The 576,716-nt window shown below is 36.5% G+C and overlaps 3 protein-coding genes and 2 pseudogenes across 9 annotated transcripts; 3 read left to right on the forward strand and 2 right to left on the reverse strand.

Moving 5' to 3' along the window:
* The first annotated feature begins 18,543 nt into the window (after positions 1-18,543).
* SMPX (small muscle protein X-linked) lies at positions 18,544-72,589 on the forward strand. Of its 2 annotated transcripts, none has more exons than XM_045856026.1 (5): positions 18,544-18,771; positions 22,396-22,452; positions 33,422-33,508; positions 39,532-39,680; positions 60,181-60,255. In XM_045856026.1, the coding sequence occupies exons 2-4, from the start codon at positions 22,414-22,416 to the stop codon at positions 39,664-39,666; spliced, it is 261 nt and encodes an 86-aa protein (XP_045711982.1). In that variant the 5' UTR covers positions 18,544-18,771; positions 22,396-22,413; the 3' UTR covers positions 39,667-39,680; positions 60,181-60,255. The 2 variants fall into 2 exon arrangements, with proteins under 2 accessions (XP_045711982.1, XP_045711981.1); XM_045856025.1 differs by lacking the exon at positions 60,181-60,255 and adding an exon at positions 72,160-72,589 and having other exon boundaries at positions 18,546-18,771.
* LOC123830167 lies at positions 58,082-58,206 on the reverse strand (annotated as a pseudogene).
* Positions 72,590-120,923: 48,334 nt separating the features above from the next.
* Positions 120,924-124,566, forward strand: KLHL34 (kelch like family member 34). The gene has a single exon (XM_045855939.1). It carries the CDS (start codon positions 121,500-121,502, stop codon positions 123,447-123,449), a length of 1,950 nt encoding a protein of 649 aa, XP_045711895.1. The 5' UTR covers positions 120,924-121,499; the 3' UTR covers positions 123,450-124,566.
* Positions 124,567-124,697: 131 nt separating this feature from the next.
* CNKSR2 (connector enhancer of kinase suppressor of Ras 2) lies at positions 124,698-414,097 on the reverse strand. 6 transcript variants are annotated; one of them, XR_006787678.1, is made up of 23 exons: positions 413,529-414,097; positions 350,823-350,986; positions 342,993-343,195; positions 329,755-329,842; positions 298,058-298,099; positions 278,633-278,752; positions 270,606-270,665; positions 266,259-266,327; positions 248,921-249,067; positions 238,908-239,041; positions 233,292-233,503; positions 217,471-217,560; positions 215,708-215,922; positions 194,903-194,951; positions 186,982-187,154; positions 183,761-183,834; positions 183,407-183,478; positions 176,993-177,060; positions 170,425-170,525; positions 167,487-168,036; positions 129,255-129,451; positions 126,188-126,964; positions 124,698-125,395 (listed from the first exon to the last, which is right to left on the reverse strand). XR_006787678.1 is itself a non-coding variant. In XM_045855934.1 (22 exons), exons 1-22 carry the CDS (start codon positions 413,590-413,592, stop codon positions 126,749-126,751), a joined length of 3,108 nt encoding a protein of 1,035 aa, XP_045711890.1. In that variant the 5' UTR covers positions 413,593-414,097; the 3' UTR covers positions 125,928-126,748. The 6 variants fall into 6 exon arrangements, 5 of the variants coding, with proteins under 5 accessions (XP_045711890.1, XP_045711892.1, XP_045711891.1 ...); XM_045855934.1 differs by lacking the exon at positions 124,698-125,395 and having other exon boundaries at positions 125,928-126,964; XM_045855936.1 differs by lacking the exons at positions 124,698-125,395; positions 248,921-249,067 and having other exon boundaries at positions 125,928-126,964.
* Positions 138,185-138,373, forward strand: LOC123830005 (annotated as a pseudogene).
* Positions 414,098-576,716: the final 162,619 nt, after the last annotated feature.

The raw sequence follows: 576,716 nt of genomic DNA on the forward strand, positions 1-576,716 counted from the left end.
AGGTTGAGTTAAAAAAAAAAAAACACTTGAAGGCTTTCACCCCCTAAAACCTAATTCAAATGTGAAAGGATAGCAATCCTATTGGTTATGGGCAAAGTGATGATTTTTAGAATACATATTAAGTACCACTTGGTAGGGAAGAAGAAAGTTCACACTGTCATTTTGGTTAGGCTGCATGGCTGTGGCTGCAGGTCTCTTATGATCACAAAGGTATACGTGGGATCAATTCAATGCTAACTAATATCTTAGTGTCTCAAAAGGGTTTTCACTGCTGGATATTTGCTATACTCAAAAGATTAAATGGTACCTGAAACCAACCTTGGGTCTAATGCAGCTGTCCTAGAGTTAAATTTCAGTGTTTGTGTGGGCTACATTCATAATACACTTTGTAAGAGCTTAATATAAATTCCTGGAACTCAGATAATACCTCTGTGTCTATTAAAAGAAGTTAGAACTTTGGGATTTAAGATGAGGTTGGTTGGCAAGAATAAAACAGAATAAAGTCACTTTACTACAAAGCAATTATTCTACAAGACAGATTGTGAGAATTTAAAGGGAAATGTTTTCATCTAGAAAAAAGCAAGTTACTACATGTAGAATACATTTTTCATTTATAAAAGGAAAAATTCATCTCTAATAATTCAATAAAATATAAAATAATAAAAATATCTATTCTGTGTTAATTTTATTAATATATCACTATAATTATATACAGGGTCTGGCACAAATAACTCCTTTTTTTATGGCAAAATCTTTTACTACAAAATCATAAGCATGTAATTCCATAACATAACAATATCACAATGAGGCACACTATTTGACATTTTAGGTGAAATGTTCAAATTAAAACTATTACACTCATTACTGTACCAACCACACTCACGCAGGCATCATTTCTGCCAGAACCTGTATATTGTTGAAACAGTTAAGAACATACCACCCATATTTTTGACATGATTATAAAGAAATTGTTTGAACAAGGGTGATTGTTTTCATATATGAAAGCAAATAGTTTTTCCCCACAGGGAAAGGATCCAGGAAACATCTGACACTATATATCAGAAGTTGCCAAACTTCTGCTGTAAAGGGCAGGTAGTAAATATTTTGGGCTTTACAAGTTGTGCCATTTCTGTTACAACTATTCCACTCTGCCTTGGTAGAGGGAAAGCAGCCACAGATAGTATGTGAATGAATGGGCCTGGCTATGTCCCAATAAAACTTTATTTACAAATATAGGCAGCAGGACAGTTTGCTGACCCCTGCTCTATATCATTAGGGAGACCCTTATGATCAAGTAATGGTGAGCATAATATAGAATTTAGTACTTTATAACCTTTCAAATAATTCCACATAAATTTTTCCATGGGCTCAACCCATTTTTCATGTCTTCCCACACTGAGGGGAGAGCTTTGATGAACAGTGTATGAGAGCCTCTATCAGTTGTGAGTTCCTTGAAGACATTTTTCATCTTATTTTCCAGTGCCCAGCAGTATGTATTGAATCAACTTATTTCCTGTGAATTCAATGCACACATTGTATTTCCCTGCCTACTTCACATGCCTTGCCTCAATGATTTTACTCTTTTGAGCAGCTGTTCCCATGACCCTTGTACACATTTGGATCTTCCATATTTATGCTGAGTCTTTATACATATTCCTAAAGATATTTCAGTTGCCCTAAAGAATTAGGGTGGAGTCATTTTTCCTCCTTGTATCTAACCCACCTGTGTGGATGAACCTAAATGAGCATCCATCATCAGACACTGAAAAAGGAAACAAGAACTATTTATGTGGGCATGGTGGAAAAACAAGGAGAAGATGAGTCAGTCTCCTATTCTGCTATTCTGCTGACCTTGGAAGCAAGGCAGGATGCTTTCTTGGCTTGACCATAACCTTGGGATATAAGACACTGGACAGGATGAGATGTTAGTGATTGTTTTTGGACAAAGCTGTGACTGCTGCTGACCCTCACTTTAAGTCACTTACTCCTAAGCAGGAAGTATTTGAACTCACTAAACTGGATCTTAAAAGCTTCATCTAAATGAGTAGGTATACACTGCAGCAGTTTCCTAGTTATCTCACTAAGCCTTCCTATTTTTTGCCTTTGTGATAGATTGCAAAACATGGACTTACTATTTTGCAGCTTCTTCCATCAAGAGGTAGAACTTTATGGCTATGAATTTTTCTCTGAGTGTGCACTGTTTTTACTATGGTTAATTTATAAAGGGTATTGTAATTTTGATTTTTTTCTTTGATTCCCAATTTATTTAGAATAGTATTTTAGAGTCTTATTAATAATTCTATTTCATTCTTTTTGTTGTTAACTTCTACTGTTTTAGCACCCAGGTCAGAGATTGTGGAATATGAAATTTCTAAATTTGGGGGTTTAAGGTTTTCTTGGTCTCATAGTACCTTAAACACTTTTGCAAATATTTTGTGGCAGTAAGAAATAGAAGTTGAATTAAAAATTTATGTGTGTATATATATATATACATCTATATTTATATCATGCATTATATGTTAAACATATATGTGTAATCATGTATGTGTGTACATATATTCAATTATGTTTAATAACTGTAATATTTTACTATTTTGTATCCATTTTTAGGTAGATGGTTTTCCAAATTCTGAAGAGGTGTTTTGTCAAAAAAGTGTTTTTTGGTTTATAATACTCTCTTCTCTCTATATTTTGACAAAATGTTGTCAGTACTTAGAGATTTATGATTGATATATTTTGGTGGCTTGTATTTGTATAAAAACACTCCTAACTTACAAGTACTCAAATAATTTTTGAATATAATAAATGAATAAAAGAGGAAGTGAAAAGTAAAATGACATGCTATTTAAAAAGTAGTAACAATAAAAATATTACATATTTAGATGAAAATTGATCCTAGTCTCACATGAAATTTATGACCACAAACATTAATTAGGTCTCAAGAGCTGCCTCACAGTCTTACTATATTTTTAGAGCAATTCCCTCTCTCTTTCTGAGAAAGCTATTTTAAACCTTCTCAAAACTCCAAAACTTCTTCCTCACATCTCACTCTCAGATGCCAGCCTTGCTTCTTAGTTCACTCAAAAAATATTTTCAATCAGAAGAGCATGTCCTTACCCTCCCCCTGGAAAGCAGATCAACCTGCTGGCCTCTGCATCCACATTCTTTCCCCAACCTCCTGTTGCAGCCGTCACACCCATCAGCTGCCCTTGCTCCTACAGAGGCCAGCCCCACTGTCTGTGTAAATTGGATCCCCACTGCTTGTGGTTGCTCCAAACTGTAACTATGGTAAGGTAGTTTTAAACATGGCCAGAAATTTTGTGACACTACTCCCATAGGGAGAGAGGTCTATGTCCCTTTCCCTTGAATCTGTGCAGCTTTGTGACTGCTTTGACAGAGCAGAGCAGGAGTGATGCTATGTGCTTTCCAAGGCCAGGCATAAAAGGTCATGCAGTTTTTGTTCTCTTTACTGGATCACTTGCTCTTGGAACCTGAACCACTAGGTAAGAAGACAACTACCCTGAGGCTACCATTCTGGAGATGCCTCATGTAGGCATTCTGGTGGACATTTCCAGCTGAGCCAGCCTTCTAGCCATTCCTGATGAAGGGCACCAGATATGGGAGTGAAGCAGCCATCTTGGAAGTGGGTCTTCCAGCCCCAGCTGACCCAATTTCCAGAATGAAGGCAATAATCCCTTGTATAAGTCAAACAACCCTAAACAAGCCCACATTTCTGTAGCTTTACACAGTAAATATTTCTTACTCATATCAGAATCTGATGTGGGTCTGTGATCCTGTTCCATTTTGTAGCTATGATGTCTAGGACTAATGGCTTCTAAGGTTGCTACAGGAAGGAGGAAAGATCTGGATTGCACGGGATGTTTTTAAGAGCCAAGCCAGAGATGGCTTACAGTAGTGCTTCTCAAACTTTCTGAGGACCGGGTTTCAAAAAATGTTAATCCATCATAGTCTAGTACTTTTATAAAAGTGAAGCAAAAATGAATTATTACAAAAAGGAAATGCTGCTTGGATGTAGGGGCAATGCCAAATTGACATAAAAGTTCCTAATTGCTTACATTTAAATTCTTATATTAGCTCATTGCAAACTGGTAACAGTTTGCAATGAGGGCACTGGTGCATGGACCACACTTTGAGTAGCACTGGCATACTGTAATTGGGCCCACATCTTATTGGTCAGAATTCGCTCACATGACCCCTATCTGTCAGTCAGCGTGGGAAATATAGTGTTGGGTAGTGGAGACAGGTGTGCTGAATTCACAGCATTGCCTCTGTGCTATGCTTTATGTTAGAGTTTTATTTCTTCTTTCTCTATAGGAAGACCCAGTTGTTCATAGAGCTAGTTTAGTTAAAAAAAAAAACTGTATAGGGCAGGAGGGAAAGGAAACTGGATATATTGTCCCGTTTAGTGTGTGCTGCAATTGTGATTCTCCCCAGTTTTGTAGATCTTGATCTTGGGTAAAATTCGAGTTGGATTAAAAATTGTTCAAGGGCACACAGGCCACAGTGATATTTCTGTTATGTTTTAGATCTCTGGTGCATATGTCAGGTAGCTGTTAGTCCTTCAGACCCTGGACGAGGACCCTCACCTATCTACCATGTGTTACCAAAGGGAGTACAGTTACCTCATTTTTGAAAAAGAGCCAGGTTATAGAGATCTCATGTGACACTGAAGGAAAATGTAATTTTAAATACAGTTACAGGCCATCAAACCCCTGCAAAAATAGTCCATTTTGACACTCATTAGAAACTGACTAATAAGATAGGCAGTCAAGATGGCAGGGTAGGTAAACACAGTACTAGGGACCTCCTGCAACCACATTAAAATTACAACTAAATTATAAAACAACCAACCACCATTTAGAATGCCTGAAATATAACTGAGCAGAAGCCCTACAACTAAGGTTATAAGAAGTAGCCACATTGAGACTGGTAGGAAGGTCAGAGATGTGGATCAGGCCGGTCCCATACCCATGTGTGGCAGATAAAAATCTAGAGGGATACCTCAGTTGTGGGAGTCCCCTCTGAGGAGTGAGGGGCCCCAGCCCTGCACCATGTCCCCCAGCCCAGGGTTCCAGTGCTGGGAAGAGAGGTCTCTATAGCTCCCAGCTGTAAAAACCAGCAGGGATTGTGACTGAATGAGATGGAGGCTGCTGGAGTACCAGTGTTCCTCTTAAAGGGCCAACACATGAACTTACTTGGACTTACTCACTCTGAGTTCCAGCACTACAGCAGCAGATTTAAAGGCACTGGGGAGATATGGGGAGGAAATGAATAGTTTGGCATCAGGGTAAGACCTGGAGGGGCAGCTTTATCCCAGACAGAAGTGCTGGCAGAGGCATTGATCCTTTGCTGAACTCTCTCCACACAGAGCCAGCAAGTGGGTGCTGTACCTGAGACTCCATCAAATTGGCTATCACTGTTTGCCCCACCCTGGAGACTCCCTGAAACCCCTCCCCACCCAACTTTCAGGCCCACTCAAGCTGTTTCCAGTGGCTTTCCCATCCAAAGGGCCTCTCGGCTCATGCTTTGGATTTTCCTAAAATCTCTCAAACAAGCAGCATTTGGCCTGTGTGTGCCCTGAACCTCTTGCTAAGTGGCCCCAAAACTGATACTAGGAGCAGTTGGATTTGGTTCGCAGCTTGGCCTCTACTGGGCACCTCCAAGCCTAGCACGAGTAGCAGCTATTTGCAGGTCACTTTGTGGCTCAAGCCAGGTGACCTTGGGCAGAACAGGCAGTGTCTGACTTTGGCCTGCATCTCCCAGGAGACCCCAGAGCCAGTGTACCTGGTGTGTAGATTACCACATTGAACCACCACCCAACCTCCTCCCCAAGCGATACACACAAAGGGCAGACTCAGTCAGCACCAAAGCCCCACTAAAGCAGTCCTCCTCCGTGGGGTGAGCCCCTGCACAGTACCTTCTCTGTTGCAGTTGCAGCTAGTCCTTGAAGCTTATCAGCCTGGAGGGTGGGTCAATTCCTCCTAGTAATGTGCCAACAGCAATCAAGGCTCAACTACAACAGGACAGTGCACACAACCCACATGGGAGGCACACCTGAAATGCCCAGTTTGGGTGATAGGGAAGCTTTGCCACTGGACAGGCCACTTATATAGTGGCCACTATATAAGGCCACTCTGCTAAGTCCAGGAGATGTAGCAACTCTACCTCATACATAGAAACAAACACAGGGAGGCTGTCAAAATGTGGAGACAAAGAAACATGGCCCAAAGGAAAGAACAGGAGAAATCTCCAGAAAAAGAACTAAATGAAATGGAGGCAAGCAAACTACCAGATACAGAGTTCAAAACAATGGTTATAAAGGTGCTCAAGGAACTTAGAACTTCAACAGCATAAAAAAGGACATGGAAAGCATTTTAAAAAGCTAGTCAGAAATGAAGGATACACTAACTGAAATGAAGAGTAAATTACAGAGACCCAACGGTAGAGAAGATGAAGCAAAGAATCAAATCAGTGATTTGAAATATTGGAAAGCAAAAAACACCCAATCAGAGCAGCAAAAAGAAAAATAATCCCAAAAATGAGGATAGTATAAGGAGCCTCTGGGACAACTCCAATGGTACCAACATTTACATCATGATGGTGCCAGAAGGAGAAGAGAGAAAGGAAGAAATTGAAAATGTATTTGAAAAAATAATGACAGAAAACTTCCCTAACATGGTGAAGCAAAGAGTCATACAAGTCCAGGATGCACAGAGAATCCCAAACAAGATGAACTGAAAGAGGTCCATACCAAGACACATCATAATTAAAATGCCAAAGGTTAAAGACAAGGAGAGAATATTAAAATCAGCAAGAGAAAAGCAGCTGGTTACCTACAAGAGTGTTCCCACAAGACTGTCAGCTGATTTCTCAACTTTGTAGGCCAGAAGAGATTGGCAAGAAATATACAAAGTAATGAAAATCAAGGACCTACAAGATTTCTCTACCCAGCAGAACTATCATTTAGAACAAAAGGACAGATAAAGAGCTTCCAAGAAAATAAAAAGAAAAAAGTAATTAGAGTTTATCACCATCAAGCCAGTATTACGAGAAATATTAAAGAGTCTTGTTTAAGAAGGAGAGGGACTTCCAGCCAAGACAGAGGCATAGGTAGACACACTGTGCCTCCTCGCACAACCAAAATAAGGTCAGCAATAATTTAGAAACAAGATAACAACGAGATCTGACAGAAAATTGAACTGTATGGAAGTTGGACAACCAAGAAGTTAAAATATACACATTCATCCAGACTGGTAGGAGGGGCGGAGTTGGGCAGCCAGCAGGTGAGGGGTTGGCACAAAGAACGGTGGGACCGGGCATGTAAGGCACCCCGGATGCATAAGGCATCCCGAGTGTGCAGGTGGCTGGCAGACCCAGTGAGGCAGCAACTGTGAAGTGAGGCACTGTGCGCAAGGTGCCTGGCTGTCCAGGCCACATTTGTGCGCAGATAAAGCAGGAGAAATTGGGCAGTGAGACAAACCGAGCAACCCAGGGTCCCAGCACCAGGAAATACAGCCTCAGGGCACTGATTGAAAACACCTGTGTGGGTTGAGACGCAGGGAGAGACTCCCAGCCTCACAGGAGAGTGTGTTGGAGAGACCCACGGGGTCCTAAAATGTACACAAGCCCACCCACATGGGAATCAGCAACAGAAAGGCCCAGTTAGCTTGGGGGAAGTGGCAGAAGAGACTGAAATTTGATGGAGAGAGGAGAAAGCGCCATTGTTTCCTCTTGGACCCCACCCCCACATACAACGTCACATCCCAGTGACTGGGTTGCCCTGCCCTGGAGAACACCTAAGCCTCCACCCCTCATACGTAACAGGCACGACCCAGACCCCACCCCCCATAAAAATGGATCAAACCAAAATACAAATCAAAGCCTCAGAGCCAATACTTTCAAGCGACCAAGAGATGGCCAACCTATCAGATGCACAGTTCAAAGCACTGGTGATCAGGATGCTCACAGAATTGGTTGAATTTGGTTGCAAATTAGATGAAAAAATGAAGGCTACAATAAGAGAAATGAAGGAAAATTCACAGGGAACCAATAGTGATGGGAAGGAAACTGGGACTCAAAACAATAGAGGGGACCAGAAGGAAGAAAGAAAGAACCAAACACAAAAGAATGGAGAAATAAGAATTCAAAAAGATGAGGAGAAGCTTAGGAACCTCCAGGACATCTTGAAACATTCCAACATCTGAATTACCAGAAGGGGAAGAGGAAGATCAACAAGTGAAAAAGTTATTTGAGCAAATAATAAAGGAGAACTTCCCCACTCTGGCAAAGAAAATAGACTTCCAGGAAGTCCAGGAAGCTCAGAGAGTCCCAAAGAAGTTGGACCCAAGGAGGAACACACCAAGGCACATCATAATTACATTAGCCAAGGTAAAAATGAAGGAGAGAATCCTAGAAGCAGCAAGAGATAAGGGCACAGTAACCTACAAAGGAGTTCCCATATCAGACTGTCAGCTGATTTCTCAAAAGAGACCTTACAGGCAAGAAGGGGCTGGAAAGAAGTATTCCAAGTCATGAAAGACAAAGACCTACACCCAAGATTGTTCTATCTAGTAAAGCTTTTATTTAGAATGGAGGGGCAGAGAAAGTGCTTCTCAGATAAGGTCAAGTGAAAGGAGTACATCATCACCAAGCCCTTATTAAATGAAATGTTAAAGGGACTTATCTAAGAAAAAAAAGATAAAAAACATGTATAGTAAAATGACAGCAAATTCACAATTATGAACAACCACATCTAAAACAAAAACAAAAACTAAGCAATCAACTAGAACAGGAACAGAACCACAGAAATGGAGATCACATGGAAGGTTAGCAACAGGGGAGTGGGTGGAGGAGAGGGGGGAAAAGGTACAGAGAATAAGTAGCATAGATGGTAGGTAGAAAATAGACAGGGGGAGGGTAAGAATAGTATAAGAAATGTAGAAGCCAAAGAACTTATGACCCATGGACATGACTAAAGGGGGGGAATGTGAGTGGGAGAGGGTCAGCAGGGTGGAGGGGAATGAAGGGGGAAAATGGGACAACTGTAATAGCATAATCAATAAAATATATTAAAGAAGGAGAAATATGAATAATAAGTGGCAATAAATACATATTTATCAACAATTACTTTAAATGCAAATGGATTAATTACACCAATCAATAGATACATGGTGACTGAATGGATAACAAAATAAGACTTGAGTATGTTTTTTTAATATATTTTATTGATTATGCTATTACAGTTGTCCCATTTTCCCTCTTCACTCCCCTCCACCCTGTACACCCTCTACCACCCATATCCCCCCTTTAGTCATGTCCATGTGTCATACTTATAATTTCTTCAGCTTCTACATTTCCCATACTATTTTTACCCTCCCCCTATCTATTTTCAACCTATATTCTATGCTACTTATTCTCTGTACCTTTTCCCCCTCTCTCCTCCTCCCACTCCCCTATTACTAACCCTCCATGTGACCTCCATTTCTGTGGTTCTGCTCCTGTTCTAGTTGTTTGCTTAGTTTCTTTTGGTTTTGCTTTAGGTGTGGTTGTTAATAATTGTGAGTTTGCTGTCCTTTTACTATACATGTTTTTTCTTTATCTTCTTTTCTTAGATAAGTCCCTTTAACATTTCATAAAATAAGGGCTTGGTGATGATGAACTCTTTTAACTTGACCTTATCTGAGAAGCACTTTCTCTGCCCTTCCATTCTCAATGAGAGCTTTGCTGGATAGAGCAATCTGGGATGTAGGTCCTTGTCTTTCATGACTTTGCATACTTCTTTCCAGCCCCTTCTTGCCTGTAAGGTCTCTTTTGAGAAATCAGCTGACAGCCTGATATGGGAACTCCTTTGTAGGTTACTGTGCCCTTATCTCTTGCTGCTTCTAGGATTCTCTCCTTCATTTTTACCTTGGCTAATGTAATTATGATGTGCCTTGGTGTGTTCCTCCTTGGGTCCAACTTCTTTGGGGCTCTCTGAGCTTCCTGGATTTCTTGGAAGTCTATTTCCCTTTGCCAGAGTGGGGAAGTTCTCCTTTATTATTTGTTCAAATACGTGCTCAATCTGTTGCTTTTCCTCTTCCCCTTCTGGTACCCCTATAATTCGGATGTTGGAACATTTCAAGATGTCCTGGAGGTTCCTAAGCTTCTCCTAATTTTTTTGAATTATTTCTTCCTTCTTTCCTACTTGGTTGTTTTTTTGTTCCTTCTGGTCCACTCTATCATTTTGAGGCCCAGGTTCCTTCCCTTCACTATTGGCTCTCCATGCATCTTCCTTCATCTCTTTTATGGTAACCTGCATTTTTTCATGTAATTTGTGCCCAAAATCAATCAATTCTGTGAGCTTCCTGATCACCAGTGTTTTGAACTGTGCATCTGATAGGCTGGCTATTTCTTGGTCACTCAAAAGGATGAGTCCTGGGGGACTGATCTGTTCTTCTGTTGGAGACATGTCTCTCTCTTTCTTTCCTCCCCCCCGTCTGGTCGCTCTTCTTACGGTGAGGGGCGGAGCCTTAGGTGTTCACCTGGGCTGGGCACCCCAGTTGCCAGATTGTGACATTGTATGTGGGGGGGGTGGGTGGGGGCGGGGGCGGGGGCGGGCGTGGGGGCGGGAGGGAACAATGCCAGTAGCTCCGTTCTCCTGGGATCTCAGTTCCTTCTCTGGGATCCAGAGTTGCGCGCTCTGCCCTGGTCCACAATGCTGCCTCACTGGGTCCGCCAGCCGCCGCTTGTGTACTCAGGGTCCACTGCTGCGTCCCGGAAGGCTTACTTGCTCCCAGTTGCCTTATATGCCCAGTTCTCCCGATCTCCGTGCTACTCTCAGCCCCTCCTACCCATCTGGATGAATGGGTCTACTTCAACTTCTTGGCTGTCTGACTTCCCTTCAGATAAATTCTCTATCAGTTCTGGGTGTTATTCTAGCTCTAAATTGTTGTTGTTCTAATCTTGGTTGTGCGTGGCGGTACGGTGCATCCACCTATGCCTCCATCTTGACTTAAGTATGTTTTCTACAAGAGACTCACTTGAGATCAAAAGGCACACACAGACTGAAAGTAAAGGGATGCAAAAATATATCTCATGAAAATGGAAAGAAAACAAAGCAAAATTTAAAAAAGCTGGGTAAGCAATACTTATACCAGACAAAATAGACTTTAAAACAAAGGCTATAATAAGAGACAAAGAAGGACCCAGAAATTCCAGTTCTGGGTATTTACTGGAAGAAACCCAAAACAGTAAATTGAAAAGCCATGTACATCCATGTGTTCATTGCAGCATTATTTACAATAGCCAAGATATGGAAACAACCTAAGTATCCATCAGTAGATGAGTGGATAAAGAATAAGTGATGCATATATACAATGGAGTATGACTCAGCCATAAAAAAGAATGAAATCTCGCCATCGGCAACAACATGGATGGACCTAGAGGGTATTGTGCTGAATGAAATAAGTCAGAGAAAGACAAATTTCATATGATTTTATTTATATGTGGACTCTAAAAAACAAAGAAGCAGGACAGAAACAGACTCATAGATACAGATAATAAACTGATGGTTGCCAGATGGGAGCAAAGTGGGGGATTGGGTGAAAAAGGTGAAGGGATTTAGAAGCACAAATTTGTAGTCACAAGGATGTAAAGTACAGTGTAGGAAATATAGTCAATAATATTGTAATAACTATGTATGATGCCAGGTGAGTGCTAGATTTATTGGGGTGATCACTTTGTAATGTCTAATCATGGGGTTGTACACCTGAAAGTAATATTGTACATCAGGTGTAATTTAAAAATAAAATGACAAAAAAGAAATGACTAATAAGAAATAGGCTCAACATTGCAGTAATATAACTTCGTAAGATTGTTTCAAATAAATTAGGCTTTTTAGAAACAAGATACCAAATGTGGTTCAGAACAACTTCACAGATGCCTGTGTGCCATAGTGGATGGCTATGCTGGGGCAGACAATGGCCATGGTCAGCTCAGATCCCCTCAGGTCCCCCTTCCCTGTGCTCTCTGTTCCTGGATTCAATGGGCATTTTCTTCCAACACTTTGGCTCTCTTTTGGAGGCCTGCACTAGTGATTCTTGAGCATAACTTTCCAGCTGGTAAGGAGACCTAGAAGCCCTGAGAATTTGTTCCCCTGGGTAGTCCTTAAACAATGATAGACAGGTGCCAGGGTGTGACAGCCCCACTCCTTTGCGTGGATTGGGACAACTCTATGGCATAATTTATACTCCAGAGCTCCCCTGTGGGATCAGACGAAAGATTCCTTCTGTGGGACTTGAGATTGCACCTTTGATCCCCAGTTTTTCCAGAAATACTTTCTTAATAAATCATGTGTACACAAATCCTCATTTCAAGATCGACTTCTGGGGGAACCCAACTGATGACAAGTGTTCTTTAGAACCAACACCCCACCATATCCCAGGCAGTGAGGTTTCCAACCTCCACTGGGCCCTCAACACTGCGGGGCAGCGTTTTCAGCTCTTGCCTATTCTTTACACATGATTTTCCCTTCAATACCCTCAGAAAGGTGAGGCAGGCTGTCCAGTGGCCTCTGTTCTCCCCATTCCTCTTCCTTCTGTCCCACAGGCCTTCTTATAAACTCAGTTCTTCTTGGGAAGGTGCTTCTCCTGCCACCCCCACCCCTTATTCTCTTCCTCAGTCTTCTGTTTGTGTTTTCATATAACTTATCAGTATTTATAATTATCTTATTTGTTCAGTTAGCTTTTTCTGCCTGCATCCTGAACCCCCACCCTGTAAGCTCTAAGGTCAGGAACAGGCCTATTCACTGTTTTCTCCCATGATGCTAGAACAAGGCTGGCATTTTAGTAGAAGCTCAGGACACTCAGCTCAAACACATCCTTCTCTGTGAAGTCCTCAGCACCAAGGGAGAGCTAGGGGCACCTTTCTCTGAATTCCTGTAAGTTTGTGTATAGCACATAAAACCAATAACCACGTTTTAATTTACATGTTTATTTCCTCCACCAGAACATGTTGAATAGGCTGCTAGAACACAGATTTTTTTTACTAATTTTTAAACCCTCAGCATCTAACACAGTGCCTAAATCATAGTAGGCACATAATAAAAAAAGTGATCAATGAATGTGTGAAATAGTATTCTTAAGGGAAATGGTGAATTTGCTAAAAGCTGGAGTGACTAGAAGATGGATGCCAACAATTTCTGAGGACAGAAGAGCAGATACCATGTTTTTGGAAACGGAGGTCTTAATTAACTTCTGGGGCCAGAGAACTCCTTTATTTTGGGGAGGAATATACTTTAGGGGGAAAAAGTTGTTAAGCTACCTAAAGGTGAAATAAGGTCGATTTTTGAAATGGGAGGTTTGTAGGCCATGTGATGCTAAATTCTTCTGACTAATTATGTAAAAGTTGTTTTCCTTGTGGGTGGATATAAAACTCTGCAAATTACTTCTTCTTAGTCTGTTCCTCTCTGTGGGTCCTATGGAAGTAAGCTAAATTACAAAGGCGAGAGAGAGACATGGCCATTCCATCATGGCCTAGGACCAGGGGATAAGGAGAGAAAGGGTTGGCTCATGTAATCACAGAAGGAAGTAAGTCATCACAGACTATGCACCCCATGGGACAAATGCAACTTGTCACCTGCTCTTCTGCATTAAAAGCAAGCATGGATTTGCTCACAGTTATAGTGTTAAAGTTAAAATTTAACACAGAAATATTATGGGAAAATAAAGTATTTTCATTGGTCATACATTAGTGTTTTTTATAACTCTTTCTTCCTAGCTAATCATTCTTCATTTGTTAATTTTTCTTCTGTCTGTCACCATATACTTTTTTGGGGGAGGGGGTTACATGTTTACAGATAATGTTACAAATAATTTTGTATTAATTTATTTAAAAAATTTTATAATATGATTTATTTTACTCTCTACCCCAACTGTAGGCAGACCTAGAGATATAGAACCGAGCAAAAAGGAAGCCGAAAGAAGCCTGTGATTTGGAGGTTTGTAGGCCTCCAAATCACAGTCCTATCCATGAGGGCATTCAGGGATGGGGCAATGGAATGAGCAGCCTGGCTCTTGGTTGGCTTGTGCATTGTTGAACAAGGGAAACCAATGCAATTTGGAGCCTGAAGACCTCGATTAGGGCTTTGACTAGGACACTTCTTAAGCATGTGACTTGACCTTTTTCAGGATGTTTTGTCACTTATAAAATGGAGATAAAAACATCTGCTTCATAAAGTGATGGGGATAAAATGAGATTATGTGTGTGAAAGCATGTTTTCCACTATATGCCTCTTTATGTATCTTGTCTACATCACTGTCATTCTGTCTTCTTTGCTACTCTATTCATCCTCTGCCATTTGAAAAATTTTCTTACCCTCCTGTGCAGCCATGAGGCCCAGTTCCAGCCAACGAGATATAAGGGGAATTCTGCTAAAAGCCCCCTTTCTCACCATCATTACCATTTCTTATTTGAATACTAGTGGAAGATCCTGGGTTTTGGAGCTGTGGCAACCATCTTGAGACCATGAGGTAAGATGCATGAGGATAAAAAGCTAACTGTTGACAGTGGCAGAGTAGAAAAATTGGAAATTACTTGGGTCTTTTTGACTTCATAAAATTTCTGAACCAATCTGGAACTTCTTCCTTTCAAATTTCTGGGTTTGTGAGATGGTTAAATGACTTTACGGATGGAGCCACTGCTGGTTAGGTATTCTGTTACTTGCAACAAAATGCATTCTAACTGATATTATATATATATTGCTTACGCAGTGATGTGCATGTGAGTGTACTACCTTAAAGTCATTGTGATATAACAGGAGAGAGCACTAAATATAAGAGTCAAAAGCTGGTGATAACTGGCTCTGAATTAACACTCTGAGTCTTGACTTACTGATCTATACAATGGGAATAATACCATTTAACCTGCAGAATTGTTGGGAGGACTAAATACATTAATACAAATGAAAATGCTTTGCTAAAAATGTATAAAAAAGGATATGAGCTTACTGGAATGGTAGACATGCTAGTATCTTAATCTTTTAAAGTTGGGGATCAAGAGACACTATCTAGGGGTGGTGAACACACAACATAATACTGTGACAACATATTACAGAATCATATACCAAAAAACCATATGATCTTATCAACCAATGTCACCCCAATAACTCAACAAAAGTTTTTCTTTTTGTTGAATTTTTTGGGATAACACTGGTCAACCAAATCATACAGGTTTCAGGTGCACAACTCCACAATACACACCAGCACACTACACTGTGTGGTCACCATTCCAAGTCAAATCTTGATCCATCGCCATTTATCCCACCTATACCCTCCTCCCCCTACCCCCACCTACACTATTACCACACTGTTGTCTGTGTCCATGAGTTTTTTTCTCTTTTTTGCTCAGTTCCCCCACCCCACATCCAGTGCCTCCAGAGCTGCCAGCTTGCTCTCTATCTGTGAGTCTGTCACTATTTTGCTTATTAGTTCAGTTTGTTCATTAGAGTCCACATATGAGTGAGATCATATGGTACTTGTCATTCTCTGACTGGCTTATTTCCCTTAGCATAAATAGGTTGATTCTAAAAGTTAAAAATAGCTTTTTCAGAAAAAAATGTTTTATAATTCAACAAGGGCTATACAGGGTGTGGAAAAAGTAAGTTTATAGTTGTTCATATGAAAAATAATATAATAATTAATAAGTCATAATGCAAGAATAAATTCTGTTTTGTGTAGTCACAAGTGTAAACCTACTGTTGCCTATCCTGTGTAGACATAAGTTGTCATTACTTATGACATTAAGTTGTCATTACATATTCTCCTGCTGTTTGACCATAGTGGACGAGGGATGAAGGCATGCAGATAGAAATGGCTTAAGTGAATTTTGTTTTGTTCCCATGCCTCTCTTTCATAATCCCCAATGAAATATTACCAAAGGTCTCAAGCTGACCCTTCAATGGCCAGTACCATCTAGCTCTCTGTTTCCCATACCTAAAGACTGTTTGTTTCTTTTTCCTTCTCCTCACATTTCAATCCTCCCAATAAGAAATGGATTCAAGTTGTACCCATCCTCTTGGGCCTACTTGTCATTCACCAATCCAGGTATGTGTTGATTTGTGCCTGGGGCTTCCTCTGTTATATGGGGGCCTTAAACTGATGAAGTAACAACAGTAGCAGAAATTTCAGGAGGCTATGGCTGGTGGTCAAGTTAAAGCACTCAGCTTGTTGGTGCTTCTGGGAGACTCCAGTTGGAAGGGTCCTCAGCTCACAACTATTCCTTGCCTCTGGGAAGGACCTTATCCACAGATGTGCACCCCAGTGGCCTCCTCTCTGCTGTGACCTAGCCCCTGGTCAGTAGTTAGGTGACTAAACCAGGCTGGGGCAATCAGAATCCCAGGATTTTTCAACCCAGAGTTGGAGAAATAAATTTGGTACTCTCTAGTGAGGTCTGAGTTCTCTGTTCTAGTTATTTCTGAGGCTGCCTGCACCCCCTGCCTTTCCTTCCACAATATAAAACTTTCCCAATGAACCCCTCTTTCTTGGTATGGGTTGCCTCGAACTCAGACACTGAGACAAGGACTTGGTTGCAGGTGGTCTATTTGGTTACTGATCTCAGAGAACACAAGTGAGGGAGTGGGAAGTGAGACAGAGAAAGGAGACAGTAAGGTATAATAATGAGCAAGTCCCTGCTATGGGCAACTGGGGCTCAGTGCTGATAGGGACTTCTGGGATACTGTAGACTACATCTCAGAATCATTCTACCAGAGAACAGTGAGACTTATCCTTGACTTTCATCCCCATTGGCTTGGGTTTGTCTCTAGGGGTGCCTGTCCCCTAGCACTAATGGTTCATGCCTGCAGCACACCCAGTTAATGTGCCTTGGAGATGGAGAAAGTACCAATGCAAAGAAGTAGACAGATTCAGGCTTTGGACCTGTGAAGCTGGCAGTGTTCTAGGAACTGTCTTGGCTTAAACTAGTTCACTTTGGGTTTCTGTCACTTAGGACCAAAGAAGTCCTGGTTATGCAGTTCACTTTCATTCTTCCCACAGAGGCAGCCATTCCCATGCTGGGCCAGCCCTGTGTACAAGGTGTTGCAGCCAGGAGCACTTCCCTTGACAATGTACAACACCAGTAGCTATTGAGGGATGGTTAGGGACAAAAAAACTGTGGCAAATGTATGGGCTGAGTGCAGGGCAAGGGATCAGAAATGGCTCATTATTGTTGTTTGTCCATGGAGTGGTGACCTGTTGTTTGGTGAAGACCTCTGAACATATAGGAGTAGCCTAACATCTGGAGAAATATTTAAGGTGCTCATTATATTTTCTCTCCCAAAGTATAAATAACTCACTTTTGATGTCATGTGATCTCAAAGCGTGCTGTCTAAACCGAATTTTGAAAACACAATTCTTTTAAATAGCACACAAATAGAACTTAATGGTGAACTCCAAACTGAGACAAACCACAATTATCTATTGACTTCCTACACTTCTAGAAAGCTGGTATTCTTTTTATGTACCTGAAAACAAGCAAATTGCTTCCCTTTGAAATGCATTCAGTTGCAGGGAACAAAAACCTGATTTCAGGGGGTTCATATGAATCTGTGACAGTTCAGTGGCTGACTATGCAGTCAGGGACTCAGACATGGAGTCACTTTCATCCAGTGGATGAATTACAAGCATGTCCACTCTGTTTAATCTTTCTACTAAAGGGAAATTCTATGAAGAAAATTTCAGAGACTGATGAAGTAAAAAAGAAAGAGTTAAGTAGTGTTAAAAACAATGAACACAATAACCGCCCCCCCCTAAAAAAGCACACCCAAAACAAAAAATCAAAACAAAAATGATGAGCATGCTCCTTAGGATTTGGCAGTGTTCTGTATAAAAATGTTTTGCTTCATACCTGGTCTTGGCCTTTGTTTGAGTCAAAATCAATATTTCCTCTTTGTTTTGTTTTGTCTGCTATTTCCTGTGCTCTGAGGTCAAAGTCACTGCCACCAGTAGAGGTGGTAAAGCAGAGAGAACAAGGACTCTGGACCCTGGAACAACATGAGTTAGTTGATCTGTGACCATTTTTGACCTACAAACAGGGTGATGTTTTATAGTTCAATATAATATTATAATGGTCATCATTTAGTGACTATTTATTGAGTGCTGATTATGAAAAAACTTTAACAGGTCCTGAGTGACCAAGCTAGGACTCAAAGAATCTTTGATGGCTGTGCCCCTGCTGAGAAGCTCGGTGCCATGCTGTCCCTCTCCTATTCTTATTGAACACTCCTCATCTTCTGGCCTCCAGGTAATAAAGCTAAAGATAGAAACTTTCCCTACTTTTCAAACTTCACCATGCCCCCTCAGAATACGTGAGAAAATGCAGCCAGCATCTTCTGGAAGATTAGGAGGGCAGTAAGATTCCATAGCCACCTTCCGGCTGACATTTGAGCCCTGCTTTCAGCACGGTCAAGCCTTTTGGAGGCAGCCAGCGTATGGCTTGTATCAAACTCTATATTTAGGAAGAACAACTGTGAGCTATGACAGGAATTCTCTTTAACACTTAGCCTTAAACTGAGTTCCCCTCCAGCCCACAGCCGGGAGCAGCTCTCAATCCCGGGTGAGGCACCGAACACTTGAGCTATTTCAGCCACATGCAAAGCATCAGAATCGAGATCGCAGCTCAGAGGACACCGGGCATCCCTTTCACCTTCTAAGGAACCTTGTATTCTTGTACCAGGCTGCCTGGGACTTTTCTTGGGCAGTAAACAAATACACAAAGCAGGTAAGCAGGACTCAGCTGGGGTGACTGGGCTTTTTGAAGGAAATTTCCTTGATACCTAATTGGTAGTGACTACCTAAATAACTTTGTAGGCTTGTAACCAGTGGGTGTAGCTTTCTTGTAAATTCACTGTTTATGGGTGATGCTGCTGTTTCTGTTTTATAAATGGTATGTGTGTATGTTTGAAAGAATATTTAACTAAAAGTAGTTTGTACTGATAGTGACAGTGAGAAAATTTCCATGGTCCAGGTATGATGACTGTGACTCTGAATATTATGTCATTTTGATTCTTATGGCTAGGTTACAGTAGGTCAGCCACAGATTGATTTGGGCTGTAAACCTAGAAATTATCAGGAGAATTTGAGGCAGAGAAAAGCTATAATGCTAGCTCTTTGGTTTACCTAAATGCAAATTATTGCCAGAGTCGTTCAAATTTACAGTTCAATTTTAAAATGCTTTTCTTCTCTCCCTAAGTGCCAGACTTGGCTTCAGTAACAAAGTTTTATCAATGTATAGATCAATTAATATTCTAGACCCATCTTTTTGAAAGTCCCACTTTTGTCATAGTGTTCCCTGTACTCGGCAAGGTAGAGGAGAACATCCCTGTCTCTTTGTGGGCACCAGGTTCTGAAATGTGGGAAAGCTAAGTGCCTCTTCTCTCTCGGCACATTTCAGGCAAATTGAATAAGGAGTTATTTCAGACAGCTGACCATCTTTCTACACCCTTCTCAGAATTATTTTTAGCTGCAGGATAGAAGATAATTCCCTTTGAGATTTCACTTTAGCCATTTAATTGACCTTTTAAGAGAACAAACAAAGCCCCTTCTCTGCAAATATTGATTGACTTTGCTCTGAATCCACTTTTATTAAATTAGTGATATTAATGTTGACAAATTTTAGTAAATGAAAGAGTCTTATTTAGAAGTTCGATATTTGGTCCTGTCCAATGAAAAACCAGCAGAGACACTGTACATGAGTCAGCATATAGACCATTAAAGGTGCTCAGTGACTTGCAGAACTGCCAGGAAAACTCAACTGTGCTAAACTAGCAAGTATTTTCACTATAGTATAGGCTTTGTAAAAGTCAATACACACCTTGTCAAACTTTCCATGTTTCCAAATTTTAGCCAGAACCAGCAGACACAGTAAGAGAGTGCTGTAAAGAGTACCTCATTGTATGAAAAGCAGTGGCCCCGATGTGAGTGGAGTTGTGCATCTAAGGCATAGCTTTCATTTTTGGTCTCAGGACGAGTCACGCAGATAAAGAAGGAAGATGCATTGTACACTCCGCATCCCTAACGGAGGTGAGCACAGGGCCAGGGAAACAGCCAGGGAACACTGTCTATTTTTATTCATCAGTGTGCTTTGCCCTGATTTCTCTGCGAATAATGAGGACAGCAGGAACGGCTGCAGAACTGATTTACACAAATGTGATCTAGCCTGTTTGCTAGGAATGAGAGCTGGGATCTGACCAACTTTTCAGAGTTGTCTCTATTGCAGATTGACATATATGTTAAGAAGAAATTCACATGTAAATGAGATTATACCAAAGCTATACAGAAGATAAGGTCAAGGAATACCCATCTCTTAAGCTTAGAGATCCACAAAATACAAAGCAATGCAGTTCAGTGGAAGACTCAAAATCAGCCTAATTAAAAAAAAATCAATGCATTATAAATAGCAGAATTATGCATTACCTGTTTTTTTTGTTTTCATTTCAACCTGCTATTGTAATAACATAAAGAAATTCCCAATTCTCATGTTTCAAATTGATGTACAAGAAATTTTTTAAAGTTCCCAAGTGATACTAGTTAAACTTCAGTTCCACAAGCATAAAGTATACTATATGCTGAGATACTTAATGTTTGTGCAAATTACTGCTTTGCATGACTTCTAATAGCTTTTGAGGGATAGAAACATTAAAAATTAAGCTTCCTAGCTTTTCCATTTGACACTGAGGTGTGTGTCCTAGATCCACAAATTAAAAATCGTTCATTGACTTTTTGATGCTGCAGGAAAGACAGCAACCTATTTGAAATATATTATAGAACAAATTGCATTCTTGATTGTTTAATTTGTTGCTTTTTAATTTTTTAACCATATTGAAAACAATTCTACCTAGACCCTTATGCATGGAGGCTATATTCTCTATATTACCAAAACACTCAGGTGAAACTTAAAAAAGTCTCACTGTTTTCATATATGTGGTTCTAAAGACTATATAGTTGGATATAATTATAGATTGAAAAATATGTAATTATTTAACTTCCTATAATAAAGCTTAAGACTTTGAAGATCTCAGAAAAAGTAACTCTTCACAGAATTGTCAGATCTTTATCTCTAAAGTATTGAGGGGCATTATTATATCAATTTTAACTCTGTGCTTCAAGTTTTAGATCAGTATACAGTAGTCCTAAGATGTCACTAGCTATGGGCAATGGCAAAACAATAAATATTTGTATCATGCTTTATAGTTTACAAGGCATTTTGGGGAACATTACATCATTTTGATTCTTTTCACAACTTGTGAAGCAGGTAAATTTTTAGAAAGTGGAAATGGGCCCAGAGATTTTGAGTGACATAGTTGAGGTTACACAGGACTTGTGGCCAATGGAAACACTGCTCTCTGGGTTCATTTCCTCCCCACTTAGCACATACATTTACACCAATCAGTGGAGAAAAATCAGTCAACCCATTTTATAGATTTGGTTTAAAAAGTAGCATATTTTTAATTTGCTGACCTTTTAACTTTCTCACTCGGTTTTGTCAACATTTAATAGACCAAGTGATAACACCACTGATACACAGCTGGACTGTTCCCTGCCCCCCTGGCCCCTGTAAACCATAGTCACCATGTTCTAAGACAGGTCCCATAGCTGAAAGAAAGCCAAACTCCTTTGGGAAGGAAGCACTACTACTATGTCTTGGAGATCTGACATGGCCATGTAAGTCCTGTTTGCCTTCTGGGACTGTTTTGTTAAAAGAAAAGGAGGTGAGGCTTGCCAGCTGCCTGGTTTACAGAGCCTAGGCTTTGGACACACAGGGGGAGATGTGGCCTACTTCCTCACAGTGTTGCTCAGGCCACTGGGCAGGACATACATGTGCACAGCAAGCAGAGAGCATCGCAGTAGTAAGAATGAAGTAAAGTCCATTTTTTTTTGGATGCTCAATGGAGAGGGAGAGGAGGCGCTCTCAACTGACTGATGTGGAGCCCTGGCAACAACTAATTCAGATCAAAAGTTCAGTTTCAAGCGGAAAGCTTCCGAGGCCCCAAACAAAGGTGTTTTATTCCCACAGCCTCTTTGCTTTGCTGCTCTTGGCAGGGGGGCAGGAGGGCAGGGAAGGAGATGATAGCGCCTTTCAAGTTTCTGATGGCCTATCATTAGCATCAGGGGCGAGGCGTCTCAGCATTTCTGCTCCTGAATGATTTATCCGGGGCTCTCGTGTTCCCTCTCCCTGAGGCTTTAGGAAGGAGAGTCTCTAAGTAACTTAGGAAACTGAGACTGAAAGAATATATGGCCAGTGAAAGGGGTGACTGCCCAGTTGAATCATGACTTAAGTTCTAATTTATCAAGACCGAGAATCTGAATGCCGCCACCTCTAACAGTTTCTTACTTGTTTTTTTAGGGGTAAGACTGCGTGAATATGTCGAAACAGCCAGTTTCCAATGTCAGAGCCATCCAGGTGAGTAGGCATATTTGTGTTTTAACATCAGCCCTGTGACTTCTAGCCTGTTTGCTTAATAAATCAGACTTTTTGCAGTTGTTCGACCCTAACTCAGGATTACCTTCAAGAAGAAAAGAAAGACTCACTAAAGGTGCAAGTAAGAAAGGATATAAGGCTACTAAGGTACAACTGAGAAGGGAGAAGCTATTTTTGCTTAATTGTGCTGAATTGTAAGACATTGACAGTTTATGAATGAGAATTAAATGTAGTGTATATACTTTTTTTGCCTAAGGTTTTGATATGCTCATTGATACAAATTAAGAAATACAATTTCCATTTTCATTTTCAATTGAGTTTGTTGGGCCATCTGTTTAAAATACACCTTTCTGTAAATAATACCCTTTTATTGTCAAGTGTTCTTCCCAAGGCTTGGGTATTTATCTTTTAAAGTACATATGCTATTGTGTCTCATCAAGCCCTCCCAGCAAACAAATGCTTTGGTTCTTTAAAGTGACTTATTTATCACTCACAAAAAGGGGAGAGGGAAGCAGACATTTGGGAATGCAAATATAATTATAAAGATAACTTTCAATATTGGTTCTTACCAATTTGTTATTTCTCTTAAGGGCTCTGTTTTTAACTCTCCAATGGCTCCCACACTGGGATCCTGGCCACATGCTTAAGTGTAAAATTCCATTTTTCCTTTCCATCAGTGTGGAGCTGTTTGTGCTTTCTCTAAAGGAACTTTTAGACATTTTTTCCCCTGGACTTTTCTGAACACTGCAGAGCATGTGGTGGTTCCTGAATATTTTGGGTCTGATGCGCCATCATGGCATAAACATAGTCATAAGCAAGTGATGGTGTTTTGGTAGGGTATGGGTATGGCCAGGTTGTGGGGTTAGAAATCTTAGCATACACCGGTGGTAGAGGTGAGGGAAGGGACAGATCTTTACCTGTGGTTACTAATGCATAGCCTTAAATGGATGGGCTTCTTAAGTGGCAAGGTCTATAACAACCTCTGGAAATGTGTCATAGAACAAACTGCCAAGGAAGGGCCTATTGGCAAGGATTCAACTTCACATGACCACATTGGCTCTCTGGTGTCCACCTAGTGAGTCTAGGACATACCCTGACATTTGGATCATAGGAAAATGACTTTACCTACTATACCTCTCTGCCTCTGTTTCCACATCTGTAAAATGGGGATAATAATAGTACACACCACCTAGGGCTACTCATACAAGATGCTTACAACAGCATAGTAAGCCTTCTTAAGTGTTAGCTGTTATTGAGGAATGTTCTATGCTAAAGTGATGAGAAGTAATACAATTTAATTACTGAATTTGAAGCTCCCAAGATGCTAAGCATAAATTTCCTTTTTATTTTGCAGGACGCAAAAACATAGTCATCTCAGGCTGCCTTTGCTTCTCTTCCCATTAAAGCTAAAGTGTGTTATTTTTCTTCCTTAGTGCTTCCCTCAAATCTATAGTGAAAATTCACCAGTGTTTTATCTATTAATTTTAACCTTGATATATTTTTAGGTCTATAATATTTAAAAGGTTGCTATTGACTGTTCTCAATAGCTGTTCTTATACTGTATTTAAAAAATCCATCCACTCCACCAACAAAGGCAATACAGTGGTTCCTTATGGATGTGGTATTACCTCTTTCAATATATTTTATGCCACACAAAAACATAATTTAATGTACCTTCAAATGAAATATTATTTTTTGTGGTTAAATATGATCTTCACTATTTGATATTTTCCTTTTATCTTTGCATTAACCTAAAGTGGGGTCCATTAAATAAAATGTGAAAATGGTTATACTATATAAATGGTTTATAGTAGGAACATTATCTATGGTATGGTCTCACCTGGCACAACTAGAAACCCCAATGAATGAGAAGTGCCCTGGTTGTGTAAATACTACTTAAAGATTTTAAACATTCTATTCAACACAATACAGTTGCTTTTCCTTTTTATTAGTATCATATCTCCAATTCAGTACAACTGTCATTTCCTGGGTGCATATTTTGTGCCAGGCACCATGCTAAGTGGAGGTTATGCAAAGATAAATTGATCCCTGTGTTTGAGGAGCTCATAGCCTCTAGGTCTTACTAGCTGTGTGACTTTGGGCAAGTTGTTTATCGTTTGTGCCTTGGTTTCCTCATCTGTCAAGTGGGGAATTAATAATAGTACTGATCTCATACATTTGCTGTGATGGTTAAATGAATTAATACATATAAATGCTTAGGCAGGTGCCTGTCTCATTGTAACTGCTTAATAACTAGTAGTCGTTATTATCAATCATCATCATTGTCATCATCATCATCATTGTCATCATCATCATCATCTAGTTCAACAGTTCCTGAAGTGTATCTCTTGAAATACTAGTTTTATGGGATGTAGTTATTTAAAGGGTTCCATGATAAAGTATTTAGGAAACATTACGTTGAGCCAAGTTGATCACAGAAGATCTTTACTGCGGAATTTTTCAGAGTGCACAACTTGCTAACGTCTTTGTAGATTCCCAAGAAGGTATTAATGTGTGCAATGTTTTCTAAATACATTGAACATTTTTCATGAGTACTTGCAGGTTAGTATTTTGCAGTGCCAACTTCTGGAGATAATGCTTAGACCTCTGTTTTGTCTGGATTGAGTAAACCTTAGCCACTGTCAACCATACTTCTAATAGACCTTTGCATGGCTAAATTACTTACCGCACCTATGTGCTCAGAGAACATGGAGTCAAATGGTTATAAATCTCTGCCTGACCACTCACTCACTCTGTGATCTTAGTTCACCCTTAGTTTACCCTTCTGCAAAATGGTGACAATCATACTACTTAATAAGGTTGTTATAATGAATAAATAAAATAATGTATGGCAAGTGTCTGGTTCATAGTACACAAATTCCTTAAGAGGTGTCTTTTGTAACTATCCAAGTAATGCATGGAATGGTGTTGCTTTCTCTTCAACTAGTTCCATCTCCTCCAAGCTCTGGAATAAGAGGGAAGCCAAAACTAGGCCCATCCTTAGAGGAGGTAGTCAGTTGTCTTTCTCATCCATACTGAAGAAGAGATGGTCTCTGGATTGTAAGGGCATTCTATGTAATTCTACATTTCTTTTCTGTTGTATTAATGAAATTTCATTTATGCCAGGGACATAAATATATCCATAAGAAGCCAGTTGATCTTTTTATAGCCTGGAGAGTGCCTTTGTCTCCAAAGAAGCTGATAAGGATCTATACCAGATATGGGTAAATCTTTTCTGTAAAGTACCAGAAAGTAAATATTTTGGTATTTGCAAAACATTGGGTCTCTGTTCCAACTACTCAGCTCTGCAGGTATAGCACAAAAGCAGCCATAGGCAATACATAAATGAATGACTGTGGCTGTGCGCCAGTGAAATTTTATTTACAGAAACAGGTGGCAGGCTGGATTTGGTCCATAAGCTGTAGTTTGCTGACCCTGGTTCTGTACTCTCCAGGCTGTTTAACTTCACTGTTGTTGGGAAGGGAGCTGCAACCAAGGTAACATCAGCATACTAGGCATAGTGGATCTGATTCCTTCAGATGAATTTGACATGACAGGTGGTGAGGAAAGCTAGAGCTGCTGGGAAATCTAATGCCATCAACGATCTGCTTGGTGTCTCTCTAATGAGACTAAGTGACACTGGCCACTGGCAGCACCTACCTGTCTTTCCCCTTCCTCCTGAATACACTTTATTTGAAAACCACCATGGACCTCCCCAGGGCCTCAGACCACCCAGAGCCAACATTCTCTTTGTTGTCACTGGTCCTTTCTCTATACCACTGGTCAAAGTAAGCTGATTATTATTTGTTCTCTCCCATGAGGTCTGAGAGCTTTATGGTTAAATGGAAAAGAGTCCTGTGCCCTACTCTTAGCTCTGCTCTGTGACTTCACTCCCCTGGTCCTTGTGATCTGCATGACCTCTAAGCCACTATCTAGCTTTTAATAGTCTATGAACTTCATGAGAGTAACTTCCTAGGTTTATTATTAGGATGATAATAATAGTAACAATTTCTTCAGGGTTTACTATGTACTTGGCACAGGGCAAATGGGATTTCTATGGATTCTAATAAAAGATTTAGAGAGGCATGCACACACACACACACACACACACACACACACACACACACAAACCCCACCCATGAACCAATCAACCAAACAAAAAAATATCACCCAGGATCACACAACTTGTAAGTAGGACAATCAGGACAATACAAATTCAAGTTGTGTGATTCCAAAGCCCACATTTGGATCTACCCTACAACAGTGTTGAGCCTCCTTACTTACCATCCCTACTTTGGCACAGAGAGTGAGGATAGGATAATCATAAATACTAAGGGTACTTAAGGGACAATTACCATTTTATAGATGTTGGGTCCTTTCTTTTAAAGAGCTAAACTGACATTCAGAAACTGGCAGCATTTCAGCAAAGAGGCTAATAGCCTACACTGATTAAAGTCATCTTAAATGCAAGTTGGCTAGGAATGAAAAGTACAAAGTAAAGTGACTCAGTGACAAACACAGTCTTGAAGTACAAATAACCATGGCCATAGAATTCCCACCTCTCTGCTTAACTGACTTAATAAGTTGTTTATAAAACTAAACCTAACTCCTTTATCATACATTTTGAAGCAATGATTATATGAGTCCTGTGTCATTAGTGAGTGTGTGGCTTCTTACCATGGGAAGTTTTCCATTGTTACTCTATCCAGGTGTAAAACAGAATATCTTGATGTCCCACCTTTTAGTTCTTCTCTCCCTTCCCTGCCCATTATCATTGTTCTTCTACTCTCCATTGCCCAGGGCATAAAAGCTTCCCCTCAAAAAATAACGGACAGGCTTTAGGGACTCTAAGTGTTTCCAGCCTAGGATTTCCACTTTTAGAAAGATTCCAGGGGTATGGCAATCCTTAGTGCAAAGAAACAGACTATCACTACCCATGGTTGGTCAGTTAATCCAATACAATGATTAAACTAAAAATGATAATAATAATACATACATTCTTTTAATATTTTATTTAAACTTAAAACATAAAAAATAAACTTCCCTTTGCCACTTGTTTTAATGTAGAGTTAAGGCCTTTTCTTTGAACATGCATCTATTGTTTGTTTCTTAGGTAAATTACTATAATGCATTGTTTATGATTTCTAATGGTGGATTCTTTCAAGTGTAGCCAGAACTTGAATGTAGCTGTCTTGTTCTAGTGGCTCAGTACTAATTCCAGTTGGTAATCTTTGCTGCTCTAACCATGACTTCATATTGGTGACATGAGATAAGCAGTCATATACTGGCTAAAAGATGCCATTTTTTTTGAGGCTGACATTCACACATACTTCAGAAATATAACTTGTCTCCAACCAGTTGTTCACATTATCTTAATAGCTGTATACTACATTCTTGAAGTCTGCTTTTCCCTGGATGACAAGACTATAGTTGGGGCATTCAGGAAATTATTGAAGAGAATAAAAAGTGTTGAGAACAGAGGAAAAAAAGAAAGAAAACCTCTCAGTATGAAATATCATGGGTGAAGAACAGTGTCTGAGTGGTAGTTTCTCAAGTTGAATCAGAAAGTTTTGTGTATTCTGGATCCATTCTGCATTTCAAGGATCTCTAAAGACAAAAAAAGCTGTATATTCTATTCTACTTATATAGAATTTTATTTTAAAATAGTTTGGACTATATTTTAGTGGTGTATGTATATCTCTCTTAATTTAGTCTAATATGTCAAATACGAATCTCATTTTCTAATTGGTTATTGAGGAAACACACCTCTTTCTGCAAGTCTTCTGTGAAAGATGCTAGAAATCTCAAAAGGCCATATCCTGTTCCATTCAGAGAAGAACTAGGGCTGTAAGACTAGGATAGCACAGAAAGAAATACTACAAATTGTAGCCCTATATGGTTTTCTCTGCCCACTCACAGGAGAATGGCAAGGGGGAGGTTATAGATTCTGGCAGGAGCTGCTGGGGACCTTTGAAAACTAAAGATAGAATCAGTTTGGGGGGGTCATCTGAAACAAATGTGCAAAGGGAGGAAACTCCAAAAGCCTTACCAACTAAAAGGAGAGACAGGGTGGGGAGATACGAGAACAATGACCATGGAAAGAAAAGTGGGTTGGGATTGTCAGTACCCTGTGGCTGGGAGCTATCAGAATCCAACCCACTGGGGAAAGAAGATGTCATTCCATTGTAAGTTACACAGGAGTGGCTGTGGAGGGAATATTGTTGTTTCCAGAATCCTTGGGCTTGTAGCCTGGAGCCAAGCAGAACAATACAAATAATTAAGGGAGTAGTGGAATTAACTTACAGGGAATTCTTTCTGCTTTTCTTCACCTGGTGAGATCAAGTGTAGTATTCATTTCACATCAGATAGGTCTATTATCAGGGAACTGTATCCTGTTCTGGCAAAAGATATCTAGTAGATTTTTTCCATTCCCAACTTCGAGGATGTAACAAATTATGTAGAGCCTGGGAAAGCAATGCATTGGGTCTGCTGTGTTAGGGGCATATTTAAAAATATCTAAGATGAATAAACCTCAAGGAGGGAAAAGTAATGCAAAGAGATGCATTACACACAAAAAAAGAAACAATAATAACAGAAGACTGCTTCATTTACATTTATACAGAGTCTATATAGAAAAGGAAGTATAACCTTCTATCAACTCTAGGTCATCAATGTTAGAATTTTTCTGCATTTGCTTATTCTTTCATAAAAAGTAGCTCATATCCAAAACTAATTTTGAGTAGCAAACACTATAGCTAATTTGCAGATGGAAAAATTGAATCATTGAGAGGTATTTTATTTGCATTCAAACAGAGCAAGTCAGTGAAAGAGATGAGAATATGACTCAATTGTCTGGAAGATGCAATAAAAACAGGGAACTACAAGTCTATGTATTTCTATCAAATTGAAGTTAAAGGAATTATTCTTATGGGTATAATTTAGTCTATAATTTGTCCCTCAAATATCACGACCCTACAATTATATTAATGAATCATCTCTAACCATTTATAAGCGCTCCTCTGACACTCCCTTCAGGTGTACATTAATGATTGGATGCTCGACATGTTCTTAGGCTGCTTTGGATCCTGTCAATATTTGCTGTCAGAAACTTATCTAGGTTCTTGTTTTCTTAAATGATGCCTTAAAGATGAAAAAGCATCAAGTCAGTGAGTTAATGGCTCATTTTTCAATGTGGCTTTTCATTGACACCTATTTTGGAATTATCCATTTGTGTGGCTCAGGCCATTCTCAAAGTGTAAGTGTAATTTTAGAGAAAGTTTAGAGAATTTTAAAGTGGCTAGAGCTTTGGTCAAGTGAAAAGCGCTCTTCAGAGAAGGGTATGATAGAGTGAAAGTTCTATCTACAAGGTCAGGCATCTTTGCTTTGGAATCCTGGCTTTTCCTCAAACTGTGTGACCTCGAGAAACTCATCTAATCCCTTTGAGGCTCAGTTTCTTCATCAGTAAAATGAAGATGATAGCCCAAACCTTAGAACTTTGTTGTTAGGATGTAGGTGTTGTGATGACTTGGCTAAATATTGGGGTCTTGGGGTGAATTAGGTAGTTTGTGGTAGATGGGCATGAGAGGTGAAGTTACTGTTCCAGAACCTCACCACCTGATTAAGATGAAAGCTAGTTTCCAACCCAACTCTGCCACAACATAGACATTTGTTAAACACACATTCATTAGCAAGCAAGCAAACAAGCAAGCAAGCATAAAACAATTTATAGTCTGTTTCTGAGCTTGATGAAACCTCAGCTCTTGTCCCCTTAAGTAGTCCAAATGACTGCCACCTTGCATAAAAGGTTCACGTGAGGCAGGTGGGATTCTGTTGCCCTTAGTTGGCAGCAGCCAGCTGGAAATCCTCTTTATCAATGGCTGGAGGCAGGCCTATTTCAGGATCACTTCTTGAGCTCTGTCTCTGAAGATGCAAGCTACAGGCAACAGATTCTTACACTCTGTTCAGCAGGGTTTCTCTAAAATATTTTAGCCAATTTCCATATCTTAACCTACTCTTACTTCATGAATAAACATTTCTAATGCCTACCTCATTATTTTACTTGGCTTTTACATTTCTTCAACCATCAAGGTCTCAGGAGTTGGTGGAGATATGGTTAACAGAAGCACTTGAAGCAGCAATCCTGGGAACGTTGTCTTCATGATATTTTGCCACCTAACCACCACAGGAAGATGAACTCCTAGTTATAGCGACAGATATACCCAGAGTTACCATGTAAACCAAACTGCACATATATAAAATATCACACTGTCTATGGTAAAGTAGTTTAGTATAAATTACAGACATTTTAACAACAGGCAGAGGAAATATTTTAAGTATATGTTGATACTCATCCACTTAGGGATAATCTCTTTCAATGGTTGTCAGATTGGCTCCCTAAGTTCCAAGGAACATGGAACCAGGGCTTGTAGGAAGCAGATGGGGTTCTGGGTTCCCTACCACCTCATCCAGAGCAGCTTCACCTGAACCTAGTTTGCATTTTAGATGTTCTCACAATACTTTACTTGAAGGAAAGGTTTCATGGTTAAAGGTTTGAAAACCACTGATGAAGCCTAACATTCATATTACAAATGAAGAAGATGAAAGCCAGAGCAGTTGGCACTTTTTCAAGTACAGATTATCTGTAGAAATCCCTAGCATTGGGCTCTTTTCACTACCAAAAGCAGCCCATGTACCATGAAGAGGCTACATCCGTGGCTAAAATCAATCTCTGAGCAAGAAAAGGTGGTATTCTCATAGCATGTCTGTTACATTACCCTGGAGGACTTCCACGTGTTCCTTTACTGAAAACTGCAACCTACTATAGAGATACACACTTGATTAAATGGGTTAGTTTAACAATCAAATATTTCACAGATACTGTTAATTTGAACCCATCACTGGGGAGATGCCCTCTGTAGAAACTTAATAAATGGGTCGGTGTAGCAGTGATCTAACCAGTTAACTTTCTCCCAAATAGTCCCTATGTTGACTTTTCTTCTCTTTCATCCAGATTGTCTATAGTAATGGAAATAGTTATTGGTTCAATAGGGATCATGTTCTGCGGATCTTATTTGTGTTGTTTAGATCTTATTTCAGGGCCCTAATGATATTTCATCCAATCTGTTATAGTCAATTATAAAATACTATTATTTTATGTCCTGCTGAGAAATAAAACAAACATGCTGATTAAAATTTTAAGATACCTTTGCTGTAAAGACACATTGTGATTTCAGAGATATTAAAAGAGATGCATCTTGGAATTCATGAAGTATGCTATCATATTTGCCACCATATAAGATATATTTCCCCTTATCTTATGCTTCCTCCTTCTTCCATTCTAGGACACCTGATATTTCCTTTAAGCAGAAGGATCAGCCTTAGGTTTTCCAAAATCCTTCCCTCCAAAATTGTGCTGCCCTTATAGTTTAGCATATATCGTACTTACTGATCAAAAATACTTTTTGACTTCTAGGCCTTTGGAATGGTGATGTACCTCTCTTCTTAGCCAACACAAACACTTTGGATCTGTTTCCTTTCTGTGAGATCAGCATTATTCTAGCAGGGAAAGGAGTTTTAAAGCCCCTAGGGGGGAAAAGTCACTTCCTGTTCTCAGGAGCAGAAGGGACCCAACACCATGCTGCCTGGACATGGACACTGGATACTTCCTGTGTCTTGAGTTAAACATTCCTCTAGCAAGAGAGCTCATATCAGGCAGTTCGAAATGGACCTCACCGCACTTCCTTATAATTTTGTTTGGTGTGGCACTAACATGATCCAAACTGTGTCATAAAGTAAAATATTTTACTCTCTTTGTTCAGGTATCATTTTCATGTATAACATCAAAGTGCAATTTCAACTTTTCAAGCACACATATCCAATTACTCATAGGGCAGCAAACAGTTCCTGTTAAGTGGCAAAAAATGTTCTACCTTAACAAAAGTTTTAATGCTTGTTTGTTATGAGTGATGCCCCTGCTTGAAGATGTTTTTGGTCTGCATGAAACATTCTTCCCTTTTAAAATCAAATGAAATAGGAACAAAATTCAAATTTACATATTCTCTTCCCCAAGTTCAAATTACTGTGTCAGTATATTCCTTGCATAATTTAATATTTAGTTCATGTTTACTAGAAGGTATTTTTTAAAAAGATTTTATTTATTTATTTTTAGGGAGAGAAGGGAGGGAGATAGAGAGAAACATCAATGTGTGGTTGCTGGGGGTTATGGCCTGCAACCCAGGAATGTACCCTGGCTGGGAATCGAACCTGGGACACTTTGGTTCCCAGTCCACACTCAATCCACTGAGCTATGCTAGCCAGGGCTACTAGAAGGTATTTTTAAGGCAAATGGAGATTAACATGTTATTTTAATGAAGGACAAAAATCTACAAATTGTGATACCAATAAGCTTGACTTTTCAGTACTCTTTTTACACAATGGTGTGTTGGGAAGAAGGTAGAAAGCTGTGAATTATAGAGACTTAAGAAAGTGCTGGAAGCCCTAGGACATGGAAAGGAGGAAGCAGTTTAGGAGATGTGATTGCTGCCTTCCCATGGTAAATATGAAGGACCTGAAGGAGGGCTCAGGTGTAGGATGGTTTCTGTGGATGCTATTTCCTTCTTTCCTATCATTGTGTGTTCCTTCCTCACCCCACAGAGAGAATAATATTAAGCACCACAGGAGGGCAACAGCAGAACAAACTCTCTTCAAATTCTTCATCAAGTAGAGAATTGTAAAATGACTGCACAGACCTAAGGATGAGTACCAGAAATTTGTAATAAATGGAAGTCAAATTTTCCTTTGCTTATTTTTATAGTCATTACAGTAATTTTCTTGAGGTAAAAAGCTTTAAAGATGCACTTTTCAGGTGCACTTTTCTTCAGAACAATTAGTGCCTCAAAGTATCATGACAATTTCTTTTCTTGAGCTAAATCTTCCCTGTTTTCCTTTTTAGGCAAATATCAATATCCCAATGGGAGCCTTTCGGCCAGGAGCTGGGCAACCCCCCAGAAGAAAAGAATGTACCCCAGAAACAGAGGAGGTAAATGGAACTTAGTTGGTAGAGCTCAGCATTGTCTTTCTCCTCCAAAATCCTGACTAGTGTGGGACAGAAGCATGTCAAGGGCCAGCTCTCCAGGGCAAGGGAGGGCACGAATGGATGTGGGTTAAGGAGTCATCACACAGTATATACATTCCTTTGATGTTTTGCTCAATAAGCCCTGAAACACACTGCCCTTGCTTTCCTTCAGCCAAATTTAAGTGCCTGGCACAGTTACTTGAAGATGATGAGTTTAACATGTAGTTTGTTGCTTGACTGTGTGGCTGTGGTATATGCATATGCATATGGGGGATGGTGGAGCATAGCCTCTCAGATCCTCTTGGTCCACAACAGCTTCTAGCCTGGTAAATTTTAACTCCAAAGCTTTTATTGAACCAAACAGGATGCATTTAGTATAGGATTGGATGAATAATGAACCCCAGTGGGAGCACAGGTAATGAGTACATTAAATTATTTGTAGATTAAACAAAAAGCTCCAATCTCTGAGTATTTCCTTGCAAAAGAGGACTTTGGAAGGGAGTCTATCAATTTCTGTATTTCTTCCTCCCTCTATTTCATTTTACCTTTCCTCCAAATACAAATACCTGGTCTTCTAAAATGGAGGTTAAAATTAATAATGAATACAATAAATACAGAAAAGTTCTTTCTTCAAATGTTTATATTTCATCCCCAATTGTGACTTTTCTAATAAAACCTGGAAGGTCTGATTCATAATTAAGGTTTTGGAGCATGTCATTAGCACAAGGGACATGGAATTAAATAAAGCCATACAACATAGCAAACTGTGTTTTATCTTTTTAAAAAGGTGAAAAGGTGGTTTTACCTTTTGTAGGTGATATTTTTGGTAATTGCTTCAGAAGAAGACCTCTCATCATTTTAAAGTTTCTGAATAAAACTTTGGTTATCCCTCATCTAACCTTTTTTTCCTCCATAAATAATTCCTGACATGGTCCAGAGTTAGTGGTTCCAGCCTCATCAATGGAAAGATAATTTTTGAAGGAGGAGATGGAGTATTTGAGTGATATCACAGAGTTATGGAATTTCAGCAGTTAAGTCACCTTTGATGAGTACAATTTTGAGCATACAAATTGAAAGGACCCAACCCTAAACTTTTTTTTATGGTGCATAATAAATATTCAGCTCTGATGCTGCTAACTTGGCCATCCAGTTAACTCATGATCATGAGCTCTCGCTCTGGGATTCTGGTCAAGTATTTCTGAGTCTATGCCTGAAAAATATAATCCCCTCCATTCCTCAAAGGGTCACTGTGAGGAGAGAGTTAGTGATATGAAAGACATGGCATAGCCTAGCAAGTATTTAATAAATAATTGTTCAGTTGATCTGTTTATCCAAGTTTCATGCAGGACTCCTGGGCCTATTATTTTGCATGGGGAGGTAAAAGGGCAGGCAGTTCAAGTCTTCCTATACCTGTAATTGGACTTTCCTCCTGTGCTTCCTCTAAAGCTGTGACTGTCACTTCCATGGCAATCATTTGGAAAGGAGACTGACCTTCTTTCCTCACTAAATTGACTGATGTAACAGTTGTTTTGGAGGCTTACATTTCAGTGTCCCTCTGTGGTACAGATGGCCTTCTCCTCCCTGTGTCCCAGTTAGGGGCTTGGGGAAGCACTGTGCTCTCACTCCTACCTTGTCCCCAGTCTGATAGTTCAAGCACATTCTAAAATAGCCAAAAGTGGATATAACCTGGTTTGTGAACTACTTTATGACCAGCCACATATACAGGTGGCTAACCAATATTTTTCACAGGATGGAGAGGAGTGAGGTATCTACAGAAAGCCCGGGAGTGTTTCATGAACTGAACTTCACCTTTCTCTTGGGGCTCATGGGTTAGGAGGGTGGAATTAAGGATTGTATTCCCTAATTGTGAGAGCAGAAATGATCTCTCAAAGACTTGTAGGGTCTTAGGGAAGAGTGGAATCTAATGACTCAAGTTCTGGGCTGGATCGTGAAATAAGTTTCTCATGGAAACAACACTGTAAGGGGAGAACTTAGGTGGCTTGGCTTGGCTACAAGGTGGGTTTAGTAGGATTTTGTGTGTTCGCTTGAGGCCCTGGACACTTTTTCTTTTTGGGGGGACATAGTTTGAATGGGAAAATGGAATCTGAATTCCAAATAACATACTTTTTATTGTTATCTAGTTTGCAAATTTGGAATTGCTTACCCTCTTAGACTTGGGATTTCTTGCCTAGCCTTGCATTATGATAATCACTGGATAAAGGAGAGATCATAACATACCATCTCTGAACGAAGAGGCTACCTGTATCACAGCCAGTAGTCGCCCCATCTCAGCCCTGATACCATGTCAGCTGTGAAGAAAAGGATGTACCCCAGCAGGAAGCTAGGATGAGTCTTCGGCTGGCTGACAAGGCCTGTGAGCACTGGCTGGGTCTCTAAGCCCCTCATTGTCTATGAGAGCCCTTTGCTCTGCTCACAGAGCTGGGGTGCACCTTCCATCCGCTTGGCCTAGCCAGAGTTTGACATCTGACAGAGAGACCTAACAGCCAAATCCTAATAAGCATGGCTGGTGTTTTCCATAAGACAAGGCACTGGCTTGCTTGAAGTGATTCGAAAGGTATTGACAAGCCCTACTGTGCCTCCCAAATCTCTTTTGAGTGAAATATCATCACTTTTAATCCATAAAATAGCATGCTGGGATTTTCTGTTAATTATTTCCTTCTCCATCTGGTGCCTTTATAAGATGAAAACATACTATTTGATTCTGGTTTCACCACATCCTAGCTGTGTGGACATCATGCCTCAGTTTCCTCAACTGTAGAATAGGGATAACAACAGTACTGTATTTATAGGTTGATGTGAGGATTAAATGAGTTAGTATGTGTAACTTAGAACAGCTAGCAGTATAAGTGTTTGCTGTTATTATTAAGTCTTCAGTGTTTGAGAATGAAGGAGCACATCAGACTGTATTGCCCCATATAGGAGAGTTTATGGGAAAACCCAATAGGGCATCTGGTCTTAAAGTCCAGATATTTGGAAAATGGTTCAAAATTGTACCAAATTTTATAAATACTCCATCATCCTGAAAGGGAATATCTCCCTTGACAACAGCCATTCCTGAAACTGGAAATGGTCTGGGGCTGATAAGCCTTCTCTCCAGCTCTTTTTATCTAAATTAAATATCTTCCATGTCCCTTCTCAATTCAATATCTACTTACCAAAAAAAGGGAAAACGTACTTATTAGTGAAATGGAGCCAACTGGAACCCTGTTTGTTCATGTCTTAATTTATTATAGTTCTTATAATAAAGTCATAGGTTGCCATTATTTTTGAAAGATAAAAGATTCAGTTAAGAACATGCACCACCACTAATGCCTTTCCTGAATTAATATCATAGTATCTACTTATAATTTCCATTACATGTCACCTTACCAAATCAAGTGCTAAAAGTCTTACTTTGATAAATAAAAGTCACAGTGCACTGGTTTTAATAACTTGAGAGGAGAGTGACTAGTATTAAATATTACCATCCTATATCTGTGTATACTCACATAATAAACTTTTGCACATAGACACATAATTACACACATTGGCTTTAGGTGTTAAATGTGTCAATACAGCACATTTTGATATTACAACAACAGTGAATGTGACTTACCTGGGAACTTAACAGAAGGAATTGGAAACATTTTTCTTTTTCATCTTTCTTTATTAAGATTTACCCACCTGCCCTGGCTGGCGTAGCTCAGTGGATTGAGTGCGGGCTGCGAACCAAAGTGTCGCAGGTTCGATTCCCAGCCAGGGTACATGCCTGGGTTGCAGGCTATAACCCCCAGCAACCGCACATTGATGTTTCTCTCTCTCTCTCTCTCTCCCTCCCTTCCCTCTCTAAAAGTAAATAAATAAAATCTTTAGAAAAAAAAAGATTAACCCACCTAAAAACTATGGGAACATTTATAAGTGAGGAAACATTTTTCATTTCATTGCTACAGCTATTAAAAACTTCAATACTTTAGGGCCTTGTTTAAAATTTTTTTCAAAAGCTTAGCAATAACATTTTAGAATACCTGGTCCTCCAAGTGAGGTTTAGCAGCTTTAATTATTGCTTCTAAACCTGCATTTATAAATGATGAATGGGTGTGCATGGCAAGGAAGCCAATCCTGTGGCTCTACATTGACCCAGGGGGAAAATATTTTCCAGATATTTACAACAGCCACAGTCTACACTGAATTACTTTGTCATTTGGTGCAGCTGACATGTTAGCTAGTTCATCAGCACTGTGCCAGAGTCAAAGAAAATGACTCTAGAAAAAAAACCATGAGCCCTTAGTAGAATGGCACCTTAACATTTTACATTTCTATTCCTCCACCCCAATAAGTGATTTAAAAACATTTTCATAAAGGACATGTTTACCAAGTAATCGGTTAGAGGTTGGGAAGGTGGAATACTTTGTTTCCCATTAGGGTCTAGACAATTTGAGAGACAGATGTAGGAGCCAGATGGAGGCACAGCAGCAGCTTTAATATCCAAGTTACAGGGTTGCCTTGTTAGGCTGGCAACAAACACCCAGTTTCTTATTCCTTTTCCCCGGAACTGGATTGGTTCACTGAGTTGTTGGCAGAGCAGATGGAGCTCTGCCAATCTCATATCAGGACTGTGTTACTTTGGGCACTCTAAGAAGCAGACCCAAAGATGGGATTAGACATGCAAAATATTTATTGGGGAAAATACTTGTAAGAAAAATGGAGGGGGGTTGTCAGACAGTGATATGGGTGAAGAAGAGTGGGGCAGAGGGTTGGGCAGAAGCATTTCAGACAGTGCTGCTCTCAGGAAATTCTTGAGCTGAAGTCCCTCCCAGAGGAGTCCAAGTCTCCCAGGAATGGGCCCGCCTTAGGATCCTGTGGCACTCAGTCATTGGCCAAGGGCAGCCGTGGGAAGAGTGACCTCAGCGTGGTTTCAGGACAAAGCAGCTGTGGCCACCATTCAATTACCCTCCCAGAAGAAAACTGATCTGAGAGGCGTGTTCTCCTGGCTGCCATGGGTGATCAAATGTTCCTCCAACACCTTCCTTCCAAAGCTGCAGAGAATACGTTCCTGACCTGTAGCAAATTGGAGGAAACACCTAACATGCAACTTTCTTCTGTACTAATGAGTTAGGGTTCTTGGAGCCACACACAGCAACTGATTTTATTGTCTTATAGTTACCGTTAATATGTGTATTTGGTATATGTACATATGGACATAGATTTGTCACTATGGTATATTTTCAGGGTTAAGCAGCTAAAGAGCAATCAACAAGTATGTGTGTGCACTTCTGTATTTAGTGTTGAAGGAGCCACAAAAAGTATAGAATGTGGTCCTGCCCAAAAGTTGCAACAAAATAAAAACATAATGTGATATGAACTTTAAAATACTTTACAAAGTAGGAGGGAAGAGCTGGGCCTCCTCTGTCACTCCATCTTAGCCCACCTATAGTCAAAGAGATTTTGCTTATATCAGTTTCAATTTGTTTATGCTTCTCAGTTTGTTTATGCTTATGCTTCTCAGAGATGTCACTGGAACAAAGGCTGGCAGCCAGTGCAGCCCCAAACAAAAATTTGAAAACTCCTAGACTAAGTCATTGTTAGAGCCAGCTGTGTACTAACATTCTATAAATCTTTGCTGTTCAGGCATATGATGATCATATAGTACCAAATTGAATTTGATCCTGTAAGATGCTCATCTTGGAAACATGAATCCTTACAACTAGTGGTAATTTTTATTGGTAATCAGACACTGAACAGTACTCGAGTGCTTTCTAAGTCACATGGAAATTGCTTGGTCTCTTTTTCCAACTTTATTCTCCATTCCTTGACAAACTTCAGGACATCTTTTTGAAACTCTGAGGGTGTCTTAACAGCATAAGAAAAGTCACTCTGCTAGAATTACACTCTGGTATTATTCTTGCTTTAATTTTTTTCATGTCTATGACCCAGAGTGACCACACTTCCTTTTCAGTGAGCTGAATCTCCCTTTCCTTTCTCTTTAGGGTGCTCCTCCCACCTCAGATGAGGAGAAGAAGACAATTCCAGGAGCGAAGAAACTTCCAGGACCTGCAGTCAACCTGTCGGAGATCCAGAATATTAAAAGTGAACTGAAATATGTCCCCAAAGCTGAACAGTAGTTGGAAGGAAAAAGGTGAGTGAAAAACTATTTCTTTTGTCTCAAAAAGATCACTATAGGATGGTCTAAGGAAACCTTCCACTTGAAAGAGTCTGGAATTCCAGAAGACAGGGCCTTTAATTTAGACCAGTATTTCAGGTGCAGAGCTTTTCTGGCAGGTAAAGCAAAACTTTGGGGCCTGTTTGATTGTGTAACCAACCAGTCAGAGAGCCAGTGAGGATGTTTGTCTGCCATTGCCTTTCTGGTCACCTTCTTATTTGGGGAAAGATAAGGCTGGGAGAGGAAAGATGCATCAGAGGGGGTACTGAAGAGCTTTTGATCTTGGGGTCCAGGGAGTCCTCCCTTATTTCATGCCTCAGTTTCCTCACCTACATGCCACTAAGAGCAGTGAGCTATTTCTGAGTGGAGGATTAGACGAGCAAGGAGCTGAGGAGGTTTAGAAGTGTAAACAGGGTGGAGACCAGGAGTTCAGGCCTTGAAATCAGTAACCCCTGTTTTTGAGAGGCAGACCAAGAGGACCCGATAATAATTCTAAATGTGGGTGAGGGAAGGGTAGGCTCAAAACTATATCTGCCACTCACCAAGGCACTGCAAGCAGGGCCTGTTGACCTTTTCATTTTAATTGGATTTGGTCAATAATGATGTCCTAGTGAGTGTTCAGCCTTGTCCTGCATCTGTAGACCTGACACCTGCTGACTGGTTTGGGAATTCTGACAGCAGGGGGCAGGTGGAATTGGCCCAAGTCATTGATCTGTGTCCTATGAGACAATGCCAGCAAATCTACTTTATCCAACATTGCTGGATCCCACCATGCACAGTGTATTGCATTTTTAAGCAGAAGTTTAGGTTTAGAGGAGAGGAATATATATGGGGAATATAAAACAGGTATTTATCTTGCTGATTGTACATTCATTTGTTTGTGCACCCACTCACTCATTTATTCAACCAATATTTATTGATCATCTCCTGTGTGCTGAATACTAGAAACATTTAATCATTTACCATATGCCAGATACTGTGTGAAGAGTATTATATCCATTGTTCCTGTTAAGCCTTATGATGCCCAATTATTGCACCCATTCCTGACATGAGTCTTAATAGAGAAACTGATTTCCCCATCTATCATGTATCCTCAAAAGGGGTCTGATTTCAAAGTTAGTGCTATCACCTATTTGTTATACTGCTTCACCCCTTCTTCCCACTGCACTTTGCAGAAGGATTCATACTCTTTGTGGGTGTTAGGGTGAGATCTTCTTACTATGTGGATGATGAAAGCAAGCACAGCAATGGAGACCTGCTATGTCTTCTCTTGTAGAAGTAATGAAGAACAGAATGTTCTGTGTCACAGCCCCATGAATAATGGCAGTGTTACTTGTACCATGCTTATGCAGACTTACTAGGATATTTGCAACTTAGTTCTACTGAAAGAATTTCCTTATAGTGTAGACAAAGAGAAGGGCCATTTTGGGTTAAAACAACAAAACAGTATCTAGTGTTTTCAACACAGTTGCAAAAAAGAACAAAAAAGTAAGAATAAAACACAGTGAATTGTATGACCATAGAAATGAATCACAGGAACCTGGGCAAGGACAGAGTGACATTAGCAGGAACTGACCTGAAGTGTGGCTTATTATTATTTATAACAGAATGCAACCGATTGATGACTGAGCATCATTGTACTCAATCCTGCTTGTGTTGCCAAGCTGAGCTGAAATATTCCAATATGCCCGGGATTAAGCTACAGAACTTTCTTATAAGAAAGCCTAGAGAAGGGAAATTAGTTTTTTGTAATAGTTATTATCATCACCCAACCAAGGCTGTTCAGTTACACACGTGAATTTTTAATGCAAACTTTAAAGGGTTTTTGCTTTTATGAAATTCATGTCGACCTAAATTTAACTCCAGTTCCAGTTTCAGGAGACCTTGGTTTTGAAGATTCAAAGGAAACCTGTTTTAAAATTAGCTCCAAGATGATCTTGTAGTGTCATCTGGCAACTGAGGATGATTTTGTAGCCTCAAATCTATGGTTACAGTAACAAAAAAAAACAACAACAATATAATCTCAGTAAAATATAGAAAATGTACTAGAGCAACTTTTTTTGTTATTCGATTTTCTCAGAGAGGAATTTAGTGATTCTTCTCTCCTGAGCATATTCTACTAATGCAAAACCACTTAGAGAGGCCAATTTGTCCTTATTCTATAGGAATGTGAAAACAAGTTGTTAGGGTAATTGATCTGAGTGCCAAATGAGTACAGCATTGTTTTAAGCCAAGGAACGATTTTTATTTCTTGTAGGAGAAATATTAAGCTGGTTTGCCTTTGACTCATCAATTCTTCTCCTGCAAATAAGTGAGATTTTGAGACTTCCATGGTTATGATTTGTGGTCAGAGAAGGAGAACACTTTTTTACATTGATTGATTCAGTGGACCCATAGGCAATATATATCCTGGACCAGACATCATTTAGCCTGGTTGGTTGATTTCCCCCCTTCTTGGGCCACCACTTTGTCACCTATCCTTATCATCTATTGTTCAATGATTTGATCGTTCATTGTTTAAAGATTGAGTGAATAAATCCATAGTGCCAAACACTGGGAAAACTACAAGACTCAAGGCTCAAAGTCCAGATTATATTTATTATAGTTCTTTAGACATATAACATGGAGCAGCATCTCCTTCCAGCCAAGATCAGTGTCTCTTTTTAAGTGAGATTTTAGATTATTTCCATGCTCTGTGTCATGGCTAGAATTGCTTATGGAAATCAGTTAAAAATGTTATGGGACAAGAACCAGAAATGCCAATAGACCTGCCAGTTAGGAATAAGGACTCATGGCTTGTGGCAAAGGACTTATTGCCTGGACCCAATCAGGAACCAGAACCAGGCAAACTAGAGACAGCACACACTGAGTCAAGACCAAGAGACACAGGAGTATCCAAAATGGGGCCCTAATCCAGGCTGGAACAGGCACAGGACAGGGAAGGAAGGGTGTTTCAGCCACATACCTCTCAGAATTCTCCTGGCTGTGATTTAAAGTGGTCAGATGGTTATTTAAGCAAGTATAGATGAAGATACAGTGCCAGTGGCAGTGTTGGAAAACCAAGAGCCCTCCAGTGCTCCCATGCTTGCTATTTGTTGCATGATCAGGAATCCCTCGTCTACCGTCAGAAGCTGCTGTCAACTTGTTTGCTTGTAGCTGCAGTAAATGCCACCTCAGACTTCATAAACAGGATTCTGGAGAGCATGAAGAACTGCTAAGGGATGGTGTCTAATAGACTGTGTCTACTTCTGCTCCCTCCCAACCTTCATAAGAGATCACGGGTAGCCAGTAAAGAACCTTTGTAACTAGCTTCTGTATCACAGACTGCTTCTTCATTCTGTGCTAAGATATACAGATATCTAACTTGGTCCCTGCTGTCAGGATATTTAAGTCTTGGTACAAAAGTAAAATAAAACACTTCAAAAGGCAGATAATTCAAGAAATAGATAGCAGCTCAGTGATTCAAGATATCCCACAGCTGCTTATGACCCGTTAACACATAGGTAGTTGAGCTAAAGAATGTTATGACTTAAGAGAGGAGGAACTAATAATGATTTGGGGTCAGGGATAATTTCAAGGAGGTGGTGGGAATATAATGGTTTTAAACACAGGCTCAGAGATAGCTTCTGGGTATATTGTATGTCCAGAGCATCACTGATGGACTAGCTAGGTGAGACAAAACAGTTCCTCTAGGGCAATACTTAAACTGTTGGGGAAGAGCAAAACAAGATTCATCATCTCTTCTCTTTTTATAGTACTAAAAGAATTCAGTGATAATAAATTGGGGAGGAACAAAATAAACATCAAAGTGGTAGCAGTACAGTAATTACAGGCAAAATGGTTAACTGAGGTAAACTATAAGAACAGTTCTACAATTATCTTAATGAACACAAAAATAGCAGTGATTGAAAGCCTTGGGACTAATGAGGCACTAGAAAGAAATTGTCATTCTGAAGTTGCAGGAATTCCTCATCTCTGTGTTGGACATTGTAGCATGGCCAAATGTTGTGTGGCAGCTAGACTTCTTGATTACATACTAAACCTTGGTTTCAGAAATTGCAACATTTTAGTGATTCTTAAAAAATCACTTAGTAACTTTTGGCCATGTATAAAAGTGAAAATCTACGGAATTAATTCCCATTTGCCTTTAAGAACTGAGGAAAACTTGCATTTTTGTATCAGGAAGTCTTTTGAGGATACACAGTTGGTGTTGGATCATACTTTGAGAAACAATTGCTATAAGTCAATAAGTGAGATTGAGTTGGAATGATCTACAACTCCTGTGTACCCACATGTAGTCCCATGCTCTCAAGTTAGTCTCGATTCCATACCCCAAATTGGCCAATCAGCCTTGAATCTGTATTCTGTTGATCTGAAAAGAACCATTATAATGCCCTTTTTGGGAAGGTGTCCTTTCTTCCTTGAGTACTCTGCCCCATCCCTAGCATTTTCTGTTTATGCTGTTATAATACTTACCATAATGATGTATTGGTTTTCTTGTTTATATGTTCTTCATAATGCCAGAATATAGCTCCTTAAAGGCTGGGGAGACTCTTGAGCACAAAAGGTATGTCTGCAGAATGTTATTGGTGCCTTGACCACAGCAAGTCTGATGTCCCCAAGGAACGTGTTCTTGTAGACTCTCTAAGTACTTGTATTCTCAGGGGCATTATTGCTTCAAAGCAAGACTAGCTTTTCTTTCAAGGGCTGAAGGTGAGCTTGTTGATCATGACCAGTAAAGGGTTCAGAAGTTTGACTTTACTTCATTGATAATAATTTTATTCTTCTGGAAAAATAAAAAATTATGGAAAGTGTCAAGTTTGACTCATATTCCTCAAAAGGGGATAAAAACCTGTAAAAGCATTTAGTCATTTTGTTTTCAATAATTCTTTGACTTTATTTTTCAAAGAATGTTTACGTCCAGATAAGACATATTTACCAACCAGTAATCCACAGAGATTCCAGTTCTGATCGAGGAGAGCTTAAGGTGCTCATTATTCTTAAACATGCATCACCATTATTCCTGCTGATTCAAAGGCTAATTTTAAGAGTGTTGGCAGGAGGGCAAATTTATGTACTCAGACACTTCATGAAAAGTGCATTAAGTACCTAACAACAGACTCCTGAAATACATTAAGTAGACTGATAGAATTCAAGGGAGAAATCATCAATTCAACAATAATAGCAGGAGACTTTAATATCCCATTTTCAACAATAGATAGACCAACTAGACAGAAGATCAACAGAAAAACTTTTAGTCTGTTTGGGCTGTGATAAGAGAATACCATAGACTGGATGACTTATAAAAAACAAATTTATTTCTCGCAGTTCCAGAGGCTGGGAAGTCCAATATCAAGGCTCTGGCAGACCTGCTTCCTGGTTCATAGATGGCCAACTTCTCACTGTGTCTTTACATGGTGGAAGAGGCAAGGGAGCTTTCTGGGGTCTCTTTTATAAAGACACCTAATGACCTAAACAGCTCCCTAAGGTCCTACCTCTAAGTCCCATCACACTGGGGGTTAGGTCAAAACATGAATTTTGAGGTGACACAGACATTCAGTCTATAGCAGAAACAGATGACCTGAACAACCACCCAACAATAGTGGGGCACACATTTTTCTCACGTGCACATGGCATATTGTCCAGAACAGGCCATTTGTTATTAGGCCATAAAGCAAGTCTCAGTAAATTTAAAAGGACTGAAATCATGCCAAGTACATTCTTGGATTACAAAGCAATGAAATTAGAAGTCAATAACAGAAGGAAGTTTTGGGGAATTCATAAGTTGTAGAACTTAACACACTCCTGAATAACCAGTGACCCAAATAAGAAATCACAAGGGCAATTAGAGAATAGTTTAGAGACAAATGTAAATAAAAATACAACATACCAAAATTTGTGAGATGCAGTAAAAGCAGTGTTTAGAGGCAAATTTACAGTTGTAAATGCCTCTATTTGAAAAAGAAGAAAGATCTCAAATCAACCAACCAACCAACCAAATCAGTATGAGCAACTCCCTATTTGGGAAACACACCCTTCGTTATCCTAGAGTAAATAATCCATATGTACATAAATGGCAGATGATTAAATTGATGTACAAATGAAAATATTATGTTTTTTTAATATGTTAAATACAGAAAGTTTAAAACTCTACTCATATAAACATCATAACAATGAAATAGAAGCTCAGACATTAAGTAATTGTCCATAAAATCACCATTTTAGCATAATATTCACTTAGCTTCCCTCCAGTTTTTTCCTCTGGGCTTACATATGGGATACAATACAACAAAATTGCTGACCATATGGGATCTGGAGTCATAAAGACTTGGTCTTGTTACCTTCTACCTTTGCAACTTTCAGCTCTATGACTCTATTTCCTCATTTCACTAAAGTCAGAAAATAGCATTTCCCTCATAGGGTACTTGTGAAGGATTAAGGAGGTGTATTTTAAAAATTATACCCAGGCACAGCTCCTGGTATGGGGTAAATTTAAATACTCAGTAAATGGGATGTGGTTCTCCTTTCACTTTTTTCTTACATAGCATGATTCATTGCATTTACATGCTTTCCTATCTTTTCTACTTTACATTTGCTATAAAAGTATTTTTATGTTGCTTTGCAGCCTTCAGAATTAAGATGATTTATTTCTCATAGTCTTTGACTTATTATGATTTCATAACCTTTTCCTTTTGCCAGAAGATGGAGGACATATTTATTGTTTTCCACAGAACTAAACTTAAAAAAAGAAACTCAACAACTTCTCCAAATGTCTTCTCTGTGATTTGCTGGATTTTTTTTGTCCCCAATTCTGAAATTCTCCCTGCTTTGACCCAATTACAGAAGCTCTATTCACTTTCTTCAAAGAAAATGTTTTTATGCTGAGATTTCCCACTCTCTAATGAAGCCACACTTCTTTTGTTTTGTGATGCTCTTTTTTTTCCTGCTCCCCACTTGGTTGTGATGAAGATGGGTTCTGCAGTGGTTCTGAACTGCATCAAGGTTTTATTCATTTGTTTTTCTGCCTGGCAAAGTTGTTCTAGGCCCTGGTTATAGCCTGTGTGGCCTTAAATATTCTTGAGGATGACTGTGAGGGGCCTTTAAGCTGATTGTGGTAGTTGCTTTAAGAGCCTCTCCACAGCAAACACACAGAAGCTACCTGGATGGTTTCAGGGGTAGTTGTAATTGGTGAGAGAGCTTTTAGGGAGTATACTCGAGATCAGAGAAATACATCTACTCCAGCCATCTTGGTAGAAGGCTGAAGTGACTCAGAACCCAAATCTGTTGAACCTTATACACTGGCACATAGATTTCCATGGGTTAAAGGACATTTATGGCTGACATTTGCCCTGTACCCAATGCAATGGAACTCATTACTCTATCTCAGTGGCTGGCAGTGGTGGTGGGAGGCAATGTCTGGAGACAACCCGAGGTTTGAGTTGCCACAACTGGGGGGAAGTATGAGCTGTTATTGTCATCTAGTGGGGACACACCAGGGATGCTAGGAGATGACTCACAATGCATAGGACAGCTCCCCACAACAAAGAAGTATCTCGTCCCAAATGTTAGTAGTGCTGAGAGTATGTAACACTGATTTATCAACTTGAAAGGTCAATGTCAGGACCAACTTGTAAACTTTTCTTACCAAGCAATCAATGCATTGCATTTTACTGAAATCAAAACATTAATAAAAGAGAATAGTAATTAACTGCCCAATATTTATAGCATCTTTACAGTAATCAGAGAGTTAGGAATAAAGCACTCTAAAATATTATTTCTTTGTCAGTTGGTAAACTAAATATATTTCTGGTATAAAGTCTATATGGACTATTCCTGGGTTAAAGTATTAGGCCTTAAACACAAGTACTTTTTGTAAGTTATTTTTTATCTCAAATATTTCAGAAAGTAGTAGGTTACCTCTTCATCTCATTAAGTCTTTTGAAGTATTAACATTAGGCATTAGTTAGTAATCATCAGCACCAACATCAATCCCATCATATTTATTGTCATCATTAGCATTGCCATTTAGTATATGCTCATGATATGCCCAACACCTTGTCTTGTGTTTCACATATGTTACTTCATTTACTCCTCATGTCTACTGCATGAGGTATATACTATGATGCTCATTTCATTTATGGGGGAAAGAAGGCCAAGAGAGTTTATATAACTTGACCAAATTCACCCAGTTTATAAGCCACAGAGATAAGAAGATACAAACCATCATCTGTCATACTCCACAACCAGTTCTTTCAATCACTATAACCCATTGCATTTTTAAAAAATGTTCTTTTAGTTGTAGTCTTTCAGGCTTTGCAAATACTTCACTGTGTTAGGTCAGAGTAAAACAAGCAAAGGCTAAAGAGACTGCAAAACTGTCACCTCCACAAAGAGGTGATACCACAACTCTGACATGTTGGTTTATTGGTTCATTCATTCATTCATTCATTCATTCTTGCATGCATGCATGCATTCATTCAATTAACATTTATTAAGCATAAAATATGCACCAGGCACTGGGGATGCCAGTTTTGGGGCTATACATATGAACTAGGGTTCAATTGAACAGGCAACACATAACATGGAAGCACAAATAACTTGCTCTTTTTAAGAGTCTTGAAAAAGGGTAATGTCCTTAAATGTCAGAGAAATCATGAAAGAGACTGAGAGAAAGGCAAAGGAAGAGAAGGAAAGGGAAAAAAAGGGGGAGGAGAAGAGGGAAAGAGATAGAACAGCAGCGATTGTGGCAGTGCTGAGAGGGTGACAGGGACCTGGTCTGATGCTGACAGCAGAGGAGCACCAGGCCTCTGTAGAGACCTCCCTTGCTCTTGGGATGAGTGGGATGAGCCAAATGAGTGGGATGTGTGGAAGAGAGCGGGATGAGGGAGGGTTTGGCAGGCATCTCTGTGTCATCATGAGACAGCCATCTTCTACCCATGAAGCCTTTTCTCTCATTCCCACTCATGCTGTGTGAAGCCCACACAGCAAACCAGAGAAGTAAATTCCAAGCTGTCTAATCAGGCTTGGCAGCATCGTGACAACGCTGCTTGTTTGAACTCCCTCCACATGTTGTGGCATTTGAGGAGAAGGAATTAGGAGGAGCAGATTGAGACTTGCACATTTCACTTGTATTCCCTTGCCACTGCTCCCTGCCTGTGAACTGATCATCCCACACCCTCTGGTTTAGGGCTTTATGCAGATGGTGAGGTGGTAGCTGCTTTAATCCCAGGCAGGATTGGTCAACTGGCTTCTCACCGAGAAAAATTTCTATTTAGCAGTCAACAGATTGGAATCACTTTCATCCAGGCAGGTGGCACAGAGGCTGGTCAGAACCCTGTATCTTGACTGTCAAAAAAACATCAGAAAGCATGCATATCCTACTGCCCCAAAGTCATTGGATGCCTTCTGTAGAAAGGATAGTGGCACTTCCTTCTACTCCAGAAGACCTGTCATGACATGTAGCAGGCACAGCCAAATCCTTAACAAGTAACACACATTTTACTGCCTAGCTTTTGCCTGATTCCCATTTTGTATAGAAATAATAGCAATCATGGCTACCCTTTAGTTCCAAAGGCAACAATTAATTCCTGAACACTTACCAAACAGGTTTATTAAATTCTGAGTGTTCAAACATACATTTCTTCAGCCTAAATTAATTTTTACTTTCTAATCATTTTGTACATGAGCTACTTGGAATTTACCTTCATTGAATTAACCTTTTTCTTCATAAGGCAAATTCACAGCATGAACTAGATTTGAATGGGAAGGACTAAAGTACTAGAATGAATTCACTCATTTAAGTGAACATCTGTGCACTCACTACATGCCAGGCACCATGAAATTAAAGGTAGGTGATATAGGTGATACAAAACAACCCCCTCAAGCACCTCATGGTCTAGCTAAGTGAGGGTGTGAGAGAGGACATCAGTACATAATGGCTGCAGCAGGAATGAAGAAGAAATAAGACACAACCTTTGGAATATAGATGACTAAGATTCTACACTGGATATTGGAAAAATGATATTCTACTGAACAAAGGTTGAAGAGCACACACTTTAGAGGTGATTAAGGCAGAGGTTCATGTCCTGGCTTTCCTATTCCCTTAGTCTGTGATATGGCATAATTGCTGTTTCTTTTCCCGAAAAGTGATTAAAAATACCCACCTCATGGGGGTGATTTTGTTCCCCATACTAAGGGACATTTAGCAATGTTTGGAGACATATTTGGTTGTAACACCTTAGAGTGGGTACTACTGGCATCTAGTGGGTACAGGCCAGGGATGACACTGAACACCCCACAATGCATAGGACAGTGCCCACAGAAAATGTCAGCAGTGCTGAATTTGAGAAACATTAAATTACATAGTATGTTTAAAGTCCTCAGCACAGTGGTGGCTATTATTATTACTAATGATAGCATGTTACTATTGGAAGAAACTTAATTTATGACAATGGCTGTGCTGGATAGAGGGGACACACCTGTGCTCTGCTTCTACCTATGTCCTTGGACAGGTTCCTGACCACTCTGAACCACATCTATAAATGAGAATGATAATACCAATCTTGCTAGGGAGCCATAAAGAGAGTGAGTTGACTCAAATGGGGCACCTGGCATAAACTGGCATCCAAAAAGTGTTCATTCTCTTTGTTTTCCTCATAACTTGCCAATGCCCTCTGCAAGGTGATACAAAACAACCCCACTCAAGGACCTCACAGTCTAGCTGAGTGAGGATGTGAGGGAGGCCTTTCTTCAAGGGCAGGGATTGGTTGGTTTTTGAAGGAAATACTCTCTAAAGAATAGCCCTGCATGTTTCTCCCTGGAATATGAAAATGCTCACTGAAAATGAAAACCCACTAATTGTGCCTAATATGAGCTCACTGAAGCATCTGAAGCATCTGGGAGGATCTCTTCCTTAGTCACTACCTACCATGAATACTTTGAGCTTAGGCCAGTCAGTAGTGAGATGATTTCTAACCTGCAAGTATACTCTTTGTCCTGGAGGAGGCACTGCAGTCCCATTTTTCAAAACCTGCAGCAAAACCTCTTTCCAAAGCAAATCAGTAAGAAATATTTGGAGAGTCAAATTGCCATTCTCTCTTCCCATCATGGAAAATTGAAACACCATTTCAGACACCATTTTACTGAGCATTTTGAATGGTCTCAATGGCCAAAAAGAGGTATCTCACCTTTTTAGCAATCTTTTGTGCACAGACTATGTACTACTTGAGAAACTAAAACAAGATCCACGTTGATCAAAACATCCAGAAGTGCCCTAGATGTCTCCTCTATGACATCTTGTCCTGGCTTATACCCCATTCACACCCAATTTCCAGCTCTTACTCTCTGGAACTATCTTCTCCCTCCTTCTGATGTTACTTAATTTGATAATTAAGTAATATCTGCTTTGCAATATTCAGGTGTCAAAGAAGATGGTGACTTGGAGACTTTGTGAAATGGCCACTTAAGGGTACATCATAAGTTAGGCAACGAGGAAACAGGCTTATTTGGTATTGTGGCAAAAAACAAAATCACATCTAACTAGAGGCTAATTGTAGCGTTAATATTAACAAGTCCTTACAGTTGATTTTACAAATTCCAAAGTACTTCCGTGTTCATTCTCTCGAGGCTCACAGTAGTTGTCTGAGACAGGTAGGGCAGGAATTGAATTTGCAGTTCATTATTATGTGACTTCCAACTTCACACAGGGTGGAAGATTGTGAGATACCTTCATCTCCCTCCAGAGAAATTTTTTTTTAAAGATTTTATTTATTTATTTATTTAGAGAGGGAAGGGAGGGAGACAGAGAGAGAGAGAGAGAGAGAGAGAGAGAGAGAGAGAGAGAGAGAGAGAGAGAGAGAAACATCAATGTGCGGTTGCTGGGGGTTATGGCCTGCAACCCAGGAATGTGCCCTGGCTTGGAATCGAACCTGGGGCACTTTGGTTCCCAGCCCGTGCTCAATCCACTGAGCTACGCCAGCCAGGGCTATGAGAAAATTATTTTAACACTAATTATTAATTAAGCCTAGTTAAGTCCATCTATAAAAAAAGGGTGTGATCCCTTTTAATCAGAAAAGTGAAATCGCCTTGGCTGGCGTAGCTCAGTGGATTGAGCATAGGCTGCGAACCAAAGTGTCGCAGGTTTAATTCCCAGTCAGTGTACATACCTGGGTTGCAGGCCATGACCCCCAGCAACCACACATTGATGTTTCTCTGTCTCTCTCCTTCTCCCTCCCTTCCCTCTCTAAAATTAAATAAATAAAATCTTAAAAAAAGTGAAATCACCATGCAGTCTATAGTGGTGCCAGGGCAGGCTTAGTTACAACCTGTGCCATGGTCCAGAACTGAACTGATTCTGTTTAGCTCTGCTTCTACCAAGAATGGCTTTTCTCACTGACACAGAAAGATAGCTAGGATTAATCTACCCATTTCTATTTATAGATATATTCCAAAGGAAATGTACTATCTCAATTTACATCTCTATTTACTTTTTTCTTGCTGAGTAATTAAAAGAAATCATGCTGTGTCCTTTATATACATACATATAAACATACAACACACACACACACATACACTGATTTGATTCAGATTTGAAAATCAGGTTGAAATGTGTTCACTTCAGAAAGACCAGGTACCAAACAAATGGGCTTGTCTAAAACTCCACTTTAAGATGACCTAAAGGTCAACTCTTCTGGAGATGAAAGCCCTTCATCATCACCAACAGCCAAGAAATGGCATCCCAGACTCCCCATAGAATCATATATGAAGTTGACTGTTGGTCATCTGTTGGGAGAAAGGGAGCCTGGAAGTCATTTGGAGCCAAATCCCACCCAATTATGGGCCAGTTATACATCTGCTTCCACTGCCAGGAGCAGGTCACACCACTAACTGAGCTAGTCTCAGAGGCCTTGGCTGGCAGGGACTCTCAGTGCATGGGAAGAAGAGCTCACGGTCCAGATAAGACAAAGCAACTAATAATGTTCAGAGACCAGCACAGGTGGCAAATGCAACTACATTAAAATGACCCTTGAATTTCCTCACCATCTTACTGCTATCCCTCCATGACTGACTGCAGATTCAGTTTTCCCTCCAGAGTGGCCCCCTTTCTCACTAGGTGACATTATGAAATGACAGTATGAAATTGCTCCTGTACTTGGGATCAATACGCTGCAATCCTGTAGTCTTGGCCACAGTACTACCAAGAAACACAGTGCCTGGATACCCACATCACCACTGAAAATTGCACTGAACATGTAGGAATTAAAATGCCAAGAAACTCGAGTTAGAAACTTGTTAGGTAAAAATAAAGCTATCTCTATTAAAAATCAAAACGAGTTTGTGAATATTGGCTGGCACTTCCAACCAACTGAGATCATTTCAGGTCCATGTTCTAGCATCCAACAGTGTAGTTATTCCTTCAGGCTGGCTTTGCATGTCTCATCTGCCAATTTGAGAAGCAAGCTCATCCCTGTCTTTGAGATTTTGACGAGAGTGGGGACAAGGCAGCACCAAGGACAGCATCCTGTGGGGTGGAGCAGTGGAAACTCTTTAGGTTTGCCTACAGCAATGGTTCTTGAACTTTCTTGTACATCAGCATCATCTCTAGAGGACTTTCTGAAACTTAGACTGCTGTCCTCCCCCAGCATCATAGTTCCTGAATCAGTAGGTCTGGGGTGGGCCTGAGAATTTGCATTTCTGACAAGGTCCCAGGGGCTGATGCTGCTGATTTGGGGGCCATACTTTGACACACACTGACCCAGAGCCATCAATCTAGATTTTTTAGGTCTGGACATTCAAAATCCTCTAACTATCCCATCATCTGGCCCACAGTTTTATAGCTATTATCCAAAGGTATTGGGAGCAACTTGGTCAAATTTGCTTGTTGAAATTCAGATAACAATCATTAATGCTTATAATAGTGCTTCCAAGGGTCAGACACTGTCCTAAACACTTTACTACCGTGTGACTATTAAAGGAGTTAGTATACATCAGAGCTCAATTTTACAGGTGAGATAACTGAGGCACAATACAGGTTGTGTGATTTCCCCTGAGGTGTCATAACTAGAAAGTGGCCCAGCCAGGATTTGAATTTAAGCTGTCTGCCTCTTTAGTCATTTTCCCAGGTTGACTGTTTATGTAACAGGTAGGAAAAACTCCATGGGGTGAAATGTGCTGTGTAAATTATGGGGACAATCCTAATATAATGGATGAGGAATTCTTCCAGTGACATTCTCAAGTTTCCTACCAGTCACTTAACTGTACTGATACAATATTAATTTCTGTAACTGTTTATTAGACTGCTACAGTCAAAGGGTTGGCAAACCAGGGCCCACAGGCCAAATGTAGGCCACCACATTTGTAAGAAATAATACAAAGATTCCTGGATGCAATGATTGGGAAGAAAGAAAAAGAACCATTTTTCTAATATCTATGTAAATATTTCTAAGGAAAAACTCACCAAATTTCAAATATATGCAGAGACCAAAAGCTGGGGTTGATAATCTCCATTCAAGCATACTGTTATAGATGTCTAGATAGTGGAAATAAAACACACACACACACACACACACACACACACATTCTAAATTTGAACACTTTTCAGGTTCAGTATAAGATAGGACCAGGATCACAACTACTTGGCTGATTAATATCCAGCTGTATAGCTTTTCTCAACTATTATGACATAAGAACTAGAGCCAGTTTTTGAATAACTGAGTTGTCCAGACTTGGGCTTTGGATGAGGAAGGCTTATTTTTATTCTAGTTAATTTAGTCCTGGAGTCAGGCAGCAGCAAATTGCTGGATACAGTTACACCCATAGTCCTCAGCACTAATTGCACATTAGGACCACTTGGACCTACCTGAGCCCTACTTCTGACCAATGAATTCTTTGAGGGATGGAATAAGGACTTGGGTCAGAAGGACTGAGTAAAAGGATGTTTCTCAGATACAATGTGGACAAATCAGAATGAAATCTTTCTTGCTTGGAAAAGTATTTCTTTGATTGAATGTCAAGGTTGTTGAGACAAAAGTGTCTAAATATGGAAAATAGCCAAGCATTCTTGGCAAGTCATGTAGCATAGACTTATTTATTCAGAGGGTGATCCAGTGGTAAGCCAAAGCCTGTTTGGGATACAACATGGGGAAGAGATGCTAAATTATCCAGACTGCCATATAAGTCAGGAACAATAGCTATGTTAAGCTGAGAAGGAGATGAGGACACTCTGGTTCCCACTAGTTAGTATGTTAGGTCTTGTCAGTGTTGTGATATGTGTCTAGCCACCAATATGTAGAGTCACATCCTCATAGGTCAGAGGACCATCAATGTCACTTAGTCCAACCAAGACACAGACTAATAGGCCCTCTTTATAGCCCCTGCTTTCCAAATATGTCCCCTACCCTGGGGAGTCACTTGGGTTTGACCATGAACTCATAAACTTTTAACTATCCCAATTTATCTCACTCTAAAAGCTGCCAGGGCTGCTTTTTCACCCATTGGAGTGACTCATTAAGTGTAGAGACCAAGGAAGTCCCTATTCTATTGGAGTTTCTTTTAAACAGTTCAGTCTTTGGGTATAAACATACTATAATTGGATTTTTCAGCATGATATGCTAAAGTGTAACTGATGGGTCAGTCAGCTATGTTGGCCTGCCCCAACAAAGCTGGATACATGAGTTCTCAGGATGCCAGGTCTCTAGGATTTGGCTACCTACCATTTTGAAAATGCCCCAAACCACATGGTCCTGCCCTAAAGCTAGAATCTGGTTTTGGACATACATAAAGAAAATGCCAACTTTTTATGATTCTGACCAATGACACCTATTCATTAACAAATTAGAAGAGCTTGACTTGGCCAAAGGCAACCGTATTAGTTATATATTGCTGTATAACAAACTATCCTGAATCCAGCAGCTTAAAAGAGCAATAAAATGATCTCAGAGTTTCTCTGGGTCAGGAATTCAGAAGCAGCTTGACTAAGGATGGAAGATCCACTTTCAAGATGGTGCACTCATGCTGCTGGCTAGTTGGTGATGACTGTTGTCAGGAGACTTTGGTGCATTCCCATGTGGACCTCGCTTTTGGGCTGTTTGAGTGCCCTTACAACATGGCAGCTGGCTTCTCCTAGAGCCAGTGATTCAAGATACAGCAAGGCAGAAGCTGTAATGGCTTTTATGACCTAGCTTTGCAAGTCACACTCTATCATTTCTCTGAAATGCTATTGATTACACAGGTCAGAGCTACTCAATGGTGGAGGGAACTATACAAGGATGTGAATACTGGGAGGCAAGACTCACTGGGGGCCATCTGGGAGGATGCCCACAATTGTACCCCTACCCCTCTTTTTTTAATGGATGAGTAAATTGAGGTCCAGAGAAGTGAGGTTTGCCCAAAGTCAGAACCTTAACACTTCAGTATGTGCTTTTCTTTTAACCTCACTGATCTTTACCATCCACAATTTCTAACATTTTTTAAACATCAAATGTTGTTTATTTTTGTGGAAGTTAGAAAGATTATCTCCAAATGTGAAGCCAGGTTCCTTAGCGTTTTTAACATAGGAAGCCTTTATAAACTAAACAACCTATAAGCAAATCGCATATTCCCAACACTTGGGAAAGGTTTTTCTTCACTTGAGTAATTAGGAACAAGGTGCTCCAAAAGGTTAGAAAAGAAGCAGAACCTCTTACAGAAGGCAAATCCAGCATTTGAGGGATAAATTTTAGCTTTTGCACAGTGTTCCCTCTCCCTGGCTTGTTGTGAGGATAAAAACAAGAACCACAAGAAAAAAGAAAACAAAAACCAAGGGAAAGAAAGAGTATCACCTAAAATCAAACCAATGCAAGGGCCACCTGCCTCAGAACTTGCTGTCTCATTAATCCCAAATGAAAGACAGTGAGATCCAGCCACAGGAGCTACCTATGAGAAGCACAGAGTTGTGTTTGTTTTTCTGAAAACACTCATACAAGAACACATGTGCACACCCACACAAAGATTTTATTTTATTTTATTAATTTACTTTTAGATAGAAGGGAAAGGAGGGAGAGAAACATCAGTGTGTGGTTCTCTCTCACATGCCCCCTACTGGGGATCTGGCCTGCAACCCAAGCATGTGCCCTGACTGGGAATCGGACCAATGACCCTTTGGTTCACACAGGCCAGCACTCAATCCACTGAACCACACCAGCCAGGGCCCACACAAAGATTTTTAAGCACAGAATTAAAAACTGTGATAAATATCATCAGTTCTTTTCTTTTCAGGATCCTCTTTGAAACAACTATCTCCTGAGAAAGGCAACAACAAGAAAGAAACCCCTTGTATATTCTCTTTCTCTTTTCAATCAGTTAGAAAATGACAATGCCTGTCATCTCTGATCAACATAACCAGTTAGGAGATATGACATTCTCTCTGCCTGACCTATTTTGTCTAATGGGGCCCACTCTTTTGCCATCTGACAAGCTAACCTCTCTCTTGAGTTCCATTTATAACAGAGCTTTATTAAAGGTTAACTCATTAGGAATAGATCCATCTCCCTCCCAAGGTTTACTTCATTTGTTCAATAAATTAAGCCACAAAATTGCACTGTCCATTTATGCTTTATTTAAGCTCATATTCTTTCTAGTCCACAAAATACTGCAAATTGACATGTGAAAACAGTATGAGTTCCCACTGCCCACCCAGCTGTCTGTGGTCACTTGAGATTTGTCTCGTATTTAGTTCAAGTAATGCTTGTGTGGCCTGTGGAAATTTTCCTAAGTCTCTGATGGCCATTTAAGATCTGGAGCTACAATGCTTCTGTGAGGAGCCCCTGGACCTTTGCTAATGGTTGAAGGGCCTCCTCTTTTAGTCCTCAGGCAACAGCCTTTGGCCAAGTGCTATGAATTTCTGATGTTTGACCCCTCCACTCATCTTGAAAGGTTTGTAAACTCCATTTATCCACTATTCTTGTTGCTGTCACACAGGTGACCTCACTGAACAATTGGAGCATTAATGGCCCAAAGCTGTCAAAGTGACTTGTGCACTTCACTCCTCAAAGCCTTTTCTTCTTGTTTTTAGTTGCCAGAGCCTGAAAGTCAACAGATCTTTCAAAAAAAGAAAAAACACAGAAGTGATAATGTCACTGCCCTACTGAGCATCCTTCAGTGGCTCTCCATTATCCTTAGGACCTGCATTAATGGGCTCAGACTCACCAGTTTGTTCCCATCTTACATTTCTCCCCACCCAGGGCATTCCTTGCTCCAACCCTAGTTAACTTCTCCCAGTTCATGGAGGTGCCATGCTGATGCCAGGCTTTTACACGTGCTCAGAATATTATTTTCCAATTTCTCCTCCCCTGCCCATTAGCTGGCTGACTCCTACCCATCATTCAGGTCTCACTTTTTTTCCATGTCTCCCCATTCACAATACAGACCAGGCAAAGGGCCTGGGCTGAGGTGTATATGGGGTGAGTTTACTCTGCCTCCTGTTTCTGTACACAGGTCTCACTTTTAATAGTATTTCTGAAAAGCTTTTCCACAGCCCCTTAAAGTGGAAGCTTCCTGTGTCTGTCCCATCACAGCAGTACCTATTACCATGGAGGAGTGGATTGTCATCACTTATTTTATTGTCTGTCTTTCCTTCTAGACATTCAGTCCCAGGAAGGGGGACAACTTGTCCATTGGTTGTCCACAGTGCCTAAAACATTTTTTGGCATATAGTGCAACCAAAATAATATCAGGCATCTCTTTTCCACCTTTAAGATGATTTAAGCAGGACCTCACATAAAAGAAACAAATTGATAGCCAAAAATCATCCAGAAAGGAATGTAAATCTTTACTTAAGAGATATATACATTGTACAACACTCAGTAAAACTACCTAAAAAGTCTCTTGATATCAACCCAAGATTTCTTCATCTAAAACATAGCCCAAATCTTTCTGTATTCTTCCCCCAAATCCAGTTATCTGCTGATGGCCCTAGCTCTTCTTTGTTCTGCAGTTTGACTGCATTCACTCCTTTCAATTCTTCTCTCCACGCATTTAGAGCTGCAGTATTCATCAGCTTGAGATCAAGATGACAAAGACTGAATTTTGCTTGGAAGGCAGAAAGGGATGAAGGGATATGTTGACTTATAAGCTTTTGGGGGGTCTTTGTCCCAGAATAACAGTAATAATAAATGTGCATTTATTGAGTATTTACTGTGTAGGAGGCATCTTATTAAATGCTTTAATATGTTATCCTCACAATAATCCTGTGAGCCTGATACTATTGTTTTCCTATACTTCAGAAGAACACTTGCCACAGGTGACAGCTAGGAAGCAGGAGAGCTGTGATCTGAAGGCAGAGTCTGTACTAAAATGTTTGCACTGCAGACACTCAGTAATGTTACTTGAATGTATAGATACAGGGTCCCACCTACACAGCAGCTTGGAGACTGGCATGGCAAAGGGTATTATAGCAATTTCTCTGATGAATTGATCAAGAACATGCTGAAGCCTTATTTCAAAGTTGCTTAAAGAAGCTTCAAAAGGCCAGTTCAAAAACTTTGAATAGGAAATAAATGTGGTTAGGTAACATTGGTAGGCCAGATACAAGTGGTAATTAAACTCTGTAACAAGGCTTATTTAGTGAGGAAGGTAAATCTAATTTCCTAGAAGGGACTCTTCATCTCATTACAGCTGATCAGAAAATGACTCATGTGTTCTATGAGAAATGCTTCCCAGAAGGGGCCATTCCTCACACCAGAACACACAGCTGTCCCAGCTGGGGTTTGGAATCATTTTCTTTCACAGAAGCATTTCTCAACCTCAGCATTATAGGCATTTGGGCCAGTAACTCTTCGGGGTGGGGCCATCCTGGGTACTACTATAGGATGCTTAGAGCAATCTAGCCTCTATGAGGAAGATGCTAGTGGCATCCCCTCTTCCTGGTTGTGATAACAACAACAACAAAAAATCTCCAGATACTGCCAAATGTCCACCAGGGGGTAAAAACAGCACCCGCTGCTCCTCACTGATAACCACTGCTTGCTCTAGACCCTTGATCCTCAAAGCATGGTCCATGGAACAACAACAACATCCTTTAGCAGGGTTGCTAGAAATGCACAACCCCATGCCTGCCCCTGACCTCCTGAGTCAGAATCTACAGTTTAACAAGACATCTGACAAGCTCTTGCTTCTAGGGCAGTGATTCTCAACTGTGGCTGCACATCAAAGTCCTGGGGGAAGTTTTAAAAAGAACACTGATTAAGAAAAATACTGATCCCAGAGCCAGAGATGGTGATGTCATTGGTTTGGGGCAGCCTGGGCTTTGGGAGTTGTAAAAACTCCCTAGGTGATTCTAATGTGCAGCCAATTTGAGCTCCTGTTCTGGGTGGTTAAAAAAATACCCCACAACATTGAGAGTGATTTACAACAGCCTGCAAACAAGACTCCACATGTTCAAAATGATGCTTCTTTCCTTTCCATGAACATCCTTCTTTTTTGATCTGCTATCACTTTTTAGAAATCTATTGATTTGCAAGAGAGGAGAGAGAAGAAAAAGAGGAAGAGGTGGGTGAGGGAGAAAAAAGAAGAGGAAGAGGAAGAGGAAGAAGAAGAAGGAGAAGGAGAAGGAGAAGGAGAAGAAGAAGAAGAAGAAGAGGAGGAGGAGGAGGAGGAGGAGGAGGAGGAGGAGGAGGAGGAGGAGGAGGAGGAGTTGTTGATTCTTGTACATGCCCTGACCAGGGATCGAACCTGTAACCTTGGTGTATTGAGATAATACTCTAAGCAACTAACTGAGCTACCTGCTCAGGGCAGCCTGCTATCACTTTTAAGATGATAAAATTAAAGTTCTTTAATAATGGCTTCAAAAGTTAACATTTGGCTATAACTAAGCTTTAAAATAATGGTTGGAATGATTTTGGGAAAAAATGAAGTCAGTGATTAAGCTTTCTCAGATAGCATTTTAAAGAAGTAAGAGCTATCAAAATCATCCCACAACCTAAGTAATTAAAAATAATTCTGTACTTGAAAAAACATTAAATAGAAAACTCTATCAAGAAAATTGTTTTGCATGAAATGTACAATTATGTAAAGAGCCCATGCAAATTGGGAAGCAAAATACTAACACCTTAATAGATAAACAGATAAAAGAAATGAGCTCACAATTCTCAAAAGTGGATATGTAATTAGTAGAGAAACATGAGAAAATGTACAGCCTCACTAGTAATCAAACAGATGCTCAATGAAACAGAATTATCAATTTTTCTCTTATAATATTCATAGAGATGATGCAAAAAAAAGAAACTTGAGCACCAACTTACACCTTATACAAAAATAAATTCAAGGTGGATAAAAGACTTAAATATAAAACGTGACACCATTAAAGTCCTAGAGGAGAACATAGGTAGGAAAATCTCAGATATTTCACACAGAAACTTTTTACTGACATGTCCCCTAGAGCAAGGGACATAAAGGAAAGAATAAACAAATGGGACCTCATCAAAATAAAAAGCTTCTGCACAGCTAAAGAAAACAGTATCAAAATTAAAAGAGAACCAACTGTATGGGAAAACATATTTGCCAATGATACCTCAGACAAGGGTTTAAACTCCAAAATATATAAAGAACTTACACGACTCCACTCTAAGAAGACAAGCAACCCAATTAAAAAATGGCCAAAGGACTTGAACAGACACTTCTCCAAGGAGGACATACAGAAGATCCAAAGACACATGAAATGATGTTCAATATCGCTAGGTATCAGAGAGATGCAAATTAAAACCACAATGAGATACCACTTCACACCAGTCAAATTGGCCATCATAAACAAAGCAACAAACAACAAGTGTTGGAGAGGTTGTGGAGAAAAGGGGACCCCAGTGCACTGTGGGTGGGACTGCAGACTGGTACAACCACTATGGAAAGCAGTATGGAACTTCCTCAGGAAACTAAAAATGGATCTGCCTTTTGACCCAGCAATTCCACTGCTGGGACTATATCCTAAGAACACTAAAACACCAATACAAAAGAACCTATGCACCCCAATGTTCATAGCAGCACAATAAGCAAAATAAGCCAGATAGTGAAAGACAAATACCATATGATCTCACCTTTAACAGGAACCTAAACAACAAAACAAAGAAACAAGCAAAATATAACCAAAGACACTGAAATAGAGGACAGGCTGACAGTGACCACAGGGGAGAGAAGAGGGAATTTCAGGGGAGAATGGGAAGGGTTTACAGGAACAAATTTAAAGGACACATGGACAAAAACTAGGGGGAGGGTGGTAATGGGAGGGAAGTGGGGAAGGTTGGGTGGGTGGGCTGGATTGGGAGTAAAAGGGAGAAAACTGTACTTGAACAATGATTAAAATAAAAATAAAAATAAAAAAGAAACACAATGTGCCCTTGTACAAACTTTAAAGAAATGGTAGAATCCAAGTTGGTAGCTGGTGAACTGTATATACCTATGAAGCGGTCAGCCTTCTAATTATTTGATTTATTGCTCTTCCTCTTCCTCAGTGCCTTTTGTCAAGAACTAGTCATCCTATGTCAAATCGTGACATTATCTATGTATTCAAAGCAGGAAGGCACTTCAGAAATGAAGCTATGCTTTTCAGCACCAGTTATTCACTCAATACTAGAATATAAGAATTTCTCTCTTTTTAATGAAAAAAAAACAAACCTTACAGTTCTCTTTATATCGTAGCCAGTGTGAAATGAAGAGGAATGAGCAAAAAGAGCTCATTTGGCCAGAATTCCGGAGCTCCATTCTTGAGCTATAAACAGGGTCTCCATAAGGGCCTTGTGCACTTTTAAACTTCAGTAACTCAGGTTTTGCGTGTTAGAGAAACAATCTGTAAATGGTACTCAAAAGTGAATGTACTGAAGTTTAGGGCAACTACATTACACAGCTGCACACAGTATGTACTCTTCAGATCCTGTGACAAATGAAATACAGCCTGCAGAGCTGAAGTTCATGACAGCCCTAAGAAAAAAAATTGAGTTTGCCTTTAAATTCCATGCACAGTTTATTATCATCTCCACCTCATATACTTTTGAAGTTAAACATTTAATAATGGTACAGTGTCTTTATAAAGATCCTGTACTTAAATTCAGTGATGAGTACAGTTAGAGAGAAGATCATACCATCTTGTAGCAAAAATAATATACCTGCTTATGTTAGTTGCTTCTAAAATGGCCTCAGAAATAGAAAAGCTAGTGAGTTTCCACAGTCAGTACCACTCAGTAAATCAAAAGAAAGCAGAATATAGGAGTCTAGTTCTAAGATTGGCTGAGTGATTCATGAAAATCCGCTTTTTCTCCTGCCCTTCAAGGTAGTTTTTTTTTTCATTCTATACTATAATTAGGATCATATAGGCCACCAATTCACAGCCACATGATTTTTTATAAGTGTGTGTGTGTGTGTGTGTGTGTGTGTACAAGGAAAGGAGACACACTCTGTAGTTTCCTAGTTAAAAGTCCATTCCTAATACCAGGACAAAACACAAGGAAAAAACACAAAACAAGTGAAGTCCTACTATTTTCTGCTTCTTCCCAAAACTAGAAGTTGCAAAATCAAAGCTGAGAAGTCAACCCCCCAAAATAAATAAATAAATGAAATTTTTTAAAAAGTGGGGTGTGTGCATTTGAGAGGGAGAACAAGAATGTAGTTTCTCTTGAAGTCTTTGCTGAATACATGGAGCTGAGAGCTGGGAGAGAGTTACCCAATTCACAGGTTGCTTTGGCTGGTCTCCATGTGTTTTGCAAAGTTATTTATTTCCTGTATTTGGTCAAGATAGAGAAAAATTGGGCACACACAAATTTGATGTGGCTTTCGATGAGAATAGTTTATCAGATAAGAAGTTAAGATTTCATGATAGGGACAGAAAAAAAAAGTTCTGTTCATTTATGATAGCACAATTGATTAAGAACCTAAGTGTCGATGAGTCTCCCACAGCGGTCCCCAGGGTAGAAGACCAGACACAGAGGAGATTCAAAGAAAATAAGAAAAAAATTGAAGAAGACAATGTTGCCTCCATATAAGGACAAAATTATCTAACAGAACTATCCCAAAGCAGAATAAGCCACCTCAGATGTCACTACTTTCCCATCAATAGAAGTGTTCAGTCCCAGGTTTTCCAACCACTTGGCAGAATGAAGTCTAAGAAATTTAGTGACTGAGGGGTGGCTGAACTAAATGGCCATTAGAGCCTGGCTCAAACCTAATGTTCACCTCTGCTCTGGTTTCATTTTTAAAATCATGTGATTTTATGAAGAATATAACTAATCTACTTCTCCTGAAAAGAAGGAATTTTAATAGGTGCTCCCAAATGGTGTCATGGGTTTTCCTGAGAGCCAGATTTGATAGTTATCTACATTTAAACTGAGTAGGAGAAAGGTTTGCTGCTTTGAAAACCACAACTAGTTTCCTGATTTGGAGAGTTTTATAAAGAATATAATCTGGACTTCCAGACAAGATGGAGGCATAGGTGGACGCACCGTACCTCCATGCACAACCAAGATCGGAACAACAACAATTTAGAGATAGAATAACACCCAGAACTGATAGAGAATTTATCTGAATGGAAGTTGGACAGCCAAGAAGTTGAAGGAGACCCATTCATCCAGACCGGTAGGAGGGGCAGAGACGAGCAGCCAGGCACGGGTGACGGCATGGAGAGCAGAGAGTTGGGCGCATAAGGCAACCAGGGGCACATAAGGCATCTGGGGCGCATAAGATTGCAGCGGGTGGACCATGAGTACGCAAGCGGCAGCTGGCAGACCCAGTGAGGCAGCGATTGTGGAGCAGGGCAGAGCACACAACCCAGGATCCTAGAGAAGGCACTAAGGTCCCATGGGGAATGGAGCTACTGCCATTGTTCCCTCCCGCCCGCCCCCACCCCCACCCCCACCCCCACATACAACGTCACAATCTAGCCACTGGGGTGCCCAGCCCTGGTGAACACCTAAGGCTCCGCCCCTCACCATAACAAGGAGCGACCAGACTAAAAAAAAAAAAAAAGAGAGAGATGGCTCAAACAGAAGAACAAATCAACGCCCCAGGTCTTATCCTTTTGAGCGACCAAGAGATAGCCAATCTATCAGATGCACAGTTCAAAACACTGGTGATCAGGAAGCTCACAGAATTGGTTGATTTTGGGCACAAATTAGATGAACAAATGCAGTTTACCATAAAAGAAATGAAGGAAAATGCACAGGGAACCAATAGTGATGGGAAGGAAACTGGGACTCAAAACAATAGAGTGGACCAGAAGGAAGAAAGGAACAACCAAACAGGAAAGAATGGAGAAATAAGAATTTTTAAAAAATGAGGAGAAGCTTAGGAACCTCCAGGACATCTTTCAATGTTCCAACATCTGAATTATAGGGGTACCAGAAGGAGAAGAGGAAGAGCAACAAGTGGAAAACGTATTTGAGCAAAAAATAAAGGAGAACTTCCCCATTCTGACAAAGGAAATAGACTTTCAGGAAGTTCAGGAAGCTCAGAGAATCCCAAAGAAGTTGGACCCAAGAAGAAACACACCAAGGCACATCATCATTACATTAGCCAAGGTAAAAATGAAGGAGAGAATCCTAGAAGCAGCAAGAGATAAGGGGACAGCAACCTACAAAGGAGTTCCCATCAGGCTGTCAGCTGATTTCTCAAAAGAGACCTTACAGGCAAGAAGGGGCTGGAAAGAAGTATGCAAAGTCATGAAAGACAAGGACCTATATCCCAGATTACTCTATCCAACAAAGCTTTCATTGAGAATGGAAGGGCAGATAAAGTGCTTCTCAGATAAGGTCAAGTTAAAGGAGTTCATCATCACCAAGCCCTTATTATATGAAATGTTAAAGGGACTTATCTAAGAAAAAGAAGATAAAAAAAACATGTATAGTAAAAGGACAGCAAACTCACAATTATTAACAACCACACCTAAAGCAAAACCAAAAGAAACTAAGCAAACAACTAGAACAGGAACAGAACCACAGAAATGGAGATCACATGGAGGGTTAGCAACAGGGGAGTGGGAGGAGGAGGGAGGGGGAAAAGGTACAGAGAATAAGTAGCATAGATTGTAGGTTTAAAATAGATAGGGGGAAGGTAAGAATAGTATGGGAAATGTAGAAGCTAAAGAACTTATAAGTATGACACATGGACATGAACTAAAGGGGGGGGATGTGGGTGGGAGAGGGTGTACAGGGTGGAGGGGAGTGAAGGGGGGAAATGGGACAACTGTAATAGCATAATCAATAAAATATATTTAAAAAAAGAAAAAAAGGAACTTAAGTGTCCAATGAAAGGATTTGATTAAAGTAAACTCTGGTGTATCCATCTGATAAAACAGACTATTTGTGATATTATGAATGATAAATGAAAAAGAATAGAAACAGTAGAACACTGGAAAATGGTTCAGCGATCAAACAAATTTTAAAAAAATATTTTATTTATTTATTTTTAGAGACAGGGGAAGGGAGGAAGAGAGGGAGGGAAACATCAGTGTGTGATTGCCTCTCATGGGACCCCCAGTGGGGACCTGGCCTGCAACCCAGGCATGTGCCCTGTCTGGGAACTGAACCAGCAACCTTTTGATTTGCAGGCCAGCACTCAATCCGTTGAGCCACACCAGGGCTGATCAACTAAGTTTTGAAAATACTATATGGTATCATCCCCATACCCAATACACAATATGCATTTGGATATTTAAAATGTTGAGGAGCTCTAAAGAAGACAGTTTATCTTTGCTTAACCTAGTATTTCTCAACTGATCTGACCATGGGAAGTTTTTTGCCCCCTCCCCTCCATTTCTTTCAAAAGTGAAACTTGTTTTATCATCTCTTGGAACTAGTTCTTCTCAAACAAACAAACAAAACCTTGAGGATATGCTGGCATATACAGTAAGATTTAAAAGCTATGTAAAAATAAAGGCTTTACATTAAGTATACACATATGAATAAAAATTCATCAAGCTGTTCACTTATGATTTGTGAATTTTATTCTATATATATTAAAAAGAACCCCTGCTAAAATTGTGGAAGGCATGACATTTTAAAAAATTAAATTTTGGTATTCATTAGCTCAATTATAGGAATGTTAAGTCAAATTATCGACCCATTACAGATATATTTCACTGTATCACTTGTTCATGCAAGGTGACTCTAAAGCCCTGTCAATATGCACATATTACTTGTGCCTGCTTTATGCAAGTGTTGAAAGAGTCTAGTGTAAGGGAAAGAGCTCCAGACAAACTTTAAATCCTGGACCAGCCATTAACTAGCTATGTGACCTTGGACAAGTAGCTCAGCCCTCTGGATGTTAATTTCCAAATTTCTAAAATGAGGAGCAATACTAAAGCTCTAGTTCCATTCATCTTTGAAAATTGCTTTAGTATTTTAGAATATTATAAAGCTTTATAGTTAGTTATGCCATTGCCTGATGCCAGGTTTTTATTGGATTCTGAGTCTTTAGGTTACTCACTACCATCATTGTTACTATAAAACCAAACAAATGAGCAAAGTGAATCAGCTGTAAGGTGATCACCATGACAATATGCTTTTTAGGATGCCTTATTGGAGAGAGAGAGAGAGAGAGAGGCAGGAAGGCCTACATTTGTTTCATAGGTTCTGTTAACTTTGTATCAAGGAATTGGTTTTCCACTTGGGTATTCCAGAACCCTTGGCAGCCACAGCCTTGCTAGACAGATTTAAGAGGAGGCTGGATATTTTTGGTCTAAGCACCATTGTCTTTAGGCCTTGAATGCACAGGCCTAACCAGCATAGATGGGTTTCACTATCTTCAGAAATTTTGAGAACTTTATTTGTCACTTTGTCTATCTCTGGGTGTTATTCAGTTTTGCTTTGCTAGGGAAGTCTTGGGTCAGTGTTTCCACAGGGAAGCCAGTGGCCTCTTTAGAAACAGGGCGTTCTGTGCTCTGATGGATGGACAGAAATTAACCACAAAACCAGGATCTGTCAGTGGTCTTGATTATGCCACTTTCTCCAACAAGATCTCCCCAAATTCAATATTGTCTCAGCCACCAGCCCCCAGCTCTGCCTTAATATCTAATGCAACAAATTCTCAATACAATAGAATTAAACTCCCTTTTGAACTTACTTTCATGAAATTTAACTTGGACATGCAATTTGCCTTTGCCTTAACGTGACTTAAATTCTCCATGCCCAGCACTTAATACTACTTGAATCTCAATTTTAGGTGCAGAATCCCCTCCCTACAAAGTCCTGCTCTTTGTGACTCTCACACCTTTCCTGCTTTTAGTAGGTATTTGGTGAAACATTTCAATTTTTACGTTAGCCACCGAAAGGCTTCATGTGCATACAAGCCAATTTTGGGGGATGCTTTACAGTTTAAGTAAAAGTGTTTAAAATTTTTACTTAAGAGTTTTCTTCCTTTTACTCTGAGTGGCTATTTGGGATACCAGAAAGAGTTCTAAGTTTGGAGTTGCCTGGGTGCAGTTCCAGCTGTGCATTTCCTGTCTTTTGACCTTGGTGGGTGAGATTCCATAGGAGCCTTATTTGTAGCTTGCTCTGCTTTCCTCATCATGTGGTCATGATGAGTGTGTGGGACAATGCGTGTGAATGTACTTCATAAACTAAAGAGCTCTGCAAATGCCTTCTAACAAACTCCAAAGCTTCAACCGGTCTGCTCTGGGTGCATGGCCAGCTGTTGCATGTAGAACTGGACAGAATATGAGGCATGACCTTTTCCTCAACTACTTTTAAGTGTCATTGTGTTTATGGCTCTATGATTTAGCACCACATAAGAGGAAATAATTATTGCACTGCCCCTGAGAGTCTGGTGGGAGGACCAAATGCAGACAAGTGTTGAGTGGAGTCTATTTCCTAAATGATGTATGTGGGGCCATGGTGACTATGAGTAACACAGTTCTAAATGGGTCATGGCAAGGCATAAACATCACATGCTCCTCAGCCTGGACTTAGGGTAACATAGGCAGATATTGGATGTATCACCCTTGCACCAGCCAATGTGAGCCTTTCTCAAAGTAGAAGTGGGGCTTCTATGTCTTTTTGTTTGGGGTACAAAAGGTGTCTGGGATAACTGGAGAATTACTTTTCAGCAGGGTGCTTGCATTTCCCTTCAATCTCACAAATGTCCCCTGTGGGAGAACAGGACATAGAAGACTAGCTGACAGCTGGTGTCTAGGCAGCACAGCAGTGTGGCCTGGGATACTGCCCAACACACTTGCATTCCAACAACCTGACAAACAAGTGAACTTTCCAGCCTGAGCAATTTTAGCTCTGGATCCCTTCCCATTGTTCCCATTTCTAAATTTGAACCCTGACCCAGGTCTCTGGATTCCTGGATTCTTGTATTTCAGTAACATACAACCAATCTGAGTACACACTGAGTCCCCACAAAGCCAAGGAGAGAAATGCTAGTCCTCTGAGGGACTGCACTGCTGGAAGGACCCTGTGTGACCTTATCCATCAGCAGTGTCCTGTGTTCGAGGTTGCTGGGCCCTCTGGAATTTTATTGGGATCTGGGAAGGACAAGAGAGCTGGGGGTGGTGGTGAGTGCAGGGTGGTCTGCAGAAAGTGAACTGCAATAGCTCCTCAATTCCCTCTGCTACCTTCTGCCTAGCTCCTTCTACAAGGAAGACTCAGGTTTGCTTTGCAGACTAAATGAGATAACAGTGTAAAGTCAGTGGTGGCATGCCTGGCACATAGCAGATATTTGAAACTGGCAACCTCACCAGCAGCTAGCTGTTCCTCTACCCTCACGCAGAGCTCAGGCTGATGGCACTGTCCCAGCATCCCCCTCTTCATCCAGGTTCCCAGGCTTCTCTTGGCTCACAGGCACAGTAAGCAAATGGGAAGAACACTGTTCCTTTAGGCCAGTATAGCATCAAGAATTCCATGCCTTTGTTTTTCTGAATTACACAGTCACCTCAGTGGTCTGGGAAAACTGAATAAAGGTTTCTCTATGTTTTCAAAACTGTCTCAAAGTCAAAGAGATCAACCAGTTGAGGCAATCATGAGGAACATATTAGGGCTTTTAAACAGTCACTGAAAAGTCACTGGGACTGGCTCATCCTAAATTTCTCAGTATAGCCATAAATTTACTACCTGGGGTAGATGCGTGGTGGTGAAAGTCCATATCAAAGCTGTTATAGAAATGGTTCCCACCTCTGAGCTGCAGATGGTGTTTCACAGTCTGGTCACTTCTCAGAGAAAAATTACACCTCATAGAACATGCTTAAGTGACAATTTGCAATGAATCATCACCCCTCCCATGCTGCTCAGAGAAGCTGACAGAATGTCTTGGCTTCAAGGGCAGCTTGTCTTGGCCTCTCACTTAGCCCAACACTGGCCATATGTCACCCAGGACAGTGACCATAGCAATAAAATAGCTTGAGCACACACATAGCCATGATAGGGCTGTGGCTGGGGCCTAGGACAGACCTGACAACACCATGGGGATGTAGCAATCAAATCAACACTCCTGATTTACTGCATCAGTGGCCCCTTGCTCATTCCTGCTGCCTCACATTGGAGAATGTGGATTTGGCTCCAGTGGTCCAACTCACCAGCCCTCAGGCCCCTGCTATGTGTCAGGTGCTATGATAGGCAATGTAAAAATGAATAGGACATGTTCACACCCTTTAGAAGGTCACAGCCTAGTGGTGGGACAGCTATATCAGGAAAGCTATGAAGGAAAGAGATTATGCATATGGGCAAATAATTACAATGCAGCATGGAGGAGATCTTAGTCAAAAGTTTTAAACAAACAGGGAGAGGCCTGAAGGTTCCTGTCATGTTACAGAAGCAGCAACTGATGAGCAAACTCAGTGCAAGGTGTATGAGAGAAAGTGGTCAGAGATGGGCCCACATGGTAGGCTGGAAAGAGGGTGTGGAGTTGCTGTTCAACAAAATGCATTTCACCTGGAAATTCTGAACTGGGAAGGAGGTGGTATTTTGCTTCCTCTTGGTGACTGGCATGGAGTAAAGATGGAGTTTCTAAAAAAAAATGCTAGAGAAATATAAGAGCCTGTGCTGACTGCTGGTGATAATGTTTTCCAGTTCTGCAATCATTAATACTTTCCCTCTAGTCTGAGAACCATCCAAACCTTCCCTGTTAGTGGAGCAGAAGGAGCCTGAGTTAGGGCACCTGAGTTCAAATCCTACTTTTTCTCCTTACCAGCAATGTGACTTTGAGCTACTCAGTTTGCTTTTTGAACGTTTATGTGTTTCACCTCAACAATAAGTATAACACAAACTACATAACAGCAATGCTGCCAAATGACACAATGGGCTTTGTAATACCTAAAGAAATATACAGGGCAGCAAAGCTTTCTAAAAGACCTTTGCTGTAGAATTCTCCTAAGGGCTCAGTGGCCAAAACTGGGTCCCATTCTGCTGTAGCTATAAAAGAGCCTGGGAAGACCAGTACCAAAGACTGGTATTTGGTGACTGGTCTTTGTACTAAAGAGCAAGGGAAAAGGTGATTGTGGGTGGACAAGGAGAGAGCGATGCTGGTGTCTGCCACAGCAGGGGTAACCCGTTCGTGGAGTTTTCTTTCTTCAGCCATTTGTAATAAAGAAATGTGAGAATTCCATTTCTTACAAAAGGTTCAACCCATTCACATAAGGAATCACACACAATGAATAGACACCAAGTGAAAAGGGAAAACAAATCTGTAAATAATGTCCAATGATCCCTGATTATCAGAGCTTTTCAAAGAAATGGCATACTAATTAGCTATTGCTGCATAACCAACCACCCTCAAATCTAATTGCTTAGAACAAAATCATTTCTTATTCTGGCTCATATGTTTGGAGTTGAGCTGGTCTAGACTGGGATCACTTATGCATCTGTGGCAGCTGGGGGCTCTGGGCTAGATGGGGCTTGGCTGGGACACGTTAGCCAGGGTGGCTCTGCTCCACATGTTTCTTGTCCTTCTTCTGGGATTGGCAGGCAAGCTTGGGCATACCCTGCTCATGGAAATGGCAGAGGTACAAAAGAATAAACAAAAACATGTGATACCTATTGAGGCTTAGGCTCAGCACTGGTACAACATCACTCTGGCCTCATTCTGTTGGCTGAACAAGTCACATGGCCAAACTAAAGAGATGAGGAATTATCCCCACCCACAATAGCAGGATACTAAAAAGTGTCATGGCCATGGGGATGAATACAGGGAAGGGTGGAGAACTGGAGCCATGATTGCAAATTGACCACAGGTGCCAAAGGTCTTGCAAGTCATAAAAATAATGTGAGCATCATACTCTAATCCTTCAGAAGGAAGCCATTCTCATTTAGTTTGGAATTACTTAAATCAATAGAGCCAAAGTTCATGGTCACATTTTCTACTCATAGTTCACTTTACATTCATGAAATTGAGACATGAAATGTCCAAGTTCAATTTCGACTCGTACCTATCATACTGATTTACAAGCTGCCCCTACAAATATCTTATGAAAACTAAACTAATGCTCCCTTTGGTTTCTCTTTTGCAGGCTTGATGTGAAGAATTGAAGAGGAAGACAATGGATTAAAAAGAAAATAGCTCACTAAAAATTTTATATATTTGTATGAAGATTATGAACCTCCTGAATGCCCCAGACTCTAGCAGAAATGTCCTGTTTGTACATTTATATCTCTTCCTTCTAGTGGCTGCCCTTCTTACTTTAATTTATCTTCATGTTTGGCACCTTGTAGAACAGATAGTTCAAGAATTCATGTCTTGGAAGGTTTAGTTTTGAGAAGGGATATGATTTTATGAAGAGGGATATGGCAATATGCATAAAAGTGATTTTGGAAGCTCTCTAAGCTACTTCCCGCACTATTTTGGTCATTATTTGGAATGCATTTTAGCTCTTCACCTTCTAAATTATGTCAATAAACTTTTTATGAGTTCAAATAAATATGCAAGTAAATGTAAAATATGAATCAAGACTAAATTAATTATTATATCTTTAGAGAGCTATATATTCCCCCACATGGAGAGAAATGAGATAGAGCCAAGCAAGCCTCACATTGCCTAAGTAGGGGCTGCTCACTCTGAATTATTGGGCACCATAGGTAAAACTATAGCTGATTGATCACTGCAAATGAAGTTAACTATTGCCTGAGGAACTGGTCATCATTGATATTCCTCCTCCAAGGATAACCTTTATGGTGACTGTATTTTAATTCCATAGAGGCTCAGAAGTTCTCCCTGCCCAGATGGGATATAGAGTTCATCACAAGGCTACAATAAAATAAAGCTGAGGGATTAGAACAAAAGAGACAGACAGATCATACCTTAGTTGTCCTAAAAAAGATGAACTGTGTCTTCTGCTGCTAATATGGAGAGTCTCTATTAACTTAGTCAATGGCCAACATGGTCATAAACCAAAAGGAATCACTCATGCTCCTTTAGTCTTCTGATCTTCTCAGATAACCAGGCAATTTCACATGACGAAGATTTGAGGGACCAGGTTCTCAGGATTACAGTATTTTAAACACAAGCGTGTCCCCTACCTGGTATACAGAGACCCAACACTATGACTTTTATCCTTTTCTCAGTGACTGCAATTACAATAAATCAGATGTACTTCTAAACATCCCAAGCAAAATGAGTCTTTAGCTTTTCTATTTCACAGAGAGCAGTTTCCCAAAGCAGGACTATCACTGCACACAGGTGACTGACTGCAAATTCAGTGGTGCCTGAAAGGTTGAGGTTTTTCTGAACAGTCACCCATCTATCTAGTCATGGGTTCCAGACATCTCACTGGAATGTGGCTTAGCCTGGTGATCAAAATATAATAAGATGTGCAGGGCAGGGCATATCAATCAGAACCAAATATGCCAGCCTGATCATCTATCAGCAGAGCAGGTTCTAAATACTAGAGCATTGGTTGCCTTGAGCCATCCTGTGCCTTCCTGATGAGGGGAGTTGGGCAAGATTACAAAGTTTACCTCAGTGTTCCCTTTGCTTATATATAAATAAATCCATGTTCAGTTTCAAAATTAAATTTTGGTTAATGTTATAAAAACTGTCCTTATATTTTAATGCAGCCTCCCAAGTAACATTTGCAGCACAATACAGACCAGAATAATTAGACAAATTAAGTGGACTTTTGAGAGTTTTGTATTTAATATGTATTTTTTGTTGTCATTAAGGCTCAAATTTACTGTGTTTGGGATTTAACAAGTTCTATAGCCCATCATTTGTTGGATAATACATATAATGTATGAAAAGACAGTTCATTTTTAGTGAAGTCATAATTCTAAAAATTCATATTTCATGCAAAATGGCTCTTTAAAAACCCATACATTGTGTTGAAACAGCCTGATTTTTCTTTAGGTTTGTAAATAACCAATTATTATATAACTTTTCTTTGAAGTAAAACAAGGTACAAGTAGTTGAAGGTTGATTAGGAGAGTGAGACAGAGTAAACTATAAACAACACTGGTTTGAGTATTTACAGTAAAGCATAAGGTACAACAGCCAGTTTATAGCACATATGCTGCAATGGGTACCAACTTAAGACACTCCACTGACAGGTGAGGATCTGAATATAATACAACAATCATTCCACCCACACTGCCTGGCTGCCTTCTCCGTGGCAGGCTGTGTGCTAAGTGCTGGGAGGAAAACAGCACATTTAGCCACGTAATCACTTTCCTTCAAACACTCCCACCTTCCCTCTTCACCTCTACCACCACCCCCTCTCTAGTGTGGGATTTTTCTATGTTGTGCTTAAGGTACTGATGAAAGAAGGCCCCATAGGGTTCATAATTGCATGGGGCACATGAAAATCTCCTTTTGGAGCAGAGGCCATCTGGAACAAGCAAGGTTCTCCAGAATTTCTCAACCACTCATATTTTATGGTCCTGATATTTCAAGAACACAGATTGAAAGGTTTAGCTTTCCTCTTCCTGAGTAGGTGAACGATACAGGAGAATTTTAAAAGTTATTCCCAGGGCATGAGGGATGATAATTATCCAAATGCTTCCCTCATTTTTCACTAGAGCAGTCAGAATTTATAAAAGGCCTCCCATTATGATTAGGTCCATATAAGGGCCACCACTAATTACAATGTTCCGTCCTGTGAAACCCCCTCTCCTCCATTCTTGGGCCGATGTACAATTAGCATCCTTTCTCCAAGATAAAACATAGAAAGGTTTATGGGGAAGAGAACAGGACTCAGTGGTTCAAAGACTACAGGTTGATTAATTAAAACTAGTTCTCTTCGAAGGCCTGTGGCATTATCTCATTGCTTGCAACCTTGAAATAGAAACTGCCTTTAATTTGGTAATTAATGCTCCCTTGGAATTTTTAACTTGATGCTTAAAATTTGCATCACTGTGGTCCACAGATAGTTCTTCACCTCACAGACCATTAATGAAAAGTCTGTGCTTCTCCGAAGGTGAGGATTTATTGTCATGACATTCAGACATGATTGTGCGTTCAATCAACAAGCCATGCTCAGAGCAACCAGTAAGGATAATGTGACCTGCCAGCATGTTACTAGGCAAAGAAAACCCTTAGAGTTCATAGGGTGAGTTTCTTTTTTCTCTAAGCAAATAGTTAAACCTGCTTAGATCCCACACTGAAGGCAAATCACACTGTCAAAAAATATGCAGATTGTAAAAGAGGGGATTCATCTATAAAGTAAGATTACAGCCTTAAAAACACCATCACTGAAAGGTATTGTTCAGAGGAGGAAAAACAACCTCAATTAAGCAATCATTTTCATATTCTTGGCCTCATATCTTTCAACTACAATGCTTATTTATTACAGGAGAAAAATACCTCTCATAACATTTGACTTCTCTGCAAAATAATTCAGTGTTACCACTGACTACGAGAGACCATACTATCAAGAGACCAAGGCTCTCTCTTTTTATGACCAGCCCTTCCTTGGTTCAGTGAGGATATATTCAACATGCAGATTCCAGAAGGAAACCCCTTTCCTTGTTGGGCTTCAGATGCCTGCAGAGGAGCTGCAAAGCAAAAGCAAGTCTGTACTCTAAACTCTAATTTTCAAATCTGATTGCAAGTTGGGCAGAGTGACTGGGAAGAGGTACAGGCAGGATTTTATCCTGTTTGCAGGTTGCTTCTATTCTTTAGACATACAGAATAAGGACTCTAGGCTTCTCTAGAAACTATTTCCTTTCCTTAACATTGCTCACACATCTGTGGTGCACTAGACAAGACAGGGTCCTGGAGAAATTTCTGTTCAGAGGCATTTTGGAACAGACCAACATTCAGTCCAATTGCCCACACAAGCCACACTGCCTTACAGCTAATGGCAGGATTCAGGCAAAAAAAGGGTTTTTTTTTTGCCTGAAAAAGGCAGGGGTAAGGTTTTATGCTTTATGTATAGTTTTGTTTTGTTTTGTTTTACACTTTGTCTTCTGGCCCCAGCCACACAGAAAGATTCTTGGGCTTAGGCATTCCTCACTTTCCTCACCTAGCCAGAGCTGAGATTTTCTGCAATCATTGGGAAGCGATGGACATTTGAAGAAGCCAAGGGATACATTTCAATGTCTAGAGGGCTGGATGCCCAGCAGGGCATGGACATTCCTATACAGTATTGGAAATTAGGCCTTGGTAAGTGTCCTAAAATAATATGGGTGAAGAAATTTATAATTTCTTTAAAATGGTACATTGCATTAATTTGATTTTGCAGGCAAGGAAATGGGCATAGTTCTTTCTAGTGCTTAAATATTACCTGTGCATAGACCAAGATGCCTTAAACCTTAAAAAACAAACAAAAACACCAAGAATACCCCAACCCAAACTTATTTTTTTTCAAAATCTAGACAATGATGGCTGAGAAGGAGAGGGTGAAACTCCATCTGGAGCCCAGGCAAATCATACACACATAGCATGGGGTATTTGGAAAGAGGAAATAACCAGGAGAGATGTCCCTAATGAGAGACCCACAGGGCTCCAAACTCTGTAGTTAGATCCTAGTCAACTGCTGGGACCCCCAACCCATAGACTCAATATTTTGGCCCTATCTTGCTTATTGCTTGCTTATTTCCCTAGACTTTTCTCAGCATGTTTTATTTACCAGCTTGGGAAAGGAATCCCCCTCCCCACGTTGCTCTGGAACCTTTCTGTCGGGATAACGGGACTCTGGTTGTAGATATGCCAAATTGACTGTGTGTTAATTTCCTTGGAGACCATGTTTCCACCAGAGGCTTTACCAATATCTGCTACCCTGGAGTCATTCGTTCCATTTGGTCCTGGTTATAAAGGATAATGCCTATTGCTGGCTGGAAAATAAACCGTGGGAATTGGCATGTTTTTCAATGAGAGGTCATAGAGAACAGCACTGGCAATGGCCCATTGTATCCCCCAGAACTTTCGTTTAAAGGCCAAATAGAAGCAATGATCTCTAGCAGATGCACCATTAGGCAAGACCTACATCTGAAAGCTTTGTTGATTCAGACACTCAGTAATTAAGTCGTGGGCCAGTGAGCACATTATCTGCAATCAAACATGTCCCTGATCAGTGATTAGACAGGCAAACATGTGACCTCATTGTCTCTGCAGAAGGATGGTTATGTAACAATCTCTTGGCCTCAAACATCATGGTTATTTGCCAACTTTTGATCCCAGTAAATATTTAAGCTGAAATCACTTGCTGTGCTTCTGGGAATTAGATTTTTAGGACAAGTGATTCTTCCTTGGGAGGCTTGATGCATTTGACCTAATTATTGATGTGCTGGGAGCTCTACAGAGACCCAGACACAAGGTGGGTGGGTCCATGAGAGGTAGGAGCTGCAAAAAATATCTGAGGGGCAACTCTGGATCACATGACTTTGCCCAAACAGAGACATGTCAAAGAATGTCTGTTTTTAAAATTCAGAGCTTTGTTGCTGCATAAAAGTTGGTAAACAGAAAGGTGTGTAGGAGGGAAGGAAGGAGGGAAGGAGAGAGAGACAGAATGACAAAGAGAAAATGAGGGAGAGAGAAGGGAAGGGAGAGGAAGAGAGAAAGTACATTTGCTCCTAGAGCCTGTGGAGTCACTGAAGAAGATTCTGTGGCTTCTCTGTGTTCTGGCTGAGCAGGGTAAGCCTATCTGTTTCATGCATAATCAAACACTCATCATCTATTTTCTCCTGAAGGATAAGGAGGATGCATGAGGGCTTTCAAGTGCATGTGGCCTGGCCACACAAGGATGAAAAGATAATCTGGCTTGGGGTGGCCTGAGTCATCTAAATGTCACATAGTCTTGATGCACATGTGACCTGGAACTGCCTTGGGTGACTCAGGCACCAGCCTTTTCTTAATCCCTTATTTGCTCTTCTTACTCCAGTGAGATTAACTTAGCCACAGCCCACAGAACAGCTCAGCAGCCCTCCCCGCAGCACCATGGTTCTGCATGCAGTTGAGAGCTTGGTTTCTGAATTCAGACTGAGCTGCATCTAAATCCTGGGTGCTCTATTAGAAAGATGAACAATCACTTAAAATGCTGTATATGCTTTTAAAACTAAACCTACAGCCAAATCAGTAGGCAATGAGCCTTGATCCAGCATAGGGCCTGACGTTATTGGAGGAGAGAATACTGCATTGTGGAATCTCTTCACCCAGACACTTTCAAAGCTGAGTTTTGATGAGTATGTTTGAGGGTTCTATTTGACAAGTATATGGAGAGCTAGGCAAAAATTACCAACAATGATTTTAAATAAATCTATATATCTAGTGATTTAAACCATAATTTTGACTTTATTTAAATCTCACACAATCCAGATTTCTCTATCTAAATCAGAAGTAATGATTTAGGCAAATGTCCAGATAGTAAGCACATTAATAAGGTTTTTTTTGTTTGTTTGTTTCTGTTGTCCTTTTTTTTTTCCCAGCAGCAGACTCTGAGACAAGGATTCAAATAAAGATAACTTGATTGGGCAGAGAAGGAAACACCAGCATAGGACTGGGGAGGAGAGATAAAGACAGGATGGCAGAGATTGTAAAGTAGTGACCACTATGAGTAACTGGAGTTCAATTCCACAGAGGAAGCTCTGGGAGTCTAAAAAGAATACATGCCCCAGAGTGATCATCAAGTACTCCATCAAGGAAGCTGGGGTATTTATGTGCCAACTCCCCTCCATTGTTGATTGAGGGTTGCCTGCTGTACCAGCAGGCAAAGCACCCCCCAACCCCAACAAAGGAATGCAGGGATTGGTAGATTGGAAGCTGGCTGACTCATGTGTGCTGAAATATAGGAGCCAAGAGAATATGGATGAGGCACAGAGCCCTCACAACTTCTGTGCACAAATGGCTAGAAAAACAAATAAATAAATAAAGTTCTTATTGTAGTAGATCACAGACAAGTTTTCTCCTGAAGATGTGACTGGCTAAATATGCATCTTTACTTTAATTGAGGAAGTGAATCATCCTTACTATTTTCCCACTAAAAATAAGTGAGGGGCAAAACATTTGGATTTGGAAGTGATATCCTTTTTTTTCCTCTACAAGAGTACCCATTTTGAAACAGGGTTGGTAATGAAAATAATTTAAAAAACAGAAATTCATAGGATGTCCTATGTCAATTAATTTCACAAATATTTCCCCCTCCTGCACATTTTCCAAATTACATTTTCATCATAGTGACATAGAGATAAAGCCAGGGAGGCATATATCTATCTATAGTAAATATAAATATATATATAAATATATATATTTATAAATATATATATAAATAAATAAAATAAATATATAAATAAATATATATAAATAAATGTGTAAATATATCTACATAAATATAGATAATACTACATGATTAATATTACTTGCACTCCATATATAATTAGTGTACAAGATTATTATCACTATGAAGGCTTGTTTTAATTTTAAAATAGGTGTGTCCCTAGAAAACCAGTTAATCAGATCCAGCTATCTCTTTTCTTAAAAGCAGCATGTTTTCATCTATTAGGATTTTTTAAAAGCTGCAATGAAACTTCTTCATGATTAAACCCTATGGCCCAAAGTCACTTTAGACTTTCTGTCACTGTTGTTTTTTATAAGTCATTGCAAAACTGTACATGACTTGGGGCTTAGGTATCAGTTCAATAAGAAAGCATCCTTGAAAAAAATCAATAAAAAGAATGAAAGAGAAAGAGGACTTAAAGATAATGTGTAATCAATATCAATGATTTGGTAGATTGCTAGGTAGGCTCTGCAGTGAAAATGGAAAATGAGGTAATTACATCAAGAAAGAATAGCAAATGGAAGCATCAGCAATGGAAATGTGGTTAAGTAGATATGCTCTCCTGAGAAGCCCTGAGACTGAAGGGTGGCAAGCAAGTCTTTTCCTTTGATGGGCTTCCGCACCATGATGACTTGGGGGTGATGAGAACACAGAAAAGGTAGAAGGCAGTTTCTCCACTGTAAAATGTAAAAGTGGCTTGAAAGTGACAGAGAGTACTAGGTGTCCCCCAATATTCAATTCTTCCCCCCTTTCCTGAGTAATAAAACTTCTAAATTTTAACCAGCTTTACATCCACTCCTTTTGCTGCTAATGGTGGCCTAGTAGGTAAATTCTAGCTAATGAAACTAGCTAAAGTTCATTAAGAAAAAGTAATGTTTATAATTCCTGCTAAGTATCCCTGAAGACAGAGGTCAGCTACTTCTTCCTTCCCTTTTTCCTCTTTCCTTCTAGCTGCAATGCAGATGTAATGGTTGCAGCAGGAAATACTATCTTGGAACACGAGGTGAAAGCTGTGTGTTGCTAAGAGCCTATGTTCATAGAGCCACCACACTAGACTTGGACTGCCTACATTTCTGAGGGAGGAAAACAAAGCTGCTTTTCTGTACTTTGGGGTTTTTGTTACTCACAGCTGAACCTTACATTGACTAATATAAAGGCTATTCTTGCACAGAAATAAATATGGGATCATGTGAGTTATTTGTTGGAATAGATTTTCATTTCTGACCAACAACTGTACTCACTTCTATTTAAAGGTTCAGTCACTCTGCATCTTCTGGCTTTCCCTCACAGAAAGGACAGATACTTACCTCCATGCAGAGATAGAGCTTGGGCACAGGAATTAAAGCAGGCCATTTGAGTATGGGAAGAGAAGCAGTGGACAGTTAAAATTTACTTAGAATTGATTCCAGATTGACAGTAGTGGCCTTCTCACTTAAATAGAAGCAGTGCCTGAGGCAAGACTCAGTCACTACTGAGCAGCGGTATACTGGTGTCCTTGGCAAACTTTTCTATGGCATGATTTGTTGATAATTCTGTCATATTCACTCTTTTCTCTCCAAGCTTCTTTTCAAGCCTGTTTCTCCAGCACTCCCACTGAATATGTGAACTATTCAAAATCTACTGCTTGCAGTCATAAACCTTGACTCATATAGGAATGCTATCTGGGCATGAGTTACAACAAATAGCCGTAGGAAAATAGGAGCTATCTGGAATGAGTTATTTGTCCTAGTTGGGGCTGAAGGCAGTGTTAAGGGGAGCATTCTGACAGCCACTGGTAAACCAGAAAAATTAAATAAAATAATCATCTATAATCACCCAGAATAATACACTCTTGGAAGACTCATTCCTCCTTAGACTACTACATTTCCCTTGGCAGGGTCAAGGGTGAAACTCTCACTCATGAGGTGGGATCATTTGTCTCCTGGTGGGAAAGAAATGGCAAGCAGTCACTTCCTTCACTTTTCCTGAACACACATGCCACCACCATTATCTGCCTTAAGGCCACTAGGACTAATGTCATGTGTCTTAAACTCCCTTCATTCATCACAAGAAGCATAGCCCACCATGTCATACTCATCTGTGCTTCAATTCCACATGGCTCTGCATAGGCCTTATTCAGTTCCTACTTCCCAGTTCTCCCTAACTCCTTTGAAGTGCTTTCTGCACCCCTAGTTGGTAATGGGCTCCCTAATATCAATATATTAGGAATATCTAAGAGTGAAAGAGGCCAGGGATCACTCCTTCACCACCAGAAAGCAAGATGTTCATGCTTACCAGAGTGGGAATCAGAAGATTCTGAGCCACAGGGATCTTTAGCTGTAATGGACTGATCATGGGATTGCCAAGTCTGAAGATCCTAGGAAGTCTACTAAGGCTATATTTGACTTTTACAACAACAGCAACAACAACAACAACAACAACAACAACAACAACAACAACAAACTCCCTATCTTGTTAACAGAGGTTTGACATGTGCCCAAAGGAAAAAAAAATGAGTTCAGGCTTCTCACCCACTTTTAAAACCTGAGTTACCCTACTCCCAGGCTGTTAGGGACTGCTCTGTGTGGTTTCAGAGATTGCAGCCCTATGAGAGGATCAGGCTCTGAAAGGGGCTAGTAAGTCTCCCTGGAAAACCAGGTAATGCAGGTGGCAGACATGACCTGACTCTAACACCAAGGGTTCCCATAAGAATCAGGCCTGATAAATACATTGTATCCTTTGAAGCTTGCTCTGCTTTGCTTTGTATGGCTCTGTTGATATAAACTGGATGTTTAAGTTGAAGGCATACGGAGTAAACTCCTTATCTCATGAAACACATCTTAAAGACCCTCCAGCATCAGCATGACTAACAGACCTTGATCTATGACAAATCTCTGTGTTCCTTCAATTGTTATCTATAGATAATACCTGTTTTTGTATGACTACAGCCTTTTGACACTGATTGATGAGCTATGCATGTGGGCATGTATATACTTACACATACCATTCCCAATAAAAGTCAATTGGGAGAAGGGCTTGGGACATTCCCCACTAGAGTGAATCACCAACCCCTTTCTTGCTGGAACAGCGAGATTGTGTCTGGGACGACTAATCTCTCATCTGAGGCGGACAGGAGGAATTCTGTAAGACGGAGTTTGTCCCACATCAGATGAAAGCTCCTTGAATGAAGGGGAGGCTGTGTGATCCAAGAAAGGACCCTGTAAAGACTTCCCCCAAATACATCTTGGATCTTCCTTCTAGCTCTCATCAGAGACTCCATTATTTACCACAGTAAAGTGCACTGGAAAAAGGGAAATATGCACATCTCTGGGGGGTTGTTGGATACTGGCTCTTTAATAACACTAGTTCTGAGGACCCTGAAAATTACTGTGGCCCATTAGTCAGATTGGTCAGATGATTAATGGAGATTAGACAGGAGTTCACTTCATGGTAAGGCCTGTGGAAAATGAGCCCATCCCCAGGTTATTTCCTCAGTTCCTCAGTATTGATGAAATTATGTTCTCAGAAACTTGCTATGGCGGATTGTATTTTCCAAAGATGGCTGCAATGATGTCATGATCCCAATGGTGTTCTAAAATGCAACCTTGCGACTCTCCCAGTGAGAGGTAGAGTGATTCTTCACCCCTTGAATCTGGAGGGCTCTGTAACTGCTTTGATCAACAGAATATGGCAAAGGGATACTGTGCCAATTTTTAGTGTAACCCTTAACTAGCTGGATACTTCCTGCCTCTTGGAAGGCAGCTGTTTAATAAGAAGAGCAACTACCTTGAGACCACCACACTGTGAGAAGCCCATGCCAATATGAGATGCTACATAGAGAAAGACAGAGGCAAGCTGATTCGACCAATTGGTTTGACAATGAGGATTGGCTTCCCCATATAGCTGGTACATTTTCCATAACCTGGATGAGATAAAGCTGCAGCTGAAGTTCCAAGCTTTTGATGAAAATATAGTTAAAGCATGTGGTGATATAAAAGTAGTGCTTTATAAATAATATCAGTGACAAGTACCTAAAAGTATTTGCTAAACTTTTCTAAGTATAAAGCTAAATGAGATACCTGTTAAAGAAAGAACAAGTGAAATTAATAGTTGTGTTGTAAGTCATAGCAATGTCTTCACAGTATTCTTTAAAAAATGGAGAAAGTAAATGATACAAAGAGTAGATGGCAACTGATGTCTCAAATCACATAGTTCTAAATCTAAATCTTGGTTTTCAACAAAATTGAAACACCTATTAGTTGGGTGCTGAAATATCATTAAAAACAACTTGTCAATAGATCACTAACATTTAGTACATACTTGTAAAGATTTCAACAAATTGAGTGACACAGTGTATATATAGCAACACTCCTTCATTCCTATATACTGTATATGAGTAAGGTTTCTCAGTACTCAATTTATAACAACAAAAAATAGGAATAAATTGTTGAATGGTTGCTGAAATTTGCCTCATTTTAGCAATAAGTCATATGTATGCATGGATACATGAATTAATTTTTAAAAATCAACTCCATTCATATTACTAAGAAATGCTGTGAGAAGCCCATGCCAGTATGAGATGCTACATGGAGAAAGACAGAGTGAAATTACTAAGAAATTTCAACTCAAATTTGTTTTTTGTTTCATGATTATTTATCAATATTTATATTTTAATGTTGTTTGTTGATTGTGTAGAAATAATAACTATAATAATTAAATCCATACAATATATTTAACAGTTGGAGATGAAATTTAAAATCCTAGTGTGTATATCTGTGTATGCATATATATGTGTGTGTATATATATACATATATATATTTACTGAGAGGAATGATAGAATATAAAATAAACTTGTAAAAATTACATATTTACTAGTCCAAAATCCTATATGGAAGTTAAAGTTCAGTCAGAAAAAAGAAAAGATATAAAGTTTATTAATGTTAAGTAGGAGCCTGTTTATATATTCTTTAATTATTAATACATAAAATGTATTTAAATGTATCAAGTCATGATACAGTATTTTTTTGATTGTCTAGACTTAAGAAAGTGATGGAGAAAATGATAATAATACAGATTAAACTTAAAAGTGGCTTGTATCTGTAGCTATTAAATTGTTAATAGAACAAAACTTTGAGTTAATATCTTTCTAATATTAGAAAACTTATCTGATATAGTAAAGCAGTTGCTCATGTCATTGATGAATAAATGAAGTTACATCATATATCTTCATTTATTTTACTTGTTAATGCAAACAAAATTATCATCTGATATCCATATCTGAACTACATGCATTAGTTAATGGCTCACACAACTTCCTGGTTGAACTGAAAAGTAATCAAGCCTTTATTTGTACTCTGGTATTTGAACTACAACTATAGGTTGGTCAAAAAAAATTAAATAAAGCACCAACCTTTGAGAATTTATTGGCTATATGACATTTACAGTAAAGGACATTGTATACTTTATTATTCATTGTAAATTGTGTGCTAAACATCCTTTATGCCAGTACAATTTTCAATAAATACTTTTTTTTTGGAGAGCTGGTTGGTAAACATTTACCAGCATACCTCTGCCGCCAGCCAAGGTGGGGCTGAAGACAATGGGAACATGGAATGAGTGACCAGGAGGGATGTTGTAAATACCTCATCATCAGTTGCACAAACAAGGACCATAGCCTGTACTCATATTCTTTTTCGCACCGTATCATGTATATATTTGCACATTTTAAGTTATTGCCCTTTCTTTCCTCTTCGTTTACCTCACTAGTATATATAGATTGTGTTGGACTTTAACAAGTGATGATGACAGTAATAGATCTCCCTCAGCTAGAAGAAGTGACTGATGAAATATGGGGGTTGTTTTCTTTGGGAATAGGGTAGATTTCAGTATTTGAAGTGGGGGCATTATACATGTATATATTTTAAAAATACATATTTTTAGACATATGAGAAGATGGGTTTTCAGGGATGTCTGACAGCCAAAGGGTTGGAGAGCTCCACCTTGCACCCTTTCCTATGTCTGGAGAACGGCCCACAGTGTAAGTCTTAGAGGGAAGAACAGTCCTGCCTCCTACCAAGGAAACTAAGTGCTTTTCCCAACCCTTGGTGACTGAAATTTTTTGCATATTATCTAAGCTGAGAAAAATTAAATCCTTCCACTTGGGATTCTGGATTTGGAGACAGAAATATGAAACAGTTTAGAATTCTTTGCAGCCACAGTAGCCAGCCTCCAGAGGTGACAAGAGTTGTGGGCGGCATATGCGGTTCAGAGGTTGCTTCTTTAATGAAGTCTTCCTATGATGTAATTTTAGCAGTGAATTGAACTACCTGGCTTCTTTTGTTTTCTGCTCATTTTCAGAGCCAATTCTCCAACCTTCCTGTTAATTCTTTGAGCTGTTTTATAAATTATTGCAATAAATTCATTTTCTGCTTAAGGTAAGTAGAGTTGCTTTCTGTTGTTGGAGTTAATAAAACATGCCCAGAAGGAAGCCTTTTAAAGGATTATGCTGTGATTCTAGAACTCAGGCATTTCCTAATGCGATCCCTGGTTAGGAGCTAAAAATCTGTTCCTGGGAAATTGAGAAGACCATAAAGGCTGCGGATGCGCCAGCTGCTTAGGATAACATCCATGGGGAAAAAACTAAGATAAACTGCTCAAAAGTCCCTACTGTTCTCATAGGCCTATTACAGGAGAAAATTATCTTGATGATAGTTAAGCCTTTGTTCCAAACCATGCCTTTCATTTGACTTTTTTGTAATAGTCATAGTTCTGTATCATATTTTTACAACAAGCCTGTTCAGGAATCATAATTTCTAATACCCACCAGCATTTCCATTTATTGTCTTTGAGGACTTTGTAGAAAGGAATATAATCCAAATTGTCACCATCACAACTCATCTTTAGAAAGTCAACAGTTAGGTTAAATGTTCCAGGACTAAATTGACGACCAAAACTCGACAGATTTTTCATCTCTCAAATTGTGGTTTGTGTTCAACAATCAAAGTTAATGTCACTAAAACTGTTTGTCAATGGGATAATAGCTCAAAACATGCCTTGGTAGATATATTAGTTTTATATGGCTACCTTTAAAAATTACTACAAATTTAGCAGTTTAAAACAATACAAATTTATCATTTCATAGTTCTGTATTTTAGAAATCTGGGTAAGCTCCCTTGTTTTTCTCTTCCAGGTCTCACAAGGCTGAAATTAAGGTGTTGGCTAGCCTGAGCTCTTTTTTTCAGGGTTTCTGGAGAAGAATCCGTTTTTGAGCTTATTCAGGTTGTTGGTAGAATCCAGTTACTTGTAGTTAATAGGGTCCCAGGCCCTTGCTGGCTGTAGGCGTCACTCATTGTGCTGCCTCCTCTCTTCATTCCCATGCTAGTGTGCAGAGTACTTCTCCTGCTTTGAGTCTGACTTTCCCTCTGCAGCATCTTTTCTGCCTCCAGCCAGGAAAGGTTCTGTGCTTTTAAGGACTCATATGTTAAGATGGAACCACCCAGAAAGTCTAGCATAATCTGCCTATAAAACCTATAGCATTAATTATATCAGCAAAGCCTGTTTTGCCATGTAACAGATTAACAGTTTCTAGGGATTAGGGCATAGACATCTTTGGGTGGACATTCTGCCTACCACAGCAGTCCTGTCAGTCTTAGCCAAGGACTCTAAAGACCAGATTTCTTACCACTTTTATTAAGCTCTAGCTATGTGGGTTTCCAGGGGTACCTAAAAGACAATGATCATTTTAATTGACAGATTCTCAGGAAATTGTATTGTGGTATGGACTGAATGTTTGCGTTCCCCCAAAGTTGAAGCCTCTAAATCTCCAATGTGAGGGTATTAGGAGGTGAGGCCTTTAGGAGGTAATTAGGATTAGATGAGGTCATGAGGATGGAGTCCTCTGATGGGACTAGTGCCCATATAAGAAGATGACACCCCGGGGCTGCTTCTCTTAGCTCTGTGAAGACACAGCAAGAAGGTGTCCATCTCTATGCCAGGAAGAAGAGTTCTGACCAGGAACAGAATCAGCCAGCATGTTGATATTGGAATCCTTATCTTCAGAACTGCAAGCAAGAAATCTGTTGTTCAAGCCACCTAATCTATGGTATTTTGTTACAGCAGCCCAAACTGACTAAGATGGATAGCATTTTGTCTGCCACATTGTGAAAGCAGAATCAATGAACTTTTCTTGTTTAGCTAAAAAAAAGATGAATATCCTGAATTAAGCTTATAAAAGAGTGAAATGTCTTTGCCTTCCAAGCCTTAGCTCATTCCTATTTCCCTGATGACCCAGAGCACAGTATCACCAGTGAAGGCCGCTGCAGCTGAGACCTTCATCCCTACTTGGAGACCTCTGACTCCAGATGTCTCTTCCCACAGTCTCTGTGGAAACACTTTGCACTGTGAATCCCTCTGTCCATTAGCTCTGCAGGGTTCAAACTTTGATAGGCATCTGGGCACAATGGGTGCCTCCCCTGCTCACAGCAGTGAAAGGGAAAATGCCCTAAGGCAGTGCTTCTCCAACATCACTTTGCCAATACCCACACCCCTACACCCAGATCTAGAGTGGGGCCCCAGTATCTATATTTAAAAACACACACATGCACACAAACTTTCTAGCTGCTTTTAATGTGCATCCAGTGTTGAGAGAAGCACTGCTTTAAGACAAAGAGCTGCAGATTGTCCTTGGTTGGCTCTGTTTAATAGATGACTAAATTCAAGCTGCCAGGAACTATGACATTATCCATGTTGAAAGAACAAGAGGGAAGGAATAATTGTCAAAACCTGACATTTAGGCAGTGAGCACAAAATATCTTAACACTTCTGTTATTTTGTATGCAACTCTGCTTCTCTTAAGAGGAGGCGTTACCTGGGATAAGAACTCTGATGATGGACTGAGAATGGCCTGAACATAACTGAGGTAAGGAGACAGCGGAACACCTTGTTCGGTATGCAGAGGGCACCCCTGTGCCATCAGCTGGGAACTGGGCATTGATTAAGGCAGGCTGACATAATGGAAAACTCATCAACCATTGCCTCTGAAGTCTGGTATAAAGTAGTTTAGTTAACCTTATAAGGACTCACCCAGGCCACAAATGAGAGAAGCAATTCTCTTGTTACCAAACTTATTGAAAGAGAATTAGGAAGACCATCTCAAAAATGATAATAGTAATAGCTAATATATATTTTTGAGAATTAACTGCCATAACAATTTACTACAAACTTACAGGCCTGAGATAACAAAATGTATTATCTTACAGTTTTTTGGCACAGCTCCCATCAGGCTAAAATGAAAGTGTTGGCAGTGCTGGGTTCCTTTCCAGAAGCTCTGGGGAGGAGCCTGCTTGGAGCTTATCAAGGTTGGAGGCAGAATTCAGTTCCCAGTGGTTGTAGGGCTGGTGGCCTATTTCCTCAATGACTGTCAGCTGAGGCAGTTCAAAGCCTTAAGGGCCTTCTGCACTCCTTGGTTCAAAACCCCCTTTCTCTGTCAACAAAGCCAGCAATGGCAAATCAAGTCCCTCAACACTTTGAGTCTTTCCTGCTTCTTCTTCCATCATCACGTCTCTGTGACCACCTCTTCTACATTCTCTTTCAATTTAAGGAACCAGGTGATTACATTGGGCCCATTTGGGAATCCAGCATGCTCTCCCTTAATTAAGGTTATTAAGGTCAATAACCTTAATTCCATCAGCGAAGTTCCTTTTGTCATTTAACATCATACTTTCACAGATTGCAGGGACTAAGACATGAATATTTTCAGGTCACTGTTCTGCCTACCACGGAACTTAGCAGGTTTCCCTCCTACTTCTGTGATTAGTCATTTTCATTCTTTTAGCCCAGCTGCTCTTCATCTAATCCAATACCATGTTGTCTTTTCTTGGAGCTCAGTCCCACCCCCATTCCTCCTCCCTAAACTTTGTTCCCAGGTGACGTCTTCCATTCTCCAGGCCTTAAATAGTGTCTGTATGTAGCATCTCAAATTAACATCCTCTCTTCTGTGCCTTAGAATCTTTTGTCCAGTGGCTTAGGTGTTTCATATGCATCTTCACAATTATTGAACTCTTGGTTTCCTTTCCCCACTACCAACACATTTCAAACTCCTCTTCCCCTCTCCCCAATGATAGCATCATTGCTTGTTTGATTACGCCCAACACTTGGGATTCATCTTATTTGGTTCCTTCTCCCTCATCCACTTAATCATCTCCAAGCCCTGTTGTATCCCAAATCCTTTTTCACTTTCCCTTCACTGCATAGCCACAGTAACTAGACTGAACCAGGCCACCCTGAGTCCTTCGTTAAATGCACTGCTCCTTGCTATAGTGAAATAGATCTTTTACAAGTTTTAATTGGAAGTAGCAATGCCACAATGCAAAGAGGTTATTTCTGGATGGTGGAAATGTGGGTGGCTGGTATTTTCTTCTTGGCACTTTTTTGCACTTTAAACATTTCCATAGAAAACTTAAAACAAAATGTTCCATAAAAACAAAAACAAAATGTTACCTTCTCAGAACGGCTCTCCCTCCCTACATTAGTCTCTATAATAGCATCTGTTATTTTCCTCTCTTCATCTTTATCACACTTTACAGTGGTTATATATTTTATTTGTTTGCTGGTTTATTGTTTCTCTAGCTAGCTATAAGTTCATGAGTGCATTGCCATATTTATTGTGTTGATGACTATATATACCCAGACCCCAGGCCTATGCCTGATACAAAATAAAGGTTTAATTGAACCAGGTATCCCTCATTATCTGAATTCTTTTTTGTCCAACTACTCACTAAAATGACTTGCAGAAATGTTTATTCCAGATTGTCTGAATCAAAAACCTGCTATTGCAAATGAGCAAGCAAACACCAGAAAGCCTGTTTAAGTTGTGAGTCCAGGTAAGAGGATGTGTACTGTATTACAGTTCTATCTCAGCTGCTTCCTGCCAAAGATACATGCTGTTTAAATGTCTGCCATCAACAGGCAGAATCAGTGTTCCCAGACATTAAGTGAAAATGTCATCTTCTTGGAAAGTGGTACTCACTGAGCTTCATGGTCATCATCATTTGAACATGAACATGAAGAAGAGGATCCGTGCACTGATTCCTCAAAAGAAATTGTAGACCCTCAATAACCCTCAAAAACGCTGCTGCAGTGAGTGTGATCATGAGATTGAAGGAAGCATGGTGCTCCAGAAACACAATGACAAGCCCTATCTTATGCTACTGGAGCCGTATAACCTTAAGCAAAGAGAATATGAACAGATGCTCACTTTGAGAGTTTTTCTACCCTTCACATTGTTTTATCCACAGCTTCAGATGACAGTTCAGAGCCACACCCACTTTTGGGGTCACTCATGCCAATCACAGAAAGCTGTCCCCCAGTTCCTTGTATTTGGATTTGTAGATTGTGAGGCACCTACCTTTCCACTCAATCTTCCATGCACCCCCAAACCCCAACCATGACTGAAGCTTCTATCTCTCCCTTTTGGCCACTAGACTGCTCAGACAACTCTTCCATTGGTCCATAGCTATTATTTGAAAATTAGGTAGTTGAGGTTTTAAATGTTTTTATATTATATATAGATCCTTGCTAGATGGTTATAGAGGGCTTTGATAGTATTTTAGTAGTGTTTGAAAAAACTGGTTGTGGCTTTTAGATGAGTTTCCTTTATCTGCACATTTGCTATCCAATATGTTTTCAGGAATAGATTAGATTCAGGTAGCAATGGAGTTCTGCATTCATATAATGAATATTCAGAATTTCAGAGGCATCAGCCAAAGATTTCTTCTAAGCATTAAGAGCCTGTCTGGTTGAAGGCTTCCCCTTTTCATGCCCTGCTTGTAACTGCCTTATGACAGATGTGTACATGGGCCAAAGGGGAAAAAACATGGGGTGGCAGGATGAAATACTTGGGGAAATATGTGGAGATTTTTCAGGATGTTAACAAAAAAAGAGGTCAAGGATACACTGAGGGAAAAGTCAAGGCTATTTGGAATGTCAGCTTGAATTCTCATTCCAAAAAGTAATGATGGAGAGAGAACGGCAATTTGCAACCAGAAATGATATAAACCAGATTCTTCAAATAACCTATTTCTGCAGCTCACCATTAACCACAGCCAGTCAAGGACAGGTCTAAAGGAAAACAGAGTACCACATGGCAACTTTCTATGTGCAGAAGCCATTAACAGAGTCTATATTCAAGCCTTCCATTTGTCACAACAGTCATAAGTCAGTCCACTGATTATATTCAAAGGGAGTCAAACAAATAGAATGATCCAAGAAGAGAATTTCTTGTGGATACAGGTGATCTAGAAAATCAGCTTTACCTTTCTGTTCAAATACACAGATTTCAAAACACGCACATGCTTTCCTTAACTCTGAGAAAAATCTCTGTAAGAATAACTTACAACTGCTTATTCAGGAAAGGCAAATTACATCTGGTCTGGAATACTTACAAAAGGACCCCAAATATGTAACACCGTATACAGAGAATTTCAGGCAGAATAATGCTTTTTAATTAGGCATTTATAAAGCTTGGTCAGGGCATTTATTCCATGACCATATATGTAGCCCTGAATTTTTTCAGAATTCACTCAGCATATACTGAGTTACTGGAAGGAACCAATGTTAGGTAGCAGCTAGGAATGTGTAGCCAGAGGGGAAATAAAGACAGGGCCCTCACCATTACAGTATAACAAAGAACTTAACACAGGAGGCTAGAAGCAAAGGAAGACACATCTCACCAACTAACTCAGCAGTCCTGAACTCAGGTTTATAAGATTGCCAGCTGTCCTGAGCATCACAAGCAAAACAGCACAGGAGGAGGGGAGAGTCCTTGAAACTGTGCTGAGGAAAGAGGCTCGTGTAACAATCTTACTAAGATTACCGGGTGTCCTGAACGTCATAAGCAGGAACCGTACAGGAGTGGGTGGGGCAGGGCGGGGTAGTCCTTGAGATTCTATGCTGGGAAAGGGAGCTTCTGTAACAATTTCACTAAGACAAAGAACCTCCACTAACTGAAAAAGAAAGCCTTTGTAGCTGTACATTGTTCCCAAAGGGGGATGGAAAGAAGAGGGAAACTAGAAGCCAGGTGAGGTATATAACCCCCCAACCCCAATAGCTGATGTACTTAGATTAGCTAAGCAGCCACTTGTAGCCTCGGCTCAAGTGTATAGTATAAACTTAATAAGAAACTACAAACAACTTTCTTTCCTCTATTTATGGGACATTTAGAATAGCTTGGTGGCTGCCTGAAGCTTTGTGCTTGTATGTATTTCATAAATAAACTTGCTATCTTATTTCCATTATACGTGTTTGTTTCTCACTTGAATTATTCTCTTGTGGATGAGACAAGAACTGAGGAAGGGGAGAAAGACCTCCTGACCTGGGTGTCTTTCTCCCCATCTGTAACACCGAGAGTGACTTTAAAGTGGAGATTATGCTGTTCAGTGACTATACCAATGGCTTTAAGGAATGAAGTAATGTGATACAATACTCTTTGTTTATCTCTACCTGAAAAGTCTATTTGTTCTAAGATTCCTGGATGTGGGTGGAGGTTAGTGCTGTCATAACAATTGAGGCCATGTGTCTTGATATTAACATGTTATTTTTCCACTGGATATATACACTGGAGCAGATGATTCCACAAAATTATTATATGAAACAACTCTATAAAGCAATCCAATTCTTATTACAGAACATGAGCACCATTTTGTTCTATTAAAATAAACCTTACTCTATTCATAGGCACAGAATTTTTCTATCTGCAGTTACCCCTTAAATTATTTCCCTTATTTGGAATATATTCTACTTTTTTCTAAAAACAGGTACATCTCTTTCAAATCCTTTTAAAACTTTTTCTTAAAGTCTTCCCACACTAAAGTTATTTGGTTTGGTCTTGTCAAAACATACTTATTCAGCATTCACCATGAGATGGGTGCTGAGCTGGTCTCCAGGATGTGTCAGGAAAGTCCAATGATTGGCTAGATTGGGGGAGACAGGTAATTTAGCAAGAGCCACAGGATGTAATGACATTCAGATCTAAGCAGCACAGGGGCTCTGGGAGCACTTCAAAAATGCAATTAATTCCATGGAGTCTAGGATTTCTACTGATGTCCCAGAGTGTTCTTAATATCTATTCTGAAGACAAGACACCAAATGCTCCATATTCTAAGGTCCAGGAATTTTCACAAGCTATGGACAGCTACCTCAGAACTTGCTTACAGACATCAGTTCAGACTCATTCTACCCCCCAAGTGTGCATAAGATAACCAAGAGTGAGAGATGTTGGGGTCTTTTGTTAGCACAGTGCTCAGAAAGAGATCCTACTTTCTGTCCTCTGTGTATATTGAAGCCAAGAGAATTACTTGAACACGAGTGTTGGCAGGAAATTTGGACTGACATTTCATCTCTGGTTGGACTGGCTTAGCTATTGGACTAGCTAAGCTATTGGACTTATCAATCAGCTCCTGGCTTCCCTGAACAAGAAAGAGCAAAGATAACAGGAAAAAGGTGACAGGGCTAAAAAAGGACAGGGTAGTAGACCTGCTTGCTTATTTACAACTAAGGGTAGGAAACACTTTAGAGGTTCCTGTGGGTTAACTGGACATCTTGGAAAGTAGCTGGGCTTGAACTATGTTTTTTTTCAGGTCTCCCCCACCAAAGGGGTGCCCTGCAGTAAGAGGCTTAAGGGGTACACTTTTTTTTTGTGGTGGTGAGGGGTGGGAGTGAAAGTGGTCCAGGTGAAAACTGATCTGCCAGGGTGTGGAAAAGTGCAGTGGGGAAGACCCACACTGGTCCTCTGAAGGACCCACATAATGTTACATTAGACTCAGCTTGAGAGGAGCCTACTGAAATGAGTGAATGTTGTTGGCCTGCCAGTGCTGGCTAGAGAAGCAGGGAAAACCAAAGAAGAGGAATGCCACCTTAATCAATATAAAGAAGGGACATCTGCTGATTCCTTCACCTTTCCTCTACCTTAACAACTTGGAGAAATTAGTTTCTACCATAGGGAGGAAGGGAAGGTGTAATAAGAGACTGTGCACCATGCTGGGCATAGAGAAATCAAATGAATTTTAAATTGACCTTGAGATTGAAATTTGAGAATGAAGAAGACTAAATATTTAAGCCGAATGGAAATGGTTCTGATAATCAAAAGTGACTGGTCAAGATGTTTTTAAGGAGCAGGGGCAGGTAGTAATTGGACAAAAACCCCGAGGAATAGATACTCCTTAACAAACCAGCTCCATCTTTTAGAGGGCAAGGAGGCACTTCTTATGGGAAGTGGTGCCTTGTGATAAGTGTTAGTGCTGCTTATTGATAATCCTGGGTTTTGTCTCTCTTGGAACTTGGAAAGATTTTCTGTTTCTATCCCCTTGATGTTAGTCAGGGTCTTGGACTGGTGACTATTCTGCCAATGGGTTGTGATTGCAATTGACACCTGTCACTTGTAGGCCAGAACAAATCCTCGTTGGTGTGAGACTCAGCTCTCCTTTCCCCCATCTGCATTGACTGTGGAAGCCCATGCTGACACAGGTGCAGCCTTGAGTTTGCCCAAGGAGGAGGACTGCACTGGACAGTGGGCTAGGCCTGCAAAGGACTCTGTGAAATAGAAACAAACGCTCATTGTTTTAAGCTACTGAGAAGGGATGTTTGTTACTGCAGCATGACCTACCCTAACCTGGATGATCTATAATTAACTGAGACCCAAAAGTCAGCTGTTGGAGGGAGAAAGTGAGAAGAGTGCTGCAAACAGTGGAGGTAGTATGTGGGAAATCTAGGAGGCGAGAAAGAGAATGGTACATTCTGTGACCTGAGGAAAGCACATGGTGGGCATGGGTGGTTTGGGGAGATGAGGCACCAGGAAACAGATTATAAATAACCTTGCCAGCTATATTTCAGAGTTTGGGCAATTTTTAGAGCATGATTTCTGTAAGGGCCAGGCTACAATTTATCCTCCCTAATGAACTCACTGTGGTATAGTGTAGGAAAAGCAGGCAGCAAATGCTGTAGATGACTTGGCTCCCAAATTGAATCCTAACATTCAGTTTTTTTATGCATAAAATTTTACTCCCCTTAGTAATTCTTTTTAGGGTTCAAGGAAGGGTATCAGAGATATTTGAAAATTTGACATTAATAAACATAAAGTGGCTTGCCAACTAATAGAGACTTCATGAACATTTATCAAATGAATCAAAGCATGAATAAATAGCATGCTGTTTTAATACAGTCACTAAGCTGCATGCATCTCTTGGTTTCACAAATACAAGTGGAGAAATCTCTATTATTTTGATTGTGATTAATGACTCCAACACTGCTTATTAAAGCATGGCCCACATACTGTATACATGTTCCAATAACTCATGAAGTTCATAAGAGATTAATAAACTATACCACATCAACATTACCATAATTTTGCATAATTGTACTGAATTGCTTGTCGCTGGCATTGATATTCATAATTTCATCAGATTTCATATTCTGTTGACCTTCATACCCTGGTTTGTGAAATTACCTCATCCTCTAAACAAATATTAATGAGCAAGCTTTATCCCTTCAACCTGGAAGTATTACTCAAACCCACAAAAGCTAAAAATACAGAATTGGCCTTTTAAGTATCATGAGTACCAGATGCAGAAAGAAAAAAAAAAAAACAGGCCCATGGCTGAGAAATTTTATATACGTTTAAAAGTAGAAACTGGAAAGGAGAAAATGTCAAAAGAGTGATTATTACACAAAGTTTCATGATGCAAGCTATTTGTGATGCTGCCCCTAAAACTCCTGACCCTGGATCAATTTCTAAATCAATTGGAAACCAATCTCATCCAGAGTGCAACTCATACATTCTCATTCAGAACAGGCTGGTATCTTTCCACTGTTCTCCAAACATCCTCCTGGGGATAGTGTTTCTGGATGTGGAAAAGCAAAGAAGGATGATGGAAAGATACCATTGTCTTGTCTTCTGCCCAGGACAGTTTTTAAGAGATACTTACCTTTCCCATGGTTCAAACCAGTTACCCATGTGAATTCTTTGTGATTTTTTTCTTTAACCTTTTAAATGGAAATAGTTAAAATATGTACCAGACAGAATAGCATAATGGACCCCCACATACCCAACTCTCAGCCTTACATTACCAACTCATAGCTGATCTTATTGCGTTTATATACCCATTCAGAGCTCCTTTCCTATAAAATTTTGAAGTGAATTCCATTTAATTTGTAAATATTTAAGAATGTAGAAGGACTTATTTTTGGATAAGAAATTCACCATTTTCCTTCCCAATTCTCTCAGGTGGGGACAGCAGCAAGTTACCTGGTGGTACCATTCAGAGTCTGCTCTTTGCAGGCTACTCTGAGGCACAAACCTTGTCATACTACCCATGTGACCCATCTCAGGAACTCTATTCTTACTTGGCGGGCAGGAAAAATGATGACCCACATGCATCATTCAACCAGTCTCAGCACTCTGCTGGTCCATGGCAGAATCATTGTGGACCAAAATGCTTTTCATCAACTGCATGTTTTTACTAATTTTCCCCCTAGGTATATCTCTATTATTGATTTTTCTGTTTAATTCACTGTAGTCTGAGAGCTTTCTCTGTATGATTTCAGTCCTTAATTTATTGTGACTTGTTTATGCTCTGGAATATTGGCCTATTTTGGTTAACACCCATGAGATTTCCAGAGGTGTTCTACAAAAGTCAGTTAGGTCATGTTAGTTAATAATGTAAGGGTTTCTCCCACTATCCAAAAGTAGAATGTTCCTATGAAATCTTTCCTAAGCTGAAATGGCATAAAGCAAAGAAGCAATTACCAATAATTGATATGGAAAAATTTTGAGTGTTCCCAGACCCAAAAAATAACCTACCAAATCATGGCAAATAACATATAAAGCTTAAAATAACATTAAAATATAGTAAGTGCAGGAATGATATGATAAATACACAGTCTGTATGAATTAAAGATGATGTATGCATAGTGTAATTTCACTTACCAGAATTGGGAAGACAGAGCACGCTGGAAGGCTGGGAGATGGTGATGATGATGTGTTAGGCCCAGTCACCAGAGGTTGGAATGGTGGAAGGTACAGGAAACTGGGGTATAGTAGAGAGAGGAACAGGCTCATCTATTAACATCTAGTCATCTAAATCCATCAGGGTAGGCAGGTCACTAATTCCTACACCTTCTTCCAGGTCTACTGGCCTTGAGAGCTAAGGTTGATTATCATCGTCTGCTATGACTGATGTGAAAGGCTTGAAATACAACAGTATGATTGACTGCTTAGTGTCAAACATTTTTCTATCATACATTTCTTTGTAGGCACTCAAAACATCCTGCAAACCTGCCTGTATAAAGTAGAATGTACCCTTTCAAAATTAAAGTCACACTTTTCTGCAATCATTGCAGCAATGTCAATTGTAGTGAAAATCTCACAAAAATGCTTCATGTTCAGTTCCTGGACGACTTGACCGGTCAATCCACTCAAGCAATATACTTTCCATTTTATCCATTACTAGATGCTAAGAGACCACTTTGCTACCAACAGAATAGTTACCAATAGTAACTTTGGCAGCTTTCAAGATTCTTTCTCTCTGGGTGTAAATAGCATGAATAGTGGTCCCAGGCAAATTCATCATCACACACAATGTCTTTATTTTATTCACTAACATAGAAATGCTTAATTACATCTAGCTTTATGCTAAGCCTAACACCCTTACAAGCTTTCTTAGGCTTTTCTAAAACCTTACGACGCATTTTGCTAACAGAGGCACAAAACAAATTGAGATGAAGCACAGCTGCTCACAGACACGGTTCAAAGTGATGATGGCTGGATGCTTAGCTGCTGAGTATAGGTCTTGGAAAGGAACTTGGTAGCAGGTCCACTCTCACTGCTGGAGTGCGTGCTACTTCTATAACAGTTGGTTCACTGCAAAACAAATGCTGAACACTATTGTAGCTTTTTAAAGCAAAAATTCTCTTGTGATTTCTTTTAGTTAGCAAAAACAGGTACTGATGTAGGTCTTTCATAAAAGTGAAGTGGCATGAAGTGAACTTTTGAAAAGTGGGGGATATGTGTATTTAAGTTTGTTATATCTCTACTGATTTCTTCCTACTCATTTTAACAATTAATGAGAAACAAGTTTAAATTTGTGCAACGAAGATTATTGCTCTATCTCTACTTTTTGTTCTGTCAGGTTTTCCTTTATATATTTTAAAGCTATGCTACTAAAGATGTATTCATGTTTAGATCATTATGATTTCTTGTTGTGATATTCTTTTTTTAAAGATTTTATTCACTTATTTTTAGAGAGAGGGGAAGGGAGGAAGAGAGGGAGAGAAACATCAATGTGTGGTTGCTTTTTGTATGCCCCCTGCTGGAGACATGGCCTGCAACCCAAGCATGTGCCTTGACTAGGAATCAAACTGGTGGCCCTTTGGTTTGCAGGCTGGCACTTAATCAACTGAGCCACATCAGCCAGGGTGTGATAATTCTTTTATCATTATGGATTGTCCTCTTTTTTTTTTCTAGTAATAAGTCTCTCCTTAAGGTCTATTGTCTGGCATTCATATGCCCAGGGAGTTTTCTTTTCAGTATATCTTTGCCATTCTTTTATTTTGAATTTTTCATATGGTACCAGTTTGTCCCATAAATGCTAGGTTTGATCATTTGTTTAAGGTGAGGTCCATCATATCACTCTAGTGTAAAGATATATTTTTCCCTTTGAAATGAATAAGTAATCTGTGAGGTGATACTTTGAGATTATATGAATATGTTGTTACCCAACAACATTTCACTCATTGGTTTTAGTGCCCATTGATGACTTTTGCCTAAATCGATTACTACATTATTGGTTGTAAATGGTGAGTTTCAAATTAATTCTATATGTCTAAGCTGACATTCCTTTCTAAAGAAGAGCTCTCCTGTCTCGCACCTTTATATATAGTATTACTGTGGCCTCACTGATATCCTTTTGTTATAATCCATTGGCATCATTACTCATTGAGATCCTCAAATTATCCCAAATTTGGCCAGGGGGAGTCCCTTCCAGCCAGCCCATACCCTTGCTTTCTGTACCCCAGGGTGCTCCAGCCTCACCTTGAACCATCGGTGCCCCATGCCTGGAATGAACCATTTCTCCACGGAGGGTGGTGGTTCTCATTGTGGTCCTCATGATGGTGTCCAGCAGTCACTAGTGCACAGGGTTTCCAAGTTTCAGGGGTAGCACTGATGATGTCTGTGAGGTTCCTGCATTGGGGTATGATTAGGGGCATCTGTCCTGATTGCAGAGGCTCCTAAGTCTTATTTTCTGGCCCTACTGGGGTTTTCATGAGCTACCAGATACCATTTCATCATTCCTTGTGCATTTAAATGAACCAGAGAGACTGCTACTTGTAGCCAAGAAACTTGACTGATACAAGTACCAAGTGATTCACATAATAAGGCTGAACTTTCTGTTCTTTGGGTGGCTGTGGATAATTCAGAGCCTGTGTAGAAGCATGAAGTGATAATGGCTCACAAGTGCAGACTTGATAAAAATGAATTTAATAGCACTTTTCAGTTCTATGGTACTTTAAGCATCGTCTTTAATACCCTGACATGTTTGAAAGACATATTATTTTCCTCACTTGAAAGATAGGAATTTGAAGTAAATGCTATAAGAACATGTATTAGAACTGAGCTGTTTGAAGATAAAAGGTATGCTGAAAACTCAAGTGAAAAAAATAGAAAAATATATCCAAATAAAAAATTTTGGAAGTCACATCAAGAAGCTAAATCAACAAGAGCATTCCAATGTTGCTGTTAAAAGCTAGAACTGTCTTAATTGCTCTGACTGGCAATTTATCTGCAGAAAGTTATACACTGAATTCATGAAGCTATTCTAGCAATGAGTTAAAAACCTGTAGTGAGAATATAGTATGAAGAGTATGGAGCAAAAAGAAATAGACATAAATTACTGAAGTAGAATGTTAATTTTAAATAATGGTGATTTGTCACAGCCAATTGAATAAAAATTTGATCTACATTAACTTTACTCTTTCTTTGTAAACTCCCTATAACTACTCTTGATATTCTGACATGCTTTGTCTTGGCTCAGTGATTTTCCATGAGGGTGAACTGCCTGGAGGTGGTGTGTATTAGTATATGCTAATCCAAGTGTATTAGTTATCACTTGGTGTGTAACAAATTACTCCATGTGTTAGTGGCTTAAAACAACACACATTTATGATTTTACACTTTTTGTGGGTCAGGAATGTGGCCATGGCTTCATGGTCTTTTATGAAGTTTCAATCAAGGTATTGGCAACCCAGGGTTTGCAGTCTCTTCTGGACATGTGTTAGGGGAAGTGCACTCTGTGGTTGGCAGCATTCTGTTCCAGGCTGGCTGTTGGCTGAGGCTGCTCTCAGCATCTCCAACATGGCCACTTACTCCAAACTGCAAACTGAAAAGTACATAGATAGTAGCAAGACATAAATCACAATCATTTGTAACCTAATCATGAAAGTGAAATACCGTCACTTCTGCCATATTTTTGTGGTTAGAAGTAAGTCAGAGGTCCCACCCATACCTCAAGGTCCGAGGATTGTACAAAGGCATACATACCAGGAGGTGGGGAGCACTGAGGGCCATCTTAGAAAGAAGCCTAGCACACCAAGGACACAGTTCTGAATGGAGCACCGGGACAATCCTTCAAAATTGGGATGTTCCCAGTAAGATGGAAAACAAATCTTCAGAATACTGTGCTCCAAGGTATCTGGGGTGGGGCAGGGGAGAGTAATGGGGGAAAAGTGGGGGAAACTGTAACTGAACAACAGAAAAAGAACTAAAGAAAATAGTATTGTGATCAAGGTATCTGAACCATTCTTCCTTGACTTTCTAAAAAGTGAGTGCTTTGGGGAAACTGGGATTGCTGAACATTTTTGTTGTTTATTTTTGAGGACAGAGATTTCTTAAAACATACATTTACATAAGTCAATCATCATTTAAAAATAAATTAGTTTAGGATGAACATTTTGTTCATTCCAGGACCATATGTACAGGAAGATAGGGGAGAATAGAGAGAAATATCCTAGATTATGTTTTGCTGCATTGAAATATAAAATATTCATTAGCTTAAAAGCATTGTCACTGATCCTCCTGGGACTCCTTCCCACCATCCCACCACCCCATGTTGTGTTTTTATTTTCATATTTTCCTGTTAACTAACACCTAAAATTTCCCCTGATGAAGGGCTTTGTACCTCATCAGGAACTTCTTTCATTAAGTAAATTCTTTGCTTTTACCCTTTGAAATATTCCACACATTTTTCCTAAGCCATGTTATGTTTTTCTTCTCTTTTATGATGTTATTTCTCTTCAAAAAGATAAGGCCTGCCACTGTGAGTTATGGAAGGTGCCAGAAGGAAAGAAGGCTGGGACCTCCAAAATCTGGAATGATGCTTTATCTGGTTGGGTGAGAAATGTAAGATACTAGTGGGGAGGGTGTCAGGGAAATAAGTTTCCCTCATCCTAGGATACTGTCCCCACTCTACTACTAGCACACAAGGGGCCAGTGGTAGTGGTGCTCAGGTGGCTAGAACTGGGGGCTTCAGGGACACATGGGAGAAGTTGGGAAGCACAGAGCCTGGGGCAGGAGCACCAGGAGCATCAGAAATCCATCTAAGGAGGAGCTCAGGGAGGGTCAGTTGTAAGACTTAACAGGTCAGCTATCAGAGTAGAATGAGAAGGCTGTAAACCACAAGAAAGAAAAGAATAATATAACCACCAGACACTGGAAAGTGGTGAAAGAGATGTGTGAGGCAGTGTGAAGTATGAGTACCCTTATTGTTCATAGCAGGGAGTCAATACTGCCTAAAATTGGAAAAGGTAGTTAAAAATTCCAACTCTAACCACTTAATGATAGTTTGGAATCCCTTTTCTTAAACTCAAGAGTCTCTTAGGAAATAATATCATGTGGTGAATAAATATTGATTAGGAATTATTTAGTTTCACTTTGATTTAGATTTTCTCCATGGTACTCAAGTAAAATTAAAACTACAATTTTAATTTAAACCACATTAAACTGTTTTATCCTTTTTATTTTATTTTTATTTTAATTGTTCAAGTACAGTTTTCTGCCTTTTGAACTTATTCTTATTTTAATTAAGAAATAGCATTTTCTTAAAAGTCTACCTATATGTGTATGCTTATCTACCCACTTATCTTTTTGTATGACCCTAGGTTGTTGTCTGGAACTCTCCTAATGTCAGTGAAAATTGCTTCTGGATGGGGTTTTGTGGGTGAATGTCAACTTAACTTTTTACTTTTTAAAACTATTTGAATTCTTAAAAATAAGCATGTATTATGTTGACAAAAGAAGGCAAATTTTTCTTTAGGTAAGAAAAAGTAAGAAAGACAAAGGGAAAGAAGGGGGAGGGAGGGAGAGGGGGAGACGGGGGGGGGAGAGGGAGAGAGAGAGAGAACAATCTGGAAGTAAATATGCCAAGATATTAACAGTTTATGCTGAATGAATAAATGTGGACAATTTTTATTTTCTCCTTTACCTTTCCTTGTTTTCTTTTGTTTCAATTTTAAAAAACAGTTGTGTGACTGTGTATGTGTGTGTGTTGTCAAAGACATGGAAGCTTTTGATCTTTTCTTCTCCCAAGAAGCAATTGTGAAGAACAGGACCACTATTAAGAGAAGGGTTGCAAAATGTTTTTACTTTGCAAAAACAATTTTCACAATGAAAGGCTGGGGATGAGTCTATGACACAGCCTCCTTTAAACTATTTGTGCAAAATCCTGAGGGAGGCTATGGGTAAGTTTTATGGGATAGGAGTGTAAATAATTAACTGTTCAAGTGTTGCTTCTCATTGGTGAATCACCCACTGGGTATGTGACTCACTCAATATGCTTTCCCTGGCAAGCAGACAGCCACCTGGGGTATTAACCCAGTGAGGCACCAAGGATTTGAGCATATTGACTTAGAACCAGTCATCTGGACATGCTTCTATTTACCTATGAAAATGCAGTGGCCTTAAGTTTTGTTTTGAAAGTTACCCTTTGAGGTTCATACCTATAAAAGTTGAACATATTTAGATGTAAGCCTTGTGTAAATTTTAAATATTCCTCTTGTAAAAACTAAGTAAATGTCAACTTAGAATTTTCTGGTATTGTAACATTTTCTTTGGAGAAATGTTAAGCTTATCATAAAAGAAATTCTCATGAGAAGAAAAACCCAACTCTGTACTTTTTTGAAAGGCCCCTAAATGCTGTGAAGGGACTTTTGGCTTCAGCAGATTTTAGGGCATAACAATTGAGAAAGAACCCCTTATTCATGTTTCCAGTTTCACACATCACTCCACTGTGGAAGAACAAATCAGCATCAAACAAATGCATCAAACAAATAGAAATTTATTTTGTAAGATCCCAAGACTCAAATCAAAGAAACAGCAGATTCATTCATGATAGCTGATCGAGGGTTGACTAAATGACCAAAATATTTGGAAATTTAAAATATCGCCAGGAGAGGCACCAAGGAGCTGTAGTCTGGGAAGCCATCACTACTGTCATCTAATCATAATGTTGGACCTGGAAGGGCCTCCAGCTGAATAACAAAGGATGAGAAGCTACTCCTAGTTGCCAACAGAAGGGAAGACTTTGGACAGGCTGTCCTTTGAGCAAGGCCTTGAAAGAAATCTTGGGTTTCCATATAATGGGCCATAAGTTTCCAAAGTAGAGGAATACTTCTTATTTCCTATTTGGTGGAAGAAAGTGGTTGTGGCAATCCAGATATCTAGCAGTTTTGAGCAACTCAGTCTCAGCTTTAAATACATCAAAAAGCAGTAAAGCGAGACCCAACTGGATGGTTCTGGGGGCTGATTTCCTCCCTACTTGCAGGAGTTTAGGGATAATCTGGCTCAGCCAGCCTAGTTAGCTCAACAAAAGGATGGGCTGATACCAGCTACTGAGTCTGAAGCCTTCCTCTTTCTTTCTTTTTAAATATTTTATTATTTATGCTATTATATTATGCTACTTCTCCCTGTTCTGGGTCTGAAGGCTTCCTCTTTCTTTCTTTTTTAATATTTTATTGTTTATGCTATATATTATGCTGCTTCTCCCCATTCGACCCCCTCCACCCAGCCTGCCCTCTACTTCCACAGTCAGTCCGTACACCATTGTCCATGTCCATAGGTCTGAAGGCTTTCTCTTTCCAACAAGGCCACTCATCTACCCAGGAAGCTTCCACTATGTTACATAGTTGTATTGGTGTCCCCTGGCCTCCTGACCCAAGAAATACACTATGTGGGCAGCTTGGGGAGGGAAGGGCCCTGTCTACTGGAATGCTGCCCATGGTAAACAGTGGGATAATGCAAGTTTGGGGGGCCTGTACATGCTTTTCTACTCCTCTTTGATGCCTTTTCCCTCAATAAAAACTATTTCTTTATTGTACCATGTGTCACTAGTGGTGTGTATCCTGACAATGGTCAGAAACTTGATTTTTATTTTTAGAGGTTCATCTCACATATACATTTATTCATACCATGAAGTAAATGGTGCTAATCCAAGTGTACAGAAATGTTCCATGTTCCCATCTAACAAAGCTTGCTTGAATTTATGGCCAGCCTGATGTTCCATCTGATGGATAATCCAAGTAAAGCTGGTTAATGATGACCAGGAGCAGCCTCAGGACTTGAAGCTTTCAAAGCTTTATTTCTTTTATCAGCACATTCCAGGCTGGTTGCTCAGAAAAGTATGACCAGTTAAATTTTCCAAAAGTCTAGTCAAAGAAACTGTCCCTAAATATTATAATTATACTTTAAATTTGTCTGATTTGTTATAGTCATATAAAGGCAAGATTCTTTCTATTATTGATTATATTTTTAATATACAACTTATAATTTTCTCCCCCAAATAAAAGGAATACTTGTCATTGTAGGGAATTTGGTATATGTAGAAAAATACAAAGAGAAAAAATATCCCTTGTAATACTTCCCTAGAATTAATCACTCTTTTCATTTTAATGTATATCCCTCTAGTCTTTTTTCCCCTAGCTTTTCTAGTGTGTGCAGATTTAATTAGAATAATACTATAATTACTTTTTTGTAGCCTGATTCTTTCATTGATAATAATGTATATGGGTATTTTCCATGTTATTAAACATTCTTCTAAAACAATTTTAAGCTCTGGCTGATGTGACTCAGTGGATTGAGCACCAGCCTGCAAACCAAAAGGTTGCCAGTTTGATTCCCAGTCAGGGCACATGCTTGGGTTGCTGGCCAGGTCCCCAATAGGGGGTGCACAAGAGGCAACCACACACTGATGTTTCTCTCCCTCTCTTTCTCCTTCCCTTCCATAAAGAACACATGGATAAAAACTAGGGGTGGGCCTTCCCCTCTCTCTAAAAATAAATAAATAAAATCTTAAAAAAATAAAATAATTTTAAAAGTTGTCTAGTATTCTACCATTTGGATCTTTCTTGAATTTCACATATTTGAAAAAAATTTATAAATAATATGATAATAAACATACTTATATGAAATCTTGTATACTCATCTGATTTAATTCAATTAAAAGGGTATGTATATCAATATACATTTACTTGAGAATATCCCCATGACATATGACTAAGGGAAAATTTTAGCTTCTAAATAGCACATGATATGATCTCACCCATGGAAAATTTCTTAACTTAAATTCACATGAATATGTATATGCTTTATTAAGAAACAATCACCAGTGATAGTGATGGTTGTTAATGAAGGAAGGAGTTTCAGGTGTTTTTGCTTTCTTCATTATTTTTATCTGTTTTGGTCAAAAGTTTGAAATTTCTGTATGTCTAAAAAGAGATGGGGAATATTAACAACCTAGTTTATTTAAGGGGAAATTGTGATATGAGATCTGTCTAGAAAAAGCCCAGCCATTGTTCATTTGTTAATATAATTAGAAAGGTTTGCATGACATTGATGTAACCTGGCAGCCAAGGAGAGTGACTGGAAGGCACATGCGCTAGAGTGAACAATGACAGCTTCACTGTACTAGTCAGTGGGGGCAGTAGACGCTGTTGAGTGAGCATGTGCACTGTGTGGCCATCACATTCAAAATGACTGAGTGAGCAGAGCAATGAATCTGCTCATGAATCAAATTTTGCATGAAGCTTGAACATTCCTCCACAGAAACTATTCCAATGATTCAGAAGGCTGGAGCTATGGGCAACTGGTGGCAGCTTCATCCTGACAATGTACTCACTCATGCATCACATCTTGTGCAGAGTTTTTGGCAAGACATCAAATCACCCAGGTGATTCAGCCCCACTATAGCCCAGATTTGGTGCCCTGTGACTTCTGGGTTTTCCCAAAACTAAAATCACCTTTGAAAGGGAAGAGATGTCTGACCATCAGTGAGATTCAGGAACATCCGAGAGGCAGCTGATGGTGACTGGGAGAACTGTGTGATGTCCTGAAGTGCCTACTTTGAAGGGGACAGAGGTGTCATTGTCCTATGTACAATGTTTCTTGTATCTTATATCTTCGTCAATAAATGTCTCTATTTTTCATTGTACATGGCTGGATACCTTCTGGACAGACCTTGTATGTTAGAAGAAATGCTAGCAGTGTTTACTATATATTATTATGCAATAAGGCAATTTTAAGAAATGTTCCATGTCCATAATCTGAACACTGAAATAGAGTGTCATTACCAGGCCACTACAGCTTCAGGTGAATCCTCCAATTTACAACCACAGGCTTATATGATGTACTGTGTTTACAATGCCAATTTGTAATCAATGTTTACTCTCTTTTAAACATCTATACTACTCATTCCCCAAGGATTTGTGGCTGAAAGAAGTATTTTGCAAAATTCCTTTGTACTGTTTATTTTTTAAATTATATTTCATTATTTATGCTATTACGGTAGTCCCAAATTTCTCCCTTTGCCCCCCCTCCACCCTACTCCCTACTCTCTCAGGCAATCCTCACACCATTGTCCATGTCCAGGGGTCATGCATATGTGTTCTTTGGCTACTCTATTCCCTATGCTGTACTTTACATCCTCATGACTATTCTAAATACTACTTAGCAGAAAGAAAGAAGGAACTCCTATCCTCATGACAGCAGGTATGGAACTGGAGAACATTATGCTAAGTGAAATAAGCCAGGCAGTGAAAGACAAATACCATATGATCTCACCTATAACAGGAACCTAATGAACAAAATAAACTAATGAGCAAAATAGAATCATGGGCATGGAAACATGGAATAGACTGACAATGACCAGAGGAGAAAGGGGAGGAGCATAGTGGTGGAAAGAATGGGAAGGGACTAGTTAGAGAACATGTGTGTGCTATTTATTTTAATCAGAGAATATGATCACAAGGATAATCTCCCTTACTGTTGTTTTTCTTGCTACAGCACTCCCCAACACATTGCAGAATTCTACTCCAGGGGGGTCTGGAAACCTGAGTTCCAGGCTGCACTCTGTCCCCAAGTAACTGTGAGTACTTTTGAGCAAGTGTTATGAGGGGGGTCCTGGGTAAAATCCCATTACATGGCATGAACCTACTGGTCTCTCCCATGTAATGATTTCTTCTTCCCAGAGGAACATAAATTACTAATGAATGGTGGCTTAATAAGTTATACTGTACCAATCACTCCTTGCTGTTAAATACCATAGTTCAAGAGTAGCTCTATGCTTTTCTATAAGATATTTGTATATTTGCACTGAGGGAGAATGAACAACATAGGTAAACACCTGAAAGAAAGTATTTTTCTAGGTTCATGTATATTTCCCTGAAGTATTTAGGATATTTGTCTATGTTTATTTTTATAATGTACCAAGTGCTGTGATGAATTAACATGCTCCTTACGTATGTACTTAGGCCCTATATACTTGTAGGATGAGAAAGCTGAAACTGAGAAGACATGTAAATTGTCCTAAGTTAAATGGCTTGAGAATGGTAGGGCCAGGATTTGAACTTGGGCATGTTGCTTCCAGAGCTCACACTTTTAACACTGTACTAAATATATCTCTTTCTGCAGGTAAAGGCACACAGGGGTGAATTGCTGATGTAGCCAACTGGTTGTTAGGCTCAGAGGAATAAGAAATACCAATGAGGGAAACAGGGACAGACTGGGATGAGAAAGAGCAGGGGAGGTCCATGCAGTCACCCTAAGTCCTATTTAGACAGGAGTATGCCCAGGGCTTGCCATTCTTCAGTAGCATTGGTCTACAATGTCCACCTGAAGGGTGGGGGTTGGAGGATACTGGTTGATCATCGCCCTAGTGGGTGGACAGAGAAGGAGTGAAAGTATGTTTCAACTGCCCTCACAGCACCTGTTAACTTGGTCCTGGGATTTGTCTATTTACTAAGCTTTCGCCATCACAGCAGTATATCTGGGTCATTAGTGCTTAACCATGCAGCCACTCAGGACAAGTCTGCTCACTGCTTAGTGGACAACAAGTCTACCCAGCACTTGTTGTCAAGCATTGTCTAGGAAAAAGGTGTCTGATCTTCAGGATATCATCAATACCTGGGATGCTGGGACCACAGATATATCTGTCCAGTCTTCTCCTGGAGCAGGAATGTTGGGCTCTTAGAGCCTTCTGAATTGTAAGTAGATGTCACTCAGCTCCTGTTAGTCTAGTGTTGGCACAGCAGATGCAGTGACTTCCCCACCCACACCCTTGGTTCCTTTTACCATTTTTTTTGCCCACTTGCTTCTGGTGGGAATGCTTTCATTCCCAATATTCAACACCAGCATCTCCTTGCTGTAGGCCTGCTCCTGGCTGCTAGCACCTGCTATGCCTGTGTGAAGAGAGAGCTGGAGGTGTCTCCATGAGTAACTTTTCACCAATGGCTGACAGTCCAGGAGTAGCAACACTCTAGTCCCTTTACTCCTGTTGGGGACAACTCTGAGAGGTGACTTCCACTGTCCCCAGAACTCCCTCAGAACCAAGCCCAAGTTATCCTCTGTGGGCTTTGCTGGCTGCTGCATCCCTGCTTGGCCTCCTTCCCTTCCCAGGCCCTCTTCACTTCTACTTTAGTGGTTTGTCCTGTAACACTTCCTACAGAATTACTTCTATGCACTGGGAGTGCATTCAAAACTCAGATCGTTTCTAAGTCTGCCCTGGTGTTTACTTTCTGCCAGACTCTTACATTTCTTCCGCCCAGTGCAGGCTCTGTCAGTCAGGGACTTATGTATAAAAATGCCTTGGAGGCTTCTCTGAGTATGAAAGGGCAGGCCAAAGACATGTTCAGGGAACAAGCAAGGATATATGCATTCTCCACTTCTATTTACCATGGAATTGGAAGTTCTAGCCAGAGTAGTTAGGTGAGAAAAAGAAGTAAAAGGCATTCAAATTGGAAAAAAAGAAGTAAAATTATTTGTATCCACAGATGACATGATCTAAAAGTCTAGAGATTTTACACACACACACACACACACACACACACAGGTAGAACTAATAAATGCATTCAGCAAAATTGCAAGATACAAAATCAGCAGGCAAAAATCAGTTGAATTTCTATACACTAACATCAAATAATCCAAAAAAAGAAATAAACAAAACCAATTTCACTATAACAGCATTAAAAATAATAAAATACTTAGGAGTTAACTAAGTTGGAAAAAGATTTGTACACTGAAAACTCCAAAACACTGCTGAAAGAAACTAAATAAGACACAAATAAATGGAAAGACATCATATGTTTATGTATTGGAATACTTAATATTATTAAAAATGTCTATATTACCCAAAGCCATCTACAGATTCAGTGCAATTCCTACCAAAATCTCAGCCATGGTTATTGAAAAACAGAAAACTTTATCCTAGAATTCATATAGAATCTCAAGGGACCTCAAATAGCCAAAACAATTTTGAAAAAGAACAAAATTGGAAGGCTCACACTTCTGAACTCTAAAACTTAAAGCAAAGCTTCAGTAAAATAAAAATAGTCTGCCCCTAGGGGAGGGAATTTCAGGGGAGAATGGGAAGGGTTTACAGGAACAAATATAAAGGACACATGGACAAAAACTAGGGGGGGGCAGAAATGGGAGGGAGATGGGGAGGGATGGGTGGGTGGGCTGGAATGGGAGTAAAGGACAGAAAAATGTGCTTAAATAATGATTAAAATAAAATAAAAAAAATAGTCTTCCCCTGGCATAAAGACAAACATATACACAATTGGAATGGAATAAAGAGCCCAGAAATAAGCCCTTGCATATACGGTGAAATGGTTTTTAGCAAGGGTGCCAAGACCATTCAATGGGGTATGGACAATATTTTCAACAAATAGTGCTGGGAGAAACCTGGATATTCACATGCAAAAGAATAAAGCTGGACCCTTATCTTAGATCATATACAAAAAGTAACTCAAAATGGATCAAACACCTAAATGTAACAGTTAAAATTATAAAACTCTTAGAAGAATACATAGGGGAAAATCTTCATGATTTTAGATTGTGGCATCAAAAGGCACTATTAACAGAGTAAAAGGCAGCCCACAGAATAGAAAAGAATATTTTCCAATCATGTATCTGACAAAGGATTTAATACTCAGAAATATAAAGTACGCCTACAGCTGGACAACAAAAAAATCAAGCAACTCAATTCTAAAATGGGCAAAGGATTTGAATAGACATTTCTCTAAACAATATATGTAAATGGCCAATAAGCACATGAAAACATGCTCAACATGACTAATAATTAGGGAGATGCAAATCAAAATCACAATGTGATACCACCTCATACCCATTAGGATGGCTACTATGAAAAAACAGAAAACAAGTGCTGGCGAGGATATGGAGAAACTGAAACACTTGCACACCTCTTGGGGTGGATATAAAATGGTATAGCCACTGTGGAAAACAGTATGTTGGCTTCTCAAAAATTAAATATGGGATTACCATATGATCCAGCAATTTCACTTCTGATTATATACATAAAAGACCTGAAATTAAAGACTTGAAGAAATATTTGTACCTATGTTCATAGCAGCATTATTCACAACAGCTAAAGGGGGGAAACAACACAAATGACCATCAGTGGATGATGACTGGACAAACAAAACATGGTCTATTCATACAATAGAATATTACTGATCCTTAAAAAAGAAGGAAAAACTGACATGCTACAACATGGGGGAGCCTTGAGGACATTATGTTAAGTGAAATAAGTTGACACAAAAGGATGAGTAGTATGTGATTCCATTTATATGAAGTAACTGCAATAGTCAAATTCATACAGACAGAACGTAGTATAGTGGTTGGCAGGAGATGGGGAGTTATTGTTTAATGGATAGAGAATTTCTGTTTGAGATGACGAAAAGTTCTGGAGATGGATGGTGGTGATGGTGGTACAACAATGTGAATGTATTTAGTGTCACTGAATGGTACACTTAAAACCTGTTGAGATGATAAATTTCAAGTTATGTATACTTTAAAACACATACACACACACCATTTGCAGATCTGGCCAGGAAAAACTGCCCAGGAAAAAAAGAAATTTGAAGTGTTCTGAATAATGAAATGCCATATATTGAAATATTTGGGGTTCTGGGAGCATACAGGGAGTAGTGGGGGTGACACAGAAAAGAAAGGAAGGAGATAGGGTCAGCAACATGGCATACTGGCCCCTGGAAGGATGAGCTGACAGGTAGGCAATTTTAAAAACAGGAATAGCTATGGGTTATATCAGCTACTTTATGCTTTGCTTCTCGGTGCCTGTCCTACCCAAGTCTTCAGTAAAAGTTTTTGTAGTCCCTCACAGGTTGCATGAGAAATCAAGGGGCACTATAAAGGCTTAGGGGCTTTATTTCATATGTGTGTGGGTGCTGTGGGTAGAGCAGAGAACAACCCCAAGAGGCAAAGCATGAGTGAGAGATGAAAGCATCAGCAGAAGTAAGAATTGAAACAAGGAGTTCTAGGACAGTTGTAAGTCCCTTAAATTTACTAAAAGTTATTGGGACAATACTGGGTATTCCCACCATCTTTGCAAGGCAGACTGGTGCCATTTTCACTGAACAATTAAAGGAAGCTGAAAGGTTTAGTGCCATCCAGGTATCTAAGGTTGGTGTTATGCTTATGGCCCCTTGGGATGGTGGTGGGAAGCGCTTCTACAGTGGGCAGGCTCTGGAAACACTGTTCTTGCCTGTGTCCTCATATTTTGGTGGAATGTGTTTTTTGGAGGGTGATAGGGGAGGGCAGATCTGACTGCTTTAGTGGGAAATGTCTCCTGCTTAGAGTTCAAGCTGAGACTTCCTGAGTTATTACATTAAACATTGCTCAGAGAACAGTTACTTGTTTAATGACCATTTCTTGCCCAATGATGGCATAGGTAACTCTTAGCACACACTTTTGTAGAATCTTTCTTAACAAATGGACAAATGCCACAAGATTTCTGAGGCTGTTAAGATTATCACTACCTTTAGCCCTGGCTGGCATAGCTCAGTGGATTGAGCGCGGGCTGCGAACCAAAGTGTCACAGGTTCGATTCCCAGCCAGGGTACATGCCTGGGTTGCAGGCCATGACCCCCAGCAACCACACATTGATGTTTCTCTCTCTCTTTCTCCCTCCCTTCCCTCTCTAAAAATAAATAAAGTCTTAAAAAAAAGATTATTACTACCTTTAAGAAGATTACAAGCAGATGACAGCACATTATTCTGTAAATGTCCCTCATTAGCAAAATTTTGTGTAGAATTTTTCCCTGTTAATCACTAACCAGTATCATTAGAAAGGGGTTCTGAAAACAGCATAAGTAATTGGCACAGTTAACATGTTGGCCATGTATCAGACACAGGGTAAGTTCAGGAAAGAATGTAATATCTCTACAGAAGAGTATTGCTGTTGTTTTAAAGCATCTGAAGTCCCAGGTTCTACAACTCCTTAAACAGGCATGGATGATTGAAGAAATTTACTAACACTCCAAAGGGGTTTTATGATTTTCTCTCTGGTGGTGCTCAGAGGACATGTGTGAGCCACTTTCCTGTGTATGACTTGGTTAGTACTGTGAGGCCATTTTGAAAGACGCATAAGAGATTCTAATGTTGATGTCTCAGTGTTGTTTCATCCTTCTGCAGAAGTTCCAACCATTGAGTCATATGTTTGGTTGTCTGAACACTTCTGTAAATGGATGATAGTTGGTCCTTTGGGGTCAGATACTAAGAATCAACCCACTTCCTCACAGGCTGATTTGGACCTGGTGCAAGGTGACTTAAACTGACATGGTCTGATCCACCCTCCTTTGGGAAACAGGTCAGCCAGTCCCAGCCTGGACTTCAGCGACAGTCACTTGGGAGCTGGCACTAGATTCTTCTACTTAGGCAGCTTATTGTCTAATGATATTGGAGATGCAAAGACCTCATGAAAGGAATAAAGAAAGCTAAATTTTCTTGGAAATCTAGAAGACATATTGAAGCACCAACATGATATGAACCTGTTAAGGCTTTAGCTCTTCCAGGGCAGGGTTTCTGAGTGATTTGCTCATCACTGCACCCTCTGTGCCTAGCACATACCTAGAACACATTCATTTTTGAATGAATGAAGTGAAATTCTACAAGTGGTTCTTGAACTTAAGGGCAGTGCTTTGCAAACCTTAGTGTGCATCAGAATCTCCTAGAGAGCTTAATAAAACACAAATGGTCGGGTCCCTTAAATTTCTGATTTAGCTGCAGGTCAGGGACTGGGCCTGAAGTTTCCATTTCTAACAAGTTCTCAGGCAAGGCTGCTCCTGGTTAGCTGACCACAACTGTAAGTAGCAGCTCTTTAGAGTGAGTGAGAAGCACCTGGGAAGCTTGTTAAAAAAGTTGACCCCCACACTCAAGCCCAGAGATTCTGATTCAGTTGGTCTGGGGCATGGCCCAGGAACCTGCATTTTAACCTACTCTGCAGATGGTGGTGCTGGTTGTCTCCAAGCATACGGTCAGAACCACAAACAGTTTGCATCTCTCTTGTTGAGAATGCTATCAGAGTCCCCAAATGTCCTTTGGAAACTGAGTCAGGTGAAAAGCTCAATGGCAGCCAAAACCTACCAAGCCACATTCATGAACACTGATGAAAGAGGGACCTTGAGTGTGAGCTGTTGCAGAGTGAAGAAATGAACATGAGGCCATACCATGTAGGAAGCAGAAATATTAGAAAAAAGCAGCTGGACACAGCTTCAAGCCATGTGAGGTGTGGATGGAAGGTGGAGGTGGGTTGGAGTAGTAGGCAACCACCCATCTGAGGTGGGGGGCATGACACTAAAGAACCAAATGGATCCTCCAGAACAAAGACTTTAGGTAAAACTCACATTTAGATGGCATCTGCAGATGGGACTTCAGGGACCAGTGGCTTTGAGCTGTGATGCGATGTTTGAAAGGACCTTGGAATTCATTTAGGTCCCCACAAGAGCCCTGAAAGCCCCCAGGAGTGGAGGAAAGATGCCCAGCTTCAGCATCAGGCTGTCTTGACTTCCAGGCCCCTCTACCACTGGGCACATAGTTATACATATAGCACATCTGTTCTCTGTACATGTCTGCAAGTGGGTGATGGATGGCCTTTTGGGGACATAACATGTGCCACCTATTTCTGAGAAACCCGCCAGCTGTGTGTCTTGGGCTGAGTTTCCCAGAAGTAGATAGGGATTCCTTCTGAGATGAGGATTCCTGTGAAAGTCACTTATTAGGAAGTGTTTCTAGAAAACATAGTTGTGTGTATGGAGGGGGTCAAGTGAGTGAGTGACACTAAGCAAGGTCCCACAGAAAGTAACTATGGCTCAATACCATAGGGGAACACCTGGAAAGGGAGCTGCCACTCTGCTTGTCAGTTGTTGGGTGAGGGTAGCCCCTGGGATTGCAGGTGTTTTGCTTTTGCTTTTGTTCATGTGTATAAACAAGGTGGGCTCCAGGGGCCCAGAGGTGTCTGCCCACAAGGGGACACAGGTGCTGTCTGCTGGGAGTGAAAGTGTCTGGTATCAATATGCACAGGTGGTGTTCTGATAGTGTGCCAAACTGTGTCACTTTGGGGGCCTTATCTTCTCCCAGCCTCAGTTAACTCTTCTTATGGCCTGCCACGTTCTACTTCTACTTGTATGATTTCTTTCAAGACTCTCAATTGCTAGAAGGTCCTTATTTGTGCTGTAGCAACATTTCTCTTTGTAACATCTATGTACTAATCCTGAGTGTATCCTCTGTGACCACAAGATCACCTCTGTCTACTTCTGAAAGTTGAAAACAGTGATCATTTAACCCCCAGAGGGTTCTTTTCTCTTAGCCTAGAACCTCTAGCCCCTTCACCTGCTCCCTACATGAGAAAAAGTTTCTAGACCCCACCCCACTTCTGGCTTGCCTCTCTGGGCATTTCCTGATTTATCCAAGAGCCTCTCAAAATGTGGTGTCCAGATAGGAAATTGAGGCTACAAGTACCATGTGATCTGAGTATTCAACCAGGTGTTGTTTGGGAAAATGTGTTGGTTACCAGTGATCTACTATTAGTGATATCATGTTGTGGGGGTATAGAAGGTCAAACAAGCCCACAATCTAGTTTTGTTAATATGACCAGTCATGTGACATGGGGCAAAGGCCACTAATTTTCCCCTATCTGAGTCTGTGACCTCTGACCTTTTGGAGCTAGTAAGCTGCCTCTTTTTTGGGGGGAAAATGTTGACATGACACCTGTAATGAGTCATTACTGAGGATAGTAAATTCAGGATGTAGCAGAAATTACTAACAATTCTCTGTCACACTTTTCAGTGCATCAGAATCACCAGGACAGCTTATTAAAGCAGATTGACGGACTCCACTCCCAGAGTTTCTGATGTGGTAGGTTTGAAGTGAGGCCAAGAATTTACACTTCTTAAGAGATTCCCAGATGATACTGCAGGGGACCACTGAGAACCACCTGGCTGCTTAGGCTCTGGTGTTATGAGTGTTCAGAAGGCTTTAGCCAAAGAAGGGAGAAGAATAAAAAACTCACATGTGTTGTGGGTACCTGAGCCAGGAGCAGTCATATATATATATATATATATAATTTTAACAATGCTATTAGTGTAGAGTCAGTATCCTCCTTTTTAAAATAATAAAATGACATTCATAGGATTTAATTCACCTACTTAAAGTCACATGGGGCAGATCTGAAATTTGAGCCCAGGTCTGGCTGACCCCAAAGCCCAGTACTTTCTCACCCATCACTCTGCTCTGTAGGCTGTCAGTTGGGCCAAAATATCAAAATCACTCATGATTAAAACTCTCTCTCCCCTTCAATCCCTTTTGCATGAACTGCATGTCACAAAGAAAAAATACATTTCACACACATGAAGAAAAGGCTTGGAAGAGGGTGAAAATAACATGGGATTTGTTCTCTACCACATGTCTGTTATTGTTTGTAATAATATTTTCACAATTAGCTTACTTAATGTGTCAATTTCTAATAATTGGCTCTCCAGGAAGGTCACCAGAAGCCATGTGTTGGAAGGAAGCATAAAGGAGCCAGTAATGATAGATGACAAAGAGCTGACCTGCCAAAAACTGTATCCTAAATATCAAACAGGCACATTTTAGAGTTTTATGGTTTTGAGAAAAAATCCCCAAAGCTATTATTAAATATAGTATTTTTTTGTTTCTCAAAAGTGTATTACAACATAGATGAAACTTGAAAACATTATTCTAAGTCAAAGTCAGTCACAAAAGACCATGTATTTATTATATGATTCCATTTATATGAAGTATTTAGAATCTTTAAAAATAGAAAGTAGATTCATGGTTGCTTAGGGCTTGGGGGGCTGGTAATGATAGTTAAAAGATATGGGGTCTCTTTTTGAGGTGATGAAAATATTCCAGAGTTAGGCTCTGGTGATGACGGTACAACTCTGTAAATATACTAAGAACTACTGAACAGTATACTTCAAATGGGTGAATTGTATGGTATGTGGATTATATCTCAATAAAGCTATTACCAAAAAATCACATGTGCAAAAATATTTTAAATGCCCACTATACATGTACATTTGTATTTTTGGGTTTTTTTCAAGTCATACAATTATTTTAGAGCTGTGAACTATGGAATTTAGGTTTAGCTAGGTAGGGCCAATTCAGGGAAAGTGGAGTGCCATGGCAAACTACAAGTGCTACTTTTATGTGGGATGTGAGGTGGGTGCTTGGAGGATTTTAGTTCTACGTTCTATCACAGGAGGTACAGATATATGTAAGGGATCACTGACAGCAGGTTACAGTCCTGACAAGGGGTGGGGGGTTCAAGACAAACTGTGGGGTCCCAAAAGGCATGCTAGAATGTGAGGCTGGGCCTTCAGCAGAAGCCCAGCCATATAAACTGAGGCATGGAGGGGCTGCTGGGGCACCTGGGGCCCTTTGTCTGACTGAGTGCTGACAGCCATGTGGAGCTGGTCTAGGTAAAGGACTCAGGCTGCAGGGCAGCACCAAGTTGCAATGGTGGCTGGATGAGGTGGTCTAGCCTTTTCAGAAGAGTTGATTACACCTAGACTCCCCAGTTAAGGGCCACCCACAGTCACCCACTTGATTTCTAGGGATGATAATTCAGGGCTTTACCAGGATGTGTCTTCAACCCTTGCTGGGTGAGGGGAAGAAAGAGAATCAGAGAGAAGGACTTAATTGTCCCAGTCAAGTCCCTCTTAGCCCTTCACTCCTCCTACTGGTATTGTCATTCCCTATATCTGTTTAACTCAACATTACCTGAGCCCAAGACCATGAGAGGGGCTAGAGATTCAAAGACCAAGAAAAATGGCCTGCCCTTAAGAGGCTGGTAGTCTAAAGGGGGAGGAGAACTCATAAAGATAATTTTATTTCTAAAAAATTTATTTATTTTTAGTGAGAGGGAAAGGGAGGGAGAAAGAGTGAGAAATATCAATGTGAGAAACATCGATCGGTTGCCTCTCTCATGTGCTCCAACCAGGGATGGAACTGGAAACGTAGGTATGTGACCGGGAATTGAACCAGGACCTTTCTTTCCGTGGGACAATGCCCAACAGAGCTACACTGGTCAGGGTAAAGATAATTTTCAATGTAATGATCAAATCCTGTCACATTTATACATCACCTTGCATTTAAGTTGGATTGTAGGGCCTGCTTCTAGGGGACCCAATTTAAGACACGCACCACAACAACTGAAAAAAGGACAGACTGAAATGTTATTCAACATACTTAATACTGCATAGAAATTAAAGTATTGATAATTTCCATAAACATTACTCAAAGGGCAAGAATGTTCTTGGATGAACTGACAGTTACATTTTCTAAATAAGACCTTGTAAACACATCCAATATGCAAATTTCTTCAGTTAACACAGTTGTTCATATCCTCAATGGCAAAACATATTAAAGTGCCATACTGGGCCAGCAATGAACACATACTTGTTATGTAAAATTGGATTGTTGATGTCAAAGTTTAAAGTCTTCCCCAGCATCTTCATTCTCAAATGTGACATTTTGGATTCAACCTGAATGCATGGTGATGGACAGGTCTGATTTAATTTTTCAGTTAAACATATGCTGATTAAATAGCTATATTTACCTGGCTGATGTAGCTCAGTAGATTGAGCACTGGCTGTGAACCAAAGGGTCACTGGTTTGGTTCCCAGTCAGGGCACATGCCTGGGTTGCGGGCCAGGTCCCCAGTGGGGGCCATGTGAGAGGCAACCACACATGGATGTTTCTCTCCTTCTCTTTCTCCCTCCCTTCCCCTCTCTCTAAAAATAAAAAAAAATAAAAAAAATAAATAGCTGTATTTAAACTTTATCACTTTGAAATTTGGTTTTAGTAAATTGTGTTGTACTATTTTATTTTTATCATACATGAAATCACATAATGTAGTGGGGTGAGGGGAGGCCCTGGATACCAGTCCAGACTCTGTAACTCAATATTCAAGTCACCCAAACTGTATTCTCTCTCAGGCTCATTTGCCACATTTGTTTTAAAAGAAAAACAAGAAATAGCAGAGTAGAGGGAGAGGATTTAGCTAAATGATCTCAAATATCCTTTATAGCAAAATTCTATTGGGTTGAGTAAAGGCCATTTAATTTCACCATATATATCTATGCACAGCAAACCAGACTGGTATTTTATTTTTGAACTAAGAATGTTAGTACTTAAAAAAGAAAAATCAACCATGAACCCATCTGTAGCTCTAACATTAGGAATTCAGATTGGAGTATATTTAGCCTCTGGAGTTTAAAGCAAGCCCTTAACCTGAGCCCCTGCCTACATTTTATAATTTGGCTAATTTGTCATAAAGTAGTTTCATCTTTGACAAGAAGGCAAAATCATTTTACTAATATTTTTATGCACTTCCAGAATTACCTCTAATTGGAGACCTTGTAAGTACTGATGGCATCTCAGGCAGAAATGATAGAATTTTATCCTTCCTTGGGCTTTTTTTTCTATGAACTATAACCCCAACTGTTAGAAATGCAAGTTATTTGGGACACCCTCAAAAGGTTCACTTTAAACAGACTGCCAGAGGGCTTCCATGACAAAATAGAAAAATTAATTCTAAATGAAAGCAAAACACAGAGTAGCCTCCAAATTGGTAAGAGAAGTTATCGTGATCATTTAGTTATTTAAGAGCAGAATGAAGGAGATGGAGAAATGTTTTTGTAATGTCTCAAGATTGGGGTGGTTTTAGTCATTGTTTCTTTGCTGGGTGCATCTTATAAAAATATATTTATGAGGAGGGGCCCTACAAATTTCCAGCCTGTACAGAGCTTTGCAACCTTACTGCCCATTATCACATTATGGCATTGGAGGTGTAGCAGGCTAAGTCATTAGATCAGAACCTGGAAAATCAGGAAGAGAAACTGGAACGAATTATTTTCTTAAAGCAAGTGGTTAATCAAAGGCAGAAAACTTGTCACCTAGAATTTCCTTGTACACTCTGCCAAGGGATGGGCTGGTCTGGGTCCAAGAACAGGAAGGGAGAACTCAGATGGAGTTGGGGAACAGAAATGGGGGCAAATTCCCAAATGCAGAATCCAAGACAAAGGGGAAAGGCCTACAGTAAGTCAGCATTTCTCAAGGTGAGTCCAGGTGAGGGGTGCGTTTACCTAACGCGGCTGGCTGGAAGCCCGGATTCGCCTAGGCACGGTTCCCGCCAGTGAATCCTCTGCACATAGCAGCCTCTTGGGTGTCAGCGAGCAAAATCGCCGTTTAATCTCCGCTCCCGCTGGATTAATTAGGGCCTCCTTAAAACAGAAAGTTGGGCGCCGGAGGCTTCTTTCCTGGAATACTGGGTGGTCGACACTCCTCTCGCTCAGCTGGACGCCCCTCGCCAGGCACTATTAGACACAGGGTCCCGGGAGACTTGAGTGCCTCTCCCTAAACCTCAGCCGGGTCCCAGGACCTCCTGGTGATCAGCGTCTCTCCGGGTCAACAGAGTCAGGTTCCAGGCCCGGCCACTTTCCTCCAGTGTCCCAGCCCTCAGTTGGGGGCTAGCGGCAGGGTTGAGGGGCGGGGCGCGCAGGGGAGGCCGAGGCCACGCGCTATTCTTGTCACTGTGAGCTACCGGCTTGTTATGTGCAGCACCCAATCACGCCTGCAACCCGTCGCGTAGATCCGCAACCCCCCCGCCCCGCCCTAATCCCCAAGGCTTTGATTTGATCCTCCGCGCAGAATAAGCTCACTACTACCAGCCCCGTAGCCAGTAGTCCCAGGCCCCCGCGGATGCCCGCAGAACCCGTCATCCTTGACCACACACCAGAGGTCAGAGCCCTCGCTTCATAGTCCCGGGACGCCCCGAGGCAGGCCACATCTGCGCATCTCGGCCGTCGGAGATCCAGCACCCCCGGGAGTCGGTGTGCAAGCAAGTTTGCCCTTCCAGGTGATGGCGCGAGGCCTCTGCGGCCCCTGGCGCACAGGTGTGCGCTCCCCAAACTGGGCCGGGGAGGGGGCTTTGGGCAACGTGCTGGCAACCTCCGCAGCCGCAGAAACCAAACCTTGCACCCCCGCGGAAGACTCCAAACACCGTGCCCTCCACTACCAGGGGCTTCTGGAATCCGTTCCCCGAACGAATTGGCTGTGAGAGGGATATTCGGACCTGTGAACTTGGATGAAGGACCCCTCCAGTTTAAGCTGAGCAGGAAAAACAAAATGGGACTCTGCTAGGGCCCCTGAGTCTCGTGCGTACTGCCTGAAGATGCCTCCGGCGGCGCCTGGCTGGCCCCATCCCCCACCCGGCCGCTTCCCGCCCTGGTCATCATGAGTTACTTCCTGTCTTACTGCAAAGCTCATGGCAGCGCGCTGCTCACCGGCTACCAGGCCCTACGCGCCGAGGGCTTTCTGTGCGACGTCACTTTGGAGGCCGAGGGCACAGAGTTCCCGGCGCACAGGTCTCTCCTCGCGTGTTCCAGCGACTATTTCAGGGCCCTGTTCAAAAGCCACACCCAGGAATCCCGGGCACCGGTAATCCACCTGCACGTGCCATCGGCGGCTGGTCTGCAGCGTGTACTGGACTTTATCTACACCGCCTGGTTGCCGCTGTCTATGGACACCGTAGAAGATACGCTGGAGGCCGCCAGCTACCTACAGGTCACCGAGGCCCAGGGATTGTGCGGCCGCTACTTGCAGCGCTTGCTGGCCCCGGAGAACTGTTGCTTTGCCGCTAATGTGGCGACGCGTTTCGGTCTGGCGCATACGCTGGACGCAGCTGAGCGCTATATCGTGCGTCACTTGCCCGAGCTCTTGACTCGGGGTGCGGACCCCGTGGGACTGTTGGAGCTTAACCCTGCGTCACTGAGGGCGGTGCTGGGTGCTCCCGACGTGGCACGGGTGCCAGAGGCCCAGCTGCTGGGCCTGGCGCTGGCCTGGCTGCGACAGGAACCCAAGGCCGAACGCCTGGCCCACTGCACTGCGCTGCTGGAGCGTGTCCGCTTCGGCCTGGTGCCTGCCGACGTGCTGCGGCGTGTGTACTCGGGCTCCGGCCTCGCGCTGCCTGCCCGTGTCAAAGGCCTCATCATCCAGGCCCTCAACTACCATACGGCGCCCTCCCGCCAGCCGCTACTGCAGGGCGAGCAGACCAGCGTCCGGAGCCCGCAAACCCGCATCTTATTGGTCGGGGGATGCAGGGCCCGGGAGGCGGTGACAGAAGAGGTTGCAGTCCCCCAAGGGGCAGCCAGGGGCAGGGGCGCCGTTCTGGTGCCAGAGGAGGAGGAAGAGGAGCAGTTGCAGGAGGAAGAGGAAGAGGACGTCGAGTGGGAGCTCACCCAGGACGTGGTGGCTTTCGACGTGTACAATCACCGCTGGCGAAGCCTCACGCGGCTCCCTGAACCACTACTGGGGCACAGTGTGTGCGTTGCGGGCAACTTCCTGTTCGTCCTGGGCGGGGAGAGCCCTTCCGGTGATACCTCCTCTCCCCAGGCCGACAGCCCGCGGGCAGTCACCGGCCAAGTACACCGTTACGACCCACGCTTCCATGCTTGGACGACAGTGCCCGCTATGCGGGAAGCGCGGGCCCACTTCTGGTGTGGCGCTGTGGGGGAGGGGCTGCTGGCCGTCGGGGGCTTGGGCGCGGGCGGTGAGGCTCTGGCCTCGGTGGAGATGTACGATTTGCGCAGGGACCGCTGGACTGCGGCTGGGGCGCTGCCGCGGGCCCTGCACGGTCACGCAGGGGCTGTCGGGGACTGCGGTATCGTGTACATCTCTGGGGGCAAGTCAGGGAGAGGCGAGGGCGGCGCGAGCAGCCTCAAGGAGTTGTACTCCCTGGGCCCCGGGGACAGGGCCTGGAGCAAGAGAGCGCCTATGGGCACGGCTCGCTTTGGGCACCACATGGCTGCACTTCGGGGTGCGGTGTTTGCCTTTCTGGGACGCTATGAGCCCTTTTCTGAGATTGAACGCTACGACCCCGGCACCGACCAATGGACTCGGCTGCGGCCGCTGCCCTACGACCGCTTCTGCTATGGGCTGGCAGTTGTGGAGGAGACAGCGCTGCTGCTGGGGGGCGTCAAGTGGCGGGACTCGCGCCAGGTGCCTACCCGAAACGTGGTAGGCTATGACCTCGACCTGGACCGCTGGGAGGACATCGGCTGCGCGCTTCCCTGGGCCTGGAGTGGCCTGCAGTGCGCAGTACTGCAGCTGGCTGAGGGTGGGGACGAGGAGAGGGAGGGAGAGAGCAGAGAGACTCCAGATTTAGTGTTGGGCTTAATGGGTTAGGGCAGTCTCAGGTCAAGGGAGGAGAAAATCGTGCTGAGCGGAGCAACTGTGGGCTTTTCCTAAGAACGAGACTGGCAACTGAGTGGCTTCTGAAGGTTAAGGAGGCAATAAGCGTTTGGTCAAACAGGCACATTTCCCTTTAAGCTGAGAAGGGAAGACAGCAGGGGTCAAATAGAAGGATACATGAATCAGCTTCAGTGAGCTGAGGATTTGTAGAAATTCTCATTGCTGGGCTAGAGATGGACTTCCAAAAATAAAATATGACCTTATTTTCCTTCATATTGTTAAAGTATTTCCCTAGCTGCTAAACAGTGATTACGTTTGTGCCAAACAAACAGCCAAAAAATGTACCATAAGAAGTTATATATAAGACCCAGAAAATTATTAGCTATAAAGGCTGTAATAAATAGTCCTAGAAGACAGCATTATCTGAATAAATAGTGAAGGGAAAGTGTCCTGGTTAAATAGCATGAAATCATTGCAAGGAGAAGTATGATTTTATGGTCCAGAACTGTGGTTCTGTTCTGCTTTAATCTGAATTTGGAGCATGAAAAGGGAAGAGATCTCTAAGAAAGCACCTTTAATTTTTTAATAAAAATAACCTAGGCTAAGTTTTTCTGTCTCTCATCCTTACTTACCCCTTGTCTGCATTTTTCCTGACTTTAGGCAGCACACTGCTTTTAAGTTATATTTCAGCAACCTTAGCCATAATATTCAGTCTTGTTGGTTAAGTAGAATATCTAACAAAAACAAAATCCTATTTCTTTTATCCTCATTAAATATTCATTCTGCAGACATGCTGTAGGTTACATTATAAAAGAAAACCACGAACCTATTTTTGGTGGCTCCTCCCTTCTCCAATTTCCCCAAAGAGTCACAGAGAAAGGAAAGAGGAGTAGGTGAAATGTTCAAGTTCGCATCAGGGAAATGGAAAGCCAGCTTGATTTTACAGGGACTCAGAGAAGATGCTTGTATCCTGAACAGGTGCTTCTTCTGGGTTGTACCACCAATGGAGTAGCGAAGTTAGAACCTGTAAGGAGGGATGGTGGCTGTGTGATTGCATCACAAAAACATGTGGTAAGGACTCTGCATGAATAAAGTAGGTGCTTTATAAGGATTCATTAAGAGCTGAATTTATTTGACTTCAGTTTACAGTGCTGCCCCTCCTAGATTTGAAACTAATGCAATAAAATGTACAGATATATAGTGTTAAAAGGTCTCTTTCATGCTAGGCTAGCCACAAGTCTTTTAAAATTCAGTTTAATTTTTACCATTTAAAACAACAGAGCAGACTTTACAAAAGGAAAAGCTGCTTAGTAGCAACACAGCTAGTCTTCCCATCAACTGCTTGCTGTTTACAGGGCACAACCTGGCCACTGTATCCATGACACATCCATCAGATACAGATATTTTTAAATGAATGTACACATTTGGTCTAGTAAACATCAACAAGTCTAAATACCTTTAACAAGCACACTTCATTTTAGGACAAGAGGATTTTTTGTTTGTTTTTTTACATATACAAAATCCCACAAATTTAATGTGCATCAATATCCATGCAGTAAATAAATGTTTTTACAAATAGTTTTTTTAAATGATAAAAATATTACACTGGACCCAAAATTCCATACAAACATTAATACGTGTTTCTCATCCATTTTGAGTAAATATAGGATTACTGAAAATGTGCTGTAGAAAGGCCACTTTCCTGTACAGTTGTGCAAAGTCTGCAAAACGATAGTGATTCAATGGTGGTTTCAAAAGCAAAGAAAAAGATCCCCGCTGTGGAGTTCTTACTTTCTCCTCGACAGCAAAAATGTTCACTGGCATGTGTCTGAACTTTTAGAGATGAAAGTACATTCACTGAGCTGTACAGGCAACAGTATAAAGCTGATTAGAAGTAGAGTTTAGGATATAGAATAGTAAAGGAGGGTCCCTTCCTCCTCCTAAAAAAAAAAACAGCAAATTGTGACTTGTACATTACGCAGCCAGACACTAAAAAGCAGCACAGTCATTATCATGCTGTGATCACTTTCAAAAACGAGATGCTTATAAGTGGAAGTATATGAAGAGGACTTTTCCATAGACTTCATCCCTCTATAGAACAATTCATAAAGTCAGGAAAAACCTCTATAAATGGTTTCTCTCATACAAATCAATGTAAAAGATCTATGAATGACCATCATCCTCTTGCTCCTCAGGAGAGAGGTATAATTTTATGTTTCAACATTGTTTTCTATATTATAATGCACATCAACCTATAACTAAACATATTTTATTTCCCTGCCTGAAGTATAATTACATGAGTTTAATTAATGGACTAGCAGGAAAATTGGAAACTAATTGGAAAGTTGATTCATTCCAGTTTATACCTTGTAGTTTTTTTAAGAGTTGGAGTTTAAAAACATGAGTTTGGGCTGAACTATATATATATATATATATATATATATATATATATATATAATCTGTTAGCTGCCTTTCTGGGTGAGTTACGTGTGTTTTAAAAAATCCACTCTCAAATTCCTCTGTACACAATCAGCATATCATCACTACAAAAATAAAGGAAGATTTAAACCAAGAAAATAAAGCAGCTCTATCTTCAATTTTGGTCTTAGTTACAAAAACATCTTACAAAGCTTTGCCCTGATACACCATTAAGTGTCCTCATAGATTTGGAATAGTATTCCCATTAACCAGCTTTCACAAGTTAATAGACTATTAAGACGAATATTAAATACCTGACTTCTCTTATGTTGATGCTCTTCTATTTTGCTTAACTCTTGTAGGCGCATCTACATTTCACAAAAATAAAACTACAGCATTAAACTTTGTGCAATGTTTAAGAAAATTCTTAGAACATTTTAATAAATATAAAAAAGGTTTAAATTCTTTCCCACCCACAAGGATGTCTGCACCTGAAAAAATGTGATTTACTTTTGAAGTCTTGTTTATATAAAATTAACTTAAAGGGAGAAAAGATGACCGTAGGTAGAAAACTGCCATTTTGTTTTTTCTACTTGAAGACCAGTTGTCTTCAGAATAGTCTGCAAAAGTTAATTTTAAGTCATTGAAGACAGTTGATTTTGCACACGGTAAACATAAACTGAGCATTAATTGCATATAAAATATACAAATGCTCATTAAAGACAATAGTATTATGACCATATATGGTTTGTTTCATATAGTTTGGTAACACTGAAGTATAGCTTATCAAGTGTCCCACACATTGATATAAAAACTACCTTATATACTTGTTCAAAGTACCAGAAGATACCAGATGGCCTGAAGGCAGAATACACTTACACGTGCGTTTCAATGTATGAATGGGTGTGTGTTAGAGAGGAAGTGATTACATCTACTTCAGAAGAAATACTTAATGGGTCATTTGAGGTGGTGGTTTGACAGATATCCAAGAAAAGATCAAGGTACATCTGCTTCCATTGTTGGAATTCTTTAGATGTCAAGTCTGGATTGTCTAGGACTTTGTCGATAATGGCTACTTCCCCTTCTCTGGCCTGAAAAGCAAAAGGATGCAATGGTTGAGATGTGGGCAAGCTATTGTTTAAATTTAAAATAAAAAGTTAATAGGCAAAAAATTGAGAAGCCTATCAGCCATGGCTCTGGTATATCCAAACTCAGCCATTTAGATTCAAATCCTAGTATACGTTTTTCTACCCCCAAGGTTTGCTTTGTATTTCCCACTCTGTACTTCTTTTTTTTTATCATTTACTATCTCGACCTATGGAAACCTTCCTCATTCTTTAAGATCCAGTTCAAATGCCTCTCACTTATTGAAGCCTTCCTTCATCGGTTGGGAAAAGAAATTCTCTCCTTCATAACACTTTATCACTGCCATTGAGTGGACTTACCATATTCTGCCTTGAGTTACATTTACACGGTCCTTTCTCTCCTGATAGGTGGTCAGTACCTGTCTTTTATGGATCCAAGGAAGGGACAGGGAAATCTAGGGAATGTTCTGCAGGAAGTGGGGAGGCACACTTCTGGGCTAGCCAGACTTGAAAGGTAAAGACAGTCATGTGCTGAAGCATTTGTTCTTGTCCCTGGGACCAGACAGAGTTAGCAGGGTTGGAACAAAGGACGTTTTGAGTCACTCTGTGCTTGTTGAAGGGTCTACTACAATTCCAGGAATGACACACACCCAAGGTTGCTTGGGCAGTTGTCCTTCCCTAATGGGATATTTCCATTTCCTATTAATTTCCCACACTAAAAAGTATAGGGCTCTATAGTTTTGTTTTGTTTTTTTAACCAATGAGGGGCATTTCTTTTGTGTTTCTTTTTTTAAAATTAAATTTACTGGGGTGGCATTTGTTAATAAGATCATATAGGTTTCAAACGTACAATTCTATGACACATGATTTGTATGTTGCATTGTGTACTCACCACCCAAAGTCAAATCATCTTCTAAGGCACATTTCTTTACAGTGATTTTTGTCCTTCTTTGCCTCAGAGAGTAGAGCATCACATGCCTGGTGACTCATCACTACTCATTGAATGGAACATACTCTTTGCTACTGGAAGGAAACTTTTTTTTGGAAGCCACAGAGCATAAAAGATAGGGGCAAGGGGCTGAAAGAGAGAGGGAAAGGGGCAGGTCTTTAAAATATGTGAGTATGACCTGCTTCAAAATGCCTGCCAGCTGGCCAACCAAGCAGTTTGGACCTGAATGCGGGGGGGGGGGGGTTGGTGCAGGGTGAGGGCCTGTTAGGTGTGAGGGTAAGGATATCTTTGGAGTAAGTTTGGTCACCAAAATTATTCTTAGGAATATTATAGCTCTTTTTAAAATTCTGCTCTTAGTTACCAAAAAGCCATTAGGTTGTCCCATGGATTTGCAATAGTATTTGCATGAATACCAACTGAAAGCTTTTTGACTGAAAACTTGACCACTTGCCAAGGGAAATGTTTTTCAAATAATTCATTTTCTATTTTATCTTTTTGGTACTCATCTATGTTTCAAAATCACAAAACCTCTGCACCATACTATGAATGTGAAATACTTCCCTAAGGAGTCCTTTGCCCTTTTGCTCAGTAGGATAGTTCTTTTTTCTGTTTTTGATTTTCAAGGGTGTGAGGCCTGCTTGCAGGAGAGTTTTTGTGGCAGGCCCTCTCCCTGCCAGCCACACACAGGGAGGGCACTCATTTTTCTACCTCCTTGGATTTCCTGCCTCTCAGCTCCCCTCTCCTCTCCATCTCTTCACCAATCTGGGGGTGGCATAATAAGAAGACCACAGAGAGTGAGCATTTGTGGAAATGTATAATAGGAAAGTAACATGTGAATTGGGAACTAATAGTGTAAACAGAACAATTATAAAATTTCTACATGAAACATGAATCACTGTGGCTTCACTCTAAACGTGCTTCAGGAAATAGTCCTGAAATATCACAAACCCTTTTAGCACCCACTACTGCATTTTGCATGCATGCTGTGTTCTTCTAATAACTATATTACTTATACTGCATGGCACATTTGTCTTAGGAAAATGAAAGATTGAGTAATAACACTAGCCTTACATTTTTGGAAAAAATATTGATTACATCCTGTTTTCTCCTTGAAGTCACATAACATTTAGTCAGTGCTTTGAGATGTTAATGAGAAGTTAAAATTATTTCCTCTTTACCTGTTCACTTATTATGCTACAAGAACAGCTCAGCTTCATGTTTTTCCTGTTTACATATATTGCCCAACCCACCCCCTCCCATCCCATTTTGTATTCCTTCTGGTAATTGTCTTTGAATTCAGGAATGAACCTCTTGAACACAAATTTCTCCTTCCATTTCCTATCTTACCTTTAAAGTGCTTTTGAGAATTCTCAGCCTATGTAGTTTTTCATTCATCACAGGATCATTGCATCTCTTTATAAATGATAGCTTGTATTCCATTTTGGTTGAAATGCGATGTTCTCCCAGTGGTGACAGACTGGCTTGCTCCAGTGCCCTGTATAAATCTTGCAATGAGTCTCCTAACTTTTCTTCCCCGCTTTCACCTGCAATGTTAAAAAAAAAAGAGAGAAATGAATCCAGTGTAATAAACATGTATTTGACACTCCAAAAATCTACTAAAAACCTACTAAAAATCATCTAAAAAACAAGATAATGAATAATTGGAAAGACACTCTATTACATTAAAAAAAAAGCCCAACAAACCCACAGCTGCTAGTTTTACTTGGTAAGATTAGCTACAGGCAGCCAATCGTTTTAGAATGATCAAATAACAGGATGCTTTGATTAACAAAATATTCTCTTAGTAGCAAATCACTGTAAATATCTTGAGTCTATTAAGTTCAAAGAATTAGAGTACAAAAGGTACACAACACAGAAACAATCCTGCACATAATATTATCAAACATTAATAAATATCCCTTATCATTATATTGGTAAGCATAGGAATGCTGATTAGTGAGAGCTCTCCTGGTTTAGCAATAAACTGACTTTTTACATTTTTTCAGACTTCATAAAATGGAATGGCATTCATTGAAATCTATTTGATTATACAAATCTTCCTATAGTGTGCCATTGAGGATTAGGTTTCATGTGAGTGCTATAATAATGTCCATCATGTTGTAAATATACTAAATGATCATAAATTATCAATAATAATGCTCTAATTAAATCAAATATGGGAATATGTTTATATGAAAATTAAGGAGAAATCTGACATATACTAAGAGAAGCTACTTAGCATTTGTAAGACCCAGGAAGAAAACACTCCAATGAAATATTTTTGAGAAAAAAATCTTAAAGAGTGGTTCAGGAAAGGACCTTAGATCTACTGAACAAGTCAAACTCCCATCTTGTTCTTTAAATGCCTGAATATTGGTACCAACCTTTCTCAACAATAATAAACAAAGATGGACTTGGATTTTACCTGTGGTGGTAGATAGGATTAGGGCTATAACATATTTCCATCATCTCCATTAATAGAGAGCCAGAGTACTATTTGAGAAGTACTAATTGTATTGGCTCAAGGAGTAAATACGTAATGTTGTTCATTCTATCATGGTCCATGTGAATATTTTAGGCTTTCTGACATAGTTCAAAAAGACTCTCTAATTGGCAATAATAGTAAATATTTATATGTGCCACACAATAGGGTAAATGCTTAATGGTCATAATCTCATTTAATCCTTACAGCAAAGCTAGGAGTAGATCTATTTGATTTTAATTTTACAGCAGGGGAGCACCTTGTTCAAGGTCACAGTATCTAGGGGAGCTAGAATTCCAACTGGGCAGTGTAACTCCAGAATTCATGATTTTAATAAGAATTTGATACTGCCAATTTCGTCAATAATCATTTGAGCTGTGTATTTAACAATTAAGTGTTCACGAATTTGTGAGACTCCCTTAAAATGCAGCATTCTTAAAAACTTTTTAGAGTGTACCTAAAACCACCCCCAAAGCCCACAAACAGTACCTTAACTTAAAGGGATCACCTTTAGTATTAAAACGTAGCTTCATTTAAGTGTCATATTCAATTTTTTGCTCTGATGCTGAGCAACTATTGTGCTGAGCAATAGGTTAGCAACTATTGGTAGGTATGATAATCGAGTCCTTCCATTAGAAAGTTCCTTGTTATCATCAGCACATGCTATTACTAATTCCATGAATTTTAACTTCCTCGTCATGTATCTACTTTAGAACTATAATCTAAAAATACAACAATCCCTTTAAATAACAGCTTTAAAATTTTCTGTTGGCTCATCTTTGAGTGTTGGCAACACCTAGAGGATTTTGAGGGATGAATGGATGGAGGACTGTAAAAAGGAGAAACTGCTTTGTGGATTAAGAGCAAGAATGAAATGGAATAGTGAATTTTAATTGAGAATGGTTTGGAGCCAGGAAGACACAAAATCATAAGGTCATTCAGAGTAACTAAATGGAGTTGTAAAAATGAGGATACATTTGTACAGCATAATTCCATTTCATAAAATCATAGGCCAGGAAAGGACCCCTAAGAATTATTTAGCAGTTGTTCTTTTAGCCTTAAGGCAAGACTACATCTAAAACTTGATGTAATTTCATAGAGCAGAGAGTGACAGAGAAGTAGGAGACCTACATGTGAATTATAGTAGTTTATGTATCAGGTGTTCTAATGTATCATTAGTTTTGCAGTTTTTGAAAGAAGATAAAAAAGGGGATTCAGATTATAGTTTTAAGATTTAAGGGAGCAGAGTGTTTTTACATAGTAAATTTTCATTTTACAAATAACCTTCCATATTACCTAAAACTGTAGGGAGTATATATTTTGTTTTAAAAACATTCTTATGCAGTTTTATTTCTCCCCAGTTCTTAAAGTTTGTAGAATACTGGGCCAGATGATTTTTTATAAAGTTTCAATGTAGTATTACTTTTAAAAAGATATGTAAAGATTTAATATAAAAGTGATAAACAAAGCTATTCAATAAATAAAAACTGACAGTTTTCCCCCCCTTGTTTTTGCAATTAAGGGGGAATAAAGGTATTCAACCAAAGGACAAGATAATTCTACAAAGAATCTGGCTTGATAACTGTAAGAATAATTGAATATAGATTTATCTCTGGGCAGCACATATGAACATGAAATCACAATGAGACGGAACACAGAAACATTTCCTAATAATGGAATAGTATGGCTCCTACTAGAGATAAGTAAGGCACCCCCCTACCTCTACACATCATACACATATACAACATCACAAGACACAGCAGTGGGATGAGGAAGGATGAGGGATTGACATGCCAGGCTACCAGAGGATGCCACCACTCACTGAACATTTTAAGACTAGACAAAGAATCCTTTAATTTTCAAAGGAGGGGGGTGAGGGGCAGAATCACGTTATAAATCTGAATCACTGTGCTCAACAGTCAAAACAACACAGAACTCAACATTCAAGACAAAAACAGACCTTTATTTTCTTTTATAATTTTCAATTGGTTTCCTTGATTTTTTTTCTCAGATGAATACCACTTAAGTCAATTGGTGCTACTGTCACAACTGAAAATATGAAAGCACCTTTATTTTCTTCTCTTTTTGCCCTCTTCTTCTTTGTCTCCTTCTCACTTGTCTTCTGGTTTCTCTCTTTTTAAACCCTTGCTTTTCTTCTAGAAGAGGCTTGCTTTAGAAGAGCAGGCAAGCACTTGGTGAAGTCTGCTTCCTGATTGACTTTCTTTCAACATGCCATTGGAGCACTGGCGGAATACCAGCTCTTTTGCAATTTGAATGAATTTCTGAAAGTTGGCAAAGTATAGAAGACCACATGCAAACCAGAGGACATATTTAGGAACCTTCAGTGATTCCTAATGAGGAAGTGTATTGCTGCTACAATAAACTTTTAATTGGTATCTAATTTATTGAGGAATTCTGGGCTTTTGCACAAATAAATCCCCTCCTACATTATATTTATGTTTGCAACATGTAAATTAGTTCTGTGTCAGGTGATAAACTTTTCCAATTGTATTAAAGCAAAGAGAACATACGGGGTTTTCTTTACTACATAAAATTTCATTGACTGATAGATTTGAGTATCACAAAGAAGTTATTTATAAATTAACTTCTGTGCCAAGGGAGGGTCATTTATGGCCGTGTCATACATGGCAGGGGCAAAAGAAGACCCTCTATTGCTTCATTGATACTCTAGCTCCACTATGAAATACTGTGACCCTATTCCTATGTGGTGCGCATCACAGCAGCTGATTGTTTAGTGCTTTCAGGTTGCATATGCCCTCCGCATAGTGATAAAGAAAAGGTCAAAGAAAAGGTTAGCTAATGCAAAATAAAAGTTTGTTGGAACTTTCTTACAAATGGATTATTAGCTGATGATAATACATTTCTCAAATACTGAAAAGTCTTCAGTTGACTTATTTCCTTACGTTCATGCTCAGTGGTTTCCAAACTTTTTGATTGTGTACACTTATCAGTGAAAAATACTACTGCTTCTGCTAACTTATATACATGTAATTACTCTATATTAATAGATATGCATGTTATAAAAAGAGACAGAAAATAAATTAGAAGAACATGAGCTATAAGACCTGAAAAGAAATTCTAGTTTTTTTCTTCCTGTGCCTCATTGGCCCCATGTACACCCTCCTTCAAAGACTTAGACTGTGACTTTTGTTGAGCAGAAAACCCCCGCTCTCCTTTGCATTTTCCATTCTTCTATCTGGCACGGTGCCTCATGCACCCAAGGTTTAAACTGAGTGGTGGTTCTCTCTACTTTGTACGCACAGTACTCCAAAGAGGGCTCCCTGTCAGGTGACTGTGCAATATTTATGACAGTCTATTGTACAATTTCACTCATGTTCCTTTGGTGAAGACTAAGGACAGCAGAACACAAACTTGGCAACCCAAAATTTCATTCTGATGTCCTCCCCATTTCCCCATGACTGTGATGACAGTGTTGAAAGATAGTAAAAAAATGGAAAGAAAACAAAACCACTATACCAACTGGGCTCATGAAGAACCAAGCCAACAATCGATAATCAGTTTGGTACATGTTTTGGAAGGGAACTGTGCTCTTTTATAATTGGATAATGATGTCTTCCTGGAAACAGTTCTTCCTTCCACAACACAGCTGGGTAATGAGCACAGAAAGCTGGGAAAGGCTAAGTCACAAGGGGGAGAGAAGGCTGGACATAGTAGCATTAGTCACCAGTCAAATGTGAGAGGCATTCGTTCTTGTACAACCACAGAAGGCTTCCAGGCTAACGGTGTCACGTATGTGGAGCACTATTCTTGTCATGAAGGTCAATTAAACATTTGCATTGAGACAACGGTAATATTTTCTGTGAATACTAATTTACTAGCACACCATGATGCATAACTTCTTTTAATGTAAGCTGATGATTACACGTTTAATGGGTTTAATGTAGATAGGTTGAATGTTCATAGGCTCTATGCTAAAGATGATTATGTATTCAGGAGTTTACACTGTACTTTGAGTTGTCTTATAATTAAATGTTATCTCTCTTAATTCTTGTTTTTATATAAGTCAGCTAGATAGCTATGTCTAGCATTGTAAAACTGACGGGAGAGCAGTTGGTTATATCATAAAAAAGTATAAGATTTTAAAAGCTCGATTTTACTCATTGCTTTGTAATCAACTACCCTTTTCATAATTTAAAGCAATTTGATTTTTGTCTTAGTCAAAATAATAGTAATTCTCTAATAATTAATTTTAGTGAGAAAAAACCCTTCTTTTAAAAGTCAGCTTGAGTGAATCCAGCAGAATTGCTAAGTGTATTTTTAAAGAGCATGTGAAATCTATCCCTGTATAAGAATGACCTTGTGCTTCACCAAAATCAAGTACAGCCCATACTAGTGTCTGTCAGTTCCTTCTGCAGAACATTAAAGCTTCCATAAAAATGTGACAAAGAGACAGAGTTGGAGTTTATTCTGTACTTCATTCTCTAAGCATGTCATTTCTGCCAAATTATGTGGTTTCATGCCACAATCTATGGCAGTGATTGAATTTCCAGGGTACTACAGTAGTTTTGATGATTAATAGTTCAGATGGCAAAATGTTGGTATCCTTGGCATTGATTTATTGGCCCAAAGGATAGGTTCTTTGAAGGACAACCACAGACATAAATGACTGATTCTACATCTACTCACAAAATTTAGAAAATTTAACTAATAGAGACATGCCGGTTGAGGTATCTAATTCTTAGACAGGAATTCATAAAGGGGGCAGTTTTAAAATCAAAGCTAAGAGATGATTATGTTTAAAAATCAATCTGGAGTCAACAGTCCTTAATTCAAAAAAATTCTTCATATCATAAAATTTCACTACAATAAACAGGGAGAACAACCCAAAGCAATTCCACTAATATTAAATACCAACAAAATGCTTTTTGATGGATTTCTACATACCAGAGCCATCCTTTTTATATATACTTAAAAAAACACATTAAAACGGTTAGAGCACAGAGGCAGTTGTAAAGCAGATCAATGTGATTTTATTCACAACACAAATTCCATTTGTGAGAAAGAAGCAAATATCACTTCTCTTTAGAAAGATATTTACTATCAAGCATACTTAGCAAATTATTTAGCTATCTAAAAAGATCTGATACCAATTGGTCATATTTTTATTTTTAAGTAATTTATATTTTTACAGGTATTCACATTATGCAATACCACACACTGCGGTGACAGGAAGAAAAAACATTTCCAAATACAATGTTATATTATCTGTTCATTGCACAGTATGAAATATCCATTAATTAGCATTGAAATTATTACAGAGTATTTTATCCAACTAAATAAAGGAAATTTCACATCCACTACAGAAGAAAAATAAGCAATATTGAGCTGTAAGGGACCCAGTTACATAGTATTAAATAATATCTGAAGCTAGTTTGAAAGACATCCAGACAAAATACTTTTTCAAAAGTGAAAACCACAGCCTATAGATTTGGAAAATTTTACAGAAAAGAATAGCTCATGCCTGTCCTATGAGGCAACACCATTTGTATACAAAGTGCCAAGAAATAAGGAAAAAGTTAGGATATTAGCTGAGGAATCTAATAAAGCCTGGTGTGAGAAATCTTTTTCATTAGTGTCACCAAAAGCAGTCTCTGTGTTGCACCTGAATACACTTTATAATAGAATAAACAGTAAATTTCAGAGCAGGTTGTGTATACCTTGCCTTAATAGATTACACTTAAATTTAGTACAATACAGCACGTCAAATTTTAAAAATGCAAAATACACTTAACACACAGAATTTGCTTCCTCTGCTTTGCCTTAAAGAGGCCACCAAAGAGTCCATTAAAAAGCCAGGGTTTCCTAGTTATCGGAGCTGATCCCTCTCCTTTCCTGGTGTCAGGAGAACACAACTGAGGTGTCACCACACAGAACCCTTCCCAGTCAATACCCTTCCCCTTCTCTTCTCCCACAGAAATGGCAGTTTTCTGTCACTGTTCTCCATCTTGATTGGCTTTGATCTTATGCTAGTTCCAGTGTAGAAAGCTTGCATTCTTCTTAAGAGTGGCCTGCCCCTCTTAATATCCCTTTAGGGAGGCCCCCAATCCAAAACACTTGATGATCTAAGCTTTTTAAAAGTCTGTTTCCTGTTATAAACAGCAAGGACGAGGCCATTTTAGTTGCTTGCAAGAGGTTGATGTTGAGTATGCCGTGCCGACTCTCTCCGATCTAAATTCTCTAAACATTAGCTTATCAATCTGTGAGTCCAATGGGTTGAGTGCCAACAGAAGTGGATCCGATTTGGCATGGAGAGGTTCTACCAACTCTCGCAGTGTATTAGCCTAATATGATAAAGCAGTGATACAATATGATGAAAGACCTGCGAGTGTCATTATTTCTAAAGCATATTAGTATTTGTATTAGAAATACCATCATGCAATACCCATGAAGAGAAAAGAGAAAAAATATGGCTAGAATTGCATATGGTTTCAATACCATAATGTCTTTCTGTTGGCATGCAAGTCTATTTGGCCATAAATGGGACACTTTTTGTTTTAAGCTTGGTTATACAGAAATGCCAATCTTATGTATACAAGATAATACACAGCTCAGATACATCTTTCCCACCTCTATACTTTTTAATGCACATCTGTAATTTTAATGAGAAAATTTTGTTAAAAGCATTCTCCATACACATGTAAAATGATCCGTCTTCCAAAAAAAAAATTAAACTGAATTTCTATACAGGATCTTTCCTCAAATTCATTCAATGAAGAATTATGAGGAAAAGTCTTCTGGTCTACCTTCTTACTACACTAATATACATTTGTTATCATGTGCTAATCAGTGAGATAGCAGAGCCCAGCTACAGTGATTCCAATGAGGAGGCCAAATGCTGACTAACATAAAGTGAAAAGAAATGAAAAGCTCTAACAGGGTAAATGTGATGAAAGGGTGACTTTATAACTGAACATAACCCACATGCCATGGAATTAAGAAACTAGAAGAGGCTAAAGTTCCTGAAAGACCTGGGAAACTAAGAACAATGGGATAAAATAAACTGTGATTTTAGTTCACTTTAGTTTGGATTTTGAGGAATCTAAATATTGTCACCAGGTACAAGTTGTCTTTCTGGCCTAGGGCAGATTTTTATTTGCAACACCTTGTAATAGCTTTTGAGTTATACTAAGAAGGAACAAGGTGAGAAAGTGTATTGTTCATTACTACCTCTCTTAGAAAATGGAAAGAGTGTGAGTAGCCTGTAGCACTGTATCTAGAAAACAGGATGCAGCATAGTTCAGAAACCAGAAGAACTAATATTTGTTTATCACATCATACTGCTCTTTTATAGAAAAGGACTAGGAACTAAATAATATTCATATGTAAGTTAAATGAAACAAAAGACAATGTTTAATTTTAAAGGAAATAATAATACTGGATGGTAGCTCTGGCTTCTACCACTTTGTTTCATAAGGGTCATAGAATTTCAAATAACAAAATCACAATGTAACCTTGGGCACAAGGTCGTTTCTAAGTTTGAACTTTTTCTAATTTATCTATGCAATTCAAACACCTTGTAAATTGTTGTTATAAACACACCCTTCATTTCCTCTCAGAAAAAAAATGTTACCCGAGTAGTTTAGTTTCTAGTGTACTTAGCCCATACTAAACCTGAACTAGAGCCCTGGAAATCAAGTCACCTTTAATTACATTTAGTATGTTGTTTCTTCTATAAGATTGCCGAATTTGATCTTTGAGCTTGCTAAGTAGACACTATGAACAAAGCTTACCCCTGAGTTTAAAAAAAATTATGGAGAAGTTATCAATGAAATTAAATGGTGGCAGACATGTTCAAGGAACATTGTGGGAATTTGATATCTTTATGAATCTTGTGACCAATGAGTGTGTGCAGATGGCAACTAGTGGGTTACAGAACAATATTGGAATGGTGGTAATATGAGGAAATAGTATCATCATGTTAGAAACCTTGGGACGAGTATAAAGAATGGCTATGTTCACCAGAGAAATCAACTGCGTCACATGTCCCCTCTCCATAGCACTTGTTTTACTGCAATATAAAAACCGAGTCACATACATTTTCACATTGAACTTTTGTTAAATAAACTTTTGTATTGGTAAATAAAAAAGGATTGCTGAATTCTACTCTAAGAGATAGGAAACACCTTCTCAGGTGAGTGCCTTGCCAGAGTGCAGGATGGTGGGGGAGGACTGCTATTTCAAAATGACTACAGTTAGTTCTCAATACAGGGTGGGGCAAAAGTAAGTTCACAACTGCTTGTATAGAAAATAATATAATAATTAATAAATAGTAATTTAAGAATAAACTCTATTTTGTGTACTCACAACTGTAAACCTACTTTTGTCCCCCCCATATTAGCATAAGAGAAGGTAACTTCCCAGGGCAAGGTGTCTCTTCAACTAGTAGTGCTCAGCACCACTGGCTACCAAATCTCAGGGGTAGAGGTCTGCTTGTTAAACACAAATTTCTGAGCCCTACCTCTAATTCACTGAATTAGGATTTCTGGGTATGGAACTCAGGAATCTGCATTTTAAGCAAGCAACCTGGGTGATTCTTGTCCCCACTATAGTTTGGGACCTGCTTCAGGCCAGTCACAGTAGGACAGGCTACACCTTGGGTAGGGCTGGTTGGAAAGATGCCAATTTTTGTACCATGGTATACTGGCAGTTTATAAGTCAGAAGCCTGTAGTTGGGCATATCACATAGCATTTTATTTTTAGTTCTGTCACTAGTATAACACTGTATTACACATCTCAAATAATTTCAAGGTTTTTGCCTAAGAATCTAATGGAAATAGTCTATGGAGAATACAGCAAAATGAAAGAGTCCTTGGCAAACTGCTTGAATAAATTCTTTGAAGTTATGCTTTTATGTAGTATTAAATAGTTCCTTTTTATTCTTGAGGCAAACAAAACAATTATAAAGATACTTGCAGACTCATACTCATTAAATCAATGGTATGTATTGGTGTGTGCATTGGCAGGCCACGAGGGTCAGATATGATGGACTAGTATATGGTTAATCTATATGAAGTTTCTAAAACACAAAACAAACCTGCTTCATAATGACACTGTTCCAGGAAAGCCTGTCTTTGTCTTCTTTTGTGAGACTCATATTTATGTCTTACTTTTTGCAAGTCCCTTTCTGGTTCTCAACATTCTTTTTTTTCTCTACCTTTGTGTTTTTATTGCACTTTCTTGCTCTTGACAACTTCATTTATCCACACACAAATAGTCAAAATATTCAAATCAGTTGAATTATTTAATATAATGACAGACTAATTTTATCCCTGTTTTTCTTAAGAACAAGTGTAAATTGCACATTCCTTAAAAAAACCTTAAATTATATGGGTCTTGATTGTTTTCTTTTGTCCAATATTCTAACTATAAAAACATTCCCTACTTCATGCTATCAAAATAAACTTCGCTATTTACCAAGCCTGTAATCAACTGTATTTTGAAACAACAGCTATGCTACCTCCAAGAAAATCAGCAATGTTTTTATTTGGCGTGCTACTTAACAAATATTGAGCTTTCACTCATCACTGAAACCTCCAATTGTGAGGCTACCAACCCAGCTGGATAAAAAGAAACAGATTCTGTTTCCTTGTTATCAAACCCCTTCAGATCTGAATGGTGAACCCTGATATAATGCCATGTTGAGTCTAGGATGACTTATTCCAGGGTGGATCCACTTTCCGTGCTAGCTCTTTATAGATGGAATCTATGAAAGATATGTTTAGGAGTATGTCCCTTTCCATTTTTGTTTTATGAATTTAAAAATCTCCCCACTAAGGATCACTCAAATAATAAGCAGAAATAGAAGTTCTATAAATGTAATCAGGCTTCCAATAATGTACCTGCTAGGAAGAGCTGATGATCCTAAATTGAAAGCCTGAGAGTTAGATTTATAGGGTAAGGATGGAAGCAGCAATATTTGCAAGAGAATAATTGCATTTGAATATAAAATAGGTGAAAAAATTTTCCTTAATGAATGAAAGAGGAGAAAATGTGTGAAAATGAAAATAAGAAGTCCTTCAGCCAGAATAGCACTCTAAAAGATTCCTATTTCTGTCTGAGTTCTAAGAGGAAACTTCATTCCATTATTCACTTCCATTATCAGTGAGCTTGAGGGCCAATTTAAGGGCAAATCCACTGACTACTGGTCTCGAACTGCTTGCAGATAACAAAGGTCACCAATAATGAACATTCAAGCCTATCAAAAGTAACATTTGCATAGCTCATGGGAGAACAGCCTGTTTTGTGTGCTTTAAAAAAAAGTATCTGTATAACATCATTATCTGGAGACTCCCCTTCTTCTAATGTATGCGTTCATATTTAAGTTTTTCTTTTTGAAAAATAGAAATATCTAACACCATGGATAGTCAGCAGTGATAATTATTTTTCTCAGTGTAAGTTCTGAAAACAGTGGGCTAATACCTTGATTCAGAATGTTAGGACCAAGAGAGAAATTTGTTAATTGTGGCTCCAGTAGTATCTGTCTGAATTTTAAGTGCCTATTTTCTTGTAAAGTTTGAGTTATCAGATTTTTAAAATTTGTTTGTTTGCATATTTTAAAATTTAATACCACAGGGGATAGGAATCAACAAGTCTTTATTTTTATTTTATGAATGAGGAGTAAAATTTTCATGTTAAAGTATTCTTTTTCAAAATAAAATGATAAATAGTAAAAAGTAATATACTTTATACCTATACTTATACACTTGTGGAGATCTTTAATTAGCAATCCTAGGTAAAATAAAATATTTGATGGACCCAGCCACAGGCAAAACAGATAGGGAAATACTGTTTCCAGATAATTAGAATGTTCTTCTAAATTGTCAAATCACAATTCCATCCTCTGTGTATAATTCACAGAAGAGAGTATTTCCTTATGATAGTAGTATCTCATCATAATGTACCTACTGCTATACTCTGAATTTAGAGTGCCTTTAGGATTTAATTAGTTATTCTGAGTATATCATACACTCTGGCTTTTTCTATCTGCATTAAAAACCACTATTCTGAAATAAGGGCACACCTAAAGTACACTTTAAAAGAAGCTTATATATTAGCAACAATTAAAAAGGTCTTTTATATTTAATAGTTACAGAAGAACATGACATATTAATTTAATTTTCCATCAGTTTATTTTCAATTAAGTGCCTATAGATAATTCAGAAAAATGTACTATGGAATTTTGCCACTTTATATTATCATCTCAAATGTCACCATTCTGAATTTAAAACAGAAAATGGGGGAATTCATTTTTATAGACATGCATGTTCATTAAGGATTTAATGGGCACTTATAGGTATATATACTAATATTAGTATATATCAAATATTAGGGATAAATATACAAACATGATAGTCTGACCTAAAAGAGTTCATGGTATGGTTGTATAACCCCTTCCCCAATTTCTACCTTAAAATTTTGTATTTAAGAATTATCATTAAAATAAAGCTCTACTTTTTTAAGTTAAAAGTATATATGTATATATGTATATATACACACATACAGATACACTAACACATAGACAGATCTAATATATAACTAACATGTAATTATACAATTACCCTAATAATGTATATTATATGCAATTATACTATATGTAATTACATTAATGTTATTACTATATGAATTTTAATTAAACATACATAGAAAGTAAAAATATTTGAAATTTATAGCAAATTCAAAGACAAAATGAATGTATATATGTATGTATGTATGAAATATAAAACAGCTGAGTTCTGATGCTTACAGTAGACTTTAAAACTGAAGGGGGTCATGATATGCCACCCCAAAACATGCCACTCTCATATAAGGATTATTATGAGCTGAAGGTAATCAAAAAGCAGCAAACATAGATCTTTGGCTGTTCTCCTATCTGCCTAAAAGCAGGACATTAATTTCCCCTTCTGATGGTGTTCCTCCTCTCCTCTTCCACACCAGAAGAACAAACCTTATCATTGGATATAGAAAGCTGACATTGAGATGGGTCAGCACAAGCAAACATTATTAAAATAACCCTTATCTTGTGTTAGTTTCTCACACATATCTATTTTTCCACAATTTAATGCTCTAGAAGCCCAGCTCCCTTTTCCTTTATCTTGTCATTTCTCTACAACTTATTGCTTTTTGTTAAAATGGTATTTAAGGCTCCAGGTCTAATCACTTCTTTGGTTCTTCATTTTTTTCTATGAAGGACTCTGTGTATGTAAATGTTAAAATATTAATGTAGAATAAAATTCACATGCCTTTTCTCCTGTTACTCTTTTGTCAACTTAATTTGTAGGCCCCAGCCAAAGAACCTAACAGGCTAGAGGAAGTTTTTTTCTTTCCTACAAAACACTTAAATCATCTCAAAACATTTCATCCTAATTCATCCCTATTGTTAAACATTTCATAAGGATATTTTGAGATTATTAACAAAAGAATCATATCAAACTCCAATGAGATAACCTTAGTAAAAAATATAACCATTCCTGGTAAATTTTTGTTTCAGCAACATGGGTAGATAGCAGTTTATAGAAGAGTTGGTTGCTGTTCCAAACTGTTTTATGATTAATAATTACTTATTTTAAAACAATCTCTTTAAAATTCTTATTTCCAAATGAAATAGTTACAAAGTTAACATAGCTAATAGAGATCAACAATGCATATTTTTAATTTATGAGCATTCTCACCTGTTACCACCTTACACAGTTATATTTAAATGATATAATTAAATAGATCACATTCTGCCTGGATGATAATTGGTGTGAAGTAACTCAGTGATGAGACTTGCCAATGGGGTGAACAGGTAAATCATATGTAACACAACACTTCATCTGTAACTATGTCTGGTCTGCCAAAATGAAAAGGCAAATTGGGACTATATCTCACTTGTTTTCTTGACTATTTCTTTCAATGGGTTCTTTGGTCCTTTCGACCCTACTAGGACATCTCTTTCCTACATGATATGTGCTCTAAAAAGCAGTTCCAATCTTATCTGAACCTTAAACCACCTATGGGAGTATATGGTAAAAATGATTCTACTTCCATGACCTAAGCGATTTAATGTGCCCATTGCACTTGACTTTAATTCTCCAAACTGGATATTCTAGTGGAATAACAGATAAGGGTATTTGTACCTGGGAGTTGGAGTTATAAAAATTCATTTAGTATGTCATCAAAACCTACTCAGAGTAAACAAAGGATTTTGCTCTATGTCCTGTGTCAAGTTACTGATTAGCAAAAATGACCTGTGATAGTGAATTTTGATGCTATGCAAATTTTGCTTTTACTTCACAGTTTTTTTAGTAAGTAGACAGTCAGTGGCACAACTTTTTAGTTCTTGAAAATAGTGATCTAAAATGAAGACATATTTCATCCTGGCTGGTGTGGCTCAGTGGATTGAGCGCCAGCCTGTGAATCAAAGGGTCGCTGGTTTGATTCCCAGTCAGGGCACAAGCCTGGGTTGTACGTCAGGTCCCCAGTAGGGGGCACGTGAGAGGCAACCAGACATTGATGCTTCTCTTTCTCTCTCTTTCTCTCTCCCTTCCTCTCTGTCTAGAAATAAATGAATAACATCTTTTAAAAATATTTAATAAAATAAAATAAAGACATTTCAAATTAACAGTAACATAGATCTTCATGAACTTTTGCTCTATAGAGTCAACCCTATTCTTATTCTGAATTCATACAGTATCCTCAAAGTACTGTCATTCTGATTTTGGTGGAATTACTGTTTTAAAAAATATCATTCATTATTAGCTTTAGTAATGTGATATCCCTCCAGATGAAATGAGGGGAAAACAAAGATATTGATCTGCAAAAGTGAATGAAATACTACATACTTTTGACAAGAGTACAAGAGTGGGTGTGTGGGCTGAGAGTAGAGTAAGAAAAGGAGTGATTCTTGTGCTAAAAATTTAAAGATGTTATTTCCTCTCATGCTTTAACATCGTTTATGATTGTAGAAGCTTGAAATGAACTTCTACTTCTTCTGGCTGAGCTTACAACATTACAAAAAATACAATATTGATTTTCTCCCTTCAATAACTTCTAAATGTTAATGCCTTATTAGTAACCTTCTTGGCATATCAACATGACATTTGTTATCATTTGCTCATTAACAACTCTGGCAAGGACAATCTGCTTTGAGGGCACTGCCAACTGAATTTCTTAGCAATAAGGACAACAAAAATACCTCCCCTAGCAAAGCAATGCTAAGAAAGGTAAAAAGAAAATTTAAGAGACATTTTTAAGAACTCAAATTGTACCTCTAATATTAATATTAGAATTAATATTTTTATTTACTTTAAATTTGTTATAAATCTCTCACTTTAATAACATTTTCATATTCTCTTATTTTTCAATCTGTAATTACATCATAGACTATTCTCATAAATCTGCATTGTTAAAGTCATCTGCACATTATAATATTCAAATTATTACATTTTTAGGTATTTTAAATGTATTATGTATATGACAAGAATAGAAATTTGATAAAAATCACTATAAAACCATGTGTGCTAGAAATGTAGCATGGATCTAAGCAAACATCCATATTCACAAAAACTTAGAAGTTAGAATAACAAGTATTCATGTTCAATCTTAGTTGTTTTGAAATTATTGGCCATTATATTTTGGAACAGCAAACTCATCTTGCATCTGGGATAGAAAACTATGGAATCTCAGAACATATGAAGAATATATTAAAAATGGCCTACTATTTGAGTTTCATTTTTTCCTCCTCCTGACAATTTGTATAGCACTCCTTTTATTCTTTTCTTTTCTTTTATTTTAATCATTGTTCAAGTACAGTTTTCTGTCCTTTACTCCCATCCCAGCCCACCCACCCATCCCTCCCCACCTCCCTCCCATTTTATTCTTTATTTTTATTTTTTAGGAGTATTTTGTTTTATTATGTATGTGTGTATGTATGTATGCATGTATTTATTGTTGCTCAATTACAGTTGTCCCCATTTTTCTCCATTGCTCTCCCCTACCTTGTCCACCCTGCTCCCACACTCAATCCTTGCCCCTATTGTCCCTGTCCATGGGTTCTTTGTACAAGTTCCTTTACTTGACCCTTCCCATTGTTTCCCATTATCTCCCTCCCCTTTCTCCTCTGGTCACTGTTAGTCTGTTCTACCCTTCACAACAGCATGGGTGGAACTACAGAGCATTATGCTAAGTGAAATAAGCCAGATGATGAAAGGCAAATAACATAAGATCTTTCTTATAAGTGGAATCTAACCAACAAAACAGACAAGTGAGCAAAATAGTACCAGAGACATGGAAATAAAGCACTGTCTGTTTAAAGAAAGTTTTACTAAAGAGAGCTATGCTGGCTCTCAATGTTCTATAGAAAAAATACAAACAACTTTATAGCTACTGCAAAAGGTTTCTAGATATATGTGTTTTACATTTAGCGTCACATGTTGAATTTCACACTCATCAGTGTAATTACAGAAAACTAGAATCATATAGGAACTTCATTAGGGCGAGAATTCCTTTTGCAAAATTCAGATGTTTGAAATGTCAGAAGGTTCTCTGTATGACAAACTTAATTTGTATTCAAATATTGCAATGAATTGCTAACTTCCTGCTAGTGAACAAAACACAAAATTCCAATTAATTTGTTTTCCATTTGTAAATTAAGTTACAGCAATTTTATGGTGCTTATTCATAATAGCCTTTAAAAATCAAGGACAATTCCACATTTCACTGAAGTCAGGCATTTTGGAATTCCTAGTGTATTTGTGTTAAACAAGAACTATGCTGCCTTCTCAAGAGTGAAAAAGCACAATCATTAAACTAGAGATGTAAGGATGTGCAAATCAGGGAATAAATTTGAGATTCTCAATTCCACGTAAGAGTTCTGTATCATTTTTTTTTTGACTGGTGCCATTTGTATGTGTGTGTGTGGGGGGCAGTCAGGGGCAAACGATGATAACAGCTATGGTATAATTGGTATCTCCATAACGAACCTGAACATGAAGAATCCTGTGGAGCTTTTGCTGTTTTTGTTATACTGACATATATGAACATATTACTACCACAATAAAATAAAATTAAATTAAAAAAGAACTCATTAGAGTACAGATGTATTGGTGTTTACGATCTTCCACAGATAATTCATCAGCCAGAACTGGATTTATAGTTATGATGAAGGTTCTAGAATAACTTTTATCCTACTGATTTTATTGTGAGCAAGTGCAGAACTAATCTAAAAGACACCAGCACTAGATTTTAAAAATTTAGACAATACCATACTAGAATTAAAAGCAGCATTTTAAGACTAATGTGAAATATACACTAAATGTGTTTACTACTGTTTAGGAAAACTGATACAATTTGAAATGAAACATTTCTCCATAGTGATTGACTATGCAGCATACATCCATTGACTATACACCATATATCCAAAACCAGAACCTGACCAAGGAAAATGTCATGATGACATTTCCTTTCCTCCTTATTGTAAATCTTCAGCATGGCACTAAAAAGCCTGTTTTCTTTGTGGAAAATGAATAAATACTTCAAAAGCAGAAGCAGGGACTCTTTTTTAACAAAACAATACACTTTAATTCAAGGCCTTAGTTTTAGCCATACTAAGGATGGTTTCAGGTCTTAGTTGTGTGGGTAGGTCTGGTCTCCATGGTAATGAAAAAGTCAGCTTGGGAAGTGCAACAAACCGTGGTACATTGCTCCCTATAGAAACAGATAAGATGAAATCAAATGCAGCTTCTGTATTTAGCATCAACAAAGCAAGAAGCTCCAGTGAGCTGGTACCATATCTTAGGAGTTGTCATGGCAATTTTCTAAGAAAGGTGGGTTGCAGATACCCACATCAATTACTAGTAAAATGTCAAATCAAAAGCCAGAATACATGAGTTTAAAATAATAATTTATTCACTAGTTCTGAACTTGATTTTCTTAAATAGGATCTAGGAGTTTAACAGCAGCATTACTGTTTTTACAAAGTTCATATAATCTATTTTACTTTCCACTTTATAAAGTGCTTTTACATGAGATATCTTGAAAGAAGGTGCAGAAAATGTGAGAATTTCACTAGAGTTTACTTTGGTAATGAACTTTCATTTCACACTACATATTGCATAACACAAGTGAGAAATTTAAAGTTGGAAACAGATGAAAGTATAAATGTTGCATTCTTAAATAGTTCCGTTCAGGGAACATGAATCCACTTTTCAGATCTGTTAGAAGTGGTAGGAAATAATGTTTTATCAGGAGAGAAAACACAGTCACCCACAATACATCAGATTTAGCAACTGTGAGTAGGAACCGGGAAGATCAGTGGCATCTCTCATTTTACTTCTAAATCTGTTGCTTTTCTATATCCTAAAATATTAAAAAATAAATAAAAAGATCATTTAGCTGATACAAAAAAGGCAAAAAGATTTGGATTGTTTCAAAGAAGATGGATAAAGTGGGACTTGGAAGGAAAATGTAAAATAATAACTTTGGCCACCACATGAAACACTTTTCAAATTCGTCTCAAGACATCCTTAGGATAGAGCATTAAAAAAAATCCCAATATTAACTTGACACAAATTAGCTATAAAATGAATCATGTTAAAGCATAAAGTACTAAGAGAGAGTTTTGACTCAAGTGGTGAAATTGTTTCACCATTTATATATATCATAGTTTTGGGACACTGGTTAATTACAATTGAAAAGTACATTAATCACAATTTTTAACAATAAAAAGTAAAGCGGTGTGCAGGTTTTTCCTTTACTTGATAGAGTATATTAGTGGTGATCTTGACCTACTATGATAAAAACTAAAAATTTTAGTTTCTTTTATATAGGCTTAATATATATAAAGAAAAAGAAAACACTTTTTTGCTAAGTTTTAACCTGAATTAAAATGTTAGACCTGAGGGGGCAATATGTGATTGAGAGCATCCACTCTGCTGACAGACTATCTTAGTCTGATGTTCCTATCTGCTATTATCTAGTTGGGAGTCCTATGTCATGTTATTTAAACTAAGTTTCCTCATCTACAAGATAAGGATAATAGTATTTACTTCTTAGAGTTTTGAGGACTAAATAGTTATGTTGTGACAGGATTTTACAATAGTGCCTTAGAAAAGTCAGCTGTCATTTAACAAGTTAGCTATTATTTGCAGTAGATTAATGTGTTCAATAAACCTATAAGAATTAAACAAAATGCACCATACTCTAGATGTGTTGGCTTTTCCTTAGGGAAGGCAATTCTAAAAAAGTACCTTCTCTCTCTGCATGAGAAAAGAAGGAAAGATTCAGATTTATGGGCATGCTTAGCTTTGCAGATTGTATCTCAAGTCCAGACTATGTAACATATTTTTACAGAAAATATAAATCACCAAAATGTCTTTTATTCAACAGACAGGTATAGTCCATAGGAAAGATAAAAAAGTTTTCCTGAGACAATAGTGAAAGTAAAAGGACAAATACATATAATTTAATCATTCCCTACAGAATGTCTTTGAAATCATATTTAAAATTATTTTATTCAAAAACTGACCAGTTAACGATGCTGTAAACTTGACTGAAATGAGTTGAAATTTACTTTAGAATGGAGGTAGCAAGTTAACACATCTTCAATTTTCACTTTCTTACAATTTATGTTCATTGAATATATTTCACTAATCAATTGAAATATATAATAAATCATTAATATAAATTGGCTTTATTTTCCATATCAATGGGTGTTTCCCTCTTGCCATTAGATAGCTTATTTTATACACTAATATGGCAAAGTGTTCCAAAGTTTTTTCTTAAAAATACAAACATAAATAGGGATATTGAAGAGTTGTTTTGAAATATAAGTACCTTCCGTGTTGTAAACTTGCTGTCAAATCCAAAAACATCACACATTTCTGCTGGTCATCATGTTATCTCTGAAGTATTACAGCTCTTCCTGATTACAGCTTTCTCTTCTATCTCTCCCACTATGTCTAATCTTTGTGCTCATCAAGAACACAGCACCCTCCTGAATTCACTTCCTTTCCAATCTACACCACTGATTAGACCCCTCAATTCCCTTGACTTTTTGCATATGCACCACATGTACCCTTTTCAATATTCAACCTTCTGCTTTCTTATTCTTGGCTGACCACTGAGCATTACCAGAGAAAACCGTATATCCATGATGGTTGGTGCTGTTCTAAATTTGTGTTTCTGTCTTTTGGTCATTTAAGACTATTTGGCAGACCTCTTATCAGTATGTGGCTAGCTCAATTTCCAACTGCCCATTGGGGATGCTGCAAGCTTCCATTAAACTCTTCAAGACCTTTCTCTACCTGTGGGACTTCCTTTGAGTAGATAAATTTTTGCCTCTACATTTTCAGAGAGGATAAAACGCCTCTTATCTGAACTGCTGAAATAGTTTCTTAACTGGTCTCCTTATTTCACTTGTACTCACACACCAATACATCTTCTACACTGCCGTCACAGTGACCTTTCTGAAACTTACATCCGAATATGTCACCTTCCTACTGAGATATCTAGAGGCTTTCCATCATGAGGTTTAAACAATTTTTTTTGATACATCCAAACTTCTGAATATGGAATACCAGGACCTTTGTATTTTAGTTGTAGCATAGTTTTTTTTTGTCTCACCTGTACCTATCTATTGCTAGATGCCATATTTCTATAAATTATTCTTTGTTTTTTTCTTTTTTCATTTTTGCCCTTGCTGATGCTATTTTTTACCACATAGAATGTAACTTCGTTTCTTTTGATCCTGGTGAAATTTTGCTGGTCCAGCTTAAATGGCTATGAGGCCTTGTCTGATTTCACAGGGTGGAAATAATCAAGATCTTTTAAGTGCTTTTGTGAAACTTAGCATGTTCATCTTTTAAGACATTTCATATGCTGCACATTTGTTGCAAATAAATTATATCTGTATGTTTTTCTCTCCAATTAGATGACAAACTTATTGATTCTGTGATTTCTAAAAATATTTTTTTAGCACTTAGGATATTGTGTACTCAGGAAATTGTGGCTGCTTCATGAATATTGCTTGAATTGAATTAAATTACTAAAATACATTTTAGTTTAATGTCTAAGTATATGAGGTCCAAGCTGAACATGGAATAAAGAATTCTATTAAACAACTAGGTAAAATGCATTACCTCACTAGATTTTTTTTTTATTTTTTAGTAAGATCTACTCTAAGTCTTTGATATCAAATATATGGTAGAGGGGGGAACCTTAGGACCTTAAGTCACTGAGGTCAAAGAATGCTATTTATAGCACTGTTAGGTCAAAGAAGAATGATCTAGACCTTATATGAAGTGATAGTCTATCCACTGCTAAAGGGTGTTTTCTTTGTTGTAGATTGCCAAGTTAATAAACACAGCCTATAAACACACTGTCTAAAGGTCTTCTATTCACAGAGGTTGATTAGAAGGAACTATTGCAAAAAAATTCTGATCACCTTGCTACTTCGGGGAGTCGTTGGAAGGGTTGCAGCCAAATTGCTTGATATGGTTTTATTGCTATACCTAAAATTTAGTCCTATAAATAGATTTTATGTCCTGGCTGGTGTGGCTCAGTGGATTGAAGGCCACCCTGTGAAGCAAAGGGTCACCCCTTCAATTCCCAGTAAAGGAACATGCCTGGGTTGCAGGCCAGGTCCCCTATTGGGGGCTCATAAATGGTAACCACACATTGATGTTTTTTTTCCCTCTTTCTCTTTCCCTCCACCCCTCTCTAAATATCAATAAATAAAACCTTTAAAAAATAACTAAAAGAATATTTCCTCAACTTAAAAAAAAGATTTTAAATGACCAGGTTTCTGTACCACATGGATCGGACAAAATAGATACCATGATGACATAATCATTTGTTACTGTTTTAACATTTTAAAATGCTATATTACACATGTATTCACCTCTGTATTTCCATAAAAGATTGAAAGAGTAACACAGTAGTCAAAATTTACCCAAATATTTGAATGATTTACCCATTTGTTCATTCTGTTTAAAATTTTTATAATACAACATGCTTTTAATAATCTATTAAAACTAAGTTAAGATTGTTTTAATGCTAAATAAGCACTCCCCAATCACTAAAAATATCTGATTTCTTATTATATTGGTGGATCAATTAAGTGGGTTTTCATTTCATTAGAGACAATTATAACATGGGAATCAGTATTCTCTCCTTTTCTCAAATCTAATGACATATCACACTTGCATTTAATTGGGCAATAAGCACCTGAATTATGGGCTATTGGGGGTAATATAGAAGGATATCATATATTTGCAACCTAAGATAACCTCTGACTTTAGAAATTGAGCAATGAATAGACTAAAAGCTTAGTCAGGTAGATAAATTGATACATCATAATTCTACTTGGGAAAAAAACAATGGAACAAGTCATGATAGAAAACTTAAGAACAGCCTATTCCTTTTCAAATCAGAAAAGCATTCCACATTGCTCCTCATCTTTTAGCCATAAGAATTGTAACTTTATAAGAACAATTATCATTTTAAGTCCACTAATCCCAATTGCAAATACAATAAAATGTTCTTGAGTTTTTAGTCATTTGTCAGATATATGACCTGCTGAAACATCTGGTTTATGATTGCTTTTAATATTTCACCTTTAGGATGATAAACAAGCCCTACCTAGCAAGCTGTTGGGAACCGCCCTGACTGGTATCAGAAGCTGAAACCCCCACCTAGGCTAAGGCTAAGGGAATGCCCTTGGAACTGTAAGCCAGCAAGGAGACAAAAGCTTATCTTCCTGGCAGGAATGCTGCTTCTGCTGCTTTATTCATGACTGAACCCCCAAAAAGCTTGGTCGGTTAGCCAAAGACGGGTAAGATTCCCCATGGGGGGAAACGACCTAAGACAGGCACGATCACTTTGGGAGGCCCCCCAAAAGAAGGACTTGGGGGGCTGCAGCAAAAGGGGGTGATGGACCCTCACTCCTCGGATTTGACATAGCCTGAGTTCTCAGCGTCTGGGAAAAAACCTTGTCTCCCAGTTGCCTTAGTTCCCTTGCTCCACCTAAGCCTGAAACAATGACAGGGTGGTGCAGCTCGGTACTGAGAAGTGCAGATTCCCCGGGGTGATCAGGCCTAAGAAAGAACATGTAAATTACTGTGAAACCTTCTTTGTTTAGAATGCTCTCAGTTGAATGAGAAGGGGCTTAGGAGGAAGTTATTTTGTTCCTCAGTCTTACAGCTCTTTGACCCCCCAACTCAATAGACCGGCAGAGTTCTTTGTTTTCTATGGTTCCTTACTTCCCCCTAATGAGTACTGTACTTTACCTGAATTATTATGCAAAATGAGCCCAATAAAAGCAGGTATGGACGGTAAATCAGCGTGCTCCCCACTAGGGGGGGTGGCCATTTCGTCCCTACTTCCCCACAGAAACTAGCTTGTCTCTGTGCATGTGTTTTCTCTTGCGTGTTTATCGTCGAGCCATCCACAGCGTTCCGTGGTCACTGCTGGCCGGTGACCCACGCGCAACAGCAAGCTTTTGATGAATGTCAACAAAACAAAACAAAACAACCTCAACAAATTGTGTTATGCCTTTTTGCCTTTTCTTTACTTTTTTAAAACTTAAGACAAAGAATGAAATAGAATAGCTCCATATTTTGTGAAAAAAGTGTATTAACTGACTTAAAGTTCCTAGTCAATGCCAATCATCTCAATTTACTAAAAAGGTAGCTCTGAATATTAGTAATGCATGGGACTTCCTAATACATTTCATAAACTGAAGACTGATTTGATGCCACCAGCAGAAATATTATTGATACTTGAACAGTGAGTCATTCAAATACTTCGGCTGTCTCATTATCAGTGTTGGGGTATATCTATTAAACTCTAAAAACCTGAAAGTCATTTATAAACTCACTGCTCAAAATAATATCTGGAATTGCTAAATTTTACCTGGAATTATAGAAGAATAGTTAGTTATTCTATTATCTTTTTGTATTCTCTATATTATAATTGATCAGAAACCAATTTTTGGATACCTGTGTCTTTCTTCTTCCAACAGTATGCAGTATTTTATAAGCTATAATCCTTCAAAATAGTTTTATTTAATATTTAAACAGTCTTGGTTCCATGGCAATGAATTAGATGCTATAAACCTTGTTTATTACACACATGCTTAGTGACCCATAGGCAAGTCACTTTTTGAAGAGCTAAATCAAGTTTGTTGGTTTATTTGTTTTTGCCATTAGCTAGGTTAATCATTCAGTTGGGACAGGTGTATCACTAGCTATGTGTAAAAATCTCAAGGAATATGGACAATGTAGTTCAACACTACTTTTTGTTAAATCATACATTATAGAATCTTTCAATGTATTATCTATAAATCATAATAAAAGAACACTTTCAAGAAATACCCTTGTTTTTTATAGACTGGCAGCACATATCTAGCACTAGATAGCAAGATAATCTAATGGAAGTACTCAAATGCTATACCATACTTTTTAGAGCAGAAATTGGTAGTACAGTTTTTTAAAAATACCAACACCATTATTTTATATAAAAGGGCTTAACATGAACAGATTTGAATGCAACTTGTTTCTATAATTTAAAGCTATAATTTACAGGGAATATGAGTTGGGTTACAGTGTAGAAATAATAGTTCTTAGGAACCACTGAAAGCAGTTGATCAAGGAATATGGCTAATCAGGAAGAGGACTCTGGTCTAAAAAATAAGTTAATAGAAATCTTTGGTATTCTTATTTCCTTACCCTTACTAGGTTCTGTAAACAGCTAAGGTCTGTATGATTCTAATATTCTATCCTGGCACATTCTGGTATTTACTGAGAGATGTGAAAACAAAGGATTAAAAATCTTGCAAACTGTCCTAATGAAGTCACCTAATTTCTATAGCTCCATTTTCCCCACTATTTGCAGTATAAAAGATGACAGATCAGTTTCTATGAAACTTTATGAAAATGAAATAATATAACACAATATAACCTGAGCTCTAATTTTTCTTGTCACCAATATACTAACTATAGGATTTAACATGTTAGAATGAGATTAATTCATGTAAGTAATTGCTGTGTGCATTAAAACCGTGATAATTTAATTTCATGTCTCAAAAGTATAAAGAAATAAGTAAAAATCTATGTGGGATCTAATATTGAACAACAGAGAAGAACCAAGTGGCATTCTAGACATGAAGAGGACTAGAAGAAATTCTGTAACTTTATGTTTTTGTAGTGGCGAGGAGAGAAAACACACAGATATGTACCCTAGATTAAAAACATGATTTTAAAACCAGACAGACAAATACAATTTTTCAATGATCAATAGTTTTTCAAATGAAATTCCTGTAATACAAATGTAAACTGTCCTAATGAATGAAGGGAAGGAGATGCAGCTGAAGTCAAGATAGTCACAAGAAAGTTCCTTACCAAAAGCTTTAGCTTAAGGAGGATTTCTACAAAAGATGGAATAAGAGGCCACTAGGAATTAAGAAGTAGAAAATAATACCAATTGCTTGTAAGAAGAGTTCCAGGAAGGCAAATATTCAGCTGATACTTGTGAAAAAGCTAAATATAGATGAAAAAAATTTAATGACAAAAGAAAGTGGAAACATATGGCTTCAATATTTTAGGCTTTTTTACTGTAAGTAGAAAAGTCTTCACACTAGGAAGCTAAAAATAAATACTTCTTAATATAAGGAACTACTAAGATTCACTTTGTGGTCTCTTTGAAGTAGTAGAATAGTCTTAGGAATTGATGAATTTTTTGGAAATTAGCTTAGGGTGACTGTCAGAATGTCCTGAGTCTTATTGCTTAAAGCAACTTCTCTTATTAAAAAAAAAGCCAGCATGGATTCTACAGAAAACACAATGATGAACCTGATATAGGTACATAGAGAAGTTTTAGAATTGGTTATGATTGGGAGAAGTTTTATTTTTAAATTTCAACTGAAGGATCAACATGAATTCAATACAAATTAAGCATTTTAAACTATTTTTTTTTCCTGGACAGTATCTCTAGGTTGGGAGACAAGAGGAAAGCCACTGGCAGTGTGACTTGCATATGATGAACTTTTGAGCTATATCCTTATGAATAATATCCTTATGTAACATCAATTGAATGACAGTACTATTAGGTGAATCCAGAGGAGAACTTTGAATGACTGGATAAAATTTCAGATTGAATGCTGTAAAGCTCTGTCATTGCTTCTTTTTTTCTTCAAAATGTTTTAAAAAATGTCCTTTCCTTAATCAATAAAGCAGTGAAAACAGAAAGGAGGCTTAGAACATTGTAGGGTTATTCAACAATAGGAGGGATGATTAACATCATAGATGATAAAACAGACTCCAAACTTTCTTAGCTGAATTAAATAGTGCTGGGTGAAATCTGAGAAGTTAAACTTTAACAGAAATAAATATAAATAGTTGCATTTAGGTTAAGACATAAAGTAAATAAATGTGGGATGCTATTTATGACTTGGTAACATTAAAGCATTATAGGAACCAACAGTGGTTAGGTTAAACTAATGATATAATTATGTAAACAAAAGTATGGTGTCCAGATCACTGTAATAGTTCCAACACACTTGGCATAAGTGCACTAAAAGGAAATAAGATGTATAGATGAGGGTAACCAGGGCAGTGAGTTATCTAGAACTCATGTCATAGGTATAAAGTTATGGTGATCATATGCATCCAGATCAGAAATCAGACAACACAAATTATGTTTGATAACATAATTCCATTATATAGTTCTAGACCTGTACACTGTGTAGGAACTATGGTGAGAGCAAAGGTGAGGTCTTTTTATACTGAAGAGAACCATAAAACCTTAGAGTTAGATGAAGCTGTCAAGTTCAACTTTCCTGCTGGCTCAGGAAACCCTGACTGGTAGCTGGTTTCAGCCCCTTCTTAAACACTGAGTAACAAGAAGTCCACTAAACTGACAAGGTCATTTATTCCATTCATGGGCAAATGCAATCATTGGAATGTTTTCCCTCATTTCAATCTAAAATCAGCATCCTTCTGTCTATTACATCCTCTGAAACTTCAAAGACTATCCTATCCCTCCTCTACATGTCAGCCTTTCAAATACTTGTCTGTATTTTTTCTAATTTGAAATGTCAAGATGCATAAGTCAAAATTTATAAGAAGTCAGCTTTTGTACCCAATGCAAGGAAGAACTTTTTAACTGGAGCTATACAACATGGAATGATCTGTCTTTGTGGGCAGTAAGGTCTGAGTCCCTAAAATATTCAAGCAGAGTCTCAGTAACAATTTTTCAAATATGTAAAAGGTATTTCTATATTAGGTGAGAGGGTGAATATTTAAAACTCTAAGTTCAATGGTGAGATGGCTAATTATTATGCACCATTACATACCGCATAGCACATATTACATGCCTAGTCAAATAAAAAATAATTTATCTATTAAATGGATTCTTTATGTTAATATAAATAATCAAAAATGGCTTTTATAGTATTTACTACTATAAACCACTCAAGTAATATACAAAAAGAAAAAGAAGAAAAGGTGTTATACATTCAAAGAAGCATTCAAAGTTAAGATAACTTCTTGATTAGTTATTCAATAAGACTATTTGGCATTGGTACAGAATTGGAATGGTAAACATCTTTCCTATCTTTAGAGCTGAGGCACAATCCTTCTAATTAGATTAATAAAAGATCGTGACACTTATGACCTAAGATGCTAAATTAAAAAATGGCTGCCCAGCAACTACATAGAGTGTGAGAAGACAATAGAGTACCCAGTGAGAGGTGGGGCTTATTACTGTCAGGATTGGCAGAAGGTTTTTATTAAAGCCACACTGATTCCAAGCTGTTCCCCTTCCCTGTTCTTTTTAGGGAATGCATGAGAAACCTTGTGTGTTTGTATTATTAAAGAACAAGGAGAAAACAGCTGAGATGGTTGGAGAAAAAGGTAGAAAGTTTAAGTTTAGTCACGGTTAAAGTTATGAGCTATTTTCTCTCACCGAGAATTTTAAAGGGAATGATTGCTTTAAAATATACATCTCATAAGTTACAAAGTAGACTTTGAATTAGTCCAACAACAATAACAATTTAAGGAAAAAATTATAGCTAAAGGAACCAATAAAATAATGGATAAAAAATTTGGAGGTCTTAAATTAATAGATCTTAGGCATTAAGACAATATAGTCTGTGAATGATTTATCAGAAGAGAAAGAGCATAATATCAGATTCAAAATCATAGAAGACTAGGGATTATAAATGTGAAAAAGCCCTAATGCACTGTTGGTTGGATTGCAGACTAGTGCAGCCACTATGGAAAACAGTATGGAATTTCCTCAGAAAACTAAAAATGGAACTGCCTTTTGACCCAGCAATCCCACTGCTGGGATTATATCCTAAGAGCCCTGAAACACCAATCCAAAAGAACCTATGCACCCCAAAGTTCATAGCAGCACAATTTACAATAGCCAAGTGCTGGAAGCAACCGAAGTACCCATCAGTAAATGAGTGGATCCAAAAACTGTGGTACATTTACACAATGGAATTCTATGCCGCAGAAAGAAAGAAGGAGCTCCTACCCTTTTGCAACAAACAGCATGGATGCAACTGGAGAGCATTATGCTAAGTGAAATAAGCCAGGCAATGCAAGACAAATACCATATGATCTCATCTTTAACTGGAACCTAATCAACAAAACAAACAAGCAAGCAAAATATAACCAGAGACGGTGAAGTTAAGAACAAATGGACAGTAACTAGAGGGGAGATGGGAGGGGATGATGGGGGGAAAAGGGTGAAGGGTTTTCAGGAACAACTATAAAGGACACATAGACAAAACTAAGGCCGAGTGGAATCAGGGGAGGGAGGGAGGGATGGTGGGGGTGGGGGGAAAAGGCAGAAAACTGTACTTGAACAACAATAAAATTCAAAAGTAATAAAAATAAAAATAAATACATGTGAAAAAGTGTAAAACTCTTTAAAATGTTAAGGTTAAAACTTCCCTAAAGCAGACATTCAAAATACAGTATAATTTTCTGTATTTGACATTTTGCTAGTATTAATAGTTTTTCAGATAATTAAATTCAACATTAGTTGTACTATAAATTTAGGAACATCTCAATCATCAAGAAATATTAATCTATGGTCAGTATATTAAGTCAATATAATATCATGGCCAATATTATATTGAACATAGATTAATATCTCTTGATGATTGAGATGATGCTTCCTAATTTTCTAGAAATCAATTAAGATTATTACACATCTGATTTGTGCTAATCAGTACAGCTGAGTAAAGAGAATGCATTTTCCCCAACCATTATTTTCAAGAAATGAGCCAAATCAGAAATAGCTCTAAAAGTGATCTCATCTGATTCTAATAAGTTTTGTAAGTTTTGCAGAAGTCATAGTGCCCTAAAATAAACATAATTTCTTCTGTCATCTTTCAAGGAATCATTTTTATAATATTATAAATTAGTTACTAGAGAAAATTATTGGTACAAGGTAGCAAAGATGCTGTATACTTTGAATTATTTGGCTTTTCATATTATCAGACAGAAAGATTTTTAGTATTTCTCAAAGAAAATTTATAAATTTTTATTGTAAGTGGACTTACAAAAGAGGTAGATACTCTTAACATGTAGTATAAATAAATAATATCTATTGAATAAATAAATACAAGTGAATGAATACATGCTTAGAACTAACTGGATTATATATTGATACAGCAAATCAAAAGTACAATATGGAGGTTTAGTTTACATTTTACTAGTTTAAATGTAGACATTGAAATGTTAGGGAATCCTTGACTAAGAATGTTAAAGAATTTATAGCTCTGAAATAAACTGGTAAGTTTAATAACTGTCAGCCTTATTTTGAAGTATTCTACAATTTCTGTGAAGTAACTCAGGAAGTTTATTTTATTGGCATACTTTCTGTTGTAATAGGGACAAATACATATAAAATTGTCATATTGCATTCCTGAGACAAGAATCTTCTAGAAGTTCTCAAGTATGAGGTTTAAATATTAAAATACTTTTATGGCCAACTGTCACTTTGGCACTTAAAATACATAGTAATGGACATTTTTTTCTTATTGGATGACATATTATTGAGAGTATTTTTACATTAAAGGAAAAATTTCAGCTTATAATACCTTAAGCTATTAAAACCAAATAATAGGGTTAAGATCTGCCTATGGCTAAACATAGGAAAGTCTGGGGGGCCAGGAGAATGGAACTTGTGAGAACACTGCAAAAAATAAGTAAGGGAGATGGTTTAGTAGAAGGTTTAGTGTTTTCTAATTTGAAGTAAAAGCACAGGTAAACTCTGACCACCAGATGGAGCAGTTCTGAAGTTGACCCCTGAATTCCACATTCTTGCTTTTCAAAGCTAATCTTGTGGTTTTTTAGCTGTCTGGCTCTGGCTTAGCTGTTTTCATCATAGAGCTTTGAAATAAGCTGACATTATTGATATACCGCCATAAAGAAGGCTGGCCAAAAGCCATATGGCACCAAGGCATGAAGCAGGGGGGCAAGGAGCTTCTGATGTGCATGGATGTGTGTGGAGGGTATAAGTGCACATGTATATCCTTGGTCATTTCTTTTCCCATTTCTCCTTCCACCATTTTTGAAAGGATCAACAGGTCTCTGTTGCATTTTCTATGGTAACATATTGTGGGATTAGGTTGGGTTCTGAATGATGTGTAAGTTATCTCACAAGAATGTTGCTTATATTATAAACTAAGGTCACATAAAAACACTGCAGAGGAAAAAAAGTTAGCTGAAAACCAACTAAACCATATCATGCCTCTCTACTTCACATTGAGTTATAGGAAAAAGATATATGAGGAAAACAAATTCATACAATTATTGTATTTTAAAACCTTAATTTTAAACAGAAGTTACTTCTCCAGAGTTAGAAGAGAAGGTTGCTTTTAATGTTCATCATTTTTTATGTCTGTCTGTCTGTATGTATTGGTTTAGCAATAAGCAAGTTAACACTTTTCAATTAAACAACAAAAGAAAAACATATAGGAAAATTAAAAAACTTCCAATGTATGTTTTATGGTATAATCTTACTATGTTTTAAGCTAGCATCTTCTGGTAATTGGTAACCATAGAAAGTGGATTTAAAATGTAGAGGGAAAAAAGGAGACATTTGTGACTTCAACTTTCTCTGGCAAGGGTGACCAAGGTAAAAGGAGACAGAACATAAGACAGGTCCCCATAAAATAAGCTAGAAAGTGCTCCACTGAGAAATTGACAATATGCTGTTAATGATCTGAAGAAAATTGGTTTGCTTTTTTGATGTGTGAAAACAGTAACAAGTAATAATGTAGCTGAATCCAATCATCTTTCTTGGTAAAACAAATTGTAAATCATAACTTGCCTTTTTATACTGGTGAAGTTTTTGTCATTCTTTTATGTGAGCTTTAGTTCTTATCTGGCCACGTGTGCCATGCAACTTTGTAGCATATAGAATTCATTCTTTTGCCTTTAAATGTAGCTTCATTACTTATTAACACTTCTGAGATTATTTTCCTGGCTGATACAGGGCTATTGGTTATTCAGTGAAGTACAGGTTGGAATTTCAACATGTTTTACATATGAATCAGGGTGAACTAGGTGATGGGTGACTTCCAGTGCAGCTAGCCTTCCTTCTATAGGCTGCAGATTTTTGTAGGAAAAACGACTGCCAAGGGGTGCTAGAAGACATGGTTTCTAATAATGAACTAGTTATCTCACATGTCATATTCTTGTGGACTTCATATTTCCAATGGCGGTGAAACAGGAAGGAAGAGAAGGGTTTCAACAATAGAGAAGGTGACTATAAATGAATAATAATACAAAGCACAGCAATTCTAGTTAATAGCATCCCAGCTTTCTGGTGCCCAGCATAAAGAGGGTATGCTGAGCACATGTAGTCCTCTCCTTTCCCTCACCAAACACCCTAAGTGAGAAATTTTACAATATTTTGATTACTGTGTTATGTCACACAATTCATAAAACAATAACTTTAGCTTTAACTACTATATAATTAATAAAATGGAAAATAATTTGTGGCAAGATGGTTAGCTACTATTTATTCATTCATTCAGTCACTCATTCACCCACTCATTCATTCATCCAATAATGCCTGCCCTATGATGGACCATATACTATCTTAGGCACTGGGTGTACAAGATGGGAATAAAATCTCTGCTTTTAAGAAACTTATATTTTGGTGGGTAGAGATGAAAAGCATATCAGTAGAAAATATTTGATATTATACTCATAGTGATCAGGCTGTGAAGACTATAAAACAGAGTAGCATACCACAGGATGAATGATGGTGGTGGTGGAGAGACATCTCAGTCAGACTGGGTTGTCAGGGTAGGACTCTGAGGGGAAAATATTTGAACTGATATTTGAATGGCAAGACCTAGAAATACATATTTAATTAAATATATATGATAAGGCTAGTGCTATTTGGAATATGTTTCTTTTGAGTTCCTAAATGTCCAATGTCAAAAAAAAGGAGTAGTAAGTGATAAGAATATGAAATAAGGTATATTTTAATTTTAGCTCCTGGAACATAGCTAATATATTATGTTGAAACATAAAAACTTGCTGATATGTCATCATTTTGACCTACAAAAACAGCTGAAATTGAACAAAGTTAGGTCATATAGTCAGGTAAATGTTATTTAGTGAGGTTTGCCAGGACCAATTCACTATTCAAGTATAATTGCTCTCTTTGCCTAAATTTAAGTCTGCATAAAACCTACACAAGTCACATAATTATAAAACAGCTTTTGGATAGACTTACAGATATGGAAGCTAAGTGTCTTTTGGCATTACCTCATTTAATCCTCATCCAACCTCATCAATACTGATACCACGTGATTTAACAATGAAGACATTGAGGTCCAGAGGTGTTAAACAACTTGATCAGTCATACTGCTTGCAAGTGGTAGAGCGACAAAGCAAGGATTTTAACTAAGGAACCCTCCACAGATTGTATTCTAAGTTCTGATCATTTAGTGTTTGTAGGAAAACATGTTCATTCATTTCAAAAATCAACAGTAATTATATCTAACTAGCTACATGTTCAGTTACGTAATATTTATCCCCATTTAGATATCTAGCATTTTGTTAGTGCCAAGGCTTAAATGGTAGGACGTGATCTGGGGTATGTGTTTGCACATATATTTTTTCAAAGAGTGAAACACTGTTTGAACAAATCATTTGAGGATGTAATCTACATAACAAAAGAGAGGCTCATGTAGATAAACAGTCTGGTACATTTCTTTTCTTATGATCTCAGAAACAAATCAAGGTTAGCCTAAACTATTCATAATCATTCCATTTCCCTTGTAATTTAGCCATGGGCATGTGGTGCAACCTTGGTCAATGGAATCTAAGTGCTGGAAGGATCTAGGAAATTTTTCTTGATATTACAAAAAAGACTAAAGATAGAGCCTGCCTTTGACTTTTTGGATGATATCTTATAAGAAGTGATGCTTGGAGCTCTTGTCATTACAGAAAAGTTAACTGAGATTCCTGACACTCCAGAGCCATTCAGTTCACTCCAGAACAACCTCACCTGTGAATTTTCTATAAACTAAGATAACTTTTCCTCATTATTTAAGCCAAAAAATGAGGGAGGTGTGATTAAAAATCCAACCTATAATCAATATCAGAATTATGGCTAGACTCTATATTTAACCTTTAGTGTTTTATGTCTAACAGTCTTTCTTCAAAATCAGAAAATAAGGTATTAATAGAATATTTGTTTACTACTTCATAGATTTTCTGTGTTCTTTATTTATATGTATTTGTTACAGAACCAGCCAAGAATAATGCCCTTAAACTTAATAAAAGTGGCATACTTAAGGTTCTCTGTTATTCTTTCTTGAACTTTAATGGATGTCTTTTTATTTACAATCCTTATATATCTTTTCCACCTATTACCTTTAGAACCAAACTATAATTTAAGATATTATTGGTGATTATACTGCTCTAAATTCTTTGTGTTTGTGCATAATTTATCTTGACAATAAATTAAGACCATAAAAAGTACTTTAAAATTATTCTTTATTTTCAACTTGCTCCTTTTTTTCCTTTAACACAATTTCATACTTTAGAAATATCTCCCCCTTGCCCACACACTTCCTACCTGAATGTTCTTAAAAACAAAATTCATGGCTTTTAGAAACTCTTCAGGAAATTACTCTAGGACTCTTTTAAAATGATTGAAGAAGATTAGTCTTTTTCTGTCCTGAATTGGTAGTCATTATCCATATTTCACCGCCAGACACCTAGAAACATATCATATATCACCGCCAACACAAGGGAAAATTGAAAACAGACTACATTGTTAGAATCTTAAAGAATTTGAACATGTTCATCTTCATTTATAAATATTCAATAAATCTATCACAGAATTCATGTATTATTTGAGACACACACACAACATATCACATTATCTCCTTTTCCTACACTCTAATAACCGCTAGACGGTCAAAGATTCACACATCGCCACTATACACCACATAACACAGAGAGTCATTATGAAAGGTCGCATTCAGCATTGACACCATGAGAACATGAGATAACCCTACTGAGTTACAGAAAAATAGAGAAACTGGCAGAAGACAGGCTGAAAGCATTCTCCTCTATAAACATACGAAGAAAATGGGAGCAGATCAGTTGATGATATTTGAACCTGACAAACACTTCCTCATAGCGCGATACAGCGTCGGTCAGTCACATGATTTATTCATTAATCATGCATATTGAGTGCGCATGTATGATGATTTTGATAAATGATATTCGCCATGATATTGTCTAGTCACTTGCAAAGCGATTACACTTAAACCGGTTAGCTGACATATCAGAATCTGAATGAACGAAGTTGTCATAACCTGAGTCGTGACAGCGGTATACTCCTTCCACATCCAGCAAGAATTAATAGCTGAGAAGACAGCCCGGTCGGCTAATGCCAGCCATGGAGTGCATATAGATGCAAACAGGACATATGGCGTTGATTTAGCCCATGAAAATGATAACCTCCAGAATCACATACATTGCGAACGTCTATTTAGACATCTAAGCACCAGATTGAACTGACAATCACACATCTGTAATGCACCACATTCAGCAATAAAGTTCATCCACGATAAAATATATTTGACGCTCTGTTCTAAAGAGAAGGCTAACGCTATTCAGTATCATTGAACATGACAGGTATTTTACGATTATATACAACACTTTGTCATATTCATTTGAACTACAATACCACAAGAGCAGACACATTAACAGAGTCGAAATATACCGCATGAACTACAAGCACAGTTCAGAACAGACATATATCTTACAGACTTGCACACAGGCTGACTGTATTTATGTTTTCTTCCATTTTTCATTCCCTTCACCTAACTCCATTTGTATCCCACAACAACAGAGCTGAATAAACTTCACACCCACAAAGACAAAAAGGCCTGATTTATAAAAGAATCATCAAAGATATATTGCACATAGTAGGTCAACACAGAATGCTTCATGTTCACAACCTGTCATATCTGTGATTCTAACAAGCACTGTTGCCTGCTAGCCTGTGCAGTACATACTGAGTGCTCCGTATTGGAAGGTGTGCCATACGTATGAGGCTGATGGAATGGCCACAGCTTATTCCTCTGGAATGAGTTTTACTCTGTTGTTAAAACACCAAGCAGCTTGGTTTGAATAAGCAGCCTGGAATATTTACTCCTACTGGTCAGCCCAGGGCAGTGATGAACATGACACCCCTTAAGTAGACCTTAGAGATTCTTTTGAAAACACTGATTTTAGAGCTGATGTTTCCCAAATGAAGCATTCATGAAATTGTACACTTCTAAAAATTTCAAATAGTAATGCAAAAAAGCATCATTAGGGAGGCAGATATACATTCCATTAAATAAGAAGCACCTTCTATGCAAGCATGAAAAGCACTGCTCTGGTGAGAACAGTTTGAAGGACACTGAGACATCAAGTGGCAAGATTTATGGAAAAATACCCAGACAGAAATGGGGCCCTGAAAGATAGCACAAGGCCACCTTTAGTGAAGCAGGGCTGACTGAAATAGCATGGACTGCCCCACAATATTGAACCATAAAGTTCAAATGTGTAATATCAAATTTATGGACAGACTTTCTGGGGCTGTTCTGCCTCATCACAATTATTCCACAAAGAGAGAGCCCACTGAAAAAAGATGAAAAGTAGTACTGAATAACTTCTCACTTAACCTATTTGGGAGCCTGAGGGAAGAAAAAGCCACTGACTTACGAGGGTGTCTATATGATTAAAAGAAGTCAAATCAACAAAACAGCAAAAGAAAAAGAGACACTAGGAGAAACAAAACTGAAAGCCATACACCTAAAGATGCTCTATGGGCTACTGGAGCCTGATGGAACGGTGACCACAGGGCCTGGGGTTTCCTTTCAGGGTCTAGTGTAGCACACACTTTCTGCTTTGTAGAACTGAACAAACCTGACATAGTTATAGTAGTTGTGTAGTACTTGGATGACAGTTGAAATGAAGTTTTTAACTCATCTTTAGATAAATTTTACAAAACAACTTAATACTTTAGATAATTATATTAAAAATATATTATCATGTTTGCCAGAACTCCTACAGAGGCCTAACATAGCTCCCAGATATTTTTTCCACAAGACTCTTTCATAATCTCTAATAAATGTGAATGTTGACAGGGCTTGGCAGGTAGTAGATGGTAATTGTCTTTCCTGCACCAATGGTATACCTTTACAATGCTCCTCATGGAGATTATGGCTAAAATATAATTTATATAGAAACTGGTTTAACCTATGAATTTCATCATAAGCAACACATATTTTGATGATATGTCATAATTTAATTCCCATTAAATAATGCAATGAAGATCCATACCATTAAAGGAAGTTCACTATATTTTCTTGTTAATAATTGCCAAAGGACCCTCATTTGAAATGAGCCAAACTTAACATTGACAGGAGGCTCTTGGCCTGCTGGTAACCTGTGAGCTTTGAGTTGTTTTCAGTTGTAATGAAATACTTCCACAAATATACCCTGTAATCAAAGTCTCATATACTCACAAAATGGGCTGAAGGGTCCAGCCTATTTGCATCCTTTAAAAAGACTGGTATAATGCCCTAGCAGGGCCAAACCAGGAACTGTGTTTCCAACAACATTGGCTCAGGTCATCTGCACTAACTGACCTAGACCTCGTTTTGAATAAAGAGATGTAAACAGTTTTATCCTATTTCTTTTATACATTATTTTTGTATTTAACATTCAACATTTATAGGCAGACCTAGATTTTCTTTTTAAATAAAATAACTGAATTATAACTGGTTCCTTAAACTAGCCTGGGTTTCTGAACTGGTGTATCACATTAGTTATAAAGAGCTGCTTGTCATGGCATGGTGGATAAAGAACTTGATAACTAGTAAACATATTCTTAATTCCAACAAGCTAGAGGGTTACTTAATTGACTTGTCTTTCTTAAGATTTGATTCCCATAAATTAAATTTTGTAATCCATACACATACTAGAAAAGTAAATGGATGGTTTCTAGACATAAATTTGGGTATTTGAAGTTGGTAGAAATATTATGTGAATTTTCTTCTTGGAAAAACTCTGGGAATTTTAAGTTGTGTATGTGTCCGTGTGTGTGTATTCACTTACTTTTCAACCAAGGTTCTGCTAACACCCTCCTTGAAAGCATATATAGTTTCTTAACCCAAACCCGGGAGGCAATAATTGTTGACCAAAGGGATGATGTATGCAAGTGAGAAGAAAGTGGCTAAGAGGAGGGAGAAAAAGAAATAAATAGCATTAACCTCAAAAGGCTAATGGGTAATTGGAGAAAAAAGTTATTTGCTCTAGCTATGGGTATCCTGGGATAGAGGTTTCATTACTCATCTTTTTCCCCAAGTTACTTAAGTTCTGAAAGTAGGATGCCAAGGGACAGCTAACTTCCTATGCAGCAAGACCATTATTTTAAGGGAAAAAAAGGGAAACAAAATTCTACATTTTTAAAATAAGTTTGGAAAGGTTAGGACTCTGTGTATACAGGCTAAGAATCTCCATCGATATACTTACTTTTGTCTCCTATGTTTTCCCCTGCTGCCTCCCCTTCCTCCTCCTCCTCCTCCTCCTCCTCTTCCTCCACCTCTGTGGGCTGTACGTCATCCTGCGGGTCACAGGCACTAACCGGCGCATTCAGACAGCAGTGGTTGAACCCGCTATCTCGAGGCAGAGTAAAACTTCGAGGCTTGCCCCCATTTCCATTTAACACTTGCATCCTGTCGCTCTCGGCTAATGGATAAGGCCCATAGTGATCCTGTAGGTGGCATTTCTGAGTCGGAAGGGTGGACTGCCGCCTGTGCTCTGGGGATATGGCCGCGGGGTCAGAGAAGACAGAATCCTCCAGGGGCAGAGTCTGAAGATAGTGTAATCCTGAGCTTGTCAGGGGCGTCTCAATTAAATCCTGCCAGGAGCGGCGCTGGCTGGCTGTCTTGCGAATGGGGGACACCGCACTGCTCCCAGTCACTTCCTGACGAAACTCCTCATGAGAAGACTGAGACTGAGAGGTCTCTGTGGAGGACAGCCGGCTGTGTTTTGCTTCCACGTAAGGACTGGCACAACTCATCTGTGGAAAGGAGCCTCTGATGAGTCTCTACAGAAATAAAGGGCCACTTCTATCACCAAGAAACTTTTAATTTCCACCAGGTAACATTTGCTAGTTGAGAGTTAAAGACTAGTCAAGTTTTAAAATATCTTAAAGTTAGGCCCCAGCTGACATTTTATGAGACTGAGATGTAGATGTATTGAAATGCAGTTATACCAGGTTCTCTTGGAAAATCTCACATATTAATACAGATGTTTACAACAACGAAACACAAGAAAATGTGAGCACTTATGTAAGAACTATCCAGGAACTAAACAAATAATTGTAGGTGTTTAAATCTGTACTTATTTGAAATCCTGAAGTTGCCAAATTTTTGTTTCCAGAGTTTATGGAGCTTGAGGATGATAGTAAGGAGAGAAAGAGGCTTTGGGATGTGAAAACAAAATGTCTGTGATCAGACAGAACCCTCCCTGTTCTTCACAGGCAAATGTCTGCTCCTATGGGTGCCAAGGAAAAGCTTCATGGCCTTGTGAATTCTGTGGCATTTTTAGAGACTTAAAAACGATGATACCCTCATGGGGATTAGCATTTGCTTTAAGTACAGGCACTTCAGAGTTTATAAACACAAAAGAAATATGGAATATATTTATCCCTGAATTTTAAATCTTGGAAATATATGTTACAGTGAAAAGCACAACCAAGCAAAGGGACTACTGGCATGAAGTGAATGCTGTAGAACACTTGCAGGCATTGCTACTGGGTCAGCCTTACTCTTGCACTGGGGGCTAACAGACCAGAGCAAGCCCAGACTAGAGAGCCAGCTCAGCCTCTCTATGGGCAGAAGCCAGATTTGTTAAATGTGATAATTGGAAATGGGGCTGAGGACAAGCCTGGCTGAAGGGAAAGTGCATGCTGCCCCTCAGGGTAAAGGAGAAATTATGTGGCATTTTCTGTGGGTGGTTTATCTTCTCACATGTTAATAACAACATGACTAGTTTCCTTCTTAAAATTCAAGTGTTGTTATGAATAAATGGCTGTTTGGTGAAGGTATACTTTTCCTTTCTTCCTCTTTTATAAATATTTTAAAGGAATTATTCAGAACCTGATGTTTTAGGGAAGATATGATATAAACTGTATCTTGTCACTGACTTCATTATTTCATTTCTACAGCTTGTCCTTGCATTCTGTTGCACTCGATGAACTTCAGCATTTATAAAAGAAATGTGCATATAGATAGGGACAGTTCTGCAATTTTTCCATTTTTCTCTCGTCCTCCTTAGGTAACAGACAGTGTCTTGAAACATTTTATTAAAAATGTGACTTTCCTTTTAGTTATTAGCCCAAAGTACCCACTCATTTATTTCAGACATATTTATTAAACACTTAATAAGTAAATGCCACTGCTGAGCTAGGCCAAGAAATGTGTAGATGAATAGACTGTTCTGAAAAAGTTCACAATCCAGACCAGCAAGTTGTGTGCAGGCTCAAGTAATCTGATTTAATTTGTTTGCATTGGGCCTGAACATCAACATTTTTAAAACGTTCCAGAGGTGATTCTTATCCACAGCCAAGCCTGAGAAAGCCAAGGCCTAGAATTATCAACATCTTGCATAGCACCTTTCTTATTAAAAATCCCCTGAAATAATATGGAGGTGGAATTAGGTTTGCTGTTGTCACCTAAATCCAGCTTTCATTCTCTATGTGAAAGACTCAGTCCCAAGACAGGCAGAGTTGTCTTTCATGGCACCATGACCATGCAATGTATTGTCTAAAGTGGAACACTACTCAGACACTCTCACTAATTTCGTTGGGAAATGGGCATAAAGTGAGATAGTCTCAAGCAAATCAGAAGAGTTGTTTACCCTATTAAAAGATCAAAGTATAGTTTATATAAAGAGTAATTTACCTAAGTTTAAGAGGTCTGGAGTACCATATAAACATGTACATTAAACCAGATCCTTAACTGTCTCAAAAAGCTACATGACAAAACATGGGCAATACAGATATAATCTTCATTTTTTATGAGTTGATTCTAAAGGATATAGGAATGAACTTTATTAGTGTGAAATAGATAAGGTCAATTTATATAGCTTTTTCTATGAAAACATTTTTTGTTGTTCTTTTCACAAAAGCTACTGTGATACAAACAGTATGTTTTGTATGTTTGCTTAATAAACCCCATCAGATATTTATTATGCATGGAATCTGTGGTTACTATTTCCCTTGATTAAATATTGTTTGCATACTTCATATTTTCTGCTTATGGCTTTTAGTCTCCCTATTTTCTTTCTCTCCAAGAAACTGAGGGCTGACATGCAATTCAGCACATATCTTTTTTTAACAAGCAAAGTGAGGTTGTAGGTCAAGGAATCTGATGCTGTGTTAAGTACAGTCCTGCTCACAACTTACAGAGGGAGGCCGTGGGTATGTATCATAGGGTGGTGGAGGGCTGTCCTGTTTGGGTGTAGATGGAGTATCTGCTTCTTCCTTGTCACTCTCACTCCAGTAATCTGAAAATTCACACACATGCACACATCAACATTCTGTTAATGTTTCTAGACATATTTTCAAGAACATACAATATCAGCTAACAAAAGGAGATTTACATTCCACTCCTACACCCTGCTTCCCAGTACCCACTATCCCAGGCCCACCAACTTTATTTTCAGCTAGGTCTTGAGGATGATGGAAGTGTACAAATATCCAATTCCAACCTCTTTTTAAAGCAAGAAATTATATATGACCACAATTTTAAAGAGTTATGAAAAAGTCACTGCATAAGCCAAAGAAAGTTTAGGGTGTTTAAGGTTCCAGACCAAATTATTCTGCAGCTTCAATTAATGAATAATGTCACATGATGCCGCTTCAAGGTGTATCATTTTATCCTAAAGAAAAATAATGAATATATTGCTGTAGATGCCTACAGATATAAACACTTCCAAAAATAATGTCCTCAATTCTCTTTTTTGGCTTCAATTCTCTAGTTATCTAACAATCACTGTTTCCAGAGTCATGCTGGCATAAATCTCTGTAACACCATACTCCCACCTCTACTTTGAAACACACGGCAAATCTGAATTTTGCCAACTGCAAAAGGGCAAGTCTGCTGATGTGGGCTGCAAGATACAAACTTCTAAAACTACCTAAAAGGGTAGAAAATGTAAGCTGCTAGACAAACTGACTTGGCTGATCAGGCAAGAAGGAAGAAGAAAAACTCTGAGAGATACATAAGATGAGTAAATAAAAGACAGTAAAAAGGCCAATACTCAGAATCTGTTCCACTAATAATACTTCAACTACCCTGGTACTGCTGGGTTAATTCTTTATGTCATTTACATGGAAAAACCCAGAAGTATTATCCATATGAATTTCAGATTATAAAAGAAGAGAAAAGGTATTAAAACAAAAGTTTCCTTATTATTATGAAAATCTAAATCAGAAAAGAACCATCAGAAAGCTTGACTAATATTCAGATTTTGGTGAAAAACCATGGCACATATTTTTTTCAGGACCCCCCCCCCTCCACACAGGAATTCCTATATTGTAGTATTTTTATGTATTTCCTTTGTGCTGCTAAACAATATTAATAAGTACTGCTAAAATATATTGGATTTTTAATTATATGCTGATTAGAAATTAGCAGAAGTAGGATTTGAACTAAGAACTTGTGTTGCTCTAAATCTCAGAGGGCTATGTCACTGGGACTCTTTTGTATGACACAGGGGGAATGTTTAATGCCACATATATCCACAATCCTTTAAGCTCCCTCTTTCTGCTGCTCTGTAACTCTGGCTATTGTGAATAGAAATTGCTTAGCAATGGAGGCTATTATATTTAGGCCTAAAAATACAAGGACTCTGGAAATTCTATTTCTACTGTAATTGTTCCCTTTGAGTAAAAGATAAGCAAAGACTAGTTAGTATAAATTTGATGTCTGGTTTTTACATTGGATCAAGCCAGTGATGGCCAGTATATTAAGCCTTCTGCAAATGTAAACTGACATAGTTGCCCAGAGATGGACCCAGCAAACACTGGTGAGGAAGGCATGAGCGATATACTCAAACAGATGTAGGTTCAATTCTTGGCTGTGACACTTAACCATCTATATGCTTGTGATGGTTACTTAACCTCTCTAAGTCTGTTTTGTCATCTGTAAAAGGGGGTAACAATAACTGCCTTTCAGAGTTTGTATATGTGGAGATACTAAATAAGGTAACATATACCAAGGGACTTTGCCCTGGTCTGTGTGGCTCAGTGGGTTGGAGCATTGTCCCATAAACAGAAAGGTTGCTGGTTTAATTCCCAGTCAGGGAACATGCTTAGGTTGGGCTTCGGTGCTTGGTCAGGACGTGTACAAATGGCAACCAATCGATGTTCCTCACTCACATTGATGTTTCTCTCTCTCCCTTCCCCTCTCTCTAAAATCAATAAGTATGTCCTCAGGTGAAGGTTAAAAAAATAAATTAAAAAAGAGACTTTGCACCTTGAAATCAGTCAATAAATACTAGTTAGGAGCCCCAGTCCTCTTTGTAGGTAGCATGCCAAGACAGTCTGACCCAGCTCACATAGGATATAAATGCCTGGTGTTCAAACTTAGACATTAGTTTTTTCTTATAGCAATTTCTAGCCATGAAAAGTGAATTCTTGAGCCCTGGGGCCTGCATTCGGTACTTTTGTGGGAATTTGAAATACTATTGGGAAGTCACTGCTGGAGGTGAAGGGATTGAGCTTGCCAAGATCACTCTGCTTTTACCCTTCCTACTATTCCCAGAAACTGGTACCTCTGTTGAGCTTCTCTTTGACCTTTGCATTAATACCTTGTGGTCTCAAGGAGTCAGCACCTCTAGTGGTCCTTATTGGCACATGGAGAAGGAAATGATCATCGTTGTATCAAGGTCTCTATAGCTATCACTACAAGCAACATATTTGGGAGAGTCTTTTTCTACTTTTTCCCCTAAGCTAAATTAGAAACAATTTTAGCTCACTATCTGATGCAATTCCTGATCTATTAAAAAGAACCACCAATCTAAAGTTTTCTTGGGTTGCCTAAGAAAAGACTGAAATATCACTTCACTTTGCAGAATAATTTCATTGCTCATACTAAGCTGTGTGTCTTTGAGAGAGCAATGCTAGAGAACAGGCTCCACAGAAAATTTAGTCAGGCTTTTTTTTGGCTCATGTGGAAAATTACAAGCATATTGTCGCTCAGAAGCTGAAACCAGTCTGTTTTTCATTCTAAGAGCAAATTAATTTTTTTAGCTCTCTATTTAGAGAAAAATAAATGGATACTTTGAATGTCTCTTGCAGTGAATTCAATTTTATAAGTAACTAATCATGAATAAACAGTGCCATCAATGAAACAGGAAAATTTCCACTTCTCATTTTGATACAAAAAGATAATTTGAGAAGAATTGACTTTTTCATCTAGAACTATCAAATGAACACAATATACTTCATTCATTTTTATGTAATTAAAGCTCTAAGAAGACCTAATATGTGATTGAAAATAATGTAATGAACGTCTGACTTGAAGCTGGAAAAATATAGGAAAATGACTAGCAGATAATTAGCCAAATTGTTATCTTGGCATAATTTAATATAACCCTGTTTTCTTTAAGTACAATGATGAAAAATGAAAGAGAACCCCACATTCTTTATATTTCTGTAGTTAATGACAGTAATTCATTAAACTTTTACTTAAGTCAATGGAAGAGTCATTTCTAAGTTGCATTGAGCATTTAAATAGATACAGTGTTTGGCAATTATTCCTTTGCATCATTATGAAATATTCCCAATCCTCAAACAGGTATATTTTGAATGAACTTCAACTATGGTACTCAAAAGTGTCAAATAACTTTAAAGAAGTATGGATTAGACACACACATTCAGTAGTTTTCTGTATAGAATACTATGAGACCTACTCATGCAAAGGTAGGAGGTCTATGCTTCTGATCTATGTTAGAGTACCTGAGGAATGCACACTCTAGGTAGAAATCCTAATTATTTCAGATTCCAGTTGTACTGTATTACCAAGAGATATTTGAGTTGTAACTATTACTTTCTGGCTATGATTGTCTACCATACTCCAGTAGGCACTAAAATATTTACTCACACAAGAGACCAGAGCAGCAGGAATCCATGGAATGAATACTTTTTAGAGCCTGCATGTATAATACAACTTACCAGTTCTTTCATCCATAATGAAATTTGGTCATATATACCAAATACAAAGGAAAATCACTAAATCAAGAACATGCTCAGCTTCAAAGTAATGCCTAGTGATAAAATATAGAAGTTAAGCCTGGAACTCCAGCCTTCCATATTCACACAAATTGACTTTTTTAAAAGATTTATTTTCCCATCAGTACATTGACCATACTTCTAATTATTACATCTTAAAAAGATCAGAAATGAATCTGTATGTACCTTCAAAGACAGTTTTTTGCCTTTTAAAGACATTTGAAAAGAAAGGCTTGCATTTTTTTAGCACTCTCACCACAATTATAGGCCTATAAATTAAGTTGAAGCATGAAGGTGGGAAATAAACAGTTTTAAAAATTTGCTTGGATTTGTATTTTTATTGAATTTATTGGGATGACATTGCATAGGTTTCAGGTGTACAGTTCTACAATACATCCTCTGTAAGCTGTTTTGTGTATTCACCACCCCCAAGTGAAGTGTCCTTCCATCACCATTTATCCCCTCTTTACCCTCTTCTACTTCTCCCACTTGCCTTTCCCTCGGGTAATCACCACACTGTTCTCTGTGTGGAATATACTTTTAACAATGAAGTAAGTGGCTTATTAAGTGGCCTGACATTCATTGTCTGGCTGGGGTTTGCCTGTGCACACTGATTTAATTAAGATGGCTTCCACTTATTTGTGGAAGTATCCATGCTGGTTCCACCACAGGAATTTTGTTACTTCCTTGACTCCACATTTTTCTCATCCTGTGAGAACCTCAGATAATTGAGCAAACATAAAGCCTTTCCCCACTCTACATCTGGAAGGAATCTCTCCATTCTCATACCCATGAATGTTGATTTGTACCTCCTTACATTTCACTTTCCATATTTTACTAAGAGTATATTTTCCACTAAAATTTAGGAATGTAATTTCAGGTAGGACAGGTGCTTATTTTACCTTGATATAATTAGAGTGCTAGCTGAAGGCCTTACACAGAAATACTTATTATTGGATCAAATATCTTCTCTCCCTCTCCATTGCTGACTTTATGTGAGGCTCACTGATCACTTTTTCCAGCAAGTGTTTCTTCATTAATACCATCTCTCAAGCTTTAAAAAAATAATCAAGCTTTAAAAAAAATTTGTACCTACTTAGCAAATTTTTAAAATCAGTTTCACATTATACAAAAATTACTACTGATGTACTTTATGTTGCTCTTTAATTTTTCTTAAGCAATTTCAAGTGTGTATTTTTGAGATCCTCAACAAGATGATGAATTCCCACTGGCAGGAAACATGTTTTCCTATTTCTTTGAAATTTCCTGCTCTATCTCCTCACCCTGCACCTCTCTACCCACCTCCATTGCCTCACCCTGTGGCCAGGGCTTGGTAAATTATGGCCTGCAGGCCAATGAGGCACTCTGCATGTTTTTATAGGGCCTGTGAATCAAGAATGGTTATTACATTTTTAAATGGTTAAAAAAGGAAAAGAAGAATATATTTTTTAAAAACGATATGAAATCCAATCCTGGCATCCATAAATAAAGCTTGATTGGAGCTTAGCCATGCCCCTTTACGTGTTTAGAGTTGTTTTCCTGCTGCAACAACAGAGTGAAGTAGTTGCGACAGAACCCTTATGGCCTGCAAAGCCTAAAATATTTACTATTTGGCTCTTTACAGAAAGTTTGCTGACCCTGGCCCTAAAAATTTGCTGACAAATTACTTTTAGGATCTGGTTATCTCCTTTAGATCTCTCTAACCTTTAGTTTTTAGATGTCTTAAAAAGTTTTGGCTCGGGTTTATACTCTGAGAGGAAACAGAAGGATTTTAGGATCTCCATATTAACAGACACGCTATGCCCACTGGATACACAACTAGAGCTATGTTTGTATGTGCATCAATTTGTGAAATTCTTTCAACTTCAGGGTCTCAAAATTTTTCAAAAATCTATTCATGCTTCCAAGTGATGTACAGCAAATACTCTTTGGGAAATGTGATGCCACTTCAGAATGGTGACCACAGCTTTTGTTCAGATTTCAATTCTGCATCATGATATTGTTTTTCATAAATCTGAGGTCAATACCAAGGCAAGTTCCATAAACAATTACACAGTAATAGAATTGAAGAACAAAACTAAATAAGATAATTTATCGAAGAAGGGATCATTCATTTGAGCTCTTAGCATAAAAAGCCACTTAAATGTCTGTAAGACTACTAAACAGAAAAAAAAAACTCACCACCAAGGACCTAGAATTTGGTCAATATATAGAACTAATTAAAGACTTTCAAATTTTTGAGATTTTTTTACTCCCATAGGAAAAAGACTGAGGGAGTTGGCAACAAACAGAAGAAAACTTCACATTAGCTGTTCCAAAAATTTGAGAGTTTATTCCTTATCTGTTTAATTTATTAAACTTTACCTATAAAATACTATGGTTTGTATCCAGAGTACCCAGAAGACAAATAAGCATAAACTAACACATGAATTTTCTCTCAAGTGATAACAGTAAATCACTGTGTAGAATAACAACAAGAAAAAAAGAAGTATAACACAATTATTTAAAAAAGAAGTATTCTTCCCTGGCTGGTGTAGCTCAGTGGATTGAGCACTGGCCTGTGAACGAAAGGGTCTCCAGTTCAATTCCCACTCAGAGCACATGCCTGGGTTGCAGGCCAGGTATCCAGTAGGGGGAGTTCAATAGGCAACCACACATTGATGTTTTTCTCCCTTTCTCCCTCCCTTCCCCTCTCTAAAAATAAATAAATAAAATCTTTAAAAAAGTATTCTTTTACCTTGTTCTTGCTTAATCCTCTCTCTTTCTGCGTAACCTGCAGTCAGCATATTAATTCTGTTAAGCCATCTAAAAAAATTAAATATTAAAATCAGGCCAAATATTAAAGACCAAATATTAAAATCAGAAACATTGCAACTTACTTTCTTATACTTCTTAGAAATATTTATTTTAATATGCCTAAAATATATGGAATAATCCTACATAAAATATGTGTTCTTTGCTATTTTTGGCACATGGAGACTCCAATGAGCTAAAATTTGCTGTAGTACAAATTGCTCCCACACCAAAGAGTATCTATTTTAATAGAAAAGTCTTGGGCAAACCTGTTAACACCTGTAACATAAAGGGTTTTGAGATGACCAAAACCCTATTAAGTCTGTTATTCCAATGTAGAAGCATTCCAACTAGTTCTGTTGTTTTGTTTCTTCAGAACAAATGCTCCTTTAGAAATATTTAAATAATATCAGATACAATTTGTCCTGATAAGGGAAAAGGTTGTGGACCCTGCCTGTCAAAATAAGTTTTATTATGAAATACTAGTGTTGATGAAATTCTTTTAAGTTTAATGATCCACTTAGAAACACATCTTGAGAGTACTTAGGAAATTTGTCTGTAAATACAAGGGTATTAGGCTTTCCAAAGATAAAATGAGCATATACAAATTTAACCTCTGTTGAGATCCCAAAAATTTATCTCCATGAACAATAGTAACTTAAAAATAAATCTTAGTTCTTCCCTCTTTGAAAAGTGCTGCTTTCATCAATATTGGGGACTGCCTGAAGTAAACTCCTGTTTCAATCTCCATCTTTTGTACCACCAGGTATTTCCCTGTGCTCATTATTCCAACTGTTTATACTACATGACATTGACAAATCACAAAATCTTTAAACTGATCTGACAATTTCCCATTGCTCAGTATGACCTATGACCCATATACTTTTTAAAATCAGAAATTAAGGAATAACCCACTTTCCAAACTAGCTTGAGTAAGTTTGGAACCACTGGTATAGTTAACATCATTTAAGTGTGTAATAATGTGATTGAGATGCATTTTTTAAAGAAAAGGTTGTGTTTGAGAACTTTTTCTCCTAGAGCTTAGCTCCTCTGTTAAATGGAAGATGACATTCTTTGAAATGACTCATATGTTTCATCATTTATGCCAGCTGGTGTTAACTGTGCATCAATACTTAGAATATCTTGAAAAGGGAGGAGAGTTGTGTCTCTGATGGGCAAAAATCACATCCATGGAAATTTAAGCTTTAATTTTAAGACTAAGTCACTTAAAGCTCAACTTTATTTTGACAAAATTTATGATGTTATTATTGCCTTAAGTATGTTTGGGAGGTGAAGAAGGGACTGGAGCAAATGGAATAAAGTAAAGATTGATAAAATGAATTCAGTACCATGGTATATACACACACAGTTCAGAAAATTATAAACTATAAGTCAAAATGTGGACATCATGACAAATAACCTTTTTAAAATGACTTAATTGTTAGTAAAACGTCAAAATTAAAATCTAGTCAATATGTCATTTGTAGTAACAAAGGGCTTGAGTTTGTACTACAAGGCAAATCTTAGCACTCTAGAGAAAGATTGCTATGGTTCCTTTTGGGTGAAAATGATGATAACAGTACTACAGGACTATTTATTATTTAATTTTAATTCAGTATATCATATTCACTAATTTTTAAAATATCACTGAAATTTCATTTTATCAGACATCTAAAGTACAATGAGGTCTTTATGAAATGAATCAGGAAATGAAAGAAGTGGCTTCCTTAGTTTTCAATTCAACATTTATTAAGTATCTGCTATCTCTTGAATAATTAGTCATGTTTTGGGGGTACAAAATGAGTAAGACATAATTTGAGCCTTCAGTGAGCTACAGAATTGCTAAATTTCATAAGCCAATTGGAAAATTAAACTACTTTTATGAAGAAAAATTCTGTTCATACTAAACACTCTTTAGTCAAGTGTGTAGATAAACTCATGGCACTGCACATAGACATGATAAACTGAACAATACACAAATGTTGGTGCAATATTAAACTTGTCCTTAAGACCTCATCTAGGAGATGCTAACCTATACACTTGCTGCAGTTATGATTTGGCACTTACAGGCTCTTATCAACAGCGCGCACACACACACACACACACATATTAAATAAGTCAAGAAATGTTTATTCAGAGCCTATGTGTGCCAGGTACTGCTCTAGGTACTGGGGAAACAGGTAGCAAAATAAAGCATTTGCTTTCATGATGCTTATATCTTAAGAGGGAGATAAACAATAAGCAGGGATACACATAAACCTATGTTAAGTAGTAGCAAATGTATTAAAAAACAAGGTAAAAAAATAGAATGGTAAAGGTGCCAGGGATTGGGAGAGGCTGTTTTAAAATAAGGTGGTCAGGGGTACAGTGCTGAATATAGAATATTTTCAGACATTGATGGGGAGGTCTAAATTCAGTCAGTAACTTACCATATTACCAATTCATTAAAACAAGAAGATACAGGTAAGGGGATATTAGACCCCCACTGAGCAATCCAATGAGGTTGTCAATAACTGACAGAGATAATGTATTGAGAAAGAAAAAAGAATATGAACTATGGGAAAAATGTAGAAATAATAATCACCAAATAGAAGTTAATGAGCCCTCTCAAGTACAAGGACATATGTGCTGACATGATGAGAAATATATAGGCCAAATGAATTCAGTAAATAAGTCTCAGAATTGAGAAACATGATGATTTGTTTTATTTCCACAGATTTCACACAAAGTGGACATTTAAAAAAAATGTTTCAATACTCATTTCTGAGGAGGGAAGAGATGGATAGTGGTGGGGTGCTTAAAAGTGTTTTTGCAAATTATCTCACAATCAAATGTATGCTGACCAAAAAATAGAAGGTGAGATTTTAATATTCAATGAGCATATATATGAGGTCTGTCCAGAAAAAGTCCAGCCATTGTTAATATACCAAGAATGGTTTGTGTGAAATTGATGTAACCTGGCAGACAAGGTGAGTGGACTGGAATGCACGTGTGTAATGTACAATGATGACTTTACCGTACTAGTCAGTGGGGGTGGTAGACACTGTTGAGTGAGCATATGTACTGTATGGTATTCAGAATGACTGAGCAAGCAGAGCAATGAATCTGCCTCATATTTTGTGTTAAGCTTGAACATTCCTCCACGGAAACTATTCTGATGATTCAGAAGGCTGTATCTATGGGCAACTGGTGATTGGCAGCTTCATCATGATAATGTGCCCACTCATGTATCATGCCTCATGCAGAATTTTTTTGAAAAACATCAAATCGCCCAGGTGACTCAGGATCCCTCCAGCCCAGATTTGGCACCCTGTGACTTCTGGCTTTTCCCAAAACTAAAATCACCTTCAAAAGGGAAGAGATTTCAGATCATCGATGAGATTAAGGAAAATATGACGAGGCTGCTGATGGCAATGGGAGAACTGCGTGAGGTCCCAAGGTGCCTTCTTTGAAGTGGACTGAGGCATCATTGTCCTAATACAATGCTTCTTGTATTTTCTATCTTCTTCAATAAATGTCTCTATTTTTCATAGTACTTGGCCGGATACTTTCTGGACAGACCTTTGTGTGTATATACATACATACATTTGGGTATATGTATACATACATTTGGGTATATGTGTACATAAGTAGATATGACTATATGTATGTGTGTGTGTGTGTGTATATATGTGTATAGATATACACAGAGATTTTATGGAAGAAAATTAAGGATAATTTTTCATTCTAACTACTAGATTCTATCACAAATAGCACTATATATTTTAAATACATATGTAATTGTATAACATAATACATACATAATACATAATTGTATTAAATACATAAATAATTGTATATATTTTAAATACATATGATAATGCTTTAGAAATTATTAAATAACAAGATAAAGCATATATTTATTATAATAATTACTATAATTATGTAATTAATAATTATTATACATATATCATCTCTTGAAGACTTAGGTACGTGCCTTTAAAAGAGTACATATAGAATGAACAAATGAAGCAACACCCAAGTCATCTTGCTGTTACATAACAATTACTTTATTGAACAAAGTTGTTGGAGGGTGTCTTTCCCCATCAGTAATTTTTTGTGAGTGTTTCTAGTATTGACTCTCCCATTTATTCAATAAGTAATTTTAAAAAATTTGCCTAATGAAAGTAAACATCAGGAATATGCTTATAAAAAAGCAAAGCAAAAAAGTTCATTATACTTACATTTTTAAAAAAGATTCAGTATTTCAGAACAATTTAATTCTGCCTGAAATGTGTGATGTGGAGATAATATATTTGATCAGATTCATTTTTCCTTTGACCCATTGCTTAGAGAAAGTAAAAAAATGCAACACATGGGTTTGGTTTAGCTTCTGTGGTATCCTGAAGCAGATACATGCATAGAAGCATTGGGGAAGAGTAGTGACATCACGTACTTCTGCAGTTATTGCTAAAACAGGGTATGGAATGTAGACCAAGAATGACTCTTTAGGTCATAAAAATGCGTTTTTGAGCAGGCCAATTTCGAAGTCTAAGAATACCCTGATTAGCATGTATTATGAATGATTAAATTGCACTAAATCTTAGACGTAGGTGACTGTTCAAGTGTATCCATCTTGTAACATAGGATATATTCTTATACACTACCTGTTTTCAGTTTGGTCATAATGTAACCCTTCATATTTATTCCAAGGGCATTGAGCTCAACAAATGGTAAAATGGATAGTGAGTAACTAGAAAAGTAGAAGACAGAACTATAAAAGCAAAAAATCAATTAACACAGCCCCGTCCCCATGTCATGTGAACAAGGAGAAAGAATGGTAGCATATTAATCAAGACAATATTATGAAATGGCTGACAGTGTTCAGAGGGGAGAGGAGAGGGAATTTCTGGGGAATTTCAGGGGAAAAGGGGAAGGGTTTACAGGAACAAGTGTAAAGGACACATGGATAAAAAACTAGGGGTGGGTGGAAATGGGAGGGAGGATGGGAGGGCTGGGTGGGTGGGCTGGGATGGGAGTAAAAGAAAATTGTACTGCAACAACAATTAAAATAAATAGATAAATAAATAAGTAAGTAAGTAAATAAATAAATATTGTGGAAACCACATGGAAGGCTCAGTTCTCTTATCAATAATGAAAGATTTTTATTGACTATCCTTAACACCTTTCTTTGCCATTTCCTTGTAGTCATAGACTTGCTTTGGAAAAATCATGTTGAATTTTCAAGTGTCAAAGAACAATATTAATCAGACTCTAAATTATACTCCCTAAAATAAAGGAAACTTGACAGATGGGAAAGAAAACACATTAAGTTTCATTTATTGTGTTAAACTGCATTTATGAAGATGTACAATTTTATGGTTAAAATATTTGGATACTAATTTTTTTTGAGATACACAAAGAAAGGTAAATAAGGTAAGAGCTCAAAGTATATAAAAGGAATCTATATGCTAGCAAACACTTTACAGCACAATGTAGGAGGCCTTTATGTGTGCTTATCTGCTCCTCACAAAAGTCCTATGGGTGAAAATGGTTATTATCTCCATTTTTAAAAACAGTTAATACCCAGCATAGAGAGGCCAAATTCTATGTCCTAGGTCACACAGCTAGTAAGTAAGAGAGCTGGGATTTGGACAGTCTGGTTCCAAAATCCATGCTCTTGACCAGTATATGTAACCTCCTGAACTGTCAGCAGGTTATGTATGTAATATACTCTGTCTGCCGAAGACCTATAAAAGGGGAAAATTTTGCATATTGAATCTAACTTTTAGAAATCTAGAAAAGGGAGAGGGGAAGGAAAGGAATGTAAGAAAGGATCAAATTCATAAAGCTAAAGTACCAACACAAATCAGAACATTGCAAATGATAGAAAATATACGAAGAGAGATATTCTCAGAGCCACCAAATAACCATGTGGCCATCTAATCATTTGGCTGTACAATGGTGTTCAGTGACACAAGAAAAGGGACAGAAAGAAATACTAACTTTGCTTAGGTCTGAATTATTGAGATGGGTGTTCTGTCATGGGTGTTCACTCAGCAGGAAAAAATCAGCTTTTTTGTGGGTATCTTTTCTTCCCCATCTGAGAATAAATTTGAAGACATTTTCTTGAAATGGACTTTTTAAAAAACTTTCTCTTAGTTTGTGGGGTTTTTGGTCTATTTATGGATTCTGGTGCATTTTTGGTAAACTTGACAGTGAATGAGTTTACTTTGAGTTTTTAAAATGCTGTTCTTTAAAATTAGGTATGGCTACACTTTATTTCAAACTGATCAATCTAGAAACTTCAGTGACATTCTCTAGGCATTAATGTGAAAAACGTATTAACTAAGTACTTTGAAATTTAAGTACACTTTACCTGTTCATATCATCAAGATGCTCAGCAGCAAAATAAAAGCTTTTGATTTTAGGATGACAGGCTTTGAATGCACTGCAAAAGAAAAAAATGCATTTATTTTATTTCAAATTGGGAAATAGATTGGAACGAAATCATTTTTATGGGTAAAACTACCTGAATATCTAACCTGAGTTCACACACATAATGCTTCTGCCATAATGACAGAAATCAGTAAAAAAATCCAATTTTCTGCCCACAAAATGCTTTCTTATTACCTCAATTTGAAAGCATTAGACAAGTAACCTACAATTTAAAGCTAGAAAAAAAATTTAAAGTATTCCCTTTTTCCCCTCTCCCCAAGTAAAATCAACTTACTATTTCTTGCGGCATTCACTGGCTCTATCAATTTTAAATTCAGGCAGGCTGATGAATCCTTCTGCTTTCTCATCCTAAAGAAGTAACACTCTTGTTTAGGATATTATGTAGAATGGTTTGAAGCTGATACAATGTAACTAATGATGTAAATATACTAATAAATGTGTCCATTAATTCCTTAAATATGACATTTTAGAGATCAAAATTCCACTTTGTTGGCTATATTTAATTAAGTTAGAGGTATATTTTGAACATTTAGAGTGCCACAAATTAAAATATGTATAGAAAAATCCTTTTTACATTAAAATGTTGATAGAAAATTCTTTAATTCTCAAAGTGAAACATGTTTTGTAATTTTCTAATATGCATGTTTATACACTTTTATAACATGTAAAATAATTTTTGTCCACATTTAAAATTCATAATTTTCTGTTATTTTTAATGCTCAGATATAATATATAGGGGAGTTTACTAACTCAATTCCTTTCCTGCCTCCAAAACATCTATCAAACCTGAATTAAATAATTACTTTGTGGAGTCAAGATTTCACAAATGAAATAGATTATTTTAATCTTTAGATATCTGATTTGGTATATATGCTATATATAAAGGTTTTTTTCACTTGAAAAATTAAATGAAATAGATAAAATCCTCCTATCTCTAATGAGGGATGAAAAACAAGATAGAAGAATTATCCAAAATCTTACATTAGATACATGTTATCCAAACTATGCTAAGACTGACTTTAGCTAAACCCTTTCATTGTTATTGTCCCTTTCATGCTCATGACCAAGCTCCTCAGACTTTTACTCTCCCAAACTTTGATCTGTGCAGTACTGATCGCTTCTTACATCTCAAGTTCAAGTGAGATTGAATCCCCATTTGCTGTATCAAAGAAAATACAGAGAGTATCAATTATTTTACCGCGTGTATGTATATATGTAAAACTTAACAAAAATTTGATATTCTTGATAGTGGCTAACATGTTTGTGTTATTAAAAAACCAGTATAATAATTTTTCCAATATATGAGTTTTTTTCTTCCAATCTTAGGCTAAATACAATAGTCTCAAATCTCTTTCTCAACTTTGATTACCCTTGTTACCATGATGCCTTTAATTTAAAATGTTTAAATTTTGAACCATTAAAACATTGTGGTGCAGTTATTATCTTCCCATAATGATCAAATGAGGGACTTTCACATTTCTCCTAAAAAATGTCACACTAGGGTATTTCTTGCAATGTATACTGTGGAATTAGTCACTCACCTCTCATAAGACTAACACAGTAACAATAACTTTCTGATTGAAACAGCTACTATTCAATAAAAAGAGGCCACAGTTTTTTGATCACTTAAATTGTGAAAGATAGAATATAATTTAATGTACAACAGACAAATCTACAAGTGACCTTAAAATAAAAACAGACAAAGAGAACAGTATATTTTGATAATGCTTGATTGGTTTATTAAGTGTATATATACACTAAATGAAAATATAGGTAAAATTATTGTCTGTTTACTACATCTAAAATAAGACACATGATCCATGGCTGCTGTAGCTCATTGGATTGAGAACAGGTCTGCAAACTAAAGGGTCATACATTTGATTCCCAGTCAGGGCACATGCCTGGGCTGCAGGCCAGGTGCCCAGTGAGGGGCATGCGGGAGGCAACCACACATTGATGTTTCTCTCCTTCTCTTTTGCCTTCCCTTCCCTTCTCTCTAAAAATAAATAAATAAAATTCTTTTTAAAAAAATATTTTATTTATTTATTTTTAGAGAGGGAAGGGAGGGAGATAGAAAGAGAGAGAGAGAAACATCAATGTGCGGTTGCTGGGGGTCACGGCCTGCAACCCAGGCATGTACCCTGACTGGGAATCGAACCTGCGACACTTTGGTTCACAGCCTGCGCTCAATCCACTGCGCTACGCCAGCCAGGGCAAAAATTCTTTAAAAAAATAAGACACATAAAATTATGTGATTGCCAGAAAAAATATCAAAAGTACGGTAAATAACCAAATCCTTCTATAGAGGTAATACGGACACTTACATTAAATAGTAAAATAGTAACTCAATAAAATAAGATGTCAATTTTAAAAATACTACTAATAGCATATGTTTATTGAGTACTTAGTATGTACCAGGCATTGGTATTAAAGGCATTGATTCCTTTTATCCATATAAGAGCCCAGTGAGCTAGGTACAATTATTACTCCCTTTTTTGCAGATATGGAAAATGAGGCACAGTACCTCAGGCAGTGTTAGGAATACTTTTTTAAACATAACCTAACATAAAATAAAATAAGAACATACCAGCCTGTCTAGGGAACACAAAATTCTCTACAGATGTTATAATCATAAGTGTAACAATGTTAAATTATATTTCAAAAATTAATCTTCAAATGCAAATTGAATGTTATAACATAATATTGATATTATTCATATAAGACTATTTAGCCGGTATCCTGCATTAAGCCATGTACATTTTTTGAGAAAACAAGTTGACAACAGAAATTATTGTTAAAAAAGACCTACCATGATCTGATAGATGGCTATGGCAAAGGAATCAAAGGAAATGTAGTGTAAAGGGAATATCAATAAGGAAGATATACTCTTGTGTATCTGTTGTGATATGTGATAGATTATGATATATTACTCTGGAAAAAGTATGTTAACTGCAAATGAAATAAAATCATAAGAACAACTTAAGTGTATTATATACACCCTACTCCCGAATTGTGCCAAATGAAATGAAACTTGCAGATTTTCAAAACTAGTCTCTTAGTTCATTTTTTTAAAAAACCAAAATAAAGTCTAGTGATAGTAATTTTTTAAAAGCACTAAAGGACTCCCCCCCAAACAGAACAAAATTTAAAATTTTAAACAAAAACATTTAAAAACCTGTATAAAATATCCATATATAATATTTTAAATTAAGCTATTGCTCTAATTGCCTTGGTATTTTTAATTAGATATATAAAATTTTATTTTATCTTTGTTTCAGATATGCTGCTATATTAGAATAAATGATAGAACTATCTTTATAGAACCCCCAAATACAAACATTTTAAAAGTCTTAAATATTTTTCTTGTGAAAAATAACTAGCAAAAATCTTCTGAATTAGCCTTTAGATGATTATGTGATTTTATAAGTCTCAAAAGGATGATTCTTTTGGTTAAAGATAGAGAATGGATGGGAAAACAAAATGTGCTTGTCTTACCTCCTCATTAATATACCAATATAGGGATGCATCCTTAAGGACAAACCAATATTTCTTCCATTTCTGTGAAAAATAACTCTTTGCATCTTTCTTTTTCCAAAGCCAGCCTTCACAGTCACCACGGCCAAGATCTTTGCAAGAAATTCGTCTTTTGCTCTTGCCAGCTATAGGACCTAAAGATAATAACAGTGGGTAAAAATATTCTTTGAATTTTAGAAATGTGTGGAGGTAGAAGACTGATTTATAGATCACAAAAAATCAGTTTGGGTTCTTAACCTTAAAAATTCCTATTTACAATTTAGAAAAATATGGAAATCTTTAATATCACTTTCCCCACATAAGTGACATACAATTTAATCACAAGTGTGTAATCAGACTTGATGTGCCTTGGTGTGTTCCTCCTTGCGTCCAATTTCTTTGGGATTCTCTGGGCTTCCTGGACTTCCTGGAAGTCTATTTCTTTCCCAGATTGGGGAAATTTTCCTTCATTATTTTTTCAAATGAGTTTTCAACTTCTTGCTCTTGTTCTTCTCCTTCTGGCACCCCTATGATTCTGATGTTAGAGCATTTAAAATTGTCCCTGAGTTTCCTAAGCCTCTCCTCATTGTTTTGAATTTTTGTTCCTTCATTCTGTTCTAGTTGGATGTTTATTTTTTCCTTTTGTTCCAAATTGTTGCTTTGAATCTTGGTTTCCTTCCCCTCGCTGTTGGTTCCCTGTATATTTTCCTTTATTTCACTTTTTATAGCCTTCAATTTTTCCTCTATTTTGTGACCATAGTCAACCAATTCTGTGAGCATGCTCATTACCAGTGTTTTGAACTCTGCATCAGACAGATTGGCTTTCTCCTCGTCACTTAGCTCTTTTCTGGAGTTTTGATCTGTTCCTTCATTTGGGCCATATTTCTTTATCTCGGTGCACCTGTTATGTTGTAAGGGGGTGGAGCCTTTGATATTCATCCAGGTGAGTCAACCCTCTTTGCTGCATTGGAGTGTTGTCTGTGGGGGAGGGGTCAGAGAGAGAACAATGCCACTGGCTTGCTCTGCTCTAGCCCCACTTTTCAATGAACTCTCTCATGTGAGACTGGGAGTTTCTCCTGTCTTGGCAACCCCCACAGTAGTTTACATCTAGCTTTGAATCTTTAGTTTCCCACTCAGCCAGCCCTGCCTTGCCCACACAGTCCACCGACTTGCTCTGCATCTTCTCTGCTCAGCTGCCTGATTCCATCCTCCTACTGGTTTGGGTGAATGTTTCTTTAACTCACTGGTTGTTGGAGTTCCATGAAGTTTGATTTTCTGGCACTTCTGGTTGTTTATTGTTTTTAGATTGGTTGTTGTCCTTCTTTTGGTTGTATGAGGAAGTGAAGTGTTTCTACCTATGTCTCTCTTTTGGCCAGAACTCTCTTAACAGAAGTTTTATAAATAATTAAAGATTTATAGAAGAAGCCATATTGAGGCAGGTAGGAAGGGCAGAGATGTAAAAAGAGTTGACCCCACCCACATGTGGCTTTTGAGAATTGGGAGGGATAGCTCAGCTGCAAAATTCCTCCTGAGAAATAAGGGGTCTCAACTCCATGCCAGGCTCCCCAGTCTACAACACCAAAGCAGAAAAGAAGGATCCACATATATAATGTGAAAATCAGCATAGATTTCATCTGCCAGAGTGAGACCTGAGGCTGCTAGAAATCTAGGCACAGTCTTAAAGAGTCAGCACACAAAATCTCATTCATAGCCACTAACCCTGGGCAGATCTACCTAATACACAGGAACAGATAACAGAGAGGCAGCCAAAATGAGGAGACAAAGAAACATGCCCCAAATGAAAGAGCTGAAGATATACCCAGAAAAAGAACTAAAAGAAATGGAGGCAAGTGATCTACTAGGTACAGTTTTCAAAACAATGGTTAATGAGAAAGCTCAAGAAATTTAGGGAAAGAATGGATGAACTCAGTGAGAACTTAAAGAGATAGTAAGCATAAAAAAGTATATAGAAATCATAAAAAGGACCAGTCAGAAAAGAAGAATATAATATATGAAATAAAGAGTATACTAGGAGGATTCAACAGCAGGTTAGATAAACCAGAGGATCAAATCAGCAATTTGAAAGACAAGGTAGCAGAAAACAACCGACCAGAACAGCAAGAAGAAAAAAAAAGAATTTTAAAACTGATAGTTTAAGGGACCAGTGAGACAACATGAAGCATAGCAACATCTGCATCACAGGGGCAGCAGAAGGCGGGGGGAGAGAGAGAGAGAGAGAGAGAGAGAGAGGGAGATATTAAGGGTCTATTTGAAACAATAATCACTGAAAACTTTCCTAACCTGGTGAAGAAAAAGACACACAGGTCCAGGAAGTGCAGAGTCCCAAATAAGATGAAAGCAAAGAAGCTCACACCAAGACACATCATAATTAAAGTGGCAAAGGTTAAAGACAAAGAGAGAATCTTAAAAGCATCAAGAGAGAGACAGTTACTTATAATAGACCTCCCATAAGACTATAATCTGATTTTTCAATAGAAACACTTCAGGCAAGAAAGGATGGGATCAGCATGAAATACTCAAAGAAATGAAAAGCAAGGACCTACAACCAAGACTATTTTATCCAGCAAGACTATCATTTTAAAATGATGGAGAAATAGAGAGCTCCCAAGACAAGAAAAAACTAAAGGAGTTCATTACCATCAAACTAGTATTGCAAGAAATGCTAAAGTTCCTCTTTAAGAGGAAGAAAAAAAGAGGAACATACATATGTATAATAAAATGGCAAAAATATGTACCTATCAATAATCACATTACATGTAAACAGATTAAAAGCTTCAATCAAAAAGGCACAGGGTAGCTGAAAGCATAAGAAAACAAGACCTATATATATACTGTCTATAAGGGACCCACCTCAGAATGAAAGACACACAGAGGCTAAAAGTAAAGGGATAAAAAAGATATTTCATGCAAATGGAAAGGAGAAAAAACTGGGGTAGCAATACTTACATCTGACAAAAATAGACTTTAAAACAAAGTCTACAGTAAGAGACAAAGAAGGATACTACATAATGATAAAGAGATCAATCCAAAAAGATGATAGATATAGCCCTTGTAAACCTTTATGCACCCAACATAGAAGCACCTAAATATTTAAAGCAAATATTTATGGGCATAAGGGGAGAGATCGACAGTAATACAGTCATAGTACAAGATTTCAACAGCTCATTAACATTGATGGATAAATATTCAAGAGAAATAATAAACAACAAACAGTAGCTTTAAATGACATACTAGGCCAGACTAACTTAATGGATATTTTGAGAGCATTTCACCCCAAAGCAGCAGAATATGCATTCTTTTCAAGTGCATATGGAACACTTTCTAGGATAGACCACACATTATGCCACAAAACAAGTCTCCTTAAGTTTAAAAAGATTGAAATCATATTAAGCATCTTCTTAGCCCACAATGGTATGAAACTGGAAATTAATTACAAGAAAAAACTGAAGAACACACAAACACATGAAGGCTAAATAACATGGGTTAAAGATGAAATCAAGGAAAAAAATAAAAAAATACCTTGAGACAAATGAAAATGAACACACAATGAAGCCCAATCTATGGGACACAGTGAAAGCAATCCTGAGAGGGAAATTCATAGCAATACAGGCTTACCTCAAGACACAAGAAAAATCACAAATAAATAATCTTAACTTACACCTAAAGGAACTAAAGAAAAAGAAAACAAAGCCCCAAGTGAGTAGAAAGAAGGAAATAATAAACATCAGAGCAGAAATAAACATAATACAGTCTTAAAAATACAAAAAAACCCCAATGAAACTAAGAGTTGGTTCCTTGAAAAGACAAATAAGATTGATAAACATTTAACAAGACTCATCAAAAAAAGAGAGAGGACCTAAATAAATAAAATCATTAATGAAAAAGGACAAGTAACAACTGACACCACAGACATGCAAAGGATTATAAAAAATATTAGAAACTACTATGCACAAACAAATTTCACAATCTGGAAGAAATAGATATATTCCTAGAAACACACAATTTCCCCAAACTGAATCAAGAATAAACAGAAAATCTGAACAGACCAATTACAACAAAGGAAATCAAAGCAATAACAATGAACTCCCAATAAACAAAAGTCCTGGACCAAATGGCTTCACAGGTGAATTTTACCAAACATTGAAAGAGTAACTAACATCTATGCTTCTCAAACTGTTCATAAAAAAACTCAAAATGAGGGGAGACTCCCAAACTTATTATCTTAATTCCAAAAACAGAAAAATACACTAGAAAAAAGAAATTATAGGCTAATATCCCTAATGAGCTTAGATGCATAAATCTTCAGCAAAATATTAACTAACCAAATTCAGCAATACATTAAAAGATCGTACACCATGACAAAATGGGATTTATTCTTGGGATGCAAGCTTGATTTAATATACCCAAATCAACCAACATGATACACCACATAAACAAATTGAAGGATAAAAATCACATGATCATATCAACAGATGCAGAAAATGCAAATGCATTGAACAAAATCTAGCACCCATTTGTGATAAAAACTCTTAGCCTAGTGGAAATACAGGGAACATACCTCAACATAATGAAGGCCATATATGACAAACCCACAGATATCATACTCAATGGGGAAAAACTAAAAGCATTTCCCTTAAGATTAGGAGCAAGACAGGAATGTCTGCTTTCACCACTCTTATTCAGCATAGCTCTGGAAGTCCTATCCATAGCAATCAGACAAGAAAAAAAGGCATCCAAGTCAAAAAGGAAGAAGACTGCCATTATTTGCAGATAACATGATACTGTATAAAAATAACCCTAAAATGTCCACCAAAAAACTACCAGAACTGATGAGTTTAGTCAAGTACCAGGATACAAAAGAAATATTCAGATATAGTTGTATTTATCTTTTTAATTTTTGATTGTTGTTCATGTACAGTTGTCTCCATCCCCCGACCACTCCTCACCTTCTCATCCCTCCCCACCCTACCCCCTTTGGCTTTGTCCATGTGTCCTTTATACATGTTCCTGATGACTCTTTTCATATTTTCCCCCATTATCCCTCTCCCCCCTCCCCTCTGGTTACTATCAGTTTATTATTTTTTCAATGTCTCTGGTTATATTTTGCTTGCTTGTTTGTTTTCTTGATTAGGTTCCCAATTCAAAAGAACCTATGTACCCCAATGTTCATAGCAGCACAATTTACAATAGCCAAGTATTGGAGGCAATCTAAGTGCCTATCAGTAAATGAATGGATCAAAAAAAATTGGTATATTTACACAATGGAATACTACACAGCAGAAAGAAAGAAGGAGCTCCTACCCTTTGTGACAGCATAGATGGATCTGGAGAGCATTATGCTAAGTGAAATAAGACAGGCAGTGAAAAACAAATACCATATGTTATCACCTATAAGTGGAAACTAATCAACAAAACAAATAAGCAAGCAAAATATAACTGGAGACATTTTTATACACCAGTAATGTAGTATCAGAAAGGGAAACTAAGAAGACAATCCCACTTGCAACTGCATCAAAAACACCTAGGAATAAATCTAACCAAGGATGTAAAAGACCTGCACTCAGAAAATTATAAAACAACAAAGGAAGATACAAATAAATGGAAATATATACCATGTCAGAATCAACATCATTAAAATGTCCTTACTACTCAAAGCAATCTATGGACTCAATCAATTTCTATCAAAATACCAATGGAGGGGGTTTTTTTTACCAGAACTGGAACACATAATCCAAAAATATATATGAAACTGCAAAAGACCTGACATAGCCACAGCACTCTTGAGAAAGGAGAACTAAATTGAATATATCACCCTACCTGCTATCAAACTATAGTACAAGGCTGTAGTACTGAAAATAGCATGGTAGTGGCATAAAACACACTTATATTAGATCAATGGAACAGAATACAGAGCCCAGAAATCAACCCACAACTATAAGATCAATTAATCCATGACAAAGGAGGCAAGGACAAAGACAATGTATTCAATAAATGGTGCAGAGAAAATAGAACAGATACATGTGGAAAATGTAAATAGAACACCTTCTTACATTAGATACAAGAATAAACTCAAAACGGATTAAAGGCTTAAATGTAAGACTCCAAACCATAAAACTCCTAGAGTAAAGCATAGCCAATAAAATCTCTGACATTTCCTATAGCAATTTTTTTTCTGACATCTCCTCAGGCTAGGGAAACAAAAGAAAACTAAACAAATGGGACTACATCAAACTAAAAAGTTTTTGCAAAGCAAAAGAAACCATCAACAAAATTCAAAGATAACCTCCTGAATGGGAGAGGATATATGTCAATGATACATCTGATAAGAAGTGAATATTCAAAATTTATAAAGAACCTACATAACTCAACACTGAAAAAATACTAGCAATCCAATTAAAAACTGGCAGAGGACTTCAACATACATTTCTACAAAGAGGACATACAGATGGCCAATAGACATATTGAAAGATGTTCAACATTACTTATCATTATAGAAATGCAAATTAAAACAACAATGAAATATTACTTTGCACCTGACAATATGGGTGTCACCAATAAATCAACAATCAAGTGTTACAGAGGGTGTGAAGAAAAGGGAACTCTCATGCACTGTTGGTGGGAATGAAAATTGGTACAGTTGCTATAGAAAATGGTATAGAAGTTCCTCAAAAAATTAAAAATGGACCTGCCTTATGACCCAGTGATTCCACTTCTGTATATACAGGGTCCAGCACAAATAATGCCCCTTTCTTATTACAAAATCTTTTGTCAAAAAATCATAAGCATGTCATTCTGTAACATAACAATATCATACTTAAGCATACCATATGACATTTTAGATGAAGTGTTCAAATTAAAACTATGAATTATTACACCCATATTATTACCTTACCAACCACACTTAAGCAGGCATTTCTTCTGCCAGACCCTGTATATAAGAAATCCAAGACACTAATTCGAAATATTATAATATATACACCCCTATGTTCATTACAGTGTTATTTACAATAGCTCAGATATGGAGGCAACATAAGTGGCCATCAGTAGAGAAGTGGATAAAAAAGTTGATATATACATCTATCTATCTAGAACTAGAACTGGAGGATATTACGCTAAGTGAAACAAGTCAGAGAAAGATAAATACCATATGATTTCATGTATGGGGTGGGAAAATAGTAGGTTTAGAGTTACACTGTGATTTTTTTTTAGTTAATAAAGCTATTGTAATCATCATAACCCACATACTCTTTTTCCATATGCACAACTGTAATCCAAATTTTGCCCCCTTGTATATTTGAAATCGAATGTCAAAGTGAATGAAGAAACACAACAGAAACAGATTCATAGATACAAAGAACAGACTGATGGTTGCCAGAGGGGAGGGGGTTGGGGCCTGGGAAGATGAAGGGATTAAGAACTTCTGATTGATAGTCACAAAATAGTCCCAGGGATGTAAAGTACAACGTAGGGAATATAGTGAATAATATTAACTATGTATGGTGCCAGGCAGGTGCTTGAAATATTGGGGAATCACTCTGTAAAGTATGTGATTGTGTGACCGCTGTGCTGTACACCTGACACTAATACAAAATAATATTGAATGTAAACTGTGATTGAAAAATAAAATTTAAAAAATTAACCAAAAAAAAAAAAAAGGAGTGTGAAAGCCCGGTCTCAAAGCATGTTGAGACCATTTTTTGGTAAAAGGTGCCTTGTATCAAAATTGACTTGAAGGAGAAGCTGGTCTCTGCAGTGTTTGCTAGAGGGCTGTGCTCTTCTATATCACACTGGTTTCAGTCAAGAGAGGATTGGTGAAGTGTGCCGGTGATCATCACAGTGCAAACCAAGCAGGTAGATGTTTCATTTCATTTCCATTTCTTACCTTTGTTTTTCTTCTTTGATTTATGCTGCAGAGAGGACTGCTGAAATGTCTGAAATCAAAGATAGGGAAGAATATTATCTGATAGGGTGCTATGTGGAACATCATCGTTGTATGCAGAACTCTCAAGACCTGAATGATAACTCTGAAATCTGGTCAGAGAAACTATTTTCTTTTTCCAAAGCCTCAAAAATCATGCTGCTCAACTTTCTAATATCCTGGGAAGCAGGAGAGGATATTATTTTTGTCTTTATTTTGTAGCAGAGAAATCTGGGCACAAAATAATGGTACAACTAAGCACGCATTTGCATAATCCTACTTTGTATCTGTTAAAGGAGTTTATTGTGCTTTCCCAAGCAATATCTCATTTGATTCCCAGAAAAATCTTATTAAGTAGGCAGGCAAATATGATTACTTCTTGTTCCTTATAAATTCATTCTATTACATATGCCACTATCACCTTTTGATCTCCTAGATACCCCTCCTCTGCCACTAAATATTTCAGCACTTGGATCGTTATTTTCATCTCACATCCACTTCTCTTATTAGTATTGGTGACTAATATTCTTGTAAGGGATGTCAGCACCTTGGGCTCCTCAGTCCCTCATCTCCAATGATCTTTATTTCTTCAATCCTTAGCTACCCATTACCATGATCATATGTTTTCTGAAGTATACTCCAACCATTGCCTACACTATCTATGTCTTACATAGTCTAATGCTTCTAACTCAGCAATTTTTAGAAAGTCTTCCTTTGAGGCGTCCAATTCATTGACCTCACCACCCTTTTGTGCCTTTGTTTCTCTTCTTCTACTTGGTTGCCATAGGACATCATTATAATTATTCTCTTGATTCATGCTCCCAGCACCATACTCACCTGGTTAAACAACCATCTCAGTTAAGCCAATCTTTACTCCATGCTAAGTGGTGCAACAGTTTAATGTTTTAATAGAAAATCCCACAACTGCATTGAATGTTCTAGCCTTCAATTAATGACTCTAAATCACTGGTTCCAATCAGATAGTCTAGTAAGCTGTATTATTCACTGATGTAAATAAGGTTAATTAGGTTCATATAATTAGTTAGTATGGTACAGAGATAGCATGTGCAACTTTAATTCATAGATAATCCTTTAAAATGAATTTTAGGTAACAGGTTCTTTTTTTCTTTTACAAAGGTATATCTATAAGAGGCAACTGGATTTTGTTTACATAAAATTCACTGGTCTTGGTTTTATAGAATACATTCGTGTTCTGTGACATAACTTTCTTATTTACCATCTTTGCTCATAAAAATAACAGAATAATATTCTTACATAATAGTTTTCTTGTGTTTGTATATGATTAACACAGTTTTCATGAATATAATATTCTGAATGGATACCATTCCTAAAGATAGGGATCAAATAATTTGGTGCCATACGGTGTACTCCAGAAACAATCACCCAAGTGTCAAAGCAATATGTCTGTGTGTGCACATGCATGTCTATGTGTATAATTTTGAAGGACTCAAGACTACAAAAATTCACTTTGGAGAGAAAGCACAAAAGATAAAACACATGCTGCGCTGATTTTCTTGAGTGTACTTTACTTCAAAATAATAACTCAAATAATAACTCAGGCTAGTGTGCTTACATATAGTTAATTTACATATAGTTATTTTCCCAGAATTATTTGGCTGTAAAATTACTGATTGGGTTTCTTTTTTCCCTTTGTGTTTCCACAAGTAATCATTATGATTTTACATCTTATTATTTTTAAAAATGACAAAGATGGGGGTGGTTTGTTTTTAGGAAGCTACATGGATAACAGACAGCTTGAAAGAACTGAGTTATATAATGTACCTCCTATGCTTTTTGCATGCTATTCTTTAGAACCTGAAGGTCTACTTTAAACTATACACAAAAACATATTTTATACTCTCCAGGCTTTCTTTTTTAACAAGATTATCTTTTCTTTCCCTATAAATATACTGTCATACTGATTGTGATGGCAGAGTATAAGAAGTGTACATATTGTTGAAGTCTAAGAACTCCTAGGCACACAATACAGATTTATCCATCATTCAAGAAAGCAAAGCCGCAGATGCCTTTTGTAAATATCATAAATATTACATCACAATCTCTCTTAAGAGAGATTTCATTATTTTTCTAAGTAATGTAACATTTTCTAAAATGAAAGTTATAATTGAATTGTATTAATTAAAATCATGTAAGTGAATTATATGCTTTGAAAGTAACAGCAAAAGCAATGAAAGCTACAGTCAAGGAAATAGGTCTTTGTGCAGAAAATAGTTACTATAGCAGGTCTGAAATGGCTGTCTTAGAAAGGCCTGTTTGCAGGGTTGACCCTTGGCTGACGTGTGGGAACTTGGCTGGTAAACAGTTCCCTATACTGACATGAAGCTCCCCTAAGTGATAAGATAGTTTTGCCCACCTGGGGACTAAACACCTGTTTTCTTTTTGGAGGTCTGGTATTTTTATAGTTGCTAGGCAGGGGGTTCTTATGTAATCAATCCAATAACATCCTTGGATGCTGTTTTTTTTTTTCAATGGGCTTCCCTGGGCAGAGACACTTGACATATGTGAGTGCAGTTTTGCTGCTGTGGGGAGAACGTACTCTGTATGACCATGTGTGCATGCACGCATGTGAGAGAATTTAAAGCATAAGCTCATATTGTTTATTGATGATCAAAAATACATCCCTTTGATAAGCATTTATGAAGGTAAATTCCCTCTAAAATGTATTTTACTTTATTTCCTAAATAATAATTCAGTAAAATCTAATGGATTCATATGACTAGCCAGGACATCTGGGCCGAGCTATATAGGCTGCCTGACTAAACAGATTTTATACAAAACTGAGCTAATGATAGTTACCACCCTTCAAACAAATGTGCTCCTCTCCTAGTCTTTTATACCTTAATAAATGGCAATTCCATCCTCCCCCTCCCCACAGGTTTATATCCAGAGTACATCTTGGAGTAAACTTACCCTTATCTTTCTATTACATCTCATAGCCAATCCACTAGCAAGCTGTGTCAGCTCCATCTTTAAAATGTGTTTACAATATGATTTCTTTTTACTACCTATACTACTAGCACCTTGGTCTAAGCCATCATCATCCCTTACCTGCATTACTGAAATATCTCCTCACTGTTCTTCCTACTTCTGCTCTTACCTCCTCTGTTTTTAAGACAAGAGACAGGATAATCCTTTAAAAATATGGTTTGAATAATATCATTTCTGTACACAAATTCTTCAATAGCTTCTCATCTCACTTTGAATCAAGGCTCAAACCTTTCCAATGATCTTGAAGGCCCTGTATAACTTCCCCCTGTTATGTTTGCCTCTTGTCATTACCCTTACTAACTTTGCTTCTGCTACAGTTGCTATTTCTAGATCATGCCAATTATGGTACCATCTTAGGTCCTTTACCATTGCTATTCCTTCTGTCTAAAGTAACATTTGCCCAGGTATTGTTGCGGCCTCCTCCCTTACCTCCTTCAGGTCATTACTCAAATGCTTCCTTTTTAGTAAATTCTTCCCAGGCTTCGCTATCTAAAATTGTTATCCTCATTGCCCTGAACACCTCCTGTTTTACTTTCCTGCTTCATTTCTCTCCTCAGCATTTGGCATTTTCAAAAGTTCTTATATTTCTTTTGTATTACCTGACATTCCTTCCAAATATAACTGCATGAAAGAAGAGGAATTCTGTCTATTTTATGCACTGTTTTATCTTCTGCCTAGAATGGGGCCTAACTCAGAAGAGATGCTCAAGAAATACTGGTTGAATGAATAAAAGTTAAGTAAACCATCTGTAAAGAACATAGGATGTAGCCAATTTTTTTTTTAACCTGAAGAAATCCTTCAGCAGACAACAAACGAGCCAGGTGTCTTTTTTCCAGTAATGCATGTACAGAATATTACTGAAAACTATGTTCTATAGTAGGCCATTTCTTTGGGTGGATAATTAAAAGTTCCTTTTTTATCCAACCCCCCTTAGCATTACTTACATTGGGACTGTGTTAGTGAACTTAACAGTTTAAATTTGAATTCAAGATGGGGCTGGCTAAAGTACATTAAATGTGTGTCAAAAGATAATTATGCAAATAATTATATGATGAATTATGAATGGATGTGTTGAAATCACAATTTTATCCTCAAAAATAGAATGTGCTAAAATAAAGGGCCATTATAAAAGTATTGTTGATCCTCTTGTTAACTATGGTGATGCATGCAATGGTATTCTGTTTGGCCATAAATGATCCCTTTTTCAGACATTTGCCTGGAAAGACCATTTGTCTTTCGTTTTGTCCACAGATGTTCTGTTCAAACTCCATTCCCCCCTCTTCTGAATGGGGAAGTATGGGGGAGGGTAATTTGGGTCATTCTTATCCTGAAAATTTCAGAAGCACTTATTTTAATTGTGGAACAAAATGACAGTTTCTGTGTTACATTTTGAAAGCTCAGCTACTATTAAATTCTTCTCAAGTTGCAAATTGCAACACTTATGGGAAAATTTGCAATCAAAATACTCTCTTCTTGCAATATAGCAACTTCCTCTTACTGTAATTTTCTGTGAAATTCCAAGATTTCTTCAGTGACTAGTCAAACCAATTGCTTATTTCTTACACATTAGAAAAGAAGGTGCGTAGCATTTGAAACACTTGGGAAAAATGATGGTTACTTTCACATATTTAATTTTTTAATAAACAAATAAACAAAAGGCCTTTGAAATTTAAATATTTCAAAAAGGAATGTATTTTCCCTTACTTTCTAATTCTTGTAGGCCAGCAGAAGAAAAGTCTAAACATGAACACGTAATGTAAATAAGATGCTAATGGGAATAAATATTAAATCAAGAAATCTCTCATGTACAAGAACTAACAGCACAGAATTGAAAAAGTTTGCTATTGGTGGTGGCCTTACCCATTCTGTTGCATGAGAAACTCTGAGCTCAGGGGTGTGAGGATAAGGCACTGCATTTGCACCGGGTCTTTCAGTACAGTGGGGTGACATTGCTTTGGATTGTCAATAAAGTTAACCTGTGTTATACCGAAAATGGCTCCATACACACTCAAAAATAAATAAGCATGTTTTTAAAAACAATAAGCATGCTAATTAGCAGCAAATAAGAACAAAAAGGCAATATTTGAGGAGAATTTAGAGAAAGTCAGTTAGACTCATTAGGTTGGACAGAGTCAATTTTTCATCAAAATAATATTATGCAGATTAAATTTTAAAGGAAGGAGGTGATTGAATTTTATGCAGGATCCCATAAGGTGATTTCTTTTCTTCCTATGCAGTAGTAGTAAAGTAGGAAGAAGAGGAGGGGTTAGTGGTGAGTAGCTTGGAAGGGTAACAAGAATCACCATTCTTGGGAAACAGAAACTCTCATTCTTGGATCATAATAATTATCATTTACTGAGGGTTTATGGGTCAGGCACAGTATCAGGCACTTTATATCAGTTATCAATCTTAATCTTTACAATACATCCCTAAGGTGATTATCATTAACCCCATTTTACAGAAGCAAAAAACTGAGACACAGAATACATAACTTGCTGAGGACCACATAGATAGTGGTCGAGTCAAAATTGAAACCCAGGTCTGCCAATCCCAAAACCAGTTCTTCTACCTACTCTGCAATACTGTCTCCCCAAGGAATTATTCTGTAGTCATAGTAACAATGTGAAAAAAAAAAAGAAAAACTGCTTCTGACACAAAGACATCCATTAATGCAAACCTCTCATGACATATAACCACATTGCTGTGTGGAAAGAAAGGATTCTATAAAACAGAAAGATATTAATTATAACACTTTATTTTAATGGAGATAATTTAAACCAGTAACATCTTAAAAGCTCAAATTTTCATGCTTTTTTATTTTATTTTAATTAGAAAGTCATATTTGTGGGTTAAAAACAATTTGCAGGTTTTTGGGCAACTATTAATTATAATATCTTCATGAGACGAAGGCTCATGTTAGCATTTTAATTTTGCAAATGTGATAGAAACTAAGGTACAGAAAAGTAATAAGGCTCAGCTAAGGAGGACAAGGATGGAACTATAATCACATTTTATTCCAAACCTATTAACAGTGTTAATTGAACTCAGTGCAATTAAAAAACCCTATGTCAATACTGATGAGGAAATCAGTGATCCAAATAGGGCAAGCCTGCCTCTCCACTAATTCTTTACACAGGAGAAATCTTTTGGAGCTGAATCAATGTGTTATGCAATTTTTCACCTGATACTCTGCTGATTATTATGTAATGCCTTAAAATTATTTGGTTTGTGTTCTCAACTGGTTTTTAACTGCTGCATTAGTTCCTATGAAGGCAGGAACCATCTGCTCAGCTCACCACTTTATACTCAGCTCCTAGCACAGGACCTGATATATAATAATCTGTTGAAAGCATGAATCAGTTACTGGCCACCTACGTGTGCAGGACACTGAGGCTATGAATTATGACTCTCATGCAATCTGTCAGTGCATCTTGTCCACTCTCCCTTTAAGACATACCCAGACTCCACCCACTTCTCACTACTTCCACTTTAGCACCCAGGGCTAGGCTGCTATCATCTCTCACTTGAATTGACCAGATCCTATCTTGTCTCCCTCCTTCCACACTTACCTCTAGCACTTCTGGTCTATTCTCAATACACCAGCTAGAGTGATACACTTCAAATGTTTATGTTTCAGCAAAAATGGAATATGCAGTACCGCGAAGCAACCCCATAACAGGAGTCAGGAGACATGACTTCTATTTCTCTCTATTCCAGTCCGTCCATATTCCAGTTCTATTACTGTGGTCAAGTCACCAAACTATGCTTGACCTCAATGTCCTTGTCTGCAAGATCAGGGGTTTGGACCAGATGCTCTTAGACATAGAGAACTAACTGTACATGATCATGACAGGAAGATGAAGGGAAATATGGTTAGTAACCAATGTACATTCAATTGTCGATGTTTTAGGAATTATGTATACCCATAATCAGTGTCACTCTTAACATTTAATGGTAAATTATTTATTGAAAGACAGTTTATATTTAAGCTCCAGTGCATATGAAAACAACTTATCCACAGCCATATTAGATACAGCTTTTTGGGGGTGCTTGATTCATGTGTACAATTAATATAGATTTGCACATAGAAGCAGAAAGTTCAAATACGTGAAAAGCAGAACTAGGGCAGTTCCAGCTGCTGTCACTTTTGTCACCACATCTGGGTGTCAGAGAAATCGGTGTAGGCTTGTCCATCTTTTGTGACAAAGAAAAGTTTATGGCCAGAAATAAGTTGCAAGAACCAGAGCTGCCTGTAGAAGGCTACTCGATGACGAGGAAATAAATTATATGTAAAAGAAAACAGAGAAAAAATAATATAAAAAGAATCACCTCTAATGAAGAATGCACAATCCTAAGAATCTCAAATGGAGTCACTGTGTATGACATGAGAATTTTCTCAGCAATGATATGACTAAACCATAACTATTAAAATTCTCTGGCTATTGGATTAATAGCTTTATTTAAAAGAATCTAAAACTGAACAGCTTTTGGTTACCTTTATTTTCAGGTTTCTGGCTGTGATATATTGGACATATTTTCTCATCATGGAATTTTTACCATGTCAGTGTAATTTGTTCCAAGAATGCTAGCTTTTATCTAAATACATTTATGACCAAGGGTATGTTCATATCAAGATCTTACAGAATGGACAAATGGTTGCCTCTCCAAGACAACCACTTCAAAGTGTTTTTTATCTGCTTGTTTTGCTGCAGTTTTCTTGATCCAAAGATATTTTTTTCTTAACAGAAAATCTCTCAAAGAGAATATTGGATAAAAATAAAAGTTAAGTTTAGAAAGTTTTAAACGTCATTATATGCAATTAATTTTATAATAAAATAATTTGAGAGATAAATGATATTCTTCCTTCTCTTCCACACTGAAACATCTAGTAGGACATGATTTTAAGACTGAAAAAAGCAAAATTGGTTTTATCTAAAAGAAGGGAAAATGACATGATGGGAATATTTTTTTAATTCTGTATTTGCAGGAAAAATCAAATCATTATGTTGTCAATTTCGAAGGCATTTTTCACAGTTTTCTCTGCAGTGCCACACTCATCTTGTAAATGAGAAAACTGAGCAAGAGAAAGAAAGCAGTTTATACAAGCTTAGATGTGAAAAATAAGATTTATGCAGGGCCTGATGTTTGCAGCCACTTCTCCAGAACAGGTTGCCTCAAATGCACCTAGTTTTAGTTGGGCTTGTTCTCATCCCACTGCTGAGGGCATTTTGGTACTATGGTTGGAGGAAGGATGCTAAGAATATTTGTGTACCACCATAGTGCCAGACACTGTACCAGATACTTTATATACATTGTCATTACAGGGAGCCAAAGCTTTTACCCAATTACAAAATTATATATGGGGGCACGAAGGATTAGAAAATACAGTATCTTCAAAAACATTTTCATACCAAACAAGAAGATTTTGTATGGTTATTTCTTGTAGCAGCTGTCTAATAAAAATTAAGGACATGATGCTAAGATGCAACTAAGTAAAGGACATTCAACAATTACCTAAGGTAACATGGTCTACATATATCGCCTTCTGGCATTTTTCCTTAAGCAGAGCATATGAGGAAATTCTTTAAAGATTTTTCAAATGTCTTTTATTAAGTAGAAAGCTCTTAGGTATTAATAAATTATATACTTTATCTTAATTATTATTTATATTAGTCAATATTCTCATTGAAGATCAAAGACAATTTTAAGTTATATGCTTTGGTAAATTAAGTAAGTAGGCTATAGGGATGATACCTTCATATGGGTGGGCTGTACCTTGAGTCAACTCCGGATTTATAATTTAGAATTTTTCACTTTACTATTGATCCTCATACAGAAAATCACTAGAGAATTTTAAGCAGGTTTTACCTGGTAGGCACCTCAAGTGCCCACAAAAAAGGAAGCCTCAGTGTGGTGGTTTCCTATTGTGTCAACATAGCAAAGCTGTAACAATGTATCTCAGAATTTCCTTCCCTACATACTTCTAGTTAGGGTTAGCCACAATGTAAGTTTGTATCAATTTTGGAGAACGTAAGTGAAGCACCATCTCTTATGCTCTGAAGGTCATTGCAGGGTGTCAGTTGCTGCTGCAGCTCACACACATTGTCACTTTTCTGGTGGCTTGTCTCTTTTGTATGGGCCAATAGCCAAGTTTGCAACTCCTCTAAGTCCTGTACAAGGAGCCTGTGAATCTCCATGGCAGAGGGCTCCAGCATCACTGAAGTTGGAGGCAAAGTCCCACTTTGTGCTCATGGGTTCTAGATTGTCATGCTCTCCCTGACTTCACATTCAGACTTTCTTCATGACCACTGGCTCTGCAGAGGCATCTTCACTAGTTCCTCAATTGACTATTAAGTAGTCTTTTATTCCATGTCTTTTAGGGCTTCTGTTTTCCGGATTGAACCCTAACCAATATATTCATTAATATCCATTGAGGACATGTGTTTTAGTGCTAGAAGGCATCCTCAATTGCTTACCGAGAAGCAAATTCCCTTCCATGTAAATAAAATTAATTTCTTTTCTACATGGTGTTAAGAATAATCATTTGCCTAGTACAGTGGAAAACTTTATACACAATGTATGATTTGATTCTGAAATAGCAGGTGAGGTATTATTATCTTCTTTTTATGCATGATAAAATGAGGTTCAGAAACATGTCTAAGTTCACAGAGCTGACTTAACGCTCATGTTCTAGAACTACAACATTATTCTTGGCCATCCTAGATAACAACCTTAGAAAAGACAATTCTCTTCTTTAATGTTGAACCCCTTTTACCTGGATGTAGTTAGATACAACAACCATTGTCTCTTGAGGCCACTCCGAATTAATGATTAAAAAAAGAACATATGAGAAGATAGATTATTCTGCTGTTTCCTAAGGCAGGAAAGCTTTCATCTAGTTAATCTAAAATCATTTGCATTTAAAGAATAGGGATTGAAACACTGATCTATTTCTCAGTGTTCTATATTATTTTGGGTTCAACTATTAGGATCCTGTTCCTCCTTAGCCTGATATTTGTAGTGATGTTAAGAAACAGGTTTAGTAGCATCATTTAGAATTGAGACTCTAGATTGAGCTCCTGCACTGTTTCAACCACCTTTGGTTGGTTGCTGTCTGAGCCAAAAACCAAATGAAGGGTTCACAAAGGTTGGAAACAATGTAACACTGTTATTGGGAAAGTTATCTTCAAGAAACTAGAATATAAAATAGTCAGTGATTGTGACTTAAGCTTCATTCTCACATAAGATCCAGGCCAAGAGACCAAAGCATATAGTTTATTAAGAGGAGTCTTTGGATGAGATCTGGGTATATACAGCAGATTATTAGGCTTATACTTATGTGAAATTTAGAGGATGCCGTTAAGGGGATAATATATTCTAGGAGTTTGAGTGAAGAAGGTAATTTGATAAGTTATGGCCCTTCAATGAGAAGAACCTTTAAAGAATTCTGGGATAAAATAATTTTACCTTTATTAAATCTGAGATGTTTAATTAAATGAGTTACTGTGGTGAGGTAATATGGATAGAGTGATTAAGGAGGGAAAGAAACATCTTGCCAACAAAATTTGAGAAAGTTTTATGAGGCTATAATGACTGGGGAGGGCCCTGGCTGGCGTAGCTCAGTGGACTGACTGCCAATCTGCAAATTAAAGGGTCACCAGTTCAATTTCCATATCTGGTATGGAAAATATCGGTATGGATACCTATATTTTTGGTATCTCTATAATTTGCATGTTGGAACATTTAAAGATATCCTAGAGGCTCCTAAGCCTCTCCTCAATTTTTTGAATTCTTATTAGGGCACATGCCTGGGTTGCAGGCCAGGTCCCCAGAAGGGTGTGAGAGGCAACCACACATTGATGTTTCTCTTCCTTTCTCCTTCTCTTCCCCTCTCTCCAAAAATAAATAAATAAAATCTTAAAAAAAAAAAAGAATGGGGAGGGTTTCTTTAACCTCTCTGTTTTATTTATTTATTTATCTTTTTTAAAAAACATTTTATTGATCATGCTATTACAGCTGTCCCATTAACCGCTTCTATTTCCCTCTACCCTGCACACTCTCCCCCACCCATATTCCCCCCTTTAGTTCACGTCCATGTGTCATAAGTTCTTTAGCTTCTACGTTTCCCATACTATTCCTGCCCTCTCCCTGTCTATTTTCTACCTACCATCTATGCTACTTATTCTCTGTACCTTTTCCCCCTCTCTCCTCCTCCCACTCCCCTGTTGCTAACCCTCCATGTGATCTCCATTTCTGTGGTTCTGCTCCTGTTCTAGTTGTTTGCTTAGTTTCTTTTTGTTTTAGGCGTGGTTGTTAATAATTGTGAGTTTGCTGTCATTTTACTATACATGTTTTTTATCTTCTTTTTCTTAGATAAGTCCCTTTAACATTTCATATAATAAGGGCTTGGTGATGATGAACTCCTTTCACTTGACCTTATCTGCGAAGCACTTTATCGGCCCTTCCATTCTCAATGAAAGCTTTGCTGGATAGAGCAATCTTGGATGTAAGTCCTTGTCTTTCATGACTTGGAGTACTTTCTAGCCCCTTCTTGCCTGTAAGGTATCTTTTGAGAAATCAGCTGACAGTCTGATGGGAACTCCTTTGTAGGTTACTGTCTCCTTATCTCTTGCTGCTTCTAGGATACTCTCCTTCATTTTTACCTTGGCTAATGTAATTATGATGTGCCTTGGTGTGTTCCTCCTTGGGTTCAACTTCTTTGGGACTCTCTGAGCTTCCTGGAGTTCCTGGAAGTCTATTTCCTTTGCCAGATTGGGGAAGTTCTCCTTTATTATTTGTTCAAATAAGTTTTCCACTTGTTGCTCTTCCTCTTCTCCGTCTGGTATCTCTATAATTTGCATGTTGGAACGTTTAAAAGATGTCCTGGAGGTTCCTAAGCCTCTCCTCAGTTTTTTGAATTCTTATTTCTCCATTCTTTTCTGTGTGGTTGTTTCTTTCTTCCTTCTGGTCCACTCCATTGATGTGAGACCCAGCTTTCTTTCCATCACTATTGGTTCCCTGTGCATTCTTCTTCATTTCTCTTATTGTAGCCTGCATTTTTTCATCTAATTTGTGACCAAAATCACCCAATTCTGTGAGCATCCTGATCATCAGTGTTTTGAACTGTGCACCTGACAAGTTGGCTATATCTCGGGCACTTAAAAGGATGGTTCTGGGGCTTTCAAGTGTTCTTCTGTTTGAGCCATCTCTCTCTCATTTTTTTTTTTTTTTGGTCTGGTCACACTTTTTATGTAGTAAGGGTGCAGCCTTAGGTGTTCACCAGGGTGGGGCAACCCAGTCGCTGGGTTGGACGCTATATGTGGGGACGGGGTCTGAGAGGGAACAATGGTGCTTGTTCCGCTCTCTGCCAATTTCAGTCCCTTCCGCCGCTTTGCCCAAGCAAACTGGACCTTTCTGGTGCTGATTCCCATGTGGGTGGGCTTGTGCACTGCGTGTGTCTTTCCAATGACCTCTGCTATGAGGCTGGGAGTCTCTCCCTGCATAGCAACCCCCCACAGGTGTTTTCAATCAGTGCCCCAAGGCTCTATTTCCCAGCGCTGGGATACTGGGTTGCGCGCAGTGCCTTGCTTGACAATTGCTGCCTCACTGGGTCTGCTGGTTGCCACGCCTCGGCCGGGGTTTGCCAGCCACCGCTCACGTGCCCAGGGTCTGCCTGCTGTGGTCTTATGCACCAGGTCCCTATGCTGTATGTGCCGAGGGACCCCTATCCTCCTGGCTGCCTGACTCTGCCCCTTCTAGTGGTCTGGATGAACGGGTCTATTTTAACTTCTTGGTTGTCCGACTTCCATACAGTTCAATTTCCTGTCAGTTTTGGTTGTTATTCTGTTCCTAAATTGTTGTTGTCCCTATCTTGGTTGTGTGAGGAGGTACAGTGTGTCTACCTATGCCTCCATCTTGGCCAGAAGTCTCCTCAACCTCTCTATTTTAGTTTGACTTTTCAGAGAGGTATGTTAAAAAATATTTCATAATTATTGACCTTAGCAATGAAGCCAAGGGTCTGTCATTGGAATTTGTTTTATTTTATTTTCCCAAAGGCAACAAGGAATTTGTAATAAGTTTTAAATTTAATAAATTTCAACCTAATAAATTCCTAATTAAATTCTTCTTTGTTCTGTTTTGAATGATGTGTCACTACATAAGCCAAATTTTTTGTTTTGCTTCCTGGCAGCCAATATTTAAGTAGGAACTAGCAGAATGAGACCCACATTTGTTCAAACATGAAACTGAATGGACTGGCTTTAGTTTATCAATAATCTATTTTATAAAGTGTGAGCAGAAATATCTCTCAAAAGTGAAGGTATGTTAATCTTTTTGTTTTGCTTGTGTATACAATGCTTTATTAAAATTCAAAATTTATAAAAGTGTTCTAACATTGAAACAATATTTTGGCAATTAATGAAATTTATGAATTTAATCAGTCTCTTAGGAGTTCCATTATGTCACAAGTCCTATACATCAATCTTTTACAGGCTGCCAACACTTTACAAGCACCACAGAATATAATAACAAAAATCAAAAGCATTACTTCTGCATTCAACCAATACAGAAGTATTGGTGGTATAGGTTTGTTTTGTTTTTCAGTATTTCTATACTTATTTTTAGAAGTCTGTTATTGATTAAATTCCTTTTAATTGTTATTTAGATCATCTACTTGATCTTCAGAGAGTTTTTATAGCTTGTGGGTTTTGAGGAATAGGTCCATTTTATCAAAACTGTTAAACTTATTCACACAGAGTTGTTCATAGTATTTACTTTAATCTTTTAACATCTATAGAGTCTGTAATGATAACCCCTCTTTTATGCTTAATATTTGTAAATTGAGTCTTATTTCTCCCCTTTGTCTGCATTGCTAGAGGTTTATCAATTTCTTATTTGATTTTTCAAGAAACCCCACAGCTTTTGGTTTGATTTTTCCCTATTGTTTTTGTTTTCTAATTTCATTGATCTCTGTTGTTTATTGTCTTTTTTCTGCTTGCTGATTTTTGTTGTTCTTTTTCTGATTTCTTTAGGTGAGAGTTTAGATTATTGATTTGATATCTTCTTCCTTTTCTAATATAGGCATTTAGTGATATAAAATTTCTCCTAAGCATATATTATATTCTCATCTTCATTAAGTTCAATTTTCCTTGGCACTTTCTCTTTTATTTATAGATTATTTAGAAGTGTGTTCTTTAATTTAAAAGTGGTTGGAGACTTTTTTAGTATGTGTTATTTATTTCTAGTTTGATTACATTATGACCAGAGAACATGTATTCTGCTGTTGTCGGGAGTCAGATACTGTTTGTGGGTAGTCGGGTTAGTTGTTCAGGACTTCTATATCTTTGTTGAGTTTTTTTTTAGTGACTCCAAAAATTACTGAGAGTGGTGTTGAAGTCCCCAGCTATAATTTGTAGATCTTTCAATTTCTCCTTTTAGTTCTTTTGGACTTTGTTGCCCTTTTCCTGGTCCTTGGGCTAAATACAGCAGGCTTTCTTTGGGTTCTATTTTGTTTGGTTGTGGGCTTCTCTGGCACCTGGGCCTGGGTATATAGCAAGCAAGAAAAAAAGCCAGGAAACTCACTGCTAGGTCGTTTTTCAGCTGTGAAGGTCCTTGGCCTGCCTGCCTTCTTCATCTACCTTTTAGGGTCTTCTGGTAGGTGACATGTCTTGTCCAGGTTGTTGTTGTTGTTGTTGTTGTTGTTATTGCTGTTATTGGGATTAGCAGGAAAAATAAAATAGAATGTGTGTTCCACCTTGTTCAGAACTGTAAGTTTGTATTTTTGAATCTTTAAATCCCTCAAAAGTATTTCTATCTTTAGCCCCCTAGTCTAGGCAGTTCAAATATCAGTACACCATTTGGTGGTGAATATGAAAATTGAAGGAAGGTATTACTAGTAGTTGTTTTGTTTAAAAAGTCTTCATAAGTATGGAGGCAAAAATAACTATTAGTATAAATAGGTCAGGAAACAAGTGAATTTTCCTCCTAGACTTCTTCACGAACTAGCATTCCATAAAGTGTTTCATATATATAGGCAAGCAAAGCCAAGATTTCCTTTCTTCTTTTTTAAAACTGCTTATCTATATCTAGGGCAGTAGGTCTCAACAATTTTTGATTGTCTTCCCCTAAGATAGGCCAACAGACTCCATGGTCCATTTGTACCCACTTTCCAATAGAAATATAACTCAATGATACCAGGAGAGTATATTGTGCAAGAACAGTTGGGTATAGATGATTGGTAGTATCATTTTTAGAAATTGTGGGTAATGTGAATCACAGCATGCTATAAGGTAAAGCAGCGAACCTAAACCAAACTAAAATCAACAGTGATGAAGTCTAACAGTAATTTATAATGAAAAAAACCCCACAACTGAAAACAACAGGTAACTGAAAAATATCCTAAAGATGTATCAATATAGCATTCCTCCTGAAAACCATGGGAACCGAAACCATAGTCATGCTTGTGCAATAGGAGCACAACCACATTGTTAGATGCATGGATACCAGGCTTCATGGATAAAAAGTAAATTGGAATATTCAGTAAATCCTGCCAATTAATTATTTTATGGTTATTCAATTTGTTACCTTTTAAAATCATGTAGTAAAATACAACCAGAGACATTGAAAAAAAGAAGAAACTGACAGTAACAAGAGGGGAGGGGTGAGAGGGATAACTGAGGAAAGGCCATCAAGGAATATGTATGAAGGGTACATGGACAAAACCAAAGGGGGTAGGTTCGAGAGTGGGAGGCAGGGATGGGTAGGGTGGGGGAGTTGGTGGGGCAAAATGGACACCACTGTACTTGAACAACAATAAAAAAACTAATTTGTTAAAAAATCATTTAGTAAGCTACTATGTAGCATTGTTTAGTCACAAGAGAGAAAGAAACTCTGTCAAACTATGTGTTATTTTCCAATAAGAATCAAAGAAAGGACTGCCATATCTGCATCAAGCCTCAGTGACTAGGAGCTTTTAGCCAAAGATAGCCCCTGCTTTGAGAATCACTGCTCTAGTAAAATGGCCCAATGGGAAACACTTTTCACAGTCCAGACTGTTTCCCTGTAGGGCTTTGCCAGTGCTACTATGAATTTGGCATTAACACTCTAGAAATAATAAAATCATCCATAGAAATCAGACAGAATATATACAAAAACAAATACAATGATATTTAGAATGGATGTCTAACATGTCTGCATGCTTGGTGATGAGGAGAAAGATCATAATCACATTGTTCTATGACTGTCATCCAGGTGAATAAAGTCAAAATGTGGAGATAGTAATTGCTATAAACAACTGGTAGCTCAGAGATGGCTTTCTAACCACTACAATGAACTGTCCTTTGGTCTTAGTTTCATTGATGCTAAAACAATGCATCTAAGTCAGGCAGTTATTAGACAAATCAAACTTTATCACTGTAGGTAAACTTAATTATAAATGTTCATATGCTGACAATATAACATATTTTCACCTTTATGTTAGTAATAGTTCTGTTTTCTCTAAGAGATGGTACAATCCTTATGAACAGAAATAGTTTTATTCATCTAAAAATGTGGATTTTGTAGCTGGGCTGCCTGGACTTCTAAATCTTTATTATTATTATTTATTATTATGATTATTATTAAAGATTTTTTATTTATTTTAGACAGTGGGGAAGGGAGGGAGAGACAGAGAGAAACATCAATGTGTGGTTGCCTCTCATACGCCCCCTACTGGGGACCTGACCTGGCCCACAACCCAGGCATGTGTTCTGACTCGGAATCAAACCGACGAACCTTTGGTTCACAGGCCAGTGCTCAATCCACTGAGCCACACAAGCCAGGGCTAAATCTTCTTTATTATTATATAAACATTTCTACTGTAATTGCTAAGAGGAATGAGTCAAACACTAAAGCCAAACTGTATTTTTGTTGCTTTGTGTATTTTTATTGGGCTGCTTTCCAAAACAGACCAATGGATATTATAATCTAGGTCTGCTTATAAGGAACATCCTACATATACACATACACACATGCACAACTTTAGTAAATTGTTTAAGGGCATTTAATGCTGGTATAATTCTACCATTAAATTCAATTACATTTTCCTTAAATTTGAATTCATTTGAACTCATTTTGAATTTGAACTCAGACCACATGGAGACAGTATTACAGCAGAGATCACCTGTGAAACTCAGTACTTAATCTTCATAGTTCTCTTCCACTAAGTCTTACTCTATGAAAATTGGCTGAGTTATCCAAAGAAATAATTGAATTGGTAAGAATGAAGATTAGTTGTTCATCATGAAGGTGATTAGAATACATATGATATTGTTCTTGCTCTTCAGGAAATTTAACATAAAGAAAAAAATTTCATTTTTATTTTTATGTTTAATATTTTATTTACTTATTTTTTTAGAGAGGGGAAAGGAGGGGGGAAGAGAGGGAGAGAAACATCAATGTGTGGTTGCCTCTTGCACACCCCGTGGGACCTGGTGTGCAACCCAGGCATGTGCCCTGACTGGGAATTGAACTGGCGACCCTTTGGTTGCAGGCTGGCGCTCAATCCACTGAGCCACACCAGCCAGGACTGAAAATTTTTTTTTTTCATTTTTAAATAAGCATGTATAAGCAATGAAAATGTAAACCAAGAATTCCTGTGAAATATAAGAAGCAGCCATTTAGGTGTACATTGTTTCGCCTTTGAGGTTCAGGCAATTCTAACTATAGTACTCTAGTCTCAGCAATAGATCATGCTGAATAACTGCTTGTGCTTTATAACACCAGGAGCTCTGTATGTTTTTCCAAACTTCATAAAAAATAGTGACAGAGAAAAAGATAAATCTGGGTAGAAATCAATGCAGGTACTGAAGATGTTATTAAAATATATCTATGAAAGCACATGCTTCTTGAAGTCAAACTTTTTCAAAATTCACTCATTTAGTACATGCACAGCATACCAGGGTAGAGTGTGGAAAGATCACTGGGGTAGGTGACTTGGGCTCTAGTCCTTACTCTTACACCTCTTTTCCTTTTTTTGTAGTACAACTTTGGGTAGATTGCTTAATCTTTCTGAGTTTGAGTTTTGTTATTTACAAATATGGTTGTTGTGAGGTTCAAAAGATAAAACAAATATGGAAACTCCCTTGATAACTGGGAAAGTACTAAGCAAGGTAAGGTCCACAAGAGAACTGAGAATATAGTAAAAAACTCACCAAAGAGTGTTCTCATTTTGAACACTGGTTAGAAACCTCTAACATGTACATTGGGGCTAACAATTCTTTTTCTTTTAAACCAGAGAATAGAATTAGAAAGTGTCCAGCCTTCTGCTGTGGGATTAGCAGGTCACTGTTAAATGGGAAGACTTCTCCCATCATTAGTAACATTCCTTACTCTGTGCTGTTCTATCAAAAATCAGTTGGAGTAATTACCTATCTGGGAAATACTACATTGCACATTCAGGATACATTAATTAAAGTAGGAGGCAAAAGTAGATCCTCTGATTTCTTTCCTGGAATAAACTTGTAGAAGTAAAGTTACTAGACCAGGTTCTTGATACATATAACTAAATAATACTCCTTAGGAAGGTGGTAACAATTTATACTCCTAGAAAATACTCACAATCTTTCTGATTATGAGTTGGCTCACCTTTTACTATCTTCCATAATTTAATAACTCAAAATCTTCAAGACTCATTTCTCTCTTTTCCTTCCTCACAGTAGTCTACTGTCCGGATATGCATGATAGGATGGTGCAGGCTGAGTGTTTAAATGCTTCTTCAATGGTTTACCACTCCTCTTAGGATAAATCCAACTTTAATAGTTTGCACACTCTGGGTAAAGTGGCCTCTTGTTCCCTCTCCAGCCCCATCTTTCACTACCAACTTCCCTTTGAAACAAGCCAGCTAGTTCTTATCTTTAGATTTTGTTCAATCTATTACTTGTGACTGGAACACCAGATTTTAGAGAGAGCTCAGTGTTCAGAGAGCATTTCTGACTAGTGATAGTAAAAATGGCCCCTTTCATACAGCTAAGAATATTGGTTTCATACTGACTGCAAATACCTGTGGAAAAAATAATAATTTGATTTGTCAGCCATTCAAAGGAGCAGGTTTTGATATGGGCACTCTTGAAGAGGAAGAGGCTTGGGGGTGTTACTGGGAACAGAGGAAGGTAGAGAATGAACACTTATGATTGTGAAGTATACTCCTACTTCAACCCAAATAAATGAAAATATTTCTCTACATTCTAGTTTTATTAAAGTTATAGAATAAATATATGATTTTAAAAATTTACTAAGAAAAGCAACTCAAGTATAAGTTATTAACTGTTTCACATTTTGTATACCTAAATGATACACTTCTACAGCACTGACAGACTAAATTTTTTGATACTCTCAGCTAATACACAGTTGTTCAAATTACTTAAAAGGTATAGTCAATGTTTTTCAAGAGCTCCTAATAAGGAGCAATAGTTCCATTGGTACAACAAACTCACTTTAAACCAAAATGATAAACATGGGTTGTTTTTGTGATTTAATGTTCTGGTTAACAAGATTCTCAGCCCCTACACTGCCATTGTCCTCATAATCTTCTGGACAGGCTTAACAGCCCTGCCTTTGGCCTTATACCTCTTGATCAATGCTCTGCATCAAAGAGATTAACAGGCTACTCTCATCGTGCAAGTCCCTAGTTCAAAATTCTTCAATAACTCTTCATCACTGCAGGAAAGTGCATAAGTAGGTTATCATAAAATCCCTGATCTAAGCTCACCTACCTCTCTAGGTCCATCTACTTCCCCTTTCTCACATATTTTCCTTAAATTTTATTTAATCCTCCCATGACGACATGGTTATTGATTTTAGAGAGAGGGGAAGGGAGGGAGAGAGACAGGGAGAGAAACATCGATGTCAGAGAGAAACATTGATCAGTTGCCTTTCCTCTGTGCCCTGATCAGGAATGAACCCTCAACCCAGGCATGTGCCCTGAGTGGAAATCAAACCCACAACCTTTCCTTTATGAGACAATGCTCCAACCAATTGAACCACATCAGACAGGGCACTTTCCTTCAATTTTTAACAAACCACTAATTCTTAGCCATGTGGAGACTCTAAAATATGCCAGTGTCTCACACATTGTGGGACAACTCCATATGTCTTCCCACAATACTGTTATTCATCTTCCACTCTTCATTCAAATGATCCCCATTCTAAAGCCTTTCCCCACTTCCCTAGAAGGCTGAGTCCCTTCTCCTCCCATGTTCCTCCTATATTTCTTGTACCCATCCATTACAATAGTCAAAATACATTGAGACTCTTGGAGTGACTCTCTCTCCATATAATGGGGTGCTATATCTTCCCATTTTTACCTTGAGTACTATGCTCCAAGTCTAGTAGTTTCTCATTTTTAAATAAAATCATGAATACATTAAAAATCCTATCTTTAATGTGGAATTTTATAGGTAGCTATTTGCTGTTATTATTACACTCACTGATAATTAATCAATTAGTTATTATTCTCAAATAATTCTATGCATATTTCATTATTTCATTAAAAATCTAACCAGCTATGGCATATGAACTCATTGAACATATGAACTGAAGAACAAATCAATAAGCCAACACAATCAATGTGTTTTAAGGGCATGAAACTCTAAGCTTAGGATCTTTTGTCAAAATCTGGCATCAAGATAAAAATAAATAATCTGGAATTTAGCAAAAATAGTCTCTGAATCAAAGCTGTATTACAGAGTCTGAAATTATACTTACATGATACAGTGTGGTCTCTGGCACAGGTGTGCCCATGATGTCTTGTCTCAATGTATCCATTTGCAAACTAGGTAGCAATGAATAGTGGGTCGGGCTATTACTCTTATCTCCCTTCTTTTTAGACTTCTTCCCCGTGTCTTTTTTGCTGTTTCTCTGAAACATGTATTCTTCTTGAGCAATTTTTTCATTGCTCATGTATCGGAGTAGAGAGTTTTCTATATGAAAAGAGATAAAAACACTAATATAAATATGTAAATATTCCAAATTTACTATTTCCTAATTGTGCTATTAAATTTCATTTCAGAAAAATAACTTGATTTAATTTATAAAATAGCTACATAGTGAAAAAAAGAGGACCTTATTATTTGGGATCATAGGGCAATAAGAAATAGAAAACAAAAATTATTATCTCCAAGTTTCATCTCTTAACCAACTATATCAGAGTCACTTGCAGAACCTAAAGCAGAAGCTCCCCCAGGGGAATTCTGCTAAAAGTTGATGACAAACACCAACCTATGGCAGGTTAGGTAGCATCCTTGAAGAAATTAAAGTCCACATTATGAAACAATAGCAAGGAAACTTAGTTTATAAAATCTGTGTTTAAATTGATAGCTAGCACTTAGTACTTCATAAGGCTTCCTCCCACCCCAAGATGTTACTATCATATGAAGTTCCACAGAGTGACTCAGAGATGGCATATGATAAGCATTTTGCTTTTTATATTTTTTCTTGATTACTTCTATAAAGCAAATGAGGTTAGAAACTGAAGTTAAAAAATGGAATGAATACATAGATGTAAAAAAATCTGTCAAAGTTCCCATATTTAGCAACATTTTCAGCAGTGCCTGCTCCATAAAACAAGTGTTAAGAAGACTAATGAAGCAGATATTCATGCTTGCTTATCCCTGTGTGGTCTATGGATCTATGTAGTAATGAAACATATTCTGTACATCAGATAGAACAGACAAATGGGCTAAACATACTCTGATAGAAGCTTCATGAGCTTAGGTTTTATGATTCTTTTTTGCTTTGTTTGGATTTGTTTTATTTTTCATCTACAACTTTATGGCTCTTGACCTCAGAAAGTGGAAGTAGCAGCATGACCCACTGGGCCCCCCATATCTACACTTGATCGAATACCATTTAGTAGTGTGACTTTCAGTTGTCCTCTTTACTGCTCACCTCAATGCAGGATAAGTGAACATAAAAACTTACTTTTGGTAGATACTTCAAGTGTAGCCCACCCCCAGTAAGAAGATAACCCTGAACAGCAAACAGAAGAGAAAAAAGAGCAAAGCAGGTTTTTTTCCATTTCTGTATGGTTTTCATTAGAGTCACTGGCCCAGTTTCCATTACCTTTTATCCATACGCTCACTGCTCATTTTAAGGTTGTATTAACATAAAAGTGGTGAGGCTGCATTGCGGACCAAGGGGGACTGATCACAAACTCTATTTACTAAACTTTTATGCAGTTTCACACTTCTGACCTTGTTTTCCAAATGTTAACTTTCAAATAACAATCAGATATTCATTTTTACACTGCACTTATCTACCCTGAATCCCTTAGGAGGCATTCAGAGAAGATATCTGCTTAATAACAGATCAAGATCATCAAATATTGGTCTGAGTCAGTTAGGGTGTACCATCACATTAATGAGAGAATTAAAATTTTCTACTGAAGCCATAACATCCTATTTAAAGAACATTTAAATTTGCTTTTTGTTCCAACAACCCAGCCTACACTGAAATTCTAGAACACTTACCTCTTCTACTATCTCTCTTCATCTTATTTGGATCTTCATAGTCCCCCACCCAATTATATTCCACTGGCATAGAAATAGGTCGTAGCTTGCCTAAACACAGAGAACAAAATTCACATCACATTGTTTTCCTTCCCCATGTCCGCTTAAACTTACAGTGATTTTTAGCTACAGTCTGCAAAACACACTCAATCATATGCAACATTATGGTTGGCATTTGTGTAGATGAAAAATGTGTGTGTTTTGAGCCAGAAGGTGAAACTGCCTGTGGCAATTGGCCAGGTGATAATTCAAACATAAGGTACTTTTTGTAAATAATAAAGAATAGCCTAGGTTTGCTCTCTAGCACCGCAGACTTTGGAGGTGGTCCTTTACAAAGAGGATCATTATTTTAGTGAATTTTACTTCATTTTCAGTAACTGGATCTCCATCTTATTACCCAATGCCCTCCTGTCTATATATTGATAGCCAATCTCCAACATAGTAGCTCCTTGTATTTAACCTGCATTCCAGGACATTAACCCATTGTTTCATATTGGGACACCACAGTACTAACTTCCTATCTTCACTGCCTCCTAACTCCTAATACTTTTTGGATACTCTCATGCTTCAGCATTATGCCTAGATTCTCTTTCGAAACTTATAGCTGGGTCTGCCCCAAACTCCTCTTTTGTTATTGTGAATAAATAAGTTTAGTTTTCAGATCCAACTATTAACTGCTTTGACCTGTCACATTTCCCTCTGGGTCTGTATTCTTACTAGACAACATTTAATTTCACAAGAACTTATGGCATAGACTTCAAGGATATCTTTTTGGTGAAGCTACAGTGTATTATTTTTTGATCAACTTGAAATCCTGAAGCATGAAACAGTGAAAAGAATTATACAAAAGTTTAAGAATCATATCTAGCACAATATGTGACACACAATAGTTGCTTAATAAATTTTGAATTGATAAAGCAAAGAATCACACAGGCCTGGATGATAATAATAATGATGATGATGATGATCATGATCATGATCATGATAATGATACTAACACATATATCATTTACCATATGTCACATAATGTCTAAGGGTTTTGTAAGCACTAAGTTGTTTAATTCTCATAATTATGAGAAATATACTATCATTATCCTCATTTTGTTAGATAAAGAAACTGAGGTAGATTATGTAACTTGCCCAAAGACACTCAGTTGGTAAGTGTATGGTACCAGGATTCAAACTCAGGCATTCAAATACCACTTCTGCCTTAATTTTTGGTGACTTCAATACTCAGCTTCCAATATTCTGGCCTCACAGTTTCTCATTTACCCATTCCTGTAGTCATATACTTAGTCTTGTCATCTGCAAAGGCTGTAATCCTTCCCTGTATCCCATTTTCCAACTACCACCTTCTACATTTCTAGCATACCCCTATAGATCTCCAATGATTCTTCCTTCTTTAATCACAAATCTTCCCACCTTCCAACACCTCCAGGTCACTGTATGTCTTCTTCATTTCCCTCCTTGACCAGCTAAATTTCATAATCAATTACTATAACCATTCCATATATCTAAAAAGATTCTACTAGATGACTTCTAATTCTGTTCTCAAGGAAATTTGCACACCTTATGTTTTTTTAAAAAATATTTATTTATTTTTAGAGAGAGGAGGAGGGGGGGAGAAAGAGAGGGAGGGAAACATCAATGTGTGGTTGCCTCTCACGTGCCCCCCACTGGGGACCTGGCCTGCAACCCAGGCATGTGCCCTGATCGGGAATCAAACAGGTGACCCTTTGATTTGTAGCCTGCTCTCAATCCACTGAGCTACACCAGCCAGGGCCAACCTTATGGCTTTTTATTATGTACACTGATACAGTTTTCTTAGTATATTTTGCTAAGCACTTTGAAAATATGACAATGCACTAAACAAGATAAAATTATTAATGAGCCAAAACAGGCAGTGTTTATTTAATGGCTTCCTTTCAAGATGTGCAAACAACTTTATAAACAATCACCCAAGATTCTAAAATTCTCATGGAATAGATCTTTACACTTTTGCAGAGGAAATTTGGTTGAGTTGATGAAGTTCCATATATTCTGCCCAATGGGGGAAGGGGGCAGGATTTTAGGAAAGGTCTCCTTTTGTCATATGTATTCAACTTTTTTGCACAATCAGTCCTCTGGATTTTCAATGTTGTACATGCTGTATTTTCAAACATTTCTTTAGAATCTGGTTTTTAAAATAAGCTCCATTTCAGCAGTTAACAGCTCTAATACTGTTTCTACATGTCACCAAGAAAATCTTTGAAAAAGTGAGCTATTCAATAAATAAGCCATTATTTTTACTTGCTCTATGTGTTACATATACATATATACATACATAAACTAATTTGATTCTTTTTGAATAATTGGTTTGTTGTTTGGAGTCAAATGTGTGTGCAAAACAATAAGAAACATATTTCACACAGAATATAAAATACATAATTGTATTCATTGTATTTTGGTCTATCTTCTCTGAGATTCTCATGTATCTAAGGTATTGAGACATGTAATTCAGGCTTTGATATGTCTGTGTATGTCAGTAACCACAGGAAAAATTTGTAGGTTTAAAAACTGACTTTTCATGGGATAATTTTTAAAACAGAAGTATGCTATATTACTAATACAAAATTGAGGAAAATACATTGAATTAGACAAAAATGACATGAAAGTTTTAATTAAAGTTTACTTTTGGAGGACATCAAGTTTTTACCTTTATTAGTTATAAAGTTATTAATTTAGCAATGTAAATCAAAATAAGTGTTTTGAAAATTAAAGTACATATTCGTTTAGTTATAACAAATAATGATGCTTATAAGTATTGCTCCTTTTATAATTTTTCATTGTAATAAAATATCAAAACAAACTTAATAAAACAGTTAAAGTAATAACACAAGTAACATTCTGATATAAATAGCAGTCATTGGCAAATTAAAAAATAGACAATGGCTTAAATTATTTCTAATACCAAATACACAGATCTTTGACTGCAGCTTAGAAATGTGTGCTACTGAATGTATTTAGCAGCATTTTAATTTCATAAGACAGCAAAGTTCAAATGGAAAAAAGAACTTTATGGTTTGATGCTGTAGTGTTGTTGGTAAAAAAAAGAGCACTGCATGCATTATTGTTAGATTTAAATCAAATGTACACTATTATTAACATATGTGAAATGTTTTTAACACATTAAATTCAATACATGTGGCTCATTCCAATTTAAATATACATAATTTAATAATATATCTCTGAAAATTAATCTGGAAAATTTAAAGATATTTCTTTAGGTAGTAACACTAATTCATGATGAAAATTTATAATAGTCAAGAACATAGTAAAAAATAAAGGTAAGTACCCTTAAAACTTTGCTGACCATTTTCTTTTAAAGTAATTTTTTATTCCTATAAGCATAAAACATTTATTAACTATTGAACTCATTTGGTGATCTACCATAAGTTTTGTGATATCTCTGTGCTAGTGCCTCATGGTTAAACTATTATTTTGTTACTATATTTTTACATTTGTTGCATAGCTGCAGCTTTCTAACTGTGATCTCCATAGAGGAAGGAATTGTGTGTTGTTTCTCTTACTGTATTCTAAGAAATACAGTAGAGGTAAAAGATGAGTATTGTTTGATTTTGTTTGAATTTTACCCTGATATTGATGGCAAGTTGCTTCTTCATTATAAACTATATACAGGGGTGGGAAAAGTAGGTTTACAGTTGTTTGTATAAAAATAATACAATAATTAATAAATAATATAAACAATAATACAAGACTAAACTGTATTTCATGTACTCACAACTGTAAACCTACTTTTTCCCCACCCTGTATAGCTGTAATTAAACACAAATAGAATACTAAATATAATTTTAAGAATATTGACAATGATGGAGTGCCTTATAATGATCTATCTAAAAATACTGTTTTAATGTGTAATTGCCATTTTTTAATACTACTATACAGAATTGCTTGAAAATAAACATTTCCTTAGATAATAAAGCATCTTTGATGCTATTACAATTCCCTTTGGCAGAGTTAATTGCCCACTCTCCTGAGCTCCCTTAGCTCTTTCCTAGTGCCTTTGGTATATATGATCCTGATTATAGTGTGTTGTATCTGTCTGTTTATAGTTTTTTTTTTTTTGCAGAAACCAGTTCTTATATCTTTGTTATGAATGTTTCTGGCAAATACTGTGACCCAGAGCAGTTATCCACTAAATTTATTTTAAATGCTTCAATAGAACGATGCTAGATGTTAGAGATATCCCAAATTTCTAGGTTGTTCACTGGATCCTAGTCCCTATTACTTACTTAAGGGCACATCTTGCTCAATCTTCCCTTCTTTCTCCTGCAGTATCAATGATTCCCATTAACATACAAACATGCTGTAATTTCTCCTATCTTAAATAAAAACAAACAATTCTCTTCATCCCTAAACCACTATACAACTACCACCATATGTCTTTGCTCCCCTTTACAGAAAAATACCTAAAAACCTAATTTATATTCTCAATCTCCTTCCTCTTCTCCTCCTCTCTTTTTTCTAGATTTATTGAGATATGATTGACAAAATATCATATATTAAGTTTGTACATAATTTTTACAGTACACAATGTGATTTTATACACATACACATTGTGAAATAATTACCATAATCAAGTTAACACAGCCTCCACTTCACATAGTTATCTTTTTTATGTGTGTATATGTGTGGTGAGAACACTTAATTTTTACTCCTCTAAGAAAATTTCAAGTATACAATATAAAGCATTATGGGGTTCCTAAAAATTAAAAGTAGACCTATTATCTGACCTAGCAACCCTACTTGTGGGTATATGTTCAAAGGAAATGAAATTAGTATCTCAGAGGAATATCTGCACTCCCATGCTTACTGCAGTACTATTCACAATAGCTAAGATATGGAAACAACCTGTGTCCATCAATGTAAGAATGGATAAAGAAAATGTGGTATATGTAAATAATGGAATGGTATTCAGCCAAAAAGAAGGAAATCCTTCCATATGTGACAAAGTGGAAGACCCTGAAGGACATTATGCTAGGTGAAATAAGCCCAATACAGAAAGACAAATACTGTATGAGCTCACTTATATGTGGAATCTCCTCTCTCCTGAACCTTTTCCGGTTAGGCTCTTTCCCCCACAACTTCACCAAAACTGTTACTGTCAAGGTCATTAGTGCCCCCATGTTGCTAAATCACACAGATTATTCTCAGAACCCTTCAGTGCTTTTTATTTATTTGCAGGATTTCACACAGAAAATTACTTCCTTCTTGAAACACTTTCTTAATCAGGCACCCAGGACACTGTCATCCTTTGCTTTTTCTGTCCTCCTCTCTTCCTAAATTCACATGCATCCTTCAGAGCTAAGTAAGAATGTCATTACCTCAGGGACACTCTCCTTGACCTCTTATTCTTTGTTGGGTTTATCTGTACTTGTTCTCAATGTAGTTTTTCTTCATTGCATGCCAATTATAATAAAAAGTATGTATTAAATTAGTTGCTTAATTTCACAAGGGGAGAGAAATTTCTGTTGTTTGCTGTGGTATCTCCAGCACTTAGCATAGTGTCTTAAACATAGTAACTGCTCAATATTTGTTGACTGATTACTCATTAAGAAAGTAAACAGGGAACCTTCCCCATACAATGAAACAAGAAAGTCTAAGCTGTGCTACCAGTTTCTATTTTCATAGTTTCCTTCTCCTTCTTTCCTGTCAATTTTCTGTTCTCCTCCTTCTAACTTTCCCTTCCTTCCTCTCTCTCCTTCACTTACTTCTAAGGTAGTATGTCAACCTGACCAATACCCTACATTTTTTTCTAAGAAACTGAACAACAATAAAATATTTTTTTAAATTGAGCCTTATAAACCTATTTGGTAATCAAGTCAGACCTAGAACTATCTCCTGATTTCTTACACAGAAATATTCCTATATTAAACTACCTAGGGCATCTGTTGGGTACTACTGAATTGCTGCCTTTTTCAATTGTATCCTATTTAAAAACTCTGTCCCCAAACATGGTAAAATCATTAAGTTTCTGGGACATAAACAGCACCTGAGGAACAATCTTTTCTGTTACAGTTGCTAAGGGTTGAAAAAGACTGCGGAGAAATTTCTTAAGTCTGACATATCCTTTAATGCTCACAAAAAAGCTTTCTCTACAGTGTAAGAAGAAAAAAATACATACACATACACACATATACACATCTGTTTTGAATAATTTAGCCAATATTTTGATGAAAATGACTGTAGTAAGGAATGTTAAGCTATAAGCATGCCACATACACCCATCAAACTTCCCACATTCCAGACAGAAAAATTACTTTCAGATGGTTGACTACATTTCTAGAAAAACATCTCAAGGTTATTCAAGGTAGTGCACCACACATTTAATACTGAATTAAATGGAAAGTCAGTTTTTTTAAGGATAAAGGCAACAGGCAATATATCTTGAATTAATAAAATAAGTAAGAATGGGCACTTTTGATCTTTATGGCTGTATTTTAAAAACTGCTACAACTGGGTTGTGAATTTTCCTATTGCTTTCTAAAAGTGTTCTAGACTTTAAATAAGAAATAACATGACAAGTTGTTGAATGGGAAAATTTTGAACTGCATTAGAAATTAAATGGACCTGGAGAACATGATGATAAGTGAAATAAACCAGTCAGAGAAAGACAAGTACCATATGATCTCACTTATATGTGAAATCTAATGTACAAAATAAACAAATGAAACAGAAACAGACATATAGATAACATTATTGACAGCTGTCAGAGGGGAGGGGTTGTGGAGGTGGGTGAAAAAAGTGAAGGGATTAGGCAAAAAACAAAAACAAAACTCATAGACACAGACAACAGTATGAAGATTGCCAGAGGGGAAAGGGGTGGGGAAGGTAGAAGAGGATAAAGAGGGGATAAATGGTGACAGAAAGAGACTTGACCTTGGGTGGTGAACACACAATACAATACACAGATGATGTGTTATATATAGAACTGTACAACTGAAACCTATATAATCTTATTAACCACGGTCACCCCAATAAATTCAATAATGAATAAATAATTATATGGAACTTTTAATATTTCATCCCATGACTAATTATATTTTGAACTGACCTATCTTTTGTAGACAGTCTACCAAGAGAACAAATCTGAAACACATATTGTAGTATGGAAAGACAAGTTTTTTTAGCTGAAATATTGACACTATGCATAGAGATAATTCTACACTAGAGGGCTGTGGGAGGACTGAGAAGGATTCAGATGATTTAAATACTGTCCAAGCAGCAAAAGAGTTCTAGGTCCTTTTCCAAGTGGGTGAAAAAGTGAACCATGCTAATGTACTTTTGCCCCTTGCTGTGCTCAGCAATAGATGTGGACAAGAAAGATGACATGGACATGTAAATATTATTTAGTTAAAAATATCCTGTTTTTCAAGCTAGATAACTACAAATTAAAGCAATCTGTTTTTAAAAATCTTAGTAAAGCAGTATTCTAAAAATTTTACCAACATATGGAAGTGACCCTTTCTAATGAAAAGTAAAAAAATACAAGGATTAAGACCATCAGCTGAAGACGTTCAGTTGAAATAAATTAAATGACATCTTGTAATAAATTTATAATTCCTTCCCCATAGTTTTGTCTTTGGGATCATGTTAGTGTTTGAAGCTAGCAAGAATGGTAGAGATGAAAAACTTAAGACACCCCAAAGTTAATTTCTCAGGATTTCATTGATAATCAGTGTTGGAGTCTGCCCACAAATAAACAGATTTTCAACTTTCCATACCATCAGTTTGACTCAGTGATGAATTCAAGACCATTACATTTACAGAAAAATCCAATTCACTTTTCTTCAAAAATAATTCTATGACATATATGATTACTGCTTTTTATTCTGTTTAAGTGTCCTCCCACTCAGTTTGCAACTCTTGCAAAAAAATTCTTAAAGGTTAGCTGAATAGCTAATGGAGGATTAGAACATAAACTGTGGATGTAACTTTGTATTTGTTGTCCATCCCTCAACAAAGATGGGAAACAAAATGGTTTGACATGATGTGTTACTTCTAAAATGACACTAGGTTGTCATACATATACTTTTAAGTGGCTGTATATTGTTTTAATCCTTTGCTTTACAGTCTTTAGTCATTAAGGTAATCAGTGTGCAATTTTTAGTCATTTTTTCTTTAACAAGATTAGATATAACACTCGACATTTCCTATCCTTGGGGATTGATTTCTTCCATGATTTCTGGCAAATTGTTTTGCAGTGATACCAGTAGTTCTACAAGGAGCCTGGAGTATAGAACACCATGCATGATTTTTTCCAGTTAGTATTTATTACTTCAGTTGGGACTTTTATCACAAATAAGATTTACTCTAGAAAATGAATTTTCTGCAAGATAAAATGAAGATGACATTTAACAAGCTGCTTGTTGGGGCAGTCTTCAATTTAAAAATAGACATTTTTCCAAATGCTTATCTGTAAGTCAGTTGATTGGAACTCGAATTACAAAGAAAACTTATCATTAGTATATGGGTCTTTAAAAGAAGCTGCAAGTCTATTTCAGCATTTTCCAAAATATATCCTTTCAAGTATTAGTGTCATTGAAAGGCTAATAAGTATTTTATGACCAAAACCAAAAAAGAGCCAATGTACAAATACATTTGGGAAACAATAAGCTAAACCAAATTCAACAAGACTTTCAAACCCTTTAGTATGCTAGTGTGCACTTTTTAATCTCCAAGAGGGGCATAAAATATGCACAGCTTCTCAATCTTATTTAACCATGCAATCTCTTCCTTTCACAAAGATTCTCTTTCAGAACAAGTAATATGAAGAACATATTTAGGAAAATTCTAGCTTATTTATATTACATTGTGATTTGAGAGCTAACACTAATCACTCTATTTAAATTTTACCTAGCTTCCATTTATTACATTTTTTTTTCCATAGAGGAAAATGCATTCTGATTTCAACTAGGGACAATGGGTCCCATCCTGTTCCAGGGTTTGTCATGATTAGGTTTTCTATTATAAAGCAGGGTAGGTCATCCCAGACACTCACAACCTTATGCTACTTCTGCCCAGAGAATATGCTAAGTATGAATACAAATAGGTCTATCTTCCAGGGCAATAATTTCCTAGATTCTTTGAGTATGAACAAAAGGGAAGTTGTCTCTGTGTCATACAAGAGCTCTTTAATTTTCTAGTCATATGTATCTGTTTCTGCATTCAATTTGTCTGCTGTTTATTCTTCTTAAATTAGGGTTTCTCAAGAATAGCACCATTTTTGACTGGATCATTCTTTATTGTTGGGAGCTTTCCTGTGCAATGTAGGATGTTGAAATGATGTCCTGGGCCTCTACCCACTAGATGCCAGTGGCACCTCTACCCTAGTTATGACAACTACAAATTTCATCAGAAATTGCCAGTTGTGCTGTAGGGGACAATACTAACCCCTGTTGAAAACCACTGAGTGAGATTATTCCTATTCTTAGCTTTCCCACTTGTCTTTAAGGGAAGCACCATTTCACCTAGCTCATATCTTTCTGTTGATTAATTTATTTGAAGAGTTTCTTTTTCCTCTGATAGCTGCATTGGCTTTGTTGATTTGGTTTGCTAATCTTTCCACTTTGTTCACATATAATACTCTGGAACTTTATTAAAAGTTCTTTTTCTTTCTCAATCTTACTGCTTATTACCTGGTATCATCAATTTTTTTCATGGTGATCTCTTCTTACCAGGTTTCATTTCTTTGAGCGATCCAATTAGTTTATTTATATTACATATTATTCTCTCCTCCTCCTCTTTTTAGCAACTAATCTTGAACTTGAACAATGTGTAGGGTCTGAATTGTTTTCAGAATTCTGATGCTATAAGGTTGTCACAAGACCCTTCTGCCCAGTATACGAGCTAGTAATTTCCATAATGGAACTTTAAAAAAAGACATTTATCAAGGCAGTTTCTAGTGTTATTAGCTGTTTGAATGCTCTTCCCTCTACTTTTCAAAACCAAACCAAAGAAAGGAACAAACCCTATTCATATTTATATTAGTTGATATGATTCGAATGGCTAGTTATTGGGTAGGTAGAGGGACCAAACTAAGGGGATACTTTTAGACCTTTGTCCTTTACTAAGCTCCTCCATAGGAGAGGAAGAAGCATTAATTTGATCCATCAGCATTTGATAATCTTTTACACATTTTTATTTACAAGCAGCAGTAATTTATTATGGCATTTAGGCACCATTTCTTGAGTGCTTTCTGTGAAGCAAGAACAGTGCTAAGTTGTTAACATACATTATATCTCATTTACCTCTGATAAAAACACCATGAGTAGTATTGCCATCCCATTTTACAGATAAGGAAACAAAAACATAATGAGGTTAAGGCTTGAGTTCAAGGTCAATCAGTTATTAAAGGCCAAGCTGTGACATCAAATTCAGGTCTATGTGACCTCAAAACTCATGCTGTGCTATTTCTATCAGTAAAATTACACAAATTAAGAAAGAGTGCCTTCCCTAGGTGATTACTCTAATTTTTACATTAGGAACAGACTATTTTCTATTTCTATGCCAAACTATTGCTGAACTACTTTCCATCAAATACATGGTCCCTTATCACCACCACCATGATTTCAAAATTAGTTTGTGAAGCTAACCAACATGCAGTCTTTAAGAAATATAATAAATTAGTAAAAAAGAATAGAATCCCTACAAGTATAGTATACATCTCATATTTCTACATTTATGATTCACTAATTTAAATTTCTATGGTTAGTTCTGCTTTGGACGTGGTATATTTTACTTGAACACAGAAATCTTCTGTGGTTAGAATCCTATTTTCTTTTCTCTTCAGCATAACTGATAAATGACAGCTGAACTTTTACCTGATAAGGAGGATAATTTATATTAAAAATCACAGGAAAGAGAGCAGGCTCATTTCAGAGATAAATAAGCATGAATGTATTATATATACTTGATACTTTAAGAAATGTTTGAAATAATGCTATTAATTATAATTTAACTTCCCAAAAGATAGAATAAAGTTGTAAGACAATAGAAAGGAGCCCTGACTGGTGTGGTTCAGTGGGCTGGGCATTGGTCCACACACTGAAAGGCTGCAGTTTGATTCCCGGTGAGGGTACATGCATGGGTTGCAGGCCAGGTCCCAGTTGGGGGTGGGCAAAAGGCAACCAATCAGCTTCTCTTGTACATCACTGTTTCTCTCCCTCTCTTTCTTCCTCCCTTCCCCTCTCTCTAAAAATAAACAAATAAAACATTTTTTAAAAAGAAAGATATTGAAGTATAATATAATCTAGACCCTACAGACAATATCCTCACCTCACATTGATAAAATTCAGTTTACAGGGTCATTGTCCATAGACCTTGCATATGTTGCTGTAAGTCATTTCAAGCCATTTGCTACTCATGTGGAAAGATGTGGCATAGTACATGATTTTTTAGTGGAAATGTTCAGGTATAATACTAAAGAAATTAATTTTTCACAATGCACAATGTGCACAAGTAACATTTATAAGGAGCATTTCTAAAATGCTACCTACCCTGCCTAGGTAGCTCAGTTGGTGAGAACATCATCTGATACACCAAGGTCCCCAATCAGGGCACATATGGGAATCAACCAATGATTATATAAATAAGTGGAACAACAAATTGGTGTTTCTCTCTCTCTTCCCCCTCACTCTCTCTCTTTCCCTAAAATAAGTAAATAAAAGATAAAAACATAAAATATTGGCTTCTCATGTATTCATGTGCATTTTTTGTGAGGTCTTGGATTTTCAATAAATCAGAAAAGGTCTGGATTCCTTCAAACTAATACTATTCTGTGATATTATTGTAAAAATATTTTTCTTCTTATTCTTATAAAATATGATTACTCATGGCTATAAAGGGATTCAGCCAACTATGTATACCTTTTAGGATGTTTTTAAGCATAGAAATATGCTATGATGGAATAGCAAGGGCAAGGAGTGCCTGAACAATGAAAAGGAAAAGCTGATGGAAATATTACCATACTGAAAAGTTGCCAAGCAACTGATCTCATCAAGTTCAAATCTTTGCCTTTGAAAACTGAGCAGATGAAACCAAATAGTTAAAGTGATTTAATGCTATCATTTCCCCCCTTTTTATTGTCACATTAAAGTTTCTTTTTTATTGAACTGTTTATTTGTTCCATCTTATTCTTCAAAGAATTAAAAATGGCTGATATTATTATTATTTACATGTGAAGATCTTTAAGTTTATTTTTTTCCAGCTTTACTGAGTATAACTGAGAAATAAAATGTATATATTTAAGGTATACTATGTGATGATTCGATATGTGTATCTCTTGTGAAATGATTACCACAATTAAGCTATTAAACATATCCATCACCTCATATAGTTACCCTCTTTTTTGTGGTGAAAAAAGTTAAGATCTATTCTCTTAGCAACATTAAATTTTCTGTGTAACAATAACAACAGCAAAAATAAATACATAGCACATACTGGGCACTTTCTAGGCAATTTATACTGTGCTATCTTTAAATTCTCACAAAATGTCTATGAGGCAGATATTAGCATCTTCACTTAACAAATGAGAGAATTGAGCCCTAGAGGAACATCTCTGAGCCACACTGGAGTAATTAGAAGGCAGATGTGACAGCCAATGCTAGGAACCACTAATCTAGGTTGCTTCCCTACTGTATTTGTGTTTCCAGAAATTATTCCTCTCTACCTTTTTAGGAAAGTAAAACCGATTTTATGCTCTCTGATTTAAAAAAGAAATAACACATTGATGCTAATTTTACTCCTCAATTTAGCCATCTTTTCCTAAGGTCTGTCAGGGCCACATCTCTGTAGATGCATATTTATTATAATGCCAGTAAATACCAAACAACACACATAAAAACATATAAAATTAGGCTTAGTTCTTTTTGCTTGAAGTCAAATGTTTGAATTTGGAAAGAGTAATACAATCTTTGGAAATTGTTTTCCTATAATTTAGTAAATTATTTTCATCACATTTAGTTAGCTAGTACCACTGGTAGAAGCAACAAATATCCATGGGTACTTAATTCCAGCTCCACCACTTACTAGTTGGATAGTTATTTAACCCATCTGTAAAATAAGGATTCCATCAGTTTCCACCTCATAGGGTTGTTGTAAAGATTGAATAGGTTCATGACTTTTTAAAGCTTACAATAGTTCCTGGTGTATAGAAAAGCTCAACAGGTATTTACTTACTTTCTAGAAGGGCCATCTACTGCCTATCGATATTGTACTTATCTAATAGCACAGGACGAATAACTGTTCTTCTTTTAATTCACTCTTAGCAATAACTAGTGGGTCCATGACATAAAATGAGAACCTTGGTTACCTAAGGTTTAAAACATACAGGGTGGGGCAAAAGTAGGTTTATAGTTATGAGTATGTAAAACACAGCATTTATTCTTGCATTATTTATTATTGTATTTTCCATAAAACAGCTATAAATCTACTTTTGTTCAACCCTGCATTTTACATTTAAAATACATTTTAAATCTCATAATTAGGATAGCTTCAAGTATTTTTCTTTACATTTTTTTGTCACTTTGTCTAATAACAGAGCTTCCCTAAATATTTTTATCTTACATAGCTTACTTTAAAATGTGAGCACAATGAAAGAATATAATAAGTACATCCATATTGAACCAAAAGCACATATTAGGTACTATATCATGTTTCTATTTTGCTTCTCAAAATCTTATATACACTCTTATAATCTTAACTTTAAACCTCTTTGAGAAATATGGGAAGTTAATACTAGTGAGAAGAATGATGAGTAAGTTTACATCCTTCATGATAAGAGTATTTATGACTAAGAACTAAGTTGAACATTGTAAGACTAAAGGACTTATATATTGCATTTTCAGGTATCATGCAAGTGCTAACAAGTTAAATTATTGTCATTTCCAGAAAATATCAATTGTGAATTTTTTTTTACTTGAGTTTAATGTAGCAAATACATTAAACTGCTAGTTACCTGAAATGACCTTCAGGTTGTATCAGGAAATCTCTACTGAAGTATCTATAAATATTTCCATTGAAGGTTAAGATTATATTTCAGGTTCAAAAGTTTAAAAAAACTTTCAGGATCAAAAGTAAAAGAACTATTTATTTTACTTCCTTGTCCATCTTTCAAGCATAGATACATTTATTTTCTCATAAGTTGTTTAGAAAATGTATGAAATATTTGTAGGATATCTATATTTTCTAAAATTTAATAGTATTCTATTGTATTGGGAGAAATATGATTTGTTTAAACTGTAGTCTAAAGGGAGTAACATATTTTTTATAATGCTACCAGTAATCTATCTGGTGACTACAATTTCCTCTTAAATTACACATTCTTATCTTCTTAACATAAGTAGAAAATAGCCAGAAAATTTTGTGACATAAAAGAGAAGAGTTGATATATATTAGTGACTGTGTAATAACAGATATTCAATAAGTACTTGTAGAATGAATGAATGAATACAAATAAATAATCTTATGTGATAGGGCAGGGGTGGGGATAATAAAGATGGCAGGCTTCTACACAGCAAAGGTTTAAAATATAGTGGGGGAAAAAGCAGAGCTGCACATACATTCAGATTATGACAGTTCAAAATTAATGCTACTAGAGCGGTATACTTGAGAAGCTTTGCTATAAAATACCATTGGGTATTCTTATGATAGAGAAGCACATGCAGAGAGTAACACAAAAGAAGATAAGCATGGTTCCTATTCTTCAGAATCATTTTGAGCAAATCTTTTCATACATGATTATTACTGAAGAGCTGTAAGGAAATAGGGCTTGTGTATTAAAGTAAGTGATTACCAATCTTTTGGGAAGAAGGGGGAAGGCATTTGGCCATGGTGGACAAGTAAGTGGAACAGGTGGCAAAAAAAAGTTACAAATAACTTTCCTTCCGCTCAGCTCCCACCAATAGAATCTGGACTAACTAGCAAGGATCATGTCCTCCCCCAAGTATAAGTTCTTCACTAAAAATGATTAGTTTGAAAACTGGAAAGGGAGTAGCACAGACTTCCAATTAAATCTATTCATTCTTGCAATAGGACAAGAGACTTTATTTACTACTTTAACTTTAGGCAACTTTCTCTGCCCATATTTCAGATGCATTATAACAATGTTAAGTGTTTGTGTGTGACTGGGTTATTTTCTTGATCATGCATGCAAAAATAAGACTCAGAGCTAAAAACCACCTTAGGGACATGGTCACTCCAGGTCTACCTTTACTTTAAATACATTATGTCCTTCCTGTTTAAAATCCACTTCCAGTCAAGTTTTGCAGCTTGTTAAAAATACAAATATCTAGATGAGATTTCCCCCAGAAAAGCCTATCTAAAGATTTTTTTTTTATCTCAGAGAAATAGGGAGAAAATTTTATTTTAAAGAAGCCATGTTACCAGCAGGTTTTCATTTTTTAAAAAAGGAAAACAAAACCTTGAATTATTCCAATTTGTCAACATTTGACATACAAAAATTATATGTGATGCAGAAAGGATTCCATACATCATTAATGAGCTAAAATGCTACCTATTATATTTGCTTACCTTTGGAAAATTTAGAATAATTTTTAATTGTATGCCTCACATTGTTGAGATTTCACTTAGAAGCACATGACAGACACAGATCAATTATAAAATGCAAAGCTATCAAGTAATTTTTATAACTCAAAAGCCTATGAAAAGAAATTGAGAGTCCCTCCAGACATATGTTCTTAGGTCACCTGAAGAACTCTTACCATAAGTTGGGGTGCTTTCTCGTCTTCCTTGACTACTTGATCTTCCTTTTTCATATTCATAGCAATACAAGACAGTATCTTCCTCGACAATATTAAACCTCTTTCGATATTCCTGATCCAGAAATGAATTTGGTGATTCAGATCCCTTATGAACTGGCTTGCCCACCATATGTCCTCTGAGGTCTTCACAAGGAAGGTTTCCTTTCTCATCCCTAAAGAAAGGATGAAGAAAGATGTAGGAAAGTGTTAGGGTGGTAAAATGGCTGAGAGGGTCTAAAATAGTAATAATATCCTTCCCATACTCTATTTTTCCAAATTTTGAGGTTAATAGAGCAATTTGTAACTATTCCTATCTTGTAGGAAAAGAGATGCAGAGGCTCAGAGAAGTTAAATGAATTGCCTAAAGGTCACACAGCTAAGAAGTGACACAGCTAAACATGGGTCATGGATCTTTTAAGTCCTGCTCTAGTCCATTTTCACTGCACTATGTCATATAAAGGAAATCACCTTACCACATAAATTGCTTTTGGTATTCAATACAGTAAGTAAATATTAACAATCTAACTTTCTTTTGTCAGTTTACCTAATTGAATTCATGGTAATATTTGCACTGCTTAAAAACAAATGTGTTTAAGAACTAACAACTCTGTAAGAATACTGTGGTCTTAACCAAATTAATTCTAAATAAACTGATATTGTAAGAATGACAAACAGCTTGTTATTAATTTAAAATAAACCTTAATGAGGAGAATTACTCTGAGTATTTAAACTCCATGTATCTCTTTTAATAGTAAAAATATATATTCACAGAATTTGTTCCAAATGGATGTATGAAAATTTCATTAAATATCAGTAACATTTCTATAGGAGAGAGTGGAGAAAGCTGATAAAATATGGAGTTTAAGGAGGGTATTTAATATGATGGCAGGTTATTAACCAATGTCACCCCAATAAGTTTAATTAAGAAGTTAGGTATAAAGCAGTGTTTGTGCTATGCTCTTTTTATTTATTACTTTATTAATTAATTTATGTATTTTTAGAGAGGGAGAAAGGGAGGGAGAAAGAAGGGGAGAGAAACACTGATGCATGCATGAGATATACATCAATTGGTTGTCTCACACACCCCAATCTGGGACCTGGTCCGAAATTCAGGCATGTGCCCTGATTGGGAATCGAACCTGTGACCTTCCAGTTTGCAGGCAGGCACTCAATCCACTAAGCCACACCAGCCAGGGCTAAAGATTTTTTTCTCTTTTCTTTTTGTAAGAAAGTTTAAGGTGAATACTAATGTGAATATACAGTTTTGCTTATGTTTTCAAGAGGAAAAAATGGAAGGATAAAGTAATACCAATAAAAACTGATTTCTGTGGGGAAAGAAAGGGGAAAAGTGGATAGGGCACGGATTAAAACACTTGCTTTAACACAGTTTTGAATTGGAGTCATGTAAATGTTTTACATAATTGACATTCAATCAAAAAGAAAAATAAGATCACGGCAATTTGATTTTTTTGTTCTATAGAATTCTAAAAAGAAAATTCTCTAATAATTTATGGGATCCCTAAAACTTACTCACACATAGTATTACTCACACAGCCCAGCTGATTTGGCCCATAATAAGTGGTATTTTGGTAGAAATATTTCATTTAGGATTTGTAATATTGAACCTTGTTTATATTATATGTTTCACTGACAAGCTATGAAATTTTTGTTAGAAAAGCTTGTCTTTTAGAATAGGACTATGAATATAAATGAAATGTTTCTTTCCTGTGGATCATTAATTTTATATCTTCTCAATTCTTAATCATTTCCAGTTTTACACTAAAGAGGCCATGAATGCTATGAAAGCAGATACAATTTAAATTTATGTCAAGTGCCAAGACTTGAAATCTTAAATAAATGGAATACATTCAATTATAATAATAAAGATAAAATAACAGATTTTTAATTGACATCTTGCACCTTATAAGATGGTGATGAACTTATAATTGAGTGTCATTTACAAAATATGAGTTTCAGTTCAGCAAATTATTATACTTCTATGCTAGTGTATACTATACTTCTATATCTGTATGCAAATATCTAGATCAGGTTTGCCCCAAAGAAGGAAACTATATTCCTAGTATTTGAAATATGTAGAAAATAGTAAATCATATTCTCAAGACTTACTGAATTGGTTAAGTTTTCTTACATATTTAACACATCACAAGGTGAAGTGGCCATTTACATTACCATTCACTCTTTTATTTTTTAAAATAAAGTATTGCTTATTACCAAATGGTAACTTATATAGCTTAGTTCTTAGGCAACATAAAGGAAATAAAGATAAAACCCAGGCAGAATTTTATTTTCAGGTAGGTTAAATTTTTTTCTGCACAAATTGCCTGGTATTTTTATTATTGTTAGTCCCCAATCAAAAGAAATTGACACTGCAATTAGCTTAGAAATAGCCAGAACAAACTCATGGTGCTGGAAGGTTATACCTATCTATAAATGGTCAGACTTCTCTATCAGGCCTGTGACATAACTGTTAATGCAGCTTGAGATCAGAGGGTGATTCAACCCTAGTTAATTCATCACTTTCTATTTATATGGGTACTCCCTGTGGCAAAAATATTGGAAGGGCTGGTATTACTCTATAATGACATGAAAGAGGGGCCTTATACCAACAAGGAAGATTTATTAAACATGTCTATATGTAATTCACTTAAATAAAGTTGAATTAAGAAAAGTACAAGCCAAAAACAGACTGCAGAAAAATGAATTGATACATGTATTGCATATATAAATGTGTGTGCTTATATGTATATTCATATCATGAGCCTCTGAATAACTCAATGTACTAATTTGTTTTGCTGAAAAGATTAAAACACTTTTTCTTAATGTTATCTGTCTGTACATGTATATAATCTGTATTTTTTGCTCTAAAATGATTTAATAAAACTGAAAAGTTAAAGCACTGCTTTAGTGGACTTTAATGGCTCATTGTAAAATTCATTAAGAGAAATTAGTGCTTAAACTTCACAATTCTGCAAAGACCTATAAATTCTTGATTTTCATTTTAGAAAAAGAAATCTGGTTAAGTATTAAAATGCACTATAGAGTATAATAATGGAACTTTATATAGTCATAAGACATATACTAAAAATCGACAGAATTTCACTCAATGTACATGAGTATTTCTCTTTTAGAGGTAAAGCCACTTTTGCACCCGCAATTTTTTCTGGGATAATTGTGTTCAAATAATCACAAGAAAAAATTCTACCTAATTTGACAACTAGGCCTACCTTTTTAAGTTTTTTTTTGTTTTAAGATGAGAAAGTTTTTATTATTTATTATTCAAATCAACACTAAAATGCCTATCCTATGCAAAAAAAATTTAGTATAGAAAAAATGTTCTGATGAATTAAATTAGGTGAACCACAATCATGATCAAAATGAGAATATGAAAAAAACCTTCCAAGTTTTGTAGCTATTAAAAGAATGACAAGTGCAAAAATTTTTGTGACTTCAGAAGTTTTTTATGACTTTAAGTCAAACCAGAAATTGCAGATAATTGATACAAGGTGGTGCTACAAAGGTACTTTAATGCATGGATTGTTCTTACTATGCTATATAAAATGATTGTGTGACTGGATAACTAATAATTTGCCTCAAACTATATTTAGAATGTTCTGTTAAATTACACACTAGACTACAAATCAATTAAAATGAGATAATACTCTCTAATTATGAATTTTACTGAAAAGCATGGAGCTTTCAAAAAATATTGACAAAATAAGTACCACTATGGAGATACTTCAATCTCTTACATTCTCTAGTTTTTTAAATAGTATGTTCAACTTTTTTATTGATTTCAATATACTTCCTTAATCATATTTACACCACACCCAGAAGAGAGGATTGGATCATTTTCCTCTTTTGTCTTCTTAGGTGTATTTTAAATACTTCCTGTCTAGGAAACATGTTCTTTTAAACAAGTTCCTCCCTAGCCAAGAAAAAAAGAAAGAACCTTTAAATACTGCAGAGATTTGATTAAAAAATAATCTTGTGATGTTTATTTGTATATGTAGCCATTTGAATATGGCTTCTTAGTCATTTTCAGTAAAATAAAAATCTTTCCTATTTGAAACACACATGCTTTTATTGTTTCTCATGCAAGAGCAATTTAGAAAGTCTGACACTATTTTAATAAAATTAAAATGCACCTTGTGTTTGACTAGGATATTGGATAGACTTTTAAATCTGATTGTAAATTTAACATTGAGATTGTAAATTATATATTAGAAATATGGGTGAAATGCCAGCATAGTAAATATCTTATCATAAACTGCTTCCCCACAGCTACATTTAATTCTCAAGAATATGAAGTAAAATGTTTATAAAACTGACAATAGTTTTATTACTAAATGCCAACACAGTATTTACAGATATGCCATGTTGTCATGTAGCATTTAGATCGTAAAATGTCAGTACCATCATAACTAATAGAATGAAACATTAGGTATACTAAAGAATAATAAAAATTAATAAAAACAATGCATTTTAGTTCTTTTATATAACAAAGAAATTTAATATTAACTATGGCCTGAAAACAAGACACCCTTATTATTGTTTTTGAATGACTGCACAACTAACTTAAAAAGTGAATCAAATTCTTTGTGGTTGGTATTAATTATCCCCACTTAGTACTAGTCCTTTTCCATAATTTTTGTATTCCAGAAGGCTGGATATCAGTATGTTTTTAGACAGAATGCATTATAGCACCAAGTTCTACTCTTCCACATTTGCCAGGAATTTCAAGTAGGAATTTAGAAATGACATGGGGATACTGTCTCAAAAAATCTAGGACATAGACTTTAAAGGCAAGTAATTTTCTTGCAAACTCTCTCTACTTTCTTACAGAAACATTAACGAACTAAATCAAGTGGAAATTGAAGATAGAGTAGTATCAAGGGGGAAAACACTCATTATTATCCAAAAACCCCCTTCCTTACTAGATACATTTAAAAAAATTATAATAGTTGTATGTAACTTTCTCTTTTTGAAAAAAAAATGTATGAGAATCTTCAGAGCAACCTTAGATTTCCAGGGGCTTCTTCGTCAAATAGCCTCACTTAATTTTTATTTATTAAAATAATCCTAATTGTTACTTGATAGTATTTCCTATTCTTTCCTAATGTAGAGATGTTTATATTTATTTTTAAAAGGCTTTACTTATTCATTTTTAGGGAGAGGGGAAGGGATGGAGAAAGAGAGGAACAGAAACAGCAATATGTGGTTACCTCTCACATGCCTCCAACTGGGCATCTGGCCCACAACCCAGGCATGTGCTCTGACTGGGAATCGAACTGGTGACCCTTTGGTTCACAGGCCAGCACTCAATCCACTGAGATACACCAGCCAGGGCTTTATAAGATATTTAATCATAGTATTTAATACATATTAATTAGTTATTAAACAAAGTGCATTTTCTATAATGCAATGGTTTTCCAGAATGTGTTCAGAATTTCTAAATGAGAAACTATATCCCTTGAGAATTTGCTTCACAGTTTACATGCAATTTGGTTAGTGTTTGGATAGAAGCTGCCTAGAACAACAAGATGGTTAGTTTTATACCTGGGAATATATGGTTCTGCAGGAGGAGGGGGAATGTAGAGATCCTGGAGGGCAGAACTGTCTCTTTTGGTGGGTGTACTGATGGTGCTGGAAGGCGTGGCAACGCTGCTTGTGGGACTTCTAGGTATAAGAGGCTGGTTAAAATGAAAAAGAAAATACATACACACATACAAACAACACACAAAACAACAACAACAATGACACATAGTTATCATTTTAAAGTGATCTATTTCTGCAAAGTTTTTGAGCTTGGCTGAAATCAAGAAGTATGTTATTTTCCAGATAGATATTCCTTTGAATCTCCAAAACCAGATTAATTTATTACTTTAGAGGTTTCTACTTGGTTCTCAACTCACCTTATACTGTGGTATAATCACATAAAAACTATTTATATAGTACCATGAAGTGTTTCATAATGGGAAGATTTATCTGATTGTCAAAAACTTATTTAAATGAAATTTGCTCTGTTAGAATCCCACCTTTGAAATAAAGATAATAAAGAGTAACTTTCAAAAGAATTAGCTCATTTATATCCTGAGTGATATACAAGAAAGATCAGATTTCCCCCCCCCAAAAGATACACCATACTCTTAAGTTAGCAGAATGTCACAGATTCTCAGAAAAGGTTACAGGAATGGAGCATGAAGGGCCAATAACAAGAGAATATTGTTTAGGAAAAAGCTGCTTTTTCTGTAAGTATAAACATATCTTCTCAAAATCATTTTATGGTACATCTTCAAAAGCATAGTGATTAGTGTGACATAATCATTTTACCTTTCATAGGCACACAAATTTATCATTGTTTAAAATAATCTTTAGTTGTCTATCTATAGATCTCATTTTCAAGCCTGTATTTAAGTATGACAAGTGTTTTTAAAAATTGAGATGGTATATATACTAAATGGAGCAACACATCAGGATGCATTAACTTAAGAGCACTTCCAAATCTGAGCTTCACAGTGTTCAAAATGATCTTGTGGTTCAAGAAATTATCCTAAAGTAAAACTAAACTTCACAAATTTTCATGTTTATTGTACAGGCATTGCTGATTAGCGAAATACAAAATTATATTAAAAATAAGCATTTTAGTGTAATTGCAAACACAAAAATAATGATTACGAAATGATCTGTACCTTCAAATGACAAGATGTTGCAATTTTAGCCAGTATGGAAACAATTTAGCATAACTATATGGACCCACAATTCTATTACTTTAACACATATTGCTGGACACTCAAAAATGGCATATTACAATTATTTTATATTGTGACAATACTTTTGAACAGGTAAACAAAATATGTTAAAAAAACTAAGCATAAATACAATGCACAATGTAGGTCACTATGGTAGGCTACATAGTTTATGACTCAGTGCACAGTTTTCACCTTTCCTGCTATACAGCTCACTTTAATAGCCTGAAATCACACAACCCACCAAAATGACAGATAATGTTTAATCTACATGAAATAGAAATTAAAGAGAGAAATGAAAAATATTCAATAATTTATTTTGGGACTCTATAATATACTATCTCATATGATATAAAAAAGTCAGAACATATATATGTTGACAAATTTTGAAATATGAAAATATGCACTAAAGACTATTATATTTAACTATGCTGATTTTGGAATAGTGTCTGTCCAGTGTATCTTTCTGAAACAAAAATCTTGGCAATGGGAAATCCTGAGATTATATAGATAATAAGGAGTCACCTGTATGAATGAATACCATGAAGCCTGAGGAAATAAAGAATTATATTCTAGGGATGTATTACATGCCTCTACAACAGATCTTTGACGCATTCTTTAGATCAAGTATTTAGATTTACTATGTATGTATAGTCATTGTGATGTGACTCTGTTTATAACTGTTTTCCTCTCTGTCAGGACATCTTGGTATTAAATGTCATCTATAGATGACATTAACCAATAAGTCCAACCAAAATTTCATCATTATAGAAATGTAAAGAAAACATTCATTACATAGTACATTACTTTCCAAAACTTGCCAACAGATGCACTGTAAGAGAAACTCATATTCAGGCTACTTTCTAAATGCTCTAATATCGCTCTTATTCTAATCTCTCTCTCTTATTTTAAAATATCCTAATGCTACCAATGAACTTGAGATAGAAGTTCTAAAAACATAAGCACTAGAAAAAATAATGTAACAAATTTTATTTGCTTTCTTTTAGAGTCATTATTTCTATTTTGAAGACTTCTCTCCTTTTATTTGGTAATCTATAGAACTAAAGACTTTTTGGGGGTTATTACTAACCATCCTCAAACAAACAGGGAGAAAGGTGGAAAAAAGAAGTAGGAGTCAATGGTTACAAGTATATTTAAACACCCCTGGCATGTAAGGTAGGCATCAACAGAGTTTTTAAATCTGCTTGGACTATTACTAGGATTGTGTACACAGGGTACTTACGCATTTCCTCTTTCAAGAAATTTAAATATTAGCCTTGTCAACTTCCTTCAAATTACTATTTTTCCTAGGTTTCTATTTTCAGCAAGGAGTTGCTATTAGTGTCATTGGTTGATATAATTAGCTAAATTAGCAAATATGTAGAAGAAAAAGATTCTTAAATATATTTAAAGAGATAACAGATTTGATTGTGCCCCTCTGTTCAATTAATTGAACTGGTTGAAAAAAACAATTTGCTCTTTCAGAGAAAAAAGAAATTAGTTCATGCTGTTGTTTAATTAAACTGGCTAGTTATTTTATTAACTGGTAAATCATACAAAACATTTCAGCTGGTTTATCATACATACATCATCTGGCCAATCAGTGTGCCCTGTACCAACTAAAATGCTTGGTAAATATTAAATATGTTTAGTATATTTTTGTCTACTAATTGTACTATTTTGTCAAGCTAATCCAAGCTAAAAAGTAAACATTCTTCTTGAGAATCTCATTTAAAAAACAGACATTAAACAATGGAAAAATAAGTATGGTAAAATAGAAGATTCAAGAGAAAATGGAAATAGCTACTTAGCCCAAAAGGAAGTCTTTGTAATAATCTGAAATTATACTCTGTTAAGAATTTTTCTAACTTTGGACAAAAATTGAAAGAGTACAGAATTAAATCACTAAAAGGATGAAAAAGGCATTTAAAAACATTATAAAGATAGGCAAAATTTGACTAAAGCAAGTACAGAATAAATGATACTATTAGATAAAATTAGCAGTAAGAAATTCCTAGTTGTAACAAGTGGCATTAAAATCACATCTACCACCAATAACGATTTAAGTGAGTGAAATAAACCTGGTGACAAATAAAGCGTCCCTCTAACCAAAATGGTGTTTTCTCAGCATTCAATTCAAATTTTAATAGGCATATTCCTTAGTTTCAGAAAAATGTCTAAATATGTAAGTATAATAATGCAGAAGTATAGCTTCTATCTGGGCAAAATTTACTTTCAACATTTGAAACATAGTATAAGAAAAGAAGTTCCCATTGTACCATAAAGAATTTTCAACTTTCCAAAAAAAGGTAAAAATAAAGGTAATTTTTTTATCTTGCCATTTTAATTCTTCCTCTTATATTGGTAAAATCTGTATGGGAAGATAATTAACTATCATCACATATGGACAGAAGTTTATGGATAAAATACAAAGGTTTTTAAAGACTTTATCTGTTACTGGAGTAAGCATGGAGCTTCAGTATAACTTGATCCACTATGGTGCGCAATCAAGTTTGACATGGATCCCATTTTGTGTTCTATACAAAAGGGTTTATTTCCAGGAAGGACCTTGTCAGAACATTTAGTTTTCAGATCTAAATTGTCCTACTGACTTAAAGATCTCCTTCCATATTCAGTGAAGCTCCAACAAGTAAGATGCATTTGTATATATGCTGTTACTCTTCTCAAAGAAGTCTATGAGGTATTTCTGGGGGCATTGGCATGCATCTTTTGAAATATTCAAAACCTAAATAAAATGATCCTATGCATCTCTTCAAATGCTCATTTATAACGTTATGCCAATTAATGGTAACTTACTACTGACAAAAGGACTAAGAAATCTACTAGGTAAAGTGTATACATACATTTTCACATTGTCAGTTTGAACTATATAATATATAAATACTTTCAAATTGTATCTCATAATATGATATGGCACAAATCTTCCTTTGAATCATGAATGATACCTTAGTAATAACATCCTACTCATCCAGATTAAACATCATTGGAAGATTGTGATTATTGTAGGATAAAATTTTCAGCTTTTATAATGTATTTTCCTTGTGTCCCCAGTTCTACATCTCTAAGGTAATTAAGCACATCTGGAAGATATCAATGTACCTCTGAAAGCCATAAGGTCTTAAGCACTATAGCAAAAGAACTTCCATACTAGAGAAACTACATTTGACATTGAAGTTTTACTTGAAACAGTTTACATTTTAAGAACTTTGGCAAGTATATCTTAATTTAGTTGCCCCTCTGTCTTGTGAATGACCCAGCATTCACAGAGCTATAGAAAGTCATGATGAAACCAATGACATAAAGACAGCTCCAACGTTAAAGATTAAGAGTGTATTACATTTTATGTAGTTATTTCTAAAATTCATTTACGTAGTTATTTCTAATGCAAAGATCACAAAGAGCTTGCTTTGCCTTCCAGGGGGAAAATACCCATTGAAATATGAATGATTACATCATATATAACACCTGGCCATTTATTTTACTTACTCTTAGGAATAAGCACAGACTCAAATGCATCACAATACCTCATTATTCTAGCACAAAACATTCACACAAGTCCTTACTCAGTTCAAACACATTTTTATTGTAATTCCCAACAAAAGTACCAGGATATTGTTTTATGTTAGCAACTATCTTCTTAATCATCTAAACAAATGCTTCAGAGAAAATGTATTCTGGATTTTGGGAGGTAAGATGTTGCATACAATCTTGTAAGTGTCTTGACCATATAAGGAGTGTTAGATTTAATTTGGAAAATTATTGGGAATGCTTTTTCCTGGGTAAGTTTTTAAGTAGCAAATCAACTGAAAAGAACCTAAGAGAAACACACATATTCAAAATCCTCTACTCATTTTTATAGACTTTTCTAGGATACAAATTTATATAAACAAAAGAACCCTCTTTTATAAGCATGTAGTCTTCCCTTTTCTATCAGACTACCATGAAAACAACATGTTTTTTTTTCTAACCACAGATTTGATCAGGAAACTGTATCTGGATACGTTAAAAATACAAACATGTGTGTGTAAAAAATGCATATAGGTACACAATATACAACTAATAGAGACTTCAGAGACACATGACAAAATGGCTTTTTCCACTGAATTGTCATATTTTGCACACTGTACTGAGACTACCACTAGTGTGTCTGTCCTTGTGCTCACCGGTCTTACTGGCATAGTTAATACTGCAACATTAAAACTAGACTTCCAGTTATTTTAAATTACAGTTGAGCTCAACTTTTAGGATAGGAAAGAAAGAGTGGGAAACTAAAGATAAACCAAGTAAAAATAACTTTTGTGGCCTGTATCAACATTTTGCAAGCATTTGGCTGAAAACACAAGTGTGACTGAGATCCTTTAATTAATTTCCTTAAACAATGGTGAACAAAAATTTGGTATGACAACTGTTTGCAGCTATTTATTAATTTGAGCATGTAAAACACATAATTATTTTTGCCTATGAGTCAGCACAATTACATATTTAGTTTACATTTATTTTTTTCTAGTGTTCTAATATTAGTTATCAACCTCTTCAAAACATGCTTTTAAAACAAAACTTTCAGAAACATAAACTTTGTTAACCAATGGGTTTTACAGTCACCCCAACCATAACTTTGATGTTAAAATAAATTTTATTACTGCTTATACTTTTTGATTTTTACAGAATAACTTCAACCATTAATGTCTATATTTGAAATACAACAAAATCAATTAGTGTTCTTCAGTTATTATACCAGTTGATAGAACAAATCAATCGCTGTAATTATTTGCTTTCTAATTTCATTTTCTGCTCAAAGTTAAATATCCTGTAAAAATGCTAAGCAATAAAATTTTAAATGAAAACACAAAACCACACAAAAAAACTATCACAAGATATAAGATTTATGGACTAGGATACAGTTTAAGAACATTAGTCTAATGATACAGTTTGATGTTATTTTATATAAAATATATTTAATGAAACCTATATTAGTAAGTTGAATTCCAGCATTAATTTTTGTGGTCATTTCTGAGATGTATTCTCACCAAAAATGTTGAGATTTTAATGTTTTAAAACATTGATTCCCAGTGATGATTTCAATCACCATTATTGTCAGTGTCCAGCTATACATGTTTTTTAAGAAGGAAATGACACGACCCATGGATATTTGTGACCTACATACACTAATTTAAAACCACAAACATCAAAAAATATACCTTGAGTTTTCTCCATAGTTGCCTGAAATATTTTCATTGAATTAGAACTTGCTTTGGTAAGCAATCACCCTCCTTACCAAAATCCAGGACCTTAGTAGAGGGTGCTACTAAGGACATGGTTTTAAAAACACCTTTCAAAAAATGGGAATTCCCGGTTTACTTTCTTAGAGTAAAAGATTCTATCTTAGGTAAAACATTGCTACTATTTGTAAATGGATGCAGATGACAATAGAATTCAATTCCAGATTAAGTATGCTTGTAGTATTTGACTCAGGTATTTTGCAGTTCTATTGTAAAATATTTGAGAAATCAAGAATTTAACAAAAGAACTACCAAATTTCATGAAATGTACTAATGAAATTGCTCTGTGAGCATGAAGCTGAATTGTATGCTTTTGTTTATTTGGGTATAATTCCATGAATGATTTTCCAAAGAAATTCCAAATCAAAATTCATCATTATAGTTGATTAATAAGAGAACTATCTTCTAAATATATTTTTAGAAATAAAGATTCTTTCATTAAAACATGTGATATTCCTTTATCTTCTACCTTAAGGTAGAAAAGGTTATGTTTTATCTATGTAGGTACAAATTATTTCCTTCTTAGTTTAAAAAAATAATTAATCCTTAGGTTAGAATACAGTTGTTTATTTTAAGGTGCATGTACTAGTGTCTACCTCTATGCTACAAGGCTTTGCCATATTTTATCTGAAAATGCTAGTAGGTAAATATAACCTGGTATAGTATAAAAAATGAAATGAATATATTGAATGAGATAAATGCCACAAATTATTTATTTTTGTAACCTCTACTTCAAATAATTCTTACTAGACTACTGGTATACCCTATGAAAAAAGAAATGACCTAACATCTAATTCTTCAGGTTTGAACACTGAATATTTATATTTAGATGAGTTAATGGGCATTTAGCTCTAACATATTTGTACACATACCAGAAGCAAGAATACAATGATACTTGTGTCTGCACAGAGGATTAAGCACTTTTTCCTCATCTGAAGTCATTTCTTAGCTACTAGGAAAACTGTGTGGCCTTAGGCAAACTTGCAAAAGAATACAAGACCACCTGCAAGACTTTCATCCCACTATTTCTTTGAATTTTCCCCCTCTGGAGACAGTCTACATTTGGTCTCCAGATCTTGGCACCCTCAGGTTTTATCCATCTTTGGTTGTATCAAAATCTACATTCTATAAAAATTCTGGCCAGATAGTTTCCATTACATTTCCGGTGTCCTTATGTTTTGGCACAGGCTAAGGCCTTAAGATCAAGAAAGAACTCCAATGACACAATTTCAGGTCTTCAAAATAGATTCCACAGAGATCTGGTGGTGCTGGTATATGTTAGAGGACTTAACCATTGCCCTTACTCCTAAGATCTTGTTTTAACACCACTAGGAAATATTTAGCTGTAATGTCACCTCAAAAAATTCAATAAAATAAAAAAAATGAATACTTCTTTTCCTCTGTAAAGAACAAAGCTCTGAAGTAATTTTCAAAGAAGTTGAAAGCAGCTATCTCCCATGACCCCCAAAAGTATTGTTTATCTATAAGGGGTTGAGCTTAGACAATACATATCAAGTGAACTAAATTTAGTTGAAATAACAATTTTTTAAGAAATATCAATACACATAAGCACTTATATAAATGCTGACTTTCTGCTATCCGATTTAAACATTCTTAAAAAGTAAACCTTCAAATATACTCAGAATAACTGAAGAGGAAATGAGTAATTATAATTAATGATCTGATGAGGCACATTTCTTGGCATTTGGGAATGGACCTAGAAACAGTGCCTTGGAAGTCTATTATAATTTTATTATAAGTAAGAAATGATGTGAGGTCATTTTAAAAATTAAAGTCTTCATTCCCCAGCTTTGAATACACATACCAAATATATGTGTAGCAGAAAAGAAATGTTGGTCTTTCAATAATTTTAGCATTTTATATAAAAGTCATTCTTAACTGGGTACTGTCATTATCCTAATTCTCCAGTGTGAGCTTGTGCAAAAGAATCTAAAAGGGGACCATATTAACAATTTATTTTCTAGAGATACTCCCTCAGCGTTCATGGATCAACAAGAAGCTAGTGTCTTTGTGGTGTTCAATGTGAAATAGAAGAGACTAGAGAGAAAAATTTAAATTTAACTATACATATATTGACAAGAAAACCTAAAAGCTGAAAGTATGGGCCTCTTCTTCAGGATTCCAAACTCTCAAATTTTGAAGAAGGATCTTTAGCGAAGACATACCAATAGAAAACTATAGATTGGAACAGCAAAGCAACTTATAATACAGCAAGAAAATAAAATGATGTGATGGTAAAAGTTGGATCTATTAATCTATGGGTTAATGAGTCAAACATTGAACTCTGAACTTTAATGACCATCAGAAATATTTAATAATAAACATACTGCAAGTCAGATTATTTGGACATATTAATATAGTTTTACATATATTCTTTTGAAAATTAGAAAGTTTCACATTAAAAATGTAAAGACCTTAATGTTAGAACATTTTATAAGTTTTTATGTTATTTATGTATAATGCAAATCTGAAGCCAATAAGTTTTAAATAATTAGAAATCATTATAATTGACAAGACATTTATGTGTAATGGAGAATTTAGGATTTTAGGAAAGAAAATCTAAGAATGGTATAAGGTACTAATATAGAACTTAACAACTTACACAGCAGTGATAACAATGGTATTTTTATATATTACTTTTCTTTTTAATCTGAATGGGCAGTGTTCTATTTCAATTGGCAATTTAAATTTTTAAAAATTAGACTTCTAAGAAAGGTAACAGTCTCCTATTTTAAAAATTCAGTTTTTATGAAGGACAAATTTTTTTCTATAATGTATTTAAAGATTATATCCTGACTGAAATGGGAGAAAATGTATTGCTTCCATGTCTTTCATCAACCAGAATTGTATATTTATAACTTCCTAAATAACTCAGCTTCTTAATGAATATAATTTATCAACCCCAGAGTAATATTTAGAGTGATGTTTCATGGTGGAAAAAGATGCAGAAATTCGAATGCAACAATTTCTACATTTTTTCCACCCTGGAGAATGGAAAAAAGAAAAATGATCAGTCAGGAGGAATGTAGTTGGTCCATTTTAATTACTGTCTGAAACTTCTTTTACCTACTGTTCATAAATAACTACTATTATGTTATGACCTGATTTAAAAGAATTCTATAAACTATCATCTAGTTTCTCTAAGACGTGTATGTGAGTATAACTTTTAAATAGAAGATTATATAAAAATGAAACCTCTCATTTTTATTTCTGTTCACATTTTGGTTTGAAATAACTTGTGGTTTGTTTGGAATTATGCTTTTAAATGTTTACAAATTAAGGCCAAGTTCTTTATTATTTGGGCTTTAGTTATAGTAACTTTCATATGTCATCACAATTAAGCCTATCAGGATAAGCTGTGAAGAAATCATTTCACAAACAAATTTTCAAAAGCATACAAGATTAATCCATATGCTGCTGAGATGAGGCACAATAAAGAAGCATTACTGAGATAATCTATGGCTAAAATGATGGTGTATGACTTATGATTAAGCTTCATTACCTGCAGAGCAAGGGGCTTCCATCTCATATTTTTCAGTAAAGCTGGTGCTGAGGTAAGCATGCTCTGAGGTCGCTTTTTCAAAGTTAAGATAACACCACTCGGGTCCTCTCGTAGTGCATTCACCAAATTTTTCAACTGCCACCCCACCTGGTAACCAGCAAAATCATTACAATAAAATTGAGGTACAGTATTCAAAGATTTAATGTTTTCCCCCTTTAATAAGATAAGTTAAAAATGAAAATCACATAATTGGTGTACCATCCTACCAATTGTCAGGAGATATATACTTAAGAAAAAAAATTTATCTTTGAATTGATTAACCATTTTATTTCATTAGAGTCCATATCATTACGAGATCAGCTAATGGATATTTACCACATCAGAGACTAAAACGGTATCCTACCAATGGAACAATTTAGAATTTAAAGAAATTATGTCATCATTAATGCTGTGCAAGGTCTAGATCCAAGCTCTGTCCACAAGTACAATTTTAAAATCCACATGCCTGAAAACAAAGGATTTGGCAATGTCCTGAGCTTACAAACTACACATGCTTTCTCATCACCATCTTTTAGAGATATGTAGTACAAGTGTCCATAAATTAGAGTGACATTACACTACCAATAGCTGGTACTGACACACCAAGGCAACACTCTGATGCATGGAAGATAGCATCAATAAAATAAACCTTTTACCATGCTATAAGATAGGATAAAAATGATAAGGTAATACTACTCCAATGCAGCAGCTATTGAAAATGTGTTCCAAACCACTCTATAAACTTAAAATATTATGTGTGGTATTTAATGAAGCCATTCTACCTGAATATTACCTCAAAATATACTGTATAATTAAACTGAAGTTCTTGATAAATGTCCTAAAACCTGGCTCAACTGTTATCCATTAAATTATTTCACTCATCTTTTTAATATTTTGAACATAGAATAATTTTTATTAGTTTGCTTTTAGGATGGACTAATTATGCAGTTATCAGGTAACTGAAATTCTAGAACTATTCTTTGAAGAAATACATTCAAAATACCTATTATTTCAAGGATGAAAAATACATTTAACATTTAAAAGAAAGAAACTTTTAGCACAACTCTAATGTATTAGATTTTATCCAGGATGTGCTATATAAATGCACCAGGCCAAAATTTATCCTAGGTTACAAGGAGGATTTAGCAAATGCTCTTAAGAGTAATCTAGTTTCTCACTAGGCAATCAAGTGAATAGGAATGGGTGTTTTTGTCTGTTATTCATGTTTGTGCCTGAAAGATAATGCTCAAGCTGCAAAGAGTGAGCACTTCACCAAGAGAAGCACAGATCCCCAGAGACTATGATGAAGAAGCACTCTGAACCACAGCCACTGTAGAATAATGGGAAACTTTGGTTTATATAATGAATGAGCATTCCTTTAAACTCTACTATAGCTGAATTGAATGATGGAGAAGAGAGTTAGGACAAAAAAGATGTGAGATGTTATAATGTTTAAACCTCAGGGTTTCTCAGATATGAATCAAAATGATCATTAAGGTACTTGCCTAATATGAATAAGAAGCTGCCAGTTTTTAAAGATAGAAAGTCACATTAATGCAGGTCAACTAAAGTAATGGAATTGGTCAAATGTCTGCCATTATATATAAGTGGGATTATTATATGCCTAAAGGTACATTACATTAATTCTGATTACTTGGATAGCTAAGTAGTGCCCCTGCAGATACTTCTATAAGCCAAGAGTCAAAGTGAAGTGAATTCAAACCAAATTATTCATTTTGCTTGCCAAAAAATAAAAATGTGAAGCAGATTTTGAATTCCAGATATGAAGGGAGAAAATAAACTGTTTAAAACAAAGATTTTGTGAACTTATTAATGATAACATTTTTATCATTTATTGAAATAGTTGCTAACTACATGAAAGCAGTCAATAAGATGACGATATTTTTCTTTCAGCACACCTATTCTTATTTTTAAAATTAATTAATTTATTTTCTAGAGAGATGGGAAACAAGGGAGAAAGAGAGGGAGAGAAACACCAATGCTACAGAGAAACATCAATTGGCTGTCTCTTGCATGTGCCCCAACAAGGGATTGAACCCACAACCTAGGCATGTGCCCTAACCAAGAATGGAACCAGTGACCTCTTGCTTTGCAGGATGATGCCCAACCAACTGAACCACACTGATCAGGGCTCAGCATTCCTATTCTTGATGAATTACACATTGATTTCTATCCACCAATTTCTTTCATTTATTCTATGATATAATCATTGTGACTAGTTACAAAAATGTTAAGGCTAGATGATGTTTTCCTGTGTAATGTTCAGTGCAATTTGTTTACCCTATTTCTTCATACTTTTCTATGCTCTTTTTGACACACAATTCCAAAAAAACCATATTTTTTTTCTATGAGAAAGTGGAATTTTTTGGGGGGTGAAAATTAATAATTTAGTTAGGTTTTAATTTTATAGCTGAATGCTATTCAATGGCAGAAAATTATATAATTTTACTACTTTTAATTAGCCTTCCAACTCTTACTGAGATAGCATTAGCAATATTTAAAACAAAGTGAGCAAATATATATCAAGATACATATATATCTTAGGCTCCCAAATTCTACTTCTACTACTACCATAAGGAAATGATTGCATAAAAGTAGAGATATGCCACATATATGTTGCAATACAATTTAAACCAATCAAGAATTGTAAATTATGTAAATGTCCATTGTTGTGTGGAAAAATTAAGTTCCAAAATAGCAACTTTAATTAAATTCTACTTTTGTAAAAAGTTATATATAGAAAACATAGGGTATTAATATAGGGTTAATGTCCAAAATATGTAAAGAACTCACACAACTCAACACCAAACAATCCAGTTAAAAAATGGGCAAAGAACCTGAACAGAAACATCTCCCAAGAAGACATACAAATGGCCAACAGATATATGAAAAGATGCTCAACTTCACTAGCTAATAAGAAAGTGCAAATCAAAACTACAATATGATACCACCTCATACCTGTTAGAAAGGCCATTATCAACAAGACAAGCAATAACAAGTGCTGGAGAGGTTGTGAAGAAAAAGGAACCCTCATTCACTGCTGGTAGGAATGTAAGTTTATACCACCACTGTGGAAATCAGTATGAAGGCTCTTCAAAAAATTAACAATAGCATTACCATATGACCCAGAAATCCCTCTCCTGGGTATCTACTTGAAAAACTTGGAAACATATATTCCCAAAGATACATGCACCCCTATGTTCATTGCAGCAGTATTCATGGTGGCCAAGATGTGAAGACAACCAGAGTGACCTTTGAGAGAGGATTAGATAAAGAAGATGTAGTACTTACATACAATGGAATACTACTCAATCACAAGAAAAGAAGAAATACTGTCATTTGCAACAACATGGATGGACTTGAAAATATTATGCTAAGTAAAATAAGTCAGTCATAAAAAGCTATGAACCATATGATTTCATTCATAGGTGGGATATAAAACTGAAATTTATGGACACATACAACAGGGTGATGGTTATCAGAGGAGAGGGAGCTGGGGATAAGGGGCAGAGGGGGCCTAATATATGTTGATGGAAGATGGTTTGTCTTTGGGTGGTGGGCACACAGTGCAATATACAGATCTTGTATCATAGAAATCTATACTTGAAGCCCATATGATCTTACTAACCAATGTTACACCGATAAAGTTAATAAAATAAAATAAAAATAATTGTTTTATAAACCTGACTGTATTATTTTAGCTTCAATGAAGGCGATACAAATTCTCAAAAATAAAAAAGAAAACATAGAAAGATATAGAACACCATTAACAGTGGTTACATTAAAGGGGAGTAAAGAATACAATATGTATTTTCTTTTTTAGAATTTTATTCTTGAACATTTGGCAGTAAACATGAATTATTTTTATAAATAACAAAATCAATGATATAAGTGTACTTATTCCTAAGCAGTGATATTCCAATTAGAAAATCCTGAATTTTATGAATTACCTACTTGGGACTGTATGCTACTGATTGAAAATTTCCATAAAATGTCAGAACCAGAAAGATGTTATTTAAAACAGTAAATGGTAGTGATGGGGAAATCATATCTGCTCTGTGCATTCTATTTCTTGATTATTAGTAAAATAAAAAACAAATTTATTATTCAGTTGTGCTCAGTAACTCAAGAGGCATATTAGCTATTGATTATTCATTCAATGAATGATGTCAGTAGATATCTAAGTGTTAAGTCAGGTTCACATAAAAATTATTGAATGAGAATAAAACTGATTGAGTAATTCAGACTTTGTGTAACATTTTTTATTGTTCTTCAGTTACAGTTGTCCCAATTATTCCCCCATTGCCCTCCCCTGCTCTGTCCACCCACCTCCAACTCCCTCAGTCAATCCCAGTACTTGTACAAGCATAAACAGCAACCAGACCTCATGCCTCTTATTCAAATAGTTGTTTTTTCCTTAGACCTTTCTCAAACTTCCTAATTTGGATCATTTCTTCATTAGTTTCTGTCTTCTCTACTACATATAATTCTTAACAATTGTCCCCATTTATTGGATTGTATCATGTTCTATTCAGTGGCAAATATGATATGGTCCCAGAGTTCCAGGAAAAATGATTCCCAGCTCTAGTTCTGTGATATCCTAACATATCTTCAGCCATATAATGAAGTGTAGAGAATTCTTGAAATTAACTTATTTTTCTTTAAATGCTATTGAGATACTTATGGTTGACAGATTATAGCTGGGCTTGAGTAGATGGTATGATAAAGTGAGGGAAATAGGTGTTATAACTTTAAGATACTTGGGACCCTCCATTTAGGAGCTAAATGTAATGGTATACACACATCAAAAATAAGCACAGTATATCAATGCATGTTAATAATTCTTCAAGAATAGCTTTCAATTTTCTCATTATAGTTTCTGGCTATAGTTTTTAAATATTAGGCATGATAGATTTGAACTAGAAACCATGGGAAAGTATTCTGTAATAGTAATATGAAAAATGATTTTAAAGTATTCTTTATATTGGCTACAATGAAAATCTTTCTGTATTAGGAAATAGAGGGAGCTTTGAAAGAAGGAAGAAAGGATTCTAGTGGACATTAATATAGGAGTATAATCCACTAATATGGGAATGAATTAAATAAGTAAAAAATCTTAAGAGCTAATGGTTGTGGATGTATATAAAAAATAATAACCAAAGATTACAAAAAGGAATTGGTAAATATATGAAATAGTGATCTTGACATCAAAAAAAGTTTCAGTATTATTGCACAGGCTAAATGATTAGGTTTCCAAAGTCATAATACATTCTAACTCTAATGCACAGAATGGGTAGGAAAATGCAAGCACATGATATGACAACATATTAGCTTAAGTAAAGGAATGTGGTCCTGGTACTTCTTTGATTAATGTCCTCCATCTTTTCTTTCTCACAACCAATAAATGTAGGTATTCCCTCTGGGCTAGATATTAGATCTCTTTCTAATATTTCATGTGGTCTTCTTAAAACAATCTCTTCTCTTCCCAGAGCTTTTACTAAGAACTTTCTGCATGTGACTCCCAAATCTTCGTAACCAACCCTGCTTCCTATAAAGAACTCTAGTGACATATTTCCAACAGTTCAATTCATTCACACTAATAGCTACTGAATAATAAAGTCCCAGTAATTCACTATACTAGATCTTGATATCTATATTACATTCCTTTTATTTATATGTACCTTCATTCTTACCACAGCCCTATGAGGTAAACTATTAAACCCAATTTACATGTGAAGAAACTGAAGCAAAAAGAGATTAAGTTTTCTTGGTCAAGATTACAAATATACTAAGTGGAAAAGCCAGAATTCACATTCAAGTCTGTCTGATTCTAAAGCACAAAGCACTATGAGAGCAAGCATCCTGCCCTAAATATCCCACTGGTAGTTCAAATGAATGTAACACTTTAAAGTCAAACTCTATCCCTACTCTCATTAAACAGCAACAACAACAAAAAGTTCCCCATTACCTTTTCAAGTTTGGAGTTTGGACTCACCTATGATTGCCCCCTCCCTTTGGTTAGTAAGAATAGATCCTAGTCACTAATGCCTCTTCTCACTGCCTTAGTTTTGGTTTGGGTACCTGATTGCTAGACTTAGAACAGGGTCCTAACTGGTCTTTCCACTTCCACTCTTGCAGTTTCAAAAGACTACCACAGTGTAAGTGTTCTTCCTTTTAAGCCAGCTTAAAAAAAAAAATCAATTCCTCAAAAAGGTCCTTCATCAATGCAGCCATAGCTGTCTCCTATTCTTTCTTTCTTTTAAAAATGTTATTTTTTAGACAGAGGGGAAGGAAGGGAGAAAGAAAGGGACAGAAATATCAACATGTGGTTGTTGCTCATGCACCCCTCACCAGGGACTTGGCCCACAACCTAGACACATGCCTTGACTGGGAATCAAACCAGTGACCCTTTGGTTAGCAGACCAGCACTCAGTCCACTGAGCCACACCAGCCACAGCTATTATTTCTTTTTAATGTGGTTCTCAAACTTTAGCATGTGTTAGATTCACCTGGAAGACTTGTTAAAACATAGATTGCTGTTTGAACCTCCAGAATTTTTGATCTAATAGGCCTGAGCTGGGACCCTATAATTTGTATGCTTTTTTCACAAGTTAGTAAGTGATTCTGATACTACTGGCTGGGAAACACATTTTGAGAACCACTGTACATATATGATGTACATGTACATCTTGTAGGCAATGACTCACCCCTGTCTAGGATATTTTAGGTGTTTAATATACAAACATCAGGCATTATAATTTTTAAAATCAGTAAGTCTGATGTGCCTTCCATGCACTATGGATAATATGGTACATGCAGCACAGTCTGTGCCTCATTATTGAGCAGGGGGAGAGATGAGCAGGTAGATAAACATTTACAGTAAAGTGAGAGAAGTATCTGAACAGGGTGAATACAGGGTGCAACTGGATCCCTCAACAAGGGCATCTAACTGATCCTTGAGAGTTCAGGGAAGGTTTCATAACAGTCTAAGCTGATTTTTTTAGGAGTTAGGTGAAGGGGATGTGGAGGATGAGGGAGTAAAGAAAGCCTTAAGAGAAAGTAAAACTAGTTTGAGCAAACTGCAGCAGTTCAGTATGAGTGGAACTGTTGGTAAGAATAAGTACAATACATGTTCTCCTCAAACACTGTACAGTTACTGTCAACAATGTCTTTGCAAAAGCACTCTTCCTTCTCCTAAAATCTTACTTATCCATAAGGGCAATTTTTCTCCTATCTATAAAATCTTACTCATCCATAAGGGCTCATATTATATGCAATATCCATCATAAAGCCTCTTGCAGCTAGAGCCATATTTTCCTCATGTGAATCTCATAGTACACTGTATTTCTCTAGTGGCATTTTTTACACATTGTTTCTTATTAAACTTATATACTTTTCCTCACCCCCAACTCTACTTCACCCACCATCACAAACTGGATTTTGACGGTTCCTTTTATTTTTTGGAGAATAAAAACTGAGTCTTATTTGTCTGGTTAAACCTGCAATCAATAAACTGCCTTAAAATGGTAGACACATTATTTGTTAATAACTTGACTACTGAGATGATAATGGAGACATGAGAATGTACATGTTTCATAGACAATAAAGTGCCTTGGAATGCAAAGGGAGTTTAGTTTTGTATGTAAAACCAATATTTAGTACTAAAATTTTCTCTAAATGTAATATAATTGATACTAAATTGATGCTAAAGTTATAACAGACATTCTTTACTCCAAATTACCAAATAAACTTTCTTATAAGTGAATATTTTTAAAAACAGTGTATATATCTTGAATACTTCAGGCCTAAATTCAGTGATGTGATTATGACAAGGAATATAAAAGTGGATAGCTTCTGTTTGTCAAAGAAAACTTCTGCTTTATCATATATATTATGTAAACACTGTTAAAATTTTCCCCCAGAAAAAGATTTTGTAGTGCTTCTAAATAGTCAAAATTTCTCTTTCTAAATATTTAATAGAATATTTCATTCACATTGCATTCATGAGCTGGAATAAACCTTTTAAAAATCACCATATGTATCTTATACACAATATGTCTTATTAGCTATAGATAATATGTTTGCCATGTATGTTGAACTATTAATGATATCTTCCTTATCATCCAAGGTAGCAAAAGTCAGTGTCTCTAAGCAGTTATTAGTTTATCACTTATTAGTTTACATGTAATCTCCACTTGTACACTGAAATTTATTTTATATACAATACAACTGGATTAAAATTTCTCAGTAAAGTCTTTAAGATTATCCCAAGTGTTAAAAGCCAAAGAGGTTCTGTTTCCTTGTGGATGGGGCTTGTAACTTTTTGATCAGGCTGAAGCAGACACCAGAGGTTCCCAGGTAAAGGGTACTATAAGTGGGCAGGTCCTTGGACAATGGGTTGCCTGGATTAGATGCAGAAGAGGCTTTTTGGGTTGGTGCTGAAGAGATGTGAGACTTTCTTTCCTCTTGGTACACAGAGGGAAGTTGTCTCTGACCCCTTGAGGACTTGCCCTAGCCCATCTGATTTCCAAACAACAGCTGGTGAATTATTTGACCAACATATGAAAGGAATCTCTACTCTATGGTCCCAAGTAGACAAAGTTATAACTAAGTATAAAGGTAAGAATTTCAGCCTTTGAACCCAAACTCTTTTCACCTTTGTCACAATTGTATTTGGAAATACAAGAAAGCATCTCTATACCTAAAGGAAGGAAGATAGGACATTTCTTAAAATATTTTCAGAGTTAATATCCTTCACAAGACAAAGTATCAGTTTTGTTAACATTTACACATGCTCCTATGTATTCACACGCTCTTACTCATAGGTTGTAATTTATAGACAATACCTCTTTACAAAGGAAGTTTCAGAGACTTGAGGTGTGCCTATATGAATGTCTGATGATGAGTCACACTATACACAAATGTCCTTCTGCTCTTTTTAAAAGCACTGAAGAGACTTAATTCAATATACGACCCATCACACTGTGACTAATGATACTCTGCCAAAATTTTTGGTACTGAGATATTTATTAATGTTATGTTTCTTTGCATTACTAAAAAGTTATTGAAGTATCTAATGAAGTCAACATTTATACTGATGACTGCCTCTTTCTTTAGCAAAACAAGCTATGTGGAAGGAATGTCATATGTTATAGAGATTTCAGTAGTAATGAATTCTGATACACAATATCTTTAAAAGATCTTAGAACTACTAAATTTTGAGTGAGTACCAATCTACAGACTTCACCAGACTTAAATTAAATTTTTCCTACAAAATGCAAATGAGAATGTCTTAAAATATTACCCTATAGTTTATTTGGAGATATCCTAATTTTGTTATTCCACAATCATTTATTTACTGAATAGAAATAAAGAATTACCCATGGTTCAAGTATAAAGAAATACAAGCTGAAAGGTACACATTTGGTTAAGTAAACATATGCAAAAAAGTGATTTTAAATTCTAGCAAAGTAATATAAATAGGTAATGCGGAGTATTGAGAGATGTCCCAAATGTCTCTATGTTAAATAAAGCCTTAGCATTGACATTTTTACATGTATGATTAGGAGAGGTTATCCTAGGACATGATAAAAGGAACATGCATTTGCAAAGAAGAAATATGGACATTAAAAGTTTTATTTTCATTATGAAAAAATTCAATAATTTCACATCTTTATTCATTGAGCCACTTTTCATTTCACAGCCTCCTTAACTTTAAAAGGCACTTATCCAGTGAAATAAGAATACATCAAAGCATTTTAAGGCATTTTTAAAATGTGGCTTAATTTTACAGTAAAACCTGGATGAGGCTGATCTATGCACAATTTGAATTTACATGTTTTAGTAATTAATATATCCATGTGAATGTCATAGATAGTCACATACATAATGTATGTTTGTATTATATTTAAAGAGAAAGCAGAGAGGACATAATTTCTCAATGCTAAAAATGGATACGGAGTCCAAAAGAGAAAGCAAACTTGAACACTACAAAAGCTAGTATTTTTTCACTTTTTGCATAATATCTTTCTGGAGTCTTTTCTCTATAACCAAGAAGTTCTGAGGGTTAAATCAGAATTTTCTGAAGGACTCATGAGGAAGTTTATGGAAGGAAGAAGATAGTAATCATAATTTTTCCTTTAAGTTTTATGAATCACCCACATAATTTTCACAAAAGGTATTACATTTCCATATCCTATAACTCACATTATCTTCTGTTACCTATTACTTATAGTAACTGCAGCCTTTGTATTACTGATGTCTATGCATCTGTGTCAAGCTGATTAAACAACTCTGGGTATAGTTTAACATCTTCAACACAAGCTCTCTTTCCCTTCTGCCATTTCAATAAGACATTTAGTAATGTTGCAATCTCTGAAGACAAAGGTTTATTTTGGGGGCTTCATGGTTTACATTTATATATGCTATAGAAAACTAAATAGAATTCGATTTTATTTTTCTTTCATCATCATTCATCATGTCTTTTAACTTCTCCAAAAGATAAAATTGAGTTGAGTCTGAAAGCCTCTGCTAGGGAGATGTAGGAGGAAGACAATCACATCAGAGTGAAAGGCTGCAGGAGCAAATCTTTGATCATATCACAGAACCTTATTTCCCAACACCCAAAATAAATAAGATATTTTAAAAGAACCATAATAATACTGTCTTTAACAAAAATTTTAAGGTAGTTACATGGGTTAAATTTTAAAAACAATTTTGGGTTTGCATATATTTGGAAATTATTACGTTTCAGCCATTACTTCCTATATTTCATTTTTGTTCTTCCTGAAAAGATATAGAAATAAGTGTATTTTAAAATAGAAAGCTTCTGGTCACCAAAGCTAAGGGATGAAACAAAGCATTGGTAGCTAAAAATCTTTCAGGAACAACTATAAAGGACACATGGACAAAACCAAGGGGGGGTGGGATCAGGGAAGGGAGGCAGGGATGGCTGGGGTGTGGGAGGAATGGTGGCGGGGGGGAAACGCAGACAACTGTAGTTGAACAACAATAAAAAATGAAAAATGTTGTAAAAATAAAAATCTATAATTCCTATTAATAAAAATTCTGAGAGAGAATAAAGAGACCATTTATATTTATTTTAAAAATCATGCTTAAATTTAAGAATGCAAATGAAAAAATAATTAAAAATAACTAAAACCCTAGTATTCACAAAAGGAACATGCTTAAAAATTTACAAACTTTTGCTATGAATAATCTTTATAATGTCAAGTAATGTTAAACATTTAACAAGGATATGTTTATTTGAGAATATTCACAAATATTGCAATAGAAGTCTATCAAAATAAAACCAAAGCATGTTGTTATAAACAAGCTAAATAACAACATTCTAAATCTATCTTAGTAAAAGTTTTAGTTTATAAACTTCCATAATGACTATAAATACTTTCACTGTAGAAGTTATATTTAAAAATCATTTTGCCAGAAATCTAATAACTTAGACACAAAAGGTAACTCCATGTCCACTGTAAATGGGGCTGTAGTAAATTCTCTCTGCCATTTGTTCCAATTAAAGAAAAATCCCTTGGTGCCCAGTATTGAGGTTAAGCAAGTAAAAGGAAATGTAAAAGTAATCAGTGGCTACATTACCTAAAATTTCAGCTACCATGCTGATCAGAATGTTGATTTAGTGGATGAAGCCTACATTAGAATCCTAGGGCTAAATAACATAAAAAGAGGTTAAATATTTAAGATTTTGCTTGAATTTCCTATTCCATGGTGCTCTAAGGTATTTCTCTCTCATGTAATTATCTTCATCAGGCAGTTAAATATCATCTACTAATTGGATCCCTTCTCTCAGTCAGAAAGTGGATGAGGCAATTAAGACTAGCTGATTTTTGCCTTTTTGGTAGGGGTACAAAAAGGGTTGTAGTTATTGATACTGACTTGCATACTTTAATAAGCTGACGTAGGTAAGAATATCAGCCAATGGATACATATTAAACACATAAAATGATCACTTATGAGGAAACCTTTTTAAAATTCCATGTAAAATAACTAGATCATATTAAATGAATAAGGCCACTGAAAGATGTTGTCTAATAATAAATACAAATCTGAGTAACCATTTTAAAATGCAATTTCTCTTTTCCTGGGGAAGCTAATAAAAACTACATAAACAAGAAAAAACAAATCAGGATGCAGAGATCTGAAGAGGAAATAAATTGGTTAATAGAAAGTTACCATTATTAAGTCATTATATAACTTAATCTCCTTTATATAAAAACTTAAGATAATAAATTTTAGTTTGGTAACAGAAAAATCATAAAATATTATGTTGGATAATAAATTAATTAATTGATTCCCTAGGAAATAAATTAATATCAATATATGGTACTTCAAAGCCATTTTCTATACATTTTCATAAAATCCACAATGTTCAAGTAAAATAAAATAAATAATTATGATTATCTCATAAACTACTTACTATATAAGGTAAAATTTAAAATAAAATATTACTATGAGTAACTACAATCTATGATTCATTGTTTCCTTTTTCCCTTCTAAAAGAGACCAATTCACTTGCTCTTCTAGAGTACCAATTTCTTAGAATTCTAAGTTATTTTTAGGGTATTATCAAAACTAGTTATTAAGCAATATGGTAAACATCATGCTACTACAGTTAATTTCTGTGTATTTAATACAGCAACATCTTGTGTTTACCAGAATAAGATGTAGGTACATCAGAAATACTGCTATTTGAGTTCTCAGTTTTCAATATTTTTGGTATGAAGAATTATAAGATAAATACTTTCTCCTTTGAGAAAGGAGAACAGAAGAAATTAGGCAAGAATGAAAAAAAACTGAAGAGAAACAGTTAAGTAAGAAGAGATAAAGATGTTAAAGGAAAAGGGAAGAAAATTAAGTTAGAAGAAAAATCTGAAAAACAAAGATGACAATTTAGTAAATTAAAAATAGAGATAGAGAGAAACAGCACTTCTGGGGTTAGCCAATATCATGCTATTGATTCCACTCAAAGGGCTACTCCTCCTGTTGAAACCTAGGACTAGGGTTGTAGGGTAAGAGTGAAGGAAAAGGAGAACTGGGCTTTAATGGGTCACCACACTCTCCATCCATTCCAATTATGTTGGCTTTCCCTTTAATCAATACTTTACTGTCCTGGGGTTGAAGGAACAAGAGGGAGAGGACAGAGTAAAAAATGGGAGACTAGAATGAGAATAAAGGAGATAAATCTGAGAATTATATAAATGAAGTTAGAATAACCCTTCCAGATGACACAATAGTCCTTTAATTTGTTCCTTCCAACACCCTCCACCCCATCCCCTCTGCCATCACCAGTTTAACACTTGCTAAACAATGTTCGCTATTTGGGGGTTATGAGAACCACTACCTTATAGCACTCATCTTCCATCTCTCACTAATCAATGCCCAACATCGTATTTGCTGCAGTCTATCTTCTTCTTAACTATCCCAACCTGGTTATTTTCCATTCAAGTAGCCTTTATAGCCACATCTATTAAACCATTTTTTGACATAATGTAATCACCAGGTTCCAGAAGACCTTCCAAAATAATAAGAATATTTAAAAATATTTACACAAAATGAAATTTTTCCAAATGCTGGATTGAACCATCACATATCCCACTCTTTTCAACTGATATTCCTATGAAGAAAATATCTGTTTTTAAAGCTTTAGAACACACATCAAAAAAGAGGATTAACATGAAATTTAACAAATTTATTAGGAATGTGCCCAAATAGATAACTATAAATATTAAATAGTCTCATCAACTAAAAAGCATGTTAAAAGTGCATCATGAGGGCAGAGTTGCTGAGTCAAACTATGCCGAGGTATCTCCCAGAGAGAGGGATGTAGTGACAGATGAAGTGGAAAAAATCTTGGGAGATTCCAGCAGCCTTTGAGGAGTTGGATCTTCACTGGCAGGGAAGACATGCAATAGGACTCAGTCTGCTTTGCTTGGATGTTCATGATTTTTTCTTCTTCCTACCTGGCAGCCACAGTTTCTCAGCCACAGAAGTATGGTCATTTGAAAAGCTTAAAAGCCACTTACAATAAAAAATATAGCAACATGAAAAAGGACATAAAACTTCCAGTTTCATTTTAAATAAGAAAATATAGTTTTTTTATAAAAAAGCAAACTCAGAACACACACATCTAATTGTACATCTTGAAGATATACCATACTAGCAATCTCAAAAAATAGTACTTGAATTCATCTGTGATTCATTCAACTTTCTCAGACTCATAGGGAAAAAATTCAAATTGCTTTTCTAGATATTTAAAAATAAGAATAGTTATCAGATTTTATTTTGTACATTGCTACCTATAACAGAAAATTTTGAAATAACAGAAAATACTAACTACTCACTGGCCTAGTAACATTCAAAATAAAAGACTAAATATTACTCTTTTCATTATTGAGTCTAAATTGTTATAGAATATTACTAACAATATCTCACTATTTTGATCCATTACTGGATTAAAATATTAAGTTTATATTTCAAATGTATTAAGCCATAGTTAAATGTAAATATTATATCATAATCAACCTGGTAATAAATGTAGGGAGATAAGGGGTAATTGTAGAGTACAAATAATTTATACTTGTTTCAACTAATTTATCTACCTACCAAATCTTTCATAGTAACAAAACCCAGGAAAATTCCATTTCACCACTTCTGTATACTGTGTAGTAAAACAATTAAAATCACTATAAAGACCACAATGCCCACTACAGCAAGAAAAAGAGGGCAGAGTAAGCTGCATTTTATAAAATGCACCATTTTTGCACAAATATGCCTCTCACTTGAACACAAATATCTGGTAATTGATCATAATATTAAGGAAGACTGGTGTCATGGAATTCAACATAGTTTCCTGTCAGAGACTGCCTTTATTATTATCTAAAATCAATTTGTAGGTTCTAGTAGCAGTCTGTCAGGAAACCGGGCTCCAATGGGCCCAACTATTGTAGTAAGTAAAAGGAAGAAAAAAGGAGGTCAAAAGTTAATTTATATTGAGCCACTACTGTGAGCCTGGCATTGTGATAAGCTTTTTACATATCTTATTTATCTGAAGGAAAGGAATGAAAAAGTTAAATTTCAACCCCATTTCTAATTTTAGTACTACTGATCCTACCCCTGCTATGTAAATTCTCACTCCCTTTCCTCTTCCCTTATCTTTGACCCACTTAATCTCTCACTGAATCCTGAGATTTACTTACATGATTGTTAGAATTCTTCCCCTTTTGCTTGATAATTTTATCATTTGAGGTTGGGGAGGGAGTAAAATGAAACTAAAGTAAGAGCATGAGCCTTAGACTCAGAGAGCTTGGTGTTGTAGGTTAAGTTAAATAATCACTCTAAGTCTCAATTTCCACATATACCTTCTTTGTAGGATCACTGTAAGGAATAAATGACATAAAATAAGTAAAGTACTTAACATTATGCTTGGCACACTATAGAACTCAGCAAGTGTTGGCTATAATTATCATTATAAAAAGGTAAAATGATGCTTCAGTAATTACCATAACTCACTTAAAGCCATAAGTCAATTTCAGAGCAAAAACTGGAAGCAAGTTTCCCCACCATTATTCTGTGTAGTTTTGAATATTTTAGAATATTCCTGTGATGCAAAGATATTACACATTCTCACAGTATTTAAATATCATCAACAGATATAGATTTATTAGCTCATTTGTAGCTTTTAAAGACTTTCATGTTCATTTCGTAAATATCAGAATCTTTGCTCCACAAAGAGTATCCTTTAAACAACTTATTTTTCATTAGAGACTAATTTCTATCCTCTTAGAATTGACCAACTGGAAATTGGTCCATCAATCCAACAGATGTCATGTTTGTTAAGGTCATGTTGGAGAAATAGAAGCAACTTGAACACTATAAGAGGGAGAAGCTGCCTATCTAATGAAGCCCCTGCTTTATCCCACTATCCAAATCCTCATCTTAGGGGATAAGAAACTTTAGTCAGGACAACCACTTTGTATAGTTTCTAGTGATGAGAACTTAATCATCATCAAAACTGTCATAGTGTGCAAAGGCTTTTTCAATTACTAACATTCTGCATTAATTTCTATTAACCTTATACTCACATATTTAATTTTTAAATTTATATTAACTTTTATTCACTTAGTGAACTCATTGAAGAAATATCATAACTTTAATTATCAATGTTCAGCAGGCTCCCCAAAATATCACAAACTTTTCAGTTTATTCAAAGCCAAGATTAAAATGACTTCTGCCTTAAGATCAGTAATCAGAGAAGGATCAGACTTTTCACACAAGTCTTCTAACCCCCAAATTTGGCCTTTCTTTTTAAAATTTCTTCTATGACTGGAACATGCAAAAGCAAATTTAGTTAAAGGTACAACAGGAAATAATTACTTATGCTAAAAAATTAGCTCTAAAAATATTTATCACAACAAAACCATTTCTTCTCAAATGAGGATTATTATATTAATAATAATATTATTTTGCCTTCATTTTTTAAACAATATATTCTATTCGGGAAGAGATATGAGAACAAAGTGAATCAACTGAGATAGAAAATAGTCTAAAATGAAAATCATGTGATGTTCACTTTCTAAATCTGAGATTAAGAAAAATAGCCCTTGAAAATCTAACATAGGCACAGAATGCTACTGTCATTCTTAGCCTAGAAAGGGATTCATGAGGTTCATAAAGCAAGAAATTTTATGAACTTATTTAGTTCAGCACAATAGTTTTAAGACTAACACTGTAGTCCTCTTTTGGGAAATGAACAGCTAATTCGGCTACTAAATATTATTTTTTTAAAAAAATCAACATTCAAAATAAATCAATATACCAGGTAATTTAATGAACAGATCAATCTTAAAGTAAATGAATGCTGTTAAAAAAACATATCAACTAGGTAATTCAATAATTTATAAAATAAAACTTAAAAGTTATATCAAGAAAATGATAAATTTGTATGCATCATGACTTTAATTTATATTCCAAATTATTATCCCTGTTCATGGGGTGCATAATGTTACCTTGTAGCTGTCCATATAGAAATGCATATCTAACCTCAGTCATCACCCAAATTCCTCATGTTCTTTTAAAACTATGCCTTACATTCCATCAAATAATTAAGAAGAATAGTTATTCAATTATTTTTAAAGGTTATTCAACTATTTTCTACACAAACAGGCATTTCATTTCATTGATTTTTTTCAAATTTTAGGAAATATTTATATTACTTCCTCCCACTGACTCAGAAGGTAATTATACATACCACAGTCTGATGATTAACTTGAATCACTTCATCACCAGCATGGATTTTTTTGCACCGATCTGCAGGTGACTAAATGTAACATAAAGGAAATGATAAAGAACATAAATTTTATCAGTCATCTCCTCTCTCTGAAACACTATAATAAGTTCAATTCTTTAAATTAGATCAATAATTTAATTATCATCTTCTGGGAATTAAGCTAAAAAAAGATTACTAGCTTTTAATATACTGTTTGCATTCTATGTATAACTAATGATGGAAAGTAGAAATGCAAAACAATATATATATAGATATTTATGTTATAAAAGACCAGTATGTTTCTGAGAGCATAAAGGGGGAATAATAATTAGTATTAGCCAGTGCAAACTTTATACAGGCCACCCTAGTAGGCTCTATTGGGAAAATGGTTCAAAAATGCAATTCAAAACATTATCTTTTTAAAATTTGATCCTTTCTATTTAATGTAAATAATTCACACTAGCTTTAGCAAATAAATATTTTCAAGTACATGCTTATGATCAGCATTAGAACTCTGTCAACTGATGATTAAATCACTAATTTATTTCATTATTAATACCATTGATTCTGAATAACTTAGAAAACCAAGTTAAAAGTTACATTATGTAACATTCTCTATCTAAATGTCTAATTATAAGAACATCACATTTCTTATGTTTCATACAGTGTAATATATTGGCAAATAAAACCACATGAAGTAAAACTAAAATGCCTGCATTTCCACAAGAGGTAGCAATTTCATCACTTTTTAAAAATTCTCATAAGAGACTAAAAGCAAAAGTAAACAAGCAAAAAACAACTTTGGTAAATTAATGTGACAAGTTTATGAAGTCTTTAGAAAATAAAATGAGATTTAAGATAGAAATTTGATTTTAATTTTTTTAAATTTATTTTTTTTAGATTTTATTTATTTATTTTTAGAGAGGGAAGGGAGAGAGAAAGAGAGAGAGAGAGAAAGAGAGAGAGAGAAACATCAATGTGTGGTTGCTGGGGGCCGTGGCCTGCAACCCAGGCATGTGCCCTGACTGGGAATCGAACCTGCGATGCTCTGGTTCCCAGCCCACGCTCAATCCACTGAGCTACGGCAGCCAGGGCTAAGATAGAAATTGTATAATATTATAGGTATGGGTAATGAATTTAAAATACTATTTTTTATTTTTCTTTAGTGGCTACTGATTATTGATTATACATATTTCAATGTATATGAACTCTTGAATGTACAGAAAATGTGTTTTAATGAAAAATATGCTTGTGCACTCATGTGTGTTAATTTCTCTATCAAACACAACTATACATACTGTAATATTTATTCATTAGTATCTACTGAAAGCTAATGAAGAATGATATGATGATGAATTGGAAAGTAAAATGCTACATTTGAGACCCTGGGATAGGATTTACTTTAAAAGTGATTTCTCATTCCTTTATTTTCTTATCCATTTCCAATTTCCAATTATTTCAAAAACAAAGAAATCAAAACAATATTAACTTCAATTTCAACAAATTTTAAAATCCACAAAAAATTATTTGCCATAGACTACAATTCAGGACAAGGTGACATCATAGGGAATTCCAGTTTGAAGCAGTAACACTATACTATTGAGAGAATAGTTCATCTAGGATATTAACCCAACCCTAAGAATGATGTCATAACAAGAAAAGATTGTATTTATTTTACAGCATTTTTAGGAGGTGGGTATATTTTAATAAATTAGACAAGTACTATATTACGATTCTAACAAGTTTGTAAACCATTACTTTAATAAAGATGTAACTGTAGAGTAAGTCCTTGTGCTGTCTGGCTCACAATTGATGTTTTTAAAGGATAGTATGAGAGAAAAAATATCTCATTGTGGTTTTAATTTGCATCTCTCTGAAGGCTAGTGATGCTTTCATATGTCTCTGGGGCCTCTGTGTGTCCTCCCTGAAGAAGTGTCTGTTCAAGTCCTTCGCCCCTTTTTTAATTGGGTTATTTGTCTTCCTGGAGAAAATGGAGACAACTGTACTTGAATAACAATAAAAAAAATAAACTGGCCCTGGTTGTTGTAGCTCAGTGGATTGAACGCTGACTTGTGAACCAAAGGGGTTCATTTCTCAGCCAGGGTACATGCCTGGGTTGCAGGCCAGGTCTCCAGTAGGGGGCACACGAGAGACAATCACACATTGATGTTTCTGTCTGTCTCTTCCCCTCTGTCTACAAGTAAATAAATAAAATCTTAAAAAAAAGAAACTAAGGGGAAAAAAGTAAAAATATCAAGCCAATAGTTCTAATCATGATGTAAAAGAAAATGATAGTTGATACATAAAATTCAAAGAATCTGAAATAATTTTTTGAAGAGGTAAGTAAAAAAGGGACTAAGTCTTATAAATTATAGACTTCTAGTTTTAAAAGGGAACGTAAAGATCATTTTGTCTAAACCCCACATTTTCCATATGAGAAAACTAGGAAACTAGGGCACAGCAAAGCAAAATAGCCACTTTAGTGAGTAGCTTTATTAAGACTCAACACAAATCTCCTAATGACAAATGACTGAGGCTACCAAAAATAATAAAATATTTTGAAGAAAAGGGAATTAAGTGATGGACTATTAATATTTGGCTCATATCTGAACCACTAACAGAATCAATCTTTCTTTGATAACTTGTTCATTTATCAAATGTTACTGAGTAATTAATATGATCAAAGCATAGTGCTCAACTTTTTTTATACAACAGACAATATAGGAATGAAATTCCTACCAATTCTTCAAGATACAGTTCAAAATCACAATTTCTGTGATTCCTTCTCTGATTTCACTTGTCAGTATTTACTGTTCTTTACTGTTCTTACTGTATTTTACTGTCTATCTATGCAAATTTCATAGCCTGTTTACACAGACAAATGCCTACTTGCACTCTGTAGAAGCAGCAAGCTAATTTAACTTTTAAATTCTTTCAATACCTAGCCCCATGCCTGAAACACAGAAGATATGAACAAAGGTTTGTTAAAATGAATGAATAAATAAATGAATGATCAGAGGGATATACAAGTATATGAGAATGATCAATCAATGAAAAGTTTATAGGTTACAGTATCTCACTGCATTTAAAACATTAAATAGTTCACAACATGAATTTAAATGATATTCTTGATCTCACATACCTCTCATACTTAATGCCAAATGTGAAGTCAGTATAGCAAGCCAACTATAGCATATTATTATGTGTTTCATCATTCATAGAAACCAAGAAAAGTAGGGAGGGGAATCAATAAATATTTAAAGTAATAGTAGAGTTAGATGACAATGTTGATTTTTAAAAAGAAAATGCTAGTAAAATGGTAAGATCAATAATAACTTAAAATTAACCAATTCCACCTCAGTCTTCTTTGAAAGAACACAGCAAAAACATGCATGTTGTCAGAATTTCTAAAAGAATAACATTCAAAGATCTGCACCTCATTAAAAGGAGTAGGAACAAAATCTGGGACAACCCAATGCAGGAATAATGATTTATTATACTATTCAAATCTATTATAATAATAGTATTAATGCCCAACACAATGACTTCACATTTCTGTAACTTTACAGCATACTCGTTCACATTCATTAACTTGTTTGATTTTTCACAACAACCTAGTGAGATATGTAGTGCAGATGGTTTACGTCCAATTTATAGATTAGGAAACTAAATTAATGAGAGGGTAAGTGACTTGCCAAAAATTACACTGTTATTAAGCTGCAGAACTGCTTGTAGGACTGGGGCCCAGGGACTCACTCTGACCCACTGCTTGCAGTAGTTATCACAGGCTGCTCTCCAGAGTTTTTGATTCAGTAGGTATGGGGTGGGACCTGAGAATCTGCATCTCTAGCAAATTCCCAAGATAAGCTGATCCTGCTGGTACAGGGAGTTCCTCACTGAATACCAATGAATTATACCAGGCCTCTACTAAATTAAGCTGAATTATATGTAAAGTATTCAGAAAGCATGACTTATCTGATGTTTCTTTCTTATGTGAGCTAAGTTTCTTAGCATAAATAAACTATTTGACAGATGGAAATGGATTATTTTAGATGTCACAATAACTTGTCATGAACCAGAAAATACTTAACAAGGACAAATCTCTGCCTGCAAACAAAACATCTGATTTACTTGAAGTAAATTGCTATTCTAAACTAAATAAACTGATTGAAATTCTCCCTAAACCAGCAGTTACTAACTTAATATATTTCCAGTTTTATCTCCTAATTAGTTCATACTCTCAGAAGTCAACTGTAATTATGTGAGATATATAAGGTTGTTTAACAACAAAAGAAAAAAACCCCAAATTTGAAATGTTACAATACTTACATTTTCTGTAGTTCCAGTAATTACGTGGAGACCATCATATGTTGATTTAATATACATACCCTAAGAAAAAGACAGATTCAGAAAAAAAAGTGAAGCAACTGGCATATTTCCAGGTATATATACAAAAAATTACTCTATCAAATTATTATTTAGTTAGAGTTTTAAATTTTCTTTTTAAATGACAGTTTATATTCAATATTATTTTGTATTAGTTTCAGGGGTACACAATAGCAGTTAGACAATCATATACTTTTCAAAGTATTCCTTCCAATATTTCAAGTACCCACCTGACACCATACATAGTTATTACAATAGTGCTGAACCCTATCAAATTAAAATTGCCACATTCCCCAGGAATGAATCTATGATTCAATAATGTCATCTTTAAATTGGTAAGAAATTCTTATCTGAATGTGCTGGGTTCTAATGTTAGCTTGAAGAAAGCTGTACATGGCTTAATCAAATAACTACTCAGTAAGTGAACTGCCTATAAAACTTGTAAGATGCAGCTTCATAATGCAATATCCTGAAGAAAGAACACACATCAGCCCTCAAAATCCACACTATAGGTTTTGTGGCAAAATAAAAATTACAATGAAAAATTCTAACACTGGTATGCAGTTAGCTTATTATATTTGATACATATTATACAATAATAAGTAGGCTTCTACAGAGCCACTTCAACTACAACTAACTAGATACAAAAGAGTGATAAAATACTGTTAATGTAAACTGTTTTTCTCCTGGTCTTTTGTGGGATCCTGCACTTTCTGTCTTTATTTCTTATTGATGAAATTGTAATAATTATATACAATCATCTCTATATCATTAAATAAAAGGTAATGTGTGGCAACACCCCCTTCCAATAAAGAGGATGAGTTTCCATTTTCCATTTAAATAAAGCCATTTTATAAAAACTTCATTGAAATGTAAAAATTATCCAGAAATCCTGAAACTGAAGCTGTTAGAGCAAACAATACCTTTAAATTATGGATAGTGATAGGACTTAAAAGAGCTGTACCTATAAAAGTACTTTGCATTTAAAAATATTTATTTGAAAAAGAAAAAATACTAATTTTAATAAATTTGAAGTATGAAATATAAGGGACTTAACATAACCAACAATATCATTTCAGAAAAAGCATATATTTAAGCACTTATGTTAGGAAGTTACTATAATGTTAATTTCCCACACCCTTATGTTAGTTATACATTTAGATGCTGGGATATACATGTATTTTCACTGAAAATAAGTAAAAAAAATATAAACAAGAAGCAGTCAAGTTCATGGTATGGCATTATTAAGAAGTCATCATGTAGGTTTTAATTCTGAAAAGTCATTTCAATAATGTCATTGTGTCTAAAATGTTGGTATCAGTCCCCAAAATGGCTAAGCCTGGATCTCTAATGTGAAACAAAATGAATGTAATTTAAAAGATGTTTACTTACCTGTGAACTTTAGTTCCTTAAATGGAAGTTCATCACTACATAAAATAAATTACTAACCTCAACGCAAGTGCAAATAGAAATTAATTAAGAAATTAGATAGTAGTCTTTGGCTATGACCATATGGTAATATTCAAGCTTACACTGGTGACAAGTGTATAACATACCTTTGAAGTTGATATTTATTCCAGTATTTACTGGAAGGTAAATATAATGGTGCTAATATGGAACTCAGAAAAAGACAAGATTCTTGAAATCATTCCCCCTCACCACCCCCAGGAATTGGGAATTAACAAAATGACGTGAAATTGGTAAAGGATCTTGGCCCTGGCTGGTGTAGCTCAGTGGATTGAGCGCAGGCTGCAAACCAAAGTGTTGCAGGTTCGATTCCCAGTCAGGGCACATGCCTGGGTTGTAGGCCATGATCCCCAGCAACCACACATTGATGTTTCTCTCTCTCTCTTTCTCCCTCCCTTCCCTCTCTAAAAATACATTTAAAAATCTAAAAAATAAAAATTAAAAATAGCACAATATTTTAAAAAAATATATGTCTTTAAAAAAAGAAATTAGTAAAGGATCTCAAAGTATATTTGTAACAGCTAAATGCTGAATTTTGTTTTAGTTTTGTACACAGAATGACTGTGAGAAGATAAAGTAGAAAAGGACAGTGAAAAAAACAATATATATTTCTTGGACATACAAAACAATCACCACTCATTATTTGTTACCATCATCACTAATATCTACTTGTTATAACATGGCAGGGACTGTTTTAAGTGTTTTACATTTTAAATAGAAACTATCATTACTTCTGTTTTAGAGATAAGGAAACAGGTAAAGGAAGGCTAGGGAGTCTGCCCAAGGTGGTGTAGCCAGTTTTCAAGTCCAGGCAGTCTGACTCCAGACCATAATCTCGACACTAGGATCTTGATTTATTGATTTATTAACAGGAGAGTTGTATACCTTCACTTATCAGAATATTTGGCAACTATAGATATTAAAGTCAAATGTTCACTGTTTAACATATATTTGAAAATACTAAGAACTCTTTAGCACACATGTACTATGTGCAGTGCATTTATAAATATAGAGTAACTGGATTTAATATTTTACAAATTTACTTTAATCACCTATCTCTTTTGACAACTGTAAGCCAAAGTTGATTATATTTCCCTCACAATTCTTTCAACACTGTGCATTACTGATTACAGATTAAAGAGTTTGACAAGAGCTCTAAATAATCTCATAAATGATTAGATCATAAAGTCTAGTATCCTAAGAGAAATGTTTAGAAATGACATTATAGTTATTGGGCTAATAAAAACTTATGGAGATAATCTAGTTATGACTCTGGAGATAAAATCTGGGTGTAATTATTGCATATACCAGGAACTTTAAAAATGGCAATTGTAAGCTAAAACAAGTATATATTAGTTATAGGAAGAGGATCTCATCATTATTTATACATAGTTAAATGTTATATAATTTATATTAAAGCTACTTTTTCAAATGGTTGAAAAATGTTTAAATGCTTAAATAAAGAAGAATCTAGCAATGTATGCAGAATTCAATTCCAGCAACCTCATAGTTATGAGCAGTAGAATAGAAACAAAGCACATTTTAATTTTTATTAAAATTTTTTATTGTTGTTCAAGTACAGTTGTCTCCATTTCCCCCCACCCCAGCCACCCCCAATTCCCACCCTTGATCCTACCCCCATTTGGTTTTATCCATGTGTTCTTTATACATGTGCCTAAAAACATTTTTAAAATGCACAGAGAATGAATATATTTTCTTTTATGTAATATTTTAACTTTTAAGTTCAATAAATCATTTTCTGCAACTGCTTTTCTTAATAGGGGCATAAATGGTGATGGATGGAGACTTGACTTGGGGTGGTGAACGCACAGTACAGTGTACAGGTGATGTGTTGTGGGACTGCACCTGAAACCTATATAATTTTGTTAACCAGTGTTACTCTAATCAATTTAATAAAGAAGAAAAAATAACAAAACTAACTTATTCATCCTTTTGATCTTCCTCTGGTAGTACTAAAGAGAAAAAAGGCCAAAAGTCAGGGACCAAAAGGAAGAGAAGAAACAAGTTGCTTGGATGACCTTTAACTAATCAAGTTCTCAGTAATGAAGAGTCCACAGAACTACACCTGATCACTTGTTCACCTCTTAGAAAGGGTCAAATACCAAGAGGACATACACATATCATTCAAATGGCCCTTTTTCTGGAAGTGAGACAAATTTAGGATTCCATTTCATCAAAACATTCATTCTTCCTTTGTTTCTAACACCAATTAATTCTGGAGCTGACTTGAACAGCTCCTTCTACTCAGCTCCACTTGCCAAAATGATGTTTGCTTTACTCTGTCTCTGAATGTTGGTTAACCAATAAGAGCCAAAGAAACCTCACAGTCAAGTTAATGAAATAAGGTATATTTGGAGATGGTCCAAGTGCCTAAATAGCAAAAGAACTCTCTGAGGCTAAGAGACTTCCCCAAGGATGCCCACTGCCCTCAGCCCTTTATTCTCTATTCAACTCATCTCTTGGCTCTGATCTAGTTAGATATGTTTAGCTCTCATTTCCCATCTTTAATTTTCTGCTAATTGTTGTTGTTTAAAAGCATTTTTTAAATTAGGTTCATATTTTTAATCGTAATTAAGCATATTTCTCACCATTCCTTATAATGCTCAGGACTCTCAAATCTAACAAATCCTAGGAGATTTGACTAATTGGGTAGAGAGCTGATGAACAATTAATAAGTTTATCAGTGGAAGAACAAAGCAGCTACCTTTTGCCTGTAAGAGAGGTTCTGTTCTGAAACTGGCAGAAGACCTTCTGCAGATGTTTTGAAGCTAATTAAAGTTCATTAAACCTTGGTATTTTCCCACCCCTTTCCATTTATTTTCTTTGCTTACCATTTTATACAACTCTTATGGCTAAGCACAAGCTAAATGTTACCCAAATCCTCAAATCTATTCAAATGTGACTGAGTAAACTTAATTAAAAGTTGTCTAATTTAAAAATGATACCTTGTATAAATCATGTAAATTTTCTACTTAGTCATCTTCCCTTTAACATAAAATAGTTTTGTGTTAACTCATGAATATTCAAAATTTAAATTTTTTCTTTTCTTCCTTCTGAAATACCTTCCAAGTGAAGTGCTGCTGACTGTCCTTTAAAAGAATCTGTTTAGATAGGTCCAGTTTTAAAGTCATTCTCCTAAACTTCTCACACCCCCATTTAGCAATTCCAAATTTAAATGTGGGATAATGGAACAAGCTCTGTTCAGATGAATTTCATTTAAATTTACTTGGACTTAAACCCTGTCTCTATTATATATGACCTATGTGTGATACAGGGCAAGGTGGTAAAGATCTGTGATTCAATTTTATCATTTGCAAAAATGAGAAAATTAATACCTACTCTATAGAATTGTGTGGAAAATAACTGGCACATGGCAAGCACTCATTTATTCTCTTTTCTCTTCTAGCTCTTTTCCAGACTAACTGAATCTGCTTCTTGGCATTTTATATTTATGATTATTCCAAAGAGCATACCCAGGTCTACCTCTTTTAAATTAGAGAAATAAAAAGCTATAACTTCATTTTTAAAATCAATATTTCATAAAGTTAATTAATTAGCATTGTGTTAACTCACTTCACACAGCAATTCCCCCTCCACCATGATTTCAGTAGAAATTAGAGGGAGAAAAACCAGGCTTTGTTCTCAGATCAATACCATCCTTGAAACTGCAGACTCAGAATTAGAGAGAGCATTGAAGATGACCTAGTCCACCCTTCCTTCTCCCAAAGGTCTGAAGATAGATAGAGAAAGGCCAAGGAAGTTAAATTTACTACCCCAACCTCCCCCAGGTCACACTCACAACAGTATTTATTTAAGTGATTTGTATCCAGGTGTCCTGATTCCTACTCTACTATAACATAGTAATTAGTTCATAATTTCCCACTCTATAAATCATGCTTAGAGGTTCCTTTCCTTCATAACAACTGAAAGGGGAGATGTAGAAAGGGAAATTTTTAATACTATAGGTTGAAAGATGTTTTGTGGGGGGGGGGCTAGACTGGGAGTAAAAAGGAGAAAACTGTTTTTGAACAGTGATTAAAATAAAATAAAAAAGAAATGTAAAATAAAAGAAAGATGTTTTAAATTAAAATAGGCTAAAAGGAAGAGTAAGAATTTAAAATAATAAATATTACTTAAAATAAGTGTGTAAATGTTATGCATATACTCTTTTTTAAAATTTTATTTTAATTGTTGTTGAAGTATAATTTTCTATCTTTTACTCCCATCCCAGCCCACCCACCCAGCCCTCCCCTCCTCCATCCCATTTCCACCCACCCCTAGTTTTTTATCCATGTGTCCTTTATACTTGTTCCTATATACATAAACTCTTAAAACTAATCAATGTTACATATAACACATGGTTTACAATGATGACATGCTTGCTTGCTATGTCTGATATGCTGATTTCCATCTTCTCAGGAAGATGCCAGTAAAAACAACAAAAGCCTGAGGAACTATGGTTATCTGAAAGTAATTCTCCAAATATCAGAAGAAAAGTCACTCTATAGAAGAGATGGCTTCAAACTGAAAAATCACTGCTGGCCAATGAAGGGTTTGGCTAATGAAGAATAAAAGTCCAGCCATTGTTAATATAACAAGAACAGTTTGTGTGACATCAATGTAACTTGGCACCCAAGGAGAGTGGACTGGAATATGCATGCATGAACAATGAGGACTTCACTGTACTAGTCAGGGAGGCAGTAGATGGCCTTGATGTGTACTGTGTGGCAGTGGCATTCAAAATGACTGAGTGAGCAGAGTGATGGATCTGCATCAAATTTTGAGTGAACCTTGAACATTCCTCTGTGGAAACTATTTAGATGATTCAGAAGGCCATAGCCATGGGCAACTAATGACTGGCTGCTTCATCACGACAACATGCCTGCTAATCCATCATATCCCATGCAGAGTTTTTTGGCAAAACATCAAATCACCCAGGTGACTCAGCCCCCTGCAGCTCAGATTTGGCACTCTGTGACTTCTGGCTTTTCCAAAACTAAAATCACCTTTGAAAGGGAAGAGATATCAGACCATCAATGAGATTCAGGAAAATCTCATCAGGTAGCTGATGGTGATTGGGAGAACTGTGTGAGGTCCCAAGGTCCCTACTTTGAAGGGGACTGAGGTGTCATTGTCTTATGTACAATGTTTCTTGTATCTTGTATCTTCTTCAATAAATGTCTCTAATTTTCATATTACGTAGCTGGATACCTTCTGGACAGACCTTATATATTTAATTGAAGAAGAGACACCACATAAAAACTTAAAACTGCTTAGAGATCTTTAATAACATATAATCTGAATGAAATTATTAATGCCAATTTCTAAGATTTCTTTAACAATTTTTTTTATTGTTGTTCAAGTACACTTGTCTCCATTTTCATTCCTCCAAGGTCCCCGGCCCCACTTATCCTTGCCTCCCACCCTCAAACCTACCCCCTTTGGCTTCATCCATGTGCTCTTTATACATGTTCCTTGATGGTCCTTCCCCTATTTCCCCCCATTATCCCCTTTTACCTCCCCTCTGATAACTGTCAGTTTGTTTTTTATTTCAATGTATTGGATTCTATTTTGCTTGCTTATTTGTTTTGTTGATTAGGTTCCACTTATAGGTAAGATCATATGGTATTTGTCTTTCACCACCTGGCTTATTTCACTCATATTTTCTAAAATATCACTAATTGCATCCTTAGAAAATTGATCTACAAGGAGAAATTAGAAATTCTGTAGCACCAACCTAGCATGCAGTAGTTGTGTAAGATGTTTTCCAGCTAGTTCCTTGCTTTTTATAAATCTGTCTTAAAACTGGCAGAAGACCTTTTGTAAGTGTCATTTGTTTCTCCCTCATTAATATTGATTTTATATGCTTTCTTTCTATAGGCTTAACAAACAGACATTTTCCCTTGGGTTACATTTGGAAGCAATACAATTTTTAATAAGGTGAACAAAATATAGAAGATGATTACCTTTATTATACATAATTAAAAAGTACACCTCATGGATACCGGCCTAGTTTTTGTAAGATCCACCAGCTTACTCACCTTTATAGGAAATAGTGGATGTCAGTTATAAAGAATATCACATTTGTTTACTTTAACCACCCTAAGAAAAGGGAGACCTATTAAAACCAGAACAAACCAAAGCAAAATAAACAAAACACCCACTCTCATGGGTGTTCTTATAAAACTTAACTTAAACTTCCTTTAAACCTAAGGAACTTTTGTAGGAGATGAAAGAATGCAATAAAAGCTAAATTATTAACAAAGTAAACAGGGTAATTCAGAAATTACCATGTTTAATTATCTTTCATTTTCATTTATCTTCTTATGATAAAATCCCACTACCTTACCTCCTTTAGAAAAAATACCAAAATGTTCAAAGTTTGTTAAAATTCATGGATTCCCAATTTCAGAGGCTGCTTTGCCCACAACTTTTGCTATCTGCTGATGGATGGCGACTTTGATAAGCATGATATATCTTACCAGCCCTTCACTTGGTTTGATGTTTGCCAGCTGAATCACTTCCAGGTGGGCTGACTGTGAAACCAGAGGATCTGATGACAGGGATATGATGTGGTCACAGACTCCAGAAAGGGTTTTACACTGAAAGCAAAAATAAGAAAGAAAAAATTATGGTAAATAAATGTTGTAAGTAACACATAAATCATATTTAGTTACAACTTTTTTACAAAGAAAAACAAAAGAAACTGTAGCAGTAGTTGGTATTTTATTCTATAAAATCTAAAAGGTAATCTATAAAATATAATATATTAAAAAGGTATTCAGGTGAAAAATTATTCATGCATACAACACACCTATATTCTAAATTATGGATATAAGAACTAGACACGAAATATTCAAGAAAGTTATGGGTATGTGCTAGTTCCATTATTTGATTCATCAGACCTAAAATAAAATGATTTTTCTAAACAATCTGAGAACTTCTTGATAACAACCATTCGATTGAATTGAATTCAATCATTTAAAAAACTTGTTGTCTTTTACTTCATGATTAGAATACTAAAAAAATTCAGCCAAGGTCCAGGGAAGATGAGTCTCCCAAATATGCTTCATGAACTCCTCCTACTTAGTCATCTAGACTTGCCTGCTCAAGGTTATCTTTGTATCAAGTTTTCTACCTCCTTCAGGCAAAGTCTGGCACTCCCTCAATCCTGCATTCTCAGCATTCTATGAACAGTCTAAAATTCTATGATAACTGCATTCTGAAGCCCTGTTGAAGCAGGGACCATGTCCTACTCATCTCTGACTTTTTGTCCACTCCCATGTACTACCCACACTAGGTAGACAACCCCTAGAACATATAGACATGAGTTGAATAAACTGAAGACCAAATGAGCTTTAACAATGATTAGAGTGGCTTGACTGAGGAAAGAAAGCTAGGGCTTTAGTTAAACCAAATTTATTCATACTGATATAGAACAAAAGATTTAAAACAGGGCATATCTGTAGTAGTATGATCAAGACTTAGACATCTAAACTCATGAAAAAGTGGAACATGAGAGGAGAAATCTTGGAATATAGTCCTAAAATATGCTGGCCCTTGGATGTTTCATAGACACTCACTCATCGTACTTAAAGAAGCCTAGTGTTGCCCTGGCCACGTGACTTGGTTGGAGTGTACCTTGTATACCAAAAGGTTGTGAATTTAATCCCTGGTTAGGGCACATACCTAGGTTGTGGGTTCCATCCCTAGTTTGGACACTTACAGGAGGCAACGGGTTGATGTTTCTCTCTCACATCGGTGTTTTTCTCACTCTCCTTTTTCTCCCCCTCCCTCTCTCCACTCTCTCTCTAAAATCAATAAACATATTCTCAGGTGAGGATAAAGAAAAAGAGACTGTTGTCCATCATCTGAGGGTTGTTTGCTTTTTTTTTTTTTTGCCCTACTGTAGGAGGAGGTATTCTTTTGTAGCAATTAAGGTGTTATCTTCTATCCATGTCCAACATGTACATTTATTCTGTGACTACTGCATTACCTTATTTCAAGGGAGACAATTTATTCTGCCTGGTCAGGGAGAATAAAAAAGAACTCTCTTTTTTATTTACTGCATTCTGTAATTGGTCCATGGTTTCAGTCTTTTCAGGGTTTATCTTCGTCACATGACAAAGACCGCTAGGCTAAATTTCTCTCCTTGTTTGCACTCCTGCTTTTGCATCTGCCTTTCAAAGCTGCAGTTTTATGGTGGATATCTGTCTCTAAAGACAGACATCAACTGGCACAGTGGCAATATCCATGAAAAGAACCTGGGCTTTGTATGAAGAGAGGTGTGGCAATCACCACACTGCCAGTGACTTGCTGTGTGGCCATGACCAAGTCATTTTATATCTGTGAGGCTCAATTTCCTCATGCAGAAAATAGGATAATAAAAATTACTTTCTAGGGCTTATATGACAAGTGAGGATAATTTATTTAAAAAGGAGTCTGAAGAATTCCAGCCAAGATGGAAGTGTAGGTAGATATTCTGTGCCTCCTCACACAACCAAAAGGAAAACAACAAATTTAACAACAAAAAAATACCAGAATTGCCAGAAAATAAAACTGTATGGAAGTCAAACAACCAAGAAGTTAAAGAAACATTCATCCAGACTGGTAGGAGGGGTGGAGACAGGCAGCTGGGGCAGAGAGGATGTGCGGCAAGGTGGCTGGAGGACCCGGTGGGCAAGGTAGCAGATGGCAAATGAGGCAAGGCGGTGGCTGGCAGACCAGGTGGTCCTACATTTACATGTGGATAAACAGGGAAGAAAAACTGGGGAGCAAGACAGGCCATACAACCCAGGGCCCCAGCCTCACAGGAGAGTTCATTGGAGAGACCCACAGGGTCCTGGACCCTGTACACAAACCCACCCACCCTGGAATCAGCACCAGAAAGGCCCAATTTGCTTGTGGGTAGTGGGGGAAGTAACTGAAAACCGGCAGAGAGTGGAGCAAGCAGGATTGTTCCCTCTCAGACCCCTCTCCCACATACAGTGCCATAACACAGAAATGCGGGTTGCCTAGCCCTGGGAAATACCTAAGGCTCCACCCCTTACTAGTAACAGGTGCACCAAGACAAAAAAGTTGGCCCAAATAGAAGAACAGATCAAAGCTCCAGAAAAAATACAACTAAGAGATGAAGAGATAGCCAACCTATCAGATGCAGAGTTCAAAAACACTGGTAATCAGGATGCTCACAGAAATGATTGAGTATGGTCACAAAGTAGAGGAAAAAGTGAAGGCTATGAAAAGTGAAATAAAGGAAAATGTACAGGGAACCAACAGTGACAGGAAGGAAACCAGGACTCAAATCAATGGTTTGGACCAGAAGGAAGAAATAAACATTCGACCAGAACAGAATGAAGAAACAAGAATTCAAGAAAATGAGGAGAGGCTGAGGAACCTCCAGGGCAACTTTAAATGTTTCCACATCTGAATCATAGGGGTGCCAGAAGGAGAAGAACAAGAGCAAGAAATGAAAAATTTATTTCAAAAAATAATGAAGGAGAACTTCCCCAATCTGGCAAAGGAAATAGACTTCCAGGAAGTCCAGAAAGCCCTGAGAGTCCCAAAGAAGTTGGACCCGAGGAGGAACACACCAAGGCACATCATCATTAAGTTACCCAAGATTAAAGATAAGGAGAGAATCTTAAAAGCAGCAAGAGAAAAGGAGACAGTTACCTACAAAGGAGTCCCCATAAGGCTATCAGCTGATTTCTCAAAAGAAACCTTACAGGCCAGAAAGGGCTGGAAAAAAGTTTTTGAAGTCATAAAAGTCAAAGACCTCCACCCAAGATTGCTCTATCCAGCAAAGCTATCATTTAGAATGGAAGGGCAGATAAAGTGATTCCCAGACAAGGTCAAGTTCAAGGAGTTCATCAGCACCAAGCCCTTATTATGCGAAATGTTAAAGGGGCTTATCTAAGAAAAAGAAATTAAAAAATATGAACAGTAAAATGACAACAAACTCACAACTATCCACAACCGAACCTAAAAAAAAAACCCCAAAACAAACTAAGCAAACAACTAGAACAGGAACATAATCACAGAAAGGGAGACCATGTGGAAGATTACCAGCAGGGAGGGGGAAGGGTGGAATGGGGGAAAAGGTACAGGGAATAAGAGGCATAAATGGTAGGTATAAAATAGACAGGGGGTGGTTAAGAATAGTATGGGAAATGGAGAAGCCAAAGAACTTATATGCATGATCCATGGACATGAACTAAAGTGAGGTGGGGGGGAATGCTGGTGGGAGGGGTGGTGCAGGGAAGAGGGGAAAAAAGGGGAGAAAAATAGGACAACTATAATAGCATAATCAATAAAATATATTAAAAATAAAATAAAATGAAATAAAAGGAGTCATATGGCTTATATGAAAAGACACTAATAAATGTTTATTCTCTCCCTATTGGTTTCTCTACTTTCCAAAAACTCAATTGTTATTTCTGGGATGAATTATGTCATTATTCTTAACTTCACAACCTTGTTGATCATATTACAATGACCAGCAATCACATTGCATGGTCGTCATGATGGCAAGTTCACAGCTCTTTTTCTCTTTCTCATGTTCAAGTCTCAGTACTCTCAGATACAAATTACCCTGAAGAGTTAACCAAAATGCCAACAAGAACACCCACTTTTCCCACCCAAACACGGGAGCCTCAAGGGACAGCTTCATGAGGGTGTGACCTGTGCAGTAGCACAAGGTCTTGCACTTAGTACTGTGCTATGCTGTTGCCATCTTGGAATTCTTGTTTTTGAACAAGGGTCTGGATATCTTCATTTTGCACTGGGTCTCATATATTATGTCACTCATCCTGGGATCCCAGTCTTGGTGTCCCATTTTTTTTTTAAACTCCTCTGGAAAATATTCATTAGCAGCCATGGGAAAAAGGACAGAATGGCAGGACTTTACATACCAAAATTGGCTACAGTTCAAAATGCTGTTCTTAGGAAGAGAAACACATTTGGGTAGATTTAAATCTTTTAACTATTTGTTTCCTCCCATATGTGGTTACATCTTCATTCTTGTTTTCTGTTTATCTCAAGGGGGGAAATAACATTAATTCTGAAGGGTTTCTATATAAGGATACTTGGATTGCATAATAATCTGAAGGTTACTAAATCTGTATGCTCTAAAGGACCCTTTCTAGTTTCTACAAATTGAAGCATATTTCAAAAGAGTCCAATGTATTGATAAATAGGAAGGTAATGGAGGTATATAAATGTTTTTAAATATATTTTATTGATTATGCTATTACAGTTGCCCTATTTCCCTTCTTCACTCCCCTCCACCTTGTACACCCTCTCCCACCCACTTCCCCCCTTCAGTTCATGTCCATGTGTCATACTTATAAGTTCTTTAGCTTCTACATTTCCCATACTATTCTTACTCTCCCCCTGTCTATTTTCTACCTACCATCTATGCTACTTATTCTCTGTACCTTTTCCCCCTCTCTCCTCCTCCCATTCCCCTGTTGCTAACCCTCCATGTGATCTCTATTTCTGTGGTTCTGCTCCTGTTCTAGTTGTTTGCTTAGTTTCTTTTGGTTTTGCTTTAGGTGTGGTTGTTAATAATTGTGAGTTTGCTGTCTTTTTACTATACATGTTTTTTTAAATCTTCTTTTCTTAGATAAGTCTCTTTAACATTTCATATAATAAGGGCTTGGTGATGATGAACTCCTTTAACTTGACCTTATCTGAGAAGCACTTGATCTGCCCTTCCATTCTAAATGAGAGCTTTGTTGGATAGAGTAATCTGGGATATAGGTCCTTGTCTTTCATGGCTTGGTATACTTCTTTCCAGCCCTTTCTTGCCTGAAAGGTCTCTTTTGAGAAATCAGCTGACAGTCTGATGGGAACTCCTTTGTAGGTTACTGTCCCCTTATCTCTTGCTGCTTCTAGGATTCTCTCCTTCATTTTTACCTTGGCTAGTGTAATTATGATGTGCCTTGGTGTGTTTCTTCTTGGGTCCAACTTCTTTGGGATTCTCTGAGCTTCCTGGATTTCCTGGAAGTCTATTTCCTTTGCCAGAGTGGGGAAGTTCTCCTTTATTATTTGTTCAAATACGTTTTCAGTCTGTTGTTCTACCTCTTCCCCTTCTGGTACCCCTATAATTTGGATGTTGGAACATTTCAAGATGTCCTGGAGGTTTCTAAGCTTCTCCTCGTTTTTTTGACTTCGTATTTCTCCATTCTTTCCTGTGTGGTTGTTTCTTTCTTCCTTCTGGTCCACTCTATTGTTTTGAGTCCCAGTTTCCTTCCCATCACTATTGGTTCCCTATGCATTTTCCTTCATTTCTTTTATGGTAACCTGCATTTGTTCATCTAATTTGAGCCCAAAATCAACCAATTCTGTGAGCTTCCTGATCACCAGTGTTTTGACCTGTGCATCTGATAGGTTAGCTATCTCTTGGTTGCTCAAAAGGATAAGTTCTGGGGCACTGGTTTGTTCTTCTGTTTGAGCCATCTCCATCTCTCTCTTTTTTTTTCTTTGGTCTGGTTGATCCTATTATGGTGAGGGGCAGAGCCTTAGGTGTTCACCAGGGCTGGGCACCCCAGTCGCTAGATTGTGACATTGTTTGTGGGGGCAGGGCTGAAAGGGAACAATGGCGGTAGCTCTGTTCTCTGTGGGACCTCAGTCCCTTCCCTGGGATCCTGGGTTGTGCGCTCTGCCCTGCTCCACAATCGCCCCCTCACTGGTCTGCCAGCTGCTGCTTTCGTACTCAGGGTCCCCCCTCTGCCATCTTGTGTGCCCCAGATGCCTTACGTGCTCCCGGTTGCCTTGTGCACCCAATTCTCCCTGTTCTCCGCACTGCGACCCATGACCCGCGCCAGGCTGCTCGTCTCTGCCCCTCCTACAAGTCTGGATGAACGGGTCTATTTCAACTTCTTGGCTGTCCGTCTCCCATTCAGATAAATTTTCTGTCAGTTCTGGATGTTATTCTTCCTCTAAATTGTTGTTGTTCCAATCTTGGTTGTGTGTGGAGGTACGGTGCGTCCACCTACCTCTGTCTTGGCCGGAAGTAGTATAAATGGTTTAACATGTGTGCATTACAACAGTTAGGGCCTCATATGACACCTGGTGATGAGCAATAGTAGCTCTCTTATTCACACACTAGAAGCACTTAGAAATGGGGTAGAAGGAAAAAAGGCAGAAATAATAGACTGTAGACATTTTTACAAAAAAGAAAATACCACTTAAATCCACTGTGTTTAGTTGAAAATAATTTTTTTTCAGATTCCTTTCCTTGAGTAATTCTGTTTGCCAAATACCGGGTATGTGCTAGGTCTGCTGGGAATACAAAAGATGTGTCAAACATTGCCTTTACCAGCAAAGCTATCAGAATTTACTAGATTAAAGATCTTGGAAAATAATAATGGAAAGACTTAGAAAAGAAATTCCACTAGAACCTTACTATCTATTTTAGAGATCAAGCACTGGAATGTTTTATACTGCAGCATTTGGAAAATGACTAAATAAGCCAATTATAAGGGGTACAAAATGACCTGGCTTTATATGCTAATTCTACACTTATTACTGTAAGTGGCATCAAGCCACTGCAGAGAACCACGTTAAAAAGAGGGTAAAGGAGGGATAAATGGTGATGGAAGGAGACTTGACTTGGGGTGGTGAACACACAATACAATATACAGATGATGTATTATAGAATTGTACACCTGTAACCTGTCTAATTTTATTAACCAATGTCACCCTAATAAATTCAATAAAAAGACTAGAATGGTGAAGTCCCAGGGACATTATTTACCATGTTCTTATAGAAAGTAAATTTGTTCATTCAGTGAATCCATGTGATATTGTTATCATTTTAAAAGAATTATCTATTGTTACTTAATAGTGTATTCTAGAAAAAGAAAATTAACAAGGAAAATATATTTTTTATTATTGTAAGTTAACATCAGTACTATAGAGCACCTACCATGTATGTGGCACAATGCTAAATACTTCATATTCATCATCTCATTTATCTTTATAACAACTCCCTGAAGTAGGTATTATAGCTAGTTTAGCAGATGAGAAAGCAAGGTAAAAAAAACAGAACAAGGTCATTGCCTTGGTAGAAGTAGGACTTGAATTCTTAATCATTGTGCTTACCATCTTTTATTTTGATCCTTAAATCTCAACTTGTTGCTGATGAATTTCATTTTCTATTGTTATAAACGTATGTCTGTATTAAATGGATATTATATAACACATTTAAACTACATAGTGTAATGGAATATAAGGTGATCCTGCAAACATTTCACTTTAGAATACAGTTTAGATAAGGAGTAGTAGAACTGAGACTGTGAAGGACATTCTGCAGAAACTTAAAGCAATTTTAGCAGCGAGAGGATCACTCTATTCTAGATAGAAGATGACTAATAACCACTGGTACAAAGGGGATTCTTCTGCTATTGTTGCAATATTTATACTAAAAGATTTTACATTTTATTTATCTTTAGCTCTAAAAACAGCAGAAAAATTTGAATCTAAAATTAAAGCCTACTAAATAATATGCCTTTAGTAATGCTAAAGGGAACATAAAAGGGCAATGGATATAATAAATGATCCTCTGGATTCTGCTATATTCTATCTAAGATGGCAAAAAAAGAATTAGTGACTGAATACAAGTTACAGATAGGGTTAGCTCTGACTATTAGGAACCTTTTAAAACAGAAGTGTATCAAGGGTTGGGGTTAGTGGTATTATGATTTTTCTCCAGTTGTTTATATTAATTTAAAATAAAAATATAATTAATACAACATATTCTCAGAATAAAATGGAAAGTGTTCATATGCCATTCTATATATAGACATTATATTTTATATCTATTTGCATATGTGTGCATGGTTGGTTCACCCAAATGTAAAAGTTCTAAAGGGGAAAATGATCTGAGCATAGCATGATTAGTATGAACTAAATAATGATTTTGAAACAGTTGTAAAAGCAACATTTAGTCACTATGGAGATTAAGAAAATGAGCAACCCTACATTGATATATTAACCAATAACAACAGATAGCATCCTTCATTATCTCTGAACAGCATTCTTTCATTATCACTGAATTTATCAGATACTACTTTTTACTTTTTAAATTAATATGTAAGTTTCAACTATTATATTTTTAAAAATAGTTTTTAGTATTTTAAATAATACAACTTTGTACTAATTTAAGATGATATTTGCATCGTACTTGGTGAACAAGAGAGACTTTGTATTTTAGAAAATATTACATATTTATTCTAATATTAAATAGTAAGAACTCTAAGTGATATAAGCCTCATTTGGAAATACAGTATTCTTAGTGTCTTAGTACTTGCCAGATCTCTGTGGATGTACCAATATTATACCTTTGATTATGATGGTTCACTATTTAAACTGGTATTCCAAAATATTATTCTATATACATGTCCCCCAACATGAGAAGAATTTGTTGCTCATATAAATAGAGAATTGATGAAAAAATTAAACTTTAAAACTAATATAATAGAATACAATTTCAATTTTAATCCAATGTGAAAATTATATCAGTATACAGAGAAAACACTATGTTTTCAATAGCTTCAGAAAGCAACTGAAGTTGCAAATAAATAAAGATCATGAATTTTGTTCCACCAAAGCCTAGAAAACTCTGAAATCCCTTTAGGTTTCAAACTCTGATGGTGAGGGGAAAAAAACACAACAAAACAATTAGTGAACTGAAAAGAAACCACACCTCCACCATTCCCACCACTGTCACTGTCACCTCTGCCAGCAGCCATAGCCACCACCACCACCACCACCACTTCATTAAGCCATTCATTCATTCAACACTCACAAAGTATCTGCTACACAATTCAAATGCCAACTATTATGTTCAAGGATTTCAAAACCTGGGGGAGTATTTCTGGTGGCACATTTGGCTTTGTCTTTGACATCACTGTCATTAAGCATGTAGCCCTTGTGTACCTGATAATGGAAAAGAAGCAATAACACTTCAAAATAATCATCATCTAGGAATGATGAAGTCAGTACTGGACCAGTGAGAAACCATGGGTCCCAAATGTGTGCCTACATCGATGAGCAAGAAGTGGACCCTTGAAACTTGTAACTTACTTTCAACTAATGCCCTTAGACATCTTGGTCTGATTTGAAAGTGGGACAAGTCGCTCCACACTTATTCTGATTTCTCAGAGGGAAACAGTCAGCTGGAAACCAGAACAATATCTGGGAAAAATCTGCATTCTATCTGCTTGCTCTCTCAGAGGCAGGAAACAGAGTGAGGTAGGTTTGCAGTGAGTCCCCAGGCAGATGAAAGGGGACTCATTAGAGGGCATGCTCCTTTCTGGGCTCAAGATTAACAAGGGTCTAGACATATCAGTGGCTCAACTAAAATGTAGGTTGTTAGGAAGATTATTTCATTTAACTTCAGGTTCAAATAGCAGGAGTGAAGCAGTTCATTATAATTGTATGAGCTTCTGGAAAATCTAGGCACTATATATACAGTTTATGGGCAAATAGGGAACAAAAAGTAGAGATCTGGGAGCAATGTCTTCCCTTATAGCTGAGAAATTCAAAGTTGCCATCTGTGCTTTTATGGAGAAAAGGGCTAAACGCATTGTGTTGGTTATGAATTTGTTGGCTCTTACAGCCATATACACCATTCAGTGCTTGCTCTGTGTTAATGGACAGGGCTCTTCAAGCCCTTTCCACTTTACAGTGAGCATAATGTTAAGTTTTTGTCAGTAGAGGGAGCTAGAGGGACATTGCAGGGGAAGGAGGCCTCTTCTCCAGGTTCCCTTGCACTGTGTTTTGCTTTTTCTTGCTCCTGCTGAATGATGTACAGTGATGCATGTGTGTGGGGAATCCAGTGGTTCCCAGACCATGCAGTCCCTCAGTGACCTCGCAGCATCAGCCTGGGCTCACTGACCACCATCCTGTGAACCTCTCAGCCTCATACCCACAGCTTAATCCCACTTGTTCTGTGAGCCCACCCACCAGCATCACTTGTCTGTATCCTAGAAGGTTGTTTCCTGCTTGCCTGGCAACTGTGGACAAGCTCTGACTTACACAACCCAGTGAAGCTGCAACCCTACTGCTCCAATGAGTTCTGACAGCAGCCTGGGGGATAGTGTCCTGCCTTAGGTACAGTCCTAGGGCATGTTACATCTGTATAGGTACTCCTCTATCATAGTTTAATAATTATTTAGATTAAACTTCCTTTGTTACTTCGTGATTTCTATCTTCAGATGAATTCAATGACTTTATTGAAGAAGTCTTTACATTTACAGTGACTACAAATGTAGTTTTAAAAAAGTCCATAGTGTCTTTGATTATATAAAGAATGGCCTCACAGTAACCAGAGGGGAGGTGGGAGGGGATAAAGGGGGGAAAGGGATTTCAGGAACAACTATAAAGGACACACAGACAAAACCAAGGGTGGGTGGAATCAGGGGAGGGAGGTGGGGATAGCTAGGGTACGGGGAAAATGCAGACAGCTGCACTTGAACAACAATTTTAAAAATAAATACATAAAAAAGAATGGTATCAGATGAAGACAGTCCTTCAATTAATGTGAACACACTGTTTTCTACTGATTTTGTGAGTTAGTCACCAAAGAATTATGGCATTTACCCCTTAGAAACCACAGATGTTTCAATCCTTCAACTTAATCAGAGAGGTTAATTTACTTTGTGCACAGCTTGGTAAGTGACAAAATGGGGTCAGGACACCAAATCTTTTTAACTTTTGAATTGGTGCACTTTCTGTTACATTACTGTTGCCTCTGACTCCCCAACAAAAACAAATATTCTTTGAGAACAAGGACTGTATTCTCAGAGTCAGTATGAATATAAAAGCATTTAATAAGACATAATGTGCTTAGCAAATGTAATGTTAGCAAGAACACCAACATAAATATACCAACTTACATACCGCCTAACCAAATCATAATAGACACACTAAAAACAGATTATTTCAATTCCTTATGTGTGATCATATTCCCTTTAGTATACACACATTCTTTTTTTGTCCCAGAAAAGACAAACATTTTCTACCTCCATCATACTCTATCTGGATTTCTTCTTTCTTGCATAGGATATTGATTTTGGAGAAGTTAATTTACAGTTAAAATAATTTATAAGGCAATTAACCACCAAAGTGTCAAGATATGAAGATAATATAAAACAACACAAAAAGCCAATGCTTATTTCAGTAATAGTGTTAGCACCTTTTTTAGGTTGACCACAAAGACAATGAAGAGGCCCAGGATAGAAGGGTGATTTCATCTACAAAACTAAAGAAGCATCTTAATGCTTTCAATGTACAAAACTCAGTATTATAATTCATATTTTAATGACACTGACCACAATTTATATGCAACAGTTACAACCAAAATGTCAACCATACCCAAAAAATTCAATTTGCAATGGTCCAAGACCACAGCTCTAAGAGAAGAGTGTAGCTGTAATTGACAAAGCTGCCTTTTTACAGCATCAGACACCTTCTGCAAAACAATGTAAAATTATTTTATGAAGTTATTAGAGTACCACTGTTTTCAAGAAATCACTAAAGTTAAGATATTAACATGATCGTTTTATTTTATATTATGGGACATGTTGCTGCTTCTTTCTTCAAGGCTTGGAATAATTAGGAGAGGAAAGCTATGTTTACATAAATGATTTGAAATAAGATTGTGTGGCAGAGTCTAAAATGAGCTCTTTATTTTCTCCTTCATCCTTTTTCTCTTAGACTTATCTACTGGTTCTGTGCACTTTTAGCCATTTCTAGTTTACAAAGCAGAGAAGGCACAGTAATCTCAGCCCAGATGAAGTTTCGGAATAAAGAACTCATTTTTAAAAAGAAAAAATTTACACAGAATGCTTATGAAATAAAACAAATAGTTAGCATGCCGAAATAAGCCTAATTCATGATCAAACCTAAATAAGAAGAAAAATAGCCTGGAGAGAAAAGAGAGTGAGAAAAGAGAACATTTATGAGAATGCTCTGTAAAGTAGTATGCAAAGAAAAGATAATACTAAAACAATAAAATAGGCAATCACTATTTATTTCTCCCAATATCTTTATTCAAATGATGGGAGTAAACTGCTAGTACCAAGCAAGCACCATATATAAGACCAAACTGCTGATTAATGTAAAAGGTGTACTTGAGCTTAGTACAATCTGATTTAAATATTTTGACTTTAATGATCATACTTGTCCTGGGATTTCTACGAGTTTATTGAAGCAGACAAGTATTCCAGGCTCACCAATGAGAGAAGCAGGGCTGTGACAAGGAGAGGAAGTCTGCTAAAGCACACTGTCTGAAAAGGCTTCTTGGGAGTATTTCTCCACATTCAAAGACTGTGGTGAATGTTGGGAGTGAGGCAATAGCAGAGTACAGAACTGAAGAGAACTCCAGATTCTCTATAATGGATTTACTATATAAAACAAGGCTCTGAGCAGAGCAAAAACAGATGAGCTGCAACATGCCCAGCAATGTGTAACAAGGACAAAGCCTAATGGAGACAGAAACATCAGATCAATAGAGATGAAATATATTATTAGTATTTATCATTAGTCAACAATCACTCATATACAGAGTACATTGATTATCTGCATTTTCTTTTGTCCCTTATGGTTACACTTGGTTGTCTGTTCCATTACTTTTAATGGCAAATTCCAAGGAAACCCAAGCTGTTCTCTCCTTTTTTCATTCTTACATTTATTTCATGCTAACAGACATCTCTGTCCACTACTGCAACCAATCAACCCTCTTTTTTTTTTTACACAGCTTTTTGGTCCTTAGAGTCTACTACTTTCTAATTTTAAGCATAAACAACTCTAATTTTTAAGATAAGGAAGGTAAACAGGAAATCTGCCCTAGGGATTGTTCAAGTCACTATTAACTAGTTCACTATCATACAGCATAAAATCACCCATTAAAAAGCCTTTGGGATTATAACTATACTAGAATAAATATGTACTTTTAAATTTTTCATGATAAAAGCAAAGCAAACTAAAGAAAACTGTGAAGATATTTGAAACAAACCAAAAAATAAGATATTATCTTACCAAGAAAATGCAATAAATATTAATATAGAGTATTTCCTTTTCAATTTTCAACTGTGATGATTTATTCTGTGTTTATAATGGTTTTAATCTGGTTTTTACTTAACATTGTCATTTAGAATCCTTCCTTTAACATTGGCACACAAATATTTCAGATATGTTTATAAATATACTTTATCCATAAATTATATATTCACAAATAAAATTTCAAATTATAACTATAAATAGTAAATATTTCATCATGTGAATGTACCACACATTACTGAAGTATTACTTTATATTTCTTATTTTTCATTATTTATGTAATATTACTACAAACACATTCTATAGAAAACATTATTGTGCTTTGGAATTTATTTTTAGACTAGTTTCCCAACATGGCATAGGAATATGAACTCTGGAGCCAGATTCCCTGAGTTAAAATCCTATCTTAAATCCTTACTAACTGTGTCACTTCGGGAATGCTATCTAACATCTTTGTGCTTCAGTTTCCTCATCCGTAAACTGGAGATGACAGTAATAATACCTGTATCATAAGGATGTTATGAGAACCAAATGAGTAAGTTAATATAGAACACTTAAAATAGTGCCTGAGGCATATTGTAAATCCTGTGTAAATGTTAGTAGTAATGTTTCTGAGCCTTGAAATTGCCTAAGATTTAAAAGGTTTTATGAATGTATATGGTTAGCAGTAAGGTATGTCCACTTTAATTTCATCAGATTTTTCACAGCATTTGGATATTTTTAGTGAGTGCTAATTGTGTGTGTGTGTTTGTTTATGAATTGATAGGTAAAAACTTGTATTTCATTATTGTTTTATACAAAATCCTTGTTTTCTGAGAATAATTGCTGCTGTAAAGTAGTGGTAGTTTTTGTGATTTAATTTAGGGATGCAGAGCTTGTCTCTTACAAAAATATATAAACCTAGTGAAATTTGCATTATTTTTTTAAATTTATCATTAACAAACTTCATCTTAAAGATAGTAGTTAACACTCAATTTCTTTTTTATTTCTTACCATCTGCTGTATACTCGATGTTTGTGTCCTTCCTCCTCACCTTATATGCTGAAACCTAATCCTGGATATGATGATATTTGATAAGTGGAGCTTTTGAGTGGTGATTAGGTCATCAGGGTGGGCCATCTTGAATGGGACTAGTGTTCTTATAAAAGAGAACCCCCTAGCTCCTTCCACCATGTGAGGACCATCTATGAACCAGGAAACAGGCCCTCACTACACATGAAATGTGCCTGCACTCTTATCTTGGATTGTCCAGCCTCCAGAACTGTCAGAAATGTTTGTTGTTTAAACCACTCAGTCTACAGGATTTTCGTTATAGCAGCATGAATGAACTACAACATCATCTCATCTGGTTGTGTTTCCTCTCCTGTCTTTTGCTACAATAACTTTCCAATTCTGGAATTAATATTTTACTTCATTTATTTGGTAAACAAATACATTTCAAATACATTTTTAAAAGAATACATTAATGACCTTGCTGATGTAAAATATCTTTCTGTTGCTTTTATACATGAATAATTCAGTTATATATAAACATTTCTGGTCATTACTTTTCTTCAAAGGATTATGGATTTGGTTCTATTGTCTTCTGGTAGTTATGGTTTCAGAGTAGATAGCTGAATACAATCTAGCTTTTGTTTCTTTGAAGTCAAAACCTCTCATTTCTTCTTGCCATTGGTTGAATGAATGTAGAGTTGCTTCTTGCCATACAAACTGTAAAGTGTTATGAAAAATATCTTGAAAATGTTATCTTTCCAATAAATTTTCTCACTTTGCTGAGTAATCAAAATTTCACAATTTCCATTCTTAAATTATTCTATTATATCTTTGTTTCCTATTGCTGTCTTCCTCAGAAAAGAACAATTATTTGAAGGTGTGTTAACTTTAATTGATTATAGTTATTACCTTCTTTTATTTTTTGGTTTTTATTAATTTACTAAATATATGGATATCATTAAAGTTTACCTTGTGTCTCACTATTTTAATTTTCTGCTGTATCCAGTTTTTGCTTCTTACTGCTTTCAGTATGGTTTAATTTCTATTTCTATGTTCTTAGTTTTAAAGACTGTTTTCCTAGTTAATTTTATGCTTATAGTGGCCTTACTTTCTCTATAGGATGGCATTCTATTTTAATACAAACAATGTTCTTTTGATTCTTATTGAGAGCATTAAATAGATATCATGAATAAACTGACTTCATGGAGAAGGATTTTCTTCTAATATATGAGAGAATATTTCCTTTGCTCTTTCCTATTCTTTTTCTTTACTCATCCTTATATAGAAATCTATTTCAGGAAAAGGCACACCTCACAACTGTCTTAAGCTATTAGAGCTTGTCCAGGTGTTGAAGAATACCTTGATGCTTCTTTTACCAGTGAAATTCCTAGGATATAGCAGGTTTTCATAAGTTGTAATCTCTCCTTCCTCTTGACAATTGCCTTTTCTCCCATCCAGACAAAATAAAGATACAGGGATTGAGTCTGAGATGAGACAGACAGCTCATTCTCAGATGATATTCTAGAGCATATCTCAAGCTACTGTAATATCTACTCAGTTGTATGAGTCCACATAGCCAAGTACTATCGAAAAATGAGACCATTCATACTAACTTGCAATTTGATTCTAAATAAGTTATATCAAAACTCAGGCTTTTTATTTTCTGGTGCATATAAGGAAGGAAATGAAAAAAATCAAATAAATACCAAAAAGAATTATAAACTATTAAACTTAGAAGATATTAATATCCTCATTTTACAATTAAGAACAAAGTCTCTTACAAATATTGAATCATTATGCTGTACACCTGAAACTAATATAATTTTATATGCCGATTATATCTCAACAAAAAGTAAAAAATAAAATAATTAAAGTTTACCTTAAAAAAGAACAAAATTGGAACTTCTGATCAAGATGGAGGTATATGTAGAAATATTTCACCTCCTTGCACAACCACAAGAAGAATTACAACTAAACTCAAAACAATACCCAGAACTGCCAGAAAATTGAACTGTATGGAAGTCCAATAACCAAGGATTTAAAGAAGCCACATTTATCCAGAAGGGTAGGAGGGGCAGAGACATGGAGTTGGGCGGAGAGGTGAGGAGGCAGTGTGGCAGGAGAGGAAGTGGTTGTGGAACAGGAGGTCCCACATTCATTATGTTGAGTACGGCAACAATATAAAGGAAGAAATGAAGACTACGCTAAGTGAAATAAGGAAAAGTCCACAGGGGATCAACAGTAATTGGAAGGAAGCTGGGATTCAAATCAATGATTGGGAATGTAAGGAAGAAATAAACATTCACCCAAAAAGAAAAACAAGAGACAAGAATTAAAAAAAAACCTGAATATAGTCTAAGAAGACTCTGGGGCATCTCCAAAAGTGCCAACATCTCAATCATAGGGATTCCAGAAGGAGAAGAGAAAGAGCAAGAAGTTGAAAATTTATTTAAAAAAAATAATGGAAGAAAACTTCCCCAATTTAGTGAAGGAAACAGACATAAAGTCTAGGAAGCACAGAGAGTCCCAAACAAGTTGGACTGAAAGAGGCCCACACCAAGACATATCGTAATTAAAATGCCAAAGGTTAAAAGTAAAGAGAGTATCTTAAAGGCAATAAGGAAAAAGCAGACAGTTACCTACAAAGGAATTCCCATAAGACTATTAGCTGATTTCTCAAACGAAACTCAATGCAGGCAAGATGGGACTGGCAAGAAGTATTTCAAGTAATGAAAGGCAAGGACCTACATCCAAGATTACTCTACCCAGCAAAGCTATCATTTAGAATGGAAGGGCAGATAAAGTGATTCCCAAACATGGTAAAGCCAAAGGAGTTCATCATCACCAAGCCATTATTACAGAACATGTTAAAGGGACTTATTTAAGAAAAAAGGCCCTGACTGGCATAGCTTAGTGGATTGAGCGCGGACTGCGACCCAGGCATCGCAGGTTTGATTCCCAGTCAGGGCACATGCCTAGGTTGCAGGCCATGGCCCCCAGCAACCACACATTAATCTCTCTCTCTCTCTCCCCTACTTTCCTCTCTAAAAATAAATAAATAAATGATAAAAAAATAAAGAAAAAAAGTCAAACTTTAAAAAAAAGAAAAAAGAAGATCAAAATCATGGACATTAAAAAGGCAATAAATTCACAACTGTCAACAACGGAATCTAAACACACACACACACACACACACACACACACACACACTAAGTAAACAACCAAAACTAGAACAGAATCATAGATGTGGAGATCATTTGGAGGTTATCAGCTGGGAGGGGAAAGGGAGAGAATGGGTAAAAAGGTACAGGGAATGACAAGCATAATAGGTAGGTACAAAATAGACAGGGGGATGTTAAGAATAGTATAGGATGTAGAGAAGCCAAAGAACTTATATGCACGGCCCATGGACATGAATTAAAGAGGAGATTGTTGGAGGGAAGGGGTGTACTAGGTGAAGGGGGGCAAAGAGGGAAAAATTGGGTCAACTGTAATATCATAATCAATAAAATATACTTAAAAAAGGACAAAATCTCAAAAAGAGTTAAATCACTTTACTAAGGTTGCTAAAATAGAAAGTGGTAAACTAGGATCTTGACACAGTTTTTAGACTCTAAGTGATTTCTTTTATACTACAGAAAATCTAAAAGCATATTTTTTGAAAAATTTATTTTAAAGGGAGTATTCCAGCATTATATACCAAATGGTATAGTATACTATTTTATTATTATTATTATTATTTTAAGATTTTTATTTATTTATTTTTAGAGAGGGAAGGGAAAAAGAGAGAGAGAGAGGGAGAGAGAAATCAATGTGCAGTTGCTGGGGGTCATGGCCTGCAACCCAGGCATGTGCCCTGACTGGGAATTGAACCTGAGATGCCTGGGTTGCAGCCCGCACTCAATCTACTGAGCTACACCAGCCAGGGCTATTTTATTATTTTTTTAAAAATTAATTCTTATTGTGAGAAGAGTAACATAAAAGTGTACAACCTTCTAATGAAGGCTGGGTAACCATTACATAAAAAGGCCAACAAGCAAAATGGAATGAAAACATGAAAATACAAGTACTTTCTGAGCTGAATTGATTGGTTAATGCCATCCACTGTCTTGATCATCATCAAACAGAATCTTTAAATTATCACTAGCTGGAATGCAAAATAAATATATTACGTTCATTTCTAAACTTCTTCAGTGTTATTATATATGCTTTCACTCATTTCTATTTTTTTCATTTCTAATAGAGGTGAAAAACTTATTAGGGCAGATGAGCATCAACTAAGAAATGGATTTACAAAGAAAAACAGCCAAATGTTCATTAACAAGAAAGAATATGCCTTTCTACAAATATAATGTACTTTTACTCCATTGCTAGTAGTAAAATATCTGCAGTCATTAATTAATTAAACAAATATTGCCAAATTAAAATTTGGAAGCTTGTTTTGTGGGCATAGAATCAGAACAAAGGCAGTTTGATTGTTTTATGAGTTATGTCACCCAAATGATGATAGAGGGGAATTACCCTTGTTATACAAAAAAATACTTTTCTTTGATCTCTTGTCACAAATCAACCATGAAGAATTTTGATTTCAAATTCTCTTTTCTCTAGATTCTTAATTTTACTCTATTTCAACCATGATCCATCCGACAATCTTAAAATATTGTATTATATGTTTATTCTGATATAATAGAATGATTATAACTAATATAACTTGTTTTGATTCTTTTGTACTTTTCCTATGAAATATAAAGGGCTCACTTTTTTATAAGCTGTACCTTTTCATTAATTATTAGTTAAACAAAAACATTTTCCAATGAAGATGAAATAAATCCAAGTATACTTACCACATGAAGAATTTTATTCTCTGTTTCATATACAGTACAATCCTAAAAAAATAAACATAGACATTAGTTTTGAGAAAAATCAAGCATTCATCCTAAATACTTGCTTAGGAATTGTACTACAGTTTGAAAAAGTCTTGACAATTGAAACAGAAGCAGCAATAATGAGAAAAAAATCTGAAATACTATATGCCAACATATGCATAATGGTTACTCCTATGGTCAGTTACAGGGATATTCCAATTTTTGCTTAAATGTGTTTTCTATTTTAATTAATTTTATTTATTTTTTCTGAATATAATGCCTTTATTCTTTTTTATTGTTGTTCAATTACAGTTGTCCCAATTTCCCCCCACTGCTCTCCCCTGCCCTGCCAACCTCCCACTCCCACAGCCAATCCCCACCCTGTTGTCCATGTCCATGGGTCCTTTATACATGTTCCTTGACTTGCCCCTGTCCCTTCTTTCCCCCATTTTAAATACATAAAAGAAATGACAATTTATATTAAATAGATATAAAAACAAACTTTGGAAAAATTTTTTAACCATTTTCTATCTAAAGTTTTACATGTAATAAATGTATTTTTGTTGAAATATTTCCAATGTTTCAAATGATAATTCATTATAGGTTGGGACATTAAGAGAAACACTAATATTTATTTCAATAATCATTAAAATATCAAAAATACTTTTATATTTTAATTATTGTAGGCTATTAAGTGTACTTTACATTATGCATTGAAAATTGGTACATGCTGCTAATAAACACCAAGTTTATTGTTCTTGCCTAAATATGAGTCCCTGAAATTTTTTAAAATTATTTTTACAAAATCACTATTGTCTTTTTACTTGCAATTGCTACACTTACAATAAGCTGTAACATAGCCAAGTGATCTCTGCTTAGAAAGTTTGCATTTCTATGGTTCAGTTTTCTTAAGGAATTTATGAAATGGGAATTTATGAAATCTAGTCAAGGAGTTGTAAGGATTAAATGAGAAAATGAGATAAATGGCTTAGCACAGTATTTGGCATACAGTAATTGATAAATATACCTTTTAACTATGAATTACTGCTCTGCATCTTAAAAAAAATTAAACAAATAATTTTTACTTCAGAATATAAACTTAATTATTATTTGGCTATATAATTTTGAAAAAATCCATATTCCACCATACTGTATATTTCAAGGAATAACAGTCCTTTTCACTTTTTCCTGAACTTAATTTTAACAAAAAGGAATCTTGCTTAGCATAGTTTTTCATAATGCCATTTCACCACAATACCTTGTCAGAAGAAGTACATATTCTTATCAAGGGCAGAATTTTTAAAGTTAGATTTAGGTCTGATTCATTTCACAAACTAATAAAAATACTTAAGGATTGGGTCTTGCTATCCTGAGGGCTCCTGTGCCAAAGAAGAAGTTTGTTACAAAAATAGTCATATCTATGTCTATATTCCTACATAAAGTCAACTCATAATAATTAAGTATGAATTATGTACAGATGAGCCATGGTGTAGATAAAACATTTATATTTGGAAAGTGCACTTGTACTGTTGTCTGAATTTGAAGGGTCTAATTTTAAAAAAAATTAACTTCAAACAAAATTACACTGGGAAGAGATGATTTGGAAAAAGCTGGGCAGTTGCCCAGTTTCCCTATGCTTTCTTTACAACTTGCTTCAGCTGTAATGGATGCAAGTTTCATTATTTACCTACTTTCTTAGAATTGGAGAATACGAGTAAATGTTCAAACTTCAAAGGGATTCTCAAGGAAAAAGGTAAATATGATCTAAATGTATATCCTGCTAGTGATAAAATGCTCACACAGATTATTTCAAGTCTCATGATTTTTTCAAGATTTTATTTATTTATTTCTAGAGAGAGGGGAAGGGAGGGAGGAAGAGAGGAACAGAAACATCAATGTGTGGTTTCCTCTAGCACACCCCCAACTGGGGACCTGGCCCATATCCCAGGCATGTGCCCTGACCGGGAATTGAACCAGCGACCCTCTGGATTACAGTCCGTGCTCAATCAACCAAGCCATATCAGCCAGGGCTCAAGTTGCTTTAAAATATAATACTATACTTGCACATCCCTACTGTAATATAACCAAAAGAACTGTGTAACAAAATATTATGCTATTTTCAGCAATCACAGAGTTTGTTGGTAGTAGTGTTGTTATTCTGTTGTTTTGCTAAAACTGTTGTATTTTATAGGGTGAAGCAATTGAACAATTATGTGATTCTATCATTTTATCACTCTTGGTGTCATTGGTAAGTAATTTTAGCATGGGAGAAAGCAGATTCATATATAAGAAGTAAAAACTTTAGAGTCTCTTGATGTCTTATGTATGTATATACATATGTCTGTTTTTCTTAGCTCTACCTATTGAAGACATAGAAACAATGATTAATCTAGTAATAAATAAACTTTACACAGTTAGTGGTCTTCAACTGCCATTTCCCAGGCCTTCTTGAAAAATGGCCGATTCCAGATCTGGGATAGGAAATGCACAAGATGAGCTTGGATTATATTGTGTGCAAGATAGAAAGAAGTTATTGAGCATTGTGTGAGTAGGACTGAGAAGTCAATATAATGAAATTCTCACTGGTCAAAGATAGAGCAATTTGAGCATCTAAAAGGATAACTGAAATTGGGTGAAACAGTAAATATTATTAATTATTAAAGATATTAATATGATGCTAAATTTTAAATATATGAAATAAATCCAAGTATAGTTTAATAATATTGAATATATTGAATGAATTGGACAGTGTATAATTGATGTAATTTTTTTCTTAATTCAACAAATATTTATCAACGTGCTAAGGATGCAATAAAATATGGCCCCTGACTTAGGGAAGAGAAGTTTAAGGAGATAAATGTTGACACAAATAAGTTTAAATACATAGAATTCCAAAGTCTTCATGCAGTTTTAAGTTTCAGTAACTTTAGAAATATAAATGTCACAAAAGTATACAAATCAACATGTGAAGGGTCAATTATTTAAATTTAAAAAATGTTAATATATTTTTATTTTTTTATTGTTGTTCAAGTACAGTTGCCTCCATTTCCTTCCCACCACTCCCCCCTGCCCCACCCCACCCCCCACCTCCCACCCTCAATCCCACCCCCGCTGGCTTTGTCCATGTGTCCTTTATCCATGTTCCTTGACAACCCTTCTCCCTCTCCCCATTAGCCCCACCCCTCCCTCTGGTTACTGTCAGTTTGTTCTTTATTTCAATGTCTCTGGTTATATTTTGCTTGCTTGTTTGTTTTGTTACTTTTTCATTAAAATTCAACATGGCCACTGTGTTGTGCTATACATGACTCAAGTCAAATTTCAAACTTTGGAAAAACATTCATCAACTGCTGGCCCTCAATAACAAAAAGACCTTACAATTGCTCAAGAATGAAATGCTAATGCATACTTCAAAATTTTGACATGACTCCATTAGACAAAGTCTAAGGGAGATACATCAGTTGGCTGAGGTGGCTGAGTTTTTCTAGCAGTCTACAAAAACTGTCACATCCAAATGTTATAATTAAAAACTTACCATTTGAAATAAACAAACTAATTAAAAATAAATTGATATGATTTATTCAATTTGATGTTTGTAGCATATTTATAAATGGGAAGTTATTAAAATTTAAATCTGCACTAAGACTTTTAGAATACCCACAATTACTCTAATAAAGGTAGAATCATAGAGCTAGGGTTACAGAGGAGGAAACAACCAGCTCTGTTTTTAAAAAATTCCAGACATTTGGCTTTTAATTGGGTCTTGGAAAAAATAGGTCTTTAGGCAAAAAAGGCATTATTACAAAAGCAATGGAGCTATATTCAAACACAGCTACTATAGCAATTTTCGAAATATGTAGGAATAACTTGGAAAGTGGGTCAAAATGCAAATTCTCAGGTTTGTCTCCAGAAATACAGATTTAGTAGATTCACAGTGGGGGTCCCCAAGACGATTCTGATAAAGATGTTATTTTGAGACATATTCAATACTTAAATCTATTTTATAGGACATCATGTTATAGAAGAGTTCCAAACCAAATGAAACCAAAAACGATCAAATATATATAATCCATAAAACAGTAAATGGATTTAACAATAGTATCAGTTGGTTCACCCTAAACAGTTCTCAGCTCCCTCTGTAGAGCTATGTGTTTCAATTGTACATTCATCCAATTTATTGATTGGGATTTTTCCTTTTAATAAACCTATTTCTTTCTTTAATAGCTTACTACTTTCAATAAGTGCTTGTACTTGATTGTATTTCTACTTTTTTTTTTCAGCCAGATTGCCCTGCTCATTACTGAAAGCCACAGGCTTTCACAAAGGGCAAGACATAGCAAATTAAAAGCCAACCAGAACAGAAAAACAAAAAGTGCATATTAACCTGCTACTTTATATTAGGAAGAAGAATAGAAACTAAATGACTGTGTTCTATTTAGTGAAGCTATAATTTTGTGGAGTTCATTTTATCATGCTAAATATTTAAATAGCCCTAGGTACTTTGGGGGATTCATGTTATTAGGAAGTTATTTCCATCAAAATGTTATTTTAAAATATTTTCTTCTCAAGTATGAATTTGATTAATATTTATGGCCAAATCTTTCTCCAAAACATCGTACCCCAAGTTTTAAAAAGAAAATGGCAGTGAATATGGAGAAATCTACATTTTATGAACCTATTCATGCTATGGAAAGGTACACCTCTGATGTTCCAGTTATTTTTAGGTTAGGATTAAATTTAGATTTTTAAAATTGGATTTTGAGCTATGCCACTATATACTCCCAGGAGTTCTCTTCAGTAGTTCATGCTTTCTTTTACTGTACATGCAAAATAATACTTGTATTTTTTCTTTATCTTTTTCCATATAATGCTTCTAAAAAACATGTGATGTACATTTAAATGCACTAAGTTCTTAATAAGACTATATTTATAAAAATGAGGAGTGTTTCTTCAATTTTGATCACTTTTCTTAAAAAAGTAAGCATGCACTTAAACTCACAGATGAGGTATACACACATACAGAGGATCATAATCAGTTACCTTTTCTTTGAAACAATGATGCAATTGCTATACTGAGGAGAATACAAAGAAAAAATTCTATCCTATGTTACTATTGATGCTCCATACTTTGGCAACAAGTTTTAAGCACTTGAGTGTCATAAAGCTCAGTACAAGTAATATTACTTATCAACTGATAAGTAATAGTTATCAGTACATAGTACAACTTAAGAACAGTACATAGATTATTAGCATTGAATGCATAGAGTGAATAAAAACAGTGTATGTCTAATGTAATATACAACTATATTTCATGGAACTTTATAAATGCTATATAAATTTCACTTTTAGTATATATTATAGTATGGTTGTACAAATAATATGAAAATATGGTTCAGCTTATGAGTAATATTTAGATGATTCACCTATGCAATCCTTTGATAATGTACCTTCACACCGAATACTTTACAGGTTCACTTAGTAAGCTATGAAAATATTTTCACATGGTTGAAATTTAATCCCATAATGAGTTAGTGTTATATTCTCATTCATTCATTCATTCACTCAAGTCACAATTCCATTTTCCAAAAAGGTTTTTTGGGTATCTTCTAAATACAAATCACTCAGTACTGGGTGATCAAAGATAAATTAAACTGGGTCCTTTACCATCATTATCTCATTATATAGTAGAGGAGAAAACATACAAGATAGATAAGATAAATACTAACAGAATATCTAATTAAAAAAGACAAATTCTGACTTGTTAACTCTGGAGTGACCTTATGAAAAGAATGATATTTTAGCTGGCATTAAATAGCTTTTAAATCTGGAAATTTAGGGTCCATGAAGAAGAACCATTTTAGATTGTACAAATACATGGATAAAGGTACAATCAGAAGTAAGGAGACCATTTGGCTGGAACATCAGGTAAGCAGAGTGAATGTAGTGGGAAAGAAAATCTAGAAAATAATGTGAAGTCATATTGTATAAAGCTACCAATACTAGGCTGAAGAAATTTTTGTTTGTTTTAAAGTGAATAAGAACTTTATTCTTCTATAGCAATCCATTTTGAAGCCCCTTTTCCCCAGGGTAGCGAAAACGTATCTCAGTCAATTGACAATTTCTTGTCACTTTACTTCATGAGTTGAAGGTCAGTAGAGCTTACCTAGTCTGTGGCTGGTGTATAACAGCAATGTGAATGGCATGTGTGTTCGGGGGTGGGTGGGAGTGGCGTTCAATCTCTCTGGTCTAGTTAACAACTCCCATAGCTATCTCTTGTTCTTTTCTTATGGTTCCTTTCCTCTTGCTCTTTTCCTTTAGTTACAAGAGTTAACTTTGATGCCATGTCTCAGATAGGGTAACTCTGCAAAGCTAGGTAATCACCTGAAACATGTCATGTAGACATTTCATCTCAAAGGAAGACGGAGGAGTGTGCACTCTACTCTCATACAAGGGAGTGCTCACAGATGTCTGAATATGGAAAGTATGTGACTGAATATATGTTTTACGAAAACGATGAAGAAGAAATTGTGCATTTGCAAGAGAGGAAAACTGGAGGCAAGCAGATCAGTCAGAATATTCTTTCAGTAGAAAATGTGTATGTAATCAGGGCTTGAATTGAGGTTATGAAGGTAGAAGGGGAGATAAGAAGAGGTGGATGACCCAAATGCAGCCATGAATGAGATAACTGGGTGACTGATTCATTAGATACAGAGAAGCATGGGGAGGGAAAAGTTAAACTTGTTCTAGGGATTCAAGACTCAGCAAATGAATGAATGACATAGCAGAGATGGTAGGAGGAGAAAATTTGGAAAGAATAGAATAATTTTGGTCATGTGAAATTAGAAATGGCTGAAACACTGGATGTATTATAAAAAGCTGTCCAGCAAGAAGCTTTTAAACCTCAATTTGATTTAAAATAGAGCCAGATCTTGGAGATATTTACGTTGAAGTGACAGTTAAGGGCACAAGAAAAAACTCCAACACATTCATCAAAAAAGAATAAGTATTGTGAGACAATAGCTGAGGATAGAAGCTCAGACAATACTTGTATTTAGAAACCAAAAGAAGGAAAAGATAGTTGCATGGCCAGAAGTAAATGGAAAAAGTGGTGTTTCAGAGACATATCTAATAATAGCAATAATAGAGTTACAATAATATGCTCTATTTCTGTGCTGCCTAATTGGATAGTCATTAGACACATGTGGCTATTGAGCATTAGAAATGTGGCTAGTGCAAATAGGATGCAATTTGCAATTTTACTTAATGTTAATTAATTTAAATTTACATTTCAATTGCCACATGCAAGTAGTAGTTACCATGTTAAACAGCAGCACAGGTCTAGAGAACTATACTATAGTGTATCCAACAGTTACAGAATAGTTAGACATTTAGCAAGCACCTCAAACAAATAACACTAAAAGCAGTATCTGAGAAGAAAATGAAGGGATTTTGTTCTCAGTTATTAACCAGATGCTTCATTTTTTTTCCTTCTGCAAAGAGCAGATTCCAATACATTATGACATTTATAGTAGCAAAACAGTACAATGAAACCAGTTTTCTCTGGAAGGATAATAGATGAAAAAACCATGAAGAGATACTCAAAGTACCAATCACTGAGTTTTGTGGGCATAGAGAAAGCAGTGCCACAGATAAAACATTTGCAATGGATGGAAGGTAACAGTCCAAACTAAATTTATATTCATCAAAGACTGAAAGCTGTCTGAATATACTGAGTGCAAAGGATGTCCACAGTGAATACATAGGTGCTGGCATTCTTCTTGAATGTGAAATCAAAATGCCCTTGTTTAACTCTAAATTCACATATATAAATGTCCTTGGCAAACACGTTAGAGTTAGGATCACCTCACAAATACTTCCTTGGCAATTCCATCATCAGTTTGACTGACTCAATGACCATGAACTTAGTGGCTCTGCTGTTGTTTCGGGAATGAGAAGAGGAAGCTTTATGGTATCAATTGAAATTTAAAAATGACCATTTTTTAAAAGAATAGGTTAAGATTTTCATTATGTTAAATAAGGTTATGAATTGTAACATAAAATTAGCAACAAACAAAGAGTGGGATGAGAATGTGGGCCATCATTTTGATGGCTTATAGTCCCCGTGTTGCTGAACAGTCATATTATTCTGCACCTTGCATCATATTCCTGTTCAGAATTCTGCTCCAGTTATCCAGCAGAAAATTATCTAAACTAAAGCAACCATTTGGCTGTAATCACTCCAGTCTTTCACTTGAAAGTGAAAGATTTATGTCCCAATAGTTGAATGGGTATGGAAGCCAATTTTTTTGCATGTAGAGAGACTTGGGGGTACAGGCAGAAGTGAGGCTGGTTGCTTTTTCAGCATCCAAATGGCTCTCTAACATATCCAAAACCACTGAGGCTTTTCAAGATTGAACTGTTAAAATGGGATAAAAAGTAAAAATGTTAAGTCAAGGTACAAATGACCAGAAAACTCATTAGAATGAGACTGTGATCCCTGTAACTTTAATAGCTTTATTTTCATGACCAAAAGAGTCAGTGAGCTAATCCCCATTCTGAACTAAACATGTTTATTCTGCGAGTTGAATCAATACCTAAATGGTTTCCAATGGCCCATCTCATAAATAACTGTACACATTTTATCTATCTATCTCTATCTATCATCTATCTATCTATCTATCTATGTATCTATCTATCTATCTATTATCTATCTATCATCTATCTCTCTATCTATCATCTATCTATAAATCTTGAATTTGATTTATTTTTATTTTTTATTTATTTTTACTTTTGTTTTTATTTGAAAATGATTTTTTATTGTTGTTCAAGTATAGCTGTCTTCATTTTCCCCCTACCATTCCCCCTGCCCCACCCATCCCTGCCTCCCACCCTCTAACCTACCTCCTTTGGCTTTGTCCATGTGTCCTTTATACATGTTCCTTGATGGCCCTTCCCCTTCTTTCCCCCATTACCCCCTTTCCCCTCTCCTCTGGTTACTGTCAATTTGTTCTTTATTTCACTGTCTCTGGCTTATTTCCATTAGTTATCTATTTGTTAGTGTCTCCCATTAGATTGTCAATATTTTGAAAGAAGAAACTCTATATTCAGCTGCACTGTCTCTTTAATTTCTCAAGGTGCCTTGTACATTCTATTAATATAATCTGAATTTATCAATTACTATATTTTATTCCATTGATTCTCTATTTTCACTTCCTTTTTATGAAAAGGATTTTATTTATTTATTTTTAGAGAGGTGAAGGGAGAGAGAAAGAGAGGGAGAGAAACATCAATGTGTGGTTGCCTCTCACGCACCCCATACTGGGACCTGGCTTGCAACCCAGGCATATGCCCTAGACTGGAAATTCAACCAGTGACCCTTTGGTTTGCAGGTTGGCACTCAATCCACTGAGCCACACCAACCAGGGCTATTTTCACTTTCCATAATAAACATTTTTCATTGGTTTTACAGATAAGGTATAAAAACAAAACTTTTAAGGCCATATTTTAAAAAATTCTAATTGCTGAATAAACTAGTACAGTACATTTAGTTTCTTCACACTTGTATTTTGTACAAAGATAAACAGAGTTTCACAGTTTTAAAATCATTTTAAATGTAAGTCTGCTCTTAAACTTGATCTACGTGTTCTCAGCAGGTATTTTCAACATAAATAATTGGAACTTTCTCTGCATGAAGATTCATATTATGTAAGAGATATTAAGATTTTTATATTCATACAATGAAGCTAAAATGGCTCTTCATAATACAAAGCCTCTCTAGCTTCTAAGTGTTCAAGTTACTCATTGTAGTGACCATCTAATATATCACAAGGGAAAGAAAAGGAAATCTGTAAAGTATGTGATTGTCTAACCACTATGCTGTAAACCTGAAACTAATACAAAATAATACTGAATGTAAACTGTAATTGAAAAATAAAGTTTTAACAAAGAAAACCTATGGGGTCTAAGTGATGGGAGATAATTTTTCCCTTTTGACAAATTCAAGTGAAGAGTTCAAAGATAAATACCATGCCCCATTATGAAAAATGTAAATTAAACAATTCTTCAATTCAAAATCATCTTCTTGGCTGCCAGAAAATTTGTGGAAGTTATGGTAAATTTGAAACAGATTCCAAGTAGCAGTTAAAATTTCCTCACCCCGTATATCTTTGTCCTTTTTATCTGTTTAGTTTGCATTTTCTTGGACAAAAATGGAACTATTTCTTTCCCATTACTGTGTGGGACATTAGAAAAGTACCATTTATACTCAGACACAATGAATATTTTAAGATCACTGATAATGAAAATATACTTATATCCTAATAAATACTAAATTGTCCAGATAATAGTAGTAGCTTAAACCTAGGCTTAATTTGGTATACCTTCAAAAGAAATATGACACAGAATCAGTACCATTTAAGTTTTCCTAGTAGTAACACTGAGTGACTATAAGACAGAATTTTAAGCTTTGAAAAATTTCAAGAGATCTTCTCCCTTCCCCCAAATCTACCACCCATATTCCAGTAAATTATACTTAAAAATACCAAGATACATATGAACACAAATACACCACTGAGGGGAGAGAAGAAATTCTTCAAACTTAATCATTATGAAGGTATTTTTTATATTTGTAATTTTTCCACATAATTTAATATTATTGCCTCTTTCCTTATGTTCAGATAAACATTGCTGTCCTTAAAATTCAAGTATAATGTTATACTAGAATTTTTAATGGCTTCACGTCTGTGGCAAATTTGTATTATCATGTCTCACTATACGAGGTTTTCCAGAAAAAGTCCAGCCATTGTTAACATAACAAGAATGGTTTGTATGATATCAGTGTAATCTGGCAGCCAAGGAGAGTGGACTGGAATGCACATGCATGAACAATGACGACTTTAATGTACTAGTCAGTGGGGAAAACAGATGTGATAAGAGAGCATGTGTGCTGTGTGGTTGTGCATTTATTTTTTCCTTTTTATTCTGTCTTATTGTTGTTCAGTTACAGTTGTCCCCATTTCCCCCTCACTACTCTCCCATGCCCCACCCACCCCCACCTTTCACACTCAATCCTACCCCCCCAACATTGGCTTTGTCCATGGCTCCTTTATACTTGTTCCTTGACAACCAACTGAGCAAGTAGAGCAATGAATCTGCATTAAATTTAGCATTAAACTTGAACACTCCTCAGCAGAAACTATTTGGATGATTCAGAAGGCTGCAGATACAAGCAAGTGGTAATTGGCAGCTTCATCAGGACAGCACATATGTTCATGCATCATGTCTCATGCTGAGTTTTTTTGTGAAACATCAAATCACCCAGGTGACTCAGCACTATCCCCCCACCCACGGCCCCCAATAGCCCAGATTTGGTATCCCGTGACTTCTGGCTTTCCCAAAACTAAAATCACCTTAGAAACAGAAGAGATTTCAGACTGTTGGTGAGATTCAGGAAAATATGACAGGGAAGCGATGGCAACTGGGAGAATTGTGTAAGGTCCCAAGGTGCCTACTTTGAAGGAGACTGAGGCGTCATTGTCCTACCTACAATGTTTCTTGTATCTTGTACCTTCTTCAATACATGTCTCTATTTTTCATATTACATGGCTGGATACCTTCTGGAAAGACCTTGTACACTTCCTTTTTAAAAGGTAAAAGGAAACTTCCTTGAGCCACTAAAGTCAGTCATGGATATGTGACTTACTTTGTCCAGTGAAACATAAGCAGAAGTGCTGCCTCATTTCCATACATAAACTTTAAGAACCAGAGCACAGTTCACCATGCTCTCTTTTCCCTCTGCCATGATGACCAGCCATGTTTGATAAGATGCTATTCTGGGCTTTGAAGTGAAGGGGATGTGGAGTAGAGTTACAGTAACTCAGAATGGATATGAAGCATGAGCACTGAATGTGAGTGTTATTACAAGCCACTAATATTTTCAGGTTGTTTGTTACTGCAGTATAATATAATTTACTTAACTGATATGATCCTCCACCAAATACAAGCAGAAAAAAATAAAACACACATGCAAATGAAGAACTAACCAATGCAGAATTTAATGTGATAACTATTCATGAATTTTATATGCTGTATCTCTTTATTTTAGGAAATGCGAGTGCTGTTTTTCAGAGGTGCTATGTCACTCCTCACACACTGTAATTCACAATCAACCTCAGATTGCATTCTACTACTTTGATGCAAATCTAGTATTTTCCCATCTTGTATTTATAGACCAATTTTACCTCTACTTCATATGTCTAGTTTATGTTCACTTGTCCTAATTACTTAATTCTGACCTGCAACCTGCCTCTGTGAATTACAATTTTAGTCCATTATTTCACTTGTTTTATGGCCTATCTGAATTACCTATCTGGTGTTGGTGGTCATCCTGACCCAACTCAAGAGGCCTTGGTTATTAAAAACGTACTTTGTCAGCAGAGGCAAAATGCCTTAGAAAATCAGTGTCCATAACTAGTAACTCTATTCTTTGGTTTGTCATCTTATGTAGGTATAAAAATCTAAGTCATAGATTTTTGTAAAGATTTAATGATACAATACATGTAAAGCCTAATATGATTCATAATAAATACTAAAAGTAAGTAAATTATCATTATTCCTTCTTGCTTTATTAACTCTATTTCCTGCCTCTGTCTATTGACACCATATTAATTTCTAGCACTGGGTTTCCCCTTATTACAAATGTGCAATGACCATTTTTATTAATAACATATTTGGTGTTTCAAAGAAGAAGTCTAATATTTTGGGATATGCATTTATGGCAAAGATAGATTATAAACAACTGATAACTACAGTTGTAAATTCTAAACTTTAACTAGCTTCCACTATAAATGTGAGGGCTCTGGACTGATAACACTTATAAGTAGTTGAGCCACCTGATCCACAGTTCTCAATCATTCAGCCTATGGTAAAGTATGGGTAATACACACTTTAACAAGCTTCCACAGATGAATCATAGTGAATGGACCATGCCTTGGGAAACACTGTTCTTGATCACATATATTTCCTTTCCACCTAGCACTCATCTCATACTAAACCAGTGAAGTATGAGTACAGCACAATGGTCATCAACTTTGGCTCCATACTAGAATCAATGGAGGCATCATTTAAAAAACACTGATGTGCAGCTCCAATTCAGAGTCTAATTTAATGGATCTTGGATGGGGCCCATATATCAGTGTTTTTTTAAAGCTCTCTACTTGATGTAAGGTAAAGCCAAGCTTGAGGAGCAATGAGCAGAAAGTACTGCAAACCAAATCAAAGTGCCTGGATCTAAGGCCTGGTCATGTTACTCACTGATTTTGTCACTTTCCCTCTCTGAAATTCTGCTTACTCACTTGAGATGTTGACATTTGGTCTACCCAATTCACCTGATTGTTGTGAGGAACAAATCTGATAACATGTTGTAAAAGTACTTTGCCAACCTCAAAATAATGATATTATTCCTGCTTATGAACTTTATATAGCCCTTTTTTTGCTACTAAATTTTAATGTCATTAGAAATATGGTTTATCCATATGATATGGTTTGAGGAGGGGGTTACAAAGGTGAATAGAATAGCCCAGAGCAGAATATATTTATTCTACAAGGCAGTTCAGAATCCTTTTGGGGGGACAGGACAGGAGAACATTTGTGTGGATAGTTTAAATGGAAAGAAACAGGAATCCTAGTGAGATGTTTCATCGGGAAAGGAGGGCTGTGGAAAACTGGGACATTAAAAAGGAAATTAATAGTTATATTAATAACTGCTGAATAAACACTAGGCTAGGTGTTTCAAAAGCCATTTAAAAACTTTGCACTTAAATAGGAACAAGACACATAAGAAAGCATTTACAGAACAAGAACTAAAAAGGTACCTAACCAGACCTTTTGATTTCCCCCCTTAGGTACTTTTATAATACCCACTCTTGTATTGTATAGTCCAATATTGTAATATTCTAAATTTCTTTATGTCTCAGGATTTCAAATTTGGTAGCAGGTCAAGATTGGAAATTTTAAGCTACATAAAAAAGTATTTAAATGATACTCAGAAATGAAAACATGGATTTATTTGGGGAGCATGGGAAGCTGATTGGACAGTAATGGGGACCTTTTCTAATTCCAAAACCAACCCCCTCTCCTGTGAGCCTTTGGTCCTCTCTGCAGTAATTTTCCTTTCCCAGTAATTTCAAGAATTAATAGAGGGAATAGGAAGAAGCAGCATTAAAGCTTAAATGACTAACTTTGTATTTGTTGTACCTGGATTTCATCAACTTTGAAAAATTAGTATTTTCTGTTTACTTTTCTCATACGTCTTCATCAGCATCAGAGTGAGTTACAGCAGCTACATTTAAATTCCATTGATTTTCATATCTGCTTCTGCATTCAATTGGTTGAAATATATTGTTAGGTTCAAGTATATGAAGAAAATATGGTCTCCCACTGATATGTTGTTGAAAAAATATTTTAAGAGCTTTTTCAGATAATTATGTATATTTTTCTTTATAATAATATGCCAAAACTTGAGAAGTAGAAGTTTATTTAATGTTAGCTACAGTGTAGAATCAGGTACCTTTATCCTCTGTTGCATTACATTCTATTGGCCTAAAAGATAAATTCAGTAACATTTTTGGGGTGAAATTTTAAGGGGATAATGAATCATTTCCTTTTTTCAACAAACTTATTTTCCAAACACTAGAGACACAGAGGTACATAAAGCAGATACCTGCTTTCACCAAGTCTCCCCCAGCACACATATCCTTAAATGGATTGGTGTTACTTTTGGCTCAATTTCCTAAAAGAGAATAATCAAAATATGCTACAAATGGTAGCATATCAGGGACTCTCTTCTGAAGTTTATTTTATCACCATAATGGTTAAGAAACACCTAACCCATCTTTTTACATCTGTTTCCATATACACAATATGGCAGTAATGGTAAAACTTCTATCTTTTTAGGGTCTTTGTGAGAAAATTTTAAAAGCTTCTGGAAAGGTGAACTGCATAGTAAGACAGTAAGACAAAAATACAGTAATTCAGAGAGTAGAAAAATAATGAAAGTACATTACATAAATAAACAATAAAACTTTGAGAACAGGATGTGGTACAATTGTAAAGATAAGCCTGTGCATACAATATAATCCAGCAATTATTCTCCCATGTACTTCTATATACTTAAATGTAGGTATATATCCAAATGTCTGTGGTCAGGAGAATGGATAAACATACTGGAATATATACAATTAAGTATTATATGAAGTTAGAGTAGGGTGGTGAACACAAAACACAATGCACAAAAGATGCATTATAGAATGGTACACCTGAAATCTCTATGCTTATTAACCAATGTCACCCCAATAAATTCAACAAAAAAGAAAGTGAATGAAGTACAGTAACTGAACAAAATATGAATGAATTCAGAAACACAATATCAAGTGAAAAAGTAATATGCAGAGTGATACTATTTATATAAAGTTTGAGGACAATACAATTAAATGAGATGTTTAGAAAAGTATATGAAACTATTTTAAGAAAAAGATGAAATAATAAACTCCTTACAAAGAGGCAGGGTGATAAGATGGGTGGCAAGCCCAGCTTTAAAACAATATTGGTAATGTTCTAGTTATTAAATTAGATGGCAAGTTCATGAGTATAATCATGCTTCAGAACATGTATTCTATTGTGTATATATATAATATTACATACATTTTGAAATATAATATACTGAAGAAAACAGATATCTGAGCAATAGTATCCTGACATTTGCTAGATAAAGATTTTTTCACTTTATTTTTTTATTGTTGTTCGAGTACAGTTGTCTCCGTTTTCACCCTACCACGGCCCCCCACCCTACCCAACCCTACCTCCCACCCTTGATCCTTCCCCACTTTGGCTTTATCCACGTGTCCTTTATACATGTTCCTTCATGGACCTTCCCCTATTTACCCCCATTATCCCTCTCCCTCCTCCCCTCTGGTTACTGTCAGTTCGTTCTTGATTAGTACTGTATAGTATGCCACACATCTAGTTCTTCTGTTACCAATGGTGATATTTACATCTTTAAAAGTGTTTTGGCAGGAGGCTCAGAAAACATGCAAAATAGGCTAGGTTTGTAAAAGAATAAACCTGTGTAAACAATCTATTTCAGCATTTTTGTATAATATACAGTAAATTTTAAAGTTTTTGTTCATCACTCATGCCAGTGACAGAAAGTTGGAAAAATACTAAATTATTATGTCTCAGTGTTCTAAATAGTGCTTACCTAAAATATTAATTAGCATGTAATAATTCCATCATTTGTATTTTCCTTTTCATTTTGAGGCTTCATAAAATTTGCAGCTATCAATACTATTTTATTTTTTATGCCAATAATGAGAATTTCTGTGTGTGTATGGGTTTATATCTACTCTGATTATAATGCTACATTCTAGGCCTTTGGAGAAATTTAGGCATACACATATAATTTCCACTTTGCTAATTCTATACATTTTTAATTTTACACTTGTCTTTAGAAAAATAGTGTTCATGTTATCTGGGTACTATGTCTAGTAGTTCATATCTAACTTATGATTTACTATATTAAAATTATATAGAAAAGTTTAAAAAGATCTTGGTTTTGCTTCTTCATGATCAACCTAAAACAGCTGAAGAAAACAAAGGATTAAGTATCTGAATTACACATATCTTGTTTGTTTAAATATAAAGCAAAAGAAAAAAGAATCACCTTTCATATTGCTTTCAACAGGTATGCTAAGTAATATAATTCATATTGTTTAAAAATTACATATAAAGCTTGCCCTGGTTTTTGGTCTGAAATGCCCCAGTTTGAATCCCAAGAGTCCAGTTCAGTTTTTAGGTCACCTATAATGTCTGATTCAGGGAGTTTGCTGAGACACTAACTCTCAGAATATAGAAAAAATAGTATATAAAGTTGTTCTACAGACAAATGAGAGACTATCTTGGCCGGGCTTTTGTATGTTTTAATACTACCTGAACCATAGAATATATGTTCTGCTAACCCCAGTATAATTTATAGCCATACTTCAGAACTTTACATCAATTTAACTACCACTTGAATCTTAATATCCCTTTTACAACGTACATTCTCTATGACTAAATATTATACACTGGTCTTTTACCTGTAAACATTTTGAGTTTTCCATTTTCAAATCTAGGTTATTTGTATGTGTAAATATGGACAGCAAGTTCGCAGGTAATCAAAATTAATTTCTACATTACATTTGAACATGGATGTTTAAAAATATCTTCCAAAATATACAGCACAGTAATGAGTTTGCATTAAAATCTAAAGAATACCCGAAATTCAATAAAATATTTTTTAAAAAATCAGTCATTTTATAAATAGGTCATTCTTCATTGCCTCTAACTACAAAAATTAAGCAGAGCATCATTCCTTTAAAATTTTTGTGGAGTAAAAACCTAGCTTAGTTTCCAAAGACATTTTTGTCATATAGGGTAACTAGAATTGCCATTTATTAAACACCCACTAAATGCCAGGTTATCAGCTAGATCAATTACAATATTCACAGCAACACTACAATAATCAAACCAGTGATCCACTTTTCCTGATAAAGAGTATTACATATAAGTAATTTGTCCATGTTTATAGATTGTCAAAAAGCAGAACCAGGAAGATGAATTCGAATCTACTTTATGTCAAAGTCTACACTATTTTGCCTTAAAATGAAGAGTGATATAAAATTTCAACTAAGAATATTAAGAAGGTACTATTCATATAGAAGAAATATAATAAAGTAAAATATAATAGCTATTGTCAATACAATTATAGGCCAAATTTCCTTGCTAAATCCTTAATGAAACTTTAAACATCAATTTTAAGCTATTCATTTTTATAAAATTCTGAAATCTTTTTAATTTTTACTTTTATAACATCTACAAATATGCTCTCTAAGAATGTATAACACAAATACCAATTCAATAAGTCCTAGAAAAGCTTTTATTTTCTCTCTGGTATTTACTTTGAGTAAATAACCATCTGGTTAAGATAAAACAGGTTACATTATATTCAAGGAGAAATACATTTTTTAAAAGGGCTATACACTAAGATTGTTCACTTATATTTTTATTTAAAAAGCATATTTATAGTATAGTTAATAAATTCTTTATGTTTATTTATTTGTATTTAAAATGGGATAAAGGTAACAAAAGTGAAAGCATACATATAATTTAGAGGACACTGTCTACCAAAAATAAACATTTCCGGCATTGATCTTTGAAGAATATTTTCAATTTTCTAGAATAAAGATTTTAAAAAGAAACAAAATATATGTAATATGTAAATATGGCACAAAATCAAACAAATGAACAGTGAAAATGCCAGAATAACAACTTAATGACATTTACTTTAGGAAAGATAAAAGTGGTACCAGTTGTTTCTGGTGCTTAGGTTTCAATGAGTGTAACTATTCTTCTTTATAGTTTACATTTTTAAAAATTAATGAGAATTATTATTTTATAATAGTTTTTAAAGGATGAAAACTTAATTTGAATTGTGTCATAAAATTTTAATTACTATGGCATAATACTAAATGAAAAAGACCATACTTGAAATATATATGTGTATGTACATAAAAGTGGGTGAAATAAAATAGGCAAAATGATATTAGAGGTTTTCCTTGGGTAAAAGGATTACAAGCAAGGTTCTTTTTTCTTTGCATTCTCCAAATTTTTCTATAAAACAGATTTTATTACTTTTATACCTTAACAGTAGAAGAAATTAGAGGAGTAAAAAATGAGCTACATACAAATCTTTATACTGATGCATACATTAAGCCAGGACCATAAAAACTTCCTTTTAACATCTAAATGAACCTCCAGTTCTTGGTGGTGATTCTCTAAGTTGAGATTTTTTGAACAGTAAATGATATTTCTTCAAATCATGAAGGACATATGGGCAATAACAAGGGGGGTGGAAGTGGGAGAGGGAGATGGGGAGGGCTGGGGTGGTGGGGAGGGGTGGGGGCAAAGGCAGAAAACTGTACTTGAACAATAATAAAATTTAAAAAAATTAAAAAATTAGATGTTGGGGAAGCAAAGTGTTGACTATGCAGTAGGCAAAGATTACACTCTTAACATAGATTTTTGGAAAAGACTAGTGTTCTTTTCTCCCCCCCACTTCCATCTGGGAATGGTAAAGGAAAGTAATATATTTTGAACACTATTCAGAAAACTAGTGATACCCAAGCACATGGCAAAAAATGGATCTAAAAAGGTTGAAAAGTGAGCAAGCCCATAGGAAAATAGAAAGACATTTTAATTCACACAATTTAAAGGGAACCATTTCAAGCAAAAGTATATTGTCAGAACTTGAATTTTGAAAGAAGTTTTCACTCTGTATTTAACATGTCAAAATCCGATTTAAAATGTTTCACATGTTGAAATTTTTCTCTAAGCAGGTGATTCAGATTTCACTGTATATGCAGCTGGAGAAAACTAACACTAAATGGAGGGGGGAAACATATGTACAATTATCATTCAGAACAAAGTTGTTATTCTAATTTCTTTTATGTAGTCTCTATTTCTCACCAATTTTATAAATATTTTCTCATTTTTCACTTCACACTTGCAAATCACTGTAATACATCGAATTTTGTTCTCCAATAATATATAGAATTATTTGCTTATAGATGGAAGAAGCAATTACATGGTTTGCTCAAGGTGAAATAATCATGAAGCAAGAAGGCTAAGCCTCAAGTCTCTCAATACTATGTTCTCACAATCTCCCTTGCCCCAAGCGTTCTAAGTTCCACTAAAACTTTTATCTTGCAAATTAATACTTTTGTGCCCATTTCTTAACTGGCGGCCATCTAAGTAATCACTTTTGTGTTTGAAGTGGAAAATATAAAAGTGGTACAGTAGGAATAATTTTAGGTTAAACTGATAAACATTAGGGCAGGCATAGTGGCAATTATTTCAATGCTGACAAGAAATGCGTGGGTACCCGTCTCATTTTTCTGATTCAGTTGCTGACAGTGCTCTAAATGAAGCTTCAGTTCTTTGTGAGAATTCTTTCCACTTAAGATTTTAAAATCAATTTGTTTTTTTCTCAAATGTATTATTATACCCAATCTTATGTATGGAGGAAAGTGTTGGGTGGGGGCATCTCTTTAAAAGGCTTCAAATATAACTATCTAAACCCATCAGAATTGGAAATAAGTAAAATAGATTAAATAAATTCCTCCAAATGGAGCTTGTTAAAAGGAATTTACATTATCTTTCCCCTCAATCATTAGCATTACTTTAAATATAAGTAGCCAATATCGAGAAGCACTTTCAACTTACTTTGTAGTACCACCTCTTTGAGTTAAGATTGGAAAAAATGCTATTTGTGACAGTTTATTTTTAGATATTGATCATCTCATTGTGCTGCAAAGGGAATAAAAATAATTAAAGTTGAGTGAAGAATAATTTGAAGTACAGCATATTTCAAAGCATAACCATCACCGTAACTGCTCAGATGAGACTTCTTGAAAGCCTGGTAATAAAAGCATGCCCTAGATATTTTTTTAATTTACACTTTGTTAACTCAAACTGGCCTCTTTCACTGGTAGCTAAGCTTAATTCCCATCTTCAGATATTGCATACAATTCCAAGTGAATGCAGTGATTAGTGTGTATATAATGGCTGAACGAGACCATTAGATGGGCACTGTTTGTAAACTATGTAATTTACTTTAAACTATAATAAGTATTTGTCTATGCTCTGCTCTTTCATCAAAGTAATGTTTTTTCAATATACATTGAATTATTTTTTTTGTTTTTCTTTTTCTGATAACTCAAATTCATTTAAAAATTTGGAAAATACAGAAAAGTAGAGTCTAAACAAAAGAAAGTCACCCCACAGTTCATCATCAAGAAAGAAACACAACTATTTTATTTCATTATTTTATCTATAATCCTCATTTCTATATATTTTTGTGTTAAAAAATTAATAGACTTTATTTTTAGCCCTGACCAGTGTGGCTCAGTTGGTTGGAGTATCATCCCACAAAGTGAATGGTCACCAGTTTGATTCGTGGTTAGGGCAAATGTCGGGGTTGTGGATTCATCCCTCTAGTTGAGGTGCATACAAGAGGCAACTGATCGATGTTTCTCTCTCACATCAATGTTTCTATCCCTCTCTTTCTCCCTTCCTTCCCCTCTCTCTAAGAATAAATAAATAAAATCTTAACAATTAATAGTCTTTATTTTTTAGAGAACTTTCAGGTTCACAGAAAAATTGAGAAGGTATGGAAATTGCCCATGTACCCTCTTCCCCCACACATGCATATCCTCTTTCTTATTGATAGATAGCAATAGACCATAGAGCCCAGAAAAACTCTGTACCAAAGATAGGACACTATATGAGTAGAAAAACAATAGATTATTTAAAAGATGATTTACAAACATTAATATATCACACCTGTATTAAATTTTAAATTTTCCTCTAAAAGAAGTTTTGTTAGCAATATATATTTGTATAGTGTTTTAGAAGTTTTGTTCACTTCATTCTAGCACTGGAAAATGGTTATGAAGATCAAAACTCCCATTTTAACTAATGAACAAACTTGAGATGTAAAAGTAATGGGTATCTCTGGATATCTCTGTTGTTCTTAAATGAACAGCAAAGACAGAATTGTACCTTTTACATAGGAGATGAAAGAAAAATAAATAACAATTCAAGTATTTAATTCCAAATTTTTCTTGGAAGAGTACAAACAACAGGTGCCAACCACAGGGCTCAGGGCTCAGGTCAACATATTTTAACAAGTATGTAATGAGAACAAACTACATATGAAAATTAATAAGACACTGTCCTATCTTCAAGGAGTTTACAATCTAAGGGAAGTCAGATCAATATTATTCACTGCAAAATGCAACTGTCATAGGTGAGATGTAAAATGCTATGTAAAGTAAGTTTGAGGGATTTCTACCTCAGCCCACACAACAAAGAATTATAGCTAATAAGTCAACAACAGGAGCAAAATACAATCATAAAAATAATGGAAAAGTATGGAGAAAAAAGGAAAGAAGAAAGAACAAATAACTGATTATATTAAATACAAATGGTCAAAGTAGGGGGAAGGTACAAACAGTTGTTTGTGTAAAAGTTTCATGAATGAGGTAGCATTTCCTAGAGGCCTTAAACATGGGGCATAATTTAAACAGGTAAGGGTAAAAAGATATATGGGGCATGTTCCAAGGAGACCTCACAACATAAAAAGATGAAAATTAAAAATTTATTTTATGAACAATAAGCCATTGACATGAACTAGAGTACAACTGAGATACCTGAGAGCACTGAAAAATGAAGCTGAAATTATGCTAGGACTATATTTTTGAGCCCTTTGATTTTCAAAGGGAGAAGTTTGCAATCAAATAGGAAATTAGTGGAAGACTGCTGAAAGTGACAAAATTGGAGTGGGGCTTTGAAGTGACTAGTCTGAAAGTGATAAGATTCTATACTTATAAGTAGATTAAATCAGGATGCCATAAATAAACATATTATTTATTATTTTTAAAGATTTTACTTATTTATTTTTAGAGAGAGGTGAAGGGAAGGAGAAAGAGGGAGAGAGAAACATGGATTAGTTGCCTCTTGCATGTCCCCAATCAGGGACCTGGCTCACAACCCAGGCATATGCCCTGACCCAGAATCAAACCGGCAACCTTTCAGTTTGCAGTACAATACCCATCCCACTGAGCCACAGCAATCTGGACAAAGATATTCTTTACTAAGAGAAACTTCATCTAATATATCCTTTAAGGTATGACAAAAAAGACCTAAAGTAGATGAATTAAGATATCAAGTCAGGCAGAATTTGGGATGGGTTAAGCAAAGCAAGGCAAGAACCAAGCACACTCATGCATGGAGGTTTTTGTTCGAAGCATCTTAAAGGTAACATGTGAAACAGGACATGTTACAGGAAAATGAGAATGAAGTAGAAGAAACTGCAATAAATATTATGAGCTACTAAATTAAAAAAAAACAGAAATAGGTAGTGTTAGAGCAAAATGCCCTAAGAAGGGTAAAATATCCTCTTAAAAATAGAGTATACACTGGGTGGAGGATATTGGAAGTATTTCAATTATTTGGAGTAATTTCATGCTTGGTCAAGACAGAATGTACTTAAAAGTTCAACCTGTAAAAAGCAACTCTTTCTATTTTATCTAATGTTTCCTGATCTGTAAATAGAGAAACTTAAACTCATGTTTTTTTTTAACTTATTTTATTTTAATTGTTGTTCAAGTACAGTTTTCTATCTTTCACTCCCATCACAGCCCAACCCCCCAGTGCTCCCCACCTCCCTCCCACTTCCATCCCCACCCCTAGTTTTCGTCCACATGTCCTTTATACTTGTTCCTGTAAACCCTTCCCCTTTTCCCCTGAAATTCCCTCCCCTCTCCCCTCTGGTCATTGTCAGCCTGTTCTCTATTTCAGTGTCTTTGGTTATATTTTGCTTGCTTGTTTGTTTTGTTGTTTAGGTTCCTGTTAAAGGTGAGATCATATGGTATTTGCTACACAATGAAATTCTATGCAGCAGAAGGAAAGAAGGAGCTCCTACCCTTTGCAACAGCATGGATGGAACTGAGAAACTTAAACTCATTATGTCTTGAAGTAAAATTCCTAAAGAGAATGTTGAGTCAAATAATGTAGCTGTTAAAAGGTACTGTTGAGAGCACACACAAAACTATGGAGCAACATCAGAATGGCATGTGTTTTCTATGAAGTACTTGTCAATAGGTGTTCATACATTCTGGAAACAGAAACTGAATCACTTGTTACTTATATGTTAGGTTTTTAAAATAGTGGAATGGGTGTTTTAGTCATATCTGATACAAATGGCACTTCTACCACTATACATTTCGCCAGAGGAAATCTTAATTCACTGAAAATCAATTTGGCTATTCTTCTCAATACTACGTCTGAATACACATCTGTACTTCTCAATACAACATCTGAAGGTGAGAGTGACAAAGGTTTGTTCAGGAACTCTTGAGTTCTAAACATGGTAAAGTCCATTTCTCTCTTTTTAAAAATGTTTTTATTGAATTTATTGGGGTGATATTGGTTAACTCTGTTTCTGATCTCACTCAATACATAAAAGGTAAAGAAAAGTAACTTTTTCCCAAAATAACTTTGTTTAACCCATCTTGATATGGGAAAATATTAGGTATGTATGAATTAAGTGAAAATGAATACAACTGAGTACTCTCCTTCAAGATCTTCAAGAAATGTTATCATAGTTGCCATTTAAAATTGCAGTCTTGGTTTATAAAGTAACCAAGAGTTGGCCAATTATTCAAAAGTAACCTTAAACTGGCCATCCAGATCCAGATGTTTGGAAGAGACACAAGAAAAAACACCTGCTTTCTGTCATAATTATTCTTGGAAATGAAGTTATTTTTTAAGTTTAACATGAGATGGATTGCATTCTCATGGAACTGACAATAAGTATGTGCTCCTCAGATAAGAAAAGTTGAGAAAATAAAGAACATAAAATATACTGAAGCATTTGAATCTATATTAATAAACTGTCTTACTTGTTTGAGAAAATACAGGCAATACAAGAAGCTCTTAATTATCACTGGTGATAAAAGATAGTGAGTAGAAGGATAAATTAAATCACTAATTTCCCAATAATCTTTGTATTATCACATTTCATTCTCTGCTTTTGCTGTTTCTGTATCATTGGATAAGTTAACAAATAATGGCACCCTGACAGCAGCAGCAAGAGACTGACATCAGTCTGACACAGAGTGGTGGCTGCAGGTCTCAAATCTCTCAGATGTGTTTTTTGTTATTAGATTTAAATAAATGTTTGTAGGATAGTACTAGCCAATTAACCTCTCTACAATTTCTCCATATTTATGCCAGGCTTGGTACATTTTTATATTAGTTGTTCCACTCCTGAAGGCATTTGATTTGGGGATCCCTGACTTAAAAAATATTCAAAGTAAAAAAAAATCAGGTAATATAAGAGGTTCATGTAAGTGTTTAAGGTTGTTGTGTACATTTGTTTGTATGTTTACCTATATAAGTGAAATTAATAACTGTACTAATAAGGAAATAATAGTGTCTCAGAGGAAAAGTCTCAGATTGTTATCCAAATGGGGTAATTCAGAGGGAGATCCAAGATGGCTACAGAGTAGATAGAAGCCCCGTCCACTTGCTCCCAGACCTGGACTAGTCTTGCAGCTAAACCACAGAACAAACTCGAAAATCCAGCGGAGAGTGAGTGAGAGTGCATGTGCATGAATGGTTATGTGGATGAGAGTGTGGAGAGTGTGTGTGAATGAGCAAGAGCCTGCCCACCTGCAGGGCACCTGGTAGTGGGCAGCCTGGGGTCTCCAAGTGGAGCAACTGCTGCCACTGCTGTCCATCCTGGCACTTTTGGCTGTGCAGATTCAGGGTGGCTGAGAATTGGCTCAGGAACTTTGAGCTCCAGGGGTGGAGAGATGGCTGGGGAGGTGCTGACTCCAGGAACAGCACTGCAGGAGCAGGTCCACCCAAGGCTGAAAATCTCTGGAGGGAGACCGGACAGCAGCCCTCCACTGCCCCATGTTATGGTATCACTGCAGGACCCTTCCCAAGGCCATCCATTGAAAGATCCAGAGAGAAAACTATATCTAAAACTGTAGGAGACTCTGACAGCTGGTGGCCAACCCTCACTGAGAGAGACTCTGATTTTGGGGAGGAGGAGTGCATGGAGAACAGGCCCCACAGGGCTTGATGCTATAGCATGGGGGCCACACAGAAACTTTAAAAAGAGGAGCTGAGGCCAGACTCGAGACTTGGCAGGGACTCAGTGCTCGTGTGCACATGTGCATGTGTGCATGTGCACAGCGGCTCTGCTAACAAAGAACTCAGAGGAATAAAGTCATGCTGAAGACACTGTGGGACTCAACCCAGCATGACTGGCAAGCAGAGGACTCTTCAGAGTGGACAAATCAGGCCTGAGGCTTCTGCAAGAGAGCAGCAGGCTAGGGGCTGGATGGCTAGGAGCTAAATGCTTGAGATTTGCTGCAGCTAGTCAGATGCCCTCAAACACAGGTGAGCCCAACCCCCACCTGCAGGCTGCAGGATTACAGGCTCTGCAGGTCAGTAAGGCCAGGCTCAGTAACCTGCCGGGTATATTTCCACAGGGGAAAAGAGAAAAAGCTCTGAAAGGGCCCTTTATCAGACACTATGAGCTACACTGTTCCTTGGGCCCTGATCCACTAAACCCAGCAGAGCAAAGAGGTTAGAGACAGGTGCAACAAGGGGGGTTCAGGGCCCTGCTCAGCCTCAGCATCTAGATAGAGTTGCTGTCAGCACCAAGCAGGAAAGAGCTGCCCCTTTTACACAGATTGGCCCCTCACAGCAAATGGACAGCTAATTCACCAGAAACCATACTTTATTGGAAAGAATCTGGGACAGACCAAGATGTGTGGTGAGGGGTCATGAAAACACTCCCACCATCTTCCCTGAAGACTGATTACTGCCCCTCTGGGGGTGACACAGGGTTTCCACTCTCCTGATCACACCAGAGGCCTGCTCTGGAGGCAGGTGAAGAAGGCACTGGCAATCCTCTCAGGTCATTAAATGAACCACTCCTGGGCTCTGGGCTGATGGAAAGCTGGCGGGGCAGAGGAGGGGATCCATCCAAATCTGAAGGATACAGCCACAGACTGTGGATTGTTTATAGTCTCGAACAGGCTGCCTAGGGCTAGGCTAGGACACCATCTGACATTACCAGGGGTGGATCCAGAAAGAGAAGAGAATGGTAAGCACTAGACTCTACCGAGATGAATTCTATCATGGTCTTCTCTGTGATTTGGACTATTTGCTCTCTCGCATAGCTTTTTTACATTCATTTCTTTTCCTTCAAGCTTGTGCCTATTCTGTCACTAGTTTTTATATTTCAGTTTATTTCAAATCTCACATTTTGCTCTTCCCTTATCTTACTCCATTCTACCTTCTTCCTTCCTCTTCATATTTTTGTGTTAAATTTCATTTTTCTCTTGCTACAACTGGTTTCTATTCCACATTCTTACTAATCCCCCGCCAGCCTCTCAAAATCATTTTTCTTGTCATTAGTCATCTCACAATCTTTGTCCTGTTCTTAAAATACCCTGTTCTCTGTGCACCTTTATTATCTTTGCTCATTGGTTTTGGATATGGTTGTTGTTGCATTTCTTCAATTTTATTTATAGATCTCCACTGTTTTTGTATTTTAAATTTTACTGTTCCCCTTTCCTACTCCATTTTGCTTTACTCATGCCCTGTTTTTTTGTTTTAAATTTCCTACATCTTAGCCTGGTTTTCATTCCTCACTCTTAGTATTCTTTCTCCCTCTATCCTCTCAAAATCACTTTTCTTTCCTCTAGACATTTCTTAAGCTTTTCTTTCTTTCTTGTTTCCCTCTTATTCCCATCCCACCTTTATCAATTTTTGATCATTTGTTGTTGATATTGTGTGGTGGATCTTTTCCTCCAATTTGGTTCATATTTTTCTTACTACATATTTTTAAATTTTTGTTTAAACCTAATACTATACACTTCCCTTTACTTACTCTATTCTGCCTTCTTCCCTCCCTTTTTTATTTATGACCTAATTTTGTTTTCTTTCTTTCTTTGCCTTGTTTCTATTCTCTACTCTTATTATTTCTCCTCGCTCTACCCTGTCAAAATAATTTTTCTTTCAGCTAGTCATCTCATGTTCTATTTTCCTTTCTTATAATAGTCTTAATCTCTTTATACCTTTATTAATATTTGCTCATTTGCTGTTTATAATGTGGTGGCAGGTGGGGGTTATTTTTGCAGGTGTGGGTTTATTTTCCTGGGTTGTTGGGTTTGTTCTGGCAGCACCTGTACAACAGCATACAAGATGTGGTGGGTGGAGTGATTCTCAATCAGCCAGCCAGAGGGAAGGACCCACCAAAGAATGACCCAACAGCAGCCAAAACCCAATTACAACCAGAGAGTCCACATAAACAGCATAAAGGGCATCCCATGAGCATCAATCTCAGATCAAGGAGACTGTAACACCCTGTCCCACAGGTCTCCTACCACAGAAGGTCACACCAAGAAGACAGAGAGTCAAAGCAGATCAATCTAATATGCAGAAACAAACAAGAAGAGTCATGTAAAAAGGGGAGAAAAAGAAACAACCCATAATCAAAAGGAAAGGAGGTATCCCCAAAAAGAGTGCTAAATGAAATTGAGGCAAGCAAACTATCACACATTGAATTCAAAATAATGGTTATAAGGATGCTCAAGGAGTTCAGTGAGAACTACAAGGAACTCCTTGGAAGCCACAAGGAACTTACTGTGAACTACACAACATGAAAAAGGACATAGAAACTATCAATAAGAGCCAGGAGGAGATGAAGAATACAATATCTAAAATGAAGACACATTAGAAGGAGTTAAAAGCAGGCTAGATGAAGCAGAGGATCAAATCAGCGAATTGGAAGGCAGAAAAAAGTTTCTAGACAGAACAAAAAAGTGAAAAATGACTCAAAAGAATGAAGAGGGTTTAGGGAGCTGCAGGACGACATGAAACATAATAATACTTGTATCACAGGGATACCAGAAGAAAAGGAGCATGGGATAGAAAGCCTGTTTGAAAAAGACAGAAAACTTCCCTAACTTGATGAGATAAAAAGTCATGCAGGTCCAGGAATCACAGAGGGTTCCAATCAAGAAGAACCCAAAGAGGCCCACTCCAGGACATATTATAATTAAAATGGCAAAATTCAAAGACAAAGACAGAATCTTAAAGGCAGCAAGGGAGAAAGAGCTGGTAGCATACAAAGGGGCTCCTATAAGCTATCAGTTGATTACTCAACAGAAACACTACAAGCTAGAATGGAATGGCAAGAAGTATTCCAAGTAATGAAGAGCAAAGGCCTGCAACCAAGACTAGTCTACCCAGCAAAGCTCTCATTTAAAATTGAAGGCAAAGTAAGGAACTTTCCAGAAAAAAAAGAAGGTTTAAAGTATACACTTCCACCAAATCAGCAGTGAAAGAGATTCTAAAGGGACTGCTTTAAGATGATGAAGTAAAAGAGTGAGAGAGAGAGAGAGGAACCCAGGAACAAAGGAGAAACATGGCAATAGTAAGTACCTATCAATAATAACCTCATACTCAACATAATACTCAATGGGCAAAAACTAAAAGCTTTTCCCTTAAGATCTGAAACAAGACAAGGGTGTCTGTCTGCTTTTACCACTTTTATTCAACATAGTACTAGAAGTTCTAAGTACAGCAATCAGACAAGAAGAAGACATAAAAGGCATTCAAATAGAAAAGAAGGAAGTAAAATTCTCATTATTTGCAGATGACATCATAGTGTACACAGAAAACCCTATAAGCTCCACCAAAAAACTATTTGATGTAATAAGTGAATCTGGCAAAACAGCTGGATACAAAGTCAATATGCAGAAATTGAAGGCATTTTTGTATACCAACAATGAAATATCAGAAACAGAAACTAGGAAAAATCCCATTTACTCTAACAACAAGAAAAATAAAGTACCTAACAACAAACTTAACCAAGGAGGTAAAAGACCTGTACATGGAAAACTACAGAACACTGATTAAAGAAATTAACCAAGATACAAATAAATGGGACTATATACTGTTTTATGGGTTTGAAGAATTTACATAATCATAATGGTCATATTACCTAAAGCAATCTATAGATTCAGTGCAATTCTTATTAAAATACCATTGGAATATTTCACAGATCTACAACAAATATTTCAAAAACTCACATGGAACCAAAAATGACCCTGAATAGCCTCATTGATCTTGAGAAAGGACAAAGTTGGAGGGATCATAATACCTGATATCAAACTATATTACAAGGCTACTATAATCAAAGCAGTCTGGTACCAGTGTAAGAAGAGACACATAGATCAATGGAACAGAATAGAGAGCCCAGACATAAACTCAAGTCTCTATGGTCCATTAATATTTGACAGAGGGGGCAGGAGCATAAAATGGAGTAAAAATAGCCTGTTCAAAAAAATGGTGTTGGGAGATCTGGACAGGTGTAATAATAATAAAAAAGAAACTAGACCACCAACTTACACCACACACCAGAATAAACTCAAGATGGAGAAAAGACATAAATAGAAGCCGTGACACCATAAAAGTCACAGAGGAAAATACAGGCAGTAAAATTTCAGATATCCTACACAGCAATATTTTCACTGACATATCTCCTAGGCCAAGGGATAAGAGGAAAAAATAAATAAATAGGACTACATCAAATTAAAAAGCTTCCACATGGGCAAAGAAAACATCATCACAATGAAAAGGGATCCAACTATATGGGAAAACATACTAGCCTACGATATCTTGAACAAAGGTTTGATCTCCCAAATATATAATGAATTCATACAACTCTGCACCAGAAGACAAACAATCCAATTAAAAAATGGGGAAAGGACCTGAATAGACACTTCTCCAAGGAGGGCATACAGAGGGTCCACAGACATGTGAAATATACTCAACATCACGAGCCATCAAAGAGATGCAAATTAAAACCACAATGAGATATTACCTCACATCAGTCAGAATGGCCATGATAAACAAATCAACAAACAAGTGCTGATGTGGATGTGGACAAAGGGAACCTGAGTGCACTGTATGTGGGAATGCAGACTATTGCAGCCACTGTGGAAACCAGTATAGAATTTCCTCAACAAAATAAAAATGGAACTGTCTTTTGATCCAGTGATTCCACTGCTGGGATTATACCCTAAGAATCCTGAAACACCAATTCAATAGAACCTAGGTACCCCTATATTCATAGCAGCATTACTTACTATTATTTAGTCAAGTGCCGGAAACAGCCTGAGTGCCCAACAGTAAATGAGTGGATCAAAAAACTGTTCACATTGTGTATATTTACACAATGGAATATGCAGCAAAAAGAAAGAAGGGACTCCTACCTTTTGCAACAGCATGGATAGATCTGCCAAATATTATGCTAAGTGAAATAAGCTAGGCAGTGAAAGATAAATAACATATGATATCACTATAAGAGGAACACAATGAACAAAACAAACAAATGAGCAAAATAGAACCAGAGTCATGGAAACATGGAACAGACTGACAGTGACCACGAGGGAGTGGGGAGAGGAATAATGGCAGAAAGAAGGGGAAGGGATTAGTCAAGGAATATGTATGAATAACCAACCCATGGACATGGACAATAGGGTGGGGATTGACTGTGGGAGCAGGGGGTGGCTGGAGCAGTGGAGAACAATGGGGAGAAAATTGGGACAATTGTAATAGAATGACAATAAAATACTAAAAAAAAATAAAGTTATCTTGAATTTTGAAAAAAAAAAATGAGGCAATTTAATTTTATGAAAGGCATTATAGTTAACCCCACGGAAAGTGTGAAGCTAATGGTCTTATGATCTTATAATGATGCTTCTAGAAGTAGTTTATTTTACATCTTCCAGTAAATGCAATCTTTGTTTATTGGTCTATATGAATAATTTCCCAATGAATTATTACATATTTGGTTTCTTTAGAACCACTTGTCTTTTACTGAGAAACTCCCAAACCGGTATCTTAAAACTCTTGGTAAATAGGAATACTTATCACTGATTGAATATGAAAGAGCTAATAAATTAACAGAAGGAAAGTTTGTCTGCTAATACCTGTTGCACAATTGTTGTCAATTCCAAGCAGAGCTGTATGACATTATTCCTTGTAACTGAATAGTCTGTGACAGCAGCAAATGGTGACCTATAAAGCAAACACAAAAACTGTGATTAATAGGAACATTTTTTGATATGTTCTAAAAAGTAAAACAGCCTAAAATAAGATTTTTAATAATATGAAATAAATTTTTATAGTGATAAAAATATTTAGGACATAGTTAAAAAATTGAGGGAGATTCTTGGAAGACAATTATATTCAAGAAATATAATGTTTGTTTTTCCATCACATTTCTCTCTTTTTTTAGTTCTTAATATTTAGAAGTTATTTGGTACTTCTTACAAAATCTCTTTACTACATCTAAAAAAATCAACCAAAAAAGGAGTACATTAGGCAAAAACAACATTTTAATTTACTTTCAAATGAAGTGAAGATTTTGAGTACGGTATCTTTAAACATTCACAATTAAGGGCTAGTCATGATAACTAACACTTACTAAGGACTTACTATGTGTCAGTTACTTTTCTAAATGCTTTACATGTACTAAATAATTTTCACAACAACTCTTGTAAGATAGGCACTATTATTATTCCCATTTTACAGATGAGAAACCTGAGGTAGAAAAAAGGTTAAGTGACAAATAATATGTGCTGAAGCTAGTATTTATACCCTGGAATCCTGACTCCAGAGATCACCACACATGTCGTTAAACACTAAGCTACTGCCTCAATGAACTCACATAGATTTTATCTTGTACTAAACCAATTATATGTCACTTCACACTTTTTTAAGAACAAGTTGATGTATAAGTAATAAGTGTATGCTGGTATAAGGCTGTATTTTCAAGACTGTTATAAACAGCAGCAGTGTTTCCTAGCAAGTGTTTTACACCAAATGAATTCACAGTGGCTTTACCTTACTCCTTATACTTTCTTGTGTCTGTGAATGCCAATCAGGTTTCTGTGAGGCCAAAACTTACAGGATTTGAGAGGCCCAGTTTACAGAAAACAAACAAAATCACAAATATAAAAGAAGTTATGGAGGTGAAATGTTAGTCAAATTACTGGAATCTTAATCTATTAATCTTACTTTAGGCAATTTACTAGAAATACTTATAATAGAACTGTTTTGTGGTTACAAATTGATTTTTTAAAGGATTTTATTTATTTTTAGAGAGAGGGGAAGGGAGGGAGAAAGAGAGGGAGAGAAGCATCATTTGGTTGCCTCCCACACTTCCCCAACTGAGGACCTGGCCTACCACCCAGGCATGTGCCCTGACTGGGAATTGAACTGGTAACCTTTTACTTTTGTGGGATGGCACCCAACCAAGTGAGCCACACCAATCAGGGCACAAACTGAATATAACTCTCTTCTAGAAAACTCTACAACTCAAGCACCTCCCACTGTTACAAATGTCCATAGAAGAAAGAGGTCCTTTATTGGTTATATACTTTTAAAACAAATTTTTTCATTTATATTTTTTAAAATTTTGATCATTCTAATATCTATGAAGTGACATATCACCACAGATTTAATTTTAATCTCCCCAGTAGTTATATATATTTTCCATATAGATGTTATATATTATCTATATCTAATAGTTGTCAATATTCTTCCAACAAATTTCTAATCAGTAATGATGCTGAACATCTTTATTTGAATATCTGCTATTCATAGTAAAATATCTGCTTAAGCCCTATGCCCATTTTCTATTTGGATTCTTGGTAATTTTACTATTGAGTTTAGGGAGTTCTAAATATATTTATGCAAGTCCTTCATGAAATAAGTGATCAATAGTATTCCTTCTTAGCCAATGACTTGGCTTTTCATCCTTTCAAACAGGATCTTTAGGCAATCAAAGGTTTTTAATGAATTTATCCATAATTTCTTTTCTGGTGTTATACATAAGAAATCCTCACCTTAATGTAAGTCAATTTTTCTTTTAAAATTGTATAATTTTATTTTCTACATTTGGATCTATGAATCATTTTAGTAATCTTTTATATAAGATGTAAGGTTTGGGTCAAGGTTTACTTTTTTCCTGAGCCTATCCAAGTGTTCCACCAGCATTTGTTGAAAGACTATGCATTCTCCACTGAATTGCTTTTGCTCCTTTGTCAAAAATCAGCTAACCATACTTATAAAGGTATAGTTCTGAATTTTCTATGTGTCTATCCTGCTACCAATACCACAGTTTTGATTACTGAAGTTATATAATACTTAAAAATCAGGTAAATTAATTTCTTTTCCTAACTATCCTAGTTCTTTTGCTTTTTAGTATAAATTTTAGAATCATATTGTATATAGCTATAAAAAATCCTGCTGGGATTTTTACGTGAATTTCTTTAAACCTATAGGGAAATTTGAGGAGAACTGACATCTTTACTAAGCTGAGTCTTCTAATACATGAATACAGTATGTCTCTCCATTTATTTAGGTCTTGTTTGATTTCATATATAAGTGTTTTACAGTTTTCATGTACAGATCCTGTAGAAATTTTGCTAAATTTATATGTAGGCATCTCGTTATTTTTGGAGTAACTATAAATTTTACTATGCTTTTAATTTTTGTGTCCAATTTTTCATTGCTAGAATATAGGAATATCATTAATTTTTGTGTATAGACTTTGTATCCTACAATTTTGCAAAATTTCCTTACTAGTTCTAAAAGATGTTTTATGTATATGTAGAATTTTCTCTTTTTTTGGTAATTCAGTTTTAATTTATTTTCATGATGTTTTCTTTGTGATCCAGATATATTAAAATGCCAACAAAATTAACTTTCCACGATATATATATCAGGGACTGACACTAAAAAGTTTTTCAGACTGCAAATGAGTTATACAAGTGAAATATCAAATGGAGATCCAGTTATTAAAATGAAAGCACTCAACATATTAAAAGTTCACAATTATTTGTTTAGAGTTCATAAAATAGTCAGCTTGATTTAAAGAACTATTGCAGAGATTTGAATAGATTAATTTATAAAAATTAAAGAGCTTGAAACAAATATTAAAAAGAAATGTATGCCTTTATTAGAATGGTGTTAGCCTTTAAATAAATGAATTCTGGTAATCAAATTACTCATTTTTTAAATAAGAAATGACACTACAGAACTGCAATACAGGTCCAACAGTCTTGTCTTTACTTTTCCTTTAAAGCAACAAACATAAAACTTTAAAGCTTTATGATGTGAGTAATCATAAAGCACTACTAGGTATCAATTCATCCAAGATACTAGCTTCTTAGTACCTAAAGCACTTGCAAAGAAAACCATTAGGGCAGCACAGGGGGATGGAAGTAATAACTGGAATCCCATGAACATGTGTTTATGTCAATATCTTAGAATTTCCTACACACAGACACACATTACCTGCAAATAGGGAAAGATTTATTTTTTTCTTTCCAATCTCTATGTTTTTTATTTCCTTTTCTTGCCTACTACACCGAATATTACTTCCTACACATTATTACACAGTAAGGGTGAGAGTACACAGCCTAACCTTTTCCCCAATCTTGGGAGGAAAATACTCAACCTTCCACAGTGAAGTATAGTGTGAGCCGTTGCTTTTTATACATGCTTTTTATCAGTTGAGGTATTACCACTCTATTCCTATGTTGCTGAGAATTTCTCTAACTGGGTATAGGATTCCACCAATTTTTTTTTTTACAATAGTGAAAGGATCATATGATATTTGTTCACAAGCCCATTGGTGTGGTGGAATATACTGATTTATTTCCAAGTGTAGAAGCAGCCTTGCATACCTGGAATAAATCCCACTTAGTCTTTGTGAAAAATTCTATTTATATCATTTGAATATGATTTACCAATATTTTGTCAAAGATTTTAACATGTAAGTTCATTAGACGTAGACTTTCAGCCAAGATGGATCCATTGGTAGACATGCTTCACCTCCTCACACAACCATAAGAAGGAAAATTTCTTCTTTTTATGGCAAAGTAGTATTCCATTGTGTAAATGTCCCATAGTTGTTTTACCTACTCATCTACTGATGGACACTGGGGCTGCTTCCCTATCTTGGCAATTGTAAATAATACTGCAATGAACAAATTTCTGCTCCTTTAGCATTATTATTTTCTTCCTTCTACTTGCTTTGGGCTTATTTTGCTATTATTTTCTATTTTCTTAAATTTTATTTTATTATAAGAATACTTAACATGAGATTTACCCTCTTAACAAAGTTTTAAGTGTACAAGACAGTTCTGTTTACTATAGGTACACTCTACAACAGATCTCCAGAACACATTCATCTTGCTTAATTGGAACTTTATGCCAGTTGATCAGCAAATATTTTCTATTTTCTTGAGATGGAAGGTTAAATAATTAATTTGAGAATTTTTTCTGATATAAGTATTTTGTGCTATAAATTTCCCTTTAAGCACTGTTTTAGTTGTGTGGCACAAAAATTATTTGTTTTATTTTCATTCTGTTTAATGTATTTATTTTTATTTTCTTTGAGGCTCCCTCTTTTATCCATGGATTAAGAAATATGTTATTTGATTTCTAGTTTTATTCCATTACTGTTAAAGGAGACTTTCTGATTTAAATTCTTTTAAATATATTGAAGTTTGTTTTATGATGCAGGCCTATCTTGGTGAATGTTCTATAGGCACTTGAAAAGAATTTGTATTCTGCTGTTGTTGGATCAAATGCTCTAAAAATGTCAATTATAACATGTTTGATGGTGTTGTTCATCAGTTCTAATTCTTACTGATTTTCTGTCTAGTAGTTTTATCATTTTTTGAGATAGTGGAGATGAAGTAGCTAACTATGATTGTAAATTTGTCTCTTCTAGTTTAGTCAGTTGTTGTTTCATGTACTTGGAAGTTCTGTTGCTTGGTATATACAACTTATCAGCAATATTTGTTCTTTTTTGAGTTGCCATATAACTATCGATTACATTTTGGTGCTTTCTGTTTTAATTTAAATGTAATATTCACATAATACACATTAACCCTCAGCTTCTCATATCTGTTTGTTGGAAGTATTTTTCCTAGTTTGTCATCAGTCTTATACTTTGTCATGTTTTTCAATTTTATGTAGTCAATGTCAAGTACTATATTTCTTTTATTTTAATCTTAATAAGTTGTATCTAGAAGTCATTTTTATCTATATTTTCTACTATTTTTTCTTATGAATTTATGTTTTCCACTTAAGTAAATGATACAGCTAAAATGATTTTAGTGACCAGGCAGTGTTCTATCATTATTTATTTTCCAAAAGCTTAACTAAGTGCTACAGTACCACTTATTAAATTACCCTTTCTTTTTCCAGTGATTTTAACATTGTTTTCTAAATGACTCTATATATCACAGTCTACTGTAAACAGTCTAATAATCTGTTTATTTCTATTTCAACACTCAGTATATTTTAATATGTATATATTATTCTTATTTTTATATATTACTAAGACAGAAGACATGAATTCAAATAAAGTTAATAATAAAAATATATGCAATTAATCTATGATGTTAGTTTAAAAAATTAACCCATTTAATTTTAAATAGGACCAGTTTAAAAAATCCCTGTTAATGGAAATAAAGAACAAACTGATAGTAACCGGAGGGGGAAGGAGGATAATGGGGGAGAAAAGGGGATGGGTCAAGTCAAGCAACACGTATAAAGGACACATGGACAAAGACAATGGTGGGGGGCAGGGATGACTGAATGTGGGAGGTGGGGATATAGGATGGGGAGAGTAATGGAAAAAAATGAGGACAACTGTAATTGAATAACATTTAAAAAATCTATCTTGATGGAAGATTTCTAAACCTGAATTGTAGAGATAGTTGCATACCTCTATCTAAATTTACTAAAACTCATTAAACTATATACTTAAAACGAGTACATTTTACAGAATGCAAATAAGGCCCCTATGAAACTGTTTTTTTAAATGATATAAAATATAAGCACTTCTAAGAAAAATCATTAATTAGAAATATTACCTGAAGACAACTTTTTGCTGTATTGAAGCATAAAAAATTCAATTTAATTAAGAACTCAAAAATGTTTCTGGTGTTCATAGAGGGTTTGTGTGTCTAGGTTTGAAATGGTAAAAGTCTAGCCCTGGCTGGCGTAGCTCAGTGGATTGAGCGCGGGCTGGGAACCAAAGTGCCCCAGGTTCGATTCCCAGCCAGGGTACATTCCTGGGTTGCAGGCCAGAACCCCCAGCAACCGCACATTGATGTCTCTCTCTCTCTCTATCTCCCTCCCTTCCCTTTCTAAAAATTAACAAATAAAATCTTAAAAAAAAAGAAATGGTAAAAGTCTGTTAATAAAATCTAAAAAATTCATTCAAGAATGATGAAATGAAATACAGCATGAATTTTTCCATGAATACTTAAAAGATTCATTTGTTCTTCAAAATATACCAAAAGAAAAATACACTGATGATTGACTACCTATAACAAACTGAATTCTAAAGCATGTTTATCCACTTTCCTGACCATTCATATTTCAAGTAGAACAAGCTTCTTACTCAAGATTAAATGTCAAGGAGACTGGAAAAAATTAAAATATGTACTAAGGAAAACACTGATTTTATCGTGTAGTAAATTTCCCTAAAATTTTCATTTTAAAGACAAATCATACACAACCATGCAAAAACCAGTCTTAGCCAACAGATATTATTGTGTAGTGCGGCAATTTTGACTATATTTGTACATTAAAAAAGCTGACAGTGTTCCAGTCTCTGTGGATTACCAAAGATGATCACTCAGTCATGACTTCATGATCATCTGTGAAATAAAGAAATAAATCTTTATAGAAGAACTGAACATAATCAGCTCAAAAACAAAGCAAAATAAAGTGAGGAATTTATTCTTAACTGTAAGAAAAACTCAAGCTGGCGCTCAAGCTACTTACAAAAAGAATACAGTGACTTTAAGTAAAGAAAATTAAATTCCATTAGTAGATGAGTGGATAAAACAACTATGGGACATTTACATAGTGGAGTACTACTTGGCTGTAAAAAAGAAGAGGATTTTGCCATTTGTGACAGTATGCATGGACCTGGAGAACATTATGCTAAGTGAAACAAGGCAGTCAGAGACAGACAAATACCATATGATTTCACTTACATATGTAAAATCTAATGAACAAACTGAACTAATAAGTGAAGTAGAGACAGACTCATAGAGAGCAGGATGACAGCCAAGAGTGGGAAGGGTAGGGGTGTAATCAAGGAAAAAAGACTCATGGACATGGACAACAGTGTGTTGATTGTGGGGTTGGGGGATGGTAAGAATAATATAAGAAATGGAGAAGCCAGAGATGTTATATGTATGACCCATGGACAGGAACTATGGGGGGGGGGAATGCTGTAGGGGGTACCGGGTAGAGCAGGATAAAAGGGATAAAAAAGAATGGGACAACTATAATAGCATAGTCAATAAAATATACTTAAAAAAGAAAATCCTTGACTCATCAATAAAAGGCTGTTACAGAAACTATCCTACTTAGTTCTTAAAAGTTAAGCAATTTTCTTAAATCACATGGATAATACAATGCTTGATACCTCTTTCTAGTGTAAAGGTTTATGGTCCTATAAGAAATTATTCTTTTTATGCTTTCAAAGAAAAGCATTACATTTACGAAAAGGTCACTGATGGTTAAGAAATACTAAACAAATTAGAAGCTAATAAGGAAAGATGAAATGTTAAGAAATTAAGAAAATTGGAAAGGCCTTACTGTTTCTCATCACTGCTGAACCTGAAGGGCAGTTTGTAACAATAGATGCCCAGTAAGAGCAGTGAGCATATGAGAGGAAATAAGACCCAACAACAATGAGCTGAAGTATCTAAGAAGAGATTAGTTCAATTATTGTCTTAGACAAGGCAAAAAAGACTTCACAAAAATCTTATTTTTCTCCTCAAAGGAAAATTTTTTTCTCTAGCACCTGTTAAAGAAGAAACAACAGACCAGAAATGGAGTCACTTGAGCTAAGTCTCATATTAACAAACCAACAAATGGTGGTTTCAGCCTCTCCCAGGAGTGGCATTTTAAACCAATCACCTGAAGTTTTTCTGATCAGCACTAGTGAGGTAATCTGTCAGATAAGACCCCTGAAGTCCCTGACCCCTATGAAAAAGTGACCTTTTCTGAAATAATCCTTTTGTTTGTAATTTCCTCCCCAACTTCTGCCTATAGGGGTCTTTCATTTTGTACAGTTCCTCTGAACTTGCTGCTTGCTCAATGGGATGCTGCCCAATTCATAAACTGTTCAATGAAAACAATTACATCTTCAAATTTCTTTAGTTGAATTTTTTAACCTACCCTGAGTTTTATGGCTTAAACACTTTAAAGGTTTTCAGTAATATAAAAAGACATCTCATTAATCCCTTCAAAATAGAATGGTCTTGAAAGGTATTTCAGGAACAATCAGAATTAGGAGTTTATGCTAAAAATAAGAGGAAAGGGTAAACTCTCACTATAAATAGCAAAATAAACTTCTATAAATAATACTTTTGAACATTCTTAATGATGTTACTGTACAACATTATATATAAAGTGATCTGTAAACTTCCAGGTATAGACTGATTTGGCAAAGACATATAACACTGCAAGAAAGATAAGGTGTGAAAAACAGCAGAATGCAGGTTAAAAATAGACAAGTAAACCATGCATTGGAAATAAACAGTAGACTGACCAACTGTGATTCATCTCTGAGGCTTTTCCTCTAGGCAAGTCTGCTGTTTCACTCAAGTCAATATTTTAAATTGGAGGAGAAAAGGAAATTTGTTGGACTTAGATTTTTATTTTTGTTAAGAAATGTAAGAAACTGGTGTTTGAAAATAAATCTTATTTGATGGAAGCTCCATGGAAATTGGAGTTTTATGAATTATAAACATTTTCCCCTAGCATCCTACCTTTTAAGCCTTAAACATTCAAGTCTTTCAATGATATTAAAAGATATTTCATTGATGTCTTCAAAGTAGAATAAGAAATAAACTTTCTCTTTTTTTAAATTTTATTTATTTATTTTTAGAGAGAGGGGAAGTGAAGGAGAAAGAGAGGGAGAGAAACATCAATGTGTGGTTGCCTCCCAAGCATCGCCCACTGGGGACGTGGCCTGCAACCCAGGCATGTACCCTGACTGGGAATCGAACCAGCAACCCTTTGGTTCGCAAGCCTGTGCTCAATCCACTGAGCTACATCAGCCAGGGCAAGAAATAAACTTTCAATAAATAAAAATTCTACATAGCAATTTGAATTATGAAGGATAAAAACAGAAAAATGGTACTCTGTAGAATTTGAAGAGAAATACCAAAACGCAAATAAATACTTATATATGCTTCATTCCTAAGGATCATTTCCTTAAAATCTCTAAGAATTAGTCAGCATTCAATAGAAGATATAGCATGAAAGAGGAACATGGTAAAGGAAAAATAAGGACTTTCATATCAGACAAAAATAGATTCAAATTATAATTTTCATACAAGATGAATGGTTTTAGGCAAGTTACTTAAGATTTTATATCTAAAATGGGGGTAATGAAACCTGCTTTGTGAGATTTCAATGAGTTGACATATATAAAGTATCCAGTTCAGTATCCACAGTTAAAGATTTTTGCTTATTTTCTTTCCCTCTCTCCCCTTTTAAGTGACATAAAATAAAAATTGCAATAAAACCCTATCATACTGGTGTCCATACAAGTTCTCTCCAAAATGTAATAAACTTTTAATGCCAAAAATTTATCGCTTTAAAAAAATTAAGCCAGTTGCATCAAAATAACCATATTTAACTGACAGAATTATACCATATTATATAGCAAAAGAATAAACTAAGGTTATAGTCAATACTTGATCGCAGTGGTCATTTTAAACACTCCCATATTAAAGCAAATCTATACTGACAAATCAAAATATTAAGAACTTTTGGTGAAGAGCATGGCTATGGAACTTTAAGTACTTAAGTTCTAAGTTCTTCAAAAGCAAACAAATATAAAAAGTAGACAAAACATATTCTTAACCTTATATGAAGAGAGCATAAAGATAGATTAATTCTGTTTTAGAACTTAAAATAAAACATGCCCTGGCTGGTGTGGCTCAGTGCACTGAGCATTGGCTTGTGAACCAAAGGGTTGCTGATTTGATTCCCAGTCAGGGCACGTGCCTGGGTTGCAGGCCAGGTCCCCATTATGGGGTACATGAGAGGCAACCACACACTGATGTTTCTTTCCCTCTCTTTCTCCCTCCCTCCCCCTCTGTCTAAAATAAATAAATACAATCTTAAAAAAAGGAAAAAAATTAACTAAATTCATCTAGAGAAGAGTAAGGAACTTAAATAATGATTCTACAAGTTGTTAACTAGTTAGTTTTATTAGCGTTTATCCTTTGAGTTTACATAAAGGGAATTAAATTGTATATATGCCTTTTATATAGCTGTCATGAACAAAGTCAATGAATTATAGAATATTAGTGCTTAGAAGAGGACTTCAGATTCTGTAGATCTTATATCCTTATTCTAAAACAATAAAAACAAAACAGAGGTTAAGTTCAAGGTTATACAGGGCTTGATGCAGAGATGAAAATCAACTCCCTGCTCTTTATATTACTGAAATATATCCCTGCAGGATGTATTTCAGCAGGGATTCACAGTAATGGTCATGGGGAACACTGCTTTTTTGGCTTTTCTAACATTGATGAATGTGTTTTGTTTACTGTGTAGTTTGTAGGACACAATGAAACAGGACGGCATGTGGAATGTTGTCTTGTTCATTTGCTGCTACCTAAAAACATTTTTTCCATTGAAAGGATTACAAATGTAAGTTAAACACAAACATACTAACAATTGCTAATGAAAGTCTGAGCTATGTGTCAGGAAAACAAACAGCCTAAACATCTCACTTGGCAGTTATAGATAAAATCATATTACATTTAAATTGATCTTGAGATCCTCTGAAATGTACATTGGCAAAAGAGCAGTTAAGATAATTATACAACTCATGGCAAGAGGAGGAAACCAAGTCAAGCTCCCAAATACAGAAGTAGCACTTATCATTTGCCTTTGATCTGTTCTATGACCTCTAAAACATTAAGAATCTATGAGAAGGGGAAGTTAATATGATTCAAAAATCTCCTGAATAACAAGCATTTCACAGAAAAATTTCTTCAAAGAGGAGTTTTCACATACCTTTAACTTACAACCAATTCATACATTCTAGAATTCATGTGTAAGTAAAAACACTAAATTGATGCTGCTAAAGTCCCACACTTTCAGTTCTTACCCTAATTAATCTGAAAGCAGCATTTAACCCTACTGACCACTTCCTTTTCCCCCTAAAACTCTTTGCTCACATCTTAAATGTCCCTTTGCACACATACACACATAGGAATTATGTGAGGTGATGAATGTTTTAACTAACCTTATTGTGGTAATCATTTTGCAAATCAAATGTGTATCAAACTATTACATTGAACACCTTAAACTTACACAATGTTATCTGTGAATTTTATCTAAATAAAATTGAAAAACTAAATAAACATTGAACTCTTAATAAAAAGACAATAAATGAACAAAGAAACAAGCAAAAACCTCTTTACTGCCTTTGCTTCCTTGAAAACGCTCTCAACTGATTCTCTCCTACCTCTCTAGCTATGTCTTGTTATTTTTTTTCTGTACCTGAACTTCTAATCATCCCTCAGTTGTTGGTATCCAGAGAGCTCATTCCTCACCTCAGCTCTCTTAATTCACTCAAAAATATTTATTGAGCACCCACTATAGGAACTCGTCTGAATAACCGAGATATCACTGAACAAAGCAGATGAAAATCCCTAATGTGTTCAAGCATACATAACATAAAGAATAGTCAGACAAAAACATTAAAAATAATACATAAGTAAGGTATGTAGTGTGCTAAAAGGATTTAAGTGTTGTGGAAAATAAATAATATAGAGTAAGAAGAATTTATAATTCTCCTTAGACCACCAAATTGATATAACTGTGACTTTAACAATTACCTATATTTTAACTATTCCCAAATTTCTATCAACCATATATCTACTATGAGCAGCAATACTCGAAAGACTTTCTCGCTTTAATATTCTCCAGCCATCACAATTTATAATGCCTGACACTCAACTCAATACTTGTCTTCCACCATAACCTGTTTCTCTTATCTTAATAATGGCACTACCATCCACTGGTTCAGCCAAGTCAGATGCCTTTTATTTAATATCTGCTTTTCACTTAGTCTCTAGATCTTACTTGTCAACAAGTCTTATTTATCTACATAAATATCTCCAATTTTCTTCCATCCTCACTGCTGCTTCTCTAATTAATTAAAAATCTCAATAAATAGCAGTGGAGAGGATCAGTTCTGTAGTCAGATGTCTGGACTGAATTCTGGCTCTACCACTTACTTGTCGTTTGGTTTTGAACTTAACCTCTGTAAGTGCTAGTTTTCCTACCCTTAAAAAAAGACAACCCTTCTATGGTTATTTTATTGAGTGTGGCTGGAGGTATTAACATCAGAATCTCCAACAGTAGCAGCAGCATGATTCGTTTATAAAATACTCTCTTAAGTGGTTTTCCTTTTTCTAGCCTTACTCTTCTCTAATCTTTCCCAGCACTGTAGACCAAGTAATATTCAAAATTCACAGATCTGAACATGATGACCCTAAATAGTTCTCCATTGCCTTCAGTATTAAGTCCAAATTCCTTAGCATGACAAAGAATTTTTTCTTTTTTCTCTATCTTCATCTTTCCTTTTAAAAACTGAAACTATTAAAAGCATCATTATTATACAAAAGTTAGCTTGGAGCTGAACTTTTCTGTGAAAGATCTTCTGAATATAAAGTTCAGCTTTCTTTTTTCAATTTATGAAAAGTCTCAGTTAAAGATTTTTAAGTTATCATAAGGTTGTCTTTTTCCCAACAAGTACATATTTCATTTTTATGGTCAAAATGTTAAGTGGCATCTGATTTAATGTTTCATTGTGATATGATATAACACAAAATAAGCATTTTGAGAACCTTTGCAGCAATAGAAGCCCAACAAATGATTTAAATTATTTCTTCAGGTTTTTGTCACATTTCATCTTCCTATGAAACAAACATAAAATACCACTGACTGACTTCATGGATTGCTATGTGTGTTTGCATGTATTTTTGTGTGTCTCTACCTGTCCAATCCTTTTACAAGAGAACATGAAATAATGTTACATTCAAAGTGCTATCCAAGAAGAATTACTTATGAAACATTGGCAAGATTTTACCTGTCCAACCAGGCAAGAAGACTCTTAGCTGCTCCAATCAGATCCACAACTGAAGTCAGAAAATCATTTGGCAATTTTCGACTGGTTCTCCCATCATAATGGCCACTCCTTCTCCTCCCTGTTATAAAATTTTGTAGGTTTTTGGCAGATGCATTCAACTTGTGAGAAAGGGTTTTTAGATTTTCTGTTTCCAAGCCATAATTCTGAATTGTAAAAAAGAGAGAACAACATACTTAAAGTCAATATTTCATTCATTCATTAAAATATTTACTAAGTACTTTAGTATATATAGGAAATGGAACTAGTCTTAAAAGTCACAAATGAATTAAGGTGGGATTCCTGGTCTACCATAACACACAGTCAAATGAGGATTTGGGGAAATGTCAGATAAATTACAATATAATGTGTTAAGTACTAATATGAACATGGAAAGATGAGGGCATTATGTCTTGAAACTATATCACCCAAGACAGAAAGATTATAGGGATTCATAAGTGTTTTTAAGCCCAAACCTAAGTTCATTTACTTGTGAAATTCATTATTTTCAACAATTATTTTTAAGTATCTATTAGCATTTGCATACTCATGACTGCAGGTACTAGGAAAAATTCTGCTTCCTCCAAGTGAACAAAGTAAACACAACCCAACAATAAAAACAAGCAAGAGATAGACTGTAATAAACCTTTTTCCATGCCCTCTCTATAATGACTCACAGAGTTTCTTCTATAACATGGTACCAGGAAATATTCTGCTTCCACAGGCACACCAATATACTTTCTCCTTTGTATAATACAAATTATGAAATTAAACTTATTTTTATTTTATCCTGGTTGCATTAGTTCACAGTCAAATGCGAAACACATCTAAGGTAACCACAGTGACTTTTTGGTATGTGTATTTGTTTTCTTTTTCCCTTGGTCTTGCTTTTAAATTTCTAATAATGTTTATTATTTTACCCAAAATATTTTGTCTACCAATTGTTTCAGAAAGGGGTTATAAGAATAAATGCAAATAAGCTTCTCTACCATATTCATTAGCAAAATATTTTAGGATTCCTTCAAGCAAACTTTAGGGAAAGATTTTGTAAGTTACAATTAAATTTTAAAACAGCTAATTATGAGTTGTAAAACACCTCTAAATAAAGGCTGATTAACCCGATCAAAGGATGACCTTGGTCAAACTATTTAGCAATATATACATTACTGTCCTGTATAAAATTAAAAGTATTATCACTTCACAGAAAATTATAAGACCCAAGGAATATTAAATAGCCTCTCAGGCCCAAAACAAATGCTAAGTTTGGTTTACTCTACTTTTATAGTTGATGACAGTGAGGCACAGGAGATTTTTTCATTTGCTTAAAAAGCTCAGAGCTTAGAGCCCAGTTCAGAATGGGACAAATCATCAGGCTGCCTGGTGACAACAAAGAAAGCAAAATGGAAGATAAAATACTGAGGGAGAGAAAAGGGAGGCAAATGACACATGAATTTAGCTATATTATTAAGTCAACAACCACTTGGTATCTAGTTTACATATAATTTAGGTTAATGTTTTTCCATAGTAATTTAAGAAAAAAGAGCACTGGGAGGAGATAAAAGAAAGAACTAGAGAGGGTTTAGATGCCTAAATGTTAAATACCCCATTATGTTAATTAAGTATGCTACCACTAAAGATTTAATAGTGATAAAATTCTAATTGTTCTTGTTGAGAATTTATATTTTTTATTAAAAGAACACTCTTTTTATACTTACCTGGCAGGGGAGATACCATGATTACGAAAGAACACTCTTTTTTGGAGCCATGGATTTGTTTTTTAAATTATACTATATTAAATTTTCACTGCTTAATTTAAATTGCAATATTCTTCCCTCAAGTTAAAATGTCAGGCTTACACAAATAAAACAACATTCTACTCAAATTCTATTGCATCTGAGCATGGATTATCTGTGAAACCTTTGAGAAATTTTATTTTCTGCAGTTTGTCACTATATTAAGAAGGAAATCCTTTTATAAATTTATAAAGATTCTAATGACTAGACAGAACAATTTGTAGTTATACCAAGTAGGTGTAAATATGACCTCTGTCTAGAAAAAGTCCAGCCATTGTTAATATAACGAGAATTGTTTGCCTGACATTGATATAACCTGGCAGCCAAGGAGAGTGGACTGGAATGCGTATGCATGAACAATGACAACTTCACTGTACTAGTCAGTGCGGGCGGTAGGCATCATTGAGTGACCATGTGACTAGACAGAACAATTTGTAGTTTTATCAATGAAGTGTAGTATATCTGAAGTCCTTAAAAATATTTTGAGAAGTTTTTTCTTGTGTTAAAGCATTTTCCCTGAAGTATAACAGTGTCTGCACTTTTCATTTTTGTGTATTAATGAATTTAATGAGGAAATGTTTATTTATAATCAAATTATAATAATTTCTTAGAGAAGCTCAAATTATAATAGTTTATTAGAGAGGAGTCTAATCAATCAACCAGGTAATGGTTTCACTTTGTAGCCACAGCCTCCATAAAAGATTAATTTTTTGATAGATTATATCTATCTATCTATGTAAGCATCTCAAATATTTTATTAGAATATATAAAATAATTTTAAAACAATAATATAAGTCTTCTTATAAATAAAAATCTAAAGGCAAAGTAGAAAATACTTTGAAGCCTTTTAAATTTAAAATAGTACTAAAATTATTTTTAATATAACTCAAGAATTAGGAAATAGAAAAATCTTCTGGACAAAACCTGGACGGGTACCTTGAGAAGGCCTCCAAACTTTGGAACCTACTGGAAAAAAATATCCTATGTGGAGTAGAGGTAGAAAATGAAGAAGACAGGAATATGGAGGCAAGAAGAGACAGAAGATATATAGTAGAAAATGGAGAGGGAAATTAATAAAACTCACCCTAGTTAACAAATTTAAGTAAATTAATAATTCAAAAGCATTTTTTAAATTCAAGAACAGTTATAAAAGTAGGTTAGAAGCTAATCTGCATATAAAGGCTTTTCTGTGGTGCTATTTTAAGAAAAGGGATGAATTAAGTGATCTCTTGAGTTAATTTTATCATCACAATTCTCAATTGTAAGTAGCTCAAAATAAATTACTGTCAACACAAGTAGCTTCTTGTTATTTCTTTCATGAAAGGTGATAGTTTGTTGTGACTCACTAAGTCACCAGTAAATCACACTCCCTTGCCTACCATGTAAAGAAGCGTTAAGTAAATGAAGCAGCCCTTAGTTTTTTGGCCAGAGGTATGTACTACCTGAACTCTGTAAAAATGTAGGTTTATTCATTACAGGCTGCCTTTTCACTGGACATCCATGGGAAAACTAGGCATTACTGTTCTTACAGAAAGGACTACATCAAGAAAACAAAAGCTTGAACATACAATGTACTCAGCTATTTTCTTTGTGTTGTGTTATCTATTTGTTCAAATACTTGGCCAATAATATGTCTGCCAGGAATCAGTTTTAACTCTAGACTAATTCAACATAGCCTGTCTAATCTTAAGGAAATGGTGCTAAGTTCATACTGTTCTTCTCTTTCAATTATATGCATGCAAAAACAAACAAAAGAAAGAAATAAAGGAACACACTTAATATTTTAGAAAACTGAGGTGGCTATATCTTCACTAGTGGCAAATTCTCATTAAACACATAACTAAAAACCTCAATATTGGTACTACATATTTTACAGTGTCAATGCTATTTTATTAGAGCTCTTCATTTGAACGTAGCATATAGCAGGTGTTTAGGTTTTATAATACACTGCTTTATAAATGAGTAAGTTCTAAAAGGATTGCTCTAAGGAAGCTTTTTAAAGAAACAACTTGGATAAATGAATCAAGCAATTATGGTGCAAAGAAACACATCCTAGCAATTGCAGACATCAAAATTTTCCTGCAAAATGCCTATTATGTGAAAAGTACATGAAGAATAAAATGAAAACAGTTTTTATCTTGTCATAAATGATTCACTAGAGTTCCCAATAAAAAGTGTATTGTCAGAACAGAAATTAAGGGCTATACATTAAACTCTATATATTTTATTTATGCTTTAGTCTTTCAGTTAGTATACTGTGCTCACTTTTTAAGCATATTAAATGATAGCATAACAGCTTGCAAGAGTTACTACACCTCCAAATCATGAACAAGTTAATTCTTTCTAGAATAACATGATACAAACAATATAGTTGGTACTTAATAAATGTATATTTGAATATATGAACAAGTTACTAAATAGACCTTTTGTTTTCATCAGCTGCCATACATTTATTCCCCAGCAGGAATAACTTTAACATACAGCAGATGAAAATATTACAAAACTTAAAATAAAGAAAGGAATTTGGTAATTACTCTGTGTCTTCCTTATACTAAGAACAGAATCTTCAGAGTCAGAGGCTGTGTAAGCAAGAGAAAAAGTAACAGTTCTCTGGAGAAAGGCAGAGAAATTCATGCAATAACATAACATTAATTTAATATACTATATGTGCTAAGCACTGGACAGGAAGTGTACTGGGGGATGAAAAAATCTAAGCAAAGATTTAATATAATGTGGTATGAAGTGTAAGTTACTTTTCTTCCCATCACCTCTTACTCTGCAGTAGCCAAATCAAAAATTCTCATTTCTCTCTGAACACACTATACTCTTCCACAACTGTCTTTACATGTGATATTTCTTCTGCCTAAATAAATTTTCCCCAACTTTTTTGTTTGGTGAACATCTATTCATCCTGAAAGTCCCAATGCAAACCCCACCTATACTTTCTGAATCCTTCAGTAGTGTTCATCATTTCCTTATACACTCCCCTGGGATTGTCTTTAAATCTATATTATCTTTTTTTCTGGTGTTTGAAATTCAAGAATGTTTTATTATTTCTCCAAGTAAACGAAGTGACATTTTACAGCTTCTTTTATTGTTGACACTGTTACATATGTGGGGAGTTGGGAGAACTGGATAAAAGAACATAAAGAGATTAGCCAAAGAACATATACGCCTAGTCCTTGGGCACAGACAATGGTGTGGTGAAGGCCCTGGGAGGAGGGTGGAGATGAGCAAAGGGGGGTGGAATCTATATTATCTTTTAATGACTACTGTCTCCTTTATTAGACTGCATACATCTTGAGAGCACAGACTATGCCTTTTTCATCTTTGTATTCCCTTTGGTAGCACTGTTTGAACATGACTATGTAAAAGTTGAAAGAATAAATAAATACAGTAAATGTAAAGAAAATTACATAGACCAGTAGAGACATTACAGTGTCAAAGAGACAAGACATAGTTCCCCATTCCTAATAGCAGAACTTCTGGTCTAGTCACCTGAGCTTGTTAATGAGGGATATCACCTCCTGATTTTATAATGGAATATAGAAATAAATCGGAATTCACAGCTCAGTAATTTAATTTATATTCACTGGAAAACATCTGTTGCATAAACTGGAAGATATCTACACTTCGAAATTGCTGATGTATAACCACTAGGAAGCAGTGAAAAGGGAGTTTAATATTTGATCTCTCTGGGGAATGTGAGCAATTTATTGCTAAATAAACACAAAAGAATGAATTTAGTATTTTGATTTATTTTTTTTCTGTGTTAACTTCCAGAACAGCTCAACCACATAATGAAGTTTTCCCAGAAAATGATATAACACTACGGTGCTTAAACCACAACTGCAGAAGGATTAAAACTCAGCATGTGAAGGGATTTGCCATAGCTCTATGGCTCAAACATCAAAACGGTCTAGACATATGTCTTTGATGTCATCCTTTTAAGTAAGTGTAGGTTAGCAGAGCTTGCTCATGGGCCAAACTCCAAAGCCTATAGGTCTAGACTCTCTGTAGGTAACATTGCAATCATCAATCTTTCGTTCTTTGAACTGGCAGTCTAGCACTTGAGTGGTTCATCTATGTAGAGCACTGCTTATGAGACATACACCCTGGACTTCAAACTCTGACATACCTAACTATTTTAAAAAAATTTTATTTTAATTGTTGTTCAAGTACAGTTTTCTGTCTTTTGCTCCCATCTCAGTTCACCGCCCCCGACCTCCCCCCTCCTTCCCATTTCCACCCCCCCCCCCCCAGTTTTTGTCCATGTGTCCTTTATACTTGTTCCTGTAAACCCTTCCCCTTTTCCCCTGAAATTCCCTCCCCTTTCCTCTCTGGTCACTGTCAGCCTGTTCTCTATTTCAGTGTCTTTGGTTATATTTTGCTTGTTTGTTTTGTTGTTTAGGTTCCTGTTAAAGGTGAGATCATATGGTCACCTGGCTTATTTTGCTTAGCATAATGCTTTCCAGTTCCATCCATGCTGCCGCAAAGGGTAGAACTGTTGATGCTATAGAAGATGTGGCAAACAGGGGACTGCTAGATTAGTTGCTAATTTCCAGGATGCTTCTGTTGCACCTTCATTGACATTCTGACTCAGTTTTGGAGAGCAGTATGCAAAAACACTGTGGACCTTTAACTTACCCTAAGTACTGGTTTATTTCGGGCATGATTTCTGTGACTTCATTCATATAAGGGATAGAGTGTAAATGTGTGTTATGTATACTCTTATCTCAGGAATTGACTTCTCTTATCTCAGGAACAGGGAAATAAAATGATCCCCAAAACTAGCATGTGAAAAATGTGTTGAGTCTCTTTCATTACCACTTTCAAAAGAAATTTATTTAGCGTCCACTCTTGCTAGGCATTTGTACTACACGCTGGGTGTTCAAAAAAGATAGTCACTTTTCCCACATAGTTTACAGTCTAGTGAAAGGAATAGACATTAAACTGATAAACATACACATAAATATATAATTACAAGATGACATAAGGGTTAAAAAGAGATTAATAATAGGGGGTTAATTTTAGGTCAGACAAGGGTGAGGGAGTGATCAGGAAATATCTCTTTGAGGAAATGACAAAGTAAAACTGAAATATCTGCATAAGAGGTGCTATTCAAACAATATGGCATCAGATTCTACTCTTAGAAACTGCTTTCAGTCAGGTGTTTTTTTTTCTTGTTTATTCTATTAGCTTTTTGTTAAATTTGATGACATTATTGATGTTCCTTAATGAAAACAATATTTCCTATTAGTTTTGTGACAACTCTTTTATAGTTGTCTTCACACTTCTCTGATCACTCTATAAGCATTGTCTGCAGCCTCCTCTTCTTCCTACTCAGCTCGAGTGTCAAGCTTTGTCTTTTTTCTTTATATTCTGCAGGACCTCCTTGGATGATCTCTTCTCTATGGATTCAATCCCTATATCCTTGAGACTCCAAAATCTATAGCTTCAACAACTTTTCAAGTACAAATTCACTGATTTCTCTTGTCTAATTAAGCATTGCTCTTTCAACATACAAAAGTAATCATACAAAGTGCAATACTCATTGGATGTATACATAAATAACATGTAAATAATTTGATTATTTTAGGAGTGATTTTCCTAAAAGAGGATTGTTATTTATGATCCTAAACTGAAAATTTTAGAAGGGAATCGATTTTATACAATTGGATATCCTAAATGCAGCTATGAAAATTCCTTTGGTGACCTCCAACTTAATTTTTTCAAGTAGCTAAATGTAATGTCACCAGCTAAGTTATAAATCTCTTTAATTTGTAATTTAGCACTGTATAATATAGCAAATTCAATGAAGGAGGAAAATATCATACCAAGTTGGTTGAGAATTAGGGGATTTTTTTTCTACTTGTATTTAAATTAGTTTTAAGAAGAGAAGGAAAGAAGGAAACAAAAAGAGAAGAAATAAAAAAATTAAAAGGGAGAAAAAACAAGAAAAAAAATGAAGTTTCCCTTCCTGTCAGTTTTATGTACTTACCAGTGCACACAGAAGGTCAACTGCTTCCAAGATCAGTTCCTGATGGCCAATGCGGCTGACCCCCAGATCTTCCAGCTCCTGATGTGTAATGCGCAGCAGCTGGTCCCCACTGATCTTCTCCCTCTCAAAGTTCTTAATATACTGCTGCAAACAGTCATCAAGACCTACAAAAGAAAAATATGGAAGACCAGAATAAAAACAAGTTGAACCAAACAGATAGAAAAAATAAAATAAGAAAAGCACTGCACACAAGAATAAATTCAAAACAGATCAAAGACTTAAATGTTGCACCCAAAACTTTAAAAATTCTAGAAGAAAACATAGGCAGCAAAATCTTGAATATTGCCTGTAGAAATTTTTTATCAGATATATCTCTCCCAGACAAGGGAAACAAAAGAAAAATAAACAAATGGGACTACATCAAACTAAAAAATTTTTGTACAGCAAAGGAAATCATCAACAGAATAAAAAGACAACCCACATAATGGGAACACATATCTACCAATACATCTGATAAGGGGTTAATATTCAAAATTTATAAAGTACTTACAAAACTCAACACCAAAAACAAACAACCAATTAAAAAATGGGCAAAGGACCTGAATAGACACTTCTCCAAGGAGGACATACAGATGGCCAATAGACATATGAAAAGATGCTCATTGTCACTAATCATTAGAGCAATGTAAATTAAAACACTATGAGACATCGCTCACACCTGTCAGAATGGCTATCATTAAATAAATCAACAAACAAAAAGTGCTGGTGAGGATGTGCAGAAAGGGGAACCCTTTTGCCTTGTTGGTGGGAATGCAGACTGGTGCAGCCATTGTGGAAAGCAATATGGAAATACTTCAAAAAATTAGTAATGGATATGCCTTTTGACTCAGCGATCCCACTTCTGGGAATATGTCCTAAGGAACCCAAAACACTAATTTGAAAGAACATAAGCACCCCTATGTTCATTGAAGTGTTATCTACAATTGCCAAGATATGGAAGCAGCCCAAGTGTCCATCAGTAGATGAGTGGATAAAACAACTATGGGACATTTACACAATGAAATTCTACTTGGCCATTAAAAAAAATGAAAATTTTACACTTTGCAACAGTATGAATGGACCTGGAGAACATTATGCTAAGTGAAATAAGCCAGTCAGAGAAAGATAAATACCATATGATTTCATTCATTTGTGGAATTTAATGAACAAACTGAATAAGCAAAATAGAGACTCATAGGTGGGGAGCAGATGACAGCTAGTGTAGGGGAGGAAGTTAGGGGGTGGAGGGGTTGATCAAAAAGGAGAAAGGACTCATAGACATTGACAACAGTGTGGTAATTGCTAGGGGGAGAGGAGTATAAGGGGACTAATTGGTAATGGGAAAAATACAATAAATATTAAATTTAAAAAAGTAAACATAGCAAGTAAGTCTTGATCCATACTCTAAATGTCACAAATTTACCATGAAGAAAATTGTGCACTTGTGATTTTATTTATCGTGTGCTATATTTTATTTAATTGAAAACATTAAATAAAATATACACTATTTTATCTAAGACCATGTCTTAAAACAGTAGAAAAGGAGGCTTGAAATCATTACTACAATGTATCTCTGACTTTTTCAGTAAATTATATTGCTTTCTACCATCTGCAAGGATGAGGAATGAACCAAAAATCATGGACCTAAAAAGAGGTTCTAAAAATAATGAAACATTTACAAAATGGTGACATTTGAGAGATATTCTAAGGATGCACAAATTTTCAGGATATCAGTAATATTACAGAAGAATGGTGAAATAAAATGAATAAATCCACTATCATGTAGAAGATATGGAGTATGCAAATTATTGTATTTAATGTTCAAAATCTTAAAATCCCTCCCTTATTGGTGTGGCTTATTGGGTTGAGCATTATCTGGCAAACTGAAAAGTCACTGGTTTGATTCCAGGTCAGGGAACACGTCTGAGTTGCAGACCAGGTCCCCAACCAGGTTGGGGGCATGCAGGAAGCAAGGGATCAATGTTTCTCTCACACATTGATGTTTCTCTCCCTCTCCTTTCTTTCTGTCTTCCTACTCTCTAAAATAGAAATGAATAAAATCTTTTAAACAAATCTTAAAAACCTACTTAAAATGGGTGTTAGAGGATGTCTATTGATACTCCAAGAAATTTTACTTTATACATCATTCTGTACATAACACATGTACTCTTATCTAAAAATAGAACACCCTAATATTTACAGAAAAAACATAAAAATGTAAATTCATTCATTAGAGGTCTGTTGCCACTCACTATTTACTGTAAAGAACAAAGATCAGCATATGTGGATTTGTGAGGACTTGTGTCCCTTCTGCAAGATAAGGTTAGGAAATTGAAACAAACATGCATCAATCCAATATCTGTTTGCTTCCTCAAATACATGAATAATTCAAAGCAAAAGATCTTACATTTAAGCTAGTTTTCAGTCCCCTTTTTTCACTGACACTGCTTTTTTCTGGATCATCAATGACTAATAACACCATATTTCCAATCTCATTCTCCCTAAGCAATTTATTTCTCTATTTGTACCACTGTTTTTTTCCAGTCTCAGAACCATCTTGAATGACTCCCCAATTTAATCTCTTATCTTGTCAGTTAGTGAGAAACATAATTTCTTCACTCAAAATAGCTCCTGCTTTGCCCTTTCATTTCTGATCTCCCTGTCACCAGCTTAGTCATGCTGTACAGTCTGCCTTGATGCCTACGTGGTCCTCCTGACACGAGTCTGCCCAGTCTATCACTGTCACATCTCTAAATATGCTCTTTGATTGAGTCACCTCCTGATTCAAAAACCTCAATGACTCTTCCTGTCAAAATGTTAAAAATCAAAGATCTTTAATTTTTTTTAACTTTTAAGCCTTTTTTTGGGGGCAGGGAATCTTGGATGTCAGTGTCAAGTAGCATTCAGGTATTAATTACATCTACTATAGACAGTAAAAGCATTTTCTATAATAAAAACAATCAGAAGGTATATATAATCATGCTTTTCTTATATATACAGGAGAACATATAATGATAAATAATTCAGCAAAAGGCAATTTGTATTTAAGATCTAGTTGTACTTCCTAAACCATTTAAAAATGATAAAATTTGCCCTGGCTGGCATAGCTCAGTGGATTGAGCGCAGGCTGTGAACCAAAGCATCGCAGGTTCGATTCCCAGCCAGGGCACATGCCTGGATTGCAGGCCAAGGCCCCCAGCAACCGCACATTGATGTTTCTCCCTCTCTCTCTTTCTCCCCTCCCTTCCCTCTCTAAAAATAAATAAATAAAATTTTTTTAAAAAGAAAAAATTCAGTAGTATTTCAACAATAAGTAAATTTTACTGTATTCTAATTATTGGAAAACTGGCTGACCCATGAAAATATACTGGCTACTTAGATACCCAGAATATTTAATAAATCAAATTCCTGATTAACTTGAGAAAAATTAGATTTTGCTGTAGAACCTATGTAGTTAAAATTTTCTTTAACAATTCCCACATAGTTTTGGGATGATATAGCCATATAAATTCTTGATTTAATTCAGAGCTGGCAATCACTCTGCTTTTTACTATACTCAGCTTTACATTTTGTTCAACCAAAAGAAAAAAGTTTTCTTCAAAACTATCTATGTCACTAGACAAGTCTAAATTCCAATAAAAATAAACAATATCTGCTTTAACAAGTGAGATATAATGTGAAAAAGAAAAACAAACTGTGGGGCATCCATGCCACGGAATACTATTCAGCAATAAAAAAGGAACTATTGATATATACAAAAACTTGGATAGATCTCAAGGGTGTTATGCTGAGAGAAAATGGCCAATGTGAAAGAAGCTATACTGAATTGATTCATTTATATTACATATGGAAAAAGGCAAAACAATAGCAACAGAAAACAGATCACTAGTTACCAGGGACTGGGAATATAAAGAGGTTGTGACTATAAACCAGCAGGAGGGAGTTTTGGGAGTAATGAAACTGTTTTGTATCTCAATTGTGGTGTTGGTTACATAAATCTATACATATGTTGAAACTCATGAAACTGTTAACATCTAAAAAGTCAATTTTATTCCATCAACTTAAAGAATAAAATTTTAAAACTTACAAATGAATTATAGGTTATATAACATTTGGAAAATACTATTACACTAAAAATTTCCTTCTGACATTATTTTATCATAGTGTTTGACATAAAAGACCCAGGCCAGGGAAAAATGGTTTCCAGAATTCCATTCAGAAGCTCTTTATTAAATACCTACTAAGTTTGGGGCTGTGTGCACTAATGCATTTAACTACTTTTGAAAAGACTCCTTCACCCTGCTGATTGGCAAAGCTCAGAGGCTACAAACAGAGTTCTGTCTGAAAAAGTATTTATGACGTAGAGTGAGCAGATTGGTGCATGCAGTAGGAAACCAATCACTGCCCTGTGGTCTCCGGAAGACTTACTGGAAGGACAAGCCCCACCATACTTATCATTGCCATTTCTATTAGCTTCAGATCTAATTTTTCTCTAACAATTTAATGTTGTCCTTAAGACAGAGAAAAATAAAAACCTTGATTAGATGGTAATATGTCAATTGTTCCAGTTTGCAAAACAATCCAGCCTCCCTACAATGTTACTGGTTCTACATTTTAAACCAGAGTAAATTTTATCTGGTTTAAAACTCTACTCTCCGATTAAATGACCAAAAGAAAACAAATGTAAGGAAGAAAACCATATCAGCACTGAAACTGGGAGACAGTGCCAACCACATAGCAGATAACATTCAATGTTAAAAAATAAAAAAGTACTAGAGAACACTGTGTTCCATATCAAACCAAAGCCTGAAACAGTAAAGAAAAAGACAGATTTGTCTACATAAAATTAAGTGTTTCTTATGATGTATCAAATCAGAATATTCACAAAAAGTACTTACAATATATCCAGTGATATGCTATATCAAGGCCAACTAAAGAGGGCAAAGTAACCCACAAACACACTATCAAATTTGTTTAAAACTGCTCAATTTTAAAATACTGATATATGGTGATATGAGGTAGAAACTTTTGAAAAGCAGTGGCACATTGCACAAAACAATGTTTTGATGGTTTCATAATTTTGTAATTTTTAAAATTTTGTATGCAGAACATGGTAAATCAGCTGATCAAACAGTTTTTCTCAAAGTGATTTTTCAGGACAGCTCACAAATGATTTTTAAATACTCTTTAAAGATAACATAATCACTAAATATTATATATAATTATTCCACATGTCCATATTTTAATTTTTAAAACAAAAATTATTTTAATCATGTTTCATAAACAAAGACTGTTTGCTATTATCATGGAGCTTAATCTATTATATACTTAAGAATTCATATACAATATTTTTCAAAGACCATACTTTCTCACCCAAATTAAAGTTCAGTTGCAGCAACAGTTTTAACTAAAACTTAAATTGTTTTCTCTTTGCAAGTCTTCATAGTCCTTACTATTTTATTAACAGAAAAACAACTTTAATATAAATCATAGACCGAGCATGAAGAACCAGTTGCAAACCTGGGGATTAGTGATGTCTTTCATTTTACCACTTAATAGATAATCAGATTTTTTGCTTGTTTGTTTAAGGAAGCTAAAGAACATGTAAGTTTTCATCTTTTATTCTGCCATTCAAGGATCTCCAAATTCAGGCCCTATCCTATCTTTCTACCATTATCAGTCATACACTCATGCATCCTAAACTGTAGCCAACTTGAACAACTCAACTCTTTACTTAATGTGATTACTATTACCCAGAACATCCTTTTCACATATTTAGTTGCTGAAATCCTGTCTTGTTTTGCACATGATGGACCTCTCTTCTCTTAATATCTATGCATTTGTACACCCAATGGTATTTATTACCTGAGCTCTTTCTTTATAATCTTTGCATTAGTGTCTTATTCCCCCAATAAACTTTAGAGTCCTAAAGGATAGTGTCATGAACTCCTCCACACAGCACTGCATACAGCAGGCACCAAACACATATTCAGTCATTCCTTCATTTAATCAATAGTTAATGAGGTGATCACTATGCACTGGGAATCAAATGCCTAGCAAAAACTGACATGGCCATTGACTTTATGGAGTTTATACTACTATGTTGAAGACAACTATTAATCATTTAATTGCCAAAATAGATGTATAAATACAAGCTGTGATGATATGGAGAAAAAATGCACTGCTATGATAGACAAAAATGGAGACTTAGCCTCTATTGATGTGGAAATCAGGAATGGAAGGCTTCATTGAAGAATTGACGATGGTACTATGATCCATAAGCTCAACTGTTAACTAGGCAAAGGGGAGGAGTAGAGAGGGAATAATATACCAAAGAAACAACATATGCAAAGATTCTGTACTACAAAAGGAACAGTGTACATTTGAAAAACTGAAAGAAGTCTGTATGGCTGAAATGCAGAGATGAGGAAGAGGCTAGAGCAGGATGGGGTTAAAAGATGGGTCAGGAGCGAGATGATGCAGGGTCTTGTAGGCCATGTTCAAAATCCTGGCTGGGAACCTGAGAGAAATGAGAAAGTACTGAGGGACTGGAAATAGGTAGCATGGAGACTATTATACTAAGTGAAATAAGCCAGGCAATGAAAAACAAATACCATATGATCTTACCTATAAGTGGAATCTAAGGAACAAAATAAACTAATGAGCAAAACAGAATCAGAAGCACAGAAGCAAGAAACAGACTGCCAACTGCCAGAGGGGAGGGAGGGTGGGACTGGCTGAAAGAAAGTGAAGGGATTAGACAAAGCATATATATGCATCACCCATGGAAATGAACAACAATGTGGGGATTGACTGTGAAGGGGGCTTAGGGAAGGGGGGAAATTGGGACAACTGTAGTAACATAAACAATAAATTTTTAAAATAAAAGTGTTCTGTGAATATTACTCCAGCCGTAGTATGTAAATTAATTGAAGGCTGCCAAAAAGGAGGCATATTGGGTGGCATTTGAAGCAATTTAAGTATAAAATGCTGATTGCTTGTCCTAGGATAATGGCAGGAAAGGAAGAGAAGAGATGGATTGGAAAAAAGATAAAATGTACAGGACTTAGTGCTGGATTGGGTGTATAAGGTAGAGGAGGCCATGGGAAGGAAGATGATGCATACATTCCTAAATCACAGAAATGGAAAAATGGTGACATTATTCACAGACAACAGAAATACCAAAGAAGTAGTTCCTTTCCTTCTGAACATACTAGGATTACAGTTCCTTTGTTTAGGGAGCCAGGGAGCAATGTTGAGTAGTCAAAATTAAGGTCTTCTCTGGAGACATATATTTGAAAGTAATTGGTATACAGGTAAAAAATTGAAGCCACAAGTATTGCTGAGTCTGGCTAGGGAATATGAATAAAGAGAGGATTTAGAACTGAACTTTAAAAACTCCAAAATGTAAAGGCTTTGGTAGAAGCAAACCTGCAAAGAAAACTGAGGAAGAGTAGCCAGAGAGAAATGGAACTAAAACTCGTAAGATTAGGTAATATCATAAGTGTACACAGTAAGTAACTGACTGGCAAAGCAAGAATTAAAACCTAGTCCCAAAGGATTCTGAAGCCCAATCTGTTTTGACGACATCAGACTATTTCAAGACTGAAAAACAAAATTCTTAACAATAAGTTGGATTTACACGCTTGCAAAAAGAAAGGGGTAAATGGAGCTGATAGAAACATATAGTTATTAAAATGAATAAGAGATAATATAGGAAAATGGTTAATAAAAATCACACTCTTCCAGACCTATATGAAAAAATATTACTTAAACCTACCAAGGACTGAATTTCATGCTAGGATATGCTGATGAATTGAATACAGTGCAGGGTACCTAGTTGGCATTCTATTTGAAGCCACATTCAAATGAAAGAAAGGAGAAACACTGAAAAGTTTTTATGTATCACTGAAACCAATATAATACATGCTGTCCTGAGAACTCTTACATTCTTCAGTGCCATACTTCAGTTACCACCTTCTACAAGTAAGCATTTGCTCTTTAACAAAGAGTACATAATTTTGTTTCACTAAGAATCCCAAGCAAATCAAATAAAACAGAAAAGGAAGAACTTTTTTTTAGCTTATTCTCATTTACTCATCTTTATTTTAGAAAATGCTAAGCTGGCCATAGCATTCCATTATTTTCAATTGAAGAGTTGATACTAATTAACAGTAATCCCTTCTATTTATTTTTTGTGCTCACTGTATGCCAACCACCATTTAAAGTGCTTCACAAATATTTTCTCATTTAATCCTTAGAAGAATCTGAGGAATTACACATCATTATCTTGATCTTACACATAATAAAATTTGAGATTTAGAGACCATGCCCAGGATCCCACTACTTAATAAATAGTAAGGAAAGGTCTAAATCCAAGTCCCTCTCTGACAGTACATCCCTGCCTTTTAAGCCTCCATTAAATTAGAAGGAGTGGAAAAGGGGTGAAAAGATTGTTCACAAACTGATCATCTGGATCATACCAAAAGCCATTCCAAAAACATTTTTCCATTTAAAAATTTTAAAGACATTGAAAATATTAAAAAAATAATTTTAAAGACATTGTTTTAAAATATATTTACCATATTTAAATCAGGCTTTATATCAAAAGGGATTTAAGGCCCCTGCTGGTGTGAGTCAGTGGATTGAACGCTAGCCTGCAAACCAAAGGGTCTCCCATTCGATTCCCAGTCAGGGCACATGCCTGGGTTGTGGGACAGATCCCCAGTGGGGGGTGCATGAGAGGCAACCACTCATTGATGTTTCTTTCCCTCTCTTCCTCTCTCCCTCCCTCTCTCTAAAAAAATAAAAGAAAATTTAAAAAATATTTTAAAAAGGGATTTAAGTACATTATTTACATATATACAGCCACACAAAACTCAACATGATAGCACAAGTTGAAGGAGAAAAAAATATGATTAAGGGAAAATACAATTAGTCTTAAATGAGGACACAGAAACCATGGGAAAAATACAATAAAAATCCATACCAATGAAGAATGTTAGACTTACTAAAGTGTGGAAGGAGCTGGAACAATGACTGTTAATGATCTAGAAGCTAATGCAGAAGAAAACAGGATCAGTTAAAAACATTCATATTTGACTTGGGGTAGTGAACACAATACAATACACAGATGATGTACTATAGAATTGTACACCTAAAACCTATGTAATTTTATTAACCGATGTCACCCCAAAAATTCAATGAAAAAATAAAAATGTAAATTTTTTTTAAAAAATTAAAAAAACAAAACTGAAAAAAAGAAATATAGAGAGAAAAGCAAGCCAGTTTTTTCAGAGAAACCCAACCATTCCCGGCACAAAAGGCAGAAAAAATGATTTCTTCTGGGAAGAAATCCTTATGTGATATAATGAAAACCATCCTCAATAAACCCTTTAAACAAATACAACTTGTCATTGGATTATTTCTTACAACAATGCTGAAATATATTTTTCAAAAAATTATATGGTATATCAAATAATAACTAGTTAACATAAAGTCAGGAAAATATTTATATTTACTGGCTTTAAAGCTATTACAATTTATCAAAAGATATTATAATTGTATGGAGAAAATAGCTTATAGGGTTTCTCTTTTATAATGGTAAAAAATGAATAGGTGGTTGTATTTGAATCATCTTTGGAAACTGATAGTTTGCCAACAGGTGCCTAAAAATATGTTGGGATTACACACTATATGTTAATTTAATTTAATGACAATTTAAAATGAAAGACTCCTCTGTCATTCTTTTTTTTTTAAAGATTGTGTTTATTTATTTTTAGAGAGGGAAGGGAGGGAGATAGAGAGAGAGAGAGAAACATCAATGTGCGGTTGCTGGGGGTTATGGCCTGCAACCCAGGAATGTACCCTGTCTGGGAATCGAACCTGGGACACTTAGGTTCCCAGCCCGCGCTCAATCCACTGAGCTACGCCAGCCAGGGTCCTCTGTCATTCTTATCTTGAAATGTATATGTACAGACTTTTGATTTAAAAAAGTACAAGTCATAGGCAACAAGAGAAAAAATAAATTGAACTTCATCAAAATTAAACACTCTTGCTCATCAAAGGACACTATAAATAAAGTGAGAAGGCAACCCACAGAATGGGAGAAAATATTTTCAAATCATAAATATGACAAGGGATTAATATCTAGAATATATAAAGAACTCATTAACCCAACAATAACAAAAAACCAAATAACTTCATTTTAAAAATGGCAAAAGACTTAAACAGGCATTTCTCAAAAGAAGATGTACAGATAGATGGCCGTAAGCACATGAAAAGGTAAAGATCACTAACCATTAGGGAAATGCAAGTCAAAACCACAATAAGATACCCTTTCATCCTCATTAGGATAGTTACTATTCAAAGAAAAAATCAAAAGAAACTATAAAACATAAAATGAGTGCTGGCAAGGTTGTGCATAAATTGGAATGCTTGTGTAATGTTAGTGGAAATGCAAAATGTTACATGCAATATGGAAAACAGTATGGTAGTAACTAAAAAATAAATAAAAACAGAATTGCCATATTACTTAACAATTTCACTTCTGGATATAGATCCAAAAGAATTAAAGTAAGGTTGCAAAAAGATATCTGTACACTCATGTTCATAGCAGCATTGTTCACAATAGCCAAAAGGTGTCCATTGAGAGACAAAGGTACAAACAACATGTGGTATACAATTGAATACTATTCAGCTTTTAGGAGGAAATTCTTACTCAAGCTATAATGTGGATGAACCCTAAGGACATTATGCTATGTGAAATAAACCAGTCACAAAAAGGCCATATACTGTATGATTCCACTTATATGAGGTCCCTAGAGTAGTGAAATCCATAAAGATAGAAAGTAGAATAGTAGTTGCCAGGGACTAAGAGATGTGAGAAATGAAGAGTTAGTGGTTAATGGGTACAGAGTTTCACTTTTGTAAGATGAAAATAGTTCTGTGAATGGATGGTTGTGATGGTAACACAATGTGAATATCCTTAACAACACTGAACTTTACACTTAAAAATGGTGAAGATAGTAAATTTGATGTCATGTGCACTTTATAATTAAACATTTTAATGGTGAAAATGATAAATTTTATGTGATGAACATTTTACTACAAGTAAAAAGTACAAGTCAAGGGGTTAATTTTAAGTAGCCTAACTGTGCTACTTTCAAATATTAATAATTAGATTTAAGCATTTGGGGAGGTATATGAAAACCACAACTGTAAGTTACAATTTTATGTCTGATTACTTTATGTCCATGTGAAATCAAATTTGTCTATTAGAAACACAATTTTCCTTTCATTGACTACAAAGAAACCACAAAAGGCAATGATTTACTAAATTCAGTAAATCTTACATGGAATTCATCATTATAATATCTAATCCAAGTTAATTAATTTACCATGAAAATGTAATTTGCCTAATCACAATGGGACTTAATATAGCTGCCATCCCTTTTGATATTTTCATTTAACATCTAAACAATATTATTGGGTATAAGACATGCCAAAATAGTTCCAGCAATGTGTAAATGTTATTAAAAATTGTACATTAGACACACCAAGAGGGGAAAAATTGTATTCAAGTGACATGCAAATAAATTTTGAAGGAATAGGACTTCCAGCAAGATGGAGGAATAGGTGGATGCACTGTACCTCCTCGCACAACCAAGATTAGAACAACAATAATTTACAGATAGAATAACACTCAGAACTGATAGAGGATTTATCTGAATGGAAGTCAGACAGCCAAGAAGTTGAAGTAGACCCGTACAACCGGCCTGGTAGGAGAAGACGAGTCGGGCGGGCGCGGGGCTGGTGCGGGTCAGCGGCGCACTGAGGTCGGGGAAAATTTGGCGCGAAATCGGCGCAACAGCCCTCCGGGGCACAAGAATGCAGCGGTGATCCCTGAGTACGCAAGCTGCGGCTGGCGGACCCAGTGAGGCAGTGATTGTGGACCAGGGCAGAGCTCGCAGCCCAAGATCCCGGAGAAGGGTCTGAGCACAGGAGAACGGAACTACCGTCATTGTTCCCTCCCATCCCTGCTCCCGCCCCCGCCCCCACATATAAAGTCACAATCTAGCGACTGGGGTGCCCAGCCCCGGTGAACACCTAAGGCTCCGCCCCCCACCGTAAGGAGAGCGACCGGACAAGAGAGAGAGAGAGAGATGGCTCAAATAGAAGAACAAATCAGTGCCCCAGAACTCATCCTTTTGAGCAACCAAGAAATAGCCAATCTATCAGATGCGCAGTTCAAAACACTGGTGATCAGAAAGCTCATGGAATTGGTTGATTTTGGGCGCAATTTAGATGAAAGGATGCAGACTACCATAAAAGAGATGCAGGAAGATACGCGGAGGAGAGCCAATAGTGAAAGGAAGGAATCTGAGTCTCAAAACAATACAGTGGACCAGAAGGAAGATAGAATCAACCAAGCAGGAAAGCATGATGAAATAAGAATTCAAAAAATTGAGGAAAAGCTTAAGAGCATCCAGGACACCTTTAAACGTTCCAACATCTGAATTACAGGGGTACCAGAATGGGAAGGGGAAAAGCAACAAATTGAGCACATATTTGAACAAATAATAAAGGAGAACTTCCCCATTCTGGCAAAGGAAATAGACTTCCAGGAAATCCAGGAAGCTCAGAGAGTCCCAAAGAAGTTGGACCCAAGAAGAAACACACAAATGCACATCATAATTACCTTGGCCAAGGTAAAAACGAAGGAGAGAATCCTAGAAGCAGCAAGAGATAAGGGGACAGTAACCTACAAAGGAGTTCCCATCAGACTGTCAGCTGATTTCTCAAAAGAGACCTTACAGGCAAGAAGGGGCTGGAAAGAAATATTCCAAGTCATGAAAGACAAGGACCTACATCCCAGATTGCTCTATCCAGCAAAGCTCTCATTTAGAATGGAAGGGCAGATAAAGTGCTTTTCAGATAAGGTCAAGTTAAAGGAGTTCATCATCACCAAGCCCTTATTTTATGAAATGCTAAAGGGACTTATCTAAGAAAAGATAAAGAAAAAGACATGTATAGTAAAAGGACAGCAAACTCACAATTATTAACAATCACACCTAAAGCAAAACCAAAAGAAACTAAGTAAACAAGTAGAACAGGAACAGAATCACAGAAATGGAGGGCATATGGAGGGTTAGCAGCAGGGGGGGGTGGGAGGAGGAGAGGGGGGAAAGGTATAGAGAATAAGTAGCATAGAATGTAGGTTGAAAATAGATAGGGGGAGGGTAAGAATAGTACGGGAAATGTAGAAGCTAAAGAACTCATAAGTATGACACATGGACATGAACTAAAGGGGGAAAACGTGGGTGGGAGAGGGGGTACAGGGTGGAGGGGAGTGAAGGGGGGAAATGGGACAACTGTAATAGCATAATCAATAAAATATAATTAAAAAAAAGAAAAGAAAAGAAAAGACAATTTGATTTACAAAGAATAGACCAAAGTTTAGAAGACACTTCACAGAAAAAGATAGATAACTTGGAAAATAAGCCCATGAAAAGATGCTCAACATCATTTGCATTAGGAAAATGCAAATTAAAACCAAAATGAGATAATATGATATATCTACTAGAGTGACTAATACTAAGAAGACTATCAGAATCAAATGGTGAGACCCTGTGGAGCAACTAGAGCACTCATACAATGCTGATGATAATGCAAGATGATGATATCCTATAGAAAACATTTGGGAAGTTTGTTCAAAAGTTAATTATATATTTATAATATGGTGTAGTAATGCCATTCCTAGGTATTTATGCAAGAGAATTAAAAATGTGTTTATAGAAAGAAAAAAAAATTTGAAGGAATAGTAGCGCAAGAATAATCATTCATCTTTGTCTGCATGCAGGGACCTATTCCCTTCTCCAGGGAGGACATGCCTATGAGCAGGAGAGAGCTGTCTCCCATGGTGGGTGGGGGGGACAACCCTTGGGTCATATCACTGAAAAGGGCAAAACTTGTTGACCCAACTTTACTTCTGGAGATACATCCAATCTTGGCTTATCTCAGTCCCAGGCTTCCCTTAATACTCTTGATTTCTTCAGATTTAAATCTGGTTCTTAAATCGATAACTACCTGTTCCTTATTCTTCTACCACAGCCCAGACATCTATATGATTTTTCTCTGATCAACTAGCTTGCTGAGCTAAGGAATCCTTCTCTCTCTGTCCCTAATATTAGGATCCCCATCCTGCTGCTTTTCCAATTCCTGACACCAACTTCCACTTATTCATTCAACAAACATTTATCAAAGGTCTATTTATGAGCTAGGCATTATTTTAAGGAGTATGAAAAAAATGCTGAGCAGGAATAGACATGGTTCCTGCCTTCAAGGAGCTTGCTGGGAAAAAAAACACATTAAGTTGAGAATCACACAGGCAACTCTATTAAACCCACTATTAAACCTAATCTCAATACATCTCCAATAATCCTTCCCTAATACAAAACAAACTTCATTCAGCATTTTGTATTCACTGTTTGGAGCCTCCTCTATTACTAAACATATACACAACGCACACATATCTCTACTGAAAATGAATGTTAGCATTATTAACTATTCAGTAATTTTACAGGGTCAAGCAAAAAAAGCCAAACAAACCTGTGGTGTTTTTAAAATTTTATGACTCCTAAAACAATTTCTTAAATATTAGGCCCAATTTAGTTTTCAGTTACAATGTACTTTCCATGTAATGTTTATATCACTCAGTTTTACTGAATGTCAAAATTAAACTTTTGGCCATTTAAAATAAAGTTAAAATATATTCATAAGGATTTATTTTCAAGATAAAAAGGATCCTACATTTATCCCAAAGTCATTTCTGGATTGTCTAAGAAAAACTTCAGTGATGATATATTGAATTTTGTATTTGTTTTCTTTCATGTATCAGGATCAATACATAATATCATACAATTATATTAAAATTCAAATATTTTTATTAGCCTATGATGTAACTTTTACTTGACCTAGGAATACAGGCTTTTTGTAGGAGCTAATTTTTTCTCTCTAAAATTAATTAGGCCTCTTCAAAATAATTATTTTTTAAAAATATATATTTTTTATTTTATGACAAAAATAATTCTCTTTTTAGGCAATTTATAAGAAGAGTGCACCCTTGTGTTCATTGCAGTGTTAATTATAATAACCAAAATATGGAAATCAAATAATTCTAATATAACTCCAAACAATGTCAGTTTTCCATTGCTTCTCTGAACTTCATGTGCTACAAAACATCTGGGTATCTGATTAAACTGGAGATTCTAACTTAGTTGGTCTGGTGTGGGGCCTGAGATTTTGTATTTCCAATAAGCTCCCAAGTAAAAAATGGGCATTACTAGAGCAATGCTTGTCAGTGGCAGAAAGAGACTTGATTTTTTCCAACAAGCTATGAGGTCATTATCAAATAGGACAATAATGATGATTAGTTATACAAATAAATAAACACAAGTAGGCCTGTGTTGCTAAATATCTAGTCACGTCCTTTTATGGGCTTAGCAGTTCCAATTAGGAAATATATCTATAATAATACTCAAGGATCAAAAATAGTCATTATAAATTTCTAAACCTCAAAGGATCAAATTCTCATAGTATAAGCTAGACAAATTATTTTAACTAAAAACTATGCCAAACTAATTGTAATTATGCTTATTTGAATAAATCCCTAATTGCATGTTTTAAGGATAGGAATTTAGAAAAATTCTTAATTTTCTAAAATGTGAAGTTATGGAGAGATTCACCAGCCTAAATAAAAAATATTAGTTACATTCTTTGCAATACTGTTATCATCTTGGCAGAGAAGACTCATGGCAAGGCAGTAGCTGGGGGATGGGGATTTCCCCCATTCGAGTGGGGATAAGCTGGGAGGAACAACTGGGAAGTGAATCAAACTGTGCAACCCAGAGTTCCAGTGAGGGGAAAATAAAGCCTAAAACCTCTGGCTGTAAAATCCTATGGGGGTTGTGGCAGCAGGAAGTCTCCCAGCCTCATAGGAGAGTCTGTTGGAGAGACCCACAGGGTCCTAGAACATATATAAGCTCACCCACCCAGGAATAAGCACCTGAAAGGGCATAATCTTCTTGTGGGAAACTAGAGAAGTGACAGAAAGTGGGGTGAGAGAAGAGCAAGCATGCAAGCAAGCAGTATTGTTTCCTCTCTGATCCATCCCCACAGACAGCACCACAATGCAGCAAAGTGGGTTGCCCCACCCTGACAAACACCTAAGGCTTCTCCCCTTACAACATAAGAGCTGTGCAGAGACAAAGATATATGGCCCACATAAAAGAAGAGATCAAAGCTCCAGGAAAACAACTAAGCCATGAGGAGACAGTCAAACTGTCAGATGCAGAGTTCAAAACACTGGGAATCAGGATGCTCACAGAAATGATTGAGCTTGGTTGCAAAATGAAGGCTATACAAAGTGAAATAAATGGAAATATACAGGGAACCAACATTGAAAGGAAAGAAACCGGGATTCAAATCAATAATTTGGAACAAAAGGAAGAAATAAACATTCAACTGGAACAGAATAAACAAGCAAGAATTCAGAAAAAAATGAGGAGAGGCTTAGGAATCTCCAGAACAACTTTAAATGTTCCAACATCTGACTCATAGCAGTGCCAGAAGAAGAACAAGAGCAAGAAATTGAAAACTTATTTGAGCAAATAATGAAGGAAAACTTCCCCAGTTGGTGAAGGAAGTAGACTTCCAGGAAGTCCAGAAAGCCCAGAAAGCCCAGAGAGTCCCCCAAAAATTGGACCTAAGGAAGCACACACCAAGGCACATCATAATTACATTATCCAAGACTGATGATAAGGAGAGAATCTTAAAAGCAGCAAGAGAAAACCAGACCACTTACATACAAAGGAGTTTCCATACGACTATCAGCTGGTTTCTCAAAAGAAACCTTGCAGGCAAGAAGGGTCTGGAAAGAAGTATTCAAAGTCATGAAAGGCAAGGACCTACATCCAAGATGACTCTATCCAGCAAAGCTCTCATTTAGATTGGAAAGGCAGATAAAGTGCTTCCCAGAGAAGGTCAAGTTGAAGGAGTTCATCATCACCAAGCCCTTATTACATGAAATGTTAAAGGGAATTATCTAAGAAAAAGAAGCTCAAAGCTAGGAACAGTATAATGAAAACAAACTCACAAGTATGAACAACTGAACCTAAAAACACAAAAACAAAAATAAACTAAGCAAACAACTACAATAGGAACAGAATCACAGAAATGGAGACCACATGGAGGGTTATTAATGGGGAGGGGAGGGGAGAATGGGGGAAAAGTTACATGGAGTAAGAAGCATTACTGGTAGGCACAAAGTAGAAGGCAGGAGGTTAAAAATAGTATAAGAAATGGAGAAGCCACAGAACTTTTATGTACAACCCATGGAAATGGACTAAGCAGGGTGGGGGGAATGCTAGAGAGTGGGTGGGTGTAGGGTGGAGGGGGGTAAAGGGAAGAAAAAATGGGGGCAACTGTAATAGCATAATCAATAACATATACTTTAAGAATATACTTTGGTTTCTAAGCGCGGTCCTGGAGAGGTGTGTAGTCCCCACATTTTCCTGCATGAGGAAGGGTTGTGTCACTTGGATTGCCTCAGAAGGAATAGGACAAAATGACCAAGTTCCAGCAGGCCGTGATGTTCAAGGACATGGCTGTGGTCTTCACAGAGGAAGAGCTGGAGCTGCTGGACCCTTCCCAAAGGATGTTGTATCAAGACGTGACCCTGGAGAATCTCAGGAACCTGATCTCTGTGGTTCTTTTGGTGACTTCCGGCAAGATGAAGGCATACGTGGATGCACGGTACCTCCACGCACAACCAAGATTAGAACAACAACAATTTAGAGGCAGAATAACACCCAGAACTGATAGAAAATTTATCTGAATGGAAGTCGGACAGCCAAGAAGTTGAAGTTGACCCATTCGTCCAGACCGGTAGGAGGGGCGGAGAGGAGCAGCCGGACTCGGATCTCGGAGCACAGAGAACAGTGAGAACTGGGCGCAAAGGGCAACCAGGAGCACATAAGGCATCTGGGGCACGTAAGATCACAGTGGATGGACCCTGAGTATGCAAGCAGCAGCTGGCGGACCCAGTGAGGCAGCGATTGTGGATCAGGGTAGAGCGTGCAACCCAGGATCCCAAGAAGGGACTGAGGTCCCAGGACAAAAGAGCTACCGCCATTGTCCCCTCCTTCCCCCGCCCCCGCCCCCACATACAACGTCACGATCTAGCGACTGGGGTGCCCAGCCCTGGTGAACACCTAAGGCTCCACCCCTCACTGTAACAAGAGCAACCACACCAAAAAGAGAGAGAGAGGGAGAGAGAGGGAGAGAGAGAGAGAGAGAGACATCTCAAACAGAAGAACAGATCAATGCCCCAGGACTCATCCTTTTGAGTAACCAAGAGATAGCCAATCTATCAGATGCACAGTTCAAAACACTGGTGATCAGGAAGCTCACAGAATTGGTTGATTTTGGGTGCAAATTAGATGAAAAAATACAGGTTACCATAAAAGAGTTGAAGGAAGATGCACAGAGAACCAATAGTGATGGGAAGGAAACTGGAACTCGAAACAATAGAGTGGACCAGAAGGAAGAAAAAAACAACCAAACAGGGAAAAATGGAGAAATAAGAATTCAAAAAAACAAGGAGAAGCTTAGGAACCTCCAGGACATCTTTAAACAGTCCAACATCCAAATTATAGGGGTACCAGAAGGGGAACAGGAAAAGCAACAGATTGAAAACATATTTGAACAAATAATAAAAGAGAACTTCCCCATTCTGGCAAAGGAAATAGACTTCCAGGAAATCCAGGAAGCTCAGAGAGTCCCAAAGAAGTTGGACCCAAGAAGAAACACAAAAATGCACATCATAATTACCTTAGCCAAGGTAAAAATGAAGGAGAGAATCCTAGAAGCAGCAAGAAATAAGGGGACAGTAACCTACAAAGGAGTTCCCATCAGACTGTCAGCTGATTTCTCAAAAGAGACCTTACAGGCAAGAAGGGGCTGGAAAGAAGTATTCCAAGTCATGAAAGACAAGGACCTATATCCCAGATTACTCTATCCAGCAAAGCTCTCATTTAGAATGGAAGGGCAGATCAAGTGCTTCTCAGATAAGGTCAAATTAAAGGAGTTCATCATCACCAAGCCCTTATTATATGAAATGTTAAAGGGACTTATTTAAGAAAAGAAGATAAAGAAAAAACATGTATAGTCGAAGGTCAGCAAACTCACAATTATTAACAATCACACCTAAAGCAAAACCAAAAGAAACTAAACAAACAACTAGAACAGGAACAGAACCACAGAAATGGAGATCACATGGAGGGTTAGCAACAGGGGAGTGGGAGGAGGAGAGAGGGGGAAAAGGTACAGAAAGAATAAGTAGCAAAGATTGTAGGTGGAAAATAGACAGGGGGAGGGTAAGAATAGTATGGGAAATGTAGAAGTGAAAGAACTTATGACACATGGACATGACTAAAGGGGGGATATGGGTGGGAGAGGATGTATAGGGTGGAGGGGAGTGAAGGGGGGAAATGGGACAACTGTAACAGCATAATCAATAAAATATATTTAAAAAAAGAATATATTTTAAGAGTACTGTTACAATCAATCATTAAAGAGTGCAGTGGATTTCTTCAAAAAAAGAAAAAGAAACCACAAAGAATACAAATTCATTTCCTTATCATTAATCATTTCTTAAAGAGCTCCTAAAATATGAGAATCTTCTAATATTTCTCATAATTCTCCTCTGCTCAGTACAATTATCCTTCATTATGATAGCATTCTACTTCAATCACTGTCTGTTAGGGAAGTGGGGTTTCTCCTTTTGCTAATCAAAATGGAAAAGGGTGTCAGTAAGCACTGCTTTTTCCTTTTTTCCCTCCAGATGCCAAAATCCTCCCGGTAAGTCAGAATCAGAAATATTGGAAAATTAAAAAGAAAGAGGAAAAAGTTCTATAGAGATGCCTATGAATCAGAGGGGTGGGGAGAGGAAAAGGGGGAGGAAGAGAGGGAAGGAGAAGGAAATAAGAGCCTTTGCTAATACTGTGTCAAAGAAATAATTTGATTAAACCCAATTTTTAAAAAAAATCTTGCACTCCTTACTGAAGAGACAATATCACTCCTCTATTCACAAATTAACCGCCATAATATCTTACCACATTGCAAGTGCTTGCCAGGAATTTAAGAATTAACTTTCAGATGACATTTGCAAAGATCCAAGTTATAATTTAATCATAGATTAATATTATTGTCGACCCAACAGTTAATGAAGCTTAATATTCTCATGATTTTCCTGATTAAATTACTGCTTAAAAGTCTAGTTTCACTGATGGCAGTTTATAAGATAAAGATATACAAACATCACCTTCACTCAGTTCTCAGAATTTAAAAACTGTCTCATGTCAAATATAATTTAAGATCACTGGATAGTGACATCATAAGACAATTTTTTTTAGTTACTTTCACAAGACACAAAGAATAAACAATCAGCTCTTCTAGAGAAAGGACACCAAGCAAGAAGGAAAATAATAAAAACGGAATGTGGGGCTTGGGGAGGTTAGGGGAAGGGCAAAGACCAAACACATGTAATGACTTTATATTATGCAAAATGCTACCCCAAAACTTCTGAGCATAGCCCAACAAGAGCTTATTCACTCACCCTCCTATGAGACTTCGGTCACTGCCTGAAAGCAGCTGTGCAAACAATCTTTTAGCAACCTTTTATTTCAACTCAGTCCCAAATCTTCCCATTGGTAAATTTTCAGTGAAAAGATCTGAGTTATGTAGTATTTGCATACATATGAATATACTACCATGGACTGCAACTCAAGTCTATACCCTAGACAGCTGTAAATCAACCTGTAAAAGGAATCAAACACCAAGAGTTATCGTGAGTAACCACAGCATAACAGCTGTTTCCTGCACTGTTCTGCAAATATTATAAATATAAAAAGTAAAACTAACTGTGATAAGCATTACAAATAATCCTGGTGAAAGCTACAGAAATATTGGTAGACATTTCTAAATGTGTATGAGAAAGATTCATATTGTTTTTTTTTAAAGATTTTATTTATTTATCTTTTAGAGAGGGAAGAAAAAGAGAAAGAGGGAGAGAGAGAAACATCAATGTGTGGTTGCTGGGGGCCTTGGCCTGCAACCCAGGCATGTGCCCTGGCTGGGAATCGAACCTGCGATGCTTTGGTTTGCAGCCCACACTCAATCCACTGAGCTACGCCAGCCAGGCATATTGTTTTTCTATTTTAATTTTATGGTAGAGTCAAAATTGTTCCTTCCCCAAAGACAATAGTTCACTACTCACAACTTTTAACAAAAGATCACTTAATTCAAGATGTTTTTCCAGAAATGGAAAAAATTTTGAAGGAAACTAGAATGAATAAATTTTTTTATTTCAAGAAAGAAAATATGAAATACATTAAAATATGTAAGAATCCAAGAAAACCTACAATTACTTTTTAGGGTCGGCCACCTCCTAGAAAACATGGTCTCTTTGGTATAACATCACAGAGAAAAAGTCATTTTGGAAGAGTGTATTTGGTTAGGAATCACAAAGACAACTTTACATTCTTAATAAAGTTTTGGACACCTATAGTTATGATCAAGGCACACTGATCATGAATTCTTAGTGCTATAATCCAAAAAAGAATTTGAAGTGGAATATTGCATTCCTATTCAAAATTCAGTCATGTCACCCCAGTAAAGTTTTATGTATATAAAGAGCTGATTTCATTGCTTTTCATTGTAATCCCAAATCTTGTCAAAAAGGAGGAGAAAAACAACCAAAATTACTTCTGCTTGAGTAGGACGGTTCTGCAGTTGGTGATAATCCTGGTAAGAATACAATAATAGGAAAAAAAGAAAAACTAAAAACTGATAAAACCCAAGCATAGGAAACAAAATACAATTAATCTGGAGAAACTGCCCCGTTCTGGAAGGAAACATGGTCCCTGTGTGTCTATGATAACTATCCCAATGCTTGACTACCGCATCTCTGCTCCAACACATACAAGTATAGTCTAGCCTCAAGGTTAACTAGTTCAAACTTGGGGAGCAAATGGATACATAAATTAGGAGTATTTTTGTGGGGGCATTTCTTCTGGAATAAGATCTTTTTTCTTGTATTCTTTTCCTTCCTTCCTTCCTTCCTTCCTTCCTTCCTTCCTTCCTTCCTTCCTTCCTTCCTTCCTTCCTCTCTTCCTTCCCTCCCTCCTTCCTTCCCTTCCCTTTCTCCCTTCTCCCTTCTCCCTTCTCCCTTCCTTTCCTTTCCTTTCCTTTCCTTTCCTTTCCTTTCCTTTCCTTTCCTTTCCTTTCCTTTCCTTTCCTTTCCTTTCCTTTCCTTTCCTTTCCTTTCCTTTCCTTTCCTTTCCTTTCCTTTCCTTTCCTTTCCTTTCCTTTCCTTTCCCTCTTTCTTTCTGTTGTTTTATTACTGTTGTCCCAATTTTCCCCGTGGCTTTCCTCTTTCTTGCCCACCCCTAGCCCCCTAGCTCCCACAGTCAATCCCCACCCTGTTGCCCATGTCCATGGGTCCCTTATACTTGTTCCTTGACTAGACCCTTCCTCTTCTTTCCCACCTAATTCCCCTCCTCCCTCCCCTCTAGTCACTGTCAGTGTGTTCCTTGTTTCCATGTCTCTGGTTCTATTTTGCTCTTTTGTTTTGTTCATTATCTTCCACTTATAGTGAGATCATAGCTGTGCTATTTATAGTAGCCAAGTGCTAGAAACAGCCTAAATGCCCATAAGTAAATGAGTGAATTAAAAAACTGTGGTACATTTATACAATGGAATATTATGCAGCAGAAAGAAAGAAGGAACTCCTATATTTCATGACAGCATGGAGGGATCTGGAGAGCATTATGCTAAGTGAAATAAGGCAGGCGGTAAAAATCAAGATTTATTTCTTGATCCTGCATTTCAACCTCCTAGTAATTTTTCAGAGTCAACAATTTTGACTCCAGTTTTACATTTGCATCAAAATACATTATAGCTCTTAGATTTACTCTAGAAATAGAAGTTCTTATCCATGTTCCACAACTAAAATTCTTGGCAGAGTTCATCAAGTGGTGGAAGAGTGGTGTTACAATATAACTATGACCTAGTAAAGCCATAGAATCAGAAAGTGTTACAGTGAGGAGCAGAATCAAGGAAACTTTATTTTATGGCTCTTACACAATTTGAACATTAGGAAAAAATAAGAGGAGGATGTGGAGAAATGGGAACCCTCATGTACTGTTGGTGGGAATGCAGATTGGTGCACCCACTATAGAAGTTTCCTCAGTATGAAGTTTCCTCAAAAAAGTTAAAAATGGAACTGCCTATGACCCGGCTGTTCCACTTCTGGGTACACAAGGTATGTCCAGAAAATATCCAGCCATGTAATATGAAAGAGAGACATTTATTGAAGATGATTCAAGATACAAGAAACATTGTACATAGGACAACGGCACCTTAGTCCCCTTCAAAGTAGGCACTTTGGGACCTCACACTGTTCTCCCAATTGCCATCAGCTGCCCTGCTGTATTTTCCTGAATCTCTTCAACAGCCTGGAATCTCTTCCCTTTCAAAGGTGATTTTAGTCTTGGGAAAAGCCAGAAGTCACAGGATGCTAAATCTGTGCTGGAGGGCTACTCAGTCACCTGGTTGATTTGATGTTTCACCAAAAAACTCTGCATGAGAAAAACGCTGCATAAGACATGATGCATGAGTAGGCACATTTATTGTGATGAAGATGCCAATCACTAGTTGCCCATAGCTGCAGCCTTCTGAATCATCCAAATAGTTTCCACAGAGGAATGTTCAAGCTTAATGCAAAGTTTGATACAGATCTATTGCTCTACTTGCTCAGTCATTTTGAATGTGATGGCCACACAGTACATGTACTCACTCAATAGCATCTACCACCCCCACTGACTAGTACAGTGAAGTCATCATTGTTCACACATGCTCATTCCAGTCCACTCCCCTTGGCTGCCAGGTTACATTGATATGGTGCAAACCATTCTCATTATATTAACAATGGCTGGACTTTTTCAGGACAGACTTCATATATCCAAAGAAAACCAAAACACTAATTTCAAAGAATATATGCATCCCCATGTTCATTACAGTGTTACGTACAATAACCAAGCTATGGAAGCAATCCAACATATTGCTCATCAACATATGCTCATTAGCAATCCAACATATGCTCATCAATATATGAATGGATAAAAAATGTTGGTACATATACAATGGAATATAACTCATCCATAAAAAAGAATGCAACATAATGAAAGGATCTAGAGTCCCTTCATTATGCTAAGTGAAATATGTCAGTCAGAGAAAGACACATGTCATATGATTTCATTCATATTTTAAGTCTAAAGAACAAGATAAATGAACAAACAAAATAGAAACAGACTCATACATATGAAGAACAGACTGATGGCTGCCAGAGGGGAAGGAGTTGGGGGGCTGGGTGAGAAAGGTGAAAGGATTAAGAAGTACAAATTGGTAGTCACAGAATAGTCCTGGGGCCCTGGCTGTGTAGCTCAGTTGATTCAAGTGTTGTCATGATTCACCAAGGTTGTGCCGTTTGATCCCTGGTCAGGACATATACAAGAGTCAGCCAATGAATGTATAACTAAATGGAATGACAAATTGATGTACTCTCTCTCTCTTTCATCAATATATTTTTAAAATATAGTCATTGAGTACAGCATGGGGAACATAGTCAATAATACTGTAATAACTCTGCACAGTGCCAGGACACTGCAGGTGGTTACCTGATATATCAGGGGGACCACTTATGAGGTATATGATTGTCTGACCCATATGCTGTACACCTGAAACTAATACAAAACAGTGTTGAATATAAACTGTAATTGAAAAATAAAATTAAAAAAAGAAAAGAAATCAAACATGATAGAACAAAAAAACAAAAAAGATGAATTAGAGGAGAACAACACCGATAATACTTACCTTTTGCTTTTTAAAAACAGGCCTTACATTAGGAATAGGACTAATATTTCTTGCACATTTGGAAGACCTCAAGAATACTGCAAACTTGTATTTCAAGTCACTATTTATATAAACTGAAAACAACACTGACTCTCCTACTAACATCTCTTCTCTTCTGGACACAAAGAAATGGAGGAGGAGATTATAAACCATGGAATACTCTGGTTTAGCTGGGAGTAGTCAAATGGTCTTACCTCTCCACTTCATTATTTTTGGTGTCTTGCTTTATGAATTTCCAGAAGAATATAAAAAAAAAGTTTTTAGAAAATTTGTAAATCATAATGGGGTAAATAGTAAAGTGCTCTAATGGTCAAATAAGTAAGATGTTAATGACATCACTACATATAAATATTAAACTGATAGCAACTCAAAGTTGATTTAAACTTTTTACAGCTAAAATTATATTTTTATTATAAAACCAAAAGCAGGTTACTTTATAAATGAAGTTACTAAGTGAAAATATGTACAAAATCATCCTCAACATAAATTTGCTTCCTCTAGAGGACAAGGAGCCAAATCCCTAGGCCTGAGAGACCACTAATGATCACTTCCCTAAACTAACTTTTCTAAATCAATTGTTAGGATTTATAAGAATATGGGATATTTACACATAATGACAAATATAAAAGTTAATATATCAATTAACCAGACCTTGTTAAATTCAGAAACACATTTAGAACATGCGGAACCATTTGATCAACATAGCCCTGGGTGGTGTGGCTCAGTGGATTGAGTGCCGGCCTGTGGACCAAAGGGTTATTGGTTCGATTGTCACTCAGGGCACATGCCTGGTTTATGGGCCAGGTCCCCAATAGGGAGCACAAGAGGCAATCACACATTGATGTTTCTCTACCTCTCTTTCTCCCTCCCTTCCCCTCTCTAAAAATAAATAATATTTTTTAAAAATTCAAGAAAAAAATCATATGATCAACATAACAGTGAATCTAAAGAAGCATTCTCATTAAGGTCAGGACTATTCAATATTGAGCAATGACCTTGGTCAACACAAAAACAAGCAAGAAAAAGTAAGAGTTACCAATATTAAGAGAAAAAGCTATTAACATATGCACCATATGATTTTATACTTAAAAATTCAAGAAAATAAACTGAAACACTATAAGACTAATAAGAAAATTAATTAAAATGGCCAAAGGCAAAGTTCATGGCAGTATACATGAACTTCCCTCTACATAGCAAAGACATTGGTCAAGTTAAAGGAGTTCATCATCACCAAGCCCTTATTATATGAAATGTTAAAGGGACTTATCTAAGAAAAAGAAGATAAAAAACATGTATAGTAAAATGACAGCAAAGTCACAATTATTAACAACCACACCTAAAATAAAAACAAAAACAAACTAAGCAAACAACTAGAACAGGAACAGAACCACAGAAATGGAGATCACATGGAGGGTTAGCAACAGGGGAGTGGGAGGAGGAGAGAGGGGGAAAAGGTACAGAGAATAAGTAGCATAGATGGTAGATAGAAAATAGACAGGGGGAGGGCAAGAACAGTATGGGAAATGTAGAAGCTAAAGAACTTATGACCCATGGACATGAACTAAAGGGGGGAATGTGGGTGGGAGAGGGTGTGCAGGGTGGAGGGGAATGAAGGGGGGGAAATGGGACAACTGTAATAGCATAATCAATAAACTATATTAAAAATAAAAAATAAAAGGACAGACTGCCAGTAAAAAGAAAAAAAAGAAAATGTAATGAAAAAATTCCATTCAAAATGACAGTATAGGACTTAAGCCCCAGAATGGAAAAATACTGGGTAGCCAGGAAGCCAAGTTAAGACCAGGTGGCCAGAAGGAATGCTGGATATGCTGACCACAAGAATGTAACCACCCCTCCACTCCTTATTCAAAAACGCAGAAGTAGCTAATTTTATCTCCCTTTTAAATGACTGCTCCTTTGCAGATGTTGAAACTACTGGACAGCATGCACAGTTGATATAGGTTTGACCACAATACAACCTTCCTGGCATGGTGGTAATGAGTTACACCATTTTGCCTCCATAGAGCAGGCATGAACACAGTTACTAGTAAAGGAAGTCACTGGACTGTGAAATGAAAACTTCCACAAGCCTGCCTTTTCCAAAAAGGCGGTCTTTTCTTGCAATCCAGCTTTTCCCCAAGCTTATAAAAGCAGCCAAGCAGAGCCAACCCCAGACAGCCTGGGCTACCCTTCTTTCCTCTGTGCTGTCTCCTTTGTGCTTGAGCATAAGCTTAATAAAATCTGTCTATAAATTTCTCTCTGGTTTCCTCTTGATTTCTATATTGGTGAACCCAAGAACTCCAATGCCAGTTACAACCATAGAAATAATAAAAACTACCTGGGAATAAACTTAAGAAATGTAGAAGACATTTTTAAAACAGGTATTAAATTTCATTGAAGAATAAAAAAAGATCCAAGTAAATGAAGAGGGGGAAACATACATTCCTGGATGAGAAGACTCAGTAGTGGATGGATATTAATTTTCCTTAAATTAACCTATAAATTCAATGCAATCCTAGTCAAAATCTTAACAGGATATGTGTGTGTGCGTGTATGTGTGTGTGTGTCTATAAGTGAGTGAGAGAGAGAGAAACTTGACAAACTGAACCTAAATTTCATATGAAAGGAAAAATAAGCAATAACTAATACATATTTTAAAAAGTATAACACATTGGAGGGGGATGGCTTGCAGTCCAGATAGCAAACATTCTATAAAGAAACATTAATTCAAAAGTGCACTGAAATGGAAAATAAATGAACCAAAAAAAGTGCAACTAAAAAACAGTTGTATCCATGTTAATTGTAGTTCACCTGATTAAGGTTTATTGTTTTAATTTTTCATAAAGTTGGCATTTTAAATAACTGGGCAGAAAAGACAGACTATCCAATAAGTTATATTAGAACTACTGGCCATCCATTTGGGAAAATATAGAGTCAGAGCCCTTACTTTATATTGGATATATTTTACTTTAAAAACAATTGTTCATATTGAAAAGCAAAATTAAGGTTTAAAAAATGAATGTAGGGGAACAAAATATGGGCAAATATTTAAGAAGAGTGGGACAGAAAAGACCTTCCTAAGAAAGATACAACACTGAGTAGCCACAGAAGGAAAAAAAATGACATATGGCTACATTAAAATTTAAATATTTTTTCTGATAAAAGTCAGGGGACATTTTCAAACCACTCACATGAGCCCTAGCTTCTGATAAAAACTTCATCTTCCCTTTTACTCCTTTAAGAAGCTAGGCTTTAGTGAGCCACTGTTTTTTTATAGAATTGTTACATCTCTTGCATATGTATCACAGAATCAATCATTTTTTCTTTTAAATCAAATTCTATGAAAGGTTAGTAATCAGGTGCCCTGAAAACTATGTAAGCTATTTGTGCACTCTGGTTTATGTTATATAAATGTTGCTTCATGTTTCTATTTATGAATATAAAAACTGTAGTGAAAGACCCTATGTGGAATAGTATGTTACAAAATGCTATTTTCTGGAAGCACTTATTTAAAATGTACAACAGCTTACTCTTTGTTCTGACAAGTATCAGGTGGTTTAGGAGAAATATAATATAGCAGCTATATAAAGAGTAGAAACATAGATTGGAGTCAATATACTGACCCTTAGTTAGGGTAAGATTCTACATTTAATTTCAGGTACGAAGTAAGATCAACTATAGGACTACATATGACATTTTTTTTTTGTATTTCCAGAATAGAACTTAGCTCACAGAAATTATTTGATATGTTTGTACAAAGAAAAATATCCTTTGCCTTATTTTAAAATTCAACAGAAATTTAAAGTTAATTTTGTGAAATTTCTTTAAATTTTATATAAGATTTTCTCCTTCCAAAATCTGTACATAGTAAACAATCACTGGTTAACTCCTTTGTCTTTATAACAACTTTACACTCATCAGCCATAGACATAGTAGAATTTAAAATCCTTCCTCTGTCAAATCCTTCCTCAGATTCCATCATGGAATCTGAGTTGCCTTTGATATTTTATGCAGTTAGTTAAGTTGACACAAATGTCACATTAAAAAACTGAGGGCAGAATTGCTAATGTATCACATGGTCATTGGGAGTGACTCTATTCTTAAAGAATACCAGTATGAATTCATAGTTTAGGCCATGATGTTTTTAAAAAGAGAATAGAGGTTCTGGGTGATAAGATTGAGAACTGATTCCCCTTTGCCTGCTACCTCATGAATGATCACATCTGTACAATGAAGGGGTAAATGTGACAATTTAAAAGGAAATTTTCCTCTTGTGTGAAAATTTTAAGAATGTAAATCAAGGTTAAAATCTTGGGTTTTTCTAGTATTTCTGTGGTTTCATTTTTTACATTTAGATTCCTAATCTATTGGGGGTGTTATTCTTGTGTATGGTACAAAGTGTGAATCTAATTTTACCTTTGTCATATAGTAAATTTCTGTATGTGCTGGGTGAAGTTTTGGGCTTATTTTAACCCACTGGTATATATTTGTCTATTCATGGGCCAGCACAACAATGTCTTATTAAAGAGGCTTCATAGAGTTTTGAAGCCTGGTAAAGCTAATTTTATCTTCTAATTTTTTCCTTTTCAATGTTTTGCTAGCTCTTCTTCTTCTTTTTAGAGGCTTGATAGGGTTATAGATTTGATGATTGATACACTCAATCATGAGTTTAAGGATTCAACAGGTTAATTTAAAAATTATGTCCTAAATATAATCAGGATGGTAACCCAAGCACAAAGATTTAACTTATGTCAAATAAATATAGAAATTTCACTATTATTTTTGTATGATCTATTTTGGCATATAGTTAAGAACTAATTATTTTTTATTTTATAGTCACCTATTTTCATATTCTGAGATGCTAAAATGTGCTTTTATTTGTAAGATGTCATATTATAATATATGTGCTCATTTACAATTAAAATTTTAGATTAGTCGTTAGATTAAAAATGAAGAAATTATATAAACATAAGTTTTCTTTAAAATAATTAAATCAGTTAAGTATCATCATAAATTCAAATACAGCTTTTGCCATAAGCACTTACATTACCTGATCTTAATATGAAAATAAGCTAAATCATTCTAAAATACTAGTGATTTATTTTAGTTTTCTTGATTTTACTGGATAAGCAAAATTAGGAATTTTATGAAGTTTCTTTTTACTTGCACTAAGTTTCAACTCCATGTCTTTACATATCCAAGGACACCATATAGAGTAGTGCAGGTTGTGCACTGTGAACTTGTGCAACCATACATAGATAGTGAAAAGCTACACAACTCAATGTGGCAGCCCTGTTTTTTTTCTTTTTTATTATCAGAGAAGAAAAACACTTATTCAAACTCAGCAGGGTGTCAGAGAATTCAATTTGACTGGATTGTGACACTATCTACCTGGAAATAGCATCAGACTCCACATGTAAAAGGGCTCAATCCCGCAAAAGCACTCTCTACTTCTATAGCTAATCTCAATCCCAGATAGTTTTACCTGTGCTTCTGACCAATCAGTCACAAACTGGATGTTTTGCTGAACCCCTCCAATTCAGAGATCCTGGTTGTTACTTCTACTTCTGAGCAACTGGTTATAAATCAGAGGTTCCCAGAATCCTCTCCTTCTTTGGGTTCAATTAATTTGCTAGAGCCACTCACAGAACTCAGGAAACTGTTGGATAATTATAAAATGATATAACTTAGGAACAGCCAGATGGAAGAGATGCATAGGGCAGGGTATGGGAAAAGGGCACAGCTTCCAGCTTCAATGTTTTCTCTGAGCAGGCCTCTCTCCCTAAATTTCAACATGTTCACTTAACCAGGAGTTCTCAGACAACTTCCTTTGGGTTTTTATGCAGGCTTCATTACATAGGCATGATTTATTAAATCCATTACCACTCATGATTGAACTCAATCTCAAATCTCTCTCCCTTCTCCAAAAGTCCCAACCCTCTAATCACCTGTGGCTCCACTGGCAGCCAGCCCTTGCCCTCCCAACCCCATTCTAAGGTGTGGTCCAAAAATCATCTTATTAACAAGACACCTTTATTACTCTCATCACTTAGGAAATTCCAAGGCTTTTAGGAGCTCAAGATCATAAACTGGAGGAAGACTAAATATCTATTTCTTATTACATATGAGCCTCCAAATCCACAAGTGATATTTGTCTATCTTGATAAAAGCCAAAATAAATCATCTCTGAGACAGACCTTAGGAGCTCATACCATCACCATTTTGGTTAAATATTTGTAGAGTAAGATAAATATCAAGAAATATGGCCCTGGCTGGTGTGGCTCAGTGAATTGAGCGCCAGCTTGCAAACCAAAGGGTCACCAGTTCGATTCCCAGTCAGGGCACATGCCTGGGTTGAGGGCCAGGTCCCCAGTGGGGGGTGCCTGAGAGGCAACCACACATTGGTTTTTCTCTCCCTTTCTTTCTCCATCCCTTCCACTCTGTATAAAAATAAATTAAATCATTTAAAAAAGAACTATGAGCATGTTACTTGCCATTTTAAAACACTTTTTTTACTACAAAACATAAGTCAAAAAAGGTTGCTGTCTACACTTTCAAATTTCAGCTATTCCAACACTATCCTTTTAGTGGAATATCCAATCATATTTCTTTTTCCTGATAATTTCTTATCCCAGTTTTCTAAGCTCATTCAAATATTATTAGTATCGTTAACGCCCTGGCTTACACTACAATTCTTTTTTTTTTAAAGATTTTATTTATTTATTTTTAGGGAGGGAAGGGAGGGGGGGAGAGAGAGAGAGAGAGAGAGAGACATCAATGTGCGGTTGCTGGGGGTTATGGCCTGCAACCCGGGAATGTACCCTGACTGGGAATCGAACCTGGGACACTTTGGTTCCCAGCCCACGCTCAATCCACTGAGCTACACCAGCCAGGGCTACAATTCTTAATTTAATAAACCACTGCACAGAAAAGATATATCATACCCAAAAGAAGCAAGTTTGAATAAGGTATAGCTATATGTTTAAATTCCAGGGTTTTTTTAAAAGGAAGGACTACCACTGCAAAAACACTTATAAAGAACTAAGGAAAAAAGGAGTGAATGAAACAGAAAAGTTTTAAAGTATTTCTTTCATTCACCTGTTCTACTCATTCATAATGAATCCTCCAAATTTAAGTGAGTTTGCCCCAAAATAATTTTTTTAATGTATTCATTTAAAAATAATATTGTCTTTATGTATTTTCATCTGGCTTTTCAATCTAGCAACAAATTTTGAACTTTTAGTTCATAGAAGAAAAACTTTAAAAAATGTTTAATTTATACAGACAGATAAAAGAGAAATCTCTATTCTTGAAGCTAAGTAAATGTATCTTAGGTCTGAAAAGGTAGCAAAAGAAAAACTATTCCTGGCCCTGCCCCTAAATTTACATATGAGATAGAAGTTTAAGAGTGGTAGATACCTTATATCACGTTTTATTAGCTGGGGTAATTTCATTAGTTCATTCATTCAACAAAACATTTTGTATGGAATGCCAGAAAATACTTTTATGAAGTCTTCTGAAACTCAGATATTGCTGAGTCTGAATAAAATATCATATATAACCAAATAAAAATATGTAGATTTCTACATTTCAGAAGTATGCTTTATAATGGTTAGAACAGGATTATCCAAGTATATTAAGTCATGAGCTGCATAATCAGAAATTTTTGTTGAGATCAGTGGTCCATTCTCAGCAGTCTTGATTCTGACTCAAATGTAAACCAAGTTCTTATGGGATCTTTATATTTATTTTCATATTCTTAATAATCTTTTATTTTTCTTTGGTTTCACTATGTAATTTCAGTGAGGTTAAATTGGAGGGAGTCAAAAAAGTGATTATTTACTGTTGATTACAGTAATAGATTGTCTGTATCCTACTGGCATGATACCTGGTGCTAACAATAATAAGCGTTTCAACCAAGACTACAAAGATATGTCCCTAAAGTACTCTTTTCTAGTTCCCACTATGAACTTTGGATACATTATTCCCCTTCTCAACACACACTACAATATTCTTTTGTAAGTAGTGTTGGTGGTGGTGATAATAATAGCCAAAGTTTATTTAAAACATACTAAATATCAAAGACTGAGGTATGTCTTTTCATAGATTACTTCATTTAGAGCTTAATACTTTTATAGTAGGTGTTGTTCCCTCATTGTAAGAAAAAAGAAAACTGAAATTCAAAGGGGTTACTATGTGCTCAAATCTGTTCAACCAATAAACAGCAGGCTGGGTTTTAAATCTAGGTGTATTTGGCCTCAAATCCAGGTAGATTTGGCTTCAAAGCCCACACTTTTCTCACCGTAACATACTGATTACTGGAGTAGTTTGTGCAATATAGGGAACACTGGAACAGATTACTGGACCAGATAAATGGAGGTGGTTCGTTATACAATGGTGATAGTGGGCAGGGCTGAGTGAAGTTCAAATTGCTGTGATTATATAATACAAAAATTCTGAAAAATTAATTAGAATGGGTATATTTTAATCACCTTAAGAAAATAACTGCACTATTCTCCAAGAGTTTTATGGTAGACTCCAATGCTTGAAGCAACTTTCAAAAATACCTAATTATATAGCAACATGTTTTCATTTCCTATAAAAAACTAAACAACCCACAAATACAGATAAATACAAATAAAAATGTTACCCAAACATACAGAATTAGCTGTTATAATTAGGAAATTATGTGTTTCAAGTAAGACTATAAAGAGATGTCTCTAAAACAAATTTTCTTTCATTTGAAGAATATACAATTAACCTTCATATGAAAAAAAATATATATATAAGGGGTAACAAAGATGTATGTTAAAAAAGCAGCCATCCAATTAAAGGTTTTGTTTGTTTTTATAAGGTACTTATTTTAACCATACTGACATTGATAATCATATTACTAAAACACTAGAAAATAGCATTATGGACTTCCAGCCAAGACGGAGGCATAAGTAAATATACTTTGCCTCCTTGCACAACCAAAAGAAGAACAAAAGCAAATTTAAAAACAAAACTATCCAGGAACAAGTATAAAGGACACATGGACAATAACAAGGAGGGTGGTGGAAGCAGGAGGGAGGTGGGGAGGACTGGGGGGTGGGCTGGGCTGGGGGGTAAAAGGCAGAAAACTGTACTTGAATAGCAATTAAAATATAAAAACAAACAAACAAACAAACACACAAACAAAAAAACAAAGCTACCCAGAACTGTCAGAAAATCGAACTGTATGGAAGCCTGACAACCAAAGTGTTAGAGAAGAAATATTCATCCAGACTAACCCGGAGACAAAGAAATATGGCCCACATGAAAGAAGAGATCAAAGCTCCAGGAAAACAACTAAGCCATGAGGAGACAGTCAAACTGTCAGATGCAGAGTTCAAAACACTGGGAATCAGGATGCTCACAGAAATGATTGAGCTTGGTTGCAAAATGAAGGCTATACAAAGTGAAATAAATGGAAATATACAGGGAACCAACATTGAAAGGAAAGAAACCGGGATTCAAATCAATAATTTGGAACAAAAGGAAGAAATAAACATTCAACTGGAACAGAATAAACAAGCAAGAATTCAGAAAAAAATGAGGAGAGGCTTAGGAATCTCCAGAACAACTTTAAATGTTCCAACATCTGACTCATAGCGGTGCCAGAAGAAGAACAAGAGCAAGAAATTGAAAACTTATTTGAGCAAATAATGAAGGAAAACTTCCCCAGTTGGTGAAGGAAGTAGACTTCCAGGAAGTCCAGAAAGCCCAGAGAGTCCCCCAAAAATTGGACCTAAGGAAGCACACACCAAGGCACATCATAATTACATTATCCAAGACTGATGATAAGGAGAGAATCTTAAAAGCAGCAAGAGAAAACCAGACCACTTACATACAAAGGAGTTTCCATACGACTATCAGCTGGTTTCTCAAAAGAAACCTTGCAGGCAAGAAGGGTCTGGAAAGAAGTATTCAAAGTCATGAAAGGCAAGGACCTACATCCAAGATGACTCTATCCAGCAAAGCTCTCATTTAGATTGGAAGGGCAGATAAAGTGCTTCCCAGAGAAGGTCAAGTTGAAGGAGTTCATCATCACCAAGCCCTTATTACATGAAATGTTAAAGGGAATTATCTAAGAAAAAGAAGCTCAAAACTAGGAACAGTATAATGAAAACAAACTCACAAGTATGAACAACTGAACCTAAAAAAATCAAAAACAAAAACAAAGCAAACAACTACAATAGGAACAGAATCACAGAAATGGAGATCACATGGAGGCTTACTAGTAGAGAAGGAGAGGAAGAGAATGGGGTAAAAGTTACAGGGAATAAGAAGCATAAATGGTAGGTACAAAATAGACAGGGGGAGATTAAGAATAGTATAGGAAATTGAGAAACCAAAGAATTTATGCATATGATCCATGGACATGAACTAAGGGTGGGGGAAATGCTAGTGGCAGGGGGGATGCAGGACAGAGGGAAATGAAGGGGAGAAAAAAATCCCAATTGTAATAGCATAATCAATAAAATATACTTAAAATATAAAAAATAAAATAACATTTATGGTTTAAAGTTCTTTTTGGAATAGGTAGAGATGGACAGTTGCCCTGGGTCCACATTTTGTTGGTATTTATCAGGACAGTCAACAGAATTTTCTAATATTGAATTACTGTTCTGCATAATTGCATAAGTACTTTAGATACGCATGTAAATTAGAAGTCCAGAAAATATCTAGGCTGAATTAACAGTTGTGTAACTACTGCTGGTTAGGAAAAACATTAAGGGTAATATTCCCATATTTTCTGGGTTGTAAAGACTGATCAACCCATTTTTAAGAGTTTTTAAAAGAATTTATTTATTTTTAGAGAGAGGGGAAGGGTGGGAGAAAGAAGAAGAGAAACATCAATGTGTGGTTTCCTCTTGTGCACTCCCTACTGGGGATCCGGCCCATAACCCAGGCATGTACCCTGACTGGGAATAGAACCAGCGACTGTTTGGTTTGCAGGCTGGTGCTCAAGCCACTGAGCCACACCAGCCAGGGATGGTTAACTTATTTTTTAAAATATAGAAACAAGCCTCAATTCCTTAGCTCTTTAATGTCCAAGGTGCTTTAGTTTTACCACATCGAGTTATAATATAAATTTGGTTAAGTCAAAAAGAATTACAAATATGTGAAACAAACATAACTAAAATAAGAGAATTCAAAAGAACTGATCAAAATAAGTCATATACTTCAGTTTAATTTTTTCCTGGGACTTAGACATTTGAGAAACATTCCAGTAACAGCATGTGCCAGTTTGCCATTTGTCATGGAACATGAAGAGTCCAAGTGGCTGCCAATGATGTGAACTTTTCCTACTGGCCCCAGCAGTATGACTCAGTGCTTGTCCTGGGGTGACCACAATTCTTAAAGGGGCAGGAAAAGTGTTATTCCATCTTTGACAGCAACTATCAAGAAATGTGCATAATGCCGCAGTTCATTCTCAAGTGATTAAGTTACATAATATTGCCTTTCTTAAAGGATGACAAATTAAAAAGACAATACCTAAAACTTAAGATGCAGAAGAAGTTATTCCTAAAGGGCAGTAAATGCCATCAGAATGAAATTTAAAATAGAAATCATACAATGGCATTTCAGTGGTGAAAGGAAAAGTAGTTTATATTTTCATCTAGTTATTGAATACTTAACAGCACACATAAGAGACCTACACATATTAAACTTAAAAAATCCATAATATTTTTGCTTCCATTATGGTAAATACTTTTATTTATTTAGCCACTTCTCCCTATTTGGAATCCATATATTTATTTAAAAAGTAATTACCAGAAATCTCACTATGGTCATGCAATTTACCTACTTTATCAAGCCTCTAATAAATGCAGATATCACACAGCTTGAGTTACTCTACATTTTAAATAAATAAATAATTCTTTTCAATCAGAGATTCCAAATGTTGAGGATTTAACATGGAGACCCAGGAATGTTGAAAAGAGAAAAGAATGAGAACAATACAAATGATGCAATATCTACTTACAGGAGGATATTTTTTTTAAATGTTAAGGAGGATATTACAGTAAGTAAGCTCTATGAACAAATTTTAATACAATCCATTGCCCTTGATCTTTGAAACACTTTTTTGATGTACCAAAGACAGCTATTTGTATTTAGTAGGGACCAAATTGTTCTAATATACAGGGTGGGGCAAAAGTAGGTTTACAGTTGTGAGTACACAAAACAGAGTTTATTCTTGTACTGTAATTAATTTATTAATTATTATATTATTTATTTATATCATACCTATGCAAACTGTAAACTTACTTTTGCCTATCCCTGTATTAATTTTAGTGGCACAAATGAGGTTACTTAAATACAGTAATAAAGACAATTAAAGAATATATGGTCAAACTTATTCCACAGTCAGAGTCTTAGATGAATGTACATTGTTCATAATTAAAATGGCAAATTATTAAAATAAGTGAATTGTGATAGATTGTTCAGCACAGAAAACCACTTATTCAGCTCTAAATGGACCTCAAAATCTATTGTGTGTTAGGATTGGGATTTAATCCTGTTGCACTGGACCACACCAACAATGTGCAAAGCCTTAGAAAATGATATTTAAAATTACTGAGTCACAGCACACAGAAATTATAAAACCATCAGAAGTTTTTCTGGCAATTAATAGCATTGTAACTCCCTATAAATGGAGTTTGGCACTCTCACAATCTTATATTTGATTATGATAAAATAAAATCTAAACCACACATTCTTAATGAGGGGATTATTCTACAAAGTAGGCTTATTGCATGTGTTAATCAAGACCTGCTCTAGCTTTGACAGCAGTGATCAAAAGAGTTTATTCTTTTGTTGCTAACAGAGATATTCTAATAACAATGAAAAGATCTATGCAATATACTATTTCTGAGCTTTCATATATTGCAAGGGTGTCAAACTCATTTTTACTGGTGGGGGGTGGGGCACATCAGCCTCTCAGTTGCCTTCAAAGGGCCAAATGTAACTTTAGGACTGTATAAATGTAACTACTCCACAGTTAAGCGAGAGCTTGGTGATGCCACTGGGTAGAATCAAGGTGCTGGGTCCTATGAAACAAGGTGGAGGGCCAGATTTGCCCTGTGGGCCTTGTGTTTGCCACCTGTGATATATTGGGTTCTTTGTCATACTAACTTTGCTACTAGAAAGATATGTAAATTTGGTCCTTTAATGTCTCTTGGCTCAGTTCCTTATAGGCAATATGATGGCACAGGACCAAGAGATTTCTAAAAGTTTTTTCTGATCTTAACTTTCTATCAGCTCATCTCATAGAGAACAAGAGTATCAGTATGTAGAGAAACCAAGCATCTTCTTTTTATAAAAGAAATGTTAAAAACTGTTTTAACTAATGTGTTTCAATAATGGAAACAAGAACTGTATTTATGTTTCAAATTTGCCTATCAAGTATAATTAAAACCACAAATGTTAAATGCCTGTAAAAAAAGCTGGAAATTTTGCTAAGAATTTAAGAGACATACTTGTACTACATCCATAATACAAATCTGTCTGATGCATTTGCCCATATCCTGAAGTTGCTTATAGAACTGTTACATTACCCAGAGCCTGATTTTATCTTTTTAAGTTATAAAGAAATACATTATATTTTTACTTTTTCCTTCTTAAAAATATTTTACTGAATTTATTGGAGTTACATTGGTCAATAACATTATATAGGTTTCAAGTGTACAATTCTGCAACACATTATCTGTAAAGTGTACCATGTGTTCACTATTCTAAAGTCAAGGCTCCTTCTGTCACCATTTATTACCACCTTAACCTCTTCTACTTCCCCCACCCCACCTTCCCGCTGCTAATCACCATACTGTTGGCTCTATGAGGTTTTTTGTTTTGTTTTGTATTGCTTTGCTTAATCCCTTTATCAATTTCACCCAGATCCCCCTCCCCAAATCCCTACCCTGGAAGAGCTGTCAGTCTGTTCTATGTATCCATGCCTCTATTTTTATTTTGTTCTTCTTTTTAGTTTGTTCATTATATTCCACACAAGTGAAATCTTACGGTATTTGTCTTTCTTGGACTGACATTTTCACTTAGCATAATGCTCTCCAGGTCCATCCATGCCGTCAGAAAAGGTAGGATTTCCTTCTGTTTTTCCACTTGTGTACACTTCCATTGTGTAAATTTACAGCTATTTTATCCACTCATCTACTCACGGGCACTTAGAATGTTTGCAAATCTTGGCTATTGTAAATAATGCTGCAATGAACATGGGGGTGCACAGATTCTTTCAAATTAGTGTTTTGGGTTTCTTTGGATATATTCTCAGAAGTGGAATTGCTGGGTCATGAAACAGTTTCATTTTAATTTTTTGAGGAAACTCCAAACTGCCTTCCACAGTGGCTATACCAATCTGCATTCCCACCAGCAGTGCAGAAGGGTTCCTTTTTCTCCACACCTTTGCCAATATGTTGTTTGTTGATGTACAGATGATGGCCATTCTGACAGGTGTGAGATGGTATTTCATTGTGGCTTTAATTTGCATTTCTTTGATGATTAGTGATGTTAAGCATCTTTTCATATGTCTGTTGGCCATTTGTATCTCCTCTTTGGAGAAGTGTTTATTCAGGTCCTTTGTTCATTTTTAAAAATTGGATTGTTTGCTATTTTAGTGTTGTTATATACATTATTTATAAATTTTGAATATTAACTCTGTATCAGATGTACCATTAGTGATTATGTTCTCCCATTCAGTAGGTTGTCTTTTCATTTTGTTAATGATTTCCTTTGATATGCAAAAACTTTTTAGTTATATCTATATCTATCTATCATCTATCTATCTATCATCTTCTCAAGGGAAAGACAGAGAAAGAGTGTGAGGAGTTAGACTATCCAGGGCATAGAATTATTGTCTCAAAGGCTGGCTTTCTAAGTTCTAAATTAAAGTCTTTGGTGACAAAAGTTGTAAAAAGAAGGGTATAAAAAATAGAGCTAGATCTGTAACCTAATGTCTTAGGAATTTTCCAACAAAAATTTGTAAATGTAATCTGGCACTGATGGTCTACACTTGGGGGATTCAGATTTACCTAAAACATTAAAAATATACCTATGCTTTTGTTATATGGCAAGTCTTTACATAAAACACATGAAGTTTTTTGCCTGGCATTTAATTCATAGGATAGAATAAAATTAAACTTTCTAAAAATTCAGAAGGTCCAACTTTCTCTCTAGGAGTCACTAATTTACATATAAAGAAAATCAAGAATAGCCATAATTCATTGCTTCTAAACCAAATACGGGAATAAAAAAATTAGAATCAAAGAATCTTAGCATAATGCTCTCCAGTTGCATCCATGCTGTCACAAAGGGTAGGAGCACCTTCTTTCTTTCTGTTGTATAGTATTCCATCATGTAAATGTGCCACAGTTTTTTTTATCCATTCATTAATTGATGTGCACTTAGGTTGCTTCCAGCACTTGGCTATTGTAAATAATGCTGCTGTGAACATTGGGGTGCATAGGTTCTTTTGGACTGGTGAGTGAAATAAGCTAGGTGGTGAAAGACAAATATCATATGATCTCATCTATAAGTGGAACCTAATCAACAAAACAAACAAGCAAGCAAAATATAACCAGAGACATGGAAATTATGAACAAATACAGTAACCAGAGGGGAGGTTGGAGGGCATGATGGGGAGAAAAAGGGGCAAGGGTTTTCAGGAACATCTATAAAAGACACATGGAGAAAACCAAAGGGGGGCAGGATCAAGGGTGGGAAGTGGGGATAGTTGAGGGGAGAGTGGTGGGGGGAAAATGGAGACAAGTGTACTTGAACAACAATATAAAAAAAGTTAAAAGAAGAATCAAGGAATCTTAGAGTTTCAAAAGACAACATATCACCCAACTTTCTTTTACAGCACAAGATCGAGAAATCTAAATTACTAACACTAGGTTAACTGATGGAAGTAAAGCTGTCTTGGCCACCTGATTTCATTTTTTAAAAAGGCATTCATTTAGTTTAAAATGTATATGATTTAAAAAATGAGTTATAAATGACTCACGGCCAACCTACCCCCACCTCAAGAAATCCAAAGTTTGAGTGAAAGAATAAAATCTGGCATGCTGTTGTCCCCTGTCATTTAGAAATATATCAATATAAAAACGATGGAGGAAGTAGCAATGACAACAAAACCATGGTGAAAGATATTTCTCAAAAGCTTTACAATCAACATCGTTACATTGTTATAATGATTAAAATGAGCTCTTAATCGATTTTCATATTTTAAAAATTCTTCTACCAAATTTTATATGTGAGTTGACATCAGTTATACAAGTGCACTAATGTTGGATAATTTGTTCAAAAAATATACAAATGTAGGTCAAAATGTGAAACCTAATGAAAAACAAACTGCTAGTAATTTTTTTTAAATGCCAGCATATTAGCTTTTGGAAAGTACACTTTCCAACAACCATTCCATACAACATTGGAACTAATTGGTAGGTTTAGTGCTTTTCAATTGTCCTCAATCCAAATACCACTTGTGACACAAGAATAAGAAAAGGCATTGTTTTGCCAGTGATTCTCTCTCCTTTTCAGTGATCCAAACTCAAATGAATTGTTTCATTTGTATCTTACAATTGACTGTTTCTTCTATGAAAAATCAATACATTCTTACCACTTAGATGGACCTCTAGTGCTTACAAGTGCCTGTCATTTTCACTGCACAGATTCAGTGTTGAATAATTTTGATTACCATGTACATGACTTTTATGATAAAACTCATATTCTAATCTTCTGACAAAGCCTGAGAAATGAAATTTCAATGATTATGAACCTTTTGGTAAAAGATGCTGAGAAGTATGAGGAAACATGATATGCAGGGTCTACCACTGAGATAAGGAGTTTACCTACTTCAGACTTTGTTAGGGATGGCAGGCCCATCAACTTTATGACCTTTGTATTGAGTTCCCTGGCATGCAGAGTGAGAGATAACATTCTCATAATTAGACAGAATTACTTAAATGGTCCTTTAAATCAAATAGGAAAAAAATGGTCTCTATATAAATGGGCCAATAAAGCTGTTAGAGACAGAAGCAGATACACAGAACACAGAAGCTAATAAGAGGGAAAGAGTTCTCAAGAGAAAGCCAGCCACCTGCAATTTATACTCCAGATGCATTTTTAAATCAATATAACCTTCTTTGTACACCATGTCTTAAGGAAAACATATACATTTTGTTTTATTTATTTTTAATATAGTTTATTGATTATGCTATTACAATTGTCCCATTACCCCCCTTCATTCCCCTCCACCCTGCACACCCTCTCCCACCCACATTCCCCCCCTTTAGTTCATGTCCATGGGTCATAAGTTCTTTAGCTTCTACATTTCCCATACTATTCTTGCCCTCTGTCTATTTTCTATCTACCCATCTATGCTACTTATTCTCCGTACCTTTTCCCCCTCTCTCCTCCTCCCACTCCCCTGTTGCTAACCCTCCATGTGATCTCCATTTCTGTGGTTCTGTTCCTGTTCTAGTTGTTTGCTTAGTTTCTTTTTGTTTAAGGTGTGGTTGTTAATAATTGTGAGTTTGGTGTCATACATGTTTTTTATCTTCTTTTTCTTAGATAAGTCCCTTTAACATTTCATATAATAAGGGCTTGGTGATGATGAACTCCTTTAACTTGACCTTATCTGAGAAGCACTTTATCTGCCCTGCCATTCTCAATGAAAGCTTTGCTGGATAAAGCAATCTTGGATGTAGGTCCTTGCCTTTCATGACTTGGAATTCCTCTTCCCAGCCCCTTCTTGCCTATAAGGTATCTTTTGAGAAATCAGCTGACAGTCTGATGGGAACTCCTTTGTAGGTTACTGTCTCCTTATCTCTTGCTGCTTCTAGGATTCTCTCCTTCATTTTTACCTTGGTTAATGTAATTGTGATTTGCCTTGGTGTGTTCCTCCTTGGGCCCAACTTCTTTGGGACTCCCTGAGCTTCCTGGACTTCCTGGAAGTCTATTTCCTTTGCCAGATTGGGGAAGTTCTCCTTTATTATTTGTTCAAATAAGTTTTCCACTTGTTGCTTTTCCTCTTCTCTTTCTGGTACCCCTATAATTTGGATGTTGGAATGTTTAAAGATGTCCTGGAGGTTCCTAAGCCTCTCCTCAGTTTTTTGAATTCTTATTTCTTCACTCTTTTCTATGTGGTTGTTTCTTTCTTCTTGCTGGTCCACTCCATTGATGTGAGATCCAGCTTTCTTTCCATCACTATTGGTTTCCTGTGTATTTTTCTTCATTTCACTTATTGTAGCCTTCATTTGTTCATCTAATTTGTGACCAAAATCAACCAATTCTGTGAGCATCCTGATCATCAGTGTTTTGAACTGTGCATCTGATAGGTTGGCTAGAGTTTCATTTGTTCTTCTGTTTGAGCCATCTATCTCTTTTTTATTTTGTCTGGTCGCACCTGAAGTGTAGTAAGAGGCAGAGCCTTAGGTGTTCACCAGGGTGGGGCACTCCAGTTGCTGGGTTGTGACATTGTATGTGGGGGTGGGGTCTGAGAGGGAACAATGGTGCTTGCTCTACTCTCCGTGGACTTTAGTCCCTTCCACCACTTCCCCCAAGCAAACTGAACTTTTTTGGTGCTGATTCCCATGTGGGTGGGATTGTGCACCACATGCGTCTTTCCAATGACCTCTCCTGTGAGGCTGGGAGCCCCACAGGTGTTTTCAATCAGTGCCCCAAGGCTCTATTTCCCAGTGCTGGGATCCTGGGTTACATGCAGTACCTTGCTTCACAATTGCCGCCTCACTGGGTCTGCAGATTGCCACCCCTCGGCTGGGGTTTGCCAGCTGCCTGCTTGCATGCCCAGGGTTCGCCAGCTGCAGTCTTATGCACCTGGTGCCAACGCTCTTTGTGCCCCTCGACCTCTCTCTGCCAGGCTGCCTGACTCCGCCCCTCCTACTGGCCTGGATGAACATGTCTATTTTAACTCCTTGGATGTCTAACTTCCATACAGTTCAATTTTCTGTCAGTCCTGGTTGTTATTCTGTTCTAAATTGTTGTTGTCCCTATCTTTGTTGTGTGAGGAGGCACGGTGTGTCTACCTATGCCTCCATCTTGGCCAGAAGTCCATTATTTAGTTTTAATTTAATTAATCAGTCATCACATGGTATATTGAAGGTTGTGGAAATTCAAAGATGAACATGAAAAGCAACAACCAAGTGTTTTTAAAGCAGTGCTATTCACAGCAGGTCTGATTCACATACTTTTTTTACAGGTCTCGGTCCTTGGCTAGTTCCTCAGCTCCTTTCCTTCTGGCCTCACCAGGACTGCAGCGGAGCCACCAGGTGCCCTTGGTGGCCAGGACTAGTGCCGCATGAGCCCTCCTGCACCTGGAGCCCCGTGTCCTCACTCGAATTTTATTTTTAAATTGGAATACTTAAAAATCATTTTCCATAAAGATCATTTTCAAATCCTGTTCAGTAATTAATAAACTATTATTTTGCCAGTGTGAAGATGTTACTCCATTTCTACCTGTGCTACATCTTGACTAGTTCTATATAAAGCACATATTCCTAATCCCTATTTTTAGACAAAGATACTGAGGGTTTAAGAAGTGAAGAGATGAGTTCAACACACACAGCAAATACAGGACAGAAGTGAGGTATGGACAACAACTGGGGAGACTTCTAATTCTAACTCAATACTACAGATCATTTCTGTTGCCTTTTACATACAGTGCTTCCTACTAGATATTTGGCCCTTTAATCTTTTTTATTCATCTGTATGAAATATAGAGGTAGAAGAAGAGAGGGGTAGGATAGGGAAGTGTTTTGGCATGACTGCAGGTGATAAAGATGTTCTCAATGGTCTCAAAAGGCATTATCTGGCATTTTTACTTGGGACAGTAAAATGCTAAATTCATGGCAGCTTACAAATAAATAGTGGTTACTATACAAGATTAGCCTTAATTAACTTCACTGAAGAACTTTTGTCCATCTGCATTCTGAAGAAGCTTCCAAGTCTACTTCTTGCCATCTGTATTTCATAATACAAATCACAAAATTTGCTTCTGACATTGTTTTTAATTATTAGAAAACTGTATTATTGCAATAGCTAGTCATCCTAAACATGTATAATTTTGTTAAGAAAATGTCTTTGGAAAGTGGTAAAAATAACTTTAATCTAAATATTGCCCACCTGTTCTGGGACAGACTCTATCCTAGGATAGATATTGGAGAATCTTGAAAAGTCAAACTGTCTTTTCCAGTCACATATTCAAAGATAGCTTCAAATCCTTGATATTTAATGTATAATATCCGAAGGTTTTTTTTGTTAGCATAGAAATTTATTTGAATTCAAAATAATATGGTTCTATTTTAACCTACTATATTCTTCATTCAAATGCAGACACTTTACAAAAAAAAAGATGAATGTCCACAGGTTGTTTTTGAAGATTTCTTTAAATGTAAAGCATTCTTACCTTACTAGAACAAAACAAAGCAGACAAATGAAACAAACTCTATTTCATTCCTGTGAGCATAGCTTAAAAAATACTTTGTAGAAAAAGCAGAAGCATTTCATAGAGAACACATTAATGCATATCTATGCTGGTACTCACATAAAGTAAAAAAAAGAAAAAGACATTTAGCAGCAAGCCAGGGAGATAATTCTAAGACATTCACATCATCAGCAGCAGAACTTCACACTTTTATAGAGGTGGATTAATAAACAAAGAATCAAGTTGAAATTGTGATAATTATAACATTTAAATTTATTGTGGCAAAATATTGGGTTAATGCATTAAATTCCTAGTCATGGTTTTATGTACCTATTATTAGATACTGTTCCTTTTATAATTTTCACTCCAGTCAACCAGCAAACAAGATCTTTTTTTTAAAAGATTTTATTTATTTATTTTTAGAGAGGGAAGGGAGGGAGAAAGAGAGAGAGAGAGAGAAACATCAGTGTGCGGTTGCTGGGGGTCATGGCCTGCAACCCAGGCATGTACCCTGACTGGGAATTGAACCTGCAACACTTTGGTTCGCAGCCTGAGCTCAATCCACTGAGCTACGCCAGCCAGGAGAAAACAAGATCTTAACCCAAAAGATATAGGAATAAAGTGCAAGTATTAAAGTAGCCCTGTTTTCAAATCTAACATAATTTCTTGGAGATGTGAACAAAGGAGACCTTTAGTTATAACCATACTCATATACAAACTCAGCTAGTAAACATACTACCTGACCCCATAATACAATGCAAAAAAAGGTGTTACATTTAATGACAAAAAGAAAAATGTTTTCTTGCAGAAAAGCAATAAGAAAGGTCATTTAGCTATCTTCAATTTCAGCATATCTACTCTAGGCAAATATGTGCCCTCAGTAAATGTGTGTATACATTTATATACACATTTATATACTCAGCTGAATATCAATTACTATAAAGCCCAACATTTATTCATTAAAAACATTTTTATGGCTTGTTTAACATCCCAATACAGTATATGCAGGAAACAGAAACCACAATTAGGAGTGTCAGCAGTCAGGCTTTGTTAACAAGATTTAGAACAGCACACTCCTCTGTCCAAGAGTTTAACTGCAAATCTGTTAGCAGTGAAGTAAAACAAGGAGATGGAGCTAACTTTTGGTGGTCTCCATCCTATCCCATGAACATTGTTTTCTTTTCTTTTTCTAGTTAAATGTGGAAAGAGTATTTTTAATTTTAAAATGTTGTGTTCTAAAGTTAATAAGGAAATACTGGCCTTAATTGCCATATTAGATCATTTTGCCTTGACAGGTATTGTTAGAACACTTCATCCAAAAACTGCACTTTGACATTTTTCCTGGTGCACATGGAATATTTTCTAAATAGATAACTTACAAAGTGACAAAACAAGACTCAAAAAATTCAAAACATTTGAAATTATATCAATATTGTTCTCTGAACACAGTGGTTAACTACAATTCAAGTATAGGTAAAACAAAAAAATTATGAGAAAATTATACACCATGCTTCTAAACAACCAATACATCAAAGAAGAGAAATTTATTTTTTTTGTAATTCTATTATTTTACTTTTAAAAATTATTTGTTGTTCAATTACAGTTGTCTGCATTTCCTCCTCCACACCTCCCCCACACCCCAGCCAAACCCACCTCCCTACCTTGCTTCCACCCTCCCCCTTGGTTTTGTCCATGTGTCCTTTATAGTAGTCCCTGAAAACCTTTCCCTCCCATTGTCTCCTCCCTCCTCCCCTCTGGTTATTGTTAGTGTTCTTAATTTCAATGTCTCTGGTTATATTTTGCTTGCTTTTTTCTTTTGTTCATTGGGTTCCAATTATAGGACCAATCATATGGTATTTGTCTTTCACCACCTAGCTTATTTCACTTAGCATAATGATCTCCAGTTCCATCCATGCTGTCACAAAGGGTAGGAGCTTCTTCTTTCTCTCTGCTGTGTATCATTCCATTGTGTAAATGTACCATAGTTTTTTGATCCACTCATTTACTGATGGGCACTTAGGTTGCTTCCAGCACTTGGCTATTGTAAATTGTTTTTTTTTCTTAAATACATTTCTTGATTGGCAAAAGGTTAAAAAATGTATTCAAGTAAGAGATTAATTTCAGTAGAAGGAAAACAAGGCATATGATTCATTCAACTTTAGTTTTAGTGATTTTATTCAAAATTATTTTTTCACATTGTGAAGAGCATGAGGTTTACACAGCAGTGGTAAGGCAGAGGGGTTCTTGATTCTAGGACAGGGCCAGTATTGTTCCTGGGAACATTTTGAGAATTGTGAGGAGTTTGGGGTTACTGAATGATTGTTAGATCAATGGATACAACAGTTCCACACTGAAGAACTGCATGTATCCCATGTGACTTTTTGTTTGTATTTGAGAAGACTTTATTAACACATAGAGGCAAACCAAAGCTATTTCATATATGAGATATTGCTTGTATTTTGGAATTACCAAATTTGAAATAAACTTTATTTTAGAATAATTTTAGATCTACAAGACAGTTGCAAAAATAGTAAAGATAGTTCCTGCATAACTCTCATCCATACTCTATTATTAACAGCTCACATTACTATTATGATAAACTAAGGAACATTCGTTACAACTAAGGAACCAACACTGGTATATTATTAATAACTAAACTTCACACTTCATTTTCATTTCAATAGTTTTTTCCTAATGTGATTTTTCTGTGGAAGGATTCTATCCTGAACACTATAATACAAATACCATAATCATCATGTCTCCTTTGCTTCCTCTGGGCCATGACTTTTCTCATATTTTCCTTGTTTTTGATGATCTTGAAAGTTTGGAGGAGTACTGGACAGATATTTTATAAAATGTCCTAATTTGGGTTTATCTAATGGTTTTCTCATGCTTAGAGTGAAGTTATAGGTTTTGGGGAGGAGGATCACCTAGGTGAAGTGCCATTCTCATCTCTTCATATTGAGGGTACATGCTATCAACATGTTTGTCCACTGATGATGCAAACCCTCATCACCTGGCCAATATAGTGATCACTAGGTTTCTCCACTGTAAAGTTGTTCCCCCTTCCCACTCTCTACTCTTTGGAAACAAGTCACTAAGTGCAGCCTATAATCAAGCAGTGGAGAGTTAAGTGCCAACTCCATGAGTGAGGATTATCTACATAAATTATTTCAAATTCTTTGTTGGGAGATTGTTTCTTTCTTTCAACATTTATTTACATCACTATGGACTCAGGGATATTTATTTTATACACTGAGTTATAACCCAATACCACTTTTGTTGCTCATATTGTTCCAGCTTTAGCCTTTGAGAGCTCTTTCATAATGGCTGCCAAGTCTTTAACATGCCCTCTTTGAGCACTTTCTTACTTTCTGACACTATAAGGTGCTCCAGATTCATTTTAAGTAATCCCTCTCCAGCCCTAGAATCTGCCATATCTCCAAAAAGCTGTGGTTCCTTCCCACATGACTTTTAATAATTCCTTAACAGGAATTATTAGGATGCCATATCAAATGAGACTAGTCTGTACTACTCCTAATACTCATTTTTTATTCTAGTGTCTATCAGTTCATCTACTCTTCCATTTTCTTGTAGCTATATAAATTCTTAATTTACTGCTTTTCCTAAATCCAGATATGCTCATTATAAATAAGCAAAAACATCAATTCATCTTTTCTCGTATAGTCATATTGAGCACTTACTATAGAAACCTACTTTATTTTTATAAGTTATTTTCCCTTTTTGTTACAGTATGGTCATTACAGGGATTTTGTAAAAATATGTGAGTAGGTAGGCTATATTATCTATTTCAGAAGACATTACATAATGTCTGTTACATAAAGGGGGAATCGAGTCACAAAGGTTCAATGTAAGAATAAAAGAATAAGGCAGACTACAATGTGTGCACTTTATTTGGGTCTTGATTTAAGGGGAAAAACTGTAAATATGTTTATGACATTTATGAAATTAGATATTTGAAAATTTAGATATTTAAGGATATTAAGGAATTAATTTTGGTGTGATAATAATGTTGTAGAGGTGAGTGTGTGATGTATGAGGGGGCACCCCACAAAAAAAGGAATTATCTTGAGGGTGTGCCCCCTTGTAGTACAGGATTCCCCTACTAAGTGCATGTTCTAGGAACCCCTCTGCATCAGTGTACCAGCTGGCATTGCTGTGAGAGGCTGTGTTCAGCTTCAGTGAAAAATTTTTTGAAGACTCTTTTAACCCATTTGCCCATTTCATGATGAGTGATTTGTGAGCACTTCCTTACTGGGCAGATGCGCACCTGCCCAGACCACACTGAGTGTTCAACGGTTATTGATCAAAAATGGCATAACCCCCATGCCCCACACTCCCTATTCACCCGATCTCACCCCAAATGACTTTTTTTTGTTTTCCCAGATGAAAAACGTCCTCAAAGGGAAATGTTTTGCTGATGTGGAAGAAGTGAAATGAAAAATAGCAGAAACACTAAAAGGCATCAAAACTGAAGAGTTCAAAAGTGGGTTTGAACAGTGGAAAAAACATCTCAATAGGTATATTGCATCAAATGGAGAGTACTTTGAAGGTGACAAGTTTAAACATGTAGGAAAAAACACACAATTTTCATAAATAAATTCTGCTTTTTGGGGGTCCCCCATATATCTTTTGAAGTATTTTTTTTAATTTAAATATTTTATTGTTTATGTTATTACAATTTCTGAAATTTTCCCCCTTTGTCCCCCTCGGCCCAGCCCGCCCCCTGCTCCCACAGTCAATCCCTACATCATCATCCATGTCCATGGGTCACACGTATATGTTTTTTGATTAATTCCTTCACCACCCTTCAACCAGTATCCACTTCCCCCCTCCCCTCTTGCAGCTGTCAGTCTGTTCCATGTTTCTATGCCTCTGGTTCTGTTTTGTTCATTAGTTTATTTTATTCATTAGATTACACTTACAAGTGAGATCATATGGTATTTTTCTTTCACCCACTGGCTTACTTCACTTAGCATAATGCTCTATGGTTCCATCCATGCTGTTGCAAAAGGTAAGAATTCCTTCTTTTTAACTGCTGCATAGTATTCCATTGTGTAAATAAAGTCTTTCTTTTTTTAGAGATATATACCAGCCATTATTTGTATGATATCATTACTGGTTTTTGGTAGGGAGAAAAATGTTACTAGATCCCAAGGTACTATCCTGCTGTATTTAGTTTCTCTGTGTGTGTTGGTTACAAGCATAAGAATAAGCTGGCAAAGCATTTGAAAAAAAATAAAAATTAGAAACAATTTCCTTTAAACATTAAATTACACACATCATGAAGATGGAGATTCATGCTATTACCATATTTAAAAGTCTATCTCTTACCAGACAACTTATTAACATAGGATGTCAACAATTATTTCAAGGAAAGTAATAAAATTCTCTAAAACATCTTCAAACAAAATTAATTTTAATTCATATGGATTTTAAAAGATAATGAATGCATTAGAAGAGAAAAAGTGCTTTATATAATCAGACAATGCTAAGGCAACTTCAGAATAGTTGATAAAATTTACCATAGTTCACAGTTGTTTTTAATGTCTATTTTCCTGGGTATTGTGGTAGCTTCCACGCAAAGTGAGACTTCAAATCATTCTCTCCACAAACAAAGAACAATTTAAATTGTTTTCAAACATTTAGAATTTCCAGTCTAAATAAAACTCACCTAAATTCTATTAAAAGAAAACAAGGGGAAATAGAAAATATAATTTTTGTGTTTCTACTCGGAATGAATCCATCTTTAAGTTCCTAAATATATGCTAGAATATATATATATATATATTTTAGATACACATGTAAAACCATGTGTATTATTTTTGATATGTATAATGCAGATGGAATTATACCTCTTATTACCATTTTATAAGTACTCAACTGATCAAAAATCTCTGACTCAACTTGACCACTCCATATTTTGCATTGATTTCAAAAGTTTTTGACAGATTATGATTAAATTTACTCAAGCATTTAAGTTCCTTTTGTGATTCACTACGCTATTTTATTTTGGGAGACATTACATAATGTCTGTTACATAAAGGTGGTATTGGGTCCCAAAAGATCAATGCAGGAAAAAAGAATAAGGTAGACTACAATGTGTGGACTTTATTTGGATCCCAGTTTAAGAGGAAAAAAACAATAAAAGTGTTGATGATATTTATGAGATTAGAAATTTGAATAATTAGGATAATTTGAACTTTTATGATTAAAATGTTTCCAAATAAAAGAAAAACAATTTGAAGGTAACACTTGCTATTTAGTAGGTAGGTAAGGGTTTCAAAGCTATAGGAATGCACTGAACAAATTCTGCTATTAAAAGAAACACTAATGAAATACAGATAGAGGTACTATAGCTGCTAGGTAAATCTGAACAAAAGAATATAATAGAATCCATTATTTCTACTAAAATGTATGCTGTTTATGAACATCTATTATCAGGCACCATGTACATTTATTGATACTCCTTTTAGAACCAAACATCTCATTCCTGGGTTGGTAGTGGCAGTGGTCTGAAGTAGATCTTTTGTCTAAATCTAGACTAAGCAGAGGAAAACATTAAACTTCTAGGGTTCACATCAAAGTAAGAAAGTTATCCCCAAGACTACAGTGATATGTAACATCTTTGTCACTGGCCAAAGTCCTATTCTGAGTGAAAACACCTCACCACAACACATTCTCTCACCCCCAGTGGCCAAAAGGACCCAAGAAGCACCCATTTTAGCACACACTAGGGAAGGTTGGTCTGATGGAGAGGACATTCACACCTTTGAAAGTATTCCCAGGATTCCTCTCATGTCACATCTACCCCGGTAGAAAAAAACAAGGTGGAAATATTATATATATTTTGGAATCAGTTGGAAATATTTCAAATTCTGTTTCTTCCACTTACTATTTATTCATTCTTCAAAATATTTATTGAACACCTGCTCAATAAATATTTGGGTATATAGGACAAGTCACTCAAGGTTTCTAAGCAAAAGTTTCTTCATCTGTAAAATACAGAATAATTCCAACCTTCCAGGGTTAGGATAGGAATAAAATAATGTAGGGAAAGCACCTAGAACAATACTTGCTATATAGTAAGCGCTCAACAAATATTATCTATTATTCCATCTCTGAAGAATGCCAACAGAATGCAAATTCTTTCTAAATCAAAAAGAAAGCTGACATTTATTGTGTACTTACTATGTGACAGGCATCATTTTAAGCATACCACAACCCTATGAGGTAGTTAACATCACCACCCCTATTGTACAAAAATGAGAAAACCTGGCAAGTTACTTAAACTCTCCCTCATGAAGATCACACATATAGGAAGTAATGGAGCTTGGATATAATTAACCCACACATCTGACTCTAAAGTGTTTTGTTACCATATTCTATATGGTGCCAATTTTTAAAGGATAGGAAATTCAGGAGTTTTTTTAAAAATCAAGTTTGAAGATAATTATGTACAAACCTAAGGTGTGTTCTTCACTTATGAAAGTATAAATCCAAACCAGTAAGGAAAAAAAGAGTTGATATCAAACCTAATTTCATCACTGAACAGCTGTACAATCTCTGTTGAGCTGCTTGACATCTCTGTACTTTACCCGTAAAAAGCTGTTACTAACTGTTCCTTATCTCACTTTTAAGGATTACTAATAATAATAGATGTAAAGTGAATGAGACATTTTAAACTTAGGTGAATGAGGGAAAGAACCAAGCTATATCACAGAATGTTTGCAAAACTATTCCAAAAATCAAAAATCATGATTCTAAGTGTGTGGAAATTCTGACTAAAAATACAACTCATTTCTAGCTAGCATATTTACAGTACAGAAATGGCTCCTGGCAAAGCAATTTATTTCCAACCTTGTTTGCATTATTAGATTGATCAACATACCCTTCCTTCCCGTATTTAAAGAGTAAACTTCAATTGCACCCTACTGAAATTATCACAAATCCTAAATAAACAGGATCTGAATTAACCTGTTTTTACCATAAATATACTTAAAGTATCATGTCTAGGGATATACTAGAAAGAAAAATTATTTAGCCTTAAATATTCCATAGAACGAGCTTCTCTGTGTGTGACAATTCAATATCAAACTGAAAACCTATTGTCTGACAGCTACAAGGCAAGGGAGCAGCCTTCTACATGAGGAAACCTCTGCCACTGATTTAATGAAACACTGATGCCAACAGAGACTGCCACAAAACTCACACCACGGCACCATATGGAGGGAAATGGGAAAGGAGCACCTAGGCGTGCCATCCACATTGGCTCTACACTACATTGAACTTGGTCTCTGCACGGGCTCCAGCAAATAGGGAGGAAAACTAGCAACCAGACTACATGTCTGTTTTAAGCACCATTAGTAAAAACTCTGCAATATTTTTAATATGTTTTTAATAGCCTAGTGACTTATTTTGAAAGCCAAATATAAATGAATTCACAAACTTAAAATATGAATTTTCTTCTCAGCCAGGAAAAAATAAACCCCATATACACATATGAAACATACCAAAATTATAACAAGAATTCAGCTAATGTTGTTGAAATTAATCCTTCAATATAATTACTTATGGCAAGTATTTTTAAAGGTCTTTATTAATAAATTACATTATAAGTCTCACACAAATGACTAGAAAATATTCTTTCATAATTTGGTAAACAAGTTGAAAAAACTAAAACCCAGGATTTAAGCCAGATTTCCACTGATTTTTTGGAAGACATTACTCGAGAAAACATATTACAACCCCATTTTAAAAATAGCAGATGTAGCTGAAACAAAACAAAAAGTTCAAATAAACAGAAAAATAATATTGGGCAACACTTTAAAAGCAACTAACAACATGTTTTTTTCTTATCTATCATGTTATCAGACTATTCAACCCATCTAATAAGACTAATTTCCAAGAACATTAATGTCAAGTAAATATAAAACAGAAAAGTGTGCTATAGTTGATATTAGTTATATAACATTTTTATTGTGGTACATTATAATACATTAATGCCATTGTGAGTTTTGGTTTATTTAATAAATTTTGGTTCTTAAAACAATTTTTGTGACAAAATATTCAACAGATGAACACAGAAACCTAAATAGCAGTTATTTTACTTCAGTAAAATTTAAATTCATTGTTATGCAAATACCTGCAACCCTTTCTTTCCTAAAATTTCAATAGTAAGATTAAGAAAATAAAAACTTCTGTTAGAATAATTGTAATTTAAATTGAATAAGAAACTAAATACATCTTTAAAGTTCAAAAATTTTTATCATGCTGAACAGTTATTTGTAATTGAAATCAGGGCACAACTGCAATCCACACTTTTGCGGTACTAGCTAGAATATTCAAGCCTGGAAGTATCATTTTATTAAGAGTTAACAGACTGGCATACATATGTTAAGGTTTTCACTTATTGTAGTATATACTTTAATTATTCTAAATTTGGGGAGAAACATGCTTTATTAGAAGAATCTACAACTTGCCTACTAGTGACTATCCAGAAGCATGTAATTCACTAAATCTGCAGGAGGCACCTGTATTCAACAGGTTAACACAATAAATCTCTGCATAGGTTCTTAACAAGTGTCTTTAAAAAATTAGTCCAAATAAATTAATATTTAGTTTAAAAATTAAAATTTATTTTTAAAATCAGATGGAAAAATGGAAAATTATATAAGAAATGCTGGTTTGAGATGTATCTTTAAATATCTTATTTTTATGTCTGTTAATAAAAATTTAACATCAGTATTAAATATGAGATAATGGTTCTCATTAAACTAAAGGATTATTTTTGCATTATATCATCCAGATTAACAAGATATTTTCTTCTCACAGGAGAAAAATACACTTTAATTCTTATATGAGCTTGTTTTTGTACTTTTATAAGAGGATAAATTTAAGGCACTTTATCAATTTCAATCTACCATGCATTCCAAAATATACAAAGTTCTTTCATTTTATTTATTTTTTAGAGTTCTTCTAAAAACACCAAAATGAAGAAACAATTAGAAAATTTGTCTGAAAGAATATACGATAAATGCTCAAGAAAAGGGATATGTTTTAATTTTGAAAGTAATGTTTGTCCATTGTGTTGGTCTATTAAATATCAGTAAATACTACTTATAGTATTATATTAATGGCATAAACGCAGAAATGTTACAAATTAATTGACATTGTTAATATTTCTTAACAAAATGAATCTAAACCATGATTTAGATAACTGAATTGGCTAGACAGAGTAATACAACTGTGAAATATGGATAAAGCAACCCTACTTCCACTGTGTCTGGCACACAATATACAACTTGGCACTGAAGTATATCCATTAGAGCATTATAAGGGACTTTACATGCATTGTCATTTAGGAAAGCAGATTTGCTGACAGGCAAGAAATCTGTGGGTAAATTTATTTACTCCATCAATCAACAAATATTTCCTGAGTGCCTACTTTTCACCGTATACTTTCTTTTGCCTTGTTATGCAAAAAAGAAATGGCCCCTGCCCTCATTAGAAACAATACAAATTAATGTAAAAATAAAACTAGCAAAAAGGATAAAGAAATACATGGAACTAGCAGAGCACATAACTGAAGATTTGATGTGACTTAGGGAATCCGAAGGCTTTTCTGACGCAGTGAAGGAGAGGCTTGAGATCTAAAGGATGAGTAGGACTTAACTGGGTAAAGAACAAAGGTGAGAGACAACATATCAAGTGCAAAGGCCTAGCACTGGGCAAACAGAAAGAAGGCCATTGTAGCTTACCTCACAGGCAATAGCCAAATCTTCAAGTGTCTTATCAGCCATTTTAAGGACTTTGATCTTTATCCTAAAAGCAGTGAGAAGCCATTCAATTTTTTAAGCTAATGGGGGTGAGAATTGAAAAAATAGGGTCAGGTGAGAATCATTCTCAAGAAGTTCACCCTGACTACAGGTTTATGGATCAAACAGAGTAAAATGCTATAACTATGATGACCTTGGCTGAAAAGATATTTTGCTATTTGCAACAGGAGAAAAAGAGAAAGCAAACTACATTATTTTACCTTTTTTAAACACAACCACCACTTTTCAAACTCTTCCACTGATGTATCCATAATCCTAAAGGGACTCATCACTCTGGGAGGTCTGGGAAATGCAGCTTTATAAACAGCCTGCTGCAAGCTTAAAATTCCTGTTAGGCCTCTGGTTTCATCTTTTAAATCATGCCAGTTTTGCTTTCTACTACATGAATATAATATCTGTTAGTTTTAATATAAGAATAATGTTTTAAAATACTTGGCAAAAATCAACTCTGGCTTCTTTTGATATTTCGGCTTCTACAACCATAGAAATGTACCATTTTAGGGAGAACCGGCCTATGGTTTGTATGAATAATGTGAATCCACTCACTGAATGTTATTTGACACTGTGATCCTATACTGAAGACTACATTTGCTGTTCTTTAGCCAGACACTGAACCATGACAAAAATCATAAAAAATATAAAACTTTAGACTACATTTTTTCAAATTATGTAACCTCCCTTTCCCTTCCCCATTATAAATTAGTCCAAATGATCCACCCTTCTAGTACTTTATAGAAGCTAATCCTTCACCTTTCACATAAGCCTTATGTGTGAGGCGCTACAGAGAAGTCACATAGAAAGCTATAAAAGTCATTAAGAACAAATTAAGTCCGAATTTGAAGTTACTCTGCTGTAAATGAAAATGATAATTTATCATTGGTTTAAGAACAGCATCAATATTTAAAAGGCTATATTCATTCTTCATATAAGAACTTGGATCAGTAAAATTCTAAATATCCAACAACACAATGTTAATGATGTAATTAATCTTCAAAAAACTCATTTTAACATTATTTCTAAATTATTCCTGAGACAGATTTGAAACAGCTGTACCAATTCAATACACATTCTTTGTGGGCTTATTTTTGGCAGCCAGAGTTTTATAATGTGGTATTTATTTAAAGTCAGGACATGATGAGAGTTTTATTGTCTTTGTGAAATGCAGATTTGTTCTTGTACTTTTGTGCCACCTACTCATGGCTCCTCCCTCACTTTCCCTCTACTGCCCACCTCTCTTCTTCAGCCAAACAAACCTAGACACAATCCCTGTGGTTAATTACCCCATCACAATTCTAGAGTCTCTTGCTGTGCCTCTACACTTAGAATGTACCCCTCTTATACTATGGCTTAATTAAATTGCTTAAACAGTTGCTAAAACCCCACCTTCCACATGGATTCCTTCCTGATTTACTAAAATCATCATCTTCACTTTCCATTGGTGCTTATATACATATGAAACTTTAAAATTTACCAAATGTACTAGTTGGTGCCTGTCTCTGTCTTGGCATAGGTTTATCAATGTCACTGCCATCCCTTAGGAGACCAATTTCCCCGAAGCAGGGAATAATTTATTTAAAATAATCCATTAAAACACTTCCATAAAGAAGTACTGCATAAATAATACATATAAGCACCTGACTATATATACATAAATATCTTTTTTCCTAATCTGCACTATATCATGAGTGTTCATTTAAAGAGCAAATGTTAATGACATTATAAATAAGTGATGTTTCTTGTGAACTAAACTCTGCATATAGAAAAGGTAAATTTCATCTTCATGTGAAATAAAAGAATTCCCATTCCAAAAATGTCAAATCCAAAGTAGGTGATTATTAGTGACTATCTAATCACACTGCAATTGAGAAAAAAGGAAGTGGTAGGGCCAATTTGATAATTTTTTCTTGCAGTGTATACTCAAGTTCCTGCCACAATTATTTCTGATCTCTCTCCCAAGAATGTTTAGCTCAAAATTTTGACATTTTCCTTTATCTAATTAGATATATGTCATCCTCAGCTCTGGGTCCTATGAGGGGAAAAATTACTAAAAAGCATTGTACCTGTCAAAACCTTTTTACCTTATCAGATACATTATCTTTTGCACCATCTAACTTTTATACTAAATAGACCTTATTTCATAACTGCATTTTCCTCTTTTTAGGGTTATATGTAAAACGTTGTTTTTATCTTTGCTTTTTATGCCTAAAATAATGTATTTCATTTTCTGTTTTCTTCTTTTTTTTTGTATTTCATCTTCTATCCTCAAGATGGCTGAGTCATCAGGACAGAAATTAGAAGTCAGTGAATGCTTCTTAAAGAAAATGGTTTATAGTAAACAGGAAAGAACACAGCAGTTAATTGTGGGATGGTTTGAGAAGAGGCTATCCATAAAATTTAGATTACTTTAGGAATCACAATAATACAAGAATGGATGAAGCTAAATCACAGGGACCATAAGAGAAGAGCAACAAAGCAGGGCCTGTTGGTTGACTCTGAAAAAATATTCCATTTTATTTGATCCAGAATGGGATTGAGATCACTGGGAAAATGTCATGGAAGGAGCTGGCCCTAGAAAATAACTTTATCTTAGTCATGTGGATATTTTGAAAGGTTCTCAAAGTTGGCAAGGGTGTGAGAAGAAAACTGGAATTACTGGGGGTGACATGGACAAGGAAAATTAATAATAAAATTAATAATCGAAGCCTTAAAGTGTTCAGAGGTTTTCTGCTATATTTCAGAGGGCAAAAATATAGAGTCAAACAACTGCAGATTGTGACGTATTTCCAGGCCCTGCAAATGAATATATAGGAGCCGAGAAATAATTTTAGAGTAACAGACTGAGCAAAGATTAGAAAGTTATTGGCCTACTTTTCTACCTATAGCTTTTTAAAATAACTGCCTTGCTTTTATGTACTGTAAAAAAATTTTATGTTTTAAAATTTGGTCAAAACTTTAACAGGACTGAATGTAATTTCTAATTGAAAGAAGTCAGTTTCAAAAGTTAAATGATTTTGATTTTCTCTAAAATATTTTTATAAAATTCATTTTCAGGTCTATAAAATATTTTCAAATAGCCTGAAGTACCATCAGGATGATCTAGAATATAACTGCTTATTTTACTGACTCATGAGGAGTTCATATATTTACTGTAACTAACACTGACACTGTGTCACATCAAATTTTCACTGTCAATAGAAAATTTAGTGAGTACTGTATTTTACAAATAGAGTTGTGGTGAGCAAAAAATGCAAGTATTTCCTATATCTTTACCAATAATTAATATGTAGATTTAATATTTGTTTCCCTGAAATACATTTAATAAAAAGTAACAGATCAAAATGAATTGCAATATATAAATGATCCCTCATAAATAACCTTGAATATATGCTACCAAAGCTTAATAATCTTGTCAGTCTGTTTTTTCCCCTTCATTTCCCTCTCTCCTTACTGAATTTCTATACCACTTCTATAAATTGTGTGGAAGCATAAATATATGGCCATTCTATTCTTATGTGTTTAATAGTTCTTTTTCTATTTAGTAAAGGGAAAAGTACCCTAGAAAGAGCATAAAGCATGTACCTTACTATATAGAGTTATAACTATGAGTGGGGCTAGTTGAAAGCATATGTAATATGCTTTAAATATTAAGGGTGATGAAACTGTCACCCTGAAGAACATCGCTCTGAAAAACTCCCACCATGTTGCAGTTGTTCAAAAATTCTTTAGTACTGCCTCTATAACACTATACAGTATACAACACTAAATGAGGTTTAGACATTCCAAAGCTACAGCCTAAATTAGTTGACTTTTAAATGTTATTGCATCTGAGGAAAGGGTGACAAGTAGTTTTTAAATGTGTTTTGTAAAATCTATTTAGGGAAAAGTGTACAGAAGGAAAAATTAATTAGTCAACAGTGTAAGTTCCAAGTTGAGGAAACATTCCTTTCATCCAACATTTTTTTATCTTATTTTCTGATAATATATCAAATCAAATTTATACAAAGATTATGAAGATTTGGAAATTTCCTCAGTAAGCATTTTGAACTTGAAATATATATATATATATAATGACATCAGTTATTCTCTTCCTGTCTAATGTATACAAGGATATACAGATTCCATCTTGGCAACCTCATTGACCTTTTCAAATAGTTCTAAAATGCGTCACCAACAGGTATGAAAATCAGTTATTCAACTTGAATATAGCAGTCATTTAAAACCACAGCTAACAATGTTAGCACAACTTCAAAGAAGCTGCATTTTAGGCTGGAGAGCTTTTTAAAGGATTATTGTACTGGAACACTAATTATGTGTGTCAGAATATGTGCATTATATGTTCTACTTGGTTCAATGGACTTAAACTGTAGAGACAGGGGAAACTGCAAGAATGCACTGGGAGGGTAGGAGGTGAAGAAGATGGAGTATGCAACGCTCACTACAAGCATCATGGGAATTTGGGAGAGGTAGTCTTGAAGGTAATCTGACTCCCATGGAGCCAAGACAGCTTTGCTTTGAGAATTTCAGTAACAGACTCAAACTAAAGCAATCTTTTAGGCAAATTCAAAGAAAGGGTTTAAATTAACCATTCCTACTTCTTGCATATACCCTCCTCTTTCTTCCATGACTGAGAAACTGAGAAACAGATGTTTGTCTGTATCTGAGAAGGGGGAGGGGGTTGGTGGCCGGTGGGATCTAGGAAAACAGAATTTCAATAGCAAATATGAAAAGAGAAGTAGAAACAGAAAAAAGATGAGCCACTGCAGGACTTTGTCTTAGTCATGGCACCCATGGTACCTTAGCACAATGCACCGCACACAGGGGAGCAGTCAATAAATAATGAATTTGATTTAATTCAATACATTCTCATTTGTACTATGCTTTGCAGTTACAAAGCACTTTCCACATATTAGAAAAAGAAAACATGAAGTAAACGAGGGATAAATGGGCATATAAGGGAATAGAAGGAAAGCACATGGATAATGGAAAATCCACAAGAACAAGCAAGAAGCTAAAAAGGTTTGGAAAAAGAGAGAGAGAAAGAATGAGTTTCTCCCTATCGTTCTCAATCACTTCCAATCACTCCCATCTTTCATTCTAAAGTACCTGGATCTTGGAAAGTCTGCCCACAAAGCATGCCCTGAGAAGGGACTCCCTCCTTTTGGAAGGCACATTTTTCACAAATGATAAACCTTTAAGTCCCTGACTAATCTACTTTGTTTGTGCCTAGGAATAACCAGGAGCAAAGCTGTAATATCCCAAGTGTGTACAGAAATCATTTATTCATCCCGTTCACCCCCTATCAGTATTCCCAAAATCTTAGGAATCTGAGGGACAGGAGGTGGGGGAGCAGTGGTCATGAAAAGGGGGTTCCTCTACAGGCCCCTTAACTCAGACAACAGAGGGAGATAGTGAGGCAGGAAAGCCCAAGGACTAGAGAAAAGCTCATGACTGCAACTAGGAGGGCTAGCGTCTCTAAGTATGGTTCTTAGAAATTGCCAGGGAAAAGAGGGGGAGAGACTTCAAGATGGAAGAAATGAGGAATTCGAATGCACATCATCTTATACCTGGCGTAGAGCCCCCAAGCAAAAGCCCTGAGATCCAAAGCCTCAGCCAGCTACAGAACAGGAGGCAAAGGACGCAGGGGATGCGCTGGAGGGAGCCCACCAGTGCTGATGCTGTCCCAGGGGAGCCTGTTTCACTCTCCCCAAAGTAGAGCATCCCCCCAGCATCTTCAGCCCAATCTAGAGTAGAGAGGTTGCTTCCCAATCCAAACTGGGGCGGCCGCATCCTGACCCCATTATGTGGGCTTAAAAGTTGCCAGGAGAGTTGGAGCTGGTAGGGGCAGCCGCCGTGGGGGCGTCAGGTTTCGAAGGAACAAAGGGGCTCGGGAAGGGGCGACCAGTGGAGCAGGTCCCTTGGGGGGGTCCTCCCTAAAGGAAGAGACAAGGGTCGTCACGGCCTCCCAGCCTGGGGGTGCCAACGGGAGCAGGAAAGCGGGCAAGATGCGTCTGGATTGCGCTGGGATACGGCCGCCCCGTTTCCAGCCTCCAATCCTCCCGCGCTCTCTGCGCCCCTCCGGCTCAGGAGCAACCGGCTAAAGACAATAGGAGACCCGGATCCAGAGCTCCTACCGGCCCTGGAGGACCCCCACTGTCCCCGCCTCCCAGCCCTGAGCACTACAATCGGTGGGTGGGAACCCCAAGGTGGGTTTGGAGATGATGGGCTCCCCTTCCTTCCCCCATGCCGGGACTCCGCACCCCAGGGCCGCTTAGCCCTCTGCACAGCAGGCATTACCTTTCATCCAGTCCACTACTTGACTCGGAGACCATTTGCTCACTGGTTCCATGATCAGAGCCATGGGCACTGGATCGGTTCGGCGAGGGGTGTACAGCCCAGACACAAGACGAACTCAGCAGCCCAAGCCGCCCTCAGGTGGGGTCCCTTGCTGACCGCTGCCTCGCTGGGCGGGCAGCTCGGAGAAAGCGGCTTTTGTGTGTCGGGTCTCTTGGCTGCAACGTCTCTTAGCACACGGCGGGCAGCAGCCGTTGGAGCAGTGATTGGGAGGGAAACGCCCCGGGGTCTCAGCTCCTCTTGGTCTCTGCTGAAGCACTGGCTGCTCTGCTACTCCGTTGGGGTCTCCGTCCCTCAGGGCTTCAGTTCATGGCTTGCACTGCCGAGGGTCTCGCAGCTAAGGGAAAAAGCCACCACTGCCGCACGCCTGCAGCCAACTTGCCCGCTCGCCTCGCGCGCGGGAGTGAAGCCCCAGCACGACAAGCTGCCCGGCGGAAATGACGAGGGGCCTCCTGCCACCCAAAATATCTCTCTGCAGCCCTCGGGTGCGAGGCGCGCGCTCCTCGAGCCCCCCGCCCGCTCACACAGCCGCGCGATCCCGCCCCCGGGGAGGACTGCAGGCACGCGAAGCGCGTGCGCGTGCGTGCTCCTGCACGAGGCTCGAGACCGGGTCGCAGTCAGTTAGGCAGGTGCGGGCGGCTCTCAGCCTAGCGTTCCCGCCCCGCAGGCCGCCCCGGGACAGAGGCGTGTGAGGAGCGCCTGCGCGGAGTCGGCAGCGTTGGCGTCTGCGGCGCAAGCCTGAGCTCGGGTCAGTCAGTCAGGTGCCTGCAGCGGGAACGCAGTCCCAAAGGGCCTGGGAGCTGTTGCTACGGCGGCGTGAAGGGCTGCCCACCAGTTGCTGAGGCAGCTGTGGAGGTACCTGCGGCCCCGCCAACGAGGGGTGGGGGACCCTGCTGAGCACCGGGTTACTGCTGGAGCCCGGGCTTTCCTGGCTCCCGTCCTCCCTGCTGCTGAGTGGGCTCCCAAGGTGGTTCCCGAGGCCCGAGCACGCCTTTGGAAGAGGCGTGGAATGCCTCGGACTGCTACTGGGCTCTTTTCTGCTACCAGAAAAGCCGCGATGACGAGGCAGGAGGGCCGGTGCACGCAGCCCGAGACCCGCTGGTGCAGTCTTGATACCAAGACAGGTCGGGCCCACGTGCCTTTTGAAGGGCTCTCTGTCGTGTTTTCGGCCAACTCCTCCAACAATGAGAGTGCCCAGTACCTCTTTTAGAGGATGTCCTTTTGTTTTCAGATATTCTTATATAAGAACTAAAGGGGAATACTGAGATGTAAAATGAGTGACAAATTGAAAACAACGTGATTCTTCAAAACTTATGTACTTCACTTACACAGGTTACTTATATAGATTGTAGTAAAAGTTCACCTAATGAGGCTTCACTTTAAACCACAAATAATCCTGGAAACTATAGGTACAAACTCTCTACCACCACATAGATATTTTCTCTTTGTCATTCTTAAATAGCTCCATCGAATAAGCAGAACCTCATTTTATTTCTACAACCATTTAAATAATGTTAATAGGTTTTGCCAGTTTCTGCAGTAACCCATTTTTCCTCAAGTTCAATTGCATGAGATACATAACTGCCACTTTTCTCAGCTGGCATGAATTGACATACCCCCACCCCATCTTAACCCCACACAAAGAACTGAAACCCCAGTAGTTAATTTTTTTTGTTGTTGTTTTGTTTTGTGGCTAGGGATACAAACCAAGTAAAATTTAAGATGGCCCGTCTGTAGACTTGCTTAATTTTCTAATAATCCAAACTTAAAAGTATATGGCAAATTCTGTATGTTTTAAAAAATGTATTTATTTTTAGAGAGAGGGGAAGGGAGGGAGAAAGAGAAGGGAACACGGACCATCGCTCGCCCCCAAGTCAAGGCACTGAACCAGTGACCTTTTGGATTGCAGGGCCATACCCAATCCACTGAGCAATAGGAGTCAGAGCAGTATATGGCAAATTTTGGAAAGAAGCTTAGAAAATTATCTAGACAAGTCTATGCTCATAGGATATAGTCATACTGCATTTCATAATCTTGGTTATGGTTGTGATTTGCAATTTTTCCTTGGCTAACCAGGCATGTAAGGTATTTTGGAGTGCTAACCTTGAAACTGAGTCTCAGAACATTGAATTAGTATTTCAAGAAAAGATAATTTCCAGCATTAGTAATTTATAGAGTAGTTTTATGTTCAGAAATGCAATGAAATGGATGCATTTTGAGTCATTAGAGGTTTCAGTCATAGGGAGATGTTAAAAGTAATTTTATCAAAATAATGCTGTTAATAATGATATTTATTGAGCACTGTGCTAAGTACTTTAAACACATTCTCAAAACAGCTCTATCATTAAGCACATTTTACAGATGAGAAAACCTTGGTTATCATATTCAATTCCTATCCCTAGAACCTATTACACATAGTTCAATAAATGTTAAATAAGCTGATGAATATGACTTAAAGAGGTTAAATAATTTGTCTGAGGCCATGACATGTGATTTTAATACCACATTAAGGTGATTCGAGAATATGAGCTTTTAAAACTGATAAGAAGGGTTTGTATCAGTGTTGCAAAAAGAACAGTACTTTGGAGGGGGAAGGCCCATTGAATGTTATCAGAAAGTTAATTACAAAGGAGTCTGAAAATGTTATCAGAAAGTTAACAAAGGAGTCTGAGAATCACTGAGTGTTTCTGACCAGTACCTAACCAGCAATGTAGGAAGTGATCAAATTTGGCTGAAACGCCAAACTGTGTATCCTGACTTGGCTTGCATGACAAGCAACAAGATTTTTCATCATATTGCAAGCAAGTTTAAAAAGAGATGTTTACATAATGAATGTAATATCAATCAAAACAAATGCCAAAGAAAAGGATACAGTAAAAATAAAAAAGATGTGTATTTCAAGAAAACACCAGTGCCAAAGAAGATGGGGAAAAAAAAGAGAGAGGATTTTGAGGAACACCCTAGATCAGAATTAAGTTGTATATGTTCTCTTGTTTATGTTACAATAAGGAATTTATTTAGTCTACTCAACTGAAATCACTATAAAAAATCTAAAATCTAAGAATGACTGAGCCAAAACGTGGGTGTGGAGTTATATTATCTAACAGAATTCACCAAGACTGCAGGTATTTGCCCTAAACCCTCTTCATTGAGGTTTTTCCTACAAAACATGCCAAAATAAAAATAAAAAAGTTGTCTTTGGTATTGACAATATAATTGGCATTATTTTTCTTAATTTGTTCAGAATATAACTAGCTTTTCACTCTAACATTCTTTTTTTTACCTTTTTTTGAATCCTCACCTGAGGATATGTTTATTGATTTTATAGATAGAGGAAGAGAGAGAGAGGAAGGAAGGAAGGAAGGAAAGAAGGGAGGAAGGAAGAAGGAAAGAGAGAGAGGGAAAGAGAGAGAGAAAGAGAAATAAGGAGGAAGGAACAAAAGAAAGGCAGAAAGGCAGAAGGAAGGAAGGAGAAAGAAATGTGAGAAAGAAACATCTATTAGTCACCTCCCATATGTGCCCCAATATGGGATAGAACCTGCAACCCAGGTATGTGCCCTGACCAGGAATTGAACTTACAAACTTTTTAGTTATGAGACAGCATTCCAACCAACTGAGCCACTCGGCCAGGGCTCACTCTAATATTCTTTTTTTTTTCAAAAAATCACTCTAATATTCTTGATTTGGGGAAAATAAATATAAAAGGATTAAATAACCATTACCTTTACACTTTTATTCTTAACTCCAAATGACAGGTAAATATTTCCTGTATTTTCTTTCCATAACTTTGCAAATAAAGTAGCTTTTAGATTCTTTTGTCTATTATTTAAAATGTTAATGTCTTGCTCCATTTTTGTAAGTATAATATAATGTGATTATATACAAACTTCGGCAGCTTAATTTTGCCCCATTTTTATAAGAGTAGTATAGCATGATTATATGCAAATTTTGGCAGCACTTTAGTTTTGCCTTTTCTTAATGCACAATACAATCTGAAAGATTGGGGGTAAAGGTATGTTGTCATAAAATACATATCAAAACATAACACACTAAATGACATGATGTAACACATACTTCAACCATCTAGATATAAAAGCCAAAGTGATTTTTTTGGAAGCTGACTTGGATATTTTGGAAGCAGGGAGAGGAGAAGTATTAAATTAGTTAAATTAGTTGAAGACATAAAATTAGTGAGGTGTTTGCAACCATATCAAAATAAACAACTTTAATCATCTTTTAATTCAGTTATTATAGTTTTGTCCTTTTTATTCTCCCTCTAGATTTCAATAAGAATTAAAGTCCCTTGATCAAAATATTTCCATTTAAGATTTTATAGTATATGTAATGAGACAGTACTTCAGATGTGGAATTTACAAAGGTCCTATGACTGGTGCTCAATGGATCTCTTAAGGATTTGGTCAGAGAGGGAGGAGCATTCCATTGGAACAAGGACCTTCAAGACGTTTTCTCTTTGGGGCCAAAGATGAAAGTACATAATGTGGATGTTTCTTTTGGAGCTGCAAGCTGAATATCTCTAACCTCCACATTTTCCAACATAAGTTATTTTATAGTGTCCTTAATCTTTATTTCCCATTTGTTCTGCTAAGAAGCTTGCTCTGTGTCAGACCTCAGACTTGCCATGAAAGATATATTTTAGTGTTTTTAAATTATTTAACATTTAGACAAAATGTCTTGCAGAGTTCTGGTGATTTTCCCAATTTGGTTAGATGGTGTTTTTGCTATAGCTACCTGTTTAGTTTTGAGTTTTCTTGCATTTTTAATGAGCAATATTTTGTTGAAAATTATTTTTCTCTCTTTTATCTTTCATGTTTCAGTGATTAGTAAGTACTGACAAGACAGAGAAGAGTTATGAGGCTAGTCAATGTCCTAAAGCAGAAGAAAGGCTAGGAGCCCTCTTTTTTTCACTTAGTTTTGCCCAGACCTTTCCTATAATTTTAAAAGCAGGTGTTCTCTGATGGACAAGTTGTATATCTCATTCAGAAAAAATTAGCTAAGAAATTGTGATAAGACTAGTAGTGACAAAGACAAGTTATTCTCAAGACAATATGTAAAACTTGCTTCAGAGAAAGCTTAGCAAAATTTCTGGAACAATATTTTTATTTCCTTGCAGTGTAATTCAACTAACAGCTAGGAGTAAAGAACCAAAGCTTCTGATGTATCCAATGACTAGAGAGCCATCTGCCTATGCCCCCAATAGTCAGAGAAGCAAGTAGGAAGAGACCTTTAACTATAGAAGGGCCTTCAGTGTGCTGCTCTAGGCCAAACCTCACTTTAGATTATCAGGGAAAAGCACCCAGAGACTATAATTAAATTAACAGAATCCTTTCTTTGCTGCTCTGCCTCTAGGGTAAACTGCATTAAATCAAGTCATGTCCTTTCCAGACCAAGACTCACAGCAATCATTTCTGGGTGAAGAAAAATTGGCTCAAGTTGAGGTCATCCCAATGGGGTTTTAAAGGGCTCCTTCCAGGTATTCCCTGCTGTATTAATCACAGTCTAATAAAAATCCCAGAGCCCACCTAGATTAGGAAATCTAATTTTCTTAACACACGAAGCCCTAGCCCATCAGGGAATTTTCTGGTGCACTTAGCAGCCATTAATGAAGAACATATAAACTTATTATTCAACAAACATATTTTGAATGCTATCAACATGCTGGCTGAAGTTGTATCCTTTGATCAGAAAAATTAGCTTGATTTTGTGGCTGCAGAGATGACCATGATGCTCATAGACTGGTAGAGGAAACAGAAACATTCGCAGTTAATTTAATAGGACAATGTGTTAAATGCAATAGATGTTTTCAGTACTATGTGCAGAGAAGTACCTAACAGCTAGGGAAAGACTATGTAGAGGGAACAATGCCTGTTTTAGGTCTTAAAGGATGACAGCTAAGCAATAATGCAGAAAAGAACTTGTAGGCATAAGGATAGTGTGAGCAGAGTGACAGAGAACTATGAAGAGGTGCCTGGATGGCTGGAGTTGAAAAGCAAAGCAAGCAGTGACTTAAAACTAGGTAGGAGGCATTAGCAACAGCCAGATCAGGGGTGGGGAGAATCAAGCTAAAAGATAACCAGAAAGATAGGAGCCACTGAAGAATTTTAAGCAGTGAAATGACTTGGTCATATTTATATATTTAAGTTTTATATTGACTAGTGGTCATGGAGAGCATACATTTGAGAGGGACAGGATGGGAGAGGGTGTCAGTTTGAAGAATGTGGCAACAGATCAGTAAACAGATGGCTTGGATCAGAAATAGAGCAGTGGAGGTGGGGATAGAGAGAAGGGAATGGATTGAATAAATACAGGGGTGGGCAAAAGTAGATTAATAATAATAAATAATACAATAAATAAAACAAGAATAAACTCTGTTTTGCATTCTCACAACTGCAAACCTGCTTTTGCCCACTCCTGTATTCAGGAGAATTTGGTGATTGATTAGAAAGGAGAGTTTAGGAAAAGAATAATATCAAGGCTAATTCCCAGGATACTAGCTTGGATGAATGGATAAGTTATTTCTTCTACATCTGAAATAAAATATAGAAGGAGCAGATTTGGGAAAGGGAGGTACTCTGAGATATTACTTCTGTTTTGGACATTATAAATAGAGATACCTGTGGAATAACTGAGAAGGGACTTCCATCTGCATTCACATACAGGAATATGAAGTTTAGTATGTGTTGAAGATATGGATTTGAGAGTCACTACTGAAACAGGAATATAAATGAGACAGGGAGAGTGTGAGATGCCCATGAAGAAAGCCCACAGAAGAGAAAGAGAAAATAAGTAAATTATAAGAAGAACTAAAAGAATGTCAAGATAGCTTAGTTGAAAAAAAAAAGAATTTCAGTTAGGAAGGAGTGGAAAATTGTGTGAAATGCAAAAATGATGTTGTTCCAGTAAGAACTGAGAAGAAAAATCTGGTGATTTTATCCATTTGGATATCCTTCATGGCCTTATTAAGATTTGTGAAAGAACTGGACTTAGAATACAGAGACCTGACATATAGAGCATTAACTTTCACACAAGTTGATTTTTCTTCTATCCCACTTCACAGCCCACCTTTGTGTATACCTTATTCACATGGGACCACAATGAATCATAATGGTTCTCCAGTATACCACTACTTGCATAATCTTCTGATGCAATCACAGACACTAATGATCACCTCTACTCTTATTATATTTTTAGCACTTATAGAATCATGGCACCTTTTAAAGTAGGCCGTCTTTAAAATCCTCCTCTTCTCATCAGATTGTGGAACAGCTTTGCCATGGCACTCTGGTGATCTTACACATCTCTATATAGGCCAGGTAGGCAAGGCCCAACTGCAGTCTGACACATCTTGACAAAAATACCCTGTGATCTTTTCTGGGACATGGCAAGACAGTCTTGTCAGGAGCTATCCCAAGTCCATTTCTCATCTACCACCCCAATTCTAGTGAGGCATGAGACTTTCCTCCTCACTCCAGCTTGAAATAACAGCTTCAGTCTATAGAACTGTTCAGCTGTAGTTTACAGTTGGCTCCTCTACAACAGTGATATACCACTTATGTCACCTATCATCTGGCCCCTTCAGTTCAGTATCATCCTATGGGGCTAGAAAGGTGGGAGTTAACACAATGTTTTCCTTGCATTGTTGTTTTTATAAATAATAGATTTTCTAAATCCATTTGGGGTTTGTTTTGCTTTACTGGTTGAATCTATGGAAGTGTGATAAGCTAAGCTAACAGCTGCCACCATACTGCTGCTTCAGTATTACTTGACTACTTGGCACAGATCTGAACTAGGAAGTCCATAAATACTCTCAAAAGGAGTGAGCTCTGCTAAACCTCTGCCTGGATAAACTGGGCCAGTCCAGCTCTGCCTAATAAGTTAGCAATAGCAGCAGTAGAAAATTTATTTCAAATTTGAAAAGACTGTGTTTACACTAGTAATCCTTGGGGCTCCCTAAGATAACCCCATAATTAAAAAAAGTGCCTGTGTTAATATTGCAAATTAAAAACAAAACCTTGAGCTAAACTCTTTCTTCTAGGTTTTAATATTATTTATTTACAAAGCACCTAGATTTGAGGGTATTCCCTTATTACAGATGTTAGGTTCATTTTCATCTGAACACTTAGCAGTCTTACTTGGTAGTGACAAATATGAATTGAAAAACTTGCTGCTAGATCAGTTCAGAGGTCCTATTTATAAGTTAATTGGTATATCTCTGTAGATCAAAAAGTATAAATGTAAGAACACTTAATGTAGGAGACTAATTGTTTAATCCTTGACTAATAATTGACTACAGAGGAATAAAGATGGGGAGTGGGATAAGAACATCACTTTCTTTCTCCATATATTTTGTCTTTTTTTCTCAAATGGGTATTATTTACTTCTAGGAAAGTTGGCAAATTGAGGATGCTCATACCAAGTGGAACAAATCAGATATTCCCACTGACCAGGAATTGAATCCAGAAATAGAGAGAGGCATGTAAGTTTGCCACTGCTTCTTGACATTTTCTTGATTTTGAAAAGAAACTTAGTTATTTTGGTGATCTAAGTAAAAAATATTTTGTTTTAATTTTTCTTATGAACTATTTTTCAAATATTTTGTAGCCCAGTGCAAGCTACCATTTACTGATTTTTCAACATGAGCATCTGTTTTGTATAGGTCCTGTGCTACGCATGTAAAACATGGTTGTTATCCTGAACTCCTGTACACACAAAAAAGAATACAAATAGATATTTTTGACATAATGTAGCAAGTGAAATGACAGAGACATACAAAAATATTTTGGGTATTTCACAGTACGAGAATATGATGCATACCAAATGAACAAATAAGCATTTTTCTAGATTATAAGGTGGCAATGTAATTTTTATATTGTATAATATTTGTCTCCATTTTTTCATTCAATACAGATTTATTAAATGGTTACTATATACCAGAGATCATGGATAAACTAGTGAATACAATGAGTATGGCCCCCGACACTATGGAGCTTATAATCTGTTGGGAAACATATATATGTAGGAGTGTGTGTGTATTATGTATACATATATTATGTATATATACATTATGTATGTATATACACACATATATGTATATATATTCAAGTAATCAAAAGTACTGGAATAAAATATACAAAATGTAGAGATAAAGAATAATTGGAATAGGGGAGAGTGTAAACTTCTTAATGTATTCAGAGACAATTTTCTTGAGTAGGTGACTTAGGGGCACAATCTTAAAGATATAAGAAGACTACAGTCATGCAGAGATCAGAAATAGCCCATTAAGAGAGAAGTAAAAGCATATGTGAAATCTCTGGGGCAATAAATAATTCGAGGTGATTGAGTAATAGAAAGGAAATCAGTGTGACTGAAACATAGTGCATGGATAAGAGACTACAAAAATAGGCTGGAGTTGGAGAAAATGGGCCTTGTAAGTCCATGTGGAATCTAGATTGTAGTACAATGAAAAGCCATTAAGACTTGTAAGCAGGTCAAAAAATGATTTGATTTATATTTATAAATTAAGGATGGGGGATTCCACTATAGAAAGATCAACTAGAAATGCCTTTCCTTATTCCTCCCACTAAATACAACAAAATGTCCTGAACATTATATATAAAACAACATAAGAAGATTTTGAAAGGCAGAGAGAAGAAAGTAGATCAGTAAGGGAACTCAGACCCAAGGACTGACACAGTTGTGAGTTCCCCAGGCTTTTTATTTTTTGCTCATATATCACAGACTTAGAACTGAAGAAGCCAGAAATCTGGAAATACCAAAGGCACAGAAAAAATGTCCCAAGAAAAGCTTGTTCTCTCTAGCTAAGTGACCAGGAAAGGGGCAACTTAGAAAAGCAGAAAACATTGAGGTTATAACCAAACCACTCCTGCCAGACAGTTCAGAGAAACCCCCTGCCTATGCCTGAAAAAACAGAGTAGCAAGTCTAGATTTCTACCTTTGCCAGGCTGTAGCAACACCTCTGCCATGGTGGTATCACAGAAGGCCAAGTGGAAACTTGTATTTTCATCATTGCCAGGCAGTGATACCCTCCCCCTTTCCAGGGTCAGTGGAGCCTGGAATGCTATCTCTACCCAGTAGTAATGGAGTATCCCCTTCTCCTCTGGAGTGGTATCAGAGGAGTCTTTGTGGAGAGTCAAGAGTTTGATCACTGCCTAGCAGCAATGAGACCAACTCCCACCCTATAATATCAGTGGAGACCAAATGATGAGTCTAAGTAATAAAACATTCCTACCCCTCCCAACCTTGAGGTATTAGTGGAATCCTGTAGGGAAATGAGAACCCTGACCATGGCCCAGCACTAATGAGAAGACCCACCCTCTGGTGTCAATAAAGGCTGAATAAAGAACATAGAGTTTTATCACATGTGGCTGAAAGAAGGCAGCACTCCAACTCCCTCTGCTGCAGTGGTGTCACACTAAAAAAAAGGTTTACAAAAGATCCAGAGGCTCATAACACAATAATCAAAATTTCCAGATTTCAATGGAAATGTACTTCAATTAAGAACCAGGAAGATCTCAAACTGATTGAAAAAAGATAATGAATAGATGCTAACAAGATGACAAAAATGTCAGAATTACCCAACTTGAGACAACTGTACTTGAACAACAATAAAAAAAGGTAAAAAAAATTTACCTGGCTGGTGTAGCTCAGTGGATTGAGCATGGGCTGCAAACCAAAGCATCGCAGGTTCGATTCCCAGTCAGGGCACATGCCTGGGTTGCAGGCCATGGCCCCCAGCAACCACACATTGATGTTTTTCTCGCTCTCTCTTTCTCCCTCCCTTCCCTCTCTAAAAATAAATAAAGTTTTAAAAAATAATAAAATAAAAATATTTTTAAAAGATTTTAAAGCAGGCATCATAAAAATGCTTTAATGAACAATTACAAATACACTTGAAACATGAAAAAAAACCCCAGAAAATCTCAGCAAAGAAATAGAAGGCATAAAGAAGAATCAGAGTGAGGAACTTCCAGGTAAGATGGAGGCATAGGTAGATACACTTTGCCTCCTAGCACAACCAAAAGAAGGACAACAACAAATTAAAAAAAAAAATAACCAGAACTGCCAGAAAATCAAACTGTATGGAAGCCCAACAACCAAGGAGTTAAAGAAAAAGTATTCATCCTGGCTGGTGTGGCCCAATGGAATGAGTGCTGGCCTGTGAACCAAAGGCTCACCAGTTCGATTCCTATTCAGGGCACATGCCTGGGTTGTGGGCCAGGTTCCCAGTAGGGGGTGTGTGAGAGGCAACTGCACATTGATGTCTCTCTCTCTCTCTCTCTCTCTCTCTCTCTTCCTCTTCCCCTCTCTAAAAATAAAATAAACAAAATCTTTTAAAAAAGTTATTAAAAAGAAGAAACATACATACAGACTGTATCACAATGCAGTGATGTGGGTTACCCCACCCCTGGTGAATACCTAAGGCTCTCCCCCTTACTATGTAAGAGGCACACTAAGACAAAAAAAAAGGCCCAAATGGAAAAAAAAAAAACAGATCAAAGCTCCAGAAAAAACACATCATACATCTAAGTGATGAAGAGATAGCCAACTTATCAGAAGCACAGTTCAAAACACTGGTAATCAGCATGCTCTCAGAATTGGTTGAATATGGTCACAAACTAGAGGAAAAAGTGCAGGCTATGAAAAGTGAAATAAAGGAAAATGTACAGGGAAGCAACAGTGAATGGAAGGAAACTGGGACTCAAATCTAACAGTTTGGACCAGAAGGAAGAAATAAATGTTCAACTGTAACAGAATGAAGACACAAGAATTAAAAAAAAAAATGAGGAGAGGCTTAGGAACCTCCAGAACAACTTTAAACATTCCAACAGCCAAATCATAGGGGTGCCAGAAGGAGAAGAGGAAGAGCTAGAAATCGAAAACTTATTTGAAAAACTAATGAAGGAGAACATCCCTAATCTGGCAAAGGAAATAGACTTCCAGGAAGTCCAGAAAGCTCAGAGATTCCAAAAGAAGTTGGACCCAAGGAAGCACACACCAAGGCACATCATAATTACATTACCCAAGATTGATGATAAGGGGAGAATCTTAAAAGCAGCAAAAGAATAGGACACACTTACCTACAAAGGAGTTCCCATAAGACTATCAGCTGATTTCTCAAAGGAAACCTTGCAGGCAAGAAAGGGCTAGAGAGAAGTATTCCAAGTCATGAAAGGCAAGGACCTACATCCAAGATTACTCTATCCAGCAAAGCCATCACTTAGAATGGAAGGGCAGATAAAGTGCTTCCCAGAGAAGGTCAGGTTCAAGGAGTTCATCATCACCAAACCTTTATTATATGAAATGTTAAAGGGATTTATCTAAGAAAAAGAAGGTGATCAAAACTAGGAACAGTAAAGTGACAACAAACTCACAACTATCATCAGCTGAACCTAAGAAAAAAATCCCAAAACAAAAACAAACTAAGGGAACAACTACAACAGGAAGAGAATCACAGAAATGGAGATCACATGGAGCATTATCAGTGGGGAGGGGAAATAAGAGAATGGGTAAAAAGATACAGGGAATAAGAAGCATAAATGGTCGGTACAAAATAGAGGGAGGTTAAGAATAGTATAGGAAATGGAGAAGCCCTAAGAATTTATATGTATGACCCATGGACATGAACTATGGGGGAAGAATACTGGTGGGAGGGGTGGTGCAGGGCAGAGGGGTAAATTATAGAGCAATAATACTGAATGGCCAAATGAAGGACAGTTGAACCAGGATTATTATATCCAAGGATTTATAGAAGCTACGTGGAGACTTGCAAGAAGGGTAGTGACACAGGGAGGGCTGGCCCCTGCACTCACATGCAGTGGCTGACAAGCTGGAGGGATACCTAGGCTGCAAAAGCTTCCTCTGAGGAGCATGGAATCTCAACCCCACACTGGGACTCCTAAACCAGAGCACCAGGGCCAGGAAGTGGAGCCTGCATAGTATCTGGCAGTGAAAATCAGTAGGGACTCTGTCCATTGGGAAGAGGAGGGAGTCTGCTAGAATCCTAGGTGCTCTCCTAAAAGGCCAACACACAGGAGCTTGCTCTCAGGCAATCACCCGGAACTGTAGTAGAGGGAAGGCAACTCAGGGAATATAGGAGTCATAAAAAGAAGACCTCAGTGGCATGGGCCCAAAGAGAGATTGGGAGGGTCAGCTACTGAGGTCCTGGTCCTGAGTCAATATTCCACAGTGCCCTCAGGCACCATCTTGACAGGGTCAGGCACTCCTATTCTTATAGCACCAACCTGGGGAATGCACTAACCCAGTTCTCTAACTATTGGCAGCACCACCCTGCCAAGCTTGAGTCCAGCAAAAAAGACTGGTGGCTGCGCCCAGCAGAGACCTTTGTTGTGCTCTTTCTCTAGAGAAACTATAGGCAGACCATCAGACAGACATCAAATTGTGAGGATTTGGAATGGGGGCCAGTCTTTCCCACCTAACTGTAAGGTCAACTAGCACCAACCCCAAAAGGAGACTTTTTGTTCTTTCTTTCCAAGCCCCTGTGGCTCAGTCCTGCTGAGGTCAGGTGCATAGGGCCAAAGGAACACCACTCAGAGCTGGAACCTTTGAAGAGTGTTTCCCTCAAAGGCTTTGGTCCAGGGCTCAAGCAACCATGGCTAGGCAGCTAAGGGGAAACACAGAACTTGATCCCTTCCCTCAAGTTTGGCCAGCACCACCCCCAATGGAGGACTCTCTTGATCTGATTTCCTTAATGTCAGTGACCCCTCCCTACTCAGTTTACTTCTGCAGTGCCTGCCCCCAACCTGAACTGGTGGTCTGTTCCTCCTGGGGAAGCTAGAGTTAGAGACTCTAGCAGAGACTGATTGGAATGGCTCTGGAGTTGAGGCCACATTCCCCTCATTGAGTGCCTGACCACACTGCCCCCAAGTAGGGGGCTCACTAGCCCCATCCTCCTGACCTGGTCATCCTACACCCTACTGAGCTTGTACCATCAGAAGGGAAAATGGGGGCATAGTTAGCTTGGGTCCACTCTACAGTCTTTTTGAAAAGGCTCTGAGGAAATCCAGGCAACCTCAGGGGGTACAAGAGTAGTCAACAGGTCGACCTGACCTCAGAGAGCATTGGGTCTTTTATTGATCTCCCCCTAGTGTAGAGCTGCAGGAAGCTGACCCTTGTATACAGCATGGCCCCTCTCCCACACACCCAGGTCCAGTAGACACAGCCACAATCAGTGAATAGAATGGAAGTTCTGGACAAGTAGTCCAAGACCAATTACAATGTCTGACACCAGCCTTCACCAGAACGTCTTTCAAGTAGGCCCAGAACCAACACAACCATTGATGGGCTTCAAACCTCATCAGAGCTCGACCCAACTAGTCACATAAATGGTACAGCCAGAGGGGAACTCCAGCGGGCACTAGAACCTACCTGGAAAAATTCTGCCTTAGGGTGGGTGGGGGGCAGCCCCAGAACAGCAACTTATACACATTATATGAAGTCTATCCTTATAATCAGCCAACCTGAGAGTTAACTCCACCTTCAAATGAGCCAACAGCATTCAAGACTCAACTACAATGGGAGGGGGGCACATAAACCACACAGGAAACATTTCTGGAACACCAGGTCACCCAGGTCAAGTGATCTGGAAGATTGCACTACTGAGACCCACAAGGCATCTACATCAGAAAGTCCTCGTCACAAGCTTGGGAGTCATAGAAGATCTACTTAATACACAGAGTCAAACACAAAAAGGCAGACAAAACAGAGACAAAGAAATATGTCCCAAATTAAAGAAAAAGACAAATCCCCAGAAAAAGGATTAAATGAAATGGAAGCAACCAAGATATCATATACACATCTTAAAACAACTGTTGTAAGGATGCTCAGGGACCTTAGGGGAAGAATGGATGATCTCAGTGAGAATTTAAAGAAAGGGATGGTAAGCATTAAAAAGTACTTAGAAACCATAAAAAAGGACCACTCAGAAATGAAGAATACAATATATGAAACAAAGAATACACTAGAAGGAATCAATAGCAGGTTAGATGAAGCAGAGGAACAAATCAGTGATTTAGAGGACAAGATAATAGTAAGCACCCAGGCAAAGCAACAAAAAGTAAAGAGAATTTTTTTCTATCTTTTTTATTTTAATCATTGTTCAAGTACAGTTTTCTCTCTTTTACTCCCATTCCAGCCCACCCACCCAACCCTCCCCACTTCCCTCCCATTACCACCCTCCCCCTAGCTTTTGTCCATGTGTCCTTTAAATTTGTTCCAGTAAACCCTTCCCATTCTCCCCTGAAATTCCCTCTTCTGTCCCCTCTGGTCACTGTCAGTCTGTCCCCTATTTCAGTGTCTTTGATTATATTTTGCTTGTTTCTTTGTTTTGTTGTTTAGGTTCCTGTTAAAGGTGAGATCATATGGTATTTGTCTTTCACTGCCTGGCTTATTTCGCTTAGCATAATGCTTTCCACCTCCATCCATGCTGTTGCAAAGGGTAGGAGCTCCTTCTTTCTTTCTGCTGCATAGAATTCCATTGTGTAAATGTACCATAGTTTTTTGATCCATTCATTTACTGATGGGCATCTAGGTTGCTTCCAGCACTTGGCTATTGTAAATTGTGCTGCTATGAACATCGGGTGCAAAGGTTCTTTTGAATTGGTGTTTTAGGGTTCTTAGGATATAGTCCCAGCAGTGGAATTGCTAGGTTAAAAGGCAGATCCATTTTCAGTTTTCTGAGGAAGTTCCATACTGCTTTCCATAGTGGTTGTACCAGTCTGCAGTCCCACCAACAGTGCACTAGGGTCCCCTTTTCTCCACAACCTCTCCAACACTTGTTGTTTGTTGCTTTGTTTATGATGGCCATTCTGACTGGTGTGAAGTGGTATCTCATTGTGGTTTTAATTTGCATCTCTCTGATAGCTAGCGCTATTGAACATCGTTTCATGTGTCTTTGGATCTTCTGTATGTCCTCCTTGGAGAAGTGTCTGTACAAGTCCTTTGCCTATTTTTTAATTGGGTTGCTTGTCTTATTAGAGTGGAGTTGTGTAAGTTCTTTATATATTTTGGAGATTCAACAACAAAAAAGTAAAGAGAATTTTTTAAAAATGAGGAAAGTGCAAGGGATCCCTGGAACAACATTAAGCATAACAACCTCTACGTCCTAGGGGTACCAGAAGGAGAAGATAGTGAGGAAGGGATCAAGAACCTTTTTGAAGAAATAATGGCTAAAAATTTCCCTAGCCTGATGAAGGAAAAAGTCACAGAAGCACAGAGAGTCCCTATCAAGATAAACCCAAAGAGGCCCACACCAAGATACATCATAATTGAAATGGCAAAGGCTAAAGACAAAGAGAGAATCTTACAAGCAGCAAGAGAAAGACAATTAGTTACCGATAAGAGAGCTCTCATAAATTTGTCAGTTGATTTTTCAACAGAAACACTTCAGGCTAGAAGGGATTGGCATGAAACATTCAAAGTAATGAAAACCAAGAACCTACAACCAAGACTACTCTATTCAGTAAGGTTATCATTTAAAATTAGGGGTGAAATAAAGAGGTTCTCAGACCAAAAACCAACCAACAAACAAAAAAACCCCCACACACAGTAAAGGAGTTCATTACCACCAAACCAGTATTGCAAGAAATGTTAAGGGGCCTACTTTAAGAAGAAGAAAGAAGAAAACAAATATAGAGAGATAGAAGCATAGGTATAAAGAATAAATTGTCAATAAATATTTATTAATAATAACTTTACATGTGAATGGATTAAATGTTCCAATCAAAAGACATAGGGTAGCTGAATGGTTAAGAAAATATGACACACATCTATATATGATGCCTACAAGAGACCTACTTCGGAACAAAAGCTACACAGACTGAAAGTGAAGAGATGGAAAAAAACATTCCATGCAAGTGGAAACAAACAAAAAAAGTGACGTAGCAATACTTATATCAGACAAAATAGACTTCAAAACACTGACTGCTTTATTTCACTTACTATGATGCTTTCCAGTTCTATCCATGCTGTCCCAAAGGGTAGGAGCTTCTTCTTTCTTTCTGCTGCATAGAATTCCATTCTATAAATGGGACTTCTGGCCAAGATGGAGGCATAGGTAGACACACTGTGCTTCCTTGCACAACCAAGACAGGGACAACAACAATTTAGAAACAGAATAACAACCAGAACTGACAGAAAATTGAACTGTATGGAAGTCGGACAAACAAGAAGTTAAAATAGACACGTTCATCCAGACTGGTAGGAGGGGTGGACGGAGTCAGGCAGCTGGGTGCGGGTTGTGGCGCGGAGAGCAGAGTGTTGGGACCGGGTGCATAAGGCATTGGGGGCCTGCAAAACCAAAGCACGTGGACCCTGAGCGCACAAGCAGCAGCTGGCAGACCCTAGCTGAGGGGTGGCAATCAGCAGACCCAGCGAGACGGGGACTGTGAAGCAAGGCACTGTGCACAACCCAGGATCACATTGCTGGGAAACAGAGCCTTGGGACACTGATTGAAAACACCTGTGGGAGTCAAGGTGCAGGGAGAGACACCCAGCCTCACAGAAGAGGTCCTTGGAAAGTCCCATGGGGTGCACAAGCCCACCCACATGGGAACTGGCACCAGAGGGGCCCAGTTTGTTTCGGGGAAGCAGTGGAAGGGACTGAGGTCCCATGGAGAGCAGAGCAAGCACCATTGTTCCCTCTCAGACCCCATCCCCACATACAATGTCACAACCCAGCAACTGGGGTGCCCCACCCTCGTGAACACCTAAGGCACCTTCATATGTAACAGGCACGATCAGACCAAAGGGAGGGGGTAAGATGGTTCAAACAGAATTTAAAGCCCCTCAACAGCACTTTTAAGTGACCGAGAGATAGCCAACCTATCAGATGTACAGTTCAAAGCACTGGTGATCAGAATGCTCACAGAATGGGTTGAGTTTGGTAGCAAATTAGATGAACAAATGAAGGCTACAATAAGTGAAGTGAAGGAAAATGCATAGGGAACCAATAGTGATGGGAAGGGAAATGGGACTCAAAACAATAGAGTGGACCAGAAGGAAGAAAGAAACAACCACACAGAAAAGAATGGAGAAATAAGAATTCAAAAAACTGAGGAGAGGCTTAGGAACCTCCAGGACATCTTTAAATATTCCAACATCTGAATTATAGGTGTACCAGAAGGAGAAGAGGAAGAGCAACAGTGGAAAACTTATTTGAACAAATAATAAAGGAGAACTTCCCCATTCTGGCAAAGGAAATAGACTTCCAGGAAGTCCAGGAAGCTCAGAGAGTCCCAAAGAAGTTGAACCCAAGGAGGAACACACCAAGGCACATCACAATTACATTAACCAAGGTAAAAATGAAGGAGAGAATCCTAGAAGCAGCAAGAGATAAGGGGACAGTAACCTACAAAGGAGTTCCCATCAGACTGTCAGCTGATTTCTCAAAAGATACCTTACAGGCAAGAAGGGGCTAGAAAGTACTCCAAGTCATGAAAGACAAGGACTTATATCCCAGATTGCTCTATGCAGCAAAGCTTTCATTGAGAATGGCAGAGCAGATCAAGTGCTTCTCAGATAAGGTCAAGTTAAAGGAGTTCATCATCACCAAGCCCTTATTATATGAAATGCTAAAGGGACTTATCTAAGAAAAAGAAGATAAAAAACATGTATAGTAAAATGACAGCAAACTCAAAATTATTAGCAACCATACCTGAAACAAAAACAAAAAGAAACTAAGCAAACAACTAGAACAGGAACAGAACCACAGAAATGGAGATCACATGGAGGGTTAGCAACAGGGGAATGGGAGGAGGAGAGGGGGAAAAGGTATGGAGAATAGGTAGCATAGATGGTAGGTAGAAGATAGACGGGGGAGGGCAGGAATAGTATGGGAAATGTAGAAGCTAAAGAACTTATGACTCATGGACATGAACTAAAGGGGGGGAATGTGGGTGGGAGAGGGTGTGCAGGGTGGGGGGGAATGAAGGGGGGTAATGAGACAGCTGTAATAGAATAATAAATAAAATATATTAAAAAAAAGGATTCCATTGTATAAATGTAGCATAGTTTTTCTATCCATTCATTTACTGATGGGCACCTATGTTGCTTCCAGCACTTGGGTATTGTAAATTGTGCTGCTATGAACATTGGGGTGCATAGGTTCTTTTGGATTGGTGTTTCAGGGTTCTTAGTGTATAATCCTAGCAGTGGAATCGCTGGGTCAAAGGCAGGTCCATTTTTAGTTTTCTGAGGAAATTCCATACTGTTTTCCATATTACCTTTAACAGGAACCTAATCAACAAAACAGACAAACAAGCAAAATATAACCAAAGACACTGAATTTTAGAACAGGCTGACAGTTACCAGAGGGGAGAGAGGAGGGAATTTCAGGGGAAAAGGGGAAGGGTTTGCAGGAACAAGTATAAAGGACACATAGAAAATAGTGGGGGGGATGGAAACAAGAGGGAGGTGGGGAGGACTGGGAGGGTGGGCTGGGAGGGGAGTAAAAGGCAGAAAACTGTACTTGAACAACAATTAAAATAAAAAAAAATAGACTTCAAAACAAACGCTATAACAAGAGACAAAGGAGTACATTACATAAGGCTAAAAGGATTGATCCAACAAGAGGATATAACCCTTGTAAACATAATGCACCCAACATAGTAGCACCTAAATATGAGGTACATCCAGAAAGTATCCAGCCATGTAATATGAAAAATAGAGACATTTATTGAAGATACAAGATACAAGAAACATGGTGCATAGGACACTGATGCCTCAGTCCCCTTCAAAGTAGGTACCTTGGGACCCCACATAGTTCTCCTACTTGCCATCAGCTGTCCTGTTGTATTTTCCTGAATCTCATTGATAGCCTGAAATCTCTTCTGTTTCAAAGGTGATTTTAGTTTTGGGAAAATCCAGAAGTCACAGGGCACCAAATCTGGGATGTAGGGGTGCTGAATCACCTGGGTGATTTGATGTTTCACCAGAAAACTCTGCAGGAGATGTTATGCATGAGTGGGCACATTGTCCTGATAAAGCTGTCAATCACCATTTGCCTATAGCTGTGGCCCTCTGAATAATTCAAATGGTTTCTGTGGAGGAATGTTCAAGCTTAACACAAAATTTGATGCAGATCCATTGCTGTAATGGCTCAGTCATTTTTAATGTGATGGCCACACGTACACATGCTCACTCAATGGTGTCTACTGCCCCTACTGACTGGTACAGTGAAGCTGTCATTGTTCATGCATGTGCACTCCAGTCCACTCTCCCTGGCTGCCAGGTTACATCGATGTTGTGCAAAACATTCCTGTTAGATTAACAATGGCTGGACTTTTTCTGGACAGACCTCATATGTATGTGTATATGTATATGTATATGTATGTGATATGTATATGTATATATCATATAGACACATACAATAATATGGTGATAGCCAGAGGGAAAAGGGGTGGGGAGAGATGGAAGAGGGCAGAAGGGGCATAAATGGGGATGGAAAAAGACTTTACTTTGGGCAAGGGGTGCAGGGTACAGTATGCAGATCATGTTTTGTTGAGTTGTACAGTTGAAACTTGTATGGTTTTGTTAACTAGCATCATTCCCATAAACCTAATTAAAAAAAGAAGAAACAAATGAAATTTAAGAACTTAAAAGTACTATAATTGAAATAAAAACTGAATATATGGTGAATCTGCAGAAAAGAAGGAACTGAGCAACGAATTAGTGAGCTGTTACATAGAATAATAGAAATTACCAAATGTAAACAACAAAGGGGAAATAGACTAAAAAAGAATAAAAATTTAGAGATCTGTGGCACAAAAAACAAAAGATCTAACATTCATGTCCTTGAAGTCCTGTAGAAGACAAAGAAGGCAGGGTTGAAAAAAGACTCAAAGAAATGATGGCTAAAAACTTCCCAAATATGGCAGAAGGCACAAACCTGTGGATTCAAGAAGCTGAATGAACTTCAGATAATATAAATGAAGAAATCCATACCAAGATATGTCGTGGTCAAATTTCTGAAAGGCAAAGGGGAAAAAAAATCCCAAAAGCTGTCAGAAAGAAACAACACCTTACCTGTAGGGGGAAACTAATTTAAATGATGGGAGATTTTCATCAGAAACCAGGATGTCAGCAAAAAGGAAGCACCAAGTTTTTGTTCCCCAACAGAAACAAAAAACAAAAACAACAGCAACAACCAGAAACTTAAATGCTAGAAAATTAATTTGGACTTTTACCTTACATAAAAATGAACTCAAAATGCATTAAAGACATAGATGTAAGAGCTAACACTATAAAACATTGAGAAGAAAACACTGGAGACAATATTTATGACTTTCAATTTGACAATGGTTTCTTTTACAGGGTGGAGCAAAAAGTAGGTTTACAGTTGTGAGTGTGTAAAACAGTTTATTCTTGTATTATTTATTAATTATTGTATTATTTTCCATATGAACAACTATAAACCTATTTTAGCCACACTCTGTATATGACAACAAAAGCAAAGGCAATGAGTGAAAAAAGTAGGTAAATTGAACTTTTTGGACAGGGACAGCAGTGTGGTGATTGTGAGGGGAGGGGGGTGTGTGGAAGTGGAAGAGGATATAAGGGGGATAAATGTTAATGAAAAAATACAACAAAAAATAGACTATTAAAAAGAACTTTTTCTTGCCCTGGTTGGCGTAGCTCAGTGGATTGAGCGTGGGCTGCAAACCAGGCATTGCAGGTTTGATTCCCAGTCAGGGCACATGCCTAGGTTGCAGGCCATGGCCCCCAGCAACTGCACATTAATGTTTCTCTCTCTCTCTCTCTCTCTCTCTCTCTCTCTCTTTCTTTCTCCTTCCCTTCCCTCTTTAAGAATAAATAAATAAAATCTTAAAAAAAACTTTTTCACATTAAAGAACATTAATCAAGAGTGAAAAGACAGCCCAAAGAACAGGAGGAAGTATTTACACATCATATTTGTAAATATTAATATCTATAAATTAATATCCAGAATATATAAAGAATTCCTACAATTTAAGAGTAAAAAACAAACAATTTAAAAAATGAGCAAAGGACTTGAATAGACATTTCTTCCAAGAAGATATACAAATGGACAAATAAACAAAAAAAGTTCACTTTCACTAATCATTAAGGAAATGCAAATGAAATCACAATGAGATTACCACTTCACACTCATTAGGCTGATGCTCAACCTAGATTTACCTCTCTTTTTCTAGCCATTCCTTTGAACATTTGTTTTAGTCACATCAGAAAACAAAGCCTGTTTCTCTTGTTATCTTTTTAAGTATCCTTCTTACACATCAACATCCTACTAAAATGTAATTTCCTCCTGGAGCCTTTCCCAAATCCATCACTCTCTGCTCCCAAGGGTAGCAGAATTATCTATTTTCCAGGATGTTTTATCTTTGTTCCATTTTTATATACAGTGGGTATACAATATCCTTTTTGAATTCTATTAGGTAAATAGAAAAATTCTGGGAATTTAAAAAAGGGACTTTCCAAATATTCACAGGGGAAAAAGTAAAATAATTGTGCATGTAATAAGAAAAGATAGGGAAAACCTCATTTTAAAAGAGACATTCGTTAGTAGGAAAGTACAGTTTGTTCCCCTGGCAATTCTAATGGAGCCCATTTAATGACAACTCCACCTCTTTCCCTGCCTTCATGAAGATTCACAATATGTTTTGTAAGTCAGAAATCTTATTTTTAGAACAAAGTAGTATTTTTTTTTAACTTGACTGAAGTAGCTCATCTTTTCTAGTTAAAGGAGATGTACTTTCCCTATGTCATAGTTATGTTAACCCAATTTTCATGGGATTTGGAATGTGATAGAAGAAACAGTAATCAGTTGATAAGGAGACTCTGATAGCATTATCTTGCTTCCCAAGCAAATAACTTTTTATGAAAGTCCTGTATGAAGGCATAGTTACTAAGCCTTTTTCTACTGGCATGTGGCTACTTTTAATAGTCTACCAAAAACAATCTTATTTTTGGTTTATCTCATGGTAGATTATGGCCATTAAGAGAGAGGGTGTATTTTAAAATATTTTTCCTTTTGTTAAAAAAACAAAATTCAACTGAGTAAATGTTAAATATCTTATTGGCTTTATTCCGTGATTCATTGAGCAGCATCCCATCCAGCAGATAGAAAGGAGCTCAGAAGAGCTGTACAAAGTGAAAGACTTAGCAGAAGATGATGGGACAAGAAATTCATACTAGCAAAGGCCTGACTGTTTATGGCAAAATCACTTTTCTTTAGGGGACAGCAGAGACCTTACCAGGCAAATTACCTCACTAGTACTGACCAGGTAATTCCAGAATGACTGGTTTAAAATTCCATTCTTGGGGGAGGCTGAAACTGTAATTGAGTTAGGTATTGGTTTGGTGACTCGGAGCTTAGCAGAAGTGACTCCACTTTGGGCCTGTTGTCTCCTTTTAAACAAATTCAATGTGTCCAGGTTTTTGAAAATTGATATTAAAGATTTGTTGTTCTGATACAATGATTCTTATGGTACCAGATGTCCTGATATTTGGAAATCACAATCTGAGGCCTTCTATCTTAAGGTATTAATTTGAATATGCAAATTCAAAAGGCAAAGTTAAGGATGTTTTCAGTGGCAAACTTCAATTTTTATTGAAGTAAATTTTCTCATCAAAATTATCTCAAAGAGCAGCTGCATAATCATATTGTTATGACTTATATGAAAATAAATTTTATATAAAATTAGAAGAAAAATCAGAGGATTGCCAGAACATATAAAATTACAAAGCAATATGATGTACTTAGGAGCTAAATTAGGAGTGAGAGTTGGGCCTTCTGTCTAAACTTCAAGTTCAAGGCTCTACAGTATTGAGCAAATCATATAACCTCACTAACCCTCAGTATTGTCATCTGCAATATGGTGATTCCCATCTCTTAGAACTGTCATGAGGTGCAAATGAGAAAGTATATTCAAAATCACTGTAAAGTATACAAATATAAGGTAATGTTATTTAAATTGTATAGAATTTATAGCACAGACTTCTAAATATCCTCAAAATTGGTAACACTTTTTTTTAGGAAAACTTTGATAGTAAAAATTCATTTGAAGCCATGTCTGCCTGGTAAGTTTGATGCTCCAATGAGCTAATACTGTCTTTGGTTAAGAAAAAAAAATAGTTATAAAATAGAGGTTTTTAAAAGCATGACACAAAATTACTTAAGGCAAGGTTTAAAAAGTTCCTAAAATGTTTTGAATTACATCTGATTTCAAAAATGACTATATAGAAGGCTTGACAGTAATTGATTATATTTATTTGGTTGTGTTTTTAAAAAATGTTTATCTTCATTTTAGTAATGTTTTCATATAAGCTCCTATGTTATTCTATCTTAAGTCTATATGTTTGATTTAAGATAATACTCTACAAATGTTTAAAGTGGAGCAAAAATAATCAAGTAAATTTATGTTTGTAAAATGAGACATATAAAATATTGTTATGTCATGCAATTTTCCCCATGTGGATATGGAAAGGTAAATAAAAGTCCAACTTTTGTAAACTATTTCTTTTGTCAGGATTATGATTAAAGATTGGAAGGGGAAGCCAGGGAATGGGGGCAAAAATGTTTTATTACTGAAGTACTGCTTCACTATCAACATATGTAAATGAGTACCTGCATAAAAAGTTGGCTTAAAAGTTCAACCTTGCCTTCGTTCTCTATATATGGAAATGTACTTTCTGTGGAATGGGTGAAAGCCAACTGTGGCTCAAAGTCTGCCATTGTAACCTAGATACCTGTAGTTCCTACACAGCATTATCAGCATCTTCACATGTCAGGATAAGGCAGAAGTCATAAATTTATTGCATGCATTTTTCTCAGAAAAATATTGTGCCATGCTTAGAAAATATACAACTTTACTTACTTAACAGCACAACTTCTGGTCTGTATAATCTCATGGAAAAAGAAAGACTGAACATATGCAAAATTTATTCCTGAACAGAAAGATGAAGTTCTAGCCAAAGAAAGATAAGGAAGATGACAGCATTAACTAAATCCAACATTTGGTTTAAAAGTACTGTTCAGCTATTATGTTAGGTACCTATTGTGATCTTGGTTTGGGGAAAGATATATTGTTTTCTTATATGCAGTGTGTTTCTCTTTTATCATGGCTTTTTATATTGTATGGGTAACTCAGTTTTTCTTGGACCATTAGGATATAAATATGTGAAAACAGCAAGCCATTCTGTCTCTTTCAAAAACTGTTAGTAAGTAACAGAAATGTTCTGTTAAGATGCAATGTACTTAATTTTGATATGAAAAATATACTTGGGCTCTGATGGGGTCCTTTGGAGGTTTGGTTCAACAGTCATGCAAAAATGGAAAATCTATTAATACTAATTTATCTGGTTTGATAAACCATAAAACAAGCAACCTAAAACATTTATACAGATTTCTGTGTGTATTTGAAAAAGATGACCCCAACTGATACCTGCCATTTATACAATTGGGTTTTGCATTTAATTTTAATACCTCAGAGAATTAAACTATTTGCCAACACTTTAGTTGTAATTCTTAGAAATTGGTTTCTCTAGATTTAATATAGCTGCCACTATCACTGTAGGGGAGAAAAATAATTTTCCCACTACCCTTCTGAGTTCTTAGTTGAGATTCCTGTAATCAAAGATAGATTAACAAGAGAGGTGGCTTTAGAATTCAGGACTAAATATAATTTTAGCAGAGAAAGGGGAGGAAGTTGTTGGCCTCATAGGCGAGAGTAAATGATTTTTAGAAAAGATGAATGGGCCTTTAAAATAATAGATGGAAGTTTGTCACAAAGTTTGTCTGGGAGTGGTGTGGACTTCTAGTCTGTTCTGTGTTGAGTCAGCTTTCTCTGGTAAATAGAACTTCTGGGGAGGGGATTTATGACAGTTGAGTTCCTTTTGGAGGATTTATCTTTAGGCAGATAAGGGGAGATCAGAGAAAATCTCTCACTGTATTTGCTATTTGAGAGTGCCTTAGAGGGCTTGAGCAAAAAGGAAAAAGGACTCATGGACAGGGACAACAGTGTGGTGATTGCTGGGAGCAGGGTTTATAAGGGGACTAAATGGTAATGGAAAAATACAATAAAGACTAATTAAAAAAACAAAAGCACCTTCAACTAAAAATAATATAACAAGCAACATATCTTATGGTGGCAATTTTGCTATCCTGTGTCACTTTACATATTATTCTATAGTGAAGGCCTGGAAAAAAATCAAGATTGGTAGAGTATCAAAAGCTCAAAATAAGTGTAACATGTATCAAATTTTTCCCATAAACTGGTTAGAAAAGTATTATCAAACAAGGAAATTTATGACAATTTGGCTTTACTTCAATGACTTTCTTCTTCTAATGAATGTAGTCAAAACCTATGTTCCTAAATTCAGCAATACCCAATGACTTCCTCAGACATGGACATCAGCTAAGCTCTTACCTTCAAATGGTTTAGAAGGAGGACAAATATCATCAGTGGTAATTTGAATTGGAGTGGGTTGATTTATCAGGCAGAAAACTTTGGTTGCATAGATTTGTGATCAAATGCAATGAGTGAATTTGTATGCCTCAGATTCAAGCAACATATGTGGGAAAACATTTTGCTGTTCAAGAGAAATGAGAGTTAGTGTAGTGACACATTAGCATTCATGAGCAAAAGAATGTTTGATTATTTCAGGAAAAAAAACTTGTTGCCATAGCATCAGCATTCAAGAAAAATTTGTAACTAACTATAGAGACACATACAAGATTTTTCCAGGAAAAAAATAAGCAAAATCTTTAAAGTAGAAGGCTAGCCTCCCAGACTGTTGTTTGTCACAATAAAACCAAATGCAAGGGATCATTGAAACAGAAGAAATCACCTTTCAGTCTGCACCTCCCTCAGTATTTATCATATAAAGACTTTTTAGGAGGCACTTGTACACATATAATTATTAGTGAAAAATGTTCATGGGAGTTGACCCAAACTTTCAATTCAGTGTTAAGGTGTTGGAGAAATGAAGAATATAGTTTTCAGTGAGTATATATCTCCCAGGCTGCAAAAACTCAGTTGTGATGGCAATTTGGGATGCTGGAACTGAAAAAGAGACTTTAGTGGAAAAAATTGGTGAATTTTGAATGAAGTTTGTAGTTTAGTTAATAATAATATACCAATGTTAATTTCCTATTCTTCATAATCAAACTGTGGTTATGTAAAATGTTAGCTTTAGGGAAAGCCAAGTGAGGGATAAGGGATACAAAGGTACATTCTGTACTACTTTTGCAACTTTTCTATAAATTTAACATATGCACATATAAAAAGAGAAGCTTTACTTTTTGTATAATTAAATGTAATTTCTAACTCAAGTGCCCAGAACATTTTATTTAGTGACATAAAAACTATCTCTATCTCAGGAAGTTTTATTTAGTCACAACCAATAAAGTTGGTCACCTTTGTGATTTTTCTTAAGGAAACTCACAGGTTTTGCCTTCTCTCCCTCCCTGAGGTAGATATAAGGGTGTTTAAATATTTGTTAAAATAAGTAATTAAAAATTTTCATAATGTGAGAATATCTACTTATTATGTTTAATTTGATTATGTCCTAAACTGACATCCCTTGTAATGTAACTCCTGTCGAATCCTTGGGCTTATCCTCTGCATGCTGACATCTGCTAAAATCAAACTATATTAATTACTAGATCCCTGGATGTATATTCCTCTAGTTTGTTGGTCTTTAGTATTGCCTGTGAATTTCTTGCAGCCTCACTATTTATTTTCTTAGCGATTATCTAATTCTCCAGGAACTTTCCATGATGTCCCACTGTAAATTCAGGGAGTTTTCTCTGGCCCTCTCCAACATGGGCAAACAATAGCTCATAATAGTTTGGAGGATTTTTCTTAAGGTTTGCTATCTCCTTGGTCTTCACCCAGAATTCTTTATAGTCTCTCAAATACTCACTTTTAAAGTAGGATTCTATTTAGCACCTTGAATGAAGGACAAACCCAGCCCAACACCACTACATTTTATTTTCTCTCTTCAGATTTTTCTACCTGCCTTGCCCTACAGTTCTAAGGCTTTCATTTATTCTGGGGAGGAAAAAACGTATGTGTGTATGTATGTATGTATGTATTTAATTGTTGTTTGAATACAGTTGTCTCCATTTTCCTGCTACCACTTTGCCCTCTGCCCCACCCTCAGTCCTACTCACCTTTGCCTTTGTCCATGGGTCCTTTATACAGGTTCTTTGATGACCCTTCCCCTTCTTTCCCCCATTATCCCCCTCCCCCCTCCTCTCTGGTTACTATCAGTTTGTTCTTTATTTCATTATCTCTGGCTATATTTTGCTTGCTTATTTGTTTTGTTGATTAGGTTTCACTTATAGGTGAGATCATAAACTTATTTAGACAGTACACTTTCTAAGTCTTTTAGTCTTCTATGTGGATCTTGACATTTTTGTTGAAGTACAATTTAGATACAGCGAAATACTCTGTGTACTGTCTAGTTTTGACAAATACATAAACTTTTATAACCCATACCATATTAAGACCCAAACATTCCCATCATCACAGAAAGTTCTCTTATGCCCCATCTCAGTGAATATCCCTCACAATAACCATGATCTAATTTTCAACATTCTAAGTTACTAGTTTTGTCCATTCTAAAATTTTACATAAATTAAATTATATAGTATGTATTTTTTTGTGTCTTGCTTCTTTCACTCAGTATAATGTTTTTTGAAGTTTATGCATATTGAGGCATGGATCTGTTTCTTTCTGAAAAAATCCCTGAAAAAGATATAATAGGAAGATTGTGTTTAATTTAGTTAATTAATGAGTCAAAAGGCACATATTTGTGATTTAGTTTTACTCTATGAGCTTAGCTGATCAATTTTGGTCTGTTTGTGGTATCTAATTTATATCCAAGAATGAAATTATTTCTTATAATTTTATACATGTAGGAAATTAGGGTGGACTCTTTTGATGGTTCACCATGTGACCATTGTCTATGAACCAATTAAAGGTTGAGTATTGATTCTATCATTATATATATTTCTGAAATATTGAGAAATAAAGGTTTTAAGCGCTTGTCAGATAAGATATAGAGAAGCAGCATATTGATGCCAGCTAAAACATATTGGGAGCCACTTGAATAAGCAGCTGCTCTCATACTAATATCTTGCACATATAAGCATTAAAATGGTTACCAGTAAAGTTACACATACTCATGTTTAGGAGGACTGCAGCTTCGCTGGAAGACTCTACCTTCACTAGATCCTTCAGTACCTTCTAGAAATCAATTTTATATATCCTAATAACATCAAATATTAAAACATTTAGTCCTTATTTCAGGTTCTTTACAAAATTGGTGAATTTTAAAATTCATTTTTAAATTAAAAAATTAATGGTCAATAGATTGGCTTGCTTCCTTCATAGAAAAAATAGGTTAGCCCACCATGAGCAGTTTTTCTAAATGTTCCTAATCCTATCAGTACATTAAAGGTCAAAACATACTAACCTCCAAAAATATGCAGGAAAATAATTTGGTAAAATTAAATATTCCATCCATTTAAAAACCTCTAGTAAAGTACAAACAGAAAATGTCTTCTTAAAATAACTTTGGAAGAACTGTTATTCTAGCAAGATGTGATAGCTTGATTCCTTCCAGGTCCTCACTCTTACAATAACAACACCAACAAAGTCCTGGACTTAACAAAACAATCAGAGAGAGACTCTGAAAAGTAGAACAAAGGAGGCTGACAGTTTAGTTATCTTGTGAGTTGAGGGAAGACACAGTGATGAATTCCCTGGATTTCCCTGTTGCTTTCCATATATCCTGGACAAGACATGGCAGAAGCCTCCAACCCAGAACTGCCAACAAGGAAAGACCAAAAAAAGTTCCCAAAAAATCAGTTTTTACTCTCTAGCCAAAGGACCAGGAAAAGTGTGGCCTAAGAACAAAACAATCCTTTTCTCAATACCCCTTTTATACCAGACAAACAGCAAGGGAAAAAGTACACCTTATCTACCATGATTTCTGTGGCATTCTACTTGGTGCAAGTAAGTGTCACTCAGATTTTTCCACTAGGTGGTATCAACAAGCTGAGTGGGGATCTGAAGCAGGCAGCAGCTGATTGCCCTGTGGAGGTAGTAATGATTGGATCAAGTGGACAGCTGATGTTCCCCATTGCCTGCCTGGTAGAAGCAGGTGGTGATCTGATTACCCTACCTGGGTATTGTTGGTTGGGCTAAATGGGGAGAGGACCTATCGTTCAGAGTAGATTAGACAGTGTTCATATTCCCCCAATAGGGTAGTTTCAGTGGTGTTCAGAAGTGAGCTGAGCCTCCAGTTGTACTAGCAGATTTAGACTTAACACGGTGGCGAGAGGTGGGGCTTGTTACTACTAGCTTTATTCCCTACCCCATGTCACAGGGCTCAGTGAGAAACTGAGCCTCCATTCTACCTGGGATCAGTGAAACTGAATAAGGTAGTACAAGTCAGGGCTTGTAAACACTCTGCTTCCCATCTACCTCTTCTGTCAGCAAGGGCAATGCAGAGCTGAATTTCCAACCTCATCAGTAGCAATGAGACTGAATGATATGGTGCTAAGCAAGCCTAGACAGTACTTCTGTTCCTTTACTTCTAGTGTCAAAGGGGTCTATTAGGAAGCTGAGCCTGTATACACCTGCCAATGTTCTACTTTCATTGGGAAGGTGTCAGCAGGACTGAAGGATGAGCTGACCTTCTACCTCATCTATCTGCAATGAGGCAGTGTGAATCAGTGCCCTACTTTTCCCAGTAGTATCAGCACAACCTATACATTATCTGGTATGGGAGCTACACATCAACAGGTGGACTACCCGATAAAGTAAAGAAGATTAAATAGGATCCATAGTCTTGTAATACAATTTCCAAAATGTCAAAGATATAATAAAAAAATCAGTCAGCACAGCAAAAACCAGGAAAATAATAATGAATGAGAATACAATTAATCAATGTCAACACAAAACCAAATTAGTTGTTGGAATTATCTGATAACATTTTTAAAGCAGATATCATAAAAATGTTTTAATAAGCAATTATGAATTCTCTTAAATATTGAAGATCTCACCAAAGAAAAAGAAGCTATTACAAAAAATTGAGATGATTGAAGTAAAAATACAATAATCAAGATGAAAAATTCACTCAATGGCTCAATAATAGAGATAATAGATATAGAATTGGTGAACTACACTACAGGTCAGTAGAATTTACCCAATATGAGCATCAAAGAAAAGTTGATTTTAAAAAATTAAATAATCTCAAGGACCTATGGGACAATAGCAAAAGAGAACATTTTTATCATAAGAGTTAAAAAAAGAGAGGAGAGATAGTGGGACTGAAATAGAGTCATGTGCCACCTAACATTTTGGTCAACAACAGACAACATATATCACAGTGATCCCATAAAATGTAACGGAGCTTAAAAATCTCTATTACCTAGTGACATTGTAGCCACTGTAACATTGTTATGCATTGTATTACTCACATGTTTGTGTTACTTGTGTAAACAAACCTACCATGCTGCCAGTCATATAAAAGTGTACCACATATAATTAGATACAGTGCATAATACTTGAAAATAAAAGTAAAAGACTGTATTACTGATTTATGTTTTTTACTATATTATACTTTTAACCATTATTGTATAGTGTAATCTTTGTACTTACATTAAAAAAGTTTGCTGGAAGACACTATGTTATGCTGGCCACAGCCTTATACACCTTGTGTTTAGTGCATTTCATGATTGCACAATTTGTCTTGTACTTGATTTAACCTTGTATTGCTTTGTATACTAACATGCTGTACAATTTTATAGCCTAGGATTAGTAGACTATATTGTATAGCCTAAGTGTGTAGTAGGCTATAAAATCTAGGTTCATATAAGTACACTATATGGTCTTGCACAACAACAAAATTGCCTAATGATGCATTTCTTCGAACATATCCTTGCCATTAAGTGATGCATGACTGTGTTATTCCAAGGAATAATGCTTGAAAATGATCCCAATTTGGCAAAAGAAATACTCCTACACATTCAAGAAACTGAGAAAATCTCAAATTAAAAAGTCCAAAGAGGCCCATGCCATGACACCTAATTAAACTTCTGAAAACTACAAAGAAAAAAATGTGAAAGAATCCAGAGAAAAATGCTGCATTACTTATAGGGGAACACTTCTTGGTATGACAGCAGATTTCTCAACTGAAATTATGGAGATCAGGAGTAAATGGCACAACATTTTTCAGGCACTGAATTAAAAAGAACTTTCAACAGCAACTTCTGTATCTGAAAAAAATTCTTAAGAAATGAAGGGGCAATAAAATCATTCTGGGACAAAGGAAAATTAAGATAATTATTTGCTAGCAAATCTCCTGTTTAAAAATGGCTAAAATAACTTCACTAATCAGTAAGAGGATGATAATAGGTGAGGAACTTCAGAATGGAAAGAAAATTGCAATGTGTAAAAATAGGAAGACATAGAATAGATTATTCTCCTCATGAGTTTTTAAAATCACATTTGAAAATTAAAGCAAAAATTATAACACCAGGTGCTGTGTGCTTAACATATATTAAGGATATACTTTAAGCATACATAGTTTAAAGTGGTGAAGATAAAGCAACCTAAATTGAAGTCATGTTCTAAACTTAAAGTGGTAAAAAGTTGAAACCAGAATATTGTGATGTTACCTATGTATGTTACAATGCTTACAGCAGCTACTAAGGAAACTATATAGCCCTGGCTGATGTGGCTCAGTGGATTGAGTGCCAACCTGCAAACCAAAGGGTTGCTGGTACGATCCCCAGTCAGGGCATATGCCTGGGTTGTGGGCCAGGTCCCCAGTAGGGAGTACTCAAGAGGTGAACACACATTGATGTTTCTTTCCCTCTATTTCTCCCTCCCTTACTCTCTCTCTAAAAATAAATAAATAAAATCTTTTTAAAAATTAAAAAAAGAAAACTATATAAAGAAATTTATTTGTAAACACTATAAATTTATTAGGGGAGGATCTGTAAAAATGTTTCAATATCCTCCTGGGAAGTGAGAAAATAGAAGAAGAGGAATTATAAACAGAGAAAACAAACAGAAAACAAATACTAAAATGGCCAACTTAAGCCATAGCATATCAATAAATAACTTAAATGTAAATTGTGTGTGTACACCAATTAAAAGAAATGCATAGAATGGCTTAAAAATCACCAAAATCCTCTTCCAGTTATTGGTGTAACATGTAGAGAAGTTGGAAGTTGTCATTCCCATTCTTACAAGAAAAAAGCTGAAGAAACTGGAAATCTGCAACCCTTCTTAGATCTATCAGATAACTGAAGTCAGAGGGCAAACCACAGTCCCCAATATTGGAGAGACAGGCAAACACAGAAAATAAGAGCTTACTATGATCAGCAGCTACAGCTGGAGCCTGGTAAGAGCACATAAGGATAATTGACAAATTGCAGGAGACTGGGCATGGAATAGTTAGCTTGAGAGATAAAAACTCATAGGGACTCAGGCTTAGGGGGCACTCATACTTTTGTGACATATCTCCAGGAGCCCCATGATTTTCTCATGGTGAAGACTAGAGAAAAATCCCCTCCTGCTTTTGGCAAGGGGAGGGAGAAACTAGTAATTATTTTGAAATATGCCCAGAGCATTCCGTTCTCATTAACAAAGAACTGTTCTCAAGAGAAACCATTTTACCAGATCCTAATCCACATTGAATTTACCTGAGCTTAACCAATGTGGAAGAAGGGAATACCCACCTCCAGTCCCCTTTAGCCTTCCTCTTTTCAATTAGGGAAGTGAAAAATAGCTGAGAAGCACTCACAAAGGTTGTAAATAAGCCAACTAAAGGATAAAGATTTATTTAATAGGAATAAATAATGCTCCTCCTTCTCCCACATCCTTCTATAACATTAATAGGGCTTCTGCACAATAATAGGGGAATAGAGCTAAAAAACACTGCAAATTTTGGGCTTTTTTAAAGAAGGAATTTATAAGGAAACTCAAAGATAACAAAGAAGAGGAGACAAGACAAGGACACTGGAGGAAATCTTAGCTTCCCATATTTACAGTTACAGCAAAATATAAACACAATCAAACTCCTAAACAGGTAAACATAAAACTTCACACCAAAGGCCTATTTACTCATATGTCAGTTCCTTTTCTAATACATTATGCCTTGCTTTCAACAACAAAAAAACCCCAACAACAATGAAAAACAAGGCATTCTAAAAGGCAAAACAAAACAAAAACAAGAATTAGGCCAAGTATAACAAGCAGACTCAGCAATGGCAGAGATTTTGGAATGATTACACTGAGAATTTAAGATAAATAACAATTGTTAATATCCTAAAGGCTGTAAAAGAAAAGTGGGTAACATGCAAGAACAAATAGATAATATAAACAGAGAGTTGGAATCCTTAAGAAAGAATAAAAAAGAAATTGCTAGAAATCACAAATACAGTAACAAAAATAAAGAATACCTTTGTTGGATTCATCAATAGACTGGACATAGCAGAGGAAAAAATTATTGAGTTTAACATATGTCAATAGCAAACTTCCCAAATTTAATATATTGGGTGATTGTAGCTAATGGATTACTGAAGTAAATGGCAGTAATGTTATAGGGATGAGAGGGAGGAATTGGTGATACAATGGTATAAGGCACCCATACTACCTGAGAAGTGTATAATGTTATTTGAAAGTGTACTAGGGTTAATTGTAAAAGTATATTTCAAACTCAAAGGCAATCACTAACAATTTAAGTCTGAGATTGTCAATGTGTATAAAATAATAGGACCCAACTATATCACAAAAGGCAGAAAAAGAGTTCAAGGCAAAATAGGAACAAATAACATGAGCAACAAATAGAACACAATAACAAACATGTTAGATAAAAAAAATAATTTCTTTGGCCCTGGCTGGTGTGGATTGAACACCAGCTTGCAAATGAAAAGGTTGCTGGTTCAATCCCCAGTCAGGGTACATGCCTGGGTTGCAAGCCAAGTCCCCAGGGGTCATGCAAGAGGCAACCAATCAATGTATCTCTTGCACATCTATGTTTCTTTCCAGTGCCTCTCTCCTTTCCTCTCACTCTTAAAAATAAATGAATAAAAACATTAAAAAATAAAACAACTGGAAATTTATTAAAAAATAATCGCTTTGAACATCAATGATCTAAATGCATCACTTAAAATACAAACATTTTCAAAGTGGATCAAAAAACAAGCTCTCTGACCCCTGCCCTATCTGGTTTTTATGGAGGCCTCATTACATGGGCATGACTGATTAATAATTGGCCATTGGTGATTGAATTAAATCTTCAGTCCCTTTTCCCTCCCTGAAGGTGGGCGTGAGGGTGAGTGTGGGAGTGTGGGACTACAAATTTCAACCCTCTAATCGCACAGTTAATTCCTCTGGTGACTGGTCCCAATCCTCAGGTGACTTAGAGGCATTCCAAAAGTCACTTAATTAATGTAACAAAATATACCTTCCCATGGGAAATTCCCATAGGAAATTCCCAGAATTTTAGGAGCTCTGTGACAGAATAGGGGGATAAAGACAGAGTATGTATATATTTTTTACTATAATCATATTACTCCTAAATAAATGGGTATGTACATCATGTTCATAGATTGGAAGATGTGATAGTGTTAAGATGTCAATTTGCCACCAGTGGATCTATAGATTCAACAAAATCTCAATTAAAATACTAGCAGTTATTTTGTAGATAACAAAATTTATATTGAAAAGCAAAGTAACTGGAATAACCAAAGCAATTTTGACAAAAAAGGAATAATATTGGAGGGCTCACCACTACCTGATTTTAAAACTTAGTACAAAAGCTAATCAAGAAAGTATGGTATTGGTGAAATGGTAGACACATAAATCAGTTGAACACAATAGAGTCCAGAAATAGACCCTCACAACTACAACCAACTAATTTTTGACAAAGGTACAAAAGCATTCATTTGAGGATGGAGAGTTATTTCAATGAATGGTATTGAAACAATAGAACATCCATGTGCTTAAAAAAATGCTTGCCCTAAATCTCACACCTTATGGAAAAATTAAAGCTAAAGGTAAAATTCATAACTAAGCAATTTCTGGAAGTAAACATAAGAAAACTATTGTCATGTTGGATTAGGCAAAGAGTTCTTAGATATGGCACCAAAAGAACAACTTATGAAAAACAAATTGGACTGCCATTTTTTCCTTTCTCTTCTTACATAGACTTCTAAAAAGTCTAATTCATCTCTACTTCTTCACCTATAATTTATCAACAAAGCTAATGTAATCAGCTTTCTGCTTTTATACCCTACTGAAAATTCTCTCTATAAACTTGCTAGTTATCAAATACGAGGGCATTTTTAGTTTTTATCCAATTGAGCCTTTTTGCTACCTGTTGATGATTTCCTCCTTGAAATTCCTTTCTTGTTGTCTTTCATGATACTATTCATTTTAACACTTTCTCTGTTCTCCCCTCAGCTCTACTGTCATGGTTTCAGTGGCAAAAGACATCATGAAGGGACACTTACATATTTAACTCTCTGATATATAATTGCAATCAGATGTCTTAGCATTATCTCAAATTCCACATATTAACACTTTTCTTATACTGTTCCCAAATCTCCTCCCCTTTTTTTCTTTTGTAACTCCTAGTAAGCAGTACAATCACTTATTTGCCCCAGTTAGAAAGCTGGTAGTCTCTCCATCAAATCTCACATTTCATCAATCACCAAACCCTACTAAATATTTCTGGAACTCATCTCCTTTTTTCCAAGCTCAAGCCCTCAATATTTCACCTAGATAGACTATTGTAATACAGTACTGTGTTCTCTATCTTCAATAATATACTCCAGAGATTCATCCTCATCCCAGTTCAAATGATCTATCTAAAGTGCACATCTAACCCTGTCATTACCTTACTTAAAACTCTTCAAGTGCTTTCTTTACCTCTAAATTCTATAATATAGAAAAGTTGGCTCTCTGTTATCTAGCTCCTGCTTGTCTTTTCTGCCATCTTCTTCCACTGCTATCTTCATTATGCTACATTTCCTCCCATACGCGTTGTCATTTCCATTCTTTATGGTTTTGCTCAGGCCATTCTTTCTGCCTGACTTCTACTCATTCTTGAAGTCTCAGCTTAGGAAACCTTCCATGAGCTCCCTGGGTTGGAATAAGTGCCTTCTCTCTGCTGTCCCATAATACCCTGTGGTATATCTGTCTTTCATGGTAGGAATGTTTTTGATCAACTAGATTGTGTAGTATTTTAAGACTTGCATTGATCTCTAATTCACTCTTGTTTCCACCACATTTAGCATGCTACCTGCTATTCAGTGAATGTTTATCAAGTGCATTGAATGACTGGTTGTTGATTTTCATTCTTTGAAGCTGATTTCATCAAAGTTACTGACTGCTAAACAACTTTATTCTATGATAGGTCTCATTTCTTGGATGTTAAAGAGTATAAAGCATGATGTACTGGTTTTGAAATAAACTACTATTCCAAAATACAGTACGGGCAGGAACTCAATTAAGAAAGTATTTTGACTTTCTATATATTTTTCCATGAACTTGTTTTAGCAATCTGGTCAAATAACTACTAATGCTGCATTGGTAATTGAACTGTCCTGAAGTTTAAGTGATCCACTGTATAAATCAACATTTATGGAGTACACAGTCTAAGAGCTGAGAGTACAAAGAAAAATAAGAGTAATTCTCAAAGGAGATCACACTTCCTGGAACTAAAAAGAAATGAGCAAATAATTTGGAGGAGTGTATTATTTTGGCTATGGGGCAAGGAGGCAGAATTGATGGATATTTTTCCTACTGTATGCCTGTTTAGCATCAATCGGTTTCTAGCTACAGAAGCACCACAACAAATCAATGCATTGATCAGGAGGAAAATAGCCAGGGACTATGCATAGGTAAAGAAAAAAAAATTTAAATTGCTACTGGGAAAACAAAAACAAACAAAACACACAGAACAAAAACACAAACCAAGAACAAAAACAGGTTATCCTAAATGAAAAACAACCCGGGTGAGCATGGCTTACAGACAGTGAGTCAATAACCATCACCTTTCTAGATGAAGGGCAGTTCCTGATTCACCAGTGATAGTTGTGGTAAAGAAGTGTTTGTTTTGGCTAGGTATCTTGTTGGTTAGAGCGTTTACCTGATACACCAAGCAAAGTTGCAGGTTTGAGCCCTGGTCAGGACACATACCAATGAATCCATAAATAAATGGAACATCAAATCGACGTTTCTGTCTGTCAAATCAATTTTTTAAAAGTGTTTGTTTTACTATTAAAGGCCCTGAATTAAACTATTAATAGAGTCTCTAGTTTGAACTTTTTGGGAACATGAGTTATTTTCTAGGGTTGAAACAGTCATCATAAACTCCATGTACAAGAAATGCAGAAGATGGATAATTCTTCCACTCTCTTCTGTTTTTCTAAAAGACAATTATTCAGCTCTGTCACCAGGCATCACATTTCTCTTTCAATTAGGTCAAGTCATCTCTGCAGAGCAACCAAAACACATGTTCATTCATTTTGCCAATAAACTTGTAGAACAGTTGCATAATCTTTTCATTTTCTATTCTGCTTTAATTTGAAGAAAAATTATTATATACCTGCCAATTTTTCCATTAAAAGGTATTTATTTAAACAATATGATTTATGCAAAGTCAATTTGTCTTCATCAGACAGGCAATTTGATTTGTGATGCAATCTTTTTATTAGACCAAGCAACCAACTTGAAAATTTTCATTAGTTAGTTTCAAATAAAACTACTATGGTTCTTTAAAAACCTACCTCTCTTCTATATATAATATGAATAATAAACTTTTAATGAAATTTCTTTTTAAGAAAAGGAAGGTTTAGTTCTGGTAATCACCAGCTCCCCTACCTCCTACATGTAAATGTTAGTGTTAAATGCCTGATTGATGCCCAATTCCAAATACCTATGTCCGTATATCAGAGTGTTACATATTTCCTCCTTACCTGTCCTCCAAATGAACTGTCTCCTCACCACTTGTCTTAATAACTACTTCTCATTTATAGAATGTGTTATGTTTTTCTAAGTACTCATAATTTTCAATAAAAAAAGAATTTAGAGAATGATATATTTAAAAAATAGATAATATATTCAGATGGTATAGAATTTGAATGGCAGTAAAGAGTATGGTGAAAAGCAAGTGTCTCTCCAACCCTTCACCAGCCTCCCAATTTCCTTCCTCAGAGATAATTGCTACTATTAGTTATTTGTTTCCCTCTGGAGAAATGCATATATGAGTATACAGGTATAAAAATACATCATGGAATTTTATTTTATTTTTAATTTTTATTATTATTTTAAATTGAGGTATAATTGGTATGTAATATTCTATTTGTTTCAGGTATACATGATAGGGACATGTTATTTATATATGGTATGAAATGATCACTATAGTGAGCCTAGTTACCATCTGTAACCATGCAAAGTTATATAATTATTATTGACTGTATTCCTTATGATGTACATTATCATGGAATTTTAAAAATAAGTGTTAGAAATAATATGCCACAGTGTCTGTTCTCATCTATCTTCTATTACTCAGTTGAATATAGAACATTCCTTCCATTACTCTACCAGTTTTTCAGGATTAGGTAGAATAGTCTTACTCATCTGTCTATTTTTAATGCTATGTAATATTTTGCCATTGTAGGAAATATTTATTCAATTAACATTGGGAGAGTTTAGACAAAAAAAAAAAACTGTTGTCCAGCAATGTTTGAGAAGGTCAAGTCATGTAAGATAGTGGCTAGATATTTGCCCAGTCCGTGGTAGATATAGTGATGATACAAGACTGTATTTACAATTGGCATCTGTTTTCCTGTTTGTATTCCCACTGTTCCTGTGCTATTTCAGGTCCTTATTATACCTCACTTTAAGTATGGTATCTCCTTTATCCTTCCTCCACTCTTCTCTCCATCACCTAAGTCTCCCAAAAATTCCCTATATACTGCTGTCAAGTTATTCTCCTAAATCCACAGCTTTAATCATCTTACTACATAAACCTGTTCCTAAATTCCAAAGGCTCCTACTGTCTACCAACGTAAAGTTCAAACTAATTTGTTCAGCCACCCACTTGCAACATGACTTCAAATTACATTTTTAGTGTTATTTCTATGACTTATGTACCTACTTCCATCAAATGGGACTACTGCATTTCCAACAAACAAAAGTTGGTAAGGTCCAGTATTATATGAGATGATGCAGTGCATTTTTTCAAGAATATTAATCTCTCTCATGGACAAATAATGTTTTTATAATTTCTAGTTTAATTTTAAGTGATCAATGTTTCTTTTTTCTTTATTATTTAATTCAATTTTTCAATTATAGTTTACATTCAATATTATTTTGTATTAATTTCAGGTGTACAGCATAGTGGTTAAACAATCATATACTTTACAAAGTGATCCCCTGATATTTCAAGTACCCACCTGGCAACATACATAGTTGATGTTATTTAATATATTCCCCATGTTGTACTTTACATCCCCATGACTATTTTGTAACTACCAATTTGTAGTTCTTAATCTATTCACCTTTTTACCTAGCCTACCAACCCTTCTCCACTCTGGCAACCATGAGTCTATTCTCTGCATTTATGAGTCTATTTCTGTTTTGTTTGTTCATTAATTTTGTTCTTTAGATTCCACATATATGTGAGATCATATAGTATTTGTCTTTCTCTGTCTGAGTTATTTCACTTAGCATAACAGCCTCTAGGTCCATACATGCTCTTGTAAATGGTAAGATTTTATTTTTTTTCATGGCTGAGAATATTCATATATATATATGCATACACACACCACAGCTTTTCTACCCACTTGTCTATAATGGGTATTTGGGTTGCTTCCATATCTTGACTATTGTAAATAATACTGCAATGAACATAGGGCTGCATATATCCTTTCAAATTAGTGTTTTGGGTTTCTTTGGATAAATACTCAGAAGTGGAATTGATGGATCAAAAGGCAGTTCCATTTTTAATTTTTTGAAGAACTTTCATACTGTTTTCCATAGTGGCTGCACAAATCTGCATTCTCACCAGCAGTGCACAAGGGTTCCCCTTTCTCCACATCCTCACCAACATTGTTGTTTGTTGATTTATTAATGGTGGCCATTCTGACAGGTGTGAGTGGATATCTCATTGTGGTTTTAATTTGCATTTCTCTGATGATTAGTGATGTCTATTAGCCATACATATGTCCTCTTCTGAGATGTGTCTATTCAAGTCTTCTGTCCAGGTTTTAGCTGGATTTTTTTTTTGGTGTTGAGTTGTATGAGTTCTTTATAAATTTTGGATATTAACCCCTTATCAGATGTATCATTAGCAAATATATTCTTCCATTTAGTATATTGTCTTTTCATTTTTGTTGATGTTTACCTTTGCTGTGAGAAATTTTTTTTTTCTGGTGTAGTCCTGTTTTTTTTTTCTTTTGTTTTCCTTGCCCAAGGAGATATGTCAGAAAAAATATTGCAAAAAGAAATGTCAGTGATTTTTACCTTCTCATTGTTCATATCTTCCTAAGGTCTAGCTTAGATATCAAAGTCATTGGTGGAAATGGATAATCTTGATTCAAGAAATCTCAATATTATTTTTTGACTTCTCAGAATTAGAAAGACAGCCAAAGCATTTATTCTAAAATCATCCATCTGGTTTTCATAGCTGATTTAAAATTTGGATTTAGTGTACATATTCTGAGCCAGAGGAGATGCTCAGTACTATTGCAATTTTCATTTATATTGATTATTGCTTATTTAAACTCTTTTAGTTTATGATTTACAGTTAACTCAGACTATGTACTGCCTATCACAAAATTGGCACATCTCTTAGTATAACTAAAATCAGTCATTAAAAAGGCTTCTCACTTATTTTAACAGAATATCGAACTATACAACCACAAATTAAAATGGTGCAGCAGCATAGCTGTGAAATACATGACATCAACAGAGAAAGAAATCTGAGTTGTGGTGTTGAGACATGTAGAAAGGGTTTTATTTGCTAGCTTGCTTGTTCAGGTATAGAATTCTATACTGGATTATTTTAAATATGCATAAAACAGAATTTAGCTGTTGTTTCTGTCTTTACTTCATTGCCTGTCACACTGCAGTGTTTTGAATATATAAACACATTTATAGTTTAAAAATAAATTATAACTGAAACACTGAAGGACAGTCTTTATAGAAAGTGGGCAAAGAAAAAAGTGTTTGTCCAGTGTCCCTCACCTTCTCCCAAATACTGCCCCCACCACACACTCTTGAAGACAATGAGCATGATTATCATTGAATTTAAAGGACAAGACAAACTCAGAACTAGGTATTTTGGAATGAATTAACAGGACCACGGGAAGAGCTGTAGCTTTGACAGTGAAGGATTCAGTGTTTCAAACCAGCAAAGCAGAAGGTAACTCTAAGCACAAACTACTTTTCCTTTCCAATCCCTAGACCTCTCACCATAGAAAAAAACATTTGAAGAACATGCATTTGTCAGCAAAGTAGTTGCCATTTGGTTGACATGGTAATTCCCCTCTCAGGCAAAATTTTAAAGTAATTTTGTGCTAAAGTAAATTAAAAATTAACAGATATGTTAATCTTCTTTATTTAAACACAATAGATAATTATCAGCTTCATTTTTCCCCCTTGGAGACCTCCTTCCTGGAACCCACTGTCCCTCTTCTTTATTGGCAGTTTTCTGGGTTTGTTGCCAGGTCCTCTCTTGAAACTTCCCTTTACCATCATCCTGGAAGTTTCCTTCATTCTTCTGTGTGGAGTCATTTCTTTCCTGAAACTCATGCTTTCCTCTTTCTTGGTTTATTCCTCTTTTAGTGGTGCACCCGTCTAGTAGCTTTTGGATAACGGGGACCTGAGAAGTACATTTTAAATAGTATTTACCTCTCTGAACATGTCTACATGTAACTGTCAAATTAGATTGGCTTTGTATAGACTTTTAAGTTGGAAAGAATTTTTCTTCAGAATTTTGAAGGCAATGTCTTCATCTAGCTTCCATTGTTGTTTTAAGTGCAATGACATTCTAATTCCAACCTTTTCTAAGTGCACTGTCTTTTTTTTCCTCTGGAAGCTTTTGGAATTATCCTCTTACTCCCTGTGCTCTGAAATTTCATTATAATGTTGTTCTGATACAGGTCTCTTATTCATTGTGTTGAGTACTTCTTGGGTCCTTGTAGAAACTTGTGTTCTTGAATTGTGGAAAATTTTCTTTGATTATTTCTCTGACCATTTTTCTCCTCTGCTTTTTTTCCCTTCTCTCTGTATCTTCTAATTCTCAGATAATAGACCTCTATAACGAGTCTAATTTTCTTGTCTTTCTTGTTGTCTGTTCATCTTTTTATATTCCCCCCCCTAGATTTCCTCAACTCTGTTTTCTAATTCTTCTATTCATATTTTCCATTAAGTAAATAGGATTTTTATCCATGCCTCCCAAAATTAACTTTCAACATATACAATCTTACATATTATTAAGATATAGTAACTCTTAATCAGATACTTTGTATTTTAATCTTCTTTTTAAAAAAGATTTTATTTATTTATTTTCAGAGAGAAGGGAAGGGAGGGAGCAAGAGAGGGAGAGAAACATCAATATTTCTCACATGCTTTCACACGCTCTTGCTTCTCACACGCTCCCTACTGCCGACCTGGACCACAACCCAGGCATGTACCCTGACTGGGAATTGAACCAATGACCCTTTGGTTGGCAGGCCAGCACTCAGTCCATGGAGCCACACCAGCCACGGCTAACCTTTCCTTCTGATTGCAAAAGCAGTGCATGCTAGATTTTAAAAAACAAAGAACACCAAGAATATAAATAATAGAAACTGAGACTCTAATCCCATTACCCAGTAAGAAACACTTTTTTAAACATTTTATTTTAATCATTGTTCAAGTACAGTTTTCTCTCTTTTACTCCCTTTCAGCCCACCCACCCAACCCCCCCCCCCCACTTCCCTCCCATTACCATCCTCCCCCTAGCTTTTGTCCATGTGTCCTTTAAATTTATTCCTGTAAACCCTTCCCATTCTCCCCTGAAATTCCCTCTTCTGTCCCCTCTGGTCACTGTCAGTCTGTCCTCTATTTCAGTGTCTTTGGTTATATTTTGCTTGTTTCTTTGTTTTGTTGTTTAGGTTCCTGTTAAAGGTGAGATCATATGGTATTTGTCTTTCACTGTCTGGCTTATTTCGCTTAGCATAAGGCTTTCCAGCTCCATCCATGCTGTTGCAAAGGGTAGGAGCTCCTTCTTTCTTTCTGCTGCATAGAATTCCATTGTGTAAATGTACCATAGTTTTTTGATCCATTCATTTACTGATGGGCATCTAGGTTGCTTCCAGCACTTGGCTATTGTAAATTGTGCTGCTATGAACATCGGGTGCAAAGGTTCTTTTGGATTGGTGTTTTAGTATTCTTAGGATATAGACCCAGCAGTGGAATTGCAGGGTCCAAAGGCAGATCCATTTTTAGTTTTCTGAGGAAGTTCCATACTGCTTTCCATAGTGGTTGTACCAGTCTGCAGTCCCACCAACAGTGCACTGGGGTCCCCTTTTCTCCACAACCTCTCCAACACTTGCTGTTTGTTGCTTTGTTTATGATGGCCATTCTGACCAGTGTGAAGTGGTATCTCATTGTGGTTTTAATTTGCATCTTTCTGATAGCTAGCGCTTTTGAACATCGTTTCATGTGTCTTTGGATCTTCTGTACGTCCTCCTTGGAGAAGTGTCTGTTCAAGTCCTTTGCCCATTTTTTAATTGGGTTACTTGTCTTCTTAGAGTGGAGTCGTGCAAGTTCTTTATATATTTTGGAGATTAAACCCTTGTCTGAGGTATCATTGGCAAATATGTTTTCCCATATAGTTGGTTCTCTTTTTATTTTGATACTATTTTCTTTAGCTATGCAGAAGCTTTTTATTTTGATGAGGTCCCATTTGTTTATTCTTTCCTTTATGTTCCTTGCTCTAGGAGACATGTCAGTAAAAAGGTTTCTTCGTGAAATATCTGAGATTTTCCTACCTATGTTCTCTTCTAGGACTTTAATGTTGTCACGGTTTATATTTAAGTCTTTTATCTACCTTGAATTTATTTTTGTGTATGGTGTAAGTTGGTGCTCGAGTTTCATTTCCTTGCACGTAGCTGTCCAGTTCTCCCAACACCATTTGTGGAAGAGGCTATTTTTACTCCATTTTATGCTGCTGCCCACTTTGTCAAATATTAATTGACCATAGAGACTTGGGTTTATTTCTGGGCTCTCTGTTCTGTTCCATTGGTCCATGTGCCTGTTTTTATGCCAGTACCAGGCTGTTTTCATTACAGTGGCCTCATAGTATACTTTAGTGTCAGGTATTGTGATCCCTCCTACTTTACTCTTCTTTCTCAAAATTGCAGCAGCTATTCAGGGTGGTTTATGGTTCCATATAAATTTTTGAAGTGTTTGTTCTATGTCTGTGAAATATGCCATTGGTACTTTAATAGGTATTGCATTGAATGTGTAAATTGCTTTTGGCAGTATGGACATTTTGATGATATTAATTCTTCTAATCCATGAGCACGGTATATGTTTCCATTTGTTGGTGTCTTCCTTGATTTCTTTCTTCAGTGTTATGTAGTTTTCTGAATACAGGTCTTTTACCTCTTTGGTTAGGTTTATTCCTAGGTATTTTATTTTTCTTTTTGCTATTTCAAATGGGATGTTTTTCTTGATTTCTGCTTCTGCTGTTTCATTGTTGGTGTAGAGAAATGCATCTGATTTCTGGATATTGACTTTGTATCCCGCTGTTTTGCCAAATTCATTTATTAGGTCAAGCAGTTTTTTGGTAGAGTCTATAGGATTTTCTATGTATACTATCATGTCATCTGCAAACAGTGACAGTTTTGTTTCCTCCTTTCTGATTTGGATGCCTTTTATTTCTTTCTCTTGCCTGATCGCTGTGGCTAAAACTTCCAGTACTATATTGAATAGAAGTGGTGAAAGTGGACAGCTTTGTCTTGTTCCAGATCTTGGTGGAAAAGATTTTAATTTGTGCCCATTGAGTATGATGTTGGCTGTAGGTTTCTCATATATGGCCTTTATTATGTTGAGGAATATACCCCCTATTCCCACATTGCTGAGTGTTTTTATCATAAATGGGTGCTGTACCTTATCAAATGCTTTTTCTGCATCAATTGATATAATCATGTGGTTTTTGTCTTTGCTTTTGTTTATGTGATGTATTACATTTACTGATTGGCGAATGTTGTACCATCCATGCATCCCTGGGATGAATATCACTTGGTCATGGTGTATGATCTTTTTAATGTACTGTTGGATGTGGTTTGCCAGTATTTTGTTGAGGATTTTAGCATCTATGCTCATCAGCGATATTGGCCTGAATCTTTCTTTCTTGTGTCTTTATCTGGGTTTGGAATTAGGATGATCTTGGCCTCATAAAAAAGAGTTTGGGAGTCTTCCATCTTTTTGGATTTTTTGGAATAGTCTGTGAAGGATAGGGGTTAGTTCTTCCTTAAATGCTTTGTAGAATTCTCCTGTGAAACCATCTGGTCCAGGGGTTTTGTGTGTTGGGACTTTTTTGATTACTGCTTTAATTTCTTTTGCTGTTATTGGTTTGTTCAGGCTTTCTGCTTCTTTTTCATTGAGTTTTGGAAGATTATATTTTTCTAGAAAGTTGTCCATTTCATCTAGGTTTTCAAATTTCTTGGCATACAGCTCTTTGTAGTAATTTCTTACAATGCTTTGTATATCTGTGGTATCTGTTGTAATCTCTCCTCTTTCATTTCCGATTGTGTTTATTTGTGTCTTCTCTCTTTTTTTCTTGATGAGTCTGCTAAAAGGCTTGTCAATTTTGTTTATTTTTTCAAAGAACCAGCTCTTGGATTCATTGATCCTTAGAATTGTGCTTTTAGTCTCTATGTCATTTAATTCTTCTCTGATCTTGGTTATTTCCTTCCTTCTGCTTGCTCTGGGCTGCCTTTGTTGTTTTTCCTCGAGTTCTTATAGATGTAAGGTTAGGTTGTTTGTTTGGAATATTTCTAACTTTTTTAGGTGGGCCTGTATTGCTATGAACTTCCCTCTCAGGATTGCCTTGGCTGTGTCCCATAAGTTTTGGGTTTTTATAAGTTTTTTTCATTTGTTTTCAGAAACCTTTTGATTTCTTCCCTAATATCATTCTTGACCCATTCATTGTTTAATAGCGTGGTATTTAATCTCCATGATTTTGAGTGTTTTGGGTTTTTTTCCTTGGGGTTGGTTTCTAGCTTCAGTCTCTTGTGATCCGAGAAAATGCTTGGTATGATTTCAATTTTTTTGAAATTGTTGAGGCTTGTTTTGTGTCCTATCATGTGGTCAGTCCTTGAAAATGTTCCATGTACATTTGAAAAGAATGTGTATTTAGCTTCTTTGGGATGGGGGGTTCTGTATATATCAGTAAAGCCCATTTCATCTAGGGTATTGTTCAATGCCACAATATCTTTGGTGATATTTTGTTTGGAAGATGTCCATTTTTGACAGTGGGGTGTTAAAATCCCCCACAATAATTGTGGTGCTGTCAATATCTTTCTTGAAGTCCTCTAAGATTTTCTTTATGTATTTGGGTGCTCCTATGTTGGGTGCATATATATTTACAATATTTATGTCTTCTTGATGGATTCTTCCCTTGAGTATTATGAAGTGACCTTCTGGGTCTCTCTTTATGGTCCTTTTTTGGAAGTCCATTTTGTCAGATATGAGTATTGCTACCCCGGCTTTTTTTTCCCTGTCCATTTGCTTGGAAAATTTGTTTCCAGCCCTTCACTTTCAGCCTGTGCAGGTCTTTTATCCTGAGGTAGGTCTCTTGTAGGCAGCATATGTGTGGGTCATGTTTTGTTATCCAATCAGCTATTCTATGTCTTTTGATTGGAGCATTTAACCCATTTATCTTTAAGGTTATTATTGATAGGTACTTATTCATTGCCTTTTATGTACATGTGTTCCTCTCTCACTCTCTCTTTTCCTTTCTTTCCCTAAAGCAGTCCCTTTAGCATCTCTTGTAGAGCTGGTTTAGTGGAGGTCTATTCTTTTAGACATCTTTTGTCTGAGAAGCTTCTTATTTGGCCTTCTATCTTAATTGAGAGCCTTGCTGGGTAAAGCAGCCTTGGTTGCAGACCTCTGGTTCTCATTACTTGGCATATTTCTTGCCATTCTCTCTGGCTTGGAGTGTTTCCATTGAGAAGTCAGCTGTTAGCCTTATTGGGGCTCCCTTGTATGTTACTTCCTGTTTCTCCCTTGCTGCCTTTAAGATTCTCTCTTTGTCTTGGGATTTTGCCATTTTAATGATGATGTGTCTTGAGGTGGGCCTCTTTGGGTTCCTCTTGATTGGGACTCTCTGTGTTTCCTGGATTTGTGTGACTTTTTCTCTCATCAAATTAGGGAAGTTTTCCATCATTACTTTTTCAAATAGGTTTTCTATCCCTTGCTCTTCTTCTTCTCCTTCTGGAATCCCTATTATACAGATATTATTGTTTCATATTGTCTTGCATTTCTCTTAATCCCTCCTCATTCTTTCTGAGCCTCTTTTCCTTTTCTTGCTCTTTCTGTGTGTTTTCTTCTACTTTGTCCTCTAGCTGGCTTATCCGATCTTCTGCTTCATCGATCCTGCTTTTGATTTCTTCTACTGTGTTCTTCAGTTCAGAAATTGTATTCTTCATTTCCTCTCGGCCCATGTTGATAGTTTCTATTTCCTTTTTCATGCTGATGTAGTTTTCAGTGAGTTCATTGTAGCTTCCCTCTAGTTTCTGGTAGCTCATTGTGAGCTCATTGAGCTTCCTGACGATCATTGCTTTGAACTCAGTATTTGATAATTGAGTTGACTCTATTTCATTTTGCATTCTTTCTCAGGCTTCCTCCTTTTCTTTCATTTGGGGATTGTTTCTTTGTCTTCCCATTGTTTGTGAGACTCTTCTTGTTAGCCTCAGCTTCTTAAATTGATATGTTCTGGCTCCCTGGGTTTGTGGTGTGAACTTCTTTAGTAGAATAGCAGTGAGTTTCAGTGGTGCAGTTTCCTTGATCTCCCAAGCTCACTGGTCGTGGCCTATCATTTAAGTTGGCTTTGTGTTTGCCTTTGGTTTTTACTGTTGTTGAGTCTTTCTTTGGTGGTTCCTTCCCACCAGCTGGTTAAATGAGGGTCACTCTGTCCACCATCTCCTGTATTTTGTTGTGCTGGTGAGGGAAGGTTGTGTTGAAGCTGGTTCTTCCGTGTGTATAAGGTTTAAAGAATTCTCTCTTGCTCTTATTCAGTTGTTTGTATTGGGTACTGTCTCTACTGTTTAGTTGTATTTCCAGATAGGTCCTGAATTGAGGTTTGTGTGGTTACTACTCCCTCCTTCACCTTCTTCTGTTGTTATCTGTTAGTTGTTCCTTTGTTGTTGGGTTTCCTCTTCCAGTGGGTATCCTGGTGTTCACCACCTCCACCTATTCTTGTTGCAGCACTCTTCTTAGGGTCCGGTTTTTTCAGAAACTCTTTTAATATTTTTCTATGAAATTTAAATGTGTATGTGTGTATGTGTAGACACACCATGGATACTATTTTGTGACACAGCAACAATGTCTTAGATATTTTCAAAATCTTGATTTTTAAAATGACTACACAATATTACATTTTGTGGATGTTCCATTACTTATTTAGCTATTTTGTTATTGAAGGTTATTTGAGATTTTAATTATCTTTGCTTATACAAAAATTTTGCATTGAAAATCCATGTACATATATCTTTGTATATTTGTATAATTATATCTGTGAGATAATTTTCTAGAATTACTATAAGTTTGGTCATTGTTTAAAGTATTTGTTTTTCAACTATGGAACATTTGCACAATGAAATACTACTTGGTTGTAAAAAATAAGAAAATTTTACCCTTTGCAACAGTATGGATGGGCCTGGAGAACATTATGCTGAGTGAAATAAGCCAGTCAGAGAAAGACAAACACCATATGATTTTACTCATATGTGGAATGTAATGAACAAAATAAACTAATAAGGAAAATAGAGACAGACTTATAGATGGAAAGCATGATGACAGCTAAAGGAGGAGGAGGTTAGGGATGGAGGGATTGAGCAAAAAGGAAAAAGGACTCATGGATAGGGACAACAGGGTGGTGATTGCTGGGAGGAAGGGGAATAAGGGGACTAAATAATAGTGGAAAATACAATAAAGATTAAAAAATAATTAAATAATAAAGTATTTGTTTTTTAAATTTACTATATAAATGTGTGGTGTCAGAAAGATTACTTTCTCTTCTATAATCAGCATCATACTTGCTGATGATCTCTTACTAAACAAGCAGTTGCAGTAATTACAATCTTAATTGATTATGAATTGATTGAAGAGCATACAGAATGTATATAAATAAAGGTAAAGACAGAACAAATAAGCCATGGCATGACCAACTTATTCTAGTGGTATAAACTTTATTATGAAACATCTCCCCATTTACATGCTTCATCAGCCTAGAAATAAAACACAATGAGTTGTCAAGAGGATGGGAGTAGGAATTACCTATTTCCCAGATTACTCCCAAAGAAAGAATGTGTCAAAACTTGTGAATCATTTTTTTTGTGATTTTTTTAGAAAGCTTGCTTTTTTTCATGGTATTAAGGTACCACTCATGGACCAAAGGTTGTTCTTGATTCCAGAAAATCCTGGTCTAACTCAGGGATTTTCAGATAGATAACATTCTACACTCATGCCAGGAACTCAAGTCCCTGTTCATCTATTTTTTTATTTCTAAAATATGTGTAAAGTGCTAAAGTAGTTATAAGTATTATTTGAGAAACAACTAATGGATATTGTTGCCTAACATGCTGAAAGAATAATGAGCTATAGAAACCTAAATAAATTTATAAAAAAGTAAATTTCTGCTAATTTAAACTTTGTTGTCTTCATAATTTGTGAAATAGTCAACTATTTAAGAATATGTTTTTTCTTCAGCACTTAGTGTGTGGTAATCTTCCATAATGGTCATTGTCATCCAGGCCCAGTATGACAAGCTGCCTTGGAAGAACCAAGAGGAGGTAGACAAGTACTGGTCCAATTGGACTGAGGAGAGCACCACAGTGGTCACCTCACAGACCACTGAGATAGGTACTGTTGAGATGACACTCACAGAGCTGAGATGTATAGTCAGTCCTTGGAGATTGACCTGGACTCAGTGATAAATCTGAAGGCCAGTTTGGTGAACAGCTTGAGAGAGGTAGAGATGTGCTATGCCATTCAGATGGAACATCTCAATGGAGTTCTGCTGCACCTGGAGTTAGACCTGGCCCAGACCTGGACAGAGAGGCAGCACCAGGACCAGGAGTGTGAGGCCCTGCTGAACATCAAGGTCAAGCTGGAGGCTGAGATTGCCACCTACCACCACTTGCTGAAAGAAGGGGAAGAATTTAATGCTGTTGATACCCTGAACAAGAGCCACTCCTTACAAACCATGCAAAAGACCATGACCTGCAGGATTGTGGATGGCAAAGTAATGTCTGAGGTCAATAACACTCAAAGTTTTGAGGCATTAAAGGCAGCAGAAGTGGGGTATCCCTTGGCAGGGCAGGAGGTCAATAAAAAGTTCAGAGTTCATTGAAAAAAATAATGGTCATTGATATAGATTTATTATAATATTTAGAAACATATTTAAGAATAATTAAGCTTAAGAAATTAAAGAAAACTTTCAGAATCCTATTTAATATCAATTGAATTACAAGTAGTAGGTAGTAAGTTTTGGAAGTAGAATCATATGGGGTTGTAAGGCAGTCCTGACAGGGAAGTTCGTAGTGATACAGGCCCACCTAAAAAGGTTAGAAACATTCCAAACAAACAACTTAACCCTACATCTATAAGAACTCGAGGAAAAACAACAAAGGCAGCCCAGAGCAAGCAGAAGGAAGGAAATAACCAAGATCAGAGAAGAATTAAATGACATAGAGACTAAAAGCACAATTCTAAGGATCAATGAATCCAAGAGCTGGTTCTTTGAAAAGATAAACAAAATTGACAGGCCTTTACGCAGACTCATCAAGAAAAAAAGAGAGAAGACACAAATAAACACAATTGGAAATGAAAGAGGAGAGATTACAACAGATACCACAGAAATACAAAGCATTGTAAGAAATTACTACAAAGAGCTGTATGCCAAGAAATTTGAAAACCTAGATGAAATGGACAACTTTCTAGAAAAATATAATCTTCCAAAACTCAATGAAAAAGAAGCAGAAAGCCTGAACAAACCAATAACAGCAAAAGAAATTAAAGCAGTAATCAAAAAAGTCCCAACACACAAAAACCCCTGGACCAGATGGTTTCACAGGAGAATTCTACAAAGCATTTAAGGAAGAACTAACCCCTATCCTTCACAGACTATTCCAAAAAATCCAAAAAGATGGAAGACTCCCAAACTCTTTTTATGAGGCCAAGATCATCCTAATTCCAAACCCAGATAAAGACACAAGAAAGAAAGATTCAGGCCAATATCGCTGATGAGCATAGATGCTAAAATCCTCAACAAAATACTGGCAAACCACATCCAACAGTACATTAAAAAGATCATACACCATGACCAAGTGATATTCATCCCAGGGATGCATGGATGGTACAACATTCGCCAATCAGTAAATGTAATACATCACATAAACAAAAGCAAAGACAAAAACCACATGATTATATCAATTGATGCAGAAAAAGCATTTGATAAGGTACAGCACCCATTCATGATAAAAACACTTGGCAAAGTGGGAATAGAGGGAGCCTTCCTCAACATAATAAAGGCCATATATGAGAGACCTTCAGCCAACATCATACTCAATGTCCAAAAATTAAAATCTTTTCCACTAAGATCAGGAACAAGACAAGGCTGTCCACTTTCACCACTTCTATTCAATATAGTACTGGAAGTTTTAGCCACAGCAATCAGACAAGAAAAAGAAATAAAAGACATTCAAATCGGAAAGGAGGAAACAAAACTGTCACTGTTTGCAGATGACATGATAGTATACATAGAAAATCCTATAGACTCTACCAAAAAACTGCTTGACCTAATAAATGAATTTGGCAAAACAGCGGGTTACAAAGTCAATATCCAGAAATCAAAGGCATTTCTGTACACCAACAATGAAACAGCAGAAGCAGAGATCAAGGAAAACATCCCATTTGAAATAGCAAAAAGAAAAATAAAATATCTAGGAATAAACCTAACCAAAGAGGTAAAAGCCCTGTATTCAGAAAACTACATAACACTGAAGAAAGAAATCAAGGAAGACACAAATGGAAACATATACCGTGTTCATGGATTGGAAATATTAATATCATCAAAATGTCCATACTACCCAAAGCAATTTACACATTCAATGAAATTCCTATTAAATTACCAATGGCATATTTCACAGACATAGAACAAACACTTCAACAATTTATATGGAATTATAAACGACCCGGAATAGCTGCTGCAATTTTGAGAAAGAAGAGTAAAGTAGGAGGGATCACAAAACCCGACACTAAACTATACTACGAGGCCACTATAATCAAAACAGCCTGGTACTGGCATAAAAACAGGCACATAGACCAATGAAACAGAACAGAGAGCCCAGAAATAAGCCCAAGTCTCTATGGTCAATTAATATTTGACAAAGGAGGCAGCAACAGAAAATGGAATAAAAATAGCGTCTTCAACAAATGGTGTTGGGAGAACTGGACAGCCACGTGCAAAAAAAATGAAACTTGATCACCAACTTACACCATATACAAAAATAAATTCAAGGTGGATAAAAGACTTAAATATAAAACGTGACACCATTAAAGTCCTAGAGGAGAATGTAGGTAGGAAAATCTCAGATATTTCACGAAGAAACTTTTTTTACTGACTTGTCCCCTAGAGCAAGGGATATAAAGGAAAGAATAAACAAATGGGACCTCATCAAAATTAAAAGCTTCTGCACAGCTAAAGAAAACAGTATCAAAATAAAAAGAGAACCAACTGTATGGGAAAACATATTTGCCAATGATACCTCAGACAAGGGTTTAATCTCCAAAATAGATAAAGAACTTACATGACTGCACTCTAAGAAGACAAGGAATCCAATTAAAAAGTGGGCAAAGGACTTGAACAGACACTTCTCCAAGGAGGACATACAGAAGATCCAAAGACACATGAAACGATATTCAATATCGCTAGCTATCAGAGATGCAAATTAAAACCACAATGAGATACCACTTCACACTGGTCAGAATGGCCATCATAAACAAAGCAACAAACAGCAAGTGTTGGAGAGGCTGTGGAGAAAAGGGGACCCTAGTGCTCTGCTGTTGGGACTGCAGACTGGTACAACCACTATGGAAAGCAGTATGGAACTTCCTCAGAAAACTAAAAATGGATCTGCCTTTGGACCCTGCAACTCCACTGCTGGGACTATATCCTAAGAATACTAAAACACCAATCCAAAAGAACCTTTGCATCCCACTGTTCATAGCAGCACAATTTACAATAGCTAGGAGCTGGAAGCAACCTAGATGCCCATCAGTAAATGAATGGATCAAAAAACTATGGTACATTTACACAATGGAATTCTATGCAGCAGAAAGAAAGAATGAGCTCCCACCCTTTGCAACAGCATGGATGGAGCTGGAAAGCCTTATGCTAAGCAAAATAAGCCAGACAGTGAAAGACAAATACCATATGATCTCACCTTTAACAGGAACATAAATAACAAAACAAAGAAACAAGCAAAATATAACCAAAGACACTGAAATAGCGGACAGGCTGATGGTGACCGGAGGGGAGAGAAGAGGGAATTTCAGGGGAGAATGGGAAGGGTTTACAGGAACAAACTTAAAGGACACATGGTCATAAACTATTGGGAGGGTGGTAATGGGAGGGAAGTGGGGAGGGTGGGAGGGGGGCCTGGATTGGGAGTAAAAAGGAGAAAACTGCATTTGAACAATGATTAAAATAAAAAAAAAGAATTCATAGGGGGTTGTAATGACTGAAAATATGTATAGATACCACAATGCTTATTAGTTACAATCAGTGTATTGTTAGGAAAAACTGAGATTATTTGGGAGCATATTTCTTACATCTTCAAGATGATGACATAAAAATACCCAAATGTCCCATCTTGTCTCTGCCAGAGAAAAGGTGCTATACAGTTTTTTGGGTTTTGGGACTGAGCCCTTTGGCTATTTCTTTGCCTGACCATATTCTTCATTTAAAAGAAATGACCTAAATCATTGTCGTCCCATTGTTATTTGTTACTCTTATATAATGATATAAAGAATCTTCTTTTTACTTCTTCCTGACATTTACCTTGTTTGCCTCTCTGTAGAGCTCAAAGACCCAAGGCTCTGGTCTGCTATTGACTTCTATTAGTCACTTTAACTCTCTAGGCTGTACTGCACTTATCTCTATAATAGGACATTTAAGTAAAATAATCACTATAGAATCTTGTAGTTTTATATTTTGAGATTATAAAAACATCAATTCCTCCATAACCCTTCAGTGGCTTTCTACTGCACTATAAATGAAGTCAAAATCTCTTTCCTGCAAAGTCCATAAGGCCTTATATGATCTCTGTCTCCTACTTCTATCTCATCCTGCTATCCTGTGCTCACTGCAAGCCAGCTATATCCACTTCCTATCCTTTTAGAGATCAGCTCAAATATTATCTTCTCAGAAAGACTTCCCTTGACCTCTTTATTTAATTAAGCCACCTCATGGAAGTTATTCTGGCACTATCATATTACCTACTAAATCTCTCTCAAACTCTTTATCACAAGCAGTTAATAGCTTTGTTTGTTTCTTCTCATGCCAGATTAGTATACTAGCTCCATGGAGATGGTACCTGGTTTATCTTATTTATCCCTGCATCTTCAGTGCCAGCACAGTTCCTTGCACTCAAAAGATGTTAAAAAATACTTGCTAAATGTTTATTGTTGGAAAGAAACTGATAAGGGCAGAAATGACATATGAACCAAGAAGCAGGAGCCAAAAGAGGCCCTGTGGTATATTGTGGTGTTTACAATTGTAAATGAAACCCTGTGGTCTACTTATAAAAACCACACAGCCAAACAGTCAATCTAAATTGATGTCCTGGGTAGGTCTGGTATAAACTATAGGAAAAATATTGCAATATTTGATGGCTCTTTCTCAGGAAGATAGTCCTGTTGAGAGGACTAAGAATGCCTTAGTGTACTTATAGGTCCCCATTGTTCTCTAACCAGGGTTTTCTTCTTTTCTTCTTCTCAGATTAGGCTCCGGAGATAATAATATTAGGAAATCTAAACTGAAGTAGACCCTAGGGCAATTTCAGGGAAGAAAGAGTCAGGGTGAAGTTTGGATATCAAGTATTTTATTACTTAGCTTTTTGTTGTTGCTGTTTGTACAATAGTACTTGGGTTTAAGGCAGAGAAAAACTACTGAAAAAAAAACAGAATTTAGGATTTAATCAAGTGTCTATCTGATTTAACCAAAATCCTAGAGAGAAACAATTTAATAACTTTTTTCAAAAGTAATAAAAGCAAATTAATTTATGTAAAAAGAACATATATATTAGGACCTCAGAGACCCAAGTTTATGCTATGTTCTTATTTCAACTTATTAGACCTTAGTATCCTTATATATAATAATATAAATAAAATAATCATTATGGCCTCTTCCAGTTTAATATTTTGTGATTTTATGATATTGATCAAGTACTAATATGTGAACCATGATCCCTGCCTTTTAAAAGTTTGTCCCTTGAAACTATTTTGGAATGAGGAAGTATAATGTCAGTACTCATAATGGAGCTGAATATTTAGGCAAAAGTTAGAGACCACATTGTGTACATATTATTTATAACACTTAACACGTAGTAAGCCCCAATTCTTTGGGTGCTATAATTGAATCAGCTTCAAGTTATAGCTTATTTAGGCCTATCCAACTTGTCATGATAGAATGCCTTTGGATAAGTATATTTTACTCAAAAAGCATACCTACCACATGGGCAATGTACAACTAAAGTAAGATAATGATATCCTATTTATTGGAAAGAGAACTAACTGGCTACTGGCAATAACTGGATTGATCTCAGGAAGAAGGTCTTTTTCCTTTTTCCCTAGATATTCAACAAGAAGGGTTATATTTTAGTATTGCTTTTGTCACTGTCTACACTTATATGGATAAATATGATTGACTGTTATGAAAATCACATCACAGCTATGTGTTTCTGCTTTGAACAAAGTGACCTTTCTCATTCACATTCACCTGCTGTCCTCCATATGTCACAGAGGAATCAACCACCAAGTGGGAAATGAGTCATCTATTCAAAAGAAAATGCAGCCTGCTAAGACCCATTCTTCTTCTTCTTTTTAAAGATTTTGTTTGTTTATTTTTTAGAGAGAGGGGAGGGGAGGCAGAAACAGAGGGAGAAACTCATCGATGTGTGAGGTGTGTCAGAGAAACATCAATTGGTTGCCTCTAGCAGGCTCCCAACCAGAGACCTGGCCCACAACCCAGGCATGTGCCCTGACCTGGAATCTAACTGGTGACCTTTTGCTTTGTATGATGACGCCCAACCCACTGAGCTACCTACCAGTGAAGGCAAGCCCCGTTCTTCTTTTACTTAACTCACATTAGCTTGGAAATTCAACTATAGTGACTAGGTGAGCTTGTTTACTAAAGCAACATATGCAGATGAATCTTATTTTATGTTTTATGTAAATAAGTCATGTTAATCAAGAAGCACCACGAACTTTGAAATGCTTTGTGTTATACCTGAGATGAACAGCATACTCACCACATGCTTATCCACAGAGGAACCATGCTGTGGTAGCAGTTGGAAGACAGAGGCAGCATAGTTGAAAAACAATCCCTAAACTACAAGGATGAACTGCAGAACTAAAGGAGTCCTGAGAATATGATATATACAAATATGGTATGGCTACATAGTGATTTATAGATTTTAAAGTTCTTTTTCATATTTATTCTCTCATTTGAATCTCATTAGCTGGTGAGTTAGCAGGATAGGCATTGTGATTATTTTCTAGAGACAAAACAAGTGTCTTGCTTTTCTTAGACACTTAATCAGTGGTAAATAAAAGTAGGTGCACATTTGGGAATTTACTGAAATGTTTACTTTATACCATAATTTAAAATATCACCACTAATTTATTTTCTATATATCTGGGTAGAAGGATGCTGGCCAAAAGCAAATAAATTTTGACACTGACTGAGTTTTTAGGCAGCATGTCATTAGAGAAGTAGATTTGGCTCTTTTGGTACTCTAATTTAAAAAGTACAATCGAAATTTTGTGTTGGCTATATAAATGCTTTATTATAAGAATAAAAGATTGCTGTATGAATGTTGTGTAATACTATATTTTATTGTTTATTTTGAGTATTTATTTGACACCTGTTCACCTTGATTTAAAAGTTTACATTTTACTTTGCATTCTGCTCATGCCCAAATAAGTTTAAAATGAATGCAAGCATCGTATGGAGCATAAGCTATTTAAAAGTAAACCATTTCTCATTGGAGTGAAATTAGGTCATGGGATTTATGGCAGCCATCAATTCAATGAAATGGTGCCTTCTTACTGTATCTTTGAATCATTCCTTTTTTTAATGTTAATATTTCCATTATCCATGCCTATTTCCATGTACTAGCTGCTATTCTATTCCACAAAAGGGAAATAGTTTTCAACTTCCTCTGATTGTAGAAGGCACAATTTCTTACATATCAGTTTTTGAACAACAATGATCAATATTTATTGTAGTGAAATCAATGCTCTGATTTATCTTCCATGGTTAATTAGGACCAATTATTTGTATTCTGCTAATAAAAATTCACTTTTTTAAATTCAAGAGAAACATTAGCACCTTTCTTTTATCATCTGTAAGTAGCTGTCTGGCATAATAATGATATTTTAAATTGGATGAAAATCTCGTAGAGTACTAAGACACCTAAATTTGTTAGTATTTCTTATATTGTAATGAAATAATCCTAATGATAGGCCTCCACATTCTCTTTACATTCATTAGATCACTTTGGCCTTATATTGTGTGAAGAAATAACCATCATCAAAATATTGCCTCTTACTCAATATGAAAAATATTGTAATTTAATTTAATGAAGCAAGTATTGACAGTGCTAAGGGAATGAGATGTATCTATTTTGTAAAGACAGTAAAAACTTCCTCTTTGCTGTGGCCAGGAATACTCCATCCCGAGATGGTCCAAGAGACTAAAGAGAAGACTCGGGAAAACATATGATTTTAGCAGCTTAATGAAAGAGCAGAGCCTTTACTTAGGAAACTATAATTATAAAAACCTATAATCATCCTGCTATATCAGGATGGGGAATTCTTAGCACCTCACAGTAATTATCTAGGAGTATGAAAGAGCTAAGAACACCTGGAGGTTCCAAGAAGGTGCATGACCTGAGACAGGGTCAGCTACATGGGTGTGAGACCTGTTCCCTTACACAGGACCCTGGGCTCAGAATAGCCCTGTGCTTAGTTTAATGCTCTGCTTTTTCTTTCTTGAAGCACATCATAATTTCTGAACAAGGGGCTCCACAATTTTTTTGCTTTGGATACCACAACTATGTAGCCAGTCCTGACCTGAGGCCACCTGAAAGATCAACTTTTGGTTGAGATAGATGGTTAGGTAGTGTGAGAAATACCCCTGCTAGCAGCTTTGCCAGTAAGACATTGAGTAAAACTATAGATTAGACAGCAGTGCAGACTGAGTCCTCCTAGTGGGGAAATATTAACTTGGAGAATAATGAACATTTGAGGACTAATGAGAATAATGAACAATGGAGGACTTTGGAGGAAAGGCAAAATTAAGGATTTTCAGGAACAACTATAAAGGACACATGGACAAAACCAAGGCAGGGTGGAAGCAGGGAAGGGAAGAAGGGATGGCTGGGATTGGGGGGAGTCTTGGGGGTTAAATGAAGACAACTGTAGTTGAACAACAATAAAATAATAAGAAAGAAAAAATATAAAAAAGAAGGGGATAGATGTTTCTTTTCTTTTGATACTTTGTGTCCTACATTGATGAAATTAATAACAAACTGACAATAACCAGAGGAGTATAACGGGAGAAAGAAGGGGAAGGGTCGTCAAGGAACATGGATAAAAGGCCCATGTACAAAGCCAAAGGGTAGTGGGATTCAGGGTGGGGTGGGGGGGGGAAGTGGTGGTGGGAAAATGAAGACAACTGTACTTGAACAATAATTTAAAAAATGGATTTCCCAACTGGCTTTCTAGATCAGCATTCTCCAAACATTTCTAATTGCTCACTCCTATCATTATAAAAATGTTTAAACATGAATTTCCCTAATACAGGTTTATTAGATTAAAACTTACATATTGTATTACTGTAAAATTGTGTTACATGTCAGCATTGTCAAATGGAAATATAGTATTGGCCACATATAAGAGTCACCTGTGTAATATTAAATTTCCTAGTAATCAAATTAAAAAATAAAAAGAAACAAGAGGAATTAACTTTAATAATGTGTTTTAATTAAGCCTATATATCAAAAATATAATTTCAACACATCAATATAAATTATAATGAGATCTTTTACATTTTAAAATACCAAGTCTTTGAAATCTGGTGTATATTTTAAACTTTCAGCATCTTAATTCAGGCTAGCCATGTTTCCAGTGTTCAATAACCACCTGTGGCTAATAACTACAGTATTTGATAGTACAGTTTTATATATTTTAAAACATATAAATATAAATTAAAGATGTACAAGAATAAATATAAAACAAAGTTCCAAGTTCTAATATTTTTCCCCATATTTTAGTGGGTAGCCTTGTAAATCCTCTAGGGTATGTGAATCGTACTTTGAAAACTAGTGGTCTAGATTACATGATTGGATTTACCATTTTCTAGGTATGACAGTTCTGAGAGAGAAAGTTTTTTTATGTCATGGTTTGGCATTGATTCAAGTATTTACATACACACATTTACTTCAAGAGAAGGGAACATAGAACCTATTCTTGCTGGGAGGATTGTCAACTTTCTCATTTGACAAGAGTGTATGGAATAAGATACACAGTATTCCAGCAGCCGTCTTTGGAAAATACAGTCTGCCACAGTCTCCTTTTTTTCCATTGTTTAAAATTTTACTGTTGTTCAAGTACAGTTGTCTGCCTTTCCCCACCACTCCTCACCGCCCCCCGACCCCAGCCATCCCCAACTCCCTCTCCTGATTCCATCTCCCTTGGTTTTGTCCATGAGTCCTTATGGTTGTTCCTGAAATCCCTTCCCCGCTTTCCTCCATTATCCCCTCCAACCTCCCCTCTGGTTACTGTCAGTTTGTTCTTAATTTCCATTTCTCTGGTTCTATTTTGCTTGCTTGTTTGTTTTGTTGATTAGGTTCCACTTAAAAGTGAGATCATATGGTATTTATCTCTCATCACCTGGCTGATTTCACTTAGCATAATGCTCTCCAGTTCCATCCATGCTGTTGTGAAGGGTAGGAACTCCATCTTTCTTTCTACTGTGTAGTATTCCATTGTGTAAATGTACCATAGTTTTTTGATCCATTCATTTACTGATGGGCATCTAGGTTGCTTCCAGCACTTGGCTATTGTAAATTGTGCTGTTATGAACATTGGGGTGCATAGGTTCTTCTGGATTAGTGTTTTAGGGTTCTTAGGATATAATCCCAGCAGTGGAGTTTCCAGGTCAAAAGGCAATTCCATTTTTAGCTTTCTGAGGAAATTCCATACTGTTTTCCAAAGTGGCTGCACCAGTCTGCAGTCCCACCAACAGTGCACTAGGGTTCCCTTTTTTCCACAACCTCACCAGCACTGTTGTTTGTTGATTTGCATATGATGGCCATTCTCACCACTGTGAAGTGGTATCTCATTGTGGTTTTAATTTGCATCTCTCTGATGGCTAGTGATGCTGAGGATCTTTTCATATGTCTCTGGACCCTTTGTATGTCCTCCTTGGAGGAGTGTCTGTTCAGGTCCTTTGCCTATTTTTTAATTGGGTTGTTTGTTTTCCTAGAGCAGAGTAGTGTGAGTTCCTTATGCACTTTGGAGATCAAACCCTTGTCTGAGGTATCATTGGCAAATATGTTTTCCCATATGGTTGGTTCTCTTTTCATCTTAATGCTGTTTTCTTTAGCTGTGCAGAAGCTTTTTATTTTGATGAGATCCCATTTGTTCATTTTTTCCTTTATGTCCCTTACTGTTGGGGACATATCGGTGAAAATATTGCTGCACGGAATATCTGAGATTTTCCTGCCTGTGTTCTCTAGGACTTTAATGGTATCTTGGCTTATATTTACATCTTTTATCCACCTTGAATTTATTTTTGTGTACGGTGTAAGTTGGTGATCAAATGTCATTTTTTTTTTTTGCATGTAGCTGTCCAGGTCTCCCAACACCATTTGTTGAAGAGGCTACTTTTACTCCATTTTATGCTGCTGCCCACTTTGTCAAATATTAATTGACTGTAGACACTTGGGTTTATTTCTGAGCTTTCTATTCTGTTCCATATGTCTATGTGTCTGTTCTTATGCCAGTACCAGGCTGTTTTCATTACAGTGGCCTTGTAACACAGTTTGATATCAGGTATTGTGATCCCTCCTACTTTGTTATTCTTTCTCAAAATTGCTGCAGCTATTCAGGGTCATTTATGGTTCCATATAAATCTTTCAAGTGTTTGTTCTATGTCTGTGAAATATGCCATTGGTGCTTTAATAGGTATTGCATTGAATCTATAAATCGCTTTGGGTAGTATGGACATTTTGATGATGTTAATTCTTCTGATCCATGAACATGGTATCTGTTTACATTTGTTTCTGTCTTCCTTAATTTCTTTATTCAGTGTTGTGTAGTTTTCTCAGTATAGGTCTTTTATATCCTTGGTTAGATTTATTCCTAGGTATTTTATTTTTATCATTGCTATATCAAATGGGATTTTTTTTCTTGATTTCTGTTTCTGGTATTTCATTGTTGGTATACAAAAATGCCTTTGATTTCTGAATATTGACATTGTATTCAACTTTTTTGCCAAATTCATTTATTAGGTCTAACAGTGTTTTGGTGGAGTCTATAGGATTTTTTTATATACACTATCATGTCATCTGCAAACAATGACAGTTTTGTTTCCTCCTTTCCACTTTAGATGCCTTTTATTTCTTTTTCTTGTCTGATTGCTGTGGCTAGGACTTCCAATACTAAGTTGAGTAGAAATGGTGAAAGTGGACAACCTTGCATTTAGTTTTTTCCCATTGAGTATTGTGTTGGCTGTAGGTCTCTCGTATATGGCCTTTGTTAGGTTGAGGAATGCTCCCTCTATTCCCACTTTGCTGAGTGTTTGCAGCACCCATAAATGGATGCTGCACATTATTGAATCCTTTTTCCACATTTATTGATATGATCATGTAATTTTTGTTTTTCCTTCACAATTTCTTAACTATTGTGTAAAGTCAAAGCTCTAGGAAACTGCAGTATACTAATCCCTATGACATATTGTTCCATATGTCTGGGCGTGTACATATTCCTCTTTGGGAAGCTCAGAATGACATATGAGAAACTGGAGTGGTAGGTAGGATATATCAAGTCATGAAAGACTTATTGTATTATGCCATTGAGCTTGAACTTTATCTCATTGGTTATTTTTCAGCAGGGCAATAGCATAGTCAGATTTGTGTTTTTGAATAGGCATCTCTTACTGCAGTGGGAAGATGGATTTAAGAGGCCAAGAGTGGGCCTAGAGCAAGTAGAAAGCAAACTAGAGTATTACAGCAATGGTCTTAGCTTACTCATCAGATCTCATCAGATACACATGCTTGCTTATTAAGATGTTACACTTGGAGCACTAGTCAAGTGAATTTCTAAAAATAGTAACAGTTAGAAAAAAACAAGTGAAAAAGCATGTTAATGAAAATGTTAAGTGTTTGATTCTTAATGACTTTAAACCTATGCTTAAGAGTGTCCACTCCTATTTCCTTCTCCCATTACCTTTCTGCTTCCCCACAAATGCAAACAGATGTATCTTAGATCAAAGTTTTCTTTGTGAAGCTTTCTAAGTAAAGACACCTTCATCTATCCCTATGGCATCCATAAGAAGTCAAAGGCCTAGAGAGTAGAGGTGGAGATGATTGATATCAGGGCTATATCAAGACAGTTGAGAAATATTCCACAGAACAGTTGATCTATGTTTTTCAAAAATGTCAATATCATACAAAATTTTAAAAAGAACAAGGGACTGTTTTAGATTAAAAGAGATTAAAGAAAAAAGATTAAAGAGCTGTGGTAACTAATTGCCATCCTGGATTGGACCCTGGATTGAAAATATTTACCATAAAGGGCATTATTGGGAATCACTGGAGAAATCCGTGGACTATGTACTAAATAATAGTATTGTATCAATGTTACATTTCCTTAATTTGATAATTGTAAAATGGTTATGTAAGAGAGCATCTGTATTCTTAAGAGATACATGCTGAAACATTTCAGGGTGAAGGATCACGATATCTGCAACTTACTCTTATATGACTCAGCAAAAAATAATTTGAATATACTTAGGCATATATTTATATACTGCATAGAAAAAGATAGAGAAATGTGTCAAAAATGTTAGCAGTTGGTAATCTTGGTAAAAAAGTACAGGTATTCATTATGGTATTTTTTAATTTTTTCTGAAGATTTCAATTTTCCATAAAGATCCTTTTTACAGATGTAGTTAAAATTTTAGAAATATAGCCCTGGCTGGTGTGGCTCAGTGGATTCAGTGCTGGCCTGTGAACCAAAGGGTCACCGGTTCAATTCCCAGTCAGGGCACATACCTGGGTTGTGGGCCAAGTCCCCAGTAGGAGGTGTGTGAGAGGCAACCACACATTGATGTTTCTCTCCCTCTCTTTCTCCCTCCCTTCCGTTCTCTCTAAAAACAAATAAATAAAATCTTTAGAAGAACAGCATTATGAATAAAATATATTTGCCAGTGATAACTTGGACAAAGGTTTGATCTCCAAAATATATAAAGAACTCACATGACTCCACACCAGGAACACAAACAATCCAATAAAAACATGGGCAAGGGACCTGAATAGACACTTCTCCAAGGGGGTAAACAGAGAGCCCAGAGACACATGAAAGGATTGTCAGCATCACTAGCCATCATAGAGATGCAAATTAAAACCACAGTGGGATACTACTTCACACCAGAGAGAATGGCCATCATAAACAAATCAACAAACTATAAGTGCTGGCAAGTTTGTGGAGAAAAGGGAACCCTAGTGCACTGTTGGTGGGACTGCAGACTGGTGCAGCCACTGTGGAAAACACTAATGAATTTCCTCAAAATACTAAAGATGGAACAGCCTTTCCATCCAGCAATCCCACTGCTGGGATTATACCCTAAGAATCCTGAAACACCAATGTAAAAGAACCTATGCATCCCCAATGTTCAAGCAGTGTTATTTTTTATTATTTTTTTTAAAGATTTTTATTTATTTATTTTTAGAGAGGGAAGGGAAGGGAGAGAGAGAGAGAGAGAGAGAGAGAGAGAGAGAGAGAGAGAGAGAGAGAGAGAGAGAGGGAGAGAGAGAGAGAAACATCAATGTGCAGTTGTTGGGGGTTATGGCCTGCAACCCAGGAATGTACCCTGGCTGGGAATAGAACCTCAAGCAGTGTTATTTACAATAGCCAAGTATTGGAAACAGCCTAAGTGCCCATCAGCAAATGAGTGGATCAAAAAACTGTGGTACATTTATACAATGGAATGCTATGCAGCAGAAAGAAAGAAAGAGCTCCTACCCTTCACAACAGCATGGATGGAACTGGAGAGCATCATGATAAGTGAAATAAGCCAGGTGGTAAAAGACAAATACCATATGATCTCACATTTAGGTGAAATCTCATCAACAAAACAAAGAAGTGAGCAAAATAGAACCAGAGACTTGGAAATAGGAATAAACTGACAGTGACCAGAAGGGAGGGGAATAATGGGGGAAAGAAAGGGAGGGGGCAAATAAAGGAACATGAATAGAGGACTCATGGGTATGGACAATGGAGGATTGACTGTGGGAGTTGGGGGGTTGGGGTAGGGATGAGCAATGGGGAAAAAAGTGGGACAACTAGAACTAAAAAACAAAAAATAAAAATAAAAATAAATATTTTTGTGATTTGTGGATTTTCTTTTTTTTTTTTGAGAAAAGATAGTCACTCTTAATCTTGGTACATTTCTGACTGCTCCTTGCTTGCTGCATTTCACACTTTTTCCTATTGTACATACTTTTCTATAGCACAACACCTTGTTTTTTGCTAGAGTGGCTTGGTAAAAGCAACCATGGCTAAAACAGGGCACTTTATGTTACACTTATAGTAGAAAACCACTCAAAAGCAAGAATACAAAAATAAAGCTTTCTGTAAGAATCAAATAAGACCCTTTAGGTAAGTTTGAAATGCTATAATCATCTGACAAATACTCTGTGATTATCTTTATGACATATCAAAAGTTCTCTGTGAAAAGAACTTTTTAAGGTCAAGAACTGAATCTGATGTCCCTTTCATGGTTTTTGTTGGTTTCTGAACGCTGATTACAAAGAGCCCCAAAACTTGCTCAAGAGCAAGAGACATTCACATTTCTCCCTTTGAACCACAGGAGAAAATCGACTTCTACTGCCAATGGGCATTCTCATCTCTTCTCCAATAGCACCTATGCCACTTCTTTTCTGGATCAGCAGCTTCCCTAGGTACCTTCATAACCATAATGTGATATAAGGATGGGTTAATTACTTTTTATGTGTATACACACAATGTGTTTACTATAACAAGTTCTTTTCATATATGGATTCATAAGTAGTTCCATTATTTGATAGCCATCTTATACATTATACAATCTTTTAAAAATTAATTTATTTTATTGTTCAAGAACAATTGTCTCCATTTTACCCCTACCACTCCCCCCACCCTACAAATCCCCACTTCTTACCTTCGATCCTACCCCACTTTGGCTTTGTCCATGTGTCCTTTATACACGTTCTTTGACAGCTCTTGTTCTTCTTTCCCTGTTATCTCCTTCCACCCACCCCTCTGGTTACTGTCAGATTGTTCTTTATTTCAATGTCTCTGGTTATATGTTGCTTGTTTGTTTGCTTTGTTTATTAGGTTCCACTTATAGGTGAGATCATATGATTTTTGGGCAGTTATGTGCAAAAAAATGAAATGACCACCAACTTATACCATACACAAAAATAAACTCAAGATGGATAAAAGATTTAAATATAAGTTGCGACAGCATAAAAGTCCTAGAGGAGAACATAGGCAGGGAAACTTCAGATATTCCACATAGTAATAGTAATATTTTTTACCAACATGTTCCCTAGAGCAAGGGACATAAAGGAAAGAATAAACAAATGGGACTTCATCAAAATAAAAAGCTTCAGCATGGATAAAGGAAACATCAGCAAAATGAGAAGGGAACCAACCATATGGGAAAATATATTTGCCAGTGATACCTCAGAGAAGGGTTTGATCTCTTTATATATTTTGATCTCAAAATATATAAAGAACTCACATGACTGCACTCCAAGAAGATAAACAGCCCAATTTAAAAAAGGATGGTTTATAAATTCTACATCTTACCCTAAAAAAATTAGAAAGTGCCAAAGTTTTCAAATAAAGAAGTTTAATTTTCAAAAATATGCAAAACAAAATATAGTGATATGGGTGCATTCAAACAAAATTGCCAGTGCTTCCCTAAGGCAAAATTAGATATAGGCACAGTTCACCTCTATCTTCGCTCGTTCTCTTATTTTATTTTATTTTTAAAATTTATTTATTTTTCTTTTAATCATTGTTCAAGTACAATTTTCTCCCTTTTACTCCCAATCCAGCCCACCCACCCAACCCTCCCCACTTCCCTCCCATTACCATCCCCCCTAGTTTTTGTCCCTGTGTCCTTTAAATTTGTTCCTGTAAACCCTTCCCATTCTCCCCTGAAATTCCCTCTTCTATCCCCTCTGTTCACTGTCAGCCTGTCCTCTATTTAAGTGTCTTTGGTTATATTTTGCTTGTTTCTTTGTTTTGTTGTTTAGGTTCCTGTTAAAGGTGAGATCATATGGTCTTTGTCTTTCACTGTCTGGCTTATTTTGCTTAGCATAAGGCTTTCCAGCTCCATCCATGCTGTTGCAAAGGGTGGGAGCTCCTTCTTTCTTTCTGCTGCATAGAATTCCATTGTGTAAATGTACCATAGTTTTTTGATCCATTCATTCACTGATGGGCATCTAGGTTGCTTCCAGCTCCTAGCTATTGTAAATTGTGCTGCTATGAATATCGGGGTGCAAAGGTTCTTTTGTATTGCTGTTTCAGTGTTCTTAGGATATAATCCCAGCAGTGGAATTGCTGGGTCAAAAGGCAGATCCATTTTTAGTTTTCTGAGGAAGTTCCATACTGCTTTCCATAGTGTTTGTAACAGTCTGCAGTCCCACCAACAGTGCACTGGGGTCCCCTTTTCTCCACAACCTCTCCAACACTTGTTGTTTGTTGCTTTGTTTATGATGGCCATTCTGACCAGTGTGAAGTGGTATCTCATTGTGGTTTTAATTTGCATCTCTCTGATAGCTAGTGATATTGAACATCGTTTCATGTGTCTTTGGATCTTCTGTATGCCCTCCTTGGAGAAGTGTCTGTTCAAGTCCTTTGCCCATTTTTTAATGGGGTTGCTTGTCTTTTTAGAGTGGAGTCATCTAAGTTCTTTATATATTTTGGAGATTAAACCCTTGTCTGAGGTATCATTGGCAAATATGTTTTCCCATATGGTTGGTTTTCTTTTTATTTTGATACTGTTTTCTTTAGCTGTGCAGAAGTTTTTTATTTTGATGAGGACCCATTTGTTTATTCTTTCCTTTATGTCCCTTGCTCCAGGGGACATGTCAGTAAAAAGGTTTCTGCATGAAATATCTGAGATTTTCCTACCTACGTTCTCCTCTAGGACTTTAATGGTGTCACGTTTTATATTTAAGTCTTTTATCCACCTTGAATTTATTTTTGTATAAGGTGTAAGTTGGTGCTCGAGTTTCATTTTTTGCATGTAGCTCTCCAGCTCTCCCAACACCATTTGTTGAAGAGGCTATTTTTACTCCATTTTATGCTGCTGCCCACTTTGTCAAATATTAATGGGCCGTAGAGACTTGGGTTTATTTCTGGGCTCTCTGTTCTGTTCCACTGGTCCATGTGCCTGTTTTTTATGCCAGTACCAGGCTGTTTTCATTACAGTGGCCTCGTAGTATAGTTTGGTGTCAGGTACTGTGATCCCTCCTACTTTACTCTTCTTTCTCAAAATTGCAGCAGCTATTCAGGGTGGTTTATGGTTCCATATAAATTTTTGAAGTGTTTGTTCTATGTCTGTGAAATATGCCATTGGTACTTTAATAGGTATTGCATTGAATGTGTAAATTGCTTTGGGTAATATGGACATTTTGATGGTGTTAATTCTTCCAATCCATGAGCACAGTATGTTTCCATTTGTTTGGGTCTTTCTTTATTTCTTTCTTCAGTGTTATGTAGTTTTCTGAATACAGGTCCTTTACCTCTTTGGTTAGGTTTATTCCTAGATATTTTATTTTTCTTTTTGCTATTTCAAATGGGATGTTTTTCTTGATTTCTGCTTCTGCCGTTTCATTGTTGGTGTACAGAAATGCCTTTGATTTCTGGATATTGACTTTGTATCCCGCTGTTTTGCCAAATTCATCTATTAGGTCAAGCAATTTTTTGGTGGAGTCTATAGGATTTTCTATGTACATTATCATGTCATCTGCAAACAGTGACATTTTTGTTTTCTCCTTTCCTATTTCAATGCCTTTTATTTCTTTCTCTTGCCTGATCGCTGTGGCTAAAACTTCCAGTACTATATTGAATAGAAGTTGTGAAAATGCATGGCCTTGTCTTATTCCAGATCTTAGTGGAAAAGATTTTAATTTTTGCCCATTAGTATGATGTTGGCTGTAGGTCTCTCATATATGACCTTTATTATGTTGAGGAATGCTCCCTCTATTCCCACTTTGCCGAGTGTTTTTATCATAAATGGGTGCTGTACCTTATCAAATGCTTTTTCCGAATCTATTGATATGATCATGTGGTTTTTGTCTTTGCTTTTGTTTATGTGATGTATTACATTTACTGATTGGCGAATGTTGTACCATCCATGCATCCCTGGGATGAATATCACTTGGTCATGGTGTATGATCTTTTTAATGTACTGTTGGATGTGGTTTGCCAGTATTTTGTTGAGGATTTTAGCATCTATGCTCATCAGCGATATTGGCCTGAATCTTTCTTTCTTGTGTCTTTATCTGGGTTTGGAATTAGGATGATCTTGGCCCCATAAAAAGAGTTTGGGAGTCTTCCATCTTTTTGGATTTTTTGGAATAGTCTGTGAAGGATAGGGGTTAGTTCTTCCTTAAATGCTTTGTAGAATTCTCCTGTGAAACCATCTGGTCCAGGGGTTTTGTGTGTTGGGACTTTTTTGATTACTGCTTCAATCTCTTTTGCTGTTATTGGTCTATTCAGGCTTTCTGCTTCTTTTTCATTGAGTTTTGGAAGATTATATGTTTCTAGAAATTTGTCCATTTCACCTAGGCCTTCAAGTTTCTTGGCACACAGTTCTTTGTAGTAATTTCTTACAATGCTTTGTATATCTGTGGTATCTGTTGTAATCTCTCCTCTTTCATTTCCGATTGTGTTTATTTGGGTCTTCTCTCTTTTTTTCTTGAAGAGTCTGCTCAAAGGCTTGTCAATTTTGTTTATCTTTTCAAAGAACCAGCTCCTGGACTCATTGATCCTTAGAATTGTGCTTTTAGTCTCTGTGTCATTTAATTATGCTTTAATCTTGGCCATTTCCCTCCTTCTGCTTGCTCTGGGCTGTCTCTGTTGTTGTTCCTCGAGTTCTTGTAGGCATAGGGTTAGATTGTTTGTTTGAAATGTTTCTATGTTTTTCAGGTAGGTCTGTATTGCAATGAACTTCTCTCTCAGGACTGCCTTCACTGTGTCCCATAAGTTTTGGGTTGTTGTGAGTTCATTTTTGTTTGTTTCCAGAAACTTGTTGATTTCTTTCCTAATTTCATTCTCGACCCATTCATTGTGTAATAGCATGCTATTCAATCTCCATGATTTTGAGTGTTTTGCGTTTTTTCCTCTGGGGTTGTTTTCTAGTTTCAGTCCCTTGTGTTCAGAGAAAATACTTGGTATGATTTCAATTCTCTTGAATTTGTTGAGGCTTGTTTTGTGTCCTATCACATGGTCTATCTTTGAAAATGTTCCATGTGCATTTGAAAAGAATGTGTATTTAAAATAAAAAATATATGTGTATATATATGTGTGTGTGTTGTGTGGGTGTGTGGGTGTGTGTGTGTGTGTGTATGTATCAGTTAAGTTCATTTCATCTAGGGCATTGTTCAATGCGACAATATCTTTGTTGATATTTTGTTTGGAAGGTCTATCCTTTTTTGACAGTGGGGTGTTAAAATTCCCCACTATAGTTGTGTTGCTGCCAATATCTTTCCTTAAGTGCTCTGAGATTTTCGTAATGTATTTGGGTGCTCCTATGTTGGGTGCATATATATTTATAATGTTTATGTCTTCTTGGTGGATTCTTCCCTTGAGCATTATGAAGTGACCTTCTGGGTCTCTCTATGGCCCTTTTTTTGAAGTCTATTTTGTCAGATATGTGTATTGCTACCCCGGCTTTTTTTTTCCTCTGCATTTCCTTGGAAAATTTGTTTCCAGCCCTTCACTTTCAGTCTGTGTAGGTCTTTTGTCCTGAGGTAGGTCTCTTGTAGGCCGCATATGTGTGAGTCTTGCTTTCTTATCCATTCAGCCATTCTATGTCTTTTGATTGGAGCATTTAATCCATTTATGTTTAAGGTTATTATTGATAGATACTTATTCATTGCATTTATGTACGTGTGTTCCTCTCTCTCTCTCTCTCTCTCTCTTTTCCTTCCTTTCCGTAAAGCAGTCCCTTTAGCATGTCTTGCAGAGCTGGTTTGGTGGAAGTGTATTCTTTTAGATTTCTTCAGTCTGGGAAGCTTCTTATTTGGCCTTCTATCTTGATTGAGAGCCTTGCTGGGTAAAGTAGCCTTGGTTTCAGACCTCTGGTTCTCATTACTTGGAATATTTCTTGCCATTCTCTTCTGGCTTGGAGTGTTTCCATTGAGAAGTCAGCTGGAGCTTTATTGGGGCTCCCTTTATGTTACTTCCTTTTTCTTCCTTGCTGCCCTTAATATTTTCTCTTTGTCTTGGAATTTTGCCATTTTAATGATGATGTGTCTTGAGGTGGGTCTCTTTGGGTTCCTCTTGATTGGGACTCTCTGTGTTTCCTAGATTTGCGTGACTTTTTCTCTCATCAAATTAGGGAAGTTTTCCATCATTACTTTTTCAAATAGGTTTTCTATCCCTTGCTCTTCTTCTTCTCCTTCTGGTATCCCTATTATACGCATATTATTACGTTTCATATTGTCTTGCATTTCTCTTAATCCCTCTTCATTCTTTCTGAGCCTCTTTTCCTTTTCTTGCTCTTTCTGGGTGTGTTTTTCTACTTTGTCCTCCAATTCGCTAATCCGGTCTTCTGCTTCATCAATCCTGCTTTTCATACCTTCTACTGTGTTCTTCAGTTCAGAAATTGTATTCTTCATTTCCTCTTGGCCCTTGTTGATAGTTTCTATTTCCTTTTTCATGTTGATATAGTTTTCAGTGAGATTGTTGTAGCTTCCCTGTAGTTCCTGGTAGCTCATTGTGAGCTCATTGAGCTTCCTGATAATCATTGTTTTGAACTCAATATCTGATAGTTGAGTTGCCTCTATTTCATTTAGCATTCTTTCTGAGGCTTCCTCCTTTCCCTTCATTTGGGGATTGTTCCTTTGTCTTCTCACTGTTCTTGAGACTCTTCTTGTTAGCCTCTGTTTCTTAAATTGATCTGTTCTTTTTCTTTGTGTTTATGGTGTGAACTTCTGTGGTAGATAGAATACCTGTGGGATTCAGTGGTGCAGTCTTCTTCGTGTATCCTGGTGTTCACAGCTTCCCCCTACTCTTTTTTGTGATCAGTTGGAAGAGTAAGGGAAAATGGTTTAAGACAGCAAGACAATATTCTATGATATTTACAGCAGCAGCCAGTAGAGAAGAGATGGGAGATCCTTTGGCTACATATAGTGTTAACCGTGATCTTCCACCCCACTAGCCACATTTTAGTAAGGATGGAAAGAATATAAGACTCTTATTGGGGACGAAGGGATTGTTAGTTGGATCTAGAAAGCTGTGAGGCTGTGGGAGGTCAGATTCTGATGGAGGGTGGGAATAAAGATTTGTAAATAGGAGTAGTGTGTAAAAGAATAGAGACAACCCCCACAATAATATAGTTCAGGAAATTGCGAAGTGGGCTGAGATTAGGTAGGGGTGTCGAGTAGTATTTACAATTGTATGAACTAGGTCTTATTTACAGTAATATTAAAGCAAGAATCATGTGGCAGAATCTATGAGCTCTAGATAACAAGAATAAGGAGTATAGAATCTTGAGAAGTGTACTAATGGAACATAAATGAAGGATGGTAAATTATCAACACACTGTGACTGAGATAACAGGGGTGACCTATCAAGTGATAGTATAACCAGCCAGGCAAAGAAGATTGTGCCGAAAGAAAAAGAATACCAAAATACTATTAAAATAAAAAATGTCAGAAAATTGAGAAAAAGATAATACAAATTTACAGTAACTTGCAAGCTCAGAAAAAAAGGGAAAAAAGCAGAAGGTGGAATGCAGGAGAGATAAATTTCGAGTGGAAGGAATAATACTAGGATGAAGGGAAGAGAAACATAAGGAATTGAGAGATATAAAAATAATAAGAATTAAAAAATAAAAAGTCACTTAAAAAACAAGATAAAATCAAATAATCAACCAATGACAACAGCCAAAAAAAAAAAAAAAGCCAGAAAAAACAAAACAAAACCCACCTCTTGTTGGTTTCTAACTGCCCAGACCAGTTTTTCTGGTCTTGCTGGCTTCAGCAGGCTGAGAGGCCTGTGGAATGCTTATCACTCTTCCCAGTCAAAACTCAGTCAGTCTCTTGGGTACTACCCCCAGGGCCAGCAGGGCTCTGTCCCCAGAGCCAATCCGACTTCCCCCTGTAGGACCCTGGGCACTCCTGAGCACGCTCTTCAGAGCTCACTGCTGTGGTCTCCCGGGCTCCAGGGCCCGGCCGAGCTCCTGCATCTTTTCTGGGTTCACGGTGCAAGCTCCAGGGATTGCAAGGAGACACGCCCTTCCCCCAAATTTCACCGCAGCAGGCTCTATATTCTCAGGAAGCATTCACATCTTTTCTGCATTCACGGCGCAAGCTCCGGGGATTGCAAAGGGGCGCGCACTTCCACCAATTTCCCAGTTGCCAGTTCCAGGAACCCCCAAAGCGCAGTGTCCCTTCCTGGTTCACAACACGGAGAGTCAGGAATCCCGAAGAGGTGCACGCTTCCCCGAGTTCAGTACCGCAGGCTCCAGAAACCAGTGAACCCCCGCGCCCTTTCCTTATTCAGGGCTGCGAGGTCTGTGTTTTCCACAGATCAACAATCCCACCGGGCTGGGGGCGTGGGTGCACATCCAGGCTGTCTCTGGTCGCGCTGGCTGGGGGCACTCACCCCTCCCAGGGCTATGTTTGGGTGCCAGCAGCCCTGCAAGACTGTCTTTCAGTCCAACTCTCCTCTCTGTGCCTTCAAGCAACAAGGTCTCCCTTGGTATTGCTCAACCCCTGTTGTGGGGGGGGAGGGGGAGCAGTGACTCCGCTCTCCTGGGTGCCCTGAGGCAGACCCGGGAGCACCGGGAGCACCGGGCCTGGGGGCTGCAATCCCCCTGATCCTCACGCTGATCCCTGGGTCCCTGTTGTCCTGAAGCAGTCTCCTTACCGTCTGGTTTTTCAATGTCCGCTATAATTTTTGATGTCCTGTTTTCATAAATGTTTCGATATCCTATGCCCCTTGCTCTATTCCTCCGCCTATCCACGAGTTTTTCTCCCCTGCACAGAGGAAGGGGTTCACGATTCCTCCAACTAAGCGACCATCTTAGGACTCAACATTCGCTCGTTCTCTTTTCAGGCTGTTCTTTTGCCATTTGGAGCATAGCTCCTCACCGTTTCCTTTGTCATGCAGAGTTTCTCCATTCTATTATACAGTTGTGGCTTGCAGCCCTTGGACTCAGCCTCATACCTTATTTTCCCTTCTCTTGTCAAAAAAAAATGTACTTGGTCTGAGTCTTACGCCTTACTGTAAAAATGCAACACATTAATTTATTTGAGTTTGTGGACTAAAGACTGTTGATGATTTACTATTTTAACCTCTTGAAGTTATGTTAACAGTGACTGTGGAAGACAACATTTTTTGACTCAGTGGGAGAACTCATGCCATTTCAAGACCTTCACTAGGTTGGTTGGAGCAAAGTCTTAGAGAGGGAGACCAACATCTTTAATGGAGAGCTTGCCTTTTTGTTTAGCTATTAAGCTTGCCCTATAAATATGGCCATTATTTTGGTAAATGCAAGAGAAACATATTGAAGTTCTGCAAGTACAGAGTATAGGACATCTTCTGTCAAGAAATATGTTTTTGTTAAACCTTCCTACACTATGTTCTTCTTTTCATGAATTACTTTTTTCTGGTGGGGAAAAAACTCTCTTCTAGCTGCTTCCAGCTTCAGAACCAGAGTACCCATTTTTGTTGTACTTAATCATTACTTTGAAAACCTTAAATTTGTTAGTCTAGGTATACAGCTTATCCTGCTCACTCCATGAGTAGCAAATCTATCAGTTTACCATGTGTAGTGTTTAATGCTTTGTTGGTTGCTGCATGCAACTATTTTTTTTTCCTTTTTGGCAGGAGCTGGCTGACTGCTATTTTATCAAGGGAATGTGGTGGCAGCTTCAAGCTTAAAATATTTTGACATAATATAAGAGTGACTCTCTTTACTTAGCTTCAAGGCTGTTTGTTCTTTAGAAATGAATTTACTCAGGGCTATAGTTTTTAGGGTTCTGCTGAATGAGGATTAAGTCAATTATTTATGGTTTTTATACATCACCGGCAAAATGTGTCTATTAAATGCATGAAAATTTACAGTTGAATCAGAAGAGAATTGTCAGTGGAGCTAAAGCATTGCTTAGTAGATATATTATTTTGTCACCATTACAGTTAATATTTCTGCCTTGACTTGGCACTAAGACAGAACTACTTCACATGATTTTGAGACTAATACTTTCTACCTTCTGTATCTTATTACTGTTTTCAAATTCCTGTGCTGAATCAATATCTGTAGAATATTATTGAAGGCATTTAATGTATAAGCCATTAAAATGACATGATGAACACAAATCATCTTCCCCCCAAAACCTTGACTAAATGGTAGTTATTAATGTCATTATTGTTACTATTATTATTCTGAGCATAAATCTAAACTTTATTAGTATCATGGGATTAATAAGCAGCCCAACTTCACATAACTAGCTCTTTGTGTACTTGATAGCTAGAGACTAAATTAGGGCAGAATCCATCTTTGTTGGCAGTTTCCTAAGTATTTAAAAAATATCCTTTGAGCAAAAATGGTGCCTGTATAGAAACAGTGTTGGAAAATACATTGGTATTTAATAAACACAATTGTTAATTGAGAGTTTATTTTACTTTGTTTCATTTTATTTTAAGAGAGGGGAAGGGAGGGAGAAAGATAGGGAGAGAAATATTGATGTGAGAGAGAAACATCAATGTGTTGCCTCTTGCACACTCCCAACCAGGGACTGAAGTGGCAACCTAGGCATGTGCCCTGACCAAAAATCAAACTAGCAATCCTTCACTTTGCAGGATGACGCCCAACCAATTGTGCCACACCAGCCAGGGTGTTAAATGAGTTTTTAAATAAGTTAATGATGAGTGAATGAATTAATGAATACATGATTAAATGAATGAGGAAAGCATGTATCTAGCACTGTGTTCTGTGTACCAGGTTATATAACATAACATTCTTTTAGAAGTGACAGAAGACCTTAAAGATCTTAGAATCTATCTACTAATTTTGTAGATAAGAAAATAGGGGTGAAATAATTTGCTTGATTATGTTAGTTGGTGTTGGCCCCAAATGCTTAATGATCCTCTCTTTGTATGACAGATTAGAGCTTTCTTGAATATACCTTAGGGCCTGAGAGCTGCATAGGGCATTACAAAGAATGTGGGCTTAAGAGGAAGAGAGACCTGGGTTTAGAGCTCAGTTTTGCATTTTCTAGTTGTGTGTTCCTGGGCAAGTCATTTAACCTGAATCTTAATTTATTTTTAAAATTATTTTATTTTATTATTTTTAATAATTTTTATTGTTATTTGAATACAGTTGCCTCCATTTCCCTACCACTGCTTTCCCCAGCCTCACCCACTCCCACCCTCCATCCTTCCCCCCTTTGTCTTTGTCCATGGGTCCTTTATCAATGTTCCTTGTTGACCCTTTCCCTTCTTTCCCCCATTATCTCCCTCCCTGCTCCCCTCTGTTACTGTCAATTTGTTCTTTATTTCAATGTCTCTGGTTATATTTTGCTTGCTTGTTTTTTTGTTGATTAGGTTCCACTTATAGGTGAGATCATATAAATCTTAATTTCTTACCAGTGACATAAGATCTACCTCACAGGGACATTTTAAATGATATAAGTTGTGTAAAGTACCCAGGAAAAAATAAACATGAATTGTTAATTCTTTCCTCTTTCTTTGATGTAGCATATTGTAAAAATTATATAAACAGAGGGTATCAGTCCACTCAGCCTACATAATTTACTTTTTAATTCCAAATTAACACTAGAGCTGATCTTACCATATCTAAAGGTTTTCAAGAATTTTATTTCCCCATAATAGGAAATCTCACTTCACTGTTTTGCCATCTAAGAAAATACAGACAATAAATTGGTTATAGAATAGGTTGTTATGGAAAATTTCAATTGTCTTATGTACTTGAATTCTTCCCTGTTAAAATTCATGAGAGCTAGCAAAATTATCTGTCATTAATGTTAGGCATTTTGAAATTTTCTGAGAAGAATGTTTTTGTACCCCAATTATATATAAGTAACACCGCTGGCCTTAAACCATTTATTCATTTACTCCCATTCACCTGTCTGCTAAGATTCTGTAGGATATGCTGTCATTGGGTACTGAGAGTGCTGAAAACAAAGAGCACTATCTCCTGCATCCCTAACATGACTGATAATTCCCATAGAGAAGGAGCTGTTGCATCTGGGTCAAGGCGTTATAGATACAATTTAAGAAAATTGAAAACAAGATAAAAGACCCAGGTCATTAATCATCTTTGCCGGTATTTTTTTCTGGAGAAGTGGATTAAATCATTTCTTCATGTTGGTAAATAAAATGAAGAATAGCAATGTGACTTTTGCTTATTTTATTTTCTTCATCTGAAAGCAAATTAAAAATCTTGATGATAAAATGAGTAAAAGAGTTAGTGACTGATTAACATGTACTAGGGACTTGTGTATTATTGTCACAGGAGTCCTGTGGACTAGGGAAACACAGCTTAGAAAGTTCAATTATCTACTCAAAATCATACAGCTAGTGGATCTAGTACTCAAACCCAGGTGTGCTCTTAATCCTGCTTAATATTGTGTAAATATTAATCGCCCTATGCATGTGGTTTTAAAACCACAGTGAGAAAAGGGAGGTATAGTCAAAATACAGATAGATTTGCCATGGTGGTTATTACCCATTGGAAGCTAGCTGATTACTGAAAATGAATTTACCAAATGCCATTTGGCCTACAGCTAATTTTCAAATAACCATTTCACCAACTGGGCAATTTTCCAAAGTTATAAAATTTAGCAAGTTACCATAAGATTATACATTAAATGAGTATACTTATGACTATATACTTTATTAATCTACTTAGGTTTGAGAACATATTAAATTATTCCATATTATTCATAATTATCTTTCTTATACATATGTTGATAAAAAGCATGGGTTTGTAGAAAAGTATGCTATTTTATGACCCTTAGATTTTGATCAACTGAACATTCCTTAAAATGCTGCTAAGAAGAATATAGTTATTGAATATATTAATTAGGTAAGTTCAAGCCTATCCCTTAAAACATACTTTTGGTAACATGATAAATTTATAAAATTTGGTGAGGTGATTATGCAAACTTTCATGTGAATGCAAATCACCCACGGTGGTCATGTGAACCTCAGTGTGCATTATTTGGGGGTCTTGTTAAAAAGCAGATTCTGAGTCTGTAGGTCTGGGTGGGGCCTGATAGTCGGCATGTCTCGCAAGCTCCCAAGTGATGCCTATGTTGCTTGTTTTAGACCATGTTATGAATAGCATAGATTTATAGGGAATTAATTTTCAATGAGTCAATATGGGGTGGACCTAACTAGAATTTCATGCATTACAATTATTTCACTCCCTCAACTACACTGACCTTTGTTTTAGACTTCCTGTACAAAGAATATTTTGCTTAGCTATTGACATGACCAGTCTTTAAATTGATACTGATTTGGATAATGAAACAAAATTTAAAAATTGCTTTATTATTGTGGCAACAATCTAAACAGTTTGAGGAAATCCATGATACCATCTGCTGTCCTGTCTAACCCTGCATAAGCTCTCAGCATAAAATATATCCATAAAATTTTTAGCAGTTAGAAACATGCATACTTAGAGTTATTGCATAATGATGGAGCATTAGCAACTCACTGACAAATTAAAGTATTTGTTTTTATTAATATTACATTTAATGAAATACATCCATGTCAGATTTCTGAAAACAAAGATAGAAAGATATATAAAACATTGTAGTTCTTTGGCCTAAATTATTTTAGTAAAATGAGTTGTTATTGATAGAAAGAAAATGTGTATTATCATCTACAGCTGTGAAGGATATTTTGTATGCTGACAGAATTGCTTTTGCTTTGAGAAAAATATCTTTCAAATAATTTATTTTAAATATGTAGTTAAATATAGTTGGTAAATAGAGGTGAGTTGTAGATTTTGTTTACTGAAATAGGTATCAATCTTGACTGTATCTTGGAATCACTTGGGGAGCTTTTTTAAATCCTAGTTCCCAAGCCACTCCCCAAATTATCTAAATTTTAATCACTGCTATAGATTTTTTTAATCTCCCCAGGTGGTGCTTCCAATGCACAGCCAGGATCGTGATGCCTTTCTCAATCTCTGAATTTATTTACTTGATCCTTATTCTTTTTTTCCTGAGCATGCAATTATATAGGAACTCCAATGATACATACTCTTCCAATTATTTCTGTTCTTTTGGTTATTTACATGTACAATCACTTATTAAGATGGCATAATTCTTATTTGTAAAATGGATGAAGACATAAGTTACAGACAAAGACATACAAATATATGTGGGTATTCTTTATAAACCCATTATTTATTTTATGGCAAAACTGAGATTCCTTAGGCAATAATTATTATATGAACATTATATCTTTGGTCTGGGTTCATATATAATCAGTGAACAACAAATAAGCAGAGAAGCTAAGTAATAGAAATTGAAGTGACACACGTAAGCAATTCAATATATTCTATTCGACAGTATCTTCATGGCATGAAGTTTCATTTAAAAGTGCTGGCTTTGGACACTCTTTGGTCTTTTTAAATTTTTTAAAGATTCTACTGAACTTCTGAAAATGTCATACCATGCTGCTAAGAACTTGAAAAATGTGTGAGAAACTAATGTGCTGATATGTGGGCTTTTAATGGCATTGTTATGTGTACATATACTGTTGTCTTCTCTCTATTTCTAGTTAAGAAATTAGGGTACAGAATGGTGTAGCTAGGAGAATAAACCCCTTGAAAAGACAAATGGAGATTATTAATTTTTACCTCCCTACTACCCAGTGCTTAACATTTGACCTAGAAAATAATAATAAATTTAGCTGATGTAGAGGAATATAATTTGGAGGGAAAAGCCAAATAGGGTGAATCAGATAGAATAAGGATATTTAATTCCCAAAGCAATGTTCTTAATCCAGAGGATCACAAAACTTAAATATTCAATAAGGAAGAAATAGGACCTCTTCAGAGAAAGGAAAAATAAGTCACATACAACATTTAATAGCAGATGAATAGAAGGAATGAAAGGAGAAACCAGAGAGTCTACTCTGTTAAGCGCTCATATTATTGTGGAATGAGTTATCTTTTGGACAAAATGCATATTAACTCTTGTTTTTTCTGAAATATTTTTTTAATGTATAATTATTAGAGCTAAGATGTGAGCAAGATAATCATGGCTTAGGGAAAGGAAAGTGTGGAGAAAATGATTGGAATCAAAAAGCATTTTGTAGAAGGCATATTTGGGAGAAAAAAATTGTTGACATTTGAATTCATGAACTTGAGGATAATCTAGACACTTATGAGTATTGCTTTATTAAATTTGATGTCAAAAATTTATAGTGCTAAATTATTCATCAAGAATTGATATTGACTATGCATCATTTCTAAAGAGATGGAGGAAAATAAACAGCAGGATGGCATAGAGAAGGGGTTCTCAAACCTATCAAAATCAGTGCTTCCTTTTTATAACAAATAATTTTGTAGGCCTTACTTCTTACCCTGAAATTAAATTTATATATAATATAACCTACCTATACAGATAAATTTTTGTAAAACAATGAGATATCCAAATTGTAATGTAAAGGAGAAATAAAAGGAAAGTAATTTATAATAAATGTGTTTCAGTGATACGTATTGTATAGCATGTAATGTGTTTCAATAATGTTTTATTACATATAATATTTTGCATAGAAATATGTAATTTGTAGTGTTTTAATATGCATTTAGACATGACTGCACTTTAACATGATGTCCACTGCTTGCATCCATTTATTATAATCAGTGTGAATACAGCAGCTTTAGCCGCAGACCAATACGGGTATGTTGTATTGGTGACTCAAATACATATGCAGCTTTGCTTTAGGGACATGGTTTTTCTGAGAGGTAAACAACTGTTGGTAAAATCCCCCCCAAAACTCATGAAACAAATACAACCTTCCTTTGATTTATATAGTGGTTACATTTCTAGAAAATTCCATGCACATTAACACCTTGACATGGAGTTAAGTTCTAGGTGTAAACACTTATAAATGGGGTTTTATCTTTATAAATACTGTCTGGCAAGACATTAGAAACTCATGTGGAATATAGAATAGTTTTTTTTTTGTATATCAGTGCCCTGCTCATCATAAGATATTTTTGAATATTTTATTAAATTTATTGGGATGACATGGGTTAATAAGATTATATAAGTTTCAAGTATACAATATTACAATACATTGTCTGTATATTGCATTGTGTGCTCATCAACCAGTTTTTCAAATATTTTTGATCCATGGTTGGTTGAATCCATGGATGCAGAACCCACAAATACAGAGGACTGAGTGTATATGTACGTCATATTATTGTCCCGCATAGCTTAAACTTACACAGTGCTATATGTCTATTAAACCTTAAGAAGATTGGAGAAAAGATACCTCCCCTTCTTCTCTTTTCCACCCAGTTCCTCAGAACAAATGTGTTGCTTATTTGCTTAACCAGAGCCATCCTAGAAGCTGGGCACAGTCAAGAATGCAGCCAAGAATACAGTCAAGAATGCAGCAAGCAGATCTTGCTTTCCCGGAGCTGACTTTCTGTTATAATGTACTAATGGCCAGCAGGATTTTGGACCTCTGGATTAGCCATATCCTGAATGCACTCTTTTAGGGAACAATAGTTCTCAGGACCTACCTCTGCCTGCGTGAACCACATATTTCATGAACACTCACTGATATAATTCTAGCTACACATTCCAACCTCTGTAGGCAATTAAATCATAGGAAAATGACGCTTCTGTTAGGTAGGAGAGGTGGGAGCTCCTACCTGTTTATTTCTGACAACAGAACCAAAGGACAGCAGGCACGAATATAATTATCCCAGCTGGCATGTGTCTGATGACTTGGCCTCAGCAGTGAGGATTAACAACTCTGTTGACTTCACTGTAAGGTATTTATCATCCCTGGCCCACCAAATTGCAGTACCATCTCCAAATCATTGTGAAAATTAAAACCTTTTTCTTAAGTTTCCAAAATGTTTCTTAGTGGCAGTTATGATCCTGGGGAGTGTTGGGAGTCAACCACAGACTTCAGCCAAAATTTTGTGCTACCTCTTACACTAGCATTCCATGATTTAGGACAATTCATTACATCTTTTTGAATCTCAGTTGAGAAAATGGGGAATGGCAAATGCAACCAGGGATGCAGAAATGTTAGTTTGCATTTTAAGATGGAAAGAGACTCTTCTACTGGGGAATGTAGCAGTGATATAGGAGCTTTCAAGGCTTCTAAGCTCCTAGTGCTTTTGAAGAATCTTGTTCAATAATCTTCTGGGGCTCAGATCTCATTGTTCACATGGCTGACATGGTTCAAATTTTTCTTTCCTTTTTTGTGACTCTTGATATATTAGACCACTCAGTCCTTTAAAAAACTCCATGGTTGGAAACTCTCAGTGGTTCTCATCTCCTCATACTACCTGGTCCGAATTCTCTACCCCAAACTGTAAGTATTCTTACTGGATCTCCAAGTCAGAGTATCTTCTCACCTTACATCTTGTAAGCTTTGGGATGTCAACACAGGATGTTTGAACAGGCCTTCTGAGTCTAGGCAGGGAGAAAGAATAAAGAAGTCATTGGAACTGACAGCACATTTCCAAAACCCAGATTCTCACTCTCCAACAAGAAGGTGAAAAGTAAAATATACCTTCATCTTATATTGGAGTATTACTAGTTGCACTTACTTTTTTCTCTTTATAGGAGTAAGCAGAAGTGATAGATAGTATTATTTGTTTATTGTCATTCCCTCCTTGCCCTTGCCATGGATTCCCCATGTATAGAATGTACTTTCTCAATCTACTAGTATTTGGCTTGGTCATATGATTTGCTTTAACCAGTGAAATATGGGCAGCATTGACAGTATAACAGTTTTCAGTTATAGACCTTAAAGAAACATGGAAAATTTCTGCCAGCCCTCTTGCAAACCTATCCTCTGTCATGAAAAACACATGCACTGTTGAACAGCCTTTGGTTCCAGAATCAAGAGATGGTCAAAATTGACATGCAGCTAATCATAGACTGGAGCCAAACTAGGCAAGCCTACTCAAGTTCATTTGACCAACAGCTGACCTGTAGACCTGTAAGAGAAATAAATATTTGTGGTTGTAAGCCACTGAAAATTGGAGGAGAGGGTAGGGAGTAGTCTTGGTTGAGTAGCATTAATGTAGTAAACCTGACCAATACAGCAGACCAGTTTCATCATAGGTGCCTCACAATGTCATGAAGGAAGGCACCACACATTCAGTTGTGGTCAACAGCCAGGTTTTCCCCTTGAAAAAGAAATGCTGACTTGGTGATTAAATAAGGCACTTAAGTTTTTTGGCAAGGAGTGGGGATCAGGTAGTAGGAAGACATGGGTACCACTGAGAGTTTTTCTAGCCTAGATGTTCTCAAGAAACTGGGTAGTGCAATAAAGCAAGAGTCATGTGAAAAAAAACTTTGTACTGTATCAAGGGTAACACTTGAGAATGGTAGGATCTGAGCCTCCCAAAATTTTCAGTAGGATCCCCTAACACATTAGTTACTAAGAATTCTTGAAGCAGCTATATGAATGACACCCTCTCAAGTCTCTTAACACTTTAAAATTTAAAATAATTCTTCCTCTGTCAATTATTTTTTAAAGATTTTATTTATTTATTTTTAGAGAGGGAATAGAGGGAGAAAGAGAGAGAGAGAGAGGGACATCAATGTGCAGTTGCTGGGGGTCATGGCCTGCAACCCAGACATGTACCCTGACTGGGAATTGAACCTGCAATACTTTGGTTCACAGTCCGTGCTCAATCCACTGAGCTACGCCAGCCAGGTCCTCTGTCAATTATTAATTGACTATAAAGGTGTGGGTTTACTTCTGGGCTCTCCATTCTGTTCGATTGAATTATGTGTCTGTTTTTATGCCAGTACCATTCTGTTTTGATTACTATGGTTTTATAATATAGTTGATATTAGGTAGCATGATTCCTCCAACTTTGTTCTTCTTTCTCAAGATTGCCATTGCTGTTTGGGACCTTTTGCGGTTCCATACAGATTTTTGAAATATTTGGTCTACTTCTGTGAGATACGTCATTGATATCTTAATAGGAATTGTACTGAATCTATAGATTGCTTTGGATAGCATGAACATTTTAATGATGTTAATTCTTCCTATCAATGATCACAGTATGTGCTTCCACTTATTTGTATCTTCTTTAATATTTTTCTTCAGTGTCTTACAATTTTCTAAGTACAGGTCTTTTACATCCTTGATTACATTTATTCCTAGGTATTTTATTCTTTTTGAAGCAATTGTGAATGGGATTAGAACTGCCTTATGACCCAGTGATTCCACTTCTGGGAATTTATCCAAAGAAACCCAAAACACTAATTCAAAAGAACATAAACACCCCTATGTTCATTGCAGTGATATTTACAATTGCCAAGATAGGGAAGCAGCCCAAATGTCCATCAGTAGATGGATAGATGAAACAACTCTGAGACATTTACACAATGATATACTACTTGGCCATAAAAGAGAAGAAAAATTTACCCTTTGCTGCGGCATGGATGGGCCTGGAGAACATTACCCTAAGTGAAATAAGCCAATCAGAGAAAGACAAATACCATGTAATTTTACTCATATGTGTAATCTAATGACCAAACTTAACTAACATGCAAAGTAGAGACAAAGTAATAGATAGAGAATGGGATGACAGTTATGGGGGTTGTTAAAGGGTGGAGGAATCAAACAAAAAAATAAAGGACTCATGGACATGGACAATGGTGTGGTGATTGCAGTGGTGAGAGGAGCATAACAGTGATAAATGATAATAGAAAAATACAATAAAATAAATTAAAAAAATTTAATGGAATGAATGAAAAATAATTTAGAAGGAAATGGTTAGGGATAGCACTAAAATGACAATCCATGTGTCTGAAAAAAATTGAGGAGAAAAATCTTAAGTAGATAGAAACAGTTTGGTATGAATTGTAATGGAGCCCGTATTGGAGAGATGCTTTAAAGTTAATTAGCACTTGGAGACTTGGTAATGAAACCTGAACAGTTATGTTGGAATGAGGAGCATCATTTACATAGCTGAAGGGAATGCTTGGATTGCCAATTGAAGTTACCATGGAGAATGTTATTAAATTAAGCCTAATGAAGGAATGGGGTGAAACATCATCAACTGTATTTTCATCAACATTTCAAATTTCATAGGATCATAGAATATTTTCAAGCTGGAAAGTATTTTGGGATTTGGTATAATGCTTTGATTTTTACCAGGAAATTGATATGCAAAAAGATTGAGTAGTTCTGCTCAAACTCACACAAGCACATTTGACACTAGAGTTGAGGATCCTGAGTCTACTACCTTTTTTTATCTTTGGTTCTTTGTCTTTTTTATTCTAAATTTCAGTCATTGAATCAAACTGTCCTAGGAAAAAAGAGAAATAAAAATAAATTTTTTCTTAAAACTGCTACTTTATCTTTTCCTTGAAAGTTTGATACTTTGCTGAGAGAGTATGGGCAATTGAATTAGATCCTTCCTTACTTTCTACTTTAACAAGGTATTGAAAGATATTTTTCCTTCTACTACTATTACTTGGAAATTATAGTACTTCAAAGCCTTATGTATATTTCACTTCCTAGAGGAGGTGCTAGCAAAACACAAGTGGCAAAACAAGAGTTTTGAGAGTCCTAAGGCTATATACCAATAAAAATACAGGTCTCTGTTTAAGGTAGGATGAAGAATGCCTAGATTATTTCCTGCTTGCACTCAGTGGATTCTGTGTGGTCTTCTTCTTTTTTAATTGAAAGATGTCAATGAGATAATTGTAGATCACCTGCAGTTGTTAGAATATTACAGAGAAATCCAGTATACACTTTACTCAATTTCCTCAAATGATAACATCTTATAAAACTACAGTACATTATCACACAGGATACTGACATTGATATACTATATCAATATAATTTAGGTTCCCCAGTTTTACCAGTATTCCTGTGTAAATATGCATTTAATTCTATATAATTTTATCACATATGCTCACACATCCACTATTATAGTCAAGAAAAGACAGTTCTGTCACTACAAGGATCCCTTGTGTTGCCCAGCGCCCTTTCCCCACCTAGCCTGCATCCTGATGCTTAGTCTGTTCTCCATTTCTATAATTTTGTTGTTTCAAAATCTTATAATAATGGAATTATGCAGCATATAACCTTTTAGGATTTGCTTTTTTCATTTAGCATAATTCCCTGAAAATTCATCACAGCTTTGCTTATCAATAGTTCCTTCCTTTCTGTTGCTGAGTAGTACTCCATTGTATGGATTTACAATAGTTTGTTTAATCACTTACCTGGTGAAAGACATGTGGGTTGTTTCCAGTTGTTGGTTTTTATGAATAAAACTGCTATGAACATTTGCCAATAGGTTTTTGTATGAGCAAAAGTTTTTATTTCTCTAGACCAATACCAAGAGTGTAGTTGCTGGCTTGTGTTGTGATTATAATTTTGGATTTTAAAGAACTTGCCAATCTGTTTTCCAGAGTGGTTGTACCATTTTACATTCTCTTCAACAATGTATGAGTAATCCACTTTTATTTTATTATTTATTATTATTTTTTATTGTTGTTCAATTAAAGTTGTCCCCATTTTCCCCCATTAGTCTCCCCTGCCCTACACACCCCCACCTCCCACATTCAGTCCTCCCCACCTTCTGTTGTCTTTGTCCATGGGTCCTTTATACTTGTTCTTCGACTTGATCCCTTCCCTTCTTTCCCCGGTTACCTACTCACCCTCCCCTCTGGTCACTGCCAGTTTGTTCTTTATTTCCAAGTCTCTTGTTTGTTTTGTTGATTAGGTTCCACTTACAGATGAGATCATATGGTATTTGTCTTTCACTACCTGGCTTATTTTGCTTAGCATAATACTCTTCAGTCCCATCTATGCTGGTGCAAAAGGTAGGAGTTCCTTCTTTCTTTCTACTTCATAAATATACCAGTTTTTTGATCCTTTCATTACTAATGGGCAATTAGACTGTTTCCAGTTCTTGGCTATTGTAAATAACACAGCTATGAACATTGGGGTGCACAGGTACTTTTGAATTGGAGTTTCAGGATTCTTAAGGTATATTCCCAGCAGTGAGATCACTGGATCAAAAGGCAGTTCAATTTTTAGTTTTCTGAGGAAATTCCATACTGTTTTCCACAGTGGCTGCACCAGTTTGCATTCCCACCAACAGTATGCTAGGGTTCCCTTTTCTCCACAATCTCACCAGCACTTGTAGTTTGTTGATTTTTTTATGATGGCCATTCTGACCGGTGCAAAGTGGTATTTCATCTTGGTTTTAATTTGCATATTTCTGATGGATAGTGATGTGAAGCTTCCTTTCATGTGTCTGTGGGCCCTCTGTATATCCTCCTTGGAGAGGTACCTGTTCAGGTCCTTTGCCCATTTTTAAACTGGATTGCTTGTTTTCCTGGTGTGAAGTCATGTGAGTTCTTTTTTAAAGTATATTTTATTGATTATGCTATTATAGTCTTCCCAATTTCCCCCCTTTATTCCCCCTTTGCTGTGCACCCCCAACCCTCCAGCATCCCCCCCCCCCCCGCTTAGTTCATGTCTATGGGTTGTACATGTAAGTTCTTTGAATTCTCTGTTCCCTCTATCATTTTTTATGTCTCCCCGTCTATTTTATGCCTACCAATTATGTTTCTTCTTCCCTGTACCTTTTATCCCCTATTTCTCCCTTCCCCCTCCCCACTGAAAACCCTCCATGTGATGTCCATTTCTATGATTCTGTTCCTGTTCTGGTTGTTTGCTTAGTTTTTGCTTTCATTGCCTTTTTTTAGGTTCATTTGTTGATAATTCTGAATTTGTTGTCATTTTACTGTTCATAGTTTTGATCTTCAATTTCTTAGATAAGTCCCTTTAACATTTCATATAATAAGGGCTTGGTGATGATGAACTCCTTGAACTTGACCTTTTCTGGGAAGCACTTTATCTGCCCTTTCATTCCAAATGATAGCTTTGCTGGATAGACTAATCTTGGATGTAGGTCCTTGCCTTTCATGACTTCAAATACTTCTTCCCAGTCCCTTCTTGCCTGTAAGGTTTCTTTTGAGAAACTAGCTGATAGTCTTATGGTAACTCCTTTGTAGGTGTCACCTTTTCTCTTACTGCTTTTAAGATTCTCTCTTATCTTTAATCTTGGGTAACTTAATGATGATGTGCCTTGGTGTGTTCTTCTTTAGATCCAATTTCTTTGGGACTCTTTGGGCTTCCTGGACTTCCTGGAAGTCTATTTCCTTCCCTGATTGGAGAAGTTTTCCTTCATTATTTTTTAAATGAGTTTTCAACTTGTTGCTCTTGTTCTTCTTCTTCTAGCGCCCCTATGATTCTGATGTTAGAGCATTTAAAATTGTCCCTGAGTTTCCTAAGCCTCTCCTCATTTTTTTTTTTGATTTTTTGTTTCTTCATTGTGTTCCGGTTGGATGCTTATTTCTTCCTTTTGTTCCAAATCATTGCTTTGAGTCCTGGTTTCCTTCCTGTCACTGTTGATTCCCTGAACATTTTGCTTTATTTTATTTTGGGTAGCCTTCATTTGTTCTTTCATTTTGTGACCAAGCTTAATCAGTTCTGTGAGCATTTTGATTACCAGGGCTTTAAACTCTCCAACAGATAGGTTGGCTATCTCCTCATTGCTTAACTCTCTTCATGGAGTTTTGCTCTGTTCTTTCATTTGGTCCATATTACTTTGTCTTGGAACGCTGGTCTGGTTGCTCTGGTTGACTGTTTCTTTAATTCCTTGGTTGTTGGTGTTCCATGAAGTTTGATTTTCTGACACTTCTGGTTGCTTATTGATTTTAGATTGGTTGTTATCCTCCTTTTGATTGTGTGAAGAAGTGAAGGGTTTCTACCTGTGCCTCCATCTTGGCCTGAACTCATGTGAGTTCTTTGTATATGTTGGAGATCAAATCCTTGTCAAAGGTATCATTGGCAAATATTTTTCCCATATGGTTGGTTCCCTTTTCATTTTGCTGATGTTTTCTTTACCCATGCAGAAGCTTTTTAACTTTATATACTCATATTTGTTTATTCTTTCCTTTTGTCCCTTGCTCTAGGGGACATATCAGTGAAAATATTGCTGCATGGAATATCTGAGATTTTCCTGCCTATGTTCTCCTCTAGGACTTTTATGCTGTTGCAACTTATATTTAAGTCTTTTATTCATCTTGAGTTTATTTTTGTGTATGGTGTAATTTGGTGGCCAACTTTCATTTTTTTGTGTGTGTTTACCCATCCCAAAACCATATGATCTCACCTATAAGTGGAACCTAATCAACAAAACAAACAAGCAAGCAAAATATAACCAGAGACATTGAAATAAAGAACAAGCTGACAGTAACTAAAGTGGGGAGGGAGATTACAGTGTAAAAAGGGGGAAGGGTCATCAAGGAACATGTTTAAAGAACACATGGTCAAAGCTAAAGGGAGGTAGGATTGAGGATGGGAGGTGGGGGTGGAAGGGTTGGGGGGAGTTGAGGGGGAGAAGTGGAGATAATTATACTTGAACAGCAATAAAATATTAAAAATCTTATTGCATTTTTTAAATTGTATATTTCCATTTTTTTAATTTTATATTTTTTGCAGAGATTTTCTTTTTTCCAAAGGAATTTGTAATAGTTGAAAAATTTTTTATGATGGATGTTTGAAAATATTTTTCTGATAATTCCAACATTTAACTTGTTCTGATATTGGTGTCAGTTGGTTGTCTTTTCCTATGTAAGTTTGGTTTTCTTACCTCTTGGAGTTATGTATGATTTTACATTGAGCATAGGACATTTTGCTATTGTGTCAGGAGACTCAGAGTTCTATTTAAATATTTTATTTTAGCATTCAGTCACCTTATTTAGGTTAAGCACACAGATCTTGGTTTATTTTTATGGGCTTTGGTTTCAATGGGTTTAATTTTCAGAGCTTTATAGTAATTTGTTCTGTTCAGTTTATCTGGTGCCACCAGAGGAATCTCACCTGGTCTCTGCTGGTGCTGCCTGAGAAGGTAGAGCATTTCCCCAGGTAGAGTTGCCAGTTTCTCTTGATGGGATGAGAAGAATCAGTTTCAAGCTTGTGGGGATAAAGAGGCTTTCTAGGTTTGGCTACTTTCCGTGGCACAGTCTTTCTTGGTTCTACCAGGCTGGCCTAATACATTTTTATAAATTTTCCAAGTTGCTTCATTCATTTTTTACTTTATTAATTAATTTATTAAAATATATATGGGGTAGTCACTATAAACTAGTATCTATCATTCTTGTGATTCTCCAGTTGTTGACAAATAAAATTATTTTTTTCATGATTTTTATTGTATTTTTTAAAAGATTTTATTTATTTACTTTTAGGGAGGGGAAGGATGGGAGAAAGAGAGAGAGAGAAACATCAATGTGTGGTTGCCTCTCATGTGGCCCCCACTGGGGACCTGGTCTGCAACCCAGGCATGTGATCTGACTGGGAATTGAACCTGCGATGCTTTGGTTCACAGCCTATGCTCAGTCCACTAAGCTATGCCAGCCAGGGCTTATTGTATTTTTTACATTACCATTTAGTCCCCTAATATCCCTTTCCCCACTATAGTCACCACACTGTTGTCCATGTTCATGATTCCTTTTTCATTTTTGCTCAATATTGGACATTTACACAATGGAATACTACTTGGTCATAAAAAAGAAGAAAGTTTTACTCTTTGCAACAGTATGGATGGACCTGGGGAACATTATGCCAAGTGGAATAAGCTGGAGAAAGACAAATACCATATAATTTTACTCATATGTGGAATCTAATGAACAAACTGAACTAACAAGCAACATAGAGATAGAGTCATAGATGGAGAGCAGATGGCAGTTAGTGAGGGTAATTAGGGGGTGGAGTGATTGGGCAAAAAGGAAGAAGAATTCTTAAGCATTGAAATGGTTATGGGAATGTAAGGTCTTACTTTACTTTTCAGACGTGTAACTAAGTAAGTAATGTAACAAAGGAACATTTGACTCAAGATTATTAGTCAATTATATATTTAGATTCCTTGTTTTACACTGTTAGTTTAAGCATCAATTTGTCTTTTAGTGGATATTATTATAGAAAATCCTCATTTTTCAAGATGATACTCAGGCTTTTCTGATTCCTGCTAGGTTTAGTTTGTTTTATTATGTATTTGATACTATTTTGATTCCAAAAATGGCCCTAATCCTCCCCTCTTCCTTGCATTCATAACTTTTGCACTGCTATTTTCTTGCTCCTCCCATCAAGAGATGGAACCTATATAATTACCCTTTAAATCTGGGTTGGCTTTGTGACTTGCCTTGGCCATTGAGATGCAGTGGAATGGCAGTGAGCCAGTTTCAAGCTTAGTGCCCAGGAGCCCTGATTCACTTGTTGTTCTTTCACTCCTCTGAGAACTATCAATGGATATCTAAGAGCTGTCTTTGGCTAGGCGACTGGAGGGTGAATGAGAACAGGGAGCAGCGATAAGTGGTTTTCACTTAAACTTTCATATACCATAGATATCAGACCTGCAAGTTGACTACATGTTTATCTCATCCATTAAACATGAACTTTTGGAGAGTTGGGACTATTCATTTCAGTATCCTTTGAGTATGTGGAAGTTTTGAGTGCATAAAAAGTAGTTAGGAGAATGCTAATAGAAAATGTAACTAAGCAAATGATCAACATTGATGAGATGAAGACCAATGGGGTAAAAAAATTGTTGCACTATGACAATTTATTGTCAATATAATAAATGATAGTAAGTTTAGTCAGACAAAATAATGTTAAAATATGTGATTAAACTGTGAGAATGAAATAAATAATTTTTTCAACTAGATTGAATTGACATATGGTCCTTTTTTTTTGAAAGACTTAATTAGAATTAAGGAAAGACCATCTCTTATTTTTCCAAAGAATGTGTAGTCTTCCTTAAACAATATCTGAAAATTAGTAGGAGATAAAGAAAAGTATTATTCAGCTTTGACTTAATGAAAAACCTTTGATTGGAAAATTCTTTGTAGCCTTGATATTATGCTTTTTGGTTTGTTTATTTTTAAATGTATAATAATTAGCTAATCTTGACAATATCCTTGTGAATGTCAAGAGCTATTAACCACATTGCACAGCTAAGCAAACACAAATTAAAATTCTTGGTAATACAAAGACTATTTAGAAAGGAAGGCCTTGATGCTTTGTCATGATATGAGAAAAGACAGAAGGTATTGTCAGTTTTCTTAAAAAATTGCTAGTGGACACTTTCATTGCACTGTATTTTTCTTATGACAGGACTTAATTTTTTACTGACATTTTTTCAGGAACAGTTCTAGATCTTTCAGCAGTAGAGGATTATAATTTAGTGGGTGGCTGCTGAGACCTTTTTACTGCAGTGAAAGAAAAATGGTGATAAGAAGTCATAACATACTAATAAAGGGTTTAAGGATAACCAAAAGGTAGAAAAGTTGGAGAAAATTTTTTTCATCATATCTCTTTTCCATGCCCTCCATGACCTCCATATTTATTGTGTTCTCTGAAATGTAGTTAATGTATAATTAAGAATGGGTTCTATGTATGCTATCTACTTACAAACATGTGGTTGCTTCCATGGCAACTGTAAAGGAACCAGCAGAAGACACACTCTCTGATTAATGTAATTACACAGCAAGCTGTATAATACCTTAAAACACCATTTATATCTGCATGAAGAAAACATTAAAATGGGTATTATGTTCAGCAAGTTAACATCCTCAAATTCTTTTTTTTTAATCATTGTTCAAATACAATTTTCTCCTTTTTACTCCCAATCATCCTCAAATTCTTTAGGATCATGTGATTTTTATGTCATGGTTAAGATAATGTTTATCTTGTACATTCAAGATCATAGCCTAGGAATAGCTATGTTGTATTTTAGTTCAATTGTATTCCTCAGAATAAGTGTCAGAATTGAGTGCCAGCTATGGGGCAAAGGCTATTCATGCCTGCAAGTGTTACAACCATGTGCATGGTATGATCCCTGCTATTAAAAACCTTACAGCCTGATACACCTAGATTATTGCCCAGTAAATAGGATGTTTTAAAGCCTGGAATGTTGCAGTGGAGTGGAGAAACACATTTCTTTTGAGTTGTCAGGGCATATTGTATCAGGCAGAATCTCTGCCAGAAACAGATGGCACACTCAATTTGGGTAATGGTAAAGGTACTATTTACAAGATGTGGGCAAGGTATAGGGAAAACACAGAATTAGTGGAATACGTCAGGAAATGGTCACAGCAAAGTATCATTACCACCGAAGGGACAAAGGAAGAGAGCAATAGCTGGAACCTAGGCAGTAACATGGATTGCATGGCAGAAATTGATTTTCCATTGAGATGGCCAGACATAGTGGGTGATTCTGCAAGGAGAATCAGAAGAATAAATATCCTGACCTTTCTTTTTTACTGCCCTCGGATTTTCTGCTGATGCTCCTCCCATTGTCTGAACCTAACCAGAAGCCAGAGCCCTGAGGAAACCCATTGATGTAATTTACATAGTTTAGTCTCCCAGAACACAAAGCAGGTAGAGAAGAGTGGAGAGTGAATTTGGGGAGGGATCTAGAGAAGGTAAATGGAGGATATTCAGTATGTATATAAATATATATGCATACTTACTAAAGGCACACACACACAATCCCCAGATACACATATCTATATAACCATTTATGTCCAAATGTAGTATTTGTTAATATATCCTCTCTTCTTTTTCCTGAGCATGTCTCCAGACATTTTAATTAATTAATTAATTTAAAAAAACATTTTATTTGTTTATTTTTTAGAAAGGGGTAGGGAGGGGGAAAGAGAGGGAGAGAAACATCAGTGTGTGCTTGCCTCTCACACATGCTTCATGCCTTGGTTCTGGCGGTGGCTGAGTCTCAATGACTACAGATTCTGCTTGATTTGTCTTCCTCCATGTTTTCATCTCTCACTGGTATCTGCAACACTATTTCTTGCCTTATCCCCTTCAATCTTAGAATTGGTAATGACTTTCAGCTGTAACTTATCTCTGACTGCCACAGCCTTCCTTGTTGTTTCCCTTAAACCTACTCGTACATCTATAAGTAGTCCTTTATTAAAATCTCCTCATGGGATCATCTGAATAGAATTATATTATATATCCTTGCCAGAATCCTGAATGATACACTCTTTTTTCCCCTTGAAATCAGGAAGTTGCTAAGTTTATTAGGAAAACATATCTAGAAGAGTCTACTAATCAATTTCAACCTGCTTTTTATTCTCTGAAAGCTATACTGCAGTGCTTGAACACACTTAATTTTAATTCATACCAAGTGAGATTTGGAAATGCTTATCAGTGGAGACTCGATTCCTAAATACAAACTGTCCTGATTATGTAATGAATAATTTCGCTTTTACAGATGATAAAACATGTTCTTTTGGAAGATATTTGATACTGTCAAAAGTAAAATACAATAAAACATGTGCTGTGTTTCTGCAAAGCCATTCAGTTAAGATTAGTTTAATGGTAGAGTATATGATTGAGAATGGATTGGAAGTTAAAATTCTTTCTTTTTTTATTGTTGTTCAACCACAATTGTCTTCATTCCCTCCCCATCATTCTCCCCTGCCCCACTCACCCCCACCTCTCACACTCAATCGTTCCGTCTCCCCATTGTCTTCGTCCATGGGTCCTTTATCCACGTTCCTCAATGACCCTTCCCCTTCTTTCCCTGTTATCCACATTCCTGCTGCCCTCAGTTACTGTCCGTTTGTTCTTTATTTCAATGTCTGGTTATATTTTGCTCACCTGTTTGTTTTGTTGGTTAGGTTCCATTTGTAGGTGAGATCATATGGTATTTGTCTTTCACCCCCTGGCTAATTTCACTTAGCATAATGCTCTCAAGTTCCATCCATGCTGTCACAAAGGGTAGGAGCTCCTTCTTTCTTTCTGCTGCACAGAATTCCATTGTGTAAATGTACCATAGGTTTCTGATCCATTCATTTACTGATGGGCACCTAGGTTGCTTCCAACACTTGGCTATTGTAAATTGTGCTGCTATGAACATTGGGGTGCTTAGGTTCTTTTGGATTGGTGTTTCAGGGTTCTTAGGATATAATCCCAGAAGGGGAATTGCTGGGTCAAAAGGCAGATCCATTTTTAGTTTTCTGAGAAAATTCCATACTGTTTTCCATAGTGGTTGTACCAGTCTGCAGTCCCACCAACAGTGCACTAGGGTTTCCTTTTTTCCACAACCTCTCCAACACTTGTTGTTTGTTGCTTTGTTTATGATGGCCATTCTGACTGGTGTGAAGTGGTATCTCACTGTGGTTTTAATAATGCATCTCTCTGATAGCTAGCGATATTGAACATCGTTTCATGTGTCTTTGGATATTCTGTATGTCCTCCTTGGAGAAGTGTCTGTTCAAGTCCTTTGCCCATTTATTAATTGGGCTGCTTGTCTTCTTAAAGTGGAGTCGTGTGAGTTCTTTATATATTTTGCAGATTAAACCCTTGTCTGAGGTATCCTTGGCAAATATGTTTTCCCATATGGTTGGTTCTCTTTTTATTTTAATACTGTTTTCTTTAGCCATACAGAAGCTTTTTATTTTGATGAGGTCCCATTTTTTTATTCTTTCCTTTATGTCCCGTGCTCCAGGGGACATATCAATGAAAATGCTGCTGCATGAAATATCTGAGATTTTCCTGTTAACGTTCTCCTCTAGGACTATAATGGTGTCTCGGCTTATATTTACATCTTTTATCCACCTTGAATTTATTTTTGTGTATGGTGTAAGTTGGTGCTTGAGTTTCATTTTTTTTGCATGTAGCTGTCCAGTTTTCCCAACACCATTTGTTGAAGAGGCTATTGTTACTCCATTTTATGTTGCTTGCCCCTTTGTCAAATATTAATTGATGGTAGAGACTTGGGCTTATTTCTGGGCTCTCTGTTCTGTTCCATTGGTCCATGTGCCTGTTTTTATGCCAGTACCAGCCTGTTTTGATTACAGTGGCCTTGTAATACAGTTTTTTATCAGGTATTGTGATCCCTCCTACTTTGCTCTTCTTTCTTAAAATTGCAGCAGTTATTCAGGGTCATTTATGGTTCCATATACATTTTTGAAGTGTTTGTTCTATGTCTGTGAAATATACCATTGGTACTGTAATAGGTATTGCATTGAATCTGTAAATTGCTTTGGGTAATATGGACATTTTGATGATTTTAATTCTTCCAATCCATGAGCACGGTATATGTTTCCATTTGTTTGGATCTTCCTTAATTTCTTTCTTCAGTGTTGTGCAGTTTTCTGCATACAGGTCTTTTACCTCCTTGGTTAGGTTTATTCCTAGGTATTTTATTTTTCTTTCTGCTATGTTGAATGGGATTTTTTTCTTGATTTCTGCTTCTGCTGTTTCATTGTTAGTATACAAAAATTCCTTTCATTTTTGGATATTGACTTTGTATCCTGCTGTTTTGCCTAATTTATTTATTAGGTTGAGCAGTTTTTTGGAGGAGTCTATAGAATTTTCTATATATACTATCATGTCATCTGCAAACAATGACAATTTTCTCTCCTTCTTTCTGATTTCGGTGCCTTTTATTTTCTTTCCTTTTCTGATCACTGTGGCTAAAACCTCGAATACTATGTTGAATAGAAGTGGTGAAAGTGGACAACCTGTCTTGTTCCTGATCTTAGTGGAAAAGATTTTAGTTTTTGTCCATTGAGTATGATGTTGGCTGTAGGTCTCTCATATATGACCTTTATTATGTTGAGGAATGCTCCTTCTATTCCCACTTTGCTAAGTGTTTTTATCATAAATGGGTGCTGTACCTTATCAAATGCTTTTTCCGAATCTATTGATTTGATCATGTGGTTTTTGTCTTTGCTTTTGTTTATGTGATGTATTACATTTACTGATTTGTAAATATTGTACCATCCTTGCATCCCTGGGATGAATCCCACTTGGTCATGGTGTATGATCTTTTGAATGTATTGTAGATGCAGTTTGCCAATATTTTGTTGAGGATTTTAGCATCTATGTTCATCAGTGATATTGGTGTGAAGTTTTCTTTCTTGTGTCTTTATCTGGGTTTGGAATTAGGATAATGCTGGCTTCATAAAAAGAGTTTGGGGGTCTTCCATCATTTAGAATTTTTTGGAATAGTCTGTGAAGGATAGGGGTTAGCTCTTCCTTAAATGCTTTGTAGAATTCTCCTGTGAAACTGTCTGGTCCAGGGCTTTTGTGTGTTGGGAGTTTTTGATTACTGCCTCAATCTCTTTTGCTGTTATTGGTCTATTCAGGCTTTCTCCTTCTTCATTGAGTTTTGGAAGATTATATGTTTCTAGAAATTTGTCCATTTCACCTAGGTCTTCAAGTTTGTTGGCACACAGTTCTTTGTAGTAATTTCTTACAATCCTTTGTATTTCTGTGGTGTCAGTTGTAATCTCTCCTCTTTCATTTCTGATTGTGTTTATTTGGGTCCTCTCTCTTTTTTTTTCTTGATGAGTCTGCTCAAAGGCTTGTCAATTTTGTTTATCTTTTCAAAGAACCAGCTCTTGGATTCATTGATCCTTAGAATTGTGCTTTTAGTCTCTATGTCATTTAATTCTGCTCTGATCTTGGTTATTTCCTTCCTTCTACTTTCTCTGGGCTGTCTTTGTTGTTGTTCCTCAAGTTCTTGTAGGAATAGGGTTAGGTTGCTTGTTTGAAATGTTTCTATCTTTTTTAGGTAGGCCTGTATTGCTATGAACTTCTCTCTCAGGACTGTCTTCACTGTGTCCCATAAGTTTTGGGTTGTTGAGAGTTCATTTTTGTTTGTTTCCAGAAACTTGTTGATTTCTTTCCTAATTTCATTCTCGACCCATTCATTGTGTAATCGCATGCTATTCAATCTCCATGATTTTGAGTGTTTTGGGTATTTTTCCTCTGGGGTTGGTTTCTAGTTTCAGTCCCTTGTGGTCAGAGAAAATGCTTGGTATGATTTCAATTCTCTTGAATTTGTTGAGGCTTGTTTTGTGTCCTATCACCCACATGGTCTATCTTTGAAAATGTTCCATGTGCATTTGAAAAGAATGTGTATTTAAAATAAAATTTTAAAAAAAGAAAAAAAAAGAATGTGTATTTAGCTTCTTTGGAATGAACAGCTCCCTGTCTCTCTCTCCATATATAATCAGTTAAGTTCATTTCATCTAGGGCATTGTTCAATGTGACAATATCTTTGTTGATATTTTGTTTGGAAGATCGGTCAATTTTTGACAGTGGGGTGTTAAAATTCCACACTATAATTGTGTTGCTGTCAATATCTTTCCTTAAGTCCTCTAAGATTTTCTTTATGTATTTGGGTGTTCCTAAGTTGGGTGCATATATATTTATGCATGTATATTTATAATGTTTATGTCTTCTTGGTGGATTCTTCCCTTGAGCATTATGAAGTGACCTTCTGGGTCTCTCTTTATGGCCCTTTTTCTTTGAAGTCTATTTTGTCAGATATGAGTATTGCTACCCCGGCTTTTTTTTCCCTCTGCATTTCCTTGGAAAATTTGTTTCCAGCCCTTCACTTTCAGTCTGTGTAGGTCTTTTGTCCTGAGGTAGGTCTCTTGTAGGCAGCATATGTGGGGGTCTTGCTTTCTTATCCATTCAGCCATTCTATGTCTTTTGATTGGAGCATTTAATCCATTTATGTTTAAGGTTATTATTGATAGGTACTTATTCATTGCATTTATGTACGTGTGTTCCTCTCTCTCTCTCTCTCTCTCTCTTTTCCATCCTTTCCTTAAAGCAGTCCCTTTAGCATGTCTTGCAGAGCTGGTTTGGTGGAAGTGTATTCTTTTAGATTTCTTCAGTCTGGGAAGCTTCTTATTTGGCCTTCTATCTTGATTGAGAGCCTTGCTGGGTAAAGTAGCCTTGGTTGCAGACCTCTGGTTCTCATTACTTGGAATATTTCTTGCCATTCTCTTCTGGCTTGGAGTGTTTCCATTGAGAAGTCAGCTGAAGCTTTATTGGGGCTCCCTTTATGTTACTTCCTTTTTCTCCCTTGCTTTCTTTAAGATTCTCTCCTTGTGTTGGGATTTTGCCATTTTAATGATGATGTGACTTGAGGTGGGCCTCTTTGGGTTCCTTTTGATTGGGACTCTCTAAGTTACCTGGATTTGTGTCACTTTTTCTCTCATCAAGTTAGGGAAGTTTTCCATTATTACTCTTTCAAATAGGTTTTCTATCCCTTTCTCTTCTTCTCCTTCTGGTATTCCTATTATACGCATATTATTATGTTTCATATTGTCTTGCATTTCTCTTAATCCCTCCTCATTCTTCCTGAGCCTCTTTTCCTTTTCTTGCTCTTTCTGGGTGTTTTCTTCTACTTTGTCCTCTAGCTGGCTTATCTGATCTTCTGCTTCATCGATCCTGCTTTTGATTCCTTCTACTGTGTTCTTCAGTTCAGAAATTGTATTCTTCATTTCCTCTTGGCCCTTGTTGATAGTTTCTATTTCCTTTTTTATGTTGATATAGTTTGTAGTGAATTCATTGTAGTTTCCCTGTAGTTTCTGGTAATTCTCCGTGATCTCATTGAGCTTCTTGATAACCATTGCTTTGAACTCAGCATCTGATAATTGAGTTGACTCTATTTCATTTTGCATTCTTTCTGAGGCTTCCTCCTTTCTTTTCATCTGGGGATTGTTTCTTTTTCTTCCCGTTGTTTGTGAGACTCTTCTTGTGAGCCTCAGATTTTTAACTGATCTGTTCTGGCTCCCTGTGTTTATGGTGTGAACTTCTGTGGTAGAATACCTGTGAGGTTCAGTGGTACAGTCTCCTTGATCTCCTGAGCTCACTGGTCTTGGGCTGTCATTTAAGTTGGTTCTGTGTTTGTCTTTGGGTTTTGATTTTTGTTGGGTATTTCTTTGGTGGGTCCTTCCCACCAGCTGGTTAACTGAGGGTAACTTTGTCCACCACCTCTTGTATTTTATTATGCTGGTGATGGCAGGTTGTGTTGAAGCTGGTTCTTCTGTGTGTATAAGATTTTGAGGATTCTCTCACTCTTGTTTAGTTGTTTGTTCTGGGTAATTTCTCCACTATTTGGTTGTATTTCCAGATAGGCTCTGAATTGAGGTTAGTGTGGCTTCCACTCCCTCCTTCACCTTCTGTTGTCATCTGTTGGTGGTTCCTTTGTTGTTGGGTTTCCTCTTCCAGCGTGTCTCCTGGTGTTCACAACTTCCAACTACTTTTTTGTGATCAGTTGGAGGGGGGAGGCAAAATGGTTTAAGACAGCAAGAGAGTATTCTATGATATTTACAGTATCAGCCCATAAAAAAGAGATAGGAGATCTTTTTGCTATGTATAGTGTTAACCATGATATTCCACCCAACTAACCACTTTTTAGAAAGAATGGGGAGAAGATAAGACTCTTGTGGGGTACAGAAGGGTTGTGAGTTGGATCTAGAAGACAGTGAGGTTGTGGGAGGTCAATGTCTGAGGTAAGATGAGAGTAAAGGATAGTAAATAGGTGTAGTGTGTGAGAGAATAGAGTTAACCACTACAGTAATAGGGTTCAGGAAATTGTGAAGTGGTCTAAGGTCTGGGAGGGGTGTTCTGTAGTATTTACAATCACATGGAATAGCTATTATTTACAATAATAATGGAGCAACAATCATATGACAGAATCTATGTGATCTGGATAACAAGAATAGGAAGTAACCGACCTTGAGTATTGTGCTAATGGAACACAAGTGAAGTGAAAGACAGTCAATTAACAATACACTATGAAAGAGAGAACAGGGGAAACCTGTCAAATGATACAATATATCCAGCCAAGCAAAGAAGACTAAACAGAAAGAAGTGCAATACAAAAATACTATTAAAATAAGATGTAAGAATAATGAAAAAGTAATAATACAAATATGCAATAACTTGCAGGTTCTCTGTAATATCAAAGTGAAATTTGTCTCACTGTCTCAGCTGTTCGGATGCCCCCTCTTTGAGTCCAACTCTGATCTTTTCACAGTTCCAGGGTTTTTTGTCTCACTTCTGGGTATTTAAAAAAAAAGCGGCAGAAGAAGGAAGGAAGGAAGAAGAGATAAAATTGGAAAGAAAGGAAGAAGAAACAAAACAGGAGAGAAAAAGTGAGAGGGAAAAGGAATTGAGAGATAAAAAAATAATAAAAATTTTAAAATTAAAAATAAAAAAAAAAGCCTCTTGCTTGTTTGAAACTGACCACACCAGTTTTTCTGGTTTTGCTGGTAGCAGCAGGCTGAGGGGCTTTTCTCCCTTCTGGATCCGCACTCATTCAGCCTCAGGCACACTCTCCCCAGGGCTAGCTTGGTGCCTCTTCACAGGGCCTTGGGTGTGGGATCCAGGCCTTCTGCAGAGTGCATTCTCCCTGGGGTTACCACTGTGGGCTGGGGCCTTCTGCAGCATGCACTCTCCCTGGGTTGTGGCCACACACGCTCGGCCAGGCTGCCTCTGGCCCCACGGGTTCGGGCACGCACCCTTCCCAGTGCTATGGGGGCACGCAGGACATCCCGTGCCACCTCAGAAGCACTGCCTGGCTGGGTGGGAAGGAGGCCAGAGCAATTGCTGCAGGAGAATTCCCCAAACAGTGTCTCTTTTTTCACTTTTTCTTTTTGAGAAATTTCTCCTACTCAAGCCTGCTGCTCCATACAGCGCCTGGCCTCTCGCACAGCCCAATTCTCCAGCCAGACATGGGACTATCCGGGTCAGGACCCATCACTGTGTGACTCACGACTCTCCCCAACTGGCGTCCACAGACTCCATGAGTGTTCACAGCCACTGTGTGTTTGCCACTTAGTCTTTATTCCCCTCTCTGCAACTTCAAGCAACCAGGTCTCTCCCGGTGCTGCTTAAACCTTGTTTGGCCAGGGAGGGAGCAGTTGACCCGGCTCTCTCCTAAGGACCCTGTGGCTGGGGCTGCAGCCACCCTGGTCCCCGCACTGGTCCCAGGGACCTTATTGTCGTAAAGCACTCTCCTTACCATCTGGTTTTTCAATGTCTGCTGCAATTTTTGGTCTCCTATTTTCATATATGCTGGGGTACTGTTGGCTGTTTGCTCTGTTCCTCCATAGATTGGCTAGGTTTTTCTCCTGTGTGTAGGAGGAAGTGGAATCTGTTCCCTCCTACCTTGCTGCAATCTTCCTCCTGTCTAATAAAATATATTTTTTAAAAAGAAAAAAAGTAGGTCAGTAAATTCCCTTAATGAAAGCTTACCAGAAAGAAAAACTCTACTTAGATTGCAGGATATTAAAAAGTCCATCAGTTCTGTATTTTGTTATGTAGGAAATACTCAGTGAATGTCTCCTTCCATTAACTTGGCATAGATATATAGCATCAATCCTAAGAATTCAACGAAGAGTCCAGTGAGGGAGTATTATTTATAGTCCACTAAGATAACAACATATTATTATGTTCTTATCAGGTTCAATAGAGACAACTATAGGCCTTGATTACTTTGAAAATCATTCAGACCCAATAATTACTCTTTCTTTTTTCATTTTTATTGAATTTATTAGGGTGACACTGGTTAACAAACTATACAGATTTCAGGTGCATAATTCCACCTCATCTGTACACTGTACTGTGTGTTTATCACCCCAAGCCAAGTTTCCATCCATCATCATTTATCACTCCTAGACCCTCCTCCCCTTCCCTCCCTCCTTCCAGCCCCCCACAATAACCACACTGTTATCTATGTCCATGAGCATGTGTTCTCTCTCTCTCTGTCTTTCTCTGTCTCTCTTTCTCCCCTCCTCAATGTACTGCCTATTTTTTAAATAAGTCAGATTGCTCACTTTGGGCTCAACTCTCTCATTTTCCCTATTATAAGTGCCTAATCATAATCTATGAATATTTTTAAGCTCTAAAAATCTGTTTTGACATTACTTTAAATTTCTGTCCTAAAAGGAACTTTCTTCCTGGTTAATAATGCCTTATTAAATTAGATTTTGGTATTGTAGTCAAAATGTATTTCACAGAGTTAGCTGACTTTTTTTTTTTTTTTACCTATTCATGCACTGATACAACTATCGATTCTTTCATCATCCATCCATCCATATACTTATCAGCCCATCTATTTATGTCCTCATTAATCTTTGGCAAATACAAATGTGCATAGAGAGCTATCCTCAGGTTGTAGCATATCTAGAAGAACAATCTGATCCTATTTTTGGGGAATCATACATTATTCAGGGTGTACATTATTTGGTTTTAATCAAAGAGGGGCCTTCCTGGCCAGTGCTAAAAACCACCCCTGTTCTCATAAGAAAAACTTCAATAATCTAGCCTTTCCATCATCAAAGTAAAGTGGGCTAAACCCTCTTCTTCCTTTTCATACACATCCTTGAAACTGCATGCCACCATTTTTGACATTTTGTCACCTCAATGATTTCCCTTAACATTCATTGCAAACTCATTTGACCTGAATAAAAATGTATGGAGTGAGGGTACAGCACAGTGTTTGCCTTCCCACTACCAAGTCTCTGAGTGAACTATACACCTTCATTTATTCTTTCGTAAGTATTTACAGAGCTCTTAGGTCTAGGGGCACTGATAGGAGCAAGCTCGAATCTGCTTTGAAGGACTCCAAATTCTAACAGAGGAAACCCAGCTTTGACAGGCTTATTCTCAGAGGATATTATGAGACCAGAGAGAAAAATGGTTGTGACTGAGGAGACAAAGTTTGCAGAAAGAGTAATTGGCCTGGCATAAAAAGAGAGTATACAAAACTTAATATCCCCTTATAAAATTCATAGTGGTACAAGAAAGCACAGGAGTTAAACTAGTAGATATGCATGGCAATATTATATTCTGAAATATTATTTTGTGTTTCTTTCTTTACTATTTCCTACTGTGCATACCAATCCTCCATTAAAATATGATAAGGATATTGCTAACAGATTCTGCCAGAACAGAATTTTCAGAAGTGACTAGGATTTTATGCTACAACCCCCCACTCTCTCCCCTTTCTTTTTTTTTTACCAGTGGGAAGCTCTTAATCAATGACTGATGGAATGAGAGGATAAACATTCCAATTCCCTTGCCCCTTGAAGTAGAACACCTTGAGGAATGACCTCCATTGTCTCCAGGAATAGACTCTGGTATAGAGTGAAAGTTACCCTCTGCAGGATATTGCTTTATATTACATCCTATCTTGGCCTATTTCCTTTTTTAATTATTCTTCATTGCTGCCACACTGGCCTTTTAGGGGAATATGTGTTAATAAATTACTTTTACACAAATCCTTATGTCAAGGTATGCTTCTGGGTACCCAACATGGGAAAATATTTCATACTTATTGCTCTCAGAATATAGTTACTGACCAGCTTTTCAGGCTCAAAACAGCCTTTTAGAAACTCCCAGAAGAGACAATAGTGTTGAGAGTTAAAATTTTTGAATTGCAAGAATAGTATCAAGAGCCAGAGCCCTAAAGGATTCAGGACACAAAGTTTAAGGCATAAATAAAAGTCATGGAAAAATACAAAATCACTCAAGTCAGTTTTTCCCATCTGCTTGCATTAGTCTTCTCACAAGCTGTTAAGGAAAGGAGGATGATGAGATGCTAATATTAAAGTAGACCTTGGTGTGTGTCCCTGAGAATGGATCTTCAAGACCCCATCCCAGGCTCCTGAGAAGAATGCAGAAGGAACTGAGTTGAGAGAGGGTAAAATATTTGGGTGAGTCATGGAAAGGAGGGTACAGATTTTATATGCATGTATCTGACAGAGACTAGAAGGAAATGTCGGTGCCTCAGAATTTACTAGCAGAGCTAGAAGATAAAGACTGTAGATAAATGGAGCCTTACTTATCTCCATGGATGCCATCTTGGATAGATTATGACACCTGAATATCATCTACACAGTGGGACATCATGGCTTTTCTCTTGGTGTGTAGCAGAAAAATTTTGTTTCCCATACAACACACATACATATTGAGGAGACAAAAGGATGATGCATAACTTTGAAGAAGATTCCTATGAGGAAGAACCTGTAATTCTTGAAAGGGAAGTGAAAGCTTCCCTGGAAGTATTGGGATACTAATAGGATTATTTCGAATCAAAAAGACTAAATCTGTTAAAATCCCAACAAGAATATATTAGCAAACATGGAAAACAACAACAACAACAAAAAGGGTTACAGACTGGAAACGTTCAATATACATCCCAATATTCAAGAAAAGAGATGCCAAGGAGTGCAGATAGGGCCATTGCTCTAATTTCCCACTCAAGTAAAATGATGCTCAAGGTGATACAACAAATGCCAGATGCTCAAGCTGAATTCAGAAAAAAAATGAGGCACACAAGGATCTAATTGTGAGCATTCATTGGGTACTGGAGTGCTCCAAAGAATTTCAGCAAAAGGTTAGTCTATGCTTTATAGACTACAGTAAAGCCTTTGACTGCGTCAGTCATGAAAAGGCATGGGTTGCTCTAAAATAAATGGACATGCCTCAGAACTTGATTGGTCTACTGCATAACCTATATTGTGAACAAAAAGCCACTGTCCAGACAGAATATGAAGATACAGAATGGTTTTCTATAAGCAAAGGTGTAAGAAAAGTGTGAATTTTGTCTCCCTATTTGTTTAATTGATATACAGAACATATCCCCCACAAAACTGGACTAGACTCAGAGGAAGGAGGGTTGAAAATTGGTGGAAGAAATATCAATGACTTAAGATATACATATGACAACATGTTACTGGCAGAAAGTAGGAATGATCTGAAACAACTACCAATAAAATTGAAATAATGAAGTGCCAAAATAGGACTACACTTGAACATCAATAACACAAAAATCATTACTACATAAGAAATGCAGAACTTTAACATAGACAATTAAGACATTGAAATTGCTAAGATTTTCCTTACCTTGGTTTAATCATCAATTCAAATGGAGACTATAGCCCAGAAATCAAGACTGAGACTCAGAAAGGCAGCAATGGAAGAATTAGGAAAGATCACCAAGAGCAAAGATGTGTCACTAGAGACTAAGGCTAAGGTCGTCCATGCCCTCATATTCCCAATTACTATGTGTGAATGTGAAAGTTAGACAGTGAAGAAGGCTGATGGGGGAAAAAATGATTCATTTGAAATGTGGTGTTGGAGGAAAGTCATAAAGATACCCTGGACCACCATAAAGATGAACAAATAGGTCCTGGAGAAAATTAAGCCTGAAACATTGCTGGGGAGCAAAATGGCAAAACTGAAGCTGTCCTACTTCGGGCATATCATGAGAAGGTAGTTTTCTTTGCAAGAGACAATAATGCTGGAAAAAATAGAAGGCAGCAGAAAAAAATGAAGACCAAATGAGATATATTGACTCAAAAAAAAACAAACCAACCCCCCCCCACATCCATGAGTCTGCAGGAAATGAGAAGGGCTGTTGAGGACAGGACATTGTGGACATCACTCATTCATAGGGTCACCAGGAGTTGAACCTGACTCAGTGTCACATAACACATACCATCTTTCCTTTTGACTATTCTCCAATATTAACCACAACTCTGATAGACAGTTCTTGTAATGACACACAAGGAAGAGTAAGGTTTGGATGGTGAAGAAATATCCCACTTCAGAGACAAAAGAAAAAGAGGTAAATGTAATTGCTTTTAAATATTCATGAATGATAACACAATAACCTCTTGTTTATTAAGGAATAAGTAAGAAAGACTGTCACACAGCAAGGACAGCCTTTAACTCATAAGAAACCTGTATGGATGTCTCATAGTTCCTTAAATTCATTTAATACATAGATGACTTATTTAGGATTATAATTGAGGTGTATACACTTATCATCCATGTGCTTAGCCAGAATATTATTTATTAATAAAATGATAGACAGTAACCAGAGGGGTGGGGCGAGGGGGATAATGAGGCAAAGAAGGGGAAGGGTCATCAAGGAACATGTGTAAAAGACCCATGGACAAAGCCAAAGTGCGGTAGGATTGAAGGTGGGAGGTGGGGGCCAGTGGGGTAGGGGAGAGTGGTGATGGGAAAGTGGAGACAACTGTACTTGAACAACAATTTAAAAAAAGATTTTGAGGCAAACAAAAAAAATAATTTAAACAAGAAACCATTTTAAGCAATGCCTCAGACTGGCAACTATAACCATAAACATAAGGTTTATTAAGAAAATGGCCCTAGGCAGTTCCAGATACTGAGATGACCTTGTTCTTTTCCATGTGATTCCATAATTTCAGTCTCAGCTGACTGGCCTATGGACAACATTCATCTATAAAGCAGCCAAACTACAGGCTCTCTAGTGGTCTAGTGGCTTAGAGATCCTTGTGATCCTAGTGGCGTGTGCGGACATTGTTAAACAGGGGTGATAGTGATGCATTGAACCAATTTAATCTTCTTCAGGTAACTGGAGTAAGAAACAAAAGGAAAGAGCAAGCAAATTGTTAGTGGCAGCACTAACTGAAAGATATACAAAAGCTGATAGGAGAGGCCCTGAGGCAACTTGGACTGTGAAAGACTCATGGATGAGAGGGATCAAGGAATAAGGAGGAACTGGAAAGCACACAGAGAAGAGGGTCAAGTCAGTGAAATTTGAAGTTTTGGGTCCTAGGTCACAAACAGTGACTAGCGAAACCTGAATCAGAGCACTACTTAGCATTTTTTCTTTCTGTTTCTGTAGCAAATGAATGCCTTTGACTATCCCCACAGTACTTTCCAAATCTGGATGTGACTCAGAATTGACTGAGAAACTTTTGAAAATACATAACTGATCCCTGAGCCTGACTTTTGGAAATTCTTTTCCACTAAGTCTGTCTGTAGCACTTTGTGTCTGTATGCTTGATAAGCTCCACAGGTGATTCTGATGTGGGAGGTCAACTGATGCGTGTCTGGGAATCACTTTCCCAGAACGTAGCCCTGTGCCCAAATGCTGTTAGTTACTCATTTTAAATTCAGGCCCAGGAAGACTTCATTGTTACTATGGCGACAGAGCAAGAGTTAACAGGAATATTTATATTACTAAGGTTGGAGATGAAGGGAATTGCGTTACCGGTGGAGCAATTACTCTTTCCTGGATTTGCACCAAACCTAGAAGCTCCTGTTTAGAAAGCAGATCATGCATTCCTTCACTGAATCTTTAACAAAATGACTAAGCTTGAGCTTCCATTGCATTTTTGTGATTTTTCACATCTTTGTAAGCATACCTGTACATAGAAAACTTTTTCCAGAAGTGCCCCCCAGAGACTGAAGTCTTAATGTAATTATGTTTGGAATTCATGGCACATATATCGGGCACATCAGAAGATGGCCTGTGTATATGGAAGATATTTATTTAGAGAATAGGGTATTTAAATAATAGAATTCTTTTTATTTTAGGCATTTTCCCTGTATATTTTATATCTGCATACCTACATGGCACAGTCATAATTCAATACATCTATTGATTGATTGATTGATTAATTGATTAGAACCTTAGGGCAAATTCATGGTAGTCTTTTATTTTCATCTCCTTATCACCAATATCCTTCACTCTTCTTCCTTCACCTCCAATTAAAGTAGAAATTTAATAAAACAGTATCTTATAATTTGGAGACCTCCAAGTAGTCCTTCAAGTCCTCCAAGTAAGGCATGCCTTCTCAATGGAGGTTGTATTACATCCAAGGGAACACAAAGCAGTTCTTGGTGGAGCAAAAAATATCATAGATATTATGACTTGTGGCCCCACAAAGGGTCACACAGTACATAAACAGATATAAAGTTAGTCTGTAGTATTAAAATTCATGGTGTGGGGAGGTTATTTGGAAAAGCATATGTAAAAAGACTCCTTAGGTGGAGTGTGATAATACAAAAAGGTTGAGAAACACTGGTTTTAAGGATTCTACAAAATTATGGCCACCTAGCATCTGGGCTTTGTCTTGGTGGGCAGATTGCTATGAGGAGTTCCAGTGGTGGATTGGCATAGTGAGTCAGAGAGAAGGGCTGGCTCCCTAGCTGGTCATTAAACCCTCCCTGGGTAGTATCACATTAGCAGCCAAGTGTTCTGTTTGAAGAGTACTTGAGGAGTTAGCACTCTTTGGAGAAACCTGAAGAATTTAATGTAATGAACAAGATTTCAAGGGATGGTTGGACTTTTATAGATGGAGGCTCCTCATTTAGTCCTAGAACAGGAAATGGGAATAAACTGGTACTAATGGAGGCATTACAGTATGGAAGAAACAACTTGTCAATGAGTTATTCAAAATGTTATTTACCCAGAGATGCCTCAAGAAATGGAAGAGAGAGACAAAAGCCTAGAAGTAAATTAACCCAAACATCATGACTTAGTTGAATATACTGAGTCCAAAAGTCATTAATGCAGCAGAAATAATGCATCTAGATAGTGCTCAGAATCATTTCTGTCCAAAACCTTTTTCCAATGGAGCACTTATTTGATTATTAGGTAACTACATGATCTAGAGTTAAGTGAACATTTTGTCAAGTAATTGACTTTGTGTATTCAGAACTAATTGTGTTGATATGAACAATGCATTAAAGTTATAAATACTACATAAACAGTAAAACTTGAGGGAAAACAAAAAGAAATTAAAGATTAAGTTACAAATATATTGGAGTTTTCAAAAATGTGTTAATGGAGATTCAGAATTACACACTAATTTCCTACAACGGATTATACAACAGATTATTTTTCTTTATGTATGTTCCAGTCTGTGCTCTGGGTTGCATCATGAATATAGATTACGGCTCTTATAATACATATATTACTGATTATATACAGGCAGATCTCATATTGTGGGTTCAGTTCCAGACCACCACAATAAAGTAAGTATCACAATAGACTGAGATATAATCCTTTTGCTGGTGGAGGGTCTTGCCTTCAATTTGTAAAACAAATGAATATCTGTGAAGTGCAATAAAGCAAAACACAATAAAATGAGGTATGCCTGTATATTACTTAAACTATTATATTCATAGTATTGTACATGCTGTATTAATCTTGCCTTTCACATTGTGATATGACAAAGTCTTGGCATTATCATTAGAGCAATGTCCAAAAACATCCAGTGATGATGAAGCAAAGCTTCTAGGTTGAATGACTTACATGTGCCCCTTTTATGTCCCATGTTCTTGTGTCATTCTAGTCTGAGCCTGGAGAGGCTGACTTCTGTACACTACCTCAGCAGGCTCCCTTGTCCTTTGGCTTCCAGTATAACCAATAGGAGAAACCTGCAAAAAATAGAAAGGTGGGAGGAATAAGAAGGGGTGTTTTCCCCTGGCTCCCTTTCTACCTGATCACCAGGATTTCACTGCTTTCCTCTAACTGAAGTCCATGGCTATTTCCATGTGGATACTCTCCTAGTTTCTAGGAACGGCTCCCTCCCCTTATGTTTTCAGGCCTCATATTCCTTGATGTTGTTAGCCCTGAGGCATTGCAGTAACCCATGTTACTTTTTCTAAACTCTGACCACACCTTTATAAATGGTCCAAAACTTAAATTCTCTTTTACTACCCTATTTGAGTGTGCCATCTCTTTCTATACGAACAGGTACTGACAGCACTTTATAGTGGAGTATAAGATTATGTCGGATCATTGACCTTTTCTTGTATTATGCTATCTACAAGCTAATTTCCCAGAGAAGGACATTTGACTTTCTAAGTGCTAGGTACCAGTAAATGAATTAGTTATAGCCCAGCTGTGAAAGCTGGAATATTATGCAAAGGCGAGCACTGATGTAATTAGGAAAACTATTGTATGCCATTTAAGACAAATCGAGGCACCCATTAACTGTGAATAAGGGCTGTTGTTAATACAAACTTTTTTACCTTCAATTTGAGACAAGCAGAATAAACAAAGGACACTTGGAAAGTACTATGAAAACGCTGGATCCCAGAGAGTTTTGTTTCTATTACTGAGAAAGGTAACAAAATTAGTTTCCTGTGGAGACCAAATAATTTTTATTACTTTCCTTAAGCCAGAATTAACAATTTAGAATGGTTCAAAATTGTCTTAAAATATCTCAAACTTGGTGTGGACTTATAAAAAATATGCATGTCTACCTATCAATATGCAGGTTTTCAAATATAGAAAATACAGTAAGAGTTTATTTGCACATATAGATAGTTCTAAAGCTAACAGACTAATGATAATTCAGGTTTGCTGTTATCCTGAAAAGTGTATATGGGACTACCACTGACTGTCTGACACTAATAAATATTAAGTAATAAATTTCAAAGCAAAGGGAACTTAGAAAATTGTCATCAATTCACATTTGGAAATCCTGTAACTCAACTTTGCTCCACAGGACATTGGGTTATCACTTTATGCCTTCTTTTTTGTAATCAGATTTATCTAAAGCTAGTAACCAAATACATTTTAACCATCAACATTATTACTCTTGTTTTTTTTGAAAAGGAAAATTAAATGTGCATATTTTTTTCTATAGTTAGGATAGTGATTTGTTGACATCCTCTAAACATCTTATTACAAAGAGCTCTATAAAAAGATCTTTGGCACAGGCAAAGGCAGATCTATCAGACAGATGTACCTCTTACTTATGCTAGAATTCCTCTAGGGTCATATATGTCTACATAAGGCAGATGGCTTAATAATTACTTCTGAAGAGTTTACGAAGACCAGCCATTCAAGGTCAGTGGGGGTGCTGGAAATTTCCATATTGATGAATGCATTCCACACTAGAAATATGGGCACAGGGAGAGATTGTCCTTATTTGCTCCCCCACACCCAGCTGGGCCTAGCTCACTATGGACACTTGATGAAGATTAATATTAATTGAGGTGGAAATTAATTGAAACAGTAAACTCACAATGAGGGAGAAGGACAAAGACTTGAGGGCATGTTATCAATTGACATGTAATAGGTTATTCTTTTTCCCTAGAACCCTAGAAGAAATATAGATTCAAGACATAGTCATTTTCCCCTACTGGCAGCTCCATCTGGCATTCATGTAAAGAGGCATGTAATGCAACATTATGTTTTGTAGTGATACAGAATCTGTCACTAGGTTTCCATGGAGGTTAGTCAGTGGAGAAGTCCTCCAAGTGGACTCCCACCGATAGAGTGGCAAAGAGCCTTTGCTAATCTTTTTTCGTCTCTATGGGTTTAGCCCTTAGAATTATGGGACCAAGCCACAACTCAGCATGCAAAAAAACATAATAATGATGATTTCATCTCAGGCTGTTTGTAGAACTCTGACTCCCCTGTGGAGTATGAGAGTTAGGGGAAAGACAGGTTACATAACAGGGAAAAGTAAACACAGATTGGCTAGCTGTGCAGTATCTGTGATTTCCATTGGTACGAGTAGAAAAATATTTGTTCTGTGAAGAAAAGCAAGAGAGCCTTTTTCATTTGTACCATTTTGGCAGTTTGTGCTGAAGTTTTTTCTAATACTCAAAGTATTATACTGTCACATTTTTCCCCAAAGGCAAAAGCATTGTATTCCCTCCCTCCCTCCCTTCATTCCTTCTCCCTTCATTCCTTCTCCCCTCTTTCTCTCCCTCTCTTCAACTGTTTCTTGGGTATATTGTGTGATATATAGGTTTCTATAATGTTTTTATTGTATAGTCACATTTTTGTCCTGTTGTCCTATATTTTACATGATAACAATCTGACAAATTTTAAGCATGTTTTATAGCCATTTATTAATAAATTATATTATCCCAGATGACCCTTACTCAATGTGTTGAAACATGTAGACTCATCTAACTGTCCATTTTGTGATGATTCCAGTGGGGCATTTAATGCTCCCACCCTACCCCTATCCTATGATGTTACCATACAACTAATAATAAAAAAAGTTTGTCTCATAAAAGGTACAGAAATTCTTAATTTAAATGTAATCATCGAGGTTTATAAATAATAAGTATATATCTTATTATTTTTAAAGTAAAAAAGGAAATATTTTAATTCATCCAGTCACTTAGATCATTCAGGTGAAAAACCTTCTTGGAGGTGACAGGGAACTTTCTGACAACAAGTTAATCATCAAAGACAATAAAATCTTAGTGATTTGCCAAGTTGTATTAAGAATGTTCTATTTGTCTTAAATGGTTGGTTTTACAGACAAGGGAGAATCACTACTTGAGAACCTGAGAATTGATTTAACATTGAGGCAATTTACTCTGAGGAAATCAGAACTGAAGTGAGGCTGCTCTCAAGCATCAGATACTTTAATAGTTAATTTTCACCCCCATCAACTACATGAGACATATTTTTTCAAAGGTGATCTCTGAAAAATAAGTAAATAAGTAAAAAACTCTAGCAGTTCCCCATGATTTGAAATCAAGCACATCCATACCAGGACAATGCTCCCAATCTCTTTTCTTTACATTGTGGATGGCTGTGCACTATGCAATAATTCAGTCCTGAATAGACTATATCATTTAGCTTTCATGGGAGATTAATTTGTTCCCTGCTTTGGAATAATATTAAGCTGTGTTTTTCCCATCTGTGCCTGTGAGTATGGACCAAAGCTTCAATGGAAAAGTTTTTGGATATTTGATTAAAATAAATCTTCTATATTTGGGGCACACATTTAAAGCTCATATAAGAGAGTAAATTGGCATAATGACCAATCTTGTATGTCTGTAATCCTTAAGGATATGCATAGACAGATACATTGGATGTTTTCACACATTTATTTCATAGACATGTTCCAAACTGAACTCATTACCCCACCTCCCTCCAAGAAAGCCTATAATCCCTAATGCTACTACCATTTGTACATTTAGCTAATCTGAATATTAGAAATCATTCCAATATTCTTTCTTTGCCTCACTGATTTAGCTGAGACTTGTCGATGTTTTCCAAAATCCATTTCTTAAAAATTCCTGAGTGTGGAAGTAGACAGTTTTTTCTTCCTGTGTCTGTAACCCTGCATACTAGTGAATGGAATATGTGTGGATGTATTATGAGCCATTTTGTGGCCAAAGCTTTTAATATGAGGGTGTGACAGTATGGTCATTACAGGAAGGAAAGGGGGTGAGGAGGTAGAAGATAGTAAAGGGGGGATAAATGGTGATGGAAGTGGTAAACACATGATACAATGTACAGATGATATAATAGAATTGTACACCTGAAACCAGTATAATTTGATTAACCAATGTCACTGTAATAAATCCAATAAAAATAAAGTAATCTTAGGAATAAAAATATAAAATTAGGGTGTGTCCCTGTCACACTTTCTCTCCCTTTCTGCTGATTATCACAAAGTTCTAAAGGATAGTAGAACCAAAAGGTGAAAGGGGCCCAGATTCTCAAAATTACCAAATGAAGGAGAGCCTCCAGCTGACAAGGAGCATCTTCCTTGGACAGTAATGTGAGCAAGAAAGAAATTTTTATATTGTTTGAACTGTTATGTATATCCAGGTCTATATTTTACTGCAGCTTAGCATACCTAAGTATTACACTGCTATTCCAAAGTTAGTTAATTCTGTCTTGTAGATAGCTATTAAATTCTTTGCATCACCTCCAGCCCAACTGCTCTTTCTTTTATGTAGGCTCTCATTCTACTTAGGCTTAGGCTCTACAATAGTCCCGAATTAGTTTCCTGGCCTGCGTTTGGACTTAATTCCCTTCAAAGCATTATCCCAAACTGTGTCAATAATTATCTTTCTACAGTATTAAATGGGAATACAATCTGGGCTTGAAAACTGCTCACTGATCCCCATGATATATATTAAAAGTTGTACACCTATAGCATAGCACTGAAGGCTCTTTATAGTCATTTCTCTGCCTTCTCTTCTGGTTACACCTTTTGCCTCAACACCACTCTGTACCCTGGGATCTACCTACACTGATGTGTTTCCACTTCTAGGAATATGCTTGTGCTGCTCCTTTTCCCCAAAATGTCCTTCTTCCCTCTGCTTTATTCTTTAGTCTACAAGGGCAGGTTATAAATATCTTACTGCTTCCACTCTTGAGGAGAAAGAGTATTACTGTTGTCACCCAGGTATGTAACTGCCCCCTAGCAGTACTTTTTGAGCTCCTCAAAACTGAAACTACATTCACATAAAGTCATTAGTGAATAATAAAATTTGTGTCAAAGATTTCAAAGGGTATTTGTAAGAGAGGGCTTTCAGTTCAAACCATGTTACAGACATTTAAATGTTTCCATTTGATGCTTTGATTCTTCCCAAATTTTTTTCAGGCACTACAAATAGTCAGAGGCTTAATCTCCTTAACCATTCCCCCCAGGAAACTCCCAAATTTGTTCTTATATAATATGTAGTGACCCTCTTTCATTTCTGATGACATTTCAACAATCTGAAAATTATTTCTACACCACAGTGGGCTTATCAAAGCCTCTTTTAATAAAACTGTTATTTCTTTACAAAGATGTTCTCATACCACCTGCTCATAATATTAATGTTTTCTCACATAATTAATATGTACTGTTCAAGTTTGGGATGCAAACTGAGACATGCTGTACAAAGAATGGTACTTTAGAAATAGAACACTGTTGGGACAAATACTTTTGTTCTTCTTCAGGAGTATCAAAAGCAGCCCAATCTTTCTTTTTCTTCCAATACTACTTCTACTTCTGTGGCTTCTATTACTATTATCTCAGTATTAGCAATTGCCAGCATTTAAAGAGCTCTTACAATATTTTTATAGTAACCAACAGGTGCGAGGTTGTAGGAGACTGTTCTGCATGGTGTGGGCCCAGCTCCCACTCGGAGATGCACAGGATCCACACCCACAGATAGGTCCTCTCGTGAGGACTTGGGCCTGCAATGTGCCTAGGCCGCTTTGAGTCTTGCTCTTGCTAAAAAAACTCCCTCACCCTGAATTGAGGACATTTACTGCAAAGTAACTTCCTAAAATCCATGGTAAACCTTCCAAGGATGAGTGTAACCAGTTCAACCACTTTTGCCTTTTCGTTTGCAAATATCCCTTTTCTGTGATGTGATTAGCGGCATTGGCTCCTTTGTTTTCTGTAAAAGGTAACCACCTAAAGCCAATCTGTGCATGGTAAATGAGGATCATCATGTAATGTGCAGAGAGATAGAAATAAAGGCCTGTCATGACAGAGGCCATGGCTTTTGCTCCCCTTGAGAGAAAAGCCATGCTCTCCCTTTTCCTTCACCAGAGTCGGTAGTCCATGTGAATGTCTCATTTCATCCATAATGACGCAGACACTGCGGGCTGGTGTCTGCATCATGAGGTGATATCTCATTGTGATTTTGATTTGCATTTCCCTAATGATTAGTATGGTGTTGAGCATCTTTTCATATGCTTGTTGGCCATTTGTATATCTACTTTGAAGAAATTACTTCAGTCTTTTGTTCCTTTTTAAATTGGTCTATTTTGTCATTGCTGTTGAGTTGTAGGAACTCCTTATATACTCTGGATATTAATTACTTATCAGATATACAATGTGAAAATATTTTCTCCCATTCTGTTGGTTGCATTTTCACTTTGCTGATTGTGTCATTTGATGCACAGAAGTTTTTAATATTGATGTCATCCTAGAAGATTATTTTGAACATATAATTCTATATCCATCTAAAATATAAATCATTTATGAAGGCAAAATAACGATATTTTAGATTTGCAAAGATTCAGATAATTTTCCATTCTGGAAATACTTATCTGAGTCTGTTTCAAAGTAACAGGAAGTTGGGAAGAGAGAGCTTCTAAGAAGCAGTAAAACAGTATAGGTTTATACAAAAAGAATCCCCCAGGATGAATCAGGATACAGTAGACCCAGAAAGTAATAGTATGGTAAAAAAATATTATCTTAGTAGTATGGTGATAAAGGTATATATCCTTCTGGTCATTAAGAAAAAAAAAAGAAGGTCTCCAGAAAAAATGGGCATAAGATAGTCATTAACACAAATGCCAAGAAAACTAATATATGATTTGATTTTGAACAATTGATACAGTGTAACAAGAGAGAACCAATTCAATCTTGGCAATGGGAGCAGTAGTATAGGTTGTAAATGCCAATGTTTTTGTGCTATATTCAGTGTCATTTTTGTACAGGCATGCACCTTGATTCACAAGGAAATATGATTTACATTAATGATAAAAAGTAAAGATATTTTATCTGGCTCTTGTGGCCAGAATCATGTCATAGTGAACTTGATTATAATAATGGTATAGCTGACAGAGGGCTGGGGGTTGGAGGTGAAATGGGAGGTGGGGACAAATGTAAAAAAGGCTATGTTGTGGAAGTCAATATATACCATGTAAAGTACCTGGACTAGTAAGTGGAGATTTAGCTGCATTATAAATTTCAATAGTAGCCCTGGGGGCTAGCTTAGTTGGTTAGAGTGTCCTTGTCATATGCCAAGGTTGCCGGTTTGATCCCTGGTCAGGGCATATACATGAAACAACCAATGGATTCATAAGTAAATGGAACAACAAATTGGTATTTCTCTCTCTCTCTCACTTTCCCCTCCCCCTCTCCTCTTCCTCTTCTTCCTCCTCTCTCTCTCTCAAATCAATAAATAAAAAATATTTAAATTACAATGGCAATCCATAGAGAAATTAAAGCTAAAAATATACTTATTAAAAGATAAAAAGGAGAGACATTTGTGTGTTAAAATTTCCCATTTTCAATATTGGAATGTTAATAATTTGATAGGTTAAAATATAGAGATAGAAGGTATAATTTATAACTGCATTCATTAAAGTAATTTTATGAACTACCTGAATTAAATTCACCCACAGCAGTTTTTCAAAATTCTTATTCCTTGGCTATACCCCAGATGATTTTAGAGTGAGGCTCAGCAATCTGTATTTTAGGCAAGCAGCAAGTTTTTCAGGTAATTGTGTACACAGAAATTGGAGAACCACTGGTTTGAATAATGGAAGTAACCACACAAAAAATCTGTTTTTTAAGCAAGCAGCAGGCTTTTCAGGTAATTGTGGCATACACAGAAATTGGAGAACCACTAATTTAGATTAATGGAAGTAACCACAAAAAAATTAAGCATAAAAACTGTCCATTAAATTGGAAATTAGGATTTAGGGGGTGGCACAAAGTTAGAAAGGAGAAACACTTTAAGCTTTCCTTTTATTTCCTTCTGTATGGTTTGAGTTTTTGTTCCTGTATGTAAATATTATGTTTATAACTAGAAAGTGAGTCAGGATGGGGGTTGCTGATGTCTTTACTGAACTCCTTCATCTCATCCCTAGATTAGTAAGAGACATGGAAACCATTTGAGATAGGCCCAGTATGTGTTCCTCAGTTCTGACTCTGAATCATCTTTGGAATCTGGGTGCTCCCTACTATTAATGATAATATTTGTTTCCCCTTAGTTATCTATTAGTTACACCTGTAATAAAAATATGACAGAGATACAATTATCTTTAATATACACTGAGTGTAGATGCTAGGTAAAATAATTTGTTTTGTTCCCATAAACCCCTAAGAATCCACACAAACTTACCCTTACTTCTATGGCCTCTGCACCTTTTCTCCTCCCTCAGAGCCACTCAATTTCTCTACCTGTCTGCCCTCCCCCCATATTTTTGTTTCTATCTCAAGGGTAACTTCAGATTTTTCCAGTACTGTGTAACTCTGGAGGACTTTAATTTCTTTGTGTTCTTTAGAGCAAAACACTTATAAGAGAAGTTTTTTTTTCTACTATTGACATTATCTAATGTTCTAATTTCTGTGTTTTACCTAACTAAAACAGTTTCTACCTCTTTACTTCATTTTACTAAAGCTCCCATTTCATCCTGTGTTGTAACAATAAGAGATGCCATGTGTTGAGTCTTGACTCTATGCCAGGCACTGTTTCAGATGATTTACAGGCACTATTTCCCTTAATCATCACATCAGACTTATGGAGTAAAAGTATTAGTTTTATCTTACAGATGAGATAACTAGGTATTTGAGGGGTTTAGTGATTTGCACAAAACTACACAGCTAGAAAGTGCCAGATACATGCTAGAAGTTCAAGTCTGTCAACAATACCCAAGTTTTTCACCCAAGTTCTTCAACAACATTCTGTCTCTGTTAGTCCCTATTAGACCACCCACCATACATGTAGGCATCCCCATATCTTCCATTACAATTCAGATTTTATCTCATAGAGATATATGTGGCTCAAGACCAGCATCATTCTGGAACTTGAAATGCCCACATGAAGGTCTTATACATCTTTCATCAGAGTGCAAGTGTGGGACTCCTCCCTTTTTCCATCTCCAAAATAGTTATAGGAACATATGTAACTGCTCCAAATTTCAAGAGATGTAGGTCTGGTGTGGTAATTTGAGCAAGAATTTTGGACTCACACAGACTTCAATTTAAATCCCAGCTTAATCATTTATTAGTTTTGTGGCCCTGAGCAAGTTGCATGAGATACCTGAGCTTCCTATACCTCATATGTAAAGTGAGATAATACTGTTATGTTTAACTTAAGGAACTATTGTGAAGTAAAGTCATGTAAAGCTCCTAATATGATGGTTTCCAAATGGTAGTTATTGCTCTTATTAGAATCATCATTATTATTGTCATCACAGTCACTATTGCTAATTCAGGAGATTTCTTTTTTTAAAAGCTTTATTGAGTTATAACTTACATACCATAAAATTTACCCATTTTGGTACATTATACTATTAATATTTAAAACTGTGGTAAAATATATATGACAAAATTTGACATTTTAACTATTTTTAAGTATGCAGTTCTATAGTATTAATTACGTTTACAATGTTGTGCAACCTTCACCACTATCTAATTCCAAAATTTCTTTGTCATTCCAAACAGAAACTCTGAAACCATTAAGCAGTAACTCACTGTTCTCCCCTTCCTCCATCCCCTGTTAACCTTAAGCTACTTTCTGCTCCTATAAATTTACCTATTCTAGATACCTCATATAAGTGGAATAATACAGTATTTACCCTTTTGTGTTTGGCTTATTTCATCTCACATGTTTTCAAGGTTCATCCATGTTGTAGTATATATCTGTATGTCATTCTTTTTTCAGGCTGAATAATATTCCATTGTATGGATATATTGCATTTTGTTTGTTCATTCACCTGTTGATGGACATTTCAGTTGTTTCTATCTTTTGACTATTGTTGATATATTGTTGATAATGCTGTAGTTAACATTACCATTTAAGTATCTCTTTGAATCCCTGCTTTCAATTCCTTTGGATACATAGCTAGGAATGGCATTGCTGGGTCATATGATAATTCTATGTTTAGCTTTTTGAGGAACTACCAAACTGTTTGCCATAACATTTGCATGATCTTACATTACCACCAGCAATTTACAAGTATTCCAATTTCTCCACTTCCTCTTCCACGCATTGTTGTTGTTGTTGTTGTTGTTGTTATTGCTAGCATCATGGATGTTAAGTGGTTCAGCAGCCACTTCCTAACCTGGGATCCCTTATGAATGTGAAATATGACTAAGACACTAGACAATAGCTATGTACCATACTTTTGAATACTGTGCTCAATTCTTAGTTCTAAAGAGATTTGGTAGAATTTTTCTATAACCTCTAGACAAAAAAAGATAGTCTTCCTGTGTCTACAAGAGTTTTGGAGAGCAATTTTGTTGCCAAGAAGGTGCCTTCATTTGTGAGGTTTTCAGTAGGCTACAAGTATTTGTAGTCACAACAATTAAATAAGCTTTACAAATGAAGTCCAGTATAGTAACACAATAGGCAACCACATTTTAAAAAATTGACTTAAGACACTGGATAGAGGTTTGTGGAATTAACAACTGAAACATATGATTCCTATAGAGACAAGCTTATGGTAACAGTGTCTGGAAGAATACCAGAAGCAACATCAAGGTGACCCACTACATATTTAATGAGGTTTCACAATATAGCAAAAAAAATAGCTATAGCTATTTTTATAGCTACAATATAGCTATATTTCACAATATAGCAAAAAAAATTCAAGTATGTTACTGTGATATCTGATGGAACAGAAGCTTTCTCTTATCTACTTTTACCTCTAGATATTATTCTTGGTTTGTAATGCTGAAGGTATATGCCACTCTGGGTGGATATATTGAGCTGACTTCATGTCAAATCAATGTTTCTATTCCCTTGGCACAAAGAAATTGGAAAAGAGTGATTCAGGATGTACTTGAGCCTTAAAAAGAATAGTCACTACAGCCATAAAAGTTGTGACATTTTCTTGTCTGCCAATATGGCGTGAACTGAGGATATTCTTCCCTAGTGGTTTCTAGCAGCATTGGCAAAATATCTGCTTTTGTGAAGTTAGATGTTTATTTTTTCTAAGTACTTGGCTACTGTTATACATACATACATACACAAGCTAACACACACAGCGCTAATCTGTCAAATACTGTGTAAAACCTTGTGAGTGAAGTTAATCTGATTCAATAAGCAGAAGTGTTTACATAGAGCTTTTGCATAAAGCTAGTATCTTGATTTGGGAGGTGGTACAGACTAGTTGGGTTTTTTTGTTCTGGTTATTTTTGAGCACAAATTTAGGATCTAGAGAAACCTGGCTCTACCATTTAGATATAGGACTGAACAAGACTATAAATTTATTTGTCTCAATTTTCTCATCTGAATATAAAGATCATGACATCTATGTCATAATATGATTGTGGGGATTTTATGAGTCAATATCTGTAATATGCTTAGTATTATGCCCCAAAGATTCTCTGTCTCAATAATAATAAATTAACTAATGTTTATGAACTCTTATTATAATGGCCTAATAAACAGTACCTATTAACAGAATTTTATAGGCATAAGAAATACTTGTCAAATATTTTCTTAGTAGACACAGACTGAATTGTTATTTTATATAAGTATAAAACAGTAATAGATATAATGATAATAAAACCTAGCTATGGCAACCTTAGGGGAATAATTTATTACTATGAGAGACTGGATAGGAAGAAATGTTTCACTCCAATAAGATGAGAGCCACCCAAAAATGTAATGAATCAACTCTGGAATCTAAGCATTTTCTGGAATACTTTTAAGTATAGGCAATGACCAGTTAGTGGAAACATTGTAGAAGATATTTAAACATAAATGGCCACCAAGTTCTCTTCCAATTCTGAGAGTCAGTACTTCATTCCCATTCCCACTAATCCCTTGACATCAACAGTGGCTTTCCCATCATTCATCAGCAGAACAGAAGGTTCATAAAACTTTACCCCTAAACCTTCCTTTAGAATAGTTGTAGAAAGAACTAGACTCAATTTTGTTCTAATTGGTGGAGACTAGACTCCCTTGGGCTCCTTGAATGTCAGGTATAACTTGATCTGTTTCCTTTCTATTGAAAAGGGGTTGTGTTTACTTCCTTTTCTAAGCTGAGTTTCTAAAGCCTTGATAAGTGGATGAAATATGGTTCTACTGCTAAGGAAATGAGGTGAAAACACCCACATAATAATCATTCCTTTCTTTCTAGCCTGGCTGAAATAAGCCAAAAGAAAAACAGAAAAATATCAAGCTAAAATTCTTTCAAGGATAACCAACCTTGGGGGCTGTGTTATCCTTCCTAATTTTGCCACAGACAGAATGGCTGATATAATGATAATTTGCAGTTAGATTAAGAAGTACAGAGATGCATCAAAATAATAACACAAAGCTAATTAACTTTTAGGAGCTTTATGGTTTCAGAGGAAGGCATAATTTTTATTTTCATCATAAGCAAAAATTTTAGTTATTGTTTTGCCTAACATTCCAGCATTTCTTTTTAGGCCCCTTATTAAAACAAATGTTTTTAGAACAATTTATTTTCTGTTTATTGCATTTTGTGTGGGCACTGTGTCCAAAAGGATAAGACGTAGCCCTGATCCTCAGGACCTTAGAAGTAGTCTAGTACTTAGAAATCAAGGTGTTGTAGGCATACAATTTAGATTTTAATTTTGAAGTACCACATATTCTCTGAGTAATCTTGAATAATATCATTTACTTCTTTGAGCATCAGTTTCCTCATCTATAAAATGGTGATAATAATTGTTCCAGCTGTTATTATAAATTAAGTAATATATGTATAGCACTTAGAACAGTGTTTCAAACATAGTATATGCTCAATAAGGGTTGGCTATTATTATTGCCATTGTTTTTATAATTATCATTACCACTACTACTAGAGTTTCTGAGAAGTAAGTTGTCCAGAATGGTCAAGAAGTAGGGTTTGAAGTTGTTCCTTAAAGATGGGAAAATTTTTATTTAGGTTGAAAGGAGAAAGTGATGGGAGAAAAATGAATAAATACCCATAGATATAAATATACATAGTTGTTGTTGGGAGTAGCCTGATTGGAGAAGTGGATGTCTTGCTGGGAAGCAATGCCTGATCATTAATTTTGGGTTTCATTGTGGAGGCTTAATTATCAAGATACTGGCTTTAGTTTTGGTTTCACATGTCCTTTCTGTTCAACACCCAATATTAAGTTCAACACCCAATATTAACTTAACTTAATTCAACACCCGATATTAATTTCTATGTTCAGAAGAGAATTTGATTGATTGGCCCAGCCTGGGCCATGTGTCCATCTGTGGTCTAATCATCTGTGGCCAGGTGTTTGAATAAAGGGGCATATTGAGTTGAGGATTAAGAAGTAAGGCAATGGTTATCAATACGAGACATCATTTTGCTTACATATCTGGGTTGGAGATGAGGCAGACCACCATGAGCTATGAGCAACTTGAGTTGAAACTTTGTTTTATTTATCATGGTCTTGCAGTGTTTTGCATATAGTAGGCACCCAAAGAAATGTTTACTGCTTTGAACAGATACTTGAAAAAAAGGAATATATTTAGAAATTCTTTATCTCCTTGATCCACTTCACACTATACATACACAGCCCAACTTCTGCACTGGTTTCACACTCAAAAACTAATGTCATTTAAACTGCTTGAGTGGTCAAGAAAGCCCTGGCCAAGTGTACAAGTGCTTTACAATTACTTTCTTTAAGGGAGTGGTCCATACAGTTTGTAAATTCTAACTTTCTAATTTTCAATTTTTCTGTGAGTTTTAGTACTAAATGTCAAGGATTTTTTGTACAGTCATATAAGGCTTAAGAAGAGTCATGTTTGCTTAAGCATGAAATAATTTAGTTTGCTCATTTATTAATCCATTCAGTTTTTACTCCTCTGATAATTTATGACAGAAGTAGTTTATGAATTATTTAGATGTCAAGACATCAGACATGAAGTTTTTAAAAAGACAATAAATGAACATTCTGATTTATAAAAACCTTGCCAATTTTTAACAACCCCTTCTAGTTTATCCTAAGTAAAAAACAAGCATCTACAAACTTTTAAATGATTTATTTTTATTTCTCTTTTCTCTCAATTTTATATGTCATTTGTTATTCTCTATTATCTAATTATTGGATTGTGATGGTATCAAACTTCCATAATGAAGTATTTTTTGAGAGGCCTTTTGAATGATGGAAGTATGAAAATTTCAAAGATGTTCATTAAATTCAGCTAAAGGCAGGGGAAAAAATGATATGAGCCATGATTCTCAAAGTCCAACTGGTTTTATGTATTCATGTATTCTAAATTTAATTCACAATCCCATGACTTCATCACTTTTTATTCATTTAAAAGTATCCTATTCATAGACTCAATCATCTTATTAAGATCTATAAAACATTTTTCATACTTTGACTCCACTACTGAAACACAATTTCTCTTTGCCTATAAAAGCTGGCACCTTCTCAGTCCTAAAAAAAGAAAATTCATCTTTAAAGAAATTTTCATTGGCAAATTTGAGCACTTTCAGTTTTTTTGCCACAAATATTTTAAGCATTTTAAAACTTAAATTGCATTCTGAATCATTTAAGGCCCTGAATTGCTAAGTATAATAACATTATAGCATGCTTTTTCCAACATACATTTTGTATTTTAGGGACTTGTGATATTATACCTATATAGAAGCCCCAATTCAGTGTTTTTTTACCTTAACTTTTGGCCAGGCTGTCACTCTCTGCCCTTGGTCCCAATGGTTTTTTGTGAGTGACTTAATTGAAAGTCTGCCCTTGTATGTGCTTTGCCCTTTGAACATACTGACAGGGGCATTCTGGAATGAACCAAATGCACTATCTTATGGCAGATCTGTAACTTCTTCCCTCTCCTCATAGCTCTACAGAGATAAAGCAACTAATATTTTGAGTGATCTGTGCTCACAGTTCCCATCTGTTGTGGCCTGAAATTACCATCTAAGTTCTTGCCATGTGAGGATCTGCAGGGTGCCCCTTGATCCGTCAACCAAGTATAAGCAGTTATACAAATAGCCCACAATTTCAAAGGCAGATGAGCTATAGAATTAGGCTCCATTTGCCCATTCTTTTGCTGTGTTAAAAACTAAGCTCTTCTTGTCTACTGCCATCTGACAGAGGCCTTTTTTAAATTCCAGCAAACCTGATCCCAAACACTTGCCAGCAAAGTTTAAGTCTGTTGATACTGATACTGAAGAGTATCTGACACCAAGCTTTTTATGAGCAATAGGTATCGCCATCTTCAGATCAAGTTCTTTCATTTTAAAAAAATTAATTTTTCTTGATTATAATCATGGCATATATCTATTGTGGAAACTTTGGAAAATACATAAAAGAATAAGGCAGGAAGGAAACTTACTTAAAAGCCAATACATATGGATAATCTGCATTAACCTCTTATTGTATTTTCTTTCAAATTTGAGGTTTTACTCTGCACATAATTTTTATCACTTTATTTTATAAACATTTAGTATGTGGCAGTTTATTTATTCATTCATCCAATATTGAACATTGTACATATAAGTGTCAATTATTCAGAATGATAACTGTGGAAATATTCATTTGTTTATTTCCTTATGCTAGGTATCCATATTCACCTTTTAAGTTCTTAACAGTGTCTCAAACTGCTTTCTAAGAAAGCTGTAATAGTCCCACCTATGTGCTAATTTTATAGGTGAAAAATTATATCTTATTATTCCACTCCCTTTTTATTTAAGATTTGGTTAGTATAAAGATAATTGTGGATGTGAATCAAGAGGAAAAGAGGATGAAGAATGATGAGTGTGACTCTCATTATGCTCTAGTCATGGAGGAAGGATAGTGTCCTTGGCTTCCATTACCACCCTCTCTGAGGCCTTGTCTGGGGGCCAAGGGGCTGGCTGCAAAGAGAGACCTCTCTGTAAGAAGACTTGTTCAAGTGGAATAAAACCAAAACTCAGACTTTATTCACACTCTTCAGTTTATTAAGTCTCTTTACATAAATTGTCATATATCAAATAAATCTTTTAAGGATGGTGTCTTGTGGAGATAAGACAATCTATGCTCTTAGGTTGCTGGGGCCTTACATTTCCCCTAGTCTTTCTGGTCATGGAATTATTTTAAGTTGTCAAGTAACATATTATGGCCTCAAAATCTAACTCCAAAAATCATACTCTTTCTGTTTACCACAGTCCCTATTGCAAAAGCAGATGTACTGAGAAGAACTTAAGCTTCAGGGCCCCTCAAACACATTTGTCCTTTCTAAGGCCCTGTGCCTAATTTTGTATTTGTGGTTTTGTAACCTTTTTCTTAAAGAGGGTCTCCAAAGTGTTTAAGCATCATGACTCCACAAACCCCCCTGCTCCACAGATAGGACATTAGGACCATAAATACAGCTGCAAGGAGTTTGAGGGTAGGAGAAAGCAGTTAGAAACTCTAAGGTTAGGGCAGAGCAGGCAAAATATTGTTAGAGTGTGGGCTTTGAAATTGGTAATGCCAAATCTATAACACCCCCCCCCCCCGCACACACACACATACATCAATCTTACTACCCTCCTCCTCTCAGGCAACAGACAATCATTTTCCTCAGAAAAATGTTGGGTCATTGGCCTCCTCAGGGACATAGCTTAACTGATGAATCCAAAGTACTAATTCAGGGACCTTGAGGGCAAGGTTGGCAGAGACGAAGCACTGCCCAAGTTGAGGACCTGATAAAGAGGGCACAGTTGAGGCCAGATTGAGGTGATGTAAAAGAAAATGAATCTTAGTGTTTATAAGTTTGGAAAGCACAGTATATACAATGTGAGTCCCTTATCTCAAATCATAAATAAATTAGACATTGTATTAAAGACTTCATACCCAATATAATAGGTTACCTATTTTGCCTTGGTTGAATTGGCTTAGTTTCACCTCTGACTGGGCTGCCATCTGTGGTCAGACATATCAGTCAAGGGTTCTCAACCTTTTTTTTTTTTGGTGGCTTGAGTCCCTTTGAGATGAAGCTTATCAACCCCTTTCTTAGAATAATGTTTGTTTTAAAATGCGTAAAATAAATTATGCAGGATTGCAAAGTAAATCAGTTATACTAAAATATAGTTATCAAAAATACCTATAAAACAAGTCTGTTAGGTAGTTTTTCTGTATTAATGCATTGAAAACCAAGATCCAGTGGTGAGTCTGCAAGCTGTCATATTTTAATATAGTGATTAGCATAAACAATTATTTGTGATGTCTTCAACAATTGTATTGTGATATGAAAATATATGTGATTTCTATTGATGACAAAGTCATAGGTACAGCTAATACTAGTATGGTTTGTTGCCTACATTCATATTTGAATGGAATACTAAATTACTAATTTCTTAAAAAATATCTAATCTTTATTATATTTTTCTATTACAGTTTTTAGTTCTCTTATACCCTCCTCTCCCCAGTAATCACCACACTGTTGTCCATGTCCATGAGTCCTTTTTCTTTTTTGTTCAATCTCTCTACTCCCTAATTTCCTCCTGCCACTAGCTGTTTCTGTTCTCATTTAGATGTTTGTTATGTTCACAAAACCCCTGAATATTATCAACAGATCTATACTGACCAGTACAGATGTGATGAAATTTCTAGCTTGGGTTAGATATAAAAGCTCCTGTTATGGGTTAAATTGTGTATCCCTCAAATTCATATGTTGACATTCAGTCTCTAGTATTTTAGAATGTGGCTATATTTGGAAATAGGGCCTTTAAGGGGTAATAAGTTACCAGCAATTCCACTGCTGGGATTATATCCTAAGAGCCCTGATACACCAATTCAAAAGAACCTATGCTCCCCAATGTTCATAGCAACACAATTTACAATAGCCAAGTGCTGGAAGCAACCTAAGTGCCCATCAGTAAATGAGTGGATGAAAAAACTATGGTACATTTACACAATGGAATACTATGCACCAGAGAGAAGGAAGGAGCTCTTATCCTTTGTGACAGCATGGATGGAAGTGGAGAGCGTTATGCTAAGTGAAATAAACCAGGCAGTGAGGGACAAATACCATATGATCTCACCTTTAACTGGAACATAATCAACAAAAGAAAAAAGCAAACAAAATATAACCAGAGACATTGAAATTAAGATAGCCAGAGGGGAGCAGGAAAGAGACAATGGGAGGGAAGGGTTTTCAGGAACTACTGTAAAGGACACATGGACAAAACCAAGGGGGAGGGTGGAAGCAAGGGAGGGAGGTAGGTTTGGCTGGGGTGGGGGGAAAATACAGACAACTATAATTGAACAACAATAAAATAATTTTTTAAAAAGAGGTAATAAAAGTTAAAAGGAAGTTATATAAGTTGGTCCTGATCCAATATGGCTGTGTTCCTTATAAGAAGAGGAAATTTGGACACAGATAAACATAGAGGAAAGACCATGTGAAGATACTGGAAGAAGATGGGCATCTACAAGCCAAGGAGAGAGATTAGAATAAAACCAACCATACTGACACCTTAATCTCAGCCTTCTAGCCTGCAGAATTCTGATAAAATAACTTTCTGTTGTTTATTCCACTGAGACTGTAGTACTTTGTTATGGCAGCCCTTGCAAACTAATACAGCCGCTGAGTCATTCTCCACAGGAGAGAAAAATTGCATCACTCTCCCAGGTGAGCAGAGGGTAGAGAATCTTAGAGTTTCAGAGGGAGGGAGAGCATGTGTGAAGACCTAGAGGAAAGAGGGGGCTGAACAGTGTAGCTGAACAATTGAGTGAGAAAGGTAGGAGCAAGGGCTGAAATATTGATGTAAGGAAGCTTTATGAGGCCAATTTATGGGGCTAGATTTTATCTAGAGATGTGGGAAGCCTAACAGACCTAGAACTTTTATATATTGTGGAGTAGTCAAAATCTAATCAACTAAAAGATAGCACCCAGATTAATAAATATCTTGATAAGACTGAACTATAACATTTAGCAGTAGTAGTGGTGCTGAAATTGTGACATTATAAAGCATTTTATGTCATTCCAAACTTTTTCACATGCATTAGCTTTCTGACTCTAACTCAACTGTGTGAGATACAAAGTAGTATAAGCAATCTTATTAGTATACAGTTGAGGAAATTGAAGTTCCCTAAAGTTATGAAGTTCCAATGTGATTCAGAAAACAGATTTGATAATTACAAGGTGAAGAAAAACTGGATCAATATTAATAGTAGTCATTATGAAGTAAACACTAGATTTTATGAAGTGAAAACTAAAATAGCTGATCACAGCTCTCAGTATGAAATGGACTTTAAGACAGTCATTCAACTTTAGATTGCATTAATGGCAATCTAATGTCTAGATCTACACTGTCCAATATGGAAGCCGCTAGCCTCCTGTGGCTAATTAAATTTAAATAAATTAAAATAAGTTAAATTAAACATTCAATTCCTCAGAAACACCAGCTATATTCCAAGTGCTCAATAGCCACATGTGACTAGTGGCTACCATACCCAACAGTGTAGATATAGAACATTTTTCTCATCACAGAAAATTCTATTGGAAAGTACTAGTGTAGATCAAAGTAATAGTCCAGTGAGCAGTTAGAAAATATTGGGTATAATGTATTCAGTTTAATGTCACATAGTGATATGTAAGTGGTGTATATCAAAAAGACAAGATCCAGGACTGTGAATGATCTGGAGATCATGTCAAATACAAAGAATAGTTTAAAGTAATTGAAAGTTGCCTGGAGAAGAGATGACAAAGGGAAAAATATATGATCTTCACATATAATTTTTAAAAGGTACAATTTATTGAGCTTCTATTATGAGGAGCTAGATCTGTTTCTGGTGCTTAATGTATAATATCTGTAATTATAACAACTTGGCAAGATGATTTTTTCACTCCATTTTGTATATGAGAAAAATAAGGTCAACTAATTAGTAAGAGATAGAGATAGGACTTGAGCCTGTGGCTATTCCACTAAATGCTGTGTATTATTACATCATGTGCAAAAATATTTAACTTATTCTATGATATTTTTGAGGGTGGCACTGTAATCAGTGGTGGAAGTTGCAGGAAGGCTTATTTTAGTTAATGCATGGAAGAATTTCATAGCAATAATAGTGATTCACCAATGGATTTGGGAACCTTAGGTGAGGGTCTCTGGAAGTATTAAGGCAGAGAATCATAACCTGTTGCAGAGAAGACTTTGTATGTTGTTTGAGAGTTGTACTAGATGACTCTTAAGATTCTTTCCAACACCAACAGTTTTTATAATAGCTTAATAATATTACATAATAAAACTTGTAATCATTTAATGCCATATCTCACTCCCATTGGCAATGAGCAGACTTTTTTTTTTGCCAGTGAAAAATTATTTTCAAAGAACCAAAATCAAAAAAGATTGATTTGTAGTTTTTATCAAAATATTTTATTCTCTATTTATACCCATAGAAAACAGTATGAAATAATGCATCAATCATGCCAAACAGAAACCCTGTACTCATTAAACAATGACTCCCCATTCCTCCCTCCTCCCAGCCTCTTATAACCTCTATTCTACTTTCTGTTTCTATGGTTTTCCTATTCTAGGTATCTCAAATAAGTGGAATTCTATAATATTTGTCCTTTTGTCACTTGTTTCTTTCAGTTAGCACAATATTTTAAAGGTTCATCCATGTGGTAGCATGTCTCAGAACTCCATTCCTTAGCATTCTTGTATGAATCTTTTGGGGAACACATGTATTTATTTGTACTGGGTTCTGCCTAGGAATGGGATTGCTGGGTCATGTAGTCCAAAGTTTTCCCAAGGCTAGTGCAGTCTGCTTCACTTCTCTTGTGATTTACACTCTCTCCCTTATTCTTGTTTTTTTCCCCCCTTCTGCTCACAATCATCTCAATGCTCCTCTAGCATGAGGAATTCTTCCTATTATTCTATCTCCTTTTTAGCATACTGAGTCAGTGCTGTCATTGTTCTTCTCCTCCTTTAACCTAATATACAGTTTAACAAAAACCAATAAAATTAGCATCATATATGTAGGTGTTTCCCAGCTCAAGAAATAGAATGTTAGTAGTAACTTGGAAACTCCTTTATGCTACTCCCTAATCATGTCTTCCTTCTCTTTCTCACAAAGATAACTACTATCCTGAATATACTAATTGTTCCCTTTTGCTACACATATATCTATACCTAAACAACCTATTGTTTGGTTTTGCCTGTTCTTGAACAAGGCAAGGGAGCTGGAGTATTTATTGTTTTATACCTATCAGTTGTTACTAATGGACTGCCCCCAGGTAATGTCAATTCCCAGGCCTTGCCTACTCTCTGGAAACAGGCAGAAGGAGGGCTCTGGCAACCTGAGAGCAGTCCTCAGACCTAGAGATGTTGGGAGGAAAGACACACTGGGGGGCAGTGAACATAAAAATGATAAAGGAATTAAGTGGACATAAATAGAGTTTGCTTTATCTGTTGACTATGATAGCTACCTAAGAGAGCCTTCCAGCCTTGGTTTCTCTCCTATAAAATCCATTTTGACCCACAATTACTCATTCAGATATCCAACAAATATTTATTAAATACTTATGACATGCCAGAAATGATCCTTACCTGGTAGATCTTATAATTTAGCAGGGCAGGCAGACTCTAGATGAATAATTACAACTAGCATTCATGGTATGAAATATAACATAGGATTAGGGTATATTATGGGACCATGTGTCCAGAGAAAGCCTACCCAAATACTTCAATGTAGTCCTGAAGGTGTTGTCTAACCAGAAGACCAAAGGAAGGGGGCAGGGAGAGAATTGAAAGGGGATATTTCAAAAACAAAGTACCAGTTCATGCCATGGTTCTCTGGAGGAACATTTCTCAAAAACTGTGTCACCAATAAAACTTATGAAGTGGTTTGTGGCTAGAATGAGCTTTGAGAAATAATTGGGAAGTTTATCAAAACTTCAGAGATCTGAATTAGAAAGAGGGGCAGAAGCACCAGCTTGAGCAATGTTTGAGAAACTTTTTTTCCCTGTTGTAGAAAAGGCATTCTCAATGGAACACTCTGTTTATTGGGATGATGTTCATGTATATCTAAACCTATATGCTTTGGCTAGTGCCTGAAATGTGGCCTGTTAAATCCAGGAGAGATGAGTTACCAAATTAATTATTTAGGGGTCTGGTCACTAGTATAATCACTTCTGATCATTTCTTGATTTGAAACCACAACTTTTTTCTCTATTAGAATCATCAGTATCTGTTATTGAATACATATAGATTTCAACATGAATGTATGGATTCACATATTTATGTGCCAAGTCAGAGATGGAAGCTCATGTAAATTTTAATATACTAAATTCATGTCAAAGTAAATAGCATTGCTTAGATTTTAAATGTACAATTGTATGTGATATCAGTAGCACCCCAAAGTTCCTCATTTCCTCGTCCTATCACTCAGGCTGGGCAGTCCCCAGCTCTGGGTAAACTTCCTTATTCATTTTCTCACTTTCTCAAAATATACAAATATTGTTTAAGAATATCATGTAACCCTAATGTTTAATTACACTTGATATTCATTTCATATGATCTCAAGTGAATGTTCTTTAATACCTTTGTTTTGACTCCTTTATTCCATTCCTTACAGTCAATTTTCCAATCCCACACTTTCATTCTTTTAAGCTCCCTCCAATTACTTTCCCACCAACCTATTGCATCCCTCTCTGGCACATACACATACAAAATCCTTTCCCTTTTTTTATTAAAAAAAAGTTTCCTTTACTTTCCAAATGTAGCCTTTCTTTACTCTTGAACACTGAATTTAATCTCTAGTATGTCAACCCTCTCCCTTTTATCTGCAATTCTCACTTTTCATGGGCCCCTTTCTCTCAGCCTACAGATTTTCTCATTGTTCTTTATCCTTACAAAGCATTTTCTCAACCTACAAGCCTCCTGGGTGGCTACCTACCTATCAAATTCCTTTCACCTCCACAGTTATTACTGTGAGAATAGTCTATGCTCACTTTCTCTGTGTCCACTTCCAATTCACTTTTCCACCTCCTAGAAATTCATGTCTAACCTCTTCCCCTCATTGCAGTGTTCCCTGTCAATACTTCACTTCAGTGCTAGTGGCCTCTGTAGCCTGACTTCCAGCTCACTCTTCAAGTCATTTTACTTCTCTGCTGAAATAGCACCTACCACAGTAGTTTTCAATGGTAGCTGCACATTGGAACTACCTGGGAAGCTTGTAAAAGTCCTGATTCCCAGGTCACATCTCAGGCTAATTACGTTGAAAACTCTGGAGGTGGGACCCAGGTATTAGCAGTTTCTATATCTCCCTAAATATTTCCAATGTGCAGCCAAAATTGAAAACCCCTGCACTAAGGTCTTATCTTTGGCTTCTGTGCTGAAATCCTTCACTAAAGCTCCTGGCATTGAGGCAGTATGATGGTGGAATCAGACAAATCTGAGTTTGAATCCTGGTCACACCACCTATTATTCATTTGACTTTCAGAAAGGTATTTAATTAATGTCTATGCATCTAATTTCCTCATCTGTAAGTCTGGCTAGCAATACCTAACTCAGATTTTGTAAATATTAAATGAGTTAGCTTATGCAAGATAATTGGCTCATAGTAGGTCCTCAGGATATGTCCTTTCTATGGCTCTCTGACTGCCCCTTCCCTTCTCTCACATATGCTCAGTGTTCTTTTTTTTTTAAAGCAAAGTGATGCTACAGAATCACAGATAATTTTTTTTAATTTTTAAAGACTTTATTTATTTATTTATTTTTAGAGAGGGAAAGGAGGGAGAAAGAGAGAGAGAGAAACATCAATGTGCGGTTGCTGGGGGTCATGGCCTGCAACCCAGGCATGTACCCTGACTGGGAATCGAACCTGCGACACTTTGGTTCGCAGCCCACGCTCAATTCACTGAGCTACGCCAGCCAGGGATGCTCAGTGTTCTTGTTCCATCCTCTCCCCAGAACAATGTCATTCTTTTCCTCCATCTTTTCTCAGTACCTGTATTTTCTCTCTTAGCTTAAATTTTCAATCCTAGTCAAATGATTCCTCTGTTTAGTTCTTTGGGCTGACTTTCCTTCTGTGCTGTATGCTCATTTTCCAAGTCTGGGTAAGATATCTTCTGATGTTTGCCTGTAGCACCTAAGGTTCTTACATTTCAAACCACAGAAACTGACTCTTATGGATTTCAGCAGACAAGCAACATATTGAAAAGATATTGGCTATCTCCCAGCATCCTTGGGAAAGCTGTAAAACCAGATTGGAAAATAGACAAGATTTTAAGGAAGTTTCATAGCTGGGACTCTGGCCAAAAACACTGAGCAAAACTGCTAAATACCACTGCAATCACCTCTAAAAGAATTCTCTCCTGGCCTTGCATTTTTGTATCATTTGCTCCAGATTCAAACGCCAGGGCAGGCATGTCTTTTTAGCCAAACCTAGTCTTACAACTGTATCCTAGCAGCAAGAGAGGCAGGAAAACAAATGTTTTGTTATTCTTCTGTAGTGGGAAGTGGGCTCTATCTTCTAATAAGACTTACACAGTGGGAAAATCCCCAGTGTGGGATGAGCAGTCAAAAATGGCAAATGCCCACTACAATGTCCTATAAAGACCTCAAAATTAATATGCCCAATCAATCTGAATTCCACCCCACCCATCCCTGCCCACACTTGGCTTGCCAGTTGCTTTCCTTATTCAGTTAATGATATCACAGCTCTCTGATAGTTCTTGAGCAATTTCCATACTCTGTGGATTTGCTTTTTCTCTTCTTTAGTCTAGACCCTTCTTCTTCAACCTTCTACATCTGTATCTACCTGCACCAAATGTGTACAATGGGAGATTTCTCATCCTTTACAACTTATCTTTAAAAATACCTCCTCCATGGGCCTTCTTTTCTGATTTCTTAATCAGGATGACTTTTCCCCTCCTTCATGCTCCTGCAGAACTAAATTTTGCACTTATTTATCTGTTTATATGTGACTCATGCTTGCTATACTATTAAACTCTGAAATCAGGGATACATTCTATTTGTCTTTGTCTCTTCATTACCTAAACCCAATACCTTGTACTTAAGTCATTCAAAATATGTTTAGTTAGTTAAAATGCTTCATGATAAAGTTCTTTCCTGTCATTGAGAATTACACATAGCACCAAATCAAAGACACCACTGAATGAATATAAGCTGCACTGTTGCTTTATGTGCTACTAAAAAAATAAAAAGTATTGCCAACAAAACCAGAATACATCAGTGACTCTAAGATGCATCCTGATCTCTTAGATTTAATTTTTTTAACTTCACCTTAAAATTAAAAAATACAATAGTTATCACTGTGGTTTAATGGTTTAATAGCAGTAGAATTTATTCGATAGAGTCATTAGTTATGGATAATTTGCATTATATTAAAAACAGAAATAATTATTTTGGGGTAGATTCTCTCAAATCCTATAGCATGAATACTCACACTAACCCACTTATGCTTCATTAATTTTTGATGCTTATGCATTTGACAAATTTCTGTTGTCAGAGATATTTTCTTTAAGTATTATGGTATTTATGGTATTTTGGTATTTTTATGTATTATGGCTTGGGTCTAAAATTTATGAGGCTTCATTTAAATTATATGATTAAATGTCAGGGTTCCGATGTTTGAGAAGACAGTTATTTCATCTGTTTTCATTTCTTCCTGCCCTCTCTAATCTGATGTTCTTGGAGGAGCTTGGGGGAGAAGCACAGGGTTCATGACTCCTGACCTGGTATGAGGGCAGGCAGTGAAGAAGAGAGGAGTCTCTGCAGAAGTAAGTAGCTGGACATAGGGAAGTTCTGGTGAGGGCAAATTTCCTAAGAGAAATCACCTCACCAAGAGATCCACAAATAGTGTATATAGTGTTTTCCAGGCAAAAAGAAAATGTTGCTTAGAGTGAAATCTGTTGCTTCTTACTTGGCTTGGCTCGAATTGCTCTCGATCATGCCTTTGACAGCCCCAGTTGCGCACAGATGATAAGAGTTACACAGATATTTTAGCTCAATTTATCAAGAGCACTGAAACAGGAAAGAGATGAATGAATGGTGGTGATATATTCATTTAAATGTTTTTAAAAAATATTCTATTGCCACTGTGGGTTTGCTTAAAAAATATGGACTAATGGACATATTTTCAATTTAATGCTCCCCTTTTCCTTTTCCTTCCCCCCTGCCCAGCCCCCTTTCCCTGGGCCATATCAAATCCATTCTACTTTTTGCTGGGTAAATAAGGCAGCAGCTCACACAGAATTCCTCTCCTCCTGAGGTGGGTAAGGGAATTTATCAAACTTATGTCCATCCCATCCCCCTTCCCTCCCACACAGATACTTAAAATAACTGCAGAGTCATTGTACCAGAGGCTCCATCAGCCAGCAGGGTTTCATAACAAGGCAAGCGAGGAACAGGCTCTTCTGGGTGAAAATGTATCTTTGCTGCTTATATTTTGTTTAAACACAGACATTTTGTCATTTAAAGAACCTCAGGCTAGTCTGAAGCCTGGTTTGCTTGAAGGTTTCAGTGAATGTGCTCATTTAGCCAAAATGCCATATAAGTTTTGGGAAGCCTGAAAAAAGCTCCATTCCATTTTTTAAGACAGATGTTCCCTGAAAATATTGACATTTTATTTCATTATTTAAATTCAACTGCAAGTATCTGGATCCTAAGACTGACATTTATTTTGCCTGATTTATCCTTCACCAGAAAGAAAACATTAAAGATCACTCTCCACACTCTCACGAGCAGCTTTCACAAGGGTAATAGCTGTTGACTTCTTAAATTTGGGAGTAATTTGTTCCTTACATAACAGAATATTTCAGAAAGCACCAGAGTACAGGAGAAAGTGTGCTTGTCAAAAACAAGGCTTTTAGTATGGGAATAAATTATTTAAATCACATTGCTCTCACAAGCCCAGAGGGCAAAGCTGAGGAGGTAGAAGCTTGGGGAGTGAATGAGATTTAATGTCCCTAGGCTTCAGTTAGAAAACATCTTGAATGCAGTCTCTTACATTGGGAGTGTTAAACTCTGATTTATAGTTCACACATAAGAGTTCATGTGATTTGATAGTTTCAGTCCTGGGACTGCAATGTCTTTAAAGAAGTCTGTAGACCAGTGTTTCTCCAAGTATAGCCATGGACCAGCAGCATCAGCCTCACATGGGAACTTGTGGGAAATCCAAAATTTCAGTCCCTACCCTGACCTGACATGATGAATCAAAAATTCTGAGGATGGGGCTCAGCAGTTGGTATTTTAACAAGGCCTCCAGAGGATTCTGATGTGTGTTAAAGTTTGAGAACTACTGCTGTAAGACAATGGTCCTGTCTGAATAATTTTCCTAAAGAATATATCTTTTCTCCCCCATATTGATAATTTGAAACTGGCTTATTTGGTAAATGACCTACTTGTCAATTCCCATCTAATATATCTACAAACAAGTACCACTTGAGAATAGTCAAGTGCACGGAATTTAGTGATCCTTATAAGTGATGGTAGAAAGCCTACTTACTGTTTTGGTACACATTGTTCTAACACTGGTCAATTTCAAAAATAAATTATTTGGAAAACCTAGGGCAAGGGTGCCAATTACAATCTTAAGCACCCAGGAGGGTGGAGGCCTTCCTAAAATGTACCACTCCCACACATACAATTTATCCTTCAACATTTGTACCTTTGTATCTAATGTTCCCTTTCCCTGGAATACCATTTTTCTCATCTTACCTGCCTTATTCCTACTCCTTTAGACCTGAGGAGGCCTTTTCTCAACCCCTAAACTAACACCTGGTCCTTAGCTTGCCCATAACTTGTAACAACATGCAGTTTTATAATTATTTTCTTGTTTGTATATGTACTAGCTTAGATGCTACTTGAGTGAAGCGTTGTCTTTAGTAACTATACCTCAGTATCTAGAATAGCACCTGGCTCAGATTGAGGCTTAATAATATTTGGATTAAACATTTGGATTAAAACCGCTGGCCCCATATACAAGCAACTTGTCAGTGTTCAGAAAGAAATTAAAATGTTACCTATGCTTGCAGATATCACCTCTGTGGGATAATCCCTCTCCTTGTTTAGTTTTAGTTTGTCTTCATTAAAGAATAACACAGTCCAGAGATTATATCAGCATTGTACCATGTTTTATGTATCCCATTCAAGTGATATGAATGTGGGGTTAATAGACTCCTAGAAGAGCTAATTTCAAAGGACTTTTTTTGAAGAACTGTCACACACCCTGTTGTTTCATTTCATAGAACTATATTCATCTACCTCAGGCTAAATGTTTGTGTCAGGAATGTTCCACAATTTTAAACAGTGAGGAAGGTAATGACTGTTTCAAAAGGATGTTGAAGGCAGAGATATGGTCCTCATACCTAGTAAAGTGATTGAATGGATGAAGGCTTAATGCTGATTATTTGGAAGCTAGATAAAATTCAGGGAAAATCTCATTAGTCTAATAGAGGCAAAATAAAAGGGATAAGCAAAGTTAAATGAAACAAATTAGTGAAACGATGTGAATGAACATAAAGGGCTAGGTGTCTTGGACTGTGCTATTTGCCTACTAAATGGGTTGGGAAAAACTGCCATTGTGAATAGTTAGAAATAATTTGCACAGTGAATTCCAAAATATTCACAAGTTGATATCACAGTTCCAGTTTGTTTATTTGGTCCTTCAGTTCTAGTAGATTAGAAGGCAACTTTCTTTTTCCCTGTTTGTGTCCAAATGTGTGTGAACTAATTGGCAAAATGGGCATTTTTTTTCAGTTCACTTAACATAAGTACTAATGGGTAGGAAGAATGGGTTACCTCATCTTTGAGGTCATTTTGGAAAATCTGCTCCTAAAAAAATCTAAGACAAGTTTCAGAAGGTTGTCTTTAATCCTTTCTTGAAAGAATAGTGTTGATCTAAAAGATGGCATGCAGTGGGAGGCAGCCTGGATGTCATGGTGCTAGCACACCTAGGGACTAAAACTATCATTATAATACTTCCAGCTCTTTATTGCCAATATTCTTGGGTGATAAACTTGGGGAAGCAGATGGAGTAATAAGTGATTGTGTTTGAAGGAAAAAGTTCTTATGTGAATGCCTAATATTAAAGCTAGGACTTGTATTCACAAGCCTAAGAATGGTTCAAGCACTCTTTTGTGTATGTTAGGGCACCAGTTGAAGAGCTTGTCTTGTTAATTAAGGGACGGACTTTCCTTATTCAATCCCTGCTGAGAGGTGAAATAATGTCTTAGCCCCTTAAATCAGAACTAGAGAAAGGGACAGATTTATCAAAAGACTGTTTATTAATTTGGAAATCAGTATGTCAAATCAGGACATTTCATTAAATGGGAATAGCCCAGCCTGCTAAGGCAAATGTTGGCCTTAGCTGAATTTCACTGACAGGTCACCTGGTCACTGCCACCACATTTCTTCTCTTATGCCCATCTCCTTTTGGTAAATCAGAATATAAACCTGCTCATGAAAGTCAAGAGTCACTGTGTGTTCATCAGGGTCATTTCCCACACTCTTCCTCACACTCTAACCTAGACATACAATGGGTTTAGGGGCTGGAAATTAAGCACAATATTTTGACCTGGGTCCTTATGTAATATATTGAAACATAGACACAAAGATTTACATAGGGAGTTGAGGTCCATGTATTAGTTATCAAAGAACAGGTGACAGGGGAAATTCGTACTTTCAGAGTTAGGGAGATGAAATTTTACTTACTTTCAATTGCCCTAAATGTGTGACATCATCAAAAACTTACTACTAAGTACCTTTAAAATAAAAAAAAACTTATTTATACGGTGTGTCAAATCAAATGGGTTTATTATTTAGGACTTGATTTCACCAAAACACAGAAGCTCAATGACTTTAATGAAATTAGAATTTGACTCATTCCATAGTCTAACCTGTCTGGTACACTATAAATGCATTTTCTTTTTAAAAAATTATCTTATTGTTTTCTTTGATAGGTTTATTCCTTCAACTGTTTGGTGTTTATTTGGGTCCTCTGTATAAACCATGGACAGGTTTGGGAAATGTGGCTATTATTTATAGAATACCACAAGCCTGAAATGTACTTTCCTTTTTTTCCCCTTTATTGTTGTAATACATCACATAAACGGAAGGAAAGACAAAAACCACACGATCATATTAATAGATGTAGAAAAAGCATTTGATAAGGTACAGCACCCATTTATGATAAATACACTGTACTTTCAATAGAGCTTAAATTGGACTGAATTTCTCATGCTACCAGCTCTAGGTTCCCTTCTGAGGAAGGTGAAGACTCACTGCATTGTTTTGCCCCTGTGTTTGTAATATTAGGAAATGAAAATAATCTCTAAAATGCATTTTGGTTTAATGAAAGAAGTGAGAGAAAAAGAAACAAGGTAAAATAATGGATTCTTGAACTTTTTATCTCTAAGAAAATGCAGTACAACTCAGAATGAAATTGTTACAACAGGTTCCTATCTGAGCTGTTCACAAGGAAAACTGGAGATAAGAGAGCAGCCTCCAGATACCCAGCCATGAGAGTGTTTCCTTTTGGAAAGTCTGGAAGGCCACGGAGAAAAAAAATGGGTTATATAGAGATATGAAATATGTTTATGCAGGTGGGGGGATGAGAGCTCTGTGAAGAACAAGAAAACAGCATTAGGCTGCAGGCATATCAGATAAATAAGACAGTGTATTCATAAGAGGATGAAAAGGAAAAGAGAAGCATGAAGAAAAAAGCACCAAGAGAAGAGGTAGGCAAGGAGGAGGAGGTAATGATGAACCTTTCCCACAATGTACATTTGTGAATATAAAGACATTTTTATCATCAGTACAGGAGAACATCCTCTGTGGGGTCAGAGGTCAGATATCATGCTTTTTATACCCACAAATAGGCCCTGGATCACGGCAGGCCTCCAGTTAGAAAGTTCTAGTTGGATATCTCCATGTACACCTGAGTGAGACTGTCAGGCAGGACTGGAATGAGTTGAGGAGCAGAAAGTGACTGAAGACCACCAAGCCTGAAGCCTTAACTCTGTTATGGCAAAGAGTTTCCTTGATCCCTGTTGAAAAAAAAAGCTTTTTAAGATTATATTTATTTGTTTTTAGAGGGACGGGGAGAGACAGGGAGAAAAACATCGATGCGTGAGAGATACATTGATCGGTTGCTTCTCGCATGCCCCCAATCGGGGATGTGGCCTACAACCTAGGCATGTGCCCTGACTGAGGATTGAACCACCTGTCTTTCAGTTTGAGGGATGATGCCCAACCCACTGAGCCACACCAGTTAGGGTGCCATTGAAAAAAATTTTTATGAGCCTCTAAATATTGCTTGTTTTCTAAGAGTGTCCATGAAATACGATAACAAAATGCTCAGGGTCTTGATTAAGTGTAATGTTAATTTTATAAAATCAAGTTTTTAAATATGAAACCATATTATGAAAAGTTTTTACAATATGTAATTATAACTGACTTGGGGAAACATTGTACCTTGCTTTCTATGAAGTAGGATGATTATCATAGCCCTCTTTCATCCTTACCCTTCCCACCCCCAAATATGCATGCTTGTTGCAATGAAGAGACTTCAGGCATCCTGCACAGCTTTTTAAGTGAGCAAACTTTCAGAGCAGGCTTTGGAGAAGGAAATCCCATAAGCTTCTCATAAATCATTACTAAAAATTAGACCTGGAGTTTACCACAATTATTTATTCACATTTTTCTTCTTCCCTTCCACTCTCTCTCCCTTGATCCCTTCTCTAGACCTACAGAATCAGAATCTCTAATGGTACATCCCAGGGATTTGGGTTTTGTAAATACTCTAATCATACTGATGCCATAAGGCCAGCACTGGCCTGTGAACATACTTAGAGGTTTTCAATGTTCACAGACATTTCAAAACAGGATCTGCCTTTTGTGTAGGTGGCAGAGTAATCCTAGATAATTCCAATGGTGGGGGCAAGAGCACTCCTTTCCTATATCTTTAGGTTGAGTTTTAAAACACATTTGGCAGTGGATAAGACCTTTCAATTCACATCAAGTAAACAGGTTTCCTTTTTTCCTTTTGTTATGCCTAAGGTGTAAATTATTCATACAAGATTGTTTAGTAAGAACAGGTGAGTTGGGGGGAAAGTGAGAAGGCACCTGATGTACAATGCTCGAGAAAGGGAGCATCATCGCCCAGAGGGAATGAGCATTTTGGTACATTCTTTACAATTCTGCTAAGGGCTTATCTATTTTTAATGGAAAGGGGATGTTATAATATGCTTAACAGGCACATACTTGGAAAAGTTAACGGTAAGGTCAGATAAGTCCATCAATTTTATAAGACCTTCATAGAAAGCTAGGAAAACAAAATTCTTAAGATATCCCTTTCCAAAATGACTATCTTGGACATGACACGAAGTACCCAACACACAACCACAAGATGAATAAAAGATGAATTCATTGTAACGGGCTTAGAGATGGATAGATTATATTTACATAATGATGTAAATTTGTATATAATGATGGAGAGTAGTTCATTTTTGAAAGCTGATAATGCTAACACTTAGAAAGAAGAAGTTTCATGTTAATTTTGAGTTCTTCAAATTTGGACATTTTTTTTTCAAAGGAAAAAGACAGATTTTCAACTCTTAGAAAGATCACAGAACTAGACAGCAATCACATTCCTTTTTTCCCACCAGGATCTGGGTGCTTTTCATCATTGCCAAACCCTAAAATTTAAAATACCTTAACATGAATTTTAATATTTACTGCAAATTGCTATGACATAGATGAATTCCAATTAGCCTTCTTTTTCTACTTTATAATTAGGAAATAGAGCTGTGGGTGGGGGAAAGCAGACATAATTCTGGGCAATGGCCAGGAAAAAAAGTACAAAAATTATATTGAGCACAGATTTTTACATAGTTTTACCATCTGTCTTTGATGACTTAGATTTAGGCTTCCTTCAAGAAGGGGGACTGTCAGATAAATCCTAAAAGTTGTTTTCAGAGTTTTGGTTCTCTCTTAATCAAGTACTTTACAGGTTAAACATTGAAAAATGGAATAAGGACAACTTTGGGAGGAGTGGATAACTCTTTTCAAATATGAAAAATTTTGGCAAGTGGAAGAGGAAATAACCTTGCCCTAGCTTTAGAGTACTGAGTTACCATGAAAGTTTGAAACTATACAAAAGAGTAGCTCTACTCAATGCAAGTAAGAAGTAGCTTAAAGCTAACACTGTCTTCAGTTAAAATAAGTTGTCATATTGATATTTAGCATTATTCCTAGGGGAATTTTATAAGCAGAGTCTGATGGTTGTCTGTCATTGATGTATATAACTGCAGTGGATGGGAGACTGAACTGGGTGACCTTTCAGATTACTTCTGAATAAGGCTGGAAAGGAAGGTGAGGGAATGTGGCATTATCTTAGGCTGAGTTACACCAGAAGTAGACTCTCAGGCAATACTTTAAATGGGGGTGATTCATTGGGGAGGTGATCCCAGGAGGTATCAGTAGGAGGGTGGGATATGTGAGTCTTCCTGGGGACCTCTGGAACACACTTCAGAATTGTTAAACCCAAGGTGTAAGGAAGCAGGATTATCTATCCTCCACTTTCATTCTTCCTGCCTAGGGGCTGCTCTCTGGGATGTTAAATTCCCAGCATTCCTGGTCTGTCCTGTGCATGTGGACAATATGGGTACTTACGGTAGAATGCTGTTGGTATGCAAGGAGTAGGTCACAAATGCCAAAGGAATATGACTAGAGCAAGACAGCATCTGCTACAGTTGTGGAGCACTGGCTATGGAGTTAGGTTGATCTGAATTCAGTGCTTAACTCTCCTTATTAGCTCTATGACTTTAGACAACTTATGTAGCCTCTCTGGGTCTGTTTCTTATCTTCAGGTAAGAGATGACATAGATACCTCACAAGATAATTGTCAAAATAAATTAAATAAACTTAAAGCACCTAACACATAAAAAGAATTTTAAAAGATAGCTTTTGTTATTAGAAGAATAAATCTTCCTTTTCAGATCTAAAATGAGTCAAATCTAAAAATAGTAAGGCATTAAAATCTCAAATGCTAGCAAAAGACTTCACAGGTAATACAAATGCTAAAGGAAAAAAATTAAAAGTACCATAGAATTTAGTCTGAAATTTTTCTTTCTACGTATAACAACTAACAAGTATTTAACATTTATTGACTATCAAATAAATGGCACTACTAAATTCAAAATGAATATAAGTGCCTGTTTATTCTTCAAGACTTGGCTTAAACAGAATTTTCTCTAGGCAACTACCTTTATAGCTGTGAAGTATAAAAATTTTTACAGGTAGGCAGGGACAGTTCTATGCTTATGTGCAGGACTACCTGGATATCTGACAGACTCTTGGTCAAGGTAAGGGCAGTGGGCTAACTATTTGCAGCATGCTTTTCAAAGTTTGAAACTCCCCTGGCAGCACCTGGGACTGGTTTATTTTATTGAATTTCTTTTTAAGTATATTTTATTGATTATGCTCTTACACTGGTTCCATTTTTTCTCCCCCTTATCCCCCTCTGCCCTACATTCCCCACTCCAGCATTGCCTGCCCCCTTAGTTCATGTCCATGGGTCATACATGTAAGTTCTTTGGCGTCTCCATTTCCTAACTAATCTTAACTTCCCCCATGTCTATTTTGTACCTACCAATTATGCTTTTTATTCCCTGTGCCTTTTCAACCATTCTCCCCCTTGCCCTCCCTGCTGGTAACCCTCCATGTGATCTCCATTTCTGTGATTCTTTTTTTATTGTTGTTCAAGAACAGTTGTGTCATTTTCCCGCCACCACTTTCCCCCACCCCACATGTCCCCATCTCCCACACTCAATCCTACACACCTTTGGCTTTGTCCATGGGTCCTTTATACATGTTCCTTGACAACCCTTCCCTTCTTTCCCCGATTATCTTCCTCCCCCCTCCCCTTTGGTTACTATCAGTTTGTTCTTTATTTCAATGTATCTGGTTATATTTTGCTTGTTTGTTTGTTTTGTTGATTAGGCTCCACTTATAGGTGAGATCATATGATATTTGTCTTTCACTGCCTGGCTTATTTCGCTTAGCCTAATGCTCTGCACTTCTATGCATGCTGTTGTGAAGGGTAGGAGTTCCTTCTTTCTTTCTGCTGTGTAATATTCCATCGTATAAATGTACCAGAGTTTTTTCATCCACTCATTTACTGAGGGTACTTAGGTTGCTTCCAGCACTTGGCTATTGTAAATTGTGCTGCTATGAACATTGGAGTGCATAGGTTCTTTTGGATTGGTGTTTTAGGATTCTTAGGGTATAATCCCAGCAATGGAATTACCAGATCAAGAGGCAGTTCCGTTTTTAGTTTTCTGAGGAAATTTCATACTGCTTTCCATAGTGGTTGCACCAGTCTGTATTCCCACCAACAGTGTACTAGGGTTCGCTTTTCTTCTCAACCTTTCCTTATTGTTGATGATTTGTTTTTGATGGACATCCTGACTGGTGTGTAGTGGTATCTCATTGTGGTTTTAATTTGCATCTCTCTGATGGCTAGTAATGCTGAGTATCCTTTCCTATGTCTCTGAGCCCTCTGTATGTCATCCTTGGAGAAGTGTCTGTTCAGACCAGCGCCATTTCTTGAGGAGACTGTCTTTTCTCCATTGAGTAGACTTGGCTTCCTTGTCAACTATTAGTTGACCACATATTCAGGAGTTTACTTCTAGGATCTCAATTACGTTCTATTGATATGTGTGGCTTTTTAAAATGCCAATACTATTTTGATTGTTATAGTTTTACAATACAGTTGGGAATAAGGAAGTGTGATACCTCCTTCTTTTTTCTTTCTCCGGATTGCTTTGGCTACTTGTGGTTTGTGGCTCCAAATGAATTTTAGGATTGTTTGTTCTATTTCTGAAAAAAAAAATGCCATGGAAACCTTGATAGTGATTGTACTGAATCTATAGATGGCTTTGGGTAGAACAGAAATTTTAACAATATTAATTCCTCCAATCCATGAACACAAGATAGCATTCCATTTGTTTGTGTCTTCTCAGTTTTTTTCATCAATGTGCTATAGTTTTCAGTGCAGAGATTTTTTTAGCAATTGGTTTAGATTTATTCCTAAGTATTTTAATGTATTGATGCTACTGTAAATGAGATTCATTTCTTTATTTCTTTTTCAGATAATTTATTGTTAGGGTATAGAAACACTACTGATTTTTGAATGCTGATTCTATATCCTACAACTTCACTGAATTTGTTGATTACACCTAAGAGGTTTTTTTTGAGTCTAAGGTTTCGGCTATAAAATATCATGTCATCAGCAAATTGAGATAATTTTACTTCTTCTTTTTTGATTATGATTCCTTTTAATTTTTTCCTTGCCTGATTGCTTTGGCTAGGACTTCCAATACTATGTTAAATAGGAGTGGTGAGAGTGGGTACCCTTGTCTTGTTCCTAATGTAGGGCCAGCTTATTGATGCCTTACATCTGGGGTCACAAGTTGGATAGTTTTTCTTAGTGTGACCAGAGGGTCATAGAAAAATCTGCTCCAAATTTAGGGAGCTTCCCCTACACAAGGTTTGTTGCACAAATCTTTGGAATCCTTCAGTAAATCAGAAGGACCTTGGAGAGCCCATCTGGGAGGCTCTTGGGTATTTCCTGAGTATATTCAATTATCTGATTCTGTTGTAGTCCTTGAAGGAGTACTAATCCTACTAGGTTATATTTGACTGTCTACTTCTATGTCTTCCCCACTAGATGTGACAGTATTTGAGAGTGTGAACCCTGTGTTCAGATTGCTATTTTATTCTTTGTACTGAAAACAGTGCATGGAATACCATGAATAGGCAAAAATGTTTGTTGGTATTACTAAGTATTTTATTTTTTGATGCAATTGTAAATGTGATTGTTTCTTTAGTTTCTATTTCTTGTAGTTCATTGTTGATGTATAAAAATGCAACAGATTTCTGAATATTTATTTTCTATACTGCTACTTTACTGAATGTATTTATCGGTTCTAGTAGTTTTTTGGTGGGATCTTTAGGGTTCTCTATATACAGTATCATGTCACCTGCAAATAATGACAACTTTACTACTTCCTTTCCAGTTTGGATGCCTTTATTTCATTTATTTATTTATTCATTATTGTTGTTCAAGTACAGTTGTCTGCATTTTCTCCCCACCACTCCTCCCCAGCCCAGCCAAACCCACCTCCTTCCCTTGCTTCCACCCTCCTCCTTGGTTTTGTCTATGTGTCCTTCATAGTAGTTCCTGAAAACCCTTCTCCTCACAGTCCACTCCCCCTCTGTCTGACTATTGTTAGATTGTTCTTAATTTCATTGTCTCTGGTTATATTTTGTTTGCTTTTTTTCTTCTGTTGATTAGGTTCCAATTAAAGGTGAGATGATATGGTATTTGTCCCTCACCACCTGGCTTATTTCACTTAGCATAATGCTCTCCACTTCCATCCATACTGATGCAAAGGGTAGGAGCTCCTTCTTTCTCTCTGCTGTGTAGAATTCCGCTGTGTAAATGTACCATAGTTTTTTCTGATCCATTCATTTACTGATGGGCACTTAGGTTGCTTCCAGCACTTGGCTATAGTAAATTGTGCTGCTATGAACACTGGGGAGCATAGGTTCTTTTGAATTGGTGTTTCAAGGTTCTTAGGATATGATCCTAGCAATGGAATTGCTGAGTCAAAAGGAAGATCCATTTTTAGTTTTCTGAGGAAATTCCATACTATTTTCCATACTGGTTGCACCAGTCTGTAATCCCACCAACAGTGCACTAAAGTGGGAATACATGGAGCATTCCTCAACATAATAAAGGCCATATATGAGAGACCCACAGCCAACATCATACTCAATGGGAAAAAACTAAAATCTTTCCCACTAAGATCAGGAACAAGATGAGGTTGTCCACCTTCACCACTTCTATTCAACATAGTATTGGAAGTTTTAGCCACAGCGATCAGACAAGAAAAGGAAATAAAAGGCATCCAAATCAGAAAGGAGGAAAGGAAATTGTCATTGTTTGCAGATGACATGATAGCGTACATAGAAAATCCTATAGACTCCGCCAAAAAACTGCTTTGACCTAATAAATGAATTTGGCAAAACAGTGGGATACAAAGTCAATATCCAGAAATCAAAGGCATTTTTGTACACCAAGAATGAAACATCAGAATCAGAAATCAGGAAAAAAAATCCCATTTGATATAGCAACAATAAAAATAAAATACCTAGGAATAATTCTACCAAAGAGGTAAAAGACCTGTTAAAAGATCTGTATTCAGAAAACTACATAACACTGAAGAAAGAAATCAAGGAAGACAGAAACAAATGGAAACATATACCATGTTCATCGATCAGAAGAATTAACATCATCAAAATGTCCATACTACCCAAAGCAATTTATAGATTCAATGCAATACCTATTAAATTACCAATGGCATATTTCACAGACATAGAAGAACACTTCAAAAATTTATATGGAACCATAAAGGACCCCGAATAGCTGCTGCAATTTTAAGAAAGAAGAGCAAAGTAGGAGGGATCACAATACCTGATACCAAACTGTATCACAAGGCCACTGTAATCAAAACCACCTAGATGCCTTTATTTCTTCTTCTTGTCTGATTACTATGGTTAGAACTTCCAGTAATATGTTGAATAAGAGTTGTTAAAGTGAATATCCCTGTCCTGTTCCTGATGTTAATGAAGTGCTTTTAGTTTTTCCTTGTTGAATATGATGTGAGCTGTGGGTTTGTCATACATGGTCTTTATTATGTTGAAGTATGTTCCCTCTATTTCCACTTTGCCGAGAATTTTTATCATGAAAAGGTTCTGAACTTTGTGAAATGCTTTTTATGTATCTTTTGTTATGATCATGTAATTTTTACCCTTCATTTTGTTTATGTGATGCATCACATTAATTGATTTGCAGATATTCAACCAATCTTGCAGCCCACAATAAAGTCAACTTGATGGTGATATATGATATTTTTCATGTATTGCTGAAATAAGTTTACTAACATTTTGTTGATTTTCACATTTTTTTCATCAGGGATATCAAACTATGATTTTCTTTCAATGTAGTATCTTTATCTTTATGTATATGTGGATAGAAATATATTTATATATCTATATTTATATTTGTATACTATACATATAGTTCTTTTCTTTATCCATTCATCTATTGATGGATCCTTAGGTTCCATATCCTGGCTACTGTAATTAATACTGTAATGAATATGTGGATGCATACATCTTTTTGATTTTGTGTTTTGGGTTTCTTTGAATAAATACCCAGAATTGGAATTGCTGGGTCCTTTTTTGTCTTTTGTTATATAGCTTTTGTTTTAAAGTCTATTTTGTCTGGTATAAGTATTGCTACCCCAGATTTTTTTGTTTGTTTACATTTTCATGAAATATCTTTTCCCATCCCTTTACTTCCACACTGTGTGTGTCTTTTGATCTGAAGTGAGCCTCTTGTAGACAGCATATGTAAGGGTCTTGTTTTGTTATCCTTTCAGCCTCCATATGTCTTTAGATTGGAGCATTTAATCCATTTGCATTTAAAGTACCAATAATTATTGATAGATATGTATTTATTGCCATTTTATTGTTCATATTTTTATTTTTTTTCTTCTCTTTCTTAAAGAAGACCCTTTAAATTTTTTGGTAATACTGGTTTGGTGGTGATGAACTCCTTTAGCTTTTTCTTGTCTTGGAAGCTCCTTATTTGTCCTTACATTCTAAATGACAGCTTTGCTGGGTAGAGTAGTCTTGGATATAGGTCCATGCTTTTCATCACTTTGTAAATTCATTCATTCATTTCTCTCTCTCTTTCTTCCTTCTTCCTCCCCTCCCCTCCCCTTCCCTTCCCTTCTTTCTTCTTAGTATATTTCTTACCAATCTCTTCTGGCCTGCAAAGTTTCAGTTGAGAAATCAGCTGACAGTCTTATGGGAACGCTCTTGTAGGTAACTAACTGCTTTTCCCTTGCTGCTTTTAATATTCTCTCTTTGTCTTTAACCTTTGGCATTTTAATTATAATGTGTCTTTATATTGGCCTATTTAGGTTCATTTTATTTGGGACTTTCTGTACTTCCTGGACTTCAGGTTTTTTTTCTTTCTCCTTAACTAGGTTAGAGAAGTTTTCCATTATTTTTTTAATATAAGTTTTCAGTTCCTTGCTCTCTCTCTCCTCCTTCTGGTCCCCCCATTATGCAAATGTTGGTACATTTGAAGTTGTCCCAGAGTCTCCTAATACGATCCTCATTTTTTTAATTCTTTTTTTTCTTTTTGCTGATAGGGTGTTTTCTGCTTTCCTATCTTCCAAATCTTTGATTCGGTCCTCTGCTTCATTGACTCCACTATTGATTCCCTGTAATATATTCTTCATTTTAGTTAATGCATTCTTCATTTCTGACTGGTTCTTGTTTATATTTTCTATTTCTATTTTTATGTTTCCCATTTCTTCCCTTAAGTTTTTACTTAGTTCACCCACTCTTCCACTAAGTTCATTGAGCATCCTTATAACCAGTGTTTCATTTTTCTAGATATATTTTGTTGATTTTGCTATTACAGTTGTCCCAATTTTTCTCTCTTTAGCCCCCTCTGCCCAGTACTCCCATTCCCTCCAGCACTCCCATTCCTTAGTTTATTCCCATGGGCCAGGCATATAATTTCTTTGGCTACTCCATTTCCTATACTGTTCTTAACACCCCCCTGTCTATTTTGTGTCTATAAATTTGTACTTCTTAATCCCTGCACCTTCCCCCCATTTCTTCCCCTTCCCTCTTCCAGCTGATAATCCTCCAAGTGATCTCCATATCTATGATTCTGTTCCTGTTCTGCTTGTTTGTTTAGTTGTTTTTTTTCAGATTTAACTGTTGATAGTTTTGCATTTGTTGCCATTTTAATGTTCACTTTAATGTTCAGTTTTTATCTTCTTAAATAAGTCCCTTTAACATTTCATATAATAATGACTTAGTGATGATGAACTCTTTTAGTTTTCCCTTCTCTGGGAAGCACTTTATCGGCCCTCCCATTTTAAATGATAGCTTTGCTGGATAAGGAATCTAGGTTGTAGGTCCTTGCTTTTTATCACTTGACTACTTCTTGCCAGTCCATTCCAACCTACAATGTTTCTTTTGAGAAATCAGCTGACAGTCTTATGGGAACTCCTTTGTAGGTAACTCTCTGCTTCTCTCTTGCTGCTTTTAAGATTCTCTCTTTATCTTTAACCTTTGACATTTTAATTATGACATGTCTTGGTGTGGTCCTCTTTGGATCCAACTTATTTGGGACTCTCTGTGCTTCACCAAATTAGGGAAGTTTTGTTTTATTATTATTTTTTCAAATAAGTTTTCAATTTCTTGCTCTTCCCCTTCTCCTTCTGGCACCCCTGTGATTTGGATGTTGGTGTGTTTGGAGATGTTCCAGAGACTCCTTATTCTATTTTTGTGTTTTGTTTTGTTTTGTTTTGTTTGAATTGTGTTTTCTTCTTGCTGTTCTGATTGAATGCATTTTTCTTCCTTATGTTCCAAATCATTGATTTGAATCTCAGCTTCATCCTCTCCACTTTTGGTTCCCTGTGGATTTTTCTTTCTTTTTTTTTCATGAGGACTATCATTTTTAAGGATTTTATGTATTTATTTTTAGAGAGGGAAAGGGAAGGAGAAAGAGGAGGAGAAAAACATCAATGCGTGGTTGCCTCTCATGTGCCCTTCACTGGGGGCCTGGCCTGCAACCCAGGCATGTGCCCTGACTAGGGATTGAACCAACGATGCTTTGGTTCACAGGTTGCCACTCACTCCACCAAGCCACACCAGCCTTGGCCCCTGTGAATTTTTCTTTGTTTCACTTAATGCAAGCTTCATTTCTTCCTGGGTCCTTTTTATGCTATTATAGTACCCAGTGATTTCTTTGAGCATCATGATATCCAGTGTTTTGAATTCTGTATCTGATGGGTTGCTTATTATCTCCATTTCATTTAGTTCTTTTCCTTGAGTTTTGTTCTTTCATTTGGACCATATTTCTTTGTGTCCTCAATTTGGAAGCCTCCCTATGTTTGTTTCCGCATGTTAGGTAGAGCTTCTTTGACTCCCTGTCTTAGTAGTGTGGCCTACTGTAGAAAAGGCACCCATCTAGATGAATGTGGTTTCTTTAAATCCTTGGTAGTTGGACTTCCATACATCTCAATTTTCTGATGAATCTGGGTGGTGTTTGTTTTATAGTTTAGTTGTAATTTTTGCTGTAGTTGTGCATGGAGGCGAAGTGTGTTTACCTATGCCTCCATCTTGGCCAGAAGTCTCTCTTAATCTGGCACCAGTGGATTTAAGGAAACACAGATGATTGTCCCAAAAAGTATGAAGAGCACAATTATGGACAATGCAAGCAGATGTTTCTCAGAAACCCAAAGGTTGCCTCTAAGAAGCCTGTATAGAGTCTAAGTGAGGTGTTCTTTCCCCCAACGTCTATTGGTTCTCAAGCTATCTTCTAACAGAAGATTTTCACTAATTTCTAACTGAAATTTAACATTTTCCTGGGTTGCGGGTTTGGTCCCCAGTCAGGGCACATGTGGGAGGTGGCCAATCGTTGTTTCTCTCCCTCTCCCTTCCTTTTCCTCTGCCTGCAACCAGCCGGGTGGTCCCGGTGGTGGCCTCTCGCACACCTAAAACCAGTGTTTTGTACACTGCATCTAGTAATGGAGAATGCTTGTCTCCATTTTGTTTAGTTACTTTACTGGAGTTTTGTTGTGTTCTTTCATTTGAGACATGTTTCCCCCCCCCCATCTCATATGGGCTGCCTTCCTGTGTTTATTTCTGTGTATTAGGTAGAGCTGCTACATTTTCTTGTCTTGGTAGAGTGGCCTTATATAGTAGGTGTCCTGTAGGGTCCATTGGCACAGCCTCCCCAGTCACCTAAGCTGGGCACTCCAAGTGCACCCTCACCTCATGTTGGCTGTGTATACCCTCCTGTTGTAGCTGAGTCTTGATTACTATTGGTACCTCAATGGTAGGGATTTACCCCCCAGGCCAATTGGCTGCTCTGACTGGCTGTGACCACTGTGGAGGATCAGCCGTGCAGGGGTCAACCCCAAGGAGCAGGACTTACTTCAGCAGGGCTCTGGTGCCCACTGAGTCTGCACCTTGAGTATGTCACTTGTGGAGTGGTTGGGTGATGCTTCCACATACTCTGAAGCTGTCAACTGGAAGTGCTGGCTCTGGGGCTGTCCTGGAGGTGCAGGTCAAGGTCAGCTATCACATGTTCCCTGCCCAGGGCCTCCCAGTATAAGCTACACTGTGACATTCAGATGGCTGCTACTTGTGCTGATCTTGGAGATGCCTAGGAGAGGCCAAGCTGTGAACTGAGAAAGGCTGCCACTAGCACCTGGCCTGGGGTCACTTAGCAAAAGGTATGGGCACACCAAGACTGGATGCTGCTTCTTTGCAAGATTTTAGGAAAGTCTGAAACATGAGTCAGCAAAGGTTGTTTGTATGGAAAAGCCACTGAAAACAGTTTAGGTGGACATGAATGTTGGGTGGGGTGGGGTCTCAGAGAATCACCAGGGTAGGGTGAACAGTTTTAGCCAGGTTGATGGAGATTCAGATATGGCTACTGCCTGCAGACTCTCAGGGAAGGGCTCAGCAAAGGAACAATGGCCTCTGCCACCATTTCTGTCTGGGAGAAGCCTGCTCCTCAAACTATTGCCCCAATGTCAGACAATTCAGTTCTTCCCTGTATGTTCCTGGTACCTTTCGAGCTGCTTTCCCAGAACTGGATCTCAAAGTGAGTGAGTCCAAATAAGTTAGTACATGGTTCCTATAAGAGGAATGCCTAGGACTCCAGAAACCCTCCCTCTCATTAAGCCTCAATCCCTGCTGGTTTTTATAGCCAGAACTTATGGCGGCTTCTGTTCCTAGCACTGAAACCCTGGGCTGGGGGGCCTGGTGTGGGGCTGGGATCCTTCATTCCTCGGGGGAATCTCCGCAGCTGAGGTATTCCTCTTGATTTTTATTTACTGCGTGTGGATGTGGGACTAGCACATTCCACATCTCTGTCCCTCCTACCAGCCTTGATGTGGCTTCTTTGTACCTTAGTTGTAGGACTTCTGTTTAGCTAGATTTTGTGGTTCTGAAAGATGGTTGTTCTGTAGTTCAGTTGTAATTTTGATGTGGTTGTGGGAGGATTTACCTACATTGCCATCTTTACTGGAACACATTTTTTTCTTTGCTAGAAGAACATCCCTAACATTTTTAAAAAAGATTTTACTTATCCATTTTTAAAGAGAGGGGAAGGGAGGGAGAAAGAGAGGGAGAGAAACATCAATTATGGTTGCCCCTCACGTGCCCCCAACCAGGGACCTGACCCACAACCCAGGCATGTGCCCCAATTGGGAACCGAACTGGTGATCCCCTGGTTCACAGGCCGACACTCAATCCACTGAGCCACACCAGCCAGGGCCCTAACATTTTTTTATGTATCTTTAAAATCATGTGAATGTATGAACAGTCCTGAACTAATTGAAGTCAAGTTCTTTGTCCCTGGGAGCATGAAACTACATGTTTTGAAAGTCTTGAGATCATTGTGAAAGTAGTTATACCCACAGTTCATAAGGTACTTGGTAGTTGCCCAGCATACACATCAAAAGTGCTTTACATATTTTCACATTTAATCTTCACAACAACCCTACCAAAGATACGTGATTACCCCACATTTTACATGTAATGGACCTGAGACTCCCAGATGAAGTAACTTGCCTAAGGTCCTGTGGCTAGTAAAGTGAAGCTTGGTCCTCTTTGACTCCAAACCCCTATTGGCGACCACTATCCCTACTTCAAGGCTCCTCAGACTTTAATATGTATAGGAATCACCTGGGAATCTTGTTTCCAGGTGATTCCTACACACAGGAATCACCTAAAATGCAGATTTTGCTTTAGTAGGTTTGGAATGGGACTTGAGATTCCAGGCTTCTAAGAAGCTCCCTGCTGTGGGTATTGTTTCTGCTCCTTAGACCACTGCTTGAATAGCATGGCTTTATAGCTCCTCTGTAAATGAAAGACCAGACTCAGTAATTTAATGCATCAGGTTAAAGGTACACAAGAAAACTTGTCCTAATTTGTCCTTTTGAATAAAATGTTAATATAAAAGAGCAGTAGCTGAACAAGTCACAGTTCTAAGCACTTTACATGTCATATCTTATTTAATTCACATAACAACCATCAGAGATAGATAATATTTCCATTTCAGATTGGGAAACTAGGGCACAGACTAATCAATGCATAGTCTTTGTCCAACCTCTTCCCATTCTTCCCCTATTCACATACTTTCTCAGTTCCTGAAATTCCTTAATTAGAGACTTATACCCTTTTCATTTAAAAATGTATCCCCCAGAGTATGGTAATATACTGCTTTATCATTTATTTATACCTTAGTTTCTTTTTTATAATGAAGAAGGGGGTGGATACAAAGTACAAAACATAGAAGGGCCCTCGATTCCTAAAGAAGGGAAAAAGGAAATAAAAAATAGAGACTGAGTCTCCGATGAAGCTTGGCACTCTACCTTCTTTATAAGTTGTGGTATGAGCTTTGGTGGCTTCTACCACACATATTCCAAAGTTGAGGCCACTGGTAATAGTAAGATAAGAAATAAAATTAACCTGTGCATATTAGCTATGCAGGGATCTCCATGGAGACAACTGAAGGAACTCTCACCATAGAGACCTCTCACTACCCCTCTCTCCCTGAAATTATTAGTATATCATATAAACAGATAAAGAAATACATTTGTGAGGGAAGACTACAAACCAAGTAGGCTAGAGCCTCAGGACTGGTGATAGGGTGACTTAAGAATCCAGAGAGATTTTCTAAGATTGGTCTTCCAAAGTCACATGTTTCTGGTTGCTACATAGTTTATCTAGGGAAGAAGAGAAATTTCCAGAGCTTAGTTTATGTCAGCATGGCCTGATCAGAGGAGAGTAGTCAACTTAGAAACCACTTCACTAACTCTAACCTTGTAGTATAAGAAACTCAAATGAGGCTCTTCACTTCAGGGGAATCACCATGGCAATGTGACTCCTGTGTCATCAACCCAATGATTAAATAAAAAATAATTAGGAAACAATAACCTCAGCACCTGTTGATTTTTAACAAACAGGTCTGACCCAGAACAAGTGTCCTTTCAGAGAGTACATTCTACAAAATGTGGCAATTTTGTCATCAGCGGATATTTACAAACATTTTCTGTATTTTGTGTAAAAAGAGCATGGAAATAATATTATCATAGGTTGAGTTCCCCAGGAAGCAGACTTTGAAATGAAGTTTAACATGCAGAATATTTATTAGGGAATACCCTAGGGGAAGGAAGCAGGGCTTGGAAAGAGGGAGAAGTTGAGGTATAAGGTGGGTCCAACTATAGCCAAGGCCAAGTCTGTAGTGAGCTCTGAAAATAGAATGGCCCTGTATAGTTGTTCCAAGTTGGATCAAGTTGGCCAGATCTTTTAACCCTTGCATTGATTGGTCATTGGATATAGGTCATCAGGTAAGGAGAATGATATTCAAGCAGATGACTGTTTGCAGCTGAGGCAACCACAAAGAGGCTGAAAGCTGAAGCTTGCCTGCCAATAGCACTGCCATCAGCTGAAGCTTAACAAGCCCTTCACTGAAAGGAAATAGGGTGGCACATTATGGTCCACCACAAATAGTAATAGTTTCCAGGCACCGAGAGCTCCAAAGTCAAATGGGTGACACTTGATTTTTATTTTTAAATTAGGAAAGCCTCTTTCTGATTTATAAACTACTTCCTTGAACAAATACTTAAGAGATTATGCAAAGTATGAGAATTCATTTCACTAGTGTTGGTGTTCAGAAAATTAAGAAAATAAATGCATTCTATCCTTACTCTGAATAACAACCAAATAGATTACTCATTCTAGTTTTACAGTATACATATGTTTTAAATGTCAATTTGTATTTTTTCCATTCTCTTAGTGAATCAGGAAAAGGTGCAAAAAGTTTTAAATAATGAATTACCATATGTGTAATACAGTCATTCATTCACCTAAAAATATTTATTGAGCATCCATTATATATCATAGCACTACCCTAGCCAGGGGGTCTATACAAATTAGTAGTAACACAGAAACTAATGGAATAATTATGCTAAAACAAACTCTGAAAGAATGAGTCGCAGGAGAATAGAGGTGGGTAAGAGACATAGGAAGAAGCATTTTTGTCTTCCAATTTTTCTTTTCTGCCTGCCATTTGTTAAAGAAGAGTTGGGCAGAACAGTCTCAGATGAGAAAAACAGCCATCAACTTCATTTTCTAGCAAATCTTTATTATATCTCTTCTATTATTTTGGTTACTTTTTTAGGTGGCTCTTCTTCCCTTTGGGGTTAATGGACTTCACTTAGATTCTCCCATTGTTCTTGGAATGCACTTCTATTAATAAACTTAAATGTGACTATGAAATGACTGATGGCTATTAATGCACTGGATGATAACTTAGATGATGGTCATTTAAAGACACCAGTAGTGGAGACTGGAGAAACACACATCCCTTCTTTCAGTGGGGATATGACAAGTTAGAAAGACTAAGTACTATAATCTTTTGCAATCTGTGAGTTTTGCTGGAAAATATTCCTAAATTGGGAGACAGAGACCAGACAGCTTCTTGGATTAAAGAGATTAAGGGCACCATTGTCTGTTATGTTTACACTCAAGCAAGCAACTAAATTCAATACGAAGCAAGGCATCTTAAGTGGAGGATATTTCTTGGTATCCCAGGGAGATTTCACTCAGAGGTTGTACCAACCAGAACAATATAGATCTTGACAAAAAAACAAAAACAAAAACAAAAACAAAACCCTCTAATAATATTTTATTTACTCTACTTTTGAGTGTCATACAGATTGGATTTCTTTTCTTTCCTTAATTGAATCTCATGTACCTTTGACCTGTTCTTACCAGGACACCTTTCTACTTGGTATTTACTCCACTTTTATTTTTATTAAATTTTAGGAGTATTTTAAAGTAAATCTCCTTACCTTGTAAAGGGTTTTGAAAACTGGTTCAACTGGTTTTCTTGCCACTGCCTGTCAAGACACAGGTGGAAGCTATGGTTGCTGGGAAATAAAAAGAAAAAAGTTGGCTAAAAATTTAGAGCCTTGGACCAGCAGCATCAAGATTATCTGGGAACATGTAAGAAATGCAGAGCCTTAGGCCCTACCCCAGAACTCCTGGGTCATAGTCTGCATTTTAACAAGATGAATCATATGCACATGAAAGTCTAGGAGGCACTGATTTATAGCGTTTGTGGAAAAATCTCTCCTTTATAGCCAAATTAAGAACACAGAACAGTGAGATACTTAATTTTCTTCCCTGAGTCTCTGTTCTTGGCTAATAACATTGGAACCAGTTTGGGATGCAAATGACAATTATCAGACAAAGGACCTCTCATAAATACAACTCACAGAGGTCATAGGGGCAATTTGAAACAGAGTCAAACTTTTGGAAAAGCTGAAGTAGAACTTTTCATTCATTTCTCCTTCAAAGGGTTTAATTGGAGAAAAATATCTAAAAAATATATTACAGATGCAAAATTATTCAAAACAGAATCAGAGGAAAACATTTTGGAAATGGTTTTCAAATGAGTCTGATAAAATGTACAAAACTCGAACTGTTTGCCCATGAAAAGAATGCAGCTGGAGGCAACATTTATAGCTGCTGGAAAGAAGTTGATCTACTCAGGGCAAACTTGCTCAATTTTACATCAATTATTATTACATTGTGTTCATTTAAAAAATCATTAAATGTTCCTCTTTGTAACTTTTCTTTGCTATCTCTTTAGATATGAATGGATATTTAGATATCACCCAATATTATTTCACCCAACATGAAATAATACTCATGAAATGTAATCTCCCAGTTGGCCATCAGCAGCTGGCCTAACAAGTTCTGCTGAAGCATTTCAGTTTCCTGTATCCACCCTGAACTCATCAAGCAAATGGCAGGTCAACAGCAGTGGTGACAACTGGCTGCTGAAGGGGGCATAAGTCCGAAGTGAAAACCTCTGATCACATTCCTTACTGTGGAGGACCAGAGGCCTATTGTGCTTTTCCAACACAGTCCAAACCAGGCAGTTTTCCCGTTACTGCAGGCAGGTTGAACAAAGGACTCTTAGATGAACCGTCACTAACAACAAAAATCCTGGTTACATTAGAAAGAAAACAAGCAATTCAAATTAAAGATGAATTGAAACATAAGGTTCCAACATAGAGCACTCTATTAACAAAGGACCTTGCTTTCTAATGTGTGAATTAATTTTTCTCATTCTTGTTAGTAAATTGGACTGAATTGTTATTTTTATTTTATAGAAGGGAGAAGGGAGGTTAAATGATTTGCCCACATTTACACAGCTTATCTACAGAAAAGAAAGTTGAATTTGAGCTTTTTGATGATCTGTCCAGTGGGCTGATATGCTTTTAACATGCACAATAACACATTTGAAGCAATTCGTGCAACAACTTTCCATTGTAGCATTTAATGATCTCTTTGATGGTGTTTACTAATTATTTCAAATGTCGGCATATTCACAAGCCCTCACCCCAACTGCATGCCTAGTAACTTGTGGACAGGCCTGGCAAATTTTCTGTTTGATGAATGTTGATTGATAACAAAGAAAGATGAAACATTTGGAAAAGAAGAACATAATGGAACTGGGGAGATAGTGATAGGTCTCATAAGTTGCATCCTAGTCATTTAAATTTAGGGTGTAATATTATAGAAAATTCTATTTGGAAGGGTCCCCAGAAGTGATCTTACCTAACCAGCCCTCTCTACCTGTTGAGGAATACCTTCTGCAGAGCCCTTCATTGACAACCATTTAGTTTTCCTTAAATATGTCCACTGTTGTGGAGTTTATTATCTCTAATCATGTCTATTGTTAGATTGATCCATTCCTTAAGTTTTTCTATGTGGGTTAAGCAATTATTTTTTAACTGTGTCTCAGATAGGATGCTACCTGTCAGGGATACCAAAAAAAAATAGGTCAAGTTCTCCCTTGTGTAAAGTCCAAATGGGTGTTGCTGTTTGGTGGTAGCTTTGTTCCAAGTATTTGTTCATGGATCCAGTCTCCTTCAATCTTGTGGCTCTGCTGTGTTCAATTTGCAACTTCCAAGTTTTACCATGCTCACTTGCTGCAAGCCAAAAGTGATAGAAAGGGCATGAAGGATGTCTGTGGTAATCATCAGGAATCAGGTCTGGAATGATGCATATCACTTCTGCTCAAATTCCTTGACTAGATCACAGTCACAGATCCACACTTAACATCAAGGGAGGCTGGGGACAGTTGCCTAACTGTAGGCCTAGGAAAGAGAACAAATGTTTGGTCATTGTCTAGCAATTTCTGCCACAGTGCTTTCATTATGCACAATTTTTGGATGAGTTGACTATGGTACATTCCAAAAATCATGCTGGTGTAAATAGTGAGACAGTATTCAGACTTGGATGATCTGGCACTGGAACTCCCTAGAGGTTCTTAATGTGTGGCTCTTAGACCTGCAGCATCAGCATCACCTAGGAACTTCTTAGAACTGCACCTTAGACCTACTGAATCAGAAACTGTGAAGTGGGGCCCCAAAATTTGTGTTTTAACAAACTGATTCTAACACATATGTTTGAGAACCATTGCACAATGCTGTACTATTATTCATTTAAGAGCTTCCAGAGTATTTTTCCAGTTGGCCATAAATATTGTCCATCACCTAGAGGGATGTCTGATGGTATTAATGGCCAACTACAAAGTAAACATTTAAATATTTTTACTCCAAATACAAGAATATTATTTCCTGTTCTTTATTTTAAAATAAGTATTTCTGTTATAGCATTGCCTTATTTTAAGTGTTACTTTTGCAATTGTCTGTTTTCTCACACTAATTTCTGTACATCCAAAATGCTCTTGTTATCTCCTAAAGTCTCCAGTAATTTTCTTTCCAAATAGTAGGCATTCAATAACCTGTGGTTTAATTGAATGAGGAACAAATGTTGTACAATAATGTTTCTCATTAAATTGAAGATATATGGAGAGCTTCTTTAGCTGCTAAAACTTTTCCATTATACTTTTATGACTATTAAACTTTCATGGGGAGGAAAATTTAATATCTTTATTGAGAATAGATAGTAAGACGTAATACTGCTATTATCAGATGTGAAAATTTACAATGAGATGTTTAAAAATTATTAGTAACTTAAAACTCCACACAGTATTCTATTCCTCTTCCTGAAATAACTTTCTTAATTAGCTAATTTATAATGCACACACTAAAAGGCATTAAAATGCAAATTTCATTATTAGATATTTTACAAGCTCTAATGGAATTTTAGAATATGTCTAAAATAATTTTAATGCTCCAAGTAATTATTGATTCTGCATAGAACTATTTATCATGCAGGAGATTATCCTTGAAAAGTGTTTTTGGAATGTTGTTTACATGGCTGTGTCTTGTGTAAATTTTGATGCTAGACATGACTATTATCTTGTATATTTTACCACCTCACATCTCTTCCTTCCATAGATCAGAATATTATAAAGATAACCATACCCTGGCTGGTGTGGCTCAGTGGATTGAGTGCTGACCTGTGAACCAGGGGGTCACTGGTTCAATTCCCAGCTGGGGCACATGCCTGGGTTGTGGGCCAGGTTCCCCAGTGTGGAGCACATGGTGTGGGCAGCCACACATTGGTGTTTCTCTCCCTCTCTTTCTCACTCCCTTCCCCTCTGTCTAAAAA

The sequence above is a fragment of the Phyllostomus hastatus genome, unplaced genomic scaffold (assembly GCF_019186645.2).
Source record: "Phyllostomus hastatus isolate PE091 unplaced genomic scaffold, TTU_PhHast_1.1 phas_scaffold_12, whole genome shotgun sequence".
NCBI classification, from domain to species: Eukaryota; Metazoa; Chordata; class Mammalia; order Chiroptera; family Phyllostomidae; genus Phyllostomus; species Phyllostomus hastatus.

What these genes read in the sequence shown, in the direction of transcription:
- SMPX (XM_045856026.1), top strand. Translation starts at nt 22,414, where the DNA reads ATGTCGAAACAGCCAGTTTCCAATGTCAGAGCCATCCAG. An exon ending in CCAATGTCAGAGCCATCCAG is followed by an intron (nt 22,453 to 33,421) that starts GTGAGTAGGCAT and finishes TTTCCTTTTTAG; the next exon opens with GCAAATATCAATATCCCAAT. An exon ending in GTACCCCAGAAACAGAGGAG is followed by an intron (nt 33,509 to 39,531) that starts GTAAATGGAACT and finishes CTTTCTCTTTAG; the next exon opens with GGTGCTCCTCCCACCTCAGA.
- KLHL34 (XM_045855939.1), top strand. Translation starts at nt 121,500, where the DNA reads ATGAGTTACTTCCTGTCTTACTGCAAAGCTCATGGCAGCGCGCTGCTC.
- CNKSR2 (XM_045855934.1), bottom strand. Translation starts at nt 413,592, where the DNA reads ATGGCTCTGATCATGGAACCAGTGAGCAAATGGTCTCCGAGTCAAGTA. An exon ending in TTACTGGAACTACAGAAAAT is followed by an intron (nt 266,328 to 270,605) that starts GTAAGTATTGTA and finishes TGTTACATTTAG; the next exon opens with TCACCTGCAGATCGGTGCAA. An exon ending in GGAAGCCCCTTGCTCTGCAG is followed by an intron (nt 239,042 to 248,920) that starts GTAATGAAGCTT and finishes CATTTTAACCAG; the next exon opens with CCTCTTATACCTAGAAGTCC.